The sequence below is a fragment of the Bos taurus genome, chromosome 2 (assembly GCF_002263795.3).
Source record: "Bos taurus isolate L1 Dominette 01449 registration number 42190680 breed Hereford chromosome 2, ARS-UCD2.0, whole genome shotgun sequence".
Lineage (NCBI taxonomy): Eukaryota > Metazoa > Chordata > Mammalia > Artiodactyla > Bovidae > Bos > Bos taurus.
In genome coordinates, this window is record NC_037329.1 from 61339402 (window position 1) to 61800016 (window position 460615).

General features: G+C 38.8%; 6 protein-coding genes, 2 long non-coding RNA genes and 1 other non-coding gene across 29 annotated transcripts; 5 read left to right on the forward strand and 4 right to left on the reverse strand.

Moving 5' to 3' along the window:
- Positions 1-32284: 32284 nt before the first annotated feature.
- LOC132343063 (uncharacterized) lies at positions 32285-51430 on the reverse strand. Of its 2 annotated transcripts, XR_009491741.1 has the most exons (3): positions 46570-51430; positions 38752-38816; positions 32285-36129 (listed from the first exon to the last, which is right to left on the reverse strand). It is a non-coding gene; the product is annotated as an uncharacterized lncRNA (long non-coding RNA). The 2 variants fall into 2 exon arrangements; XR_009491743.1 differs by lacking the exons at positions 38752-38816; positions 46570-51430 and adding an exon at positions 43577-46552.
- DARS1 (aspartyl-tRNA synthetase 1) lies at positions 51418-116532 on the forward strand. Of its 2 annotated transcripts, none has more exon segments than NM_001035085.1 (16): positions 51418-51522; positions 53518-53575; positions 56414-56506; positions 69659-69761; positions 92276-92378; positions 94884-94964; positions 95950-96009; positions 97122-97233; positions 98111-98245; positions 100358-100505; positions 109982-110128; positions 111238-111280; positions 112410-112490; positions 114164-114275; positions 114455-114526; positions 115863-116230. In NM_001035085.1, coding segments are annotated over 16 exon segments (1506 nt in total). In that variant the 5' UTR covers positions 51418-51456; the 3' UTR covers positions 115955-116230.
- A 33741-nt stretch (positions 116533-150273) lies between these two features.
- Positions 150274-184886, forward strand: MCM6 (minichromosome maintenance complex component 6). Its single transcript, NM_001046234.1, is given in 17 exon segments — positions 150274-150405; positions 155169-155315; positions 156674-156784; positions 157829-158078; positions 159601-159766; positions 160043-160188; positions 160997-161147; positions 163835-163976; positions 166164-166305; positions 167008-167115; positions 168160-168315; positions 170104-170232; positions 171964-172125; positions 179678-179813; positions 180439-180594; positions 181328-181467; positions 184516-184886. Coding segments are annotated over 17 exon segments (2466 nt in total). The 5' UTR covers positions 150274-150298; the 3' UTR covers positions 184633-184886.
- Positions 184887-195624: 10738 nt separating this feature from the next.
- On the forward strand, positions 195625-244438 carry LCT (lactase). The gene is made up of 17 exons (NM_001205787.2): positions 195625-196264; positions 206539-206618; positions 209526-209609; positions 211476-211578; positions 213279-213357; positions 217334-218060; positions 221712-222357; positions 223519-225066; positions 225902-226170; positions 229480-229770; positions 231989-232187; positions 233780-233982; positions 235844-235953; positions 237561-237695; positions 242337-242560; positions 243373-243600; positions 244221-244438. The coding sequence occupies exons 1-17, from the start codon at positions 195625-195627 to the stop codon at positions 244436-244438; spliced, it is 5784 nt and encodes a 1927-aa protein (NP_001192716.2).
- Positions 244439-248255: 3817 nt separating this feature from the next.
- UBXN4 (UBX domain protein 4) lies at positions 248256-278314 on the reverse strand. Of its 2 annotated transcripts, none has more exons than XM_059875629.1 (13): positions 277484-278043; positions 271570-271672; positions 268976-269004; positions 268206-268324; positions 267384-267558; positions 263789-263882; positions 260610-260664; positions 259701-259865; positions 258873-259000; positions 254598-254700; positions 252677-252808; positions 250833-251035; positions 248256-248901 (listed from the first exon to the last, which is right to left on the reverse strand). In XM_059875629.1, the coding sequence occupies exons 2-13, from the start codon at positions 271647-271649 to the stop codon at positions 248763-248765; spliced, it is 1422 nt and encodes a 473-aa protein (XP_059731612.1). In that variant the 5' UTR covers positions 271650-271672; positions 277484-278043; the 3' UTR covers positions 248256-248762. The 2 variants fall into 2 exon arrangements, with proteins under 2 accessions (XP_059731612.1, NP_001030491.2); NM_001035414.2 differs by lacking the exon at positions 277484-278043 and adding an exon at positions 278068-278314 and having other exon boundaries at positions 248262-248901.
- A 179-nt stretch (positions 278315-278493) lies between these two features.
- On the forward strand, positions 278494-280288 carry LOC132342829 (translation machinery-associated protein 7-like). Its single transcript, XM_059877484.1, has 2 exons — positions 278494-278532; positions 279708-280288. The coding sequence occupies exons 1-2, from the start codon at positions 278494-278496 to the stop codon at positions 279891-279893; spliced, it is 225 nt and encodes a 74-aa protein (XP_059733467.1). The 3' UTR covers positions 279894-280288.
- A 6286-nt stretch (positions 280289-286574) lies between these two features.
- On the forward strand, positions 286575-290326 carry LOC112442348 (uncharacterized). Its single transcript, XR_003030452.2, has 2 exons — positions 286575-287725; positions 290227-290326. It is a non-coding gene; the product is annotated as an uncharacterized lncRNA (long non-coding RNA).
- A 6758-nt stretch (positions 290327-297084) lies between these two features.
- Positions 297085-460340, reverse strand: R3HDM1 (R3H domain containing 1). Of its 18 annotated transcripts, XM_059878531.1 has the most exons (28): positions 460176-460340; positions 459266-459408; positions 393134-393342; positions 390134-390344; positions 375714-375755; positions 375175-375264; positions 371158-371272; positions 370066-370144; positions 363177-363236; positions 362953-363093; positions 359302-359410; positions 359117-359212; positions 356740-356777; positions 356609-356659; positions 356266-356492; positions 353896-354150; positions 351076-351227; positions 347442-347543; positions 344995-345285; positions 340447-340570; positions 327571-327725; positions 320879-321030; positions 304969-305072; positions 302842-303011; positions 301273-301417; positions 299789-299871; positions 299321-299405; positions 297085-298442 (listed from the first exon to the last, which is right to left on the reverse strand). In XM_059878531.1, exons 4-28 carry the CDS (start codon positions 390302-390304, stop codon positions 298081-298083), a joined length of 3399 nt encoding a protein of 1132 aa, XP_059734514.1. In that variant the 5' UTR covers positions 390305-390344; positions 393134-393342; positions 459266-459408; positions 460176-460340; the 3' UTR covers positions 297085-298080. The 18 variants fall into 18 exon arrangements, with proteins under 18 accessions (XP_059734514.1, XP_024836637.1, XP_024836629.1 ...); XM_024980869.2 differs by lacking the exon at positions 459266-459408 and having other exon boundaries at positions 302842-303008; XM_024980861.2 differs by lacking the exon at positions 459266-459408.
- On the reverse strand, positions 336374-336455 carry MIR128-1 (microRNA mir-128-1). Its single transcript, NR_030928.1, has one exon. It is a non-coding gene; the product is annotated as a microRNA mir-128-1 (primary transcript).
- Positions 460341-460615: the final 275 nt, after the last annotated feature.

A 460615-nucleotide genomic window follows, 5' to 3' on the forward strand; every position in this document is an offset into this window, starting at 1 on the left:
TTGGACAAGCTTCAGGAAATGGTGAGGGACAGGGAGGCCTGGCATGCTGCAGTCACGGGGTCACAAAGAGTTGGACACGACTAGGCGACTCAATGACAAAAACAAGGTTGTTATAGAAAATGCATGCTGGGAGGAGAACACAATTTGATACTTGAATCATTGTGCAAATTCATGTAAAAAATTAAGATAGGAAAAAAACAATTTCTCAGTATAAGCCCAATACTTTCTGATACCAAAAACAAAGAGAAATGTCTCTCCGAGGTGTGCAGACAGAAGATACTGTGCTCTTTGGTGAAAAATAACTGTCCTCAAAAAAATTTCTGTGTGTGTGACTGCACCACACAGCTTTCAGGATCTTAGCTCCCTCACCAGGGCTAGAATCTGCCCCCACCTCCCGGGATGGACAGGAGTTCTAACCATTGGACAACTAGGGATTTCCCCTCAACAATATTCTTAGAGTAAAAACATCTAGTAATGTAGGCACTTGGTATAACACAAGGAGGACAAAAGTCAAAATTAGTGAAAATAATAACAATAAGAGGCTCCAAAGCAACAGGATCTCTTTTTGGCTAGTCTGACTGACTTTGGGGATGGATTTCTTTTTTAATCTCCAGATGTCATGTTTGCCAAAATATGACCTACATACCATCAATATAAACTGAGGTATTTGATAAAAATGTAGACTCCTGGACCTCCCACAAGTTGTAATGAATCAGAATCTCTGGGGAAGGAGCCTCAGGAATTTAACTTTTTAAAAAAGATTCCCAAGTAATTCTGGTACACACTGATGTTTGAGAACCTCTGACTAAAGCCAAGTTTTTCAATCTTTAGTTTTTCGAATCTATAGACTTGTTACAGGATGTGAATTCAGTGAGTCATGATAGGCATTTTAAAAAATTAGAACAGAGACTTCCCTGGTGGCCCAGTGATTAAGACTCTGAGCTCCCAATGCAGGGGACCCAGGTTGAATCCCTGGTCAGGGAACTAGATCCCACATGCCACAACTAAGAGTTTGCATGATGCAACTAAAGATCCTGCTTGCCATAACTAAGACCTGGCACAGCCAAATAAATAAATAGGAAAATAAATAAATAATGAAATACAAAATAGAATAGACTAGAATATATCAGAGTGCCCCAAGTCATAAGGGTATGGAACAAGCATAAGTGTTCTTCAGGGTAAATCATGTGAATATATACATATTATTATATGAAACACATATAATTTAACATAATAAATAAAATATTTATATAGTGTATGCATATGTATGTATACATAAAGCATGACTATTATATACATATATGACATCATGACATATATAAAAGTCTTACAGTCACTATATATTTTTTCATGACAATACTAGTTATAAGAATCATTCAGAGGATATTTCCTCTGGCTTGTTTTCTCCACTCAGTTTTCATCAAGTTCTGAGCAGCAGTGTGTCTGAACTCAGACCTGAGGGAAGTACCCTGTAGGTAGGTGTCATGTGTCCTAAACCATCAGCCCAACTGGGCAGAAGCAAGTTACAGTCGTGAGGAGTTGAGAAGTTAAGACAAGAACTAGAAAAATAAATAGAAGGCCTGAGACAGCAACTGTGCTCCCAAAGGCCAACCCAAGAATCTCCTCAAGATATAACGGGTTCACCTAATACAGAAGTGGAACAAGCGTGCCTGAGTTTACCTCTACAACTGAACAGTTCTTTTCCTTTTTGACCACTTTTCTTTCTCTTTCTAAAAACAGCCTCTCCTTCTACTCAAGAAATATCTCATCTCTGTGAATCCAGGGCCTTAAAGTTGAGGCATCTGTTCCCTGCCTTCTCTACCTAAGAAATATACATATTTCAAGACCAAGCTGAAGTTCCACCTTCTCAATGGAGACATCAAAAACCACAGTCAGGGTTCTTTGCTCTGAATTTCTATACTTTTATTCATTATCACAATTTGTCTTTTATAAACTCATGCATTCACTCAGAACAAATGTTTATTAAGCATCTATCATGTGTCAGGTTCTATAATGGTAGAAAATTTACTTGGCTTTGAACTCTTCACAGCATTCAGGTTAATGCCTTGCATGCATTAAGTACTCAAGATACATTGTTGACTAAAATGCATTTTTGCTTCCTACTTCTGTTTTTTTGTCTTTTTCTTTTTTAAAAATAGTAACAGTAGATACACAGAAAGGACATGAAAACGTGTAGCAAGTTGAGTGGCAGCTAACTGTGTTCACATTTTCATGTCTTTACAATACAAGGCTGTTCTTGTGTGTGTAGATATGACTTTCTTAAGTTATATTTAGTTAAATTAAAAACATTTAACAGAAATGTATCTGAATACATTCCAAGCATCATTTATCCTAAAAAGGCAAATCAATTTTGAATTCATGATGGAATCTTTAATTTGTTTCAATTTGTTCTACCTGAGATGCTTAAATGAATACATAATATGCTCACATCTCCCTAGAAATATCCTAAACCAAAAGCTAACAATGACTTGCTCCTTTCTTTGTTAAACAAGCTTTAGGAGTGAACATATCATCTTATGCATTTTTAAGCAATAAAAAAATCTTTATGGAAAAAAAATTTTTACTTAGTTTCTATGGTTGAATAATTTGAAACAGCTTGGAAGCTAGGTATATTAAACCCACTTATAACAAAGCTTTTAAAATACACAATAATATGTATTAATTATCATAATTTTAAAAAATCTAACAAATCACCTAAAACCCTATTACCTAGGAATAAGTACTTGGAAAATATCCTGCTAGGTTTATTTTAAGAAGTGGTTAGTTTATCAGTTATCTATGAGAAATCTTTGAATTTACTAGCCTTAAGGATAGAACTTTGTCATCCAGCCTTAGACACAGTGGTGGAATCAAATAGGAGAACAATGTGGAATAGGCAGTCTTTTCAGAGAGAATTCATCTCTGAAATTAATGAATTAATGAAGCTATTAAGATGGGGGAGAGAAACAGTTAACAAAAGGTAACTTTATCTCTGAGACAAGATATGCTATTATTGCCTTAATAACCAAATTACTCTGCAATATTACTTTCACTCAAGGATGTTATATGCTTAATAAGAAGTGCCAAGAAGGGATGTGCTCAGCATTTTCACACTCATTTCCTGCAGTACCTTAGAGCATTATAGAATGTTCAATTGAAATGTCATTTTCCAGCTGAGTTACAGCTCTGCAAAGAGTTAGGGAAACTAAAACTCTAGATTTTGTCCTAGAGATTGTTAAATTTAATGTTATTATGACTATCTCACATGCCAAGGTAAAGCCAATAGTGTTAACTTACACCCAAGAGAATAGAGTGAAACTCTAATCACTGACTGACAACTGACTTACAACAAAAAATCCTCACAGACTTAAACTGCTGCTTTAAAGGAGACATAACTAATGTCAGTACTAGAGAGAGGAAAGCAACTTGATCCCTGCGTATTCATGTCAGTATGTCAATGCATATCTGACTATGATCTCAACATAAAAATGGAAGAAGGGCAGGATATCTGAGCATGGTGTTAAAGTCTAGACCAAATTTGATCAAAGATCAAAGCTACTGCAACTACCAATCTTAACCACATTCTGTTAAGTTTAATTATAATTAAACTCATAATTCATTTCCAGGATCTCAACATCCTGGCTAGTACTCTGGAAATTTTTACATAACCATACAGGGATTGAGATATTTTAAGATTCTAAGCCTATAATAGTATGTTTGTAGATAATTATATGCTATGGGATGCATAATATGATTCCCTGATCTTTAGATAACATGGGGACCGTTGAATGAGAGCCTGAGTAAAAGCAGTAATTCAAAATTTCCTTCCTTTGTAATTTGTTGGTCTAAATCTCACCATTACTTTTTCATTGTTTGGACCTTATTGTATTAAAAGGCAGGGCAAGCCTGATAAGAGCAAAGGAAAGGCTTAACACAGTTTGGAGAAGGCAGCATGGATTTCCTCCAGAACAAGGACCCACCCTAGAGGCCTGGAACCATGGGAATTTCCTGAAGGATGTGCCAGTCTATAGCTTAATTTTCACCCTAAGATTAATGGACCTGGGTGGGTGTGGAACATTCTCCAACTCTGGGTGAAATCAAATATCACAAGTGAGAAGTTCAGGTGAATTTCTCTTCTTTATGGATACCAGTATATTGTCAAGGAGACTCACAGACTACATGAAGGGAGAAAAAATGTTTTTCCTGCAACTCCTATGAACTGTGAAGAATTGAAATTATATGCTTGAGGACAGCAACAGCACAAAGCCTAAGAAGAAAAAAAAATTTTAAGCTACTTCTGAAAACTGATGAATGTCACATATTATGCTCACAGGATATCCTATCCAAAAGGATTTGCTTCTTTCAACTGTCCTGCAACTCACAGCTGTGACTGTCACATTCTTGAGGTGAAGTTATGCTCCATGTCCACTTAAGCATGATCTGCCTATGAAAACTGCCAACCACAAATATGCAGGCATTAGATCATCCTGCCCTCCCATCACTACCACAAACACTTGGGATAGTGCTAGATGTATTAAAGTGATTAAGTGATTCTACTATAGCAGTGGTTCTCAACAGGGGGTGGTTTTGCCTCTTAGGGGACTTTTGGCAATGTCTAGAAACATTTTTGATGGTCACAACATGTGGGGTGGGGGTGGGTGTTGCTATTGTCATTGAGTGGGTAGAGACCTAAGATGTTGCTAAACAAGGCACACATCAGCCCTTCAACAGCAAAGAATTATTGTGCCCAAAATGTCAATAGTACCTAGGTTGAGATACTCTGAACTAGAGTTTCTTTTTCTCACAATTGCTTTGTGGAGATGTGCATGGATGTGGGTATGTAAGGATGGTAGAGGAATGTATTTGCTCCCTTATTTCTACATCCTTCAAAATCCTCTTTTCTACCTTTGTGTAACTGCTTACCATTCTGCTTTCACCAAAATCTATGGCTTCTAAATGAAAGACACCAAAGGTCACTTTTAGCACAAAACAAATGTTTCTCTCTTCCAGCAGCCAAATAGTGCATCCTAACTTTTCAAGTGTCTTCAAATGTTTTGATGAATTGAGGTTCTCTAGCTGGTGAAGAAAAACAACATAGATAATGGTCTCTGCAGCTGCTGGGAGGTTTGTGTGTTGTGTACTTTTTTTTGTCAAGGTTAGCTGCCCTGGCTACATTAATTCATGCACTTGACCAAGCAAAATGCCTCATTCCTAAAATAGGGTAGTCAAAGAAACCAGATCAACCTGGAAGGAAACATGAAACTGTGGAAAAAAAGATAAGGCTGACCACCCAATCACCTCATTTGCAGAAGAATCAAAGTCTTGCCATGCCAAGGCCACCTGCTAAAGTTCAGAAAAAGAAACATTGGAAGAAGAAAGAAATGCTGATGCAGATGCAATGATAGGCCAAACTAGAACTAGAGGTTGTGGGGCCAAGGGAGAGCACATTCTTTTCCCATAACTACTTCATAATCATGCTGCCAAATAGAGGTATTTGCCTGCCTTACGTTAAAAGCATTAAAGGATAACCCATGTCCTCTCTTGCTTGCAGACCTCATAGCCCTATTCTAATCAAAAGGAAGATAACTATTTCCAGGAAAGTTTGAGGCTGCAAGAAGAGTGGTGTAAATAACCAATAAGTTCTTCCTTGTTGTCGGCCTTTAACATAGAACACATTTTCATTCTATGTGCCAGTGTTGCAGAGAATATAATGCAAGGAGGGGGAAGCCAAGACTTCATCAAAAATCGTATACCTTTATGAGGGGAATAGATTTGAACTTATATTTAGGCAGAGTGACATAAAGGCGGATCCCTTTCTCAAAATAGGTTTTCCAGTGCCTATCACAAAGCCCACCATCAGTCATCCATCCTCCTTGCTAATTAAACTCCAGTTATGTAAGGAAGTGTGATTTTTCACACTTCAGGACAGTGTTTCCTGGCCTCTTTCCTTTTATCATACTCTTCCTCACCATTATCCTCACTTTTGTCTTCCCTTTCTTTAAGATTAGACTCAGGTGTCAGTTTTAGGGAACCTCCCTATGACCCTCTCTCTTCTTTTTCTGTGCTTCTATAATAGCCAATTAATATCAGCATTATTCTTTATGACATTTTCACATCTATTCACATTTCCAGTGGATATCAGATGTTTAGTATTCAAAATATTCACTTGAGGAATTTGCTAAAAATACAAATTTTCTTGCCCTGTGCAGACAGTTTTGAATCAGTAGGTGTGGGGGTAGGCCCAGTGATCCTGATGCTGGTTATCTACCAACAACACTGGAGAACTCAGTCTTGTCTCCACCCAGAGCTCCTTGAAAACTGAGACTAAAAGCCATCTTTAATTATTCTTCATATTCCCAGCTCCAATCCAGGATCAATCCATGGCACAGGGAAAGTCCATGTTTCAAAAAGCTGTTGAATAAATGAGTCCTGAAATATCTCTGGTTGAAAAAAAAAACATGAAACAAATTCTTTATGTAGAGTAGTTGTGAGTATGAGGCCAGGAAGAAAAATTAGATGATAAGAGTGATGGAAAATCTCTGAAGTCAAATTTCTAACTACCTCATATTTTGCCAAGAAACATTACTGAAAGTCTCTTCTTCACTTCAGAGAAGACAATGGCACCCCACTCCAGTACTCTTGCCTGGAAAATCCCATGGATGGAGGAGCCTGGTAGGCTGCAGTCCATGGGGTCACTAAGAGTCAGACACGACTGAGCGACTTCACTTTCACTTTTCACTTTCATGCACTGGAGAAGGAAACAGCAACCCACTCCAGTGTTCTTGCCTGGAGAATCCCAGGGATGGCGGAGCCTGGTGGGCTGCCGTCTATGGGGTCGCACAGAGTCGGACACAACTGAAGCGACTTAGCAGCAGCAGCTTCTTCACTTTCAGAATCAACTCCCATTACTGAGCCCACCATGCCTGGTATTACACCAATCAGCTACCTGTGGACTTTTATATCATCTTTATCCTGCATCCCACATCCTTCTAGCATTGCATCGGGAAGAAGGTGTGCTTTATGCTAAATGCCCTCCTGTACTTTCTGATCATCCATTCTTAATCAGTAGTGCCCAACCTGAGATAGAAAGTTTTAAATCTCAATTTGAACAAAGATACGGAAAGGGTTTCATAATATTACACCACTTTTAGACAAAGATAAATAATACTCTGTATTCAAACAACAAGTAAAATCAGGACAGGAATAGAGAACCTGGATGTTAGCCATACTTTAAAAGTGTGTGTGTGTGTGTGTGGGTGGGTGGGTGGGTGTGCAGTTAAAAATGAGCTTTCCAGGAATTTTCAAATTTTCCATTAGAGAAAAATGGAGTTGATTGTTTGTCCTAGTGTCTTCCCATTCTGATTCAGTGGGAGCTGAAATATTCTTCACCCAACTCTTAGGGTCAAAGAGTTCTCCATTATTGGAATGCTCTTTTGTTTTCAAGCTATGTGACGTTAATGGCCTGATTGCCAATGTGGTGGTATAGCAGGAGTTTCATTTTAGGAAATCTGCAATGAAGAATCTGCTTGCCATTCAGGAGACTCAGGAGATACGTGTTTGATCCCTGGGTCAGGAACATCCCTTGGAGGAGGAAATGGCAATCCACTCCAATATTCTTGCCTGAAAAATCCCATGGACAGAGGAGCCTGGCAGGCTATAGTTCAAAGGGTCACAAAGAATCAGATATGACTGAGCATGTACCATATGTCAATGTAACTTAAAAAAAATACTTCTTTATGGCTTCTACACACACCCCCAACTCATTTACCCTCTCCCCATAACAAATCCCTTTCCAAACATTCTGTCTAAAAAGCTTGCCATTTAAATATATTTTAAAAAACTTTTTATTTTGGAATTTTAGGTTTACATAAAAAATTACAAAGAAAGCCCAGAGAGTTCTCATATACCCTTAATCAATTTTTTTCTAATGTTAACATGCTTTATGACTGTGGTCCATTTGTCTAAACTAGAGGATGACAAACTATAGCAGTCTACTGGCCAAATCCATCCTGTTGCTTGTTTTTGTAGGGCTTGCACGCAAAGAAGAGTCTTTATATTTTTAAGGGGTTGAAAAAATCAAAAGAAGAAGAATATTTCATGACACATGAATAGTAGATGAAACTCAAAATTCAGTACCCATAAATAAAATCTTCTGGAAGACAGCCACACCCATTTTTGTACAACTGTCTATAGCCCTTTATCACCATTATGGCTGGGTTGAGTGGTTGCCAACAAGAGACCACAGAACCCTCAAAGCCCAGAGTTTTACTTTCTGATCTTTTACAGAAAAGTTTGCTGACTCCTGGTCAAATCTAAGAAATTTACAATGGTGCAATACTACTAAATAAACCACAGACTTTTAATGACTAGGTTTTCCACTAATGCTTCAGGATCCAATCCAGGATACCACATTGCATTGCAGTGTAGCCGTGTGTGCTACACTTTTGTATGGTGAATATATTCACCCACCAGGTGTTATGCATGTATCTATTCACCCACCAGGTGCTGGATCCAATTTGGAAAATATTCCGGCCTAACAAATGGATTTCAGCTGGCCACTTGAACGGGGTTTGTTTTTGTTGTTTGTTTGGGATTGTTTACATGTTTTACACAATAGGCAGCCAATTTAATGCAACATCTGGGCTAGGAACTCTGTGAACTTGAAGATGGAGGAAGAGCTATATTTATTCAAGCAGTCCATGTGCTGGGCCAAGGCAGGGTACCAACTCGGGCCCTTCATAAGGAGGCTCCCAACGTCCACCCTCGTACAGTGTGAGGCCTTCCCGTGGTCCCATGTAACCCCTGTCCTTTGTTTCCTCTTCCACCAGCCTGGCCTGTGAACAGCACCGCTCTCCCTTTCACCCGGCGGCTTTCAATGGGCTCCGCAGGCACAGGCGGGCGGCGTCCGGTTGCTGGGCAACGGCCAGAAAGGCAGCGCACGTTGCCGCCAGGGCCGAGACACATCCGCACCAGCCCGTCTGCACCGCGAGACTGTGGCCTGATTTCTCCCTCTCCATTGTTGTAGCTCACACAAAAGACTACAACTCCAGTGTAGTCCCGGGCCCTGCATTAAATTACGCGCCAGGCCATTCTTTGAACCCCAGCCTTTGTGGGCTGGGATGCGTGCCCTCCCAATGCCAGAACCCCAAGCCTGTCACTCACAAGCTGAAGCGCTTTCCCGAGTGTGGGCGAGGTGTCTCCCTCCCTCTTTCCTTTCGCTATGTCCGCCCACTAACCGCCTTTGTTCCTTTCAGCTGGCAGCCAGGCTTCTCGTTTGCCTTTTGACTGGTATGAGATCACTCCAGTGGCGGTCTTGGGCATTCCTCGCCACTTGCTTCCTTCTTTCTCAAACTTAGGCGTCGCATATAAAAATCCCAGGCCTATGTGGTCATCTTTTCTTATCTCTTTCTCAACCATCCCCCTATCCCCCATACCTCACTCTCAAGTTTTTGAGGCTGCAGTTGCCAGGGCACTCAAACAACTTAAGAGATGAAGGGAGCTTTTCTCTGGTGTCTGCCAAACTCCTCAAACTTCAGAGGCTGAAGTCATCGCTGAGCCCTTGGGATTTGTCAACGCTCCTCTGCCCACCAGTCTGAAGAGTTACCTTTTATTCACCACCTCTGTTCCCAGTCCATTGTTCAGCACCGTGTTCAGATTTGGGGAAATTCGCTGGTGAACCGAGAAGAGAAATGTTAAGTCACACTTAGGAGCAACTGCATGTAAAAGCAGAAAGCGGTCTCCTCCAAAGGAAAAACATTCTGAGACGAATCTATTTTTCTTAAACGTGGACAAAGTGCATCCCATTAGATATTTGATACCAGTTCTTACTTGCTGAGGGAGAAGTTCATGAAGGTAACACTAACTTTTCTGGCTTTTTTTATACTGTTATGTGAAATGCTTGTTCAGTGGAGGTTCCCAAGTGTGGGCTCCACCCACAAAGCCTTCACAGGCCAGGGATGGAGGCAGGCACTTGCCTAAGGTCTCAGCACACTGGCTACTGGCCAGTGGGAATGCAGGTGTACCTGCAGCCTCCTGCCATCTTTGTGTGTCTCTCATTAGTAATGCTCCCTTCCCCATCAGTTCATTCAGTTCAGTCACTCAGTCGTGTCTGACTCTTTGCGACCCCATGAACCGCAGCACGCCAGGCCTCCCTGTCTATCACCAACTCCTGGAGTCCACCCAAACCCATGCCCGTTGAGTCATTGATGCCATCCAACCATCTCATCCTCTGTCGTCCCCTTCTCCTCCTGCCTTCAATCTTTCCCAGCATCAGGGTCTTTTCCAATGAGTCAGTTCTTCGCATCAGGTGGCCAAAGTATTGGAGTTTCAGCTTCAACATCAGTCCTTCCAATGAACACCCAGGACTGATCTCCTTTAGGATGGACTGGTTGGATCTCCTTGCAGTCCAAGGGACTCTCAAGAGTCTTCTTCAACACCACAGTTCAAAAGCATCAATTCTTCGGCTCTCAGCTTTCTTTATAGTCCAACTCTCACATCCATACAGGACTACTGGAAAAACCATAGCCTTGATTAGACAGACCTTTGTTGACAAAGTAATGTCTCTGCTTTTTAATATGCTGTTTAGGTTGGTATAACTTTCCTTCCAAGGAGTAAGCGTCTTTTAATTTTATGGCTGCCATCACCATCTGCAGTGATTTTGGAGCCCAGAAAAATAAAGTCAGCCACTGTTTCCCCATCTATTTCCCATGAAGTGATGGGACTGGATGCCATGATCTTAGTTTTCTGAATGTTGAGCTTTAAGCCAACTTTTTCACTCTCCTCTTTCACTTTCATCAAGAGACCCTTTAGTAGTTCTTCACTTTCTGCCATAAGGGTGGTGTCATCTGCATATCTGAGGTTATTGATATTTCTCCCAGCAATCTTGATTCCAGCTTGTGCTTCCTCCAGCCCAGTGTTTCTCATGATGTATTCTGCATATAAGCTAAATAAACACAGTGACAATATACAGCCTTGACGTACTCCTTTTCCTATTTGGAACCAGTCTGTTGTTTCATGTCCAGTTCTAACTGTTGCTTCCTGACCAGCATACAGGTTTCTCAAGAGGCAGGTCAGGTGGTCTGGTATTCCCATCTCTTTCAGAATTTTCCACAGTTTATTGTGATAAGATGCTGCTAAGATCCAGGCACAATGAAACAAAATGGGTCACAAGAGGAATTCAACGTATACAGTTAAAACTTACTTTTAATGAGGAATTCTTATTATGGGAGTAGGAGAGAGAGAGCAAAAGCCTGTATGTCTTTAGTATATTTTAGCTTTCAGTTGGCTAATGTCAAACTCCAGCTACCATAAATTAATCAAGCAGGGATGATATGAAACTATTTGTCAACTGATGTGTCACGAGCACTGACACAGAACAGATGCCCTAGTAGTGAGCATGGACCCTGGCCAGTAAATTGCGTGGGTATGAACCCACTGAACAGTACTGCTGTTCACCACAAGGATCACAAATCCATGCCAAGCAACTGAGTGAGGGGTGAGTAGAGTTCCAAAAGGTAAAACATTGTCTTTTCTTCGAGGTATTTATTATTTAGTTTTTTTTTTTTAAATGAAACTGCTGCTGCTGCTGCTACTGCTGCTAAGTCGCTTCAGTCGTGTCCAACTCTGTTCGACCCCATAGACGGCAGCCCACCAGGCTCCCCCGTCCCTGGGATTCTCCAGGCAAGAACACTGGAGTGGGTTGCCAAACTAGCATACACTAAATGATGAGATGGAGAAGGAAATGGCAACCCACTCCAGTATTCTTGGGAATACTATGGGCAGAGGAGCCTGGCAGGCTACAGTCCATGGCGTCACAAGAGTCAGACATGACTTAGCGACTAAACCAAATGATACCAATTGATAGAAGACAATAAAATTAACTATTCACAGCTTGGAATTTTTCTTGGTAATAATAATAGCTACATTTTTAAAGCAGTCCTGTGAAGTTATCGGTACTATTATTCTCCCCATTTTACATATATGGAAATATAAAGAAATATGAGAGACTTCCTCCTCTAGAAAAAGAAGAGTGAAGTCCTTATTAATTGCCTGCAGGGTTTCAGGTACAGTTCCAGGCAAGATGGCCATGAATACAGATGACCACACTTTAGAAACCTGGATTTAGTAGGTCTGTGCAGGATAAATAAGAGGAAGAAAACGCTGCAATCAAGGGCACTGGGTAGGAGAAGTTTGGAAGAATCTAGGTCAAAGACTGTAAAAAGGAAACCAGGGTGTTGGAGTAAACTATCTTCAGTTACCTAGCAAATTCAGGAGAGCAGATAAAAGATAATCATGTTTTGAAGAAAAAGAGAAGAGAGATGTCAGGGGTATGGAGGCTCTCTGCAAGAAGGGGCCCCAAGGTTCAACCACAGGTTAGAGGTGGCAGTTGTGTAACAGGGCCTTTAAGACAAGCGGAGGAAGAAAGAAAAGAAGTGATGTAAGAGGCACTTGGGAAAGAATCTTAGCCACTGATTTATGTGGGGGATATGAGACCAAGGAGTCAAAAGTGATGGAGGTTTCAAATTTGCAGAAGTTTGTTATAATAAACAGCTCTCAAGTGGTATCCAAGAGTTAACTCAGCAACTCCCAATGTCAAATTTGCCTCTGAGTAGTTTACTGACAGAAAATCTGAGCTAATAAATAAATATTAAATTACTTTACATCATGTAAAGTAGTCCTGGGCACCTAGTAGAAGCTAACTGAATATTTATTGATTGACTGACTCCTGAAATAAATTGAGAAACCAGGGTATGTGCAAATCCTAAGCTTTTCTTCAAATCAGCGTGCTTCTGAGTTTCCGCCCTTGGGACCATCCAAAGACACCAAGGTGTGGAGGAGCAACGGAAAGGACCGGGAGACTTGGACTCTGTCTCTAGCTTGGATGTAACCCCTTAGACAGGTTATTTAGTTCCTCTGTGCTTGGTCTCCTTGCCTGTGAAACATGGAGGCTGAATTAAATAATCGAAGGGATGAACATTCAAATTTTACAAGTGTATATCCATCCAAAGCATGTGAAGAAAAGTAAAGCATTTGGCACTGAGCAGAGCTTGATCATTTTCTCCAAAGTAACAGAAATGCATCTTACAAAATAGTAAAGGATGACATTTCTAGACTCTTTTCTCATAAGAATCCTGGCAATTCTCTAAGTGTGGAAGGGCTTTCCCATCAGTTTTGATTTCCATGATTTCACACCCATGGAAAGTGCTTCCTCAGAGAAGCAGTTTCTCTTGCAGCCCTGTGTTCATAATCTGCTTATATCAATGGGAGTTCCGCAGACATGTCAGCAGGGGGATAGGCCTCTTCTGGGCAGTGGGAAAAAGGAGCTGTCTCCTTTTATTACCAAAAATAAATACAGAAGGCACAAAAGATTTTTACTACACTTGTCACATACGGTGGAGTAAGTTGAAGATGGAACTAAAGCCGCCGCTATGAAATAAAAGGCTTTTTGTGTGTTTCAAAGGCATTTTATGTTGCGTAACATGGAATTAGTCCCAGCTCCAGCCCTTTGAGCTTTACATATTTATATAAATATATTGTCTAAAATGAAAGAATTTTTAATTCTTTCTTATATTTATCCTCCCAGGAAATTAGAACACACTTGGGGGGAAAAAGAGCTGAAAGGAAACATTGTTTGGGGAGAACTTATCTATAAACAGTGAAGTGCCTTCAACAGTAAACACTTGCAACAGATTGTTCCAGTGGTCAAACTCATTGTGTTTAGTACCTGCTATAATTTTCAAATCTGCTGCTGCTAAGTCGCTTCAGTCATGTCCGACTCTGTGCGACCCCCAGAGACGGCAGCCCAGCAGGCTCCCCCGTCCCTGGGATTCTCCAGGCAAGAACGCTGGAGTGGCTTTGGTTCTTGACTGTTTAGCCCCATGCTCTACAGTGTGGTCCATGGATCAGCACCAACAGCCTCACCTAAGTGTGGTGAAAATGTAGAATTTCAAGCCCCACCCAGATCCACTGCACCACAATCTGCCTTTTAGCAATAGCCCAGGTGATTTCTATGACCACTGGGGAAGACTACTCTAGTCTACAGCAACCCATCCAGTAGAAGTAATGTTTAACAATTGTTTGCTTGTTTTGAAATGAAGTTTTATTTTCTGGGGAAAAACTTGTAAAAATTATTGGTTACATCTGTCAAAAATGGGACTAGACCCTCCCTAGAGACAGAGAACAATAAAATACAGAATGCTATCAGCAGTATTTAAAAAATGCCAAGAGACCTACTATCAGTGAGGCTTGCATTTGGGGTGGTTTTAGGGCTCCTCTATCTACACAGCCTTCCTGTGACCAAATACACACTTTTGAAAGATGACTAAGGTTAACAGTGCAATCTGGCCACAGAAAGGAGAAAAGCTCACTGACCCATGCTGGCCTCTGACCTTGACCTCATTAGCTAACCAAATGAGCTAACCAGCCATGGACATCAGAGAGCATTATGTGTTGATTAAGCCAAAGCAAATGAAGAACCAGCAAAAGATCAGTTACACAGATGTCTCTACCTTGATCACGCATATTTATTAACACAATATACACATATTCTTCCATCCTCTGTTATTTTCCCCATTGTAGTACCGATCAAGGACCTGAAGATAACAAAAAGTTCTTCTCTTTCATAGCACTCTAGTCTTTTCCTTCAAAGCACTTAAGACAAATTTTAATCAAAATTTTATTTTTGCGTTTATTTTTTTATAACAATTTCCACCAGTAAACTCTCCAAGGGCAGAGACCTTCTCCCTCTGGTTCATCCAACACTTAGCAAGATCCCTGGCATCTAGTAGAAGCTCAAGGAACATTTGTTGAGTGACTAAGTACATGAATAGTAAATATGGATCATATCTCTAAAACCAAACCTACGTAAGCTACCTTATAGCATTCAATAAATGTTGAATATTCTATTATGCTAGGGATTAGACATACACATTTGCCCTGCCTTTGAAGACCTTATAGTCTAGTAGAAAAAATAGATTTATTACCCACATTAATAGCTAACATTTTAGTCAGTATTCTAAGAATGTTATACTACTAATTTATTGATCTCCAATAATTTTAGGAGTTAGATATTATTACCTCCATTCTGCAGATGTGAAAACTGAGGCTCAGAGAAGTTAAGTTACTTTCGCAAGGTCACACATCTAGTACAGAATGGACCTGTATGTAAACACAGGTGATCTATCTCCAGAAGCCATACTCTTAATCAGGCATGTTGATACTAATAAGCCATGAGAAATGATCGGAGAGGTATGCACAGAATCTAAGGAAGCAGAGAGGGACAACTAGTTCTGAAATCAGCCTGTGCTCTTCAAACAAATAACCAAAAGCAAGCACTTGCTGCCAGTGAAGAATTTCCTAGGCAGGTCTACGCTATGGATGCAGCCCAGTGTTCCTCGGGGGTTGGAGTCAGCCTGAAGTCAATCTCATCTTCCCTCAGCTTGCTCTTTTCAGCCTTGGTAGTCACAGAGATCCCAGTTCAATAAAAACACATATTAATCCTATACTGTGAGCTCGGTGCAGGAATTGAGCAGTGGCTTCAACAGTTTAATAGATTCAGAGGAAGACTGAACAAGGTATCAGTGATGTCCAGACTCAGAACTTAGGACACAACAAGATAATCACTTTCCCAGACACAATGCTTGTAACTGTTTCCCCTCTTGGTCATCTCCCTACCTTTATTCTCCCTTTCTCCCCACTCTGGAAAGGGACCTACCTCCTCCAGTCTTGACATTAGGGTCTTTCAAGTGGAATCACTTCCTCTAATTCCTGACAGGTTCTGAATGTGACCTCAGGTTCCGCTTCATGTGTTTCAAGCTGAGATACCATCAGAACTCGCATTTCCCTTCCAGGGCTCCACAAATTACTCCGGTGTGCAGATTACATAAAAATAAAACTCTCAGTTCCTCGAAGTAGTTTAACAGAATTTGGAATTTAGGGGAATTCATGCACTCTGAAGCAATCTTTAAATAACGTGATTAGACCAGTTAAGTTCTAAAAAGGAAAATGCCCTTTAATTCAAGTCTTCTCTGGGGCAGCTATGTATAATTAGCTCCTTGGCTACTGAACTGATTAAGTAGGTACCTTTTTTCTAAGGGATAAACCATAAGAAATAAAATAAACCTTCTACTACATCAAAAGTTACTTTGCACAATCTGCCTCCACCTTCTACCTCTGTTTTTGGATAACTGCATCTCTCAGTATGTTTTTGTTTGTTTCTTTTCTTATTTCTTTTATACTTAGAAGATGCCTCAGTGTTTTATTCAAAGAAAAATCTCTTCCCACAGTGATTCCACTTACTGTGTGGTGTTTGGTTGGGATTCCCTCTACTCCTCTTTTGTTACTGGCCCCTCCTAAATTCTTTTCCTTCTCTACTTCTCCCTGTCTGTAGGTTTTCCCATCACCACAATTTATCTTCTTTCTCCCCTTCTTACATGCCTAGATAGTACAAAATCAACAGTACAAGCTGACTGTTTTTCTGTGTGTCCTTCCATCTATCTGCCACTTCCCAGGTGGCACTAATGGTAAAAGAGTCCACCTACCAATACAGGAGATGCATGAGATGCGGGTTGGATCCCTGGGGCAGGAAGATCCCCTGGAGGAGCAATTGGCAACCCACTCCAGTATTCTTGCCTGGAAAATTCCACGGATAGAGTTGCTGGTGGTCTACAGTCCACTGGACCACAAAGAGTCAGACATGACTGAGTGACAGAGCACTGAGCACTGCACTTACATCTGTCTATATTCTTTCCTCCCTGTGGATATGTTATCATAGAACTTGTCACTCCTTGGAAAACACAGCCAGTGGCTTGCAACTCAGCATTAACAATCTCTATGATCCCCATTATTTGTAACATACAGCCATATCAGTTTGCAGCCAGATCAAATAGAACTGATGGCCAGTATGAAGGCCAGATAGTGGTGAGCATGCTCTCCTCAGTGCTCAGAGCCCCTTCCTGCAGTGGCCTAGATGAAGGGGGCCTATTAAGCGAGAAAACACCGAGTGGCAGTGGCTTGGGGATAGGGGAGCTGCAGTGCAGCAGGGGTAAATATTCTTATTAGAAACCATTCTGTTTCATTTGCTTTACATGGCCTACCAGGAGACCCTGAGAGCTTTAAACTTGATGTGAATAACTAACCACTTATCTGTGATTTTCCAGCCTTGTCTACTTTCTGTGTACCTGAAATATGTTTTCTCTTTCTGATTTCAAACAAGCATTACTTTCAAGACACAAAAGTTGAATATGTAAACTCAGTAATCTAAAATTGGTAGAAATAATAGTGTAGTCACACAATGTTTCATTATTAACATTTTGCAGCATTGCATGGTTTTTTAACACTTGGGTAAGTATTAAATTTAACTTCCTAATTTTAAGTTTCTTACAATAAGTTCTTCCTAAATCTAGATTTAACTAATGCTTGTCAATAAGAGTAATCCTGAACTGCCTGGAGTTTTCATTACCTTCCTAGCCCAAAGTGCTGTGACCATGGTTTAACTCTTCAGCTCACCAAAAGCATAAACAAGAATATTCAGCAATTCTACTTTCATTGTGAAATACCAATTTCATTAACATCCAAAGAAAGTCTGGACAAAATAAATACAATTGAGGGGTTGGACTGAGGTGGTGTGGCTCTAATACATCATTTTCTGCTAATAGTATTTCTAAATCTATTACCTTGGTAGTATAAAATAGAATTGATAATTTCCTTTGTGTGCTATAACAATAGAAATCAGGCTGGAGGCTTGTTTCTATCATTGGTCTTCTGCACTGTCACTGTGCAAAACAAGGTCTCTTTCAACAAAGTGCCCACATCCGAGTGGTGTTGAAACGCTAAGTGATTTGTAATTCCTAATAACAACTTTCATTTGTTAATCTCTTTCTGCCCTTTAGCATCCTTCAAGGCTTTAATGATCCATATAATTAAATTATAACTCCGAATGAGAACTTTCTAGATACATAATACTAGAAATATAGATTTTGTTTAAAATCAGAGCAATACAATTTAAAGATGAAAGGCTATATGTGATTGAAATTGGAGGAGCGTGGACCTGAAACAAGAAGTACTTCTAATAAAGAAGTGAGTTGAAAATGTGTGAGAGGACAGAGAACCACACCCCAGGGGCCAAGATCAAGATTAATTCACTTTCTAACCAAGACAGATGAGAATCATTGCACACAAGCCCACAGAGATGAGGGCCATGCATCAAGCCCTGATGCCTATGGATCTCAAATGCTACAAATGGCCACTGAAAACTCATTAATTCCGTTTCAGAGGGGGGCAATCTTAATGAACAGGGAGCAGGGCTCACACAATCTCCTAGTTCAGACCTGGGGGACTTACTGCCCAAAGAGTAAATGGTGTCAGATTCCTGTTACAAACAGAACTACAAGAAAAAAAGAAAACTGGGTTTCATCATCATAAAATGTGTTGCTATTTGTCATCTGGAAAGAAATAACAGCACAACTGCACAGCTGACACATTTGGATGAGATTCTGCTATCCTGGGAGAAAAGGGGTTGTCCTTTTGAAAAGTGTGGCAAGTTTCAATCTGGATTCACCACTTTCATATTTTTTAAAAGGTGAAAAAGGTGAAGGTATGAAGTGAATGTGAGCAGGGGTGTGTGTGTGTGCACACGTGTGCACCAACCTCACAGCTGAATATGTTGTAAGGATTCTTATTTGCTAGACAAAGCAAATCAGCCATGCTGTTCCAGGTGGTCAGGGACAAAGAGTTCCCCCCACCACCCCCACTCCCACTGGCAAGGAGAAAATGTCTCCTAGCCATTACAGTGCAGGAGGCACCAGAGAGGATGATTAGCCTGGTCAGGTCCATTCTAGCATAGCATTTTAGCAGAGCACGTCTGTTAGAATTTCTAGACTGGTGCCTCACTGTCTGCTCCCCAGACACTTAATTTTAGACACCTACCAGAGATCAGAATCTCTGGATATTAAGTGCTATCTACAGATCAAAATATTGGGCCATGTAACAGCTCTAGCTCCATCCAGCAGTTTCCACAACATCCCAGCTCTGATCCATTATCTGCACTGCCAAGAACTCAAATTATCTTGGAATTGTGAAGAGGTAGCCACAATTCAGATTAGGCAGAGACTGCCTATTGGGTTTCTGTCTCTATCCCTTGAGACTTTTACTGTATCTTTCTTATATCCTTTTAATCATACTTTTTGAAGTTATGACAGTTCATAGCTCTACAGCACTTTCAAAATATGAAGAAGGTGGTTTTCCTGGACAACTTTGCCAAGTGTGGAGAGTCCACACAGAGGGGTAAGTTAATTTACAAAGTACCAGCTCAATTTAAGCCTGTATTTAAGCCATGTGAGGCTCTCTTTCTTAGACTCAAAGCCCAAACTGAATCATTCTGTTCTGTTTTGATAACAGCAGTGCTGCTTACACAATTGGTCTTTCAAGACAACTTACATATTGGACTATCTGAGAATTACAGAAAGCAGGGCTTCCCAGGTGGTACCATGGTAAAGAATTCACCTGCCAGTAATGCAGGAGACACAGGTTGGATCTCTGGGTCAGGAAGATCCCCTGGAGAAGGAAATGGCAACCCAATCCAGTCTTCTTACCTAGAGAGTCCTATGGACAGAAGAGCCTAGTGGCCCACAGTCCATGGGGTTGCAAAGAGTCGAATATGACTGAGCATGTATGCACTCACTGAAAGCCAGTTCACTGAAATTCCATCCTGTCTGGAACCCAACCAGAATTGGAAACCCTCTGGCATCCTGACCTTGTTAGTGCCTTTTCCACACCTCCTAGATTTTCTCCCCTCCCTCAAGAGGGAGACATTCAAAGAGAAGTTCTGGGAAACAGCAGAAAGAGAGGTATGCATGTGCCTGAAGGAACTTGGAAAAGAAAACTCTCTGTGAAGTGGAATGCCAATAAAGAGCTTACACTGTGTTTGGAATGCCAACTGAACAGGGTCCTCAGCAGAGGGATTTTTAGAATAACATGTTTGTATTTATGTACGCACCATGTGATACTTAAAGTTCATAGGGAAATGCCAAGTGAAAGGCAAATTTGCCATACATTCCCCATACTCCAATTAAATATTCCCACTGTAACTTGTTTGCTCTGTACTTCGTACAAAGGAATTTAGGACAATATAACCCCTTCCTTTAAAAACAAGCGGTTTTCCCTTTTGGCCACCACACTGTAACACAATTGCAAGCCTGGCTTGTGGGATGGGCCCCACGCAGCCTGCACCCTCCCCTTCCTCAGGCTCTGGGAGCTTCCTCCGCACACTATGCATACTCTGAGAGTTTCTTTGACTTTGCCTGTTTATAGCACTGCGGGAGGAAGAAACAAAGCAATTGTGAAGCTTGTTAAGAGGCAGTTCATATGATATTAAAGGTGACCTTGCCACTTCCAGTTCTATTTATTCCACTTCCTTCCAAACCGGGGCAAATCCTTCCTTTCAGGACAAGAGCATCGCTCTGTGGATGCTGTCTGTGGGAACAGAGAAAAGTTCAAGCCCTCAGAGGTTATTCATTACCTAAATCGGGAAATATAGTATTTCCCATTGGCTCACATGTTAGGTCTTAAATCACTGCTACTTGGCAGAGAGAGTGAACCTTTGTTTGGTGAAAAGTAGTTTTTGTTGTTGTTTACTGATAAAAATAATTCAGTGAGGCTTAATTTTGCTACACTGGCAAGTTAAAAAAAGGAATGGTTCCCCCCTACACAAATTATAAATACATACGTATACACATGCATAGATTCATGCATACATATACAGTAGAATCCATACTATGGATTCTCCATATTCATAAGAATTTTTTATATAAGAATTTCTTTTGCAAACTTGGCCATAGCATAACCTGCAAATACCAATCACCCAAGTCTCGAACCCTGTCACAAGGGGAACCACAATTCACAGTTTAGTGTCAGCTGGCTGCAGTGGTGTTTTGTGTTGTAGTTTGTTGCATTCTTCAGAAAGTTAAAGGCATTTCCTGAAGGCCCACAAAACGCAGCAAGTGTATTGGTAAGTGCAATACAACATGTAGGCAGGGGTTGTACTAGGTGGGTCAGAAAATGCCTTAGCAAGACTTAAGCTTGACTATTCTGAACAGTAGTTCAGCTGCTCAGATTATTAACTTCCTTACTGATAGTGTTCTCACCATCAACATGAATGGCATTTATGCTGTCTATTGAATCTAGAAATGCATAAATCAATGTGTATTCACTAAAACTCTTTCAAATTTCTTTTTCTCCCATGGAGAATATTTTATTTTTATTTTGCCTCTCAATTATCTGAATAATCCTCATTCCTTCATTTTGGTACAAATGTGCTGTCTTCAGGCCCTGCTGATTAAAGCAGATGTTATTGGGATGGTAAATGAACTGAAAGCTGATCAGAGGTGCTTACTTGACTTTGCAAAGGTCTTCATTAATTCCCTCTTTTCCACTAAATGGAGGGGAGGATGCATGAGGATGGGGGAGATTGCAGTTTGCTTCATCATCCTGTTTCCTCTCTTAACAACTCCTCTCAGTCCTGGTCTTACTATTTTCCTCATCATGGCTCGGATGGAATACATCAGCCCCCTGCCACACAAGAGGGAGGCACCAAAGAGCATCTTTTGCACTTGTCAAGCTCACCCTATGCCTGTGGAGATCCTTAGAATTCAACTCCAAGTGCACTTCTTCTTTCACTCATTCGTTGAACAACCATACCCATCATGCTTTATAACTATGGGGGATATAATTCTGAACACGACTGGCCCCTGTCCTCAAGCTGTTTGAAATCTTAATAGGGAAAATAAAATTTATATTCAGATCATTATAATATAGGACAGAGGTAAGAAGGGCCACCTACAGGAAGATAACCGAATTCCTATGAGAGGACAGAGAAGGGAATAAACACTCCATGTGAGTGATTTAGGAGAACATCATTGTAACATCATGTAGGGAGGCTTACAAAACTGAGTCTTCAAGACATGGACCTCAGAGATTAAGGTAAGGCCTCAGACAGTGTGAGAGGCATGAACGAGAACAAGGAGGCAAAAAAGTGTGCAGGGTCAGTTAAGGACACAAAGAACAAGCGGTCCTGTTGGCCGGTGTACAGAATATCTAAGAGGAGGAAATGAGGGAGAGGGGTTGACCTTAGGGAGACTGACTTACACTCAGGAAGATTTTTTTCCAGACCATGGTTTCTAGGTTTCCAGGTGAGTGGACCGCCACTATTTCCTTCCTAGTATAATACTATATATATATTACCCTATTGGAAAACATTTATTTCTTTACTGGTTCTTCCCAATAATAAAGCACTAAGGAATATTTGGTACTTGAGTATTTGCACACATCTGTATTGTTTCCTTAGGGTTCCCAGGTGGTTCAGTGGTAAAGAATCTGCCTGTCAATGCAGGAGACCCAGGTTCAATCCCTGGGTCAGGAAGATCCCCTGGAGAAGGGAATGGCTACCCACTCCAATATTCTTGCCTGGAAAATCCCATGGACAGAAAAGCCTGATGGGCTACAGTCCATAGTGTCAAAAGAGTTGGACACAACTAAGAGACTGAGCACACTTACTGTTTCCTTAGAAAAGATTCCTAGAATATTGATGAGCTGTAGGACATGGACTGTCCTCCAGCTCTGATGAACCAGGAAGTACTTCACAGGCAGAAGGAGGAGGCCTGCTCCTCCCATCCTCCCCAACACTTCAGAGCTGTTTAAAATCTTTATCGATTTGATAAGCCAAAACACTTATGGTATTGTAATTTAATTTTCATATTTTTTCATCTTTAAATATTAATGAGGCTAAATATTTTTATCAAATATTAGTGGCCATAGAGCCAACATACAAAACCCTTTAAATTGGATTTTATTAGTAAGAAATGAACTAAAAAAATAAATCAGATTCATTTTCATTTTGCTTCCTAAAATAAAATTGTAAAACTATTGATCTCGAAGCTACATCTCCAGGCAAATAAGGGAGGGCGCCCTGATTTTCCCATTGATTGAATCCACCCTCATCCTTGGGCTTCATCAGCCTGGGAACAGCTGGCCTTTGAAAATTGGCCAATAATGCACTGCACCAGAACCCCAGTTGTACTCCTGATCTTAGGCTCTTTGAACCTTGACCTCCTTTTCTTCCAGCTCTTCGAAGCTTCATTAAAATTTATTCTTCTCTAAAGGCATGTATCATATTTTGCTTCAAATAGGTACTTATCTTGCCCTTCTACTAGATTATAAGCTTCCTTGAGAGCAAGTTACTTTGTCATATTCAGTTTCTCCCACAGCACCTAAAATCCACCTCCAGTATTTTTGAATGGAAAGAAATGTAACAGCTTAAAAAGTATTTATTTCCTTTTCTTGAAGACAATTTCTTTTGTTGTCATTGGAATCTCTTATTCTTGGAAAAACTCCTACACACACACACACACACACACACACACAATCTCAGGAAAGATATAACCAAATTAAATAGCCACAATGAATTAAACAATGCCTTTAATATGTAACACCTGAGGAGGATATTTTCTCCTTTCTAGAAACCTTCCCCTTCATGGGTCAGCTGTCATTGAATCATTAAATTATTTTGTATTCCAGTGGATGTAAATACGAACATATTTTTAAGGGACTTTTCTTTTGATTCACAAGTACATTTGGATTTTTTTGTATATGTTTCAGGAATATTAGATTCAAAACAATGTATGTTTTATTTTTCCACTAAAAATATTCACCTCTGTTAAGCACAGGGTTTCTGGAAGGGAACCTTAATAGCATACTTAGCAAAGGAATAGTTGCCAGCTGACTAGCTATTGATTTAACGTTCCATAATTTCCATGGTTCAATCACGCCTACCATGGTGAATCAGATGGAGCATCCTCAATGAACCAATAAATGAGCAATTTCCCCCACCAGAGGGATATGTTTCCTGTGTGGCAAAGGCATACATAACTTATCACAAACAATGTGAGGCTTCAGTGAAGCATTGATTTACCTTGGATCATCCAGCCTTCTGTTTTCAGTAATGGTTTATTCTTCTAATTGGCACTCACCACACACCAGTTTTTTGTTTAAATGTTTGGGTATGTAATCTATCTCTGCTTGAGGTCAGGGACCATTTCACAGACACTTTATCATTTTCTATGACATATATTGGGTGGTCAATAAATATATGTCAAGTGAAAATCGTATGTGACCACAGAATAGGGCCAGAGTTTGCTGTATGCATGTAGTTCTCAACCCTGGATTTCCGTCAGGGTCGCCTCAGGATCTTTTTCAAAAAGACCCAGGCCCCATGCCAGAGCTGTGGAGGTATCTGGTTAGAGGTAGGGTCTGAGCATCCTACCCAGATCCTACGTTTTACAGGTTTTGTGGGTAATTCTAATGAACAGCAGAGCTGAGAGTCATTCCTCTAAGTCGTTGTGATACAAGACAGGCAGGCAGATCAGCAAGTAGTCTAATAAATACAACCATTTTGCTTTCTCTCAAAATATAGTGCTTCTTAAAGCCTGGTATCCAGACCAGCAGCTTCAGCATCATCCCACAACTTGTTAGAAAGGCAAATTCCCAGTTCCTCCCCAAACCTAGAGAATCAAAAACTCTGTGAGTGAGGTTCAGCTCTCCATCTGACTCCTGTTTGGGAACCGCCACAATAGAGAAATATGTTGAACTAAAAATGACAATGTTATGGATGTCTTAGGGAAATTGATTTCAAGACTATTCAACTCAAAGCTTCAGATTATGCTTTATGAAACAACTCTCTGGTCGATAGTTTTTCTTAGTATTAGCCTTCTGGCACCTGAAAGAAAGTAAATTTTGGCATATATGGAAAACATTCTGTAAGGTTTGACAGTGGCAATGACTGCAGTTGACATCCCATACACAGTAACACTTGACCAAGAGGAGGGAAGCAATTACATCTCAATCACCTCCCGTCCCGTTGTTCTATGCTGTGTGGTGGCCCTCAGCGCTTGGGCAAGAGATGTGTTACTCAACTTTAGGTTCTACTCAGTTGTAAAATCAAGACAGCAGGAAATTCAAACCACAGGCACAACTTGCCTACCAGGTTACAGAGGTCCTTAAGCAGCCAGGGTCAGAAGCAAGTGTTCCTTTGCTCCCAGACATGGGATTGTGAATGCAGATTGAGAACGACCTCAGCCTGCCTTCCACAGCATGCTTCCCTGTATGCTTCCTCAAGTGCTCCACAATGGATCTGACTCAGCCTCAGAAGAGGAGGGGCCTGAGGGGTGGTGACGGTTGGTGGTGCCTGGGGGAAGTGACAAAGGGAAATTTGACAGTGAGCGGCAACAGCAAAAGTTGTGACTGGCAGCACATGATGTGGTGGGGTCTGATGCCTTGACTGTCACACCCTACCTTGACAGACACCTCCTCTGCCATACCTTTATCTGGGACCCATCAGAGAGACAAGGCAGACTTGGGTTACTGGTTTTAAAAAATGATTAAAGGCCCAACATCAGGTAAGGTTGGTGATCTAGACTTGTGAGCAGATTTCTCCAAGTGCAATTCCACATTGAAATCATTCAGGGGACACTTGTTAAAGTTGTAGCTTCCTGGATCCCAGAACCTACTGAATTGGCATTTCTGAAGGTGGGAGGTTCAGAAATCTTCACATTAAACAAGCCCCTCAGGTGGCTCAAGATCTGACTTTCACAACACTGCCTGAATATAATTTTGTTGATTCGAAATTTGAAGTCACTTAACATTCATTGATGACTCTGTGCAAGAAAATGCAGGAGATATAAAGATAAGTCTTAAGATACAGTCCCTTACAAAGGAGAGTTAACCACAAAAAGTAGTAGTGGTGATAGTGGTTGCAGTAGCAGTGGCAACAGCAGTGATAAACAAATATGTGCTAAACTGTAACCAGGTAGAATGAGGTAGGAAAAAAGTGAAAAGGAAGACCTGTGAACATTCAAAGTAGATTAAAACTCAGGGTTCAGGAAAGGCATTGGTAAGGAGGTGGCATTTCAGATTTTAATAACTTTTTTCCTAAAACAGGAATATATATCTAATAGTAGTGTTACTTATAGACATCTCAGATCATTCTTGGGGGAATGGGGAAGATTTCAACAGGAAGGGGAAGGACAGGGATTCCAGGTGAAGGGAACAGTGTAAGTGCTGTGTACTGACCAGTATTTCTGCCTTCTCTGAATTTCCTCTTAGTAAGAGTCCTCAAGGTCCTTGGAGTTAGTTAGGAAACTGAATTTCCTTTCTGGCTTACTGATGCTAATCTACATTTATTGCATCCAATGATATTTTTCGGTAATTATTTCTGGTTCCATAATGTATACATTTGGGGTATCAAATAATTAGACAAATAATGATAAATAATAATTAGATAAATAATGGCAAAGCATAATGCTGATTTAAGGGAAGAGTGTAGATGTCTGCAGTTCACTTTAAAATGCATCCAAAGGACTTCCCTGGTAGTGCAGTGGATAAGAATCTGCCCACCAATGTAGGGGACATAGAATTGTTCCCTAGTCCCAGAAGATTCCACGTGCTGTGGGGCAGCTAAGCCAGTGCGCCACAACTACTGAATCCTGTGTGTCTCGAGCCTGTGCTCCGTAATAAGAAAAGCCACCACAATGAGAAGCCCTTGCACAACAATGCAGAGTAACCCCCACTCACCTCAATGAAGACTGAGCACAACCAAAAATAAATAATAAAATAATTTTTTTTTTAAGTAAAATACATCCAAGAAACTTCCCTGATGGTCCAGTGGTTAAAACTCCTCACTCCCAATGCAAAGAGTACAGGTTCAATCCCTGATGGGGGAACTAAGATCTCACATGCTGCAGGGCTCAGCCGAAAAAATAAAATCCATCCAAATAATAAGGTAGGATGATAGGGAGATGGATAGATGAAAAGATACATGATGAAAGAGATTAATAAAATGGTAACAGTAGAATCTAGGTAATGGGTATATGGATATTCCCTGTAAAAATCATTCTAACTTTACTATGTGTTTGAAATTTTTCACATCAAAACTGGGGGCAGGGAGGATGGGCTGCTTCCATAGGTCACATGACCTTGAGCAAGTTTCTACTTAACTGTCTTGGCTTTACTTTGTTCAGTTATCCAGGGGATTAACTAGTAAATCTCTAAGTTCCCTTCTGGTTCCCAAATTCTCTCGTTCCTTTTGCCTTTCTGACAGGGAACAGAAGGGTTACTACCACAGACAGGCGGTCATCTAACCTACCATGACTTAGCTCAACTAATAAAGGTAGATAACCTTCCTCCTAGCATGGCAGAGATGACTTAACTCAGACCCAGACAGAGTTACGCTGTTGTCTGTGGTCCCAGAGCAGGTGCTGTAAGAGTCAGACCTTGAAATTTGTTTTGAAACCTACCACCTGTTACTGTGATTGTGTGGCTGTTTTCCTGGCTTATGGGATTTTACTTCAGCTGTTGTTCTCAGGCGAGAGTTTATTTCCTCTAGGAATCACCTTGTTCACTGGCCCTAAACTTAGCATTTGTGTGCAGGGATCTTCCGGAGACTGATTCAACTTTGCAGCACTGAATATTTTGCCAAAAGTCCTGAAGTCACTCACAGACTTGAGTAACAGATTTTCAAGCTGGGGAAGTGGGGGGGTCGGTGGAAGGGTGTTAGGAATTCTCTTTCAAGTCTTTTGTTATAGACAATCATCTTTTTGAATTTTGATTTGGGGAGAAGGATTGAAAGAATCAGATTAATAGCTCCTTTTTTTTTCCCTGCTAACAATCAGCATTGTGCTGAGTCAGCACTTCCCTGGCCTTCATTGCTTCTCTTAAAATTCTTGTGCCTGTAAAATTTTACTGCAAGTTAAAAACTTGGCAGATGAAAATTCAATTGTTCCCTGACAGTTTGAAGGGAATGATACAGTTTTGGAACTAGAATGGATTTTAGTGATTAACTAGTTTCAATCCTTCATTTTGACACTGAGGTACATGAAGCTCAGTGACATTATTATAAAGAGACTCGCTCAAGGTCATAAACCTCATTAAGAAATGAGCTAGAAATCTACTTATATTACAGTGTGTGCTCTGTAAAGCAACAATAAAAAGCTTAAAAAGATACACTTACAAATATTGTTATTTTCTTATAAAAAAAACGCCATGGTGTTCTAGTTTCCTATTGCTGCCTAACAAACCACTGCAAAACTGAGTGACTTCAAAGAACAACATATCTGTCATGGTTCCATGAGAGAGAACAACGCTTGGCTCCGCTAGGCAGTTCTCAATTGGAGTGTTTGGTGCTGTTGCCATCAGATGGTAGCTGAGGCCCGACATCTAAGAAGGCTCCTTGATTACCATGTCTGGTACCTGAACTGGGATAGCAGGGAAAGCTGGGGGCTGGTCAGACATCTCTCCCTCCGTGAGGATAAGCTGGGCTTCTCACAACCTGGTGGTTCCAGGAAGGCAGATCTCTTACATGGCAGCTAGCTCCCTCCAGCACAAGTATTTCAGAAGGACATTGTGAGGCTTCTTATGACCCAACTTCTGCTACATTTAATTGGTAATACAGGACCAACCTAGATACATGGAATGTGGATTATAAAAAGGCATAAGGGACTTTCCTGGCAGTCCTGTGATTAAAATGCCACACTTCCACTGCAAGGGCACAGGTTTGATCCCTAGTGGGGGAATCAAGATCCCACATGCCACGTGGTGGGAGTCAAAGAAAGCAGGGGGCGGGGAAGGCATAAATACCAGGAGGTAGAGTTCATTAGGGACCATCTTTAGAGACTGCCTAATATACATGATTTCACCACTACTCTTTAGAAATAAATATTTTAATATTCTAAAAACAAAGAGAAGTAATTCTAAAATCTATGGCTGTGCTCAGGTAATATCAAGGACTGCATGAGATGGTAAGAATTTGGAGTTAGAAAAGCCTGAATTCAATTCCAACTATTATCATTTACGGAGACCTCAAGCAAGCAATTAATTGCTTAGAGTCTTGAGTTTCAACATTACATAATTAGAATGACATTTACTTCAAAGGATTATCTTTAAAAACTAGATAAATGATGGGTGTTAAGCTCTTTACACATAATAGTTGCTCAATACATTTCAGTTCCTCTTACCCTAAGCCATCTTGGAATCCAGAAATCTAGCCAGGTATTCACTGAACTTATGTTTGTCTGATTGACCAGGTTCTGTCATTGAATTGTTATTGGATCATTGAATGCCTTATTCAAACATTACTAAGACACATTCCCTTCCTTCAAGGAGCTCATACTTTGATGAAGGAGAAGAAAATATAAACACAGCTGTAACCTCGTGAGAGGGGTACTATAATGAAGACTCCAATGGGATTACAAAGGAGGGAAGAGTCCACACCCAAGAGGAGTCCTCAGGGAAAGCTTCACAGAGAAGGGAATACAGAGCAGTATCATAAAAATCGGGTAGGAATTTGCCATACACAGGGGGTTGGAAGGGAAAATCCATAGAGCATAAGTTGCATGTGCAAAGGCACAGATGGGCAAGACAGCATGAAGAGTGAAAGCAGCTGGGTTACACTGAAGCAAAGAACAGTGGGAAATGAAGTCAGATAGAAGTCTAGGTAAGGGGGCCACCTTGAAAGCCATCATGGTGGCCTAAGGAAGAGACAATGGAGGCCGGAGGTGGAGCTACAGTGGAGATGAAGAGGACAGGGATCAGAGAGAGGGAAGACTGGCTATCCACTGGGAGGGAGAAAAGAATCCAGAGGCAATGTCTATATTTCTGGCTGGGATGATGCAAAGAATGGTATAGTCATCAGCTTATAGAGTGTATCCAGGAAGAACAATGGGCAGAGTGGTAGTGAATTTGGATTGGGACTCTCCAAGTCTGAGAAGTCTGTAGGACATTCAGAACAGAATTGTTCCACACACAGTTGAATTTAGGATTCTAGAGCTTATGGAGTGGGTTGGGCAGGAGAGAGAGATTTGGGAGTTACCTGACAACTTGGAGAAGTCTTCTTAAAAGTTAATCTTTTCTTACTAGCCAGGTAAATAAATGATGTCTGAGGTTTAAAGATTGCTTAAACAGCTGTAGCTTTGGGCTTTTTTTCTTATTCTATGGTTTTCTTCTTAGTTAGAAGATGTATGCAAAGGGAAGGAAGCATAGCGGTTGGTAAAGGACTGCAGGTCTACACTATCTTACAACTCCCATAGCAGGAAAAAAAATGTTTAATTCCTGTATCACAAACTAACAAGATACATCAAACTTAAATTGATGGTCCTTTTAGCTAATTCCATAATGCTGCTGCTGCTGCTGCTAAGTCGCTTCAGTCGTGTCTGACTGTGTGCGACCTCATGGACTGCAGCCCACCAGGCTCCTCCATCCATGGGATTTTCCAGGCAACAGTACTGGAGTGGGGTGCCATTGCCTTCATAGTGATGATTATGATGATCATGAATTCCATAATAATCACAACTAAATCATATACCAAAAATAGCCCATTTTCATTGGACTTGATTCTCCCTAGCTTTCAAGGGTAGCAAACAGAGTTAGGGTCTAATGAAACTGACAGAATTATTGAGACATTGGCTTAACTATTTTCACTAAAGGCTAACCATTTGTACCTATTCTTCTCAAGACCCTATAGCAGCAGCACATTAAACATGAGAGGCTACATATTCTAATTCCCATTCTTCTGTGTTCCAGCATAATCTGTTACCAAACTTTTTGGAGCTTCAGATTCTCCCAGGAAGTTTTTTTTCTTTTTTAAATCCATGTTTCAGAGCCTCAGCCACAGTGATTCTCATTCAGTAGATCTGGGGGTAGAGCCAAGGTATCTGCAATTTTAACAAGTTTCCCAGATGATTCTGATAAAAATGTATGACCAGAGGCAAACTGAATCATTTCTTAGGGCCCAGTTTCCTAATCTATAAAAGGACAATGACACCTGCCTTAGTGGTATGGATCATGAATTGGGTGAGCCCTGGTGGCTTGGATGGTAAAGAATCTGCCAGCAATGTGGAAAACCTGGGCTCGAACCATGGGTTGGAAAGATCCCCTGGAGAAAAGAAGGGCAACCCATTCCAGTATTCTTGCCTGGAGAATTCCATGGACAGAGGAGGCTGGGGAGCTACAGTTCATGGAGTCGCAAAGAACTGGACAATATAGTCTAGCCCTTCCCAAATTTTAATTTGCATGCAAATCACTGGAGATCCCCTTAAATGTAGAGTCTGATTCAATCGTCATAGAATAGGGCCTGAGGCATTTCTACCAACCAAGCTGTTGCTGCTACTGCAACTGATATCCAGACCACACTTTGCATCGCAAAAGTATAGAAAATATTAGAAAGTAAAGAGAGAATGTTTTGTCATCCTTCACTGAGAGAGAAGTGATATTTTTCTTGAAAATACAGATGAAAGTTAAAGGGAATGGTAGAAGATGGGGGACTTAGGATAAATAATGATATTGAGGAATTCCAGATGTTAAATATTATTCAGAAGAATCTATTATGTTCCTTTTAGCATACAGATTTAAAAGTTAAAATATTGTCATCAAAATAATCTAGATAAAATAAGAATTCCTTTTGTAGTTTATTTAGAAGCAACTTTAACAGATTTTACAGAACAAGTTTTTCTGCTCACAGCTAAGTGCTACTGCTCTGCCCTAGGCCCCCACCAGCCCTGCTTTCCCCCGCTTGCAAACATGAAGCTGTTTCCACTACCTCTGGCTCCCTGGAATTACTGCCCACAGCCAGAGCTCAGAGCTGCCTACCATGGCCTCTCTCGAGCTTTCTCTTCATCCTTGCTAACCGATGTTGCCAGCGTTCTCCATTCCCTTGAAAAGGACCCAGGACTTGGCTAGATTGAGAGGGGAAGCAGATGACTAAGGACAGCAGGGAGAAGGGGTATGGAAGATGCCTGTTGCCTCTATGGTGCTGCCTGCTTTGTAGCCTTGGAAGTAACAGACAAAATCTGCTTCCCCTCCTCCCCACCACTCCCGGCTCTAGAGGCAGGGATGGGAACTGAGTCGTTTTATGTTATAAACCATATGGCTTTTTGTTTTAAGGAATAATCTTCCTAGAATGCATCCAGAGTACAGCAGAGTTAAAAAAAAATAAAATCTGAAAATCGGATGCCTCTTTGCGTAAACTGCTATACCACACGATAGATCCCTTGTTTGTTATCATAAGCACGTGTTTCCCCCAAATTTCCTGTTTTTTAGATGATTTGTGAATTGAAAATTTTGTGCATGGAAGGAAAGCCACATTATTGAAGCTGTAAACAATAGAATGACTATGGCTTTAATCCTTTGAATACGACTTTGTTTCCCATTGACCAAAAACTTCCTAAAGGAAGGAAAGCTAGAAACATTCAGGAAGGATTTGTATTTTATTTCATAACAGCTTTGTGAAGAGGGAAAATCGTTTGGAAACCTTAGATTCCCTTTCCTGGTTGATGGGCATCAGAACACACAGCCGTGCTGGGCTCTGTTTGCAGACGGTAGCTTCCCGCCCACCAAAGACTTCCTGACCTCAGTGCCAGCTTTGTTTTATTATTGTCACACTGACACCAACAGACATTCATCCTGTGCCAGAGTTTCACATATTCCCTGGACACACTAGGAACAGGTGCACCCACCATTCATCTCAGTTTATTTACACAGATCAAAAAATGTTTCCCTAACATAGTCTATTGCATATTCCATAATTCATGGATTATCTGTTAATTAAAGGGATGTAATAACAACAATTGCAAAATAAGTCATCATCCATTGAAATCTTAATAAATCACTTTAAATCCTCTCCCCTGAGGACTGTATTTTCATTTACTTTATGCACCAAGAAACATGCTATTTAAAAATAAGGTACAAACAGAGAACTGTACTCAGTATCTTATAATAACCTATAATGGAAAGAATCTGAATATATATATATTTAGTTTTAATATGTATGCATATGTATATACATATATATATAACTGAATCACTTTCTGTACACCCAAAACTAACATTGTAAATCAATTATACTCCAATAAAATTTTTGAAAATGAGTATATATTACAAGAAACTAGAAAACATTAAACTTGGTAGTGAAATGTTGAAACTTTCCATATTTTAAAAAAAGTTATTAATTAGCTGGATTATCCTTATAATTTTGGAGACAGGGGTCTGTGGATAAGAGAAACTAGCCTTAAATCCCTAAATGCTGATGTGACCATCCCTGCTTTGTGTATATTCTGTGCCGGAGGCATAAATTACAGACTCTAGTGCTCGGGCTGTCAGTCCCCACTGCAGAAGCCAAAAGGGCCCCTTGGACACCTGCCCCTTCCAAGATTCTAAGTGATATCAGCCTCATTTAATAAGCCCCACTGAATGAAGAACACCACACACACTTCTTGTGGCCATCAGCCTTTAGGGCTTTGGCTCAGGTATGCGTCTAGAGATGTAATTTAGATATTTGTCATCCTGAGAATTATGTTTCAGGTAGCAAATCCTCATTATCGACCTGCTCCATCAATGACTTCCCAGAGACAGAAGGTGCAGCTGAGGTTAGGCTTTGGTCTTGTCAGTGGTAATTAGGGAAGGCAACACCTCTTCATCCACAAGGTCCTGTCTTTACAGCATTACCTGTGCCAGCAGGAACAGCCAGCCTCCCACTCTGTTAGGGACACACTGGGGGAAAAAGACTGGCTGAAAGACAGGATTCATTTCCACTGCTTTCCAGAGCAGTGTTTGCTTTGTCTTAAGTCAGGGAAGGCCTCCAAGTTACTTTCAGTAGCAGATTTAAGCGACTGTTTCTGTATTAGAGTTTTTAGTCTTTTGTCTAAGCACGGACCCTTCTGAGTGTCTGTTGCTAATTATGAACCATTTCCCCACACCAAAAGTGCACGTACATGTAAACACACGAAGTGTCGCATACCATTTCAAAAAGGTCAGGGACGCTTGGAGACCAGGAACCTCAGATTAAGGACATGTGACTGAGACTGAGATACTTTTTAAACTTATAGAAGTCAGTTTCATAACACATATCTCCAAAACCTTTAGGGGATGAAATTAAAATGAAAGCGTCAAAAAAGATCGTACTTTTCTAAAGTAGTTGTGACAGTTGTCTTTTTTCCTGAGCAAACATTGTATCAGATCAGATCAGTCACTCAGTCGTGTCCGACTCTTTGCGACCCCATGAATCGCAGCACGCCAGGCCTCCCTGTCCATCACCAGCTCCCGGAGTTCACTCAGACTCATGTCCATCGAGTCAGTGATGCCATCCAGCCATCTCATCCTCTGTCATCCCCTTCTCCTCCTGCCCCCAATCCCTCCCAGCATCAGAGTGTTTTCCAATGAGTCAACTCTTCACATGAGGTGGCCAAAGTACTGGAGTTTCAGCTTTAGCATCATTCCTTCCAAAGAAATCCCAGGGCTGATCTCCTTCAGAATGCACTGGTTGGATCTCCTTGCAGTCCAAGGGACTCTCAAGAGTCTTCTCCAACACCACAGTTCAAAAGCATCAATTCTTCAGCGCTCAGCTTTCTTCACAGTCCAACTCTCACATCCATACATGACCACTGGAAAAACCATAGCCTTGACTAGATGGACCTTTGTTGGCAAAGTAATGTCTCTGCTTTTCAATATGCTATCTAGGTTGGTCATAACTTTCTTTCCAAGGAGTAAGCGTCTTTTAATTTCATGGCTGCAGTCACCATCTGTAGTGATTTTCGAGCCCAGAAAAATAAAGTCTGACACTGTTTCCACTGTTTCCCCATCTATTTCCCATGAAGTGGTAGGACCGGATGCCATGATCTTCGTTTTCTGAACGTTGAACTTTAAGCCAACTTTTTCACTCTCCACTTTCACTTTCACCAAGAGGCTTTTGAGTTCCTCTTCACTTTCTGCCATAAGGGTGGTGTCATCTGCATATCTGAGGTTATTGATATTTCTCCCAGCAATCTTGATTCCAGTTTGTGTTTCTTCCAGTCCAGCGTTTCTCATGATGTACTCTGCATATAAGTTAAATAAACTGTTAAATAAACATTGTATAGTTGAGCATGAAACACCAGCTCCAACCTTTGCATCTTACACTCTAAGGCAGCATGGTAATTCATGGTTATCTAGATGTCCATATATACTGTGGACAGAAGTAATAGGTACCCTGACTGTAGCTTAGTTTACATGAAACCAAGAAGTTTGCCTATAGGATTTATTTAGTCCTCACAACAACCACACAAGGTAAATACCACTAACCTTTTCTACACCTAATGACATTGATGCTCAGAGAAGAAAGCAATTTTTCCAAAGCCACATAATAAGCAGCAGAGACAGGACTCTCCCCAGAACTGTTTATCTCCAAAGACCTTGCTCTAAATACACATGAGAATGCAGATCTATCCAATTTTATAACTAGCTTTTTTTATATCCCCCAGAATTCTTGAGGCAGTTATCAGGCAGATAGGGAGGAGAAGGACTTTTAAGCTACTTGAAGCAAAATCACACCCTGTCTTCACAGTAATATCTCTAGAATGTCTGCCTAAGAGGGACCTGAAGGCAGTCGTCCAGTTTGGAAAGTGGCACTGGGAGCTCATGTTAAGGCTGCAATTGAGTAAGAAACACAGAGGCTACTCCCCACTTTAAGTATGGCTGGCATCACTTTGGCTGCCCCTGGCTTCTGTTATGAGAAGCAGCAGCTGTCCCCTCCACTCTGATGAATGATGAGGGAATCTGTGCTGCACTCTCGCCTGGGTCTCCCTATCTAGCCCACAGCGGCGCTGCCTTGGTCCTCCCGCCAGCTCTGTTTCTCTACCCGCTTCTCCAGGTGGCTGCCTGCCTGTCACTCTGCTGCCCTCTCTGGTGGCCACATGGGGATGAGAAACCTGTGAAAACTGAGCAAACACTCCATACTACCCACTGTGAATGTAGAAATAGTCAAGCATTTAGACTCCTCTAACATTATGTTTTTCTAAATGTGAGTGGCAGCATGAGACACGGTCCAGAGCCTAGTATTAATAAAAATGAATGACGCAGTCAAAGCCTGAAAGAACTTTCTTAAAGTGTGAGGATCAAGTAACACAAGTGAAAGAAATTTCACTCGCCTAAGTCACTTTAGGGATAACCTGATGAGCATGAGGCATTTTTTGTGGGAAGCAGTTCGTGGCTGGTGATTCCTTCACTTGCTATTGGACTTCACACAAGTTACTTCATTTCTCTGTGCCTTGGTTTTCCCATCTGTAAAATGGAGATAATAATAGCATCTAGTTCAAAGTTGCTCTGGGGGTTAAATATATTAATAAATATATTACATTTAAAACAGTGTCTGACACATGATAAGTATTCAAAAATTGTTATGACTACTTTGGTTTATCATTTGGCCATTTTCATAAACAAGGAAGGGTGAACTATTTAGTCCATAGAGCCAAAAGAATATTGTGAAGTCTCAGAAAGTATGTTACACTTGTCCAGAAGTCTGGGGGTGGTGAGGTAAGTAGGTGAACTTGATGCAAGGCCTCAAAACAAGGTGAGTAGAGCCCCAGCAGGCCAGTTAGGTATTGGACTGTAGCCCGCCAGGTTCCTCTGTCCATGGGATTCTCCAGGCAAGAATACTAGAGTGGGTTGCCATGCCCTTCTCCAGGGGATCTTCCTGACCCAGGGATGGAACCCATGTCTCTTATGTTTCTTGCATTGGCAGGCGGGTTCTTTACCACCAGCACCACCTGGGAAGCCCTTTACTGCATTACAAACCATCTGAAAACATAGTGGTTTTAACAGCAGCAACTTATTATTTATCATTTTTCTATGAGTTGATCAGGCAGTTCTAGTTCAGAGTGTTGGTTAGGGTCCTGAGATGGCCGGAATGTCCAAAATGACCTCATTCACATCCCAACTGGGAGCTCAGCAACGGTTGCTGATCAATGTCTTTCATTTTCCTCCATGAGGACTCTTCACACGGCTTCTTGGGCTTCCTCACAGCTCACAGCATGGCAAGTGGATCCAAGAAAGATCACTCTAAGACATGAAAGTAGAAGCTGCAGATTTCTTAAGACTCAGCCTTGAAAGTTGCAAGGCATCATTTTTTTGCTGTATCCTATTGATCAGAATAAATCATTGGCCAGCTTAGATTCACAAGTAAAGAAAATAACCTCTTCTTATGTATAAGGGAATAGCACAGTCACACTGCAAAAGAACATATGGGACGGGAGATCTTTTTTCTTGCCATCCTCAAAAACATTCCTAGCTCACAGAATAGGAACTAGATTTTCTTAACTTTTGGATTGAGTGACTCAATTAGGAAGACCTGTCTGAGTTTGGATCATTGAAAAGAGAAATAGATGGAATTAAGTGTTTTAATTTAGCATGACTTGTTTATAAGTGACTTAAAGTTATTCTTCAGAATACAGAAAATAGTTCCTTTGGATCTAAAAGTCATATTTAGAATTATTAATAAGAATAGATAAAGGACATTAGGCTGATGGAGAGAATGGACTTGTGGACACAGAGGAAGGAGAGGGTGGGATGATTGAGAGAGTAGCACTGAAACATGTACATTACCATATGTAAAGTAATTATAGATAGCTAGTGGGGAAGTTACTGTATGGTACAGGGAGCTCAGCCTGGTGCTCTCTGATGACCTAGAGGAGTTGGATGGGGTGGGATGGTGGGAGGAAGGTTCAAGAGGGAGAGGATATATGTATGTAGTGTTAGCTGCTCAGTCATGTCCCACTGTTTGTGACCCCATGGACTGCCGCCCACCAGGCTCCTCTGTCCAGGGGATTCTCCAGGTAAGAATACTGGAGTGGGTTGCCATGCCCATCTTCCTGATCCACATTGTTGAACTGCAGAAACCAACACAACATTATAAAGTAATTATCTTTCAATTAAAAATATTTTTTTAAAAAAAAGGACACTAGAGAACATAATTATCAGTGAAGAACATTTCTAAAAGTAAAACACTTTTCCTTAAAGAAGAGATAGATGATAAAACTTCACGTGCTCCCTGAATGGTGGCAACAGTGAACTTATAGTGAAAAACTGTATTATGTTAAAGCGAACAAAGCAGAAAACAACAAAAGGGCACCTGAATAATGAATAAGAACAGTCAAACAGCAAGAGGCACATGAGATCCCCATAGCTGCTATTACTATTTGATTGTTTCCCCACTTCCAACCTCATGTACAGTTCTTTTAAAAGTGCGATATACTTTGCATTTGCTTCTTATTTTATATTTCAATTTATTGCAGGGAGGGAGTTTGAGTCCTATTGCAGTATTTCTGGATATGGCTACAGTCAAACATGGAATCACAAAATAAGATTGGACATAATCCAACCAAATGAATTACTACTTACCCTGAACTCTCTAGGTCCCCATGATTGTACAAAGCCTGGTCTTTGAGATAAGTTATAGATGGATAATGTGAAAAAGTCAACAGCAGATAGATTTGGGTAGATTTTTCGATGTTGGGGAGAAGAGAAGGCAATAAGAAATGATACCAAGATTTGGGGCCTGGATGTTATATGAATGGCTATGTTTGCTAGAGTGATTAACAAGGTAAGTAGGAAGGAAAGTGAATTGTGTATTGCAAGGGAAGATTACAAAAACAAGTTTGAGACTGAAAGAATATTTTAAGACAAAGTAGCAGCTTGCCAGCATTTTCATAACATACTGATATCCTCGGCTTACTTCTATTTGGGAAAGGATCCCCACTCATTCTCCTTTTATGAGACTATAACTTTTTATTATTCATTTTACTGTTTGTCATTTATTGAGTTGTTTCTACCCAGTGTGTTTACAACTCACATAAAATACAGAAAACAATCAAATATACAGAAACAAGCCTGGGAAATGCAACTCACCCAGAGAAAATATCATTAGTATCTAGCGGCAGCTGCACACTGTAAAACAATTGGAATCGTCTCAGCTAGAAAGCAAATGAAAAACAAGGGAAATGAGTATCTAGATGCCTCAATGGAAAACTTTTTTTTTTTTTAATAGAAGGTAGTTTTAAATGGGCCGTCAGGGAAAGAGGATAAGTTGTGTAAGTGAGAAACAAGACAATCCATCAAGGACAGAATGCAAAGAAGAGAAAAAGGTAAAAGTTCTCATGGGAACAGGATATAAAGTTGATGACAATGGGCCTTCATAGAGGATGAACAGCAACATAACAATGTGTGCTATGTGTTATTTGCATAAACTCCAAAGAACTTGGCACCATCTACATCACAAACATAAACCAGGAAGTGGGGGGGGGGGGGGGAGGGGGGGGGAGCATTTCAAGCAGCCAGACTAGGAGTGGGAGTTTTCAACTTTACTCAAGTCCCTAGGCCCTCCCTCTGCAATAATTCCAATAAGCTTCACTACTTTTTTCAAACTCAACCATTTTAAACAAGATTCAAACTCAACATCTACATAGTTTCCACTATAATAATAGTTCACACTTGTTGAGCACTAACTATGCACCAGGCATTGTTCTAAATTCTATCTGGATGGACTCGTTTATCACTTATTGCAACCTTAGAGATAAGGACTAGGATTATCTTCATTTTATAGATGAGGTGATTGAAACACAGAGAAGTTTTTTAAAGTACCCCAAATCACACAACTAATAAGTGGTAGATTTGGGATCTGAACCTAGATTAGTCAGGTTCCTACATCCTAAATAACTGGACTGGCCCCACCCAAACTTGAGTGCTCATCAGAATCATCCAAAAGGCTTTTAAAAACAGAGTGCTGAGTTCCACCCTCAGAATTTCTGACATTAGTAGTTCTGAAATGAAGCCAGAGCCTTTACATTTCTAACAAGTTTCCAAGTATATTAGTTAGCTAAGGCTGCCGTAACAAAGCGCTGAAACCATGCAACTCAGATTTGCAATTTGAACCCTTGTGAGGGGACTCCAACCGGGCCTAAACCCAGACTGGGACTTGAACCCATGGTTTTTTAAATTGAGATCTCACAGCTGGTCTCAGGACTTAATGAAGCTCACGTTCTTAATGCCTCCTCACTGAAAGAATGCAGTGCGAGACAAAGTGATAGGAAAGAAACAGATTTACTTAGAGAGAAACACAGATGGTGAATGCAGCCATGAAATTAAAAGATGCTTGCCCCTTGGAAGAAAAGCTATGACCAACCTAGACAGCATATTAAAAAACAGAGACATTACTTTGTCGACAAAGGTCCATATAGTCAAAGCTATGATTTTTTCCAATAGTCATGTATGGTTGCGAGAGCTGGACCATAAAGAAAACTGAGCACCAAAGAATCGATGCTTTTGAACTGTGGTGTGGGAGAAGACTCTTGAGAGTCCCTTACCCTTCAAAGAGATCAAATCAGTCAATCTTAAAGGAAATTGGTCCTGAATATTCATTGAAAGGACTGATGCTGAAGCTCCAATACTCTGGCCACCTGATGCAAAGAACTGACTCATTGGAAAAGAAGCTGATGCTGGGAAAGATTGAAGGCAGAAGGGGACAACAGAGGATGAGATGGTTGAATGGCATCACTGACTCAATGGACATGAGTTTGAGCAAGCTCCGGGAGTTGATGATGGACAGGAAAGCCTGGCATGCTGCAGTCCACAGGGTCGCAAAGAGTCAGACACCACTAAGCAACTGAACTGAACTGAAGAACTCAAAAATCTTGGCAATTCACAAAAGGACAAATATTTTATTATTCCATTTATATGAAATACCTAAAGCAGTTAAACCATGAAAACAGAAACTAACATGATAGTTTCCAGGGAACTGGGGAGGGGGGAAATGGTGAGTTGTTCTTTGATGAGTACACAGTTTCAGTTTTACAAGATGAAAAAGTTCTACAGATCTATTATATAACAATGTGAATACAGTTAGCACAGCTAAACAGTACCTTTGAAAAAGTTAAGAGCGTAAATTTTATATTATGTGATTTCTTAATCACAATTTGAAAAAAAATTTGTGAAAAAAATTGCATAGCAAATCGGAGTCATTTAGGCCCACACTTCAGAGGCCCTGAAGACATTACTTTGTTGTATAGAATATTTGCATTGTTCCTCTCACCTTAAATCCCATTAGCTGTTCCCTTGCCTGGAATGCTTCTTCCCCAGATATGTTCCTGGCCTTGTCTCTCACTATCTTTAAATTGTGAAATGTCACCTTCTCAATGAAGCGTACCCTGATCATATTTAATATTGCAACTCACCCCATGCTCCTGCCACTCAGCACTCCCCATTTCCCTTATCTTGCTCTACTTTTTTTTCTTTCTTATTATCACTGTCTAACATGTTGTAGAATTTACTCATTATAATTTTTTTTGTCTACCTCCACACCTCTAAAAGGTAAGATCTACAAGAGCTGGTATTTTTATCTTGCTTTGTTCCCTGATGTATCTCAAATGCCCAGACTAATGCCTTTCACATAGTTGGTACTTATTTGTTGAACAAATGGATGAGCATTAGCCATGAGCTAAGTGTCTTATATGCACTACATGTGTGTGTGTGCTAAATTGTTTCAGTCGTGTCCAACTCTTTTTGACCCTATAGACCATAGACTGCCAGGCTCCTCTGTCCATGGGATTTTTCAGGCAAGAACACTGTAGCAGATTGCCATATCTATCTCCAGAGGATCTTCCCAAACCAGGGATCCAACCTGAATCTCTTACATCTCCTGCGTTGGCAGGCAGGTTCTTTACCACTAGCACCATTTGGGAAGCCCCTTACCTGCACTAACATTATAAAATAAAATATGAAAAATGACTTTTGTGTTAGGATGGCAGATCCAGTCTTGCTTCTGGCCCTAGTCCTACAGAAACTAAAATCACACAGATGGGAGAACAGAAAGGGGGAGAATATCCCCAAAATTCAAGGAGCTGGAAAGCAGACAGACCAGTGCTAACCAATTTTGCAGATATGAAAAGCTGAATCCTAAGGCAGTAGTCAGGAAAGCTGAGAATCAACCTAATTTATACCATAGAAACCTCAGAATACTCAGGATAAGCAGCACCAACTACCTCTGCAAATAGAAGTGGGGAGGAGAACTTACAGGGAAAACTGTGGGAAACTACATGAAAAGTCTGATCCTTACATCCCTCCCTACTTCACTGTTTTGTCAAGAGTCCTCTTCTACCCTGACATGATGTATTCTCTGGAGAGGGTAAAAAAGTGGGTCCTTGAACTTTAGAACCTAGGTACTATACCAAGACTAGAATTCAGTGACCACATGCATGTAGAATGCTGAACATTCCTAGAACACTAGAAGACCTTTTATCTTCAGGTAGGAAATTAGAAGCACTTTACACTGAACAGTCTGACTAGCCAAAGGGAAAGTACTAAAGATAAAGACACCTACGGTTGCCCACCAAATGGCCCAACCCGTTTTATCACTGGGTAAAACCTGAAACTGGCAAACTCCAGTCCCACTCCAATAATTTTGCCTAGAAAATCCCATGGACGGAAGGGCCTGGTAGGCTGCAGTCCATGGGGTCGCTAGAGTCGGACACGACTGAGCGACTTCACTTTCACTTTCATGCATTGGAGAAGGAAATGGCAACCCACTCCAGTGTTCTTGCCTGGAGAATCCCAGGGACGGTGGAGCTTGGTGGGCTGCCGTCTATGGGGTTGCACCGAGTCGGACACAACTAACGCGATGCAGCAGCAGCAGCAGCTGCAGCAGCAGTCAAATGCTCAGAGCTTCTAATTAGCTTTTAGTGCCCACTTTTAACATGAGCTGACAATCAAAGAATCACCCATAAACAAATAAGTGAATGAATGAATGTTGAAACATCACAATATACAGGAATTATAAATATAAATTTATTTATGCCAACTTCAGTTCAGTTCAGTTCAGTCTCTGCTTTTCAATATGCTATCTAGGTTGGTCATAACCTTCCTTCCAAGGAGTAAGCATCTTTTAATTTCATGGCTACAGTCACCATCTGCAGTGATTTTGGAGCCCAAAAAAATAAAGTCTGACACTGTTTCCACTGTTTCCCCATCTGTTTCCCATGAAGTGATGGGACCAGATGCCATGATCTTCATTTTCTCAATGTTGAGCTTTAAGCCAACTTTTTCACTCTCCACTTTCACTTTCACCAAGAGGCTTTTGAGTTCCTCTTCACTTTCTGCCATAAGGGTGGTGTCATCTGCATATCTGAGGTTATTGATATTTCTCCCAGCAATCTTGATTCCAGCTTGTGTTTCTTCCAGTCCAGTGTTTCTCATGATGTACTCAGCATATAAGTTAAATAAACAGGGTGACAATATACAGCCTTGACGTACTCCTTTTCCTATTTGGAACCAGTCTGTTGTTCCATGTCCAGTTCTAACTGTTGCTTCCTGACCTGCATACAAATTTCTCAAGAGGCAGATCAGGTGGTCTGGTATTCCCATCTCTTTCAGAATTTTCCACAGTTTATTGTGATCCACACAGTCAAGGGCTTTGGCATAGTCAATAAAGCAGAAATAGATGTTTTTCTGGAACTCTCTTGCTTTTTCGATGATCCAGCGGATGTTGGCAATTTGATCTCTGGTTCCTCTGCCTCTTCTAAAACCAGCTTGAACATCAGGAAGTTCACGGTTCACATATTGCTGAAGCCTGGCTTGGAGAATTTTGAGCATTACTTTACTAGCATGTGAGATGAGTGCAATTGTGCGGTAGATTGAGCATTCTTTGGCATTGCCTTTCTTTGGGATTGGAATGAAAACTGACCTTTTGCAGTCCTGTGGCCACTGTTGAGTTTTCCAAATTTGCTGGCATATTGAGTGTAGCACTTTCACAGCATCATCTGCACAGCATAAATAAATAAGGATTCACCAGACAACTGACGTGGGTCTCTAACATGAAAGAGACCAAAAGCTAACAAAAAGCAACTTGTAAGACATGGGCTATTAGAGAGACTACTTTAAAACTCGCCCCCAAAATCACCTTATTAATATGCTCAGAAAGATATTGCATTCATGAAAAAAGATCAGTATTCTATTCTTTTAAACACAATTCAGAGAACAAAATGGTGTATGGGAAATGATAACATAGGACAGCAGAAATGAGAAAATCTCACTTGAAAGATTAGAAGATAAAGCTGAAGAAATCTCCCCAAAGGCAGTTTAAAGAGGCAAGGAGATAGAGAATGGAGAGAAATGATAAGGAAATAAGATGACCAGGTTGGAAAGGCCAGTATTTGAATAATAAACATTGAAGCAAGAAAGCAGAGAGGAATTAAAGGGAGAGAATCATTGAAAAAATTTTTAAGAAAATGCCCCAGAATTAAGTGAGTTTCCAGGCTGAAATGCCTGCTGAGTGTCCAGCACAATGTTGAATTTAGACCCATAGGTTGGTACACATTGTGAAATTTCAGAGGGTTAGGAACAAAGAAAAGGACTAGTGGTAACTTACTTAGCAGATATCCTGCAAACCTTTTTTACGTGGGAAAAAAAAAATCACATACAAAGGATTAGGAATCACAATGATGCTTCAAACCTCTTAACAGCAATACCTATACTGGATCCACGGGCCTCATAGTCATTTTCCCGGTCTCTAAATGCATAGTTTGGAATGAACACATTTGGTAGTTGGCAAACCCCACATTGGTTCCTGGCAAGACAGGAACACACAAAGCAAGGCCAAGGTCAAACCCTGACAGATTTGATCAGTCAAGATATAACAACCACTTTTAGATTTAAACAGTTTGCTACTCACTTACACAGTAAAAAGAATAGCCAAAGGTGTCAGCCCACCTTGATCCTTGCCCTTCATACGAAAAAAGGACAACACAAACAAAAGGGACCAGATGACTGAAGTGTGACTTATGGGACACCCTGTTGCTGAGGAGGCTAGACACTGGCTATGTAATTTTACACTGTTTAGCTTCACTAGTGGGGAGTAGGGGTAGGGAGGATGGCAGAAAGCCTTCATCAGACAGCCTCCCAGAGGAGACAGGGAAGCCAGTGCAAGACGGTTTTCACCCCCTCTGTTACAGGAGGATCACAAGGTGTATCTCCAAGACTCAGATTAGCTGCACTTCAAGCCAGCCGTTGCCAACATGGCTTATATGGATGCCTACAAGGAGGTCAAGAGACAAGGCAGAACTGTTCCCTTACAGTTCTTCGGCCTGTGGGTTAAAGCCATCATATTGCAGAAAGCTAAAAGGAAAACTTTTAAATTTGCTTCCCCAGCCTCCAACTAGGATGATGAATCATAAACAGTATCACATGCTCAGGGGAGAATGGCAGAGATGAGTGCATCTCTTGAAGACCTGAGAGCTGACAGTCCCCATCATATTCCTGTTTTGGCTCCTGCAAAAACCAGAACAATTTGGGAGGTTGGCAGTTGACTACTGCAAATTCAACCAAGTCGAAGCTTTAGTTGCAGCTGTATCTTCATTAAAGCAGATTAACAAAACCTCAGGCACATGGTATCAGTGGCCACTGATCTGGCAAATTCTTCTCTTCCATCACCATCAGGACAGAGAGCCAGAAGCAAAAGTATTCCCCTAGGGCTATGTCCTAAATAAGAATAATCTATCAAGTTAAGGCATCAAAGTAAGGAAGAAGTGCATGTAGAGGCCTCACAGGCAATGGAAAGTTAAGATCCATACCCTAGTTAAGGGACAATATATGGGATTTTTGTTCAGATTTCTGAAGAGAAGTTCATATATTAGGACTATACCTAATTGAGGGAATAAAAGCTTTAAAAAAAAAAATCCCAAAATGGAACAGTTTCATAGACTCACTTCTATGCTGAAATCTCATGAGTATGATAGAATGTTTCATTGATCACAAAAATCCAGTGATGTTCCCTCACAAAAGAGTAAATTATCCTGCCCTGTTGAACTCATGAATAGCCATGTGACTTGTGTGGCCAATGAAATAAGAGTACAACATGAAATGTGTCACCTCCAGGCAGCCATTTTAAGAGCTAGGTTCTCTTTTCCCTGCCTCTGTGATCACGGAAGTGAGGTAATGTTACTGACACACAAGTCTGTATGTCTGACATACAGTGAGGCCAAACAATACCAAAATATTGGAGAAGGAGCAGAGAAACGTTTATTGCAATGCCATGCAATGAGATGGGTGGTTCATGCCGTAAAAACCCCAAATTCCCCAAAAGCTTTCAGTAAAGCCCTTTTCTAGGAAAGGTGAGGGAGGGGCGTGGGTAGTTGTTGCAAACGTCTTGGTGTCAGAACCTCTGTTCTTGAGGTGAGGTCATGGTCAGGTAATGATGTTCCTGTAAACCTCCACCAAGTAAATATTATTCCCTCTTCTGACAAGAACAGGCAAGGTCCCAAGGCATAACTTTCACCCTCCAAGATATAAGTCCCGGCTGAGAGGAGGCAGATTTCAGCTGACAGCTCCCTAAGGCCATGTTCCCAGACTTTGCCCAGCTGTTGTGGCTGAGGGAGCCGGGTGCCCGGGACCCAACTAACCCTCAGGGCTTCTAAGCCACCAAAATGGCAGGGGCCAGTTCCAGAAGACTGCGACCCAGGCAGACTGCCGCTGCCATTAAATCGCAGAGGTGGCAATGGGAGACAGATTCATCAACTCAAGGGCTGTGGGGCCTTGGCGAGTAATCTGGAGCCATGAAGGACACAACCCCCAGCCTGTTCCCTGTGCCTTGCTACCCCCCACCACTACCCCAGCTCACCCATCAGCCTGAGGCCAGGTAAGCTGGAGGGCCCACAGAGAAGGCCAGGATTCACCTCTTACCTCACTCTGCCTGAGGACCACCACTCTGAGGACCATGGACTGAATGGTCCCAGTAACAGTTGCTCGTTGACAGTTAGTTGCTCGTTGACAGTTGCTTGAGGGAGGGGCACGCTACAGATTGGCCAATGGCTAAGCAGGACCACTAACGGTCACTCATTGACAGTTGGTCGCCAACGGTCCTGTGGCAACCGCTGCCTAGTAAGCAGGGTTCGGGTTAACGGGCGGGTGCCCCAAGAGCCACGCTAAGGGCTGCCCATGGCCAGGCTCTCGTAGGAGATAGTCCCTGGGCTGCACAGCTGGGGTTTGTCAAGTGGAATAAAATCGAAGATTTGCTCTTACCCAGACACTCCAAAGTTAAAACTAGTGGCAGAAACTGAGCTCTCCTGAAGTAAAGAGATAAGGTGACCACTCCTGAAGTCAAGGAAAACTTCCCTGTCTGCACCTGCATAGGGAGGCTCCTTGGGGGTCAACAAGTCAGGGGGTACCACCCCATAATAAGTATGGCCATGCACCCACTTGCAAGACCTCTGCTATGGAATCCATCTTAGCAAAAAGATGTGCACACAGGTTGGGAAGTGTCCTAGAACAGATCAGGTGTAAAGAATAAACAAGGTAATTGGCCAAATGTAAACCAAGTCCCAGAAGGACTATCCTGTATGATTTAAATCACCTCTTTACTATACTCCTCCTCGTTATGGGGGATGCCCATACCCTTTGTCTCTGAGTGTGTATTTCTGCCTTGTTTCAGTCTTAAATAAAATGGTTTCTCTGTGTGCTGTCCCATTTAATGTGTTGTGTCTCTAATAATAAACTTTGTACCTGTTTTTACAAGTTTTGCCTCCCTGAAACATTCTTGTTTTCAATGAGGGTAAGAGCCAGGGAAACTTTGCTTTTGGCTTCTAGCCCCTGGTGGTCTAGCAGCTAGGATTCCTGGTTTTCATTCAGGTTGTGCATGCATGTGTGCTAAGTCGTGTTTCAGTCGTGTCCGACTCTTTGTGACCCTATGGACTACAGCCCGCCAGACTCCTCTGTCCATGCGATCCTCCAGGTGAGAATACTGGAGGGGGTTGCCATGCCCTCCTCCAGGGGATCTTCCTGAAGTAGAAATCAAACCCACGTCTCTTACTCTTTGCTGCATTGGCAGGCGGGTTATCACTGGCACCACCTGGGAAGCCCTTCATCCAAGCTACCCAGATGCAATTCCTAGGCTGGAAATGATCTTTCTTCAGGACTGCTCACTGCCGTCTCTCCGAGATCAGAAGCATGTGTCAAGATGGAACATCTATCATCCTAGATGCCTGAGTAACTACATGAGCACAGCCCCTTTGCTAACCTGCTGCTGCTGCTGCTAAGTCACTTCAGTCGTGTCCGACTCTGTGCGACCCCATAGACGGCAGCCCACTAGGCTCCTCTGTCCCTGGGATTCTCCAGGCAAGAATACAGACCTAATATGAATAAGAAATAGGTGGTGGTGGTGGTGGTGGTGGTGGTTGAAGTTGCTGAGATTTGGGCATTAGTTTGTTACTAACTAACACAGCATATCCAAATAGTCCAGACCAGATAGGAGGAGGCACTCCCCTGGAGTCTGCTTATCTGTGCAAAGCCCAAATCTTCTTGACCTCTACAATGGTTATTTGGAGTTGCCTTTCCAGGGTCCATTTCCCTGTCCCTTAGTTTCTGACAGTGGTTTCCACATGGTTCCAGTAAGCTAACTCTGTTCCCAACTCCAGGGGAAATGCAACCTAGGCTAAACCAATCAGAATATTCTATTTGCCTGACTGTATGGATTGGTCAGTAGTGGACTTGTGTCCTTAACTGGCCCAGTCAAAGTGAATCTTAGGGTTCTCGCTGGAAATGCACGTACTTACCACTACTACGACAAGTTTCACATTTCTTTACCATTAGTTATATGCTATCTTACTAAGTGGATTATGTATTATTGAAAACCAGGATCGTAATTTATCTCTTTATTGCCAGAACCTGGCAATTGTTGGCACAAATTAGTGCCTATAAATAATCATTGATCAATTAAAAGGGGAATAAAATTTATTCCTTTTCTTCAAATTTCACTTCTCAAATTTCAGGGCCATCTATCCATCTATAGAGCCACATTCAGCTATTTGCGTCTCTGTCCTTTCCTTCCCTCCATCCTGATCTAAGAATAAATGATATGCCCAATGTTGGTCTTTCAAAAAAATTACAGGTAAAATTTTCTTTCTTATTTCCCTGGGATGTGTATGGCATTTGCATGAATACTGGGCTCCCTTCCACTGTACAGCATCGGCACCAAAATCTCCACAGTGACTGAAGTAACTGCCTCTTTATGACGGTACCACATCAGCCATGTGCTACTGGAGAAGTCTCAGTTCCAGGACCAAATCATGGGTCCTTATTAAATGGGTCCTAACAATGCCCAGAAATAATACCAAATACCAAATAACCTGAAGAATTATAAATATTTTAACCTTTTCTATTCTCCTCAAATCACCAATCTCCCTTTTCTACCTCCCCTGGAACCTCCAAACTCATCATTCATAACTTAGCCTCCTCTTCTAGAGAAAACAGAAGTCATCACATGGGAGATCTCTCATTGCCCTAAAATCAAACATCTACCACTATCCTAGCATCCTCACCTCCAGCTGAGAGAGAGGAATTGTTCCTCTTCCCCTTGTCCCACCTCCTATCTCTCCCTTATTTAAAAAAAAAAAACAAAAAAAAAACCTTATACCATCACTCAATCCTTTTCTGTCTTGTATATCAATCTAGTTTTTCGTGAATCTTTCCCATTAGTTTTTAAATGCACTGAGATATTCTCTTTAAAAAAAGCTTCACTTATTCCTTATTAACTACCACCTGTATTTTTTCCTTCCGCTCCCATCTTATCTTCTCATTGTCTCCAAAAGACAGGAAAGGCAGTGAGGTACAGTGGTTAAGAACATGGATCCTGGCACCACACTACCTGCTTTGAAATACATCATTTAATGACCCTGAGACCATGGGCAGATTACTTCACTTCTCTCTGCCTGAATTTCCCCATAGACAAAAAGATTATAACACTGACACTAGTGCTTAGCACAGAGTAAGCACTATATAAAGGTTGGCTGTAATCACTTTTATTTTTATTTCTTTACTTTCACTCACTTCTCAGCCCATCCTTACCCCATCACTTCACGTGTTTACTAAGAACACCAATGATTTCTATGTTGCTAAATCCAACAACTATTTTTCAGTTATCATCTTACTTGAAGCACAGGCAGCAATTGACAATGTTAACACTGTCTTCTTGGAACATCCTCTTCACTAGTCCAGGGGCATCAATTACCACCTACCCGGCAGTGTCTTCTTCATCTTTATCTGCCCATCTTTATCTAGACCCCACAAAGCTAGAGGTTTCCTGGACATTCTCCCCTTAAATGTCTCAAAGGCATTTTATATGCACTTCGTCCAAAACTGATCCAAGATCTTTCTCTCCCTAACCCCCTACCTTGAATATTCTTTTGTCTCTTCACCTGGCTAACTCCTACTCCTTCCTTAGACTTCAGCTGAAGTATGAGTTTCTCAGAGAAGCCTGAGGTGAATGCCTTCAAAGAAAATTTTAGCACTTGGTACCTCTATTTCACACCTGCAATGAGATGGTAAGTTACACGAGGGTTGGGACCATGTGTCTACTCACTATCCTATCCCAGGACATGAATGCAGTAACCTCCACAACCCGTTCAGTCGTGCTAGGGCCTAACGGCACTCTTGAAAAGTATAAACTGTGCCACTTTGCTCCAGGTTAAGATTACTAGAATAATTAAAACATGGCAGGGTGCAAAGAAGTCTAGCAGAGGAAATAGTATTTTACCAAGCTTCTGTATTAGTTTCAATTGCAATAAGAGGTTCGTGGATGAGAAAAAAAAAAAAAAAAGCTGAAATTGGGAAGATTCATTCATTAGACAACCAACACATACATTGCCTTTAACAATGCAACCAGACCAATTGTGTGGCCATCAGTGCAATTGTGTGGAAGGTTTTGCCATTGGGTTTACACCTCACAGGTCTTACCTTTCCCTGCTGGCTCGGAGGGTAAAGCGTCTGCCTACAGTGGGGGAGACCAAGGTTCGATCCCTGGGTCAGGAAGATCCTCTGGAGAAGGAAATGGCAACCCACTCCAGTACTCTTGCCTGGAAAATCCCATGGACGGTGGAGCATGGTAGGCTACAGTCCACAGGGTCGCAAAGAGTTGGACACGACTGAGCGACTTCACTTCACTTACACCTCACATATGACTTGGACACCAGTATTCATTCCTACCTCAACAAGCCATCTACCTATAACCCAGCACTCCTGTGTCCCACTAGGAAGTGGGAAGTCTGCCGTAAGTCCAGGCAGCTACACTGCCTCTGGGGAGTACTGACGGAGAAGTTCAAGGGAGGAAAAGTCCTGAGCGTGTGTGGATGTTTTAGCAAACAGTTTGCTCTCAAAGCGAGGAGGAGTAAATACGGCTGAAAAGAGAACACAGTAGACTTCGCAGGTGGGATATAGTTGAAAAACGAATGCGTGGGAGATCGTGCCAACTGGCACGCCCGGGACCCGTCCCCTCCGAGTCGATCTCGCGAAACTGTAACTAATTCCCGGGGATTCCCTCTAACTCCAGGCAAAGTCCCGTAAGGGCGGGGCAAGAAAAGGAGACGCCGGCGCGCGGCCTTCAGCCTCCGGGATCTCGAGAGAACTGAGGTTATCGCGATCTTTCCGGAGCCTACACTCCACGCGGAGTCCGAGCTCGTGTGCTGTGACCGGAGTGCAGGGAGGGCGGAGACTGTGCGGGAGGGAGAAGCCCCTTTGGCCTGCCCTACGGAAGCCTGCGAGGGAGGGTGGTGATCGCTGCCCAGTCTAGTTGTCCAGATGCCCAGCGCCAACGCCAGCCGCAGGAGTCAGGAGAAGCCGCGGGAGATCATGGACGCGGCGGAAGTGGGTTTCCTCCTTCTCCGGGCCTGAACAGACCCTTGGGCCGGATCGCGCTGGGGGGGAGGGGGAGAGCGGGGGGTAGGGTGAGCGGGGGCCCTGGCCTCTGGATCCCTGGCGGCACTTTGCCTGTAGGCCACGGGCCTGGGGTCCGGGCGCCCGGAGCCTTCAACCGGGCCTCCAGGGCCCTTGCCCGAGCACCTTAGCCCGACCCACCCCGGATCGCATTTCTTCCTGGGGCGCCTGGAGGCATGGCTTACAAGAAGCGCGTCTCTGAGCTGGAAGGCGGGGGAGGGGGGCGCGGAGGGCGTGAAGTACCCACTGCCCCGGAAGTAGGAGCGGCCGGGTCAACCTTAAACCTCGCTGGGTTAGGCACGTATTTCACGTACTCCATCTCTTTCCCCGGAAATCTTTAATGTCCACTGATAATCGATTTTTGCTCAGCACTCGTGTACCTAATGTTTTTCAAGTAATGACAGTACTTCGTAAAGCGATCTGCCACTATAATGACCGTTTTCCATGTGACAGCTTTAGAGAAAGCTGTCATTTTTATTTCCTTTCTTTTAAGTAATCCAAGTGAGGTAGGTGGGGAAGTTTGTAGGGAATGCGTTTGAGATGAAGTGACCGCAAATCATCTATGTAATTCATAATACCCTGTAGTCCATCAGTGCTTTTCAGAAATGAATGTTTGAAACCGTTCTACAAGTGATGTGTGCTCTTAGTGAAATTGAGATTTCTACCTAGCTGCTAATTTTTCTATTGAGGAGACATGAATTTGTGATAATCTGCATAAGGAATAGATAATTTTAAAAGGGTTGCTGAAATATGAACAGTAGTAATAAGTGATCCCCTTTTTTCTTTTCACATGCTGTAACCTTTTTATGCTGCCCTACTACATTTTGTGACTGTATAGTAGGACTGGGGTTGTCTTTGTCTTTACGGTGTATTTTTTTTTGTTTCGGAAAAAAATTGTTCAGTAAGCACCTTAACATGTTGTCTGGTTTGTTTTGGTATAAATACAGAATTTAATATCTTCCAAATCTAAAGGAGAGGATTCCAACAGATAACTGTAGTGACAGAAATGAATTGTTTTATTCACATCCTAAATTACCTTGAGGGAAACCATTTTTATGTATTCTTGATCTGATTAAGTATGTAATCTAGCAGTGTGCCTTTGCAAATAGTGTAGGTCTATAGATTATCTAAGGTAGACATTGTGGCAGAGTTATGTCACTTTATAGCTGGAAGGATCTTAAGAGATCATTTTCTCGGTAAAGTGAGATTAAAATAAAAGGCCGCTTAATTTAATAAGTATAGTTTCTTAATAAGTCTGGACTCGAGGCCTCGTTTTTCCTGTTCCTGGCTTAAAATCTGTAATAAGAATTTTGGTGTCATATTGTCAGTGTTGAAGCACTTGCAACCTGATATCCTGAAGACGGTTTTAGAACAGGAAGCTGGGAAATTTTTTGATGATACTTTACAAAAGGAAAGTTGTAGTTAGCTTTTATCCAACATCTCTGATTTCTAAAAACTGGACATCTGGTGCTCAGAAAGCTTATCCCTAACTGTTGGTTCTCTTTGAACATCTCTTCCTGTAATAGGAAGTTAATAAAACTGTGGTATCTCATCCTTCTCCCTTCAAAAAGAGGAAATTTATAACCCTGCTTTGAAGTAGTTTAATCTCCTTTTTGAAGAAAGTAGTTAAGATGTGTTGTACATGTGTGTAAATTTTATTTGAGAATGCTGTTCTGTATGGTATATCAATCCAGGAGTGGTGATCTTCAAAATAAATTATCCAGAAGCTGGGTGCTTATCCTTTTCTATGGAGTGCATATTAAATGATATGACATATTTCCACAGGTTAAAACTACTAGTTTGAATTAATAAAATAGTCCTGAAAGTTAAAATGAATTCATCTTTTTCTGTTGTGTTTCTGTGTTTATTAATACTATGCTATTAGTGTTTAAATAAAAAGTCATAATGTAAAAACTTTTTTTGTAGGATTATGCAAAAGAAAGATACGGAGTATCTTCAATGATACAATCACAAGAAAAACCAGGTTAGTAGTTATGTGATAATTTAAAAAGGCTTTTTTTACTTTCTAATTCCAGGAAAGCTCTTCATAAAGTTTTAAGTAAGGCTGACATAACTGAAAACATAACTCTGAAAAACTTAAATGGCAAACTTATGCCATTGTTGTTGTTTAGTTGCTAAGTCACCTCTGACTCTTTGAGACCCCATCCACTGTAGCCGGCCAGGCTGCTCTGTCCATGTCATTTCCCAGGCAAGAATGGAGTGGGTTGCCATTTCCTTCTCCAGGGCATCTTCCCAACCCAGGGATGGAACACACATCTCCTGCTTGGCAGGCAGATTCTTCACTACTGAGCCACCTTGAAAGTCCAAGCATATGCCATAACCCTGTGCAAATATTATCAATATAGGGTCCCTAATCTAGAAAAGGAAGAAAATACATTAAATTAGTATATTTTAAGGGGTAAATTATATTAGAAAGATATTCCTAAGTGATCATGTAAAAAGATTTGACTCTGGCCTAGGAGATAAAAGATAGTTAATAGTAGCTGCTCTCTTCATATGCAGCCTTTTTTGCATGCCTCATGAAGCTACCTCTTTTAGCACCCTCCTTATATAAATATTTCTTTGAAAATGATTTAATTGTTTCTCTCAGACCTGTGAGTTTGCTGTTTGTAAACATTTGTTTTCCTTTTATTGGTTTCTTTTTTGTTTGTGTCTATTTTTGTTCTCTTTTTTTCCCCCCTATTTTATATATGCAATTTCAACAAGTTTATCCTACTCAGCAATTTAACAATCATTTTTCTTCTGGTAGACACCCCAAAGCTTTCAAGCTTTGGTACACCTGCAGACCTTTAGGCTCTGGCCCATTGGAAGCACCAAGTACTGCTAATATATATGCCTGCCTATGAATTTTATGCTTTGAAAATAATATACCCCAGGTCAGTTTTAATTGTTATTTTAGATTTAACTCATTGCATGGTCGCAACATCACTTTTCCTCCCCAACTTTGTTGGGAAAATGTGCAATGAAAGACCAAAATAGGTTGCTGAGAATAAACCATTTCCAAAAGATAAAGCTAGTAAAGTAAAATAATTGAGTATAAAATGGGATAGAAGCAATATGCTATAGGAGAGGACTACTACCCCTGCCAGGACAAGCAGAAGAGGTCATGTGAGACTTTTTCTCAGCTTATCTGTCTTCCTGAACTGCACTTCGTTGAGCTCTAACATCAAAAATCTTACTGGAGTTTGACTCCTACATAAGCCTCAGTCACCCTTTGCCACAATTATTGTTCCCATTTAGCTATCAAATCCAGACTACTGTTATAACAGTAACTGTAACAGTTATAAGCTTTCCCTACCAAAAGAAAGGTTAAACTACCTATGTAATCTGATTACACTAAATAACAGCAAAATTCTACCCTTGGTTTTACCTCTGTTAAAATCAGAAAATTTTGTTCAATATAAAGTTATCTGTCTGCTTCCATTTCTGAGGTAGTAGGTTTTCAAATTGAAACCCTACTGCCACTAATCTTTGCCTTAGCCACTCATATTGGTGGGACTGTGACATGCACCTCAGCTATGTGTGGATACTTTAAAGGTTGAGAACGCCTATGCTACTTCATTGGAATGCCACATGAAAGAAGGGCCATTATTCTTTCTTTTCCAAAGTACTATTAAAATTACTGTAATCATGATGCTTACTAATAAGTCTATTCTTTTAGACTTATTGTTTTGTTTTGAATTTTGATTGTCTAGTAAGTTGTTTGGAGAAGGCAATGGCACCCCCACTCCAGTACTCTTGCCTGGAAAATCCCACAGACGGAGGAGCCTGCTGAGCTGCAGTCCATGGGGTCGCTAGGAGTCGGACACGACTGAGCAACTTTCCTTTCTGTTTTCACTTTCATGCATTGGAGAAGGAAATGGCAACCCAGTCCAGTGTTCTTGCCTGGAGAATCCCAGGGACGGGGGAGCCTGGTGGGCTGCCATCTCTGGGGTCGCACAGTCAGACATGACTGAAGCAACTTAGTAGCAGCAGCAGCAGGCAAGATATAGTATGTTGGTTTAGAATGGTGGCAGTGAAGATGAAAGAGAATTGGATAGGTTTTAGAGATATATTTAGTATAGTCAATTCATAAAACTTGAGGCAAATTGCATACAGAAGGTGATAGAGAAGGTGTTAACCCTTGTACAACGTGAGTAGGAATGTAAATTGGTTATAGCCACTATGGAAAACAGTACAGGGGTTCCTCAAAAAATTAAAAATAGAACTACCATATAATACAGCAGTTCCACTTCTGGGTATTTATCTGAAGAATATGAAAGTACTAATCAAAATATATGTGCACCCTTATGTTACTGCAGCATTTTTTCCAGTAGCCAAAATATGAAAATACGCTAAGTGCCTGTCGATAGAGAAATAGATAAGAAAGAAGACGTGGTATATTTGTGTGCCATTAAAAAAGGTGAAATCTTGCCTTTTGCAACAACATGGATGGAATACAAAAATTAATAAATAAGCAAACCAAACAACAAAACAGAGAGCAGAGTAGTGGTTACTAGAAGGAGCATGAGGGGAGGGTAAAAAGGGTAACAGGGTCAAATCGGTGGAAATGTTTGGAAACTAAACTTTTGGTATTGAGCATACTGTTAAGTATATAGAAGCTGAAATACAATGTTAAACATATGAAGCATATGATGTTGTAAACCAATAAAAAGAAAAGCAAAAGAAAAGAGTGTTGCTAGAGATAAGAATCATTTAAGATAATATCAAGTACTTAATGTTAGCTGTCAAACAAAGTAATTTTGATCTTGATCTCTTTGTAAATTCTGAAGTACAAAATTGTTTCACTTTTCTACTACAGATCGAGTTTTGGTTCGAATTAGTGATTTGACAGTGCAAAAAGCTGGTGAAGTTGTTTGGGTGCGTGCAAGGGTTCATACAAGCAGAGCTAAAGGTAAGATCGATTAGATGGTTACAGGTCTTTCGGTAATCACTGAATTTTTCTTTTGCAATTTCTCACAAGGCAAGGCAGATCTTTAAAAACAAAATAGAAACACCTGTTTTCCTTCTTAAATCAATGTAAAATATTCAGTTCAGTACAGTCACTCAGTCATGTCCGACTCTTTGCACGCCAGGCCTCCCTGTCCGTCACCAACTCCCGGACTTCACCCAAACTCATGTGCATTGAGTTGATGATGCCATCCAGCCATCTCATCCTCTGTCTTCCCCTTCTCCTCCTGTCCCCAATCCCTCCCAGCATCAGGGTCTTTTTCAGTGAGTCAGCTCTTCGCATGAGATTGCCAAAGTATTGGAGTTTTGGCCTCAACATCAGTCATTCCAATGAACACCCAGGACTGGTCTCCTTTAGGATGGACTGGTTGGATCTCCTTGCAGTCCAAGGGACTCTCAAGAGTCTTCTCCAGCACCACAGTTCAAAAGCATCAATTCTTTGGTGCTCAGCTTTCTTCACAGTCCAACTCTCACATCTATACATGACCACTGGAAAGACCAAAGCCTTGACCAGATGGACCTTTGTTGGCAAAGTAATGTCTCTGCTTTGTAATATGCTGTCTAGGTTGGTAATAACTTTCCTTCCAAAGAGTAAGCGTCTTTTAATTTCATGGCTGCAGTCACCATCTGCAGTGATTTTGGAGCCCCCAAAAATAAAGTCTGACACTGTTTCCCCATCTATTTCCCATGAAGTAATGAGACCAGATGCCATGATCTTAGTTTTCTGAATGTTGAGCTTTAAGCCAACTTTTTCACTCCTCTTTCACTTTCACGGCTAATTTTAGGTTCTTATCAGATATTCTTAATTTGGACTTTCCATCATCAAAAAGTCTACAAACAATAAATGCTGGAGAAGGTGTGGAGAAAAGGGAACCCTTTTGCACTGTTGGTGGGAATATAAATTGATACAGCCACTAAGAAAGACAGTATGGAGATTTCCTTAAAAAACTAGGATTAAAGCCACCATATGACCCAGCAGTCCCACTCCTAGGTATATACCCTGAGGAAACCAAAATTGAAAAAGATAGATACACCCCAATGTTCATTGCAGCACTATTTATAATACCTAGAACATGGAAGCAACCTAGATGTCCATCAACAAATGAATGGATAAAGAAGTTGTGGTTCATCTACAAACGAATATTACTCAGCCATAAAAAGACACATTTGAGTCCGTTCTAATGAGGTGGATGAATCTAGAGACTATTACACAGAGTGAAGTAAATCAGAAAGAAAAATAAATATCATATACTAACTCATATATATGGAATCTAGAAATATGGTACTGATGAATTTATTTACAAGGCAGCAGTGGAGAAACAGAATAGACTTCTGGACACAGGGAGAGGGGAGGAGAGGGTGAGATATAAGGAGAGAGTAAAATGAAAACTTACATTACCATATGTAAAATACATAGCCAATGGGAATTTGCTATATGTCTCAGGGAACTCAAACAGGGTCTCTGTATCAACCTAGAGGGGTGGGATGTGGAGGGAGATGGGAGGGGAAGGTCAAGAGGGAGGGGACATATATACACCTACCGCTGATTGATGTTGATGTTTGACAGAAAACAAAACTCTTTGAAGCAATTATCCTTCAATTAAAAAAAAATAATAATAATAATTTGGCCTTAAAACTCAGGTGAAATCTAAAACTTTAAGGTACTTTTCTAGAACCTCTCAGAAGTTTGATTTTTTTGAAGTAAAGAGTGTTTTTGAGAAGTTTTTCATTTGTTAATATGAAAATATTCTAACATTTGTAATATTTACATAAGGAGAGAGGTAGAAGAGAGATACAGGTAGCCTGAGTTGTCAGGTAGCCGCTGGCTACATTTAGCTGTTAAAATTGAAATTCTGTAGCTCAGACATCAGCTGTATTTTGAGTGCTTAGTAGCCAGAGTGGTTAGTGGCTTCATATTGAACAGACAGGACAAATATAAAATATTTTTATCATTGTAAAAACTTCTGTTAGACAGTGCTAAGAATTTAGCATTAACAACAGAAAAGAAATACTAGGGGAGTTTGAACAAACGTCAATTTCTTATGGAAACTAGTGTTCCAAATTGCCTGAAAGTATTAGTGATTCTTATTAGTTTATAACTTTATGCTTTTAGACACTTTTTCACCCTTGATCATCCCCACAAACTTGTGAAATAGGTAGAATAGGCATTGCTATTCCTTATAAGTGAGGAGAGTAAGGCTCAGAATGATAAAGCTACTTGCCCTAATTCTCATAGTAACTGGTGGAATATGAACAGAATTCAGAAGCTTTTTAGGACACCTTCTGTTGCCCTAGCACTTAATTACTTCTATACTATGTAATACATTCTGTGTTACAACACTTCTTTTTATTTTTAAATATTTATTATCGAATTAATATAGGCCTATTATTTTAAAAATTCCAACATTTTATACATATATATCTTATAGTCTTAGAATCACTTCTATTAAGAATTTGTCTATTCTTTCAGTATCCTCCCCCACATAGATGACTACTACTGGACTTTGAGAAAAATCCTGGTAGAATTTTAACTTTTTAAAGAAATGTTGATTTGCCTTCATGAAAGGTTGGGCCATTTATTCTACCAGCAATAATCACACTGTATTGTAATCCTTCATTTATTTTCTCCCATTAGACGAGGAACCTTTGTTCTGTCCAAATTGGCACCTTGTTTCCTAAACAGTTATTTAGCAAATTAAAAGATGGAGTGCATGCTACATGTAATCCTGAACCAACAGTACTTCCCTCCACACTCAACCAAAAAATAGAACAGTTTGAATATGAGAAAAGACAACTACAGTGAATTCAAACACATCAGATATGTTTAAATCCATGTTTATAATGATGCTAAGGCAAACAAACGGAAAATCTAGTTGGTCATGACTGGAAGTGTCATTTCTGTATGAATTGTATATCACTGACTAATCAAATACTAGGTATGGGGAGGTGTCCCTTTAGAGAAGTATCTAGCCAATAAAATGAAGAATATTAGAACATTGTTATTTTGCCCCCAGTGAATTATCTGGGTATTGATCATCAGTGATTGCTAACAACATACAATAGAGAGACAACCAGAATATTTTATGTCTATGAGAGAATACACCACCACCCAATGAAATAGTCTTACCCAAAAAGTTATACCCACATCTCGTTAAGCCTGTAGATCTAACTACCAAATTACAGGAAAGTTGTAGGACAAAGGAACATGTTAAACGACAATGGGGATACAGGCAGCAAAATCTAGACTGTAGTAAACTACGAGGCAAAAAAGGCCTGATCTCTTCAAGAAATAAATTGAACCAGGAGGAGGAGCCTATGGATTAAAACAGATCTATCTCTCAACTAATCACTTATTTAGATCCTAATTTAAATATATAGTTGAAAAGGGACTGAGACTGTTGAATATTTGAACATTGACTAGGTATTTGGTGTTAAAAAAGTGTTCATTTTTTGAAGTTGAGATAATACTGTTGTAATGTTTCTTTTAAAAAGACATCTCTTACGGATCCATACCAAATTATATATGGATGAAATAATAGAGAGTTTGCAGGAGTTTGCTTCAAAATAGTACAGAAATTGAGGGATAAGGCTGAAACAAATGGCCATAAATTGATAATTATTGAGGTACATGAGGATTATAGGTAGGCATTGCTAACATTTACAAATAATCATTTTGTTCTTTTCTTTCAAATGTTTATCTCATTTGTTGTTTCTTTCTGCAATAATTAGTAGATTCCCCAGTTTTGCAAGGATTCTCACAATGAATAATTTTTCAAACAGTAGAGGTATAAACTCCTGCTGATTTATCATGTCTTTAGGTGTTCTGCATACAGTGTTACTAGGAAACAGTACCAAAGTTTAAAAAGTAGGTTAGAAGAAGTTTTCATCTAGTCCAAGTTTTCTGTCTCAGGAATAGGTGTTAAATTTTATCATTCCTTTTCCAGAAAAAATTTCCCCTCAAAATATCATTGTGTTGAGCATATTTTTATAGAGATTCAGTATACTCTCCTGTTTGTTTTTTTGTTTGTTGGAAATAATCAGTTGATCTTCATTATTCACAGATTGTATATTTGCAAATTCACCTACTATAACATGTATTTGTAACCCCAAAATCAACACTTGGAGAGCTTTCACTGTCATTCACAGATGTACCAGATATTCACATGAGCAGTGGTGAGAAATTTGAGTCTCCTAATACAACATTATCAGCTGAGGTTAAACACAGTGAAGCTCTGCCTTGTATCAGCTCTCGCAAACAGGTGTCCTCTTTGCAGTCTATTCAGTGCTACATTCTTGACAGTTTTCTGCTTTATTTTGGTAATCTAACTGTTTAAAATTGCCTCTGAAGCACAGTGCTGAAGTGTTCTCTGGTATTCCTAAATAAAGGAGAGCCCATAATATATATTATGGAGAAAATATGAATTATTAATAGCTAAGTTTTGTCTCAGCATGAGTTATAGTGTTGTTGGACATGAGTTCTATGTTAATGAATCAACAATATATACTAAATAAGGTGTCTTTAAACAGAAATACACACAACTGATTTATGTATTGTTGGACTAATAAAAATACCATGACCAGACGTGCACAGAAACCTCACTCTATATTTCCCCTAGGAGCAGTGGTTCAGTACTTGCTAATTCATTGTTCCTGGTGACTTTATAAAATGTGTGCGTATGGTCAGTTATTCAGTCATGTCTGACTCTTTGCAACCCCATGAAAAACATATAAAACCACAAGTAGCTAGAACCAACTGTATGTAATTGTATTGGTTTACAATAATGGATTTCTTAATGTTGAGCCATTTTTGGATTCTTGTAATAAACTGAATTTGGTAAAGGAGTGGATAGTATTTTTTTAGAATAGTACTAAGCTAAATTTCAGTAATTTTGTTTTTGAATTTTCATTAATCTGGTTTTTATAATTTTTACTTAGAAGATCCTACTTTGTTTTTAAGTTCGGATACGTGTGTGTGTGTAAGTTGTAAGTTAACCAGGTAATACGTTAATGTTTTCACATGGATTTTTCAAAGAGTACAAATAATATCTTCCTTTTTCTTCTCTACTGCGTATCCTTTGCCCCAGCCTTTGCCATTAATTCTTAATAGTTTGTCAGTGTCTTCCCCGCCAAATCTTTATTTTTAATGCACATATGCATACACATACATACATATATGATTTTGTTTTGTATGTGTTTTAATTTGTCTTATGTAGATGATACTATATTTATACATGGTTTCTATACCTTTTTTTTTTTTTTTTCAGTTAACAATGTTTCTTGGAGATACTTCCATGATATCGGTTACAGATCTACATTAGGCAGTATTTCTCCAAAGTATTAAATTGCTGGGTTGAAGGGTTGGCATATGCATATTAAAATTTTCCAGTACCAGATTACACTCCTGAAATGCTATACTCAGTTATATTCCCCCAAGTGTGTGACAGTACCACTTGCTTCACACTCTTGGCAGTAATGATTGTCAGTGCTTTTTATTTCTGATAAGATTATTTGAAAAAGATAAATCTTTGAATTTCAGAATCCTGGTTGCTGCTACTCCCTTCTTCTTACATGGAAAATTTATAATGACAATAAATATGACTGATTAGGAATCATTCATGTGTTTTAACTCCAGAAGTAGTAGCACATTAAAATTGGACTTAGAAAAACTACAAATGCTGTCAGTTTCAAGTAAAGTGCTGAAAAACCATGAATAAGGAAATTAAAGTGTCAAAAATATGACAGCTAGAATTCTGTTGGGGGGGGAGCCTTTAGTCTGTTTATATAACAAATATTTGTATATTTTTCTCCTCAAATTAAGAGCAGTATTTTACGTATTTTTAAAGATTACAAATCAGATTTCTCACAATAGGTTTATGTATCAAATCCCTAAAATCAAGAGTTTTATATAGAAGTAAGGGGAAGTTTTTAATTCTTAATGAAACATTTAGCATTAGTTTCTTTGATTGTGAAAGCTTAAGTGCTTATTGAAAGTAATTGAAATGGCTGATTCATGTGAATGTATGGCAGAAACCACCACAATATTGTAAAGTAATTAGCCTCCAATTAAAATAAATTAATCAATATAAATCCTTGAAATGAAAGTAATTGAAATATGTATGATTCCTTTCAAATTTTATACATACTGCATGAAGTCATTGGCCCAAGATTATTCTTCCTAAAACCTTAACTTATACTTTCAAAAGAGCTGATTTATTTAGGTGGTCAGAGAGAATTTTTATTTGTTGTTGTATTTAGTCAGTAAGTCTTGTCCGACCCTTCGCCACCTTCTGTGGACTATAGCCCACAAGGCTTCTCTGTCCATGGGATTTTCCAGGCAAAAATACTGGAGTGGGTTGCCATTTCCTTCTCCAGGAGATCTTCCTGACCAAGGGATCAAACCCACATCTCCTGCATTGACAGGTGTATTTTTACCACTGAGTCACCAGAGAAACCCTTAGAATTTTTAATACCAAGAATCAAAACCTCAACTTATATCCATATAAGAATATTTCAGGGAAAATAATAAATGGAAAGTATTTTAAAACATATAGGTCTTTGTGGTTTATTCCATAATTGATTAACATAAGCAGTGAAGGAAGATGTTAATGTTGGGTGTTAGGAAGTGAACATACATCATCTAATAAATTCAGGAGCTTGGCAAGCTAAAGGACAGTAGGAATAGATGAAAACTAAGATTGCCTCACATCTTTGATAACTGGTTCTTCCACCAAGGCTTACTTCTTTATTGAGCCATCACTGAAGTGGAGATAAGAGTAAACCTTTTGTCTTGACTATGTACCATGTTTGTTCTTCAGCTTAGAAATAAAGATTGCACTTGATGCTATAAAGGAAGGTTTCCAACTTTACACTTTTCTAAAACGGGCTTCTTCTGTAAATTTAAGAAACTGCTTCTTCTAAAAACTTAAGAATAAAAGTACAACACAAATTTTTAACTGCTGAGGACTGAAAATATTTAAAAATAGTGAATTCATTTTGTTGTTTTGAACACTGACTTTTCCTTTCTATAAACTCACTTCTGCTGGGGCATTCCATGAAGAAAGATAAATTGTTCAGTCACTCAGTCATCTCTAGACTCTGCAACCCCATGGACTACAGCATTCCAGGCTTCCCTCTCCCTTCACTATCTCCCAGTTTGCTCAAACTCATCCATTGAGTCATGACGCCATCCAACATCTCATTCTCCCTTGTTCCCTTCTCCTCCTGCCTTCAGTCTTTCCCAGCATTAGGGTCATATAGCAATTGATTAATCTGTCATATAAAGTTCTTGTATTAACTTAAGTAATGAGAACTCTTTGCTAAACTGAGAAATTATGTAATTGCTTCTTAGAATAAAAAATAATGTATTGCTATAGTAAAAATTAACATCCTATAGTTCAGAAAGATGTAAGATGAACATTAGAGCTACACTATGATCCAGCAATCCCACACCTGGGCATGTATCCAGAAAAGACAAAAACTAGTTCATAAAGATAGATACACGAACCCCATTGTTCATAAGCGGCACTGTTTACAATAAGTAAGACACGGAAGCAGCCTAAGTGGCCATCACCAGATGAATGGATAAAGAAGATGTGCCATTTATCTACCTATCTGTTTTATGTATCTACCTGTCTCTACTTTGCTGTACACCTGAAATTAACACAGTGTTGTAAATCAACTATTCTTCAGTTTTTAAAAAGGAAGAAAAATAAAAATATCACAAATCTAGCTCCAGTCTATTCCTCTCCCCACCCCTCAAAAAACCGGTTTTGTTTCTTGTGTATTCTCTCAGGAAGAAAAGTGCATTTACAAGTATGAGCATATCCTTTGTTTTTAAATTTGTGTAAAAGGAGTCACACACACTCACACACCAGTGTATAGGAAAATGCCTTTTAGGACATTGAACTGAGCAGATCACGCTGTGCAGTGTATCACTGACCAGAGTCAAAGAAAGAACAATTTAGTTTACTAACACCTTTCAAGAACTTGGTGTCAAAAGCACTTGATAGAGGGGGTCTGAGTGGACAGCTCTGTTTACCAGGAAACCAGTACTGATTTTTTAAGTCTTTTAAAAATCTTTTTGAATGTACCATCAAGGTTCTAGTATTTGAAAGTGCTTTGAACACAGAAAACTTGGGACCATAGCATTAGAGTCATATGTAGATCTGTTCTACTAGTGAAAATTACATAGATATGGGGTGATGTTAAACCTTATTTCTTTTATTTAAATAATGCTATAATGAACAGCTTTGTCAGTAAGACGTTCCCTATTTAATTTTCTTAACATACATTCTAAGAAACATATTTTTTGAATCAGAATGTTTTAAGCCCATTGCCAAATTGATCTCTGAAAGCATTGTACAAGCCTATCTTGCTATGGACAAGTTATGAAGGAACGGTTTTCACTTAATTCTTCTGAACATTGAATAATAGTGTATATTTTTAAATTTATTCTAGTATGAGAGGTATGTGTCGTAATCCGTATTTGTTTCAACTTACAATAGTTTCATTTCCAGTAACATTTTTCTCCTTATGTTTACTTCAGTTCAATTCAGTTGCTCAGTCGTGTCTGACTCTTTGCAACCCCATGAACCGCAGCACACCAGGCCTCCCTGTCTGTCACCAACTCCCGGAGTCCACCCAAACCCATGTCCATTGAGTCGATGATGCCATCCAATCATCTCATCCTCTTTCATCCCCTTCTCCTCCTGCCCTCAATCTTTCCCAGCATCAGGGTCTTTTCCAATGAATCAGCTCTTCACATCAGGTGGCCAAAGTATTGGAGTTTCAGCCTCAACATCAGTCCTTCCAATGAACACCCAGGACTGGTCTCCTTTAGGGTGGACTGGTTGGATCTCCTTGCAGTCCAAGGGACTCTCAAGAGTCTTCTCCAACACCACAGTTCAAAAGCATCAATTCTTCGGCGCTCAGCTTTCTTCACAGTCCAACTCTCACATCCATACATGACCATTGGAAAAACCATAGCCTTGACTAGACGGACCTTTGTTGAGAAAGTAATGTCTCTGCTTTTTAATACGCTGTCTAGGTTGGTCATAACTTTCCTTCCAAGGAGTAAGCGTCTTTTAATTTCATGGCTGCAGTCACCATCTGCAGTGATTTTGGAGCCCAGAAAAATAAAGTCAGCCACTGTTTCCACTGTTTCCCCGTCTATCTGCCATGAATACTTACTAGGGTGTTTTTCTTTTAGATTATTTGTTCTAGTCCATTACCCATTGGGATCTCAGTGTTCTTTACTTATACATCTTTAAGATCTTTATGTATTAAAGATATTAACTCATATAAGTTATATGTCATTTGTAGATATTTTTCCCAGAGTGGTTTTTTAATTTTTATGCATAGGCATTTCTATAATTTTCAAACTTAGAAAGTCCTCCCCTTTTCTATTGTATTGCTCGGTTTTTTAGTTATCTCCTGAATTCCACTAGAATTAAAATCTCTTTGCTCTAATAGGGCATCTTCTCAGTTCTTTTTTATGCTGCATTGATCTGCCTGTTTCTGTACGTTTTTACTTACTGTGGCTTTATAGTATGCTGGTGGTATTGGTCTCGGACATCCCAGGTGGGGCTAGTTGTAAAGAACCTGCCTGCCAGTGCAGGAGACCTAAGAGACAAGGGTTCGATCCCTGGGTTGGGAATATCCCCTGGAGAAGGGCATGGCAACCCACTCCAGTATTCTCACCTGGAGAATCCCATGGACAAAGGAGCCTGGTGGACTACAGTTCATGGAGTTGCAAAGAGTCAGACACAACTGAAGCAACTCATCATACATTGGTCTCACCTCCCCTTTCCTTTCATCTATTGGTTTTTTTTTTTAAAGATTAAAAATTTAAAATTACGTAGACTAAATACATTAAACATTAAAAGAGAACAGTGAACATTGTTCGCTTCACTCATAATCATTGATTTCATGATTTCTGTTTCGTAGAAGGCATGTTATCTCTTAGGAGTATGCTTGCTTCTATGTACTCCTGAGTACATAGTTCTGCTTATCTCCTGTGTTGAATCTGGAACATGGCCACAATTTTCTTTTAACCCGGACTTTATTGGTCTCTTAAAAATTATTTTTTCTGAAAAAAAATATATATATATTTTTTCTGATTAAAAAAAATAGTACATGCTTATTGTAGAAAGTTCAGAAAATATGAAGAACAGTATAATTCTCCATGATTTCACCATCCATTAGTAGCCACATTTTTTGGTGTTTTTCTTCCTATACAATTTCATATTTTGGTGGGTTTTTTTATGCAGTCAATTTTAATATCTCTTAAAATTATGATTGGCTTTATCACTTTGTTCACATAACAGTCTGTCATGGGTGTCTAACAAATACATACTTTGTGTTCCCAACACCCACCATAGCTTTTGGACATAGTGATCCAGCTGTGAAATAGAAATGGTCGTGCAGTGCATGCATGCTGTCATGTCCGACTCTGCGATCCACGGACTAGAGCCTGCCAGGCTCTTCTGTCCATGGAAGTTTCCAGGCAAGAATACTGGAGTGGGTTGCCATTTCCTGCTTCATGGGATCTTTCCGACCCAGGGATCAAACCTGCGTCTTTTGCATCTCCTGCATTGGCAGACAGGTTCTTTACCACTGGTGCCACCTGGGCAGCCAGTTTTCATAGTCCTCAAATAAGTAGGCAGTGGCAGTAGTGCTATTAGTAATGATAATAGTTAAAAGGTAGTAATACTAGTTTACAGTTAACATTAATTGGGTGTTTGTCACAATTATAAACTTATTATATAATCCTCAAGAGTATAGATGAAAATTCAAGAAAACCCCATGAGTAATATGCTGTTATTTTCTTCATTTTGCAGATGAATAACTGAGACATAATTCATATTCTGGTAGGCCCAGTCCAGTACTTTGCCTGGAAAATCCCATGGACAGAGGAGCCTGGTAGGCTGCAGTCCATTGGGTCGCAAAGAGTCGGACACGACTGAGCAACTTCACTTTCACTTTTCACTTTCATGCATTGGAGAAGGAAATGGCAACCCACTCCAGTGTTCTTGCCTGGAGAATCCCAGGGATGGTGGAGCCTGGTGGGCTGCCGTCTATGGGGTCACACAGAGTCGGACACGACTGAAGTGACTTAGCAGCAGCAGCAGGCCCCTTATAGGAAGTAACGGGATATGATCCCATATCTTTTGATGTAAAAGCTTTTACTCTTTGCCAAACCTTTCCACTACATGTCACCCCTTAGTGCTAACCTAAAGACATGGTCACCCTTTGTAAGTACTATGGAGCTCTCTGTTCTCTCCCAGGGTTTTTGTCTAGCATTGCAGTTCATCACAAGATTGCTTTGTAGTGCAGCCCAGTCAGTGCTCCTCTGTCTGCACTATTAGAGCAGCTAAAATGCTTACTAAGTCATGCACATTACCTTTTATTTCCTGTTAACATTCTGTTCTGAGTGAGCTAATATCTAACTATAATTTCAGTAGTTCTTGGGATAATGTCATTTGATTCATCTGCAGATTTCTCTAGAGTAACAATCTTTATCAATTCAGCATCTTGAAAATCCCTTTGAATTTGTACAGCTCACGTAGTTTTCTTTTTTAAGATTTTGCTTAGAGCTTCCCTTGAAATCCACTGGCTAAGAATCCACCTGCCAATGCAGAGAACACAGGTTTGATGCCTAGCCCAGGAAGATCCCACATGCAGCCAGGCAACTAAGTCTGTGTGCCACAGCTACTGAAGCTGCACTCTGGAGCTCACACACTGCAACTGCTGAGCCCACACACCTGGAATCCACGCTCTGCAACGAGAGAAGCCACCACGAGAAGCCTGCACACTGCAACGAAGAGCAGCCTCCTCTCACCACAACTTGAGAAAGAAAACCTGCAGCAACAAAGACCCAGTGCAGCCAAAAATAATTAAATAATTTTTAAAAAGAGAGAGATTTTACTTAGTAACTGGATCATACGCCAAAGGAAAGGGGAAATGGTATCTATGTAGTATAAAAATATGTCAATCGTACATGATTTGAAGTCCATAAATTGTGTCTGTGTTGGCACTCTGTAGCCTTTTTTTTTAACATGATTGCTGTCAGATTTGCATTTTAAAACTGTATGTTGAATGTATTAACTGCAAGTCGGCTTGCATCTTTTGCTTTTTTAGGGGAGGGAGTAAGGGGCAAAGCTAATTCTCCGTGTAAAAGATAATTCTCATTTTAAACCGCCCCCCCCAAAATCTTGATGTTTTGAAAGAAAATCTGATAAGAAAAGTGGTCTAGAAAAGATTTAACTTGTTTTATGAGGAAGTAGTGTCCCAAAATGTGATCAGAGACTTGTAAAAATAATCTTTTTAGAAAAAAAGAGTTGCCACAAGGATAGTGACTGGATCTATTATGACTGTCTTTCAAAAGGTTAATAATAAGGAATGATAGTTCCTTATGAAAGAAGAGAGAATCACGAGGCTCAGAATTAACACAGAAATAATACTGGTTTTAGGGCATAAAGAGAATGATCTTTTATAGACAAAGTGAATTATTGGGGTTTAAAAAAAAGTAACATATAGGATGAAAGATTAGGAAGATCATAAAGAAATGAGTAAAATAGAATATGAGATAAGCTAGTCTGTTATTCTAAATGCTTTTTAAAATGTACTTTGGAAAGAAAGGAACCACCTGCAAAGAACATTTAAGTTCCTGTGACTAAGCTCTCATAGTTGCATCATTTGAGGCTCCTTTGATGGTTAGCATAGTACCTTTGCCTATAAAATATACTAGCTTTTGAATGAATGGTGAAAGTGATCTGAAGTTATTTGAAATTTGTTTAGTAAGTACGTACAATCACAAAATAATTCTCTTGATAAATAATGTTTTTTGAAATTGATGATTTGCTTACGTTCTCAATAACATTTTAAAAGCATAGGAGGAACTTGGGTTTTAGCCTGTCAATTGCGTATGAGTATTTTGGCTGTCAAAGCCAAATTCCCATGTGTATGGCCCTATTGAGTATAGTAAATTTGGACCCAGTTTTTAAATAGGAAAACATTTTTCTTTGTAAAACCTGAACTAGCATGGTATAAAACTAGCATGTCCTTAATACACTTGTATACTTTTTGTCTTTTTCAGGAAAGCAGTGTTTCTTAGTCCTACGACAGCAGCAGTTTAATGTCCAGGCTCTTGTGGCGGTAGGAGACCATGCAAGCAAGCAGATGGTTAAATTTGCTGCCAAGTAAGTAAGCAATTATATCCTGTTGTCAGAATAAACAATGGTGGGAACCAAGACTCCCAGGGCTTTGGACCATTTTCATACATTAACATCAATGCTTCGTTTGTTTAAAAATGTAGTTATTTAAATTGTCAGTTCAGTGTTGCTGAATACATTAAACTTACAAAAGAGAAAATATGGAGCACAAGCTTGAAATTCATTTGGAACTGCTGAAGCAGCACTCTCTACAGACAAGTCACATTTACTTTCAAGTAGAGTAACAAAAAGCCTGGCAGCCTCAACACTGCAAAGCAACTTTATTTTGTTGTGTTTGTTGAGCTTCATTTCCTCCCTCCCTTTCCTAGTTTAAGATTTGCATATTAAGCAACAAGTTTTCTAACTGAATAACAGAAGTGTTTAAAATAATGAGAGTGGAATTTTGCAAATGATTCCATCCTAAAGGAAGTAACACAATTGTTTTAACATGTCACAGCTTTTAACTTGGACACCAAAAGGGTTTTTGTTTTTTAAATAAAGCTTGCCTTTTTCCCCCCACAGAAGTATTACTTCCTGGCCCAGGGTTCCTGCAGAAGCTTATTGTTTTGTTCATTTGTAAGGGGCAGGATATAGGATTAGGATATCTCTGCTCTTTATATGTATACACTTTAAAGATGAGTTAACACAGATAGAATTGTCGATTTTAGAACTAGAAAGAAACAAAAAACTGATCTAATTTAATATTTTAATTTTATGTTTGACCCTCCCTGACTCCCTCAGCACAATCGTCTACATACAGTCACTGCTTAGCAACTGGTTTTGGTTTACAGATTTATTTATCAAATTTAGTCTGATAGTATCATGACAATACCTGCCCTCTGGTTTAAAGACTCCAGCCCATTATTTACATCCATTATTTACATTGTTCATCTCTGATGAGCTCAGATGTATCAGTACTACTAGAACCACTGGCCCCACCCCTCCCTATCTCACAGCCCTGCTACTGAGAGACTGTCACTTTCATCTTTTCTGTATCTTTTGGTGATTCATTTTGCTGTTTTCATCCCTAGTCTTTAAGGGTATATGCTTGTGGGGGTGCCTTTGTCACCTAGCCTTTTCAGGTCAATCTGTATCCTATGAAATAGGACATAAATAAACTTGGTTCCTAGAAATAAACTATCTTACAGTGAGGCTTCTGTAAGAGCCCCTGAAAACCACAGATGTATATGCTTAATTATATTTAATATACTGGAAAATACTGGAGAAAAGTTGGCTTCAAGTCAACAAACAACCTTTAGGACTTTGTTACAGGAAGGGGGACCCTTTTTAGGGCCTGAGAGTGGGCGCTTGTGTAACACGTGGAAATGAATTGTCCAAGGAGATGCACGTGCTGACAAAGCGAGAGACTGTATTGGTAAGGGGTACCTGGGTGGAGAGCAGGAAGGTAAGGGGACCCAGGAGGAGTGCTCTGCCATGTGCTTTCCACCTCAGGTTTCATGGTGCTGGGGTTAGTCTCCGGACTCAGGGTGCACTGCTCAGCCAAGAGGGCTTCCAGCAAGGAGGATTCTGGGAGGTTGGTAGGATTTGTGGCGCCTCCTTTTGACTTTTCCCGAGTTCTTCTGATTGGTGGTGGCTTGTTCCTTACCAGGACCTCCTGTCATAAAATAACTCACGCAAATGATTACAGTGGTGCCTGGTCGGGGTGGGTGGTTTCAGTCAGTGTTTCCCCTAACAGCTTCTGTCTCTTATATGTTAAATTGGTTCTGAAAACTAATATATGAAGCTGACAGTTTGGGGTTTTGGTTGTTTTTTTTTTTTAATTTTTTGTTTTGTCCTGCGGTATAACCAGTTAACAGTGTTTCAGGTGAACAGCAGAGGGGCTCAGCCAAACATAGAGCTGACAGTTTTATATCAAATGTATTTTTTATTTAAACTGCATTATAACCTCAGTATTATATTCTTAAAAGATTAGCAGTCTGAAAGTCTTTTGGAAATCCCATTTGCTATTAATCACTTAAGAGTCATTCTAATATCAAGAGAACAGTAACTTCATTTGATATCTTTAGAGGCAGACACATTAAAGTAGTCTACAAATAGTTATTTCTTATTTTGGATCTTCTCAGAAACTCCTGGAACTTGATGAACTGACAGCAGTTGACCATATCAGATGTCAACCACAGCTTACCAGCTAGAAAACATACTTGCACACAGAACTTAGTTCACTGATGCCCTTATTTGTCATTTAGTTGCTAAGTCATGTCCAACTCTTTTGCGACCCCATGAACTGCAGCTCACCAGGCTCCTCTCTTCGTGGGTTTTCCCAGGCAAGAATACTGGAGGGGGTTGCCATTTCCTTTTCAAGGGGATCTTCCCGACCCAGGGATTGAATCTTCCTGCATTGGCAAGCAGATTCTTTACCACTGAGCCACCTGGGAAGCAATGCCTTTATAATGAATGTTAAAGAAAGGCTTTCGTCTAAATGGTATAGTGTATGGGTGACCTTTGTTTTCTTTTTAGAATAAGGGAAGAATTCAGATAATTTAACCTGGATTTCATAATCCTGAAGTAGATTAAACTCAGTCATGATCTATCTATAGACCTGATTTTAACCTTTTTCTTTTGTTTTTGTTTTGGCTGCTTGCGACCCAGGGGTACTGGTTCTCTGACCAGGGATTGAACCGGGGCCCATTAGGCCTACGGCAGTGAAAGCACTAAGTCCCAACCACTGAATCACCAAGGAATTTCAAGATCTGATTTTACAATTCAAGTTTGACTATTAACCAAGACTTCCCTGGCAGCTCAATCAGTAAAGAATCTGCCTGCATTGCAGGAGACCTGGGTTCAATCCCTCAGTTGGGAAGATCCCCTGGACAAGGGAATGGCTACCCACTCCAGTACTCTTTCTTGGAGAATTCCAAGTACAGGAGCCTGGTGGGCTGTAGTCCACGGGGTCGCAAAGAATCGGACATGACTGAGTGACTTTCACTATTTCACTGTCATGATGTGACTTTGATTTCTTTTCCTTTTTTTAAATTAACTAGTTCATTTATTTGGCTGTACCAGATCTTAGCTGCAGTGTGCAGATCTTTAGTTGCAGCATGTGGAATCTAGTTCCTTGACCAGGAATCAGACCCAAGCCCCCTGCATTGGGAACATAGAGTTAGCCACTGGACCACTAGGGAAGACTTGAATCCTTTTTTCAACCAGAAAAGTACATGTAACTATTTTTAGTCCATTTAAAAAACTGCATTTTATATAATTAGTAATGTGTGGTAAAAGATGGTTTCATAATAGAGCTGTTGCAAATTATAAAGCCTTTAACTGGTTATATACAAGTGAATGGAGTCAATTTTATACAATAGGTTTAACATGTGGTACTTAAGTTACAATTATTTAACTTTTGGCACTACTTACATGTTAAGGTATCTTGCCTGAGTAAGAATATATGTGTTAATAGCTTTTGCTACTTTATGAAAAAGGAAAATTCTCATGACTCTTTATGGTGAAAGATGATAAGCTTTTAATTTTTGTGGCTGGTTGATAAGATAATTTTCTTAGGAATGTGATTTCTTGATATATCAGTCAGCTTATTTTTTTTTATGTGATTTTCTATACTTCTAAGGTAGTTCAGAAATCCTGATGTTTCTTGGTAACAAGTCTAAAGCACATGTCCTTTCTAACAGAAAGCCAGCAGTACAATCTTATATTCAAAGTACCAGTTTTAAAAGAAGAAAATCAAGAACAGAAAAATTTTGCTTTGAAAATTACCTGCTCTATTCATGAATAATAATAGATCAGGTAAAGTTGTAAATTCTAAAGAACTTTCAGAACTTTTTTTGGAAAAAGGTTGATTTGTTTCTTCATCCTTCAAAATCCTTTTCTTAAAAAGTCCACACATGCCAGAGGTTTCTAAGTGCTATTTTTATCTAAAATTTTCAGTGGCTTCCTATTTCCAACTATGTCCAATATTAATTCTGCCTCCCAGTTTCTCCTGTTATTTCCTACCACTTCTCAATATATATGCTTCAAATGGGATAGTCTCTCCATATCTACAGTGACCTCTTTTTTTTATTTTAAAATAAAAATTTTAAAATTATTATCTTAAAGATACATAAAAAATACTATGCCATATCATTTTATAGGCTGACTTACAGAAGAGAGCTGCTGTGTAAATTGTGTTCATGTCAACTGAAGCCAACAATATCCATGTTCTGTACAAATGAAGATTTCATTGTAGTTTGAAAAGTGACCTGCTAAGCGAGTTATTTGGTGGTACTTGGCAGTTACTTACTCCTTAGGTTTCTTAAGTCTGTGCTGCTCAAGCAGACTTATTGAATCCTGTTTTCATCTGTATAGAGGCAGCAGATAACTAATAGTACAATAGTTTCCATACTAGGGAAAATGTTTCTGTTTACAGTTCTCGTATTTTATCAGATTAGACACCTGTTTGATTCAGATATCAGTGAACATACTACATTATTAACTCTGACTGGAACACTATGATTTTATAAAGTCATCTACTGATAAATTGTCATTCTTGGATTGCTCTTTGCAGTACTTTGGTTAATTATGAGGCCTAATTATCCTGAACCAACCTCAAAGTTAATGTTTTATGTAATTGTGAACAATCATTGTTTATATTACTAGTATTAAGGATACAGAAAATTAAATCCAGAAGTGTACATGAGTCTACAGCTTTATACAGTAAAACGAATGTCAGGAATTTACTTCTAACAAACTTTAATGTGATATTATTAATTTGAATTTTATGGGTTTTAATATTTGCTTTTATTTTCTTTAAAAATTCACCTTGAGGGGGAGTTCCCTAGCAGTCCAAAGGTAGAACTGCTCGCTTTCACTGACGAGGGATCAGGTTCAATCTCTGGTCTGAAAATTAGGATAATCCCACAGGCCGTGCAGCACAGCCAAAAAAAAAAAAAACCAGACTGTAAAAATTCACTTCGATTTAAAGTTAAGGGCTGTGACAATAAGGCATTTACTTCTACTAATTTTATATTTGTATGTATTTAAGTAACCTGATAAAATTAAGTGTTCACTGAGGGTCCCTGATACTGTAAAGAGACCACATTGAGTAGTGCTTAATTCTTACCAAGCTTATTTTGAATTTAAAATTCCTGGGATTTTGGTGAAGAAAATTGAGTTCACAAAATAAGTTATCCTGGAACTACTAAGATGATGTAGAAACCAAACTGAAGTGCCAGTGAACAATGGCGTGTAATAGAGCCCAGAGACTTGGCTCCTTACTAGTTAGGCACATGACTTCATAACTTGTTTACTTGTATGTTAGTCTTATTCATTCTTCACAACTAAGACCCTTCTTTAAACATCTTTATTTCAGCTTGCCTGAGAAATACTAGAGTCTGAGGTTGGATGTAGTGCTAATTCACTGTAATTGAAGGAAGTTACTTGACATATAAACCAAGCTTGTGCCTGCCTTAGAATTGGAGTGCAGATTTTTATTAAGGTGGTTTATTATTTTTAAAAATCTATGCACAGTTGATGTTTTGGGGATGCTATTTTGATGTAATTGGCAAATATATGGTGTCTCATGTTTGGGCATTTTGAGTTCTTTGCTTCAATGAATTGTTTATTGAATTTGTATCACTGAAGTATTTTGTGTTGGTACATTACTAGAAAAACTAGCATGCAGCAACTTCATAGCAACTTTATAGCTTTTTGTCCTCTTTTCAACCTAATCTTTTATTATACCTTGCACAGGTTTAAAAATTATTCATTTGAATGTGAGTAGCTGTGTAAGTCTATGGACCACATTTCTCACTGCGTACAGTAAGATTCAACAAATAATTTCTCACAACCAGAAAGCTAACAAGTTTATTGGCAGTTTTGCTGAAAACCTTTGATATTCAAGTTTCTATAAGTGTCTAAATTTTAATAGTTTTGGGGTTTTTTTAGAATATATAAAGATGCAGAAAGAAAAACTTAGAATAGTATCATTTTCACAATCACTGATTTTGAGGGGGAGGGGTAAAGGGGGTAAATAGGAGTAATGTGGAAAGTGTTCTGAAAAACATGAAATAATGACTGCCTAAAATGATGATTTAGTCATCACCTAGCTTTCAGCTCTCAACTTTATCCTCACTGTTAACAAGTAACAGTCAGCATATATCAATATAGTGTAGGATTTCTTACACATTTTAGACCTTTGTTGTGACAATCTAGTATAATAAAGCTTAAGGGCTTTTGAAGGGCTTAAATCTGTAGTGTTTCAGTTCAGTTCAGTTCAGTTGCTCAGTTGTGTCCGACTCTTTGCAACCCCGTGAATCGCAGCACGCCAGGCCTCCCTGTCCATCACCAACTCCCGGAGTTCACCCAAATTCATGTGCATCAGGTCAGTGATGCCATCCAGCCATCTCATCCTCTGTTGTCCCCTTCCCCTCCTGCCCCCAATCCCTCCCAGCATCAGAGTCTTTTCCAATGAGTCAACTCTTCGCATGAGGTGGCCAAAGTATTGGAGTTTCAGCCTCAGCATCAGCCCTTCCAATGAACACCCAGGACTGGTCTCCTTTAGGATGGACTGGTTGGATCTCCTTGCAGTCCAAGGGACACTCAAGAGTCTTCTCCAACACCACAGTTCAAAAGCATCAATTCTTCGGCACTCAGCTTTCTTCACAGTCCAACTCTCACATCCATACATGACCACTGGAAAAACAAAAGGTAAAAATCACTATTCCTACAAAGCTTATTTTGCTAACCTTCCATCATTATCTTGTGTATATTAAGCAGATTATATGAATAATGATGCTGCTGCTGCTAATTCGCTTCAGTCGTGTCTAACTCTGTGCGACCCCATAGACGGCAGCCCAACAGGCTCCGCCGTCCCTGGGATTCTCCAGGCAAGAACAGTGGAGTGGGCTGCCATTTCCTTCCCCAGTGCATGAAAGTGAAAAGTGAAAGTGAAGTCGCTCAGTCGTGTCTGACTTCACAGCCCCTTGGACTACAGCCTACCAGGCTGTTCCGCCCATGGGATTTTCCAGGCTAGTACTGGAGTGGGTTGCCATTGCCTTCTCCGAATAATGATGGGTGACCTCTATAACAGGTGCCTTAGATTTTTTAGCGGGGGGAGGGGGGCATCCCTGAATGGGCATGCCATAGATTTTTTTTAAAGAAGGACCATGGAAAAAAGCTCCCTCCCCCACACACATATACTTGGACTTTTATTGCATATGAAATAATATTTTTAATATTTAAGAAACTTAATCTACAATTAAAATTTAGTATGGTGATTGCTCTTGCTCTATCTTGCCAAGCTTTCCAGTGGCTACCATGAACTTTTATGTTTATGGGGTGCACCCCAGTAAAGGTTCAGTGTAGTACCACCAGTAGCTTCCCTATCTCATGTACAGGGGAAATAACAGATTTGCTTATAACAGTAGCAGCAATAACAGCTGACTATTACTGTATATTCAGTATGGAGCAGCAAAGTACAGTACTTGGATTTTTCCCCCTGAGCCTCATAACAGCACTGTGAGGTATAGATACCCTTTTGTCTTTTTTTTTTTTCCTCTTGTCTATTCATTTTACAGATAAGAGCCTCAATACTAGGCTCATGCTTCTTCTATTTCTCCTATGTCATCCTGCCTCTCTAAGATTGTATAAAGATACTCGTTCAAAGCCTTCCACAATATAGATAGCTCACTTAGAATACAGCTTTAATGTTATTGAAATGTGTTGGTGACTGGGAAAAGGAAGCCCTATTGCTTTTTTGCCTCAAAAATACGTTTTCTGGAGTGTGCAGTTTATTCTGGTATACATCCTCAAAAGTAGATAGCTGTTTTATTTCTTGAGGGTGATAGTGACTTTTATTTATTGTCCCCAAGTTATTGAGAACCAAAACTGATGAAAAATAATAATTTTGGTTTTAAGAAGTACAGCTGATACTAAAGTAATAAAAAAGACTTTTGTGTTGAGTCATAAATTGATGCTAGAGACAGTTCCAAAGGAGGAATTAAATGTTTTTCTAGCCATCAGTAACATTAATGAGCGTATCTCCTCTAGCATAAAGCAGTAGTTGCCGTTCATAAAGCAGAAATTGCCCAGTAGTTTAAAAGCATGCAATAAAAACAGTAGGGAAGAGGGGGTCGAGAGTTTCATGTTTGCAAAAAACAGTTATTTTTTTGAATAATTTCAATATAAAAATATTTGATGGCTATAAGTATAAATATGAAACCTAAAGCTCAGTAGGCAAATTTACATCTGTTTTTGCTTAATCTTTTGGCTTTTGCTTATCATCATTGGGCTTCCCTGGTGGCTCAGATGGTGAAGAATCCGCCTGCAATGCAGGAGACCAGCGTTCAATTCCTGAGTTGGGAAGAATACCCTGGAGAAGGAAACGGCTACCCACTCCAGTATTCTTGCCTGGAGAATCCCATAGACAGAGGAGCCTGGCAGTCTACAGTCCATGGGGTCACAAAGAGTCGGACACAACTGAGTGACTTTCACTTCACTTCACTTAGCAGCAGCAGCACTGCCACACAGGGCATTTTACATGTTCTTTTCACTCTTGTAAGAAATAAAAATGCAGTCACTCAACAAAGCAGCTATGTGATACACGGAACTGATGTGGAAATTAAACCACCCTCAGAATCTAAAATAAGAATTTATCCTTTACCAAGATTCTGGACTTGGGAAGGAAATGAAAAAGTTTAGCTGGGTAACTAATGCTGTTCCTTAACATATTAGGCCCTTTGTAACATACTTGTACTGATAGAATTGCTCTGTTGTCAGCAAGGGAAGAGATCTTGGACATTGTGGTATGGGTGTCCTTTTGGGTTAACTTTTTGTAGAGTGGTGCTAATATTCAGTCAGTTCTGTTGTTGTAATAAATACTTTCCTAAAAATCACCGTGCTATGCAAAATTATGCAATAAAAACCTCAAGATTTGTGCAGAAAATAGGTATACAGCACAATAGTCAAAAAGATCAGTGATACAGTTTTATAAAAAGAACCTAATTTTTTTAAAACCATAAAATAGTTTTATACATATTGAATGTTGAGAATTACATGAATATTTCACTTTATCTTTAAAAAGACTCACTGTTTCTGAGTGGAAGTGGATATCAGAAGAGTTGTAGCTTGTAAATTGTTGTGTAATGGTACAAGAAAGGCTGTCTGAAGCCAGAAGGAAAGTTAGACTAGCTGATGTGAATGAGTGTGGCTTATAACACAGGTAGATGATCGAGGTGTGTATGTTTTGTGTATTCCTATTTGGCTCAGTTCACCTGAGTACAGTTTCTGCATTGACCTAGTGTTTCTCGCTGATGAAATCTGGTGTAGGCAAGCACAAATTCTCATTATTCTCAGATTGACATTTAATACATCAGTTGTGCATTGCGTGTGTGCTCAGACGCATCTGACTCTTTGCGATCCTAGGGACTATAGCCTGCCAGGTCCCTCTGTCCATGATATTCTCCAGACAAGAATACAGAGTGGGCTGCCATTTCCTCCTCCTCCAGGATCTTCCCAACCCAGGAATGGAACTCTCAAATCCTGTGTCTCTTGCATTGCAGGAGGATTCTTTACCACTGAGCCACTGGGGAAATCCCAGTACATCAGTTGGTTAGAATTAATTCACGTTTTCAAAACAAGTGTTAAAGCAAAACTATACTCTTAAAAGAGATAATGATGCTTGCACAGTGACTGGGTCCAAATGTAAGAATCTTATCTGTTTGCTGGCTGCTGATGTGTGTAGGTAAGGAAAAGAAAGAAGTGGAGAATGGCTTCAAAGTTTCTAGTTTGAGAAACTATATGGAAAAAACACCATTGGTCTGGAATCAATTCCCAGGGTGGGCTGGGACTAAACACAATTCACTCTCCAGAGCTAGGATGGGTTCACCTTCCCTTAGAACACCTGGCCAGGTAAAGGTGAAAACTGAACTGGGTGGGGCTCAGTTAGCAGTGAACAAGGGGAGAGGGATTTGGACAGTGTCTCCTAAACTTGCTTAGATGATGTTGAGTAAATTGGAGAGAAGTTCCACCCTTTTGAGTTCATGAAAGCCAAAGACTGAAATAGATTGTTTTACTGAAACCATTTTCTTTTTCTGGCTTGATAGAATTCTGTTCCTCCTATTCCAAGTCATTGTCTCATGTTAAATGTTTTCAAGTGACTACCATATGGAAAAAGTTGGCCTTGAAATTTCTTACTTTTCCCCCACCATCTTCGCCATTGCTTCACTTTAGTAACTCACTGCTGTGGCCACAGGCTTGATTTTGCTTGTTAGAATTTCATTTTAAACTCCAGTATCTGTTCTCTGTCTGGGCTTCCCAGGTGACTCAGTGGTAAAGAATTCACCTGCCAATGCAGGGAGACACAGGTTCAGTCCCTGGGTCAGGAAGATACTCTGGAGGAGGGAAATCTCCCCACTTTCTTCCAGTTTTTTCTGTCCCCTTTTGACCTCACACAACCCCAGTTCCGTTCCTAGAACTACTTCCACTACATCCTTATCCACTGTTCTCTTTGTTTCTTTTGCCCTGCACGCTTCTTACTAACTCCTTGTCCCATATACTACTATTGCCATAATCTAACACCAGGTTTAAAGAGTGTATTGTGTTTTTATGGCTGAAAAATTGATTTTTATTCCCCAGCTGGGCCTAGGAGACTGTATTCTACTTTATAATGAAAGTAGAGGTTTATAGGTTGCTTCTGTCTTCATTGTTTCACTGAACTCTTCAGGATTTCATTCCTCTTTATCCCTTGTTTCTGAGTATAACTATAATAAGAAAATAAAAATTTGGAAAATTCTGTGGGTTCCATTGCTGAATATATTATTCTGTATGTTAGGCGCTTAGTCTTGTCTGACTCTTTCCAATTCTGTGGACTATAGCCTGCCAGCCTCCTCTGTCCATGGGATTCTCCAGGCAAGAATACTGGAGTAGGTTGCGATGCCCTTCTCCAGAGGATCTTCCCAACCCAGGGATTGAACTTGGGTCTCCCACATTGCAGGCAGATTCTTTACCTTTTGAGCTACCAGGGAAGCCCCAATATATTATTAGCCTTCTGTTATGATTGAAAACACATATTAGCAGCAACATATAAATTTTAATGGATTCTGATACTTATTTAAATAAAGAAAAAATCCTTATAGATTTTTTTGCTTTCGAAATTTGAAGATCAGTGAAGCATGAGGTAATTCAAATGAATATTTAGTAACATTCACTTTGGCAGACTAGCAGTTTAGTTAGCCAACTAAAGATTCTGCTAGAATCTGTGGTTTGGAAAATAGCATAGCAGAAAATATGTTCATGAGAAAAAGGCCATTTCTAATCCTTATTTGATTTTCATTCTTAGATTTTTATATTAAATGCTTGTAATTATCTTTAGTACGAGGGGAGTGCCTAAGGACTGTTTATTTATTCTCCAGGTGTTTCCATCTTGAATACTGCAAAGATATTGGACATTTAAAACATGTCCCACACAAAAAGTGGGAGAAAAATGGTATTTATATGTTAATTCCATGAGGCCCTACATTTCACTCTATTCCCTCTGGCCATATACCAGGTGGAAAGAAGCAAGGACTCCACTATTAAAAATATCAAATCAGATTGTTCCAGCTGGGGTTTCGTAATCATTTCAAAGGCAAACTATGAGGTCACTTTTAATATCTTAAGTAGATAACTATCTTAGCATTTACTTAAGATATTAAATCTTAGGTGCTTATTTTTGCCTTACTGAGTAGATTGTACCACTAACAGTTTCTAGTGTTTTAGTATTTTCCTTAAGAGCAACATTAACAATATGGGGTCAGTTGTTTTCCCCATATTATCTTTCCTGGGAATATCCAATTCATCAATATACTAATCCGAAAAGTTGACTCATTAATTGGATTTAAGTGTCACAGGACTCTTCAACACATTATTTTAATCACTTTGTTGGAAGGATCAATTTTCTCATGGTTGAATGCATATAGAAATGAAACAACTAAATGAGTTACATAGGAAGGTTGGCACATCTAATTCCCTAAAGGTCTTTAAGAACAGGTTCTTAATTGTGTATCCGAAATGGTTTGAGATCTTTAAATGAAATTTATCTGGAAGCAGGAAGATGGGATACCCATCTAAACCAATGTTTCTGGATCCCCATCTTATGTTGACATTAATGTCCCAATATTTAGTAGCTGGAGTTAGAACTGAGGCAAGTCATCCCTTTTTTTCTTTTTAAAACTGTTTATTTAGTGACATTTAAAAATAATGAAAGAGTAATCTGTATTAGTTATGATTGAGTCTTGTAAAGGCAAGTTTTTTTAAAGGCACCCCTGTAGGCCTTTGTGTATTGACTGCTTTTAACAACTGGAGTAAATGTAAACACAGGTTTTTGAAGTTTAAAATTAAAATCATAGTGACTCAGTGCAGAAGCCTACAGTTCATTTAAAGAACTGATGTTAAAGTTAAAAATTATATTTTGCTATTTATGTTTGTGTAACCCACAGCAGCATAGAGATGTTTGGATTCTGAAAAAAAAAAAAAGTCTTTTCAGGCTGTAATATTTGCAGAAAAATATGTGTATGTTTTATTTTCTTTTTCTTCGTATTAGTCATTGTGGTTAGGTTATTTATTGGTAGCTGGTGAGTCACAAGTGTGTGTCTCATTCTCTGGTGAGTCACCTACCTACTTACAAGTTTGATTATTTTCTTTCCTTTCTAGATCTTTCACCTGAAAATAACTTTTACTTAGTTAATAAGCTAAATCTTCAGTTTGCGCATTAATTTTTAGAACTATAAATAGCAAAATAATACTCAGAAGAAGGTTCAGTGATTTAGAAAATTTACCTCTGCTGTGGTCCAGGCACTCTTCTGGGCTTAGTTATTTAGTGACACTAAATAGCACATAATAATCAAATAAGGAGCTTAATTTGGGGAGAGGACAAAAAATAAACAACTTCCATGAAGAGACATGTTACAGGTCCTGTGATGGAAGTATTTTTATACACCATCTAAGTTGAGGCCCAGACACTGGTGGGCATTTGGGTACCTCTTGAGCATCATGTGGATTAATTGATGAACATAGGCTGGTTGTACACTGTTCTGGGAGAAGGCAATGGCAACCCACTCCAGTACTTTTGCCTGGAAAAACCCATGGGAGGAGCTTGGTAGGCTGCAGTCCATGGTGTCACTGAGAGTTGGACACGACTGAGCAGCTTCACTTTCACTTTTCACTTTCATGCATTGGAGAAGGAAATGGCAACCCACTCCAGTGTTCTTGCCTGGAGAATCCCAGAGATGGGGGAGCCTGGTGGGCTGCCGTCTGTGGGGTCGCACAGAGTCGGACACGACTGAAGTGACTTAGCAGCAGTACACTGTTCTAGATTGCAGCCCTTTGAACAACTGTACTTAGATGGTTTATACCTCTTTGTTGGAATGAGGTACTTACTATTGGATCAGAAACAGAACTTCTATATCTGGTCCTGCCCAGTTCAAAATTTGCATTGAAAACCTTGATAAATAAGTGCTTTAAAAGTAGGTTGAAAATCTGGTGTCACTAGATGCCAGTTTATGGGATTAATTCTTCTACGTTATTAAGTAATAACTTAATGTTGTCTTATGCAGAGATTCTGATGAATATATGTTGAGTCTGGCAACAGCAGGACCTCAGGATACATCAGCATTACCAGAAAAGGCAGCATGACTCTTAGGCATTTTGAAAGCTATTTGTGAAGGGCCTGTTATTTCTACTTTATTTCACATAAGCTCTAAAGGAATCTGGCAGCTCATGAACTTCTAAGAATGAGAATGAATTATTTCAAAGTAAGCTGACGATGCATTCTGGAGTATTTAAATTTGGAGGCTGATTTGTGAGTCTGTAACAGAACTGTTAAGTGCAGTAATCTGTACCTGACCTTACTAGCTGTGTGATCTTGGGCTAGTTACTTGACCTTTCAGTCTCAGTTTTTTCAACTGTAAAATGGTAGTATACCTACCTTGTAGGCCTTTGTGAGGTTTAAGCAAGATGATATATGTGTAAAGCACTTCACATGGGAACTAGAACATAAACGGAAATTGCGAAAGTGACATGGAAATAATACTATGTTAGGTATTTATATATATTAAGATCAATTTCATTTAAGCTGTAGAAATAAAACTGCTTCTTCAAACTTAAAAAATACGGAGAAAATGAACAAAACTACTGTAGGTACATTACATATTTTTTGTAAATGAGAAAAAATGTAGAGAAGTATAGAAAGCAGTGATTAGAGGAAGAGGGAGTTCAGTATATGATAGGGAACCTAGAATTTTAAATTTATACATTATTGAACATTGCAATTTTAACAGTAAGGATATTCTTTTATAATAAAAGATAAGTTTTTGAAATAATGTTTAAAAAATAACTTAAAACTGTAAGAGCAAACCCTGCCATTTCCCCATCCCTTGCTGGTGAGAGGCATGGTGAATTGGGGATGATTCTTTTTTTGTTCTCCAAAAGGATTTGCCAGAACCAGTACCTCACACTGAGACCCAGCAACAAAAAATGGGTGAAGTACTTCTTTACCAGATCTATTTCTCCACTATTTATATGCAGGATTGGGATCTCTCTGACTCAGTTACATGCTATTAAATACATTTTCACCTGCAAATCATCTACCTGCTCCAGCAGCCTTTTCTCAGTTGTGATTCTTGTGTCCTATCCCACTGACCTCCAAAGTGTGATTTGCTCAAAATTACTCTCTAAAGGAAAGAAAATAATCCTTTCCTTCATTTCTTTTTTTATCTAAGAGTGATAGGAAAAATTTAAGTTTTTCTAATAGTTAATTTATAGATAAACACTGGACCTATCACTTGGATTGCACCTCATAAGGTCACACACATGTCACCTCCAGCATGTGAGGGCTCTAAAGTAAGACTGCAGGATTCCAGGAACACAGAGGAGCAAACAGTGGTACCCCAACTCTCTGGTTCACTTTCAGCATATTACAGTTTACTATGTCTGGTTAAATGGTTTGGGGGATTATATTTATTTATATTTAAGATAATAAACTGACCATCACACAGTAGACAAGTGGCTTAAAATGATTTCTTCCAAGAAACACTGTTCAGTTCACTTCAGTTGCTCAGTCGTGTCTGACTCTTTGTGACCCCATGGACTGCAGCATGCCAGGCTTCCCTGTCTGCCACCAACTCCAGGAGCTTACTCAAACTCACGTTCACTGAGTCGGTGATGCCATCCGTCTCATCCTCTGTCGTCCCTACTCCTCCTGCCTTCAATCTTTCCCAGCATCAGGATCTTTTCCAATGAGTCATTTCTTCACATCAATTGGCCAAAGTATTGGAGTTTCAGCTTCAGCATCAGTCCTTCCAATGAATATTCAGGGCTGATTTCCTTTAGGATTGACTGGTTTGATCTCCTTGCAGTCCAAGGGACTCTCAAGAATCTTCTCCCCAATACCACAGTTCAAAAGCATCAGTTCTTCAGCACAAGTGTTAATGCTGACACTTCTGATAATGGGAAATCTTTGTAACAGCTGCATGATGAAGCGTGTTTTTTGTTTTGTTTTGTTTTTAATGATAATCCAATCATATCTGACAAGATTTTCATACTCCCCTAGCTAGATAGAAATTATCAGGAAACTATATGAAGTATGGATTTGCTATTACTAATTATGGATCACTGTTGCTAATTATGCATCTCACCCTAAATTTATATTTGCCTAAAGGTAATAACTTACATTTAGTATTACATGTATATAGTTTTTAAAATAAATAGAATATCTACATATTAGGGGACATAATTACCACTTTTTTACTGATAGAGTAAGTCAAATTATCAAGTGTTTGGAGAGAGCTACTCAACCCTATAGTAGTTATATTAACTACTGTAGCTATCTGTATTAAGCTTATAATGAGGTTAATGTCTAGCTGTTAACCCTATAGTTCATGTATTTAAATATTCTCTCCTTTTTGAAACATGTTACGTCCTTGCACCTCTAATGCCATTCAGTTGTTTTGTTTTTTTTTAAAGTCTCTTCTCTACCCCCCAGAGTTCTATTATGATCTTTAGCATTTCTGAAACAAGAGGGATAAGTGAGACTTTCCCCCAAAAAACTGATTGGTGTGACAGAACCAAGAAATAATTCCCGATAAGTTGTTTTAAGATTGTTTTAGGCTGTGCTGATTTTGAAATGTGTTTATAACACCTCCCTCCTTCCCCTGAGCAGTCAATTTGAAGAGGCCACTATGCACTTGAATGGATAAATTCTGCTTTACACAATCCTAATGCTTCATAGTCAAATTTTGTGTATCTGCTTTTTAAAAAAATCTCTTTACAGTGCATAATACCCATTATAGGTTTGCAAAGTGTATGTGATGATACACAACATTAAAGAATTAGGCATTACTCAGTAGTGCATTATTTTAGACTATGAAGTTTACTTCTTCCTTCAAATACTAAAACTATTTTGACAACCTTAACAGGATCATTGAAGCCTATTATATACATTCTTCATGTTTAACTTTTTCTTAATGACACAGGGCCGTTATTCTGAACTTCAGTTACTGTGCAAGGTTATAATATGTTGTTTGGTGCTTTCATGTCTTTGTTTGTTTTTTAATATATTTTCTTCAGTAGTCAGTTGTTACTTAACACAACAGTTGTGCCTACTTCTAATCATTCCAACAGACTTTTTTTAGTTTGTTGCTTCTTATGTAATGTGGTTTTAGTCCCTGAATCGAGTCCGACTCTTGCAACCCACCAGGCTCCTCTGTCCATGGGATTTCCCAGGCAAGAATGCTGGAGTGGGTAGCCACCATTCCCTTCTCCAGGGAATCATCCCAACCCAGGAATCAAACCCAGGTCTCCTGCATTGCAGGCAGATTCTTTAGCAACAGAGTGAAGCCCCAGTATCATATAATGTAGACATGACAACTTATAATCACAATTGACAGAACTGTGGATAATGAGGGTATTTCTATGGCTGATGAGGAGGCCCTAAATAACAAACTATATGACAGTCAGGTTGGAAAGATGGGATTTTATTCCTTCAGATAACTGAGTACTGTTTGTTTTTTCCCACAAGCCATGTTCTATAATTGTTTGGGTTACTCATACATTATATCATTTGTTTAAAAAAAAAAAAAAACTTGAAAAAACCCGCAAAACTTGATGCACTTGTTTTAGTCACTCAGTTGTGTCTGACTCTTTGCGACCCCATGGACTATACTGACCAAGCTCTCTCCATGGAATTCTTTTTTTTTAATTTTATTTGATTTTTAAACTTTACATAATTGTATTAGTTTTGCCAAATATCAAAATGAATCTGCCACAGCATGGAATTCTTTAGGCAAGAATACTGAAGTGAATTGCCATTCCCTTCTCCAGGGAAGCTACCAACCCAGGGATGGAACCCAGGTCTCCTGCATTGCAGGCAGATTCTTTACCATCTCAGCCACCCATAGTCCACCTAAAATATTTTAATAAAACACTTTATATGAAGAATGGCGATTTTTACAGTTTTTTTTTTTTCTGTAGAGAGTTTAAATTAGAAGTAAGGTCCTGGTTAAAAGGAGTTAGAAGTAAATTAATTAAATTGAATGGTTGACAGTTCCTAATGCATAACATAAAGTCTGTTCTGCCTATTAAGGTATTTCTAATATCAAGGCTCTATTAATTTTATTTGTAGAGTGATTCCCTATATTCCGGGGCAGAAGGGTAGTTGGAAAGTGAAGTATAAAAAAAAATGCTGTGATAGTGTGTTTTGGGAGGTGTTGGTAATAATAAAAAATAGCTGACTTAGCTCTTGAAAAGATATATTTAATTTACTTCATCTATTTCTACTGTAATAATGTAGTTCCCAGGAGTTCCTGTGCTTCCACGCCTGCCATATCCTTTATAAAAACCAAAGGCTTTTAGTTAGTTGCTTGTTAGACATAACGCTCTTTCAGAGTACAAAACACAGTGACATATTAGTTTCAAAATGTAAAGCAAACTTTAATAGGATCTCTTTATGGCAGCAGTCAAGCTGTAGTTTATATACAAGATAGTATTAAGCCATCTTAACACACAGTGTCAGATGAAATCATGTTAAATAGACTTTTTCTACAAAGTGGAATATTGCAATTAACTTATTCAAGTATTCCAGTCCCTCTTGTATTGACTCTCTACATACAAATACACGTCAGTTCAGTCCAGTTCAGTTCACTCACTCAGTCGTGTCCAACTCTTTGTGACCCCATGGAGTGCAGCACGCCAGGCCTCCCTGTCCGTCTCCCAACTCCCAGAGTCCACCCAAACCCATGTCCATAGAGTCAGTGAAACCATCCAACCATCTCCTCCTCTGTTGTCCCCTTTTCCTCCTGCCTTCAATCTTTCCCAGCATCAGGGTCTTTTCAAATGAGTCAGCTCTTTGCATCAGGTGGCCAAAGTACTGGGACTTTTCAGCTTCAACATCAGTCCTTCCAAGGAACACCCAGGACTAATTTCCTTTAGGATGGACTGGTTGGATCTCCTTGCAGTCCAAGGGACTCTCAAGAGTCTTCTCCAACACCAGCTCAAAAGCATCAATTCTTCAGCACTCAGCTTTCTTTATCATCCAACTCTCACATTGATACGTGCCTACTGGAAAAACTGTAGCCTTGACTAGATGGACCTTTGTTGGCAAAGATGTCTCTGTTTTTTAATATGCTGTCTAGGTTGGTCATAACTTTTCTACCAAGGAGTAAGCGTCTTCTTATTTCATGGCTACAGTCACCATCTGCAGTGATTTTAGAGCCCCCAAAAATAAAGTCTGCCACTATTTCCACTGTTTCTCCATCTATTTGCCATGAAGTGATAGGACCCGATGCCATGATCTTAGTTTTCTGAATGTTGAGCTTTAAGCCAACTTTTTCACTCTCTTCTTTGACTTTCATCAAGAGGCTCTTTAGTTCTTCTTTGCTTTCTGCTGTACGGGTAATGTCATCTGCTTATCTGAGGTTATTGGTATTTCTCCCAGCATTCTTGATTCCAGCTTGTTCTTCATCGAGCCCAGCATTTCTCACAATGTACTCTGCATATAAGTTAAATAAACAGGGTGATAATATACAGCCTTGACATACTCCTTTTCCTATTTGGAACCAGTCTGTTCTTCCATGTCCAGTTCTAACTGTTGCTTCCTGACCTGCATACAGATTTCTCGAGAGGCTGGTCAGTTGGTCCGGTATTCCCATCTCTTTTAGAATTTTCCAGTTTATTGTGATCCACACAGTCAAAGGCTTTGTCCTAGTCAATAAAGCAGAAATAGATGTTTTTCTTGAACTCTCTTGCTTTGTCAGTGATCCAGCAGATGTTGGCAATTTGATCTCTGGTTCCTTTGCCTTTTCTAAATCCAGCTTGAATATCTGGAAGTTCACGGTTCATGTATTGCTGAAGCCTGGCTTGGAGAATTTTGAGTATTACTTTACTAGCGTGTGAGATGAGTGCAATTGTGCGGTAGGTTGAGCATTCTTTGGCATTGGCTTTCTTTGGGATTGGAATGAAAACTGACCTTTTCCAGTCCTGTGGCCACTGCTGAGTTTTCCAAATTTGCTGGCATATTGAATGCAGCACTTTCACAGCATCATCTTTCAGGATTTGAAATAGTTCAACTGGAATTCTATCACCTCCACTAGCTTTGTTCGTAGTGATGCTTTCTAAGGCCCACTTGACTTCACAATCCAGGATGTCTGGCTCTAGGTGAGTGATCCCACCATCGTGATCATCTGGGTCATGAAGATCTTTTTTGTACCATTCTTCTGTGTATTCTTGCCACCTCTTCTTAATATCTTCTGCTTCTGTTAGCTCCATACCATTTCTGTCCTTTATTGAGCCCATCTTTGCATGAAATGTTCCCTTGGAATCTCTAATTTTCTTGAGGAGATATCTAGTCTTTCCCATTCTAAGCCCTCGTATAAGCTTTTACTAGTTTTAACTAGCAAGTTCTAGTCTGACCCTTTTTCACAAATTTGACTCTTCTTTTCGTTTTGTTTTAATGATTATTCTTCTGAATTTATTCATGTGCATGAGTAAATAGGGACAGATAGATATAGATAAGGCCATAGAGATATTAGAACGGAATTATTTTATCCTGATCTAAGTCTGCTCTTCTAGCACATAACTACTAGAAATAAAGGCAAATATTGGGATTGGAAGATCAAAAAAAGTTTATTATGAGAATCTTCTATATGTAGTTAATCCTACCTTCTTTCTAATTTATTCAGTAGACCAATTTGTGATACCGGAAGTTTAGCTTTGGCCCTAGTTTAGAAATAGGTTTGGTTTTCAAAGTTCTTTTGTCAGTTGTTTAGTACTAGAAACGATGTTTAAATGGTGGTAGTTTTCTAGTCTAGATGATCAGTATTTTAGCACATAACACTATTGAATCAATGAACTTAAAGGTAGTCCTAATTTCAGGTCCTGGATAAAAGGAATCATCTGGTTACTTTTCAGAGAGAGAAAGAAGAGAAAACTGTTTTCTTTGATCAGACCTTTAGCTAGCCTTGGGCAGAGTGTATTTGACCACATTCCAGCTCCTTTTTGGAAGGACACTCACTTAGTGCTCAATCCTTAAGAGTAGATGTGTTTAACTTGGCTTGAAGAAAACGTCCTGATAATGGAATGCCTCCTCCTAGGGAGTTGAAGGAGGTGAAATAAGAGAACCAAATGAGCCAGGGACATAGCTCACTGTCTCAGTTGGAGTGCTAGTTGGGGCAGGTCAGATTACTCCATGATGCAACTCACTGATGAAGAAGGAAGAGAGAACCTACCCCGTAGAAACATGTAAGATAAGCAACAGAATTCTTACAAGCTCTGAATTATGTACTCGGGTATCAAGTTAACCCATGTGAACAAATAAAGCAGTGGTAGGTGGCAGTCACATTGTAGGAAGATTTCAGTGATCCTGGATTGCCAGTATCATAAGCCCTTTTATTAATAAACTGAAGCCTCTCTATCCCTTCTTATCTCAGAGGAGTCTTATCTTAGTTCACCAACTACTTCTTTTACCATAATAAGTTTTTTTAGTTTCTTCAGTACACAAGATGTTTAGCTATAGATATTAGGTGATAGGTCTAGTGCAGAGATTTATGAGAGTGTAAAAGATATATATATATATATATTTAACGTAGTTGATAACAGACATTATAGAATTCTAGCTAGTGCAGCAAAGTGAATTGGAAATTTATCTGTCTTACTTCACGGCACTTAATCTATTATATCATCCTTTTCCAACCCAAATGTTTGTTGAAATGGTTTGTAATATAAGTTGTTAGATTTCTGGAATCTTGTCAGATAGCTCCATAACTAATAAGGACCCAGTTCCTTATCCAAATGAATAGACTTTTTCTTACGAAGGTTAAATCTTTTTATTGTTGTTTTGCTTTGTTTAGATTCTGGTCATCCATCTTGCAGAATTTTGCGTAGGGGTACTTGAGCCATGAGACCATAATGCAGAAGTTAACTGGAGTTTATGATAGCAGATAAACAGGGAGTCCAGGACAGATTTTCCTAATCCATTTTTGCCCTTTCTATTATGCCGGCTGCCCCAGGAAATCTACTATCTGTCAGTTGTCACTTTGGCATTTTTCTTCTTTCCTTCTCTTTTCAACTCACTTCTGTAGCTTCAGTTACCACCTGAGAGTTTTAACTAATAGTTTTACATGGGAATTTGCATTTGGCCAGTTGAACTGCCATCATACTGATATCACTCGCCAAGATCTAAAAGTTAAATTTTATCCTTTTCCACAAATGTACAGTGACATGTTCTGTCAGTACAAGAACATACACAGGAGGAGAGCTGATACATTTTGTATGGGAACCACCATTTTAGATTCCACTTTTTTTCCCTTGGTTATATATAGGAGACCAAAAAATAACCAGTTATCTCCAATTTTGAGTGTGTGGTATTCAAAATTCAAGTTTGCTATAGAATTAAATTGCCCAGGAGATCCAGTTTTTTACTCACAGTTTATATTTAGCTAGCTTCAGGTAGGCATTCTTAAACGAAAGTACACAATCCAGTAGAGTATCTGCCACAAATCCAGTGACAGTGTGCACTCAGAAGCTTTAGGCAACGATTTCACTGGAGCACTCTAATGTCCTCTTAGTGCCCTGAAATCTTTTCAGTTGACCTTCTATTATTTAATGTATTTCTACATTAATGTACTTCTATTACATACCAGTAACTGTGTTTATTGAAGCCAGTGTTTCTCTTTATGGGAAATGCTGATCTTAGTAAATTTTAACTGTGGGTAGGGAGATATTCTTGAATAAATAACTGAAGGACTTTTTCACAGTTCAGTGCTGGTCCTGTTATCTGTTATGTCTAGAGTATTTTATAAATGGTAACTAAATTATGGGGTCTGGAAAATTATCTCTTCAAGAAATTTCACAAGGTGTGCTACATGGTAGCTTATTATAAGTAGGTTAAAGCGACTGGCTTTATCTCAAGTGACTTACTATGGTAAAGAAGAATTTAATATATTCAGCTTTACTGATGAAACACCAAACAAGTTCTGACACCTCTGACAAGATGATTAAAGTTGGCAATGTTTTTCTTTTGACAGCATCAACAAAGAGAGCATCGTTGATGTGGAAGGTGTTGTGAGAAAAGTGAATCAGAAAATTGGAAGCTGTACACAACAAGATGTAGAGTTACATGTTCAAAAGGTAATTTTTTTCAAAATATAAAATTGTGTCCAGAAATAGATTTGAATAGTTCTTACAACTGTTCACATCAACTCTGTAATTAGAGTTGATATAAAATATTGAGATTTATAAATTGATTATTGACTCAACTAGTTTTTGTCATATAACAAACCACCTCAATACTTAGCAACTTAAAACAACAAACATTTATTATTTGTTCATGATTCTGTGCGGTAAGGGAGTTAGGGTCAGCATCTGCGATGCTTGATCTGTACCATGTGATATATCACCTGGGCTCACTGATGTTCCTGGGACATCTCTCCCTGTGACTCTCCTCATCCTGCAATCTAGCCCAGGCATGTTGACATGGTACATCTACCATAGCCACGTACGGGAAAGTATAAAACACATCTGAAAAGCTTTATTCACTATCATGAACCTATTTGGCTGTCAGCTTCTTTGAATGAAGGTTGATTCATTATACTAACTCTTATTAATCATTGTATTGCCTTATAATCATTGTATTTCTGGTATTTTACAGTATAGAGAAGTCAAAAGAGAGAATACCGTATCGAGCTTAGATACCAGCAATAACTTTTTCGCATAAGATTTATCCCACATTTATTTTCTTAGACATACAAACTAAAAATGTTACACGTGAATTCAAATACATTTAGTATTTTTGAAATAACCCTGCAATCTTGAACCTACAACCTACAGTCTCAGATCCAGACCTAGTTTGTATCCACAATATTCTTCACTGAATTTCTCTTATGGAGTAGTCCTTTCCCACTCTAACCCGTGTCTGTGTGTGTGTGTGTGTGTGTGTGTGTGTGTATACATGTCAGGTAGATGGACAAAAACAGATGGATGCAGAAAGACAGATTCATCCATACACACTACTTTGGGAGTAGAGGTTGTATTTAATTGAAATTTATTGTCATAAAACTCTTAAGACTTTGAAAATCTTATAATTTTTACTGACCTAACTTGCGAAATTACTTTGTTCTCTTTTTGTACGTCTTATTTCAAACTAACTGCACCAGGAAGTCTATAAGCTAATAAAGGCAAACTGATCTAAAGGTATGCTGACCAAGGGGGGAAAAAAAAAAAACCCTATCTTCCAAGTAACATCTTTTTCAACACTTGAATAAATAAGATATTAGTGACTAGAGCAAGTAAATGTATTTCTAAAATATTTTAATTACCTAAGATCCAGTTCAACCTTAATAAACATTAAATATAAAGCCTCCAAAGTGCTTGCAGACAAATTTTGCCTTAAGAAAAATAAAGTATCTCACAAAGCATAAAACACTGTATACTAAATAGAATTTTATAAGCTCTTTTATCATTTATTTATCTGGCCTGCAGTTACTGAGTAGTACCAAGCACTATGTGAAGTTCTGAGGATGAAAGTGGTCACAACCTAATGAAGGAGATTTTTCTACTAGTTAGAAAATTGAAAGAGGTAGCTGTCCAGATCTCCAGCTTTGCATTGGCGATCAAGTTTCTATTAACTAATCAAAGAGAAGCACAAAAACTTGGGTATAGGGGATAGCAACAAATGAGTTCTATCTTACTATGAATAGGACTGGAGTATCCTTCTGATACTTTTTCTTGAAGTGTCTGAGTTGAATGCTAAATGTGATTTACCAACTGGAAGAATATAATTTCCTTTCTGTAATTAAGTCAAGTCTGTTCTCCTCTTGTGCTTTAGCAGATTTTCCAGGAATAGTTGGGAAAAACTAATAGGGTAACATGCATTTAAGTGGCTGAAAAACCCAGTCTCCTTTATGATCTAACTGCTTTTTAGCACTAAAATGTGCATATACTTTGAATAAATATTGAGGGATCTTAACACCATAAAGAAACACCTTCTCCAGCAGCTCCCAACCAGGAGAGCAGCAGGAAGCGAGATATAATTGATACACTTGGTGAAAGAAGGCAGTGAAGGGATATTTAGAAAATGAACGAGGAAAGGAAAGGAAGGAGCAGTGCAGCAAAGTTGAGCTGACTTTGGTCCTGGTAGTGGAAACAGCCAGATACTGTTAACAGTTACGATAACTTATTTGTTAATGGCGCCTTCATACGATCAAAGTGTTTTCTTATTCTTTATTCCATTTGATTCTTAACACCAACCTCATTTTACAGAAGAATATTGAAGCTCTAGGTAAGGTGATTTGCCTGTGACAAGTTTCCTGTGACAAAAAGAGGCCTTAAGCCAGACTCCTCAACTACAGTTATTACTTGTTTATGATACTGGTGGGCACCTTAGAGTTTACAAAGTCTTCATACATATGTTATCTCATTTGACTATTCCAGCAACACAGGGATATAGACAAGAAATAACTATTAACCCCATCTTATAGGTGTAGAAACATGTGCCATCTTGTTTGATTTTAGCAAGTAGTTTCAGTTATGTATGCAAACAATGTTTCTCATGTTAAGTCAACTGTAGATTCTTTTAAGCAAAAGATAACAGGTTTTGTGTGCTTCTTGATATTTTTGGTAATCTCTCACTTTCAGATTTATGTGATCAGTTCAGCTGAACCCCGCCTGCCCCTGCAGCTGGACGATGCTGTTCGGCCTGAAGTGGAAGGAGAAGAGGTGAAAACTATACTTTTGAAATAATGTGCTTCCTGTGTATATTTAGTTTATAAAGCACTGAAAACTTGATGTCCTACTTTTGTAAGAAGGGTACCTATGAATTGATTTGAGCTTCATTTTCATTAAAAACTACTCTTACATTAAAAGTTCTCAAACTTTTTGCTCTTAGGATTCCTTTACATTTTTAAAAATAATTGACCCCCACAAGCTTTTATTTTTATAGGTATGTCTACCACCATTTACAGTATTAGAAGTTAAGACAAAATTTTTAATATTTATGACCTTATTAAAAATAATAATATAATTAGATTATGTGTCTGTGTATTCCTATATAAATAATAAAAACAGCAATAAGATATGAAATGTTTTTTTAATGTCAAGAGTAACATTGTGTTACGTGTCTATATTCTTGGTAATATCTGGCTCAGTACACAACGATTAGCCTTTCATATCTGCCTCAGCATTCATTCTGTTGTGTCTGCACACATCATTAAGCCTTTGGGAAACTTCTAAATATAGTCAGGAAAAAATGAGTGTTTGAAGATATTATTGTGAAAAATAGGTTTGACTTCACAAACTCTCTGAAAGTGTCTCACTGGTCCCCAAAACATACTTTGAGAACCACTGTTCTTTGTCAGCTTTTATTTGTTCCTTCCATTTTCAACTAGCAGGTAAACTCCAGGGATCAGTGATTGTGACAGTTGTTAATTATTCTGATATCCCAGTAATGAGTCAAAGGTTTGGGTGTGGGGGGTGGATAAAAAGCATTTAGCTTAATTCCTTCTCATTTCTGTTCTTTCAAGCTCTCTTTCTCTTAATAACTTCTCTCTGGCCCCACTTGTTTCTAGGATCTTTGATTAGGGGGTATAATGTGAACACACATGAATATACCTATTCTCATTTAAAAATTAACATGACTCTACAAATGTTGTTTGTGTCCTTAAAAAAAGTTAATAAAATCTGTTTTTTTTAATCCTTTTTTTAGGACGGAAGAGCTACTGTTAACCAGGATACGAGATTAGACAACAGAGTCATTGATCTTAGGGTATGCCTCATTTGTTTATTTAGTGACATGATTGTGCTGAAATCAAGGTGGGCAAGAATAACATACCTGACTCAGGTTTATAGAACTGATTGTCATTTGCTTATATGTAATATGATAATACAAGAAGTAATTTACCTGCCTGACCCTTCCTCTGAAAAGAATTGCAGGCAACAAGGGCAGTCAAGTAATAGTTCACAGGATACTGACTTGCTTCATTTTAAAATGACAGAGGAGTGTGAAGCTAATAAATGGGCTTACTTTCCAGGTAGTACCTGTTTCAAACAAGATAGTCAGCAAGAAAAAACATAATTAGTTTTCACTACATAATTGTGAAAGAAGTTCTGTGCACATTTTAGAATGATCAGGTAGAGATTAGCAGTTAATACCTCAATCCTTTGAATTTGATCTGAGCACAGAGTTCATAATAAAGAAGTAGTTGGCTCTGGTGGTATATATAGTAATCCCATACTTGGTCTTCTGTTTCCCTTTCTGGTTTGGTTGCAAGTGAAAGAGTTCAGTGGTTTCATCATCGTAGTAAAACCAATGTCATCTCTCATTTCTTAATATTTTGACCACATCTTCCTCCTCTTACTTAAATAATCTACCTAAAGCTTAAATGCTTTGTCACCTTAAGAGTTCTTTCTAACTTGTCTGTCCTTATTGTACACTCATTTTTTCCCTGATTATTTGCTTTTTGCCTGCTTTTCACCTTTTCCATTTTCATTTACAGTATATGGAAAAGGTTAGCAGTAATCAAAAGTTCTGTTAATACTACTTAGAAACCTCAGGTTTTTCATAATTTTGGCCACAATAGTTAGACATCCTACTGTATTGGCTATTTGTTCACAGAGGTTATTGGTTGTGCCTCTAACATTTGGCCTGAAAAGTATTTTTCTTTGATTGGAAATAAAAGAGCAAAATTGTAATTCTCCTTCTAGAATATGAAAAATTCTAAAATATATTCCTATACTGATTGTCATGCAACTAACTTTTCTCTCATATAATGAATTATTTTCTCTATGAACTTTCTGGGCATGTGGCCTGATTAGAAAGTACTCTGTCTCAGTTAATGTGTCAAATTGATTTAATTAGATTTTATTATTGTCTTATAGACATCAACTAGTCAGGCAATCTTCCGTCTCCAGTCTGGCATCTGCCATCTTTTCCGAGAAACTTTAACTAACAAGGGTTTTGTGGAGATCCAAACTCCTAAAATTATCTCAGGTATGCTTTATTTCTCTTAATTTTTTAAAATAAATTGGTTTCCCCGAAGTTGCTTCATATTCGATTTTTTATGGGGGATTTTTTTTCATTTGTTTTGTTTTTTAAGAATCCCAAGTGTTGCTTAAGGTTTATTGCTATGAGACTGTTTTGAAGACTATACTATACAGTAGCAATCAGATATCACTAACACTAGTAATACTAAATTCCCTATTTCAGGAGTCATTACATGATAATGATTATAAAATAAGTCAGTAACACATAAAGCAAGATTTTTTTGTTAATATAAGGTGCATCAGAAACTACTTTCCTGATGTAGATTTCTTTCTAATTGCTATTACAATTTTGTTTTTTATAAACTGCAATGTCAAGTTACTAGATATAGATACTACAGATGGGAATACCTCATTAATTCTTATTCTTAATGAGAAACTTATCTTAATCATTTTTAATCATTTAACTTTTTTATTTACTTAAATAACAATAAAATGTTATGAATGGATTTTAATTATGTTTAAAATTTGAACATTGCATTATTGATAATTAGGAAAGTATTAAGAAAATATCTTTTTTCCCATTTAAAAAAATTTTTTTATAACTTGAGAGTAGCTTTAATAGATTTAAAATTGATGTAGAAAGAGAGCATACATAGCCAAAGAAGTAAAATGGAGGTGTAGCCAAAGAAGTAAGTCTGTCCTAAATGTAAACTGTTTAGAATCAGATATATGATATATTAAGACTATAGTTTCTCTGCAATTCTTGATTTTCTAGTTGTCTCTTTTAGTGAAATACTTGAACCAAAAGTATAAACTGTTTTTACTAGAAATTTGCATTGATAAGTTTACAATTACTTGTAATAACTTAAATGTTTACATTTCAGCTGCCAGTGAAGGAGGAGCCAATGTATTTACTGTGTCATATTTTAAAAATAATGCATACCTGGCTCAGTCTCCACAGCTGTACAAGCAAATGTGTATTTGTGCTGATTTTGAGAAGGTTTTCTGTATTGGGCCAGGTAAGGTTTTTGGCAGTTACGGTTTTCTCAAAATTCATTAATTGTATCATAGTAATGGTTTTAGATCAGCCCTGGGTGTTCTTTGGAAGGAAGGATGCCAAAGCTGAAACTCCAGTACTTTGGCCACCTCATGCGAAGAGTTGACTCATTGGAAAAGACTCTGATGCTGGGAGGGATTGGGGGCAGGAGGAGAAGGGGACGACAGAGGATGAGATGGCTGGATGGCATCACTGACTCGATGGACATGAGTCTAAGTGAACTCCGGGAGTTGGTGATGGACAGGGAGCCCTGGCAGGCTGCGGTTCATGGGGTCGCAAAGAGTCGGACATGACTGAGCAACTGAACTGAACTGAATGGTTTTAGAAACACATTTTACATGCAGACATTTTGAAAGCTTACATCTTTTTATATGCTGACTACATAAACACTAGACTTTGAGGTAAAAAATGACAGTGTACTTAGGTAGACCTTCCAAATAATAAATTTTGTTGTCCTTGATAGCCCCTTTACTACTCTTGGAAGTTTACAAATGTGATACCAATTTTATTCCAAAGCTGTTCTATTTAACTGTTACTATTTGTACTGTTCTTAGTACTGTTAATATGCTAAAGCCCATTAGAAATTAGTACAAATGTATGATATTTAGTAGGTTATATTAACATAGTTTTTAAGATATAGTTGCTACAAGTCCAGTATGCACACATAATCATGTGACAGATTCTTTTACGAGACTAATTAATAAGCAAAAACTAGCTTTACTTCATTCTTTAAAACTCACCAAATATTTTATATATGTAAGTTTTTTGATGGCTTAATAAAAATTAAATACCTCCTAATAGAAAAACTGGCAAGATCATTAAGTTTTTTAGTTTTCTGAATCTATTAAACAATTATATGTTGAACACCTACTGCATGTATACAGCCTTGCTCTGGGTTCCATGTACATAAAAGAAGAATCAACCAGCACCTCTCAAATGTTAATGTGCACATGAGCCACCTGGGGACCTTGTTAAAATGCGGGTTCTGACCAGTAGGTCGGGGGTGAGGCTTAAGATTCTGCGGTTCTCACATGTTCCCAGGTACTGCTGATGCTGCCGATTTGCAGACAGACCATGCTTTGTGAAAGGAAAATCATTCTCCCTGCTTTCAAGACAGAATAAGACATGTATACATACAGCAGTCACAGGGAGTAATCAACTGATTTTCACAGCAAATAATCAGATTGTGCTGTGCAATCAGCAGATTGGTGTTAATTATATAGTATAGCGAGTGTAAAAAGGGGAAAAGATGGAATTTGCTAAAGTCACAATGAGAGAGTTCATACTGAAGTGGGCTCTAAGGACAGAGTAGGAGATACAGACAATGGGGATTGGCATTCTAGTCAGAGGAACCAAGATGAGTAAAGAGCATGGGAGGAAATAAAAATAAGACTAGTTAGTGTTAAGAAATGGGAAATACAGGATAGGACTAAATTATGAAAGCATGAAGGTTTTAAACATTTTGTCATTTTGTCTTACTACGGTAGTCATCTGGGAACTATTGTAAGTTACTGAGCAAGGATGAGTTATAGAATATATCAATCTTGCAGTGATATGAAAAATGGAGCAGAGTAGAGTCAGGAAGACTGGAGAGGAGGAAAGGGCAGTGAGGATAATAGCAACTGGACTGAGGTAATGGCTGGAGTGTGTAATGTTACTTCATCTGCACAGATTTCATTTAGCTTGAGTCAAGTTTTAATAAAATTGAGAACTCACTATATTGAATCTGTTTTAATTATTGAGAAGGCACTTCAGAATCTTGCATTCCCTTGGGATTCTCATGAGTCTCATTTATTAATTGACATTTGTTAACAGCTTTTACTACTATAGGAATTTGTAATGAACTTGCCATCCATGAGAATGCTGAGACAGATGACTTATCAAAGATTTTTTTCCAACCCTATAATGATAATGAAATAGTGCCATTGGAGTACTAGTAAATAGAATTTTTGTATTTAAATCTCAGTTTATCCAAAATTTAAAACACCACTTACTATGCTGTGTAATGTATGCCAAGTATGTATTTACATACTATGTAAACACCATTTACCATTTTCTTTTATTAATGTTACAGTATTCAGAGCTGAAGACTCTAATACACACAGACATCTGACTGAATTTGTTGGCTTGGATATTGAAATGGCTTTTAATTACCATTACCATGAAGTTGTGGAAGAAATTGCCGACACTTTAGTGCAAATATTCAAAGGACTTCAGAAAAGGTAAAAATATATATATTTTATAACCTTAGATGAATATAATTTTTAAAGCAGTTTAAGTTCTTCAAAATGAAGCAGTTCTTAAAACATATAAACTAAGTTTTTATTGAAAAAAATATATATATGAAGATTTGCCAATTAGTTTATCAGTTAATTAGTGGGAAAATCCACACTCAAAAGAGTACTTCTGAATCCAAGTCAATTAGGGCTGCAGCCAGTTAACCTAGCTAATCTACCAGATTGTAAACAGCCTAACTATATTTGTTTTTTCCTCAATATTTTACATCCTGAATTTCTCAGTATAGAGCCTATGTTGCCTTTATAGCAGTTTATTATTTAAGAGGTAGTATGAGATAGTAGGACTTCCCAGGAGGCTCATTGGTAAAGAATCTGCCTGCCAGTGCAGAAGACTCTGGAGACACAGGTTCAATTCCTGGGTGAGGAAGATCCCCTGGAAGAGGAAATGGCAACCCACTCCAGTATTCTTGCCTGGAGAATCCCATGGACAGAGGAACCTGGCAGACTACAAGTCCTTGGGGTTTGCAAAGAGTTGGACATGACTGAGCAAGAAAGCACAGGGAGGAAACAGTATTTCAGAGTTTCAACTCAGCTAGGTCCAGGTAGCCTGAGATTGAATCCCAAGTTTGCTATGTATCTTGTGTGGGCATTTTGGAAGTTATATAACTCTGTGCCTCAGTTTCCTCTGCTGTTACAAGTGAAGATAATATTATTACTTACCTCAAAGTTAAAGAGTCCCTTTAGTCTTTCAGTTTCTAATCTTTACTGAATCTGTGTAAGTTAAGCCTATGTTGGGACTGTTTAATTTTTCAATCAGTTTATATTTACAGTGAGTGCTTAGTAGAAATTAGAAACTAGTATACTGAAGGGACTTTCAGCTTATTTGGGCCTGGTGAATTGATACATTTATAGAAATTATTAGGCATGTTCTGGGTGTTCAGAAAATTGAATTATGTAAAATGTGCACTTTCTGTACAACCTTTAAACTGGCAAATAGTTTCTGCCTTAAAAGGGCATTAGAAATTGTTTTCTTATGATAATGTTTAAAATAGAGAAAAGAAGAAAAGATGGGAAGCATGTTAACTAGGATCAAGAGTGTCTTTTTTTCTCTTTTCTTTTCTCCATACTTTTGAGAGTACTCTAAGTATTAAGTTGCATATGACAGGTTTATCTAGTGCTTTGATAACTGATGAAGGATTGTATTTAAAATTTCTATTTGAAGACCACTGTTTTTTTCCCCTCATGACATTTATTGTTTTCTTTCTGATTTTACAAGCAATACATGTTTATTGCAGACAGCTAGAAATAAAAGCATAAAATAAAAATTAACAATCCACCTAATCCTACCCCCCAAAGAATAACCATTAATGTCTTGATGCCTTTTTTAATAGAGGTATAAGTGACCTATCCACTATTTGATTCCAGTGCACAACATAGTGATTCCATATTTCTGCAATATAATTGACTGGATTTCTCATGCTGTACCTTTCATCCCATGACTTTTGTTTTTTTTTCCCTTTGTAACTGGGAATGTCTTTTTCTTAATCCCCCTTACCTATTTCACTCATCACCCAAGCCCCCTCTACTCTGGTAACTACTAGTTTGTTCTCTGTAACTGTGTCTGTTTCTGTTTTGTTTGTTAATTTGTTTTGTTTTGTTAGATTCCACTTACAAGTAAAACCATACAGTATTTGTCTTTCTCTGTCAGACTTATTTCACTTCATATAATACCCTCTCAGTTCAGTTCAGTTCAGTCACTCAGTCGTGTCCAACTCTTTGCGACCCCATGAATTGCAGCACACCAGGCCTCCCTGTCCATCACCAACTCCCGGAGTTCACTCAGACTCACGTACATCAAGTCGGTGATGCCGTCCAGCCATTTCATCCTCTGTCGTCCCCTTCTCCTCCTGCCCCTAATTCCTCCCAGCATCAGAGTCTTTTCCAATGAGTCAACTCTTCGCATGAGGTGGCCAAAGTACTGGAGTTTCAGCTTTAGCATCATTCCTTCCAAAGAACACCCAGGACCGATCTCCTTTAGGATGGACTGGTTGGATCTCCTTGCAGTTCAAGGGACTCTCAAGAGTCTTCTCCAACACCACAGTTCAAAAGCATCAATTCTTCAGCACTCAGCTTTCTTCACAGTCCAACTCTCACATCCATACATGACTACTGGAAAAACCATATACTTGACTAAACAGACCTTAGTTGGCAAAGTAATGTCTCTGCTTTTGAATGTTATCTAGGTTGGTCATAACTTAATACCCTCTATATTCATCTGTATTGTCACAGATGACAAGATTTCATTCTTTTATGGTTAATATTCCAGTGTGTGTCCGTGTTGTTGTTTAGTTGCTCAGTTGTGTCCAACTCTTTGAGACCCCATGGACTATAGCCCTTCAGGCTCCTCTCTCCATAGGATTTTCCAGGCAAGAATATAGGAATGGGTTGCCATCTCCTTCTCCAGCGTGTTTGTATATATATGTGTGTGTGTCTGTGTGTGTGTATATACACACTACATCTTCTTTATTCATCTATCAGTGAACATTTAGGTTGCTTCCATATCTTGACTGTTGAAATCATAATGCTGAAATGAACTTGGGATAAATATATATATATTTTCAAATTAGTTTTTTTTAATTTCTTCAAAAAATATCCAGAAATGGAACTGCTAAATTGTATCTAATTTTTTGAGGATGTCTGTACTGTTTTCCATGGTGGTTAATTACTACCAACAGTACACAAGGTATATTCCCTCTATACCTTTGTTGAGAGTTTTTATCATAAATGGACATTGAATTTTGTCAAAAAGTTCTTTGTTGAGATGATAATATGATTTTTATTCCTGAGTTTGTTAATGTGGTGGATCACACTGATTAATTTGTGGGTGTTGAACCATCTTTGCATTCCTGGGATAGACCCCAGTTGATCATGGTGTATGATCCTTTAAATATATTATTGATTTCAGTTTGCTAATTTTTAAGGATTTTTGCGTATCATTTCCTTTTTGTCTGGTTTTGGTATCAGTGTGATGCTGGTTTTATAGAGTGAGTTCAGAAGCATTTCTTCCTCTGGAACTTTTTTGAAGAGGATGAGAAGTTAATTCTGTAAATGTTGGTAGAATTCACCTCTGAAGCCATCTGGTCTTGGACTTTTGTTTGTTGGGAGTATGTTTTTTTATTACTGATTCAACATCATTACTATTAATTGTTCTATTCACATCTTCTATTTCTTCCTGATTCCGTCTTAGGAGATTTCACATTTCTAGGAGTTTGTCCATTTCTTCTGGGTTGTTCAGTTTATTGGCATATATGTATTCATAATAATCTCTTACGACCCTTTATATTTCTGTGGTGTCAGTTGTAACTTCTTTTTCATTTCTGATGCTACAGATTTGGATTCTCTTTTTTTCTAGTCTATTTTATTTCTTTTTACTCTGATCATTATTACTTTTTTCCTTTTAGTAACACTGGGCTTTGCTTGTTTCTTTCTCATTCCTTTAAGTCAGGTTAGGTTGTTTAAGACTTTTCTTACTTCCTGAGGTAGGCTTTTATCACTGTAAACTTCCCTTAGAACTGTGTTTGCTGCATCCTGCAGACTTTGGATTGATGTGTTTGTTTTCATTTGTCTCTCAGTATTTTTTTGTTTCTTCTTTAATATTTTCTGTAACCCATTGGTTGTTTAGAACCATATTGTTTAGCCTCTATGTGTTAGTGGTGATTGCTGGGGTTTTTTTGTTTGTTTGTTTTTCACCTTGTAGTTGATTTCTAGTCCCTTTGCGTGTTGTCAGAAAAGATCCAGGATAGGATTTTAATTTTAAGTTTACTGAGGCTTGTCTTGTGGCCCACTGTGTGATCTATCCTGGAGAATGTTCCTTGTGTACTTGAAAATAATGTGCATCCTGCTGCTTTTGGATGGAATGGTGTGTGTGTGTGTGTGTGTGTGTGTCTGTTAAGTTCATTTCACCTAATGTGTTTTTGAGGCCAGTGTTTCCTTATTGATTTTCTGTCTGGGTGATCTGACTATGGATGTAAGTGGGGAGTTAAAAGTCTTCTCTTTTGTGTTATTGTGTTATTTTTCCTTTATGTTTGTTAATATTTGCTTTATTATTTAGGTGCTCCTATGTAGGGTATATTTATAGTTGTTAGATCTTCTTGTAGAATTGATCCCTTTATCGTTATGTAATGTCCTTCTCATTTCCATTTGCATGGAACGTTTGTTTCCATCCTCTTACTTTTGGTTGGAGTGTGTCTTTAGATCTGAGATGAGTCTCTCGCAGACAACATATGTATGGACCTTGTTTGTTTTATCCATTCAGGCACTCTGTGTCATTTGGAGCATTTAGTCCATTTACATGTAGTATGTTCTTATTGCTATTTTGTAAATTGCCTTCGGGTTTTTAAATTTATTTTTTGTTTCTCCTTTTTTCTTCTTATGACTTGATGATTATCTTTAGTGTCAATATAAATTCCTTTCTGTCTTGTGTGTGTATCTATTATAGATTTTTGGCCTATGGTTACCATGAGGTTTATATATAGCAACCTATATATGTAGGTTCAGCTTGAGTGATTTCCACCAGTTGGTCTTCCAGTATACTAATCTGTTCCTCTGTATCATCTAATCTCCTTAGAGGAGTATCATCTAATCTACTTATGGGAGTTCCCTTGTATGTAACCAGTTACTTTTCCCTTGCTGCTTTTAATATTCTCTGTCTTTAATTTTTGCCTAATTACAGTGTGATAAGGAAGGTACAGGGCTTCCCCAGTAGCTCAGCTGGTAAAGAATCCGCCTGCAATGCAGGAGACCCCAGTTTGATTCCTGAGTTGGAAAAATCCCCTGGAGAAGGGATAGGCTACCCACTCCAGTATTCTTGGGCTTCCCTGGTAGCTCAGACAGTAAAGAATCTGCCTCTAATGCAGGATACCTGGATTGGGAAGATCCCCTGGAGGAGGGCATGGCAACCCACTCCAGTATTCTTGCCTGGAGAATTGCCATGGACAGGGAGCCTGGCAGGCTACAGTCCATGGAGTTGCAAAGAGTCAGACATGACTGACTAAGCACACACAGTGAACTTGTGGACTTCTTTGGGTTGATCTTATTTGGGACTCTTTGTATACTTCCTGGGCCTGGATATTTTTTTCCTTTCCAAGGTTAGGGAAGTTTTTGGCTATTATGTCTTTAACTGCATTCTCTGCCCCTTTCTTTTCCTTCTTTGATTTGTATAATGTGAATGTCAGTGTGCTTGATGTTGTCCCAGAGGTCACTTAAACTGTCCTCATTTTTTTTGTTTGTTTCAATTTTTATTGGAGCATGTAGTTGATTTACAATGTTGTGTTAGTTTCTCCTGTACAGTAAAGTGAATTGGCTATATGTATACATATATCCCCTCTTTTTTGGATCACCTTCCCATTTAGGTCACCATCGAGCACTGAGTAGGGTTCCCTGAACCTCTACAGTATGTTCTCAGTAGTTATCTATTTTATACATAGTATCAGTAGTGTATATATGTCAATCCCTATCTCCCAGTTCCTCCTACACCCCTCCTCCCGCCTTGGTTTCCACACCTTTGTGCTCAACATCTTTGTCTCCATTTCAGTTGAGCAAAATTAATATCTGAACCATTTTTCTAGATTCTACATATATGTATTAATATACAATATTTGTTTTTCTGACTTCACTTTTTTTTTAACTTTTTATTTTGTATTGGGGTATAGCCAATTAACAATGTTATGATAGTTTCAGGTGAACAGCGAAAGGACTCAGCCATACGTATACACGTATCCATTCTCCTTCAAACTCCCCTCCCATCTAGGCTGCCACATAACATTGAGCAAAGTTGCATGTGCTATACAGTGGGTCCTTATTGGTTATCCATTTTAAATATAGCAGTGTGTATATGTCCATCCTGAACTTCCTAATTATCCCTTCCCCCAACCTTCCCCCTGGCAACCATAAGCTCATTCTCAAAGTCTCTGAGTCTGTTTTTGTTTTGTAAACTCTCCTCATTTTTAATTTTTCTTTTTATATGTGTATTAGGTAGGTTAATTATGTTTCCTGATCTTGGAGAAATGGCCTTATGTTTGAGACATCCGGTAGGGCCCAGCGACACACTCGCCTCTGTTCAGCAGAGCAATATGTTCTAGGGATGCCTGCTATACACGAGCTATGTGGGCCCTCCTGACAGGGCTGACTTCTGTGGGCATACTGGTGGGCTTGGATGGCTCCCAGCCCAGTTGGTGGCCAAGTGCTGCCTAGTGCTGAAGCTTCTGGTTACTGGTGGACAGGACAGGTCTTCCAGAACTGATGCTGGCCCACTGTTTGGTGGGACCCAGTCCTGGGCCCTCTGTTGGACATGGCCAAATCCTGGGGTAGCTGAGGTGTTTTGAGCAGGGGGTCTACAGCTGCTACTGGCCTGATGGTGGGTGGCATTATATCCCCGTGTGGCTGACTGCTTGGCCTGGGGCTTCCCAGGACTAGTGCTAACTGGCTGGTAGGCTAGACCTGAAACTTGCTCCAATAGGCTAGAGGGAGAATTCCAAGATAGTGCTTGCCAGCATCAGTGTCTTCATGATAGAATGAACTCCCCAAAATGGATGCTGCTAATGTCTGTCCCCAGGGGTAAATCTCAGTTGCCTCCTGCCTCTTTAGGAGGCTCTACAAGATCAACAAGTGAATCTGACCCAGGCTCCTTTCAAACTACTGCTTCTGCCCCAGGTCTCGAGATTTTACATGTTCCCTCTAAGTGGATTCACTGTTTCCTACAGGCCTTCAATTCTCCCAAGCGCCTGCCCCACTGGCCTTCAAAGTCAGGCCTTCTAGAGGGTGCTTGTCTTCCTGGTGCAGGATCCCTAGCCTAGGGAGCCCAGTATGGGACTCAGACCTCTCATTCCTTGGAGGGGATCTCTCCTTTGTGGGTTGCCTGCCTGGGGATGTGAATATTGACTCTGCCACATCTCTGCTGCTCCTACCTGTCTTGTTGTGGTTACTTCTTTATATCTTTGGTTGTAGAATATATTTTATGCTTGCCTTCAGGTCATTCTTATTGATAGTTGCTCTGTAAATAGTTGTAATTTTGGTGTGCCCATGGGAGGAGGTAAATTCAAGGTCTTCCTATTCTATGATCTTGGCCACTCCTCCCTACTTTCTTTTTTTTTTTTTTTTAACTCTTTTTTCTCTGAAACATTTCTATACAGTTTATTTTAAGCAACTTCCATTCAGATAGTCTGTAGAACAACTAATGTCTCCCTGTAAAACAAAATATCTTTTGAAACTACAGTTAAGGAATAGAGCTTTTCTCATTATTTGTTTACTATATATTTTAAAAATTTATTTATTTGGCTGTACCAGGTCTTAGTTGTGGCACATGAGCTCTTCCTTTTGGCATGTGAGGTCTTTAGTTGTGGTGCTAGGGGGATCTAGTTCCCTGACCAGGGTTTCACCTGGGCCCCCTGCATTGGAAGCCCACGGTCTTAAGCCACTGGACCACCAAGGAACTCCCTCCCTCATTTTTTTTACATTTTTATTTCATTTACATTTATAATTGAAGAAAGTTTATGAAGCTCATTTATTTTAGGTATTGATATCTTCTCTACTTAATATTGGAAGTGGAATTTCCGCTTTGGTTTTTGTAACAGAGCAAGCATGATTTGAGCACTTGGGATTAATCAAATCTCTGCTTACAAATTAGAGATTCAGACACCATTATCACTGGGCTTAATGGGTAGGCTTAAGATGGCAACTTGGAAATAAAAACCTTCTTCCTGTCTTCTATACATCATTTAGGAATTTTAAGTTTCTGTGTCAGTTGTAAATTGGGTTATTTGGTGGTTGTCTTATCCCTCTCGTGTTTATCATTAGTACTTATCTCTAACAGAAGAATAAACAAACGTATTTTAAAATATTGATATTCATATTTCTATTACCATTGATTAACATGAATGGGGGTTAATGTTCAAAGCAAAACACTTTAAAAATTAATTCTTGGGGTCATTTTAACCCATCATGTCAGGATTTGAATAAATCAATGATTTCTTCTGAATATAAACATACTTTTTTCAATTCTGTTGATTATGAAAAAATTTAAATATCATACATTAAAAGGGTAGACTAGCCTAATGAACCCCCACATACTTATCACCCAATTTCAACCATTGTCAATCCATGGCCAGTTTCATTTTACACATTTCCCTCCATGCTCTGTTATTCTGAAGCAAATCTCAGCTACCATTTCATCCATAAATACTTTAGTGAAACTACATTTTTAATCTTGCCATCCTCTACATGAAAAAATTTAAATATCATACATTAAAAGGGTAGACTAGCCTAATGAACCCCCACATACTTATCACCCAATTTCAACCATTGTCAATCCATGGCCAGTTTCATTTTACACATTTCCCTCCATGCTCTGTTATTCTGAAGCAAATCTCAGCTACCATTTCATCCATAAATACTTTAGTGAAACTACATTTTTAATCTTGCCATCCTCTACGGCAGCAGTTTACTGCAATGAACATTTGTTATATTTAGAAGATAGACAATGAACATACTATAGGGATTATTAAAATGGGAAAGAAATAGGCACTCTCCTAAACAAACTTATGGTATAGTGGGAATCGGGGAAGACAAGACAATATTCATTAATTTGGTCTTCCTCAATGATGACAAACGTTGTTAAAGTATTAAAAATCAGATTTTTTTAGTGCCTCAAAATGAGTATTTTATGTTTCTAACAGTGCTAGTTGATATGAATTATAAAGGAAGTTTTTTATCCTGTGATGCCACTGCAGTGACAAATAATACAGGATTGAGAAATGATGTTAAATATTTTTTAAAGTATTTTGCATTTAATTATTTAACTTAATTTCTTGGTAACAGTTTTTTTTTCTGATGCATACACTAATTCAAAGAATGATTTTATGTGACATAAACAGGGACTCAATACCTACTAGATACTTTTTCCTTAGATGGTGTTTCTACTACTAATGAGCTTGAAAGTCCCTGAGGCAATTTCTACACTGAGGCTGAACTTACAGGAAAGAGCTTTGCTCTAAAAGTATTTCCTTTTGTTATCTCTGAATTCAAAATAGTTACCAGTGGAAACATGGAAGAGTAGTGCAATAGGCTCTTGGGTCCGTGCCAATTGGCCTCTTGAGTACAGGCTCCCTCAACCTCCCTAGGATATCTGGCGATGAGTGGGGTGAGCAGGAAAAGGCATGTTTCCACCCTGGAACCTGCTCAGGTTGCCCTTTTCTCATCACTGCACATGTAGTTAATTCCTCTAAAATGTTAAAAAATGTTTCTTTGTTTTAAAAAAAAAATGTGTATCAAGTGTATGGAAGAGCAAAGCTGTATGTTCCTTCTACATTATTGGTTACAATTTTTCTTTAATTTACGTGTTGCCACAGTGATCTCTTGTGTTCAAAACATTTATTTCACATTTTTATTAACTCTTGTACAAATAGGTTTCAAACTGAAATTCAGACGGTGAATAAACAGTTCCCATGTGAGCCATTCAAATTTTTGGAGCCAACTTTAAGACTAGAATACTGTGAAGCATTGGCTATGCTTAGGGAAGCTGGAATTGAAATGGGAGATGAAGAAGATCTAAGGTTTGTTTGTATTTGTGATTTTTAAAACTTTAGTAATTAGATTTAAGATATGAATGAATATATTTTCACCTACTTGGTAAACTTAAGTTTTATTAACTTTGGTTATATAGTATGATGCTATTTTGTTCAATGTGTGATCTGAAATAAACTGTTATGTTTAATGTGGTTTGCCTAAGCGTTAATATTTTTGCATGTTAAGGTGTGAAACTTTTAACAATCTCTAAAAGTTATGCAAGTCTCTGTTCTCTAGTTGATATACTATATTTTATTATCTAAATTCAGATCAAATAATTTATAATTTTGAAATGATAGTTTAATAAAGATTGGAGATTTCTACTTATATTTTATTCAGGGATTCTTAAGTTAAAATACTTTAAGCCAACACAATGATTCATAATTGATATCAGAAGGAAGAGAGGATTATTATTAATTTGGGGGGTGTTTTTTTTAACATATTTCACTCAAAACCCTCATTTACTTTTATTTGTTTAATAAATATATATATGTGCGTATATGTATATACGCACATACGTATATTGTTTTAATCATCCTCTACATTGCTAGATGACAATTTAAGGAAAACCATAAATTCTTTAATTTGGGTGATATTTTTGTATGTATTTTGGAAATTTTTCTTAAATAGAATAGAACTTAAATTGGTTTATATATACACTATTATATTTTACTTTGAAATACTGATTTTTCTTTTATAAACCTTTAATAAAGAATAACAAAAAAGAGAAAAACCATTTTGCCATAGAACCATTTTAATGGCAAGAGTAGTCTATGTTGGTGTAGTAGACTTTCATTATATGTAATTGTAGGAAACTACTTCATCCATGTTATTTCTGAATGGGTGGATTGCTAAATTCCTTTTATACTTTTATTTAAATATTGTTGAGTAGCACCGACTAACGTTCCCAGGTATGCCTGTGAATGGTTTCCAGTAGTCGTTGCCTTTTTTAAAAGGAGCAGAATAGACAGCTGTGTATTTTGGCTAAATTTTTTATCCTCTGAGAACTTTAAATAGAAGAGGTTCCTTATAAACCTCAAACTCTTTTAAGTTGCTGTTTGATCTTCAGACACCTGATTTCATGTTTCTTTTGCAGTACACCAAATGAAAAACTGTTGGGTCGTTTGGTAAAGGAAAAGGTAGGACTCTTATGCATGCTGGATTTCTTTTTCTAAATCTGAAACATATCTAAATTGTCAGATTAGTTAGACAGGACCTCAAGATGATTGAAATTATTTGGAAATGGTCTTCCCTGACTACCCTTGCAGACTCGTGGGACTAGAGGGTGAATGAATTTTTTTTCTGCCTTTTACATGAAGGCTGCTTTCCTATCTTATTTTTCTATAAAACTCCAAAGAAGAGAAAAGCTAAACTGAGTGCAGTCTTTAAAGAAATTAAAAGAATTGTGTAATTGAATAAAAACAGTCCTTGAGCTCCTCCTGCTGGTTGAACTCAAAATGGTTCAACAGACTGGGGAACAAGTCTGAAACTGCACAGTACTGAGTTCATACCTTTAAAACACTATTTCAGTGGAGCCAGTTTCAGCACTGTTGACATTCCCTCTAGACCCCAATTTTAGGAAAAATGTTTAACATCAAAACAGTTAAAACGTGACTGTTTCCTTTTAATTAAATGTAGGTCACATAGTAAATATTCTTTTTAACAAAGATATCATAATTTCATGTTAATATTATTCATGTCAATTGTTTTCATTTGAGAAAAATACTAAATTTATTGTAGACATCTTAGTGAAAATGTAAATCATTGGGGAAATAATCAAGGTTTTTTGAAGATAAAAGACGTCAGTTTTATTTATAGATTTAATGTAGTTTTTGTAAAACCCAACGTGATTTAGGATAATTTAACAAGAACAGTTTTAAAATACATCTGGAAAATTAAATGAGCTAGAATTGCAATGGAAAAAGGTGAAAATAAGTTTATCACAGCATAGTTTTCAGCGGAGGAGAAATTGAGAAGAGAGTACATGTCCAAAAAAAGAAAAAGAAAAATGCTTATGTGAACTATGATTGAATAATCCACAGCTCCTAAAAATTAAGCATATTGGAAGAATTTATAACATCATGGCAAAATACTGTAGGATACAGCTGTAAGAAGCAGAACAGTTATTGTATATAGAGTGTAATTACAGTAATTTTGAAGAACAAAACTTATGTATAGAAAAAAAAATAATTACCAAATGGTAGCCTTCTTTTTACTTTCATTAAATGTCTTAAAAATCTGTTTTAATCATATTTATTCTTTTTATAGTATGATACCGATTTTTATATTCTTGATAAATATCCATTGGCTGTAAGACCTTTCTATACCATGCCTGACCCACGAAATCCTGTAAGTAATTTGATTTTAAATAACCTGTTTCGGGGAAGAGGGAAAACTTTATTGTCACTGTGTCACATTATACAGTGGAAATAATGGTTTTCATTAATAACTTGCAGTTTTAAAAGACACATTTCTATATGTATTACTACTAGTTTCTGTCAATTCGGGTCAAAGTGATATTGTAAAATTTGAATATTCTAGCAAATTAGTCCCCAAAACCTGTATTAAAAATAATTTTCATGTATCATTTTTAAAGATATATGAAGAAGAAATACTATATAAATAACAAATAGTATTAATAGACTTGAAGACTTTATCAAATCATTTTATCATTGACCTTGAACTAAGAACTCACATTCTATCCAGGTGAAAGTGAAGTAGCTCAGTCGTTTCTGACTCTTTGCGACTTGGTGGATTGTAGCCTACCAGGCTCCTCCCTCCATGGGATTCTCCAGGCAAGAATACTGGAGTGGGTTGCCATTTCCTTCTCCAGGGGATCTTCCCAACCCAGGGATCGAACCTGGGTCTCCCGCATTGCAGGCAGACGCTATCCTGGTAGTTAATCTAAATCATGTGTTGTGGCCTTTCACCTGTTTTCCTTTGCATTTGTTCCCCAACTTTAGTGAGTATCAGAATCACTCGGAGGGCCTTTAAAACACAGATTGGGGCTTCCCTGATGGCTCAGTGGTAAAGAATCCACCTGCCAATGCAGGAGACACGGGTTTATTGAACCTGTGCTCTAGAGCCTGGGAGCCACAATTATTGAACCCATGTGCAACAACTTGTGAAGCCCATGTTTTCACAACAAGAAAAGCCGCTTCGATGAGAAGCCTGCACACCACAACTCAAGAGTAGCCCCTGCTCACCACAGCTAGAGAAAAGCCCTTGTAGCAACGAAAACCCAGCACAGCCAAAAATAAATAAATAAATTTTTTTTTAAACTTTTTTTTTAGGTGGGGCTTGATAATTGATATTTCTCATAAGGTAATAGTGAAACTATCAGTCCAGGAATCATACTTTGAGAACCATTGGTTTACTGAAAGATAGGGAAAATAAGTTAAAACCTGATAAAGAATGAATTGAGCTACAGTAAATTTGATGTTCAGTTCACTTTCCTTAAAATAATAACTTTTAAAAATTAAAAAGACTAACACCTGTTGATAATTTGAAGTTCCAGAAATGATCCCAAAATCATATCACACTTAAAAACATTTCAGATGATAAAGTGAAATAAGAATCAGCACTACGGGGACTTCCCTGGCAGTGTAGTGGCCAAGACTTTTTGCTTCCAATGCAGGGGGCTTGGGTTCAATCCCTGGTCAGGGAACAAGATCCCACATGCTGCAGCTGAGACCTGGCACAGCCACATAATTTTTTTAAAAAAAGAATCAACACTACGCTACTGCTTAAAAGAAGATGTATTGTTCTGATTTGTTATTGGAAGGTGTGGGAGAAGGGGAGCATAAAATCTGATAGAGGAAAAGAAGAAGTTATCATTCAACCCTCACTAGTTTAATCCCATTTTAGAAAAGCAAATCATGTTTATTGGAGCAGGTTGTATAATTAATTGTAGGGAATAAATGATATTGTTCTTCATGCAACAGAGAGTGTTTTTCCACATATATGTGATAGAAATAGGATGATAGCCTGTTGAGTGGTATTTTTGTTTGTTTTCCCTACAGAAACAATCTAACTCTTATGATATGTTCATGAGGGGAGAAGAAATACTGTCAGGAGCTCAAAGAATACATGACCCTCAGCTGCTAACAGAGAGAGCCTTACATCATGGAATTGGTAAACAGTTTCAGTATATTGAGGAGGGTCATGTATATTCTGAAAGCAATACGTTTTAAAACCCTGTAAAGACTTTTCGGAAACACAGTCATTTGTTTTAATTTTCATTGCACGGTAACTGCTTTGCAATTTTTTTTAAGCTAAATTACTTTTTTGTTTGTTTTATGTTTGTTTTGTAGATTTGGAGAAAATTAAGGCATACATTGATTCCTTCCGTTTTGGAGCCCCTCCTCATGCTGGTGGAGGCATTGGTAATATTCCTTTATATGATGACAGTATTTCCAACCCAAATTTCATTTGGCAGAGTGTTTCTTCAGTTCTAAATGTCCTCAGTATTAGACTCCAAAAAGTAAATTTTGTATTTTGTTATTACTTACAAATAAGTTTATAAGTGCTAAATGTAATAGAAGTTTGAATTAAAAGAATTTTTAAGTGAGTTATGACTAAATGAAATTTTTGAGTATCCTCTTTTCTCTCTGTATTCATAAGTTCATTCCGATTAGTCCAAATTAAAGCTGTCCCTCAAGTCAGTTCAGATGGCTGCTAAATGTTTTTGTTGAAGACATTTCATTGGCTTTTAGAACCATTTCTAGAGTATGTGTAAGATACTGCTCTGTGATTTAAAATGAGTAAATATTTAACTCAACTTTGGGATGTTTGTATCAAAAATTCTTAAAAAGAATTCTGGGGTTTCTCTTGTGTCTCAGCGGTAAAGAATCCACCTGCCAATGCAGGAAATGTCAGGTTCGATCCCTGATCCAGGAGGATCCCACATGCCCTGGAGCAACTAAGCTCTTGTGCCACAACTATTGAGCCTGTGCTAAAAAGAATTCTGAATTTATAGTTTTGTTAAAGGTTTGGTTGTTTGTTTCAGGTTTTTTGGTAAACAGGTAATATACAGATTTCAAATTCAAAGCAAATAGAATAGTGTACATTCACCTCCCTACAGAAAACTATTGTTTCTAGTTTTCTCTTTACCTCTACAAAGATAATCTTTGCGTATGCAAAAGTATATAAAATACATTTTTTACACAAATTATAGTGTGCTGTATAAACCACTCAGTACCTTGCATTTTCGCTTAGTGTATTTTCACTAAGTTGTTCCTTATCAACACTTATAAGAACTTTTTTAATTCTTTTTTTTTTAATCACTACATACAATCCATTGAAAGAATTCATGGTAATCTTGGTAACCAGGTTCTATCAATAGGAACCTGGTTAAATATAATAGTAGGCTTATATTTTTGAAAATATAATAGTAAGCTTATGAAAATATAATAGTAGGCTTATATTTTTGTTTGCTTAAATCATAAGTTTTGGATATTTACATCGATTTGTGGTTCACATTTCACAAAATCATACAGCTTAAGGATATCTCATTTATCCTTCCCACATACAGCATCACCTGTTTCTGAATCAGACCCAGAATACTCCATTTTAAACTCATTTAAAATAATAGAAGTCATTTCCTTTCTAACAAGGAAAAGCATTTTGTTGATCAGTGATGTTATTTTGGTAGTTTTCAATAAGTATGACCCTGAATGATTAATTCTGAAAATGAATTAATGATTATTTTGTTTTCTCCAGGGTTGGAACGAGTGACTATGCTGTTTTTGGGCTTGCACAATGTTCGTCAAACCTCAATGTTTCCCCGTGATCCCAAAAGACTTACTCCTTAAAGAAAATGTTTTTTTATTCTTTCCAGTAACCTGCTATTAATCAGACTGTACCTTAGGTACTTAAAATATGCAATAAAATAAATGTCTTATCCAAAGTGCCACAATTACTTTTGGACTAATTCAGTGTACGTTACTTTAAAAGAGAAGATTTTTATAACTTTGAACATGCTTCAGTAGGAAATGGTTAAACATTTTAATGAAAAATTCATATTATTATGTTAAAAGTTCATTTTGCATTACTACAATAAATGTTAAACAGCAATTTTAAACAGTTAATAATGTGTAAATTTTTTTTTCTATATTACAGTGGCTATAATATTAATGTCTTAAATTTTCAATATTTGGTCTTTTTTTAAAATCTGACATTGAGGTAAGAACAATTTTAGGAAAGTTTTGAGGTTTTAATGAATGTATGATTGGCATATCATGGAAAATTAGGCAGAAAATATCGATCCTTAATAATTGTGCCTGGAAATCATGTAAAGCAGGTTAGAATACTGGTTAGAAATTATACAACATAACATAATATTAAATTGTTAACTAATTAAACTTGAATTTCAATAAAATTTTAAAGCTAATTATGGATGTTTCTGTGTAACGTCATGGCAGTATGATTTTATAGCTGATTCTTGGCGTTTATAGTTTGGGGAGGGGGAGTAGACAACCAGTTTATGTAAATGCCTAAAAGCAAATGAAGACTGATATATTCATAACATGTATTAATCAAGAGATAAATTCAGATGAGTGTAAGGATACAGTTCTTAAAGCTGAAGGCTTAGGTTGCTTAATAGTTTATTTTATATAGATTAAAAACTTTGAATTTTCTGTTTTTATTTTTAACTGATAGGCATTTAGTGAATGTCACTAAAATGCATTCTCACTCCCTCCCAAAAAGAATTACAGTTAAATACACTTTTCCTCTAGATTATTAAATATATCCATGCTAATGTTATTTTTATGGTGAACCACACATAATACTTATAAACAAAACAATTTAATGCAGTTATTTTCCTACAGGAAAAAGAAAAATAATACAGAAAAGTAAGAAGGTCAGAAAGGTAGCATATTAACCTTGGTTCATAAGCATCTGCCCATTATTTTTTAAAGTTAATTTATTTCACCATGCTAGATTATGAGTTCTTTGAGAATAGAGACTCAATTTTAAATCTGTCTTTCATAACCCACCAAAGTATCTCAAGATAAAAGTTAGACACCCTAGAAGTGTTAAATATATTTAAGCCACACCAAGACCTATTTTTTTCTGTATTGTATAATCCCCAAACCCAAAAATAGTATAATAATAGCCTTAGAGCTATTCTTCTCAAGTTCATAGAATTACAGCTATTTCAAAATAAATTGTTTATAAAGTCTAAGAATGATGTAATTTTTGTTTGTTTTTTAATGAAGTATTTCAAACACGTCAACCAGATTGAGCATAATAAAAAAAGGACACCACTGCGCTTGCCACCAAGCTTTAGCAAATCTTAACACTGTCATATTTGCTTCAGATGTTTATTTTCTTTTTTTAGGGAAAAAGTAGTGGATACAGTTAAGGCTTCCCATTTAACCACCCTGATCCTATTCCTTCCTACCCTAGTGGTAACTACTATATAAATTCCATGTTTTTTTAATTCCTTTCCACGCTTTTATATTTTACCTAAATATTTGTTTCTGTGAACATTGTCTAGTATTATTTTGCAGATTTATTTGATATATATATTCTGGTATTTTGATGGAATTATCTTGAATTTATGAAACAATTTGAAAAGACTTGAAATTTTCAATCTCTTCAGTCTACTAGTTAATAAACATGGTATATCCCTTCCTTTTTTTTTTGTTTTTTTTTTCCTTAATTGTGATAAAATATATTGGTGTTCTTTAATATCTTTCAAAATTACTTTTTAAGGAATTCCCTGGCAGTTCAGTGGTTAGGACTCCATACTCTCACTGCCGAAGGCCTGGGTTTGATCCCTGATTAGGAACTAAAATAACACCAGCTGCACAGTGCAACCAAAAATAAATAAAGTAAATAAAATTACTTTTTAATTTTTCATTTATGCTAAAAAACCTTACCATTTTTTTTCTACTGGAAACAAGACTTTTAAGTATGGATTCTGTGGCTATTCCACCTGGATTAGAATTCTCATGTTGCTGTTTATCAGCTATGTAACCTTGGGTAACTTGCTTCAACTTTCCTCATTTTCATAATCTTGTTTCATGGGACTGTTGTGGGGATTAAAAAGCATGAACCCTAAGAACAACACAGAGAATAGTGTCAGGCAAATAAAAAGAATTTGATCTCTTCCTGTCTAATTTTCATGTCATATTTACTTACTAGTCAAGCTCTTCAGTGGAATGTTGAATAAAAGCAATAATGGGAGCATGCTTTTGTTTCTGAATTAATTTTAAACACTCCTAAAAGCTCAAGATTAAGTGATATTTTCTGTAGGTTTTTGATAGTTGCCCTTTAACAGGTTAATGAGGAGTCTATTTGTTAAGAGTTCCTGTTAAGAATGACTGTTGAATATGTCAAGTACTTTTTCTGTTATTTGCTGCAATTTTTTTTCCTTTAGTTTTGAATATGACAGATGATAGTAACAAATCCCTGATATTTTTCTGAAATAAATACTGCTTGAATATGATGTATTGTTAATATTTTATGTATGTACTACTGAATTCAACTTGCTAATATATACAACAAAATTTGTTCATCTTAAGTGTGTAGTTTGATGTATTTTGGTTATTTTATATGGTTAGGTAATCTTCACCTTAACTACAGAATATTTCCATTGCCCTAGAAAATTGCACAGTGCATTAATAGTTGCCATCTCCAGCAACGAAGATCTTTTCTAGAGTTTCATATAAATGGAACAATATATAGTCTTTTGTGTTTGACTTCTTTCTTTAAGCATGATGTTTTGAGATTCATCATGGTGTTGCATATATTAATAGCATATTTATTAGTATTGATCAGTAGTAGTCTACAGAATGGATGTACAATAATTTGCTTATCTCTTCACCAGTTGATATACATATAAGTAGCATTCAATTTTTAGTCTGTAGTGGATAATGGTGCTAGGAACATTTGCTAGCACAAGTCTCTGCAGGCATGTTTTCATTTCTTTTAGGTAGACAGCTAGTAGTGAAATGCCTGGGAACTATGAGAAGTGTATATTTAACTTTAGGAGATACTGCCATTTGTTTTTTCCAGAGTTGCTATTATCACCTTGCATTTCTACCAACAATTAGAGTTTAAGATGCTCCACATCATCACCAACACTTAGAAATATCAGCCTTTTTAATTTAAGCTATTCTCATGGTTGTGGCTTTAATTTGTATTTCCCTAGTGATTAATTGGTTGATTGTCTTCTACTTGATAAGGGCTTTTTATGTATTCTGAATATGAACGTATGTCAGATACGTTTGGCAACTAGCTTCTCTCAGTCTGTGGCTTGCCTTTTCTTTTGTTTTCCTTAGTTGCCTTTCAAAGAGCAGAAGTTTTTGATTTTATGGTTGTGCCTCTATGATCTAGGAAATCGCTGCTTAATCCAATGTCACAAGTTTTTTTGTTCTCTTGTACAGTTTTAGTAATTTGATCTCTTACATTTAGATCCATGATCCATTTCAAGTTAATTTTTGTCTGTGGTATTTATGGTATTTGTAATGGTCAAGGTTTCCACACACACACACACACACACACACCCATGTAGTTGATCCAGACCATTTGTTGAAAATACTTTCCTTTCCCTGTTGTATTGACTTGGCACCTTTGTGGAAAAGAGTTAAGCATATAAATATGGGTCTGTTTCTAAACTCGGTTCTATTCGATCGATCTATATGTTTGTTCTTGCATCAATATCACAGTCTTGATTTTCACAGTTTTAAGTAAATCTTAAAATCAGAAAGTTTAAGTTCTCCAGTCTTGTTCCTCTTTTCAGGATTATTTTAACTATTCTAAGTCCTATGCTTTTCCATTTAAATTTTTGTATCATCAATTTTTTTTTTTTAGTTTTCTGTGTACTAATTCATCATATCTTTCTGTAAATCTAACCATGTGCTTTTGGAAAGAATGTGTTAGGTATCTACCCTTTTAAAATTTTTATGTCTTCCTGATTGACTATTTTATAAAATGCCACTTTATTACTCCAGTAATGCTCTCTTTTGAAATTGGTATTATCTGATATTAATATAGCCATTCCCATCTTCCTGTGGTTATCGTTTGCATATATTTCTCCATAATTTATCTTCAGCCCACCTTTGTCTTTGTATTTAATGAGTTTCTTATAGATAGCATATAGTTGGATCTTGTTTATCAATTCTTAATCTCTACATTTTAATTGGAGAAATTGTCCCAAAAGATTTAATGTCGTTAATTATATGGCAAGATTCGTATCTTCCATTTTTTTTGTTTCCTCATTGCCTCTTCTGGTTTTTTTTAATCTGTTCTTTCCTTTCCTGTCTTTTTAATGACTATTTCAATAGTTTTTAAAATTCATTTTCGTTTTCCTGTTGGCATTTTAAGTAAACTATTTCTATTGTTTTTTTAGTGATAGCTGTAATGATTGTAATATACATTCTTAACATTCACACTCATAGTTGCTAACTTTATATAAAGATTTTGTATCTCTGTTTATAGCCACTATTTTCTTTTCATGTTCTCTTTCAGTTTAGATATCTATGGCATATCAGTTTCTGTTTTTTGAAACAGTTTAAGAGTGAGTTGTTTTTCTTTTGTTTTTTGGCCATGCCACGTGGCTTGTGGGATCTTAGTTCCCCCACTGGGAATCAAACCCTGACCCCCTATACCGGAAATGCAGAGTCCTAACCAGTGGACTGACAGGGAATTCCGGAGAGTTTTCTATTTAATGGGATAATGTTCCCAGTATTCTCATGTTTTTTAAAAAAATTAGTCTCATCTTTGTGTGCATTTTCTAACTTTTTAAAACTTCTTTTACTAGACAGTTATCTTTTAAATCTCTTAGCTAATATTTTTTAGCATTTGATTATATTAATCCTGTCTATGTTTTGTTTTTAGTTCATTAATTTCTGCTCTTGCATCATTTTCTTCCTTTAGCTTTCTTTCAGTTTTTTTTTTTTCCATACTATTAAATTCTCATGTTGCCTATGAGCAGTTTGCTGTTAGTACTGTATAATTATTTTTCCTTTGTAGATAATGTGCCCTCTTTCCTTGGTAGGTACAGTTGCTTCTTTATCTTTGATATACTACTAATTCCTTACGGGGTTTGTTACTCATCTTGTTCATTAGTCAGTTTGCCTATGTCTAAGAACCCATATCTTTTAAATTATGGAAAATTGTTAGCAAGTCCCTCTTCAAATATTGCTTCTTTACTATTTTGTCCACTTTTTGGTATTTTTTGAAACTTAATAGCTAAATGTGGGCCTCTAACCATTCTGTTATGTCTCATATTTGTCACCTTTGTCCCTGTTCTGTGTATGGATGAATTCCTTAGTCCTGTTTTCTAATGTATTTAATTATTCTTCAAATATGCCTAGTCTAAAGTTAACCTGATTTGTTGCATTTTGTATTTTGATTACTTTTTCACATCTGAAGTTTCTAATTAGTTTTTATCTCATTTATGTCTATTTTTGTTCATACATTCTTTCATGATTTCATGACAGTTATGCCAATGACATATGACAATTATACCAATGACATGACAATTATCATTTATGTCTTTCAATAAATTTTTTATTACACTGTCCAACAAAATATTTTTGCCTATGTCTAATTTTGTTTTTGTCTATTCTTGACATGTTCACATAGAAGCGGTTGTCACATGTAAATTCACTGGACCATCTTGAGGAAGATGACTATAATATGAAAGAAGAAAATAGCAATAAATGCTGGAGAGGGTATGGAGAAAAGGAAACCCTCTTACACTGTAGGTGGGAATGCTAACTAGTACAACCACTATGGAGAACAGTGTGGAGATTCCTTAAAAAACTGGAAATAGAACTTCCATATGACCCAGCAATCCCACTGCTGGGCATACACACTGAGGAAACCAGAATTGAAAGAGACACGTGTACCCCAATGTTCATCGCAGCGCTGTTTATAATAGCCAGGACATGGAAGCAACCTAGATGTCCATCAGCAGATGAATGGATAAGAAAGATATGGTACATATACACAATGGAACATTTCTCAACCATTAAAAAGAATACATTTGAATCAGTTCTAATGAGGTGGATGAAACTGGAGCCTATTATACAGAGTGAAGTAAGCCGGAAGAAAAACACCAATACAGTATACTAACATATATGTATGGAATTTAGAAAGATGGTAACAATAACCCTGTATGCGAGACAGCAAAAGAGACACAGATGTATAGAACAGTCTTACGGACTCTGGGAGAGGGTGAGGGTGGGATGATTTGGGAGAATGGCATTAAAACATGTATAATATGTGTGAAATGAATCGCCAGTCCAGGTTAGATGCATGATACAGGGTGCTCGGGGCTGGTGCACTGGGATGACCCAGAGAGATGGTATGGGGAGGGAGTCGGGAGGGGGGTTCAGGATAGGGAACACGTGTACACCCGTGGCAGATTCATGTTGATGTATGGCAAAACCACAATATTGTAAAGTAATTAGCCTCCAATTAAATAAATTTATATTTTAAAAAAAGAAAATAATGCTTAAACAATGAGTAGATGCTATCTCCTAGCACAGTAGTTTTGTGCTAAGTTGTTACCAGTTGACATTTGCAGAGGCTGAGTGTAGCAGGCTCCACAGGAAGTTCTGTCTAGGTATTGCATGGAGCACTAAGGGTTCTGCTAGAGTCAAATTTGTATTGAGGCTTTTATCATAGACCATCTCTTGCATAACTTCCTGCATTTCAGATTGTTTTCTTTTTAATTATTTATAGTAACAGTACTTTCTGAAGTATAACTTTGTTAACTCAAGCTGAAACATGTTTAAGGCTTAAAAAAATATTTTTCCTTTAAGTTACTGTTATATACCATACATTACTGTATAGATGGATGAGATAGGAATATATTTTTCAACATAGAACCTGCAGCATCCTCTGAAAGGTTTAGGATTTTTTGTTTGTCTTCATTTTTTACCAGCTTTATTGAGAGATAATTGACATATCTGGAAGGTTTTAGACCATTAAAAGGGTCTTTTTTAAGGGAAAAAAGCCAGCCTTTTTTATGAAAAAAGTAAGTTTTTAATGTTTTAATAATTGACTTACAATGCTAGTTTCAGATGTACAACATACTGACTTGATATTTTTATATTTCACAAAATGATCACCAAGATCAGTCTAGTTACCAGTTCCACTATAAAAAGTTATTATAATATTATTGACTATATTACTCATGCTGTACATTTTATCCCCATGACTTTATAAGTTTTTGCTTTTTATTTCCACATATAAGTGAAATCTTTCTCTGTTTCACCTAGCATAATATCTTCTAGGTACTCATGTTTTCACAAAGGGCAAAATTTCATTCCTTTTTCTGGCTGATTAATATTCCATTATATATACCAAATCTTCATTCATATATAATAGACACTTAAGTTGCTTCCATATCTTCCTTATAAACAATGCTACAGTGAACATAGAGGTGCATATATCTCTTCAAATTGGTGTTTTTTTTTTCTTTGAAAAAATACTCAGGAGTAGAATTGCTGGATCATGTAGTGTGTGCTTAGTAGCTTTAGTTGTGTCTGATTCTTTGTGACGCTATGGACTGTAGCCCATCAGGCTCCTCTATCCATTAGATTTTCTAGGCAAGAATACTGGAGTGGGTTACCATGCCCTCCTCCAGGGGATCTTCCCGACCCGGGGATAGAACTCGTGTGTCTTATGTCTCCTGCACTGGCAGGCAGGTTCTTTACCACTAGCACCACCTAGGAAACCCTATGGTAGTTCTGTTTTTAATTTTTTGAAGAACCTCCATACTTTCCATGCTAAGTCGCTTCAGTCGTGTCCAACTCTGTGTGACCCCATAGACGGCAGCCCACCAGGCTCCGCCGTCCCTGGGATTCTCCAGGCAAGAACACTGGAGTGGGTTGCCATTTCCTTCTCCAATGCATGAAAGAGAAAAGTGAAAGTGAAGTCACTCAGTCGTGTCCGACTCTTAGCGACCCCATGGACTGCAGCCTACCAGGCTCCTCCGTCCATGGATTTTCCAGGCAAGAGTACTGAAGTGGGGTGCCATTGCCTTCTCCAATACTTTACATAGTGACTTGATTAGTTTATAGTCCTACCAACGGTACACAAGGGTTCCATGTCCCCCATATCTTCACCAACAGTTGTTATTTATTACCTTTTTGATAATAGCCATCTGATAGATATGAGATGTTATCTCATAATTTTGATTTGTATTTCCTTGATGATTAGCAATGTTGAGCATCTTTCAGTGTGTGGTGGCCATCTGTATGTCTTCCTTAGAAAAATGTCTAGTCAGATCCTCTGCTAATTTTTTAATTGTGTTGGGTTTTTGTGGGGGTTGTTTTGTTTGATGTTGAGTAGTATGAGTTCTTTTAATATTTTGGATGTTAACCCCTTATCAGATATATTAAAGATCTTCTCCCATTCAGTAGGCAGCATTTCCATTTTGCTAATAGTTCCCTTTGCTGTAAAAGAGCTTTTTCATTTGATATAATTTCATTTGTTTATTTTCATTTCCCTTGCCTGAGGAGACCAATCCAAATATATATATATAGCTAAGGTCAGTGTCATTGAACATACTGCTTATGTTTTCATCTAGGAGTTATGGTTTTGGGGTCTTACATTTAAGTTTTTAACCCAGGTTGTGTTTATTTTTGTATATGGTGTGAGAAAGTTCAGTTTGATTATTTTGGATGTAGCTGTCTAGTTTTTCCACCACCATTTATTGAAGTGGTTGTCTATCCCCACTGTATGTTCATGGCTCCTTTGTTGTAAATTAATTGACCATGTAAGTGTAGGTTTATTTCTGGGCTTTCTGTTCTGTTGCGTGGATCTTTGTGTCTGTTTCTGTGCCAGGATCATACTATTCTGACAATAGTAGCTTTTTAGTATAGTTTAGTATAGTACGGAAGCATGATATCTCCACCTCTTAAGATTGTTTTGGGGACTCCCCTGGCAGTCCTGGTGGTCCAGTGGTTAAGACTCTATGCTTCCAATGCAAGGGGCACAGGTTCGATCCCTGGTTAGAGAACTAGGATTTCACATGCTGTTCAGGTCAGTCAAAAAGCAAATGCATCCAAAAATAAGGTAAGATGATAGGGGGATGGATAGATGAAGAGTTACATGATAAACAAGCTTAATAAAGATAGTTTTAGCTATTCAGGTTTTTTGTGTTGCCATACAAATCTTAGAATTATTTGTTCTCTGAAAAAGGTCATTGATGTTTTGCTAGGGATTGCATTGAATCTGTAAATTACCTTGAGTAGTGTGGTCATTTTAACAATATTAGTTCTTTCAGTCCAACTTTCCATTTGTTTATGTCATCTTCAGTTCTTTGGGACACTAGCCCACCACTTCAGTCTGCTGGGTTTCCAAATCAAGTCACTATTCCTTGCCCTACCCTGTCTCCAAAAATGTCATGTGTTTGATATTATAAGTTGATGGGTTTATTTTGGGAGTTCAGGGATGAAGCTGTCAATAATTAGCCCAAGGTAAAATGGAGTTTACATAGGAGTTTTATATTCACATCTGAAAATTTTCTGTTTTCATTTAAATGTAACAATGTATTATATGTATATATTTAGTTAAAACACCAAAATGTTCCCCCAAAGCCCTTCTTTAAAAATAAGTCATCCATAGGCTTCCCTGGGGCTTCCCTGATAGCTCAGCTGGTAAAGAATCCACTTGCAATGCAAGAGACCCCAGTTCAGTTCCTAAGTCAAGAAGATCCCCTGGAGAAGGGATAGGCTACCCACTCCACTATTCATGGGTTTCCCTGGTGACTCAAATGGTAAAGAATCCGCCTGCAATGCAGAAGACCTGTGTTCATTCCCTGGGTTGAGAAGATCCTGTGGAGAAGGGCATGGCAACCCACTCCAGTATTCTGGCCTGGAGAATCCCCGTGGACAGAGGAGCCTGTTGGGCTACAATCCATGGGGTTGCAGAGAGTCTGGCATAACTGAGCAGCTAAAGCACAGCACAGCATAGGCTTCCCTGGTGGCTCAGTGGGAAAGAAGCCACCTGCCAATGCAGGAAACACGTGTTCAATCTTTGGTCAGGGAAGATCTCACATGCCATAGAGAAACTAAGCCTGTGTGCCACAACTATTGAACCTGTTCTCAGAGCTTGGGAGCCGCAACTGTCGAACCTCAACTGCTGAAGCGCGGGCACCCTAGAGCCTGTGCTCCACTAGAGAAACCAATGCCGTGAGAAGCCAGTGTACATCAATGACGAGTAGCTCCTGCTTGCTGCAACTAGAAAAATGCCTGCACAGCAATGAAGACCCAGCACAGCCAAATATAAATAAGTAAAATTTTGAAAAATTAAAAAAAAAACTAGCCATCTATGACAAGGAGCCTAGATGAAGAAAATGGGACCTTAGTCCTACAACCCCAAGTAAATTATTTCTTCCAAAAACCTGGACAAGCTTCAATGTACATGCCTCTCCATGAGTTTTCAGAGTAGAGGCCAGCTTGGTTGATATCTTGGTTTCAGCCTTATGAGACTCTAAGCAGAGCACCTAGCCAAGCCCTCCTAGATTTTTGATCTATAGCAGGGGTCTCCAACCTTCTGGCTCTAATGCCTGATGATCTGAGATACACTGATGTAATAGAAATTAAATGCACAATAAGTGTAATGAGCTTGAATCATCCCAAAACCATCCCCTAACTCCAAGGAAAAATTGTCTTCCACGAAACCAATCCCTGGTGCCAAAAAGGTTGGGGACCACTGATCTACAGAATTGTGAGCTAACGAATGGATGTTGCTTTAAGTTCCTAAACTTGTCATAGGTTGTTATATAGCAGAAGAAAACCAGTACACTGACTGACTTGTATTCAAATCTTAGTTTTGTCCTTTCTTCAATCTGTGATCATGTACAAGTTACTTTATCTCTGTTTTCCCATGTGTAAATGGAGATACTAATGCGCAGCTCGGGACTTCCCTGGTGGTCTAGTGGTTAAGAATCCCCAGGCCAATGCATGGTACTGGGGTTCAGTCCCTGGTCCAGGAAGATCCCATGTATCATGGAGCAACTAAGCCTGTGCACCTCCACTACTGAGCCTGCAACCCTGTAGAGTCCAAGAGCTGCAACTACTGAAGCCCTTGGGCCTAGAGCCTATGCTCCACAGCAAGAGAAGCCACCTCAATGGGAAGCCCGCACACTGCAATGAAGACCCAGTGCAGCCAAAAAATAATAATGATACACAGCCCAGAAAGTTGTTGGGAGGACTGCAACTACCTGCACTCCCTCCTACTGGCACCTAGAAGCTGCTACTTGTGAGGAAGAATCAGAATAGCCAAAATAGTCCCCCACGCCAGCCACCAGGTGGTGCCACCAGACAGGGATTGTTTTTGTGTTGTTCAGTCGCTAAGTCGTGTCCAACTCTTTGTGACATCATGGACTGCAGAACGCCAGGCTTCCCTGTCCTTAACTGTTTCCCAGAGTTTGTTCAAACTCATGTCCATTGAGTCAGTGATGCTATCTAACCATCTCATCCTCTGCTGCCCGCTTCTCCTTTTTTTAACTCCAAACAGGAATAGCTGAGTTTTTATCCTGAACCTCTGGCTGGACTAAGTAGAGGGAAGCAGTGAAGTGGACGATGGAAGTGAGGCTGGCTCTTTATACCTACAACTGTTTACAACTCACTTGTACAGAATCAAGAGATTAAAGAGGTAAACTTCAGAGAGATGCTATGCAGTATGTGCAGAAGTTGTAAAATATGACTTTATGTAATGATTTACTTGGGCTTCCCTGGTGGCTCAATGGTAAAGAATCCACCTGCCAATGCAGGAGGCATGGGTTTGATCCTTGGGTCAAGAAGATCCCTGGAGAAGGGAATGGCTACCCACTCCAGTATTCTTGCCTGGAGAATCCCAGGGACAGAAAAGCCTGGCAGGCTACAGTCCACGGGGTCACAAAAGAGTCAGACACGACTTAGCAACTAAAAAACAATGAATTACTTAAAACCTATGTCATTCCAAATGTATTTGAGGTAGTTTACAAAATAAAACTGGGCCTCCCAGGTGGCGCTGGTAGTAAAGAACCTGCCTGCCAATGCAGGTTAGATGTAAGAGACATGGGTTCAATCCCTGGGTCGGGAAGATCCTTTGGAAGAGGGCACAGCCACCCAATCCCATATTCTTAGCTGGAGAATCCCATGGACAGAGGAGCCTGGCAGGGTGCAGTCCGTGGGGTGGCACAGAGCTGGACACGGCTGAAATAGCTTAGCATGCACACATGCACAAAATAAAACCATACACCAAGATAATTGCTAGTGAGAAAACTGGGGAAAAGAAAGGAAAACTGGGGATATATAAATGGTATGGTATTAAGATCTTTCACCCATGCTAAGGATGGTTTTTAACCTTCCCAGTAATCACTGAAAACAAGGACACAACGATGGTATACAATTCACAGAGAAATGTGCTTAAAAAAAAAAGCAGAGACCTGGATCCTTACAAACCAGACACCACATAATATTGGGCAAGAGTTCTTGGAAGATACACCACAGACATTTATATTTCTTCTCGAACATTTATGTCTGTGTGTGTGTGTCTTTTGCACATTTTTAATTCAATTTTAGTGTTTTTCTTCATGGGCTTCCCTGGTGGCTCAGATGGTAAAGAATATGCTTTATATGGGTTTGTTGCACAATAAGAATAGCTTCTTGTCACATCTGTTGTCTATAATACTGCAACAAATACACCAAGAGTTAATATCATAAATGTACTTATTTATTTTAATTTTGTTGTATTTTCACATGAGTTTTAAATTTTGATGTATTCTAATATATAGGTATACATTTTTCCTTATATATGTGTACGTAAGGAACATGTGCACATATGTACCTATATATTATCCAATATCCTATTACTTTATTACTAGAATGCATTTTTTCCATCTAGAGACCAGCTAAATAATTACCTTTATTTTCTTCCTGTTCACTATGGTTTAATTTTTTTAATTTTTATTGCTAAAGACTACTGAATTTCAAAATGTATCTGAGGTTCAGGCCAATGTTCATAAGAACTGGAATGGAATGACTTCGCTGGTGGTCCAGACTGCGCTCTCAAAGCAAAGGGCCTGAGTTTGATCCCTGGTCAGGGAACTAGATCCCACATGCTGCAACTAAAACCCAGTGCATCCAAATAAATATCTTTTTTTAAAGAACTGGAATGGATAGTGTTCTTTATGCAAATAAAAAGGAAACTTTTTCTAAGAAAATAATTTTAAAATAATAGATTTTAAAAGATAAAAACGCCACCTGGCTAAGAGTAGTAGCTACCGGTTTGCAAGATCTTAACATTTTTTTATATACTCTGTCTTCAAATCATTGTTTGTTTGTTTGTACCTTGCTTAATTAAATGAGCCAGACCATTAAGTGCTGCGCAGAAAGTTGGACTGGTGCTTGCTGCTGTTTCTCATAGATTAAGATGTCATCACGTCCCTGGAGCAAGTAAATGCTCTATTTTCAACGTCAGTAATCTTTAGGGAACTCTTTTTCCAGATAACTTTTTAAAACCTTATCTCTTAAAGATGTTCAACATCCCTGGCAATCAAACTGAGACACCAGTGAGATATCAAACTGGCAGTGATGATAAGACATGTTTATTGTTTGCAACAGAATGGAGTACTGGAAACTCTGAGACCCTGTGTGTGGAGCATAACCTGGCCCTCAGCCTGCATTTCTGGAAGGCAGTTTAGCAGTACATGTTCAGATGTGAATGTGCACAGCCTTTGACCCTGTAAACCCTCACTCTTAGAATTTATCCTAAGAATGCTGCTGCTGCTGCTAAGTTGCTTCAGTCGTGTCTGACTCTGTGTGACCCCATGGACTGCAGCCTACCAGGCTCCCTCGTCCCTGGGATTCTCCAGGCAAGAACACTGGAGTGGGTTGCCATTTCCTTCTCCAGTGCATGAAAGTGAAAAGTGATAGTGAAGTCACTCAGTCGTGTCTGACTCTTAGCAACCCCATGGACTGCAGCCTACCAGGCTCCTCCATCCATGGGATTTTCCAGGCAACAGTACTGGAGTGGGGTGCCATTGCCTTCTCCCATCCTAAGAATACAGGTACTCAAAAAAGATGTTACAGGGATGTTCCCTGGCCATCCAGTTGTTATAACGCTAGGCTTCCATTGTAGGGGCCATGAGTTCCATCCCTGGTCTGGGAATTACAATCCCATATGCCTCACTGTGTAGCCATTAAAAAAAAAATGAAGAAGAAAATGGATATTATAAGGATATTTATATAAGGATATTTATTGCAGCATTGTTCTATATCAGTGGGCAAAAAATTATCAAATTTCCACTAATAGGTCATTAAATAATTTATACACTTTATAGAATGTTAATCAGTCCTTGAAGAGCACAATACAGGCTGTCCTTGTTTTGCATAGTTCTGCAGGACCCTAAAAATGACCATACAAACCTAAACTGTGCAAAGCAATGTCAAGAATCAAAGGGGGGAAATATGATTGTTCTGTGACCTTTAAAATCTGTCAAATGCTAAAAATTCTCTTAGTGTTGATTATAAGTGTATAGCAAAGTAAAAAATAGCAAAATTAATATTTAATTATATATTACAATTGAAAACATTAGAAATATTGAGAATTAAACAGTTTTCATCCTTTGTTTTAACATTTTATTAAGAGTGTTTCCGTTCTTCTTGTTTTAACTTTTAGTACGAACACCATCCATCTTATGCTTTGGTGAATTGTCATGCTACTTCTTAAATTCAGATAAACTTCTGACACTTAACCCTTTGTACTTTCAATGTCATGAAGTATCTCCAGGAGTTCTTTACCTGTGAAGGTTTTTACTCTTGTCTGAAATATCTTTTGCACTTTTTCTGAAATATCTTCATCCTTTCCATCACAGCCACTTTCCTTGTTTGTGTTAAGTATTTCATCTGGCTGCATATCTTTTTTTTTAAAATTTATTTATTTATTTTAATTGGAGGCTAATTACTTTACAATATTGTAGTCAGTTTTACCATACATTGACATGAATCAGCCATGGGTGTACATGTGTCCCCCATCCTGAACCCCCTTCCCCCACCTCTTCCCATCCCATCCCTCAGGGTCATCCCAGTGCACCAGCCCTGAGTGCCCTGTCTCATGCATCAAACCTGGACTGGCAATTTGTTTCACATATGGTAATATACAAGTTTCAATGCTATTCTCTCAAATCATCTCACCCTTGCCTTCTCCCAGAGTCCAAAAGTTTGTTCTTTACATCTGTGTCTCTTCTGCTGTCTCACATATAGAGTCATTGTTATCGTCTTTCTAAATTCCATATATATGCGTTAATATACTGTGTTGGTGTTCTTCTTTTTGACTTACTTCACTCTGTAATAATAGGCTCCAGTTTCATCCATCTCATTAGAACTGATTCAAATGCATTCTTTTTAATAGCTGAGTAATATTCCATTGTGCATATGTACCACAGCTTTCTTATTCATTAGTTTGCTGATGGACATCTAAGTTGCTTCCATGTCCTAGCTATTGTAAACAGTGCTGCAGTGAACACTGGGGTACATGTGTCTCTTTCAATTCTGGTTTCCTTGGTGTGTATGCCCAGCAGTGGGATTGCTGGGTCATATGGCAGTTTTATTTTCAGTTTTTTAAGGAATCTCCACACTGTTCTCCATAGTGGCTGTACTAGTTTGCATTCCCACCTGCAATGTAAGAGGGTTCCCTTTTCTCGGCACCCTCTCCAGCATTTATTGTTTGCAGACTTTTTGATAGCAGTCATTCTGACTGGCGTGAGATAGTACCTCATTGTGGTTTTGATTTGCATTTCTATGAACCTAGATAGCATATTTAAAAGCAGAGACATTACTTTGCCAACAAAGGTCCGTCTAGTCAAGGCTATGGTTTTTCCAGTAGTCATGTATGGATGTGAGAGTTGGACTATAAAGAAAGCTGAGCGCTGAAGAATTGATGCTTTTGAACTGTGGTGTTGGAAAAGACTCTTGAGAGTCCCTTGGACTGCAAAAAGATCCAACCAGTCTATCCTAAAGGAGACCAGTCCTGGGTGTTAATTGGAAGGACTGATGTTGAAGCTGAAACTCCAATACTTTGGCCACCTCATGTGAAGAGTTGACTCATTGGAAAAGACCTTAATGTTGGGAAGGATTGGGGGCAGGAGGAGAAGGGGATAACAGAGGATGAGATGGCTGGATGGCATCACCGACTCAATGGGCATGGTTTTGGGTAGACTCCGGGAGTTGATGATGGACAGGGAGGCCTGGCGTGCTGCAGTCCATGGGGTCGCAAAGAGTTGGACATGACTGAGTGACTGGACTGAACTGAACTGATAATGAGTGATGTTGCTGGCTTCATACCTTGAGTTTCTTAAATGGTGGCAGTGTCAATACTCCCATATTCTTATTTCCTCTATGAATCCATTTATGTTAGATTCCAATTTTACTTTTTGGTTCTTTGCCACACTCTCATTTTTGTTGGACAATTCCCACTTTTTTTTTCAATTTTTATTTCTTTATTTTTGGCTGTGCTGGGGCTTTCTCTAGTTGCAGTGACCGGGGGCTACTCTTTGATGCAGTGCACAGCTTCTCATTGCTGGGGCTTCTCTTGTTGTGGAACATGAGCTCTAGGCACACGGACTTCAGGAGTTGCAGTACGTGGGCTCAGTAGTTGGGGCGCACAAGCTTAGTTGCTCCAAAGGATGTTTGGTTTTCCCAGACCAAGCGAATCCATGTCCCCTGCATTGGCAGGCAAATTCTTAACCGCTGGACCACCAAGAAAGTCCAATTCCACTTTCAACGATCTGTTTTTGTAAAATGTCATGAGTTCATCAGTAGATGATGTTATCTGTATGAACTAACATGTGCAGTCATCAGTTACTGACACACTTTGAAAAAAGTGATGTGATTGGTCACGAATCATGATGAATATCTGTTATTTATGGAGGGATCTGTAGACTGAAGAGCTAGCAATGACATTTGTATTTTCTGGTAACTGAAATCTGAACCATGTTGTTAGAGGACAGGTATAATTTAACAAGATGGTAGAAACTGAAAATTGTATTTATCAGAACCATGCAAAGCTAGGACTACATATATGTGTATGCATTGACATCGAAAACTCTTCATGTAAGCTGGATATTATTTGCTCCTTCACCTTTCTGCTGTTGGAAGATCAGCTTCTATGGACTACATCAACCAGGTAACCTTCATAATGTCTTCTAATTGGATTTAATCTTTGGAAGGCACCAAGAAGAAATCAGGAGGAGGGAGAAGAGAAAACTAATTATTTTCCTTCTTTGCTGGGCCACATTGTGGCCTTGGCTGCTCTCCTTTCCTGAAGGCCACAGCTTCCTCTCTACAACCACAGCTTCTTCTCAGGTCCAATTGCTGCTTCCTCTCTGCCCCTTCAGGCCTAACGAGGGTAACAGCTTCCTATGGTTGCTGGCTCTTGGATGTTTCACTGTCCCTTTATAGCTTCCTTTAAAGCTTCCCAAACCTTTGTTTGGGGCTTCCCTGGTGGCTCAGATGGCAAAGAGTCTGCCTGCAGCGCAGGAGACCCAGGTTTGATCCCTGGGTCGGGAAGAGCCCCTGGAGAAGGGAATGGCTACCCACTCCAGTATTCTTGCCTTGGAAATCCCATGGACACAGGAGCCTAGCCAACTACAGTCCATATATACAACAATATATATATATGTGCTCAGAAAGAGGTCTGAAAGGATATAAACAGTAACCTTGTTTTTAGCCCCTTGCTTTTTTCCTGTCTGCTTTTAGAAATAATTGGATTACAAGTATTAATGGTTATATGAGCTTCAAATTAGTTATTTATTTCTCTGATTTAGTCAAATATACAAGTTTCCAGATTAACCACTCTACTTTTTAACATACTCAGTCAGACATATCTTTGAGTGTGCTTTAAAGCTGTTCTAACAAGAGTTGATCATGCAGCAGTATGCATTAAGAAACTGCTGAACAGAGACAAGTTTTAGGAATTAAATGAGATCACTTTTCTGCTTTCTTAAATGAGGAAACTTAGATCATGCTTTATTCCCTAACAGGCTCCTGCACCTGGGCTGTCACTAGATCTAATATGGGATAGCTGACGTTTTCCAATTTGCAGGAAAACTGTCGACAAGCACACATAGCTTTATTGTTGTTCTGGCTGATTATTAGCCATAGCCTCCATGGATCCAACTTAATATTTCCCTTCAGAACCAGACCTAATTGAATTTTCCACCTGTGAGAAGCATTAACATGCTAATTCCAAAATTCTTTTGTTTTCTTATTACTGGTCACCAGAATATTTAACAAAGCAAAGCAGACATGGTAGGGCTCAACATATACACAAAATGGAGTATGAAAATGTCAATGTGGCTTTATCACTTGAAATGCTGAAGATTGTTTGGGTTTTTTTTTAATTTTTAAGGTACTAAGAAAGTAAAACATTTCTTGAAATATTTTTAAGGAAACCTATCATAGAAGAGCATCCTCAAAGAAGATCTGTCACTGGAATTCCTTCCCTTTGCCCTAACAGTTTACACAGCATTATTCGCAGAATGCACCATGCTGCTTTTCTGATTCGAGATTAATGACATATTTCTTCCATAACATTTTTATGTTTGCCCACTTTTTATAAGACATTTAAAAACTGTAATAATAATAGTATCCTAGTTTATTTTTACTTTCCAAGTCTAGTAGACATGGAACGAATAACTGTTGAACAAAATACTTCCCACTTTGCTCTAATGCATCTACGTGGAATGCTATCAGGTTTGAGTAGTGTCTAGAAGAGGAGAGGGATCTTAAGCAGGCCCAGGCTATGGGTCAAGTAGCAGAACCTGTAGTTATTATGGTATCAGTGCGGTGGTAAGAAAAGGTACCCTGTGGAGTTTATAGGAAGCCCCAACAGGAGAATCACAACATAGACCTGTTAGCTTCTGGAGCAAGTCTATGCCATCTGCAGCAGATATATATATACCATTCAGTAAACAACCTGTTTGCTACAGGGCCCTGGTGAAGATAGAACATGTGACCATAGGACATCAAGTGACCATGCAACCAGACCTCTCCACTATGTGCAAGGTTCTGGCAGATCCACCAAATTACAAGGGTCAAAGCAATCCATCATAAGATAGTGGTAGGTACATCTGGGACCAGGCACGAATAGAAAAAGGCCCAAGTAGGCTGGATAAGCAGAACTCCCATAGGCCCTTGTCATCACCACAGCTACTTCCTTGCTTCCCTCAAACTTATGGCCATGTATGGGGGAATCAGGAACAAGGAGATTTCCTTAAGGCCAGCTGGCAGAGGAAGAAAAGGCCATGATTGGTTCCTGGTTGAGCTGACCTGGCAAGTGGCTGCTGCTGTTTCACTACCACTCAAAAGTGGCCTTGAAAGGCTTGAAATCCTCCAAAACAGTGCCTCTGGCTGTCTTTGGCTTTTGTATGGAAAGAGAAGTGGCCCAAGGTAAGACCATATATAACACTTGTGGGCACAGGTGAATGGCAAGGCTGATTAGTCAGAGGCCAAGAAAGAGAAAGATTGGAAATTCGAGAATAAGGAGAGAAGGCATGGACTTCCTTTGTGGTCCACTGGTTAGGAATCCGCCTGCCAATGCAGGGTACATGGGTTCAATCCCTGGTCTGGGAAGTTCCCACATGCCACGGAGAAACTAAATCCAAGCGTCACAACTACTGAAGCCCACACACCTAGAGCCATCCTCTGCAACAAGAGAAGCCACCACAGTGAGCCCGTGCACTGCAATGAAGACCCAGAACAGACAAAAATAAATGAATAAATAAATTTTTAAAAAGAAAAGGCATATGGACAGATGTATGGGAGTACGAACAGAATGTAAAGATCTTAGTATTACATGTTGCTGTTGTTGAGTCACTAAGTCGTTTCCGACTCTTTGTGACCCCATGGACTGCAGCATGCCAGGCTTCTCTGTCCTTCACCATCTCCCAATGTTTGCTCAAACTTACGTCCATTGAGTCAGTGATGCCATCCAACCATCTCATCCTGTCTTCCATGTTAATGCCTACCAGAGACCATCCACCACAGAAGAGGCGCTAGTAGACAGTAGGGCAGCTGATGTCAGCTGGGGTCTCAGCAGTTGCAGTTCTCAGGCTCTAAAGAGCTGGCTCAGTAGTTGTGGCACATGGGCTTAGTTCCTTCAGGGTATGTGGAATCTTCCCAGAACAGGCGTTGAACCTGTGTCCCCTGCTTTGGCAGTGGATTCTTATTGACTGTACCACCAGAGAAGTCCTACCAGAGCCTTTTCTTCAAGGCTCCATCAACAATGAGATGACCCCCATATCTGTATGGATTCATCTAACTCTCCACCACTCATCATTGCATGGGAAAAAAAAGAATGGAGGAGTCTGCTTCTGGTTTTAGCCTCTTGCTTACACCATTGCTGCTGCTGCATCGCTTCAGTTGTGTCTGACTCTGTGCGACCCCATAGACGGCAGCCAACCAGGCTTCCCGTCCCTGGAATTCTCCAGGCAAGAACACTGGAGTGGGTTGCCATTTCCTTCTCCAATGCGTGAAAGTGAGAAGTGAAAGTGAAGTCGCTGAGTCGTGTCCAACTCTGTTGACCCCATGGACTGCAGCCTACCAGGCTCCTCCATCCACGGGATTTTCCAGGCAAAAGTACTGGAGTGGGGTGCCATTGCCTTCTCCGTACACCACTGCAGTAAGTGCTTAATGGTTTAGCTCTTTCATTTTGGGCTTATTTTATTGATCAGCTATTCAGACATTTGACAACTTAGCTCTTTCCCAACTCAGCTATGTTCCTGACACTGATCTATTATATACTGCACCCCCAGAAGCTTCAACCCTTATAGAAGGATAGGGGGCCTTTTGAATGCTTGACCAAGGCTCCTCTGTGGAGCCTAACGTGGTCAACCACTGCAAGATACACAGTGCCCGTTAGGTAGAATACAAGGGCCTGGGATACAGGAGGTATAAGGAGTGACCCAGATCACCATCTCTTCCAGCGGTCCACCTGGGAAATTAGTGTTCCCTTCCCTACAGAATGAAACTGTGTGAATCTAAAGGTCCTGGTTCCCTGAGAGTAAGTACTTCCACCAGGAGACACAATAGAGCCCCATAGAGACACAATAGAACTTGAAAGACACAGTAGAGCTTAAAACTACAGCTGCTGTCCTGCTGTTTCAGGCTCCTCATGCCAGAAAGCAGGAGGCATGGAAGAGTCAATACTGGCAAGTTTTGTTGATCTGATTGGCGGGAGGAAGGAGGGCAGCTATCGTACAGTGAGAAGAAAATGTTTGAACGTCAGACCCAATAGAGGGGCTTCTCCTCATACATCTGCTAAGCAGTTTTAGCCATGGCCTGAGGAAGGCACCATGACCAAAGGCTTAGGCCCTCAACTACAAAGTTCTGTGTCACCCCACTAACTAAGCCACCTACAGCAATGGTACTGGCTGAGAGTGAGGGGAATCTAGAATAAGTGGTAGAGGAGGAGTCATGATGAGTATCAGTTGTAGCCTCAAGAACAGCTTCAGCTGCAAGGGCTGTCTTTCATTCTACTAACCTTCCTCTTGTAAGTTTCTCCAAGAAAAGTGCCAGCCAGGATCCTGGAAATGCTGTTCCCAGACGCAGTTACTTGCTATATAAAAGCAAGTCGATCTGAGAGATGTAAGCGTGGGCTGTAGTGGATGCTGTGATGTGCCACCCACACATCCTCTTCAGGACCTCATTCACCACCAGCTGAGGGAGTGTGGCTGTTGAAGGCTCACAGCCACATACATCCCTTTCTAGGAATTGCCCTTGACTGAAGGAAGGTGCTTCATTTAAAGTTACACTTCTTCCCCAAAGGCAGCCTGTAGTCAGTGACTGCTTGATACTGGGGCAAAGGCCCAGTCCCCTGCCTTGATCTGGGATGACTCTGAGGGCACATCTGACCTCCAGGGCTATCTGTGGGGTTGACTGAGGTCTCGTCATCACGGTTCAGCTTCTGCCTCTTCCTGGTTGTGCTTTCTTTAATTCTGCTAGGTACTGACCCCAAAATCACTCCGCCTTAAATCTCCTGCACAGAAATCTCTGTGTCAGAGTGCATTTCTGAGGACCAAGACAATGGGGAAGATGTAGTCTCAGAGCTTCCCCCTCTAGGCAGTATGACCAGAAGAGCATACCCTTGTATAAGCCACAATGAAATCAAAGAAATCCAGGTTCAGTACAACCCACTGAGCTATATTTACCGAAAGCTGGTAAGCTACCCTAGGAAATAGGATATATGTAAAAACTAAATGTGGTCTCAGTTATTCTTTTTAAATTGGCAAGGGGGAAAAATTGCAATGGAACTACCGTCATGCCAGAGAGAGGGCGTCATTGTTCTGGAGGACAGTTTGGCAGCACCTGTCAAGAGTATTCAAATGCTTTCCCCTTTGATTCATTAATTCCTCAGAAAACTATCTAAAGACGTAAATAAAGTTTGTAAAAACATACTACATGAACTTTATAGTAATCTAGATACCATTAAAACAATACTGAAATATATCAACTGAAAATGTTCAAGACATTTGGTTGAGTTGTTAAAAAAAAACAGCTGTACAATAATGTGTTTCACATGGAAGAATACACATCATCAAAATACTAACCAATAATATTTCTGTGTGATACAATTTGGGGTGGCTTTTATTTGTTCACTTACTTATTCCTCTGCCTTTGTCTTGTTTCCCTCTGAATATGTATTACTTGGAATTGTTAAAATTATAATTTACTGTAAAGAATGAATGATTTTTTTGCCTCCCAATAGGTTTTCTCAATAGATTATCCCAACTGGTTATACTTTGGCCACCTGATGTGAAGAGCCGACTCACTGGAAAAGACCCTGATGCTGGGAAAGATTGCGGGCAGGAGGAAAATGGGGCTGCAGAGGATGAAATGGTTGGATGGCATCACTGATTCAATGGACACGAGTTTGAGCAAACTCCGGGAGATAGTGAAGGACAGGGGAGCCTGGCATGCTGCAGTCCATGGGGTTGCAAAGAGTCAGATCAGACATGACTTGTGACTGAACGATGAACGATGATGAGGTTATCTAATTTTACAGAAAATATCCTAACTAGAATCTCGCATTTCACCTTTCTACTTTTATATCACTTTATACTTTGTATATTTTGTTATACTTGAATTTTTCTACAATGTATATTTATATTCATAATCTGCCTCCATCATTAGGTTGTAAGTTTCTAAGAGCCCTATCTACAAAAACGTCTGCCCACTGCAGGATATCCCAACACACTGATGACTGAAGGAGGATTCCTACACAGAGCTGTAGCACAGAAGGGACCAGTAGCAGCACAAAATACTATAGCCCTTTGCTTCTGTTAATTAAAATATGTAACAACAGCAACAAAACCCACACATGCCTCACACCCTCAGAAACTCTGGTGGAAGTCATGCTAGGAGTCAGTCTAGCTGTCCTTACTGCGTCCCACATACTGTGCAGTGCAATAATTTCTGAAACATTGCTATCAGTCATAACCCCTGAAGGGAGCATGGGCTCTTTTTGGTTTTGTGCTTCCTTTTTGTTTTGTTTCATTTAATTATTCAGAATAACCTGGTGGACTTGCATTCAGATCAGAAGAATGTTTCTTGGTTCCATGTGACCTGCTTGTAAGTGCCTCTTATTCTGAGCTGCCTGTCAACCCACCAGTCTGCCGTGCCCAGGATGAGTCTACAGAGGCTGATAAAAGATGGATGACTAGCCCATGATGCCTGCATAGCCTGCCACAACTGCACATGAAGAATACGAATCCCTTTTTGTCTTGAAGAAAGTGTTGTGAAATTTCCTTTCTCAATTAAACCCAAGAAGATGTGTTTGATCTCTTTATGAAACACTAGGTAATTACTGGGCTAAACCACAACAGAAAAAGTTTACCTAGTTGAGGCTCAACAGCAAGAAGGAATGAATTCTATCCAAGTCTTCAGTATGCTCCACTTCAGTCTGGCCCTGTAGAACGTAAGCTCCACAACAGACAGCCACTGCTGTTGCTGCTAAGTCACTTCAGTCGTGTCCGACTCTGTGCGACTCCATAGACAGCAACCCACCAGGCTCCTCTGTCCCTGGGATTCTCCAGACAAGAATACTGGAGTAGGTTGCTATTTCCTGCTCCAATGCATGAAAGTGAAAAATGAAGTGAAGTCGCTCATTCGTGTCCGACTCTTCGCGTCCCCATGGACTGTAGCCTACCAGGCCCCTCTGTCCATGGGATTTTCCAGGCAAGAGTACTGGAGTGGGTTGCCATGTCCTTCTCCGACAGCCACTGCAGTATCGATAATACCTTACTACCGACACATAATAGGTATTCATTAAATATTTGTTGCATGGTTGAGTAAATGAATAGATGGAGCAAAGTTTGAGGACTGCTGAGATTTTTAGGGGTACCAGGTAGCTTCTGTTACACAAATAACTTCCCACTGGCAGACTGTATCCTGTAATTCTAAGGTCAGAACTTAATCCATTTGCCTTGAGGTTTTTATTTCACTTAAAATGAAAATGTCCTGTGGTAAGAGAATAAAAAATTTCAAGTCTTTATTGAATTTGTTAAAACACTGCTTCTGTTTTATGTTTTGTTTTTGTGGGTCATGAGGCATGTGGGATCTTAGCTCCCCAACCAGGGATCCCCAACCAGGGATCAAACCCTCATGGCAAGGCAAAGTCTTAACCACTGGACCTCCAGAAAAGTCCCCAGTAAAAGAATAAATTGGTACAACCTTACTGAAAAGCAACTTGGCAGTTTATGAAAATGGAAAACATTCATTCACTTTCACCTAGGACCAACCCTTTCAGAAATTTATCCTCCAGAAATACACACATACAAAGAGGTTGATTGCATTATTGTTTCTAATGGGGGGGGGGGAGGCGGCAAGGGGAAGCAAGATGGGGAAAAAAATCCCTAACCTAACCTACATACCCATATGTAGAGGGTTGGTTAGGAGGAAGCAATTTAACCACTGACTCTCCTCTTCCACCAAAGACTCTCTGTGATCTTGACTCCCTCTCTCCTCCAGGGTGCTTCTAAGAGGCATGAGCCAGTGGTGACAACTGAGACACCTGAGAGGCACAGAGGCAGGAGATACCAAGTGGCTCAGAGCCTTCATGGGACTGGAACAAGAGACTACGTGAGGATCTGAAGGGGTGCATAAGAGGATCTGATATCATAGCTGTATTTTTTACAAGAATGCTTGTCTTTTAGAGGAGATACATACTGGAATACTTACAAAAGAAATTGTATAATGTCAGAAATTTATTCCCAAATAATTTGGTGTCAGGAGAAGATGGGTTATAGATCCAACAATACTGAACTAGGTGACAGATACATGGGAGTACATATTTCTATTTCATATATTTGGAATTTTCTATAACAAAAAATTTTCTTAAGAAAATATGCTCTTTGGTTTCTTAGGAGATGTTAAGACTTCCCAAGTTCCCAGTTTTAATCAGCCAATAAAAATATTTGATATCAAGCCAAAAGATAACCAACCTAATCAAGGCAGAAAACTACATATGCCAACTGGGAGATGGAATGTTTCCAGCATTCAGAGAAAGGAGACAGAACCATAGGCTGGGAGGCCAGAAAGCCTCCTAGAGAAGGTGGGACAGTATGGAGACAGGTCTAATCATAATGGACACATATCCCCTGTTGGCAAGGGGTCTCTGGGTCCCTGGAAATGGGTATGCCAACAACCTCAGCCCTACCTGGATCCTCATATCAGGAAGTGGATTCCTGGAACACTGGTGTTTGCTCTTGGATTGCCTCAAAAATTCTGACGTTAAGACATGCTTTGGGCCAAAGTTTCTCCCAGGCACATGTCATACCGTTCTTGGTCTTTCCTCCCAAGTGGCAGTGATGTTTATGAAGCCCTTCATAACATCCATCTTCCACCAGTCTCCAATGGGTGGTCCTAAATACAGCTAAATTGCAGAACTCATTCACTTTGGCAGATGGTGGTGTGCAATTCTACGGTGTTGTGGGCTAACCAACCTTAACTGGTACAGAGCAGGCAGTACAGTGGGCTACAGTGGTTCTCTTTGGCTAAGCACTAATAAGAGTACTTACAACAAGGTTAGACACACACACACACACACACACACACACGTTACACCATAGTATGTTTATGTTATACAAGTATATTTTTATGGAAAATACTTCAGAGACAAACAGCATTATAGTGAATCAGTACTGAGGAGGGTTAAATAGAATATGAGTATGATATCTATTAATATATGCCAGGCATATTTGCACATATTATGAAGCACTTTGCACATATTATCTCTTTTTAAATTTTATTTTTTGATTTTGCTGGGTCTTCATTGCTGTGCATGGGCTTTGTCTATTTGCAACAAGCAGGGGCTACTCTCCAGTTGCAGTCTGAGGGCTTCTCATTGTGGTGGCTTCATTTGCTGTGAAGCACAGGCTCAAGGGTGCGTGGGCACAGTAGCTGTGGCTTGTGGGCTCCAGAGCACAGGCTCAGCAGTTGTGCTAAGCACACGGGCTTAGTTGCCTCACGGCATGTGGAATTCTTCCAGACCAGGGATTGGACCCATGTACCCTGCATTGACAGGCCGATTCTTAACCATTGGACCACCAGGGAAGTCCTATTATCTCTTTAAATCCTTACAATGACAGCCCTATTGGCAGGTTTTATTATCATCCCTCAGATAAAAAACTCATTATAAATTATCTTATTTACTCTTTATAACAATAGTGCAATTAACAGGTTAACAGTTTCCATTATTGTCCCACAGAGAGGTTAAGTACTCTGCACAGAGAGTTCAAGTATACTGCACAGAGAGGTTAAGTAACTTACGTAGTGGAGCCAGGACTCAAATCCAGAGCCCAAGTGCTTAACTGCTGAGGCTATGCCAACAACTCAAAAACGTTGCTTCAGGTACAACTGGATTCTGGTGCAAGGTTCCAAGTGACTGCCTCTTTATCGTACACACTTTTGTAGAGAAAAAGACTTCCCCATATTTGCCTTTGGAGGAGGACGAGTAGCTAATGCCAATTTTCTTGGGGAAGGACAGTATGCAGGGAAGTTGCTAGCCCGTCTAGTAACTGTGCAATCCAGAATAAAGTTCTCTTAGTCCAGGGTGATTGGCTGAGCTGGTAGAGTCTGACTAGATTTCAGCAGCCCTGGACCTTGGCTACCATAGATGGTAATCCCAGCCATAGGAGTACAAGAGGGAGTCACAGGAAACCTTCATGGAGTGAGAAGCACTCATTCCATCACAGGTGTTGGGGGCCATGTAGTCTCCCCTCTATCCCTGAGTTGCCAGAGGGAGTAACTGCTGACTGGCTCTCTCCCCCTGCACCTTTGCTCCAACAGCCAATGGTTTCCAAAGCACTGAAGCCTATGTCAAGGGCCTCTCAACCCAGAGAGAGCAGAGCAGGTCTCTGTAGCCCAACTTAGTGGCCACCACTCACTCTGCTTCTTGGGCTCCCATCACACTCCCCTGCAATCTAACTCCCACCCCCTCCACAACCTTGAAATCCCTTTGGCCGTGTTCAGTCTCTGTCCTCCTTGACACTCTGCAGCCTTCACTAACGACAATGACTGGTGCTAGAGTCTTCTCTTTTGATTTTTCAGTTTCTCTTCCTATTTTTTTGGCTGTTCTTTCCCAGCCTCTCTCATGGCATTTTCCTCCTCAACCTCCTTTTAAATGTTGGTATTCCCCAGGGCCTCACACGTGGACCCACCTTCTCTTTCTTCAGATGCTCTCTGGGTGATCACATCTATTACTGAGGCTTCCCTAGTGTCTCTTCTGAGGAGTCCTCAATCTGTTTCTGTTGCCTAAATCTTTCTTAAATTTGAGAAGAAAAAAAAGTGAATTTCAACAAACCTCTGCTTACACAATTCTTTAAATTAAAAAATTTTTTATTCTTTTTTTATTTTTTTAATTGTCTCTTTTTTTTCTTTGCAAAGTCTTAACCACTGGGTTACCAGGGAAGTCTGAGTACTTTCATTTTACAATGCTCTTTAGATACACATTAGCCAAAACCTTAGAGCTCAAGATTTAGGTCACTCAATATCCAGAAATATCCACTGCAAAACACTTAGCAAAGCCTATTCTTGTTGTAAAAGAGTTAGCTAAATCACACTGTTTTGTTAGGGAAAAAAATTCAACTTTGTTTTTTAGTTCAAACAAAAATGTTAATATTGTTTCAAGAAATAGTCTTAAAAAACACTGAGAGAAAAAATATGGAACATACTTAGTAAAATTAATGATTAAAAACAGTCAAATTGATATTAAAATAATACTGATATAATTCAGTTCAGTTCAGTTGCACAGTCATATCCACTCTTTGCAACCCATCGGCTGCAGCATGCCAGGCTTTCCTGTCCATCACCAACTCCCAGAGTTTGCTCAAACTCATGTTCATCGAGTCGGTGATGCCATCCAACCATCTCTTCCTCTGCTATCCCTTTCTCCTCCTGCCTTCAATCTTACCCAGCATCAGGGTCTTTTCCAATGAGTCAGTTCTTCGCATCAAGTGGCCAAAGGGAGTTTCAGCTTTAGCTTCAGTCCTTCCAATGAATATTCAGGACTGATTTCCTTTAGGATTGACTGGTTTGATCTCCTTGCAGTCCAAGGGACTCTCAAGAGTCTTCTCCAACACTGCATTTCAAAAGCATCAATTCTTTGGTGCTCAGCTTTCTTTAGAGTCCAAGTTTCACATCCATACATGACTACTGGAAAAACCACAGCTTTGACTAGATGGACCTTTGACAGCAAAGTAATGTCTCTGCTTTTTAATATGCTGTCTAGGTTGGCCATAGCTTTTCTTCCAAGGAGCAAGCATCTTTTAATTTTGTGGCTGCAGTCACCATCTGTAGTGATTTTGGAGCCCCCCAAAAATAAAGTCTGTCACTGTTCCCCATCTATTTTCTATGAAGTGATGGGACCAGATGCTATGAGCTTAGTTTTTTGAATGTTAAGTTTTAAGCCAACTTTTTCACTCTCCTCTTTCACTTTCATCAAGAGGCTCTTTAGTTCTTCTTTGCTTTCTCCCATAAGGGTGGTGTCATCTGCATATCTGAGGTTATTGATATTTCTCCCAGCAATCTTTATTCCAGCTTATGCTTCATCCAGCTTAGCATTTCGCATGATGTACTCAGCATATAAGTTAAATAAGCAAGGGTGACAATATACAGGCTTGACATACTCCTTTCCCAATTTGGAACCAGTCTGTTGTTCCATGTCTGGTTCTACTCCTCCTGCCTCTCAGGAGGCAGGTAAGGTGGTCTGGTATTCCCATCTCTTGAAGAATTTTCCACAGTTTGTTGTGATTCACACAGTCAAAGAGGTGGTAAGAATACACAGAAGAACCATACAAAAAATATCTTAAAGACCCAACCTCAATGGTGTGATCACTCGCCTAGAGCCAGACATCCTGGAATGCAAAGTCAAGTGGGCCTTAGGAAGCATCACCAATATAATTACATTTCCGATTTTTATAACAGCTATAAAAACAGGAATACATTTATATGATGTTTCTCTTTTCTTAATTTACAACAATGTACAGTAAGTACAGTCAAAAATAATGTTTTTATATAAATTGAGAAGTCTAATGAAAGTTTTAAATATTTTTGCAGTAATTGTGTTTGTGTATAATTCTTTGGAAAAAATTACATAGGAATTATATAAAAACAGGTAAGGGAATTTCCCAGCAGTCCAGAGGTTAAGCCTCCACATTTCCAATGCAGCAGGTACGGGTTTAGTCCCTGGTGGGGGAACTGAGGATCCTGTGTGCCATGCAGCATAGCCAAGAAATTATTTGTAAAAATAAATTAATTAAATTTTTTAAAACAGATAAAAACTGCCATCATTGCCTCTTCCCTCACCAGTCTTTTTGCCGTACATCATGACTAAATTTCTCATACATAAATAACAAAAGAGGAAGGCAAATGACTAAAAATGCATTTAATCATGTACTGCTAAAAATGAATTGGTCAGCAGCTAACATATAATTCTCTTATTTTGCTAATAAGAAGTAATATATATTAAATATTTTAAGAGGATTGACTTTCTTTGGAGGAAAATATTTCATACCATGATTTGATAAATATAGTATTGAATATTGTATACCACCTAAAATCAACCATGTAAAAATTTAATCTGCTGATTTTATTCAAAATATATTGAAGTGTTAATAAGCCAGGAAAAAAATATTACAATTAACTTTAAAAGATTCAGTATCATCAACCTGTATTGCTACAGCCCAGCATAAGATATGTTTCAGGAAAGAAGAACACTTATCTTTTAGAGAGTCTTTCTGAAATATCTACAAATGAAATAATATGAAATCCTTTTGAAGGATTTCCTTCAAAGTCATAAGGGAGTGGTGAGAATTGTACTTTATGGTCTTCTTCCTAAACCCCCTAACTACAGTCTAAACATGAGAAAAATATCAGACAAATCCCAATTGTGGGATATTTTGCAAAATACCTAAGCAGTAATCTTGAAAACTATCAATGTCATCAAAACCAAGAAAATTCTGAGAAAGTGTCAGACCAGCGGAAACTAGAGATACAAGTGAATGTGATATGGTATTCTGGGTGGGATCCTGGAAGAGAAGAAGAACATTAGGTGAAAACCAGTGAAATTCTGGAGAAGGAAATGGCAACCCACTCCGGTATTCTTGCCTGAAGAATCCCAGGGACAGGGGAGCCGGGTGGGCTGCCATCTATGGGGTCGCACAGAGTTGGACACAACTGAAGCGACTTAGCCACAGCAGCAGCAGTGAAATCCAAATGAAGTATGGAGTTTAGTTAATAATACTGTACTGAAATTGGTTCTTTAGTTGTGACAAATATACTGTGATAACATAAGATGTTAACAATAGGGGGAAATGGGCATAGAGTATATGAGAACTCTGTACTATCTTTTGCAAGACTATTTTAAAAGACAAATCCAGGACTTTTCCGGTGGTCCAGTGGCTAAGAATCTGCCTGCCAATGCAGGGGACATGGGTTAGATCCCTGATCTGGGAAGATCCCACATGCTGGAGGGCAACTAAGCCAGTGAGCCAAAACTGTTGAGCCCGAGCCCCGCAATTAAGAGAAAGCCCTCAAGCAGCAACAAAGACCCAATGCAGCCAAAAATAAATAAATAAAAGACAATTCTAAAATAAAAAATTTAAGGGACTTCCCTAGCAATACAGTGGTGAAGACTCTGCTCTCAACATGGGGGACGCTGGTTTGATCCTTGACTAGGGAACTAACATCCCGCATGCTGTCCAGCCAAAAACAAATAAGTAAAATAAAAATTTTAAGATAATCATTATGGAGAGGGAAAGCAGATGGGGTGTATGGTTGGGACAGAATTGGCCACGTGTTAGTGGTTACTGGGGCTATGTAATGGAAGTTCATTATACTTCTCTGTCTATATTCATTTATGATTGAAATTATTATAAGGTTAAAAAATACATATATTGTGTTGGGGGGGTCCTCAAAGCCATCCACAGGTTCTGTGATTTGCTAGGAGGACTCTTGTTATTCAGCGGCTCAGTCATGACCAACTCTGCAACCCCATGGACAGCAGTATGCCAGCCTTCCCTGTCTTTCATTGTCTCCCAGAGTTTGCTTAAACTCATGTTCATTGAGTCAATGATGCCATCCAACCATCTAGGACGCAGCATATAATCATACTCACAGCTATGAATTTCTTTTATTATAAGCTTTATTTGAGTTAAATATAGAAAACAATATACTTTTATTTGCAATTTAATGATGCAAGTTGTTATGGCAATATAAAATTGTTTACAGTAATTCCTTTTATTATATATTATCCTTTTGAACATTATATGTATGTAAGGAATAAAGCTAATCATTTATGAATTTTAACAATAATCAGAAAATTTTCTTCCAAAAAAATTTCCTTAAGTATGATACTAGGTATAAAGCTCATAATTGCCAAAATATTAAGTGTGTGAACCTGTCATTAAATAAAGATAAATATCCTTACAGTGAAAGGACAGAAAATAAAGCACAGGGGGCAAAGTTCAGACAAAACCAAGCACAAGCTCCCTCTGAAGTCACACAGAATGCACTTAATTCCTTCCCAGGATCACACGTGACTACCAGGGAAGCTCAACTGGAGAAGCCTAGTGCTGTTACTGAAGATTGGTTACATAAGCACCCTCTGCCTAGCACATGTTAAGATTCCAGACTCTCAGAAAATATTCAGTATCAACCACACTGTAAAACATTTTAGACACAGTGAGCCATCCATACCATTTAGGTCAAGTGTAATATCGACGTAGGGAAATATTTAGCAGTCAAGTTCCCAAATGTGAGCCAAAGGCCAACCCTGCCAACAAGCCTTTATAAGGATAGTCTCAGGCCTAAATGCACACACACACGCATACACATGCACACACAGAGGCATACCACTCTCTGATACAGCACAAGGATGTTTTGTAACTCACATTCTCCTCTTCTCACACGCACACACAAAGGCATACCACTCTCTGAAACAGCACAAGGATGTTTTATAACTCACATGCTCCTCTTCTATGGAAGGTACCTCCACAATACACACTTGGAGACCCCATCTCCTATTTTGGTCCATTGATGCATGTCTGAAGGCAGGAGGAAGGGCCTGTGAGGTGTGGAGGGCTGAGAAGAACACGTTCCAAGTTTCTCTGTGGGGATAGCCATAAATAAGCCTGGAACTGCACTTTTGTTCTTTGCTTTTTTCCTTCTGTAGGTGGTACTTTAGTTCTGAGACGTCTACCTGGAGAAAGAGAAGGAAAAGAAAAATGGAAGAGAAAAGAAGAAGGCTTTCTGAGAGACTGAGACAGAATCCCGTCAGCAAAATGTTCCTAGATATCTCCTGGATCCATTCTTATGCCAGTGCAGGAGGGTTGGGAATATCATGAAACAGGTGAGTTTAAGGTTCCTAAAGTATATACAAGTGGTGATGTTCTATGGGCAGGCAGATCTGGAGCTGGTGAAGAGCTGAGGGATACAGATCTGCAAGGGTTCCCATCCCCTTCAAATGAGGTAATACACACCATCTGATACACTACAGTACACAAGCAATGAACTCTTTTGTTAAATCTTGTAAATGTCTTGTGAATAGGGCCTTCAACTTATGTGTGTGTGTTAAAAGAATGACTGTAGCTTCTAGCCTCCTGTTTGGCATTAAAAAAAAAAAACAAACTTTCCTTTTAATATACTTAGAAGCCTCAAAAAATAGAACTAAGCCAAGTTTCTCATAATTTTTGGAGGCCCAAGAAAGATAACTGGTCGGTAATACACCTTCAGAATTCATCAGCACCCAGATCTTGGTGAATTGAAACCAAGGGAGTGAAGGGGCTCGCCCAAGAGAGCTCCTTTAGGAGATAAGAGGGTTCTGGAACCAGAACATCAGAAATGGCCAAAGATACAGGAGAAAACAAGTGAAATAAAGTCGGGGGAATATGGCCACCAAGGGGTGGAAAGGAAAGTCAGGAAGACCCAAGTCAAGAGTGCATTTGACAGTGGAATTAATCAACAGCGTCAAATAATCGCTGATTTTCCCCGGTCAGCACCAATCAGAATAATTCTGCCAACATCCTTTCCCCCTGGTATTGTTTATACATCACTTTTGACTCTTTTTACAGGATTTTAACTGGTGGTTTACAGTTTATGTCTTCCAATTGGATGGCTCCGGGAGTTGATGATGGACAGGGAGGCCTGGCGTGCTGCGGTTCATGGGGTCGCAGAGTCGGACCGATTGAGCGACTGAACTGAACTGAATTGGATGGCTCAAGCAGGTCTGAATCTTACTCATTTTCCTCTCTAAAGCCTTATGCCTCCTGCTCAATTAATATCAGGGAAACGATTTGAAGAAAATTTGAAAAACCACCCCCCAATCCCACCCCCGAACAAAGATCTTATCTTTTAACCTCCCCCAGCCAAATTTCGTTGCCCACGACCAACTGCGCAGGCGCAGAGGCAGACCACCCAGGTTTCTCAGGTCTTTGCATTTGGCGCGAAATCTCCGCTCCGTGGGCGGGGCTGAGAGAGAAACCGCGCTCATTGGACAAGTTTGGCGCGAATCCTGGGGCTCCTGAGCCACGATTGGCTCCGACCTTCCAGCGAAGGGGCGGGACGGAGGCGGCGCGCGCAGAGCGGCAGCGTCGGAGGAGAAGCAACTATAGTGTGGCGCCAGCTGCCCTTCAGCCTTAGGCAGATATGGACCTCGCCGCCGCGGCGGAGCCGGGCGCCGGCAGCCAGCATCTGGAAGTCCGCGACGAGGTAGCCGAGAAGTGCCAGAAACTGTTCCTGGACTTCTTGGAGGAGTAAGTCGGCGGTTGCCCCTAAATCGCGGAACTTCCCCTCCCGGCTTCCGGAGTCTGGGGCCCCCTAGGGCCTCGCGCGAGTTTGGGTACTGAGGGGTCGCGCGCCTCGGAGAGCGGGCCGCGGGGAGGAGCCTGGGTCGGGCTGGGCTGGTCTCCAGGGTTGGTGAAGTTCATCTGGAGCCCTTCCTCGGGCTCCTGCCGTGTGCTGTGTCCTGGGCCGAACGCTTAGGCCCGTTGTTCAGTCCTCACAGCCCGAAAGGCTGGTGGTCGCGTAGCCCCCGGTTCCCTGTGGGGACGCCGAAGCTGGGTAGGAATGAGTAACTCGTCCAGTTAGGCCGCACGTCTGACTCGTGAAGGGAGGCCGAACTGGCGTGGGAATCTTGGCGGGGGGCTCATGGGGTCCACCGAGGGCCAGGAAGCCCTGGAGCCTGTGGAGGTGAATGTGCGGGAATGAACCCGGTGCTTGACAGATGCTCAGGCTAGGGGCCGCCTGCGTTGCTTACGGCACTGAACGCACTCCCTCCATCTCTTCCTTCCTTCCCTTCCAACGCCCCAAATCCCTCTTTTCTTTCTTTTTTTTTCTGTTGCTTTGTTTTTAGGCTCCAGGCATCTCAAACCCCCTCTCTCTGGCTTGCAGCCACTGCCACCAGTTACTTTTCTTAGATCGCGCAGAATATCGCTGCTCTCCCTGAGTCCAGGAAGAAGTGGAAGCACTTTGGAATGAGTTAGGGAAAAAATTTTTATAAGACCTCAGCTTTTTAATTTGATCATTTCTTGCGTTTGAAGTACTCTTCAATGACATCCTCGGCCTGAGACTCTGCAATAGTCCGAAAAAAATTATATACGATTTTACTAATATGTAGAAACTCTAAGTTGTTACCATTAGTTATACTGAAGCTTTAAATACTTCCATCATTAAAGTTTCTTGTGGCTATCTTTAGGGACCTTAATGACTTCAGTATCTTTTAAGCAATAACATGACAGGAAATTCTTTTTTTGTTGTTGTGGTAAAAACTCGTTTTAACCTTTTTTAAACATAGAGTTCACTGATGTTAAGTACATATGCCTTGTAATATAGCCATCACTAACATCCATCTCCAGAAGCTTTTCTTCTTTCCAAACTGAAACTCCACTCACTAAACAATAATTCACTATTCCCCCCCCCCCCCGCCCCACCCTCCAGCACCTGGCAACCACCATTCTATCTTCTGTCTGTGAATTGGACTACTCTAGGTACCTCAGATTTGGCCTTATACAATATTTGTCCTTTTGTGACCAGCTTACTTCACTTAGCATAGTTAAGTCTTTGAGGTTTATCCATGTTGTAGCATGTGCCAGAATTTTCCTTTTAAGGGTGAATGGTACTCATTATGTCTGTTCTACATTTCGTTTGTTTATTCATCCATCCATGGACATGGGATGTTTCCACACTTTTACTGTTAATAGTTCTGCTGTCTTAATGAAATTCTGATATACTTAATACCATAGTTTATATTTTCCTACTTTTCATAATGTTTTTCTCTGCCTGATAACTATTCATCCTTCGAAGCCTAGCTAAAGATTCATACCTGTTTGTTAAACCCTATGAACCTTTCAGGCAGCTGCAATCCTTTCTTCCCCTATGTTCCCAGGCTGCCATTTTCCATTACCTCTGGTAGTGTATCTACTGCCAGCTATTTCATCTGAATGTGAATCCTATGCTAAATCCCACCTAGCCACCATACCACTTTACAAAGGTCCTCAACTATGTTTGATGTTAACAAATAATATAGTTACCTTCACTTCCTTGCAGTTTGCCTTGCAGCTAACTGCTGGGCACAATGATGATGAACAAGACAAATAATCCTTGTATTTGTTGAGAAAAAAATGTTATCTCCCTCTCAAAATACCAACTTTGATTTGTCATTCCTTATGAAATAGAGTCCAAATTCTTCACAGCTGCCCTTTCTAGTTTCATCTTCCACAGCCATTCTGTCATCATCCACAGTCCTCCCATACCTTTCCTGATTGTCACATACTTGGAAACATCTGTAGCCAGTCTATCTATCACTCATTTTTCTTTTCAGATTTTAAAAGTCTTTCCAGGCCAAATTCCAGTGCCACCTGTTATATGCATAAAGCCTTTCTAGGTGTTCCTGTTAGGCAAAATTAGTTTATATTCACCTGTCACATTTCTTTCACCTTCTTTTTTTTTTTTCTTTAAGATCTACCCTCTTAACAAAATTTTAACTGTACCCTGTATTGTTGTTCAGTAGATTCTGTTAGAACTTATCCATCTTGCGCCACTGAAGCTTTTTTTAACTTTAATAATTTTTATTTATGTTTTATTTTTAATATTGTGTTAGTTTCTGCTATACATCAACATGAATCAGCCATAAGTACACATATGTCCCCTTTCTCTTGAACCTCCCTCTCACCTCGCACCCCATCCCACCCCTCAAGGTTGTCACAGAGCACCAGGTTTGAGCTCCCTGCATCATACAGTAAATTCCCACTGTTACCTGTTTTACATATGGTAATAGATATATTTATATATATATATATTTCAGTGTTAACTCTTTCAGTTTGTTCCTCCCTCTCCTTCCCACACTGTGTCCACAAGTTGTTGTCTTTATGTCTCCATTGCTGCCCTGCCAATAGATTGATCAGTACCATCTTTCTAGATTCTGTATATATGAGTTAATAAACAATTTGTTTTTCTGATTGCTCTTTGTTTAATAGGCTGTAGGTTCATCCATCTCATTAGTATCGACTCAGATGCATTTCTTTTTATTGACTGAAACTATGCCTATAATACTTCCACATTTTCCTTTTCCTCCAACCAACATTCCACTCTTTGATTCTATGAATTTGACCTTTTTTTTTGGCTTCACCCCATGACTTGTGTGATGTTAATTTCTTGATCAGGAATTGAACCCCAGGCCCACAGCAGTGAAAGCACAGAGTCCCAACCACTGAACTGCCAGAAAATTCCCAAATTTGATTCTTTTAGATACCTCATATAAGTAGAATCATATAGTATTTGTCTTTGTGTAATTGGATATCCATTGGAAGGACTGATGCTGAAGCTGAAATTCTAGTACTTTGGCCAACTGATGCGAACAACTGTCTCATTTGTAAGGACCCTGATGCTGGGAAAGATTGAAGGCAGGAGGAGAAGGGGATGACAGAGGATGAGATGGTTGGATGGCCTCAACAACTCAATGGACATGAGTTTGAGTAAACTCCGGGAGTTGGTGATGGACAAGAAAGCCTGGCGTGCTGCAGTCCATGGGGTCACAAAGAGTCAGACACGACTGAGCGACTGGACTGAACTGAATTGGTTTATTTCACATAGCACCATGTCCTCAAGATTCATCCATATTAAGACATTGCAGAATATCCTGTTTTAAGATTGAGTAAACATACAGAGAGAGTAACATGGAAACTTACATTACCATGTGTAAAATAGATAGCCAATGGGAATTTGCTGTATGACTCAGGGACCTCATACTGGGGCTTTGTAACAACCTAGAGGGGCAGGATGGATAGGGAGATAAGAGGGAGGAGACACATGTATACCTATGGCTGATTTCAAGTAGATGTTTAGCAGAAACCAACAAAATTCTGTAAAGCAATTATCCTTCAATTAAAAAATAAATTTAAAAAAAAGATAGAATAAACATTTTGTTTATTCATTTGTCTTAGACATTTAGATGTCTTATCCCTCTAAATGTCTCCTATGAGAGTGTCAACCCTAGGAGAAGAGCAATGCTGTTATTTCCAACTTATGGTATCTCTGGCATAGTGCTTTCCAGAGAGATGTTCATAATGTATTAAACAGAACATGCTGAATTTGAAGGAGGAATTTAGTTTTCCTCAAAACTATCTGCATGGTTATATTAAAAGAATAAAAAGTAAATATGTTTGTATGATACTTGTTAGGAAAAAACACCCCAGCTTTACTTTGTGTGTATGTACATTTTCATTTCCCTGAAAGTCTTGAGCCCTAAAGCACCTCGTTTCCGTGTATTTATTGATTTTCTTGTTCTTAAATCAACAATTAATGTCAGTTTTCCCTTTAGAAATTAAATCTTTTGATTTTAGCCTGAGTTTTTTTTATTTAATATTTTCTAATCAACAAATGCTAACTGTTCTTTTATTGTTGTTATGTACAATTAAGATTAGGAAATGTTAGATCAAGAAATTCAGATTTGGGACTTCCCTGGTGGTCCATTGGTTAAGAATCCACCTTGCAATGCAAGGGATGTGGGTTTGATCCCTAGTCAGGGAACTAAGATCCCACATACCATGGAACTAAGCCTGCGAGCCTCAACTGCTGAGCCAGCCAGCACACCACAACTAGAGAGTTTGCGCTGCAGTGAAGGTCCCCAACAACACAGTGAAGATCCCACATGCCACAACTAAGACCCAATGCAGCTAAATCAGTAAATACTGGCGGGGGGAGATTCAGATTTAAATCTGAAGACATAGTTTTTCTATGTTCCCAACTTTGTACAAAAGATTTCATAGGCATTCTCTCATTTAATCTTCACAGTTAACCTTACAGGATGATGTTCTAATCTTTTTCATTATTATATTCAAAAAGAAGAGGGATAGGTTTAGACAAGACAGGTAACTAGCCTTAAGGTATACAACTACTAAAATGGGCCTCTCTAGCCCTAAAGCTGATGATATTTAACTAGTATACCGAATTATCAGGCATTCAGATTCTTCTTTTTACTGCCTAATTTCAGTTTAATCTGATTTGTATGTATCTGCAGGTTCCAGAACAGTGATGGAGAAATTAAGTACTTGCAGTTAGCTGAGGAGTTAATTCGTCCTGAGAGAAACACATTGGTTGTGAGTTTTGTGGACCTGGAGCAATTTAACCAGCAACTTTCTACCACCATTCAAGAGGAGTTCTATAGGTATGGTATATTAATCTTTAAGTAGACATGGAACCTGGGAAGCCAGCTCTTGTTGGAATGGAAGTGTTAATTTGTGAGGATAAAGGGAGGGCAGGTGTCACAAAGCCCTTTTTTACAACCAGTGGTTATTTTAGTGCTGCTCTGAACTAATTTAGGCCTTTGTAGGGTTGAGTATTTTTCACATGCAGATATTGAAAATCTCTGCTTTCTATTGATAGTTTTTCCAAGTGTTAAGAGAATTGCTTACTTTGTGTCAGGCATTCGGTGCTATTGCTCTGTCATTCATTTAATCCATTCCCCGTCCCATATTAAATAAAATCCCTTGAAACATTTTAAAAGCTGAATGATATTTGGGGGCAGGAGTTAGACATTAGGCTTTTAATTTGCTTTTGATTGCTATGTAAAGCAGGAAACCTTTCTACACGAAATTCTGTCTGCATTTGGATTAAATAAATGTGACAATCTGTATAAATAAAATCAGGTTAAAATAAACACTGTGGACAGTTATGAAGGAGAAATGAAGACTCAGGAATAAGGAGTCACAGTCTTCTTTTTTCACCTGGTGGACTGGGAGATGGATTTGTCTCAGTGTTTCTAGTCATATCTGACTATCAAGAATGGCTAGAAGGATAAGCAGCAGAGTTTATTGTGAAAGTATGTAGTAGGAAAAGTTGTCCTGACAAGTGAGAGGGAGGTAGAAAATTGGGCTGATGGTAGAAACACCTTTGTCCATAGCGCATGCACAGACTGCCGCACAGTTCTGTCTCCTTAGAGTAGCTGATTTTCAGAGGACTTACAGATCCTACTGCTTAAACCAAGCTACTGCAGCTGTTTAAAACTTAAATCAAGGGGACATGCACACACCCACCTAACCAGCCAGGTGAAACATTTCTGCCAACTTGCTCTCACATCAGTACACAGATTCCTTCCCTACCCTTATCCATTTCCTGTCAATCAAGAATTAAACCTGGAAGAATATACTAGGCCTTGACACCAAATGGGAGCATGCTTTGCTATTAAGAGGTATTATACTGCCCAGGTTCAGGAAGAGCAATCTTGGACAGAGGAGTGGTCTGTGGTGTGCATGCTAAATGATTATTAAAAAATAATAGATATCAAGGAGTAGCACTTTATATTTGGTGTTTGTGTTGTCTTAGATGTATTTGTGGTGTAATGGAAGAGGATTGAAGAGGTTCCTAGACCAGATGATAGAAGGATCCTGCATAGTTAGATTCTAAAGCTTGGTTGTAATCAGGTGAAATTCCTTAGTTTCAGCTATTGGGAAGCATGAAAGGGAAAAGAGGGCTTAGTAAGCCTCTTAAAGTTGTAAGTTGGTTTTCTTTTTGTTTGCTTTTCAGAGTTTACCCTTACCTATGTCGAGCCTTGAAAACCTTTGTCAAAGACCGTAAAGAGATCCCTCTTGCCAAGGATTTTTATGTTGCATTTCAAGACCTACCTACCAGACACAAGTAAGAAACTCTTTGAAAGGAAAAAGAATTCATTAAATAGTACAGCTATCACTTGTCAGAAAGCTCAGAAGGTTGTAGTCTTACATCTGTAAAGAGTTACACCCAGTTATCCAGAACATTTAATTGTGGAAAATTTATATTTCCAGGGAAATGAAAGGGAAGTAAGTTAGGTGAAGTCATTTCTAGGGATTATAATACTTTAGCACACCTTTTAAAGGATGTTTAGATGAAAGCTTAGTTTAGAGAGAAAATATGAACATTGAGAGCAGTCACAAAAATTAATGAATTGTCAAGAGCTTAAATAGCATAACTTTTAAACTGTTTTCCTCTTTAGCAATTATTTAAAGAATAAATTTATTGGAGGAAATTAAAGTGCTATTTTGAAAACTTTATTAAAATTACCTATAAAGTTACCAAGTTATTTAATATAAAATGAGTTTCTGAAATAAAGTGTTTTCTAAACCTTCAAGTTCAAACAAACAAGTTTTCCCCCATGACAACTGTACTATGAAAATACTTATTTAGAAATGTAGTTCAGCAGAAAATATTTCTGTGTGTGTGCTCAGTCACACAGTCGTGTCCAACTCTTTGTGATGCCATGGACTATGGCCCACGAGGCTCCTCTGTCCGTGAGCTTTTTCCCAGCAAAAATACTGGAGCGGTTTGCCATTTCCTCCTCCAAAGGATCTTCCCAGTCCAGGGATCAAACACACATCTCCTGCATTGATTGCATACAGTCTTTACCACTGCGCCATCTGGGAAGCCCCTGTTTTATAATTGTAATTGCAGTTCTTTCATGTCCTTTACTTAGGTGGTTTTTTCTTTTTTCTTTTTTTTTTTCATTTATGTATTTGGTTGTGGATGCATGTACATTATACTTCAGGAATGGGCATGTTGACTAAATCACTCTTTCAGGAGAGTCTAAAGAATACCTTGTCTCTTATTGTTTTAAGCATAAATTATCTTTGAATATCCTCTCGTTAAAAGTGAAAATTTTTAGTTTGGGAATGAACATTTACTAATGCAGTATCTTTCTTTAAACAGAATTCGAGAGCTCACCTCATCCAGAATTGGTTTGCTTACTCGCATCAGTGGGCAGGTGGTACGGACTCACCCGGTTCACCCAGAGCTTGTGAGCGGAACTTTCCTGTGCCTGGACTGTCAGACAGTGATCAAGGATGTGGAACAGCAGTTCAAATACACACAGCCAAACATCTGTCGAAATCCAGTTTGTGCCAACAGACGGAGATTCCTGCTGGATACGAATAAATCAAGATTTGTTGATTTTCAAAAGGTATTCTGTTTAGATCAGATTCAGCCTATGCTAATAATTCACTTCTAGGCACTTGTAATTATTATTATAAGCTTAACTTAGGCAATGTTGTAATTGCCTAAAGATCTGTGACTTACATAAAAACTGACTACAAGTTTAAGCTAAAAATTTGTCATGCAAATTTCAATTATCAGTATATAAATGTGTTTTAACTTTTAATAACTTGGATTGGAAGCTCCTTCAGACAAATAAAACATTTGTCAAAGAATAAACACTAACTTATTATTAGTTATCACTGTAAGTTAGAGTTATGGAAACTGAAGAAGTAGAGACTTGGTATAAGATTGGGAGGTGGTGGTTAAGAAGGAGGAAGGCGTAAGTAAAAGTACAGGTGAAAATGGACATGCTTGTTAACAGCTATGGGGATTATCATGATTAAAGTAGAGGAGCCAAATTGTCGGAGAGATGATTTGATGCGTGGCATGGAAATGCTTGGATCCTCAAATTGAGAAGTTTGGACCTGTTTTGAAAAGCAAGAGGAATACGTTTTCAGAAGATGTGTATTTTTCTTCGTTTCAGGAAGATTAATGGGACAACAGTGGTAGTATTTAACAAAGAGACTAACAGGCAGTTGTAGTTACCTGGGCAAGAGATAGATGGTAGCAGTTAAGAATGAAGGGGCTAGGTCTTTTTAGGACTGAGTAACTCTGGAATATGCAAGGAGGAAAGAAAAGTTGCAGCAGCTCAAGCACTAGGAAAATGAGAACCAGACTAAAATAAATAATATTAAATTCAACTTTTAGTCTTTACATAGTTTTCTTGTATTATTTTGATACTTGGTTAGTAAGAAGCCTGTACTCTACCCATAATTTTGGGTAAGAGATGCTTTGTATCTGATAAAGAACTTGATATAAAAACCAAATACCAAAATATGAATTTAGGTTGGCGGGATGGGGAAACAGCTGTAATAAAGGACATTCTTAACAATTCGGAAAATACGAAAGTAGACTGGATAATAGAAGACATGGAATTAAATACTTAAACCCTTGATGTGATTGATGGCATTGTGGTTACATAGGAGATTGTCTTTATTCTTAGGAAATGAGTGCTTTAATATTTAGGGGTAAAATATCTTGATTTTTGCAACTTCTTTCAAATAATACAGTAAAAATATGTGTATCTTAAGTAATGTTAACAGTTGCATTGAGGTGGAGGGTATAATAGATGTGAAAATTTTCATAAAATTTTGCTGACAATTTAGAGGAGGATGGGACCCAAAACACATAATTAAAGTAAATTTCAACAAAGAGAACAAAATATGTGTTGTTTAATGAGGGTAAAAGTGAAGTTGCAGTTTTCAAGTAGACGTAATCTCTTACTAAATTGAAAAGAGTTTTTTAAGATGAATGTTGGCACATGTCAAAAGTCTGCCAACTGGTAAGATAATTTAGGATATATCAATGTTTGTGCATTTAATTTAGATCACATGGCACTTGAAAGAGATCTCTTCTCATCCTTGGCCATTTATTTGTCTCTGTCATAGGTTCGTATTCAAGAGACTCAAGCTGAGCTTCCTCGAGGGAGTATCCCCCGCAGTTTAGAAGTAATCTTGAGGGCTGAAGCTGTGGAGTCAGCTCAAGCTGGTGACAAATGTGACTTTACAGGGACGCTGATTGTTGTGCCTGACGTGTCTAAGCTTAGCACACCAGGTCAGTAATCTGTGGCTCAAGTTTAACAAATTCTCAGTTATTGCAGAACATCTAGCTTCTTGCCTCTTGCTTGTCTTATTTTTGGCTACCAATCAGAGTGAGCAAGGAATTGTAATGATAACAAAGACTAACTGATTTTGCTATAGAAGGTACTGTTCTGAGAATTTCAAAGCCTAAATGAAATTTTAGATTTTTTGGTTTTATTTATCTGAGAAGTTTTGATTATCAGTACCTTCAGTATTTAGCTATGAAACAACCTGTCATTCAATGTTTCAGGAGCACGTGCAGAAACTGACTCCCGAGTCAGTGGTGTTGATGGATATGAGACAGAAGGTGTTCGAGGTCTCCGGGCCCTTGGTGTTAGAGACCTTTCATACAGGCTGGTCTTTCTTGCCTGCTGTGTTGCACCAACCAACCCAAGGGTGAGTGAGTGTCTTAGTAGAATGGCAAAGCTTAAGAAAGACATTACCTGAGGCTGCTGTAAATTCAGTGTTAAAGACAAGGGCTTGGGTTGAGATTTGCTCTTGAGTTCTAAAACCAGATTTTTTCATGCCTTGTTTTCCTGACCTTAAGGAAAAGTCTTACTTATTTTTGTGTGTTAAAGTTCAGTGCTTTAAGCGTATTGGTGCTATTATTATTAATGGTGGTTTTTCTGGAGGTGGGGGTGGTCTTGTTTGTTTTTTAATTGTTACATTTCCTCTGTCACACTCCTTGAGAAAGTACAAATAGAAAAATTTCGTAATCTGGGAAATAGCTTATAAATTACTCTTTCTGAGAGTGATTGACCCCCTGGTATTATAGTGGTTGAGAACTTAATTTTGTTTGCAGGGTGGGAAAGCAATGAGAAAAAGTTTGGAAAATAGTCCAGTGTTGGGAAATGAGTGCACATAATAATTCTATTCATTCTCATCTTCATAACAACGATTACCATTTTATTATGGCTCATCTCTTGAGCATCTGGATTCATTTAGATAGCAATGCAAAACAATGGTGGTAGCTTTTTTTGTTATTTATAAATCACTGGACAGATGACAAGCTCTTTGGTATTTTGGCTAACTTAGGCCTTTCTGGTTAGAAGGTTTTTTTTAAAAAAAAAAACCTTTACAGGCAACAGATTTTGACCTCCCAGGATGTATTTTGTTTGTGCTGATGTTTCTTCTCTTTCACATTATTTTGACTATTTGTATATTTCAAAAATCTACTATTTTTTTCCTTTCTCCTCCCCCTCAGTTTGGAGGAAAAGAGCTCCGAGATGAGGAACAGACAGCTGAGAGCATTAAGAACCAAATGACTGTGAAGGAGTGGGAGAAAGTGTTTGAAATGAGTCAAGATAAAAATCTGTACCACAATCTTTGTACAAGCCTGTTCCCTACTATACATGGTAAGAAGTCTATGTGTGAAATAAGCTTGAAGTCAAAGTGATGTTTGTAAAACAGCAACATGTGACTTCTTAAAATACACAAATCAGATGTTAAAAGGTTTTTAGTGGGTTTAGATGGAGTTCTTAAAAGTCATTTATAAAAGGACAGATATTACATGATACTTAAAATAGGTAAATTCATAGAGAGAGAAAGTAGAAAAAGATTACCTGCTGAGGAGAGAAATAGGGAATTGTTTAATGAATAGAATTTGTGTTTGGGGTTATGAAAAGTCCTAGAAGTGAATGGGTGATGGTTGTAAAAGATAGTGAATGTACTTAAACCCCTTCTGAACCCCTTAAAAATGGTTGCAGTGGTTAATTTTATGTTGTGTGTATTTTGCCAGTTTTCTTTTGAAAAAAGAAGAAATCATTTAGTCTTTTTCTGGCTTTAGGACAGAACTGCACTTAAATATATTCTTAATGCCAGATTAACATCCTGATCTCTTTTTTCTTGTTAGTTTTCACAATGGGAAGAGATTTCGTATTTTTTTTGGTTATATGTACTGTGCCTAAGCCTGGCATGCTGCAGTTCATGGGGTCACAGAGTTAGATACGGCTTAGCGACTAAACAACAACTGTGCCTGTACTTTGTGGTTTCTGCTTTCACACTTTCTTAGCTCTTGGTTACTAGCTGTTCACTGTCATTAAATCCCTTGTGCATTGAAGGATAGGACTAACTTTTCAGATCTCATGCTTTATTTTTGTTTTTTTTCCATCCCTCTATATTCAGTTGACGGAGAAGGCAATGGCAACCCACTCCGGTACTCTTGCCTGGAAAATCCCATGGACAGAGGAGCCTGGTAGGCTGCAGTCCATGGGGTTGCTAAGAGTCAGATATGACTGAGCGACTTCACTTTCACTTTTCACTTGCCTGCATTGGAGAAGGAAATGGCAACCCACTCCAGTGTTCTTGCTGGGAGAATCCCAGGGACAGGGGAGCCTGGTGGGCTGCCGTCTCTGGGGTCGCACAGAGTTGTGTCTGGTGGGCTGCCGTCTCTGGGGTCGCACAGAGTTGTGTCTGGTGGGCTGCCGTCTCTGGGGTCGCACAGAGTTGTGTCTGGTGGGCTGCCGTCTCTGGGGTTGCACAGAGTCGGACACGACTGAAGCGACTTAGCCGCAGCAGCAGCAGCAGCATATTCAGTTGAAGTAATGGCAAGAGTTCATAAGATTATGGTTATTTGTCTTAGGTATGTATTTTTAATCATTGAAAATTAGCCTTTTTTTCTGCTTAAATATTTGGTCAGTGTAATTGAACTGAAATCCTTAATATTAATAATCCTTTGTGGGTTTTAGAGTATCCTCCCTTAGAATGAGTAGGTATCAAATTTTTATACTGTTCCATTCCCCCACCATAAATTAATCTATTGCTACGTAACAAATTATCCCAAATTTAATGGTTTAAAACAACAAGCATTATTTCATACAGTCTGTAGGTCAGGAATTTGAGGGAAACTTAGCTGTGTGGTCTTGGTCAGTCTTTGTAGATTTTGCAGCCAAGATGTCACCTAGGGCTGTAGTCATCTGAAGGCTTGACTTGAGCTGGAGGATCCACTTATAAGGATCCACTCACTCTTATCTGTCAGTGCTTGTTGTTAGCTGGAAGCCTCAATTCCTTACCATATGAATTTCTTCACTGGACTGTTTCAGTGTCCTCATAGCACAACAGCTGGCTTCCTTCAGAGCATGCAGTCCAGAAGAGCAGAGCAAGGAGGAAGCAAAATGCTTCTCAAGACCTAGTGCTAGAAGTTATACACTTTCTCTTCCACCATATGCTATTTGTGGGAACCAAGTTACTAAGCCCAGTCACACTTTAGGAGAGGAGAATTAAGCTCCATCTAGAAATGAGGATTATCAAATAATTTGTGGGCTATTTTAAACTACCACACCTCCAACTCATTTGTTTCATACAGGTTATAAGTCAGAGAAATTTTGTTTTTGGAATGGATTTTAAATTTTCTGCTTCTAAGAAGTCCTTTCTGTACATGTGCCAGCATTTCATTGATGGCATTCACAGAAAGTCATAATAATTAAGACAGAAGAATGTTTCTTCCAATACCACATTTCTAAAATTTGGTGTTGTCTTTTTTTTTTTTTTTTTTTTAATTGTTCATTTCCTTCTTGTATTTAAAAACAGTTTTTAGAAGCAGCTGTAGACCACATTCAGCATCTTGCCTAATCTATATCAGTTTAATTAGCTTGTATTTATAGGGTCACTATTCCTGATACAAAAGAGGTAAGTCATGGATCATTTCCTGAAACTCTTGATAGAACCGTATAACCTGCAGTTGGAAAGAACTAGCAAATATGGTAGGCTGTAGTGGACATAGTTTATTTATGGGGAGAGATATTTGAGGACTGTGACATAGGGAAAGACTTTATGTAGGAAGCAGGACTTATATACAAGGAAAAACTCTTAGAATGGTGAGCATCAGCATCTGCTTCAGGTGAAGGTATTAGTACAGTGATAGGTGACTTTACATTCATAGGACGAGAACCAAGATCAAAATGAGAAACCAGAAAGATATTTTTACTTTGGTCTTAACTTTGCTTCAGCTACCTCTGCACTTTTGGTTGGTAAACATGCCTTTGTAGTGTCCTGTGAAATTGTTTAAACTCATGTTGAAAAATACCTTGGGTTTTTATTTCAGGTAATGATGAAGTAAAACGGGGTGTCTTGCTGATGCTCTTTGGTGGTGTCCCAAAGACAACAGGGGAAGGGACCTCTCTTCGAGGGGATATAAATGTTTGCATTGTTGGTGACCCAAGTACAGCTAAGAGCCAGTTTCTCAAGTAAGTGCCTGCGATAGTACAACAAAGAAAACAATACGCATAGTTACAGGCTTTCAAAAACTCTCTTGGGTTAAAGTCCACCTTAATTTGTTAAGGAGAATGTAACAACATTTTACAGATTTTGGAATACGTAAAAATTGTAATTACAATCCCACATAGAATTCTTTTAATCTTTGTATAAAACTCTTTGAATGTATGAATATATATATATTTCCATGGTTATAAGTCACAGCATGCATATTTTTAATTTTAATTAATACTTTAAATTCTTTTCAATGTTTCTCTATTTTCACAATTGTTTTTTGTTGGCATATTATAGCTTAAAAGATAATTCCCCTACCCTGATATTAGACAACTTAACAGTAACTTATTTTAATGATCAAATACAGTGAACATCATAATGTGTATAAGTTTTTATTTTATTAATTTCCTTTGGGTAAATTCCTAGGCATAGGATTGCTGAGATTAAGAATACAAATGTCTTCACAGTTCTTATACAGGACACAGTTTCCAAAAACAGTGTGATAAAAATGAGGCATTTTGTGCTGAACTTACCAATATGAATTTAGCAGTTTCTGCTTATTTTTAAAAGGTATAAGTACTGGCTTACTTTCAAACTTTTAAGAAACTTAGAGGTCAAGATAATGGCAACACAAGCACCTCTTGTGTTCTTGGTGCTGTGTGAGTCTGTGTATGTGTGTGTCTGTGTATTATGTCATACCCTACCAACATTCAGACAGGCATATAATACTGTCTTTTTTTTCAGGGAGGCAAACAAAACTCTGAGTTGTCAGTAAATTGTCTAATTCCTTAGAGCTGACAGGTGGCTCTAAGCCATGAATTCAGCTTTTGATTGCAAAGCATGTGCTCTTCATACTGTATCAAGCTGCCTTTCCTTTATTTGGGAAATTTTTAACATGGCAGTGTTCTAGAACATAAAATTTTTGGCTGAAGTTTTATAATTAAATATTATTTCCTTCAAGTATATCATGGACTGAGTTCTAGGTTTGAAGATAATAGTCCTATATTAAATGAACTCTCTTTATTTTTCTTCGTTTCTGTTGCTCCCGCCTCCCATCTCCCCATTGCCACCACAAAAGATGTACTACAGTGTTGCCTCTGAGCAGTATTGTGTTGTACCTGATTATATTTGCTTTTTAACGATATTAAGTCTTTTGATCCATGAACATGGGTTATCTTTCCATTTATTTAGGTCATCTTTAATTTCAGTAATGCTTTGTAGTTTTCAGTGTATGTGCCTGTGCTTCTTTTATTAAGTTTATTCCTAAGTATTTTATTCTTTATGATGCTAGTATAAATAGAACTGTTTTCTTAGATTCATTTTCAGGTTGTCACAAGTTTGTAGAAATACAACTATTAAACTTTTATTTTGCAACATGCACAAACTGATTTATTCTGTTTTTGTGGACTTACTAGTTGTGTTTTAGTGGATCTAACTTGTCTGCAAGATCATGTCAAATGCAAATAGTGATAGTTCTTTTTTCTTTCAACTCTGAGTGCCTTTTTCTCTTTCTTGCCTAATTGCCCTGGCTGAATCTTTCAGTGTAATGTTGAATAGAAGTGGCAGGAATAGACGCCTAAGTCTTATTCCTGTTCTTAGGGGAAAAGCATTCAGTCTTTTACTAGTAAGTATGATGTTAGCTGTGGGTTTTCATAAATGCCCTTTAGCAGGTTGAGGGAAAGCCTCTTGTAATTACTTGAGTTTTTATCATGAAAGGGTATTAGATTTTTTCACATTTTTTTAACATCTATTATAATGCTTCTTATCTTTTTTAATATGGCATATTATTGTTTCTTAGTCGTTAAGACAACCTTCCCTTTTTTGGAATAAATTTCACATCTATTCTGTTTTTGTTGTTGTTTTTTGTTTGTTTTCATTTTTTAAGTGCAAGGTCTTCTTATAGATTACTGGTGCCAAACTATTAATTGATGTTTTTGTCGTGTATGAATTTCATCTTCCTTGACAGGAATGGATTTAGTCTATTCAGAAGACCAAAGGAGAAAAGACTTTCTATTTGATCTATGGCATTTATCTTAACTGCATTTTCTTAATGCTTTTTCCAAATGTTCTCTTAAATTCTTATTTGATGTAAACTGTATCAAGCTGATAATCCTGAAAAGGATGCTTTATAATCATATATTAATGAATATGATAACCTTGAACAGGCACGTAGAGGAATTCAGTCCCAGAGCTGTCTACACCAGCGGCAAAGCGTCCAGTGCTGCTGGTTTAACCGCTGCTGTTGTGAGAGATGAAGAGTCTCATGAGTTTGTCATTGAGGCTGGAGCCTTGATGCTGGCTGATAATGTAAGAACATTTTACCTGATTAGATAGAAAGAAATCAGAATATCACCTACCCTATCAATAAAGACCTATAAGTTCCTATTAAGGTGTTCTTTTTCAAGAAAAAATAAAATACTTTTAGTAAATAATTTATGGTTTTATTAATCTAGAAATTGAGATTATCATCATTAGTCAACACTTTCTGAACTTCTGTAGAATATATTGCCTGCCCTGAGCTTGTTGTTTGCTATGACTACTAGTACGTCTCAGCACTTTTTCCTTTCTAGACTGTGATACATCTATGAGTATATCTATTGCATTTTGCATGTATTTGTCATAGATCAGTTAGATCTGTGAATGCATGTAAATTGTAGCTGTAGATACAAACATGTTCCAATTTCATCCTTCACTTTGAGCCTAAAATCAACACTGAAGTGATCCAGAATGTTTTGACCCTGAGATTTACACAACATTTTGATGTTGAGTAGAACTGCAATAAGTAACTGCCTGTTTTTAGTTTTGCCCTTAAAGGGCAAACTAGAGTTTAAAGTGAGTTGAAAGTTGTATGGTTCCCTTGGGGATCGTGTACTGCCTTACTCTAATAGAGGGAATTGGGATTGCTTACTTACCTTAGTTGTTTAAAGTCATTATGGTAGCAAACTTTGAGTTTCCTTGCCATTTGACATCTGAAAGGAAGTTTCTTATGCCAGGCTTATTTGATTACAGGGTGTATGTTGTATTGATGAATTTGATAAGATGGATGTGCGGGATCAAGTTGCTATTCATGAAGCTATGGAACAGCAAACCATCTCTATCACCAAAGCAGGAGTGAAGGTATGTGTGTCCACTTCTGTTCCACTGCATCATGCCTTAGCCTTGTAGACTAGTGTAGCTCTGGAGATGATCACTTGAATAAAATTCATTACTTCAACATGAAATGCTGTTTATTGAAATGGAAAACACAGCCCTGAGGCTTATTAATCCAAATTACAGGTGTTGGGGGCATAGCTCAGGGGTAGAGCACTTGACTATAAATTACAGGTGCTGTTAAAGGTACTGTGAAAATTAATTTATGAAACAAAGTAGAGGAAGTACTGGTGAAATTTTTAGCTCTTTCAAAATTTCCTCAAAGCTTCTCTGTAGTCTTCACTAAAGTGTGCTTCCAATTGTAACAGAAATAAAGTTGACAAATCATTTAAATGGAAATAATAAGTACAATATTATAATTAGCATTAGAGAGAAATAAAACTTTAAAAATAAAAGTAATACATTCAAATAGTTAAGAAAAATGTAACAGGTAAATATAAATTAAAAAGAGAAATCTCCTCCTCCCAGCACCAGCAGATACTCAGAAGTATCTGCTGAGTTTATGTCCCTTTTAGGAATATTTTATCATAAATAAGCATAATGCACATAAAGTTTTATTTTTTGCTCATTTAACTTTATAGTTTTATTTTGGTAATCTTTCTATACCAGTATGTATTAGATCCACTATGGTTTTTTATTACTCCATGATTTTCACTTGTATATACCCCAGTTTGACTCATAGGTAGGCTCTTATAAAAAGAATGATGTTTAGGTCATTTCCAGCCTTCTGTATTACAAACAACATTGTAAGCATTGTACGCCTCTTCCTATATCTAGCTGCAAGATCAATTCTTAGTAAGAAATAACTGGCTTAAAGGGCATACACATCATACCAGCACCATTGTATGGGGATACCTGTTGCTATATCAGACTTTGATTTCGATGATTCAGTAGATGAAAGATGATATCTTATTATTTTGGTTTTCATTAATTATGAATGATGTTGAGGTTTGTCATATGCCATTCCAGTTGTCTTTAAACCTGTCATGATTTTTTTCCTTTTGTGGTCAGGCTACTCTGAATGCCAGGACATCCATTTTGGCAGCAGCAAACCCCATCAGTGGACACTATGACAGATCAAAATCATTGAAACAGAATATAAATTTGTCAGCTCCTATCATGTCGCGATTTGATCTCTTCTTTATACTTGTGGATGAATGTAATGAGGTAACTACATGAGCCGTCCCTCTGAGCTTCCTTTATTATTTCCAGTTTGAGTAATTGATCGAGACAAGCCTGGAAGATGTACTCGTGAAGAATTGGTGCATGCGTTGGCACTGACCTTTCATATCTCTGAATGGCACAGGATTAGATAGGTTTATTAAGCAACTCGGAATCACTTTAATTGATGGTTCTGTTTAATTGTATTAAGGAATATCAAGTTTGTTGTTTTTGTTGTTGCTTTTTAATTCTAAAAAAAAAAACCACAGTTCTCAACCATACCCTTTAATATTTTTATTAGACTTTTGTTTGTTTTTTCATTAAGGTTGAAAAGAATTCAGATACCAAACAACTTTCCTTTTTTTCCACAAATTATGAGTCATTTGTCTCCCTATATCTTCCTGTCAAATTATCGTATGTGTCACATTTTTTTCTAATTATGTAGCAGTTTTAAGACTGAATGTAAAATTGTGGATTTACTTACATTCTGACATATTAGTATTAGAGTTGAAAGAAAGTGAAAGTCACTCGGTCGTGTCCAGCTCTTTGTGACCCACGGACTGTATATATAGACTATACAGTCCATGGAATTCTCTAGGCCAGAATACTGGAGTGAGTAGCTTTTCCCTTCTCCAGGGGATCTTCCCAACCCGGAAATTGAACTCAGGTCTCCTGCATTGCAGGCGAATTCTTTATCAGCTGAGCCACAAGGGAAGCCAAGTATTAGAGTTACTTAGACTTAAATATTTAACAATGTTGCATATCTCAGATGTATGCAGAACTGCAGAATGACCTTAGAAGGTAATATTGTACTTGTAATTACTGAGCATGGAGAGTCTACATTACTTTAGGCAGAATAAATAACTCTTGCTTACAGTAAAGTTTTAAATTTATCTAAATAAAATTTGCCTTCCATTAATGTGAATGTTAGAGAGTTTTCATGTTCTATCTTTGGGTTTGGTTCTTTTCCTTCACAAATCTATATAAAATGTTTAACCCAGTCCCCACCCCCCATCGTTGGGCATTGACTGATTTTCATAAATTTATGTCTCTACATAATTTATTTACTTTTAACTTTTTAATTAGAAATAATTTCAAACTTACAGAAAAGTTGCAGGAAATACAATAATGAATATAGTACCCATATACCCTTTATTCAGTTCACATAGGTTTTTGCCCTATTTGCTTTACCATTTGCTCTGTGTATCTCTACATTTTTTCTATACCATTTGAGAGTAAATTGCATATTTTTAGTATGATTTTATTCAATGTTAGTAACAGTTTTATGATGATTATCCTCATATATTCATAAGTGGCAGCATGATATCGTGGCTAGGAGGACATATTCTGAAGCTAGACTCTTCAAATCCTTGCTCAGTTACTAACTGTGATGTTGGACAAGTTACTTAATTTTTTCAGGCCTCAATTTACTTATCTGTAAAATGGGGTAATGTTATCTACCTAATAAGGTTTTTGTGAGGAACAACACTTAAGGCAATAGAGCCTGGCGTTTACTGAGGGCACTGCAACTCTTATTTCTGTCAGATTAGGTAAGTCAGTTAATTTCTTCAGGAATAGTCTTAATTAGAGTAAGGCACAGCTATACACTGAAGCATTTGATTTTGGATGAAACTGGTATTAAACTTTGCTCAGAAACTTGAACCCATTAATATATCTTATGGTGGCATATTAAAGCTTGAGGTTATCATGCTACAAATAATTTCTTAATGCCTGGGATAGTCTGGAGTGGATGTTATTATAACTGATCAAAGTGATTTTCTTGTTTGGAATTAGGTTACAGATTATGCTATTGCCAGGCGAATAGTAGACTTGCATTCAAGAATTGAGGATTCCATTGATCGTGTGTATTCCCTTGATGAGATCAGGAGGTATCTTCTTTTTGCAAGACAGTTTAAACCCAAGGTAACCTGCCCTTTTGTACTGTATTCAGGCATGATGAGTATGTGGCATTTAAACAGATGCGTTACTTGGAAATTAACTGAACCTGATTTGAGGATTTTTTATGGCTGGTTGATTGGCTTGATCTGGGGGTTTGCTTGGGCTTTTTTGGGAGGGTGGGATAACAGTTTATTTCTTTAGCAAAAACGTCTTGAGAAAAAGTGTTTTAAAAGTCTGAAAAATTCCATTTCTTCTACTAATTAGGTGCTAATAAAAAGGTTTTTATGAGTGAAGAGTTTTGAATAACCAAACAAACTAGATTTTATTTCAATCATTATTCCTAAGAATCTTAAAATTGTGTATGCTTAAATCAGTAGTCTACAGATGCTCTTGAATCTTTCTCTGAGGAAAAACTTGGATTCCTCTAGTTCATTGTAATGAACATAAATAACTACCTTTACAGTAATTGATGTAGATCTTTGGATTAAACCTGCACTGGATTCAGGGTGCTCACTTGGACGTTTATTTTTGTTTGTTTGTTATTATTTTTTTAATTTATTTATTTCAATTGGAGGCTAATTACTACAATATTGTAGTGGTTTTTGCCATACATTGACATGAATCAGCCATGAGTATACATGTGAGCCTCATCCTGAACCCCTCTCCCACCTACATTAAAAAAAAAAATCCATAATGCATATGTTGTTTGGCATTTTCCTAAAATAGAATATAGAAAAAATTTTCATTTCATTCTTGTTGAAATGTCTACACTATTTCTGGCTTGACTTTTGGGAATTATGCTTAGATTTTAATCGTCTATCACCTTCACTTGATAATCCATAATATCAGAATTGAGTCTCATTGTCCCAAGGAAAGGGTAGAATATCACTTTTGTTTGTAGAAGCATTTGTTCTCCATGACTAACCTGGTTGCTCTATAACTTTGGCTTGCTTCCTTAATACTTAGTTCCTTGCTCTGAAAAACTGAGTATCCTTTAGTTACTTTGTTGTTATTATTGAACAAATGATAAGGTTTACTGAAATAGCTGATATGTATATCCCAAGTGGATACCTGAAATCACAGATAGTACCAAACCCTATAAATACTATGGTTTTTCCTATAAGTTATTAGCGCAGTAAGAGAATATCTAAATGGCTGGCATCACTACTCCTGCACTTGGGAAGCATTAGTGAGTAAAAAAGGGCTACTTGAACATAAACACTGTTGCCATAACAGTTGATCTGACAACTGAGTTTGCTACTAACTGACTAATAAGCAAGTGCCATATACACTGTGGATACTCTGAATAAAGGGATGATTCACATCTTGGGTGAGACATTGGATAGCTACTAAGATTTCATGACACTACTCAGAACAGCACAAAATTTAAAACTTATTGTTTCTGTCTGAAATTTTCTATTTAGTATTTTTAGACTACAGTTGACCATAGGTAACTGAAACAATAGAATGTGGAGAAGCCACAGAGTGGCTTGAAATACTATTGAAATACTTACATATTGAAATACTAACTCTACTGTCTTCCTATTCGTAAAATTAGTGCATGGAATTCATAGTCCTCCTTTGTGTTAGTTTCTTTTGAAAGGTATTTCAGGACTAATTTCTTGTCATTGATTTCAAAGTCTTGACCCTCTCAGTTCCCCCAGAGTATCTCCATCTGGGAACCTTTTAACCTTCATGTTTAATGCAGCTTCCATTAAGTAGAAATGCTCTGACTTCATCATTGTTCTGAAACAGATTTCTAAAGAGTCAGAGGACTTCATTGTGGAACAGTATAAACGCCTCCGCCAGAGGGATGGTTCTGGGGTAACCAAGTCTTCATGGAGGATTACAGTGCGACAGCTTGAGAGCATGATCCGTCTCTCTGAAGCGATGGCTCGGATGCACTGCTGTGATGAGGTATCAAAATCACTCTAACATAATGGGAAAGAGAAATTGATATTTGGCTTTAAGTGTGTTTTTATTTTTGGTATAGAACATACTAGCATTCACTGCAGATTTATTTTTATATAACTGTTGAGTTCTCATAGAATACATGACTCCTGACCCTGGGGGCTTTCCCTTAAAGAAGGTTGCTGTCAAGCATTTATTGAATGTAGTAGTTAGATTAATGAGATAATCATGACATAGATTATAGAGTACAAACAGAGGTGAGTTCAAGATTAGTGCCATTCGTTCAATAAAGATTTAAACCTTACAATGTTTAATCCTTAACAGTATGCTAGGCTTCTGGGCATCAGATACAAATGTGATAATGTTGCCCCCAGTCACCTAAGAAGGGAATTTACCTCCTTAGTTTCGTATAATGTGTGGATATTAAATTGTTCTTTGAGCCCTGGGTTTTACAGGTACATGTCAGAGGATATTCACACCCTTATCTCTGCTTCATGAAAACCAGCCCTGCTTTATATAACTTTATATTTTTAAACAGTGGAAGATTTGTTTGAGGAAAGAGTTTGGCTATTTTTCTTAAAATAGTATGATTGAGGTATAATTCACAGAAGAGACTGTACAGCTCTGACTTTTTACATACACCCTTGTGGCCACCCAGCTCAGAATATAGATTTATAACATCTTAGGGAGTTCACTTATACCCTTTCCCAGAAGTAAGCACTGTGGTGACTTCATTCACATTTTTGTCCCATAGATTTCATTTCTCAGGTGTGTTTGTTTAATTTTCAGATTCTCTGCTATAGCACTTTACTGTTTACAAAATTCTTTGATACTGTCTTGTTCTTTGAGTCTTCAGACATTTAATGGACATCTTTATAGGTTAAGAGATGAATAAAAGAGCCCCTGTTTTCCATTGCTGATAATTTGGTGGGAGAAGACATATGTTTAATTAAATATGTGAAATATGAGAGAGGCTATTATGGTAGAGTGTCATCAGCAGAGAGTATAGAGATCAATAAATTCTTTCCTAAGTAAGGTGGAGGGTTTGGGGAGATGCCAACATTTGAACTGGATCACTGAAGGGCATATGGAATTTTGATATGCATTTTTAGAGTGAAAGGAGGAAAGTTTAGCAAGAATGTAGTGGAATCTGCAGAGAAAGAATAGGTCATGGTGGAGGGGAATTCTTAAAAACTATGGTAACATTTGTACCATTTTTTTTTCCCATTGTGATGTTTCCTAAAATGAGTGTCGTAGAACTGATGAGTCTTGGAGAATATGTTAGATTTTTCTTCCCTTTTTTTTTTTTTTAATTTTTTTTTTGGTTTTTTAGTAGGTAGAAAATTCACATGATATGAAAATAAATATGGATATATACACAAATATATTTCCTGAGTAAAATTGAGTGTTTTGCATATATTTAAAAGCCATCTCTACTTCCTTTTATTTTATGATCCTATTCTTTGTTTATTTTTACTTACTTTATTATACAGGCCTCCCCTAGTCTAAGATTATAAAAGAATTCTCTCAGGATTTCCTCAAGCACTTAGATGGTTTCATTGTTTGTATTTAAATCATTTCGAACATTTGGTATGTATTCTGCTGTAGGATGTAAGCTATGAATCAGTTGATTCTTTTTGAGCTAGTTTCCTAGTTCCAACACCACTTGCTGAACAATCTATCTTTTCCACACTGGTTTGGTATGCTTTTATTTTATATTAAATTCTTGTGCCTGTTAAAGTCTCTTGAATTTTTTTTCTGTTCCTTTGGTCTTTCAACCTTCTTTTGCATTGGTGCCACAATATTTTACTCAGAGGGGCTTTATATTTTAAATGTACGGCTAGTTCCACTGCATTGGTGGTGTTCTTTTTTGGCTGTTGTGAACTTAATGACCTTAGGTGTTTTTTTTGTTTTTTTTTTTTACTGATATTTACTAAGAGGAAAGCATCCTAGGAACTTGTTTGAAAAACTTGGGAATTTCCCCTTCTCTGCCCCTCCTTTGCCCTCCCCGCCATTGCCTATCTGTTTTACATATGGTCATATAAGTTTCCTTGTCACTCTTTCCATGCATCTCACCCTCTCCTTCCTCCCCTGCCCTCCATGTCCATTAGTCTCTGTTCTCTATGCCAGTGTCTCCATTGCTGCACTGCAATAACTTTCTCAGTACCATCTTTCTAGATTCCATATATATGCTTTAGTATAGGAGGTTTATCTTTCTCTTTCTGTGTAATAGGCTCTAGGTTCATCTACCTCATTAGAACTGACTCAAATGCTTTCCTTTTTATGTCTGAGTTATGTTCTGTTGTATATATGAAATACACAGCTTCTTTAAAACCTGGGAACTTTTGAAGAAAGCACTAACCATTCTGTCTCTAGACTGCTATTCTCACCTACAGATTCTGGACTTGAGCTGCAGTATGTCCAGGCTCCAGCCACCTCTGCTTACTTCAGACTGGGCCCTACAATCCTAATTGGCAAGAACCAATTCTTTATGTATTTATTTTTTAAAATTTTATTTTATTTTTAAACTTTACATAATTGTATTAGTTTTGCCAAATATCAAAATGAATCCGCCACCGGTATACATGTGTTCCCCATCCTGAACCCTCCTCCCTCCCAAGAACCAATTCTTTAATACCTATCCTGTTGCTCCTGTTTGTCCTGAATTCAGTGGTTTTTGTATACTGACAAATTCCTCGGTTTGTCTGAAGGCAAGGGGAGAGTCTTATCAGCAATCAAGGACCTCTCTGTTCAGTCCTGAAATGGGTTTTCCTCCAGTTGCATGGCTTGTTCCTATACTTGTGCTACTAAATGTATGAAGCTATGTAATTATACCACCCCTTAGATTTTTTCTAACTGTTGAATATATCATGTAGTAAGGAAATGCATTATACCCTTAAAGCTGTCTATTCATTTATCTTTGTTTAAAAAATCTGAATATAGGGCCAACATATACTTGAGCTCAGTGTTTGATACTCAGTTTTTAGTATTTTTATACTAAAATAAAAATAGTATACTACCAAATTATAGATATTGAGAGCATGTTACATTTGTTAATAAGAAGAACTGACATCTCAGTGATGATTTTTCCTATCTAAGAAAACAGGATAGCAATTAGAATCTAGTTTATGCCACTAAAAATTGCAGCTGTTTAAAACAGAAACAATTATTTTTTTTGCTCATGCTTCATGTTCATTTATGTTAGCCAGAGGCTCTCTCCACATTGCTCAGAAATTCAGGCTGACATAAGTCTCTGTTGACATACACTTCCATGATCATAGAAGATAGAAGAAAAGGTGAATCATATACCGCTTCTTAACCTATCTAGAAATGACATGGCACTGCCACTCAAATTTCATTGGTTAGAGGAATTAACATAGCCATGCCTAAGTTCAAGTGGTTAAAGAAGTGCTTTCCTATCAAGTGGCTAGAATGAGAAAAGCAAACATTTGTGAACAGTTCTGATGATTCATTCATTATCTTTCCACTTAAGTTTTGTGTTGTTTCATTTAATGGCTTTTAAAGTTTTCCTATGATTTTTGCATAATTCTTACTGAATTTATTTCTTGGTATTTTGTTTTTTTCTTGGTATTGAAGGTAGACTTTTTTCCATTTTATATTTTGACTGGTGGTTGCTTGTATATATCAACTATTGGTTTCTGTATGCTAGTTTTATACTATATGAAGCCTTTAGTTTCTTTTTCATTCAAGTCTATTGATTTTCCAGATTTTCATTCTTTTTTCAAATGATAAAGGGTTCTAGTCTTACTGAAAAAGTAAACTTAATCTTTTCCCGTAGACTCTACTAATTTACTTTGGCTTTTGCTATTGCAATATAATGTCTAATAATTATGAAATTAGACATTTTTTTCTTGTTCTTAGTTGGCTCTGTGGCTGAGATATGTTTTTATCAATAAGAACTATACATTTATTTTTCATATCTTGAATATTGCTGTCAGGAAGATTGTTTTGTTTTTTGCCTAGTATCTTTTTAGTGTTGTATGTCTGCTTAGTCATTCAGTCCAACTCTTTGCAACCCCATGAACAGTCACCCACCAGGCTCCTCTGTCCATGGGGATTCTCCAGGTAAGAATACTGGAGTGGGTTGCCATGCCCTCCTCCAGGGGATCTTCCCTACCCAGAGATCAAAATCAGGTTCCCCACATTGCAGGTGGATTCTTTACTGTCTGAGCCACCAGGAAAGCCCTTTAGTGTATATGAGTTATTCATGATTTTTTTTCTCCTGGATCTATTAAAATGAAAATAGACTAATATCAAGGCTTCCTGGAATAAATTCCACTCTTTTAATGCATTTGGCATTTGCTTGCTGTTATTTAGAATTTTTAAACAGTACTCACAAAAAACCATGGTTGTTACTTCATTTAAATTTTTGGAAAATTTCCCCATTTTTCCTCTATCCTAGAATGGTTTTCCGTTGTATTAAAATGATCTGCCTGGGAATGCCCTGGCAGTCCAGTGATTAGGATGCCGCTGCACCTCCACTGCAGGGGGCACAGGTTCAGTCCCTGGTCAGGCAGCTAAGGTCCTGCATGCTGTGTGATACCACCATAAATAAAGTGAAATAAAAATCTGCTTTTACTGATAGGAATTCTCAAGTAAAACTCTTGAGCCTAGATATTCTCTCTCTTCTTAGGTCAGTTTTGGGTGAGCTATATTTTCCTGAAAAAAAGTATCCATTTCTAAGAGTTTGCAGAGTTTAGTAATAACCAATTAGAATGTATTTTTTTGGTTGCTTGTTTTAGTACTACGTTGTGATTAGGCAATTTCTCATTTAGTTTCTAGGATGCTTTCTGTGTAGCCCAGTGTCCCTGTTTGTTTTCTTTTGGGCTGGTGGGTCTTGCTTTCTCTAGTTGCAGCAGGTGGGGGCTACTCCTCATTGTGGTGTACAGGCTTCTCGTTGCTGTGCTTCTCCTGTTGCGGAACACAGGCTCCTTGCACGTGGGCTTCAGTAGTTGTGGCATGTGGGTTTAGTTGCCCTACAGCATGTGGAATCTTACCAGACCAGTGGTTGAACCCATGTGCCCTGCATTGGCAGGCTAATTCTTGACCACCAGTGAAGTCCCCAGTGCCAGTTTTCATAAATGTTCCATGAGCACTTTGAAGGAAGGCCTAGTTCCCTGTTTGCGTGCTTAGCTGTGTGCTCAGTTGAATTCAACTCTGCGACCTTGTGGACGCCAGACTCCACGGTCCATGGAATTTTCCAGGCAGGAAATACTGAAGTGGGTTGCCATTTCCTACTCCACGGAACCTTACATCTGTGAAGGGAGAAGTTAACTTATTATATTACATAGGCCTTCTTTTTTTTTGTGGGGTTTGTGGTCTACCATATCTTCTCTAAAGTGCAAGTTTAAAGTGTGTTATGAATACTTTTTATTTCTCTACCAGTAATATAGTTTTGTCTCTTTGTATTTATCCATTTACATCCTATAGTTTCAGCTTTACTAATATTGTTCTCTTAACTGACACTTATCTTTTCATTTTGATGTGTACTACCTAACTTTCTTGGTCTCATTTATACTTTTTGGCCTGAACTCTTACCTTGCTTTCTTTTTCTGATATTCCTTTGCATAACTTTTTATTATTTTTGGTCATTTCTGAGTAAGTTAAGTGTGTATACACACACACATAGCATAGAGTTCGGTTTTATTTTGTGATCCAAACTAATATTATTTTAATGTATGTTAAACCCATTTACATTTATTGATATGAGAGAGAGGGTTTTTTATTTGTTTTCTTTTTATAGTTGAAATGATTTTTCATTATGTGGTAACTTTGCTTTTGCTTGTATGTGCAGTTCTGAGATTCAGAAAGTTTACGTTTTATTTTAGTGGTTACTTTTGTTATTATAATTTTATATTATATCCTCCATTCTCTATTGGTTCCCTACCAGGAAGAGTGTTAAAACTAGTGTGTTTCATCTTCCTTTTTCTTCCCTTCCCTCTGAATGGCATGATTTTAGTAAATTTTACAGCTTTCCTTTGCACAGTCAAATGTAGTTATCCATCACTTGATTTATCATCTTTTGACTTTCATTTGTTATGGGTGGGAGGCAGTCAGCAAATTCACTTTGAATCTCCCTTTACGTAAACCCTCTGTCTTCAGGTCATACCATATACATTGTATTCTGTCACTCTTAATTCCCATGCTTGTTTTTTAAGTCATAGTTTTTTTAGATAAATATATGCGTAGCTCATTGAAGATAAATTTGTTATGATTTCCTAATTTATCTCTTGGCTGATTGAAATTTGGTCCTTTTTCAAGGGTTTGGTGGAATAGATGAGTTCATGGGGCTAACTTTCCCTGAGTATTATGTGCAACAGGGTTATTTGTAGTCTTTACCTGAATGACATATTGGCTTGACCTACAACCTATGTCTCATACTTTCTTTTCGTACGAATTTTTCTACTGTATCCTGACATTAGTTGTTCCCTTGGGGAAATCTGAGGCCAGCCCTTGATTATTAATTTCTCCCCCATAAGTAACTGGATATTTTTCTCTTCGTAAACTATTTTTTATTTTTATAGACCAGTAAGTTTACTAGGATATGTCTTGATATTGACTGCTCTAAAATGCCTTAAAAGTTTCCTTGCAGGCAGTAGTGTATTTAAAAAAAAAAAAAAAGTGCTCTGCTGGATTTATCTGTTGTTATGGGGCTCAGCTAGTTAGGAAGGGAGTATATTTAGAGAGACTGTTGGTTATTTATATAAGGACTTAAAACAATGCCCCCTGCCCCCAAAATAGACTTGTAATTTTTCTTCTAAGTGAACTTTTTTGTTGAGGCAAAACATAAGTACAGAGAGTGCACAAATCACAAGTGTACAGTTCGGTTAGCTTTCAGTGAAATACCTGTGTAATCTACACCCAGATCAGGAAGTCGAACATTCCTTATTAGCATTTCCAAGACCTACCCTTTGAGCTTTTTCTTTACAGTCACTGCTACCTGCTTCTCTGAGGATAACCTTTTTCTTTTCTTTATTGCTGTATAGTACTCTAACCATACTTTTCCTGATAGTTGTTTTCAATCTTTTTCCCCCTCCCAGTTGTGGTTAAAAACACATAACTGTCAGTAAGTGTGTCATAGTGATTGGCTCATTCTTCTATTAAAATGGACATTTGTGAATAGTCTCCAGTTTGGGTCTTATGAGATGTACATGTCTTTTAGTTCATCTGATGTATATATGTGTACATTTCTGTTCAGTGTATACCTGCGAGTGGAGTTATTGAATTATTGGGTCATAGACTGTATGCATACACAATTTAGTAAAGACTGAAGTGATTTCCCACAATGATTGTAATGGTTTATATTCCCAAGAGCAGTGAATGAAAGCAGTGTACATCCTCAACACTCAATATTGCTGGTCATTTTAGCCATTCTGGTAAATTTATGGTTTGCCATAAATATCTCATATTTTTATGTCATGTGAGAAGAAGAGTGTGAGAAAACAAAAATGTCACTGAAATTTCATATGCAGAAAATCTGTTTGGTATATCAAAAAGACTGGCTTACTGGTTTACCTCATCATCTTGATTGGTTTAGGTTCAGCCTAAACATGTGAAGGAAGCTTTCAGATTACTGAATAAATCAATCATCCGTGTGGAAACACCTGATGTCAATCTCGATCAAGAAGAAGATGCCCAGATGGAGGTTGATGAGGGCCCAGATGGCATCAATGGTGAGGTGTCTGTTCATGACTGTTCTAGAGTTAGGGGCCAAAATGTTCTCTAAGATATCGTAATAAAAGTACACTTACTGATGGTTATGAAGTCTGTGTAGCAAAAAGGGGAAAAATAGATAATGAATTTTATTAACTGTTTATAAGTTAAAATATAATCAAATAGTTGATATAAAATATATAAGCTTGAAAGACTTGAGAGAAAATACACCAAAATGGAGATAGTGGACTTAATATTGCAAATGCACTTTTAGATCATGAAATCTTTTATCTCCCATTCTTCCCATTTCTTCCAAATGAGGTTTTGTCTTCACTAGTAGCATTTATAAAATTGCTTCTAATTTATTTGTACAGTTACTGAATACTGGGTATAATTATATGGTTGTTTTAAAATTAGTATTAATGAGGAGGGAGGAGGGTTCAGGATGGGGAGCACATGTATACCTGTGATGGATTCATTTTGATATTTGGCAAAACTAATACAATTATGTAAAGTTTAAAAATAAAATAAAAATTAAAAAAAATAAAATTAGTATTAAAATATGAATAGTATATTTATAAAAGCACCTGGTAGGGGGGGGTATTGGCACAGGAAGAAGATTCAAACCGTTACTATTTCACTTAGGTCATGCTGATAGCCCTGCTCCTGCGAGTGGAATTAACGGCCACAGTGAAGACATGAACCAAGATTCTGTTCCAAAAGCCTCCTTGAGGCTGGGCTTCTCCGAATACTGCCGAATCTCTAACCTTATTGTGCTTCACCTCAGAAAGATGGAAGAAGGTGAGGCCATACCTAGTGCTGCTCCTGTGCTGAGTCATTTACATAAGCTGTATTCACATAAACTGCTGTGGTTTGCTAAAGATTGTGTTGTTTTGTCAGAAGAGATGATAAATTTTTAAGACAAGCTCACTTTGGCAAACAAAATCTGAGGGAATGTCAGCATATCTACCAACCTGGATGTTTTCCCTACAAGTTCATTGTCAGAGGTTTATGACTCATTTTTATTAATGTCCTTGGCCTATTCTAATATTTGTTAAGCCAAATTTGGGATCTGATAATATATAAGGAAGCACTTAACAAATTTTTTGTAGATGTAAAATCTTCCTTCTTTACAATGGCTTTGTTTTAAATGGATGGAATCCTTCATTCCCAATTTATGCTTTCAGTTGCTGTTTACAAACATTGTCTGGGTGGTGAAGCATAAGAAAGTGAAGGAAACACCTTCATACTTTGAAATCATAATAGCTTTAAGAAACTTATTTCTTATCTCTTTTTTTTTAAATTTTTCTTTTCAGGATAAAGTAAGGATACTTTAATTGAACTAATATGGAAGGTTATTTCAGGCTTAAGGTGGAACATTGCAAACCTTATTTTAGCAAATATGTTTTCTGACAGATTGGTTATCTAATCTATACATTATTTTGTTTGTTGTTTATGCAAACTCCCAAGAATTGGCAAAACAGCTTACTACCAAGATAATTTAATCCTTTTTAAATGAATTTTTTTTTTGCAGAAGAGGATGAGTCAGCATTAAAGAGGAGTGAACTTGTTAACTGGTACTTGAAGGAAATTGAATCAGAAATAGATTCTGAAGAGGAATTGATAAATAAAAAGAGAATCATTGAGAAAGTCATTTATCGACTCACCCACTATGTACGTATATAATTAAGTTTGCTGGGGTATTATTGAGGGAAGGTTTTCATGTTTCATATCTTTATAGGTTCCTTAGATGTTCATTTATTTTGAATCCTGAGAGTCTAGTCAGAATTAAAAATTGTTTAAGAGACTTACTAATTAACTGACTTATTTCTTCTGCCAAAATAAGCAGAATTTATGTTAAAGCTGGGAAAGTGAATTTAGGGTCTTACTATTTGAGTGTTTTTAACCTTTGTTTTTTACTCTACCATAAACCTTCAAGCGGCCTGACCACTATCATCTAAATTCTGCATTTTATCCTTCCTCCTGTTCTTGTCTCCCCGTTAACCAGTTTACTGTCTGTCCCATATATTTTTTCTTATACTTGCCAATTCATTCATTCTCCTTTTATAATACTTGCTTGGCAAAACTCCAACTTTGGTTAAAACTAGTTTGTTTACTATACCTATATCTAAGAAGTTAAAAGTATCTGAAGAAAAGCATACAATCATATACTCACTCTTACTTTACATTAATGACCACAGATCTCAAATGGACAATTCTTAACTTCTATCTTATCTACTTCACAGTAGCACTGACCTCACAGTAGCAATTCCTGCTGCCATTACTTTTCCCTCATCTGTTCATTCTCCTATTTCTTAAAGGACCATTACATATATACCGTCTCACTGCTCCAATCAGTTGGCTATTTTCAGTATTCAACCTGTCAGCACCATCTGTCACAGTTGATCACTCCTAGAAATACTTTGTTTGCATGGCTTCTGAGTCACCATATTCTCCTGGATCTTCTCACTGTTATTTTCTCCTCTCTTCTCTCACTCTCTCTCTCTCTCTCTCTTTTTTTTTTTTTAATTTTGAGCTGTGTGATTCTGTTTTTTCTCTTTTGGCCACATAACATGGCATGTGGGATCTTAGTTTCCCAGCCAGGGATCGAACCTGTGCCCCCTGCAGTGTAAGCACTGAGTCTAAACCACTGGACCACCAGGGAAGTCCCTCCTTTTTTATTTTCCTGACTCTTTCTCTTGTCCCTTTTTAAATGAAGTACTATACGTAGTCCTCAAACCTCTTTTTCTATTTATATTCATTGCCTAAGTGAACTCATTTGGTTCTATGAATTGAGAACCATTTGTGATGACTCCCATATTTATATCTCCAGCTCTCACCTGTCCTCTAAATTCCTAATGTATATAGCTAGCTGCTTACTCACAAATTAATAAGCATCTCACACTCAATGTGTTCAAAACAGTTACTTCCCTGTAGTTTCACTTACTCAGTTACTTTAGGCCAGACATTTTAGAGTTAACTTTGATTCCTATCCCCTCACAACTTTCTTTTATCAGCAAATCTCATGAATCCTGCCTTCAGTATTCTCTCTTCTCTCTTCACCACCATCACAGCTACCCAAGCCACCATGCCTGGAGTTCCACAGGTGCCTCCTAACTGTCCACCCTTGCAGTGCCTCTCTGCCCATCAGCCAAACAGGTCTTTTAACAAATGAAATTGTTCTAGTGCCCTGCCTTCCTTCCATCATGTTTAGAATAAGATCAGTCTCTGTACCATGGCCCGCAGAACTTTCTACACAAGCAGGCCCCTGCCCACCTCATTGTCTTCATTTCATAGCTTCTTTCCTTTCCAATTCTTCACAGTGACACTGGCCTTGTGACTGTTCCTTAGACACACCAAGTATGAAGGCTTTTACACTTGCCCTTTGTTTCTTTCCCCATATTCCCTCCTCCATTCTAATGTCTGCTCAAATGTTGCCTTCTCAAAGTAGTGCTTCTTGCTTAATCTGTTGAAATAGCAGACTTCCTCCTTGCTGTCACCCCCTAACCCTGCTTGTTTCTTCAAGTGTTTATCACTGCCTGGCAGTATAGTCTTTGTTTAGGTGTTTAATAATGTGCAGCCACCATGAGGGCAGGGACTTTATTTTGTCAATCCCCCTAGGCAGTGGTGCCTAGCTCAGAAAGGGTTCAAATACTTGTTAAATGATTGAGTTTTTCTGTTCAAATGGCAGAGATTGCATTTAACTTCACAGTGCTCACTTGATACATATTATAGTTGTCACACATCAGAGTTTATCATCTGATAAACTATTTCCCTGTAGAACTAGATGAGTCTGTGATTACAGGTGGGGGGATTTTAAGAACTATTCCATTCAAAATTTAATAAATAATATGTATAAAAATAGAGCTGAAGTGGGGGTGGTGTGCTCAGAGTTGTCTGTCTAGTAGACAGTATGTTTGCATCAGGCCAGCCCTTCCCTTCCTAGTGGCCCTGGAATCAGTGTTAAGATAAAAATAATTCATGCAAAAAATCTACATTGGGACACATTGTAAAACTAACTGATCTAAATTGGGCTTACGTTTTTAAGTTTGATTCACCTCCTGAGCCAATTTGGTACAAAAGACTAAGGAACTTGTACTGGGCTGGTCAAGTGTGCTTTCTGTGAAGATGTGTTTGTACATAGAGTACTTGAAAGTGTCTAATCCATCTTAATGGTATTAGTTAGTGCTCATACTGTTGGAGTTTTCCATCTTAGGATCAAATCACTATTTCCTGAGTTCCTCTCTATGGGCCTTAGGTAGGAGTCCTTGTTTGTGGACATACTAGACTGACTTACAATATCATGGCTTCAAATCTGTCATCAAGTTTATTAAGCCACATGGCATGTTCTACTTTTTTTTTTTTTACTAGTTAATAGATCAAAGTGAAAATTTTTATGTTAATTATCTTTAGATTCTACTTCTAACTGAATTATGAATGGGTGGTATATGAAAGAGTTCAGTGGCCGGTAATTAAAAATTAACATAATATTAAGTATTAAACACTTTGAATGATAAATAGAATAGTAAACATATTTATCAGGATTTATATAATTACATGATCATAAAATCATGTTTTTTGAAGTTATTTTTAAGTACATGATGTGATATGCTAGGGAACCTGGTTAAAATCAGACATTTAGAAGGAGGGTCAGGTCTTGTGTATCTTATCATTCTTAATAATATTGCTAAAGAACTGAGGACAACCATTTGTATTTCATAGGATCATGTTCTAATTGAGCTCACCCAAGCTGGATTGAAAGGCTCCACAGAAGGAAGTGAGAGCTATGAAGAAGATCCCTACTTAGTAGTTAACCCTAACTATTTGCTTGAAGATTGAGCTATTGAAAGAAACTGGAGGAACTATGGCCCTCCACCTCGGGCCTGGAGTCTGGATGGAGTTCTGCTAGCCAGAGAAATGCTTCTGGGAGCAATGATTCAGGAAGATTTACGTTGAGGAACAAGAACCAAGTTGATTGTCCTATCCTATATTGTCATATTCCTTTTATACCAACACAGGTTTTATCCCTTTGTTTAGTGTGCTTCTTGTCTAAAAAAAGTTGGATTGCAATAATGTGTTGTTTCTATAACTAAGACCTTGTGTTTTCATGTGTAGAAAAAGGTCTGCTGCTTATATGTTATGTGATATCATATTGGAGAAATAACTTTTTTCAAGTATCAATTACTGCTTTTTTTCACCAGAAAAAACTTTTTCAGCAGTTGTCTGTTAGATTTATTTCTAGTCTACTCAAATTATTGCTTCCATTTATTCATGAATATAGAAAAGGGATGGAAATATGACATTATGGTAAACATTTACACATAACTTCCTCTGAGGAGAGTCCTTATTAGAATTTGATAGTATGAAAGCTAAGAGGCCTTGGAGATGACTTTTAAAAGTTAAATCAAGTTCTATTTGTTTTTTTAAGAGAGTTTATGAAAATAAAAAGTTTATTATACTTTTCCACTACTCTTTAGTAACTTTTAAAATTTCTATGTTCTAAGAGTAAGGTCTCAGAATTATTTTCTGACTGCTTTTTTAAGGGAACTTTGATCATTTTCTATATTATAACCATCCTTAAATTTTTTCAAGGAAAATTATTGCTGCTTATGATACTAACAGTCTCTGAGGCTTTAGCTTTGATCAGTATGTTCATGATGTACTTGTTCCTATTGTTGCAGCTTTTGGCAACAGATGGAAAATGTCGTTTTTCTATATATACAACCACCCTTAAATTTTACAGCATTTTTCTAGGAAAAGAATTACTGCAGTTTATATTAACAGTCTCTGAGGCTTAGCTTTGATCATAGGTTCATGGTGTAGAAGTTACTGTTGTTGCAGCTTTTGACAATAGATGGTATTTGGGGGTCTGTGGGGCTAGTCAGGGAATGTTTATACATGTTACTCAAGTTCTCTAATAGAAACTTCACTCACCACTAAAGATAAGGGAGATTGGAAACAGAGAAGTTGCACAGTTAGCAGATACAGGGTATAAACTTGTGTGAAAACTATGTTACTAATTAATGGGGGTAGGCAAGCCTTTTGAGACAAGAAACTTCAGTGTACAGGATCTCAGACTTATTTTTGAGCAGGAGCTGCTGGAGTAAGGCAATGGACTAAGACAGAAGGTTCCAGTAATAGGTGATAGGAAGAACAACTAGTAAAAACTCAGAAAACCGCAAGAAAGAGTTCCTTCCCTGCACCAGTTCCCAACTTGATAAAGAAGATGGGGTAAGGCGTTTCTGAATAGAGAAACAGCCTGACAGGAATTTAAACTTCAGTTTGATCAAAGGAAAGTGTGATGGCCAGGAAAGATGAGTTCCTTAATGGTGAATCTGTCTTCTCCCCCAATTTTGCTATTAGTGAAAGTGGGGACTCTAAAGCAAAGTGAGACAGTTAATAACAACTAAAGTAAGTTTTTATACATCTGAGTAAGTGTGCTTACATTTTCACACATCCCCTCTATCTACATGTTACTTGTCAGAGAAGTGAAGTGGCTAATGGGTGATGGATTATGTATAAGATCTTTATGAAGAAAATTAGACAAGTATTTAGTAAGTGGATAGATGTAAATTGTTTCTGAAAAGGACATCTTGAATATTGTAAATTGTCAACCATAAGTTTAATCTAATTTCAACCAAATCCCAACAGATGTCCATCAGATAGGAAATGACTACATAAATTATGGTAACAGCCATGCTGTCTGCATTATACAAACTAAAATGAGGGAAATGAAGATGTTTGAAATGGAAATATCTCTAGGACGTATGGAAAAGATGTGCAAATAAAGCCATGGAACACCTGAATATATGACACAAATATTAACAAACCTAAGGGAAAATAGACAGCAATACAATAATAGTAGACTTAAGTATCCCAGTTTTCATCAAAGGACATTATCAGTAAGGAAGCATAGACTTCAAGTAGTATGTTTAGACCAGATGAGCTTAACAGGCACAGACTATTCTGTGCAAAAGCAACGGAATACAGATTCCTCTTAAGCATAAATGGAACATTTTTCAGGATAGATCATATGTTAGGCCACAAAACAAATCTTATTAAGTTAAAGATGACTGAAATAGGCATCTTTTCTGACAATAATATAAAACAAAACTACAGGCAGAAACCTCAAGTTCTCACAAATATGTAGGAATTAAGCAACATCCTACTTAACCAATGAGTCAAATCAAAAGAGAAATTTAAAAATGAAACACGAAAATGGAAAAATGACATAGCAAAACTTGATGGGAGGCAGCAAAAGCAATCCAAGAGGGAAGTTCATAGGAATAAATGCCTTTATCAAGAAACAAGGATCTCAGCCTAACTTTATATCTTGGGTGGGGTGGGAAATAGAGCCCAAAGTTGGTAGGAAAGAGCAATAAAACTAAGCTGGTTTTTTTTTCTTTTTAAGGTAAAATTGACAAAACTTATAACTAGACTCACAAAACAAATGGAAGATAAGTTATACCACAGAAATATATAAAGAATCATAAGATGTTGATATTCACCAGCAAATTGGACAACCTAGTAGATAAACTGCTAGAAAAACACTATCAATCATGACAAAAATGGAAAATCTAATTAGTCTGCTTAGTAATGAGATTGAATAAAAAATCAGAAACCTCCCAACAAAGTCCAGGACCATATGGCTTCACTGATGACTTCCACCAAACCTTTAAAGATGAATTAATACCAGTCCTTATCAGTTTCCAAAAATGGAAGAGGAGGTACTATGAAGCCAGCATTACCGTGATACCAAAATGAGACAAGGACACCTAAAGAAGAGAAAATTACAAGCCAATCAATATCCTTGATGTACAAAATAGATGCAAAAAGCCTTAACAAAACATTAGCAACGTTAATTCAATAATATGTTAAAATGATCAAGTGGGATTATTCCAGGTATGCAAGGATGATTCAACATTGCAAATCAAGCAATGTATTATACAGCTTAACAAAATGGATAAAAATCCTTGTCGTCCCCATAGATAAGGAAAAAAGGAATTTGATAAAATTCAACATCGAATTATGATTTTAAAAAACATCATAGTATAGAGGGAAAGTATCAACATAAGATGAAATGGCAAGTCCACAGCTAATCATACTCTTGGGGACGAGGCAAGAATGCCCACTCTGAATATTTTTATTCAATAAATAAAAATAGAGTCCTAGCCAGAACTAGGAAAGAAAGGCATCCAAAGAAGTAAAATTGTCACTATTTGCAGATAATACGATGTTTCATATAGAAAACCCTAAAGACACCACCAAAAAAAATGTCGGGTACTTACTGATGGTCAAGTGGTTAAGAATCTGCCTGCCAGTGTAGGAGATACAGGTTCAGTTCCTGATCAGAGAACTAAAATTCCACATGCTGCAACTTTTGAAGCCCATGTATTCTGGAGCCTGCGTGCCACAAGTAGAAAGTCAATGTACCAGAACAAGAGCTCTGCATGACACTGAAGATCCCACTTGCTACCCCCAAGACCTGATGCAGCCAAGTATTTATTTTTTTATGTATCAGAAAAGAGAATCCCATTTACAGTTGTATAATTAAAAAACACCTAGGAATAAATTTAACCAAGGTAAAAAACCTGTATACTGGAAACTATAAGACAGTGGTGAGAGAAATTGAAGATGATAATGATAAACATTCCATGCATACAGATTGGAAGAATTAATATTGTTAACATGCCCCTTCATTTTAAAATGCCCTTCATTACACATTCAGTGCAGTCTCTCAAAATACCAGTGGCATTTTTCATAGAAACAGACAATCCTACAATTGTGTGGAATCAAAAGATCCTGAATAGCCAAAGCAATATTGAGAAAGAACAAAGCTACAGGCATCATGTGTCCTTACTTCAAGCTATATTACATAGGGTTAGTAAAACTATGGTATTGGTACAGTAAGGAAAGACATTCTCTTAAATGGTGTGGGAAAACTAGATCACTACATTACACTATTCACAGAAGTTAAAAATGGATTTAAAAGTTGAGCATAAAACCTGAAATCATAAACTAGAAGAAAACAGATGGTAGGCTCCTTGACATCAGTCTTGGCAATGGCTTTTTGGATTTGACACTAAAGCAAGGGCAACAAAAGCAAAAATAAATAGGACTACGTCAAACCAAAAATTACTGCACAGCAAGGGAAACCATCAGTCAAATGAAAAGAATGTGAGAAAACTTTTGCAAATAATATCTGGTAGGGGTTAATACCCAAAATACATAAAAACATAATAACAGCAACCTAAAATAGGCCAATGACCAGAATAGGCATTTTTCCAAAGAAGATATTCACATTGCCAACAGGCACATGAAGCGGTGCTCAATATTACTAATCATCATCGAAATGAAAATCAAAGCCACAATGAGATATCAATTACACCTGTTATTAGGAAGGTTATGAAGAAAGTAAGTGTTAGCAAGGATATGAAGAAAATAGAACACTTGTGTACTATTGGTGAGAACCTTTGGAAAACATTGAAGTCCCTCCCCCCCCAAAAAAAAACTAGAACTACCATGTAATCCAACATTCCACTTCTAGTATATATCTGAAGAAAATGAAAACACTAATTCAAAAAGATACATGCACCCTCATGTTCATTGCCACAATATTTACGATAGCCCAGACATGGAAGCAACCTGTGTTCACTGATGGATAAATGGATAAAGAAACTGTGTATAATCAAATATTACTCAGTTCTGAAAAGAAATTCTGTCATTTGTGACATGAGTGAACCTGAAGGGCATTATACTATATGAAATGTCAGAGAAGGAGAAATAGTGTATAATCCAAAGGAAAAAAAAATGTTTTCATAAAAACTGAACTCATAGGTACAAAGAACAGACTGATGAGTGCCAGAGGTGAAGGTGGTCAAAAGGTACAAATTCCAGTTACAAAGTAAATGTCATGGGACTATAATGTACATCATGGTGATTATAGTTACTGCTATCTATCTGAGAGTTGCTGAGAGTTTAAACATTCTCACCACACACAGGAAAAAAATTTGTATATTAGTTATGGATATGTTAACTAGTCTTACTGTGGTGATTTTGTGCAATGCATATGATTGTGTTGTACACCTGAAACAAATACAATGTTATATGTCAGTTGTGTCTTTTTAAAAATTAATTTTTTAGCTTTTCTTATAACTGCAGTAGAAGAGGCTTTTTAAAACTATATCTAGAGAGCAATAAAGAAATCAATGAATTTGACTACACCAAAATTTAATACATTAAAAATTAAAAACCAAAGCTACAGATTTGGAGAAGGTTTTGTCAACCTATAATACTAGAGACAGGATTAATGTCCAGAATAAATAAGCTGCAGATGAGAAGAATATACTATATATGTTTACTATATTATGTATATAATTATATATAATTTCAGTAGCTGTATATTTTCTCGATTTACAATGGTAATAAAGATTATTTCCCAAAATAGATACAGAACTGATACAAATAAATTTTTTAAATCATTCAAAATTATATAAACTAATAATTTGATAGTAGTATAATAGCATTGGTAGGTTTGCTAGGAATTTGATGTTGTAATACACTACTGGTTGGACTATAAATTGGGACACTGCTTTCAAGGAAAAATTTGTTAGTACCATTGGAAGTTAAAATATGGCTGACTACCTTATTACCCAGCAAATGTACTCCAGTATTTTTCCTGAAGAAATACCTGTGTATAGAAAAAGGCATAGACGATGACACCCAATCAACAAAATAATGATGGTGCAGCATCACACAATACAGCCCTTGAATCAGATATATCAGTATTTACACAATGTGAAAAGATCTCCAAGGTGTGCTATATGCTACAAATGCTAGTTGTACATCAATACTCACATTATCAGTTAATTTCAGTTCAGTCGCTCAGTCGTGTCCGACTCTGCGACCCCATGAATTCCAGCACGCCAGGCCTCCCTGTCCATCACCAACTCCCGGAGTTCACTCAGACTCACGTCCATCGAGTCAGTGATGCCATCCAGCCATCTCATCCTCTGTCGTCCCCTTCTCCTCCTGCCCCCAATCCCTCCCAGCATCAGAGTCTTTTCCAATGAGTCAACTCTTCACATGAGGTGGCCAAAGTACTGGAGTTTAAGCTTTAGCATCATTCCTTCCAAAGAAATCCCAAGGCTGATCTCCTTAAGATTTGAATGGTTGGATCTCCTTGCAGTCCAAGGGACTCTCAAGTCTTCTCCAACACCACAGTTCAAAAGCATCAATTCTTCGGCACTCAGCCTTCTTCACAGTCCAACTCTCACATCCATACATGACCACAGGAAAAACCATAGCCTTGACTAGACGGACCTTTGTTGGCAAAGTAATGTCTCTGCTTCTCAATATGCTATCTGGGTTGGTCATAACATTTCTTCCAAGGAGTAAACGTCTTTTAATTTCCTGGCTGCAGTCACCATTTGCAGTGATTTTGGAGCCCAGAAAAATAAAGTCTGACACTGTTTCCACTGTTTCCCCATCTATTTCCCATGAAGTGATGGGACAGGATGCCATGATCTTCGTTTTCTGAATGTTAAGCTTTAAGCCAACTTTTTCACTCTCCACTTTCACTTTCATCAGGAGGCTTTTGAGTTCTTCTTCACTTTCTGCCATAAGGGTGGTGTCATCTGCATATCTGAGGTTATTGATATTTCTCCCGGCAATCTTGATTCCAGCTTGTGCTTCTTCCAGTCCAGAGTTTCTCATGGTGTACTCTGCATAGAAGTTAAATAAGCAGGGTGACAATATACAGCCTTGACGTACTCCTTTTCCTATTTGGAACCAGTCTGTTCCATGTCCAGTTTCAACTGTTGCTTCCTGACCTGCATACAGATTTCTCAAGAGGCAGGTCAGGTGGTCTGGTATTCCCATCTCTTGAAGAATTTTCCACAGTTGCAGCTTGCAGGCTCAGGAGTTGTTACGTGCAGCCTCTAGGGCACGCGGGCTTCAGTGGTTGCAGCTTGCAGGCTCAGGAGTTGTTACGTGCAACCTCTAGGGCACATAGGCCTCAGTGGCTGCAGCTTGCAGGCTCAGGAGTTGCTACATGCAGCCTCTAGGGCACGCAGGCCTCAGTGGCTGCAGCACACAGGCTTAGTGGAAGCTTGTGGGCTCCAAAGCACAGGCTCAGTAGTTGTGGCACATGGCTTAGTTGCTCCATGGCATGTGGAATCTTCCTGGACCAAGGATTGAACCCGTGTTCCCTGCACTGGCAGGCAGATTCTTATCTACTGCACCATCAGGGAAGTCCCAAATACTTTGCTTCTGATAAATGGCATTTCAAATAGTGGGGAAGGAGTGGCCTATGCAACAACCCATTAGAAGTTTATAAACTCTGGTAACGTGCAACATAAAGATGGAATAAACATCTAAAGATTAGAAGCAAGAATATTAATACATTTGACACAAACTTTCAAAAATATGGTACAGAGTAGTGTATTTTGAAGGATACACTTCAAATAAGCCAAATTTTAAAACTGGGGGACTATTTTTTTTCTATCACATTTTAATACATGATATCCAAACTATTGAGTTCCTATGTCATAATAAATTGTACAAAGGATATGAACCTAAATCTTAGAAGAAAAACAGGTAGCCATTTAACATGAAAAACTACCCCTCCAAACCTAAAATGTGTCCAAATGTGAATTTATAACAGGTGTGAGCAAACCAGAGAGATTTAGACACACTTCTAATTGTAAGCAGGATTTAAGTTTGAAGAAACCTGCTTTGGATTGCAATCAAAATTCCAAATGGACACACCATTGAGTTAGCAACTTAATTTCTAAAACTCTAATCTTAAATGTGGACAAAGATGTATAGCTAAAAATATTAATTTGCAACATATTAAAATTAAGAATCAACCAATATTCAATATGCAAGAGGTTAAATTGAAGTGCAGGGAAAAAAAGCTAAGGAACACTGCATTAGACATAGTTCCATGTATCTTTTATATATTTGAAATGTTATACACATATTTGCATTTGTATATGTAATAATAGCTATCATTGAGTTGCATGGTTCTAAATATGCTAATGAATGACCTGATTTAATTCTCACAACCCTGTATATCCCCATTCTACAGCTGAGAAAGCAGAGACAGAAATTAAGTAACTTCCACCAGATGAAATTTAAACTCCTGGCACTCTGACTCCTGAATACCATTAATATATGCAGAGAAAGAAAATTGGAAGGAAGCACAGTATTGAAAATGATTATCCTAGGAAGGGAAACAAAGAGGGGAATGAGTAAATTTTATACATATTTCTATACTGTTTGAATCTTTTATAAAATATATTCATCATGTATATACTTATGTATTTTTAAAGGAGGAAAAAAGTTTGGTGAGGAACTCACTTTTGTTCTGCTATGTAAATAAATTTTAAGATAATTTGTAAGTAAGAAAAACATATTAGTAAACTCGGGGAGTTGGTGATGGACAGGGAGGCCTGGCGTGCTACAGCCCATGGGGTTGCAAAGAGTCAGACATGACTCAGTGACTGAACTGAAGTAAGAAAAAATGTGAAGGACTTTTTCCTTCACTTTCCAGGTTCCTTGGCTTAAATTGTATGAAAAGTTTGAGGTTATTGTGCCATCTCTTATGGCTTTAAAATTTTTTGATATTACATTGATGAATCATACTGTTCATGGGGTTCTCAAGGCAGTAATACTGAATTGGTTTGCCATTCCCTTCTCCAGTAGACCACATTTTGTCAGAACTCTCCACCATGACCCGTCCATCTTGGGTGGCCCTACACGGCATGGCTCATAGTTTCATAGAGTTAGACAAGGCTGTGGTCCATGTGATCAGATTGGTTAGTTTTCTGTGATTGAGGTTTTCAGTCTGTCTGCCCTCTGATGGAGAAGGACAAGAGGCTTATGAAAGCTTCCTGATGGGATAGACTGACTGAGGGAGATACTGGGTCTTGTTCTGATGGGTGGAGCCATGCTCAGTAAATCTTTAATCCAATTTTCAGTTGATGGGTGGAGCTGTGCTCCCTCCCTGCAATCTACCTCGGGCCAAACTATGGTAGAGGTAATGAAGATAATGGTGACCTTCCTCAAAAGATCCCATGCACGTACTGCTACAGTCCGTGCCCCCAACCCTGCAGCAGGCCACCACCAACCCACGCATTTGCCAGAGACTCCCGGACACTCCCAGGCAAGTCTCCTGTGGGGTCACTGCTCCTTTCTCCTGGGTCCTGGTGCACAAGGTTCTGTTGTGCCCTCCAAGAATCTATTTCTCAGTCCTGTGCAAGTTCTGGGGGGGTTAATGGTGACCTCTTCCAAGAGGACTTATGCCATACCCACACCCAGAGCCCCTGTCCCTGCGGCAGACAACTGCCGACCAGTACCTCCACAGGAGATGCTCAAACACAGTTCTGTGTCAGTCTCTGTGGGGCCCCTGGGTTCTGGTGCACACAAGGTTTGTTTGAGCATCTCTGGCAGATATGGGGTTTGATTCTAAAAGTGAATTCACTCCTCCTACCTTTTTGCTGGGGCTTCTCCTTTGCCCTTGGACGTGGGGTATCTCCTCACAGCCACTCCAGTGCCTACCCTCTTACTGGGGTTTCTCTGACCTTGGACGTAGGGGTATCTCCACATGGCCAGTCCAGTGAAGCGCAGGCACCACTCCTGATCTTGGATGTGGGGTATCCCCTCTTGGCCACTCACCACTCCAGTGGGGCCACCAGATTCCTTATATTGACAAAGGAGGCAAGAATATACAATGGGGCAAAGACAGCCTCTTCAACAAATGGTGCTGGTTCCAAATAGGAAAAGGAGTATATCAAGACTATATATTGTCACCATGCTTATTTAACTTACCTGCAGAGTACATCATGAGAAACGCTGGGCTGGAGGACGCACAAGCTGGAATCAAGATTGCCAGGAGAAATATCAATAACCTCAGATATGCAGATGAAACCACCTTTATGGCAGAAAGCGAAGAAAAACTAAAGAGCGTCTTGATGAAAGTGAAAGAGGAGAGTGAAAAAATTGGCTTAAAGCTCAACATTCAGAAAACAAAGATCATGGCATCCGGTCCCATCACTTCATTGGATGTGATGAAGAAACTGGAAACAGTGGCAGACTTTATTTTGGGGGGCTCCAAAATCACTGCAGATGGTGACTGCAGCCATGAAGTAAAAAGACACACTCCTTGGAAGAAAAGTTATGACCAATCTAGACAGCATATTAAAAAGCAGAGACATTACTCTGTCAACAAAGGTCCGTCTAGTCAAGGCTATGGTTTTTCCAGTAGTCATGCATGGGTGTGAGAGTTGGTTGATAAAGAAGGCTGAGGCCAAAGAATTGATGCTTTTGAACTGTGGTGTTGGAGGAGACTCTTGAGAGTCCCTTGGACTTCAAGGAGATCCAACCAGTCCATCCTAAAGGAAATCAGTCCTGAATGTTCATTGGAAGGACTGATGTTGAACCTGAAACTCCAGTACTTTGGCCACATGATACAAAGAGCTGATTCATTTGAAAAGACCCTGATGCTGGGAAAGATTGAGGGCAGGAGGAGAAGGGGACGACAGAGGATGAGATGGTTCGATGGCATCACCGACTCAATGGACATGAGTTTGAGTAAACTCTGGGAGTTGGTGATAGACAAGGAGGCCTGGCGTGCTGCCGTCCATGGGGTCGCAAAGTGTCGGACACGACTGAGTGACTGAACTGAACTAAACTGATGAATCATGTACTGATTTCATTATTGTAGATAATCCAGTTACCTATTAAGTGTTAATAGTTGCTTGGTATTTTACAACCTCAACTGAAGTTATAAAGTAAGTAATCCACAAACCTCCTGACAGTTCCTTGAAGATGGAGCTGGCCTGGCATTTAGTCCTTACTGTTCTTTTAAGTTTTTCTTGCTGGGGTTTAGACTGGGACTCTGATAAAAATTTCATCTCAGCTGCTGGTCCTCTAACCAACAGCTTGCTACACGACCTGAGAGATCCCCTGGGAAACCAGGCTTCTCCATTTGTAGCAGAAGATGAAGAAATTTACGTTTGTCGCCAGCCACTGCCTGCATTCCTGCCAGAGTACTTTAGAAGTGTCCGCGCCAGTATGATCACCCATTACAAAGTATTTCTGCCATGGGCACAACTTCTCCCAGAAGGAATCTCGGAGAACCCAGACAAGGAAACAGTGCTGTGCTATAGGCAACTGCTTGAAGCCCTCAAGACTGCTCAGCTTCAGCCCTTGGTGGTTCTACACCACCAGACCCTCCCTGCCAGCACTCTCCAGAGAACTGAGACCTTTGCCGATCTCTTTGCGGCCTATGCCTCCTTTGCCTTCCACTCCTTTGGGGACCTAGTTGAGATCTGGTTCACTTTTAGTGATTTGGAGAGAGTGATCACGAAGCTTCCCCACCAGGAATCAAGATCTTCACGTCTGCAGATGCTCACTGATGCCCACAGAAAAGCCTATGAGATTTACCATGAAAAATATGCTTCTCAAGGTGAGTTCACACAACCCTGATGGCTGACCCACCAGCAGCCTTCATCATCCACCTTCATCCACCCTTCTTAAAGCAGGACTCAGCATTTCTTTCCACTTACTTTCAACAGTCCCCTCATAGCTATTTACAAGTGAGAAATTAATATCCTGAAGATTTCTTGGTGGAGGTAGGTAGGGGTGGCTTGCGTTGTACCATGCCCAACATCCCCTTTGAAAAATGTCTTGAAACCCTCCTTACCCAGTCTTGAGTCTACACTATTATCAATTATCTTTCTGTCTTTCCTTCTTCAGTCTTGCCTCCCTGACTCTCCCTAGGATTTCAAGATTGCCCATTTTCTTTCAGCCTCCCTGCTTTCTTTTTTACATTTTAATTTTTTATACTTTTTGACCATGCTGCGTGGCTTGGGAGACCTTAGTTCCCAACGAGGGGTCAAAACCATGCCCCGTGTAATGGAAGCTCAGAGTCCTAACCCCTGGACCATCAGGGAAACCTTGAGCCTCCCCGTTTTTCTTATGTGAAGAGAATTACATGCTCTAGTTGAAGCTTATATTCCAGCAGGGGAGACAAATACAAGATAAAATAACGATACGCTGATGGATAGTGAGAAGAACATGATTACAATTGTCCATATTCCTGCTTCATAGCTCATTTAAGCTTCCCATTCAGTAGGTCTGGACAGACTAAGGACATTGATTTTAATATATTCCCTAGATGAATCTGAGGTATACCAATTTTGAGAACCAATTAGATTAATTAGGTTAATTGGATTAGATATGCTTTCTAGTTTTTATTATATACTGTATATTTGTATACTTACTATATATCTGTATACTTGTATATTCTACTTTTTAAATTTATTTTTAATTGGACTTTACAATTTTGTGCTGGTTTTTTGCCGTACAATAACATGTATGTATACATGTAACATACTTGTATACATACTATATATCTGTATACTTGTATATTCTACTTTTTAAATTTATTTTTAATTGGACTTTAAAATTTTGTGCTGTTTTTTTTGCCGTACGATAACATGAATCCCATAAATATACATATTCCCCATCCCTCTTAAACTTCCCTCCCACACCATGTTCTACTTTTGAAACTTAACATATAATTAATATATTCTCATTTTAATAAAAACTCATTGAAAGTATGATTTTCAATGTTCTTACATGTTCGCATTATATTAATGGCTCATTTAAGATATTTCATTTTTACATACTAGTTTAATTTTCAGTTAAAAATTACGTTGCAGTGAACATATGTATAAATACTTGCCTTCAGATAAATTCTGACAGACTCTTTTTAAAAAAAAAAAAGTATTTGTGTAACTTACGGCTGTGCTGAGTCTCATTGCTGCACATGGGCTTTCTCTGGTTGCACAATGAGAAGTGCAGGCTTCACACTGCGGTACCTTCTCTTGTTGCTGCTCCCAGGCTCTAAGCTTGAGGGCTCAGTGGTTGCAGTGCATGGGCTTAGTTACCCCAGGGCATGTGGGATCTTCCTGGACCAGAGATCAGATCTGTGTCCCCTGTTTCACCAGGCAGTTTCTTTAGCACTGAGTCACCAGGGAAGCCCTCTGAGATTCTTGAAACTGAAATTACCAGGTCAGAAGATGCACTTTCTTTAAGACTTCAAAGGATGTTGCTAAATTATTTTCCAGAAAAGTTGTAACTTTATACCAACAATTACAAAATTGTTCTTCTGACCCCACTCAGCCTGTTTTCAGTGATGTAATTGTTTTATCATTGGTGTAGACAGAAATAGTTAATAACAGATCTATAATAAAAATAGAAAAGAGTTTTATTCAAGCCAAACTATATCTTTGGAGGGAGCCTCTCGGAAATCTCCGAGGGACTCCTCAAGAAAAGCATGGTTTTAAGCACAGTTTTATATTTCGTCAGAAAAAAGAACATCAACCATGACGGGGGTACATTCCTGCAAAGTTTTGAAAAAAGACAGATTAGCCTGTGCACAGAGAGTATGTGTGGCTTGCCACCCGGGAAGGAAGCCTTATTATCAGAGGTGTACTGTCACTGACGTCCCAGGAAAAGAGGCATTCATCTCTATCTTCACAACAGACATTCTTTACTTCTGGACAATGCATCTTCTTCTTTGATGGTTAAAGCACATGGAAAATGTATGTTTAACAGACTACAAAACAGGATGTTCTAGTTAGCAAAAAGTTTATGTTAAATCATGCATAAGCCAGAATGACTTCCCCATATCTCAGTACGTGAAAATTTTCTTCCATCATTGGTAATTTGATGGCTGAAAACTATTATCTCCTTATATTCTTTATTTGCATGTGTTCAATTATAGAGAGGTTAAACATTTTTTTCTGTGTTTAAAATAAAATCAGGGCAAGGGGGAAAAGAGTGGGAATGTGATTGGGGCTATTTTAGATATGATTGTCAAAAAGGCTGTCCTTGGACCACCTTTTTAGCCAAGTGGAAGGAGGGAGAGAGCCACAGGATCTGGAGGGTTACACGCTGCTGGGTGAGAGAACAATCCTGCCGAGGGAGCCACAAAAGCCCAGCTATCAGTTTCATAAACTCTAGGTCAAGGGAGAACAAGAGATGCCGGATTTGAAACCAGTTTCTTTAAAAGCCTATCATGGAACGAATGAGAAAATAAATAAATATTTATTGACTGTAATTCTACTGAAGAAGCTTTGAGTAAAATGAACTTTGAAAGAAGGCAAAGCTAGACATGGATCATCTGAAGCTGAAGAAAATCTGTCTTATTTTGAGGACTAATTCCATAGAATTATTTTAAATTATAAAGCTATATATACATGTTTGTTAAAATGTTTTACATATTTCATTTTTGATCTTCATCAGGTTACTAAAGACTATTTCTTTCTTAAACTCATGTTTGCCTTCTTTTCTTCTTCTGCTCATTCCTCCCAGCCTTCATTTCATGTTTTATCAACATCACTAGATTGTCTGTCCCTGATATAATACAGGACACTAAGTAAATTCTCTTCTCAGTCTCTTTACTATTCCAAAAGACAGTTTTCCTTCCTCCTTTCTCTCTCTCACTCATCTTCCGCTTTTTAATCCAATTCCATAGCTTTGTTGTTCTTTGTAAAATACATTTTTAATATACCCAAAAAAGTTACATATGTTGATTAAAAGCAAAATATAATTTTTAAAAAGCAGGGATATTGAATAATATCCCATGAACTGAAAAGAAATTTTGAGACCAAAAAGTGAAGCAGGCAACTCCATAAAGTATAATTATGGGGTTTATTGTGGGTAACTTACATATGGGTTGGATTGGCGATCTGGAAGCATTTGCAGCTGCATTCCCCACTGCTGGGCTTCCCTGATAGCTCAGTTGGTAAGAATCCATCTGCAATGCAGGAGACCCTGGTTCAATTCCTGGGTCGGGAAGATCCCCTGGAGAAGAGATAGGTTGCCCACTCCAGTATTTGTGGGCTTCCCTTGTGGCTCAGCTGGTAAAGAATCCGCCTGCAATGCGGGAGACCTGGGTTCCATCCCTGTGTTGGGAAGATCCCCTGGAGAAGGGAAAGGCTACCCACTTCGGTATTCTGGCCTGGAGAATTCCATGAACTGTATAGCCCATGGACACGACAAAATGTCAGACTCGACTGAGCGACTTTCACTTCCCCACTGCCAAAAAGGGTATGGGGAATTTAAAGGGGCCAAAGCTAAAAATACAATCTGACTACTAAGGGAGTAGCACATTTGCACCAATGGGAGCCGGGGGTTTTTCCTCCCCCTTGGGGTCTCATGACCATTTTTCCCTGTGGACCATTAACTATCTGTGTTAGTTGAATAGCATTCTTCCAGTTCTTGCATCAGATGAAGACAAGGGTAAAAGTTGATAGGAAACTTATCTGGCTTGGGTGCATTTCTTGTGAGTACACTAGAGCTCAGTCACGCAGGATGGGAAGTGGGTAGGACTGCAGGCCTAAGAAGGAGCTGATAAAATGCAGTCAATGTGATTCAGCCACATAATAGTTAACATCCACGAAGTGACCACGCAGTCCAGCAATTAAGCTATAACAATACTGTGATGGTTTTGTAATATATAGAAATATTGAATTACTATTTATACTCATGGACTAACAATGTTGTAGGTTAATTATGCTTCAATTTTTTTTAAAGCAAGTAAACAGCAAAAAATGAAATTATACCCACAATATAATATCTGCTAAGTAGAGAGCCAAGAAAAATAAAAGCAAATGTCAAGGCAAAAATATTTGCATCACAAATATTCATAGCAGTATTATTCGTAATAACCAAAAGTGGAAACAACCCTAATGGCCATCAGTTGATGGATAAAGAAAAAGTGGCGTATTAGTAAAATGGAATAGTACTCAGCACTTGAAAGGAGTGATTGATTCATGCTACAATATGATAATTCTTGAAGACATTATGCTAAGTGAAAGCAGCCAGCCCCCAAAGACCACATATTATATAATTTCATTGCTATTAAATGTCCAGAGTAGAAAAACCTATAGTAGAGACACTAAAGTAGAGTAGTGATGTCTGGGGCTAGAAGACAGAATGAGAACCGACTGCTAATGGGGATGTAATATCTTTCTGGGTGACTAAAGTGTTCCAGAATTAGTGCAGAGAGTTGCACAGCTTTGTAAATGTACTAAATATAACAAAATGTTATAGTTTAAAAGGATGTATTTTATAGTATATGAATTATACCTCAATTTTAATGTAAAAATTAGTTAGAAAGCTGAGGGTTTATAAGACAAAACAAACCATATCACAACTTTTGTCTACTTGTATGTTTTTCCCTATCTCATCTCCCACTCTACCCACTCCCTCCCAGGTTACCACTGTGCTAAATATTCCATCCATCTTGCATTAGACCATGGCTTTCCCCCTCCCACACTGGTGTCACAGTGGATGTACAAGTTTAAGCATTTCAATAAAATAATTAATTACAGGAAAAGTGGCATTTTACTAAATACATTTTAGCCCCAAAATCACCATGTTTAAGAAATATGTTTAAAAATTAAATTCCCATTTACTGATGACTAGAAAATAAACAATCTGAAATGAAGTTCTGATTTTTTTCCAAGGAATTTTTTTTATCAGGGAATGAGTTACCTACAGTGAAATGCATGGATCTTAATTTTACAGTCTGATCTGTAAAATTGAACCCATACCCGTATCAAGATATAAAATTAAAACCATCCTCTCATCATGATATAAAATATTCATCAACACCTCCAAAACCCCCATTTCTGATCATTGTATCCCTTCCTAATCCTTACCCCAGAAAAAATGTTGATCTGGCTCCTATCAGGAATCATACAGTATGTACTATTTTGTGTCTGTCTTTTTCCATCAGTATGTTCGTGAGATTCATTTATTTTGTTGCTGTTCGTAATTTGCTGCTTGTTTCTTCTAAGTGGTGTTCTATTGTGGATGTATCACAACTGAGGGGCACTTGGGCAGTTTCCAGTTTTTATCTCATATAAATAAGTTGCTACGAACATTCTTGTACAAGGTTTTGCACGGACGTATGTTTTCATTTCTCTTGGATAATACCTAGGAGAGGAAATGCTGGATTACAGGGGAGAGATGTATTTGACTTTCTAAGAAACCGCCAATTTCTCAAAGCAGTTGTTCTATTTTATACTCCCACTAGCTATGTGTGAGAATTTCAGTAGCCTCATAATCCTTACTAACATTTGGCATTTTCGTCCTTTTCTGTTTTAGCCATTCTGATGGTATCTCATTCAGATTGCATTACTTTTTTAAAAAAAAGTTTCTATCCCAAATGCGTATGTATTTAAACAATTTAGTGTCCAATTTTGCTTGGTTTGGAATTTAGCATGATGAAAGAGTATTATACATTTTGTAGTCCTCTAGGACTTTTTTGTTCAAACAAAATTGTTTCCAAGGCTTATTCATATTGTTGAACAGAGCTATATCATCTTCTTTTCACTGCTTTCCACTGTGAGACTAAGCCAAGTTTTATTAATTCATTTTCCTAAGTTCATTTGTATCATTTTTTAACATAATTTTGTTTACTTATTTATTTTTGGCTGTGCTGGGTCTTCATTACTGCGTGGCCTTTTTCTCTGGTTGCAGTGAGTGGGGGCTACTCTCGAGCTGCAGCGTGCAGGCTTCTCATTGTGTTGGCTTGTCTTGTTGCAAGCGTGAGCTCTAGGGCGCTCAGACTTCAGAAACTGTGGCTTATTGGCTCAGTAGCTGCGGACACTGGGCTCTAGAGCACAGGCTCAATAGTTGTGGCACACAGGCTTAGTTGCTCTGAGGCATGCACGATCTTTCTGGATCAGGGATCAAAACTGTACCTTCTGCATTGGCAGGCTAATTCTTTACCACTGAGCCGCCAGGGAAGCCCCCAATCCCTTTCCCCTCTACTCTGAATCTCAGATATTAGGTAATTGTACATTTTGCAAGAACACTGCTTAGTCATTTTCTGTCATTGTGTCACTGTTGATATTTCTTAATGATTAAGAGGTAATCATTTAAAAGTCAGAGAGAACCTGAAAAATTAAAAGCTATAGGTGGTTCAGAGTTTTTTCCTTTCTAATCAAGACTTTTAAAAAATTAATGTTACTTTTTTGTTTGTTTTGATTTTTACTTGTTTTGCCTATCCAGGGCCAAGGAAATAATTTGTTCAGCATGTTGGTAATATATCCATAGGAAGATACTCTATCAATACAGGCAAACCTTTAAAGCATTTTTACTTTTTATTATTTTACTTCTTTATTTACATGTTTATTGAGTTAGAGGTACATGAGAAAATGTTAAACCAAACAACTACTTTGAAAACAGATTGAGTTGGTGATTTGAATTTATTTGGCTATTTTAAAAAGTACTTTGCTTTACCTAAATTCACTTGAATCCAAAATTTGAAGTATCCTAGTAACTTATTGAAATAACTGAGGTAGTGACTTGCTTCAAGATTGCATACATCCTACAATAATACTACTTTTTAGAACAGTTTTAGATTTATAGAAAATTTGAGCAGATAGTACAGAGTTTCCATATGTCCCTGTCCCTGAAACCAGTTTCCCCTAACATAAACATCTTACATTATTATGGGACATTTGTTGCAATTAAAGAACCAAGGTTGATACGCTATTACTAACTAAAGTCCATGTTTTGTTCAGATTTCCTTAATTTCTCTTGCATGTCCTTTTTCTACTCTGGAATCTCTTCCAAGGTACCACATTATATTTAGTTGTCGTATCTCTGTAGGCTCCTCTGAGCTGTGAGAGAAGTTACAGCCCTGTGCTTTGGTGGCCGGGATGTAATGGTGTAGCCACTATGGAAAGCTGTATGACAGTTCCTCAAGAAATGGAGCCTGCAATTGCCATATGATCTAGCACTTGCGGGAATACACCCAAAAGAACTGAAAGCAGGAGCTTGAACAGATATTTGCACACCCATTTTCATGGCGTTATTCAAAACAATCAAAAGATGAAAACAATCCATATGCCCATACAAGGATGAATGGATAAATAAAACATGCTAGATACATACAATTGAATGTTATTCAGCCTTCAAAAGAAATGAAATTCTGACACATGCTACAGCATGGATGAACCTTGGGTACACTACACTAAGTGAAATAAGCCAGACACGAAAGGACAAATATTGTATGACTCCACCTATATGAAGGACCTAGAATGATCAAACTCACAGAGACAGAAAGTAGAATAATGATTACCAGAGACTGGGTGGAGGAGGGAATGGGGAAAAACTCATGGACCCGGAGTTTCTGTTTGAAATGATGGAAATCTGGGGAGGTGGATGGTGGTGACAGTTGCAGAACAAAGCCACTTTAAAAAAATTTAATGGTTAATTTTATGTTATGTATTTTTACCGCAATTTTGAGTTCTTTTCTAATGACTGTGTGTTGTTATAAACTTCCTGCTCGTGTTTTCAACGTCCTACCGTTGGAAGGATATGAAAAGATTCTTGGCAGACCAGCAGGAGCATGAACACATCTCTCACAGGAAGAGCAGAGTTGCACACCGCGCCTCCCACCTGCCGACACCGGAACACAATCTAGGCAACGCTGGGGACTCCCACCCTCCTCCTGAAGCATTGATCCTGGCAGTTCAATACTGGCCTGATTGATTACTTCTATTTAAACATTTGGGGCAAAAGGGAGAGGAGCAAACAAAAAGGGGCTGTTTTGTATGAACAATAGCAGTGGGTTTTAGAGGAATGACATACTTTTGTGGTGGAAACAGAACTGAGCTTATCCTTAAACAAAATCTAGTAATACCTGTGAGGGACATAAACTCACACATTGCCATGCAGTAATTTCCTACATGGGCTTGAAACAGTTAATACTCAACCCCCATCAAATACTGATTCTGAGTTCTGTAGACAAGCACACTGACCTTTAACCATATCCAGCAAAAATTACAAGATAAATTATCTTAAACCAGTGTAATTAGCCCCCACTTCAGTCCCGAAGAAACATGAACTGCCAGCTTAGAATGAGGTTCCAGTTTTGAGTAACCTGCATTTTATGTTATTTTAAGAAGTATAGTTTGTGCTTGCACTAGGAACCAGTTAGGAATAATATCAGAAATTTTATTTTGTATGATATGAGACTTTCTGGAACCTCAGGTACGTTTGTTCACTCTGAGTCTAAAAACAGCTTGTTAAGTCAAATAGGAGTGATGTGTGAGTCAGTTGCACTTAGGGATTAACTGTCCTCCTGTGTCATGTCATTGATCCAGAGATAATACTAAATTGGACATTTAAAAATGTTCAGCACAGGCTGAGAACATATGTTCTACGTGTGCTGATGTGATGATAGACTGAAGTGTGGAAAATCTGTGGAAGGTGAAATGGCTCCATGGGGCACAATCACTGAATAACTGGAAAATAGCATTATCTTATCAGAAGGAGGACCAAATGTCTCTGAGTGATATTCCTAGCTCAGAGGATTTCAAAGTTCCATTATGCCTATCAAAATAAGCACTTTGGTAGTTGGCAGCGGTTGGTTATTAATAGTGGTTTCAATGACTGGGGAGATCTTTCTCCTGTACAGAATTTGAATGTAGGAGAGAGGTCAGGCATATAAGCTTGTCATTTAAGTCTCAAACGCTGGCTTTAGGCCATTTTGTTTACTGTTTCCAAAGCACAGGTCTGAGCACTTGCCTATGCACCCATCCTAAGCTTGCTATTTGGAGAGACTCGAGAAATGTCGAAGCTTGCTCCTCAGGGAGCGCACAGTCTCAGCAGGAGATAAAGACTTTTGTGCATCAAGGAGTTAGATGGTGCTTCTGACAACTGAGGCATCCCAAGTCCACCACATGAATGGGTGCATTCTCAGTCATGTCCGACTCTTTGCAACATCTTGGACTGCAGCCTGCCAGGCTCCTCTGTCCATTGGATTTTCCAGGAAACAATACTGGAGTGGGTTGCCATTTCCTCTTCAAGGGGATCTTCCCCACCCAGGGATGAAACCCGCATCTCCTGCATCTCCTGCATTGGCAGGTGGATTCTTTGCCACTAAGCCACCTGAGATGCCCACAGCAGCGTGTTTCAAACTGGTCTGAGCACCACTGTATCTGAAGCACCCAGGAAGCTTGTTAAAAGGCTCTCATTCCTGGGTCCACCCCAGTCGGCTGACAAGAAGGACAGGTGATTCTGATGTACGTAAGCTTCAACACCACTGTTAGGTGATCAAATGTCAAAGCGAGAGGGTTCAAGCTGCACTGGTCTATGTTTCCTTCATATTCTCCTCAATGCACAGTAAGGGTTGGATGGACTTGGCACAGTGAATAAGGACAGGTAACAGCAGTCCCCTGAGAGCACCCTACCTCTCCAAAGTCTCTCCACTTGGAAGTCTAAACTGTTGTTTAGACCAACAGTTCCCAAGCTTTAGCAGGTGTCGGAATCACCTGGAGCGCTTGTAAAGCACGCAGAGGCCAAGGTTTATTAGGAACTGAGACGCAGCTCTCTCCATCTGCCTTTTACGTTGTGTGGGGTTAGGGAAAGGAACTGTTTTGATTCTTGCAAAAGATTTTACAAGTGTCCTGCACGTCACTGTTCTGATTTATATGAAACAGTCTCTAAAGGGACATTTCTTTAAAAGCTACCTTGTTTTCTAAAGTCTTTCAGCTTGAGTAAAATCATGTGAGTGATTTCTGCAGAAATCTTTTTTAAAGTTGGTGAATGTGGACTAGAAAGGCCAACAGAAAACGAGTTCACCAGTGGCTTCTGGGGTCACAGCCTCCTTCCTCTCTCACCTACATCCCCTCATCTGGTTGGTTTCAGGTGGAAAACTCTCTGTGGTCCTGCGAGCTGAGATGCTCTCCAAGCTCCTGCTAGAACCATCTATGTCTACACTTGTCAAGGTAATGACAGCCCAAAGAAATAGAATCTGTAACTTCTGAGAAAAGTTGCAAGTTTAGTTTTAAAAAAACAATAGAAATTTTTGTCGACTTGACATCCTTTCTTTTTAAATTTATCTTATTGACATGTATTTAACCTACAATGCTGTGTTAATTTCTACTGTACAGCAAAATGATTCAGTTATATATATTTTATATACATATACATTCTTTGTCACATTCTTTTCCATTATGGTTTATCACAGGATATTAAATATAGTTCCCTCTGCTATACAGAAGGACCTTGTTGTTTATCCATCCTACATATAATGGTTTGCTTGACATTCTTACAAATGCCTCTTCTGAGTGTTATGCATTCTCTAGATTTATAATTACTTTAAAACAAAATCTTATTTGTTGTAGCCCCAGCTTTCACTTGGTCAAGTGTCAGCTTTTGCCTACACAAAGACGTCAAATGCCTCTGGTCTTGCTCCTTCTTAAAAAGAGCTTATCAAAAGAGAGGTCAGTTTTGTATTTTTCATTTGTTTGTTTTTTTAGCAAAACAGACACTAGTGTAAGAGGTTTTTTTTTTAAATAACATTAATAATGTGGTCCCTAGAGTGCCCATCCTGTTTTCTACCTCCTCTAAAAACAACTTTTAACTATAATTTTAATAATAAACGTTAAAACATTTGAGAATTTAACAGCCTTGGCCCTTGTAACGTTGACTGCTGGGCAGCGTGGAAAACCCTCTGAGAAAACAACTGATTCCTGTAGTTGCTGCACCGTGTCTGTGCTGCGATGGAGGCCCCATGTGCCAAGGTCCAACTTCAGATTTACAAGCTCAGGGGTTTAAAAACCAGACATGATAAGGTCCTGAAATGACCAGGCCCAAGACTGATAGTATGACCAGAAAACCAGAATATCTAAATTCTTTTATAAGGGGCGATAACTGCTATCAGTTATGAGCTCAGGAGACCAAAGTGCTGATCAGAAAATGCTTGTCAAGAAGTAGTCTTTGAACTGGTCTCTCTGCCCCCATTTCCCCCCTGCAATACATCTTTTGCTGAATTCCCTGCTGAGAAGCTACGTTCCCCTGAAACGGTGAAGGTCCTCAGAGCCTTCCAGAATGCGGCTCACCAGGGCCCTCTTGCCGGCTCTCTGCCCTCGCCTTTTCCCCGGTGTGCATGCTGTCACTCCACCAGCCCTGCGGCATTCGCTACCCGAAGTCTTATCCTCCTTCCCTTCCTCAAATCTCTTCCAATAAAATTCTACCCATTATTAACATCAGTGTCAATGTGCCCACCATAAAGAGGCTTCTGTTAATAATACTTCCCCACTAAACCTGATGTGGTCTCTCCCTGCTTGGAATATTTTAGCCATTTGTTAGATCAGCAGTTCTCAAATTTTGGTATCAGAATCACCTGGAGAGTTGCTGCTGCTGCTACTGCTGCTAAGTCGCTTCAGTTGTGTTCAACTCTGTGCGACCCATAGACAGCAGCCCACCAGGCTCCCCTGTCCCTGGGATTCTCCAGGAAAGAACAGTGGAGAGGATTGCCATTTCCTTCTCCAAAGCATGAAAGTGAGAAGTGAAAGGGAAGTCATTCAGTCGTGTCCAACTCTTTGCGACCCCATGGACTGCAGCCTACCAAGCTCCTCCGTCCATGGGATTTTCCAGGCAAGAGTACTGGAGTGGGGTGCCATTGCCTTCTCCGACCTGGAGAGCTACTAAAGTACAAAACTTAGTGTGGAGGGACGCCCTGGGCTTTCATAGCCTTCCCACATTCCCAGGTGAGTCTAATCCCCACCAAGATTTGAGGTGTGGACTTTTCTTATATCACTTAGAACTTTCTGCCTGTTCTTCATGTGGTCAGTACATTTACTAACTCTATCAAGTTGTAAGTTTCTGTGGCTCCTACTCGTCTTTAAACCCAGCACAGTGACTTTCAAGAGTTTGAAGTCTATGATCACATGCTGCCTGGGGCTGGTAGACAAAGCAAGGGCTGAGAGGGCCAAGAATGTTCCAGTGGAGCTTGCCAGTGGGGAGCAAGCCTGTGGACTGTTGAGCAAACATGGCAACAACTTGATTGGGAAAACCACAGGGAGCAGTGGAGAGTCAGTTATCTAAGGTCAAGTGCACTGGGTTGTTCCCAGATGCCATCACCCACGGTCTCTGTCCCAAGGGAGGACAAGGGGGGAGCACAGGCAACAATCTGGTCGTGGCCAGGAGAGAAATGGCTCGCTGAAAAGGGTGGAGACTCTGGATCTGTAGTTCTTAAAGTATGTGCAGACAGAGACAGGGTGGAGATGTATGTCCTTAACTGGAGCACAAATAGGAGTGTCCACAGACCATGAGAGCTCTGTTCCTGGATTATAGTATGGGCCAGGCTAGGGCCAACGGGAGTGGACTTTAAGCTGTGGTTTGAAAGTAGCCAGTGACGATAGCCTACAATTAAAACTCCAAGCTCCGGTAGGGTCTGCAGAGATTACTAAGTGGACCGTGAGTGGCTGAATCTCCATTGCCTCTGTCCTGCAGAGTGGAAGGGCCATGAGAAGGGTGCCACCCAGGGCAGCTCTGGCCTTTGACCCCTTTTCTTAGAGTTCACTCACTCGGTGGAAACCCACCCTTTCTGGCCCGCAGTACTTCTTTTATTCACTCACTCACTCATTCCATTGTACACATTTATTGAGCCCTTCCTGTGTGCCAAGCACTTTGCTGAGTGCATACATGATGCATTCCTCACAACACAGAGGCAAACCCCATACACATTCTCACCTCGTCCCCAGCTTTTCCTCATCCTGCTTTTTCCTTGGAAAATCCTGCTTTGGAGTATTCCATTTAGTAACGAGAGAAACAAAAAAAATAGTTCTGAGCTAGTTCTTCATCTTGAAATTGCTTATGTTCTAAAGATTCTGTTTGCTTATTTCCAGGATGCAGTTGACTTCATCTCTCTTGATTTATCTTATGAATGCCACAGTGAGGCAGATTTACCACAGACGTTGAGTGAACTGCAGGTAACTTAAGCTATTTTCCATATTGATGATGAATGGCAAAGGTTCCTGAGAGCATACTAGTCATTTAATGCTTCAGCTGATGCATAAACTGGTGGTCCAGTGGTTAGGACTCCATGCTTTCATCTCTGCCAAAGGCCTGAGTTCAATCCCTAGTTAAGGAACAAAGTTCCCACAAGCCTTGCAGCACAGCCCCCCCACCAAAAAAAGAATCCATATACAGGCAGACTTCCCTGGTGGTCAGATGGTAAAGCATCTACCTACAATGCAGGAGACCCAGGTTCAATCCCCGGGTTGGGAAGATCCTCTGGAGAAGGCAATGGCAACCCACTCCAGTACTCTTGCCTGGAAAATCCCATGGACGGAGGAGTGTGGTAGGCTACAGTCCATGGGGTCGCGAAAAGTCAGACATGACTGAGCGACTTCACTTTCACTTTCTTTCATACATGTAGTCTTGTCTGAGGAAATTTCCATAGAGAACCTCTGGAGGTTAGATAGTCTTCCCTGGAAAGGATAGAGAGAGTTGGCTTTTTAAGGTAAGTATTTACCTGGATCCTCTGCTCTCTCATGTAGAAAGCTATTGAGAATCAGAATTCCAGTGTTCATTCTGAGATTGAAAAAGACATTTCGTAGATGTGGTCATGGAAATATTTGCCTTAACAAGCCAACCCTCACTGTCTACTCCCCCCAAAGAACCTGTACGCCCCTCTCTGAGCCTTAGCTGCTGCTCCCTGCCAGCACACAGGTGTCTTAGGGCCCGGGGACCCATCGCATGTCCACAGGTTCTGAGTGCTGCAAGAGCTGTGTGTGGAGGTCCTGCATTCCCTTCTCAGAAGAAACCCTGCTCACCAGGGAATTCCTCACTCAGCAGACGGCTCCTCCAGCTCTCCAGCCCTGTGACATCACAGGCCACCCTACTGTGCATGGGTCTTTCAGGAAGGAGAAAACCCTTTATTCCCTTAGTAATTTGACTTTACCACATTGACCCGGCACAGGGGAGGAACACAGCTATGTGAGCCACAGCCCCACTAACTGGTTCTGAGCAAGTTAATCTGTTTCTCAGAGCTTAAGTCACCTCATTGTTACTGGTGGCTCTGAGAAAATAAAGAACCTGCCAGCCTCCTGTTTGAGTAGTTGCTGTTGGTATTTCTCAGTGGCTGTTAACTATTCAGAGGAGGGGAAGATAGTGTGGGAAAAATGACCAAACCCAAGAAAAAGTAACTTAAAATGAGGTCAAACAACTTGTCAGCCCAAAGATGTTCCTTTTGATACTGAAATGGCTAGAAATGGGAGAAAAATGACACCTGCTCCAATTTTAATGGAGATAGTTTCTTTTCAATTTCTTTATGGAAAATGTCAGACATATCCAATGGTAGAAAGAAAAACACAATGAAGCCATCTCCAGGTTCAGAGGCTGTCGACTCGGGGTTGATCTTGTTTCCTTTATACCCTGCCTCGCCCCTCCCCAAGCCAGATTGCTCTGAAGCAAAGCCTCGACATTATAAACATCATGACGGCAGCTCCTGATGGAGCTTCTTGTAGTAGCTCAGGCCGCTGACATGGGCAGATGACCTTGTTCCTGGTCCTAATACAGAGACTAGTTCTAGGAGGTTCCTTGTGGCCTGAGGTGATAGGATAGATGAACCTATGTCTTTGGTGGGGGTCTGTATAGAGAATGGCCTCTGTTATAGAAAAGTGTAGTTTTTTCCTCCCTCGAGTCTAGAGTCAGCTCCCTTTATTAACTGACACGGCTAGAGGTCATTTCCAAAACCACACTGAGTGTTGTGGCTTCACATCTTGAACACCTGTCCCTGTTAACTAACAACTCTCAGCAACTTCGGTTCCCTTGCTGGCCTATATCATTTTCAGACCACTGAACCAAAAGTGAAAGTTTTCGTCTTCAGCCTGAAACTCCAGAACTGCCTCTCCACCAGGAACAACGTAGCCCATCTGCTCTTCAGCCTGCTCAAAGGTGAGTGGGCCATCATCGGAGAGGTTTGCAGTGACGTTTGGCACGTTGGCTTGTAGGGTAGCAATCTTGAGAGTCTGGGGTTCCAACAGGAGAAGAAGAAGAAGGTATGGTCTGAGAGCCTGCCCTAGATGCGTGTAGAGTCCTTGCCTTCTTACTGTTGGTCACTTAGTTCCCACTGACCCAAGAAAGAAGAGAAGCTCTGTACAGCACGTGAAGGATGCCAGGGTCTCATGGAGATAAAGACCATCGGGCCAGAGATGTCAGGTGTAAGCATGGCAACAGCCCTGTGCCCATCTGTCTGTTTCAACTGCTCCTCCCTCCAGGGTCTCTCATCTGTGCCCCCCTTTGCAGGACTGCTCTCTGCCCACCCCAGACACTTTTACTTTTGTTCATTTCCCCATTGCTTGATCAGCATCTTCAGTTACAGGACCCCACAACTCATGGACCATCTCCAAAATGTCTCTTATTTCAAATTCTTGAGAGTGAATCTGATGGGTGGGCCATGCATCAGAAGACTTCTCCTGGGACTTCCCTTGGTGGTCCAGTGGTTAAGACTCCATGCTTCCAATGCTGGGGCTGCAGGTTCGATCCCTGGTCAGGGAACTAGGATCCTGCATGCTGTACAGCATATAAAAAAGGTTAACATTACATTTGATAAAAAATTTTTAAATGATTATTCAGAAGAAGATTGTCCTGGTCCAGTCTGGTCAAGGGAAAGCAGTGTCCATTAAGGCACCAGGGGCTGAGGACCACTAGACACTCTGCCAGAAGGGGCCAGGGGCAGGCCCCTGGGTGCCTGATATCCAGTTCAGTCTCCCTGTAAGGTCAGAATATGGGAGATGTTGGTCGTGCCCTTTTTACCACTTGTAACCAGTGCTGAGCTGGCTTCACAGACTTCATGAACCACATCTATGAATGCCACATAACTCTCGCCCTAACTCACTTTGGAGTAATGATTTCCTGTTCTTAAATCCCATCCCTTTCTAAATGGTTGAAATAGGCAATCTTATGTTTATGCTGCTGCTGCTGCTAAGTCACTTCAGTCGTGTCCGACTCTGTGCGACCCCATAGACGGCAGCCCACCAGGCTCCCCTGTCCCTGGGATTCTCCAGGCAAGAACACTGGAGTGGGTTGCCATTTCCTTCTCCAGTGCATGAAAGTGAAAAGTGAAAGTGAAGGTGCTCAGTTGTGTCCGACTCTTTGCGACCCCATGGACTGCAGCCCACCAGGCTCCTCTGTCCATGGGATTTTCCAGGCAAGAGTACTGGAGTGGGGTGCTTCTTGCAAAAAAGATTCCACCCTCTCCTAATGTTTGAGGTCTTCTGAGTCAGTTGTGCTCTGCATTTGGTCTCTAGAAAAGCAGCATCAGCATCACTGGAAACTTGTTAGATATTCACATTCCAGAGCCCACCTCAGATCAGAAAGCTCCTAGCAGAAACCTGGGAGTTGGGCCCAGCAATCTGCATTGAACAGGCTCCACAGGTGATGCCGATGCACATGGAAGTTTGAGAACTGCTGTTCTTAGTAGGAAAAAAAATCACATGTGACCTCCTTAAATCATGGCCTTGGAATTTTCCAGAGGGGCTTGGAACCATTGCTTGGAGTTTGGCTGTGGTATATGAGTGAGGAGAACTGTTGATGGCAGTCATGCATAGCTGGGTGGGCTTCAGGTGGAGTGAATTAAACTTCTTCTCTTTCAGCCATAAATGAAGACCAAATGCTCGTCATTGGGTTTGATATTAGTACATTCCTGAGCTGTTCATCGAGTTCCAAGAAAAGGTAATGTTAGATTTCCTGTTGAACTATCAGTAACTGATGTTTGCAGAATGCTCTGCTGTTCTTCACCTGTGTAAACTCACGGGACTGTTATCATGTGCCTTTGGATTAGTGAGTCCTCTGCGGCCATTCTGGACATGAAAGATGGAGACTCAGGGGAAGGCTGGGAGCAGTGTCTCTGGGCCCCATGCAGTTCTGACATTCTCACCAATCATTCAGCCTCCTCTAGTTCACCAAGAGCACACAACTAACAGAGCTGGTGTTTGAAGCCCTGCCTTCTAGTTTAGATCTTTTTGGAGGCATTGTTAGATGATGAAGAGCAGGCTGGGTTAACGATAGACCTGCCCATCCCTGAAGTTATGTGGTCTGAGTAAAGTGAGTTCTCTGCACCATTTTCTCTCATGAAATTTGAAGCCTATTACCTGCAAGGAGACAGCATAAATGGGAAAGTCAGCCGTGCACCGGGCAGAAGCCTAATTCAATGGTTTCTCAGGACAAATGTTTTAAAATATTGTGGGATTGCAAATAATTTCTTAGCACATGAAGTACAAAATTGGTAAGACACATACTAAAAAAAAATTAGAGCAGATCTGCAATTATCTCCATAATTATGTTAGTCTCCTGCACTTACCTGGAGAAAGGCATGGCAACCCACTCCAGCATTCTTGTCTGGAGAATCCCATGGACAGAAGAACCTGGTGGGTTACAGTCCATTGGGTTGCAAAGAGTTGGACATGACTGAAGGGACTTGGCACCCACTCGTGCATGCACTTACATTCCAATGCATTTCTCGAGTGAGAAATCTTGGTGTGGAAGCCAGTGCAGGGAGTTTCCCAGAACCCTCAGCACTCCACAGGAGTATGTTGCACAATGGAATGTCTCATACCCTGTGTCAAGGAAGGACTAGGGGCAACCATTAGCTTCCCAGACCTTCAGCCAAAGCTCGCTGCAGACATTTCTAGCGTAGCTCTGTCCAAGATCATAAGCTTCAGTGCGTTACCTCTTTGTACCTTTTTTTCTCCCAGCACTTGGCTGTCCTCAGCCATGTCTCCCTCTACTGTTCAGTCCTCTCAACTCACTTCAAATCAGCAGTTCACATCACCAGACCCTAAGCAGCGACATGTCAGGCTTTGTGCTCAGAGTGTGAGAAGTATATTGCAGTTATACTGCATGAGCAAGCAGGTCAGAACTGCTCTCCGTTTATATTTGGAATCAGCTGAGGAGTGCTGGGCTGTTTTTTGGAAAATAAAACTGAAGAGGTCATAATAAAAGGGGCAGTCTGAGAAAGCAGTGCTTATAAAATCACAAGGTGACATGAGACATCAGTTCCAGGGTTCTCTTTCTAACACCTTGATCTCTCGCTACTTCCCCTGAAGGGAAGGTCCAATGTTGGATAACATGTGAGTGGGTGAGTGTTTATGGAGAACCTGCAGGTGTGGGGCAGGTGGAAGGGGGTTTTGGGAGGACAGACATCATTTTCTCATTGGAGTGTTTTAGACTCAGAAATGAGACAGGCGCACCAGTGACTCTAGCAGAGAGTGTGGCAGGAGATACAGCACTGCTCCCCAGAGGAGAGGATGAGAGCATTACCGGGATGCTCTGAGGGGTTAGAGTAGAAGGTGAGGGACAGCTGAAGGAGGGACACCTGGAAGGCTGGGCATACGGACTTCTTGAGCTAAATCTCTACCCAACTGAGGCAAACCTAGGCTTCAAGGCCTGTATGGCAAGTTCTGTTTTATCCAGGTGGAGTTTATTTCTTGAAAACCTCTTTTCACCCAAGCCAGGACAATCATGATCAGAAGGGTTGGGTCGGAAGAGCTGAGTGGGCACCCCTCCGTGTCCCTGGTGTGCTCAGACTCATGCATCTGTTTTGGATAATCCACAGCTATAGGCCATCATTTCCCGTCACCACTTTTCTACCAAATGCAGAGTTGATGCTTCATAACACAGAAGGAGCTTAAGTTTGAACCCTGGAGAAGGGCATGGCAACCCACTCCAGTATTCTTGCCTGGAGAACCCCATGGACAGAGGAGCCTAGTGGGCTACAGTCCATAGGGTCACACAGAGTTGGACATGACTGAAGGGATTTAACACACACAAATTTGTAAGGCTCAGGCCCCAGTCCATGGGAGAGATCTTTCTGCAGGGTCCCTGTACCAGTTCTGCGCTCTGGGCCAGGCTTGTAAAATGCCAGCCCCTCTCCACACGAGAGCCCTAGGACAGGGAGTTGCTCTTGTCCTTCACTGCCTCTCCCCATGTGTGTTCTCTCCTCCGGGCTGAACACACCCACCTCTACCAAAGCTTCCTCAAGGCTGCCCTCTGCTGGTGAAACTGCTGCATGTTCTCAGGCACTGGTCTCCAGCCCAAACGACAGGACTCAAGGAGGGAGGGAGGGAGGGAGGGAGGGAGGAGGGAGAGAGAAGGAAAACAGACTAGAATTAAACAGAATATATCAGACTTTGTTGTGTATGAAAATAGCTCTTTAAAAATAATTTTATTTATTTTTGACTCAGCTGGGTTTTCATTGCTGCATGGGCTTTTCTCTAGTTGAAGAGAGCGGGAGCGATGGGGTGCTGCTACTTTTCATTGCAGCGTGCAGGCTTCTCATTGCAGTGGCTTCTCTTGTTGCAGAACATGGGCTCTAGGGCGCTCAGGCTTCAGTAGTTGCTGCACAAGTGCTCGATAGTTGCGGCTCCCAGGCTCTAGAGTACAGACTCAGTAGCTGTGGTGCACAGGCCTAGTTGCTCTGAGGCATGTGGGATCTCCCTGAACCAGGGATCAAACTCATGTCTTCTGCATTAGCAGGTGGATTCTTTACCACTGAGCCACCAGGGAAGCCCCCCAAATAGCATTTCATGTTATGTTTTATTTCAGCTATGTTTATTTCAGATATATTTATTTCTGAATAAATATTTATGTTCATAAAACATAACACAAATATGCATATAATGTCCACACATCTACGCATATATATAGTGATATGTGGTAAAAGCACAGACTCTGAGCTCTATAATTCGCAAGCTGTCTAATCAAGGAGTTCTCATTTTAAAAAAAGATAAAAGTTTATTGACATAAATGAAGCCCAGAGATGGACAGTCTATAGAGTGGGTAAAATCATCAGAAGTCCAGGCTCCTCTCTTGTTGTTTTCTCACCCTTATCAAAACTTCTACCTCATGGTCCTAGATGGATGCTTGAGCTCCTGCCATTATGACCATAACCCAGGCAACATGAACAAGAAAGGAGGTTGTAGCTGGGGCTGATATTTAAGTGGTACCCATCAGTAGAGCTGTACTGGTAGTTCAATTACTGAAATATTTCTGTACCAGCTGGTAAATAGCTGCTGACCCCTGATGCCCAGAAATTACTCACTTCTTTAAGTCTCAGTTTCCTTCTCTGTAGGAAGAAGATAAATAATGTGCCTACCTCATACACTTATTTTGAAATTTAAATGAGGTAATTAATGTACATACATTTTTATCACAGTGGCCAATACAGAATCAAAAGACTCAATAACTGAAGTCATTATCTTTAGTTGTGTTTTATAAATATACATTATAAGAAGAAAAATTTCATCAGAACTGAAGACGGTATTCAAGGGTGTTCTAATACAGAGACTAGTAGCATTAGCACAGTATTTTCAGTCATGCAGGAGTAGTGATAACTTGCCTAAGTTCAGTTCACTCAGTCATGTCCAACTCTTTGTGACCCCATGGACTGCAGCATGCCAGGCCTCCCTGTCCATCACCAACTCCCGGAGTTTACTCAAACTCATGCCCACTGAGTAGGTGATGCCATCCAACCATCTCATCCTAACTTGCCTAAGAAGGGGTAATAATAATAATTTCCCATCTCCCAGTCACTTCCTGCCCATCACTTGGAGTCAGTGTTATTGGAATCTTTACTTTACATCAGTCTCAGGTCACCTATAAATTAGAGTCATTACTTATTATGTCCCTTCATGTCACTTCATTCCCTCAGCTGGTCTTGTTCTCTGAGTGACAGCCTGACCCTCCAGACTGCCCCGCAGCTGGGCCCAGACACAGCAGTATACGCCTGGTCGCCCCGCTCAGCCTATCAGAGGGTCTGGGAAGCGTTTGCCAACCAGTCCAAGGCAGAACGGGATGCTTTCCTGCAGGATGTTTTTCCTGAAGGCTTCCTCTGGGGTGTCTCCACGGGAGCTTTTAACGTGGAAGGAGGCTGGGCCGAGGATGGAAGAGGGCCGAGCATCTGGGACAGAGTTGGGCACCAGAACACCAACAAGGGCCAAGCAACGCCAGAGGTGGCCAGCGACAGTTACCACAAGGCAGACACTGACGTTGCCCTGCTCCGTGGCCTCCAGGCCCAGGTCTACAAGTTCTCCATCTCCTGGTCCCGCATCTTCCCCACTGGGCAGGGGCGTAACCCCAACCCCCGGGGTGTTGCCTACTACAACAAACTGATTGACAGCCTGCTGGACTCGCACATCGAGCCCATGGCCACCCTGTTCCACTGGGACCTGCCCCAGGCCCTGCAGGATCGCGGTGGGTGGCAGAGTGAAGATGTGGTGGACGCCTTCCTGGACTATGCAGCCTTCTGCTTCTCCACGTTTGGGGACCGTGTGAAGCTATGGGTGACCTTCCACGAGCCGTGGGTGATGAGCTACGCGGGCTACGGCACCGGCCAGCACGCACCGGGCATCTCCGACCCAGGGGTGGCCTCTTTTAAGGTACTTCCCATCCTTGCAGTGCCTACTTGTTGGAAGAAGAAGGGCACTTGGTTGGAAAAACACTCTTTCACCTTCCCATCAGCAAGTCTTTCCTTTTTCTTCTTTAGAGGAAATTGGAGGGAGGGAAGGAGCTGTTAAAATTGTTAAAAGTACCAAACGCTGTTCTGGTGCTTTAAACATTGTTACTGCATCCTCAGAACAGCTCTGATGGACGAGGGAATTGGGGTTCAGGAGGAGAAGCAATTTGGTTGTGATGACATTGCTAGTGGGTTAGCAGTGTAAAGCCAACATTTTGAGCCCAAATCTACTTGACTCCAAAGCAAGTGTTCCATGTCAGCCAGGACTTAACTGCAAGTGACAGAAAACCCAACCTAAACTGACTTTAAAGCAAGGAGGGAATTTCTGAGTTCAGGAAACTAGAAAGTCCTAGTTTTAGCTGATCAGAGTAGAGTTGTTTGGACTACTGATGACGTTACCAGGACTCAGTTTTTCTTTTTCTCTTGTTCCCCTCATTGGCTTTATTCTTGGGCTTCCCGGTAGCCAGATGGCTGCAATCCTTCTCTGATATTTCAACATAAGTAGAAAACAGGAAAGATTGCTTATCACTGTTCTGGCAGAGGTCTCCTGTGCTCATGGTCTCCGTGTGGGTCACATGCTCATCACTGAACCAGTCACTGGGTCTAGGCTAGGGGGCTGTGAAGCTCAGTGCAGATCCCAGCTCTACCCCTCAGTACTGGCTGAGAGATGGGGAGGTGGAGACGGAGGAAGGTGATCTTTCCAGGGGGCAATCAGAGTATCACTTCAACAAGAAGGGGATGTATATCTTGAAAACAAAATATATATTTTTTCTTTTTTTTGGCCACATGTGGCATGTGGGATCTTAGTTCCCCAATCAGGGATTGAACCAATGCCCCTTTCAGTAGAGGTGCAGAGTCTTAACCAGGGAAGTCCCTGGAGACAAAATTTTAAATACCTTCATATGGGTCCCAAGCATCGTCTTCCTTTTTTTTTTTTTTTTTTAATCTCCCAGAAAATCTACTAGCTTCCCTGGCAACATTCTTCAGGATAAGCACATTAGTCTGGCTTTCCCCTGCCACACTTTGGGTTCTGTTCTGAAATGGGCTTCCCTGGTGGCTCATATGGTAAAGAATCTGCCTGCAATAAGGGAGACACAAGTTCAATCCCTGGATCAGGAAGATCACCTGGAAAAGGGCATGGCAACCCACTCCAGTATTCTTGCCTGGAGAAGTCCATGGACAGAGGAGCCTGGCGGCCTACAGTCCGTGGGGTCACAAAGAGCAGGACATGACTGAGTGACTAACACGCACAAACTGCTCTGAGACAGGAGTATTCATTGTGCCCCAGGCTAGATAAGTGTCACCAAGACATTAAAACCTTTGGTGGGGAAATGATACTAACACACATCAGAAAATTAGAGAGCAATTCAAAATATGCACAGAGTGAGCTCTGTGAGTAAGCGACTCAGTATAATGCCGGAACATAGCACTGAAGTCAAGGCTTCCCTTCTGCTCTTGTTCACCACACCCACGGAGAAAGAGAACTCTACTGAAAGCAGAAGGTTTGGACCTTTCTGTGTTTTTATTGTGAAGCTCATCCCAACCTTTTCTCCTTAGGCTTCTTATCCCTACAGCTATGTCTCCTGAGATTTTCCTATAGAGACTTTGATGAGAAAGTCCACCTCACTTTTCTCTCTCGATTCTTCCTTTTATTTATAAAACATTATGATACCAGTAAGGAAAAATTTCATCTCTCTCATCATCTTACCAGTATTTCATTCCAGTCACAGTTTCCTTGCACTCACAGTGTAGTGTACCCTCGGCTTCGTACCTGTGGTTTTTTTGTTGTTGTTTTGTTGTTTTTAATGAAGTGTAGTTAATTTACAGTGTTGTGCCAATCTCTGCTGTATATCAGAGCAGCTCAGTTATATACATATATACCTTTTTAAATATTATTTTTCATTATGATTTACCCCAGGAGATTGGATATAATTCCCTGTACTATACAGCAGTATAGTATATACTGTATATACTATTATATATGGTGTTTATCTATCCCATATATGATAGTTAGTGTCTACCAACCCCAAACTCCATCCCTCTCCCTCCCCGTTTCCCCCTTGGCAACCACAAGTCAATTCCCTACGTCTGTGAGTCTGTTTCTGTTTTGTAGACAGGTTCATTTCTGCCGTATTTAGATTCCCCATATAATATCATATGCTGCTTGTCTTTCTCTTTCTGATGTATTTCGCTTGGTATGGTGATTTTTGGTTGCATCCATGTTGCTGCAGATGGGGTTATTTCATTTTTCATGGCTGAGTAGTATCCCAGTGTATATATGTGCCACATCTTGTTTATTCATTCCTCTGTCAATGGACATTTCGGTTGTTCCCATGTTTTGCCCTGACACCAGCAAGCTTAGAAGGGAAGCATTCCTGCTTTTAAGAAAGGAGCACAGTTTGCTGCTGGAGGTCTGGGCCCAGTTAAGGACTAATATTTGGTACACTAGAAGCAGTCAGGAGCTCCTCTTCATAGAGCCATGTTTTGGTATAACATTCTTCAAACACAGGTGTCATCCTCTTCACATGACGAAAAGAAGAGGCGCTCAGTAATAACAAACCCCTTCCTGCACCCCAGTCTCTGCTCTGTGCTCTGCTCACACAGCTGCCCTGAGTCCTTCAGGGAGGATCCAGAATGACCCACTTCCTGCAGACCAAGCTGAAGTCGAGAGAGAAGATGGTTTGAGTTTCCTGAGCATGTGACAGAGTCGATTTAAATGTAGACTTGTTATGCTCCACACACCCCTCCTTTGCCCAGTTTCTCATGGCACTCCACCAAGGAACCATGCTGACTTTTGTAAGACCATGAGTTGAGTTTACGAACAGGTCCTGGTGGTGGTTTCTCTTCCTAGGTTTCATTAAGTAGAAAGGAGATCAGGCAGGCTAGAAAGACTTTCCCCCTCCTTTGTGTTAACTAAAATGGTCCCCACTTCCAACTAGTTGTCGGCTCGCTAGTCCCTAAGCCCTTACTGAGCACAGAGGCCGCACAGCACTGTGAGTGACGGTACAAGCCCGAGGCGGGACGGCCTGCGTCTACCCCTTGTCTGGATCTGCGTTCCTCACCTGTGTTGTAGAAATAGTATTAGCACTTGTCAAACAAGTGAGGATCACACGAGAGAAGCCATTAACCCTTGTCAGTGTGGTTGCGGTGCTATTGCTGATGATCTGACGGTGGTGTTGACTGCTTGTCAACACTTGTGGACGTCGTTGCTGTTGGCCTGTGAGGCTATTGTCCATGTTGCTGATGTTGCTGGCACGGTGGTGTTGTCAACATTGTCCATGGCCCAGCCTCCTTTACATTGTTAGCATCAGTCTTCTCGGTGCTGTTGACATGATGTTTTGTTGATTTGTTGCCAGTGTGATGTAGGTGTTAACTTGTCGATGACTTGATGACATTGTTGACATCAATGTTGATATATTGATGTTGACATCGTCAGTCTTACTGCTTTTATTAACTTGCTACCATCATTCACCTCGGTGTTAACTTGCTAACATTGTTCTCATTGACTTGTTGCTGACTTGTGGGTGGTGCAGCTGTCACTAAGTCCTGTATTTCCTTCCTTCTTCCTCACAAGGTGGCCCACATGGTCCTCAAGGCGCACGCCAGGGCTTGGCACCACTACAACAGCCACCACCGCCCACAGCAGCAGGGGCGTGTGGGCATCGTGCTGAACTCAGACTGGGCAGAACCCCTGTCCCCAGAGAGGCCTGAGGACCTGAGAGCCGCCGAACGCTTCCTGCACTTCATGCTGGGCTGGTTTGCACACCCCATCTTTGTGGATGGGGACTACCCGGCTGCCCTGAGGGCCCAGATTCAACAGATGAACAAGCAGTGCCCCAGTCCTGTGGCCCAGCTCCCTGAGTTCACCGAGGCAGAGAAACAGCTCTTGAAAGGCTCTGCTGATTTTCTGGGTCTGTCCCATTACACTTCCCGCCTCATCAGCAAGGCCCGAGGAGATACCTGCATCCCCAGCTATGATACCATCGGAGGCTTCTCCCAGCATGTGGACCCCACATGGCCCCAGACCGCATCCCCTTGGATTCGTGTGGTGCCCTGGGGCATAAGGAGGCTGTTGAACTTTGTATCCTTGGAATACACAAAAGGCAAAGTTCCAATCTACCTAGCTGGGAACGGCATGCCCATAGGGGAGAGTGAAGACCTCATCGATGATTCCCTGAGAGTCGACTATTTCAACCAGTATATCAATGAGGTGCTCAAGGGTAAGAACATGGATATGCTGGTGATTGAGCATGGGTGGTACTTCATTAAGTCTTCAGAGTTTTGTTTTATGGGACAAAAAACGGTCTCCCATGGAAATGAAGCCAGAAAGTAGTGTTTGTAGTAATAGTCAGCTCTTCATTCATATCAGCCATCTAACTCTCTCCCTAAAGGCCTTAAGTCTTTGCTTTTATATTCTTAGTCCCTACAGTGTTCCTTCTATGCTCTGCCCATCTGAGTCCTAACCATTCATCAAGCCTCATCATCTTTTTGTTGTTGTTCACAGCATGTGGCTTGCAGGATCTTAGATCTCTGACCAAGGATCAAACTCATGCCCCTTGAATTGGGAGCAGGGAGTCCTAACCACTGGACCACCAGGGAAGTCCCCTCCAATCCTAATTCTAGATAAACAATTTATGTAACCTTACAGGCTTTGCCTTTACAAGTCTCCCCTATTTTATAGCAGAACACAGTTCAAGTGCTTCTTAAATCGATGCCTTCTGGGCTGCAGTGCTCAGTTCAATCCAGTCGCTCAGTCGTGTCCGACTCTTTGTGACCACATGGACTACAGCATGCCAGGCTTCCCTGTCCATCACCAACTCCTGAAGCTTGCTCAAACTCATGTCCATTGAGCCAGTGATGCCATCCAACTATCTCATCCTCTGTCATCCCCTTCTCCTCCTGCCTTCAATCTTTCCCAGCATCAGGGTCTTTTCTGGGTCAGTTCTTCACATCAGGTGGCCAAAGTATTGGACTTTCAGCTTCAACATCAGTCCTTCCAATGAATATTCAGGACTGATTTCCTTTAGGATTGACTGATTTGATCTCCTTGCAGTCCAAGGGACTCTCAAGAGTTTTCTCCAACATCCCAGTTCAAAAACATCAATTCTTCACTGCTCGACTTTCTTTATAGTCCAACTCTCACATCCATACATGACTACTGGAAAAACCATGGCTTTGACTAGACAGACCCTTGTTGGCAAAGTAATGTCTCTGCTTTTTAATATTCTGTGTAGTTTGGTCATAGCTTTTCTTCCAAGGAGCATGGCTGCAGTGCTGAGAAACCCCAAATAAACACCTCTATTTGAAAAATAATAGCAGAGACTTTAGAACAATCAGAAACAGAGACTTTAAAGCAGTCCCAATTTTGTTTTTCTCCACAGCTATCAAAGAAGACTCGGTGGTTGTTCAGTCTTACATCGCTCGCTCCTTCATTGATGGCTTTGAAGGCCCTTCTGGGTATAGCCAGAGGTTTGGGCTGTACCATGTCAACTTCGATGACAGCAGCAGGCCAAGGACTGCCAGGAAATCTGCCTATTTTTTCACCAGCATGATCGAAAAAAATGGTTTCCTCAACAAGGTAGTAAAAAGACAGTCACCACCCAGCATAGCAAACGTCCCCCGGAAAATCAGAGCCTTCTCTTTTCCATCCGAGGTGCCCTCCAAGGCAAAAGTGGTCTGGGAGAAGTTCTCCAACCAACCCAAGTTTGAGAGAGATCTGTTCTACCACGGCACATTCCGCGATGACTTTCTGTGGGGCGTGTCCTCGTCAGCCTATCAGATTGAAGGAGCTTGGGACGCTGACGGCAAAGGCCCCAGCATCTGGGACAACTTTACCCACACACCAGGGAGCAACGTGAAAGACAATGCCACTGGAGACGTGGCCTGTGACAGCTATAACCACCTGGATGCCGACCTGAACATGCTCCAAGCATTGAAGGTGAAGGCTTATCGCTTCTCCATCTCCTGGTCTCGGATTTTCCCAACTGGGAGAAACACTTCTGTCAACGCACATGGTGTGGATTATTACAACAAGCTGATCAATGGCTTGGTGGAAAACAACATCTCTCCCATGGTGACCCTGTTCCACTGGGACCTGCCCCAGGCCCTGCAGGACATCGGAGGCTGGGAGAATCCTTTACTGGTTGACTTGTTCAACAGCTATGCAGACTTCTGCTTCCAGACCTTTGGTGACAGAGTCAAGTTCTGGATGACTTTTAATGAGCCCACGTACCAGGCCTGGTTGGGATATGGCTCAGGGGAATTTCCCCCAAATGTGAATGACTCAGGCAGTGGACCTTACCGGATTGGCCATGCAATCATCAAAGCTCATGCCAGAGTCTATCACACGTACGACGAGAAGTACAGGCAAGAGCAGAAGGGGGTCATCTCCTTGAGCCTCAGTTCCCACTGGGCAGAGCCCCAGTCGCTGGTCCCCAGGGACGTGGAGGCAGCTGACCGGATGCTGCAGTTCTCCTTGGGTTGGTTTGCCCACCCCATCTTCCGAAACGGAGACTACCCCGATGCCATGAAGTGGAAGGTGGGGAACAGGAGTGAACTGCAGCACTTGGCCACCTCCCGCCTGCCCAGCTTCACGGAGGAGGAGAAGCAGTACATCGCAGCTACCGCCGACGTGTTCTGCCTCAACACTTACTCCTCCAGGATTGTGCAACACACGACACCCAGGTTAAACCCACCCTCCTACACAAGTGACCAGGAGCTGCTGGAGTGGGAGGACACTTCCTGGCCTGCCACAGCCATGAACAGGGCTGCCGCCTGGGGGATGCGGAGACTGCTCAACTGGATCAAGGAAGAGTATGGGGACATCCCCGTTTACATCACTGAGAACGGAGTGGGGCTGACAGACCCCAAACTGGAAGACACCGACAGGATATTTTACCACAAAACCTATATCAATGAAGCTTTGAAAGGTATGTGAGGGTTCATGTTCCCCTTAGAGTCTCCCAACATCCGTATGTCAGGAGCCTTGGCAGAATGGAGTACAAATCATCAACAGGTCTCTCTTTTATACCCTGGTCCTTTAACTCTTTCCCTGTCTGAGGATACATATCCCTCTGGAATCTGAAAAAAAAGCAATGATCATCGCCCCAAATGTGCACACAGAGTCCCACAAGAGTATTTTCATTATTGACCAACTAGTGTGTGACAAGTACTATTCTAAGTGCTGGGGACACAGCAGGGAACAAAACAAACACCTTTATGCTGACAAGGAACTTATTATATTCTGGTAGATTCCATTTGTCAGGCTTCTCTGGTGGCTCAGATGGGAAGAATCTGCCTGCAATGCAGGAGCCCCAGGTTCTGTCCCTGGGTCACAAAGATCCCCTGGAGAAGGGAATGGCAATCCAATCCAGTATTGCTTGGATAATTCCATGGACAGAGGAGCCTGGTGCACTACAGTTCATGGGGTCTCCAAGAGTCAGACACAACTGAGTGACTAGCACTGACTTTCAGGTTCCATGTACCCTAGAGGAATAACCTCTAAAGTGGGCTAAGACTCTTGAATTTCAGACATGTCCCTTTAGTCCAACAAAAGAATTTGATTTTGCAAAGATCAGCCATTAATACTTGTTATGGGGTTATCAGTATTAACAAAAAGATGGTCTATTATGGGACACATTACTTGTGTGTACAAGTTGGTGGTTGAAGACCGCCTGAAGTGAGGAGCCAGTACGTGGCTGCGCTTCTTGGGCCCTGACCCTCCTGGTATAAAGCTGTCCTCTGCCCTCTGTGCAATGTCCCCAGCCTACAGACTTGATGGTGTCAACCTTCGAGGATATGCTGCCTGGTCCCTGATGGACAACTTTGAGTGGCTGAATGGCTACACGGTCAAGTTTGGACTGTACCATGTTGATTTTGATGACGTGAACAAGTCTCGCACAGCAAGAGCCTCAGCCAGGTACTACACAGAGGTCATCACCAACAATGGCATGCCGCTGTCCAAAGAGGATGAGTTCCTATACGGACAGTTCCCCAAGGACTTCATCTGGAGTGCAGCTACTGCCTCATATCAGGTGAGGAGTTAACCATCTACATTAGATCTACTATGTGCCAGGCTCTGTCAGGGCTGCAGAGGGCAGACAGGAGCAGTGGATTTTCACAGACCTGTGGGCAGGAGGTACAGGTACTGCAGGGTGGGGATAAAGGGGCATCTGGGAGGCCCTCTTCCCAGACAGTCTGGCTTGTTCACATCCCCAAATTCAGGTGGACAAGTACAGTTAGAAGGGCCAGGCTGAGATAGGTGTTAGCAGGCCAGATGGAGCAGGTGGAACCACGCAGAAACCCTTAGGCAAAGATGTGCAAATAAGAAGATTCTCAGCTGGATGCCTTCATTTCTTACCTAGTATCTTCCAAGCAGACAGTTTGATCAAAATGACTATCATGCGGACCCGGGCTTTTTCTGACGTCCTAATAACATGCCTTTACCTTATTCACGCTAAATGAATACTAATACTCACTAATACTAATACTCACTAATACTCACTAATACAGAAAATACGAGGGTTCACTTTTCCTCAGAGAAATGAAAGCTACAAAGTGAAGTGTGACTTGCCTAGGCAGCTAAGGGTGGGACTCTGCTTTACATCTCCTGCCTCCTTTCATTTCCTTTGATCCAGGAGTGGGGGCTCTGTATTCTCAATGTGGAACCTGGGCAGGGTCAGTGGTCTGAGCTGACCTGACTCTGGGTTGCTCAGCCCTTGAGTTTTTTCTAAGTGACCATAGCTGCTGAAACTGTTTCCAAGAAAGATGAGGGTAGCCCCACCAGATGACCAGACTACCATGATATAGTGACGTCTCAGACCAAGTTTTGCAGTGTCCAGACGTACGTTAGCTAAGCACACAAACATAGAAACTATTCATATGTCTTATTCCACTGCCTGGAAGAAACCGCAGTTCTTAGTCCTCTTTGGAGCTCTGGTCAACACTGAACATGAAAGGTTCATTGGAGGAAATGCCAAGATTTCAGAGACAGAATCCTGTTACTCTTACTTGAGGCAGACAGAATTCTCTGTAGAAAGGTTTCTCCAGCTGGGCCAACTGACATTTGGGGCTGGAGAACTCTGCTGTGGGCCCATCCTGTGCACCGTGGTCCGTCCCGTGAACCGTGGGCCCGTCCCGTGCACCGTGGGCCCGTCCCATGCACCATGGTCCGTCCCGTGCACCGTGGGCCCGTCCCGTGCACCATGGTCCGTCCCGTGCACCGTGGGCCCGTCCCGTGCACCGTGGGCCCGTCCCGTGCACCGTGGGCCGTCCCGTGCACCGTGGGCCGTCCCGTGCACCGTGGGCCGTCCCGTGCACCGTGGGCCCGTCCCGTGCACCGTGGGCCCGTCCCGTGCACCGTGGGCCCGTCCCGTGCACCGTGGTCCGTCCCGTGCACCGTGGGCCCATCCTATGCACTATGGCTCCATCCTGTGCACCATGGGCCCGTCCCGTGCACCGTGGGCCCGTCCTGTGCACTATGGCTCCATCCTGTGCACCGTGGGCCCGTCCTGTGCACTATGGCTCTGTCCTATGCACCGTGGGCCCGTCCTGTGCACTATGGCTCCATCCTGTGCACCGTGGGCCCATCCTGTGCACCGTGGGCCCGTCCTGTGCACTGTGGCCCGTCCTATGCACTATGGCTCCATCCTGTGCACCGTGGGCCTGTCCCGTGCACCGTGGCCTGTCTCGTGCACTGTGGGATGTTTAGCAGCAAACCTGGTCTCTGCCCACTAGATGCCCGTAGACCCCTCTCCAGCTGTAACAACCAGCAATGTCTCCAGACATTGCTAAGTGTCTCCTCGGGGACAAATAGTCCCTGGGTGAGAATAGGCCATGGGTTTCTAGCTGGACTTATTCTAGGTCCAGGGAAAGGGTCTTATTCTAGGGCACGGGCTGCAGTCCTGAATTAGGTATCACTGTGACAGTTGATGAACGGTGATTTTTCTCAGTCCATCATTGCTTTTATATTTATTAGGTGGCATTCAACAGAAAGGTCGAGTTTTGTCGGTTTTATGTTTTATTTACATATAAATACATATTGATATGTATCAAAAGTATGGCCTCATGAAATTCTATTTTGTTCGGTGGGTTATACTTTTGTCATCATCAGTATGGAGATACTTAAATCGTCCCACATTTTGCCAGGTGGATGGTCCTTTAGCCAGAGCCTGTGTCCTTTTGACGTGGCCCATCGTTCTTTGAGCACTTTCCTAATTCTTTCCGGTACAACAAGATGTTCCAAGCATCTTCTGTACTTTCTGCCCCAGCCCTGTAATCAGCCATTTCTCTAATGAGCCCTGGTTTCTTTTATTGGATAAGGGCATCTAGAAATCAAGATCTAGGTCCTTGGTGTACTCACGGGTCATTACTTCTAGGCCCTCTAGAAGTGGACAGAGCGAGGAAATACATGTGTGCACACACACATATATCTACTTCTACATGCACCCACATCTTTATGTATGTTAAAAAAACACCTTGATACCTCCAGGTTCAATCCTACTCCACAAGGTTAATGCTCGCCTTCCCGCTTTTCATATTCATCTCTCTTTTCTCCAATGATGAGAAATCTAACTCCTAATATCCTCAACATAGTCACTTACTGTCTTAGTCGCCCTGCATTAACTAGTCTCCCAACCACCAAGCCATCTCCTCCACTCAGATGGACAGCAGCTAGCGCCTTCCCGCTGCTCCAACGCCCTGCCACTCTCACAGGGGCCGTGCAGGCCAAGCCTGGATGAGCATTCTTGGTTAAAGCGCCACACTGCTTAGCCGCAGCCAGTCACGGAGTTTCACACCATACCCGTCCAAGTGTTTTATAGTGATTTATAGACACTACACATCTTGGACTACCTAAGCCCATGGGTAGGCATTTGCCCAGTGGCTTGTGGTCAGTTTGCCTGTAGATTAGGTGAAAGGAGGAAAAGGAAGCACAGAAACAGTGATACCCGTCCTGATTAGAAACTCTGCCTCCACGTCTGGCATCACTGGGATTTGTCTGACTGTGCTTGGGGTTAAGGCACATCAGATTGTTCATCGAAACATTTAATGAGCACCCGCCGTACACCAGACATTGCTGCACTGACAGCCGGGCCACCAAGGTGACAGATGCCACGTCTAGTCTTCCTAGTCTTGCTGGAGGGAAGCCAGTCAGCAGACACATAACTGCTCAGTGCAGTGTGATAGTCCCATGACGTTCAGAAAGTGTGTACAGGAAGCTGCAGGAGTTCAGAAATCGGGGGGAGCCGAGAAGGTGATGCTGACTTACGTCCTGACTCAGGACCCCCCACTGACAGGAAGGGCTTGACTACATGACTGACTTGACCATGTCTTGTCCTCTTAAGATCGAAGGTGCATGGAGAGCAGACGGCAAAGGACTCAGTATCTGGGACACGTTTTCTCACACACCCCTGAAGGTTGAGAACAATGACACAGGAGACGTGGCCTGTGACAGTTACCACAAGATCGCCGAGGACCTGGCCGCCCTGCAGACCCTGGGCGTGACCCACTATCGCTTTTCCATCTCTTGGACTCGCATCCTCCCCGACGGGACCAACAGGTACATCAACGAGGCGGGCCTGGACTACTACGTGCGGCTCATCGACACGCTGCTGGCCGCCAACATCCAGCCCCAGGTGAGGGGCCCTGAGCAGGCCTGGGCCAAGTCCACGAGAGGGAGCCGGCTGGGCTGGGGCGCACATCTCCTGGGAAAAATCAGTGCTCTTGCCAAGTTTAATTTTTGAGTTGTCTGTAAAGATTTTCCTTCTGTCCCTGACCACCCCCTCCCAGCTATCTATTCCCCTCCTTACAGGTGACCAGGGCTGCTGAGTCTTCATGTCCTTTTGGGTATCTGACCAGTGGGCAATATGTGTGTGTGTGTGTGTGTGTGCTTTTTACCCTCCTTTTTCCTAATGGTACGATACACATAGTTTGATACTTTTTATTTACCAATAGTTCTTACAGGTATTTCCATATCCCTATGTGTTTTCCTCATTTGTCCTGTCTTTTTAGTTATGTGGAAACTGTACCTCACTTCTCTAGTCACTTCCCTATATGTGGACACTCTTCCCTGTTTTCACTCTTCTTCCTCTGTAACCAGCACTGCAATGAGTGTGTATGCATGCTAAGCTGCTTCAGTCGTGTCCAACCCTTCGCAACCCTATGGACTTCGGCCCACCAGGCTCCTCTGTCTGTGTAACTGCAGTTACATAATTACGCTAGGATAGACGTTTATAGGACATGGTCCTAGGAGAAGAACTGCTGAGGCAAAAGTTCGTGTGCTTTTAAGCCGTGAGTTCTTATGAATAATAAAGCTCATATGGGGGCCTCCTTTGCTGCCACCAGATCTTTTACGTTTTACCTGGGAGCCTAAGAACCCTTGGCCTTCTCTCCTGGGCCATCTATGACAAAGGGCCAGAGGGCACTACCTCCAGGGGACTGCTGTGTCCTCCGCGGAAGTGACTGGAGATTACCTACGGCAGCCAGAGTATAGTCTCCGAAGTATAGCCCCCTTCCTCCCACCCCACGAAGCAGAGACTTTAACAAGTCAAAGTGCTACCTGGGTGACTTCCCTGGTGGTCCAGTGGCTAAGACCCGAGCTCCCAATGCAGGGGGCCTGGGTTCAATCCCTGGTCACGGAACTAGATCCCACATGGCATACCTGAGTTCCCAGTGCAGCCAAATAAATAAATAAAAATAGATATTTAATTTCAAAGAGTGCTACCTGGACTCCTCACACTGCTAACACTGCAGGAATAAATTAGTCATGCAGCTTTATTACAGTGCGTGTGAGTGCCAGCTGTGATGGAGATGGGAGGGCCAGTGGCTGTCCTGTAGGACCCCAAGATCAGGGGGAATTTATGTCCATTACACACAATTCAGAGAGAACACAACTCAGGGCTAAATTATTTTGTGGTTCTTATTTTTTTAAATAGGGTTTAAGCTTTTATTTATTTATAGATCTTAAACTTTTATTTATTTTTGGTTGCATCACATGGCTTGTGGGATCTTAGTTCCCTAACCGGGGAATGAATCTGGGCCCTGGGCAATGAAAGCTCAGAGTCCTAACCACTGAACCATCAAGGAATTCCCTGTAGTTCTTAAGGACATTGAGACAAGGCAGAAAAGTAATATGGCCATAAAAACCTTCGAGGAGGTGTGGATCTTAAAAAAAGAAGAGAATTTGGGTGGGTGCATAGGCAGGGAAAGGGCACTTTAGGGAAAGGGAAAGACTGGGTCTGAGCTGAAGACAGTTGACAATTCAGTGGAGACCCCGGCATGGGGGTATGTCAGGAGCATCAAGGGGAGACCCGGGGGAAGAAAGGCCACCACATGGGTGTGGCCAGAGGGGCCCGTCTCCAGCAAAGGGCTCCCACTCCAAGGAAGAGCCTCCAGACACATTAGAAGTCCTTGGGGATGCCTCTTGACAAGCAAAATGCCTCCCTCCTGAAACCGTCAGAGCATTCTATCCAGGAGGTTCTGAAGCTCTAGCATTTCTGATCCTTGATTACAGTCATAGCTAACGTTTGCCGAAGAGCTGGCAGGATGTCAGTCACTTTTCCTGTCCTCTGCTGTGTGAATTAGGCCTCACAGTGATTCTGGGACATGGAGGTCTTACTGCCTGGTAGTTGGCAGAGCTGAGACTCAAACCCAGGCTTCTCTGATCCAGATGTATGAACTTTTCTCGCACTTCAGCTCTACTGTCCTATCCTTCCCGCCAAAGAAACTTGGAAGCTTTTTTGTCTCATCATTCATCCTCATTCTTAGCAACAGACATTTATGTTGGCGCATAGAGCATCAGTGGGCTCCCATGAAAAGCAGGTTGGTGGAAATACTGGTCTTGCATTTTCACAGGTGACTATTTACCACTGGGACCTGCCCCAGGCACTCCAGGATGTTGGGGGCTGGGAGAATGAGACAATTGTACAGCGGTTTAAGGAGTATGCAGAGGTGCTGTTCCAGAGGCTAGGGGACAAGGTGAAGTTTTGGATCACACTGAATGAGCCCTACGTCGTTGCTTACCAGGGCTACGGCTACGGGACGGCAGCTCCAGGTAAAAGTCTCAGATCCCACTGGTCGGCAATTGGAGGGTGGTTTTCTCAGCACCACTGACATGAAATCCAGGTGGCCCTGGAGGAGGTGGCCAGTAAAGCCTCAAGGCAATGCCTCAGAATTCCTGCCTCCCCCACCGCCCCATTCTGACACCACTTCTGCTGAACATGAACCTCACATCTCAAACCACCAAATGGCTTCTTTGCTCTGTGCATCTGATCTGCCTCTGATAGGAAGCTCCCTGAGATCAAGGGTGCAAACTAATTGATACAGGAAAGGATAGTATATCAGACTGTACAGACCCACAGTGGGGTTTTGTTTTGTTTTGTTTTGGCAACTCCCCAAATGCCAAAGTTCCCAGTATTTGATTTGGCTGACCTGGGCATAACCTGATGTTGGCATCCCACTTAGTGTGAAATTTCAAAAAATTCTGCTGCAGATGTATCAATGTCTTTAATTATGGAGAGCTGTCCTGAGCCCCGCTGGGGTCATATGTAAATATGTTATATGCAACTTATTACTTTTCTAAGACACAGAAACCTTTTAATTTCTAAATATATCAAACTCTGAGTTGTTTTTTTTTTTTTAACAGAAGTATAATTGACTTACAATGTTGTATTCCTAAGACTTTTAAATAAGGAATTGTGGACCTGTCATTGTCCCTTGAGAACCCTCTGATTTTCCTTTTCTCTAACTCTGAGCCTTAGAGAGTAAATTCGTGTTCATTTCTGTGATTTCTTGGGATTATGTGTCCCAGCTGGGAAGAGCCATGGGGAGATCTGCTTCGACTCATTATCAGATGCATCAGCCATTGGTCCTTGGTTGACGTTTTGGTTTTTTGTTCCTCCAACACATGAGAGGCTGCCTCTCTCATAACATTTGCTCTCGAGGAATCTGTGTCAGCGGCTTCCACCAACTATACTCTCCAGCTCTTTCACAGTGGGTCCCCGAAGAGAGTCAGGATGCCAGCCCTTGAGGCACACACTCTTCCAGGTACTCTGCCCGAGCCATGTGAGCCACTCTGTGGGTGAGGGGTATAGAAACCAACAGCAAGTGCCTTCTCTTTGCCAGACACAGTGCTTCTGGGCGCTTCACACACACGCTATTCACAAGAAGTCTGTATTGCTCATTTTGTAGAGGAAGAAACAGAAAGGCTGAATTACTCACCCAAAGTTACATGGTCAGCCAGGAAGAAGTGGAGCCAGGATCTGAATTCCATTCTTCCTCAAGAAAAAATCTACAGTCTTTCTCCCAAACACCAAGAGGCCATCTATCGGCAGAAAGTGATATTCTTAGCCACATTTATTCTTGTGCTGGGTCTTCATTGCTGTAGTTGCAGATTGAGGGCTACTCTCTAGTTGGGGTACGTGGGACTCTCATTGCAGTGGCTTCCCTTGTAGCTCTCAGCTCTAGGTGCATGGGCTCAGGAGTTATGGCGCACAGGCTTAGTTGCTCTGAGGCACATGGGATCTTCCTGGACTAGGGGGTCAAACCCATGTCCCCTGCATTGGCAAGTGGACTCCCAAGCACTGGACCACCAGGGAAGTCCTGGCCACATTTATTCTTCACTGACGTCTATGTCTGCATTTCCAGGGATCTCCTTTAGGCCCGGCACTGCCCCCTACATTGTTGGCCACAACCTGATAAAGGCTCACGCTGAGGCCTGGCATCTGTACAATGACGTGTACCGTGCCCGGCAAGGTGGCGTCATCTCCATCACCATCAGCAGCGACTGGGCTGAGCCCAGAGACCCCTCCAACCAGGAGGATGTGGAGGCAGCCAAGAGATACGTTCAGGTCAGATTTTCCTCTGGGTGTTGTTTTTGCTCCTTCTCTTTTCCCCTCCTGTCATGATCTAATGAAAACAGAAGTAGACTGTGAAACAAAGATTAAGGATCTAGGCTTTGTTTTGCTATTACCTTATTTTGTGCACTTGGGAAAATCATCTAACCTTTTAATATCTTAGTTTTCTTGTCTTTAAAATAGACGTGACCTAACTACCCCACAGCTTTGCTGGAATGAAAGTTCTTTGGGGTTGAGTTTTCTTTCAAGTCTTAAAAAATCAGTTATACATGCAACTCTTACTGGATGCAACATTGGCTTGAGACTAAAAAATAGAAATTCAGCCTCTTCAGTCTGTGGTTTGACTATAGGACAGGGCTGCAACGTCACACTTCACCTCTAGGTGTCACTGTCTGATTTTACTTACTCTGCCTAAGACTTCCTTAAATTGGAATTCTGTGAAACTCATCAGCGCCCCTAATTTTCTAATTCCATGAGTTTAATATAAAGACTTGCATCTTTTGGTCATGGAATTTTGCTCTTAGGAAGTAGAGACACAAGTAAGCAGGTGCCAACATGGCCCGCCTTATTTCAGTCTGGGTCCCTGAAAGGAGAAAGAGAGAACAGCCCTCTTCAGGCATAGCTTGTCCCCGGCTCCTGCTACTGTCTCTGAAAGGTTGGAAGGTGCCCTCTTCGTGTTTCAGGATCAGGAAAGAAAGGCAAGCATCTCTCTCTCCAGACTGCTCCCACGTTTGGCCCTGAGGAGACCATGCAGCCTGGCATTTCTGAAAGGACACCAATGGCCTTGGTTTGCCAAATCCTTCACAAAGGAACTTGACAAAAGTGGTCAAATGAATTAAGTGCAAACGAGAATTTAATGTCCCCATTTGGTAGTCAGCTTGTGGGGCGTGGGGGAAGCCTAGGACCAAAATTAAGGTATTCCCTCATTTCAGATGCACAGAACTGATGAATTAGAGCTATAATTCATTTTCGGAAATCAAAAACAAACCTGCAGAAATGTCACGCTGTAGTCTCATCATCAGTCTGTCAGTGAGCTGTGATTCTGCAGCCCAGGACAGTGATCTGCACACCCCCTCATGAATTCAGCTTCCCCAGAAACCCAATTCCTCACCTCCCAGTGAACTGAAGCTTCTTTTACTGGAGCGAGTATGTTCTAAACCTCATCTTTGGCTGAAAATGGAAGGCTGCTCTCACTCCACATTCCAGGCAGCAGCCAGCAGTTGCAGGGAGGATGTGAGGAGAAAAGCCTCTCAGGACCCACAGCATCACAGCACTGAAGTGCCGTGTATACCCTGTGAGGGTTAAGGGTGGCCTGAACCTTACTTAAGAAAACAAACAGGAAAGTTCCCATTTTAGGGCTGCAAGTCCAAAGCCCATGAAGAACTGCCCTTTGCCTGGGTAACCAGGAGAGCCTCGCATCTCTGCTCGCCCTAGAGGAGAGCCTCGCATCTCTGCTCGCCCTAGAAGGTTCTGATGGGCCCTTCGGCATTAGACCTCCCCTGTGGTCAGTGAGGGAATCAGGGCCTGGAGGCTTGGAGTCTCTCCCCGTCTTGGGCCCGGCCCTCCTAAGGGCAGCCAGGCAGGATCTAGCAGGCCCAGGGCTCAGTTCAGTTCACATCCCTCCAGCTGCAGTGGGTAGGAACACAGCCCTGCCCATAGTGAACTCCCAGCACGGTGACAAGACCCATGGGCATTTAAACTGCAACATGGGAACAGACTTAGAAGAAGGGCAAGTTTAAGACTGGGTGGGGAGAAGGAGGCCTGAGGTCAGTGACTCCTGGGCAGGGAGCTTGCTGTCTCCTGTGGGCCTACCTGTTAATGCCAACGCTGACTGTCCCTCCAACCCCTACTGCAGTTCATGGGAGGCTGGTTCGCACATCCGATATTCAAGAATGGGGATTACCCTGAGGTGATGAAGACGCGGATCCGTGACAGGAGCTTAGCGGAAGGCCTCAACAAGTCTCGGTAGGTCCTGGTGCCACGCCCTCAGCCACTGAGGCTCCTGGGTGGCTGGCACAGGTGCTGTTGGGGTTGGAGAGGAGTGTCTTAGGCAAGTTACTGTCTGAGCTTCCATGCATGCTGGAAAGACAACACGAGTGTGTATGTGGAGCTCTCAGCCCCGGACAGGCACAGCTCTGACAAAGGCAGTTGCTCTTGTTATTCTTTAGAATAGGCAGGCCATCTGGGGCACCCACTTCTTAGTGACCCACTGGCTCCCTCTTTGAGCCTCCTATAGCCCAGCTGTGAGGATTAAGTAATCCACCCCAACCCTTACATCATGCGTGTGCTGGCCTGGTTAGGGAAGTCCTGCTGAGCCAAAAGGTCTGATCTGTCGACCCTGGTCTCCAACCAGCAAGCGAGTGCTCCAGTTCCTCAACACAACCGTGCTGAAGCACCTACTGTGTACCAAGGCCGGTGCCAGGCCCAGCGGGGTCCACATAGAGGGGACTCTAAGTATGGCTTCCTCAGGTGCTGACACACCAGCTGGAAAGACAGTGACCTTCATCACTCCAGGGAATTCTATTCCCCAATTTCTTCATGCGTTGAAGACTCAGATGAGATCAGGGCAGGCTGGGTCGACCCAGGAGACCCCCTGGACAAGACAGGATATCGGCTGACTGGGCCTTGACAATGAACAGCACTGGGGAAAGCAGAAGGCTTTCGATCCAAGGGAAAGGGTGTGAGCACCGGCCTAGAGGTAGGAGTGAGTGGAATGCTGCAATTGGGGACACTGGCCCAGCAGCAGGGAGAGCCAAGGCCGCGTGGCAGAGCGACTGGAGGCTGGCACAGGTGCTCAGTCTTGAAGCCACAGGATCTGAGAAGCCCTTGCTGGCTCCTGAGCAGGGAAGTAAAAGGTATGGCAGCGGTGGTGTGGGGAACTTGGGCCTTAGTTTTGCCCCAGTATTTCAGAAACTCCAGGAAGTAAGGTTCTTTCCTAGGTTAATGGTAGCAGGAAGGTCAAAATGAAGTGTCAGGGCCTAAGCAGGGCATTCTCTCAGCAACCCTAAACCAGCAGCATGTGGTCAGGATCTGGGAGAGGGGAACCTCTAAGTGCTGCACACAAGGGCATGTTAATCACATCACACAGAAAAGTCTAAGAATACATGGAAAAAATGTAAATATGTATAGAAATAAGTCACACAGCAGAGACTGGCACAACATTGTAAATCACCTATATTTCAATTTTTAAAAATATATATGGAAAATGTTCTCCTAGATGTTTAAAAAGAAAGGGCAGTAAAATCATGAGAGCAGAAAAGTCCAGATCTCAAAAGGTCGATTTGTAAAAGCATTTCCCCTACTTGTAAGGACAGACTTTGGAGAAAAGAAGCATGTCTAAACAAACCACAGTAAAAACTTAAAATCAGAAGAGAGGGTCTGTGAGGGAGGTGAGGTCTGTGTTCTGGTGGAAGGAGGCTCAGGCGCTTTTGGCAGCACCTGGGAAGGGCTCTCCTGGCTCCTGGTCAGCTGCCCGTGGGCACCTCAGGTACCTGAGTTTAGAGCCCTCCACCAGCCCTGCCCTAAGAGTCTCTTCCCAAAGCCCCACGCCTTTAATGACTCCTCCCGCCCAGGCTCCCTGAGTTCACGGAGAGTGAGAAGAGGAGGATCAACGGCACCTACGACTTTTTTGGGTTCAATCACTACACCACTGTCCTGGCCTACAATTTAAACTATGCCTCTTGGATCTCTTCCTTCGATGCAGACAGGTAAGTAAGGGCAGCTGGAACAATCTTTGGGAAAGATAGCAAAATGCCCTCTTACTTAGAGGCCTGTACAGCCTCTGAAACCGCCTCCTGATGCTATGTATCCTGGGGTTTGCAAGACAAGCCCCAACTCCTGATATACACCTCTATCAGTCAGACAGTTATACAGGCTAGGATTTCCAAGATGCTTTTCATTAAAGCAGACAGGCTTAGAGTTTTTAAAAATAACTAAGATTTTCAGTTCAGTTCAGTCGCTCAGTGGTGTCCGACTCTTTGAGATCCCATGAATCTCGGCACACCAGGCCTCCCTGTCCATCACCAACTCCTGGAGTTCACTCAAACTCACGTCCATCGAGTCAGTGATGCCATCCAGCCATCTCATCCTCTGTCGTCCCCTTCTCCTCCTGCCCCCAATCCCTCCCAGCATCAGAGTCTTTTCCAAAGAGTCAACTCTTTGCATGAGGTGGTCAAAGTACTGGAGTTTCACCTTTACCATCATTCCTTCCAAAGAACTCCCAGGACTGATCTCCTTCAGAATGGACTGGTTGGATCTCCTTGCAGCCCAAGGGACTCTCAAGAGTCTTCTCCAACACCACAGTTCAAAAGCATCAATTCTTCGGCGCTCAGCTTTCTTCACAGTCCAACTCTCACATCCATACATGACCACTGGAAAAACCATAGTGTCTCTGCTTTTTAATATGCTATCTAGGTTGGTCATAACTTTCCTTCCAAGGGGTAAGCGTCTTTTTTATATATATGTTTTTTCATCAGATTTTTCTCACTTATCAGATGTATTTCAGTTAAAATAATTTTCTTTTTTCCCTTTGAGGGTAAAAGTTAAACTATTTCTCTATTACAATAATGTATGTTCACAGTAGAAACATTAGAAAGCAAGAAGAGAAAATTCTTGTCATTCAGAAGTGTATATATGTGTATAGGTATACTACCTCTCTCTATATATGATATATATATTATACATAGTTTATATAGTATGTCAGAAATTTCATACAGGAATATATTACAGAAAAACAGGATTACACTTATGCACAGTATCTCTTCCTTTTTAAAAATTTCTAAATATCTAATATTGAGACATTTACAAAGACATTGTCATTTTATTTAATAACATCTAATACTTACAAAGACATTGTTATTTTATTCCCCATCTCAAGAGGAAAGGTGCCTGGGTCCAGCCCCGGTGGATCCAGGGAATTCGAAGCGGGGATGGCGTCGGCAAGGATCAGGAAACAACTGCTTAATTAAACGTTAATTAAGGATATAGAGTAATAGAATAAGGATAGCTCAGTGAGGAAATTCAGTGGAGAAAAGAGGCTGAATAATTCAGCCAGAAGGTGAGAGAAAGAACGACATGGGGAGACCAAGTTTTGGTGAACAAGGCCCGCACTTTATTTTTCAAAGTAGTTTTTATACCTTAAGTTATGCATAGAGGATAATGGGGGAAGGGGTAGAGTCAGGCAGTAAGCCAGGCTTTCTTCCTGCAAACTTATCATATGCAAAAGTTTAGGTGATTTGCATCATCTTCTGGCCTGGAGGCCTGTTAACATTTTAAGACCCTTTCTTCAGAAAATGTATTTTTCTCTAAAGGTGATTAGTCAGGCGCCACCCTCCAAAAGCATTAAAGTTGCATTCCTATAGGGCAAAAGTGTGGTGGGCTGTAACAAGAAAAAGAATTAACGCAAGGGTCCAAGGTTACAAACATTAAAGCTACTACTTACACCAATTATATTAATCAATACACTGCCAGGGACACAGCAGGTAAGGGATATGGAGACTTAGCAGCAAACATTGGCCCAACAAGTGAAAAACCCTTCACCAATACAATTTCTAATCAATCTTTTAACTGCTCAAAGGAATCTGTATTTAGACAGTTTAGAACATCTCATGCCTCTCACAGTTGGGAGGCTCTGAACAATCACATGTGGCCGGAAAAACCTATTCAGGCAGGCTAGAGGACTTCCGAAGGAGTTTGTAGGTTGAAACACTATCACACCCAGGAACTTTATTAACTGGAGCTATAAGTCAACTCTTTTTTCAGAGCGAGGTAGTGGGGGACAGTCCCCCCCCCGCCTGTAAAGTCAGAGGTGTAGGTGAAAGCACAAAGCAGAAAGTAGGCAGGCTCTGGTTTGGGGGTAGATGCTCGAGAATTTCCAGGGGGACTCCTGAGGCTCGATCCCACCTTTGCGTATGCCGAACCTCCTTCCTCATGACCTTTGCCATGGGCGGAGTTCCTCACACTGGCTCCTGGCAGTGATAGAATTCCAGTTGAGCTATTCCAGATCCTGAAAGATTATGCTGTGAAAGTGCTGCACTCAATATGCAATATGCCGGGAGATGGCTCCCGGCAGAAAGGTTTAATATTCCAACATTCATTGTCTTCTGTAGGGTTTTTTTTTCTCCTGTAGACATTCCTTATTAGATTAAGAAAGCTTTTTTGGTCGGGTTTTGTTTTTGCTTTGTTTGGCTGTGCCACGCGGCATGCAGGATCTTAGTTCCCCCTGCAGTGGAAGTGCGGAGTCCTAGCCACTGGACTGCCAGGGAAGTCCCTTTTGTTCCTTTTCTGACAAGCACCTTTCCACATCAGTAGCTGTGAATCTGTCCGGAATCTCTGGAAACAACTGCCGACATCCCCATTCATCCTCCAACCAGCAGAGTCAGGCTTGCCGAGAGGGGCTGAGGTGGCGCCCTGCTGGTTCCTGCACCCACTCGACTGCTACCTCACCGGTCCTGGGACTGTCTTCCCAGGCGCCTGTGCTCAGCTTATGAAATGTCCCACGTTCAGTTCAGCTGAACAAGATAAATCCAGCTGCTGGTAAAAGTTTTTTTTTTTTTTAATTGAAGGACCGTGAATGTTAAATATCTAAATGGCTGGTCCTTATAATGAAATGCATGAGCCTGTGCCTCCCCTGGTGGCACACCTTTGGCACAATGTGATACCCTCTCTTTGCCCATCACTGGAGAGAGAAATAGGGTCTTGGGCACTTAAGGCAGGTCCTAGCGTATCTACCCCATCATCACACTAATGGGGGCCCAAATATTCGTTCCTGTGGGTGTACCACCTGTTGACCACACATAGGTGACTCAAGGGAGCCCCTTTCTGAAGACCTAGCACTCGCACTCCGTGGGAGTACCAGCACCCTTCCACGTCTAGTGTGAGGTGTGGCCTGTTACCGAGTGGCTTGGAGAGTTAGGTCCATGAGCAAGTCCATTCCTGTGTACTGGTGGAAAGCTAGACCAGAGAGTTTAGGTGGCCCATCCAAAGTTACACCAGCACTGATTGATGTCACTACAACCAGTGAAAAGAGAAAAGCAAAGTAATGCTCAGAATTCTCCAAGCCAGACTTCAACAGTATGTGAACCATGAACTTCCAGATGTTCAAGCTGGATTTAGAAAAGGCAGAGGAACCAGAGATCAAATTGCCAACATCTGCTGGATCATTGAAAAAACAAGAGAGTGCCAGCAAAACATCTACTTTATTGACTATGTCAAAGCCTTTGATTTTGTGGATCACAACAAACTGTAGAAAATTCTTCAAGAGAGGGGAACACCAGACCACCTGACCTGCCTCCTGAGAAATCTGTATGCAGGTCAAGAAGCAACAGTTAGAACTGGACATGGAACAACAGACTGGTTCCAAATCAGGAAAGAAGTACGTCAAGGCTGTATATTGTCACCCTGCTTATTTAACTTATATGCAGAGTACATCATGAGAAACGCTGGGCTGGAACAAGCACAAGCTGGAATCAACATTGCTGGGGGAAATATCAATAACCTCAGATATGTAGATGACACCACCCTTATGGCAGAAAGTGAAGAAGAACTTTCACTTTGATGAAAGTGAAAGAGGAGAGTGAGAAAGTTGGCTTAAAACTCAACATTCAGAAAATGAAGATCATGGCATCTGGTCCCATCACTTCAAAGCTAATAGATGGGGAAACAATGGAAACAGTGAGAGACTATTTTAGGGGGCTCCAGGATCACTGGTGGTAAGTGCAGTCATGAAATTAAGATGCTTGCTCTATGACCAACCTAGACAGCATATTAAAAAGTAGAGACATTACTTTGTCAACAAAGGTCTGTCTAGTCAGAGCTATGGTTTTTCCAGTAGTCATGTGTGTAGTGTGAGTTGGACCATAAAAGCTTAGCACTGAAGAATTGATGCTTTTGAACTGTGGTGTTGGAGAAACCTCTTGAGAGTCCCTTGGACTGCAAGGAGATCCAACCAGTCAGTCCTAAAGGAAATCAGTCCTGAATATTCATTGGAGGACTGATGCTGAAGCTGAAACTCCAATACTTTGGCCACCTAATGTGAAGAACTGACTCGTTGGAAAAGACCCCGATGTTGGGAAAGATTGAAGGCAGGAGAAGGGGACAACAGAGGATGAGATGGTTGAATGGCAACAGCAATTCTGTGGACATGAGTTTGAGTAAGCTCCGGAGTTGGTGATGGACACAGAAGCCTGGCGTGCTGCAATCCATGCGGTTGCAAAGAGTCAGACACGACTGAGCGACTGAACTGAAGAGTCAAAAGGTTGTTTTTTAGTAAAAATCTTGTTCATGCTTTGTGCAGAGGGTCTCTTGGGATTTATAAACTGACACCTAATCCCTAGTGTTTGAATTTGCAGGGGAGTGGCCTCCATCACAGACCGCTCCTGGCCAGACTCCGGCTCCTTCTGGCTGAAGATGACCCCTTTTGGCTTCAGGAGGATCCTGAACTGGTTGAAGGAGGAATACAACAACCCCCCGATCTATGTCACAGAGAACGGAGTCTCCCATCGGGGAGAAGCAAACCTCAATGACACTGCAAGGATCTACTACCTCCGCAGCTACATCAACGAGGCGCTCAAAGGTATGACGGGCCTACCCCTTCCTCTGTGTGCACCTTTTATTGTTGGAAACGTCTAACGTCTGCAGCCGATAGCGCACCCACGAGTCTCAGATGAGAAAGATGAGCCTTCTACCTCCTTTTGGGTTTAAGCCTTTTTGGGGGGCTGCACACTAAGATTTTTCCTTCTTAAAGCTCAGCAAGCAAAACCCTGCACCCGAGTTCCTGGCTTGCCCTTTTCTCTGTCTGAGCCTCCGGTGTCCATGTCCCTGAAAAGCAGCGCCCTCTTGTGGACAGTCTGGGCAGGGCCCAGGAGGAATGGGCTGGAGAGATTGTATGATCTTTTGTTCCCCAAGCAGAAGTCTGAGACCCTTACAGCTCAGCAGAACCACCAGGGATGGGACTATGACAGGGGAATGTAAGTAATGCTGAGTAAAAGAAAGTGAGCAACGCAGCAGCAAAGAGAAACAAGTAGAAAATCTTATTCCAGATAAAATCTTTCCCAAGGGTCCCTTGAGACTCTGCCCAAGACCAGTATCCTAAGATGTGAAGACGATGATAGCTGACCCAGCACGGTTAATTTAGTCTATACATGTTCCTGGCTCCTGATCAGGGTTGAGCCTGTCTAGAAAAATGCAGATGGCTCTGTGGTAACACCCACAGGGGACCAGCTAATGATTCCTTTGTGCAGGGTGGGCTGCTCTCTCCAAGAGCTGAAAAAAGCTCCCTTGACCTGCAAGTGGGGACTGTGGGAGCACTGTGGGCAGGCCCGGGCCCGGTGGAGAGGGGCTTAGCTCATCAGAGCAGCTCATGCTGGGGCCTCTGTCTTTGAGCAGCTATGCAGGATAAGGTGGACCTTCGAGGATACACGGTTTGGACTCTGATGGACAACTTCGAGTGGGCCACCGGCTTCTCAGATAAGTTTGGTTTGCATTTTGTGAACTATACTGACCCTGCTCTGCCAAGGATCCCCAGAGAGTCAGCCAAGGTCTACGCCTCCATAATCCGGTGCAGTGGCTTCCCCGACCCTGCTGCAGGGCCACATCCTTGTCTTCAGCAAGAAGGTGAGCTGTGGTTCTGGGATGGACAAAGCCAGAGGAGGAAGGGCAAATGGGCCTTTCTCAGTCCGTTTTCTTCTAGTTTATTGCCAGCCCTCTCTGCCTCTCCATCCCCTTCATTCATTCAACCAGTATTTTCTTTTTCTTTGAATGCTCCAGACATTTCAGGATGGAACAAAGGAATTAAGGGCTAAAGTTACATCTAGAAACCAGGCCCTGGCCTGGAAACAGCAATTTTAGATTCTTTCCCCAGCCCTACCATTAACTTGTTATGTAACCTTAGGCAAGAAATGAGTCAAATGCTGCGCCGAGGCCAGGATCAAAGAGTGACTAAAATATTGTGCCTGGCATTGTAAGGTGCCCAAGATTTGCTGAATGACTGACAAAGTATAAATTACTATACAAATTGAGACAATTATCCAGTATAGGTTTTACTCTAATTGCTGAAAGATGCTTAAAACTGCATGACTTCTCTCATAACTCACGAAAAGGATGTGCACAGTCACCTCCGTGATGTGCTGACCCTGGATACAGGGTAGCTTCTCTCCAGCAAGGATCTGGCTTGCGCTTAATAATCTAGGTCAACATGATCCAATAACTCCATATCACCTGTTGTCCTCTCCTAGATGCTGAGCCCACCGCCAGCCCCGTGAGACAGAACATTCAGTTCCTGGGCCTCAGGCTGAGTACGACGGAAGCCCAGACAGCGCTTAATGTGCTCTTTGCTTTCATGCTTCTTGGAGTCTGTTGTGTTGCACTTCTGTCCTACAAGTATTTTAAGCGTTCCAAGCAAAAGCACACACAACCAGGTGAACAGGAATTGAGCCACAGGTCTTCATTCTGACCCAGAAGTTACCACCTCCTCCAGTTCTCCTCCTAGTTTCTCTGCAAGTCTTTGCCACCCCCAGGACCACTGAGGATCTAATACTCTGTCTATAACAGACTTTATAAAAATCTCTGCACTCTTAAGACACTAATCTTGAAGGATTTCAAGTCCCTGATTAAAATGGAAGTATCCCCACCTTGCCCCCATATCAGGAATTCATCTGGGCATTAGAAGACCCTGCGAGTGGCTCCTGTGGAAATACGCAGTTACTGAACTCAACTACTAGGTTCTGTGAGTCATTTAACTGAACTGTTTTAATTTTCAGAGATTTTTAAAGGTGGAAACATTAGTAAAAACCATAGCAATCCTTTTCATGAAAAGATAACCGCTAGGTCATCTCCTGCTTTCTTTAAGTTCCCTCCTAGCCTCTCTTACCTTCTGTTTCTCAGAACCTGAAAAAGATGCTCTTAATGGTGTCCTGTCTCCTACGGGTGCTTCTCCTCAGAAGACGGGTTCCATAGCAGTTATGAACATCCCCGTTCACAGCTTCATCACATTAATCCTCTGCTATTGGCTTCCGGAGGCCAGAGGACCATGTCTCAGTGTCTCCGGCAAGTACATTTTTGGAGACAGGACAGAGGGAAGCACACCCACTACATCTGTATGTTTATTCACAAAACATTCAGAGAAGTGGGTGAGTCTATCACTTCCACTCAAATGTGCTCATGAGACAATCACAGAATGGAAGACTCTAACTTATTTAACCTATATATTCTTTCTAGATATCTAGGAGATATTCTTTTTTTAAAAATAGTTTTCAATTGGTTTTAAAAGGTTGATCATGCTCAAGATGTTGCTTCTGGTAAGCGTTCCTACCTGAATTGTATCTATAGAAAATTCCTACCACAGTGTCCCACTGCTGTGGGCCCCAACCTGGCAGTCAAGATTGTGGGGCACAGGCATTTTCTTCCACCAAAAGACAGGAAAAGTTGATCAGATGGGGTGAAGATGGTTCTAAAACTGCTATAAGAGATTTTTATAAGCTGTCAATTTTATGTAAATTAATCTTCAAAAGTCAGTATACCTTTTCTGCAGGGGTAGGGCAGGAAATGGAAAAAAATAATATAAAGTTGCACATAAAACTCACTTGTAAAAAGAGCCAGGATAAATCTGGGGGGGGCGGGGTTGGAGAAAAAAATATAAAGCTAGTTACTGTTTTGAAACGGAGTGAACAGAAAGATCAACAAAGGAAGACAGAGCCTAGACACAGACCCAGCTGCATACCAGGGACAGGGTGCACGCCAGAGGTGACCTGCCAAATGGCGGGGCGGTAGAAGGGGCGATGATGGACCAGTCCTTATATAAATGGAGGTGGGCCACAGGCCAGTTCTAAGGATGTTAGTCACAGGTGCGGGAAGGGAGCCACATTCCTTACCAGGATATAAGATTTAAATGTAGAAAAATGAAACCCATGAGAATGTCAGAAACCCATGAGAGTGCTAGGACAGACAGGTGAGGTTTTTTAAATTACTTTTTGAAGTGGGAAAAGTATTTTATATTCAAGACTTACGACCTGGAGGTCATAAATAAAAACACTGATAAACAGGACCACATAGAAATTATGGCAAGAAATTACCATCAACATACTCATCAAAAGATGAACAGGGAGAAAATATTTATAGCATATGCCAGACAAACAGCTAACTTTCTTAATATACATGAAATCTGTTGTAAATCAGTAAGAGAGATAAACACAAATGAAAATTGGCAAAGAAAACACAGGCAGTTCTCAGAAAATAAAATAACCAATAACATTAAAAGATGTTCACCTTCATTCACAATCAACACGATGCATATAAAATGCACACAATTTTTCATCTATCAGGTGGATAAAGATGAAAAAGTATAATACCGTGTTGGCAAGCATCCATGTTCTCCTACCTGTCAGTAGGGCTGTAAATTCACAGAGCCTTTAGAGGAGGCAATTTGGCAGCATTTTTTATAATCCAAACTGCAAATACCCTTTGACTCAGTGACTTACAGGTGTATTTCCACAGCTAAGAAACTTCCCAAAGCTATGTTCACTGTAGTGACATTTGTAACAGAAAAACAGAAACAAGCACATAAACTGTAATAACCAATGAAAGCAGTAAGAGAATAGGTAGTTTACCAAGTAAAATGCTCTGCAGGCACTAGTAAGAATGAGGTAGCTATGTGTTAATGGGGAAAGATCTTCAAGACCGTGTATGTTAAAAGGCAAGATGCAGAGTAGTATACATATAATACGATCCCATTTATTTAAAAAATAAAGATTACATATTTGCCTATGTACACGTAAAAATTTTCTGAAGACTACAAGAGAAACTTGAGAGAGATTACTTCTGGAGACTAGAAGTCTTCTAGATTAGAAGACTAATCCACAAGACTAGATTAGTGTGTGATGCCAAGAGGAAGACATCATTTTATAGCCTTCCATACTGTTTTGAATTTACCATTATACTTTTTAAAATATGAAATTGAGGCAGGATCCTCGTACTCAAAGATTGTGAATCATTCTTTTATGTATGTTTCTCTAAGATCTGCATTTGATTTTTTTCAAGGGAAAATTGATTTTTTATTCACATATTACTGTATTTTTCAAGATGAGAGACCTTTACTTAAATGAGATGCTTGCTGGAGATGTATCTATTTCAAACTCTTTCCTTAAATTATGAAAGTAATTTCATTACAGAAAACTGAGAAGACATATAAGGATGAAAATGAACTAAAATCATAATATAAATCACTCTTACTGCTGTTGGTTTTTCTTTCTTTACATTATGCTAAATATACTATATATGATGTGTTTATAAAGTTGAGATCATACTGTACCTGCAGCTCTGTATCCTGCTTTTTCCCCTGAACACATAACAAACAGTCAATAAATATGTTAAATCAAATTGCTGAATTAGTATTGTCCCATTTTTCCTTAGCAAAAGTTAATTCTGCAGAAGGCATGTAGTTGGGTTTCTGAGGTTAAATAAATAAAACTTAACAGGTTTATACCTAAATTTTGCCTGTATTTATAATCATTCCTTAGAAAAACTTTTTAGATCAAAAAGCATGAAATTTTTACGGCTTCTACTAATGTTTTTTCAGAAAAATTATACTAGTTTTCACTCCTACCAACACCACCCCTGGTCTGTTTCCTTGCCAACACTATTACCATTGTTACTTCACAGGTGAAACAAAATTTGCTCTGAGAAAACTTCCTCCTCTCATTACAAAATAAACTCAGAGTCCTTCTACAACGTTAAGTATCTTCCAATCTAAACACAAAAGGTTAGAGAGGAACAGTCAAAATTACCCCCTTTTCCAGACATTCTTAGTGTCTTCACCGACATAAACATATCACAGTATGTAAATCAGATTAAGAATCTAAAATTCTTAATAATAACCAAATGAGCAAGAGGCAAATCTTAACTCCCTACTTCATGCCCAACAGTACAGGTTCTTTATTTCTTTGAAGAGTGACTATCATTGAGGGCGAAACTCCAGTATAAAGGTGAGAACCAGCTGTAGACCGGCAGTTGTTTTGCATCTAATGAGAACAAAGGCCACTACATTATGCAAACAAAATGATGCCTCCCTGCTTAGGAGAGACACTAACATAGCATCAGTGTGTGTCAGAAAACTTCCTCCTGCAGTGATATTTATGGTAAAGTGGTCCCTCCTTTCTTGGGAAAGCTCCAGGCAGTACAGATGGGTGGGGGGATTCAGAGACACATGACCTCCACAGAGCCCTGTGCAATACAGAGATGCTAGAATAACAAAACTTAGAGCAAAGATAAGATCATTCTGATTTTTGGAAAAGTTTTTTTTTATTCAGTGTTTAAGTAAGATTAAAAACTACAAGATTTTGCTTGCAGCTGATGAGCAAGAATTATCATCTGGCTGGCTAGTTAAAATGCTCTCAGAGTCAGATTACTCAGTGACATAACAGTTACCTTGTGTTGGCTTAGGGATTCAGAGAAAAACAGCCCTGAACAAATGTATCATCTGAGAGCATAGGGCTAAAATGGGCGTATGAAATACTGAATAAGAAAGCTGATAAAGGGAGGCTGTTACAGACTTTTTGATTTTTTTTTAGGCTTCTAGCAGTTGGTTACCATATACAAGGGCCCAGCAGCCAGTTATCTGACCTCTTGTCTGAGTTAAACAACTTGAACCCACTAAGCAGGAATAGAGAGACACTTTGTAGATGAGCTGGAACACATAAAGCAGTCCCACTTCTCCAGCAGAATTTTAGTTGAATTAAATCATAAGAGAAACAATGATTTTTGCACATATTGTACTTGTCGCACTACATCTGTTGAGTGGAATTCCCATTCCAGGTGTTGTTTTCATCTTCACCATCGTCTTGAGTCCTCAATCTATATATCTTGCCTTCCTTTTTAAAGTCTTCCCCCCGTTTCTCCAGCACTCTTTTTCTGACTGGTTCCCTGATAAAACAGAAGAGGGAGAAAAAGGAAAATGATAAAAAATGAAAACAGCAGTAACACAAAGTCTTCTCCTTTAAACTGCCATTAGTACAAAGACAACTATAGTTTAAGGAAAGTCCATGGGAGATCACTGTATCTACGAACGCTGACTTGAATTTGGTGCTTTTTAACTCCACCTGTTCTCTAAGCCAAACCAGTCAAATGCTTCCCATGTCCATGTATTTTTTGATGACTTACTAAGTTTTAGAACAGTGGGACTGTCTGCCAACTAAATTGCTCCTTTATTATTTATGCAAGTTGATATATCTACTAAAATATTTATAATTTACACGGCACCCTAGTGGTTATCACAAACTCCATTCATAGCTTAATATATGGAAATGGTCAGTTAGCAATTCTTAACTCTTTTAAAATCTTTAAGAGTGATTTATTTCTACATGGACAATTAAGAACAAACCTTCTTCATCTAAAAATGGGAAGGAAACAGGTGAAATTTAAACTAATACATTCTCCAATACTAGAGAGGGGAAAAAAAAAAGCAATAATGGAACACAAAGCTTCCCCCACTCAAACATTTGTCCCATTCTTTGCCCCAATGCAAGACCTTTTCCCTTATTTGAAGTAAGTTTTTAAGACCCATTCAGCAAGCTCTTTCAGGATGAAATGCTTCCACTCATGCTCAGTAGGAGTTCTAAAATTCAGACCTAACAAGACCTAGTTTGAATGCTGCTCTGTAAGAAGAGAAGAATTTCTCTGTGTCCTCCTCACTTGAGTAATGTACTAAGGATATAACTGGTCTTCTTGCATAACAGTTAAGAAGGACATCAAGATAAAGACTGTATCAGCCCAGCAACAATATTCACTCAAATCTTCATTTAGACAGTCAGCAGGACACAAAATCAGGGATCTCCTTAGAGCAGACAGGGCTTCCCAGGTGGTGCTAGGGCAAAGAACCCACCTGCCAATGCAAGAGACATGAGACACCTGAGTTCAATCCCTGGGTTGGGAAAATCCCCTGGAGGAGAAAATGGCAACCCACTCCAATATTCCTGCCTGGAGAACCCCATGGAGAGAGGAGCCTGGTGGGCTATGGTCCATGGGGTTGCAAAAAGTCAGACATGACTGAATTAACTTACCACTCACAACTGACAAAGGCAAGGGTTTTCTTTAATTATCAAAGATTGGTGTGAGGATTTGCTATTAATGGCCCAATAAAGTATTGAACAGCAATAGGTATATAGTGTAATAAATTATGCTATTAATTATTAGAAGGGGGTATAATCTTAAATTTTAAGAAAATACTTCCTGTTAACCTCTTTCAAAAATTTAGAATTTTAACAGAGGTGTGAGCTAAGACCATTAGTGCTGTCTACTAGTATTACCATTCTAACCATGGCCATGTGCAATAAAAGTAAGGCCTCTTGGTTAAGGAACCAGTCCAAAGTAACTCTGAAAGAGACACCATTTTCAAGTGAATATATACTTTCCTCATTTTGGTCTTCTCTAAATGACCCAGAGAAGGCAGTTAAATTATCTAGAGCACAATGATCCCTCTAAAAGTAATCATGTGCGATGACTGTAAGAAATTAATGGAATGAAGTATCTTGTCAGACAAGATATGGCTAACAAGAAAGATACTGCTATTTAGACCTGAAAAAAGTATATCTTTTATTATGGAATAAGAGAATCCAATAAATGAAATAATAAAATCAGTAGCAGTGAAGCTGCTTAGCATGGAATAAATTTTATAGAAAGAGGGCTGAGAAAACTTAGGTAAGGAGTTTCCCAGGTGATACAATAAAGCTTCAGAACATGCTGGGTTTTCCCCTTTACATAGAAAAAAGGCAAAGTATCTATAAATTTTTTTTTTCAGTTTGAATAAGGCATTGGGCATTACTAATATATTTTGCAAATGGGGAAAACACAAATACCTTTTTTCTGAGTTGCTAGACGATGCAAGGTTTGAGGTTTCCAAACTTGCTGCTCTCACCGAGGTCTGTGCAGGAGGAGGATTACTAAATAAGAAGTTGCTTATCAGTCTCCAGATGGCAAGGAATGGGTAAAGCACTGTCCCCAACAATGTCCAAAAGTCTCCACTGGAAGAATGTACCATGGATGTAGTTGGTCTTCCTGCCTAAAAACGAAGAAAGAAACCAAAATAGACTACATCAGCCCAACCACATCACACACAAGGTTCTAGATAAACTTTTTATCTGGGAAAGTCCTATGGATTTTACTTTACTGCAATAAAGTAAAATTGCCATCTTTTGCTATTTTTCAAGTGTATATAAACTTCAAGGAACTCCTGGAATTCTTTTCCTTTTAAGGAGCAATCACAACATAGAAACCAGAAAGTAGTTCTCAATGAAATGAAACAATTACTTTGAAGACAACTAAACTTTTGTAATGAAGTTAACAACTCTGATTTTAAAAGTCTATATGATTTTAAAAAAGAGAAAGGTTTCAAATATCAATGACTCCACAAAATCCTGAGTACTGGAGGACTGTTTTAGGTTTGAGGCCCTGCTTTCAGTTGGGGTAAACTATAGTCATCCACCCTTATCTCAGGGGATACTTGCCAGGACCCCCAGTGGATGCCTGAAACCATGGATCATACCAAACCCCATATATACTACTTTTTTTCCTTTACATACATACCTGTGATAAAATTTAATTTATAAATTAGGCACAACAAGGGACTATCAAAATTGCCAGCATCACCAGTATTGAGCTTTGGGGCTATTATTATATAAAATCAGAGTTACCTGAACACAAGCACTGCAGTATTTCATCAGTCTTATCGGATAGCCAAGAGGGCTGCAAGGTGACTAATGAGCAGGTAGCATATACAGTGTGGATATGCTGGACAAAGGAATGATTCATGTCCCAAATGGGACATGATTTCCTCACACTATCACAACGGTCCGAAATTTAAAACTTATGAATTATTTTTAGAATTTTCCATGTAATACTTTCAAAGTGCAGTTGCCCCTAAGTAATTGAAAGCAGGGAAAGAGAAGGGGCAGATTTGGGGGCACTGCTGCCGCTAAGTCGCTTCAGTTGTGTCCGACTCTCTGCGACCCCACAGACGGCAGCCCACCAGGCTCCCCCGTCCCTGGGATTCTCCAGGCAAGAACACTGGAGTGGGTTGCCATTTCCTTCTCCAGTGCATGAAAAGTGAAAGTGAAGTTGCTCAGTCGTGTCCAACTCTTCGCAACCCCATGGACTGCAGCCTACCAGGCTCCTCTGTCCATGGGATTTTACAGGCAAGAGTACTGGAGTGGGGTGACACTGCCTTCTCCCTTGGGGGCACAACCATACGCTAACCAAGCTATGGAAGACCCAGGCTCTCATCCCAGCTCTGGCACTTAAGGTGGCACATTTAAATTTTCTGGGCCTCTTTTTTTTTAATATCAGAGATTAAAATGTTGTTAGGATTAGTATGTTTAAAACTTAATGTGATTTTTATGTTAAAACATTTTTTTTTAATTGATAAACTGCAATCATACATAAATACAATGACACCAAGTCAGCAGATTAGACAGATGAGGGAAGAAGTTGAAAATGTATTTAGTGTGTTTAGTCTTTTACTAACGTTACAAATATAAAGCCCAGGATAATGGAACAATAAATTAATCTAATATTTTTGGATACTTTGGATTCTAATTATCCACAGTATATTTTTTCACTTTCCCTTCCTCTAATTATAAGAAAAAATCAACAGCAGAACAGACAGACCTGTAAGAATAGAAAAAATATACATGCATATACATACTGGCAACAGTACCACTGAAGCACTCGGGGCAAGTTCCAAATCCAATAACTTCTTTTTATAATCTTCTTTGGTAAATTCCCTCCTGGGAAACATTGTTGCTAATGAAAAGTTACCGTAAGTGTTGCCAACAGTCTGTAATATAAAAATAAGTTTTAAAACCTTACAGTTGAGCCTTTTTAAAAACTAAGATATTACAAACTCATACACATTCAAAATGACTGATTTAAAAGTTCACTTAAATATAAAATCAAAACATTCATAAAAACTCTGTGCTTTAAAAAACAGCTGAAGGCTATCAAATACAAATAGTATTTAAGAGCTTTCATAACAAAATGACCACAAAATATCAAGAATATGTTTTCTAATAGCAAGACTAAATAAGATGAATAAAAATGAACAATTACATATCTTAACTATGACTACAGTTTGCAATTAAGAATTTCCACTGTTGTTTGTCAAACTTATGTTAGTATCTCACAAATACCCATTTAGGTTATAGGTATTTCATATTAAAAACATGAAAAAATTCTAAAATGAAAAACTAAAATTAAAAATTCTGGAACAGATCAGAATTGCCCTGGTATTATTTATTTATTTATTTATATATATATATATATATATATATATATATATATATATGGCATGAGTTTTTGCCTCTTCCTTGACTCAAAGAGTAAATGGTCCATAATCAACCCATATTATACACATAATCCAGTCCTAGGAATTTACAGTGGGCAAGCAACACAATCACCTTCACGCTGTTAAGTCACCTATACTTGTAAAATCTTTCAAAGGGAGAACGTAACTTTTGTTTTTTGTAATATTTTACTCTAGGTCATATATATACATATACACACATATATATATACACACAGACACACACACCACCACCCCCCGCACCCCCTGACTGTTCTCACTCAACATCAGGTCACTAAATTAGATCACTGTACTGAGGTGAAGTTCTAACAGGACTGATGCAATCAGAGATCTCTCTTTACTCCTGTGATTGCCTCACTTACCTGTGGCAGAAGCAAAAGACTCAGGCCAGGGCAGGCCATTTGAGGAGGCCCCAAGCGGGGCCCCAAGGCAAAAGTGGAATGAAAAAGGCTATGTGGAGTGGATCCTACTATTAAGCTTGGTGAAAACAGTTAATAAAATAAGTTTATTGTCCAGCCAAGCTCACCAGTGGAAGAAGCTTTTTAGGTATCCTTTTCCTGGGACCTATTAAGTGACATAGCCGACTAAATGCAGAAGAGATCTAGCAGAAAAGTCTGAAACCTAATTTCAATCTTGAAGTGATACATGAAATACTGGTACAAGCCTCATTTTGAATACATAATCTATCAGAATAAAAAGTAATTGGAAAGTACTCATATCTTATTTTCTAAGATGTTTATTTCACACCCATTTTGTTCAGATTTTGAACAAGGCTAAGTTCTGGAAGTAAATTCCTGAGGAAGATACTTGTTGCCAAAAACAGATTGATTATTGATCTTTAGTTTGACCAATCAGCAGATGGTGGGAAGATTGCCAGCCCCACAGCATTCTAAGCAACTTGCAGAAAATTTGCAGAGGACCAAGAAAAACTGCATCTTTTATTGAGGACAGCTCCTTTAGACTTCTGGAAAATCACTTGCTTTTCATTCCTCCAGCTGAATGTACTGAGCAGTGAGAAAAGTTTCCAGAGTCTATTATATGGTGTCAGCAAATCCCTCTTTTCATAGAACAAGCAGATATGCTGTTCCCATATGGCACTCATACATGACGGAAGCTCCACAACATCCCAGAGGCATCTTGTGCCTCCCTCCTGGGGATAAGTCATGACTTACTCATACTCTTCCAATTCTGCCTGGAAATTTTTCCCTCTTACACTTAATAACCCATTCATCGACCTTCATTACAATTCATGACATAAATTTACCTGTGCAGCAAACTGTCTAGCTTCTTCTAGAGGAGCATCAGAAGGGAATTGATTTGTAAAGGAAGAACCATCTGGAAGACGGAACTGAATTCTCGCAACAGTGCTGTAAGAAAATGAAAATTAAAAGTCAGCATCTTTACCTCTACAAGTTCTCAAACTGTAAAACTAGGAGAAGATGGAAGTAAAACTGTGTAATGAAAACAGGAATTTATGGAGAGTGAGGGAGGGGAATTGGAGAAAGGTGGTCAAAAGGTACATACTTCCAGTTTAAGGCAAATAAGTACTGGGGATGTAATGTACAATAGGGTGACTCAGCTAACACTGCTGTGTGGTGTAGGGAAAGCTGCTGAGAGTAAATCCTAAGAGCTCTCACCACAAGGAAAGGCTTTTTCTTCTTTATATTGTATCTCCCTGTGGCCCTTGTACAACAGGGGTCTGAAATGCACGGGTCCGTGTGTAGGTGAAATTTTTTTCAATAAACTGCACTATCCATGGCTGATTCAATCCACAGATGCAGAACCACAGATATGGCGGGCCAACTGTAAAGTTATACGTGGATTTCTGACTAGACAAGGGTGGCGCAACCGTGGATGCAACCCCAACTCTTGCATCATTCAAGGGCCAAGTGTATATGAGAAGATGGATGTTAGCTGAACATGTTGTATCAATCACTTCAAAATATATGTAAATCAAACCATCATGCTGTATTCCTTAAACTTATTCAGTGATTATGTCAAATATTTCTCCAATTAGAAAAAAAACTTTTACAGTAAAATCTCATTATTTTTAGCAACAGTTATTTTGAAATATAATTCACATAAAATTCATCCTTTTAAAATATACAATTCAGTGGTTCTTAATATAGTCAGAGCTGTGCAACCATCATTGATTCCAGAATATCCTTATCCTTTAGAAAGAACGAAAGCCCATCAGCAGTTAGTCCCATTCCTCCTCTCCCTGCCCCTGGCATCCCACTCATCTGCTCTGTCCTTCTGGATTTGTCTGTTTCTGGCATTCCATATAATGGAATCGTAAGATGGGTGGCTTCTGGGTTTTGTCATACAGCATTTTGTTTTCAGGTTCATACATGTTGCACCATGTGAAAATACTTCATTCTTTTTTTTGGTGAATAATATTCCATTGTATGGGATATATATCCATTCTTCAGTTGACGGACATTTTAGTTATTAGCACATTTTGGCTATTATGAAGAATGCTGCTATGAATACTCACATACAGGTTTTTGTGTGCAGACTGTTTTCAACTCTCTCGGATGTATACTTAAGAGGAGAATTGCTTAGCATTTTGAGAAACTGCCAGGTTGTTTTTCCCAAAGTGGTTGTACCATTTTATAATCCCATTAGTAATGCAGGAAGCTTCCAAAATCTCCACATTCTTGCCAAGACTTGGAGATCACCTTAAATTGATGCATCCTAGAAAGCGTGGTTTTGATTTGATTTTCCTAGTGACTAATAATGTGGAGCATCTTTTCATGTGCTTATTGACTATTTGTATATCTTCCCTGGAAAAACATCTCTTTAAATCCTTTCTCCATATTCAAATTGGGTTGTTTGCTTTTTGTTGTTGACTTCAAGTCTTCTTTTTATATTCCAGTTACCAGTCCCTTATCAAATATATGGCTTAAATATATTAAGCCATATAATTAAATATTGGAGAAAATTAAGTATTTTCTCCAATTCTTTTTTTTTTTTAATTGCACCACGTGGCATGTGGGATCTCAGTTCCCTGCCCAGGGATCGAACCCATGACCCCTCCAATGGAAGCATGGAGTTGTAACCACTGGAGCACTAGGGAAGTCCCTCCAATTTTGTGGGTTTCTTTTCCCTTTCTTGATATCTTTTGAGGCACAAACGTTTTTAATCTCGGTGAAGTCCACCTTCTCTGTTGGTTTCTTTTGGCACTTGTGCTTTTGCTGTCTAAGAGGACTGCCTAGTCCAAGATCACAAGGAGTCCTTATTTCCTGCCCCCAACAAGAGTTTATACTTTTTAACTTTCACACTTAGGTAGATGATCCATATGGTGTGTGAGATAATGGTTCAAGTTTATTATTTTACACCTGGATATCCACTTGCCCAAGAAGCATTTGTTGAAGAGACCATTCTCTCCCCCATTGAATGGTCTTGGTATCCTTTTCAAAAATCAACTGATCATAAAGATATAGGTTTATTTCTAGAGACTCAAAGTCCTCTTATAGGCATACCTCAGAGATGTTGATTCCACATCACTACAATTAAGTTATCACAATAAAGGAAGTCACATGGAATTTTTGGTTTCCCAGTGCACATAAAAGCTATATTTATACTATACTATAGTCCAATAAGTGTACAATAGCATGTGTCTAGAAAAACCATGTACATACCTTAATAAAAATACTTTATTGCACAAAATGTGATCAACTGACAACACAGGTTTGCCACACAACTTTGGATTTGTAAAAAACTGCTATAAAGCATTAGCACAACAAACCAGGTATGCCTGTACATCAATCTGTATGTCCATTCTTATGCCAACACCACGACATCTTGGTTGATGTACCTTTGTAGTTAAGATTTAAAATCAGGAAGTCTGAGAACTTTGTTCTTTTTCCAGACTGTTCTGGGTGCCTTGCATTTCCATATAAATTTTAGAATCCGATTCCCGCAAAAATTTTGGCAAAAAAAACCCAACTGGGATTTTGATAGGGACTGTGCTGAATCTGTAAATCAGCTTGGGGGTAAATTGCCACCTTAACAATATGAAGTCTTCTGATCTATGAAAACAAAGTATCTTTCCGTGTATTTAGTTAGGTCTTCTTTAACTATTTCAATTATGTTTTCTAGTTCTCAGTGTATAAATTTTACACTTCTGTTAAATATATTCTTAGGTATTTGATTTGTTTTAGAAAATAGTTCTTAAAAAGCCATTTTTCTGGGCTTCCCTGGTGGTCTAGTGGTTAAGAATCTGCCTGCCAATGCAGGAGACATTTGAGTCCTGGTCTAGGAAGCCCCCACATGCCCTGGGGCACTTAAGCCCATGTGCTACAACTACTGAAGCCTGTGCTCTGGAGCCCCTGCTCTGCCACGAGAAGCCACTGCAATGAGAAGCCTGCTCACCACAACCAAAGAGTAGCCTCTGCTCACCACAACTAGAGAAAGGCCATGTGCAGCAATTAAGATCCATCACAGCCAAAATAAACGAATCAACAAACATTGTTAGAGTAATTTTTCTGATTACAAAAGTAATGCTTGTTAATTTTCTGATATGGAAAATACAGAAAAGTACAGAGAAGAAAATAAGTATTAATAGTAATCCTACTAGCAGTATGTACTAGAAATCTGAATTTCTGTCTTTGCAACATACTTCTGTTTGAGGAACTCCCTTATCCCTCCAATATGTCACCCATTCTGGTATGATTATCAGTAATATTTATCGTATCTCCTTCACCATAGGAGTGGGCATGTCTACTATCCCAATCAGCTAGCCCATACATGTGACAAAGTGATTGGTACTAAGATGGCCCATGTGACCCAAGCAGGACCAATCAGAATTCTCAGTGAATGAGAATTCACTTCTTTCCTCTCTAGGATCAGAAGCTCAAGATCAAGAAGGTGCCAGGAGGCCCTAGGCTCTCCTGACAATATCTGAAGAGTTTCTCTGAGAATAAAGCTAAAACAGAAACCAGGAGACTAAAAAGAGACAGAAAAAGTCTGATGATACCCTTTAGGTTCCTGGATCTAGCGATGCCTAACCAAATCTATCACGGTAACTCCCAGGTGCAGAGCCAGGGCATGCCCTCTTCTGCTTAATCCTATTTGACTTGATATTCTGACAACTGAAGAATTCCGTACACATGTCACTGTTGTTCAATCTCTAAGTCATGTCCGACTCTTTGCAACCCCATCGATTGCAGCACACCAGGCTTCCCTGTCCTTCACTGTTTCCCAGAGTTTGCTCAGACTCATGTCCACTGAGTTGGTGATTCCATCCAACCACTTTATATCCTCTGTGAGATCATCACTGTAACCATTTTGATGAACGTGCTTTCTGTCTTTTGAAAGAGATTTCGGCTTTCTTTAAAACATCATGTATTTAGTACTGTAAGTTTGTACATTCACATTCAATGACAAATACCATTGGCAGGTGCCAACTTATCAGTATATTCTTCTGGAACTATTTATTAAGCCACAGAATAAATCAGTTTTAAAGAGAAGCCCACAACTGCTTTTCTCCTTAGCCGCCACATACATCCATACACTTGAGCAAGAAATAAAGTACCTTCTTTCTTTTGTGGAAGTCTCTCTCTTGATTTCCATCTCTGCCTGTTTGGCCAGCAGGGCGGCAGCTTTAGCAGCTTCTACTTCCTCCTTTGTCTTTGCAAACCGAGCAGCTCTCTCCGCACGGTCCTTGAAAACAGTTGTTAGATATTAATTATCTTTCACTGCCAGAAAGATCTAGTTACACATTTCCAACATATGGAACACAGATATGCATGAATTCCTTAAGACCATACATGAACTTCATCACGCTGGATCTGGCATTTTTTAGTTTTATCAACTGTCAGGAACCACAGTTATTGTTAAACAAACAAGGACTTGATTTTGGTCACTATCTCTCAAGCCTGGAACAAGGTCAGTAGATAATATTTACTGAATGAATACATGAACAAACAATATTAAGAAAGGAGGTTTTCATATGTATTACAAACGCTTAATTCTAAAACCAACTGATGCAAAACCATCCTAAGCTTCATGTGCCTAAATCCTTTGAATGTCCTAAAAAAGAATGCTTAGCACTAGAGGAGACTGTGAGGGAGCAAATTCTTGGCTTCTTCCCTGGGAATCTTGAAAACTATCTTTGACTACTGATAAAATTCATAACATAACATGGAGAAAAATTACTTCAAAAGATTATCTCAGTTTTAATCTTAACTGTATTTTAATTAGACAATTTCTAGTAAAAGAAAACTGAGAATTAGTACTCTCTGAGTCACTAAAATCCACTATTTCTGTGTACCCTGTCTGGTAGCAAACCAAAACCACTGTGCCTGGGAAAACAATTTCACCAACGTTCTAGAGTCAAGCATTAAAAATAAACAACACTCACCAGAGCAATCTGCTGTTTTATACGCTCTCGAGCTGCCCTATCTTCTGCCTTTTCTCTGTTTCTTTCCTCTAACATTCTTTTTGTTAATTCTTCTTCTTGCTTTCTTTTATAATCCAACATTTCTTTTCCAGTTTTCCTCCTCTCAATTTCCTTCTTAATCTCTCTCTGAATTAAAGAAAAACTAAGTTTTATGAACCAGAAACAAAAGTTAATAATCCTCTGTGAATACCATTTTGTATACAGGGTGTAGGCTACAGCTAAAGGAACAGAACAACTTCACAAAATATAAGAGTCTAGTAGAATGTACTAATAGCGTGGGTCAGTGGTCAAATCCTATCAATTTATAAGTCTTTGCCAGTGGTTTTGTAAAGATTATCATGTGGTCAATGTAATTTGGGAAAAAAAAAAAAAAAACCAACAGAATTACAGGTTGTCCCTCCAAGGACAACAAAGTAGTCATTTATTTGGCCTGAAGATATAACCTTCATATATTAGAACCCCAAAGAGATGATGAAGTTTAGGTGCACAGTGTAATAAAAATGAATGGTGAACTAGAATACAACACCACCAGAGGAAATATTCAGCAAAATGTCTACCCATTTCTTTTTCACAAAAAGGAACTAAAACTTTGATCTGCATCAAATCAATTTTAATTCAAGTCCCTTTATTCTCAGTGTAAAAGATTCACTGCAAAGGGAGAAAAGATGGTCTAATTTATTCCTAGCCATTTCCAAATATCACAACAAAGTGTACACTGTGACTTTACGACAGAAGACTGGTAATGCCCCTTACTGTGCTGCAACGTTGAACTACAGGACCAGGGAGTCATCCCATGTGCCAAGCTAAATAAGAAATCAAACATTCCCTCATGGAAAGCAAGAGGAAAAAATACTAGGCATATCAATTTACCTGTTCTTCCTCTTTCCTTTTCTCTTCTCTTCTTTCTTCAAGTTTTTTGGTTAGTCTGTATTTTAAAAGTTTTAAAAATACATTAAGAAAGTTTAAAAAAATGCATTAACTGAGATACATTATATTGAAATAAATTACATTTAGAAGATTTCTTTAGCTAAAAACTGGGGAAATGTGGAGGCAAACAAAAAAAGCTCCTAAAGGCTAAGCAACAACTTCTCTACCTAGCCCCTGGCCCTGAAAAAAATCCACCAGAATCAGGGGGAGCCATAAGAAGCCTCCCTCCAGCTCTAAGGGCCTTACCTCCTACATACCACTAGAGTTCCCTTTCCTCACCTGATTTATCGGATACTGTGTTTTTTTTTTTTTTTGGCTACACCATGTGGCTTTTGGGGTCTTAGTTCCCCAATTAGGGATCAAACCTGAGGCCTTGGCAGAAAAAGCACAGAGTCCAATCCAGTGGCCCACCAGAGAATCAGATATTGATTTTAAAATGTCTTAAAATATATATATATATAAATCAATGACTTAAAAATGCTTTACCTCTTACATAGAAGAGGAATATAGCACAGAATTGATAAAAGCAAAAAGCTGAAGGCTAACATTTATAAAGACCAGTAACACCAAAATTGATTTTGAACTGTGAGAAATTCATCAAGTAAAAACTAATGATTCTGAAAGCAGACAGTGGTAATGGTTCCACAACCTTGTGAATATATAAAAACCCACCCAATCTGCATACATTTTGCATTTTATGGTATGTGAATTTTATCTCAGTTTTTAAAAACTAATGGCACTTTTTCTCAGAGGGGTTTGGGTTGCACAGGCACATGCATTTGTTAAAACTCAGCTGAAGAGCTCAGCCAGAAATCTAAGGGATGTTCAAAGATGATGGTTTAGAACCCCAAAGAGATGATGAGGCTTAGGTGCAGATGGTGAGAAAAATGAATGGTGCGCTAGAACGCAGCAACACCAGAGGAAAAATTCAGCAAATGTCCACAGGTTTCTTCTTCATAAAAAGGATGTCAGAAGGACTTAAGACCCAACATGAAGGGGTTCTGCTATAAATCTAGAGTATTCTGTGCACTAAAAAAAGTTACGAGAGAAATGAACTGAAACACTTTTAAGAGGGAAAAAAAAGGACCCATGAAACATCTTACTACTAAGGGAAATTATAAACTTGAATAACCACTTTGGGAAACTGTTCAGCCAGCATCTACAACCCAGAAATTCCCACTCCTGAAAACATACCCGAAAGATACATTCACCAAGACATGTAATAAAAGAATGTTCACAGCAATCCTATTCATAACCAACTCAAACTGAAAATAATTCAAACATCCATCATCAGTAGAATAGATAAATAAATCATGGTATAATCAATACACAGTCACTACAGCTATACAGTTATGAGCAACAATTTGAAGTGCTTATATGATTTAATTATGTGATCATGGCTCAAATTTTTGAAACGTCAAGCAGCTAATAGTTACTTCCCAGTGAAAACTGTTTCATTATTAAGATCTTTTCAACATTTTACCTAATTTAAATATTAGAATTCCTTTTTAAAAGCTTTTTTAAAAATTGGGTGTATGTATCTTCTAAGAGCACTTTGAAATTTTTTTTCCAGTTAAGGAATCTCAAACAACTCTAAAACCACTCTGTCCTGACCAGGCTAACTATAAAAGTAATAATGTTCAATGAAGAAAATGGGCCAAAACAAAGAAACCTCTAATTCCAGTTTCACAGATACTAGTATAAGCATTTTGTGCATGTCTTCAAATATCTTCTGGGGTTCATTACCCTATGTAACACATACACACCAGTATGTGTACATATTGTTATTTTGTAATTAAAAATGGCTTATTATATTCTACTTGCAGAACCATACAGGCAGACACTAGTAGACATCCCTTTATGTAAGAATGGAAACTATTTGGGGGAATTCTCTGGGAGTCGACTAGTTAGTACTCTTAGCTCTCACTGCCAAGGGTCTGAGTTCAATCCCTAATAGGGGAAAACTAAGATCCCACAACTCATTTGGTGTTTTTAAAAAAAAAAACAAAACAGGATGGAAACTATTAAATAACAGAAGCTCCCCTTTCCCACAGCAATTAAATAGCACTTGATCCCACCTCACAATAAAGGGCTACCTTTATTGTGTTTCTTCATATTCCCTCCAATTCTCGAAATCCTTTCCTGAGTTTTCGTTCTCACTTCACTCTAGGATCCCAAGGTGATACAAGTAAGGGTGCATGGTGAGGGATGTGGTGTTAGTAAAGTAGAGAGAAACAGAGGAGGAAGAGCCTCTGAAACTCTCGTTCCCTACTGCTCTTCTTCCAGACACACACCATTTCTCTCCACTGTGAGAGGTCTATCCTGCCGTGCACCACCAGATCCTGGCCCTGCCACACTCATAAAGAACAATCAGAATCAAGGGAGGTTTTGCTAAAATGAAGCTCATTTATACTGAACAGTCCATGAACTAACCCAAAAACTCAATGACAGCAATCATTATGAATCTTGGTTCCCCATAATATCTACATCAACAAGAAAATATCAAGTCTAAGTAGTTTTTCTTAATTTCCATATAACACTAAGTGATTTTTAAGTCAAGATTTTAAAATATTCCTGCTTATCCATTCACCATTAACTCAAGTACCTTTTAAGAATCATAGTATAAGATTATGATTTGATAACTACTGTAATATTAGAAAGTACTAAACTAGAAGCCACAAAAAGTCAGAAATTTGATTATCAGACTAACAGCACGTGATACTTAATAGACAGCCACATATGCAGAACCCAGACTCAGTGCATAGTCATAAAATTGGCTGCCCATCTGGAACTTATCCTGTGACACAGAGAGATAAAAGCAGAAGTGACAGATGGAAACACATATACCAAAATACTAGTGAAAGAGGGACTGTTAAAATTATCAGACCTAAAGCTGACCAATGACTTCAGAGATATACACAAGTTCTTACTTCTAGAATATATTTTCTATGGATACAAATAAGCTGGTCAAGAAGTAAAAAATTTCAACCTAGAATTTTAAAATTTTTTGTAATTTTAGCCTAAATTCAAATTAATGAAGTAACCCAAATTCTAATTAATGAAGTAACTGAAAACCACCGTCTATTAATAACAAAACACTGTGTCTAAAAATAAAAGCAAACCTTTCCACTCTGACGGTGAGGTCTTCAGTAGGTCTCTGATTTGAACATCCACTAGGCTCTTGAGACACAGTGGTCTGGCCTGAACTTTCTCCTCCTTAAATAATAAAAGAAAAAAAAAAAAGAAGAATGCCAATTTTTAAAAAGACATATATCTTTTGGGTTACAACATCTGTTAACAATCTTTTTTCTTAAACATATTTCCCCTAGGGATGGAGTAGGTGATAAGAAATAAACTATTACTAACTCTGCAAGTTTGAACCTGGAATAACAGTATATAAGTAGGAAATAAGGCAGTTACTCAGCTGAAAGCCACCAAAATAAAACACGCAGAAATATTAATCTGGCAGGAGGGAATATAACAAAAGCAGAATAGCATGCCCTAGCCAGGGGCAGGTTCTGCTCGAAAGCAGCAGGGTCCAGTATCTTTGGTATCCATTAGGGCAGCCACTAGTCAGTCACGTGTGGCTACTGAGCACTTGTAATAAACTAGTGCAGGTGAGAGACTTTTTCAACTGTATTTAATTTTAATTAAAAATGCTACATGTGGCTGTGGTTATGGTATTGAAGAGTTCTAGGGAATTTCCTGGTGATCCAGTGATTAGGACTCTGCAGTCCCACTGCAGGGGGAACAGGTTAGATTCCTGGTCCCACAAGCCTCACGGCAAAAAAAAAAAAAGGGGGGGGGGGCCGCGAAGCTCTAGAGGCCAAGTATGATACTGGGTATTACTAACGTTATGATGACCCATGGGATCTGCTTCTTCAGACCACAATGATTCCTAGAGAAGCTTTTCATACCGAATATTTCATACACTAATATTCTTTTAAGGATTTCTTGAAGGACAGAATTTTGTCCTGGTCTGCAGTAGAGGATAGCTATGGTCTGGTACTCCCTTTCAAAACCTCTGCTATTTCCTTCCTTACCACTCACTATCAACTTCATTATTCCTTATATGTTTGATCTTTGAAACAGTATGGACTGCAGAGCAACAAAGTCTGGGTTAAACCTTGTTCTGTCACTTGAGTAAGTTATTCAATCTCACTACCTTAACCTATAAAAAACTGCATAGACTTGTTAGGAGAAATACGTGCTACAGAAGCATAAGACTGAAAGTTGTACTAGGACTGGCACTAAGTGATTCAGTTATTACAGCAGTAATAGAAATATTAGAATTACTAAATAGAACCAATGGTATGTATGCATGTACTCCTACCCTGACATTCAGTGCATCACCTACATAACTTGAAATCAGCCACAGAAGGATTATTTACACTTCGGAAATTAGTAAACACTACAAATGAGGGCTTTTCTCCCTCGCTACAAAAAACTTTTGTTAAATATCTACTAGCATATCATGAATGCAACCCTTGAGTAAGAAATGGTAATATCTAGCAGCTAGTGTGTGTTCTATAGGAAATTAATGTTTTCTTTAGTAAGTAAAATGAATGTCAAGGTCATTAGATATTAGCAAAAAATATTTAAGAAAACTTCTGAAAATAACCTGTGAACAAGCTGAAAAAAAGTGTTGTGTATAACAATTAGTGAGGTGGATCTATGACTCATAAACAAAGAAAAATGGATGGCAATCAGCTAAAACAACTGATAAAAATCCAAACACAGTAAAATTACTAGAGGAAGTTCTGTCTTTAGGTTTAAAGACAACTGGATTATCATGCATAACTTATCTCCTGATAAAAATGCACAGCAACACCCATAAAGTAGTCGTGACAAAAAAGAATAAACCTGACTTCAACAACTAAAACCAGCCTGTAGTATTACTTCCAATTTAGAGGAATTTTTACAAATTATCATAGGGATGTACCAAATCCAGACTGTGGGAAACTATAGAAAAAAACCACTGATGACAGTGGGAATCTATGAAAATCACTGACTAATAATGATATATTGGACTCCAACTCAAAGCTGGAAAATTTAGTGTAAATATAAATATTGCCTAATTAATGATAAAAAAGAATCAATGTTAAACTTTCCAGGATTCATAAGAGATAATCACATTCTATTTACATTTTCTAAAATGTTTTTTAAGGTATTTTTTTTTTTGTGACGCTGCTCAGCTTATGGGATTTCAGTTCCCTGGGCCCTTGGCAGTGAGAACATGGGAGAGGTCCTAATCACTGGACCTTCAGGGAAGTCCCAATATCAACATTTTTAAAGATGAAATGATATAATGCCTAAGTGTATCCTAATAATAAGTGGCAAGGAGATACGGAAAGGAAGCACAGATGAAACAATATTGGCCATGAGTTAAAAATAGATGGAAGATAGGCAATGGGTTCATGAGATTTCTTATACTATCTTCTCTACTTCTGTATGTTTAAAATTTTCCATAATGAAGCTAAACAAACAAACAAAAAAACTACAAAGAACTAAGATTAGAGTTGCTACTCACCTCAGATAAGAGAGTATAACAGTCTGAGCCTAAGCAAGTTATTTACCTATTAAACCAAACACAAGAATGCTCTTTGTGGGAATATAACAGAATCCAGAGTGTTATGTGTAACTCTTTAAGTAGTACTAAAGTTAATGGGAAATTATAGAACATCGAATATGGGGAAGAATTTTGCTAAAGCCTAAGGGGTTCAACAACAGAACAAGATTCCTAGCAAGGTAATGAGCTTCCTTTCATTAAATATATTCAAATACAGGCCTGACGATTATCTATACAGGAGCTAGAGCAGGATCACCTTTTAAGATACTAATCTAAAAGTACTTCTTGGACTTGCCTGGTGGTCCAGCGGTTAAGAACCCACATGCCAATGCAGGAGACACAGGTTGGATCCCTGCTCCGGGAAGATTCCACATGCCTTGGAGCAACTAGGAACTGTGCACCTGCGCTCTAGAGCCCATAAGCTGCAACTGCTGAAGTCCACATGCCCTAGAGCCCATGCTCTGCAGTAAGAGAAGCCACTGCAATAAGCAGCCTGTGCGCTAAAACTAAAGAGCAGCCCCGGCTCACCACAACTAGAGAAAGCCTGTGAGCAGCAATGAAGACCCAGTACAGCCAAAAATAAATAGAATAAAAAAAAAAATATTCTCGCTTTGTATCTAACCCTACATTGCCTGATACAAAGCTATATTATACAAAACAAGTGATTGTACATGATCTTTAAAATATTGTATAGAATTTCTCTCTGCCTTTTCTATCAACCCCTCTGCAGTCACAACTCTTATTGCTACAAGCTCTATTTTACAATTAACTTTTTTTCATGTTTTTTTTTTAATTTTATTTTATTTTTAAACTTTACATAATTTTATTAGTTTTGCCAAATATCAAAATGAATCCACCACAGGTATACATGTGTTCCCCATCCTGAACCCTCCTCCCACCTCCCTCCCCATACAAGTGAAATCACTCAGTTGTATCTGACTCTTTGCAACCCCATGGACTGCAGCCTACCAGGCTCCTCTGTCCATGGGATTCTCCAGGCAAGAATACTGGAGTGGGTTGCCATTTCCTTAAATTAAGTGAATGTGAAGGGGAAAAATACAGTATTTTCATTTTTAAAAACATTAATCCACAGTCTTCAAAATGAAGTAAAGTGTTTAGTGTACCCAAAAGGGTACACTAAAAATTACCTGTTGCAGAATCTGATTTTGTATCAGAAGTGGATGGCGTCTCACAGAGCTCTACATTTCTGGACTGACAGTTTTCAGAAGTGTTGTTATGTTCAAATGAGGCAGATGGAGTAGAGACTGAACCTTCTGATTGGCTACCATTTGCCAATGATGCTTCACCTTTTAATGAATGCATCTGAGGAGGAAAAAAAACACTGATTTTAATTACAGGTAAGAATCTAAATTTACCATGGTATATGAGACCAAAAATGAGGAAGTCAATCTATACTCCACAGAAGTGAGAAGTACTGAACCTCCCAAGTAAATCAATCTAAAATGTATAGTCCTAAACATGACATAATCACACTATGGAATTCAACAGCAAGGTGACAAGAGCATTAAAAGATTTTTAAAGCACACTGTTGATTTTTCTTAAAATGAGAATTCAAGGAAAAAGGTTACAAGCTGTATTAGCCATATGCCCAAAGTGGATGGAAGTGAGAAATTAAGTAAGATCTATAAAACAAGTCAAGTAATATACTATTAAGGACCTTAATGTGAGAGCAATACTCTCTTGCAATAAAGTAATAGTGACTACATTGTGTGGTTGGGTGACAGAGGAAAAGGGAAGGGAGAATAAGAAGTCACTCATGTATAGGCACCTCTAACTTCATAAAGTGGTTTTGAAAATCAGTCCAGAAAGACAGTATTAACTACCTTTTAAGTTTAATAGCATGGCTAGTTCCTGAATATTTAGAGTGACTCCAAAAATATTCCAATGTCAAGTTCTTGACAGATCATTTTCCAATGTTTATACAAAGAACCAATTCTGTTCCTTCTCACCTGCCGGACTTTGTGGATTCTGGTAACAAGTTCATCTGCAGAAATACTTCCTGCTATTACTTCCAAAGGAATTCCACTGTCTCCAATAAAAAAACTGGAGGGAACACACACTACAGGATCTGCACAGTGTTATCAAGTCTAACAACTCATGAGAAACAAGGGAATAATTTTATTAAACACTACTGATTAAAAGAAACAAAATAATCTTTGTGAATTTCACAATAAGCTAACCTGTTTACAAAATAATTTCAACTAGTTTATCACTATGTGATACATGAATTGATTTATTTCTATCGCATATATGTAAGTGGAAAACACTCATTACATTCCCTTCTATCATGACTTTTACATCTATCTTATCTCTTGCCAGCTACTTCTATTAAATAACATTCCAACTGCATCATATTGCTTTCCAGCTATCGTAATCGCAATTTTAAAAAGCTCCCCAAGGGGCCTTCCTTGGCAATCCAGTGGTTAAGACTCTGTACTCCCACTCCAGAGGGCATGGATTCCATCCCTGGGATCCCTGGTTGCAGGATCCCATATGCTGCACCTCACAGGCAAAAAACAACAACAAACTCCCCATGACCCCATTTGATACAGTGCACTGTCTGAAAGGACAATCAGCAATATAAAGTTTCCATAAACAAGAATTCATCAGTTCTTAAATAAAAACAAATGATTTCTAATTGTCATGCATCAACCAAAAGAAAGGTAAATCCTCAAGCAATATTCATATATATACAACTGATTCTTCATGTAAAGGATACAGATCTGTGAAAATTGTAGGCAGGCTTCACTGCAAAACAAAATCAAACAACAAATCACTAGATGAATGTAAGTATTTCCCAAATACTGAGTTGTTTTTATAAAAATGTACTGTACCAATTACAAGTATTTTTCTGAAACTACAAGTTCCTTTCATAGCTATCAACTGAAAGGAGAAAAATGTATTCCTTATCTCACAGACCATTTTGGGTTTGTTTTATAATTTTCAAATTAGAGAGATACTTGCTCTTGCAAACCACAAACTAGTGGTCAGATGTGGCACCTAAAAATCACCTTAGTATCTGCCATGTTGCTTCCTCAGCAGCATGTGTTTCTGAATACAATATTGTAGCTTGTAATAAGAAGATATTAATACCTATGAATTACTTGTGCAAGTGATAATGCAATACTCTGTAATACGAAAGGACTCAAAACAACCTAAATATCCACCAGTTAAAAATTGATGAATCATGCAATTATAAAGAGGGAAAAGAAAAAAAAGTATGTCAAACTACTATCATTTTTGTAAAAAAAAGGGAGAGGAAAACAATGGTATTCTCTTGATTTGGTTTCTTCCAAAGAGTGGTTAGGGACAGGGATGGGAGAGAGAGACTTTATAACAGTAATAAAAGACATTGATAAATGTAGATGAGTAATTCCAAGAACCAAATCAATGCTTCAAAGAACCAGAAATTTGCTTTGTCTTTTTCCGAATCTGAGACATGATTATAATAAAAACATCTGAAAATGTAAAAGAAAACTATAAAGAAAAATATTATCAAGAATCCTACTTTCTCAGCTATAACCACTGTAAACTTTTGATACATTTTCTAACAATCTATTTTCAATGCAAGATACCTCCATAAATAAGAATATACTAACATGTTCCTAGAATGTTAGCTTTATTATTATATAATAAATTTACTTTTCATAATTTAAAAAACATACTAGATCCCATCCAGCTGTCCATAATGAAACAACCGTCAACCAACACTATACACAAGTACTCCTGCATCTGCTAATAGAAATTTGTTTTTAAAAATGCCAGATATATCAGTCTGTATATAAATCACAACAATTCTGAAATTCTCATTTCTTCCACATTCCCAACAAACCCCTACATTTCTCCTGCCATTACTGACTCTAAAAGGTGCTTCTGGAAGAGAATGGACAATATCAATGATATGATAGACTCTTTAAAAGAAAAAAGAAAAAAAAACACAATTATAGCTCAATAAATAAATGTTCAGTAACTACTGTGAAGCAGACTGTACTATGATTTGCTTCATGTTTTATTAATGAAGAAAAAATTTTTAATAAAAAGTTTACAAAATTACAGGTAAATTTCTATTTTAATGTTGATAGTAATTTTCATTTTGATACTATTCATACCAAAAGAACAGAAAGCCCACTTTAAAATTTTTCCAGGCATTTATCACTGATGGCTGTGGCTAACATCATAAAGACAAACAACAGAGCATTATGCACCCTGTCGCAGAAGAATGGAAGACATACCACCATCTAAGAAGTCGTCTTAAGTGGGGGAAAGAAACCTGAATCCAAATGTCAATTTACAGAAAATGGAGGACAGAGTAATAAACTAAATGACACTGACAGGACTACAATGAACAAAGCCTACACTGCAGGAAACTATGTAACAATCACCTGGATTCTCAAAAAAATAGACTGCAAAGAAAAAGACAGAGAGGGAGATCCAGAGGTGAAGCCTCCAGAGTAAAGAGCCTGACAGAGACCAACGCATCACAATGTGTAGATCTTTATGGATCCTGAACCAAACAAACTGTAATAAATAACAAAACCTGACTGATGAAACTACTGAAAATGTAAACACTTGGTAGGTATTTGATATTAAGAAATTAAATTAATTTTTGAAGTATTATGTTAAAAAATTAAGAATTCTTATCTTCTAGAGACATAGCAAAATATTGATAGATGAAATGATATGATGACTGAGATTTATTTCAAAATTATATGGGATGGGTTCAAATGGGTGGGGGAAAAGATGAAACAAGACTAACCAAGAGGTGACAGCTGTCAAAGTAGTTGACAAGGTGGGGGGGCAGGGTTCATTACACTACTCAAACACTGCTGTGTATGCTTGAAATTTTCCATCACACACACACAAATTTTAATGGGGGAAGAGGGATATATTCACAAATGAAACAGACTTGTGGTTATCAGGAACTATGATGCGCCTATAAATGCTCTTATTTTTACTGAATTAAATGACTCCATTTTCAAAAACAGGATCCAAAAGAGTGGTTATAACCTTTTAGAGATATTTAATATATTGTTTATGATTACTTCCAAGTTTTTAGAATCTGAGGATCACAGTTCCTTTGCATTACTGGTGTATGTCACATAGCTGCTTGGCAGACCAAGAATTTATCAGTTTTTCAATGATATAAGAAGAAATTTGAAAAATGGCAATCAGAATATAAGCCCTCAGAACACCTTAGACAAAAATCAACATTCTTATAGTTCAAGAGTATAAATCATAAATCACAACCAGAGACAATGGTTAAAAATTTTGTTTTAAATTGCAAGAGTAAACATAAGCAAAACATAAGCAAACCTTCTGGTATCGATTTTAATAGCAACAAAACTGTTTGAAGATGCTTCTGTCACTTTCTCATCTTCCCAACTTGCAGCCATCTGTGTAGACTGCTCATCATCACCTGTAAAACATTTCAAGCATTCTTATAGCATAAGGCCAGTATCTGCTGATTCTTTTCCCTGTAATCTGGAACTTCAAATAAAATACAAACCCACAAATACTATTTTCTACCAAATTTGAAAACTGAATTTTTCCATAAATGAAGTGACTGTTAACATTAATAAAAAGTAATGAAAAAGAAAATACTGGTATTTAGGTTATACAAAGTGTTTCTAAATGAAGACATCCAAATTATGATGCAAATCATGGGCAGAAATGTGTCTATTTTGGCTTTTGTACATATGATTTTAGAAAACAAAGGTACAATACTTTTCCTATACGTAATATCTTTCTGTTGAGTTTAATGTCCTCCGCACACACACCACTTATTCTCCAGAATCCCTCCAAGGTAGACAGAAGCCGGGTGTGATTCTGTTTGCAGTTTTGCACCTGCCTTTTGTTAGAGGTATGCCAGTTATAAAAGGTATGCTGATCCAAAACTAATCTATGGTGACAGAATTGAGCATGCATGCATGCTACCTTGGTGGAGGTACTACTGATTGGGAAAGAGGATGAAGGAGCCTCCAGGGTCTTGGAAATGTTTATATACATATATGACTAACAATGCTGTGTCAGTTTCAGGTGTACAGCAAAGTTTTTCAATTATACATATACCCGTACATATTCTTTTTCAAATTCTTTTCCCATTTTCCCATACTCTTGAAAACTGAGCGGAGTTCCCTGTGCTATACAGTAGATTCTTATTGGTTGTCTATTTTAAAAACAGTAGTGTATATACATGTCAATCCCAATCTATCCCTACCCACCCTTCCCCCTGCCCCACCCTGGGTTACCATAAATTCATTTTCTGTTTATTTCTATTTTGTAATTAAATTCATTTGTATCATTTTTTTTTAGATTCTGCATAAGCGATGTCATATGATAGGAAATGTTGATCTTACGCAAGTGTATTCATCTATAAAAATTCATCTAGCTGTTCACTGAATATATTTTACTTAATATACTGTATGCAATACCTCAATGACAAAATATTTTAAAAATTACACCCATTAAGAGATTATTTCCATTTTAGACCTATAACATCTAGATTTTGGCATAACCATTTATTGATGGGCAAAGGGAAACTTACCAGAGTTAAGTCACTGAAAAATATTTCTAAGGTTAGCAGAGCTATGTTTTCAGATCACACTTTTTGCTTTACAAAAATGCGAGCTTTCTATACCTACTCTTTTGTAAGTTGTTTTCTTCCCATGTGTGTTCCCCTTCCTCATTTTAATCTACCCTTAGTCTTCTCCATCTCAGTTATCTGATATTGATAACACCATCCTTTCAGTTCTCAGACCAAAGTTTACTTATTTTTGCCTTCAGTTGATGTTATCTCCAAAATATATCTGGAATATTTGGAATGTATCTGGAATATCATATTCTGACATAATGATTACAATAGCCTCCTAACTGGTCTCTCCGCTCAGTCTACTCTTAACGCAGCATCCTCTTTTAAAAAGTCAGATCAGGGAATTCCCTGGGGGTCCAGTAGTTAGGACTCGGCACTTTTACTGCAGGGGCACAGGTTTGAGCCCTGGTTGGGAACTAAAATCCCACAAGCCACAAAGCACAGCAAAAATAAAATGACACACTTCACATATTTCCAAAGCTTCCTCATTTCCCATTTCCCTCATTTCTTTTCTATAATACTATAACCTTCTAACAGGCGACTTGTTTTCCTTATCATGTTCACTGTTTGTTGTCTGTTTCCTTCCACTAGAACTCATGCTCCATGAGGGCAAGAACTGTTTTCCTTCTTATTTACTGTTATAACTCAAACATCTACAACAGAATCTAGTATATAGTAAATAGTTGGAGTACAGCAGGCTCTCAGTAAGTGTTTTGTAGAACGAATAACTAAATTTCTTGTATAGAATCTTGGCATGCCTACAAAACTTGACTAATGCTACATGGCTGAAAACATCTTTTCTGAAATGAGATTCAGGACTATTCAGTAATAAGGGGCTTGAGAAATATGGCCATGGAAAAGTAGACAGGGATAGAATGCATGCACAGACCAAGACCAAAACAATGCCCATTAGCAGACGCCTAGATGTTGAAGCAGCAGACAGGAAAACTATCATTTGCCATGAGATCATTCTGAGCATGTCTTCAGACACTATGGGGTGACGAGAGCTGCAAGATTCCAAGTAAATGACAAGATTATCAACCTAGAAAATAGCTACAAAGGAACATCCTTAATACACTTAGAGAAGGCTGTGAGGTGTAAGGGGTTATTTTTATTCCTTCTTTCTTTCATACATTCACTATTTTACTTCACATTTATATTGTGCTAGGCACTGTGCTAACTATAACTAAATATAAAACAAATGAGATACTATATGCCCTCAGTGGAGCTTAAAATCTAAAAAAAGTACTTGTTTGGTAAACTATAATTATGGTAAGAAATGCTCTGAAAAAACAGACCCCTTTAGATTGGTCAGGGAAGCCCTCTCTGAGGTGATATTTAAGGTAAGACCTAAAGGATGAAAGAGGTAAACCATGCCACAGGCCAGAAAAGTTCACTAAGCAGAAGGAATTTCTGTGGAGGGAAAGGGCTGTATGGTTAGGAGTGTTGTGAACACTAGGTACCAGGGAACAAGATGAGACTGAAGAGTTGAGTCCAAAGATGACTCCCATGCTTGGGTTTATCCAACTGGATATAAGGTGGTGCCATTTACTTAGCAGTAGAGTACCAGGGGGTGGGGAACAGATTCAAGCAGTAATACTTTCAGGCTTGAGAGTCCTGTGAGGCATCCAAATGGGGATGTCAAGTAGGCAGCTGGAAGGATGGACCTGCCACTCCTGAGGCTGATGTTCCTCACTCCTTCACCTAGGCTGTTCGATGCAGACAGCTTCTCAAGGGCTCCATCTCCACTAGCAATGTCTGCTCATGACTCAGTGGAGGGCAACAACAGCTGCCTGACCAACAGAGATGTAAGAGACTGAATGGAATTACATAACAAGAGTTACCTTAGCTCTACTGGGTGAGATTTTTAACTGCCAACTTTGGTATCTTTACTTTCTTATTTTTAATCAAATTATGAACTATGCTGTGGAGTTAGATGGGCCAAAGATTTCAGGAGAAAACATTACATTCCTGGTGGTGTTAGCAGTATCCCAAAGTAAAGCCACTTAAAAAGAGCAATACAAACTTGGAAGCAGTTGCAGACCCTACAACCAAGAATTTCAACAGAGAAAAACTCAGCTGGTCTAAACCCAAATGGCTTTTTAGTCTATTTTAACCAAAAAAAAAAAAGGGCATTAAATAGCATTGGTCAAGGAGATTTTAGCCAACTAGAACCATCAGTCAATGACCAGTGTTTAGTTGTCTAGCCAGTGACAAGACACCTCTGCTTCAGAATGCCTGTCAAATTATTGTACATTCCCAAGAAAAGAATCAAAACCTGTTTGTTTCTTTCAATTTACACACCTACAGTAATTTGAAAATACTTGTTTGACTTAACTAGTAGTAACCTCTCCAGTCTCTTAACAGTAATTCCACATATTCTTTAACTCATCCATGAAAATTTCACTAAAACATAAACAATCTGCCTAAAATGTTTCCCACTTGAGTGGCTATATGAACTACTTCCTTCCAACTATAAAGCTATCTTTTTAATTTTCCAGTGAGTTGGCACATTACTGTCAAGGTCTCAGATCTAAGAAAATCATGAGTTCTGACTATATTCTTCAAAGTCAAGAATAAAGGTCTAGGGAATTCCCTGGTGGTCCAGTGGCTAAGACTCCATGTTCCCAATCCAGGGGGCCCAGGTTTGATCCCTGATCAGGGAACTAGATCCCACATACCGCAACTAAAAAATCTGCATGCCACAACTAAATAAATACATTTAAAAAAAAAAAAAAAAGAATAAAGGTCTAAGCAACTTGTAAGTGTTGCAATTTCATGACTGCACTGTCCACACACTCCAGCCAGTGTTGGAGACTAACTTCCTAAAACTCTAGAAAAACTAACGGTATTTGAATGGGTCAAGTGATGTGGAAGCAACTCCTTCCACAGACTGCTAACAGTCCTCCTGCAAACATTCAACAGTCACCCATATTCTAAAAGCATATGTTACATGATACATGCTCATCAGAAAAACTTAAATTGAAGAAGGTATATATTATATATAGACACAAAGCCCCAAAGACCTATGACTTTATTTTTCTACTGTACTAATTAGCGCTACTGTTTCCAAATGGGTTTCTAAATGTTTCTTAATTAAACCTAGCATTTCTTTCAAATTAACAGGTTAGTCCAAGAGTGCCTTCAAGGAACCTTTGGACACTGATCAAATGTGATTTCTGTTTAAAAATATGACTACTGGGGACATCCCTGGCAGGCCAGCGGTGAAAAGTTCCTCCTGTCCTCTTCCAATGCAGGAGGTGAGGGCTCCACCCCTGGTCACAAAACAGAAAGGTTGTAACAAACTCTACAAAAGATTTCCTGATTTCTACACCAATTTCAGTTAACTACCTAAGGTCTGTTGTATAACTACCTAACGTCTGTCTGTACAATGGTTTTTTTTTCCTCTGGAGAAACAAAAAAGACACTTTTTTGGAAGCTGATAAAAAAAAATCTGTCAAGAAAAGATATATATTCTTTTTGTGACACTGGTGTATGTCACTTAGCCGCTGTGGACCTAAGTTTCCTCACTGATAAAATGGGCATGATAAACCCTGTATTACCAACGTCCAGGATCAATTGAGTATATGCGAAAAACACAACTTAAAATGGTGTTACAACTATTACTGCACTCTTAATGAGCATATTCAGTATCATTAGTTTTCCTTTCCCTTTTCTTATGATTTTATTTATCTACGGCAGTGCTGAGTTTTCCTTGCTGCTCCGGGCTTAGGCTTCTTTTCTTTTCCTGGAGAGTGGACGCGGCTCTCTAGTTGCAATGCCCAAGCTTCTCATTGGGTGACTTCTCTTATTGCGCAGCACGGGCTCTAGGCGGGGGGCTTCAGTAGCTGCGGGGAGTGTGCTCAGTAGTTGCGGCCCGTGGGCTTAACTACTCCGGGGCATGTGGGGTCTTCCACTATCAAGGACTGAACTTGTGTCTCCTGCATTGGCAGGCAGATTCTCTACCACTGAGCCACCTGAGAAGCCCTTCCTTTCATTTTTAATCCACTTATTTTCTTACAGGTTTACAGCAGTTACTTATTATGTGAAATATAACTCTAAAAAAACAGCATAAAAGAATCTGAACTACTCCAGCTCTTCTAATTAACATCAATGAGTTAAAATTTTACCATAATTTAAAACAATTCAAAATTTCAAATTTAATGTTGTGAAACTCATATTTCAGCAACTTGCTCTTCACTACAGTGCATAAAGCTACAGAATTATTACCGAGCCTTCCAAGCCATAGTTAATAATGAACAGACCGTTATTAAACACAAATAGTTGAAATAGTGCACCTCAAATTAACGGTAGTCGCAAATACTAATTCGGTTCAGGTAATGAGGATCAGCAAAACTTCACAGAGGCACAAGTGTACTGCAAATCTAGAAGACTGCAGTAATAAAATACGGAGCAAAATAACCCAGAGCAACACAGAATAGATGAGTTAGTACACATTCTAAAACTGTATCTATGATACTGCTGCTGCTATTGCTGCTAAGCTAGGAAGACAATAAAAAGAATCAATGCTTGTGTGTCTACTTCGAAACAAACGGTTAAGTAACAATCCACTTGCAAATTATTTCATATTAGATTCTCCACTCCTATGGCATTAAAAAAAATACGATTTATATAGACCTCAAAAGTTTACGTTTCAGGAACACACGAAAGCCAGTAACAGTGAACATCAGGTGGTTTCTCTTTGTTGATTACCGATGACACAGCTTTCTTCCTCAAAGTCCACAACTAATTACAAGCAAAACGGCCTTAGGGCCCGTCTCTCTCCTCACCTACACACTAACTATACGGGAGTTAAAGTCTCTCCAAGTGGGTCTCTCCAAGTGGAGCACTCCGTCGGGGGCGCCAGGAGGCGACGGTGGGGTCTGCGGGTGCCAACTCCGCAGGCGGCGCGGAGTCAGGCTCGACCGCGAGCAGGGCGGCTAGGGCCTGCTCTACCCGTCCCCTCGCCCCGCACTGGGGAGACGGCAGGGCTCGGCGCGTTTGGGGGGCGAGGCCGGGACCGTGCCTCCCGCAAGGGGGCCGGGAAAAGCGAGCGGTGGGGGTCAGGCCAGGTGTACTCCAAAAGGCCGGGGCAGGCGCTGAGACGCCAGGGACTGGCAGCCGGGCCTCTTGGGGCCCGGAGGAAAGGCTGGGGGCCCCTGGGATTGGAGGTAGGCCGGAGGGGGTGTCCGTGCCACATCTCGGGCCCTCGCCTCCTTCACCTGCCACGAACACCACGAAGACCGCGCCACTCCTCTTGGCCGACGCGATGGCGGCCGGAATGGCGCCCTGGAACCACAGCATCGCTGCCCTCGGGCCGAGGCGCTCGCTCGGTGTATTGTCGCCGCGGTCCCGGAGTTGGCCCCGCCCTCTCCGTCGCCTGGCTCCGCGGCCCCCGCAGCCCCAGCCGGTCAGCACCCCGCCTCCGGCTCCGCACAGGCGCGCAAACCCGTCAGCGGCCCACTGGACGGGCGTAAGCGCGCAGGCGAGGCGCACCCCGAGACACGTGACGCCACACGTCGGCGTAAGCGCCGCGCCCCCGTGCCTTGTCTCGTTGGCAAGTCGGAGTGTGCGCGCGCACGCGAGGCCGCAAGGCGCTGCAGTCACAGAAATAGAAGGAGGCGTAGGGAAGAATGACTAATCGCTAAATGGCGTCGGTGGCGTCTTCCCGATGCATGACGGGAATTGTAGTCTTGGCTTGGTCCCTTTATTATTGCTTAGTTCAGTTCAGTTCAGTAGCTCAGTCGTGTCCGACTCTTTGCTACCCCATGAACCGCAGCACGCCAGGCCTCCCTGTCCATTACCAACTCCCGGAGTTCACTCAAACTCACGTCCATCGAGTCAGTGATGCCATCCAGCCATCTCATCCTCTGTCGTCCCCTTCTCCTCCTGCCCCCAATCCCTCCCAGCATCAGAGTCTTTTCCAATGAGTCAATCTTCGCATGAGGTGGCCAAAGTACTGGAGTTTCAGCTTTAGCATCATTCCTTCCAAAGAACACTCAGGACTGATCTCCTTTAGAATGGACTGGTTGGATCTCCTTGCAGTCCAAGGGACTCTCAAGAGTCTTCTCCAACACCACAGTTCAAAAGCATCAATTCTTCAGCCCTCAGCTTTCTTCACAGTCCAACTCTCACATCCATACATGACCACTGGAAAAACCATAGCCTTGACTAGACGGACCTTTGTTGGCAAAGTAATGTCTCTGCTTTTCAATATGCTATCTAGGTTGGTCATAACTTTCCTTCCAAGGAGTAAGCGTCTTTTAATTTCATGGCTGCAGTCACCATCTGCAGTGATTTTGGAGCCCCCCAAAATAAAGTGTGACAATGTTAATATTGTAGGAAATGTTAATTGTGGTTTGCCGGATAAGGCTAAGGGGGCAACCGTGAGAGCCGCTTCACAGTCTATAAAGACAAGGAGAAATGGTGCTACCCATTGGAAGATGCTCTTCTTTTGGAGACCTTAAATAAGAGGAAATCATCCTCCACCCGGATGGAACTCTGCCTAGTGCGACGATGTAATTCTCTATTATGATTAGTGGCTATTGTGGATGGGTGTCTCTCGGTATGAAACTTAATGGGGTTTGTAGGGATTTACTACAAGGCTTTGATTTCTATTGAACTTAATTTATCAGCTCGACCTTGAAGAAAAGAAATAACAACAGTCACATTGTGTAATACCATACAGCCCGTGTACCTGAGAGGAGTTTATGGTTGAACGCAGACCTTGAGTAAGGTCATTGGTTAGAGATCATTACAAACCTCAAAACACTTAGCTATGCTGTTGCTACAGCTGGTTTCAAAAGTTAAGTCAGGGCTTCCGGTGGAAGAGCCTGGGGAAGGGGCGGCAGGCGCCACGTAGGGCCCCGAAGATGGCAAGAAGCCCCTGAAGCAGCCCAAGAACCAAGCCAAGGAGATGGACGAGGAAGATAAGGCATTCAAGCAGAAGCAGAAGGAGGAGCAGAAGAAACTAGAGGACCTAAAAGCAAAGGCCGTGGGGAAAGGCCCCCTGGCCACTGGTGGAATTAAGAAATCTGGCAAAAAGTAAGCTGTTCCTTGTGCCTGAGGCAATGATGACCCTTAGTTCCATTCCTGTTTAAACACCTGGACTCCCTGCCATAATACCTGTTGCGACCTATAGCTAGAATGAAGTGTTGTCTTGAAACCTATTGTACATTTAAGAATAAACTTTTGTAAAAAGAAAAAAAAATCAGAAGCAGAGAATAGATAATGATTTCTTTTCCAGCTACTTTTCATGGTAATGCAAAAGTGAATAAATAATTTTGTTTACCATGATATATAACAAAGTACTATTATCAAGATATAGCACTTTGTGGTTGGTTGCCATTAAAATGAAAACTGACCCAAATTTAATACCTTCATGAAATTACACGGTCTCTAATAGCTATTGGCTAAAGGTTTCTATGGTTTATTTAAAGTTGCATAGGCTATTATATTGTACATCCCACATCACTTAATTTCTCCTCTAGCAGCACAGGCATTTGACAATCTTTGAAGGATTAAGGAGGGGCTACATCTGAAAATACCCCTTTCCTACAAGTATCTAACCTAAAAATAGCTAGGAGATTGCATTCTGATTTTTATTTGCTTTTTTCCAATCAGGCCTCTTATGTAGTGTTCTTATAAACTGAAACATAATGCTGATTACAGACAATTGCTATTTACAGAGGATATCATTCCTCAGGAAGAATTAAGAGTTGATTTCAACATCAACTTTAAATAGTTTCCTTAAAATTTGATCAACATATATACCCTTTCAGTAGAATAATATCTTTAATTATTTCTAATGTGACTCATTGGAAAAGACTCAGATGCTGGGAAGGATTGGGGGCAGGAGGAGAAGGGGACGACAGAGGATGAGATGGCTGGATGGCATCACTGACTCGATGGACGTGAGTCTGAGTGAACTCCGGGAGTTGGTGATGGACAGGGAGGCCTGGCGTGCTGCGATTCATGGGGTCACGAAGAGTCGGACACGACTGAGCGACTGAACTGAGCTGAACTGAACTGAATGTTAGGATTAAATATTAGAAGAATCGTTCATAGCCTCTCACTCATCAAATATTTATTGCACATCTGCTATGAACTAAGCATTATACCTAGCAGTGATAAGGAGGTGAGACAGTCAGACAAAGCCCCTGCCTTTGTGACTGCACAGCTGGAAAAGGAAGATAGGCATTGAGTAAGTAACTATGATAAATACCACAAGAGGGAATTCTGAGTGCTTCAGAAATGTAACGATGTGACTCAACATGGATGTGAAAGTTGCTCAGTTGTGTCCGACTCTTTGCGGCCCCATGGGCTGTATAGTCCATGGAATTCTCCAGGCCAGAATACGGGAGTGGGTAGCCTTTCCATTCTCCAGGGGATCTTCTCAACCTAGGAATTGAACCCAGGTCTCCTGCATTGCAGGCAGATTCTTTACTAGCTGAGCCACAAGGGAAGCCCAAACATGGATAGCAGGGTTAGAAAAGGCCTTCCTGAGGAGATGACATGTGAGGAGAAGTCTAGCTCTGTGAAGGAGAAGACTATTCCAGAGAGAGGAAACAGCAGTGTGAAAGCTCTGAAGCAAATAAGAATAGTACCCTTGAAGCCCTGAAAAATGTTCAGCGTGACTAGAACATACAAAGAGATGTATGGTGTGAACGAGGCTGACAGATAGAAAGGATAACTCATCCAGGGCCTTGGGCATCATGTTAAGGATTGCAGACATTTTCCTAAGAATTGTAGAAAACTGTTGAAGAATTTTAAACAGAGGAGTTAGATAAAAGATTTGTGTTTTCAATCTGCAGGTATGCTGCAGTTCAAGTGGATTGCAGTGGAAGTGGAATGGGTGAATGTGAAGAAACTGGTTAAGAACCCACTGTCCATGTATAAGGAAGATGGAGAAGTGGATACCTTCGAGGTTTTTGGAGGTAGACTCAATAGGTTTTAGCTATGAAATTTGAGGAAGGAGGAGTCAAGAGATCTTGGGTTTCTGTCTTGAGAAATCATATAGAAGGTTGTGATTGATAGGGACCACTGAAGGAAGAGCAGGTAGGTGGGGAGGTGGGCATGAAGATATGAGTTCAATATTAGGCATGTACTGGGAGTGCTGGAGAGATAGCAAGTCGGGGTGTTAAGCAGGCACAGGGGATAATTGAGGCTCTGCAGGAGATCCTCACAGACTGCATAAAATGAGGAAAGACAAGAGTTATGACTGAGGTCTTGGGAATTCCCTGGCAGTCCAGTGGTTAGCACTCCATACACTCACTACCAAAGGCCCTGGGCTCAATCCCTGGTCAGGGAAGTAAAATCCCACAAGCCGCTCGTTGCAGCAAGGAAAAAAGAAACCCAAACAAACAAAAAACAGATTGAGGGTTGTGTAGGAAAGTATAAACCAGTAACCGAGACTCAGGAGAGGCAGGGGTGTGTGTGGGGGTGGGGTGGGGGAATATGAGAGCTTGTGATACCAGAGAAGCCCAGGGTAGAGTGAGTTTTGAGAAGGGAGTGAGACGCCATTGTATTAAAGGCTGCTGTTGTATCCAGTTAAATAAGACTTTCAAATATCCACTGCTTTTAGCAATGTGGAAGTGATTATCAGCTTAGAGAGAGGTGTTTCGATGGGTTCTTCTGTGTGGAAGCCAGATGGCAGTGGGTTGAAGAGTGAAGGGAGCTAGAGAAGGGGGGTGTCAGTACATGTGAAGAGAAGGAAGAAGAAAGGACAATTATCTGGACAGAGATGTGGACCGAAAAAGACAGTTTTTTTTTGTTGTTGTTAAAGATTGGAGAGACCTGTACACAATTATTAATGGAAAGGAGCTAGTCTTGGAAAGACTGAATACACAGTAAAGAGGGAGGACCCTAGGAAGATGGGGAAATGAAAGTGAAAGTGTTAGTCGCTTAGTTGTATCTGACTCTTTGTGACTCCACAGACTGTAGCCCTATCAGGCTCCTTTGTCCTTGGAATTCTCCAGGCAAGAATACTGGAGTGGGTTTCCATTCCCTTCTCCCTTCAGGAAGATCAGGGGATCTTCCTGATCCAGGGAATGAACCCAGGTCTCCTGCATTGCAGGCAGGCTCTTTATTGTCTGAGCCACCAGGGAAGCCCAGAAAGATGGGAGGGAATATGAAATATATGGCAAATTCTACTGATAGCTCACCCAACAATCATGCTTCTACCACGCTCCCCATTGTTCTTTGCTGGCAGAGTTTCCCCATTGAGAGGGGACCTGCTAGATATTTGTTTTTTCAGCCTCTGCTTGGAGCTAGTTAGGACCTCATGGAAAGTAGCAGGGGCATGGGCAGGGGGTAGTTCTAGGAGAAATTTTCCTTAAAAAAAGAGCTACACGGAAGAAAGTACAACCCTTCTTTGCTAGATATGGTTGTGTGCGAACAATGCCCAGTCTGCTATAGCCAGAGGAATGATGTTGCTGACACTCTGAGATTGATAGAGTGGAATATGGAAAGCACTCACATCTATGATGACTCAAGTCTTATCTTGTGAGAGAATAACTGTCCTCCTAGATTAGGCTACTCTGTAAGTTGGATATTGTTGCTTGTAATATCCCCTGGGATCATCCTAAGCCTCAGTTACCTCTGCATTCTACCAACGTTATTACAGATGTAATTTACTCCCTAATAAACTTCCTGGAAGCAGATCTTCTCTCAGTCTGTGAACCCCCACAAGACAGAACCCCAGTTGCTTGAAAGATTCATACTACTTTCTTCACTGCTCTTTCTGACTTCTCTTCAGTCCATCCTACACAGTGATGTCATAGCCAACTTTCCCCAAAATTATTTTTAGCATTTTTGTTCAGCTTAAAAATCTTTACAGGCTCAGGAATTCTCTGGAGGTCCAGTAGTTAGTTAGGACGTCATGCTTCCACTGCAGGAGGCACCAGTTTGATCCCCAGGTCAGGGAACTAGGATCCCACAAGCTGTACAGCACGACAAAACAAAAATGGAAAGCAACTTTACTGGCTCTGTAATACCTCTAAAAATAAAGTACAAATTCTGTAGCTCTATGTTCAAAATCCTCTACGATTTGGCTCCAACCTTCTTTTTCAACCTTCATTCTTCCATTTCCCCACCTGAGTTCCCTGGGCCAACCAGAGCATTGTATCCACCGTCCAGGCCATGTTCCTGGCAATCTCTGTTTTTATTCATTGATTCCTCTTGCATGGAATTCTCTTTCTCTCAGTCAACACGTATTTGAGTGCCCACATGGGACAGACTGGAAGCCTGGTGCTTGGAATAGAACTATCTGTTGACTGATGACAGATACTATTTTTGTTCTCAAAAAGCTTAAAGTCTAGCCACTGGAAGAAACATAAATAAACATATAATGTGTTGATTTGGATAAAATGAAAGAACAATGTCTAGGGTATTATCGAGAGGAAGGGAAGAACAGGGATGGTCTTTTGGAGGAAATGGCAACAGCCCTATTTTTCAAATGAACCTGAATTGCTGATGAAAAGCTGCAACTCAGTTTTACAATCAGACCCATAAAACAGAAGTTTATTGGTGTACAGCAGGCAAACTATGAAATGAGTTATATCTTGTTTTCCTTCCCAACACCCCACATCATTCTTGACTCCAAGGATTTATGGGCTTATTTGGTGCAAAAAGAGTGGGTTTTATTGCAATGAGCTCCTCTCTGAGGGATCGTAGATACCAGGCCCGTTCCCGTGCCCAGAGACAGTGAGGAGGAAGGCTAGGTTTCAGTTGGTGGGTCTCCGACCATTGAAAGAACCTCCCCCCCATGACAGCTTGACCAAACACTTGACTCCAGTGTGAATTCTCAAAGTCCATCTTCAAGCCATCAAAGATACAGAGGTGGTTCACAGTGATTCTGGGCCGAGATGGGGACCCTTCCCAGTTGGCTGACCGTAAATCCTCTCACCTTCCACCTCTTGAATCTGTCGGCTCTCCTCTGTGATGTATGACTACCTGCTGCTTCAGATTTGCCAACAGTTCCCACAGCCCTTTACCCAGCACAGGACCACTGACTTTCTTCATGTCTTGATAGCGTGGGATCCTGGAATGCTTCAGTCCTGCACTTGTGCTAGAGCTCATGGACTATACTGGTGTCCCAATATTATTGTGCTTGCACAAAGTTTTATAAAAGTCATGTGCATTTTAGTTTGCCACAGCCCCTCCCACTCATTTACTTCCTCGCTGGCATACAGATACCTGAGTTTGCCGACTATACACATTGAGTTGGCATCAAAATGTGTGCAGGCATGCATGAACAAACCACCTTGGCTGCTGTTTCACCAACCTGCTCAGACCAGCTTCCAGTTAAGAAACTGAAAGACAATTGGTCAGAGAAGGTGGCACAGCTGGAAGAAGAGTGTAGTTTCTCATGGCCATTTTATCTTGTGAACATTTTATTTCATATATATGTAAATTACTGGGTTTATGTGTTTTTTTTTTTCTCCAAAAGATGCAAAGGAGCAACTCAACCTAATTTTCTATCCCTCACAGTGCCTTATGTTCTTTGCAGATTAAATGAGTTATTAGTGTCATGAGGCCAAAAGTTCCCCACTACAAGGTTTTTTATTTCAAATTGCACAGATAAAAACCCATCACAAACTGAATTCTTAACTCTGGCCACTCAAGTATATTTGGATATTCATAAGAAAGTATAAAGGTGCCAGTCCTTTATGATTGCTTGGGGAAAAAAACACCAAAGTGTATTTCTTACTGAAGCTTGAACTATAAAATCCCACACCATGCTTTAAAAAAAAAGGATATTTGTTCCATAGAAATGTTCACTTGTTTACCACTAGGGGAGGCTGTATGACTTCATGTTGCAAAGCTATTTATATTAAAACAAAACTGGAAAAAAAACCATATAAAGGTAAAAAACAGCCTCTGTCCTTGCTTTTTCATGAGTGAAAAGGGGAAGTGTAAAAAAGTAAAATGCTTATGGAAAGCATAATCATTCATCTACAGACCAGAAATAAAATTTGCAACATCCACTGGATCCAAGAAAAAGCAAGAGAATTCCAGAAAAACATGTAGTTTGGCTTCATTGATCACGCTAAAACCTTTGTGTGGATCACAACAAACTGTGGAAAATTCTTAAAGAGATGGGAATACCAGACCACCTTACGTTCCTCCTGAAAAACTTGTATGCAGGTCAAGAAGCAACAGTTAGAACCGGACATAGAAAAATAGACTGTTCAAAATTGGGAAAGGAGTATGTCAAGGATGTATATTGTCACCCTGCTTATTTAACAACTTATATGCAGAGTATATCATGAGAAATGCTGGGCTGGATGAAGCCTCAGCTGGAATCAAGATTGCCGGGAGAGATATCAATAATCTCAGATATGCAGATGACACCACCCTTATGGCAGAAAGTGAAGAGGAACTAAAAAGCCTCTTGATGAAAGTGAAAGTGGAGAATGAAAAAGTTGGCTTAAAGCTCAACATTCAGAAAACTAAGATCATGGCATCTGGTCCCATCACTTCATGGGAAATAGATGGGGTTACAGTGGAAACAGTGTCAGACTTTATTTTTTGGGGCTCCAAAATCACTGCAGATAGTGACTGCAGCCATGAAATTAAAAGATGCTTACTCCTTGGAAGAAAAGTTATGACCAACCTAGACAGCATATTGAAAAGCAGAGACATTACTTTGCCAACAAAGGTCCGTCTAGTCAAGGCTATGGTTTTTCCAGTGGCCATGTATGGATGTGAGAATTGGACTGTGAAGAAAGCTGAGCACCGAAGAATTGATGCTTTTGAACTGTGGTGTTGGAGAAGACTCGTGAGAGTCCCTTGGACTGCAAGGAGATCCAACCAGTCTATTCTGAAGGAGATCAGCCCTGGGATTTCTTTGGAGGGAATGATGCTGAAGCTGAAACTCCAGTACTTTGGCAACCTCATGTGAAGAGTTGACTCATTGGAAAAGACTCTGATGCTGGGAGGGATTGGGGGCAAGAGGAGAAGGGGACGACAGAGGATGAGATGGCTGGATGGCATCACTGACTCGATGGACTTGAGTCTGAGTGAACTCCGGGAGTTGGTGATGGACAGGGAGGCCTGGCGTGTTGCGATTCATGGGGTCACAAAGAGTCAGACACGACTGAGCGACTGAACTGAACTGATATGTATAACTGAATCATTTTGCTGTCCGGCAGAAATTAACACAACATTTTAAATCATTTATAGTTCAGTAAAAAAAAAAAATTTTAATGGCAGTCATTACATTCACAAGGCTTAAGGCAGTAATTTAAGTGGTTAATCCCATGAACTCCAGAGTCAGCTGTCTGATTGAGGTATACAGCTAATACTCACTAGCTCTGTGACCTTGGGCAAATTTCCTCACCTCTGACATTTCAGTTACCTCACTGTAAACTGAGGTAATAATAGAACTTACCATTTAGGGCTATTGTGATGATTAAATAAGAACCCTTATAAGTGCTTAGCAAGTAGTTGGCACATAGTAATTAACTGCTTTACAAATGTTAGCTATTATTTCTGCCTGCCTGCCAAAAACATGCTTGAGAAAAATACATATACATGCCTTTCAGGATTCAAGGCTTTTGACTCCTCAGCTCATTTCTTCATTTAATTATAAGACAAATATTTACTGAGAAAGGCACTGGTGAGGGCCGGGGATGTATTAGTAACAAAGCCATAGATGTTTTTCCTGCCCTGAAGATTACATATTGATGGATAGAAAACATTAAGGAACTAATTGGCCAATTACACAATTACTATTGTGATTAATGCTTTGAAGAGGAAGCATAGGATATTATTAAAGCTATTACTGGCAGAAGTGACTGTCTGGAGGACAGAATTAAGGACCTCTGGAGGAAGAGCAGGCTATCTGAAGGAAGAAATATTTGAGGTGGGATGTGAACTGTGAGTACAAGTGAACAGAAGGTGGAGGGTAGGGTGGGAAGAATAAATGTTCCAGGCAGAAGGGAAATTACATGTGGGACAAAAATAATCCACAGGTTATTTGTGGATAACTTGTATAACTTACAGGTTTCAGTTATTTCAGTGTTATTTCTCATTGACTTCATGACGAATGTTAGTCAGAGGTAGAAGGGGGTGGTTGTGTACAGGGCTTTGCTCCATGCACTCTTTCAGGAACTCCTGAATTCTCCCATCAGTGGCTCTCCCTTTCCCTGGCATCTCAGAGGTCTTTATGATACCCTCTATATGCAGCCAACATGCAAAATTTAAAGGTTACGGATCACCTGGAAATCAGGTTAAAAATGTAGATTCTGAGGCTTCCCAGGTGACTCAGTGGTAAAGAATCTGCCTGCCAATGTAGGAGGAGTCACAGTTTCAATCCCTGGTTAGAATTCTACATGCCACAGAGAAACTAAGTCTGCATGCCATAACAACTGAGCCTGTGCTCTGATCCTGGGAACTGCAACTACTGAGCCAACATGCTGCAAGAAGACCACATGCCCTATAGCCCAGGCTCTGCAACAAGCGAAGCCGCCATAATGAGAAACCCATGTATTACCACTGGAGAGTAGCCCTCACTCACGGTGACTAGAGAAAAGCCCCATGCAGCAATGAAGACCCAGCACAGACAAAAACAAATAAGTAAATAAGTAAATGAAATTTTATGAAAAGCAAACCAATGTAGTTTCTGATTCAAGTTGGCCTGGGATTAGATATAAGATTCTGCATTTTTTTAAATTTTGCTTTTAAAAATACTACATATTTATTTAGGCTGTGCCCCATCTCAACTGGGGCACACAGGATCCTTGGTTGCCATATGCAGGATATACTTCCCAGACCAGGGATGGAACCCAGGTCCCCTGCATTGGGAGCGTGGAGTCCTAGCCACTGGACCTCTGGGGAAGTCCTACGGTTCTGCATTTGTATCAAGCTTTCTGGTGATACTGATAATTGATGGTTTCTAGCCCCCACTGTGATTAGCCAGAGCAGGAAGAATCTCTTAGATGGTATTAGACAACATATATATTAGAATATATATATATATGTCTAATATATATATATACATATAGAAGGTATTAGACAACCTAGCTGCTGCTGCTGCTAAGTCGCTTCAGTTGTGTCCAACTCTGTGCGACCCTATGGACGGCAGCCCACCAGTCTCACCTGTCCCTGGGATTCTCCAGGCAAGAACACTGGAGTGGGTTGCCATTTTCTTCTCCAATGCATGAAAGTGAAAAGAGAAGGTGAAGTCGCTCAGTCGTGTCCGACTCTTAGCGACCCCATAGACTGCAGCCTACCAGGCTTCTCTGTCCATGGAATTCTCCAGGCAAGAGTACTGGAGTGGGTTGGCATTGCCTTCTCCACAGCATATTAAATAGCAAAGACATTACTTTGCTAACAAAGGTCCATCTAGTTAAAGCTATGGTTTTTCCAGTAGTCATGTATGGATATGAGAGTTGGACCATAAAGAAAGCTGAGTACCAAAGAATTGATGCTTTTGAACTGTGGTGTTGGAAAAGACTCTTGAGAGTCCCTTGGACTGAGATCCAACCAGTCCATCCTAAAGGAAATCAGTCCTGAATATTCATTAAGTTGAAACTCCAATACTTTGGTCACCTGATGCGAAGAACTGACTTCTTGGAAAAGACCCTGATGCTGGGAAAGATTGAAGACAGGGGGAAAACGGGACGACAGAGGATGAGATGGTTGGATGGCATCACCGATGCGATGGACATAAGTTTGAGCAAGCTCCGGCAGTTGGTGATGGACACGGAAGCCTGGCGTGTGCAGTCCATGGGGTTGCAAAGAGTCAGACATGACTGAATGACTGAACTGAAGAGGTCCAGCACAGAAAGGCATGCATCATTTCTACTTAAATTTCATTGGTCAAAATTCAGAATCATGGTACATCTTGGTGCAGGGGGCTGGAAAACCTAGTCTGGCACATGCCAGCAAAAAAGAGACATACACCTCCTGCCACAGTTTGCTGAAAAACTAACCACAAATGGGGAGTATCCCAGTATCTAGCAGAAGATCACCACTTTACAGAACCCAGAGACAAGAGAATATAGTATGTTTGAGGAATTTAGGGAAGTCCAGTGTGAATAGAACCTGGCAAAGGAGAGGGCCAGTGCCAGGTAAGTCTAGAGATGTAGACAGGCAAGGGTCAGAGCATTCAAGACCTGGGAGGTGATAAAAGATTTTGGAGAGTGAAAAGTCATGTGACCATTGAACATTTGAAATGTGGCTAGTGCAACTGAGGAACTGAATTTCTATTTTATTTAATTTTAGTTAATTTATTCAATAATTTAATTAAATTTACTATCTACATGTGGTGTGCAGTTACCATTCTGGATAGCACAGCTCCAGGAATTGGGATCAAATGTTTACATGAGAAGATAACCAACAATACTTGATAATAAGTCACACTTGTTATATTGCAGGATAGACGAGCCAGTGGATGAAGACAGTCTATGCTGATGATGTTGCAGAGTCCCTGGATCCAGCCATACCTGAGCCAATAAATTCCCTTGGTTACTTCAACTACCTTGAGTTGGGTTTTTTTTGTTTTTGTTTTTTTTTTATAAATTTAAGTGCTATAAACAGAACAGTGTCTACATACAAGTGTTCAATAAGCATCAGATGTCATTTTTATCTCAGTGGACTTGAGTAACCACATAAGTCTTTATGGGTGAAGCATGCCTAGGATTCAAGGAAACAGAAATCCCAAACGCTATGTCCTGGTAGGTAGAAGGTAACAGTGGTGCAGACTGCAGAATCCACAATAGCCAGTTTAAACAGAAAAGTAATTAATTCAAGAGTATCTGCTTACAAACCCTCAGGAGGCTAAGACTGAGCAGCTTTGAAATCTCCTGGGATTGCACACAGAAACAATCCAACTACAATGAGGAATTCTATGTACAGCCTGCCTCCTCCCCTGTTCTCTTCCTGATTAGATTTTTCTGGATGTGAATGTGGCTGGTGGAGCCCCAGATCCCATGTTCAGAACACAGCCATGTTGGGGTGTAGCTTTTCTGAGCAAAAGAAAAGCTGAGAATTGAGTCATCCTAGCTGTTATTTTGGGGTAGAAAGATTTGTATATGTGAGATTTTCCCAAATACAGGAAGGGTATTTAAAAGGTTTAAATTTGACAGATGACCACAAAAGTGAAATGTTGGAATAATGTAGACAGCAACCAAGGAGGAGTAACTCAAGGACATTTGTATTGATGTGACATTGCAGGAGCCAAAATATGAGTATTTTGTTGGCTTTTGGAAACTAGCCCCTACCTTACCTCAGCCATTAAGGAATTCAGTGCCAGGACAACCAGAGATGTGAATTATGCTTATCCTCCAGCTCCTTCCCATCCCCTGACATCACTCAGTGGGAGATCTCCAGACCAGAGAAATAGCCAGGGTTCTCCTGAGCCTTTTAAACAGTTGAAAAATATTTGTTGACAATTAATGGGTGCTTGGAAATAAAGGTATAAGTAAGGTAAGGTCTTTGATCTCATGGAATTCATATTCTAGTTGTAGAAACAAAAGATCTGATAGGGATGATAGGCATAAAATTGAGATAAAGTGATTGTGTTTGGGTGGCGACATGAAACTGGGTGGCTCATAAAGACTTCTCTGCTGAAATGACACTTCTTTTTTTTTGTTGTTTTTTAATGATTTTATTTATGGTTGTGCACGGTCTTCATGCTGCGTGGGCTTTTCTCTAGCTGTGGCTCCTCTTGTTGCGGAGCATGGGCTCTGGTGCCCACAGACCTCAGTTCTGCAGCTCCCAGGCTCGAGAGCCCCGGCCCAGTGGCTGTGATGCATGGGCTCAGCTGCTCTGCCACGTGTGGTCTTCCCAGACCAGGGGTGGAACTCGCGTCCCCTGCTTTGGCAGGGGGGCGATTCTTTACCACTGAGCCTCCAGGAAAGCCCTCAGGCGTATTTTAGACTAGTTTTCCACGCTCCTATCTGGTGAGAGAGGCCTGGGAGCCGGGAATCCTCAGCCACAGTGCTGGCTCTGCCATCAAAAGCTCTGGGGCCTCTAGCGAGCGCCTGCCCCTCCCTCAGTCATGTCTGACTCTTTGCCCACCAGGCTCCTCTGTCCATGGGATTTCCCAGGCAAGATTACTGGAGTGGGTTGCCATTTCCTTCTCCATGAAATGTCATTTCTATGAAAGATAAAGGAGTTGGTCAGGAGCAAAACATTCCAGGTAGAGGGGAAGAACAGATCAGAGATGTATGCTACACTGAGTTTTGTAAACCAGGATTGAGGAAGTTATTGAGGGATTTGGGGCAGGAGGAAATGACATAAGCTGATTACCTTTTACATCATTCTGGCTCTATAAAGATGTGGGAACAAGAGCGGAGGCTGGAAGACCAGTTTGTTGTTCAGTCACTAAGTCATGTCTGACTCTTTGTGACCCCCATGGACTGCAGCACACCAAGCTTCCTTGTCCTTCACTGTCTCCTTGAGTTTGCTCATACTCATGTCTATGGAGTCAGTGATGCCATCCATCCCGACTATCCATCTCATTCTCTGTGGTCCCCTTCTCCTCCTGCCCTCAATCTTTCCCAGTATCAGGGTCATTTCCAATGAGTCAGCTCTTCGTATCAGGTGGCCAAAGTATTGGAACTTCAACTTCAGCATCAGTCCTTTCAATGAGTATTCAGGGTTGATTTCCTTTAGGATTGACTGATTTGATCTCTTTGCTGTCTAAGGGACTCTCAAGAGTCTTAGGAAGGCCATTTCTATTCATTATAGGAAGATGACAGCTTGGTCCAGGGCAGTAGTGATGAAGACGAATCCTAGTATCCTAAGAGAAACTTCAGGATGTGATTTGGAGGCAGAGTCCGTGGGGACTTTTATTGGGTATCTGTGCTTGTGGTAAATTATCTCCAAAGATGACTGTAACCATTCTCTTCCATCCTACATGGCTTTTTGCTGCTTTTCTCATCAAGAGGTAGGGTTATTGCCTCTGCTGTGAGTGAACCCTATGAGTTTTTCTTTTTAGCCAACAGAATGCAATAGAAATGACATCTGGGACTTCAATATTGTTACCCCCAAAATGGGTTTCCATCTTGGTGGGTGTCCAGCCAAAAGACACAACCAAGCCAAAGATCAGGAGAGGGAAGGATTTATTTATTACTTGTAGCAAGTAAGGAAAACACCAGGGATCTTTCCCAAAGCAGTGTCTCCCCAAACAGCACATTGGGGAAGATTTAAGCTAAGGCTACATGCATATTCATTAAAGGGCTTGAACAAAGAATTCAGCTTAGACCTTGAGCAGAGTTTACTGAGTCCAAGCTTTAGTTGACCAAAGTCATGAGGGTTAGAAAAGGTCAACATCATCGTCTTTTAGGTTCTAGTTGTTCTGGTGGCTGAATGCTGGAGAGGGTTTGAAATTCTCTAAAACAGTTCAACAAAGTGCTTCGAGCTAATCTTTACCATTGAAACAGAACTGTGAGTCTTTACAACTGATTTATTAACTTTGCTATTGTTACTTTCCTTGCCTGATAACAAGCTTGTTCTATTGTTCCCTTAAGGTCATTATTACTGAGACCTGTTCAATAGCAAGCACTGAGACCAGGCTTAGATCAAAAATAGCTTCTCTAGTATCAAAAATGCATCTAATACTTTCGAATTGTGTTGCTAGAGAAGACTCTTGAGAGTCCTTTGGACTGCAAGGAGATCAAACCAGTCAATCCTAAAGGAAATCAATCCTGAATATTCATTGGAAAGTCTGATGCTGAAGCTCTAGTACCTTGGCCACCAGATGCGGAGACGCTTTGGAAAAGACCCTGATGCTGGGAAAGATTGAAGGTAGGAGGTGAAGGGGATGACAGAGGACAGGATGGTTGGATGGCATTACTGACTCAATGGACATGAGTTTGAGCAAACTCGGGGAGATGGTGAAGGACAGGATAAGCCTGGCATGCTGCAGTCTATGGGGTCACCAAGAGTCGGACACAACTTAGCAACTGAACAACAGTCATGAGTTCAGTTTGGAACTTCCAGCCCAGCTCAGCTGAGTGCAGCTGATATCAGGTGGAGAAGAGCCAAGCTGTCCTCTTTAAGCCTTGCCCAAATTCCTGACCCACAGAATTAGTGCTGTAAACCACTAAATGTGGGTGGTCTGTTAAGCAGCAAGAAAGAATTGAAAATGTGCTTTTTTGGGGGGTGGGGGAGGTAATGTAGCTAATGATTTGTCTATTTCAATGATTCTCTCTCCCCCTTCAAAGAACCAACATCTTCAGTTTTCTGATTAGAAGTTCCTCCAGTCTCTTCCTTCCACTCCTCCAATATTCTTACGTTGGTGAAATCAAATCCAGAGTGGAGACATGAAAGGGGAAAAGTGAAGAACAAATATTCAAAACACAACCTGAGCACATGTGGCCATGGGGGAATAAATAGCACCTGTATCCTATCTGTTTCTTGGGCTGGTGAGGGCTACCAGCTGAATGGATGTGAGTCTCTGGTTTTTTTTTAGCATCAGCTCATAAAGGCTTGGGCTTCCCTGGTGGCTCAGAGGGTAAAGTGTCTGCCTACAATGCGGGAGACCTAGGTTCAATCCCTGGGTCAGGAAGATCCCCTGGAAAAGGAAATGGCAACCCACTCCAGTATTCTTGCCTGGAAAATCCCATGGACGGAGAAGCCTGGTAGGCTACAAGCCATGGGGTCACAAAGAGTCGGACACGACTGAACAACTTCACTTCATAAAGGCTTGACGATTTCCAAGCAACACAGGACCAGTTTTGAATCCTGCCACCATCATACGTGGACACTGGTCTCTAGAAGAGGCTGAAATTAGTACTCTCCATCTCTAAAGACAACACACAATATACTGTTGTTTAATCACTCAGTTGTGTCTGACAATACATACCAGGTCTCATTACATGCTGTGCAGGCAGGAGACTGGGTCAGCGGGGCCCTGGCCACCTTCACACAGGCCCTTGGCTGCCCTCTGCTGGACTTAACATTTACATTTTTTCAGTTGTTGATGACACACGGAGCACGCAACTCTTTGCTTCCCTTGGTAGCTGAGGATTGCCTCTTCCCAAGCTATTCTGGCACTGTGGGCTCTACTGAGACCTGTAGGTTTTTGCACTATTCACAGGTCATAGGTCCTTCCCTGGTGGGATCAGAAAAACCAATTTCTTAGTGTGTGGGAGTTCAGATACCTACTTTGTTAGTTTAGGTGACAAGCTAATTCTTTTAAATTACTGTTGGCAAACACACTTTGTACTCGATTCACAAGCACATCTATTCACATTCTTTGTGGACCAAGGGCTTAAAACCTGTAAGCCTTTACTCTCAGCTTCCTAATACATAAGGTAGAAGTGCCCACAAAGTTATCAGATGCCCTCCATCATTCCCAAAGGGGCTGCTGGAGCTGCCAATATTGATACAGGTAAGAATAACTCATTTTATTGGTAAAAGTATTGTCTGCCCCTAAATACGGTCAGTGCTCTGGGAGAATCCACAGCCAGGACTGTGGTGCACGGAAGCTGTCCTTAGGAAGGTTTAAAGTCTGGACCAAATCACATCTTTAAATGCCTCCTTTGATGCTTCCTCCTCCCAGCATTTTTCTACAGATGAAGTTAGATTCTAGATCAAAAAGAACAGGAGAATATAGTCGAGGGAATGCATGTGTATTTTTGTAATGTGTATGTAGGGGGTGGCAATTTGGATATATATTTTTTTAAAAGCACATGAGGATTTAATACATCTAAGTATATTTAAAAAATTCTAAAGAAGCAAGTATTAAGCTTGTGAAAAGAATTCAGTACCTTTGAACACAATTGAGAACGATTATGAAAACTATGTGCTATTTGCTCTTTTTTTTTTTTTGCTATTTGCTCTTATATTAGAAATGGTGTTCATTTAGTTGACTCTCATCAACAGGTCACTTAAAATATGTTCACATTAAAGTTTAAAGGCCAATTTTAAAGCTAATCATTACAGTTGTTTTTTAACGGCAGGCTCCTTGGTTTCAGGGACCCGTGATTGTCTGGGGACAGGGGTGGGGAGATGGTGGTGGTGAAGGTTCAGAGCTGACTTCACAACAGCTTCAGCTCTGCCTTCCTCTGGGCAGTCTTCAACTCCTACAGGGTAAATCAAATGTCTAGAGCAAAACTTTAGATTTAATGTACAGCATGGTGACCTCAGTCTTTAATACTGTTTTGTATATTTAAAAGTTGCTAAACAGATCTTAGAAGTTCTCATCACAAGAAAAAAAATTATAACCATGTGATGAATGTTAACTAGACTTATTGTGATTAACATCTTGCAATATATATATCAGATTGTTATGTCGTATGTCTGAAATGAATACATGTCAATTGTATCTCAATTAAAATAACCCCTCACTTTACCAGGATTTCTACAGCAAAAGAGAATATTCAGAGAACTGAAATAAATCGTAGGATTGTAGTTTTGTCTCCACCCCCATGATTAAGTAATTCCTGCTGCAGTATTGGCCCTAATTATGTATCCTCTCCATCTGTGACATTCTACAGTCAAACACTTAAAAATTCCACAGTCCTTGGGAGTGAGTGATTTTCACAGTGCTCCTTCCTACTTCTTTCTCTGTGTCTGGCTCCTTAATCTGACTCATTTGGGAGGCAGCTCGCACCTGCTTTCAGGAGCACAATATCCATAATCGCAACACACCAGCTTGTGTGTGCAGGGGGCGACGGGCGGGGGGTGGGTTGGGATCCCCTGGGACCAAGTAGGGCTTTGCAGATGCTCTAGAGGGAGAGAACATCTGCACCAGAGCCTGGTAACACCTATTGCTCTTGAGCTGCAAAAAGTAAACCCGCAGTCTGGGCTGGAAGCCAGCCAGGCTCCAGGCAAGCTGCGGATGGCAGAATCCCCTTCCCCTAGCCCCCATTTTGGGTTTCCTAGCAGTTTGATTCTGCTGGGCCAACAAGTGGGGAAAGCTTTCTATAAAGAACTTGAGCTAAACTGGACAACTGGGTGCTCAAAACATCAGCTAAGACCACAAATTCTTTAAACGATCATAATGTTCTGTTTTCAGCTGTCTCACTCTATATTCATTCATACTCACAACTGTCTACAACTGACTGGTATTAACTTACGAGAGGACAAATGACATGAGTTACACCCACAAGAAACACTCCTATAGAGAAACTGATGCTTTGTAGAATATTTGTAAAGTGGGGGGATTTCATGTCTTTCATCTTCCCTAAGTCTGAAAATGAAATCTTCAAGATAGGTTAAGTCTTCAGGACTGACTCTCATTTAAAAAGGTGATTTTAATTTACAAAAAGACAAAGTGGGTATATATTTGTAAACATTTATTCTTTTGAACTGAAAAAGGCTTGCATCAGCACACATTGTACAGCCTTGCAAATTGAAAAAAAGGTTCCTTGTTCATAAGTGCAATGAATCTTTGATGTCCAGTGATCCGCTGCAAACAATGAAAACACATTTTTAACCACTTAAGAAGTTTCCAGCACTCATCAAATGCATTTCCTCAGGTGACCAAAAAAAAAAAAAAAAATCCACAAGAAAGGGAAAGCAAATAAGTGGCATTTAGTTATCGGAGGGAGACTTAAAAAAAAAAAAAAAAAAAAAAAGGAAGTATTTTCCTGCCTAGAATGATTCCTATTCCCTTTTGAATCTAAGTGGTTTGATTAAGAGGTGTTAAGAACATAATTTACTTGACAGTGTTCATATGACCTAAGTGAATAAGGAAAGGACCCTATAAGGGAATTCTTTATTTTCTGGAAACTGTTTGTGTTTAGAGATACAGGGGAAGAGTAATCTTTTGTTTGTGAGCTCTCCTTAGTCACCTACTGGGCCCCCCAAAAGACAGTATGTAGTTTTAACTTGGCTACTCCACTCCTGCATTCTTATTCCCCCAAATTCTATGTCAGGTCACACTGTGCTGCTGGCTGCAAAAAAGAAATACAGGTTGCAACTGGTGGTACTCATTTTGAAGAATAATTTGCTGTACAATCGAGCTTTGGATCTGATACAAGAATTCAGAAATATAAAACAAAATAACTATAAAAGTTAGGAGGCATTTGAACAGCATTTCCTCAGAAAAAGCTGCTAACTCTGTATCATTCTGATGTGGATTCCTACAGTCATTTGGGGTGAAATGTGCATTTTTCCCCTCTTTGCTGGATCACTGGCCTGTCTTCAGAAGTTGTAACGCCATGACCACACATCCTAGGAGTCTCTATCATGTTAACAGAAGCTCCCGATACCAAGCCAGTTAAAGATGGGTGACGATGGGGGGATCACAAAAGGCCAAGGGTCTGAGGTGGCTGTTACTGAGAACTTGCCCTTTCCAAAATGTGAAAGTCATAGTGCTTCTTGCTTGTTCTCAGCTTAAACTTGTTAACCGAGTTAATTTGTTTCTTCAATGCATTCTGCGCAGCGGAGATGGAGGGGAATGTGGCTAGGACGGTGTACGTGGAGGCCAAGTCACTGGGTTTCGAGCGTTCGGGGTTGACAGTGCTGTCACCACTGCCACAGCAGAGCGGGTGGCGACGCATTTGGGGCTGGGACTGAGGGTCCCGGAGCCACCGGATCTTGGCGCCAATTTTAAAGAGTTCCCCAAAGAGCTTCTCGGCTTCCATGCGAGTTATTCCATCTGGTAGTTCAGTAATTTCCAAGACCTTCCCAACAACTAGAATGGAAAAGGTAAAGAATTAATCCCTGTTACCAAGAGGTGGGCAGAATGTACTGCAGACTCAAATGACACAAGAAATGAACATAATTTTCTAAAACCATTCAAATCCACAGTTATACTTGGTATGGCCATCTTCTAAATATTTCTTACACCCAAGCAAGGGGTGCAGAGAGGCCCTTGCCACCGGCCACACTCACAGCCTCACATACAAAATGCAGCCTGTGCAGTGGCTTCTTCAAACTAGGTGTGTGATCCTGGTACAGTTTCCTGAACTTCAGATTCCCATTGTCAAATTATACGTATCTTCAATTTTTATTTTTTGGCTGTGTCGTGAGGCACGTGGGATCTTAGTTCCCTGATGGGGGATGGAACCCATGCCCCCTTCATTGGAAGTGCAGCCTTAACCACTGGACCACAAGGGAAGTATTCTGTATGTTATCTTTAAAACAGCACTTGCCCTAACAAACCCAAGGCTATTGAATAGAAAGTTAAGGTACAGACTTGAAAGCCCTCTGCCACAGAAAGGCAATGTATTTGTTCTTCAGACTATACTGCCTGAAGGGTATAAAGAATACTTCCTTTCTCAAAGAACACAGAGGCAATGCATTTCATTCTACCTATTCCTCTCTCACATCTCTTTCGAATCCCTTTGGTGCCTGCCCTCCTCTTAAACCCACCTTTGTTTCAGTACTCCCAAATCCGAAATGAGACAGAATTAAAAGAACATTCAAGAAGCCTGCCTTATAGACAGCATAACTGTCTAAGACTTTGTGTAGGATTCTAGACAAGGAAAACCCACTTCTGTGGCGTGGCAGTTTTAGACTCTCAGGCCAACAGTTTATAGAAGCACATCCGGATGCCTCTTGGGGACACACCTGCTTCTCCTGCACCCAGGTCGGTGGATGCAGCTTTTTTGGCTTGTTTCCTTCCTCGGTTGCCATGCCTGTTGCCAGATTGACCCTGAAAATCCACAAACATGAGAAATAAGTTGATGCTGCTACAAAATGTAATTGCAGTGTTTGACCACTTAACAACTAACTGCACTGAGTCTGGGGTTTGTACTTTAGAAGAAAAAAACCCCCACCTCTAGGCCTTCTGAATTCTGCCTCAGTGGCAGTAGAACTTTGGCCCATCACTTGCTGACAGTCTTTTCTAAGTAACGGCACCCAATGCCTCCTGCCGCCCGCCCCCCACCCCTCATATCTGGACTGTGCTGGGAACTGATGCTCCTACCACCTTCTCCCTCACTCTGCTCTCGGTAGGGCCAGGACGCCCCACTCTCACCAGCAGAAGTACAATGCTCTGCCAACAAAGCCCAGGAAGTCAGACAGCAGCTCTCACACCTGTTGGGCTGGAATGTGTCCGTGCAGAACAGCAGGAGGGTTGTACTGCAGGGTCTGGCCAAGTAACGGGTATCTGGCATCTCCTGAAAGTTAATAAAACATCACTTTCACATTTTCCTTTATTCGGGTACAAAGTACTTCACAGTTTTCTCAGTTGTCTCAGGATGAGAGAGGGAACATATTCTACCAAATAGAATAAAAAAGTGGAGGTACTGATATCTTTTTTTAAAAAAATTAAAAGCCTCCACATATCCTTCAAAGAACTGGGGTAAACTTCTGCAAGCACTAGGGACTAATAACAACAGTTATGAAGGAGGTTAAGTGGGAGAGCTGGCAGACAAATTAGCATGGAGAGAAACTTCTTGGTAAACCTTAACATTCTATGTGAAATCCTCCAAAGGAACTATAAGAACTCATTCCACCCATCTGAGATACTAAAATCCACATTTTCTCTGATGGTTAAAAGTGAACAGAACATACATTTAGGGGACAAAAGAAACCTTGGAAAAACATGAAGCTCTCTATCTCCCCCAAATCATTATTAATTACTATAAATATATTTTCTTTCACACCTTAGTGCCTAGAGTCATCCCATGGAAAGCGCTTCACACATGCTGACTGCAAAAGTTTTGTCTGTAATGTTTTCATTTGTTGTAGTCTCATTTTAACTGTAAGTCCCCAAATGTAGCACATTCAGTGTCTGGAGGAGGGTTATGGGTGGGTGCTAAGAGAGCATCTTCAGAAAATCATACAGTGCTTCTCCTGATAGTTTCCTAACAGAGACAAGCAAGGCGTGAGCCTCTTGCCACTGTGTGGAGCTCTTTTCTGATGAACACTGTGGGGGTGCTTGGGCAGCTCCCTGGTAGAACACACCCACGACATACTTGCTCCTTCCTAAACACTAGCTGAAAGGCAGATACAACATGAAGGTTTAGCACTGAGACCAGAGACACAATTTTAAGCATGAAGATGGAGTGAAGTGGTATTTCATTGAGATTTTAATACTCCCTTCCTTAATGAATGATGTTGAGCACCTTTTCAAGGGCTTAATGGACATCTGTTTGTCTTCCTTTTTGAAATTACCATATAACTTGTTCTTAAAAATTCAGATACTACTTTCCTTTTTAATGATTCTTTAAGACATTATTTTTTAAATATTTACTTATATATTTACTTGGCTGTGCCAGGGCTTAGTTGTGACATTTGGGATCTTATTTCCCCAACTAGGAATCAAACCTGTGATGCCTGCAGTGGAAGTGTAGAGTCTTAACCAGTGTACTGCCAGGTAAGTAGCATTAATTAATTATTTGTGATGAAACATTAGGTTAGGAGAGAAAATGGTAACAAATGAAAATGCCCGAGGAAGGTGAAAATGCAGTCCTTTGGAAAAGGGAAGGTAGCAGTACCAGGTAAATTACAAATTGATGGGGAGTGAATGGATGTCTTAAAATTCTCTGAGGCTGTGACTAGCTTTCTGCACTTACCTTGCGCAGAGACAAAAGGTCTAGAAAACTGGGGTATGATGGCAAGGGGTGGTCCAGAGGGACGGACAGTTTTCAGGGTAGACAGCTGAGCTGGTGCTGGTGACTGAGCTGGTGAAATAATGGGACTACTGAGTTGAGGACTGTGCTGCAATTATATCAAGAAAACAGGTCAACATTTTAGTCAGGGTTTTTGAAGAGCTCCTTTTGGACAGAAATTTTTATTCTTTCTGATTACAAGTATGTACACATTACATTATAATAGGTACTTGTTATTTAAGAAATTAAAACAGTACAGAAAAATTTATAATTTTCAATTCCCAAGGATAAACACTAGTAACACTGTTTCTATGTATATGTATCCATATATCTGCTTCATAAAAATGGAAACAGACTATACATCCTATTTTTGAATTTCACTTTTGTACTTTTAAAATAGTATTGCAGATATTTTTCCATTAGAAAATATATACTATACACCATACTGGTAGAATTTTACTAGCTTTTAAAATTGCCCATGTACTTAACTGAGAGTTTTTTCCCCTAGTATAGCTTCATATTACTGTTTAGTATTATACTTTCATTTCCCTTTGCAGTGGCTCCTTTGAAAATTTCTGGTAGAGCAGGTCTCAAATTTTGTTTATCTAGAAATTTTTAATTTCTCCCTCACTTCTAAAGAACAGTTTTACTAGATATAAAATTCTTGGTTGACAGTTTAGCACTTTGAATATATTTATTCACTTTTTGCCCCCAAATGTCTTTTGACTGGTATTCAAGGAAGATCCCCATACATTGCATCTGATTGTTAGAACTCTTGAGTCTTTAAATTTATAATAGATTCATCCTTCAATTCAAAATGCCAACTATTTGTTAAAGAAATAGGCAATTTGTCCAATAAAATATCTGCGGTACCTATAAACTGTTTTTTATTTTCTTCCTGTATTTTCTGTAAATTAATAGCTAGACTCAGAGAGGCCTGATTAGATTCAGGTACTATTTTCTTTGGCCGTCCAGGCATGGCTTATGGATTCCTTAGTTTCTTGATCAGAGATGGAACCTGGACCCACTTTAATTGACACTACAATCGATCAGTTGCTTCAAGTGTTGTCTGCCTAATCTACCTATTTGAAAGCTTCTCATAAATCGTTTCCTGATGTTTTTGATGTTTCCTTGTTCATTACTTTAATAGGATTCCAAAATATCGCTTTTGAAATTCTATCAGTGTTTTTAGATTTATTGATTGCATTTCTTCTATGATGAAGAGTCTTCCCTCATCAACCTTCTGGTTACAGTAAAATACAGTTCATATGGGAAAAGCAAGATAGCAACTTAATTCATTTTCTTTAATAAAATTCAGATCTAGTTTATCTTCTTAATTTCTAAATTAAAAAATGTTTAATTATGCAAACATTCAGAAACAGTATTTAAATTATTTGGCTATAGAGAATGTCCAAACTTCTTTACTAATCTGAGAAGATTTTAAATTCAGCATCAAGTCTTATAGGTTGGTCAATCTTATGTGACTAAGTGTTGAAAGTTTTAAAATTATAATAGACAAAAGAAGCATCTTACCTGAACAATATTGTCAACACTACTAAATTCCACACACTTCTGTCCTCTCTGGTGATCACAGTAATATTTGTTTTGCTTCCACTGTGGGGGTGAATGGGCACGAGACTGTGGATTGTTTGGTACGCTGAGCTGCATCATCACCATTCCGCCACCAGGTGGAGGTGGCGCTACTGAGAATCAGAATTAGGACCCAGCAGTTAGCACACTTTAGCAAATGGCTAGTTTCTTTAAACACCAAGATAATGACGATACTTCTATATCTCTGACCAAAATTTTATTTTTATTTATGTAATCCAGATTTAAGCTCTGATGCTTCATACAAGTGTTGTGTGTTTTAAAAAAACATTGAAATTGACTCCCTAGACCTAAATATCTCACTTATCCTAAACATAATAGGTCAGGAACGTCCAATTATCTAAAAGACCTCTCTAGAATACCACAATTGTGATATGACCTATAAAAGTGCTTAATTTTTAAAATAAATTTATTTTCAAATAAGCATTATTCTAAATACATAAAGGAAAACTGGGAAAAGAAGTACCCTACAGAAATTTCGATATATGGTAAAAAAGACATCTTTTGAGTGACTCAGTTTCATGTGGTAGGAAAAAGTTTGGCATATGGGATTCCGAAAGCATAATTTCAGTGCTCTGAAATGTCCTATGACTCAGAGAAAACTATTTACCCTCTTTTATTGTATTTTCTCATTTGAAAATGGCTAGGAAAACCACTTTGGCTGACTTCAAAAGAGCTGAAATAATCACATGAACAACCACTGATAGCTGATTTATTCCTGTTGTGGCATCAGTACTGCAGCACTACCAGTATTAGGAATGTAACTGCCACTCACCATTTCAGTGTAAGGTAAGGTACCCTGGGGCCTGCCTCCAGGACCACTGTTTGCACTTTAGTAATCGTATTGGTAGTTTCCAGTTCCCCAGAAATAGCACCAACCTGACCTGGCTAGGCACACCACAGAAGGCTGACTGCTTGGGAGTATCTCAGGGTTCTCCTTGGCCACAGCAGCCGATATTGATGCAGCCATTATTAGTCATATATTTGATAATTATCTATTGTTTCTCTGTTTCTTTGAGAGATTACATATGTCAACAGATCATTACAATAAAATATGGTCTTATGATAAAGGATTGTTTAAGAAACAAAGGAAGCAGAGAAAACAAAGCAACAAACTCAGTTTTAAGGACTGAGCAAGACTTTGCAGAAGACATGATTTCTGAATCAAATTTTAAAGATACGCAGGATTTGGCAACTGGATGCTAGACCGGCACACCAGGGGGAGGAAAGAACAGGTTCAAAAGTATCTTTGGCATGAAAAAGCATAGTGCATTCTAGAAATAGAGTTCTGAGGCTTAATTGCCAGGGAGTGGAAATGGAGAGTCTATGCAAATTTTTAATTCAGAGGAATGACATGAAGAGACATCTGTTTCAGGACGATAATTCTTGAACTATGTATGTATGTGTGTATGTGTTGGGGAGGAGGAAGGTTGGGTATGGGGACAACATAAAAGAAGCAAAATAGAAGCAGTGAAGAAGGAAAGAAGGTAACAGATTTGAGGAAATGGTGACAGCCTAAGTGTGAAAGAGGAGAACAGAAGAGAGTTAGGATTTTGAAATCTGTATTGGTCCCAATATGGAAGGTGAAGAAAGGGATGAAAAGGGAGAAATATTAAATCTAAAGTGCCTTTGACATATTCCTGGTTAGGAAATGTCCAATAGGCAGTTGGCTATGTGGTCTTGCGGTGGCAGAAACAAATTTGGGAGACAGTGGCGAAAAGCCAAGGTTGAAGCTTGGGAAGTGGCTGAATTTCTGAGGAAGAACCCAAAGAGTAATGAAAGAAAGGATCCTAGAGAATATCAGTAATAATGAGGCAGGCAGGAAGGAGAGCCTGAGGAGAAAGAGAGAGCAGGGGTACTGGTAGCAGAGGAAAAGGAAGAAGTGGACTGAGCCTGTTAAATCTGACTTCTCATGTGCCCTGAATACCCTGGGCATATCTCAGCACCTAACAAGTTGAAAATCTTTTTCCTAGAAATGTCCAAGGAACCTATTTCTCAAATGGACAAACCATCCCTGCCACCTACCCGCCGGCCCCAATTATCTATTCATACCTGCACACTGGTGGCCTTGGAGCTGCTGGGAATTGCATGGTGAAGTAGTTCGAGGAAACTGTACTTGTTCTGATCCTGGATGTTGCAAGTAACCTACTGATGAGCTATGGGGAAAAAATAAAACAAATACAAAAACACAGCACAATGAGATGGAGATGACTGTAAAGATTCTTTGAATGAACAGTCCTGTAAATTTACTTAAAAAAATTATTTTTCAAGTAGTAAGCTTAGTACAAGTCAAATTAACTCTTTTATAAATTGTGAGTTATATGTAATTACTTTTTGAATAAAAATCACTTTGTTTTTGACAATAACACAGATATAAAAAAAACCCCTGCTGATTTCATTGCTCTTATTCTTTTAAAACTTATTCTAAATAGGGTTTTTGTACTGTTCAAATAATTTTTTTAAAAATAAAAAACTCACTAATTTTACAAAATAAAAAAGTACTTTATTTGAATCTCACTAAGCTATATTTTAGAAAAGAAAATATGCAGTTGGATAATGATGAGACAGAAAAAACGTTTTATTCCTTAAAAAATATATAAGGAATAAAATAAACACTACAACATCATTCTGACATTCTAATACAAATACTGACAAAAATAAAAGGCTGTTATTGTAAAATGTCTTTAAGGTTTTCCCTGTTTAGCAACTTTTCAGGAAAAGAGTGAAAATCATAGAGCAATACTGTGAATTCTGAGAATACTGAACCCTGTTACCATCCTTTTTTCATCATTTAAGTCAACTTTCTTTACATAGTATTTTATTTCTTAATATAGCTTTAACCACTTTCTGCATTTACATCTCACATAGCTGCATCAAAAATACACATTCGAGCCAATGACTGAATTACAAAGAATGCAGGGAGACATGTTAACACCATGATGACACCATTAGTCAAATTCAGGCTCTGGGACACTCTACAAGACAAATGTGTGAAAACATAAGCAGTATTTGTGGGGTAGTTGATAATACAAAGACCAATTGGGTATTTGATATAATTAAGAAATTAATTGTTAAATTTTTTAGAATGTGCAATAGTACTCTTAAGCTAGGTAGGTTTAAAAAAAACCTTTTAGAGATACCTATAATGAAATACTCATAAATGAAATAATATAATACTTCGGTCTATTTTAAAATAACGTGAGAGGAGGACGAAGTAGAAGTTTAAATGAAAACAGATTAGTTATTAATTGATAAATGCAGAAACTAAGTGATGGTACATGGGGCTTCAGTGCACTTTTATTTACATTAATGTGTATTTAAAAATGTCTGTAATGAAAAGTTTATAAATGATTCTCTAACTCAGGCTGACAATTCTCCAATTAATAATAATTAGTAAAGTTTTACTGTTTTCTGTGGCAGTAATTCAGTGTAGTTCAATAACAACAAGAAAGGAATGTAAAGGGACGAATTCCTAAAAAGTGATTTTGGGCCATATGACAAAATGGAAAAGTAGTACTTTCTAAAACTGATGTTAATTACGATCAGAATGCGTTATGAGTATTAGCCACCTATAGAAATAATACCACTCAGGCATAAAGTTTATAAAATGTACTGGACTGGGCAGAATAGAAAGCTACACCATAGGATAGAAGGATTTTTAGGTTCTTCTTCTTCCTTCATTGGGATAAAAATCCAATAGGATCTTAACTATGTTAAAACTACATGAAAGTGACAGTTGCTCAGTCATGTCTGACTCTTTGCGACCCTATGGACTATACAGTTCAGGGAATTCTCTAGGCCATAATACTGGAGTGGATAGCCTTTCCCTTCTCCAGGGGATCTTCCCTACCCAGGGATCGTACCCAGGTCTCCCGCACTGCAGGCAGATTCTTTACCAGCTAAGCCACAAGGGAAGCCCGACAATACTGGAGTGGGTCGCCTAACCCTTCTCCAGCAGATCTTACCCACCCAGGAATTGAACTGGGGCCTCCCACATTGCAGGCGGATTCTTTAGCAACTGAGCTATCAGGGAAGCCCTAAAACTACACACAATGAGAAGAAAGATTAAGAGAATGTGATATGAATATGACAACAGAAGTCACCTTAGGGTTGTAGATATATTTGCTGATTTCTGATACTTTAGACTTGCTTTTGCATTTTCCAAAAACACATGCATGCATTTTATAATCACTAAAAATACCCTATGAAAACTGCTTGAAAGGTTCTACTTTTAAATGCTGTATCAGGGATTTAGTATCAATTAATAATCTGAATCTTCTTCAGAAGTCACAGTATGGCCTGTGATTTTCTGAAATATAAACCACCTTCAATTCATCTGAAGGACAGACCTCAGTCAGGTTTGCTCTCTCTGGAAGAAAATATTAGCTTTCTGCCATAAAAGCCTTTTGCAATTCAAAGGGATTTCCACTTTATTTATTTTTTATGATGAGGGTATCTATTTAGGACAATATAAATAAGCCCTCAACCAATTTGAATTTGACCAAACTGATATGCTCAATTAATGAAAATGAATGTCAAGTAAAACTTCTGTTGTCCAATATCTGGAGTTTTCCCTTAAATGCAAATGGTCGATTTTTTTAGGTTTTCTGGTTAAATGCTTCTATTCCTAAATGTATTTCATTTATAGCTCACCTATTTTCAATCTGAAACAGTGGAAAAAACAAAACTATGTAGACTAAAAAACAGAGAAAATATTAATATTTCAGACACAAAACAAAAAAGGTGTAGGGACATCTAGGATAAGATTGTTGCTTTCACTGAGAACTGAATCTACTTTGTATCCTGGCAGCTAAGACAAATTGTTGAATCCAGAGAATTATAAGACTCTGCCAGGATGATACAGGAAGCAAGTATGTAAGCCTTTGGCAGGTGCTGGATTACAGACATATCATAATTGTATTCTATGATGAATTTAAAGCAAGTAGTTAATTATAGAGGAATGTAGTCCTTTGACAGAAGATATGAAACACAGTTCATATTTTACTGGGCAACTGAGAGGATAAAAGGGAAATCTTGCCCAAAGAGAGTATTACTTCCCTTTGAAAAATAGATGGGATGCAGAAGTACTTGCAATAAGGGCTAATGTTTTCCTTAAAAACAAACTTGTATTTTTCAAGTACTTGAATGAGACCAGAGGGTCTGCACTGTACACTTTACATAAAAGATGCCTTTGGTTTGAGAAATTTATGGGCAGCTATTATCAACACAATCAAACACAAAAATATCTATGATGCTTCTGGGTGAATGACTGAGTTTGAAATGGGCCATATTCTAACCAACCCACTAGTATAAACTGGTTCTCCTCAAGCATCTGTGTTAGTGGACCTATGGATATATCACTTTATTAGCCCACTGAAGTGGTAGAAAACATTCACCAAACAGTAATTTTAGTTTTAGTACAGCTGGTCCTAAGGTGCTCTTTTTGACAATACCTTAGCTACTTATTAAGTCTGCTCCTATAGTGAGACCGTAACATTGCCGCTGGCACTTAGGATGATGCTTGTACACCTGCTGTGTGATATAGCTGGAGAAGAGGCATCCCATTTCTCAAACAGCTTCATAAAATCTTTTAAAATAATTTCAAAAGATAGGAGGCCAAATAATATAATTTCTTATTTTTTGAACCAAATTTCACCTATTAGAGAATGACTTCTAGCACAACAGCTTGAGTGTACTCACCGTATCTCCCCACTGAGACTGATGAAAGCTATTAAAGGTGATAGAAATGATCCTAAGGATGAAAAGCAAAATGGAAAACATCTATTCAAGAACATCTATGAAAAGCTGGTAAGAAAGATGAGTCTGGTATTTCAAACAATATCGCTCCCTCCTGCCTCTCTCAGTGAAATACAGCCTACTCAAGACCACTGCAGCAAAGAACACAGAGCTGCCTCTCCCCACAACACCCAGAGGGAGGGTTTCTTTCTAGGAGATGTTTGTCAGCTTTCTCATCCTGCTCCCAGGTACCTGCTGCTGAAGCTAAATCCTGAGTGAATGAAGGTGAGAGACAGGAACTCCTTTTCCTTCACAATCCATATAGGACAGAGGGTCTACTGTGGGTGTGGTGTGCTGAGAATACTGGGGTTCTGGTCAGATCACCCTTGCCCCATCTCATGAAGAGGTGATTTCATGCCAGTGATCCTAGGCTGTGGTCTCCTCACCCTCCACCAAGTGATCAGCTTATAGGGTAGGGTGTTATTTCAAGAAAAGCTAATCACTGTCCATACCCCTAGCTTCTGAGCCCTGGCTCAGAGATTTCTGGGGAGAAAACAGGTCATAAAACAGATAGCATCTCATGTTTTCTCAAAAGAATGGTCTTCAATTGTAACAGAGAGGGAAGACGTTCCCGCCTACAGGTGCTTTCAAGAGCAGTGAAAAGTGAAAGTGGCTCAGCCTTGTGCCTGCCAGGCTCCTCTGTCCATGGAATTCTCCAGACAAGAATACTGGAGTGGGCAGTTGTTCCCTTCAACAACAGGAGTGGGTGTGATAAAGACAACTGGGAGGAGATATAAGATTCAGGCTAAATTGTAGGCCTGCTAGTTCGCAGGAAGGAAATAGGCAAAAATACAGCAGGAATGATCCTTTCTTAGGTCAGAATAAAAACCAAATACTGACCACAAAAACTTTTCCTTCAAAGGAGCCAGATTTTGATTGAATTATTTTGTAGAGCAATCTGTGAGTCAGAGCATTATTGGAAGCAACAGAGTAATCAGCTGGCAGTTAGTGGATACTGTCAAGGAAAAAGAGAAATGGAGTCCTACCAAAACCACTGTGATTCTAGGATGACTGTGAGAATACCCAAAGTAGCTTTCCCTGCTTGAGGAACAACATCAGAGGCTGAACATTTGGTGTCCTGGGACGCTTAAATAGACTTCACTAAAGTAATCCAGTCAGTCAGGGAACAAATTAACAACTGAACAACAATAACCAGACTGGCTACATTATTTATGATATCCAATTAAAAAAATTACAAGGTATGCAAATAAACTGGAGAGTGTAACCCCTACTTTGGACACAAGCAGGGAACAGAAACTGCCCAAGAGAAAGATTTTTCACATTTATCAGAAATACCATAGCGTAGCCATTATAGACACATTCACAGAAACAAAGGAAATCATGATTAAGGAAGTAAAGATGGAATGGTGACAAGGTTGCATTAACAAATAGAGAAATAAATAAAACATTATTTATTTATTTAATAAGACATTAATAAAAGGGAAATTATATTAAAAAGTACCAAATGGAAATTATGGAATTAAAAAACTGCTAAAATATAAAATTCACTAGAAAGGCCCAGCAGCAGATGTTAACTGGCAGAAGAAAGAATAAATGAAGGCAGACTGAAAGATTACACAAGCTAAAGAACAGAGAGAAAAAGGGACACAGAAAAAAGAGCTCCAGAGAAATGTGGTGCTTTGTTAAACAAACTAACACACATATAATGGGGATTATCAGAGAGGAGAACAGAAAAGATATTCCAAGAAAAAAATGGCTGAAAACAGCTCAAATTTATTGAAAAAAAAAAACAACAACAATGACCTATTCATCCAGGAACCTGAAAAAGCTTTTAGCAGAATAAATGCAGAGACCCAAAGAGATACCATAGTAAAAATACTGAAAGTCAAAGACAAGCAGTATAAGAAAAGTGATTAGTTATTTATAATATAACCCCAGTAAGATTTACAGCTGACTTCTAAGCAGACACAATGAAAGTCAGAAGGCAGTGGGATAACATACTCAAAATGGTCAAGGAAGAATACCTGTCAGCAAAGATTCTTAAATTCAGTAAAGCTATTTTCCAAAATGAAGGCAAAACAAAGACTTTCCTCTGTAAGTAAAAACTGAGAGTTTATTGCTGGCACACCTTACAGTAGGCACTAACTAGAATGAACAGAGAGTACAGTATTATGGTCTTAATGCTTGCATCCCTCCCAGATTCATATGTTGAAGCCCTAACCTAATCCAATGGTATTTGGAAATGGGGCCATGGAGAGGTAACTAGGATTAGAGGAGGTCATGTGGGTAGGGCCCTGGTCCAATGGGATTAGTGCTCTTATAAGAAAAGACATCAGGGGGCTTGCTGTCTTTCTGCTTGAACACACTGAAGAAATGCCAAATGAGCTCACAATGAGAAAGTGGCCATCTGCAAACCAAGGGAAGAGCCTTCAGCATGTATCAACCCTTCTGGTACCTTGATCTTAGATTTCCAGTATCCAGAACAATGAGAAAATAAATTTCTGTTGTTTATGCCACCCAGTCTATGACATTTCATTGTGGCCGCTTGAACAAACTAACACAACCAAGTACAGGTATTTATGTAATTGGAAAGACAGCAGAAATGAACATTTTCCCTTTTTTCTGATTTAAGAAGCAAATGTATAAAATAATATGTACATAATGTAACGTCAGACCTATAACATATAGAAATGTAACATATGTGCCAATAATAGCACAAAGGATGTGGATAGGAACAAAGCTGTATGGGCTAAGAAAATGCCTACTGATGGTGGTAAGGTAATTATCATTATAACAGTGTACTGTGTTTGTAACATTAATATAATATGAATAACAAGAATATCAGGAGAAGTGGGGGAAAAGAGCAGTTATGTAGGAGTAACTTTTCTCTATTTCACTAGAATTAAGCTAGCATAAATCAGAAGCTGATTGGATAAGTTAAGACACATATGATAAACCCTAGAAAAAACACTGGAAAAAAAAAAAACCCTCTAGACAGAGGAGATAAATAATAAAAGCAAAATGGCAGACATAAGGCAAGTACATCAGTAATAACATTAAATGTGAATGCATTAAACAATTCAATCAAAAGACAGATGTCAGAAGGGTAAAAAATGATCCAACTATTAATATATGCCGTCTATAGGAGACATGAAGGCTGAAAATAAAAGGACAGTAAAAGATACATCAAACAAACAGTAACCAAGAAAGCTGGTATGTCTATATTAATATCACACAAACCAGACTTTGAGGCAAAAACTGTACGAGACAAAGCATTTCATAATGAACAAAAGATCAGGAATATGTAACAGTTATAAACTTATCAGCTCCTACTACAGGAGCAAAACATGAAACATACACTGAAAAATGAAAGGAGAAACATACTCTTCAATGATAGTAGTGCAGACTTCATTATAACATTTTCTTAACTCAACAGCTTGCTGGATCTTAATCCCCCAACCAAGGATTGAACCCAGGTGCAAGGCAGTCAAAGTGTGGAGTCCTAAACACCGGACTGCCAGGGAATTCTCAATACTACACTTTCAGTAAGGAACAGATCAATAATACAGAAGATCAACAAAGAACAGAAACCCTGGACAACACTACAAACTAATTAGACCTAAAAGACATCTACAGAACACTCTATCCAACAATAACAGAATTTACAATCTTTTCAAGTATACATGGAATATTCTCTGGGACAGACCATATGCTAGGTGATAAAGTGAACTTCAATAATGTTAAAAGGATAGAAATAATAAAAAGTAAACTCTCCAACAACAAAGAAATGAAATTAGAAATCAATAGTAGGATAAAGTTGGGACACACACATGTAAGTAGAAATTAAACATTACAATACTAAGCTACCAATAGGTAAAAACAGAAATCAAAACAGAAACCAGAAAATACTTTGGGATGAATGAAAACATAACACACCAAACCTTATGGAATGCTGATACAGCAAGAGTTTAGAGGGAAAATTATATCTGTAAATGCCAATATTAAAAAAGAAGAAAGGACTTCATTAGTGGTGCAGTAGTAAAGAATCCACCTACCAATGCAGGGGACATGGGTTCAATCCCTGGTCTGGGAAGATTCCACACGCCATGGGACAACTAAGGCTGTGAGCCACAACTACATAAGCCCATGCACTCTGGAGTCCATGTGCTGCTACCAACAAGCTTGTGTGCCACAACTATTGAAGCCTGTATCCCACAGAGTCCATGCTCCGTAACGAGAAGGCACAGAAAATGAGAACTTCATGCGCCACAAATGGAGAGTGGGGGCTATGCTCTGCCTGCCACAACTAGAGAAAGTCTGCATGCAGCAATGAAGACCCAGTAAAACCAAAAATAAGTTAAAAAAAAAAAAAAAAAAAATCTCAGATCAATAACCTTCATTTTCATGTTAAGACACTGGGGGAGAGATCACCAAGCTTAAAGCAAGCCAAGGGAAGTAAAGAAGAAAGATTACAATGGGAATAAACAAAACAAAGAACAGAAAACAGAAAATCAATAGAAACCAAGAGCTGGATCATTGAAGAGATCAATAATGGCAACTTTTTGTTTAGCTGACCAAGAAAAAAGGAAGGAAAACTCAAATTACTAGAATCAGAAATAAAGAAGGGAGATTACTACAGACTACAGAAATAAAAAGGATAATGAAATAGTATAAAAAACTGTCTACCATGAAAATAGATCAAGTTCCTAGAAACATACAAACTGCCAAAACAAACTCAAGTAGAAACTGATAATCAGATATAAACAGATAATCAGAGTGGACCTATAACAAATGAAGAGATTGAAGTTGTAATCATAAAACAACTCACACACACACACCCCCTGGCATACAAGGCTTCATCACTTTATCACACTTAGAGAAAAGTTAACAATAATTCTTCATAAACTTTTTTTTCAAAACAGAAAACAATACTTCCCAACTCATTCTATATTACCCTAAAACTAAAAGCAGACCAAGGCACCACAAGACAACAGACGAGTATCTCTTATGACTATAAATGCGAAAATCTGACTGAATGTGATTAATCCCAGGATTGCCTGGGTCATTTAATATCTGAAAATCAATTAATGTAATATCTATTTTTTCTCAACATGATACAGAGTACCTACAGAAAATCCACAACTGGGGCACTCTCCATTCCCCTTCTGATGTCTATGTCAGAAGCTTTCTCTGCCCCTTTTCATACTTTACTAAAACTCTACAAAAGCTCTTGAGTGATCAAGCCTGGTCCCTGGTCCCGAAGCTAAATCATCTTCTTCGGAGATCAAGAATCCAACACTGTTCACCGTAAGCTATCAACATTGCCCCTGTTGAGAATGTATGGTATAAATATACCATGTTTCTAACTTTTTGTTGCAATGAAGAGCCTTAACTTTATCTTTATATATATGAATTAAAATATTAATATATCCCCCCCCAAAAAGAAATCCACAACTAACATTATACTTAAGGTGGAAGACTGAATGCTCTCCAGTCATGAAGACAAGGATGTCAGCTCTCTCAATGTGTACTGAATGTAACACTAAGGTTCTAGCCAGGGCAATGAGGCAAGAAAATGAAATAAAAGGTACCAAAATTGAAAAATGTTACTGTCATAATTCCTCTCTTCTCTTTATGGTTTTGCAAATATTATGATTGTTATTTTAAATTACTATTTTTTTGATGGGAGAAAAGGACCCAATGTATTCTTAATAATTAGTTTACCTGAAAAGCAAGCCCCACATATCTACAGCTTTTACCAGCTATGAAAGATATCTTTGAAAATCCAAGAACAGATGGCAAGAAAATGTGTTCTAAGAAGTCATTTGAAGGAAAGAAAAATAAAAAATAATTCAAAAACAACAACAACAACAAAAAGAAAGAAGTCATTTGGTTTTCTGCCTTTTTAAACCATTTGACACCTTACTGCCAATGATAGGCAAACAAGGCTTCCTGAACATTACTTAGCAGACATGTGCTGTGTTCCCTGAAGATGCAGTCTGAGTATCACAACATTTAATTCATTAATAATAAAAAGAATGAAGCAGTTAACAAAGAACAAGCACTCTGAATCTCACTGGTCCCAATAACTGATTCACCACCTGTGACAACCTGAGTAAAAGAAAGAAAGTGAAGTCACTCAGTCATGTCCAACTCTTTGCAACCCCATGGACTATAGCCTACCAAGTTCCTCCGTCCATGGGATTTTCCAGGCAAGAATACTGGAGTGGTTTGCCATTTCCTTCTCTAGATCATCCCAACCCTGGGATTGAACCTGGGTCTCCTGCATTGTAGGCAGACGCTTTACCGTCTGAGCCACCAGAGAAGTTCAATAACCTGAGTAAATTCCAACCAAATTTAAACCAAACTTAATCAGTCTAGCAGGAAAAAAAAGAGGGAGAGATAAATGAAAGTTTAAAACATTTAAAACAGAATTACTCTGTATTTCTTTTGGATGATTTTTGTTGGATTTTCCTATAAGTAACAACACTTTTTTACAACTTGTTTGGAGCAGTTTTAATTTTGGGGGGTGGGATAATAATTGTGGCAAAACTCTGAGGCAGAAATACAGAATAAAAAAGGACAGGAGTTCTGTGTTTTGTTAAATGTCATCAGACTGAATTATGGACAAAATGGGCTTCATATGCCCAGAATCCAGCAATGTTTGTCTCTTTGCTTAGTATCTTAGTATAGCTAAGTGTTTTGTCCTTTTGGGCTTAAGGGTGTGTTAATTCTCATTTTTTAAGATAGCTGGTGAGAGTGAATATTTTCTTATTTGATAATTTATCACTAGTTTTTGCCAAGTGGGTAAACTACTTATTTCCATGAATTGTTTATTTGTAGAGTTGCAATATAATCATCCTAGAACATACAGAGGTGATAAAAATGCTTGTAAGCTTTTATCAGACATCTGTCACATTTACCCATAACTTGACGCTTTCTTTTTAAAAATCTGTCTTGATGTTAACTGTGCTGAATCTTTATATTAAAGCAACCTTTAAAACACTGATCTACTCTTTGATAATGCCTATTTTGAATCTTATATCAGTGAGAAAAGCAAAGCAATTAAGTATTTTCACGAGCTCTTCACCACACCCATCTATGTAATGATACCTGTACCCAGGCACTCTGCTTTTTTCCATTTACCACGTATGAGCCCTCTACATCTTACATATGGCGTCCTGACTTCCATTTGCGTTGTTTACTCTCACCCTTCCTGGGGACCTTACTGCTCTTCCCTCTCTGCTATAGCAACATAACTCTTTCTGCTGTCTTTCAATTTCAGCATATAAAGACCTCTTTTTTCAATTAAGAACAGACTACTCTCTTAACCTTATTTTCCCCTCCCATATACTGCTGAAATTCAATGCTTCTGCTTAGGGATGCAATTCTCAAAAGTTGTCTCTATCTACTGCCTCTGATTCCTGTCCTCCCATTCTTTTGGCTTTTAGCTCTTAAAGTCTTCCCCCTGTAATTAAGTATACCCAGAAATATGAAGAATCTTACAGAACTGTATGATATAAAACTATGTAACCTCCATTTGGATTAAGAATACCAAGTCTCCACACCTCCCTCACCATTAATTCTAACTGTTGCGTAATAGTGCTCCATATGGTTTGTTTAACATTTTAAACAAATTGTTTCTGAAGGTTTTTTTTTTTAATTATTGAGGTTTGAGGATTCTTGATATACTCTCTAAGAACTTTTTCAAATACATGATTTCCCAGTCAGTATAGTGCTTGGCTTTTCATTTTTATTCTCTTGTGGAGCCAGCTTCCATCTGGTATAATTTTCTTCCTGTCTCAAAGACTTCCTTTAGAATTTCTTGCAGTGCAGGTGAGCTGGTGATTAATTCTTTCAGTTTTGCACGTCTGAAATAGTACTGTTTCTAACAAGAAGTCTACCGAATTCTTATCTTTGTTCTTCTATATGTAATGTTATTTTTTCTCTGGCTACTTTTATAATTTTCCCTTTAAGTTTTAAGAAATTTCCTCTGTATTTCTTTTGCTTGAAGTTTGTTGAAATTTCTGGATCTGTAGGTTTATAATCTTCATAAGTTTTGAAACATTTCAGCATTATTCAAATATATTTTTTTATCCTCCCTTTTCCTCTCTTGAGGATGCCAATTGCACATGCATTAGGCCAAAAAGTACTGATGCTCTGTTCATTTTTTTCCCAGTCCGTTTTCTCTGTCTGAATTTTATACTGGCGTTGTTTCAGTCAGGTTCAATTGACTGATTCTTTCCCCCCATTATTAGCCTTTGTTTCTTACTTCTTTGCATACTTGACAATTTTGGACTGGATCCCAGCCATTATGAATCTAACCTTGTTGAGTGCTGGACATCCTTGAATTTTTAATATTTTTGAGCTTTGTTCTGAGCCACAGTTAAATGGAGACCAATTTAATCTTTTTGGGTCCTGCTTGTTTAAGGCAGGACCAGAGCAGCTTTTCATCTAAGGCTAACTGTCCTCCACTACTGACACAGTATTCTTTTAAGTCCTCTACTCACTGCCTCTTGTATTACAAGGTTTTGACATGTGGGCTGGTAGGAATATAAACTATTCCTGCCCTTGTATGAGGTTCAGGGATTGTTCTGCTTGTTTCTTTTGAGGGTTTTTTTCCCTGGTAATGGGTAGGTTTTGTACATACACGTACCAGTCAGCAATCAACTCAGACTCAAAAGGGCCCCACTTAGATGGCCAGAGCAACCTCTTTGAAACTCTCTTCTCTTCAGTATCCTGCCCTGTAAACTCTAAGCCACAGTGGCTTCCTTGGACTTTGAATTCCATCTTGTTAACGTAAGGGTCTTGCAGGCAGGAAGTTGGGGTAATGGTTAAGACTGTTTTCCCTCTCTCAAGTTTTACTGTCCCTAACTGCCTAATGAAAACTGTTGTTTCATATGTTTCTTTAGTTTTCAAGGCAGATTTTAAATTTGGTCCCTACTACTCTATCATGGCTAAAAATGGAAATCAAGAGGATGTCGGTTTTTAGCATCCTTTCATCAACATGCCTGATACTGCCCTAACATTAATTAGTAAAACACAGACATCAGCACACTCTCAAGGCAAGGCACAGAAATTATTCACAAAATAAAATATATAAAATACGCCAGAGGGGGTAATTCTAACACAAAACTTTCCTAAACTTGGCCTATCTCAGGGGATTGTTTGTTATCTAGGTTACCTATGGCCTCGAGAAATATCAAATAAAATGGCAAGACAGTCAAATTCTCGGGCTGTGAAGAAAGGATGGATTTTAAGAAACAATTTGAAAAAGCTTAAAATTTACTTCAGGAAGAAAGTTGTAAAAATCTAACAAATAATTCAAAAGTCCAGGACCAGGGGGCTCTCTAATGGCTTGCAATGTAAGAACGGTCCCTCACCTAAAGTAATTCCATTCTTCTCATTAGTAGGACTGTATGAAAAAAATTTGTGCTCAATTACCTCATTCTGAATTCTGTCAATAAAATTTTTTTGGAAATTTATGTTCTCTTTTGTTACATAAATACTTAAATAGTACCCATAATTTGATACTTTAGCCTATGAAGTCTGAAATATTTCCTGTCTGGTCTGTTACAAAATAGTGTGCTGACCCTAGATCTAGTAAGTACTTGTAAGTAAACAAATCCAAATTACAATGACACTAATTTCCAACTCTGATTCTCTACAGTTCCAAGTGGGACATTTTCCACCAAGGTATCTCAAATTTTCCTTTAATTCTCATTTATATTATCACCAAATATTCATTTCTTCTTTCAAAGTTCCTCCCTTCCTACTGGTACCACTGCATTTGAGCAATCTGTCACGTAACGTGCTTAAATTATAACACTTCTCCTTGTGGTCTCCACCCAATTCAAATCCTTCTTAATGACTGCTACTGAGCTTATTTTTTTTCAAAAAGATAAGCTTTACCATATCAATTTCATATTTCAGAAATCACAAACCCATGATAATATCAGGAGTCTAAAATACAGATAAATTCAGGTACTCTGTGGAAAAGATGTTCAAGGCTAACAAATTCAAAGAAAAAGGCCAGATGACAAACAAAATATTCATAAAAATAATTCCACACATGCAGAAAAATTCAGTAACAAATGAATTTTGAAACACAAATGAAAATATCCCTAATCTACTTCAAAACAGAAACACCAAACCTCCCTCCTCAAACCATAAAGTTTTTCATCTATCTACTTAAAAGTAGAAAAAGTGTTAGAAAGATAAATGACAAACTCTAAACAGTGATCACTTTGGTCAATGAACAGTAACTGCTTTGCATGAAGGGCAGTTTCATGAGTGTGCGGTTTTTTGGCTGTTCTGAGCAGGGATCTTAGTTCCCCCAACAGGGATTAAACCCGGGTCACATCAGTGGAAGCGCCAAGTCCTAACCACTGGAACACCAGGGAATTCCCTTACTCCATGTGTTTTTACGTGGTTTAATTTTTAAATCAAAGATTATGAATAATGTAATTAAAAATATAGAAAATATAATGGTTAGAATGTGTGATTCCTAACAGAGTTAACATATTATGTGTACACTGAAAAATGACCTGAATGAAGACATCAAAATTTAACAGCTATCATCTCTTGAATGGTGTTTGTGGCTGATTTGCTTTTTCATCTTTTTTTACAGCTTGAAATTTTTTGTATTTTCAAGTTTTCTATAATGACTATGTATTATATGTATAATCAGAAAGACCCAAACAAGTTAAATACAGAAAATGCTCTTTTAATGGACAAAATCCAAGATGTATGAGAAATGTTTTTCTCAATAGAAACTCAGTGAGAGACTGAAAAATGAAAAGATTTTTGCATGAGATATTACCTTTCCTCCCCATTCTTTAAAGGTATCTATTTAAAAATTATTAATCTAAAATATTTATTATATCACTAATTTTTGGGGAGTTCACAAGAAATGAAATAGCTATAAGCACTCTCTTTCCCTTTAACATTATTTTTGTCAGTATAAGTTACTAATTAATTTTTCTGATAAACGCATGCTTACAAAAACAGCTGCTATATCCAATGGAGAGAAAATAAATACTCTGAAAAGGAAATGTTTTAGCACCAAAAGTAACTTTCTTATTACATTTTATTTCTCCAGGCTGTGTTAACAACTTCTCTTTTAATAACAGAAGTAAAATTTCACTAAAAGATGTGGTTCAGATTGAGACTTTGTTACTGACAATTATTTCAAAGGATGATTGTGGCAAACAAAAACCCAAAAATGCAAAACGAGGCATTTAGGAGAAAAAAAATGAATCTAAGACAATACCAGAAATAGGACAAAGGGGACACTAGAGGAATACTAGTTTACAAAGATGAGGAAACACAGACTATGCAGATGATGAAAAGAACAAAACTTAAAAGTAGATTTTCTTTTCTCATGTTTCATAAAGATTCTGTGAAGCATGTTTTTAACAAAGTTCTGAAAAATAAAGGTTACAGTCTCTTCAAGTTACCCTCTCTGTATGCTAGCTTTTGAGACTGCAGATCAAAGACAAAAGTATATTCTCCTTTTGAGTTTCAAGATAAAAATGGGAAAATAAATGGTAAAATAGGAAGAAAAAAAACCCAACACTCAAATAGAAGCAGTTTGAAGATATTATCCAATTAGCTTGCCACTTTTGCAGATTACAGGAATGAAATTATTAACTTTTTTGAGATTATTTTTTGAGATTATTTACATCATTGACTGAAAGAAGTACCACGATTAGTTGTAAAACTAGTTTCTGTGACTGGTACATGGTTTGCTGAAAGGGACAACATGCATGATCTGAATCAGGCTATGTTAAATCGTCATAGTACATGTACCAACACAATCAAATACAAAATTGCCTCAGTGATAACTGATTGGTTGAGTTGAAAGTAAAGATAATTCAAATTCTACTTTTCTGCATAAGGAGCTTCCAGAAGAAAATGGACTGCTAAGCAACTCAAGCTAAGGAAGACATTTTTCAGAACATAGGCTCATTAGTGTTCTTATAGAAACCTCATAATCTGGTTATATTTTAGTAAAAACATGAGTGTTTGGCTCAGGACTACAGCTTAGAGTTTACTAATGAGCAATAAGAGACACTGTGACTTTCTTGCAAATGTGTAAAACATTACTAGGTTATGGCAACTTGTGTAAGGATGACACGCAAATGCATGAAGTATTCCATATTAAAAATGAGGAGCTATAAGATTAGGCTTTTTATTCACTCACCTTAAATTATTTTGTTGGCCAGGTGGAATGACGCTATAGTAAACTGGCATTCCTGCTGCAGGCATAGATCCTTGATTAGACTGATTAGGGAACATAACAGGCTGTTGATAAGTGTGATGGGCAATTCCTTGAGAACCTTGAGGCAGTGAAACCTAAAATTTGAAAGACATTTTAAAGGGAAAAAGGTTTTTAAAACCTTGCAAAAGTCAAGGTCTCCAGCCTCCCTAAGCTTTTCAAATATGAGCAGTTAGGAATAAGCTAAAACTGCCATAGGCTGTCTTGATAATTTAGTTACGGCATTACCGCTTTATTTTTATGTTTTTAAAGCCAGTTATTGTTTTTGGCTAGCATTTATCAAAAGCACAGGAGGCTAGGAGTTGTGTTCCAAAGTAGAAGTTATTTAAAAAAAGAAACTGTTTCCATATGGATAACCATTTGACATGGAAAGAATAATAATATTTACCTCAGGTAGAGCTAAGTAAAACTCAGGTAAGAGTACTGGTGAGATACACTGGATCAGGAAGTATGAGCTTCGGAGCTTAAGATACCTAGATGTAATAATGATCCATCAACTTTACTGTACATGTGACACTGGGCAAATAACTTAACTCTTCTGAGGCCCCAGAGTTCATTATCTGCAAAAATGGTATGTCTCTTTCACCTCAGGAGGGCTATTATAATTTCTATTTCCAGGATCTAGTACAGAAGGTATTTGAGGAACAGCAGATCTTTCAATTCTGTTTTCTACAGTATCTACATAGAAACCATATGAACATAATGGATTCATTTCTCCAGTTTCCATAGTTATCTAAAATAAAACCCACAAAGGCATAAGGGTTTTGTAATTTACAAGTGTGCCACATTACAGTGATTTTGGTCAGTAAAAGCTTCTGTTGATGCTGATATCAACAACAGTAGGGTCGATGACAGTAACAGTAGTTAATGGTGATGACAGTTAAGGTTGACATTATTGAGTACTTACTACCATGTTCAAGTTCTGTTCCAAGAACTTTGTGTATATTATTACATCAAGTCTTCCTAACAACCCTAAGAAGGTATTTTTATCATCCCTGTTTTATAGAAGGAGTTAAAACCTTGCTCAGTGTTGTACAGCTATCAAGAAGAGAAGTCAGTGTTTGAACCCATGCCCACTGGCTCCAGAGCCGCAGTTCTTCAATCATTTCATCATTCTCTGTATCTGGGCTCTGTGATTTCTAAGTTAATGATTAACTTTTAGGTTTTTCCTATTAGTTCAGTTCAGTTCAGTCGCTTAGTCGTGTCCGACTCTTTGCAACCCCATGAACTGCAGCACGCCAGGCCTCCCTGTCCATCACCAACTCCTGGAGTTCACTCAAACTCACGTCCATTGAGTCAGTGATGCCATCCAGCCATCTCATCCTCTGTCATCCCCTTCTCCTCCTGCCCCCAATCCCTCCCAGCATCAGAGTCTTTTCCAATGAGTCAACTCTTCGCATGAGGTGGCCAAAGTACTGGAGTTTCAGCTTTAGCATCATTCCTTCCAAAGAACACTCAGGACTGATCTCCTTTAGAATGGACTGGTTGGATGTCCTTGCAGTCCAAGGGACTCTCAAGAGTCTTCTCCAACACCACAATTCAAAAGCATCAATTCTTCGGTGCTCAGCTTTCTTCACAGTCCAACTCTCACATTCATACATGACCACTGAAAAACCATAGCCTTGACTAGACCTTTGTTGGCAAAGTAATGTCTCTGCTTTTCAATATGCTATCTAGGTTGGTCATAACTTTCCTTCCAAGGAGTAAGTGTATTTTAATTTCATGGCTGCAGTCACTGTCTGCAGTGATTTTGGAGCCCCCCAAAATAAAGTCAGAAACTGTTTGCACTGTTTCCCCATCTATTTCCCATGAAGTGATGGGACCAGATGCCATGATCTTTATTTTCTGAATGTTGAGCTTTAAGCCAACTTTTTCACTCTCCTCTTTCACTTTCATCAAGGGGCTTTTTGGTTCCTCTTCACTTTCTGCCATAAGGGTGGTGTCTCTGCATATCTGAGGTTTTGATATTTCTCCTGGCAATCTTGATTCCAGCTGTGCTTCTCCCAGCCCAGTGTTTCTCATGATGTACTCTGCATATAAGTTAAATAAGCAGGGTGACAGTATACAGCCTTGATGTACTCCTTTTCCTATTTGGAACCAGTCTGTTGTTCCATGTCCAGTTCTAACTGTTGCTTCTTGACCTGCATATAGGTTTCTCAAGAGGCAGGTCAGGTGGTCTGGTATTCCCATCTCTTGAAGAATTTTCCACAGTTTATTGTGATCCACAGAGTCAAAGGCTTTGGCATAGTCAATAAAGCAGAAATAGATGTTTTCCTGGAACTCTCTTGCTTTTTCCATGATCCAGTGGATGTTGGCAATTTGATCTCTGGTTCTTCTGCCTTTTCTAAAACCAGCTTGAACATCTGGAAGTTAACGGTTCACGTATTTCTGAAGCCTGTCTTGCAGAATTTTGAGCGTTACTTTAGTAGCGTGTGAGGTGAGTGCAATTGTGTGGTAGTTTGAGCATTCTTTAGCATTGCCTTTCTTTGGGACTGGAATGAAAACTGACCTTTTCCAGTCCTGTGGCCACTGCTGAGTTTTCCAAATTGGCTGGCATATTGAGTGTAGCACTTTCACAGCATCATCTTTCAGGATTTGAAATAGCTCAACTGGAATTCCATCACCTCTACTAGCTTTGTTTGTAGCGATGCTTTCTAAGGCCAACTTGACTTCACATTCCAGGATGTCTGGCTCTAGGTCAGTGATCACACCATCGTGATTATCTTGGTCATGAAGATCTTTTTTGTACAGTTCTTCTGTGTATTCTTGCCACCTCTTCTTAATATCTTCTGCTTCTGTTAGGTCCATACCATTTCTGTCTTTTATCGAGCCCATCTTTGCATGAAATGTTCCCTTGGTATCTCTAATTTTCTTAAAGAGATCTCTAGTCTTTCCCATTCTGTTGTTTTCCTCTATTTCTTTGCATTGATCGCTGAGGAAGGCTTTCTTATCTCTTTTTGCTATTCTTTGGAACTCTGCATTCAGATGCTTATATTTTTCCTTTGCTCCTTTGCTTTTTTCCTTCTCTTCTTTTCACAGCTATTTGTAAGGCCTCCCCAGACAGCCATTTTGCTTTTTTGCATTTCTTTTCCATAGGGATGGTCTTGATCCCTGTCTCCTGTACAATGTCCATAGTTCATCAGGCACTCTATCAGATCTAGTCCCTTAAATCTATTTCTCACCTCCACTGTATAATCATAAGGGATTTGATTTAGGTCATACCTGAATGGTCTAGTGGTTTTCCCTACTTTCTTCAGTAAGTCTGAATTTGGCAATAAGGAGCTCATGATCTGAGCCACAGTCAGCTCCTGGTCTTGTTTTTGCGGACTGTATAGAGCTTCTCCATCTTTGGCTGCAAAGAATATAATCAATCTGTTTTCAGTGTTGACCATCTGGTACTGTCCATGTGTAGAGTCTTCTCTTGTGTTGTTGGAAGAGGGTATTTGCTATGACCAGTGTGTTCACTTGGCAAAACTCTATTAGCCTTTGCCCTGCTTCATTCTGTATTCCAAGGCCAAATTTGCCTGTTACCCCAGATGTTACTTGACTTTCTACTTTTGCATTCCAGTCCCCTATAATGAAAAGGACACCTTTTTGGGGTGTTAGTTCTACAAGGTCTTGTAGCTCTTCATAGAACTGTTCAACTTTCGCTTCTTCAGCGTTACTGGTTGGGGCACAGACTTGGATTACTGTGATACTGAATAGTTTGCCTTGGAAACGAACAGAGATCATTCTGTCGGTTTTGAGATTGCATCCAAGTACTGCATTTTGGACTCTTTTGTTGACCATGATGGCTACTCCATTTCTTCTGAGGGATTCCTGCCCACAGTAGTAGATATAATGGTCATCTGAGTTAAATTCACCCATTCCAGTCTATTTTAGTTTGCTGATTCCTAGAATGTCAGCATTCACTCTTGCCATCTCCTCTTTGACCACTTCCAATTTGCCTTGATTCATGGACCTGACATTACAGGTTCCTATACAATATTGCTCTTTACAGCATTGGACCTTGCTTCTATCACCAGTCACATCCATAACTGGGTATTGTTTTTGCTTTGGCTCCATCCCTTCATTCTTTCTGGTTCTATAGGTTTTTCCTATAGTCCCTTCAAAATACACAGTAAGCTCTGAATTACTTTCAATTTGGCTCAAAGGGAAAGATATGTTGATGGTTTGATTTACTCAATTTTGTATAACAAAATATATTTCAGTCTTTTTGTCTACTGAAGCAGTGCAACATTCTATTGTTATTTTTGATTGTTTTTAAGTTAGTGTATATGCTAGGTAGATCTAAGAAAAATGACACAGCTCAATCTAGATGATTTAAGCTACAGATTAAATTTTTAACTAGTGGTAAAGAAAACACATGAAGTACCAAAGGAGAGGAAATGGTACTTGAGAAGGTATAGATGTAGAAACACTCTACTAAATAGATAACTTCTCAGGCTTATTTTTTATTTAAAAAATTTATTTTAATTTTTTCAGCTGAGTCATGAGGCTTGCAGGATCAGGGGTTAAACCCAGGCTCTTGGCAGTGAAAGTAAGGAGTCCTAGTCACTGGACTGCCATGGAATTCCCTTTGGCTTATTATTTAGATAAGTTTATCACCACCTAGCTTCTCTAACCAAATGTGGTAGGAAAAATGAAGCAGGCTATCATTCATCACTTGTCAGAGCAATATTTCTCACAATCATTCACCCAATGTAAGGATTATGTGAAATACCATGAGAAAATGTACCTTGTAAAAAAGTATGCTATAGAAGTTATAACAACCGTCTCAGCTTTGAAACACTTTCAGTATCTAGCTCCATTTTTAAAAACTATAATAACAAGGAGATAATTTATTTTAAACTTATATTTCAAGGCTGATCTTATTTACATAGTGCCTGGGTATCTGACAGATGCTAGACAGACTAGATTAGGTAGGTAACACGAACAGGGTCTTGAGAAGGGAGAGTTCTTGGCTTGGTAGTGATCCTGTCTAATGATTAGCTACAGAGGAAGTGGAGAATGGGCAGTCTCATGGGCCTCTAACTTAAGCAGGGATGGTGGTGGTTTAGTTGCAAGTTGTGTCTGACTCGTGCGACCCCATGGACTGTAGCCCACCAGGCTCCTCTGTCTGTGGGATCTTCCAGGCAAGAATACTGGAGTGGATTGCCATTTCCTTCTCCAGGAGATCTTCCAGACCCAGGGATCAAACCCAGGTCTCCTGTACTGCAGGCAGATTCTTTACAAACTGAGCTTAGAGGGAAGCCCCTTAAGCAGGGAGAACCAGAGTAAAAAGAGGATGTGAGAAAAGATGCAAAATCGGTTCCCATAATGTTTTGCTTTCTATTATCAAAGGGCTTCAAAACTAGACATATTCTTAGTGCTCAAAAAGTCCTCGACGATTTCACATTTTAATTACGACTTTCATTTTCTGGAATTTCACAGAATATGCTACCTCCTTTGCTCATATCCTGCCCTATTCTCAGAATGTCTTAATTAATTTATGTCCATAATTTTCTAATTTTAAGACCTAATTAAAGGTTTATATCTTTTTCTTCTGTATTAAGTCCCCAACTATTCATGGCTGTGTTTCATAATTCCTTCAGTTACTGGTCTGTAGATTATAACCAGTTTGTTGACTTGTCCTTAGATGAAATACATGTACATTTACCTTCCCAACTTGATTATTTTTACATTGTGGGACTGAATCAAAATAGCCTCTGGATTTCTTAACATTAGACTCAACTACGGGAAACTGTGAGGCTAAGAAAACAAACTCACTTGCAGATTATTCCAGAAAGGTGAAGTGAAGTAGCTCAGTCATGTCCGACTCTTTGCGACCCCATGGACTGTAGTCTACCAGGCTCCTCAGTCCATGGGATTTTCCAGGCAAGAATACTGGAGTGGGTTGCCATTTCCTTCTCCAGGGGATCTTCCCGACCCAGGGATCGAACCCAGGTCTCCCTCATTGTAGGCAGACGCTTTACCATCTGAGCCACCAGGGAAGCCATTCCAGAAAGGTAAAGGAAGATAAAATAAATGTCTGAAAATGTGACACAGTATGGGCTAAAGAAATCTGACATATTAATGAAACACTAGGTATTTCTACTTGAGAATTATGAATTAAAATGCATGACATTTTCAATACAAGACATACTATTTCTTTTCTTCATTGAGTTGGGGGCGGGGGGGTGGATATCAATTCCAGATTGGGAAATCGCACATTCTTTATTCAATAAACACTAATTTATAATCTACTCTATTTCATACACCTACTTATACCTTTACTTTTCCCTCCTGTTCCACTCTGTCCTCAAGAGACTTTGTAAGGAGCTGAAGAATAGAATAAGATATTTGCTCATATATGTAGGTAGTTGGAAACACAAACAGTGCCAGAAAAATTTACTTCACAATATTAATATGGTTCAGATATTTTTCAAAAAATTAATGAAGTGAATGAATGCAATAAAATGAGGATAGAACAAAATTGCAACAACTAATAAAACTCTTTTAAGACTATAAAGTTACATATTACAGAAGCCTTTCCCCAGATTAAACGGAGAAGTAGCCCACATTTTATTTATTGAAAATCACCTCTAGCCAGTGCAGGTAAGAGAGGGACCACGTACCTGATATGATGGCACTGAAGGATAGGGGATGACCACGCCCTGAATCTGATTTCCAATGCCGTTGGGCTGGCCACCAACGAGACTCTGGCTCTGGGGTTGCTGAACTCCAACTATCCCTTGGTAGTTTTGCTGCTGGTTGGGCATAACTTGATAACCTGTAATGGCACAGTGAGTTAAATCCTGCTTTGAATTTGTTTCACTAGCAGTATGTTTTTGTATTTTAAGCAAGTTCTAAAATCACAGAATTTGTTTAAACAGCAAATCTCAAAAGCCCTCTATTATGACAGCCAACATTTAAAAGGTTTGCTATGTAGGTAACCCAAGTCAGTCAGCACTTCCCTACTCCAAAACATTCAAATTAAATTTGTCTTCAAAGATTTCCTTTGTACTTGAGGAAATTTATAGGGCCAAAGACTTGGTTTATATACACAATTACTATTTGGCATATGTTATAATTTGATATTAAAAATAATTTTCTGTGGACTAGGTCTGTCTACATAATTTGTGGGGCCCAGTGCAAAAGCAAAATGCAGGGCCTCTGGTTAAAAAATGCAGAGTTTTGAGGTGGTATTGGCAGAACTAATTCTTTTGGAGACTGGAAATAATGGAAGGTGGGATGACTTTTATAGAAGAGCTGTATGTTTATAGAAGAGCTGTATGTTTGAAAATTCAGACTAAGATATGAATCCTTATATTAGGAATGTCTTCAGGGCACAAGGGAAAATGGAGTTATCTAGCAACTTTTAAGATTATCTTCTTATTATTAAGGTTACTTAACAAAGAAACTGATCATTAGAGAGGTTAAGCAATCTGCCTGAAGTTCATAAATCAAACACCAAAGGGACAGTTCTTAAACTTGAGACACTGCTGGTAACTTTACTAAGTTAGAAGTATAAATATACTTTTATTAAGTGAATTTATTAGTTATTTAAATGACTCCACAATAAGGTTTGAGTAATGAGTATGAATTTTATGTGTCTCTTGACCCTAAAAGGATTTCCTTAAGTAATTAGCTCAAGACATATGTAAATTACTAGAAACTACCACAAATTCTTCTTTCTTTATAAAAAAAGAAACCAGATTAAAATAAACAACCAACCTTCCAGCCAGGGAATCTAAAAAGGTTTTACAAAGATAAACCAAATGATGGCATTGCCTATACAAACTTCTACAACTAAAGGTAAGCTAAATGATTTCTCTAATACCATAGATCTATTTTGCTACCTTATAAATACCAGTTTTTATTTCTATCCTCATTAATTCCTAAAACAACAGGAATGGCAAAGATCCCATCTCAGGTGTTGATTTTGACAATAATATCAGCGTACTTGCCTGAAGTCTCAATGATTCTTCTCAATGACTAAAATAATTGAATAAATTTAGCATCACCCTTTTCTAAAGACATGAATATAAAACATATTTGGTAACTAAGCAACATATTAACAACAAAGTAAAAATACAGATACAATCAATCCTTTAATAATGAAGGGTTTTATAAAATGATGCTATTTCTATGGCAACAGTGCTTTAATGCCATGTTTCAAATGACTTCTCACCAGTCAACCTTTCCCAAAAAATGTGTATTATGGTCTTTATGGGTAATAAAGTGACTATAAACATGCTATTTCCTAAATATCCCTCCCTGTGAAATTCCTATTAATACTCAAATTTGCAGACAAATAAACTTCTTTCTTGCTCCTTAGTCTAATACTTGACATTCAACTCTACTTTCAGTTTATGAAATGACAAGCATTTCAAATTTATACTCTAAAGTCCAAATACCATCAAAACATACACAGACACATTTCCACTCCTAGGAAAATAAAGGGCAGGAATGGAAAAGGGATGTGAAGACCCCTTCTTGTGTTGGAAATGTCACCTCTGAACACCCACACAGCCTCTACTGCAGTGTCATAATTTAGGCATAGCTCTTTATACACGGGGAAAGTAACTTCTTACAATGAACTTGTCAGAATCACAGTTCACTAAATTAAAAAGAAAAATCTGAACACTTAGCAGAATTCACTGTAACATAATTTGACTTAAATTGTCACGTGCCCTAAGAAACTCAAATGTTTTTCACAACATTTTTGTATTTTATTCAAAATATATTCAGAGTTATAGGTTGCCTCGAAAGAAAACTTTGGGAAAAAAAGCCAATTTATGTGCAAATGAGGTTCTGATTTCCTTTATCTAAATACGTCAGTATTTGGAGATTCACCATTTGCTTCCTGCCTGCAATTCCCTCTTATGAAAAAAAATCTGATACAGAAAGCTTCAATCAGTAGCTCCAGATACCATGACACAGTGGTCTAATGTAGGGCCGCTTGGAATTTGCACTAATAAATTTCCAGTGGTATTTTTATTCTTTAATGCAAGCTTATCTCCACTAATGTTCACGCCTACTAATGGATATATTTATCTGCACACAAACATCACATTTTGAAAATGTGACATCATAAAATTCAAAACATCTGATTCCAGCACCTCATTTGTTACACAGGGTAGTATAAAGTTCTGTGAGCTCAAGATGTGCCTGGAGGGTGATAAAAGTTAAGTAAAACACAGTCCCTATATTTGAAATCAGGCATTCTTAGCCCTGACACCATATCAGAATAGCAGAATACGTAGGGTATTATGAAATTAAGAGGGAGAAATTAATCCTGGCTGATATCCACAGAGGTACTAACATTTGAGCCTGGACTTAAAGAAAAGGTCTGAAAAAAGTAAAAAAGTGAGTAACATGTTTGAGGAACAGAGACTAGTAAGGAGTGGTTTAATTTAAACATTGCATATGGAGTGAAAAGTGGAAGATGAAGGTAGAATATTGGTAGAGAATCAAAGACTTTACAAGTAGTAGAGCAGTGAGAACCATTAAGAAGTTCCAGATTTTAAAGACTGTGAAAGTAGAAAAATAACTAATATTACTACTTCATTCAAAACTAGAAAAAATAAACTGGGAACATGTTCTGGGAACAGTGGAACTATTAAAAATAAGAATGCCAAACACTTTAAAAGAAAATATTTTCCCAAGAAGCTCTATTAATCTTCCCATAATTTTTATTGCCTTAATCCATATTTCTTAAAACTCGACAGGTAATATAAAATTGTTCCTGTTAACTGTTTTCTCATGGCTTGTATATACCTTAAAAACAACAAAACTGAAATGGTGTGCTTTCTAAGGGCAGGGTTATCCACCCTGTTAAAGGAAAAAAAAACACCCCAAATATCAATACCAGCTATTAAGCAAATAAGCCAAGGAAGTGGACACTCATTTATATTTACCAAATAAATAGTGAGGAAAAATATATTCTTAACAGAACAGAATCAAAATAATATATGTTTCTATATTCCAATACTTTGGCCACCTGATGCAAAGAACTGACTCATTTGAAAAGACCCTGATGCTGGGAAAGACTGAGGGCAGGAGGAGAAGGGGACGACAGAGGATGAGATGGTTGGATGGCATCACCAACTCAATGGACATGAGTTTGAGTAAACTCTGGGAGTTGGTGATGGACAGGGAGGCCTGGTGTGCTGCAGTCCATGAGGTGGCAAAGAGTCGGACACAACTGAGCGACTGAACTGAACTGATGTTTCTACACAAAAACCAGGAGCTCCCTATGTGGTGACAGGCTCACTGTTCACGTTTAGTGAATGGCTTTTGACAGCAAAAGTCGTACTTAAGTTTTACGGTAACATGTCTATAGTAAGGTTAAACATATCTGCATTCTCATTAAAATAAAACTTGATCCCATAAACAGAAATTAACCTCAGTCCAGAATTCATGAATTACTCATTAAGTCTTCCCTTAAAAAATGCATGGCCACCTCAGTGTGTACTTGATAAGGAAAAACAGAACTGTTTTAGCTCATATCTAATATGTAAAGCTTGAAATGAAGGTTTAATTTAAACAATGCTGGGGGGAATGAAGGGACATTAAAAATACCCTTGAAAAAGGTTTATTTGACTAAAAAATAGGTTTTTATCAAAGAAAACTTGGAAAATACAACAAAGAGAAAAAGCCAGGGTGGAAAAACCATTTTTGTAAAACAATAACTTGCAGATAATATTATTCACATGTTGTATTTATGGCTAGCCTTGTATTTTCTACACAGACAGCAACATACATTCCCACTTTCATTATTTATAGAAATGGGCCATACGACACATTGTTTCAAAAACTTTCCCCAAGCAATGTTTCCACAGCTAAACAACAGGGATTTTACAAAGCTATGGGAAGGAAGCATTTAAGGAAATTTTCTTAGAACATATTTAGACCTACCTCAAGTTAATGATCAAAGGATGAGAAAAAGACTCTGAACTTTCCATTGCCTTTTAGGAAGAAGGCACGTGTCAAGAAGCGAACAAGACAAAAAGACTAAGTATTTCAGAACAATAAATCAGCTTTTGGTTTCCATTGTGGAATCCAGCCCAAACACAAACGAAACCCAAACCCCCATGTGTTTTCATTTAGAATACTAAATAATTATCATTTATTTGATAGCACATGGTACTACTAGTAGCTAATATTTACATGACATTTATTAGGTTCTAGGTACTACTCTAAGCACTTTCATGTGTGAAGTTTTTCCATGCTCCCAATCTTCAATCTTATGAAATCTTCAGTTCAGTTCATTGCTCAGTCGTGTCTGACTCTGCGACCCCATGGACTGCAGCATGCCACGCTTCCTTGTCCATCACCACCTGCCAGAGCTTACTCAAACTCATGTCCGTAGAACTGGTGATGCCATCCAGCCATCTCATCCTCTGTCATCCCCTTCTCTTCTTGCCTTCAATCTTACTATCCCCATTTTTCAGATGAAAAAACAAAAGCATACAGAAGCTCACACTTTGCGTAAGGTTAACAGCTGTTAAGTGTTGTAGCTGGATTTGCACATAGTAGCCTGATGCTAAACTTTACTTTTCTCAGGGACAGATGTTGACACAGACAGATTATTACAGTAATACTGCTCCAGTAAGCAGAACATGAAATGCCTGACCTTCCACTGTCTGAGCATTTTGGCTAATGAAGATTTTTACCACAGTTTCACATACCTGAGTCTCAACAGCAATTTAATTACAGGAAAACAAAGAATTATTGTAAATGGTCAATATTTGTGAGTATTAAGTGTTATCCAAAACAGGAATCACGATGAAAGGCTATTAAGCAGTTAGTCCAGATTGTAGGTAAAAGAACTTACGGCTGAAACAAGGCCAAATCAAATGTCACAGAGTTTATTCAATCAGTCCATAATGTCCTCTCTCCTTCACTTGTTTTGCCCACTACTCCCAAGATGTATGGGTTGTGCCCTCTAACTGCAAGGTTACACTTCTTTGCCTCAGTATAATATGATTTCACATGGACAGAAAGCAACTGGGAAGGGGAAAAAGAGGCTCAAATGGTGTCATATTTCAGCTTCTATGTCCCCTGGTCTGTGCCTCTCAGTATTTTGTGTCAATCTCCAATGTTCCTCTGGATTTTAGCCTTGCTATTTTGCTTCAAAGGCTGCCTTTGCTCAAGATGTATACTCTACTGCCACATTCCAGATGAATACACAGATTTCTCTAGCAGAATTTTCATGAATTTGGCTCCCCTCTCCACAATGTTGAGTTCCTGAGCCAAGAAGTGAGCCTTTACTCAGTGGGGCAATGCCAACTTTAACCTGGACACCATGTATATAAGGGGGCATGTCCTGTAACAGGGGTGAAGCCTTGAAGTTCCTGTGAAGGAATGGCTCTTTTCTATATACTGAATAAGTTTTACATTACTTTTATATTAGAGGAGGGGAAATCTACCAGGTGTGAACCATAATGAACAGAAAGCTATCAGGACCTTAGAAATCTTTCTAGCTTAAAAAGAAGAAGAAAAAAAAAAAAGCCTTATTTAACATTCGGTACGTTGCATGGCTGGTATCCCAGGAAGGAAATTCTACAACATTAAGTAAGGTGCCTGAACAACTTTTTCCAGAAGTCATGATAAGGTGTTTGACCATTCATTCCAATACTTAAACAGTCCAGTAACTAGTTAAAAAGTATATAATTTTAGAGTATACTCTCTAAAGAACATGATATTAAATGCTGCAAAAAGATTATTGGACTTTTTCAAATGACATAAGACCATGGGATATATGTTGGTTAAAGTTACTATAATCACAAGTAAAATTAGAAATATTCAGTCAGAAAGCACTAAAAAAGAAAGAAAGAAACACCCATCATTCTACTATTAAAGGTAAGAACCTTACTATTGTTTATGTAAGACAAAACCACAATAGTGTGTTAGTAACATAAAGAACCATGTAATAACAGACATGCCTCACTTTATTCACACCTGCTTAATAAAATTTACATCTTAAAGAAGTGTTGTTTTAAACCTGTGTTTAAACATTCAGGTTTCACAGCATCACTGTTACAGAGTGGCATTTATTAGAGAAGTGGCACTGTGGTTCAAGTTCATTATCTAATTCAGGCCGAAGGAGGGGAGGGACATAGCTCTGATATGTTCAAAAGTATAGTTTGAAGACTGTCAAATATGAGAAAAAAAAATCCAACGATCTGGAAAAGAGGGAGAAGGGTGAAGATTAGGAAGGGTAAAGTAGACTCTCGAGAATGAAAAGTATTGCTATGTTTTAAAAATACTACAAGAGTATTTCCAGTATTCTGAGGCTCAATACATCCCCAATTTGGCCACTACCTAAATCATTCTTTTGTCAATAAAGTGTTTCAGTACATCTAATTTAAAAAAATCCTTCCTGTGACAAATCTGGATTTAAACTGGGTATATGAGGAAAATAGACTATCTCTTGTAGAAATTTCTGAATATTGTAGGAAAGCATCTATTTTGTAAAGCAAGCAATGCCACTATATGTGATATCAAACAACAGAATAAACACCCAGATTTCAGTGTAAGTGTTATTTAACACTGACATTCTCCTTTGTTAAAAGATTGCAGTTGTGCAATATTATCCCATTTCTTCCAGCACTTTCAGAGGAAACCACAATTAATTCTGCAAGCTGAGAGAACTAGGACAATACAAACTGATGGCTCAGGCTCTTCCCCGGAGGGCTCCAAAGAATATTCTATTTTTAACTCTCTTTCACTTCAGCAGGGAAAAGAGCAAGAAGGAAACACAGTGCTCAGCAGAAAAGTATTGCACAGGCTTTAACAGGCTAGTTTTATTTTATATAGGTGACCTGAACTATCATTTGTGCTAAAGGAAAGCAATCTTAATAATACGGATTAGACATAATCAGAAAGATAAGAAAAGAAACTGAAGAAGTGCTTAGTCAGAATAGTCATAAATGTAAGGTTATTTCATTTAACGGTATTATTATATTTTTTCAAGGCTGAATTTGCACAGCAGAAGCACTGCTGTCAGGGTAGATTTTTTTCTTTCTTGGGTGAGCCGTTTTGCCAACTCTAAATTTAACTGTAACCAGGTATCTACAAGATAATTTATGAAAACCATTTCCAAATCATCAAAATCTCAAGTTTGTAATCTAATCTGTATTATGTCTGTAGCATTATTTTAGTGAGCAGGCAAAATTCAACTAAGGATAAGTCTGTTAGGTGAATGTGGAATACACATCCACCTAACACCAGTACACGGTCGCTGTTCTTTATCTTCTATCACCCTCTGCTCTCCTACTCCTGTGCCTTAAATTAACAAAATTACAAACATAAAATATTAATCTAATAAAAACAGGTTCATACAGGTTATAGGTCAAAGCTATTTAAATGACCGTCCTATGGAAGAGGGTATACAACTCAAGGAAATCTATGGGTACTTACCAGATACGTTTGGCTCCAGTGGCGGCAGGTTAATGAAGAAGGGAAAAGGGAAATACGTGGATTTGTAGGTAATATACAATGTTTGAGTCTGTGCTGGTCACGCAATACTAAGAAATGCTTACAGAATCAATGATAAAACAAGGGTAGCCAGGACTACCACCTAGTAATATAAACACAAAATTCCTATAACTCAAGTCAATAGTTGTCAGTAAATGACTTTGTAGCTAGAGTCCCTATTTGACATAACTTATCTGTTATAAGTATCACCCCTCCTCTGCTTATCCAATAGGATCCTTCCTTCCTTGCCTGTCTTTCATATCCTGGTTACTTTTAAATTTGTGCCCTGCAAAGCTGCCATTATTCTTGGGCATCTTACAGCCTGTTTAACCCAAAATGTTTCTCCTGTGGTTGTGGTCAATAGGACCCTACTGTAGTCTGCTGATTGGAAAGCTAAGATTACAGGTATAATGCATTGATAATCTTTGAATTTACCAGAGGTTGCAAAACTAAAATGATATTTAGCTTTATGGAGTCATTTTTGCTTCCCACATGCATACAATATCACAGTTTGGAAAAAAAATTAAATTATATCCCTTCAAATACCTTCAAATGCTTTTATGTGTCTTAAGTCCATTTAATGGCATGCATAATAATATTCCTAAAAAGCTATTTAGTAATAGGGGAAAAGATGTATTTGACTTTCATTAATGAATCTGGCATGCTTAGGACATTAAACTTTTAAGAAAAGCTCCAATCAAAAGCAATCTGCCATTCAATTCTTCCTTGGAAAATAAATTAAAGCAACAGCTTTCATGAATTTTTAAAAGGTAAATTATATTAAGCCAAGGTTGTCATTTAAATTCAAATCCCTATTTCTGAGTATGAAGCATGATTAAAAGGCATTACAATTAATGGAAAATATAAGCAAATGTTAACATTTTAATATAGCATTAAAAGAAAGAAGGGAAAAAAGAAAAGAAAGCAGTGGAAACCTGAGTAAAAAGAAGCCAGGAAGCAGCTGAAAAAGAGACCGGTTCACTGTGAGAAATGTAAACCTCTCAGACAGTGCTACGGCCCCGAATCCAACAGCTCAGGAACAAGGCCAATTATTGCAAAATATTAAACATATATGGTGAAGCTGCGAACTTTTCAAAAGAGTCCTAAGAATGAAAGCAGCTAAACAAAGAACAGCCAGGCCTCATAAACCTAAAATCTTTGCTGTAATTACTACCTGCAGGAAGTTTCTTTATCATATACTTCATAGTATTCAAGCTGTACATTTTATGGTAAAGGGTTAAGATAACAAATTCTTACTACTGCAGCTGGCAAGTAACCAGATCTTTTAAAATCTTTGCTTGTATGGCTCCTGTTATGGCAGTAGGCACTAAGCTATTGCAAACCAATCTTCCAATATTCTGCCCTTCTAAACTAGAAATGATTTATCTAAGACAGACACACAGAATCATGGAATTGTAGGGTACACAGAGGCTTCAACAGACATATTAGCAAAACTCCCTTACTTTGCAAGTGAGTAAACTGAAATCTAGAGGCTTTAAATAATATACCTAATACCAGTTAAATACAAGTAAGGGCTGTTAGGATTTGACTATTTTGTTTTCTTTTATGTTATACAATACATTGTCCAAAAGGCCTTATGTAGACAGAATTTCTTCTGTTTCTGTTGACAGGGGTTGACTCAACCTTTCAACCTTGTTTTAATGACCATAGTAGTTTCACATTCATAACGGAAGATTGGTACGTTCATTCCCCAGCAGTTATGTTAGTACTGATTTCAATTCAGTTCCCATAATAGATGGGTTTAGGAGATCAGTAACTATAGCAGTCCTCTGGCATGTGGATGAAAGATCAATCCTTGAGATATTTCCCCAACTTCCTTTCTGCACTCAAAAGGGAAAATAATAGAATATCCTGTTTATATTGCTCATACCCTACTGATCTGAGAATATCTGATTCAACTGGGTTTGTTAATTTAGAGCAAAATTTTCTTCAGATTCATTTACAAACATTTAAAAATTATTTATTTGTGCCTCAGTGGAAATAAATTGTTCCAAGTCTATCTAAGGGATATAACAAATTATTTCTAATTTTAATCAGATGGGGATGGTGGAATATAGAAAAATATAAGGAAAAAAAAAAAAGAAAACCAGAAAGTATAATGTTTACATACAAAAATGGAAATTACTGAGAAATAAATTGCTTTAAATCTGTAAAAAGAAAATCAGAACCAAAAAGCTACTGTGTCCATTTCCCAGTGGATTTTGCTTTTCTGTCAGGAGACATACAAACATAAATGCACATTTTTTTGTTTTTTAAATGTGTTTACTCGAATACATTGGGGCTTAGCTGCGGCGCATGGGCTCTTGGTTGTGGTGCACAGACTCTAGTTGCAGTGCTTGGGCTTAGCTGCTCTGCAGCATATGGGATCTTAGCTTCCCGACAAGGATTTGAACCCATGTTCCATGCACTGCAAGGCGGATTCTTAACCACTGGACCACCAGGGAAGTCCCAAATGCACATTTTTTTCTGTAAGCTTAGACATAAAAAATAATCACTGGCTAATCACAAAAGTCTTTAGATTATACATATTAATCATCCAACTCCTACAAATTCCATACAAAAGTTCAATATAATGACCAACAAAGTAAGTGGCACTGGCATGACTGAAATTTCCTTTAAAGGGAAAGTTTCTTTCCTACCTATTAGCATAACAATATTTTTTTCCCTTTCAGATAAGGGTGCTTTGAGGATTTATTTCTCTTCTATTCTTCAAACTGAATGACATGAACCTTAAGTTTGAGTTGAGAAGATATTATTACATAAAGTAACTGGAGGAACCAACTCTAGTTATAAAGTGTTATACTAATATTATAACTGACTCTTTTAAGAGTCAAACACAATGGCAGAGTCATTCAGACACATACACTTTTCTGTGCCTGCACTGTCCAGATGCAATCTGACTTACTGTTTCTTTCCTTTTCACCACAACCACCAGCATTAAGAAAAATCCAACAATTAAAATATCACTGATAATGAACACATGTCATCTGTTATGTAGATATTCTGGCCCTGAATTGGGAGGTGTGGCATTTATAGTTGTTTTCCAGTAAGTGGGAATAGTTTTGGTAGAGAAGCATTTGCATGAACACATTGGTCCAAACTGTGATTGAAAGTTTTAATTTTGCAGGCACTTTGACAATGGAGAGGAATAAAATTTAGCCATGAAGAAGAACACAACTGGAAGCTCACACAAATACAAAACAAAGTTTCTTTGCTTGCTTCATTAACTGGGTATACTAATGAACTAATAAGTTAATTAGTCACATGCAAGGTATTTGAATGGGGAAAGAAAAGGCCAATTTCTTTTTTTAGTATCATAACATTAGCTGTAATATGTATTATAATTTGTTTTATAAAATGATTAAACATTAAAATGTAATAAGTTAAACAATAAAAATTATAAATGTTAAAAAAATAATAAAATAATATAATCTGTATTATAAATAATAAATATAATAAAAACAATAATAAAAATTATAAATGTTTTTTAAAACTATTATAATTATGGATATAAAAAAATAAAAAAACTATTATAATTATGATATGAAAAGTCAGTCAAGGAGGTCCAGGAAACTTAGGAAACAATTTCTATTAGAATAAAACAACAATGTATTTAATTAGTGAGCAGTGTCATGACCAATGTCTCCAGGTATAAGGGAGAGCTTCTGATGCCTTTCAAAATTAGAGCATATACCAGCTGAAGTGGAATGTATTACTAAACCTCAGGAAACCCTGAAATTAAAGGGAGTCAATTTTGAGACAGAGGACAAATTCTAAGTTGGCCAAAATGACCACTGTATGTACTCAACATCCTTTGGAAGAACGTTTGTCACACATACAATACAAGGCCAGCAACACAAAAACGGGAAAAACCTACACATTAAGTACAAGACAGCTCCTGAGAGCAACAGATTGAGGCCCTGGAAGTTTCCCTGCTGAGGTGATAAGTAAGAGTCTTATCTGGTAAAGCTGATGATGAGTGAGGACTGCACAAGTGAGGAGAGGCAAGAACACTCCTCTCATCAGACCACGCAGGGCAGATGTCTTTCTCCTGAAATTGTGGAACCCATCAAAGGCTACAAACATTATCAAGAGCAAGAAACTGTCCACTACAGATGCAGGGTTATGTGGCCTCAGCAATCATGCTGACATAGTCTGAGCACCTTCAAATGGTGACAAGCAGCTAAAAAGGCTTCAAAGAAACCAATAAAAATTCTCTTTCAATACCTAGAGTTATATAAAAGGCTGAAAAGAATACCTTATTAAACATCTGGGGCAGAAGTACACATCTAGGTGGGAAGCACAGAGAGAAATGAAGTCAGCAAAATTAGTGAGATAGCTTTTACACTGAGATCATAGTTGTTTTCATGGAAGGCTTAGAGAAAATTTGAAAGGGGCAAAAGAAAAACAATCTTCAGTTTTAATACATTTGACATGTTTAGGTTTAGACTGCATTCAGTTTAAATATACCTTTCACTACACAACCAGAAAACTGAAAAACAAAACACAAAAAAATGTGTAAGGACATCATTCCTTTCAAGGCATTCCTACAGAGACGAAGACACCAAAATAGCTTCACTAGGCTAGAGCTCTCAACCCAAGTTAGGTCATTTTGGGCCTTGTTTTGGGTTACCTGTTCAGCAGACATCTTAACTCGCCTTGTCTGTAGGTCTTGATGCAGTGCAGGCTGCAGCTACAGGGGCAGTCAGCACTGTGAAGCTGCTCACCTGGTACAGTCTTCTCATTATGGCTCCCAAGTCTTTAGCATGGAAACCTGACAGTGTGGTATTCTCTGGACGGTGCCTGCTCTTTTCATCTAAGATCTGCCTACTCTTTTCCTCTCACTGGTTTGCATATTCACCTGTATTCACCTATTTGAAATCCCTGACTGACTGAGTGTAGTAGTACCTTGGCAGTACCTTAATAGCAAGATGGGAAATAAACCAGGATGAAAAAATCATCAATACTCAAAGCTAAGAATTCCTAACCTCATGAATTCTACTCACCTGTCTGCTGTGCAGGCTGTGGCAGTGGTTGGTTTAGATGTGAATTGTAATGGACCGAAGGGACTGGGCGATACTGAGGCTGATTAGAGTGGTAATGGCCTGGAGCACAGTAACAGGCTGGCATCTAGAATAAGGATTGAGGGAAAAATAATTATTTTTATTTGGAGTAGAAATCTTTATTTCCCTGTCAGAAATATCAGAGTATAATGAGTAATAATTCTCCCCATCACTAATCATCTGAAAACTGATTTTCCTTTGCTTTAAGTTTACCTGAAAAAAAATTTAAAAATTTCAAACATGTAGTATACATAACAAAAGATATATACCAATTTCCCCACTAAATTAGATTTAGTAGATTTAACTTTTTTGGTCACATTTGTTTCAGATTTTTCTCTCTGTTACAAAACCAAATACTACTGAAATACTTAAAGGCTCACTTCCAACATTCCTTTGCTCTACATGCCATAGAAAAAGCATCATTATCTTACAGATGGTGTATATCATTCCCATAAATGTTTTTAAACTTCTAGAGTCTGTGTGTGTGTAACATATTATCAATCATCTATGTAATCTACTATAGACTTGTTGAGAATTTTTAAAATGCACATTTATGGTTATTCTACATAAACTTCATGGGCTTTCCTGGTGGCTCAGCTGGTGAATCTGCACCTAGGTTAGATCCCTGGGTTGGGAAGATTCCCTGGAGAAGGGAAAAGCTATCCACTGCAGTATTCTGGCCTGGAGAATTCCATGAACTGTATAGTCTATGGGGTCGCAAAGAATCGGACATGACTGAGCAACTTTCATGCACTCATTCATATAACTTCATGCAGCTTATTTTGCAATTAACATTATTTTTGAGACTCATTTTGGTTAAAGCATGTATCGGGAGCTCATTCAAATTTACCTGCTGAGCTGCTATCACCACATATGTAAGTCAGTTTATCCTTTCCTACACATTCACATTAGCACTGATTTCATTCTTTAATTTTTCTCATATTTCTAATGCAAATTAAAATGTCAATACACATTTTATTTGTCAATTATACTTTAATAAAGCTGGAAAAAATGCCAAGAAGACTAGCCTGATTTAGTTTTCCACCCAAAGCTATTTGTATCAGTTGTGAATTTCTCTAAACGTAATCTGATCTGGTTTGGGGTGAAGAATAAACAATTAATCTACTGATATGGAAGTATGTGGAGAGTTAACTTCATTAGGTTCATAGGCTCTCAAGTTCTGCTCTTCTGATTGGGCTACTTCTAAAAGAACAGAGCTCTGTGGCGATCTTACAGAGAGCCCATTTTGTCTGGAAACCAGACAAGCACAGAATTCCTGAATCAGTTATAAGCCAAGAATCTTCTAAATTTTCTGTAATATTTGTTTTTGAAACATTATAGACATAATACACATGTGATTCCTTAATTTTTCCTGGAGGTATCAGGAAGTAACAGATATATCTGCATCTAACAAGGTCAATTGATATTTAAAGATAAGAGGACTAAACACTCCAATCAGACTGAATAAATCAGCAAATATCAATTATATACTGAATTTGAATGACACACTTTAAGTATAAATGGTGCATATAGGAGAATGGAATAAGACCTATTATCTAAGTGCTAATCAAAAGAATGCACTAACACTTTTACAATCAAATTTGGTATTGACTGCTATACTTAAAATGGATAACCAACAAGGTCCTACCTTATAGCACAGAGGATTCTGCTCAGTGTTATGTGGCAGCCTGGATGGGAGGGGAGTTTGGGGGAGAATGGATACATGCATATGTATGGCTGAGTCCCTTTGCTCTCTACCTGAAACTATCACACCACTGTTAATCAGCTATACTCCAATATAAAAGTTTTTTGTTTTTATTTTTAAAAAGGATGCTTAATTCACCATATAAAGTCACATTACAGTATGTTTCAAGACAAGCAACAGTACTAGAGACAGAGAAAAACATTTCATAATAGTATGAGTCAATACATTGGGAAGACTATACATTCAAATACTATAATACAATATGATAGAATTTGGAAACAGACAAAACCACTATCATCTATTGATAGAATTAGACAAAAATTAAATAAGGATGTAGAAGATCCAAAAGTATCAAACACATATACTCAGTTGATACTGCTGCTGCTAACTCACTTCAGTTGTGTCTGACTCTGTGCAACCCCATAGACGGCAGCCCACTAGGCTCCTCTGCCCCTGGGATTCTCCAGGCAAGAATACTGGAGTGGGTTGCCATTTCCTTCTCCAATGCAGGAAAGTGAAAAGTGAAAGTGAAGTCGCTCAGTCGTGCCCAACTCTTAGCGACCCCATGGACTGCAGCCTACCAGGCTCCTCCGTCCACGGGATTTTCCAGCCAAGAGTACTGGAGTGGGTTGCCATTGCCTTCACTGAGCGTATACTAAATGCAAAAACAATATGAGAGAAATTAAAGATGACCTAAGGACATGGAAAGATATTTTATGCTCGTTAAGACCAGAACATGTCACAGTTAAAATGACAATATAACACAGAACCATTTACAGATTCAATGCAATCCCTATCAAAATTCCAAGGCCTCTTTTTCAGAAATGGAGAAGCCATCCTCAAGTTCATGTAGAACCGCAAGTAAGCTAAATAGCCAAAACAATCTTGAAAAAGAAGAACAAGCTTGGAGGACTCACACTTCCTGATTTTAAAACTTACTAGAAAAAAAAAAAAAACTTACTAGAAAGGTACAGTAACAAAAACAGTGTGGTACTGACATAAAGATATAGTATAAAGCAGTGTAAAAGTGAGAGTTCAGAAATAAACTGTTATATTTATGATCCAACTGATATTCAACAAGGGTACCAAGATTATTTAGTGGGCAAAGAATAATATCTTTGGACTTCCCTGGAGATACAGTGGGTAAGAGTCCCCCTGCCAATGCAGGGGACATAGATTTGATCCCAGGTTTGGGAAGATGCCATACATACCAGAGCAACTAACCGCGTGCGCCACAACTACTGAGCCTGTGTGACACAGCTACTGAAGGCTGTGCGCGTACAGCATGTGCTCCACAACGGGAGAGGCCACTGCAATGAGAAGCCCGTGCACTGCAACTAGAGAGGGACCCTCCACTCGCTGCAACTAGAGAAAGCCTGCACGCAGCAACAAAGACCCAGTGCAAAAAATATAAGAATAGTATCTTCAACAAGTAATGCTGGAATAAAGAGATATACACATGCAAAAGAATGAAGCTAGAACCTTATCTCATACCATATACAAAATCAAACTCAAAATAAATGACCTATATATAGGAGCTAAACCCATAAACTCCTTTAGGAAATAAAGGAGGGAATTCTATCCAACTCATTTTGAAATCAGTACCACCCTGGGCACTACAACCTGAAAAAGGGCTTATAAGGTAACTACAGGTCAGTATCCTTCATGAAAATACATGCAAAACTCTGTAAGAGAATACTGACAAATCAAACCCAGTGATATACAAAAAAGACAACTATATCATGATACATATATATCATAAGGTATGTTCCAGAAATGAAAGGTAGTTTAACATTCAAAAGTCAGAGTAATTCACTGTATTAATAAAGGGGAATAAAACCCCACATGATCGATCACCTCAATAGAGGCAGAAAAAAAATTTTTTTTTATAAGTTAATATCCATTCATGGTAAAGACTCTCAACAAACTAGGAATATAAGAGAAATGTACAAAAAAAATCCACAGATAATTTCACAGTTAATGTTGGAAGACTGAAAGCTTACCCCTAACACTGGGAACAATGTAAGCATAGGTACTTCAAAACATATTTAAGTTAATACATGGATTCTAGAGATTTTACTTCCCTCTCCTGTGAGTATATTCAACAGTGGCGCACTTAGCTAATGCAATAACGCAAAAGAGAAACAAAAGGCAAAGAGATTGGAAAGAATAATGTATGTAGAACAATCAAATTTAGAAAGTCCACAGTATAAAAAGATCAATATACAAAAGACAATTTTATTTCTACATATTAGCAGTTAACAAAAATAAATAATAAAAATAAAAAATAAAATTTTTAAATAATATCCTTTAGAATTATCACTTTAAACATTCAATATTTAGGATATATTTTAAAAACTCTATGTAATACTTGTGTAATGAAAACCACAAAATACGATTGACAAAAAAATTACGGAAGATCTAAATAAATGGAGAGAGGTAACATATTTTTGCATAGGCCATTCAACAGTGTTAAGACGCTAGTTCTCCCCAAACTGATCTGTTTCTTCTTAAAATGTACCGTTTTATTTTCATAGTGCATTTACTTTACTGTGTTTCTCTTAAGCTAGTTAAAACAAAACAAACCTCTAAGAGTCAGAAGGGAACTCAAAGATTACATAGTTTAACCCTCCAACTGAAGTATCTATCAGTCATGTGGTTGTCTAGAATGCATTCTAGAGTCTCCAAAAGGGAAGATGGCTGACAAGTTTTGGTCACACATTCTCACAAGGTTTCTCTGTGCAAAATTCAGTTCTCTAAAGTTAGAAGATGAAACAGCAATGTACCTGTGGAGAGGGCTGCTGAATATACCCCTGCTGCTGGAGCACTGGCTGGCTGACAGGATGACCAGAGGCAGAATAGCCCGGAGCAGGGACTGGCTGCCCAGGCGGTAGGGGAGGAGGTGGCGGCGGTGGCGGTGGCGGTGGTGGAGGGGCTGCTGTCATGATATAACCAGACTGCTGTGGGGACTGAAGAACAACAGTGGACTGGAACATGGTGGCATGAGGGTCAGAACCATCTGCTGATGGCTGGCGGGCAAGACTCATGTGGCTAAACTGAGACCCAAGGTTGTCCTGCTAAAAAAGGGAGAGACCAGAAATCAGTAAGCTTTCCATACACAGACCGATCTTATCAAAGAAAAATACTTCATGTATTTTAAGAAGAGTTGCAGTAGTATATATTAATATCATGGAAATTCTATATCTATAACAAGCATGATTTAATAGAAGAACAGCTTCAAGAAAACTGTAATTCTGAGGCAGGAAGGTAGCAATATTACAATGCTGTCAACTCAAATTACTTATAAAATATATCTCATGGAAATGTATAGCATGCAGAAAAGAGGAGGGTATAACAACATTTCACAATAAAAAAATGAAGACACTTATTTAAAATGAAGATTAAAGGCACACTTTTATATTAGGCAACTAACATTTTCTGAAAAGACTTCAAAGACCAGGAGTCTAGCCAGGCATGGTACTAATTACTCTTTAATACCCTTCTTCCCAGAAGGTAAGAAGAGTCAGATTCTATGCATTTCTGTAGTTCCTCCCATACCTATCGATCAAATACAGTAGCAGAAATGAAATATATAAAATCTACCCTCTCTGATCTTCTCTCTAATCTCAAAAATAATTTGGTTATCAATTCTATTTTTCCTTGGTGTTTTTTGGTCTACTCCTTAAATCAGATGCTAGGCAAAGGTAAACCAGGTGACAGTTTCCTATTGCTTTTGCTACTTGGAGAACAGGCAGTGGTGTCAAGAAAAGGCTACAATTTATATTATCTGACTCAACAAAGTAAGGACCAATTCTGACTTGTCTACATAGTATCAACTGAAATGACTACAAGGGGGTTAAAATAGCATTCCCTTGTTGTCAAGGAGCCAGATTGGCAATAATGTGCATCACATTTTGCTGAGAGGAAAAATTTGAAAAAAGGAAAATTACTTAAAAAATTGTGGCAACTGAGTTGTCAAAGTTGACATGTCTACAATTTCTATAATCTGCTTGTTTTTGCAAAGTAAATTAAGGCTATGGAGATGATAAAGGATTGGAAAAAAGGAAACCTGACTTAGTGACTGAAAACCCTTCTCAAATGGTTGTTCTGATTTAGTCCAGCACTACTCACCTAATTCAATGAATAACTTCAGAAGAGGAAAATATACCTAAAAATGCTTACCAGCTGTAATGAAAATGTATGTCCAAATATTTTAAAAAGAAATACCATAATGATTGATATATCCCATCATTACAGTCATCTTGGTGAAAAAGTCATTTTCTTACTCCAACCATCTGCCATTTTTCAAAACATTTTTGAGGCTTTTATGTTATTTTTTAAAATGTTCTCAACCTTCTCAATGCTGGCAATTTCATTTTCTCAGACTGAAAGTGATCTTTGAAAATCATTCAGAGCCAAGGCTGGTAAATAAGGTTGCCCTGCAGCTCAAAACAAAAACACCCTCAACAAAACAAAACATTTAAAAAAAGTGTTGAGTGATTTTAAGAGACGTCTTATAATTTAACTTGGATGCAATTTCAAAATGTGATGACCGTACAGTCTGAAAAGTAACAGCATCACTGGGAAAAAGTACAGGTGATTAGGTAGATTCAACTTAATGGAAGCAAATTAACATTTACTGAATATCTATTTCATTTTAGGCACTATGCAGGAGGTACTTTATATTGTGGTCCCATATGTTCACTAACTAGAGATGGTCATTACTGAGCTCTTACTGAAAGGTATAACTTGGGGCATGCTTTGGATTAAAGGAAGTACCACTACTTTATAGTCATAGATTAAATATCTAGAGATTTTGATGTCTTATGAAACTGGAAGCTCCAATTCACCCCAATGACTAAGTTTTTTCGGACCTGGTGGGGAAAGAAAGTCTAAACCCAGATGAAAGCTGCCACCCCAGGACTACACAGATCTACACCAGCCTCAATAAGAAGAGTAGTTAAAACATCTTAGGACCTGAAGATTATTTCAGTATGAAAAACAAGGAAAATGTTAGGCTTTACATAATTGCCAAAATAAGCCAATATAACAAATATTTTATGGAACAGAATAAATTATTTCTAATACAGCTTTAAAAAAATGCTTTTTCAAAATATATGTATCCCTGACTTCAGAAAATCACAAAAGAACATATCACATTAATCACATTCACAAGGATTTATCACACATATACCCATAGAAACAACGCAGGACGTGAATAGAGATATAGTACCACGGAGTATTGCTGAGTGGGTGAGACTGGCAGGAGCGGGGATGGGTAAGGGGCTGTAGAGTACTGAACAGGCTGTGAAGAGGGCTGCAGAGGACGAATAGGCTAAGGAATAACAGGTTGGCAAACAATGTTAATGTCAGAATAAAATGTTAGAGAAGAATTACATAAAATGGAAAGTTACAGTTTTTTGGCAATAGCTTAAAACTACAAAGTCATCTTAAAAACAATATAGGAAACAATAAAAACAATAGTAAGTGAAGAAACTCTACATAGAAAATTTCTGAGAACATACATTTAAATTTAAAACATAATTAGAAAATAATTTTTTCATAAAAATATTTGATTCACTACAACAGGTAATTTAGATATTTCAAATGTTATTATCCTACAAGACCCTTGGGTTAGGTCAGTAAAAGCAAACCCCTTTATTCTTTCTTCCTGGTTTGATGAAGGGGCTGCTCTACTTGATGAAGGGGCTGCTCTATAAACATTAAGCAATAGAATTTTTCTTCTATTCTTATTATCAAACAGTATAACAAACATAATATCTATGTCGAGTATTCTATTTGACAAGGCATGATTACTCTTTTGGGACCAAAGTGCCTAAACCTTAGCAATTTTTCAAGGAAAATATACTATAGGTACCATTACAAATAGCCTAAAGAAAACACACACACAAATAGATCTCTTCTATATAAGGAAGATACATACAGTTTTCTTCTAACTAAAAATTTTTATTGAAAGAATATTAGAAGTTGAGAAACTATACTGGGCCTTTGAACAACTCAGGGCTTAGGGACGCTGACTCTCTGCAGGGTCAAAAATCTGGGTATAACATGGCTGGCCCTACATCTGCAGATTCCAGTCCATGGATCCAAATAATCACAGATCATGTATACTGTAGTATGTACGTGCTAGGAAAAACAAAAAAATGTGTATAAGCAGATCCTTGCAGTTCAAACTTGTACAAAGATCCACTGAAGTTCTTTGAAATTTTACTAACAAAATACTCCTGCATATCAGGAAAAAAAAAATCAAGTTTTACGTTTCCCAAGGGTACTCACAGGTATTATTAAAAAATGAAAGAAGTTTCAATCATATTTAAATTTTAGGGAATACACCTGGCTACTGACAGGCAAATTAGTTTCCCAATCTTACCTTTATGTAGTTTGTTACAAAGAACTAATATACATATTGGTTTAATAACTATCATAATCCAGCATACAGGTGACAATCTGTTTAAGTCACCTGCATACCGTCATTTAACATTTGAATCTCTCTCTGGACAATACTTTTGAAGAGTATACTTTAACAACTTCTCTCGTGGCTCAGACGTCTGACTACAATTGTAAAGTATCTGCCTACAATGCGGGAGACCCAAGTTCAATCCCTGGGTTGGGAAGATCTCCTGGAGAAGGAAATGGCAACCCACTCCAGTATTCTTGCCTGGAGAATCCCATGGACAGAGGAGGCTGGTAGGCTACAGTACATGGAATATACTTTAGAAATGCAAAATTAACCAAATAGGGTTACTCAAGGAATAAACTAGACAAGAAGAAATTCCTATGATTAAGACATATAATGCTGAGCTGCCCTTCCACCACAAAATCAAGTTTCTAAAACATGAATGGCTTAGAGTAGTTTAGAATTACACACATACACAAAACACAAAAAATCTACAGTTAAAGTACTAAAAAAAAGCAAAAGTTTAAAGATCTAAAGAGTAGCCACTGACTTCTCACTAACCTCTTGAAGGTTAGTGAGAAGAAATTAGCAAGCTTCCTAATGGATGACAGCATGTATCACACCAAATGAGGTGCAGTAGCTTTAAAACTACAAAGTACAAGCTCTTCAATGTGTTATTAAGTCAGACAACCATAAAGACACAACTTTCTTCCAGACAACTTAACCTACTATGTAAGTGTCAGATGAAACAAAAGCTTTAGTCTGCTGGGGAATAAGAGAAAGAGGAGTAATATGAACACCAAGGGTATGATTTTATGTCTGCCAGAATGTCAAGTGGTAATGAGAAAAATGTGGGCTGGGAGACTGGCTGATTAAAGTGAAACTCTGACAACTCTTAGAAAAGAAAAAGCCTTAGAATGTCCTTTTTTTCTACTTCAGTTGCAACTGGCTGCAAAACAGCATTCACTTAAAGTGACTGGTTTCAAGAATGTGGCCCATCTGAAGGCTTTGGAAATCATGGCATTATTTTGTTTGGTTAGCTGAAATTTCATGGGTGGATTATCTCAGTGCAAAAGATCGTTAGTGAGTATCATTTGTTCATCAATTCTCTATTCTTGTATTCAGTGAAAAATTACCAGAAGCACTTGAAGTAATGCCAGGAAGAACAGCCATGGAGTTTGATACATACCCCAAGATTTCAAATTATAGTCTAAGACATCGTTTCTAAAGTAAGCTGCCTATATCTTTTAGGACTGTCTCTTGAAACTAAATCAGACAAAGCTTTTTCTAAGAGATAATAATCTGAAACATATAACTGTAGATCAAACCTTAGGATTTTTTTCTGAAGCTGCCAGACTATTTCCACTGAATTAAATCAAATGAACATCTACCCTGTAAAACTCCTGATGAAATATATAGCACTGTAAGATGACCATGTGATGGCAGATTAAAGAGAAACACTTCAAGACCAAGTTGAATGAAACCAAGACAGAAAAGGACAGTGAGGGAGTTTTATTGTGTCTAATATCTACCTGAGTGCATGTAATCAAATGAGGTTGGGAAGTTAAAAAACCTACAAGTCCAACTTTAGGGAAACTGCCTTGCCTAATAAGGAGTCTTAATTGCCAGAGCAGTAATTATTTAGTTAAAAAATATGTGATAACTTCATCAAACTGCTCATACATTTTTCACTCCTGTAATACAAACAATTTAAGCTGTGAACAAAACTAATAAAACTTCTCCAGTTCAACTTTACCACTGTACTTCTGTCACAAAATATTCTCCATGTTCTCACTAGTGGAATACTTAAGATTGTCTTCCAGAGAAAAAGAAGTGCAAATAACTGTGCAAACTGTCTTTGACATGCTACACAACCTTTTAAAAGACAGAATGAAAGTATGAGTTTACACTGGAATAATCAAGTCCAGTAAGAACGAGTAACACATCTCTAGAAGAAAAGCCTGAATGTGAAAATATATGTGGGAACTCTAAACATTTATACAAATTCAAAGTATTATTAAAAGTGCTTTTGATAATTCTGACTCAAGTATCTTTGTCTTTATTTTTCATAGGGTAGGTGGGATGGAGAGTACCTTGAAGCAACAACTCAGTTTCTTATAAGTGATTGATTTGTTGAATTTTAAAACAACTCACTTTGTTCACTGGAATAATGTATAATCTTAGTTTTGATTCCTCTTGTCCATTTCCTGCTACTGTGAAACAGGGATAAAATACTCACCACACAGGATCATGAGATAAAAATTTCCCTTAGCAGAAAAGCCCTTGAAGTTAACCTCTCCCTAGGAGCAGTGAGTGGGACATCATTGGTGGAGAACATTAAAGTTCTAAGAGATACTTACTTGGGCCATGGCAGTTATAATTAGTGAAGTTAGCCCCAAATATGCAAAGGTAGATGAACTTAGCATTATGTAATTGTGGATATGTGCACCTGTGAGAAAATGTGATTAGCTGCTTGTTGTTGAGGTGGTGGGGGTGGCAGAGGTGGCTGTGGAGGTCCAGGCACTTGGGTTCTAACTGGTTGTTGCGTCATTGGAGGATTATACACAACTGGACTCCCATCTGGGTTTATGAAGGGCTGACCTGAAAATTTTAAGAACGAAGGAAAAAAATCACTTACAATGGAGACTGAATATAGGTCATTCTACAAACAACTTATAACATGTTCAATCCTTATTCACAATTCCAAAGGCCTCAAGTTTCTGAAAACCAAAGCTTTTTTTTCTTAGCCTGGAAAGCAAAGTTTGATTTTACATAAGGCTATTTCTAGTCTTTGTATCTCCCACTTAAGAGTAAATATTCAAAAACTTTGCTGCAGTGTTTCACTGTGGTGCTGTCACTCCAGAATCCACTCAGATTATATTATAGTACACAGTATTTTCCCAAAAATTTAATTCTCAAACACCCCTTGCTCAAGGAATTGAGTTACAGGATTGTGTAACATCTCAGTTTTGAAGGGAAAAAACAAAACAAAACAAAACTTGACTTTGGGATACTGGAAATCCATTAATTAGCCTGTTAGATGGGAAATATTTAACATATAGGTCACATTGCATATATTTAACTAGTAAGATTAAAACCTGATGAAAATTAAATGGCTGATAACTTCAAATTTCAAATTGTGGCTTTGATGGCAGTGTCCTAATTTCATAGATTCTAACTTGTTAAAATTAGAAAATAATCTAAAACTAAATAATTACCTAAAATAACTTCCTTTTGATTTCAGTGAGCTTTATTCATAGGCAAAAAATAAAATGAGAGGATACTTCAGTATTGATTTTGAGGCTTATTGGTTATCAATTACTGAAGGAATATTTTAAGTAACTCTCTACACATAGATTCTAAACAACTTTTTATTACACGAATATTTTTATTGTGGGAAAATAACCAACAAATATAGATCAAAAGGAAAATAAATTCCCCATAACCTTACAGTTAATTTGGATACCTTCTTCCAGACTTTTTTCTCAATGCACATACAGATTCAAAGATTAGTATTTTTCCATACTATACACTGAATGACTAAAAAAAAAAAACTGTACTGTTAAAAAAATTATGAAATAAAGAGATCATTGATTATGATACCCTTTTAGGATAGGAAAAATATAAAATAAGAGAAATTTGACTGAATAATAGTGTCTTAAATAGCCCCCCAAACATTCTCTCTTTTTTTTAAAAATAAGTTTGTGACATTTAATAAGATAATATTTGGGAGAGAAGAATATATTGTTCCATTGTGATCAAGTGGGAAAAGTTCTCCAAAGTCAAATTATTTTCATCAGTTAATATCCTGACAATTTATATGATGGATATAGAGAACTAAAGCGAAATCATGCTGGGAATTTGTGGATTGTTTATTAATTTTTAAAACAATGGTAGATTAGACTTGAATGAAAGTATGTTTCAGCATAATTTAAGGACTGCTTGAAAAAAGCTGGATGTGTTGTAATGCTTTTCTCAAAAAAAGGTCACTTTTGGACTAATTTAAAATTAAGTATACAATTCAATTTCAGGTTGATTAGTTTCTCACTTTATAATTTCCTACTCAATTTACACTTTCATGTTTCCAAAAACATATTAACTAATGTTTGGAATGAAAAACAATAGAAAATAGTAAAATATTAAATCATCTTGTATCCTGCTCCAGGAAAATAGGCAGTTTAGTTACATAACAGACCTAAAATATAAAAAGATAACCATTATAAACCAAAACTGAATTTCTTAGGAGTCAGTTTCCTATGCTAATTTAATTTGTTTCTTAGAAACAAAAGATACAAATGAGATCTGAAGGTAACATGTTCCAAGCCAAAGTTTTTTCTACAACAAACAAAAGGAAAGTTTCAGGAACACTCCGAGACCCTGACCCTCTATCTGGATCTACCTTGACCAACAACTACCATGCTAGTCTGACCACATCAGCTAAATCTGTGAATATTTAAGGAAGGTTAACAAATGGCTTAAGGTTGTTTTTATTATCTAACTATATGATTGGGCTATGTTGTTTTGATTATAAACCAAGACTTCTCTTGACTTAAGAAAAAAAATTAACATATATAATGGCTGCAGTTTCTTAATCTCTCTGAGGTTCAGTTTCTTTATCTGTAAAAGTAGATTTCACCTAACAGGATTATTATATGTAATGTATTTAAAGCACAACACAGTATACGGCATAAAGCACAACACAGTATATGGCACAGAGTAAACACTCAATAAACACAAAGTACTACCTCCTAACTGCAAACAATGTGTTGTCAATATTAATTAACAATGACTACTTTTTCATTAATAGTAAGATGTAGCTTATAATAGCTTTTCCTCAGTAGAAAGCAATTACCATATTCATAAGGACAATTACTTATAGGTCTTTTCACTACATTATAAAAGAAGTAAGAGCTGTTAATGTTCTCCTTTTTCATGAAATGTATACTATTTTCCCCAGGATAAAATTCTTTTGAATAAAGCTCTTTCAAAGGTGGTGGTTGCACTTCTAGGAAATGAACTGTTTCATGATTTGACCTAAAAGACAACGTCACCAATGTCACAAGGAGAAAAATATTTTCTGATATAAACATGTCTTTTAACATTCTCTAGCATAAACTGTTTTTAATAAAGTTGTAGGGAAAATGCTAATCACTCATGAAAAATAAAAAGCTGACAACATATATACAGATAATACATTTAATATACATTCTTTAATTTTCAGATAACTCCTGACATCTCAACTGAAATAAACCTTTTTCTGGATACCAACCTGTTTGAGGGTTGATCAGAATACTGCCAGGTGGTATGCCTGCTGCTTCCAAGGGAAGCAAAAAGAAGCTTGTGCTAGGAGATGCAACTTGCCCATTTAGGCCACCATCAAAGGAAAGAGAACTATGAGTGCTGACAGCTGGATAGACGACAGGTGCACCGTGAGAAGACTGGCTAAGAGCTGTACCTGGGAGAGGCTGCTGGATGTGTGAGAGCGAGCCCGTGGATGACCCTACACTACCAGAAGACTCAGAACCTAGGGAGGAGTAATAAAAAAGGGAGTTTTTAAAACCTTATATAAAGATGCAGGCTTTAAATACATAACAATAAAATTCACATTGCATAACATGCAGTTAACACATAAAAGCATGAATTATTTTTGATTTACTGTACAACTTTGCCTCCCCTCCCCACCAAAAATAAGTTTAATACACCAAGACTTATCACATTAAGTTGTCAGGTAAGTCAAAGCCAAAGCATGCAACTTAAGCAAGTCTATAATAATATCAGGCACAGACAGCCACAAAAAACACATTACCGACATTCCCAAAAGGACAAAGTTATATACATTTTTACCTTTACATTAACACCTAGGAATATATAGATTATAATATTCCCCCAGGACAAACAACTTAGCACAGCCAAATGCCCAAACCTCTTATATCAGAAACCCCTCATCTATAAGAACACAGAAAGATTTAAGAGTAGTGTAGGAAATAACAAAAACAGTAAATTCTCTACCAAATACCAAGAGAAACAACTGCCAAGTTTCATTGCATACTTTCATTTTCAGCTCATAATCATAGCATCTTCCTACAATGTACAGTCAACTTTTAATTTTTATCACAGCAAGGGACAAAGATAGAATAAAAATATTCCAAGTAATTATATTGCTGCTGCTGCTGCTAAGTCGCTTCAGTCGTGTCCAACTCTGTGCGACCCCACAGACAGAAGCCCACCAGGCTCCCCTGTAACACTAGCTTAAATTTTTTTACTATACTTAAAAACTAATTTGATGTATAATGGCTAAAGGGAGACAATGAAACAATGAAGAAATGGAAAGATTTTGATGAATTAGGTTAATTAGGTTTTAAAAAACAGAATTGAGTCTATGAGAATTAATTTTTCATGAAAGAAGTAAACAAATATGATACACTATATAGATTTCTCTGAAGGATAACTTCTATTTTACATTGTGCCAAAATAACTGTTTCCAATAACTATATGAAAAATAAATATACTTATTTTCATCTCTGAAGATAATATAGATTATAAATAGTACATGTTCTTAAAATGTTTTGATTTGGCTGTTTGTCTAAATGACTTTCTCAGGACACATGAGTAGTTTTATTATGACGACTTGATGACTAAGTGATCATTTATCAAATAAATGCATATTTGGTACATATGCATATTTCTTACATTAATAAAACTTACCTTTCTTTGGTGATATATCATATACACTAAGACATTTTAAACATCCACATTATATGTTAAAAAGATGACAAGTGCAATTCAAAAACCTTAAGAATTTAAAGCACTCAGTTATATAGTCAGAGATTAAAAAATACTGTCACCTTCAAATTTACACCTCTCCCTTCAACTGTTATCTGTAAAACTGTATGTCTAGGCTGTACCCAAAAGGATAAGGAGAGTGCCATTTCTGATTTTCCTGATTATTTTGGGATAAAAATAAAGATCCATGAGGATCCTAAAAGAGACATAAACTTCTTTAGTATTGAAGCCAGTTAGTGAAAGTGAAAAGAGTAAATGCTATGAGCCTAAAAGTTATATAATCTAAAATAAAGAAGCTTTAGAATGAAAATGTTACTGAAATTTCTACTCATCTATAATAATTATACTGTATTACATTTCTTTAGTTTGACAATTTCTCAAAAAGTCTCAGCAATTTTATACATTTTTTGAACAGCAAGTGAACTTTATCATGAAATGCAAACAATAATATGATAGTAGTTGTTGAATTTCAGCTAATAATGGTATTAGCTAAAAATGCAATCAATGTTAACTAATCCTACGTGAGAAACCACAGCTTCTAACTATAACTAAGCACTGAAGGATTTCTAATCACCTAAGGCACTTAAACAAGAGATGACATTTCATTAACCAACCTGATTTAAGTTTACATCACAGTGGAGGATTCTTATTTTAACTGATGTCTGTGAATCTGTCTCACAGAGAATAAATCCTAATGTCAATACACATATTACCTTATAAGTACTTTGGAGGTGCTCAATGTACTGCTGATAAGAATCTTTTATTTAAGGATAATTACAGAAGCCATATGATAAATGCCAAGCCAACATTATGGAAACTAATGTTTGACTGCACAGTTCTAAACAGATATTTGTACCTGTTTTTGAAAGTCTGCCTATGCTTTTGCTGCTTCCAGAACTATCACCTCTTGTCAGAACTGAAATTCCACTGAAGCTGCTGGCTTTGGTTACAGCAGGCTTGAAGTTTCGGAGAGAGCTGTCTGAATCTGTGCTACTCCAGGGCCGTGGTTCAGAGTACTTCAAATCATTCTCAGTGCTGCTTTGATGGCTATTTGTTGATCTTCCTGAAGCATCTTTATTAACTCTGTAATTTAGAAATAAAACTTTGAAAAGCCAATAGAGACAAAAAGGAAAATTATGAAGGAAAAAAAAAGCTCTCAATTTTCAATACTGTACTGCATGAAAACATGCTTCCAATACCTAAATATCTGGCGCCTCTGCTGAGTGCTATTAGCATCCTCGTCTTGGATTCTGTTGGCATTTTAATAAAACATTTTTACTTTTATTAGCGTCAGTCAGACACTTACCAAAACAAATGTTAAATTCCTCACCTTTTGTCAATAATATAATTCTCTTGGGAACACAGGGACTAGAAAGAAAGAACAGATATAAAAAGTTGAGCATTTGTCAAATAATGCCATCTGTAAACCAATGATGACAACAAAAATCATGTGTATTAATTAAAATAACAATAGTTACTCCCGGTCCTCAAATCAAACATGGTGGTAAGGTACACAAATAAATGATAATGAAAAATCTTTTTGGCTTGGAGATACTATGCTTACTTTTAACAGACACATGTTCTTGAAACAATGCATTTCTGTTGTACAAAGTAACTTGAAATTCAAATATTGTTTCCAACAAGTAAACCCATTTTCACTGTGAAATATTCAAGATAAATACACGTCTGTAGATTCCATCTTATTCACTCAACAAATACCTTGATCAGTTCTGCTTTGGCAGCAGCTGTAGCAGTGAACAAGCAGCTATGCCTCAATGTAGCTTATACCCAAAAGCCTCCCAGTGCTAACAACCTGACTCAGATAGCCATCATTTTTGCATCTTGTATTAATTACAAGTCTTCTAGTTTACCAGCTATCAGTTTTGCTCCTTTCATCCAATTTAAACAGCAAAAGCCATAGAAACCTCTCTGATCATGACTTTCCACTCCTTAATAGCTCACTGATCTTCTAGTATTTAGTATTAATTGCTCAGTTGTCTATGACTCTTTGCAATCCCATGGACTGTAGCCTGCCAGGCTCCTCTATCCATGGAATTCTCCAGGCAAGAATTCCAGAGTGGGTTGCCATTTCCTTCTCCATGGAATCTTCCCAACCCAGGGACTGAACCCAGGCCTTTTGCATTGCAGGCAGATTCTTTACCTTCTGAACCACCAGGGAAGCCGAATCTTCTAGCACAGGGGTCAGCAAACTACAGTCAGCTATCTGTTTTTCTAAATAAAGATTCACTGGAGCACAGCCATGTTCATTCATTCACATATTGTCTATGGTTGCTTTTGTATTAATAATGGGAGTTTTGAGTTGTTGCAATGAAGGCTATATAGTAGGAAAGCCTAAAATACTCATTATTTGCGCCGTAAGAAAAAGTCTGCTGAACCCTGCTCTAGCTAAAAACTCAACTCCCTGCACTAGATTTCAGGATCAAGCTGAAATAAGATTCCTACTAATTCTCCAATTGAAACGTCCCTCATTTCCTGCCCCCTAGGCCATAATCCAGGTGGATTATGAATTCTTCAGTTCCTCATGAGTCTAGCTCTCCTTTATCTCTGGTCCCTGCAGATGCTGACCCTGGACATGGAACATTTCAATCCTTCAGGTCTCCTCTTAGAAGCTAACTCTTCCTCTCACTCCAGAGTTCTGGTTTTTGGTGCATCTCTACTGTGTTCCCTATTTCACCTTCATGTTTCTATACCAATTACACACTGTATTGTCATTATCTCAATACTCATCATGGGTAGAGACCTCATTCATCTTACAATTACAGAGGAAAACAGATCTAGGTTAGGCCCTGAGAAGACCTAGGGTGAATCTTGCCATTTTCTAGCTAGATGATCTTTGTCTATTTTACTTAGACTTCTGGAGCCTCAGTTTCCTCATCTGTGAATATAAACAGTGATACTGCATATAGGGCTGTTTGGGAGATAATTTATTGTAAATGTGCATGGATACATTTATCTAGTGCCCAGCAAAGTACCTACTACAGGTGATCAATAAGATTTGTTGAATATTATAAACTTTTAACTGACAGTCTAGACTTTAGTGTCATTTCCTTTTTTTTAATACAGAGAAAATTTCTATCTCTGAAAGTATTAACACAAATTACATATATTCTTATATCCTTGACTGCATAGAGCAGATCTTATATCCTAGTACTGCATAGAGCAGATACTGGTAAAACCAAACCGATTCTCTTCTTGAATCTATGTGTAAAATAAGCAGCCACTTAAAAGATCCATATAATCACATAAAAGTGGAAAGTAAATATTAATTTAAAAAATCAATTAGCTTTACTTTAAAAGAAACAAGTTATTTATCAAGAAAAGCCCACTAGCAAGTAGGATTTAGGGCACATGATTTTGTAGATAGTGACCAATATTACAAAAATCTCCATTCTGTGAGAGGAAAAAAATACTATATAAATATATAAACTATATACTCAGTCTAAAGTACTACTTCTTAGTTGATCTGCTTCCAACTTTTGAAAAGTACACATAACTGCAGCAATATAGTATTTTACAAACTATTAAATCATTAACATGAATAGGAAAGACTATAGTATTTCTAAAAAGATGACTTTATATGTAACAAATGTAGCTGAAAGTAAATATGATCAATAGATTAAGGGAGGAGTGAATAGGCAATTAGCATATATTTAAACATGAAGACCTAAATATAAGTCAGTACATACATCTTGGGAAAATATCCGGTCTCTAGCTCTCTGGTACTCTTCTTCTCTTTCTTCTATAGATTTGCTTCGTCTGTCATCTTTCAAACGTATTCTCATCTAAAGAAAAGAGAACAATTAATCTTGGGGAAATGATCTGCCAGGATAAGTCCAGCATCTGTAAAAATGCTCCAAATGTGCTAGGTTACCTGGTTATCATCCTTGTCAAAGCTAGAGTTATCTCTCTTGAGGATATATCGTTTCTGAAAGTCTTCACCTTTATCATCCTTAATATGTTCAGTAAATTTCTGATCGGGTCTAAAAAATAAACCAAAAACCAAGGGAACAAAACATAAAACAGTTAAATATTACATTTTATGAAAAGTGGTAAAAATAATATGTTCTCACTCACTGGTGCTTTTATAGATACTTATGTTATCTCAGTTATTCCTCAAAAATAATTTTATAAGAAAACGTTAACTATCCCACGTCATGACTGAAAGGATATACGAAATACACTGTGGGCTCTGGAATCTGACTGCTTAGGTTCAAATACTCAGCTTTAACATTTAGTTGCTTTAGTTACTTATTAACCTTTCTTTTCCCTACTTTCCTCATTACAGTCTACCTACTTCATAAGGTTGTTCTGAAGATGAATTAATAGATGACCAGGACTTAAAACAGTAAACAGTAGACGTTTGTTATTATTATAAATACTACTGACAAAACTGAGGATCAAATGACTAAAGCAACTGTCCAAGATCAGAGGGCAAGGAAATGACTGAGCCATAGTTGGAGCCCTGGTATGTAAGCCTGTCTATTCTCTTTGCATTGCCTCCTCTAACTCAAAGAAACAATTCTGGAACAAAGGAAAAAGTATAGCACAGTATCTTATGTTACACTCTTACAGTACCTGCTCTGATGTTACATAACCAAATATGTTGTGGTTGAATTTAATAAAACTTAAGAGACTACTTCAAAATGCTACCAAGTTACCAAGTATTCTTAATTATAGTGGGATACATCTTTGTTTCGTATTAACTGAAACAGGTTAAAAAGAGGTTTTTTGAAGGTTCATGTTATGACTTAAAGTAATGATTATGAACTCTTAACAACGTATTTCATGGCTGATTGGTTTTTCCTCTATGGAAATGCTGCAAGTTCTACCGGGATCCAGAAAACAGATGGAATGCTGTTGCTCTTGGAAAATTATAATCATATAAGATTTCATTTTCTGATATATATTCTCAGCTACAATAAATTAATTCATTCAACACTCCTGAGACTTAATATCATTCTATTATAAAACTGAAATATGTGATCTATAAAAAATATATTTATAGGCAATAAAGAAAGGCTAACTGAACTAAGCAATTTTTTATATATACTTAAAATATATATTATGTAGTCACATAATTTATTATGGGTACCTTAAATAAATTTCTAAACCAGATAAACCTGAGTAAGGATATCTTCAGCAAAGTTTGTAAGATATTTCATTATACATAGTAATTAAGTAACACTTCTGAATATTTGTTTTAACTTAATGAATTTTTAAGAGTACTGTATCTACAGCCTGTCAAATGATGCAAAGATTTTAAACGAGAATTATCTAAGTAAGCTGAAGAAATCTTTATTTTAAAATATATTTAGATATGTGAAACAAACATATCTCCACATAGAGCTATACACAGAACTAAAGAGAAAAATAAAGAGTAAAAAAAAAGAAAAATTCCATGGCCAAACTGATGAGAAAAAGACTGCTTTCTTAAGGAATTTGAAAGATTATCTATTTAATCCTGACAATGGCACTATACTGTTATTTGTCACATGATTGCCCCACTGGTTTATATCAACTATTTTTGCAGCTGTTCAAAATCACGTTTTCTTTTTCAAGCGGTTTGTACTTGGGTGAGAGATGTTATTCCAATATGACTGTAAGATTTAACCAAGAGCCTGGCAACTTTTCTAAGAGCAGCTGGATTCCCACACCAAATAGCATTAGCAGGCATTTCAGCTAACCTTAAGACTGTCTTACCTCTGTCTTTTATAGATGCCTGAATTTACTGCCCTGCAATCGCCAACTTCCCGCTCCAATGAGACACCCCAGTGGACACCGGGTTGTTGACATCCACAACACCACTGGTTCAAGGCTGGAGCGGGTAATCTGCCTATGAGGAAAAGGCAAGTTTGTTTTTATTCAATGTGGAGCAGTTCTCTAAGGTTTTCTGATTTACATCCTTCTTCATATTCCAGAAGAAAAAAATAAAAATACAGTGTAACTTCAATGATCTGAAATGTCTAGTTATAATTATGCTATTGATCCATTCTTCTTTAGGTATCAATACATTATAAACATCTGTGTTTAACTAAACTCTTGACTACCTGGATAAAGAGAACCCTGATATCATGTGTAGCATTCAAATAACTGAGGTTACACTGCATTGAAAACCTTAGAGAGTCACCAGTCGAAATGTTAGTCAAAATGCCTGCTAATGAACACGTGCTTGGGTATCCAGCAGCTCTGAGTAATGTTGAAAGGTATTGGTTAAATGAAGTAGATTTCTATTCACCTTCAGTCCAGCTCATAGCTTACAGTTACTGTCCCACCTTAGTCATGATATAACTAACTAGGAAAAAGCTAAAAGATATTTAAAAAAGACTAAAAGATAGGCAGTAGACAATTAAATCAGATTCACATTTGCAGGTAAAACTTAATCCCTGAAGAAACACGGGATCCTTTTCAAAGACAGCTGTCTTCATTAATTTAATTTTAGTTGTAGTAACAATCATTTAAAAAATACAAGCTTCCACCAATAAATATACCTTTTGGACAAAATACTATTTGAAATGGAAGAAAACCAACTTAGTTCAAGCAAACAAATATGATAGCTACAAGGGTAAAGACCATTATAACAAAAGAGAAATAAATGAATTAAATGTAATTGTACAAACCAAATGGTTCATAATAGACAGAACCTTGAGAAGTCTAGCTTCAAGGAAGGAAGAAAAATTATGAACTGAAAAGCATTATTTATGGCATCTGAAGCTGACTGCTGCTCACAGATCCACTGCTGTCACATATGAAATTAATATGGAAAATTCTTTTGATAGATCACCATGAAGAATTTTAGCTGAACTCAACAGGTTGCTTTAGGATTAGTTTTACTAATAGACAAAAGAGGTATTGTGAACATATAACTTTAGGTGCCTCTGCATTGTGCCTTTTGCTCCCAAATATCAGCACTGATTATCTATTTTACCATACTACAAAGCTAACACTTTTTAAAGCAAATGATTCCTCTTTACTTCTTAAAATTTTTTGCTCACTAAGTCATACATAGCCCAGAAGGGTACACAATATTATGGATAATATTGGATTAACCAACCAATAGTCCCACTGTCCTGAGATCTGTGGAAGAAAAGAACCAAAAATAGAGGTGGAAAAGACAGTGAAATGATAGAAAATTAGTGAAAATATAAGCGTTTTAAAGTTTGCTTTTTCCTTTTAAATTTGCCTGAAGTTGGCCGTAGCTATTTAAATTGTACTAATTTAAAATCCATAAGAAAACAGTTATTAAACATCACTGACATCATGACTTTTGAGGGTTTTCCTACTTTCTTTTTAAAAAAGCAATCCTCATTCACCTGTCTCATTTCAGTCACCTGTCTTATTTCAGTCCAGACTGGTGCATTTTACATCTCGTGAGCAGAGTGTATTTTTTAGACCTGTCACATAAGGCGATACATCACAAAGCTGAAGCAGGCTGCTAAAATATGTGGAAAACCTGAGATAAAAGATGTTACAGAAGGATAAAGAATTATCACACACACATATAACAACCTTTCTTGATACTTACATTCTTGTATTGCTAGTTTTGTTTACTATGACAGCCTTCCCACTCTGATCAACATTGTGGTCTAATCCAAAGTAAGCGGCGACTCTGTGCAAGAGCATCCTATGGTAAGATGTCATTGGGGGAAATTTTTTACGGGGAGACCTAGAATTAGAAGAAAGACTAATTTAGCAGATATTCAATAACTGTGATGACAATTTATTTTCTTGTTAAAGGTCAGGACTTACTCATTATTACCAATGAAATCTAAAATTTCTTGTTCCAATTTCAACAGCATCATTCTGTCCCTGAAACAAAATATGAAAAATCATAAAACTTAACACTGAAATAATCATAAATGTTGAATTTACAGGGCTATATATATTTTTTTTATAAAACCTGTACACTGAAGAACATTACACACTTGATATATGCTTTCTAAAAAAGTAATATTTTAAAAGAATAAAGATGACTTTTTAAAAAAATTTATGGAAAATTTCACACATACACAAATGTAGAGAGAATACCATCCAATTTCAAAATTATCATTACATTATCTTGATCTGTTAAGTACTACTGTATTATATTAGATTCTGTTTCGCAAATACATGGATTATAACAGAATATTAGTCTTTATCCCTTACTCAGTAAAGTAAGAAGCAGCAAGAAAACAGACATCTTTAGGTAGGCTCATGACTTTGTTACCATGCTCAACTCCATAGAAACAGTACTCTAAAGAACATGCAATGCCAGTAACAACAGGAATACTCCAGTGGGAATCCAATGCTAGTATATAAATGGAACTACAGCAGAGAAGTATGAACTATATTACTAATCCTAACTCAGAGGAAGAAGACTTCAAATTATTCTAAAAATCACTATAATACATTTTTAAGATTTGGGGAATTTTTTTGATAAAATACCAAAGTGAACCAAATACCTCCAATATTAAAATAAATAAGGACACTAGGGAGCACCTGCACGTGCTCCTTCAGACCACTAGGGTCCTATTTAGTGCACTTACAAAACAAGTTGCTGGTACCACTCCCCGAAGGACCTCCTTGCTCACACACCAAGAACACAGCTCAAGAGAGTATTCCTGTGGTCACTAAATTTCATGTGCGTGTGGGAAAAACAAAACAAAAACAAACCTCAAGAACCTCAGAGCTAGAAGCAGCTTTACAGAAGCAGCTTTCTGTTTCTGAAATTTTATAAATCAAGAAAACTAGGCCAAGAGGTTAATGCTTCCTTCTCAAATAAACACTACATAGTGGATCCCTCTCAGATTCTAAGGGGAAAGTATGTCCTCTATTTCCCCTGCTTAAGTCGCCTGAAAGTCTATACATCAGCCCTGAGTTTGATCTATGTTGCAAAAGTAGTCTTATAAAGCTGACTAATATTAACCATACATGTTTTTATATCAATTGAAAAAAATCAAGAGAATAACATGCGTAAGTGGTGATTTTAAACCCGAAGTGGAACAGGATTACATTTTAATACAAATTTTGGCAACATTCAATTTTTTTCCTTCAGTATACTTTACCTCAGCAAGTGGCACCACCTTTCACTCAGCATACTGTACTAGAAGTACCTTTTTTTGCCTATTACTATGCTTTTCCAAATCCTCCCATGCAGTTAATTACAACTGCAAATTTTATCTATATTTGATCTATTTTTCTTCTTTCCACTGCCAATACCCTGGATCCAAGTATTCAGGATTGTGACTTGACCTCTATGATAGTAGTATATTATCTCCCTGTATCTTCCCTTGTTCCCTCCAAATCTGTTTTACCTGGAACATCCATAACAATCTTTTAAAAACACAAATGTGAAGACATGTCATGGTGTGTGATAAATATTTATCACAGGTTTCCCATTGCTCTTAGGTTAGAAATGAACATCTTTTGTAACATGGCCCATGGGGCTTCCTTGGTGGCTTGGTGGTAGAGAATCTGCCTGCCAATGCAGGAGATACGAGTTCAATCCCTGGGTCAGGAAGATCCCCTGGAGGAGGGCATGGCAACCCACTCCAGTATTCTTGCCTGGAGAATCACATGGACAGAGCTGGACAGGCTACAGTGCATCGGGTCACAGGGAGTCAGACACAACTGAGCACCCACACACACTAATTCAATGTGCCTTACAAGGCAGGTATGACCTTCAACTATCTCTTTAGCCTCATCTCCTGCCCCTTTCTCCCCAAACCTTCATCATTTTGGCTTATTGCTATAGTTCCCAAGCTCCTTCCTTTCACAGGTTCCTCGAACATGCTGTTTCCTTTGCCCAGTACCTTTTTTTTTAAAAAACATTTATTTATTTGGCTGCACCAGGTCTTAGTTGCAGCATGTGGGATCTAGTTCCCTGACCAGGGAGGGAACCCAAGCTGCCTGCATTGGGAGCACAGTCTCAGTTACTGGACCATCAGGGAAGTCCCTAGCACAGCTTCTTACATTCTTTTTTAGAACCTGTTTCTTTCATACCTTTTAAGAGTATTTATCACAATTACTTTTATATAGTTGTTTGTGCTATAGTGAGGAGCTCAACAAATCTATCTGAGTGGAATAAATTAATCAGATTATTTTACCAATGTCTTTTAATGTTTTTCCTTAACATTTTAGGGGAGGATGGGAAATTTTTATTTACTTCATAAGGTTTTCGCTGAAAAAGGCTTACTTAATGTTAAGACTCTTTTCTTCTAATGTTTTTTGGGGTCAATTTGTCTTGACATGGTAAAATTTTCTAATGTATTTTATACACTTATTGTAGGGGGAAAAAAGGAATCGGAGGCAGGCAACTTAATAAGCATTCATGAAACTGTGCATTTAATTTGGTTCCTCTGTTTGAGCTAAACAGCAAGCCTACAATATGTGAAATATTCTAAAGAAATTTCTGTTGTCTCCATGAAAGAAAACAAAAACCTAACAATTTTATTAGTAATTGATACAAATTCAGGCTTTTTCCCCTTTTATATGTAGATTTATGGGTTGCAGAGGATTTTCTATTATTACCTGGACAACATACTATTAAATTAAGTTCCCCTACTTAGTTTACTAAATTTTTAGTTAGCAAAAAGTAAAACTTGTTAGAAAAATAGCCTTTCTAAGTTCTCAAGATTTACACTTCCTGCCTTGTATCTGCTACAGCTTAGTCCAAGTTTCCAAATTTTCAAATCTGTCATCAAGGTTAGATATCTTGATAATGGCCATAAGTCAAAAATTAATAATCCTTTACAGAATCATTACATACAGTACTCAAACTAACAGATCCATAAATTAATTTTCATATGGCATAGGTTTATTAGCACATGAACTTATAGGCACACATAGAACTTGTCATTGTATAATCTTTAAAAGAAACCAATACATGCTATCTGTTATTAAAGAAATATATAAGAAAAACAAAGATCTCAATCAAATTGACCAATAAACTACCTGAAGTTAAAATGAAGGGACAATAATCTTTTTGTTATTAGTGTTCTAGTCATTATACCAGAACTGACTTTTGAGAAAGTATGTGCTGGTACACAAGTGGCAAATAAAAGAAGAAAACAAGAATGCTTGCTTTGACCATCCCCTTCCCAGTGTTCTATATGAACGGGGTCAAATATCTGCCAACAGGCAAGAAGTATGATGATTTAAACATTACCTCTAATAAAAGTAAACTCAGAAAATATTTCAAGCACAGAACAATTGCATGATGTTCCCCAGAACAAAACTGCTTACTTAAAAACATATACTCTTAGAATTGATCCATGGGGCTGCTCCCCTCCATTAGTGACACAGTTGCCTGTACTGTCCATATTTCTTCAGTATATTGTAGAATTTACAGAAAATGGTTATAAAATCAATACAAAAACACGTATAAAAACCACGTCAGTGAGTGTAATCTCTATCTTGGGCAACTGCAGGTTCCTGGGTTCTAATCTAGTAATGACTATTTATTACAATTTTTGAAAGTATTTCTTAAAACAGGAATTACAGATAAACGGTTATTTAATACCTGAAGTTAAGTTTATTCATTGGGATGAGAACAAGATTTAAGGACCTGAAGAAACATTTTGAAATAAAATGTAGACTAGATTTTAGTATGATTCAAAATAAATCTGCTTAACATCTAGAATGCTCTGAAGTTCTAGTGGAAATCTGCCAGACTTATTACTAATTTTGTGCCACCTATGTCTGGCAATTAATAGTGTGTTTCATTGAGAGAACACAGAGCCATCAGGCAAATCGTTTTTCTCACAAAATTTAACATTAGCTACAACTATGTAAACCACACTGACATTAGTATTTACTCATTAGCCATTATATGAATGGTTCTGTTACATATTTTTATGAATAAAAATGCAAACACTGAAGGATTAATGTTCTGATACATGCTGCATGACATGGATGACCCTTGAAAATATTATGTTAAGTGAATGAAGCCAATCACAAGAGACCACATACATATGATTTCATTCATATGATGATACCCAAAAAAGGGAAATCTGTAGAGACAAGCTAGATTAGGGTTCAGGGCATAAGGAGGTGAGAGCAAAATGGTTAAGGATTTCTTTTGGAGGTTGATGAAAAGGCTCATAAATTGACTGTAATGATGGTAGCATGAAATCTGTGAATATACTAAAAATCATTAAGTCGTACACTTCAAAAACACATATGCAGATAACGTAAAAACTTTTGCATTTGTAGAGGAAAACAGAAAACTGCACAAAAGAAGAATATTTTAGAATTTCTTCTGAACCTGTTATGGGTTCAGAAGAAAGAAAAATCCTACCTGTTTAGGATCCTATCTTTCTTTACACAAACTAGCTATGTATTTTCTACCTTCCCCTTAACCTACTGAGTTCTCATTTCCACCAGTCTACAGCAAATGAAATGCCTTGTTAAAGTAGCCAACAACTTCCTAGTTCCTTAATCTAATGGGTTGCTTCATTTTACCTTTAATGAAACTGTTGCCCTTTGGCTGATTTCTAAGACAAATGTTCTCCTGATTCTTCTGCAATCTTTAGGACCCAGTGTCTCTTACTTATCCTCTACCTTTAAGATAGTGTTTTTCCATAGAGTTTCATCCTTGTCATTTATTGCATCTTGCTGGCCAAACTCACAAAGCAAGGGTCACCTCTACTGATGACTCCTAATCTGTAAGAGCATCCAGGCTCATTTACTTGAAAATCAGAGCTATACACTTCATCTTGCCACAGCGTTTCATCAGACACCTCAAACTATATTTATTTATAACAGAACACGCCTTACTTCATTCAGGCTTGTCCTTATTACTTCCCCTGTTAATGGGATTAACCATCAGTCCAGCTGGAAACCTAACAGCTGTTCTAACAAACCACTACTCTTCCATATCCAAATAATCACCAAGTCCTGCCACGGGATTAATTCTTCAACATCTTCCGAATAAGCCCTTTCCTCTCTGTTCTTCTCTATGTTCTCCTACCCACGCTCCCTGCTCATGATTCTCGGCCCCTCACTGATGAAGTAATCTTCCTAAAATGCACATCTCATTCTGGTATTACCCTATTCAAAATTCTGTCATGACTTCTCCACAGAGCATGCCCTACTCAGTATTTCTCAAATGGTGCACTACCACAACTCAGCGAAGATGATTTTTAATTGTTCATCATATCCCCGGCTTCCCATCAGCACTTCTTGCTCAGTAACCACCCCAGCGTGTTGGTACTGATCTAGGTTGAGGACAACTGAAGAGTCTGTCTTCATACCTTACCAACAACCTCCCCATCACTTTCTGGAATTACTTGCTACATGCCTTCCTGCCAGAGCCAGTGTGCAATCTTGTCTGCCTGGGTATACCACCTCCCTCTCACACTGCTGTGGCCTAGAAATGCTCTTGTCCCTCTCAGGTTCTCATGCTCCCATTTAAAGCACTGTGAATTCAAAATTCAGCTCAGGCATTATCTTTTCAGTGCAGCCTTTCCAGATCCTCTCAGAGGTGGGATCCCATCACTGTGCTTTTATAGCACCCTGAAAAACTTCTTTTACATTTATTCTATTTTAATTATATATCATGGAGTTTTCTTTTTTCCCTAGCACATAGAAAGTGAATATTTTAGGGTCGGAGATTATATTTTGCTCACTTTTATATCTACAATGTTTAGCACAATGCTTAGCACATGATAGATACCCAACGAATACCTGTTCAATGGATTAATTTCAGTTGGGACCACTGAGGAATCAACTTGAACTGAAAAAAAGTCATGCAGAGTTGACTGACTTCACACTTACACTTCCTACTATAAGGAGACTATTTTCCATTTTAGTGGTTCTCCATTTGGGATTAAAGTTAAATGTGAAATAGAACATCAAGATGGTACTGAAACAATAAATCCTGAATGAAATTAAAGGTGTATCTTGAAGCAAGACATGAGATAAGCCTCAGCAATACTGAAGAGACTTGTTCATGTTTTTTTATAACATGTGCCGATCCAATGAACTAAAAATTTCACAAATTTTAACTACCATTCTGGGGAGCTAACATCTAGAGGAGGGGTTCTTAACCTTCGAAGCTTCTAGTCCAAGAATGGGTTGGTCAGATATTTTGTGAATAAACCTTTTTCTGGGAAGAATGCCTCAATGGGATCGATGACCTGTCAAAAAGTTAAAATCTATTTATCTAGTACCCTGGCAAAACAAAGGATTTCACAATTGGTTAGTGACTCAAACAAGCACCTTAAAAATCTTTGGGTTGGAGGTTCATAAGCTAAGCAAGAAGAAACAAAAATTCTGTATTCAGTTAAGTCCAGAAACTTGTTATAAGTGAATATACTGAGTAATTTGGCTGAGTGCTTTATCATGAGGTATATTTCTCTCATATTTCATGATTAATGATAACTCTTTAATCTCAGTTAAGACCCAGAATATCTTAATGATTCATTTCCCAAAATTCCTACAAAGAGTATGAATTATCTTTATATCATGATATATATAATGCAAAAAAGGTATTTACACATGTGTATATAGAGGCCAGCAACATCTTAGCCCTAAGAAACTGAAATGTTTCTGGTGTACTTCAAATATTCTAATCTTATTCTAACTCAGTAATGAAAACATATATAACAAAATTATGGTACTCTAGAAGCAATGTAAACCTTATAAATTTAATTTTTACCTGGGATTGTTTTTTAATGTATTTACTAAAAATTCATGTAGATCTATGCCAGTTGAATCAGTGTATTCTTGACTGGAATCTAAAAAACAACAACACAAAAACCCAGTATAAAGTTGTTTGAAACAAATTCCTTTCCCTTCACACATGATGCATAGCAAATAAAATGAGATGCCCCACAATGAAAACTGACGAAGTAGGAAAATGGAATTTATGATGAATTCAGATGACCACAATTTTGCTACTCCTATATAATGAACATGGATTTATGTAACTGCATGTTTATATACCTTCTTAAAAAGAAAATTTCTCTCATATGTGCCACTTTAATTTACTCTGAATTCTTACAGATCCTTTTATATACTCACCACAATTCTATTTAAAAATGCCTCATTTAACAACAACAACAAAAAACTGATTCAGACAGCAAACTGAGTCTGCTTAGTTCAGTTGCAAATATAAGGAGTTAGTAATTTGGAGATATGCAGGAACTTTAGCTCTGAAAGAGTACCATAAAAAATTTGCTTTCAAAAAAAATTTTTTTTTTTTTTTTTTACAAATATTCACATTTATTTCTTCTCCTTAAATGTAATATCCTTATGCTGTTTATAAAACTGGTCAACATAACCATGTCTATAAATGTAAAAAGCATTTTTATAGGCTTGTAATGATATGATATAGTCCTTTAACATTCACTCTGAAAGATAAACATCTTGGGTTTCCAAGAATATTCTTACTGCATACTAAACATTTTGGCATTAGTTCTTTGTATTGTAAGGAATTAAAAATACATCTTTTTAATGGAATCAGTATTTAAATTATAGTGATTCCATTATTTTGATACAAAAGACAGACCAATAAATGATCATGAGTTATCTTCCTTGGTGACTTTGACATGAGGTGCAGTTTTTTGGCTAAATTATCTGATGTTTAGAACTGTGTCATGCCATTTTGCCCAGAACTATATCATCCCTTCAGTCTGTTCTGGATTCCTTTTATTAGAAATATACTATATAAAAATTATTCAAGGGGTAAAGGGTGGATTAATGGTGAAATAAAACCTTTGTTTAAAAAATACAGAAATAAATTGCAAACCTCTTGATAACATTTTTCTGGGCAACTTATCACTGGCTTTTTCTTTTTCTGCTTCATCTTTTGGGGGCTTCTCCTCTTTTTCAAATGATTGTGTTAACTGGATCTGAATTTTCTCCTGTTGGAAGGTAAAATCAGTTATTAAGTGAAAATATAAAAGTGATTCAGTTAATACCCCACATTTGTATTGCTGATTAACAAAACTGCATGGAGGAAAAAAAAGGTTTTTATTTTATCCAACCAGATTCTTCAAGTAAGAAAATACAGTAGCTTTACCATGTTAATCAAACTCTTGATAAAAAAAGTTAAAATTAATTTTTTGAGCTGAATATATCAATTGAAACATATCCATTGAAAATATCAATTAAAAATTATCTTAGAGAAAATAAATGTTTTTTATAATAGTTTCAATGAATCTACTTAAAACCCTTGGAGGATCAGAAGAAAGGTCTTTTTAACCTATTTTTGCAATGGAGATACCACATCAAACAAAAGTATGATAATTTTCATCAATCATGACAATAGGAACATATGAGTGTCAGGTTAACACTTACCAAAAACTAATTTTCTTAAGTATCCACTTTAAAATCATATTCCTTCATTTTCTTATCATATAAAACTGTAAGTAAAAACTTCAAAACCAAATCCCAACTTTGATTATTTCCTGTTTGAGTCTACTATCACTGTTCCTCCTCTAAGTGCCACAAAGTTGTTTTAGAAAGATTTCAGACAAGATTGTTTCCCTTAGTGATATGTAACATTTACTTGTAAAGTAACCATTGTCTAAGACTGAAAAGGAGAACTAATTTTACATTTTTAAAACAATGTCATGACATGCAATTTCAGAACAGAAAGGAATTACTAGAAATACAGCTGAAATAGGTTAAAAATCACAACGCTTTGATTATTCACGCAAAGTTATTAAGACAGACAGACAAACTTCCAGAACATTTCTACTAAAGATAAAGGTGTAGCCTATCTAGATGTAGGCTAAGTTGCTGTATACAGTTGTTCTTTAGTGATGGGAAATATTAGTAAATGACTTCGCTTTTCTGGGTGACGGTTGGTGGTGGCAGTAGGTACAGTAAGTCAATACTGAAAGGATATAAATTTCAAGATTCTGAAACTTGCAGCCACCATGATTTCTATTAAACATTTTTCTCCCTATATATATATATATATATATATATATATATATTTAAAATAGTATTTTGCAGAAGAGTTTCAGATCTAATACATATACATATATATGTATATATATATCCCTCCCCATTGGGTTTCTGACTGCTATTTTTATCTTTTCTCAGTTCTGATTCCTATTTCATCTTAGTTCAAAGTTGTGCTCAGAATATAGGACAAAAGTGAGGTACTGGCAAATTCCACTAAAATGACAAAACATCTGCTTTATGCCCTCCTTTGTCTTATTTACCAAATCTCATGCGTTAATCAACTTCATGTATTTGTCAGTCATTTTTCTCATTATGACTCACTTTCTAGTCTACTTTCCTTATATTTTTAACTTAAAAATGAATCCCAGAATTGTTTCAGAAGTAGAATATTTAGAAGTTTCCCTAACTTATAACTTCTATCCTGTTACTCAAGGATAATCTATGAAATCAATGTTGGAAGAAAAGATTCCACATTTAGACAGATATTAAACTATTTTATCAAGGTGAACTGTATTTAAAAATCTAGCAGATATAATGTATCTAGGCTTGTCTTCAGTTGGTACTGAGGCCTTGTTTTCAGTAGCAAATAAACAAGACATATTTTAATTTTAAAAGCCTAAGCCCTTATACATAAACTCTCTTGACTACAAATAACTGAAATGATAGCACTATCTCCATGGGCAGCCATAATTTCTTTACTCTTCACTCTGTCACTGACATCAGTTATTGAGGTCATTTCCTTCTCATAAGCTCTCATCAGACTCGAGTGACATCTCTTTTTTAATTGCCTCTCAACCTTTCAAATAATGAGTTTTATTCCAGATTAATTCCTCAAAAATCACATTCTGAATCAAGCGTTATTAGCTGGAAAGTGTCTGCTGTCAAGGATTAGATGCTAGTACATTTTATGAGAAATAATTTGTTTTTCAATTCCCATTTAGGTGCAATTTAGTTAACTCAACGCTTGGAAAAAGACTTTCTATTAAAAAGAGTATCTTTTGTTCAGAGAAGGTAATAATAGGTTGTTATCGCAAAAGAAAAATTTAACTGTATCCAAGAAAAATTGAGAAATAATATATTATGTGGAACAACTGAATTTTGGTATAACCAGCTTATTCATTATCCATATGCTGCAAGTCAGCTTTTTTGAATAATATATACATCAGTATACAACATATTCTCCTTGTACTAATTTATTTCTTACATAAATTTTCACTAGACAAATTTATGTAGTACTATAAGAACCCCCACCTCCCTTCTACCTCCTATAATAATTTTCAGATAGGTGAAATGTACCACATCAAACCAAAGATCATGTTTGTTACAGTTTTTCTCAAAAAGAAGACACTTTTTCTGGATTAACAGTCTTATGAATGTCCGACTCTTCTCATTTCCTCAATCTCCTTGGACAAGTTATTCTATGGGGCTGATGGTGTAACATTTTGGTCAACAAAATGAAGAAATTAATTTTCAAAAAAACCCCATTACACTGCCTACTGCTCAACCCTGAACAGGTATATTTGTTACTCTGACATGTACAAAAGAACTTGTAAAACTGCTTTTTAAAACTTTTTAAAACACAATTGTATTGAATTTTTTTCAGAGTGTATAAATAACTCTTCAGCCTCATCAACAAGCATGCAAAAGCCAAGTTAACATCTGAAAATGTTCTCCAGGCAATCGTTCTTAGTAAAATATTTTGAGCATATTTCTATTTTTTTGGAAGTTTATTTTTTATTGCTTAAAAATATCTGTTTTTATAGAATACATACAACTATCTTCTATTTATGTAAGATTTTAAATATAAATCAAAAGTAAATTTTGATCTCTATGTTCCTTGACACTTTGTCAATAATCTATTAAAAAATCTTCTTATATAAAATAAAAGCACATAGTGCTTTTTAAAAACATAACACATTCTAAACATGTGACAACTACCTTCAGTATTTATAGATATGTTTGATGGCATCGTCTTCTACATCAAGGCAAAGCATCAACAGTCTCTGCTTGAATCAACAAACATACAACTGGCATTAAAAAAAAGGGGGTATACAATCTGTCATAGATCTTTTTTCTCTTTCTCCTTTATTCAATCATCTCTCTTAACCAAAATATTGCCTCAATTCTTTGGAAACTAATTGTTAGGATACAGGGGGACTTCGGGTTATTTAAACTCTTAAAGCAGAACAAGCCACAAACAGCCAAAGTTGTCACACTAATAAACATCGTTAAGGGGGTCCGAAAATAATTATATGTAAATGTACAAGTGTAACATAAGACAAAGATCAATCTGTAGCTAAGATTAATAGAAAAGTAAAGTCATAGCATTAAAAAAATATATACAAAGCAAAAAACCAAACTATTTGTTGAGCCTCAGTAGTTCTATACTTTATAAACAATGGAATAAGAAATATTAGACAACTATTAGAGCCAAGCTATTATGAAGACTGGCTTCACCATGCATTCAGGTTAAGCATAATGATACATATCAAGCAGAAGTCTTGGGTAGTCTCCACTTCATACTCAAGAGGTGTTTGACAAATTTTTAAAAGCCAAAATCAAAAGGGAAAATTTCCTCGCAATTACATTAACTGGAAGTACTACTGAAATATAACTTTTCCATAATAACTTAAAATTCCCCTGAAGCCATATTCTCAGTTAACTATAAGCCTTAGACTTACTGGTAGTTTACTCAGTAAAAACATATACAACACATGTACATGCACATACAACTTTTATTTAACGTTATGAAAAAATATTCTCCAGGAAGCAGGCTTTTCCATTGTATCTGTGAATAATAATTGCTTTGCTTTGTTTATTGTTTTGGTGTTTTGGTTTTTTTTTTTTTTACCTGGTTCTCCTGTGATATCTCTGCTGTAGGGGGTGGTGGAGATTCTTCACACACTGCAAGGCTCCGAACTAGCTTTAACTTTGAGCTTGACTGAAGAAAAGTATTTAAAATTAACGCTACATTTCATAAATCTAGGGCTAGAGTTTAAATTTCTTTATAATAGTTTCTGCTGTGTATAGATGTAGGTGAAATGTGCAAGTTAAATATATCATTAAATACCATTAAAACTCTTTGTTATGAGGGAAAACAATAACTGCAGTTTTAAAAATAATAGCAATAGCAAGAATGGGAGTAACTTCAATCTCAAAACCCAAAGAATGATGAGAGCCATTTTCTCTACAGATAAAGAACCATTAAAGATATAAAAGCAATGCACAAAAGCGACTAGGCAAGACAAAAACCCCAAATAAAACAAAATAAGCTTTCTGCCCCAAACGAAATGTGACAAAACTAAACTGAATGCAGCGCTGTATGAAAACAAAGATTCATCAAGCATGAGGCAAGGCCCTTGGCATGCCAGCACAAAATATTTACTATACCTTAGACCTTTTTCCTGTCTGTCCAAATGACTGCAATGGCCGCTGAATACACAAGAAAGATTTGCATTAAATTTCATACTGAAACAGAAAAATTGTTTCTTAGTTCATAATCCTAAGCCACAGAGAAACTAACTGCACAGAGAACGGAAAATGAGGAAATCAGAGCTGGTTTCAAGTAAAGAAATATTGATTCCTCCCAAAAGCACACTTATAGAAGATTTTCTAAAATCCTTCTGTGAGTTGGCCATGTTCTTTAAATGAGCAAACAGCCATAATTTCTGTGTTGATTGAGCTAAACTGAATTATAAGGTAATGTCTTAGTAGCAAAATAAAATACACCTTGTTTGTATTCTGTAACATATTACACTTTAGTGAAAGTTGGGGGGGGGTACCCACAAGAAACCTTGAGGAATTTTAAGTAGCTGTGCCTGGCAAAGTTCCAAACTTATGATACTGAAGACAATGTTTCAAATGCTCATTGAATCAGAGTACCACCACTTCTCTACTGAGCCTTTTTAGCACTGTACTTCACCGTGCTAAAAGCCAAAATCAAAAGGGCAAATTTCATCACAATTACATTAACTGGAAGTACTACTTAAATACAACTCTTCCATAATAACTTAAAAATTCCCCTGAAGCCATATTTTCGGTTAACTATATGATCTCTAAGTTTTTCCAGAGAGAAATCACTGCACCAAGCCTTAGACTTATTGGTAGTCTTGGTTGTACTTCACAGTACAACCCCAGTTTATCAGTCGGAATCCTATTTGTTTGGTCAAGGGTAAGAGAATGAAGTAGAAATGAAGAAAAGTGAGCAAAGTTCCAATATGCATGTTCAGCTTAACCATCAGATCATCAATCACACAATTGGGGAACCCGCTCGGGTGAGTGGCTCTGGTCTGTGATACCAGGCTTTGGCCTGAGAAAACAGCTGAAGGGCTTGTGAACTGGACTCTGGAAGATTTTCTTTGCTTCCATCTCCTTCTAATCTACCTCTCTAACCCCAAACCCAAACGGTACAAGGCTTACGTATCTATCACTTAAACTCATTAAAACCAAGGAGCCAGTTTGATACCAGTCATAAAACAACATCTTTAATACCTAGATTAGTATGCTTCACATATGAAAAAAAGCCACCATTTCATTCCAGAATCCAAAAAGGCCTTCCTTGTAGAACCAACAGAAACAATAATCTATAGCACCAGTGTGGTCTGTCTCCCATTTTGAAGTCAAAGTACTTGAAATAAGAAGCACTGTACTCTTGGGATTTTGACCCTGGATTTATTCAACAGTAAAAATCAGCAGTACCAACAACAAAAGAAAAACGGAAGAAAAAAAATAGAAATGACTTTGTTTCTTCAAGAGAAGAAATGGTATGGAGGCACGCACAAATGCACACGACAGCACTGGCTGAGAGAACTCCATGTTGGTTCTGTCTTTACTCACTTCTTTAATTTATTCAAGAGGGTTTCTGTTACCACTACACATGGACTTAAAAGAGGCTATGTTACATAAAGTAAGGGTTTACAGAAAAAAACAGGAGAAAAATAAATAGATGAATATGAGCAAAATACACATGACTAAATAAGCTCTAAGGAAAACAATTTATGATTTATTTCAGTCTTCTGATTTAATCCCTTACAGTTCTAAACTAAGTATCAATGGCACATCACTTTCTCTTAAAATTTTATTTTTTAATGAAAAAAATCATTAACTGGCAAGTAAAAACTGCATTCATATGCTGGACTGGATTCAAATTTCTAGTTTTGCTTATGAGTAGATGATACTAGTCAAGTTATGTCAGTTTACTTCCCTTGTATAAAAGTTCACACTACTTGTATTAATTCTCAAAGTTCTTGAAAAAGTTCAGTAAAATGATAGATTTAAAAAATGAGGGACTTCCCTGGTGGTCTAGTGGTTAGGACTCCGCTCCCAATGCAGGGGACCCAGTTTGATCGCTGGTCAGGGAACTAAATTGCACATGCTGCAAGTAAGACCTGGTGCAACCAAATAAATATAAAAAAATATTTTCAAAAAAGAAAAAAGAAAAGGGCTCTGGGGAGGTTGTACACTGTCCCTATAGTAATGGTTTAGAATTTTCATAGATTTACACATGCTTTAACCGTCTCCGTTTTAACTCATAAGAGTTCTTTGATGAAGGAAGATTAAACCACAGAGACGTAAAATTATCTCAATGTGACTTAACATGTTCTAAGTTCCTGCTACATGCCAGACTCTGTGCCACATAGTAGGCTTATAAAGATGAATAAGACACAGATGTTGGTCTCAAGAGCCTTACAGTCCAGGATCAGTGTTACTAAACAGTCAAACAGAACCTAAGATCTTCAGAATCTTAGTCCCGTGCACTTTATATCACACCTATAAACAAAACCTTCTTGTGAGTCAAATACTATTTGTGATTGATAGAATTCTCAAGATAGCCTTCTAACATTGCCCTCCTCTGGCAAATTAATGAAATGCTAATCTAAATAAGGTTGTGAAAGAATTTTGCATATGTAATTAAAGTACCAAGTCAGTTGCTCTTAAGATAGAGATAATTCAGCTGGGTCTCACCCAAACAAGCAAGCCCTTTAAAATTTCTTTGGTTGGGAGGGAGGCGGCAGGTCAGATTCAAAGGGTGAGAAGGACCTGACACTGCACTGCTGGCATTGAAGACAGAGGGGACAGAAGAGGGCTACAGGCAGCTTCCCGGGGCACAGAGTGGCCTGTGGCCAAAAGTCAGCCAGGAAACACGGACCTCAGACCTCCAGCTGCCAAACACTAAGGCGCTGCTGTTGTTGGTATGAGTGTGAACACAAACTCTTCTCCAGAGTCTTCAGATTAAGGGCCCCCAGCCTGGCCAACACCTCTGCTTTTAGCCTTGAGAAACCCTAAGCAGAGAACTCAGTTGAGCTCAACTGAACTCCCAACTTACATAACTATGAGTTGACAACTGGACATTGTTTTAATCCTCTAAGTTTGTGGTGGTATGTTATGCAGCAATAGAAAGCTACTACATAAGTAAAGCATAAACTGCCAAAGTGGCATTATTCAATAAAAATCACTTATTTCATATCAAATGATAAAAGATCCTAATTACATAATAAATACCAGAAAATCTGCCACATACATACATGCAAACACAACAGAGAAAAGAAGTTTGGTTTTAAATAAGAATGAATTATTTCTAAAGTGGATTTTATTATTTAAAGCATGTCTTTCACTTTTCCACCCCCATTCCGCTCCACCCCTCCACCCTCCATGTGGCCTACATATATTTGCATATTTTAGCTCAGCCCAAGCCAAGCCTCCTTCTCAATTTTTTTTTTTTTTTTACTGTGGAGAAGTACATATAAAATTTACCATTTTAATCATTTTTAAGTGTGCAGTTCAGTTTAAATATATTCAAAATGTTGTCACCATCCACACACTGCATATCTGTAACTCTTTTCATCTTGTAGCCATTAAACATTACTCCCCATCTTCTCTCATTCTAACCCCTGGTGACTACCATTCTACTTTCCGTCTCTGATTTTGAATCAAAGTACCTCATGTTAGTGGAATCACAAAGTGCTTATCTTTTAATGACTGACATTTCAGTTAGTATAATAAGCCCTGAGTTTATCCATGTTGCAGCATATCACATAATTTCTTTCTTTTTTAAGGCTACATGTTATTCCATTGTATGCATATTCCATATTTTGCTTATCTCTTTATCTCAAGACAAATGCATTTGGCTTGACTCCATGTTTAACTATTGTGACTAATGCTGCTATGAACACGGGTGTACAAATATCTCTTCAAGATTCTGCTTTCAATTCTTCTGGTGTATATCCTGAAGTGTAATTGCTGGATCACACACTAACTCCATTTTCAATTTTTTTAAGAACTGCCATTCTGTTTCCCATAATGTCTGTATCATTTTAAATTCCCAACAACAGTGTACAAGAGTTCTAATTTTCCCACATCCTTGCCAACACTTGTTTTTCTACTTTTTGATAGTAGCCCTCCTAATGGTATAACATAGTATCTCATATTTCTGATCTGCATTTCCATAGTGATTAGTGATGCTAAGTATCTATTCATGTACTTACTGGTCATTTGTATAACTTCTTTAAAAATGTGTATATTTAAATCCTTTCTCCATTTTTGAATTGGGTTGTTTGGGGTTTTGTTGTTGTGTTTTAGGAGTTCTCTATATATTATGGTTATAATATCTTCTCAGACAAATGATTTGCAAATATTTTCTCTTAGTCTATGGATTGTCTTTTTACTCTATTTATAGTCTTTTGCTGTAAAAAATTTTTAATTCTCATTAAGTCCAAATTGCCAGCTTGTGGTGTGACAGCCAGGAAATCACTGCCAAATTCAATGTTGTAAAGCTTTTGTCCTATGTTTCCCCCCACCTCTTCTTAAGAGATTGTGATTTTTTTTTTCCAATTTGGTACTCTGATTAGAAAAAGAACAATGTGAATCATGCTTCATTATGCTAATCAAGAGTACCAAATTTTGATACTGATTAGAGTAAGAACATGAGATCAGTAAGAATAAACACTGAATTATTACTAAAATACTGTGATACAGCTTTACATTGATTGTACATAGAGAAAAAATAACACTGGAGTTAAGGCAATAACCACATGTGCAAACCAAATACATTACCCTGACATAGTCTTCAGTAAAAAGCTTTTTCCTTAGGTGATGGTTAATATTGTTGTATGTGGGTCAGTCTTCTCTTGAAGGATTAGGTTTGAATGGCTTCATTAAAAAGATCCCTCTTACTGGCCCACAATGGTCAGAAGTCATCTTTGATGATCTCCTCTCATGTCATTTGAAACTACTGGGTCCAGAGTCTTCTGATACATTTGACTGAACATCTCTTCTATTGGGTCGGGCAAAAAGTTCCTTAGGGCATTTCTATAACATACGCATAAACCTAAACCAACTTTCTGGCCAACCCAATACATGTTACATGATCAATATCACTTCAAGGGACCACAATCCTGACCAGCATGAAGTCGTCTGTGCCAGCATCTTTCACAGAATAGTACAACCTCTCAGCAAAGAAAGTTGGGTGGCTCGGGGCAAACTGCAAGATGGTCTTCAGAACACTTTCGACACTTCTGGAGAACTCATGGTTGATATACTGCTTAATAAAGCTCCGTTAGCCATCCTGGAATGTCTCCACAACAGCTTTCAGCTAAAGAAAGCTTCTTGTGGCATGAATCAAGATAAAGTAAGATTCACATGTCCCGAGTCTTCACCCCTTACCAGCTTGATAAAGACACTGAGCATCTTCCTGAACCAACTGGTGGTTTATTTGTGTGTGTGTGGGGGTGGGGGGTGGGGGGGTAGGGGGGTAGGTAGGGGGCGGGGGGGGCAGAGAAACACTTTACTTAACCCTTTCAAATCCAACCAACTTAAGATCAATCTGGTGTCTTACCTGGCTCTCATCAGTGAAGTCTCAAAAAATTAAAAGCAAGTCCCACTCCAAGGGTGGCCCTTTGGAGTGTCCTCATTTCAGCAAATGTTGAAACTTATACAAGACTCAAAAAGTCTGAGTTCACTGTAAAATGCACTAAACACAGATGCTAGTTTTAGGGGAGTTGGGCCCAAACAAGGTTGGGAAAGATCATGAATGGGGCAGCATGGTGCTCCAGAAGTACACAAAGGTAGAAGGCTAGGGTTGAGTCCTGCCTGTGCCACTGGATCTCCAGGTGACACTGGCAATTCATTGAAATAAGCTTCTGAAAAACGGGTTTGTGGGGCTCAATTTTGAGTTGCGACTCTTGAGTTCTATGACTCTAATGCCAAAATGGCTGGTCATAACCTTGAGCTCCTCTAGCCAATTCAGGATCCTTTTTGGAAGAAACGTCATCAGAGGGCATTGTTCCTCTGGGTATTTCTTCCTCAGGTTCATGAAGGATGGTGGCGGTAAAGATAACTTTCACAAAGGTGTGCAGTTTTCAAATGGAAACGCAGCCACCCTGAGGCCATCAATAAACACTTTTGCCCTAGACCTGAGCACTGACTTTTTTCTTAGAAATACCATTCTCTCTCTGGTAAAAGTGAGCTGTTCCAGCAACTTTCCTCCCACTCTGTGGGGACAAGATCACCATGTCTTCTCTGCAATGTAGGTTTTTGCTGTGGGCATCACACAGGGCCTGTGATCCTGGAAGATGCCAAGGGGCAGGGTATATGGCTTCACTAATCACTTGATAGGAGTAGCTTCCACAGCTTAACAGTTGTTTTCTTGTATCAGTGCTGTTCAACGTACTGCCCACAGACCTGTAAATGGGTAATACTGGCATCACCTGGGAGCTTGCTGAGATGCAGAATCTTGGCAGTCTCACCCCATACCTTCTTCAGTCTCTTTTGTGGTTTTGCAGTCTTCAGCCTTTGCCCTTCTTAAAGTTGTTGACTTTATAAATGGGTCCAGCAGCTCTGGCGCTATGGTCCCTTTCCTCTTGGGTGTGCAGTTTATAACAGGCATCTTGGGCAGCGGAATGTCTTAGAGGCAGGCCTGGGGACTAAGAAAGCTCTCTTGGCTGGCCCCTTTGGTGTTATGTCTAAGAAGTCATCACCAAAACCAAGTCACGAAGCCTTCTTCCAGTGTTTTCTTCTAAGAATTTTAGAGTTTTACAGCTCTTAGAGGTCTTTGATTCATTTTGTGTTAATTTCTATATATGGTCTTAGGTAAGAGTCCAAGCTCATTCTTTTGCCTGTGGACATCTAGTTTTCCCAGCACCATTTAAAAAAAGACTATCCTTTCTTCATTGCCTTAGCACTCCTATCAAGAATCATCCGATTATATATCCAAGAATTTATTTCTGGGCTCTCTAGTCTATTCCACTGGTTTATATGTCTGTCTTTATGCCAGCACCAGACTGCTTTGATTACTGTAGCTGTGTAGTAAGTTTTGAAGTCATGAACTGACCCCTCCAGTTTTGTTCTTTTTCAAGAATGTTTTGACTATTCCAGGTCCTTTGAAGTCCCACATGAATTTTAGAATGGGATTTTCTATTTTTGCAAAAATGACATTTGATTTTGATGGGAATTACACTAATCTGTAGATCACTTTGGGCAGTATTAACATTTTAACAATACTGATGTCTCCAATTCAAGACAATGAATATACTTCAATTTAATTATGTCATCTGTAATTTCTTTCAGCATTGTTTTGTAGTTTTCACTAAACAAATCTTTCACCCCCTTGATTAAGTTAATTCCTAAGTATTTTATTCTGTTTAATCCTTCTGCATATCGAACTGCTTTTGCAATTTCCTTTTCAGATTGTTCACTGTTTATATATAAAAATCCAACTGATTTTTGTGTGCTGACTTTGTGTTCTGCTACTTTACTTGAATTCATTTATAGGAATAGTGTGTGTGTGGCAACAGAAACATTGCTAATCAAAAACTCTTTGCATAATTATTTGGGACCACACCAACAATTCAGAACTCCATAGCAATTATGTGGGAAAGTGAACTTCTTGAGATTAATGTGACAGACTGCTTGAATTAACTCTAAATAATTCTTAACAAAGTAGTCATAAAAATTCTTAAAAGATTATAGTCCCTAATAAAACTGAATAAAAAACACAATCAACACTGTCATACAAGTGAAATTATTTATACAAGAAGTGGTCAAAGAGCTTTCTATTAATTAAGATAATATCTGCTTGGAAACATTCAAGGAGATGTCTAATGTCTGCTGGCCTCTCTCCAGCTTGATGATATTATTGTTATTATTATCATGGCTTATGAAGCTTTATTGAAGAAAAAATCAATTACTAGCAGAGCTATTAGTTGATTACTCATCCACTGACAACTGGCATCATTTATTGAGTGCTATATTAAACACTGTATTCAAAGACAGATTAACTAACAGCACCAAGACTCCTAACAATATATACATAAAAATTACAAAATGTTTGAGACCCTGTTTTAGAATACAAAGGGTGTTTGACTTCCAATTTCCACTCTCTGTAGAACAAGACCAGGTCATTCCTTTATTGACATGGATAAAATACATCACATTTTCTGTACTGCTGCTGCTATAAATTCAACACCAATTCTCCAGCACATCAGTTATGAACATGAAGCATATCATGTAACCTCAAACCTCTAACAGGGGACGGTTTAAACAAGGATGGATACTGCTAGAATAATGCTGCTTCCTTTGATGCGACAACTCAGCATCCATCTCCCTCCCCCTCAGATGATTCTTCAGCATGATAAAGCAGAGTGAGGAATGGTTTCAGTCTCATAACCAAGTTAGAATGAAGAAACTGGCCACATAATACACATGCTCCATTAAAAAAAAAAAAAAAAAAAAAGGCACCTTGGGCAACTGTCCTCTTGTACTTTACAGTTTCCAGAACCATTTATTCTCTGAAGATAGAACTTAAGTCTTCTCAAGTGAGCACATGAATGAATGGATGGAGGTAAACAAAAAATAAAATGAAAAAAGATGAGGCCTGACAGGAGAGCACCCAGATAAGAAAATCAAAAAAGGTACAATAATTTAAAGTTTATTCCAGCTATGGTGAAGGTTATTCTAACTTTAAGGTAGCATCACATGGCACAGTCTGAGTCCATTCCCGAGATACTCAGTAGTGCTTATCTCTGTTTTATAGATCCGTGCAATCTCTGGCACCAGGGAATCATCTAAGTTTGGATCACATATCAGTGAACAAATGGATAAAAGAACAGTTTATATAAATAATATCTTTAACAAATAGTAGAAAATCATAAGAGTTCTTTATATTAATTTTATACTATGACATCCCTTCATTCAAAAATTAGTTTTCCTCAATAAAATACTAAAAGGATGGTCAGGAAATTAAGATTTGGAAACAGATGAAAAGTTTGCTTTCTTAAGAAAACATTTCCATTTTCCTAAGTCACTTTTAATCAGCACATACATGTAAATTTGAGTAAAAATAATAGTTGCTGTTTAAAATGAAACCTTCAGGAAGTATCTTAGAGGTAGAAAAAGAAGATGAAATGTCTACTAGTATCTTAGAAAAAAAGGCATTTCGTAATAGGTAACTCCATATTAAGAGGTAACTATATAAAACAGATTTTTTTTTTAACAAGACACTATTCCCTTTTCATTCTTAAAAGAGTTGACTTATTTATATTAAAACAAAAAAATTTTTCTAATTTTGTCTACTTCCATTCCTAATTTCCATTACTTAAATCTCTGTGTACATTATTTCGACTGTAAACCCCTTGCCAGATACCTTGCATAGAGGCATCTTGAACCTCAAAATCTCCAAGCAGAGTAAATATATCCACGTAAAAGTAAAATCTTAATAAACATTTGAATAAACAAGGAATACAGCATTTCAGTGGATTAACATAAAACGGACTCTCGTATTCTCTTTGTTCCTCTTCCCAGTCTTTATACTCACCATGCTATATGGAACGTGATATGAGAGACCAAGCCCACTTTTCCTTATTACACTATTTCCTTGCCATGGAATATGTTTTCAGCAAGTGTTTGCGGACTGCATGAAATTCTCCTGCAGTATGAACCACTGAGCCATGACTCAATAGTAGTCATCAGAACGTTTTTGTGTTTACCACCAAGAGCAACACAAGAGACATGGCAGAAAATGTAATACAAGCACACCTCGTTTCACTGTGCTTGGCAGATACTGTGCTTTTACAAATTGAAGGTTTGTTGCAACCCTGCTTCAAGTAGCACCATTTTTCCAACAGCGTTTGCTCTCTTTGTATCTGTCATGTTTTGGCAATTATCATAATTATTCAAACTTTGTCATTACTATTTTGTTTGTCATGGTGATCTGTCATCAGTGACCTCTGATGTTACCACTGCAATTATTTTGGGGTGCCTCAAACCACACCCTCGTAAGATGGCAAGCTTAACCAATAAATGTGGTGTGTGTTCTGACTGCTCTGCCAACTAGACAGTCATTTCCAGTTTCTCCCTCTCCCCAGGGACCCCTATTCCCTGAAACACAACGATGTTGAAATCAGGCCAGTTAATAATCCTACATCTAAGTCTTCAAGGGGAGAAGGCAATGGCACCCCACTCCAGTACTCTTGCCTGGAAAATCCCATGGACAGAGGAGCCTGGTAGGCTGCAGTCCATGGGGTCGCGAAGAGTTGGACACGACTGAGCGACTTCACTTTCACTTTTCACTTTCATGCATTGGAGAAGGAAATGGCAACCCACTCCAGTGTTCTTGCCTGGAGAATCCCAGGGACGAGGGAGCCTGCTGGGCTGCCATCTATGGGGTTGCACAGAGTCGGACATGACTGAAGAGACTTAGCAGCAGCAGCAGCAAGTCTTCAAGAGAAGGTAAGAGTCACATCTTTCTCAGTTTAAATTGAAAGCTAGAAATTAAGCATAGTGAGGAAGGTATGCTGAAAGCTGAGACAGGCTGAAAGCTAGGCCTGTTTGCCAAACAATTAGTCAAGTTGTGAGTACAAAGGAAAAGTTCTTAAAGGAAATTAAAAGTGTTACACCAGGGGAAAACATGAACGATAAGAAAGTGAAACTTCCTTACTGCTGATATGGAGAAAGTTTTAGTGGTCTGGATAGAAAATCAAACCAGCAACAACATTCCCTTAAGCCAAAGCCTAATTTAGAGCAAAGCCCCAACTCTCTTCAGTTCTATGAAGGTGGAGTGAGGTGAGGAAGATGTAGAAGTTTAAAGCCAGCAGAAGTTGGTTCACAGATTTTAAGGAAAGAAGCCATCTCCACAGCATAAAAATGCAAGGTGAAATACCAAGTGCTCATGTAGAAGCTGCAGCAAGTTAGCCAGATCTAACAGCCTTCTATTGGAAAAAGATGCCATCTAGGACTCCCATAGCTAGGGAGGTGAAGTCAATGACTGGCTTCAAAGCTTCAAAGAACAGGCTGATTTTCTTATTAGGGATTAACGCAGCTGGTGACTTTAAGTTGAAGTCAGTGGTCATTTACCACTCTGAAAATCCTATGGCCCTTAAGAATTTTATTAAACCTATTTTGCCTGTGCTCTATCAATGGAACAACAAAGCCTAGATGACAGCACATTTATTTACAACATGCATAACTGAATATTTTAAGTGCATTGTTGAGACCTACTGCTCAGAAAAAGGATTCCTTTCAGAATACTACTGCTCATTGACAATACACCTGGTCACCAAGAGCTCTGATGGAGATGTACAACTAGATTCATATTGTTTTTATGCCTGTTAACAACACAACATCATTCTGCAGCCCATGGATCAATAAGTAATTTCAGCTTTCAAGTTCTTTCAATTTCTTAAGTCTTATTACTTAAGAAATACATTCTGTAAGGCTATAGCTACCACAGATAGTGATTCTTCTGATGAATGTGGGCAAAGCCCAAAAAGCCTCTGGAAAGATTCACCATTCTAGATGCCACTGGTGATTCATGGGAAGAGGTCAGAATAGTAACATTAATATGAGTTTGGAAGAATTTGATTCCAACCCTCATGGATGACTTTAAGGGGTTCAAGACTTCAGTGGAGGAAGTAGCTGCATATGGAGTGGAAACAGAAAGAGAACTAGAATTAGAAGTGGGGCCTGGGGACTTTCCTGATGGTCCAGTGGTTAAGAATCTGCCTTGCAATGCAGGGGACATGGGTTCAATCCCTGGTTGGGGAACTAATATCCCAGCCACAGGTAACTAGGCCCATGTGCCAGAACTACTGAATCCACACACCACAACTAGAGAGAAGCCTATGCAGCTCAACAAAGATCCTGCATGCCACTAAACCTGACACAGCCAAAAATAGACAAACATTAAAAAAAAAAAAGAGAGAGAGAGACAATGAAAAACACTATCCTTAAAAACAAAAAAAAAGTAGGGCCTGAAGATGTAGCTGAATTGTTGCAATCTCGCTATAAACCTTTAACAGATGAGGAGTTGCTTCCTGTGCCTACTGAGCAAAGTGGTTTCTTGAGATGGCATCTACTCCTAGTAAAGATGCTGTGAACATTACTGAAATGACAACGGATTTAGAATATTACATAAACTTCACTGAGGAAGCATCAACAAAGTCTGAGAGGACTGACTCCAATTTTGAAAGAAGTTCTACTGAAGGTAAAATACATCATTGCATGCTACAGAGAAACTGGACATAAGAGGAAGTGCAAATTGATGCAGCAAATTTCAATGCCTTATTTTAAGACATTGCCAGTGACCTTTAGCAACCACCACTCTGATCAGTCAATAGCCACCAACATCAAGGCAAAACACTCCAACGGTAAAAAGATTATGATCTGTCAAAGGTTCAGATGATGGTTAGCATCTTTAGCAATAAGGTATTTTTAATTAAGGTCTGACTATTTTTTTTATATATAATGCTACTGCATCCTTAACAGACTACAGTATAGTGTCTTTACACGTGCTGGGAAACCAAAAAATCTGTGTGACTCGCTTTAATGTGGTATTTGCTTTACTGCAGTGGTCTGGAAATGTATGCAGTGTATGCCATAATCCAAGTTAATCACCTGTTGAGAAACATGACCTGGAAGAGTGAACCTTTGGTGCCGAAAAGAGACTAGAAAGATATCTTTTACCATTTCAATCACAAATGCAAGAGAATTTAAGCATTTTCTGATCCAATCAGGATACTGGCTTTCTGCCATCACTGGGTGTACTGATGGCAGGCATGACAATCTTTTGTTTTAAAAAGTGCTATTTCTAAAAATGACTAGAAAAACTGTTATTCCTCCAAATTTCTGTTATTCCTCCAAATTTCTTAGATAATAGCCACCTGACTTTACTTAAGCAGTGGGATCTAAATGCTTTTTAACTGCTGTATGAGTTGATATCATTTTCTAACACATTTCTGGCACATAATGAAGAATACAGTTTTTGAGTGAATGAAAGAATAAAACAACCTTTAAAAGAACCTTCTTAATTTATTCTAAAAGAATAAAGTATAAGTTTTGACACATAGCCTTCAAGGTCTTTAGGATGCAGAAAGAATGATAAGAGTATTTTTCTCCCCAAATGCTAACTAAAACAAAAGTTTAAGACATAGTATTTTAATTTAACAGTTTATGGGCTTCCCTGATGGCACTAGTGGTAAAGAACCCACCTGCCAATGTAGGAGACATAAGAGACACAGGTTCCCATCTCTGGGTCGGGATGATCCCCTGGAGAAGGAAATGGCAACCCACTCCAACATTCTTGCCTGGAGGATCCCATGGACAGAGGGGCCTGGTGGGCTATAGTCCATAGGGTCACGAAGAATCTGACACAACTGAAGTGACTTAGCAGTATAGGGCTAACTAAAACAGAAGTATCAGACAGTATTTTAAATTAACAGCTTATGGTAGATTAAAGGTCTTTCCTACTGAGAGACAGGGTCAAATGCCCTCTCCCCTTGAATCTGGGCTGGCTTTACTAACAAGTGTTATCAACAGACAACAGTGGAAGTGACATTCTGGGAGTTCTAAGCCTAGGTCACAAGGATGCTTGCAGCTTTGTTTGGCTCTTGAAACACTTTCTGGAACCCCTGAGCTGCCCATAATGAGTCTGATTACCTGGGCCGATTGTGTTGGAGGCAGTCCAGGTATGTTATCCTAGTTCCAGCTCAGCTTACATTCCAGCTATTGCCACCAACAAGCCAGATAAGTGAGCAAAACAGTTATGGACCTTTTGGGCCAGGCCACCTGACATTTAAGTATCAGTGAGGGATCTCTTTTGATGCCTTGTATGGACAAGATTCACTCAGTCAAGCCATTGCTCCATTTCCCGACACACAAATCACGAGATATTAAAAAAGAAAATGTTATTTGAAAATTGCAAGCCCTTATTTTGTGATTACCCATTGTAGAGCAACAAATAACAAGAACACTTAGAAGTAAGCATTGTTAAGTACTACTTGACCCAATTTTTACCTACCTTGAATCTGTGGACCATCATCAATTGTCATCTATGCCTGGAATTAAAAGCCTTCTCAGTGGTTAGTGCTAGGTCATCATACATGTGTATCATCAAAAGCCTCAAGTGACCTTTTTTCTTCATCAATCTCTTTTTTCCCCTCAGTCACAGTTATCAATTGCTTCCCCAGGGCTGTTTTTGCCAACAGAACTCCTGCAGTTACAATCTCTCTATTCTAATCTCTTCTAATCTTAGGTTATTTTGAACTCTCACAACACTGATAGGTGTAAAATGGAATGAAAAAGTATAAAGCCACTAGAAAAAACAATATTAGCCACATACGAATAAAAAGAAATAGGTGATACAAGCAAATCAAAGAGCTAGATTCAACAAGCTAATCCAGGTGACCACCCAAAGCAGCTGATAGACATGTCACAATGGGTCATCTTACCCTTATACAATTCTGAAAGTGAGTGTTGTATGAAAAGTATAATTATGCATAGAATATTTAATACTTGTAGCCAGAGGCAAAAATCTTGTTTACCTGCAAATCAATATTGTTGTCAATACAACGTTCATTCTTCTCTGCCAGAATCTTCCCATAGTTTTCTGATTTGGTAAGATTTTCAACTCCAGTTGTATCTTTCACTTCTGCCTCCAAATCCTTCATTGTTTCAGTATCATTTTTTATAGTAACAGTATCAGACATCCTCATTAGCAAAGGTTATTTTAGAATTCTACAGGGAACTTGAAGCCTTAGCAAGCAAGAAAAAAATTTTAATTCAGTTTGAAACATCCCTTACATTCAGTTAGTGCACAACACTGACTAAATATCTTCTATGTTCCAGGAATAATGTCAAATATACATGGATAAATGCAAAATTCCTGCTTCCAAAGAGCATACAGTTTAGTGGCAAATATATCCAAATTAAAAAAAAATCATAAGACAATGAGATAAGGGATATAATAAGGGTATGAGGTGATTTTGATGTGCACACCACTGTGAAAGTTCATAAGAAACATTAAGGAATAAGTCCTATCCAGATGAAAGGTAATGGATGGAGAGTTATATACTGGGCTGACATCAGAAACCTTTTTATCTGAAGGGATATTATGAGTATTGTCCCTGTCATAGGGACAAAATCTTCCTGTCATAGCTTCAGAGCTTTCATTTACCATTCCTAAAATTTCTAATTTCTTAAATTAACTTGCAATTCCAAAAGGAAATAACTTTAAAAATAGTGACATTCTATACAAAATACAGTTGTGAATTTGCACTAATAACTGTCCAGCATTATGAATCAAGCACTGAAAACTCTCCTGATTTACATGACTCAGGGCCAAACAACATACATTACCAGATGCTTTAGTACTTCAAAGGAGATCAAATACAAAAGAAGCCAATATATTTCATATCTTCAGTGAGTTTAAGACAACAATGGGAACTTTACACTGAATATCAAATAGGAACCTATCAGATAGAGCTCTCATTTTAGGACATATGAAATACGTGAACCTGAAGAGCAGAAGTTATAAACCACTTGCTATTTTTTTCTAGACTTATTGAGATATAACTGATATATAATAACATATAAGCCTAAGGTGTACAATATGATTATTTGATCAGATCAGATCAGATCAGTCGCTCAGTCATGTCCGATTCTTTGCAACCCCATGAATCGCAGCACGCCAGGTCTCCCTGTCCAACACCAACTCCCGGAGTTCACTCAGACTCACGTCCATCGAGTCAGTGATGCCATCCAGCCATCTCATCCTCTGTCGTCCCCTTCTCCTCTTGCCTCCAATCCCTCCCAGCATGAGACTCTTTTCCAATGAGTCAACTCTTCACATGAGGTGGCCAAAGTACTGGAGTTTCAGCTTTAGCATCATTCCTTCCAAAGAAATCCCAGGGCTGATCTCCTTCAAAACGGACTGGTTGGATCTCCTTGCAGTCCAAGGGACTCTCAAGAGTCTTCTCCAACACCACAGTTCAAAAGCATCAATTCTTCGGCGCTCAGCCTTCTTCACAGTCCAACTCTCACATCCATACATGACCACAGGAAAAACCATAGCCTTGACTAGACGAACCTTTGTTGGCAAAGTAATGTCTGTGCTTTTCAATATGCTATCTAGGTTGGTCATAACTTTCCTTCCAAGGAGTAAGCGTATTTTAATTTCATGGCTACAGTCACCATCTGCAGTGATTCTGGAGCCCAGAAAAATAAAGTCTGACACTATTTCTACTGTTTCCCCCATCTATTTCCCATGAAGTGATGGGACAGGATGCCATGATCTTCGTTTTCTGAATGTTGAGCTTTAAGCCAACTTTTTCACTCTCTACTTTCACTTTCATCAAGAGGCTTTTTAATTCTTCTTCACTTTCTGCCATAAGGGTGGTGTCATCTGCATATCTGAGGTTATTGATATTTCTCCCCGCAATCTTGATTCCAGCTTGTGCTTCTTCCAGTCCAGCGTTTCTCATGATGTACTCTGCATATAAGTTAAATAAACAGGGTGACAATATACAGCCTTGATGAACTCCTTTTCCTATTTGGAACCAGTCTGCTGTTCCATGTCAAGTTCTAACTGTTGCTTCCTGACCTGCATACAAATTTCTCAAGAGGCAGGTCAGGTGGTCTGTGGTATTCCCATCTCTTTCATAATTTTCCACAGTTTATTGTGATCCACACAGTCAAAGGCTTTGGCATAGTCAATAAAGCAAAAATAGATGTTTTTTTGGAACTCTCTTGCTTTTTCTATGATCCAGCGGATGTTGGCAATTTGATCTCTGGTTCCTCTGCCTTTTCTAAAACCAGCTTGAACATCAGGAAGTTCACGGTTCACATATTGCTGAAGCCTGGCTTTGAGAATTTTGAGCATTACTTTACTAGCATGTGAGATGAGTGCAACTGTGCGGTAGTGTGAGCATTCTTTGGCATTGCCTTTCTTTGGGATTGGAATGAAAACTGACCTTTTCCAGTCCTGTGGCCACTGCTCCAGGTAATGCAATCCATCACCTCACATAATTAAATTTGTGTGTGTGTGGTAAGGACAATCTATTTCAAAATGCATCAAAAAAATGAAGATAAACTGAATAGGTAGAGGGATGGGTACAGATGGACAGATGCAGGTTAAAGCAAGTATAATAAAATGTTGATGGTAGAATGCAGGGGTGGTTAAATGGTTTCACTGTAAAATTCCTTCAACTTCTCTGTGTTTCTCAAAATTTCATAATTAAATCTTGAGAAGGGAAAAATCCAGTAGACCTTGTTTTTTCTACATGGAAAATTCAAGATTTCTTTTCCTAAAAGAATGTTTTGCAATGAAATACCTAAACCTATCTTAGGAATCCATAAATACATCTGAAAAGCTTAAAAAAAAAAAAAAAGTCTTCCTTAATTATATTCGTACCAAAGTTAAGTGATTCATTCTCAAAACAGTAAAGTTAGTAAGGGGGAAGAGGTTATTTAAAGTGTTCTGATTGCTTACGATTTTGAAAGAAAAATCTCTAATTTTTCTTAAATGATAAGAGAGGTTAGGTTACCTGATGTGTCCTATGGATTTGGGATTGTGGTGTTCCACAAAAATAAAATAAAATAATCCAAGGTTCTTTTTCACAGTTGTCAGCCAGGATGTCAATTGTCTTGACCCATTTGGAATCTGGCAGGAGGAGTCCCATGTCCTTGTCACCACTGTAGATTCCTGGACTGAAATGGACTGTCTTGGATCAAATATATCATATCTCTCAGCGGCCTAAAATTAAAACAAAATATTTTAACAAAATAGCCAAGGGAAATTAAATACTACACAGTAATTTGGAAATTAAAAAGACTACTCTTGGTGACTTTACTGTTTTCTTGTCCTAAACGAGGGCCAGAACACTTAGTTCTACACAATTCTGACATACACTGGTCTTGTGAGCCTGAGTAAGTCATGAAGCCACCTAGACTCTTCTGCTGTAAAAGCAGAAGGAAGAAGAAAGCAAGGGAATAGATATATAATAAGAACAGAGTATATGGTCAGTGTTGTAAGGGAGATGATGATTTTCATTTTAAAAGTGTGCCCAGTATCAGAACCAGGGAATTCTTGCCTCCAAGAACTATGATTTTTAGAGTTTTCTTCCAAAGCTACAACTCCATGGATATAAAACAGTAATTTTTAAAAATAATCACATTCTAGGTTTTTAAAAGAACAAAAGCTGTAATAAGCCATTTAACACGTTCAAAGAAACACACATTGTCTGTTAAAAGCAAATGTCTATAAAGGGTGACAGACTATTTTTAAAGACATCTGAAAGATTAATGCCAAAATTCTCTCAGTGTCATCTGTTTTTATAGTCAGTTTCATTTAAAGTTTTCTCTTTTTTTTGGTACAAGGGACTACATCACAGCAAAAAACACTTTGTGTCGCTCTTCCATCTTCCTTTGACAATCTGTTGTCAATAAACAGGACAGCACAGTTTTAAGGTGAACAACTGCACATAATGGGGTCTAACCACCAAGAGATGTAATACTAATACTGCTGAGCATACATCACAGAAGAATTCACATCTTATACTAATTCTTTAAAAACGACTTGGAAATGGAATTATTTTGAACCCCAACACAGATTCATATTAGTTTTCATATCTCAATTACACTGTGTTTGACTACAGGATAACAGAAAAGGACGTATTACAAACAAGTGTTAAACTGTTTTCTAATTGACATCGTCATTTCAATATGACCAAGGTTGCTGGGCCACTAAATATAATGACTAGGCTTAAGAAAAAAAATCCACCTGAAACAAACCAAAAAATACTTAAATATATTATTTTTCTCATTTAAAATTTTTTCTCTCATAAAATGGTAGACACAAGATGGCAGCACTCACTAAGCAGCAAAATTCTTTGCGTTCTTGCAGAAATTTTGTGATTTAATTTTGACTTTTTTACATTCAAAACTCTAAGAGAGCATGGTTGCAGTTCACTTAAGAAGTGAGTAAGGTATCACGAAAGGAAAAGCTGCAAGGGATAATGAGGAGGAGGCACAATGTGAAGAGGTGAACAAGGATCAGAAGATCTTCTAAGGACCCAAGGAATCTTAGGGACCACCAAATCCAACTGTATGATAAACATGCAAGTTATCAGTGCCCAGAAATAAAATGACTTATCCAAAGTCATACAACCAATTTATATGACCAATACTTGCTAATAAGCCACACTACTTGACAACAAATTAATGAGTGCTGCTGAACCAACTGGCCAGTTATTACCTGGAAAGGAAGTAGCAGTATAACAGCAAACTCAATGCATTAGCATTAGTGTGCGTGTGCTCAGTCAGGTCTGACTCTTTTCAATCCTACAGACTGTAGGGGAGTCGGACACGACTGAAGCAACTTAGCATGCATGCATGCATTGGACAAGGAAATAGCAACCCGTTCCAGGATTCTTGCCTGGAGAATCCCAGGGACAGAGGAGCCTGATGGGCTGCGTCTGTGGGGGTCGCACGGAGTCGGACACGACTGAAGCGACTTAGCAACAGCAGCAGCAGCAGACTGTAGGGAAAAAAATATTTAACTGATAAATGGTTAGAAGATTTGAATGGCTTAAAGGTCAAGCACTTGCTGCAGTATCTCTCACAGAGTGGGCACTCCAAAAATGTTATAATAGCTTTCTTTCATGGTAAGAATCACCTTAGGCCAGCAGTTGGTTGAAGCTTTATCTGTTGTGTCCTGGCTGTACCCTTCATGATAGCAGACTGACCGAGGCCCACATAGGGTGCACAGTGGCCTTGTATACCTCAACTTTTCTTATGCATAAATCCTACAAAGCTCAACAGGAGAGAATGACTGGAGTTTGTTTGAATGTGCCTATGTTGGGGAGGAGGGTACTTGCCTCAGTGTACAGCCTCACTGGGCTCTCATTAGAGCTTTGCCATTAAACATTAAAAATTCACATCAACTTTACTTCTCAAAAGTAATAATGTATTTATTTTAAATACAAATGTTTTCCTCTCTAAATCTTCAAGTAAAAGAGAGATTCCAGCTTCTTGGTACTTACTACAACAAAATTACTTTTATTGTGGCACAAAGCCTGTATTTCTAGGGTTACCTAAGGCTATGTGGATGTGTAGGTGTCAAGGACAGGAAGCCACAGACAGAAATGGCAGATTATATCTCTGGCACAACACTCAGGAGTCAATTAAATGCACCTTCCTTATGTAATAGATAGCTATACAGTAAGTCAACATGATTAAGGAACTTAAATGAATTGGGTAGGTTTCTACAATAGAAAGAAAAGGAAAAATAATATTGACATCTATTAAATGCATACATCTGAGTACCTACTGTTACTGATATTTAAAAACTGAGCTTCTGAGAATTTGTTCCAACATAAAACAAATTTTATTTGTTGCAACAAAACATAAAAAAAAAAGATGTATATATGCACTCAACATTCAAACTCGTCTTTGAAAATACATTCTTCCAGCCAGTAATGTTATTTATTAGGGATATATCAGAGATTTGATTGCTTCCCTGGTGGTCAGCTGTAAAGAATATGCCTGCCAATGCAGATGTGGGTTCGATCCCTGGGTTGGGAAGATCCCCTGGAGAAGGAAATGGCAACCCACTCCAGGGTTCTTGGCTGGGAAACCCACAGACAGAGGAAAATTCCATAGCCCCGTGGGTTATAGTCCACAGGGTCACAAAAGAGTTGTACAGGACCGAGCAACTAAACAACAGAGATTTGATTATACACAATTTCTAAGCTACCAGGTAGCCAACAAAAGAGAAATGCCACATGTATGTATTATACATAATAGAATCTTCAGAATCTTATGCACAGAAAGGCTGGCATCCACCCAACACCATATGCAAATGGGCATTAGAGGGAAAAGTAAATTTTTATAACCTAAAAAAGTTAAACTATAAAAGCATACGAATATAGGAAATATTTCATAATTATTTTGTGAGAGTCCTTCCCAAGAATGATGTAAAAATTTAGAAGCTATCAAAGAAAAATATTAACAAAATTTACAATAAAGTTTCAATATATTTTTGTATGACAAAAATGTAAGAGATTAAAAGGCAAATCATGTAACAAAAATATTTTCAATACAAAAGGGCCAAAATCTTTAAAGTAAAAAAAGGTCTTAAAAACCAAAGAGAAAAGGAGAGAAATGGGAACCAGAAATTTATAAAAGAAATACAAGTAACTAGCACCAAAAACTACTCATAAACAGCCTACCAGTGCAGGTACTGTTCTAATACCTTTCATAATTAACTCATTTAAAACTCATAACATGGAGAAGGAAATGGCAAAGCAATCCAATATTCTTGCCTGGAAAGTCCATGTACAGAGGAGCCTGGCGGGCTGCAATCCATGGGGTTACATGGCTGAGCATGCATGAATGAGGGTGGAGGGAGATGGGTTGGTAGCAATAAACTGGTAGAACTAAAAAAAAAAAAAAAAAAAAAAAAAAAAAGCTCCTAACAATTCTAGGAAGTAGGCTGTATCAATATCCCCATTTTACAGATTAGGAAACTAAGGCACAGATAAATTGCTTTGTCCATGGTCACACAGATGCTAAGAGTGGGATATGAAGCAGGATATGAACCCGGGCAGACAGATACTCCTCTCTAAGCTCTTACCCAAAATGCTGTATCATCATTAATATGTACCAAGAAGAGAGACAATTTGGGTTTATAGAGCATATTTATTTCAAAAAATACTTAAAATGTGTAGTAACTTGGTAACACTGTGTTCAAGAAAGAAAGTAGTAGATTTACCCTTTTCACGTAGATAGTACATAATAGTACAGAGATCCTATTTTTATTTATGGTTAGTCAGGCTAATTGCTACTAAATTAGCAGAACTGTCAGGTAATCATCCGGTTTCTCTTAATTTCCCTATCTCTTGTGATCTTAAGTATTAAACTATGTAAACCTGGCTGGTAACAAGGATTCAGTTTGTGGTGAAGGAACAACATGAAGCCAAGGAGCTTACCAATGATAAATATGCATAGTTAGCTACCTTTCTCAGGGTAACAAAGCAGGGCAGAATTAGGATCGACATTTTGAAAGCATATGCAGTCCATGAATGAACAATTTCTCCAGTGAAGATTTCAGACAGAATTTTCAGCAATAAAAATTAACCACTGCTAATTCAAAGCCTCACCTTATTCTGCGTAGAGCCTAACGTATGTGGTTCTATGAGTATGTTAGGTGCTCAGTCATGGCTGACTCTTGGCTAACACATAGACTGTGGTCCACCAGACTCTCTTGTCCATGGAATTCTCCAGGCAAGTATACTGGAGTGGGTAGCCAGTCCCTTCTCCAGGGGATCTTCCTGACTCAGGAATCAAGCCGAGTCTTCTGCGCTGCAAGCAGATTCTTTATTGTCTGAGCTACCAGAGAAGCCTATGTGTTTATATAGCACAAAGAACTGAAAAGTTACATAATCAGAAAAATAAATATTCTAATTTCACACACTGAAAACCAGTTTTTTCTAGATAAAACATCAAAAAGTTATTTAAGGGAATCCCCTGATGATTCAGTGTTTAGGATTCTGCACTTCCCCTGCGGGGGGCCTGGGTAAATCCTCAGTCAGGGAACTAAGATCCCACAAGCCCATGGCTCACCCCCATCCCCCAAATAATTATAATTTTGTTGTGGGAAAGAAATGTGGCCACACAGGTTAAAAAAAATTTTTTTTTCACATAAATATGGGGGGGGGGGAGGAGTTACATTATTTAAGTTATCTGAATAGAATTTGGCACTGCAATGTCACTTTATTAGATAGACACAATGCTGTATTTTTTTCCTTAGAGAAGAAATGTAATCGGGCAGGCACATTTATTAAATAAGCCAAATGCACAAGATCAACATACAACTTCTCCTAAGGTTAAAGACAGACACAAACCATTGGCCAAAGGCCTCTACTTGGAAAAGCCAAAAAAAAAAAAAAAGCCCACAACTATCCATGGTTTATGCTATATTTAGAAATAGTGGAAATACACATTCTCAGAGTCAATCACTTGTCATTTACTTGAAAAAGAATACAAGCAGCAACATTTCAAAATGGTAACTGCCTATGTGATTTATAAACAGTTGCTGTCATCCAACAAAAGGTATGGAGTGACCTCAGGAAGCTGCAGCAAGTATTAGCTATATTATTAAAAATGAACAGAAGAGAAAGAACTACCTTGATGCAAAGAGTTTGCTAAACCCAAACGAGGAGGTTAATAATGACATTTATCAATAAACACATAAAATATTTTAAGATGATATTAAAAAGAGGAAAAAAGATAAAAAGAAAAAAACTTTAAAAAAGAGAAAATAATTAAAAAAAAGAAAAGTAAAAAGGTTTGGTAAATTAAAGAATGAGAGGGAATAACAGATTAGTAGAGTCTTATAGTCCATGAGGTCGCAAAAGAATAGGACACAACTTTGTGACTAAACAACCATCAGATTCTGAGACAAATTACTTTTATTAAAAAACTTAATGGGGAGGTAAGGTGTTACATGAATCTGCTGCATACAAAGATGCCAAAGGAAAAAGAAGTTCATTTAACGGGAACAGAGTATATGAACTGAGGCTAAAGACAAGAAATGTGACGATAGCTAGAGTTGGCAAGGGCACGGGGAGTGAAAACTCTCAAATACTATGAGTTTATGTTAGTAATCTGTGATAACAAATGAAGTTTAAATTTGTCCTATCCTATGCCCAACATTTACACTTCTGGATCTATACACCGAAGAGACTCATATATGTACATGAGGAGACTACAAAAATACTCACTGAATTGTTTTAATACAATGCAACTTATGGAAAAATTTTAAAATGACACAATCATGAATTGGAAGGATACACATCTATTTCGTGTTAGTAATTCTCTCTGGAAGTTTCTGGTGAGAAGCACAGGAATTTTTAGCATGTCTTTATTATTTTATTTTTTAAAGAAAAAGATCTGTAGCAAACAACAAAAGGTTAACAATTTGCTAATTCTGAGTAGTAAGTACTGAACATTTTGTTATAATGCTTTTTTTTTTTTTTTTGGTTCTGACATTTTATTAATTCATTTAATCCACCTAACAACCCTAAGGAGTTCTGAATGTCTCCATTTTACAAGTGAGGAAGCGGAGGCAGAGAAAGACCAGGCAGTTTACTCAAGGTTGCATGACTACTAAGTGGCAGAGTTAGAATTTGAATTCAGGTAGTCTGGCTTCAGAGCCCTTGCTGCTAGCCACTGCCTATATATACTGCCTCTAGAAACAAGGACGCTAATAGAACAGACAGTAATTAACTGGGGAGACCAACTAGATACAGAGGTTGATACAGATACAGGTTGCTGCTGCTGCTGCTAAGTCACTTCAGTCGTGTCCAACTCTGTGTGACCCCATAGACAGCAGCCCGCCAGGCTCCGCCATCCCTGGGATTCTCCAGGCAAGAACACTGGAGTGGGTTGCCATTTCCTTCTCCAATGCATGAAAGAGAAAGGTGAAAGTGAAGTCGCTCAGTTGTGTCCAACTCTTCGTGACCCCATGGACTGCAGCCTACCAAGCTCCTCCATCCATGGGATTTGCCAGGCAAGAGTACTGGAGTGGGGTGCCATTGCCTTCTCCGACAGATACAGGTTAGGAATGTGATAGTTATGACAGGATACACATGACTGTGCAGGTAACGCTTGCTACCCACTAAGAGAGGAAACATCAGTTCAGTTCAGTCACTCAGTCGTGTCTGACTCTTTGCCACCCCATGAACCGCAGCACGCAAGGCCTCCCAGTCCATCACCAACTCCCGAAGTCCACCCAAACCCATATCCACTGAGTCAGTGATGCCATCCAACCATCTCATCCTCTGTCGTCCCCTTCTCTTCCTGCCCTCAATCTTTCCCAGTATTAGGGTCTTTTCAAGTGAGTCAGCTCTTTGCATCAGGTGACCAAAGTATTGAGTTTCAGCTTCAAAATCAGTCCTACAATGAACACTCAGGACTGATCTCCTTTAGGATGGAGGAAACATAAGAGGGGGGAAAAGAGGATTTGGTGTAGAACAATCTCACTTCAGTTTTGTATACAGTATGTTCAAGGTGCCTTCAGGACATTCAGGGGGAGAAATCTAATCAGGAGTTGTACCATCACGTGTTAAGCAGAGAAGGAAAGGCTGCTACTGTTGACTGGGTAGAAGTGCTGAACAGACAGAAGTTCTGAATTATCAACCTAGATGCAGTTGCTGAGAAGGCACTGAGTAAGAAAAGAAGTGGACTTAGGAAAGGATTCCCAGGGAATACCAAATCCTTAGGAGATGGGCAGGAAGGTGGAGAAACAAAGAGTCTGCTGGATCTGGTAACAAGGTTAGCATGAGATGCAAAGCTAGGGGAAGGCTGTCAGGATAGAAAGCAGAGAAAGGACGGAGGGAAATTGGAGTCTTGAAAAGGAAAAAAGGATGAGAATGAGAAGGAAAATCTGAAGTAGAAAGAAATGAAGAATTGGAGTCAGAAGAACAAATGAAAGGACAAGCCTTACAAGTACTTACCATTCTCAGAAAAATGAAGAGAATGTGACAAGAAGCCAAGGGAATTCATATCTAATAAACACTTTTGTCTATTTCAAACCTAGGACATTATGTGCTAAAAATGAGGAAGTTGGGATAGCTTTGGACTCTTCGAAGAATGATGGGTGAGGATAAATATTGGAGTGAGTCTCTAGCGGGAGGCTCATTACAGCTGACTCCAACATCCAGAAATGTCTAGGCATAGTCCTTCTGAGAGGAAGTCTATAGATATCAAGACTACAGGTTTCTGAGATTGTTTAACTGAAGTCATTGCAATGGGAGTAAATGAAATGACTCAGGTGTTATCGAACAGCCATTTCCAGATCTACCATTATAACATTATATGGTACATTGCTTAAGAAGCCTAACAATGCCAATCAAAAGGCAAAAAGCTGGAGGCTAGGAATGCTAGAGTACTAAAAGAAGTCTTTCTATATTTCTATGTAGTGGGGTTCCTAGTTGGAGCTGATGCAGAGGCTAAAGAATGTGTTTCCCATTAGAGAACCAACGCAGGAGAGAAAAAGGGGAAGACAAACAGTTCAAGGTATATAAGGGATCATGGCCAGTACAGAAGATTCTAGAGAATATGGTGCCCTGAAGACTAACTGTATCAGAAGCTCTAGGAGACAGAACTTTAGGCAGGAATATTAGCAAATTCATAGCAAGCACTAGCAAAAGTGGCAGTGGGCCAGAGAAGGACAAAAACTGAAAGAGCATGAAAGGGCTGTTCATGAGCTCATGAGAGATGCTCCCTACGTATGTGTTAAATGCAGGACTCACATAAACATACCAGGTTATAATAAGATCTCTTGGCACATAGTAAGATCCCCTTTAAAGACCACATGGAAGAAAAAAGACTGGTCTTATCATTTGATCATGTTTTGGGAAATAAAGAACATTTGAAGGTTTAGATTCTTGGAAACTTGAGCACAGATAAGAAGGATGTGAGAGGAGAAATTACGATAATGGGCATGTAAGAAGAGAGAGTATAGATTTTTTGTTCCATACTGAGTTTGAATTGATTTTAATTCATTCTTTACATAGTATATTATCTACTGAGAGATGCTTTTAAGCAATGGAACCTGCTAAAGGGAACTATTTAAAGGGAAAAACATCTGTTTATTCAACCTTGACTTATCTCTTGGAATAATGACAGCCAGAAAAGTAAATTATTACCCTAATACAGAACACCAAAGACACTATCAATATTTAAGAGAATAAAATATTGTGTAGTAAAGAATTTGGCTGGCCTCTGTCTCTAGTTCCTGGGAGGTAGCATCTAAAATCTTGGAATTCGGGGGAATTCCCCAGCAGTTCAGTGGTAAGGACTTGGTGCTTTCACTGCCATGGCCTGAGTTCAATCCCCGGTCAAGGAACTAAGATCCCAAAAGCCACATGACAAGACCAAAAAATAAATTTAAATTCTTGGAAGTGATAGGAATACAGGGTACTGATTGTTTATGTTACTGAGGTAACTTATGGTGGAGGCCCTACAGAACTGATGTGAAGAAGATGACTCAAGATGTGGACTGGCCACACCTGAATGATTAACAGGATTATAAAGTTGGGGCTCTGAGCCAATGCAATATCAGCATGACCTCTGGGAAGGGAAAGGGGAGGTGAGAGACTGAATTCAACCGGTGGGACAATGATTCAGTCAATCATGCTGATGTCATGAAACACTACTAAAAACTGAAGCTTGGGTGAGCTTCCCCAAACTGTAGTATTCAGTCACATACCTGTACCAGAAGGGTAACACATCCTAGCTCATTCCACAGAGATGACGAGGGAAGCTTTGCATTTGGGACCCTCCCAAATCTTTTGTATCTGTTACAATAAAGCTGTAATGGAAGTTAGGCACTTTCCTGAGTTCTAGAAGTCATTTTAGTGAATTTTTAAAACCTGAGGGGGTAAAGGGAACCTTCAAATCTGTAGCTGGCTGATTAGAAGTGAGGGTAGACTTACAGAGGACCATGCCTTAACCTGCGAAGCTTGGTCTCATGCTGGGTTACTCAGTGTCATGAGCCATTGCAGTTATCAACCTTTTGCATAGTCTAGTCTCATTCATTACATTCTTACTAATGTGGTTTGTGCTAGGTTCACAGCATGATAATACCTGTAGTTTACAGTTCATGAATAAAAGTGAATATTGTGAACATAATCCCAGTTTATTCATCCATTCCTAATGCCATCAATGAAAAGGCATATCTTTATATGGCATGCTAGGCCATGCTATCAGAAGCCTTCAGTCTTTATGGTATTTAAGCTAGACTCTAATGTGGTATCCCTTTACTCCTTCAGAACTCTTTCACTTGATTTTTCCCCCCGCTGTACTACTAATATAACTAAATGAATTTATCTCTAATGTACTTTTTAATCCATGGCTAGCATTTCATTCTTATCACTGGATCACAATGGAAGTTCTTTGAAGGCCTTAAAGGTATTAAGCTCTGTCATCAAAGAGTCTCAGCAAAATTCACGCTGAGCTACTGGCACATTTATCTAATCTATCCAAAGGTTCTTTGATGGCTTATGTATTTCATCAACATGTGAAACTTCATTTTCTCTAGCATTTGAATCAGTAGGTTTAACATGACCCATTTCCTCCTTATGACAAAAAATGTTTCCTTTACAAGATTTTAATTTAGGTTACAATCGGCAGACATTCTGTTTTATAACTATTAATGTGCCACCCTTCACTTCTTGAACTGCCAACTACATTCTTTCCAACAAAGGATCACAACCCTCTTTCAAGAAAGCACCTAGGGATTATGTTCAGGGGAAAAAAGGCTCAAAAATGTTTTATTTCTTTTCAGTCAAAGAGCATTTCATGGTCAGTAAAAATAGCTTAAAAACAGCTTGAGGTAGAACAGGTGTTGTCTTTCAATGGCCACCATCTACAGTCATACTCTATAAAAGGATGTGCACAACAAAGTGCAAATACTATTATAGCTTGAAGATGCTGCTGCTAGGCATGTGTGCACACCACTGAGAACCTCCTGGTCTCCAGAAATTCACACTATCCCCTACATTTGTAGAATGAGCAGATATAGCTTCTGTTTAAAGTGCCTAAGGTTCTGTCCAATTTAATTAGTTCAAAATGAATAAATCCAGTCTAATACGTGCTTATAACAGGAAAACATAGATTTGTCATTGCTCTGATTAGCGTAATCAATTATCACATTGCAAAAGAGAACAAATGCTAACCAAGCTGTAATTTTTGAGAACTGATTTCTAATACGTTTCAGATTGGATTTATTAATGACTTTCTTTCATTATTCCTTGAACTATACCCACTACATCAAATTGTTTCAGTAGTTATTAATAGTTTATAAGTTTCTGTTGCTTTCTTTACAATTGTCACTGAAATTCAATGGGGCATTCAGTCTACAATTTCTGATGTCATTCATTTCCTACCTGTTAAAAGAAGTTGTGGTTTAGCTAGCACTTTGAAAATACTGAGATGATAAAATGTTCTACTGTCTCTCTCTAGTGATCCTGTATTACGGCGTGACATTAGATATGCTTGGTAATCAGCACTGCATATGTTCAAACTACTTGAAAAAAAAAAAAATAGAAAAGGCACGTGATTTCTGTCGAAGTGCCTTCTGCTGAAGATAGAAACCATATACCCTTCTAAGTATTTGAAAATAACAGAAAAGAGAGAAGATGTCAAACCAGCATAGTAGATTGAATAATGATTTACAGACACGATAAAGCAGTAACTCTTAATTATTTTTAGACCATAAACGGATCCGGCTTGAGAAGCTTATTAAACTCTGCAGGGATGCAGCACTCAGACATGAGTAGGTTCATGGACATTTTCCATGTGGTTTTAGGTTATTTAGAAGCACATACATAAATCCTAGTTGGCATCTCTTGTTTTATATTTTATATATGCATGTTATACAATGTTTTGTATGTGTGTTTTATATGAAATATAAAACAAGATTGTTAATTAACATTCAAGTATAGGCTTGGGAGAAACACACACATATATCCACACATGCACATGTATACATATATACACGCAGATTTTACACAAACCCGTAAATTTCAAGTGAGAAGGTGGGGCTGGGTTGAAAGATATTAACTGGAAAATAAAAAAAGAAAAAAAAAAGAAAGATATTAACTGGGCTTCAACCATTTATCTAGTTACTAAAGTACATCTGAGGAATTCTAGGGCTTAGAAGAACTTGATTGAAAAAAAAAAAAAACTATTAACTCTATTAAAGACATCTTCTATCAATTAGAATGGGGGTTCCTCAGCTAGGGAGGTGTGACAAGAAGATTTTCAGAGATGATGATTTTTTGGGGGGTTCTATTTCACTCCTACCCCATGTCCCACATGACCAAGAATCTGATTATATCGCAGAGAAGAGAACTATGACAATCAGCAGAGGCACCAAGAGAAATGTTACATGATTTCACAGAAGGGAGAGTTATACATGAAGATGACATTTAACTCAGCTCTGAAAACATTTTTATCTTATACATCTTACTTTGTGTCTTAAACATATATAACTTGTTAGCCAAAAATTTAAGCATCTTCCCTGATAGCTCTATGAGTTATCACAAAACCACAGTGCCATTAAGACAACTATGCCTTAATCAACTTGCTATCTTAATCTGTTTTACAAAGCAAAATAAAAACAGTATGATGACAGTTGCTAGGTTTGTTACTATGTACACATGTAAATGTTAAGTGAATTTCTGTTCCTCAGACCATTTTAAATACGAAGATATAAGGCACAAAATCTTGAAAAAAAAATTTTAAATGTTAAAAATCTTTAAACACATGAGACTTCTCTAGTATTTTGCTATTTTCTGTGACTCTACAATTATTTCAAAATAAAAAGCTAAAAATCCCATTGTACATCCACTGTATGACATTTGGAAAAATACAGAATGGTATATTAAAAAATATGACTTGGAACACAATTATGAAGTAGGTATTGTGTTAAGTTATCTTGAAATGTGAAAATTTTAAAGGTGTTTTCTAAGAAAAATAGGAAAATAGAAAAATAATTTGAGAGAAAAAGAATTCCCTTTAACAGTCTAAAATGTGTATCTTTGGAAGACAAAATATTTTAGACGACAATTTCAATATGTGATCATTTCAATCCACTTATAAGGCCTGAAACATCAATTTTTAAAAATTAAAGAAACTGAAGGGTAAAACTTGTTTATTTAAAATATATTTAACTATTACTCAATAGTTTATTTTTTATTAAGTGCAGAGTTTAACATAAAGTGTCGCCAGTCACTGCTATTAAATGACCAAAGAACATTTAAAGTCAAGTGCAGATTTGGTTCCAATGAAAATTGAAAACCTGGACAATGAAAATTTGGAGAGTGTATGTGTATGAGTGAAGGTTGGACAGGAAGGAGAAAGACCGGGAGATAGAGTAGAGAAGGAAGCAAAACGCTAAGAGGGAGAGAGAAATGGAGGCAGAAAGACTAACAGGACAGTGTCAAGGACACGGGAGACGCAAACAGGGACAGAGAGGCAGGAAGAAAGTCAGGCACAGAAGAGTAAGAGAAGGGGCGGGGGACAGCCAGAAAGCTGGAGCAAGGGGCCCAGAGCAGGGCACGCCAGGCACAAAGGCAGAAAAGTAGACAACAGTAACAGAGAGGGAGAGGGAGGGACAGAGGCAAACAGAGGAAAAGGGAGAGACAGTAGGGGCAGGGAGAGAGACACTCACAGAGAGACGGAGGCACCAGAGAGAGGGTGCCTCAGGTGAGCAGAAAGGAAAGGAAAGACTGACAGACACACAGAGAGGGACTCTGAGACACCAGGTAGAAATGCACAGAGAGGGAGACAGACTGAGACAAAGTGAGAAAGACTAACAGGCCAGTGGAGGGAGACAGAGGGAAAGGAGAGAGACAGAGAAGAGCCAAACACTCAGAAAGTTACTCACATGCACGCACGCGCGCGCGCGCGCGCACACACACACACACACACACACACACACACACACACACACACACACACACACACACACGGCGGGCAGGGAGCAGAGAGACAAAAGGAAACCTAAAGAACACAATAAATGAAAAGGGGTAAAGACAATTAAAAAGAGAAAAGCAGAATGCAACAAAGATGGATAAAAGCAGTTGTAGGTAAGAACTAAGAGTATGAGCTGTTAATTTTCATTTTTTTTCTTTCGTTGTTGAACATAAAATTTAAAACCTGAGCATAAAAAAGAAATGGTGATTGAAATTCTCCTGGCATTAGATTGAAATAATGTACCTAATAAAACTCCCTAATTTTAATAATAGCTATTAATACTTTCACAATTCTACTTACTTACACAATTGGGAATCAGAAAGAAACAAAAGAAAAAGGAATAATGATATTCAGCAACGAAAAAAGGCCATTTAGTGAGTTTTCTCCTGTCTCCTCTAAAAAAAGATGAGTTATTTCTCAAGATCAAAATAATTGATTCTTATGGGGGGCGGTGAAAACAATACAGCAATTCCAAAAACTGTTAACATTTTGGCTAAATCCAGGAAACAAGCAAGCAAAACTCAAAAATCTTCCAAACAAGTCAATTATATACTAATGGACATATTTCAGTTATTCAGTATTGCCCATATGGTGGGATTTCAGTTTTGAAGAATCATAACATATCAAGATAAATGTCAAAGTTTTTATATAGTATGATTAGAAATCAGTTCTCAAAAATTACAGCTTGGTTAGCATTTGTTCTCTTTTGCAATGTGATAATTGATTACGCTAATCAGAGCAATGACAAATCTATGTTTTTCTGTTATAAGCACTTTAAAAACTATTCTACCTCTTCTCCCAAAAAGGAATACAAAAATTTACATTGGGTTTGAAAGTTAAGGTTCTTTGTTTTATAATTTCCAAAGTCTCATCCACACTGTAGTGGTTACACAATGAAAAATTTTAAATGAAAAAGCCACTCAGCATGTCTATTTTGAGATGAACCTGAAGGAGAAGACATCTTCCTGACTGACAAACTATTCTGTTACACACAAATATCAATGAGCACTCAGGTAAACCATTCTATCAACAAGGTACAAAGAGTACCACAAATTTGGGGGTTAGGGAAGAAAAAACTTCTACTATTACTGAGAAGCAAATGAATCCTACTCCTCATTCTACCAACCTTAACAAACATATCTTTACAAAAAGAAACAAAAACCATTTTAAAAACAAGCTCTTGTGTTGGATTTCATCACAAGCCCCTAGCAAAATTAGGGTACTAAGTGAAGACGAATAACTCTTCATACATCTGATTTACCTTTTGAACACATTATTAAATGAATTAAGAGTCACATACCTTCATCGCATTGGTATTTGCTTCATCACACAGAGTGAATGAAGATGTACTTGCCATAGTATCATCTGTAAACTGATGCTCTGCATTGCTCCTCTACAGAGCTCAGTGCACACACAGCCGGCTGATTAGTCAGGCATTGGGAGAGTGCTGCAGGAGCGGTCTACAGCACTTGCAGAGGACTCAGACAATAGAAAGTCAACAGCTGTATGTTGTGATGTCAGTAACACTCTAGCCAGTCACCACCCAGAATATCTGAAATGGATCGGAAGCTATACTGAGCTCTTCATTAGCAATTCAGAAGCAATGATGCAAAAGTCTATGAAACTGTGAATGCGCTAAGACTATCAGGATTTTATGAGATTTCTCGCTATTAAATTTTTGTTGCACGCTGATGAGAAAAGTTGAGATTATTATATTTTCCAGAATTCCCTTAACAAAATGTATGAAATCTAGGCAGTTAATACATCAGGTTTTTCATAATGCTCTTTAACACTTCTAATGTCACTAACAAAAACCCTTTAAAAAAAACTCAAAGACAATCTGCCTACAAAAGCTGACATCCCATGATGGTTTCTCATCTTCAACTGATTTAACTGTCACAAAGAAACAAAATGCATTAAGAGCATAATTCCTTATTTCTTGTTTCTGCTAAAATTTAAACGAGCTGGCTTCTTCTGGCAAGAACATTACTTCTTCACACCAACAGATGGAGACAGCAATAGAACTGCGATCAGAAGACAATTCTGCCTTGTGTCAGATGTCTGTTGTCTATATTAGCTCAAGTGGTAGACTTAAAGAATGAACTGAAAACATCGTTTAAGAACTAAGAAAAACAAAATACTTGCCATAAACATACGGGGGTACTGCAAGGATCCTACCAGACATTTATTACCTGTACTATTTGAAGAAAAAAACGTATACCACTAACCAAAAATACTTTTCTCTGCCACTAAAATGGTTAAGTCTTATAGAGTTTAACGTATCAGTAGTGCTCTGTATACAAGCTTGCTGCTGCTGCTGCTTACATGTTCAATTATGTCCAACTTTTCTGCAACCCCATGGATTGTAGCCTGTCTGGCTCCTCTGTCGATGGGATTTCTCAGGCAAGAATACTGGAGTGGGTTGCCATTTCCTTCTCCGGGGATCTTCCCAACCCAGGGAACGAATCTGAGTCTCCAGCTTGGCAGGTGGATTCTTTACTAGTGAGAGACCTGGGAAGCCGTATACCAGCTTAGGAAATGGCAAAATGAAAGGCACTGTAACTATGTTATTGCTTTCAACAGGCTATATTTCAGACATATATATATATAGATTTAAGTTTGTAATATATATAAATCCACAAAACCTTTCCTGACTATTCAAAGGTGTTAAGACAGTGATTGTTGTCTGAGATGTTTTGCATTAATTTACTTAAAGTTTCCCAAAATACCTATTTCCTCAGTGTACAATCCTTTACCATGTCGTATACTTTTTGCTACTCATCTGCATGTAAGAGGTAAAAGCCAAGTACCAGTCTGGGTACCAAAACACGTATATCCAAGTCTCTAGCTTTTCCCCAAATGGCTCCTGCTTTCATTAAAACGTACAAGTGATATTTTCTCAGATAAAACTTTGTTACTTTTGAGAGATATAAATTCAAGGCAACATTCCTTAAAAATCCTAAAAAAAGCCCTTGTTATGAAACAGGAAAACAAACTGAAATGCAGAATAATGAAGGAACCCAACTTCACTGTAGCAAAATTAAACTGAATATTTCTACCAGTCAGAAAGGTCAGGATAAAACCACTTGTATATATGGATGCTATTTCAAATGATTCTATTTATCTTTGAGCTTTGGAAATTGTTGTTTTGTTGTTAGTCGCTAGGCTGTATCTGACTTTTTTTGCAACCCCATGGACTGTAGCCCACCAGGTTTCTCTGTCCGTGGAATTCCCCAGGCAAGAATACTGGAGTGGGTTGCCATTTTCTTCTTGAGGATATCTTGTAGATACAGGGATCAAACCTGCGTCTCCTGCACTGGCAAGTGGGTTCTTTACCACTGAGCCACCAGAGAAGCCCTTGGAAACTGTAAGGTCTTATAAATTCAAGTAACTCTGAATTAATGAAAAATCATAATAAAGAATATTTTAAAATGTAGTTTCATTACTGTCAGGTAGAGGTCTCCCTCTAACTCTGAAAGAACTTAGCTGTCAATAGTGAATTCTATCAATAGTGAACTCCTAATTTAAGAGCAACCTATAACATGCTAGTAAGACACAAAATCTTCAATATTTTCTTTGGATACTATATCATTAACTACATAAATTAGCTTTGTTGTACCCTATAAATGTTCAATACAAATAATAGTGAAACAGGTTAAAAAAGGTTTCTTATAATACCTTGGAACGGTGCTTAAAACATGGTACCAAGATCAGGTAACAAAGGAAACTTTCAAAGAACAAATCCTCAATAAAAACAATATGAGTTAGGGGGTTCCCTGGTGGTCCAGGAGTTAAGAATCCGTCTTGCAACATGAGGGACACTGGTTCAGTCATGCTGGTCCAGGAAGATCCCACATGTCCGAGGGCAACGAAGTTCACGTGCCACACTACTGTGGCCTGTGCCCAGAACGAGAAGCCACCGCAACAAGTCCACGCACCACAACGAAGAGCAGCCCCTGCTCGCCTCAACTAGAAAAAGCCTGGACGCAGCAGTGAAGACCAACCATAGCCAATAAATAAATACATCTTAAAAAAAAAAGGAATATGAATTAGTAAGATTTAATTTTTTGCTTGCATCTCAAGTTTAATTCTGTACATTTCTGAACGCTCAACAACTTCCTCTGCAAAAGCATAAGCATACTGACTCTATTAACAGTGTTTAACTATAGTTATAACGTAAAAACTAAATTCCCAACCGAATTAAAGGAACTGGGGCAACTATGGGACTAATAACAGAAATTTAATTTTCTAAATCTAATTACTGACACTGCTGATAAACTTTCTTAATTTTTTGGTGCCTGAGCTCTTAAGAGGTGACTTTTAAGTGCTTGACCTTTAAAGGTGAAAACAACATTTGAACCTAAATCTCTCATATATTGCCTAAGACATTTTGAATAAAAAGAATAATGACTACCATAACAGGAGACACCTTATGGGAGCCAACTTTTTAAGAAATTTAACATTTTTTTAGAAGTGGCAAATCAGTATTTTGCAATCTCCAATGTAATAGCTGATTCCAGCAAAGACTAGGAATAAATGACAAAAACCTATCAGATGAAAGATCGTTACTGAACCAAGATAGTCTTTGATTACCGTTAACTTTTTTTTAGTCTTAGATGAATATGTTTATCATAAGATACCGTTAACTTTTAATTTCAAAGAGTAAAAGTTAAACCAGCAGACTCTACCTTACTCAAGTGAGCAACTTTAACATCACCAATAATAGGACAGGCTAATATAATTGGGGACAAAAAAAAAAAAAAAAAAACAACACTCACGTAGTACTCATCTGAAAATATTTAAATGGAATCTGTCATGATAAAACAAATAAATGTAGACTGTGAACCATTCTACAAGACAGCTAGCTTGAAGTCTTCAGATATCAATATTATAAAAGGAAAAATAGGCAAAATTATAAAAGACCAGAGAGATGTAACAAATATAAAGTGGTTTGAGGATTTCTGAGTGGTTTCAAGATTTTTCAAAAAGTTATAAAGGATATTAACTAGTAACTGGGGTAGCATGAATGTGGCTGGTATATTAGATAATAATATTATCAATGTTAAATTATGGGAGTGTGATAAAAATATGAGCGAGTGAGGTGAAATGTTTAAACTGGTAAAGCCAGAAGGCTATCTGGACATTCACAACACCATCTTTAAACTTCTCTGTACAACCTTTTCCAGCAGTCCTCCTTTTCTCTAGCATTTTTTTATTCATTAGGATAGTAGTCTTAGTGTAAAACAGCTAATTAGATACTACAGCAAGTTTCTATCACATGTTACTTGGAAGTAGCCAAACATTAACCTTATCTAACCTGTTGCCTTGTGAGCTCTTACTGGATCTGATTAATTGTAAAGGTGGATAATATAAACATAAAGGGATTGTGTCCCTCATGGAATGGACTCCTTTCATTTCATAAAGCATGAAGTTCACTCCTGGACTGCTTTCTCCACAGTAGTAATGAGTCTCGTGATCTTATTACCTATATTTAGAAGTCATGCAAGCATTTTTAACACTCACTGTACCTGAGATTTTCCCCAAGTGAAAGTATTTCATGATTTAAATGTTTCCTGTCTGTTAATACACGTGCTGCTGCTGCTGCTGCTAAGTCACTTCAGTCGTGTCCGACTCTGTGCGACCCCATAGACGGCAGCCCACAAGGCTCCCCAGTCCCTGGGATTCTCCAGGCAATAACACTGGAGTGGGTTGCCATTTCCTTCTCCAATGTAGGAAAGGGAAAAGTGAAAGTGAAGTTGCTGAGTCTTGTCAGACTCTTAGCGACCCCAAGGACTGCAGCCCACCAGGCTCCTCCATCCATGGGATTTTCCAGGCAAGAGTGCTGGAGTGGGGTGCCATTGCCTTCTCCATAATACATGTGCTGCTGCTGCTGCTAAGTCGAGTCAGTCATATCTGACTCTGTGCGACCCCACAGACTGCAGCCCAACAGGCTCCTTTGTCCCTGGGATTCTCCAGGCAAGAACACTGGAGTGGGTTGCCATTTCCTTCTCCATTGCATGAAAGTGAAAATTGAAAGTGAAGTCGTTTAGTCGTTTCCGACTCTTAGCGACCCCAAGGACTGTAGCCTACCAGGCTCCTCTGTCCATGGGATTCTCCAGGCAAGAGTACTGGAGTGGGGTGCCATCGCCTTCTCCGAATACATGTGCAGTTAACATTAAAAATATATAACATATTAAATGCTTCAGAACTGATCACCTAAGATGAATATTAATATACTTTTATTTTCTACCAGTAACATAAAATGTGATATCCTGTAGTATGCCAAGAAGTGGTCTGCAAATATTAGGTATTTCCTCATGACAAAAACCGTTAAAGAAACATTCACCCATATCCCCAATTTTAAAGTTGAAAAGACAGAGATATAAATGGATCAAGTGATTTCTTCTGTGTAATGTTAGACCCAAGTTGTGAGGCTGACTTTATATTCTACAGCCTTTACTCTTAATTGGTACACTTGGTACACTGTTTCCTCTCTCTGTAGAAATTAAGGATAAACAAATATTGGCTCAATTATGAAAGACCTTTAAAATCAAACATTATAGTTTAAATGAAAAGATTTTTAAAAGGAAGAAATACACCAAGAGCTAGGGGATATATACTTATAAAGCACTCAACTATTATCTCCTTTAATACTTTCAATTCAGGGGGAAATTCATTCTACTGAGATAATTCAATATCAAAGATTAGCATCAACATAATTCTTGCAAATCTAAGTTAAAGATAATAAGGCAGAGAAGTTAAGAATGTAAACTAGGAGATTCTTAGAATAATCTACATATAAGATGACCATGGTTGGGGTAAAACAAAGATAGTGGAGAGACACCTCAGAGCAAAATTTGGCTAATCATGAATGACTCATCAAAGAGAGGGCTAAGTCAAGGATAATCCAAACGCTTTTAAAAACTGGGTAACTGAAAGAATGTTATGAAAGAACCATAAAGGTATCTACCATGGGAAACTGGTCTAGAGGCAGAAAAAAACCATTAGTTTCTCATCTACTCTTGGCTGGATACTCAGTCGCTTCAGTCGTGTTCAGCTCTTTGCGACCCTATGGCCTGAAGGCTGCCAGGCTCCTCCATCCATGGGATTCTCCAGGCAAGAAAACTGCAGTGAGTTGCCATTCCCTCCTCCAGGGATCTTCCCAACTTAGAGATCGAACCCACATCTCTATTCTTGGCTACCACTCACCAAAAGCAAACAAGCAAGTAAACAAATACATAAACTCAGTTATCCTCTTTACTTAACATGTCAAAGAAGATTCGAGAATGGTAAGGAGGAACTGAGATATTCCCAAGTTAGAAGAACAGAGTCAACCTTTCATAACCAGTGGAATACCCAAAGTGCCAGCCTCATAGACCTCCAAAGATAATTACAGAAATAAGGCCTCAAGACAGTTAAGAATAAAGTGAAATATTCCATGGGCAGGAATTGGGAGTCATGCTTATAAGGCAGGATTTGTGAGAATTTCCCTGCTATGAATCTAGTGGCAAACAGGACAAACTGCCCTCAAGGATCTTCCAAACTTTCTAAGTATCTTTGAATTCTACCTTCACAGGCAATATCCTAATATAGGCAAACGTTATTTCCTGCTTGGATTTCCCCATGAGGCTTCTTACTGGTCTCTAACCTTTTAAACAGTCTTAACATGTTCAGTCGCTCAGTTGTGTCCACCTCTTTGTGACCCCATGGGACAACAATCCACCAGGCTCTTCTGTCTATGGAATTTTTCAGGCAGGAGTACTGGAGTAGGTTGCCATTTCCTCCTCGAAGGGATCTTCTCAACCTGGAGATCAAACCTGCATCTCTTGCATCTCCTGCATTGGCAGGCAGATTCTTGACCACTTGTACCACCTGGGAAGCCCTATTAAAATGGTCTTGCCCCTTTCTAATTTATTCTTTACACCACAGATGGTCTAGAGAAAGATACAAACATTATTGTATCAGTGTGGTAAATGCTAGGACAGGGGAAGAAGCATTCAAGTGGGCCTTGAAGACTAGTTCTGGAGAGGCAGAGAATGTTTTGTGGAGGAAGTGACATTTAAGCTATCTTTTGAAGGAATCTGCCAGATAACGAAGCAAGAGAAAAGTATTTGGGGGAGAAGCAACAATATGAGTGAGAGCCAAAGGCAGAGGAGGAGTGAATTTGGTGCATGGTAAGAAGCTCAGCAGGGCAAGAACTGTTAACTAATGTACAGATCTTACTTAAATTCCTTAAGCCAAAGAATTCTTCAGTTTCCCACCAATGTCTTCTTCCTGATGGAGGATGCAATCTGGGATCTCATGCTGCACTGTCAGTCTGCTTACTCTCCTCCAGCCCGTGAAGGTTCCTCACATCAGTCTTTGTCTTTCATCACCTTTATTCTTTTCAAGAGCATTGGTCAGTTATTCTCTAGAATGACTGTTAATTTAGGCTTACCTTGTATTTTCTCATGATTAGACTAGACTGAGCTCACACATTTTTGGCAACAACATCAGAGAAGTACAACTACCCTCAGTGCATCATAATGAGGGTATACATGATGTTGATAAATCTTAATAACTGATGATTTTTACTTTGATTACTTGGTTCAAGTGGTGTCTGCCATGTTTTTCCTAAAGTTACTATTTTCTCCTTTGTAATTAATAAGCATCTTGTGGGGAGGTATTTTATGACTTTGAAATATCTTGTTTCTCATTATAATTTCTCTAATTTTAGCATCCATTGAAAGTTCTTGCATGCAATAATTACTACAGTGCTGTTTGCCTACTGGTTATTTTAATTTCCCTGGAATTCCCCTGTAAGAAAGTACTGTCCCTTCTCCCAATTTATCTATTTATTTTTATGTATGAGAAATGTATTTTGTTGTGGGTTAAAATCCAATAGTCTCATTTTTAAATGATTTTCTGGTACCATATGATGTTCCAGCCTTATCTTGTTATTTTCCCTACCCCAGCCTCAGACTCAACCGTTTCTCCCAGGAACCACTGTTCCTTTTTCTGGAGAAAGCTATTTAGAGAAGATCTAGGCACTAACATGTTTCTTGTTACTAGGATCTCACTGCTTTTTGCCTCTCTCAGGACAGAACCAAGACATGTACATATGTGTACTAACATACATATTCACATGTCTATATTTATTTCTGAATTCTGCATCTGTATATATATGAAAAATCATGGGTTCGTATGGATATCTCTAACTCCAAAGAAAACAGAGTTCATAATTGCTTATTTCCTTATCTGTAGCTTCCTTATCCAACATAGAAAAACTGTACATTCATTATCTGTTGATACAATATATTCACTTATTTGTTCAAACTCAGAAACAGTTTGAGAATTCCTAAACAATACTTCTGTGAGAACAGAAACACTTTTATCACACAGAATACAACATTTGTTCTTTCAGTCTTTAGCCCTCTAGTATATAATCAAAACCCTGTTTTCCAAAGTTACTAGTTCCTTTCTTCCCCACTCAGGTTAGTGATTTTGTTATTCATTTGTAATACAGTGAGGTTCACTTGTTAGTGCTTATATTCCATTTCAGAATCACCACCTACCAAACACACATCCAGAATGACTTTTACTTATTTTGGAGGATATGTGAAAAATTAAGAGTTCTAAGAGTCAGAACTACACAAAAAAATGTTGTTCCCCTTCCTCCCCAGTGTCTTGTTTCTACTATTGCTGATCTTTCTACTCCATTTTGACCCCCTTACCTATAGGAAAGCAATTTTATTAGTTTCTGGTTTATCATTCTTGCATTATTTTGCAGGAATAAGCAGATACATGTATATATTGATATATCTCCCTTTTTACATGAAGAGTAGCCTGCTACAGATACTATTTGTAATTTACTCTTTTCTCTTAATTGCACCTTAACAGTGCAGAGTTCCTCATTTCCTTATAACTGCATAATCCTTCACTGTGTGGCTGTACCATAATTTATGCAGTCATTCTCCTGTATGAGCATTTAGGTTATTTTCAATATTTTGCAATTACAAACATTCCCCAAATGAATAAACTTGTGCATATGCAAGGGTGTCTTTAAGAGTCACAGTGAGAAAGTCTTTTCCTAAACTAAGGTTAAAGAAAAAAACCCATGTTTTCTTTTAGCAGTCGTATGGTCTCTTCTTAGATGTCCGACTAGAGACTGAACCAGGGCCCTCGGCAGTCAAAGCGCGGAGTCCTAACCACTGGACTGTTGGGGAATTCCCTATCTTGTGACTTTTTAAAATAAAAAAATTGTTTTCAATAACCATTTTCAACCTTGTTATCTTACTTTGCATATTTGCGCTTTCTTCCTTTACATGATCAAGGTAGCTAGTGATTTGTCTAATTTGATCATTTTAAAAAAACATAGTATAGATTAATTAGGTCTACTGGTTTTCTATTCTCTACATTACTTCCTACTTTCTATCTTTATTATTTCCTTCCTTGTACTCTGTTCAGGTTTACTTTGTTGTTGTTTTCCTAGATTTTGTTTTGAGCTAGAAATTTACCTCACTTATTTTCATCTTTACAGATAAATCTGCTTATTGCTATGAATTTTTCATTTGCACACTACTTTATCGGGATGTTTTACAGAGTCCTATTTTAATGGTGCCCTCTTCTGTCAATATTGCAAAGTCCAGATATTTCAGCCAGTTGTTTTATTCTGAGGGGAGAAGTTGGTTATGAATCCACAATTTTGTGGTTCTCTGTCTTGCTGCATTATGAATTCTCTCCCTTTGCTTTATTCTCCCTTCACCTGCTGAAGGGTACTTCTCTCTTTATTATGTGCCTTTTTGTCTCCTCTAGAAGCTATGTATTTTGAAGGCTGCCACTTCGAACTGCATGTGTTTTTAAGTCCGTTCCCTAGAGTTCCTGTTCCAATCTAGATTTTTTTTTTCTTCTAGAATTTTTCAAGGTAAACTTAGTCCTTCTGGCTGAGTGTTCAAGCTTAGCTTCCCGCTGTTTTGATGCCTCCTTTTTTTCAACTGAAGTATAGCTGATTTACAATATTATATTATTTTCAGGTGTACAACTATTGATTCAATATTTTAATAGATTATACTCCATTTAAAGTTATTAATGGCTACATTTTCCTGTATTGTACAGTGTATCTTTGTTGCTTATTTATTTTATATATAGTAGTTTATATCTCTCATTCTCTTGTCCCATTATCACCCCCCTTTCCTCTCCCCAATGGTTACAACCATTTGTTTCTACATCTGTGAGTCTGGTTTGTTATATACATCTGATTTGCTTTATCTTTTAGATTCCAAACAACTGATAAGAGATTCTTTATCTTTCCCTGTCAGACTTATGTAACAAAGCATAATACTCTCTAGGTCCATCTATGCTGTTGCAAATGACAGAATTTCAGTCTTTTTTATGACTGTATGTGTGTGTGCTCTGTCGTGTCTGACCCTTTGACTCTATGATCTATAGCTCGCCTGGCTCCTCTGTTCATGGCAATTTTCCAGGCAAGAATACTGAAGCAGGTTGCCATTCCCTTCTCCAGGGGATCTTCCTGACCCAGGGATTGAACCTGAGTCTCTTGTGTCTCCTGCAATGGCAGGCAGGTTCTTTACCAGCTGAGCCACCCCACCCCCACTTTTTTTTTTAGCCTTTGCTTGCCACAGTTTTATGGCAGGCAGGAATGGAGTAAGAGTGTGAGAGATCACATGTAGAATTTGGTGAATTTCTGTTGGTTTGTTTCAAGTTACTTTGAAGTTTTAAATTCTCTCAAATTACGCTATGTCTTTAAATTTTTCTTTTTACTGCTCTATTTTTTGAAGAAAAACTTGGAAGCAGTAGCTAGAAGACCATCACTGTCTTCAGTTATCTGGAAGTCCTTGACATTTATATTTGGTAACAGCTTTAATTTGGTAATAGATATAATTCACATATCATATAATTTGCCTATTTAAATATACAATTCAATAACTTTTAGTATATTCACAGAGTTGTGTAATTATAACCACAATCAAATTCAGAATGTAAAAATCATCCCATAAGGAAAACCTGTACTATTTAGTTTTCATCTCCTAATCTCTCCATCCACCACCTACCCCTGGACAATCCCTAATCTACTGTTTCTATAGATTTCCCTATTCTGCAGGATGTAGTTTTTGATAAAGTAATTGCCTAACTGCATAATGTAATTAATAACTACACCCCTCCCCGGTGCCCCAAAGTTTTCTATCCATTTGGTTATATGAACCAATTTTCCAGGTGTCCAGGTGATGGACATCTGGGTTATTTCTTTTAGCTACTATGAATATGCTATGAACATTCATCATGAATTTTTGTGTGGACATATGTTTTCACTTTTCTTGATTATATACCTAAGAGTCAAATTGTTGGGTAAAACAGTAACTGTGTGGATGTACAATTTAAATGCCCACCAGGAGTGTGTGAGGGCTCCCATTTTCTATATCCCTGATAGTATTTATTATTGTCTTTTCAATTACAATCATCCTAGTGAGTATGAAGTGGTACTTCTCTGTGTTTTTGATTTATATTTCAATTGATGGCTAATGATGTTGAGTATTTTCCCATTTACTTATTGTCTGTATGCGTATCTTCTTTGGAAACCTCCATTCAGATCATTTACCTATTTTAAAATTAAGTTATGTGTCTTTAACTACTGAGTTGTTAAGAGAATTTTTTATGTATTTTCTGTATATAAATCCCTTACCAGATAAATACTCCAAATATTTTCTCCCTTTCTAGGTTTTTTCTTTTCCATTCTTAGTAGTGTCCTTTGAAATACAAAACTTTTAAATTTGATGAAGTGTAATTTATCTATATTTGAGAAACAATTTCCAAAAAACATTTTATACTACTGATTAACTTAAAAATACATACTGATTCTAGAAATTCTGGTAGTATGAATATGTTTTAAAGAACAATGTAGAGTCATCTTTGGGCTCAAAAGAAATGAATCAAAGAATGCTAATAAAGTATACACAGACTTTTTTTGAGGGGTAGAGAGGTAGTTTTTGATAAAGTCATTGCCTAAATGAGTTTTCTCAAAGGACATATATGTCAAAAATAGTTTTAACGGCAAAGAATTCACCTGCAATGCAGGAGACCTGGGTTTGATCCCTGGGTTCGGAAGATCCCCTGGAGGAGGGCATGGAAACCCACTCCAGTATTCTTGCCTGGAGAATCCCATGGACAGAGGGGCCTGGCAGGCTACAGTCCATGGGGTCCCAAAAAGTTGGACAGAACTGAGCAACTAAGCACAGCACACCACAGGTGTTTAAATAAATTTATAAAAAAAAGTTCTGAAAATGAGAAAATAAAGTGGTATCAAAAGCCAGGGGACTTAGAATAATGAAAATACACATCTGATATCATGTAAGAGCAACAAGGCCTCTGGCAATGCTGGCAAAAAGCTTTATTATACAACAGTCTCTGAGAATTACTTAATTTCTTTCTTCTCATGCTCCTTTCTACAACTCTGGGAGAACCACAGAGCTGTAAAGGGAAATTGATTCTTATTCCTGGAGTAGGTGTGGGATGCATAATGTAATAATAACCACACCCCTCCCCACTGCCCCAAAGTTTTCTCTCCATTAGGTTATATGAACTAATTTTCCCAGTGCTGATCACTCCCTTCTTAGCTGATAATTGGGGCTTCCCTGGTGGCTCAGGCGGTAAAGAATCTGGGTGCAGTGCAGAAGACCCAAATTACACCAAACAGACTTCTGAGGGGCAGAAGGTAACCAACTATGATGCAGTCATCTAATCACTAACGACAAACAAAAGATAATTCTTTGCCAAGGCAGCATCACAGACAGCATCATGTATGCAAAGTAACACTTTAGAAAATGCTTTATGATCCTATATAACATTCAGCTCACTTAACTTATTAACAAAGACAGAATTAATCCAGAATCAAATGGTGGAATACAAACTTGAATAGAAAAGGGTAAGGATAATAAGGATAATTTAATTGCTATATCTTAAAATGACTCATCTGAAATACCCTATTGAGTAAAAGAGCTGTTAACAATTAACAGTTAGAATCAACTTCATCAGCTGAGGAACAGATTCTTTTCATTCTTGAACAAAAACAACAAAAGGACCAAAAGCTAACACTTTACTATGTGATAGGTAGGTTCTAAGCTCAACATTCAGAAAACTAAGATCATGGCATCTGGTCCCATCACTTCATGGCAAATAGATGGGGAAACAGTGGAAACAGTGTCAGACTTTATTTTTTGGGGCTCCAAAATCACTGCAGATGGTGATGCAGCCATGAAATTAAAAGACACTTACTCCTTGGAAGGAAAGTTATGACCAACCTAGACAGCATATTGAAAAGCAGAGACATTATTTTGCCAACAAAGGTCCATCTAGTCAAGGCTATGGTTTTTCCTGTAGTCATGTATGGATGCAAGAGTTGGACTGTGAAGAAGGCTGAGCGCCAAAGAATTGATGCTTTTGAACTGTGGTGTTGGAGAAGACTCTTGAGAGTCCCTTGGACTGCAAGGAGATCCAACCAGTCCATTCTAAAGGAGATCAGCCCTGGGATTTCTTTGGAAGGAATGATGCTAAAGCTGAAACTCCAGTACTTTGGCCACCTCATGCGAAGAGTTGACTCACTGGAAAAGACTCTGATGCTGGGAGGGATTGGGGGCAGGAGGAAAAGGGGATGACAGAGGATAAGATGGCTGGATGGCATCCCTGACTCGATGGACATGAGTTTGAGTGAACTCCGGGAGATGGTGATGGATAGGGAGGCCTGGCGTGCTGCGATTCATGGGGTCGCAAAGAATCGGACATGACTGAGCAACTGATCTTAACTAAACTGAACTGAAGCATTTCCTGTGAGACAAATAGTATTAAGTATCCTTATTTCAGAATTGAGAAAATGGAGATAGAGGTAGATTAAGTAACTTGCCCAAGGGTACACAACTAGTGAGCTGCAGAGAAGAATGTGAAGTAAGCAGTCTGGCTCTAGAGTTCATGAGCTTAATCACTTTGACATATCACCTATTTCTGATTGTATAATATTTAAAACGTCTTCCACACTCTGAATTAGTTTAGCTAACAGACATTACCACCTATTCTTACTTGCTCCTTCCTGTGGTACAGAGTAGAGCAAGCCTGGTCCATAAACTCAAGAATATCAAGCCAGCAGAAATTTAAAAACTAACATCCATAGTAAAATCTACAGGACTTGGGGATGATCAGATTAGGGGATAGAGAAAATACAATGCTCAAATTTCTGGCTTGTGCAACTGAGTGTACAGAGGTGAACTTTGTTAAGATCAGGACTCCTGGGGAGGAGGTAGAGGAATGGGAAGTCTTCCCTTTGCTGTTTCCTTGTACATTCTTTGGCTTTGGAGGGCAAAGACACCCCAGGACTCAGTGGTTAGACCTCTAATCTCCCGGAGCTGGTTCCCTATATGCAAACTGTTCCCTTAGCAGCCAAGTGATAACTCCTTAACCTCCTTCCTCTCTAACAGGTCACCAGTAATCCCTTTGAATAGGGTTTCTTTTAGTGAAAAAAGTAAATTTAAGAATTACTGTTGGGACTTCCCTGGTGGTCCAGTGGTAAGGAATCTGCCTTCCAATGCAGGGGATGCTGCTTTGATCCCTGGTCAGGAAACTAAGATCCCATATGCCATGGGGCAACTAAACCCATGCACCACAACTAAGACTTGATGTAACAACAACAACAACAAAAAATTAAAATATTTTTAACTGTTAAACTTACATCAACACCGAACTACATTTCAAAGAAAAAAAAAAAGAAAAACACAGGAAAACTCCATCCAGAAATAAACCAGAAATGAGACCAGTTGATGATTCTTGGGCATGGTTTAGCCTTTTAGCGAGAAGAAGCTGTTATGCATACCATGCCAATTTAGACACTTAATTAAAAGTAAGAAGAGCTAACTTTCCTTTTTTTCCCCAAAAGAAAGATATAATAGCTGCATCTTGATGTACTCTGGGATATTCACCCTATTGGTATACATCAAATGTGGCAGCATTTCAGGCAAACAGGGAGCCCCTGGCCCTCTCCAGGGGCTTTTTACCAGCAGTGGTAAAGACTACACTTTGGGAGTGAGAAGTAAAGCTTATGTGTATGTCCTTGTGCACACACATGATGCAATTATCCATGCTTAGGAATAAATCCGTAAACATGATTCCGGAGTTCAACAGTATCCAAAGAACCTGGGTGTATAATCTAAAGCAGTGAGTACTAATTAATTATAGTGAGCCCTAACTGGACCAAGTCTACAAAGAGAAGCAGGATTGTTAGGCTGCAGCATGGATTACCAGACTATGGGCTGCACACTGCTAAGGTACTGCTGAGTTATAGCAAAGGACTCTTACATCCACCTACATCCAGAGCACCATTACTGATCTTTTTTGAACTTAATAAGAAAGTTTTTTAACAACTGGGAGAGTTGAGACCCTAACCTTGGAGGCAAGCAGTAGTGCCCATTGTGCCAAGCTCAGTAACAGAGAAAACATTCTGCCCAGGCCTACAGATTTGACCATTTCCTTGCCTGTGACAGGTATCTTCCTAGCAGACCGTCTATCCAACCAAACTCACCTTAATCTGAAGCCCTGCTTAACCAACAGCCTTCTAATTACAACCGGCCTAGTCCAAGCAGATTAACCTGAAGAGAATACACTATTCATGCTGACACAAGCAGTACTCAACTCTCACAGTAACCAACATTCACATATTCAGTCTCCATAAACTTCATTAACATATATGCCCTGAGTATTTGCTTTACTTTATGTGAGCCTACAAAAACAAACTCTTGGGTTTTCAAAACTGAGGTCTCCTAAACACTAGAACTGTGCAAAGCCATTGACAAAAATGTGCTGTGAGGTCTCGGGACAGTGCCACTCTTACATCTAACTCATCCTTTTTCTAATATTGGGAACATGTAAAATAACAAAGAGTTACACACATATCCTAGATCAGTATTCCAAAGAAATGGCTGAATTTACAAAGAAAGAAAATCTAGTGTTCTATTAACTTAAATAACAAATGTCTAGCTCAGGGCGAGTAGAAGTTGTACAAGAGAGCATTTCGGATAAAATAAGATGCAAGAGTGATACGCGAATCCCAAATTAGTTAAGAAAGGTTTAACTCATTGCAGCACTATGTACAATAGCCAAGATATGGAAACAGCCCAAGTGTCTATTGATGGATGAACAGATAAAAAAGCTGTGGCATACATATACAATAGAGTATAATTTAGCCATTAAAAAAAATGCAGTCTTGCCATTTGCAACCACATGGATGAACCTTGACGGTATTAAGCTAAGTTAAATAAGTCAGAGAGAGCAAGACAAATACAGTAGTCCCCTCTTACTCATGGGAGATACATTCCAGGGCCTCTAGGGGATGTCTGAAACAGTAGACAGAAGCAAACTTTATATACACTATCTTTTTTCCAATACATACATACATATCTTTGACAAAGTTTAATTTATAGAGACAGTAAGAGATTAACAACCATAACTAATAATAGAACAATTAATACACTGTAATAAAATTTATGTGACTGTGGTTTTTCTCCTTAATTAACTTCACCTCTGCTGAAAAGCAGCAGTAGCTTCTTTGCAGCAGACAGACTCTCCAGTAACTTCATTTTTCAGTCCAAACCCATTCCAGAATCTGTGTAACCTCCCTGCTGCTGCTGCTAAGTCGCTTCAGTCGTGTCCGACTCTGTGCGACCCCACAGACGGCAGCCCATCAGGCTCCCCCGTCCCTGGGATTCTCCAGGCAAGAACACTGGAGTGGGTTGCCACTTCTTCTCCAATGCATGGAAGTGAAAAATGAAAGTGAAGTCGCTCAGGCGTGTCCGACTCTCAGCGACCCCATGGACTGCAGCCCACCAGGCTCCTCCATCCATGGGGTTTTCCAGGCAAGAGTACTGGAGTGGGGTGCCATTGCCTTCTCCCTAACTTGCAGTAAATGATGCGGTTCACTCATTTCCCTTGCTGAAGTATTCCTATAAGCTCAATGCTTTCTGGCACAACACACTGCTGTCAATCACCTCTCACCCCAAAATTCAATGTCTTTTCCATCTTAACTAAGCACTTATCATGTGGCCATAATTTTTCAGTCTGAGGTGTGATAGCAAAACTAGCACAAATTTCTCTTCCTTACTTGGCGACTTCACAGATTGAAGGTTCATCCTTACTGTAGACCTTAGCAACCTCAGACAAACCTATTGTTTAGCAAACCTTAGCAAACCTATAGTTCGGTTTCTTTTTCCTTTCAAGTCAAGAACTTTTACCGTTTTCCCTTAAAGGAAGTACTTTTTGGCAAATCCAAATTGCCAGCAATACTACTCTTGTGCTTTGAGGGCATGATTAAGTAAAATAAGGGTTACTTGAACATAAGCACTGTGATGCTGGGCAAGTGGACTTGATAACCAAGACAGAAACTAAGTGACTAACGGGTGGGATACACTGGACAAAGGGCTGATTCACATCCAGAGTGAGACGGAGGAAGACAAGACAATATTTCATCTCTCTACTAAGAATGGCACACAATTTAAAAACTTATGAATTGTTTACTTCTGGAACTTCCCATTTAATGCTTTCAGATGTTGGTTGACTGCAGGTAATTACAACCAGGGAAAGAGAGAACTCAAAAGGTAAGAGGGAACTACTGCACTGCATAATCTCATTTAAATAATATGCAAAAATCTATAACCAAACTCAAAACAAAAGCTAAGACCATAGATATAACTAACAGATTTGGTAGTTGCCGGAGTGGTGGTGGTGGTGGAGATGAGTGAAGGGAATTAAAAGTGACAAAACTCCAGTTATAAAGTAAGCATGTCATGGGGACATAATGTACAGCTGGGTGACTATAGTTACTAATACTCTATATTTGAAAATTGCTGAGAGTAAAATCTTAAAAGTTCTCTTCAAAATATAAAACAGTTTTTTGTAAATATGTATGGTGATCGGGGTTTCCTTGGTGGCTTAGTGTAGGAGAATCCGACTGCCATTGTAGGAACTGTGAGTTTGATCCCTGGGTTGGAAAGATCCCCTGGAGGAGGAAATGGCAACCCACTCCAGTACTCTTGCCTGGGAAATCCATGGACAAAGGAACCCAGCAGGCTACAGTCCATGGGGTCGCAAAGACTTGGACAAGACTGAGTGACTAAGCACGCATGGTGATGGATGTTAATTAGACTCACTGTGGTGATCATTTTACAAATACTGAATCATTGTGTTATATATAATGATTGTATGTAATCATTATGTATAATATAATGTAGTATGCAAATTATACCTCAATAAAAAAGGAAAGTTTAAATTTTATTAAATATATATCTGCATTTAAGTTGCAAAAATATTTGTTACTGCACAAGGTGGTAATTTAGCCAATTATTATTACTGAGGCTGTAAAGAATCTTCAGTTAGCTCTGTGTAGTAACGATTATTATTAAAGGTTATTTCTTATTTTGCAATAAAGAAAAAGATGAACATACCTGTGAAAAACAGCTTAAGAAATAAATAGGTACTTCACAGAAAAGAAATTAAAGATTTTTTGATTAAAGAAAAGCAATTTTTAAAAAACAGCACTTTCCACTAGCAATGATACAAGAGAACTCTGCCTCTGCCGAGTGAATGGCATTCTTATACACTGTTCGTGGGAGTGAAAAATGGCCCAAACTCTTTGGAGGCCAATTTAGCAGTATGTATCATCAAAAGCCTCACCTTTGATCCAGTTAAGACCATTGGGATGATTTTAATGCAAAGAAAGAGTTACAGCGTAAATGATGGTGCTGTGTAAAAGTGAAAAAGTGGGAACACTACAGGACTGGCTAACTAAATGAAAATACATTCAGTAAGTTGCAGAAACTCATTTGTTGGCAGCCAAGATGATGAAATTTCAGGTAAAAGAAAAAAAACTAGTTCCTGAAACAGTATGTACATACAATATGATCTGGTTTATTTGTAAAAGAAAAAAAAAAAGAATGACTTACTTTCTCTGGGTGATAGTAACTTACTCGTGGCTAGTTTTCATAGTTTTGTTTATATTTTATTTGTCTTCTGTGGATGTATATTATGTATTTATTTATAAAAATATCAACAAAAATCTATGTGCTCAGATTAATACTTAGGGAAATGTGACTCTCAGGTCTATCTTACAGCTCTCTTTTCTAAGACTGCACATAGTAAGTAAGCAACTGCTCACAACTAACTAACTGCCTACGTAGAAATACAAAATACACAGGATAATACAGAATAAAGAGCCAAATTTGTAGTAAGTACTACAAATTACTTTAAGGCTAATATTGTGTGGCTAGCTTATTTTTAATGATCAGTCTTTTTTTCTCTGTATCAGGGTTTCAAAAGTATTCCACTGGGCTTTGGGGACTTTCCCCACTCAGCCTCAAAAACAGTAATGACTGACATTTATTGAGTGCTGAAAAGGTACCTGTTATGATTTTATTATCAAATACCTTGCCCAAAACTTATGATTGTTAACAAAGAGCCAAAGAGTATACACATTATAAAATTACTCTCACTAAAAGGAAGGCAGACGCTAACCATCAAAACAGCTACCAGAGATACTTGACTGACCAACATATTTGGGTGTGAGTGTTATAGCAGGAAAGGCAAAAGGGAAACAGGCATGCAGTTCTCATTCTCAGAAAATGAGAAAATGTACCAAATCTTTAAGAACAGAGAGAATGTTTCTTTTAAAGGTAATTCTTGTATTTGCTTTTGCAGCTTATAAGCAAAAATTAGATTATATGGCCCTTGCACAAGGATGATACACACATTCATGAATTATTCCCCATCTTAAGGATTTCAGAATGTCCAAATATCATCTCATAGACTACTTGCTATTGTAAGAGATAAATGAAGGAATCAGGTTGCTATCAACCAAACAAAATGGAACACTTTAATACAAGAAATTTCTGACAATCACTGTCAAAAGTCAATGATCAATAAGATAATCATATAATTTTTTTTCTCCAAACTGGGCAGAGTAAAAGGGGGTATGTTATTTTGTTATGCAACAGGTGTAAATTGGTGTATGTGGTCACCCTGGTTATCAACCTAACAGCAAACAGTAAAGGTAGGAAGTAAAAGAAGGAATAGTTCATTTATTTCCACCAGAAATTAAGTGAAATGAACATGAACACCTACTGAAGTTGAAACAGGACGTGTGCCTTTCCTATAGTTGAGTCTGTCCTGGGGAAACAAGGTTAGTTTCTTCACAACAGTTGAGTTTAAAATTACCTGTTCAAAGTACAGGAATAAGGCAGGAATAAGAAAATGAATGCACCTAACCAAGAAATGGCTACCCACTCCAGTATTCTTTCCTGGGAAATCCCATGGACAGAGAGGAGCCTGGCAGGCTACAGTCCATGGGGTCGCAAAGAGTCAGACTGACTGAGCGACTAAACAACAGCACCTAGCCAACTTAAAATTAGTTCAACTGTTCAGGTTTTCATGAACCTGAAACTGTAAATAAATCAGAAACGAAAAGTTTTATAAAACTGGGATGATAAAAATTTTCAAAAGTTTAGGTATTGATAAGAGCTCTCCCAATTTTCAACAAATGATGTTAAGGACTGGTAAAAGTGGTATCATTCCCCAAGAAAATTATTACAAAAAAAGCAATTAAAAAATACATAATCACTTATTACAATTTTATAAAACCTGACAACAAATAAGAACCTACTGTATAGCAGAGGGAGCTCTACTCCCTCTGGGAAGAAATCCAGAAAAGAGGAGAGGTAGGAAATGGCAACCCACTCCGGTATTCTTGCCTGGGAAATTTCATGGACAGAGGAGCCTGGCAGGCTACAGTAGGGGACACAAGGACTCTGGCAAGACTAAGTGACTAACAGCAGCAACAATGTATATGTATAGCTGTTCCACTTTGCTACACGGTAGAAACTAACACAACATTGTAAAGCAACTAAACTTTACTCCAACAGAAGTTAATTTAGAAAAAGATAACTAACTACTATGAACTAGCACAGACAGAGTAAATCATGTAATACTGAACTGTGTATCTTTTTTGACAGAGTTACTAAATAGTTAATATACTACAGACTCTATGAGTTACGATTTCAAATAAGTTACTGGCCAAACAAATATTCTATGGAAGCTTTGAGGTTCATGCTCAAACACACACAGGAAAATGCTGGCTTGAAAGATCAAATGAAAAGCAAACATTCACTTTTTGGAGTAAGTACTTAAAATGCATGTATTAAAAAGTGATCCTTTGGCCAACACAATAGTTTACATTACTTTTATTATTTTGAGTCTATTTCTTTTTTTATTGCTTAATATACTATTCTGTTTTCTTCTAACTTAACAGACCAGGGGAGACCTATCTTCAGATAATAAAAAGCAGTCATAAAGTGTAAATTTATCCATAGGTAGAAGGGGAATCAACAGATAAAATGGAATAGGACTCTGGCTCACTAAAAAGAGAATAGTTTCTTACACATGGAATTGTTCAAGAGTGGAATAGGCCATTTCATAGAGTGTAGTATACAGACTTCTGACATCAGAAGCATTCTTCAGGAATCTGGTGTGGTTAAGGAGCTGGATGAGATCACAGGTGTATTAGTCAGGCATGCTGTGATAATTAGCACCTACAACTTACTGGGTTAATACAAACTTTTTGTCTGGCACCACATGTTTGATACCAGTCAGGTGACTCTCTAGTAGACAGTAAACTGGGGCCCACAGCTTGTTTTCATATGTCCTTTGAGCTATAAATGGCTTTTTCATTTTAAAGATTTGTGAAAACAATATAAAACACAACAAAGGAACATGTGACAGAAATGGTACGTTATTTGCAAAGCCACATAAAACATCATCTGCCTTTTATGCAGTGATTCAGAGATTTGGCTACTTCCACCTCATGGCTCCTTCCTTCTCAATAGCTCTGCCATCTCAACAAGTAGTCTCCACCATGGTCTCTTCTGGTCACGCTCCAGAATGAGTTATGCAGCACCACCTAACTGCAACAGGGCTGGGAAGTGTACTGATCCAGATGCCCAAGGGAGCAGAAGAATACCAACATGGGAAAGCATCGTAAGTCTCCACCACCGCTTGTATTATTTTATTCTAACTCCAAGATTCTATGATTCTAAATATTTCAACTGTAATTTTCATTTTTAGTACATATCATAATGAAATGCTTTTAAAATTGATTTAGAAAGAAATGTTTCAAAATACCACAGCTGGTGGTAGAGCAAAAATGCTTTATATTTGAGTTAGAAGTAAAACAAAGGAAACTAAATATCCTATGTAGCATGTGTAGATCAAATTTCTTCAGTTTGCATAGATTTCACATTTTAGCATGCTTCAATGGTACTAATGAATCATAACAACCTGAAATTTTAAACATTACATGATTGGAACAGAAGAATTGATAGGTCTTGCAGAAAAATATATACGTGTACCGACTTTGTAAATGAGAATAAAGTAAGTTCTATGCCATCACTGAGGGAAAACTTGGTTAATTTGGTCATTTCAAAATCTCAACACTTCTCATTGAATTGACTTAGTCAGTATGAAACAGCTGCAAGCTAAATTATACATGATGATAGTGAAATATTTTACAGATTGTTTAGCCATATCTACTGGGCATACTAAAAGACATAAATTAGAGTAGCTGTTTTCCTTTTAATCTAGCAAGTGAATGTTGTATTACATGGTAAGACTTCATTTATACAAACTCACCAAGCTTGATAAAATTAGTTTCCAGTTCAAAACCAGTTTAATTGTACCAAAATATGCTGTTATACTAGGAAGACAGAAAAACAATTTTAAGAGTCTACAGCTCACAAGCAAATCACAAAAAATAGGATTGCAATTCATAAAATATTAATAATCAACTGTCAATATGCAAAAATGAGGCAGAAAGTATGAGAAATTAAATAAGAGGATGCACGGAAATATTTAAACGAAACAAAATTGACCAATATTACCATGAGAAAGCTAAAAACCTGAAAATGATTTCAGCTGCACATTTAAAAAGGATTAAAGGGTTCTGTCAGGGCATACTACAAGTATTAATTGGAATAAATCTTTCAAATTATTATTAATAAGACATAATGAAAAAATAATAAAAAACAAAACAGTTGTTTAAAATATTAAATTGCAGAGTTGATCGGGAAAAAATTACAAATATCAAAGAAATCTGAAGAAATGAAAAATGAACCCAGTGATTTTTTTCAATATCTGAAAACACTGTAGGGGACAAAATATAAACTGATACCAAGGGATGAAAAGAAGGATGACAACTAACATACTCTGTAAAATTGTCAACACCAGTGATAGACGCTTTGGTTTTCAAGTTTCATTGAACAAATGACTTTAAAATGGAAGTAGATTAAAAAGTAGTAACCTCTAAGTTTTGTGGAATTGTATTTTGGCATTTAGAGGAAGGATATCCTTAAAGAAAAATTCTGCTAAACATGTTTAGTAGGAAGGCCATAGGTATTACTGGCAAATAACTTGAAAATATTTAAAAACATGATTATCATTTTAAAGATTTTTAAATACATTTATTTACCTTAAAAATGAAAAATACCAACCAAAACACCATGAAGCATGTCCAGGGACCCTCGGTTGATAAAAATTAAAAATTCCCTATCTCTCTTGGCAACCAATTCCAAGAACCAATTCCAATTCACAATACTTAGTATCGAAATGTTCTTCCTGAAATGTCCCCAAGCTACACTGTAACTTCATTTTCTGTACTTAGTGAACAATAATGTATACATTATGAATAAATAGCCCAAGTATTATAGCTAAAAGACCTTCAATGAGAAATTTTAATTGCTGGGACTACTGGCCCTTAATTTCTTTGGCGTCCATTTCAAGGGTGGTGAAAGGATGGGGACCATAAAGACAATAATGACTAACACTTGAGCATGGCATGCCAGGTGCTATGGTCTAAATGTTTAGTTCCCCTCAATCCTTACGTTGAAATCCGAATCTGATGTGATGGTGTTAGGAGGTAGGGCCTTTGGAAGGTGCTTAGGCCATAAGGTCATTAATTCACGGAGCCCTCATGAATGGAAATGGAGCTTTTATAAATCAGAAACCCCTCAGTCCTTCTTCCCTGCAAGAAGTCCGCAACCTGCAACCCAGAAGACAGCCTTCACCAGAACCCAATCATGCTGGCTCTCAGATCTTGTACTCTAATCTCCAAATCTGTGAGTGATACATTTCTGCTATTTACAAGTCACCAGTCTATAGGCTTCCCAGGTAGCTCGGATGGTAAAGAATCCACCCGTAATGTAGGAGACGTGGGTTCGATCCCTGGGTTGGGAAGATTCTCTGGAGAAGGGATAGGCTACCCATTTCAATATTTTTGCCTGGAGAATTCTATGGACAGAGGAGCCTGGTGGTTTACAGTCCAAGGGGTCACAAAGAGTTGGACACAACTGAGTGACTTTCACTTATTATAGCCTATGTTATTTTGTTGTAGCAGCTCAAACTAAAATAATGAGTGCCAAACACACATAAATGAAGTCATTTAATCTCAAAAGAGCCCACTGAGCTAGGTATATATTTCCCCCATTATACAGATGGGGGAAATAAAGGCAAGGAGGGTTTTGCAAAATGCCTAATGCCTTAAAGCTACCAAATAAGAGGGGGTAGGATACTATTCAAGGTATTTCAAGACTAGTGAGCTGTGCTGCCTAATAAGATAGCTACTAGTCCATGTAGCTATTTAAATTTAATTAATATTAAATAAAATTCAGTTTTTCAGTTACATGGCCACATCTCAAGAGCTCAGCAGCTACATGTGTCTAGGGGCTACCATGCTGGGCAGTGCAGATAGGGAGCATTTCCACTGTTGTACAAAGTTCTACTGGATACTACTGATCTGTCTGCAATCTTAGTCACTACACAGTATTCCTTTCTTGTATGTGAAAAGCAATGCGTGCTTAGAGAATTGACATTATATGTGAACCAATTAATCTACAATTCAATATTTCCAGTGTTTTGTTATTCCTCTCCACCCCAACTTATTATCATTATTGACATCTACCACACTGAATCTCTTAAAATGTGTTATCTCGCCAGCACTTTAGACTCCAGGCTTCAATTTGAAGAAATATAGTGCTAATGTATTTTAAAAGCTTATATCAAAATTTAAGACTGTTTTGTTGTTTTTATCCACTAAGTCGTGTCTGACTTTTCTGCAACCCCATAGACTGTTGGACTGTAGTCTGCCAGACTCCTCTGTCCAAGGAATACTCCAGGCAAGAATACTGGAGTGGGCAGCCATTCCTTTCTCCAGGGGATCTTTCCAGCTCAGGGATCCAAAGAGCATTTTCTGCACTATAGGCCAATTCTTTACTGCTGAGCTATGAGGGAAGCCCATTCCTTCATTTATGGGTCCATTATTTTATTCAGTGAATGACGACTATATACATACTGGCTTCTGTTATTTCTGTCTATTGAAGGCCCAGTTCCTATATTTCTTCTGGTGTTGGTATCACACACCAGTGGCCTTGCCCTGTACCAGACTCAACCTCCACTTACAGCCCCAGGGGTGAGTATATGACGTAGGCATATACTATATACATCACAACCCATATTGGACATTTTCAGGGTTGAACTTGTGACTTAAGGTGAGTCATTCAGAAATGTGCCATAAGATCTTCCTTGTTACCAATCACCAGCTCATTCCTATAGAGATAAAGAAATCTAAAGATTAACTAAGCCAGGATTTACAGGCAAGGAATTTTTCCTGGCAACATGGATGAAGCTGTCCACAGAATGCCTGCAGAGAGGACCTTAAGAGTCAGATTATACCATTTGAGGTCTGGACCTAGCATATGAGTTAGGAAGTTCTACTTTTGTTGAGTTAGTATGTTCTAGATTTCTACTGCTTATAATTAAAGGAACAAGGGAAGACTAATGAAAGATCAGAGTGTAAAGATCCTTGGAACTGTCTGGGAAGGAGAATAAAATGAAGATGCATGGTTAAAAACGGTAATTACTACAAGAAATAGAGTGCATAATTTCCCCATTAGAAAAGTAAATGCAAAAAAACCCAAAAACAAAGAAAGAAGCAAACTCAACAACAAAATATTATCTTAAGATAACTGTATTGATAATTACTACAGTAGAACAGGGGGACCAAAGGGCACTTGTCCTAGACTCCTAGCCCTGTGTCTCTAAACTAGAGTCAAGTCAGAGCTTAAGTCACTGATTAAGAAAGAAAAAAGGCTGAATGAAATAAGTAAGACAGAAAAAGACAATTATCACAGAATACTGCTTATATGTGAAATATAAAAAAAAAATGGTACAAATGAATTTATTTACAAAACAGAATCACGGATGTAGAAAACAAACTTGTGGTTACCAGGGGACAGGAAAGGGAGGGATAAACTGGGACGTTGGGACTGACATAAACAGGGCAGGTTTGGTTCCCCAAGAGGGTCTGGTCCAGTCCTCTCTCCTTGGCTTACAGATGGCTCTCCAAATTGCCTCTTTTTATAGGCGCACTAGTTATACTGAATTAAGGGCTCACTCTAATCTAGCATGACCTCATCTTAACTAATGATATCTGCAATGACCCTATTTACAAGTAAGGTTACGTTCTGAGGTACTGGGGGTAAGATGTCAACTTAAGCTTCTTTTTGGGGGGGAGGAGGGCACAATTCATCCCATAATAATATTGTAAGAATTTATGACTTAAAAGAGGTGATGCTGGGGGCTTCCCTGGAGGCTCAGTGGTAAAGAATCTGCTCAACAATGCAGGAGACTCAAGTTCGATCCCTGATCCAGGAAGATCCCACATGCCATGGAGCAACTCAGTCCACTGGCCACAACTACTGAGCCTGTGCTCTAGAGCCAGGGAACTGCAACTGTTGAGCCCATGTGCCGCAACTACTGAAGCTCAGTGCCCTCGAGCCTGTGGTCCACAAAGAAGAGGCCACTGCAATAAGCCTGTGCAATGCAATGAAGAGTAGACCCACTTGCTGCAACTAGAGGAACGTCTGTGCAGCAATGAAGACCCAGCACAGCCAAAAATAAATAAATTTTTTAAATTATTAAAAAAAAAGATGATGTTGGAGGAAAGGTCTTAAAGAATCTAACATTTTAGATTCTTTAAAAATAAATCTTGCTCTGTCAAAATGTCTTTTCCATGGTCTATGATTTCTACTAGTATTGCTATGAACATTTTCCAGTAATAATAGAAGCCTGGGATCTTTATTGTGATCACCGGGCTTGGTTCATAAACTGTTCCTGTCCATGCAATCAAAGGAAGCTAATACAATAAGTAGAGGTTTTCTTTAAAAAAAAAAGTTATCTCTGTATTTCAGAAGTTATTGGCAGTTCATCAGCTTTCAACTTTTTCATCTGCCTTACTTCTCATTGTACGTTGAAAGTGTTAGTTGCTCAGTCATGTCTGACTCTTTGCGACCCCATGGACTACAGCCGGCCGGGCTCCTCTGTCCACAGAATTCTCCAGGCAAGAATACTGGAGTGGGTTGCCATTCCTTTCTCCAGGAGATCCTGCCAACCCAGGGATCGAACCTAGGTCTCCTGTACTGCAAGCAGACGCTTTACCATCTGAGCGTGGGAAGCCCAGGGAAGCCCATTGTATGCTGGTGAAAATTAATTCTTCTCAACTACAAAAGCTTAACATATGGCATGTTAAAGACAAAGTTTTGAAGGCCAGAAACAAAATTTAAAACGGTTTTTAAAAAATACTGAATTTATCCCAGATGTACAAACTTAGATAATTATAAAATAGCCAACTGACACAGGTATCTAAATTTCAGTATCAGCATTTCTTAGATGCTTTACTTTTTTTTCCATTTATTTATTTATTTTTTACTTTACAATATTGTATTGGTTTTGCCATACATCAACATGAATCCGCCACGGGTGTACACGTGTTCCCCATCCTGAACCCCCCTCCCACCGCCCTCCCCATGCTTTACATTTTAACCTTAATATGACTGAGTGGTAAACTTGAAAAGTTCAAATTATAAAAGTTTATAATGCTTCTTAAATATCTATTAAGGCAGAATTTTAACTGAGAATAAAAAACCTTGTAATTACACTCTTAGATTGATTTATTAAGAACTGACTGAACATTAGCTAATCTGAAAACCACATATAATGTGTATTTTTTCATATCCAATGTAAACTTCTGGAAACAGCTTGAAGCTACACAGTATTTAATTTTACTATGATAAACAGCTTCAATTGTGCTAAGAAAAAAAAATACTAATATGCCTCATTATATTATTACTTTATGAAGGGCCCAATATTTAGGCTTCTAGCTACATGTATAGCACATTTTAATATTTTGTGTCATTAAATAATAATAAAGTCTCATTTTCAAAAAGAATTATTTAAAACTGAAGCCCAAGAAAGCCATGATTAAAAAACACACCTTTAACACAACAATCAAAAAACCAAACAACTGTGCTAAAAAATGGGAAAAGGATCAGAAATTTCTCCAAATTAAATATACAAATGGCTAAAGAAGCACATGCAAAGATGCTCGGCCTTGATGATCCCAAGGAAAATACAAATACAAACAAGAAAGAGATAACATCCAACATTTATTATGATTCTTACTATTAAGACAGCAGAAAATAACAGAGTTGGTGAGAATGTGGAGAAACTAGAACCCCTGTGCATCATTGGTGGAAATGTAAAATGGTACAGGCACCATTTATAGTACGGTTATTCCACAAAAACTTAAGAATTTAATTACATGCATATCTGCAGTTTCAGATCCATATAACTACAACAAAGCGAGTCAAAAAGACCTTTTGGTCACCTAGAACACAAGTCATATTTACACTATACCAGAGTCTAGAAGGACTTTGCCAGTGGCTCAGTAGTAAAGTTTCTGCCTGCAAGGCAGGAGATGCAGGTTGGATACCTGAGTAGGCAAGATCCCTTGTGGAAGGAAATGGCAAGCCACTCCAGTATTCTTGCCAGAAAAACCCATGGACAGAGGAGCCTACCAGGCTACAGTTCAGAGAGTCCCATAAGAGTCAGACACAACTTAGCAACTAAAACAATAAAAGTCACAAATAGTCAATTAAGTGTGCAATAGCATTAGGTCTAAAAAACCATGTATATATCTTAATTAAAAGATCATTTGCTGCTAAAACATGCCAACTCTCATCTGACCCTTTACCCAGTTGTAGTAGTAACTTCAAAGATCACTGTAACATAATAATGAAAAAGTTTGAAATATTTGGAAAATTACCAGAATATGACACAAAATGAGCAAATGTTGGAAAAATGGTGCTGGCAGACTCACCTGATGAAGGGTTGTTGCAAACCTTCAATTTGTAAAAAAACAAAAAACAAAACGCTGTGTCTGTGAAGTGCAATAAAGCAAGGTATGTCTGTACTATATAATCTAGTAATTCCACTTCTAGGTCACACACCCAAAAGAACTGAAATCGAGGTCTGAAAATAGACATTTGTACACCCATGTTCACAGCAGTATTATTCACAACAGCCAAAGGAGGGAAACAACCCAAATGCCCATCAAGAGATGAACAAGTAAACAAAATGTGGTATATAGAGAAAACATATTATTGTTTAGCCGTAAAAAAGCAAATTCTGACACATGCTAAAATAGGACAAACCTTGAGGACCTTATGCTAAGTGAAATAAGCCAGTCACAAAGAGAAAAATACTGAGATACCTGCTGCTGCTGAATCGCTTCAGTCGTGTCTGACTCTGTGTGACCCTATAGATGGCAGCCCACCAGGCTCCCCCGTCTCTGGGATTCTCCAGGCAAAAACACTGGAGTGGGTTGCCATTTCCTTCTCCAATGCATGAAAGTGAAAAGTGAAAGTGAAGTCGCTCAGTCATGTCCGACTCTTTGCAACCCCATGGACTGAAGCCTACCAGGCTCCTCCATCCACGGGATTTTCCAGGCAAGAGTACTGGAGTGGGTTGCCATTTCCTTCTCCAGTGCATGAAAGTAAAAAGTGAAAGGGAAGTCACTCAGTCGTGTCCTACTCTTCGCAACCCCATGGACTGAAGCCTACCAGGTTCCTACGCCCAAGGGGTTTTCCAGGCAAGAGTACTGGAGTGGGGTGCCATTGCTTTCTCCGATGAGATACCTAGCATAATCAAATTCATAGAGACAAAACAGAATGCTTATTGCCAAAATCTGGGGAAGAAGGGAATGAAGAGTATTTAATTATACAGCTTTGGTTCTGCCAGAGTTCTGGACACTGGTTTCACAATGTGAACATACTTAACATCACTGAACTGTACACAAAAGTGGTTAAGATGGTAAATTTTGTGTTATGTGTTTTTTTTACTACAATAAAAACCACTTTTCACCCACCAACAGGATCAAGCTGGTTTTTGCCCTAAATTTAGGACTGAACACACAAACTCATAAAAGTAAACAGCACTTTAAACTATACATTAGTATCAGATTTCAAGAGGAATGTATTGGTATATAAATGGAGTAGAAATATATGTAAACTTCACACCCATATATAGCTCATACAAATGAAATAAGGAATTACTGGATTTAAACTTGTTGAGAGGTTGGGATTAATAAATCAGATACAAGAATCCTTACCACAGACAGCTTCAGCCTCTTTTCCTGCCACCACATACCTGACGGCCTGAGAGAGGTTAACATACTCCTTTCTGAAATCTTCCCAAATGGGAAGAAAGAAAAGGTATAATTTGAATGACTCTCCCTCTTCTTATCTCCTTGAGGGAAAGCAATCTTCTCCCTTTCCACTTAAAATTTCTCTAATGCTAGAAATATAAAGAAAAATGCACAAATGACAAGGATAAGAATAATGGAAGGGGCAGGAACTGGGATCACAAGCACAGGTCAGTAAGTTTTAGGGCAAGTAAGAATTCTTAGTCACTATTGTGTCCCCTAGAAATCCTATCACAGTCCCTGGTATACAGTTAGGGATCAACACATTCTAAAGAGAAATGGACTAGGTTTGAACAAAAGGGAGGGACATTCCTTCACTTGAGACTGGTAGAAGACAAAAAGAGTGAGTACTCGGAGAGGTTTTTAAATTACCCATGGATAAATCAGTGACCCTCCAACTGTTATAAATAGCCTCAATATCTTCACAAAGATAGGAGAAAAAGTCATTTATGAAAATAAGGGCAGGAGATAGCAAGGGGCTTAAAGAGAAAGGAGAAAAGCCAATTGTAAATTCAAGTCTAGACATACAAAAGACAGTTATACAAGGATTACAATCACCAAGTCAAAACAGGAATTGATTAAAAAGATTTTAAAAGGTTTTTAAGGTTTTAAAAAACTTTTAAGTTTTTAAAAAGGTTAAACATGCTTAGTTCTACATCTTCTTTTAACCACCCCCACATATCAGAAAAAGCATAAAAATGAGACCATGTGGGTGATCTAGAAACTAAGGTCAGGACACTGGCCTCTGTGAAGTAAGACAGCGTGATGCATTTACTGTGAAACAAAATGGGTGAGAAGATGGCAGGCTCTGTGAAAAAGTTCTTCCGTGAGGTAATTTAATAAGGCTTGATAAAACAAGAGCATACTACAAAACATTTTTGGGGGGGTTAATATTCTTTATCCTTAGGTCTTCCCTAAGGAATCCACCTGCAATGCAAGAGACCTGGGTTCAATTCCTGGGTCCAGAAGATCCCCTGGAGAAGGAAATGGCAACCCCCTCCAGTATTCTTGCCTGGAAAATTCCACGGACACAGGAGCCTGATGGGCTCCGAAACAGCTTAGCGACTAAACCAACATTCTTTATCCATAGAAATTACACTACCAGTTCCTTCTACGGTAGAATTCAAAACAGGAAAATGTTAATTAGCATAGCTTTGAAAACCAATTCTCTTAACTAGAAACACAAGTTCTAGTTAAACACAAGTTCTAGTAGAAACACAAGTTCCTTAAATAGTTCTTAAGACATGCCTCCGCCTACAGGAAAAATATGAGAGAGTATCAAGAAGGATGAGGACAGTTCAGTGCTAACGATCAAATCAGCTGATGCCAGTGCTGAGACTGGGATTTGGTATTCACTGGGACGCAGACATCAGGATTGAGTCATCAGTTCATTTCATAAAGTTATCTCTCAGCTATCAGACTGTCATCACTTCTCATCTGAGACATAAAGGAAAGAAATTTTATTCAAGTCAAAGTTTTGATAGAATTTTAACTTGAAGTGGAATACATCTGAATTTTTTGAAAAGAAAGTTTATTTTTCTAAATCTTTCTCTAAATAACTTTTCTTGCACTGTAAGTATAATTATCTCAAATCAATTTAAGATACCTAATTATATTTAAATCTATTGATACAAACATTTATAAAGTTCAACTGCATACAAGGTATTATAATCAAGCTGATAAAGGTAATTTTAAACTGAGGCAGTGTCTATGACCGGGTGTAGGGGGACAGCAGGTGGTAGAGGAGGTGAGGGTTGAGTATGTGGTGAATTACACATAGTACCAAGTACAAGCAATAACTGATACGAAAATAACACCCCCCCACATATATATACATATATATACAGTGCATGGGAGAACAATGGGAGAGTACCCTGCTGGGGTGTTTTTGTTTTTTTAAACAAACTTATCAAGTGGATTTGTAATGATTTATTACATTGAAAAAAAGTATATTATTAGATTTTCATACCATCTCTTAGAGTTATGAATTTGGCTTGAACTGTTTATGTGTATTTCTCCGTATTTTAAGCACAGTATTTTCATTTGTATATCTGAATTAAGAAAGCAAACAATGAGATGAAAATAGGAAAGTACTCTTCTCATTTTACCCTCACTCTACATTTATAATCTCTAAATCTCAAAATCTTTGACATTCCCCCTCCTGCAAAAAGGGGGGTGGGGTGGGGGAGATATTCTTAAGCTGAAAGTGAAAGTTGCTCAGTCGTGTCTGACTCTTTGTAACCCTAAGGACTATACAGTCCATGGAATTCTCCTGGCCAGAATACTGGAGTGGGTAGCCTTTCCGTTCTCCAAGGGATCTTCCCAAACCAGGGATTGAACCCAGGTCTCCCGCGTTGCAGGAGGATTCTTTACCAGCAGAGCCACCAGAGAAGCCCAAGAATACTGGAATGGGTAGCCTATCCCTTCTACAGCGGATGTTTGGAATCAAACCGGGGTCTCCTGCATTGCAGATGGATTCTTTACCTGCTGAGCTACCAAGGAAGCCCATTCTTAAGGTGAATGTGCTTTAATTTGAGTCAAATGTGTTAACTCTCACCTTGAAGACAAATACTATACAGTTAACAAAAAATATTTATCTTAAAACCCAGAGGGCCATCTCTGTCACCTGTTATGTAGATATCTTAGAAGTGCCTAACTTACAAACAACCTTATGTGCAAATATTATCAAATTCTACTGACACGCAAATAAATAAACGAACAGTATCACATTCTATCTTCCCTCTAACATGGCCTCAAAGTCTGAAAGTACTTCTGCCTCCCTCTATCCCCATTAATTCTTGCTGTTAGTTCTCAGGTACGAAGAACAACTTCATGAATTCTCTTACTCTCACCTAACTATTGACTATGCCAAAGCCTTTGACTGTGTTGATCACAATAAACTGTGGAAAATTCTGAAAGACATGGAAATACCAGATCACCAGACCTGTCTCTTGAGAAACCTGTATGCAGGTCAGAAAGCAATAGTTAGAACTGGACATGGAACAACAGACTGGTTCCAAATAGGAAAAGGACTACGTCAAGGATGTATATTGTCACCCTGATTATTTAACTTATATGCAGAGTACATTATAAGAAACGCTGGGCTGGAAGAAGCACAGGCTGGAATTAAGATTGCCGGGAGAAATATCAACAACCTCAGATAGGCAGATGACACCACCCTTATGGCAGAAAGTGAAGAAGAACTAAAGAGCCTCTTGATGAAAGTGAAAGAGGAGAGTGAAAAAGTTGGCTTTTAAAGCTCAACATTCAGAAAACTAAGATCATGGCATCCAGTCCCATCACTTCATGGCAAATAGATGGGGAAACAGTGCAAAGAGTGGCAGACTTTATTTTTGGGGGCTCCAAAATCACTGCAGATAGTTGACTGCAGCCATGAAATTAAAAGACGCTTACTCCTTGGAAGGAAAGTTATGACAAACCTAGACAGCATATTAAAAAGCAGACATTACTTAGTCAACAAAGGTCTGTCTAGTCAAGGCTATGGTTTTTCCAGTAGTCATGTATGGATGTGAGAATTGGACTATAAAGAAAGCTGAGTGCAGAAGAATTGATGCTTTTGAACTGTGGTATTGGAGAAGACTCTTGAGAGTCCCTTGGACTGCAAGGAGATCCAACCAGTCCATTCCAAAGGAGAACAGTCCTGGGTGTTCGTTGGAAGGACTGATGTTGAAGCTGAAACTCCGATACTTTGGCCACCTGATGCGAAGAGCTGGCTCATTTGAAAAGACCCTGATGCTGGGAAAGATTGAGGGCAGGAGAAGAAGGGGACGACAGAGGATGAGATGGTTGGATGGCATCACCAACTCAATGGACATGGGTTTGGATGGACTCTGGGAGTTGGTGAAGGACAGGGAGGCCTGGCGTGCTGTGGTTCACGGGGTTGCAAAGAGTTGGACAGAAGTGAGCAACTGAACTGAACTGAACTCAAAGGAAAATACTATTGAGAAGCTGAGCCTTGCTCATTGCCTCTTGCTGGAGCTCAGTCCTGAGATCATCCTATTTCCAGTAAATTATTTCACTTTACTTACTGTCCTATACTCTCTTGCCCCTACAAGACAGTCCAATGTGTATGTTAATACTCCTACCCTATCACCACTTTAAATAGATGGGTGGTAGTAGGCTATGAGATTAGATTATTTTTCTTGAATTTTAACTTGGGACTCACTATCTCACTAAAATAAAGATAACGGGCTAGGGGTCATACAGCAACACAAGCATTGTGCTAGAATAATACATTACAACTGTGCTTGACCTTGAAATTGCTAAAAACATACTTCTAGGCCCCCTTTATGGAGATTCTAACTTAGTAGACAGCAAGTGTATATTTGGGCTTCCCTGGAGGCTCAGACAGTAAAGAATATGCCTGCAATGCAGGAGACCCAGGTTCGATCCTTGGGTCAGAAGATCCTCTGGAGTAGGGAATGGCTACCCACTCCGAAACACTCTAAGGTAACTGTCAGTAGGTTGGCCATATGATTTATTGTCCAAGACAGGGCATACTTCAGAGTGAAAGATGGCACTTTTACAATTAAGTCAGACAACAGGCATAAACTGGGACTGTCCCAGGCAAACTGGTAACTACCTATTTATCAGTTAAGTTTGGAAAACACTCAAGAATCAGTATCATTTCAATCCTCCAATGTCTTAGAGCTAAGCCTTTAATGTGTTTGTACACATACTGGTATTTCATATGGAATATGTAACCTAAGTACTCATCAACAGTAGAGCACTTAAGAGCTACACAAACATTTAGATATCAAAGTTTACATAAAATTAAAGCACATAAAAAGCACATGAGAAAATTCTCAACACCTTTAATCCTTAGAGAAATGCAGATCTAAAACACAATGAAAAATCTACTTCACATCTACTAGGATGGCTATGATCAAAAAGACAGACAATAGTAAGAACTGGTGAGCATGTGGAAAAGATAGAAATCCTTTTATATTGCTGCTGGGAATGCAAAATGCTACAGCTACTTTGGAAAACGGTTGATCAGTTCCTCAAATGGTTTAAGAATTACTATCTGACCCAGCAATTCCACTGGTGGGCACACACCCAAGGGAAATGAAAACATATGTCTACACAAACACTTGGACAAGAATGTTTATAGCAGTGAAATTAAAAGACGCTTACTCCTTTGGAAGGAAAATTATGACCAACCTAGATAGCATATTCAAAAGCAGAGACATTACTTTGCCAACAAAGGTTCGTCTAGTCAAGGCTATGGTTTTTCCTGTGGTCATGTATGGATGTGAGAATTGGACTGTGAAGCAGGCTGAGCGCCGAAGAATTGATGCTTTTGAACTGTAGTGTTGGAGAAGACTCTTGAGAGTCCCTTGGACTGCAAGGAGATCCAACCAGTCCATTCTGAAGGAGATCAGCCCTGGGATTTCTTTGGAAGGAATGATGCTAAAGCTGAAACTCCAGTACTTTGGCCACCTGATTCGAAGAGTTGACTCGTTGGAAAAGACTCTGATGCTGGGAGGGATTGGGGGCAAGAGGAGAAGGGGACAACAGAGGATGAGATGGCTGGATGGCATCACTGACTGGATGGACATGAGTCTGAGTGAACTCCGGGAGTTGGTGATGGACAGGGAGGCCTGGCGTGCTGTGATTCATGGGGTCACAAAGAGTCGGACACGACTGAGCGACTGATCTGATCTGATTTATAATTGCCCAGAAGTAGAAACAACTCAAATGGCCCTTAACTGATGAACTGATTTAAAAAAATGTGGTATTACTCATATTGTGGCATATTATTCAGCCACAAAAAGGAACAAAATACTGATTCTTACTTACTACCACATGGATGGACCTTAAAAACTTTATGCTTAAGTGAAAGACAGTCACAAAAAATGACATACTGTATGATTTCATGTATATGAAATTTCCAGAAGAGGCAAATCTATAGAGACGGAAAATAGATTAATGGTTGTCTGGGGCTAGGAGAATGATTGCTAATGGATATGGGGTTTCTTTATGAAGTGATGATAATGTTCTAAAACTAGATTATGGTGATAGTTGCATAACTTTTTGAACTCAGTGAACTGTAAATTTTAAGTCAGTGGATTTTATGGTTTGTGAACTGTATTTCAATAAAGTTACTTTAAAATATCAGTATAAAAAAGTCAACATTGGCCAATAAATTTCAATGTGATTTATATGCCAGGTTTTATATTAACTCTTTAAAGAGCCCACACCACATTTTCAAATCTTTTTGTATAAATGTTTTTTTTTTTTTTTGTATAAATTTGTTAACACTGCTTCATCAAAAGCATCTGACTGACCTGAATTCAAAGTCTGGCTCATGAAAGCCAAGTCAAACTCATTACCTTTAGTATCATAATACACCTGTAGAGCCACATTCTGATGTTCCTCAAGCTTCAATTTCTGCAAACGCCGTTCATATCAATTCTTACCTACTCCTCCTATCATGGTGATGATTTGTAAATATTGCTAACCTAGATTAGTGGAAAATTCACGCAAATGACTGATGTCTGGCTACTGTCAGAACAAATTTGCTGTGATCCTAAATATGACAAATCTTAACACTTCACTTCAATATGACATATACTGAATTTCCTCCAGTTTGGCTAAATTTTAGTTCAGAAAGACTATTTCAGGTATAAACAAAAACAACCTAGATAACAAAGAAAATTACTCATGGAATGAATACCAAGCAATGTTAACAACAAAGTAGCTATGAAAATATTCTACTTCACAAAACTTACTTTATTTAACAAATACATCCTGGTTTACAAAATAAGTAGGACATTACTTAACTATGACTCACTGACTTTGTCTACTGTGTGAAGAATGAAAATTTGGCGTTAGAACAAGTTATCAAGTTAAAAAGAGATGCAGGTACACTTTCATATTTATTATAGGGTCTATTTCCTTACCATTAAATCTCATTTAACGCTGAAAGGAAAAACTCTTGCAGGGTAGAAACAAAAAAAACCCTCTTTACTAAATAAAATTATTTTTGTTATTACATGGACAACTTATGCTAACATTTCAATTTATAATTAGCACACTCTGAGTAGCTCAGGGTCACTTACAATATAAAACAATAATTACAATATAATACAGTAACTTTGCATTCTATACTACCAATCAGGTACGATGGTAGGCTAGAGACTTTAGGCATGTAAGGGCTAGACAGCTTTACTTCCTGAGGAATCTTTCTTGAGAAAACACTTCAGGCTACTGTCTAGTAAAATGAGTGTGAAAATCAAGAAAGGAAGGACCTAAAGGATCCAGTAAACACTTGATTCAAGCTAGGAAGGCAGTGAAGGCAAGTCCCAGGCTGAGAGCACGAAACAGAATTCAAGAAAGAATCTGAGAGGCCTCCATGAAACAGACGCTGAATAACACTGAAGATATATTGATGGTACATTATTATTTGTTCATCAGAAAAAAATGAAAATTAGAAACCCCAGGAAAACTGGAAAAATATTTTCAAGTGCTAGTTATAATACCAGCATTTGAGTCAAGACAGAAGGTCTTCTAAGTATGTAAGTAAGTAGTTTTAAGCAACTGGCAATTCTAGGAGTAACATAAAGTCTAGAACAACAAAGTATGGAGTTTGATAGCAATAATTCTGACAAGCTAGCTAGCTATCTATTTTGAAATCTTCCCCAATAAATGCCCTTATACTATTCTGGGGCTAAAAAATAGGCACATTAATTGACCTATTAATTCCTTTATACTTGATACAGTATAAAGCTGAACTTGCAGTAGAGTCCTGGCTGGGCCATGTTAATTTTGGGTAAATAATTTTGTATGTCTGAAATATAGGATGCCAGGTGAAAAGCTGTAAGAGAAATGAGGGCAGGACAAAAATGCATGTATTCCAATTTTACAATAGGATATGTAAAAGCAATTCAATTAATGGTTATCTGACCACCAACTTTCACTTGGTTCTCTATTTTGCATTTAGAAGGTGTCAATCTCACATAATCCTTGGAAAAGACCACCAGACACCACTGTTCCTACTTTATCATAGTTCCAGTAACCCTATCTCTCTTTAACCTGTCCAAAGACTAGGGGAAAGAAGAGAAGGACAAGTAGGATAAGGAGAAAAAGGAATGGAAGCAGCAGCCATTTACAATATGGAAATTTTGATTCAGGTGGATTCCTGATAAATCATGAGCTTTTCAAAGATATGTCTTTAAGGACAAAAGCAATTCAATTATAGCCCTTTCTGTGATCTTAGTTTAATAAGAACATCAATTATCCCTTACTAGCATTTCTGTAAGCTTAATGACAAATGCCACATACACCAAAACAAACAAAAAAAAATGACATGAGCAAAGATAAATAGGTCCTTTCTAAAATTATCAGTATTAGATGCAAGTAAAGTAGATATAGGACCTCCCTGGTGGCTCAGACAGTAAAGTGTCTGCCTACAATGCAGGATTTACGTCAATCCTCTTAAACTCGCTTGTTTTATCATTGGGTTTTACAACTGAAAAGTTGTGCTTTCAGAAAAACCACGAAATAATTTTCACATGTAAAATAGAGCTTGAATATTATGCTTAAAAACCACTTTACGCTTTTATAACTTGAATTAAATTTCAAAATTAGCATTCACTAACAAGAAAATTAACACTCATAAAAAGCATGGCGGTCAAAAAAAAAAAAGAGTAACTGAACACTGAACTCTAGTTACCCATATGCATGCCCAAGCGTTCAGGACTGAAGTATACCGATCCTTGCAATGTATTTTGAAATGCATCAAAAAATAAGACAGATTGATACAGGATAAAGTTAAAGGAACGAAATGTTAATAACTGTAGTTATTAAGTGAGTCATCCATCAAATTTTTGTATGCTTAGAAAATTTCATCAGTATAGAAGACACTAGTGATATGTCTAAGTACAAGACAGAAACGACTTTGAACTTCTCATTCTATACTGCCAATCAGGTATGATGGCAGGATAGAGACTTCAGCCATATAAGGGCCAGACAGCTTTACTTTCTAAGCAATCTTTCTTGAGAAAACACTTCAGGCTACTGTCTAGTAAAATGAGTGTGAAAATCAAGAGAGAGGAAGGATTTACAGGATCCAGCAAACAGTTGATTCAAGCTAAGAAGGCAGTGAAGGCAAGTCCTAGGCTGAGAGCAGGACACAGAATGCAAGACAAAATCTGAGAGAGGCCTCCATGAAACAGACATTGAATAACACTGAGGATAAACTGATGGTACAGTATTATTTGTTCATCAGAAAAAAAGGAAAATTAGAAACCTCAGGAAAACTGGAAAAAATATTTTTAAGGAAATCTATGCTTTTAATGTGTAACAAAACAAACTTGCATGATACTGACAAATTGATGGAAGTTTAAAAAAAAATCTATTTGACTTTTGATGCTTATAACATTCTACTTGTGGAAACAGTGGCTGACTTTAGTTTTTTGGGCTCCAAAAATCACTGCAGATGGTGACTGCAGCCATGAAATTAAAAGACGCTTACTCCTTGGAAGGAAAGTTATGACCAACCTAGATAGCATATTCAAAAGCAGAGATGTTACTTTGCCAAAAAAGGTCCGTCTAGTCAAGGCTGTGGTTTTTCCAGTGGTCATGTATGGATGTGAGAGTTGGACTATAAAGAAAGCTGAGTGCAGAAGAATTGATGCTTTTGAACTGCGGTGTTGGAGAAGACTCTGGAGTCCCTTGGACTGCAAGGAGATCCAACCAATCCATCCTAAAGGAGATCAGTCCTGGGTGTTCATTGGAAGGACCGATGTTGAAGCTGAAACTCCAATACTTTGGCCACCTGATGCAAAAAGCTAACTCATTTGAAAAAACCCTGATGCTGGGAAAGATTGAAGGCAGGAGGACAAGGGGACGACAGAGGATAAGATGGTTGGATGGCATCACCGACTCAATGGACATGAGTTTGGGTAAACTCCGGGAGTTGGTAATGGACAGGGAGGCCTGGCGTGCTGCAGTTCATGGGGTCGCAAAGAGTCGGACATGACTGAGCGACTGAAATGAAGTGTCTTCAAGGGACTCATCAATTCTGATAACAGTAGACAAAGGCATGATAATCAATTATAGATCCACTTTACTGTTTGATTTTTTTGTGTTTACATTGTTTTGATTCTTTTAAAGTTTAACTAGTTTACAATCTGTTGAGTGTACTGAATAGACATGAAATGTTTTTGATTTGAACAGATGTTGGCAATATTACCTGTGTAAAAACATTTAGAAGTGAGCATCATTTTTCTCAAATCGACTTGACTGTTACCAGAATGTTCTAAAAATAGATGTAAAAACTGTCTCTAAGACTTTCATTTCCTGTGATCATACCACCTTGAATAAAACAAAACCTAACATCATAAAGACACCATCATGGTCTAGGTGCCTGGTTCTCTGACAAGATCTAATGAGCTCTGAGGACTAGCTGGAGCTCCTCCGCCAGTAACAACAAGGACTATAACCCAGCAAGTCTAAGGATGGTGCTAAACAGCCAGGGGGAATACAAAGGAGCCAAGTACGTACTCAGGACATCTGTAGGATTAGTCCTCCACCATTTCTCTCATTTTAGACAACACGGCCAAACAAGAGGGTCTTATGCCTGAGCAAATAAGTCTCTCATCCCTGCCAACATTTTTACTCTCTGAGGATGTGGGGGATGGAGAGAGGCGACTGGTGTCATTGACACTGAGACACCTTTATGGTAACTTTTCGATTGTGTTTGGGACCAGTTGGATCTTCTCTCCTCTGACTATGCCTTCCTTCCCTACACCACCCCCTATACACATACACTATATGTAGAAGAGACAAGTCCCTTGAGAATGCACTCCTGTCATTAGAATAGTTCCAGAAAAGGCTAAATCACTATCGGCTTGATTTCCCTCTCATGTACGTTCCCCACAAAAGCCTGCTCAAAAAGGCATGAGTCGGCTATCTCCTCAATTCTAATATCCTTTGAAAGAAGAAAGTAAGGAAAAGCAGCTAACTATGAAAAGCTATTTAGGTAACTGGACCAGTCCTTGAGAACTACTAAGGTTGGACCAGATGACTTCTCAACATCCCAAGAGAACAATTTATCTTGTGAAGCTTCCCAGGTGGCTCAGTGGTAAAGAACCTGCTGGCCAAACAGGAGCCATGGGTTCAATCTCTGGGTTGGAAAAATCTCCTGGAGGTGGAAATGGCAACCCGCTCCAGTATTCTTGCCTGGAAAATTCCATGGACAGAAGAGCCTGGTAGGCTACAGTCCATAGGGTCTCAAAAGAGTTGGCCACAACGTAGCAACTGAGCGGCTCAAACAGTATGTAAATGTAGGTAATTCTAAGAAAAACTACCAGATCTCTTGTTTTAGCACCGAAAAGACAAGAAACCTTTAACAAGTACAGATTAAAGACTTGGGTTTAGGCTTTAAAAATTCACTGGAAAAGACTCTGATGCTGGGAGGGATTGGGGGCAAGAGGAGAAGGGGACGACAGAGGATGAGATGGCTGGATGGCATCACTGACTCAATGGATGTAAGTCTCAGTGAACTCTGGGAGCTGGTGATGGACAGGGAGGCCTGGCGTGCTGCGATTCATGGGGTCGCAAAGAGTTGGACATGACTGAGCGACTGATCTGATCTGATCTGATCTGACAGAGGAAATGATTCACTTAGCTAATAAATATGCGTAGATGACAGCCCCAGAGCCACACTTCAAAGTGTTCCAATGTTCTTGCTCCTTTAAATCCTGAATTTGAGAGAACACCGCTGAACTTCAGTAAACAAGTGCAATTTCCATCTCCACCCAAGTATGCCCCCATGCCATGGCCCTTGTACTTTCTGTTCCTCCTACTTAGAATGTTCTTCCCTCACATTATCAGTTATGTCAAGAGGCCTTCTGACCACCATATCCAAATTGGACCCCACACCTCATTCTGTTTTTCAACCTGCTTTGTTGAAAAAAAAAAAAAAACAAAACTGCAGCAATGTCGATTGGATATTTGGTTCAGTATTTATACAATCACTGAGGATTTGAAATCACTTATATTTTAACCTAATTAATTTTTACTGGGAAAATACACACTAAAGAACCATTCTCTAAGGCAGAATTTTTGCAATTTCCTTCTGTCTTCCAAAAGTTAATAGCAGGATTGGAGTAAGGTAACAAACTGCCTTAAAGGAGACATCAGTTTACCCCGATTTCTGAATAATTTCTTTACTTTTGTTGGCCCTTTCTCATCCTTACTTGTTTGCCATTGTAATTTGTAGTTAAGTAGAAAATTATATGAACAAAGTTCAGCTTTTAAAATAAATACTACTATTACAATGAACCAAATTTACATGAAAGTTACCATGCTATGGTATGTACACTTTCAGTGGGAAAAAAAATTAGCAAATCCTATAGAATGTGCGTGTATGAGTGTGCTCAGTCATTCAGTCATGTTCGACTCTTTGCAACCCTATGGACTATAACCCTCCAGGCTCCTCTGTCTGTGGAATTTTTCAGGCAAGAATACTGCAGCGCGTTGCCATTTCCTACTCCAGGGGTTCTTCCCCACCCAGTGTTTCCTGCGTATCCTGCACTGACAGGCGGATTATTTACCAGAGCCACCTGGGAAAAGAAAGAAAAAGAAAGTGAAGTTGCTCAGTTGTGTCCAACTCTTTGCGACCCCCTGGACTGTAGCCTACCAGGCTCCTCCGTCCATGGGATTCTCCAGGCAAGAATACTGGAGTGGGTTGCCATTTCCTTCTCCAGGGGATCTTCCTGACCCAGGGATGGAACCCAGGTCTCCTGCATTGCAGGCAGACGCTTTACCCTCTGAGCCACCAGGGAAGCCAATCCTATATAACAGAGGTTGACAAATATAAATGAAAAAAGACAAGCCTCAAGCCTTTGGTGGTTTTTATACACCCAAAAGTTAGGCTTCCCTGGTGGCTCAGATGGTAAAGAATCCTCCTGTAATGTGGGAGACATGGGTTCGATCCCTGGGTTGGGAAGATCCCCTGGGGGAGGGCATGGCAACACACTCCAGAATTTTTGCCTGGAGAATCCCCATGGACAGAGGAGATTGGTGAGCTGCAGTCCATGGAGTTGCAGAGCAACTAACACATACACAAATTTACAGGCATGATCATGTTTCCTCCTTATAAAAACCCTCATTTAAAAGGTGAAGGGGAAAAAAAAAAGGTGAAGGAAGACTGAGAGGCTAAGTAACTTGCTCAAAAACCACATGAGCTGTTAAGTGGCAGACTGGTGATTTTCAACCAAGTTTCTGAGTCTCCAAAGATACTTCTTTCCACTGGACAAGCTATTCTTAAAGTGTGGTCCAATGACCACTGCAGATCAAGATGCTTTCAAAGCGTTCCATGAGATCCTTCCCCTTTCCTCTACATATCTGTATGAGGCCATGTCTTATACTTCTATCAAAATCACATATAATGTCAGAGTGAATGGAAAAATAGATACGAGAATAGATATTTTCTTATAAGCCATACGTTATGGAGTTTTGCAAAAAAGTAGAACAATGCCTTTCTTCTCATTTTTATTTTGCAAATATATTTTTAACAAAATACATTACAGCTGTCTCTCAATATCCATGGGGTATTTGTTCCAGAGTCACCCTCTGGTTCCCAAATCCACAAATGCTCAAGTCCTTCATATATAATGGCACAGTATTTGCATATAACCTTTGCACATCCTTCCCTAAACTTGAAATCATCTCTAGATTACTTACAATACCTAATGCAAAGCAAATACTATGTAAACCATCATAAATATAATATAAATGCTATATAGTCATCCAAACATGACAAACTATTTCATTTTTGGAACTTTCTGGATTTTTTTTTAAGCACTAGTTTTCAATCCACTGCCGGCTGACCTATGTATGCAGACCAGCAGATATGGAGGTTCAACTGTATTTATATTACAAGCAATAAACTTATTATCCTTTTAAAATGAATCACTAAATATTAAAGAAATCCTCTCAATATTGTTAACATGACAATACTCCCCAAATTGACCTATTTGATACAATCTTATCAAAATCAAGCTGGTTTCTTCAAAGAAAGTGGTCAGCATTCAGAATAGCCAAAGCAATCCTGGAAAAGAATAACAGAGTTAGAGGACTCACATGTTCTAATTTCGAAACTTTTTCCAAAGCTACAGTGTGGGACTACTAGAATAATGACAGACAAATAAATCAATGGAATAGAAATGAGAACAAGTCTCCTACATTTATGGTCAACAAATGTGTTAAGACAATTCAATGGGGAAAGAACAACAAATAATGCTGAGACAAAAAAAAAAAGGATATCCACATGTAGAAGAATGCATTTGGATCTCTTCCTCACACCATACACAACAATTAACTCAAAATGGATCAAGATCATGCATATCACACAAAGTGTATCCTCTCCAAGTTGGTGACCTATGACTTTTATTTTTGACCTCCTCACATTCCTCCTGCATTGCTTTAAAACATTTAATACTTTTGTACTAAAAGGTTCATGGTCACACAATAAACACAGTGTAACTAAATATAACTTTCTTCCCTCAAATTATATCTCATTTGTTGTCTTTACAAGGAACAAAATCTCTTGTTTTACAGATTTCAACAACTTAAAATGCAACTATCTAGAAGGCAATGGCACCCCACTCCAGTACTCTTGCCTGGAAAATCCCATGGACAGAGGAGCCTGGTGGGCTGCAGTCCATGGGGCCGCTAAGAGTCGGACACGACTGAGCGACTTCACTTTCATGCATTGGAGAAGGAAATGGCAACCCACTCCAGTGTTCTTGCCTGGAGAATCCCAGGGACGGGGCAGCCTGGTGGGCTGCCGTCTATGGGGTCACACAGAGTCGGACACGACTGAGGTGACTTAGCAGTTGAATAATGAATGTACAGCCTCTCTTGACAAAACCAAAATTCTTTTATAGCAACTGGAAAATGAACAAAATAATATAGATGACCAATATCAGATTCCTTCCAGTTTATATGAAGCAAGGTTGGAAAGAAAAAGTGCAGCAAGCCTGAAAAAAAGAAGAATGGGGACGTCCCTGGTGGTCTAGTGGTTAAGAACATGCCTACCAATACAGGCAACATGGGTTTGATCCCTGTTCCAGAAACATCTCACATGCAGTGGAGCAACTAAGTCTTTGCGCCACAACTACTGAACCCACGCGCCTAGAGCCTGTGCTCCACAACAAGAGAAGCCCCAGCACTGAGAAGCCTGTGCACTGCAACAAACAGCAGCCCCTGCTCACTGCAACTAGAGAAAGCCAGCGCACAGCAAGACCCAGCACAGCCATAAAGAAAGAAAGAAAAGTTTAAAAGACTCCATGCTCCCAATGCAGGAGGCAAGGGTCAATCCCTTAGTCAATCCCACTCATCTTACTGTGAGTGCTAAGATCCTTCATGCCACAAAGCACAGCCTAAAAAATAAAAAATTTAAAAAGAAGAATGAACTGGCATTTACAGAAAACAAAGCATATAAAATGAAAACAGAAACTACATGTTGGATACGTCTAATGTAGAAGTATTTCTACTGCGTGCAGATGCATGTGAACAAGAAAGTATAAATAAATGAATAATAAGAAATATATGAATTGATATTCTGCAGAGAATAACTTTTAAAAAACAGATGCTTCTGCCTCCCAATACTATACAGGGACACATATATAAGTACTGGATATTTTTTGTAATTGACTTAATAATTTTAAAATGATGATAACTTCAGTCGTAAAAAAATAGTACAGCAACCAGCCATGTACTCTTCTTCATCCAGTTTTTCCCAATGATAACATTATACAATTGGCCCTCCTTATCCACATGTTTCATATCTCTGGATCCAACCAACCTCAGACAGAAAACATTTAGGAAAAAAATTTCAGAAAGTTCCAAAGGTAAAACTTGAACTTGCCATGCACTGGCAACTATTTATATAGTATTTGTATTGTATTTACAACAACTTACAAAGTATTTGATATTATAAGTAATTTAGAGGTAGATTAAAGTATATGGGAGTATATATGTAGGTTTATATGCAAATACTATTCCATTTAATACAAGGGACTTGAGCATCTGTGAATTTCGGTATTCAAGGGCAGTCCTAGAACCAATCCCCAGTGGATACCAAGGAATGACTGTGTAAGTGTAGTTCAATATCAAAACCAGGTAATGACACTGATATAATCCACAATTTGATTCAGATTTTAATGATTTTACACACACTGTGTGTTTTTATGTAATTTTATCATATGTATATAGATTTACATAACCGCCACCACAATCAAGGTACAGAGCTGTTCAATTACCACAAAGATCTCTCATGTTAACCCTTTACAATCACAATCACCCTGCTCCTCCCACCCAGCAATGCTTGGCAATTGCCAACCCATCCACCTTTCGTCACTTTGAAAATGCTATATATACATTAAAAAAAAAAAATATATATATATATATATATATATATATCGGAGAAGGCAATGGCACCCCACTCCAGTATTTTTGCCTGGAGAATCCCATGGATGGAGGAGCCTGGTGGGCTGCAGTCCATGGGGTTGCTAAGAGTCGGACATGACTAAGCGACTTCACTTTCACTTTTCACTTTCATGCATTGGAGAAGGAAATGGCAACCCTCTCCAATGTTCTTGCCTGGAGAATCCCAGGGACAGGGGAGCCTAGTGGGCTGCCATCTACGGGGTCGCCCAGAGTCAGACACGACTGAAGTGACTTAGCAGCAGCATATATATATATATATATGTATATATATACATATATATATATATGTATATATATACATATATATATATATATAAAAATATGGAACCACATGGTAGTTCCATTTCAAGATTGGTTTTTCATTTGGCATAATTCCTTTAAGATATATCCAAGTTGCTGTGTACAACAGTTTGTTCCTTTTTATTGCTGCATAGCATTCCATGGTATAGAGACAGCACTGGTTGTTTAACCGTTCACTCACTTAAGGGTGTCTGGGTTGTTTCCAGTGAAAAAGATACTTATTTTTACCCAAGAGGATTTTTAACATGAAGGCCTTATGGTTACTTAAACTGCTTCTTTGCATATATATACATACACACACACATACACACAGATTTCCCCCCCAACATTAAACCTTAAAAAAAAAAATTAAATCCCACAGCCTCCCTCTTCAGTGAGGGCCAAGACAACAAAGTAAATCTGCAGATAGTTAGACCTCTAACTCAGACTATAACGTGTTATTTTATACTAGCATGGAACTTCTTTCATGTAGAAGGCAGGTTAGTGACATTAACTGCACATCTAGTCCACAAAAGTAATTTATATCTGTCACTGATTAAGCTAAAGTTGGCAGAAGTCAAATTATAGTCTTTAAACTCTTAAGACAATATCAAATAATATCAAATTATTGACTTTTAAGAAAAAAATGTCAAGAATTAAAAACAAATGGAGTTTATGCTCCACATTTAATTTCTTTTGGAGAGAAAGTAGTTTTAGGGAATTGTGGATGAAAACGTTAGTCAAGCAGGCTTACAAGAACAATCATTTAAACGTGTTATGTGAGCTAGCATTTATGAAAAGAGGAGGAACAAAAACCTCACAATTTGCTTGGAGAAAGGAGCTTACAGGTAGAAACTAAGAAAAAAGTCACTAATCTACAATTCAGAGGGCAAAGAGAGAATAACAAAGATTATCAAGTGTAGGCTTGCAAAACTCATACAAAAAAATTTTAACTTAATAAGTATGTGTTAACTATGGAAGAAAGAAGAGGCAATAAAGAATAAAATCTGGGAACAAAAAAACAAATTTTTGGAAAATAAGGTAGAGAACTAGTCTTGAGCCAGGATTAAATAACTCATCTCTTAGTTCAACCATCAGTCAATAACTAATTGAAATAAATCCTGAAAAAAATACACATGCTTACCAGGTATAAGCAAATCTGTTTAATTATATAACATATACTTATTTGGAAAGCAAAGTTAACTTAATAAAACTGTTTGATTTTATTATTTCTTTGCCCATGTCTGTAATATTAGTACACATTATCAGAATTCACATGGATCAAGTGGAAGATTTTACTTTTTTAGAAAAAGACTATTATTCTGAGAAGAATGGACACACTCCCTTCTCTTTATGATAACCATCTTAGTTTATTTATCTTAAGTGATAAGCAGTAAGGTATCATCATTGTATGTGGATATGACTAAACAGTGTACTGATTCTGTGGTTTGGAGCAGCAAGTGCTATCTGAAAAGTTCGCTACCATTTGTAACCACACCTCTTTTGACGTACGGACTACTGAACATATTTATAATAGACCATGAAAGTGGTAATTGTGAGATTTTCTAATCCAAGCAGCAACAATATAATATAAACCCATCAGTCTTAAAGTGTTTATTACTGTAACATTTTCAAGAATGGAAAAACACCCACAAAACCTGCTATCAACTCTTAGTACTTCTTTCTTTATTTTTGAGGAATTAGAACTTAACATTAACTGAAATAGGTATAATTAGGTATTCTAAAGTGCTAGTACTAGAGAATCTTTCGTTACTCAACAATTCTTGTCTTATGCATAGTATTTTTAAAAGCTTATTTCAATTTTACAATATTTTCTACTGCTACCGCCATGTAAGGTCCCTCAAAGGAGCACCCAGCAATATGGGTTCAATAACCTGGCAGGCGTGTCACACTATATACTTCAGCTCGTATTCAGCATCAGGTAGAGCTGCCCTGAACCCTGGCCAGACACTACTGTCAGAAGACTCCATAAAAAATCTGTTTTCAAGCTAACCTTAAATTTGTCTCACTGTACACACTCCAAGGACACCATTATGTGTGAAGACCCAGTACATTTTCAAAAGTTCCTGGGAGGAGAAAGGAACAGTGTGTCTGGAATGTTGTTACACAGAAAAGAAACACTTAAGAACTGATAAATAATGAGAATTCAAAGCAGCAACAAAACAGTAGTCAATCTATGGCCATAACAAATTCAAATAACTCACTTAATCTTACTAACACTATAAAAAGTTCAATAGCTGCCTGCCCCGGGTGAATATGGATAGCGAGTACATAAACTTGATCTTGAAAACATAACAGCTCAATAACACTTTAGAGGTATTATAATTATTTATCACTTAAATAACCTGACACATACTTTTACTCCAGATAATCCATTTGAAACTCAACACTTACACTTTAATGCAAAATCAAAAAATCATCTATAAAATAATAACTCTTCTGTGCCTGATAACCAATTTCTCACATCTTCCACTTTGAAAATGGCTAATTAAAAATTGTACTTTAAGTTACAATATAAATGAAAACCTCCACAGAACTCCTCACTAATAGAACATGTCCTGAGGCTCCAACAACACCCATAGGCATTTAAGAAACCAACTCATTCTTTCAATATGCCTGTCGGTAACAATAGTTAATGTTTAACATACATACTAAGTGTTAGGTGACTAGGGGTTTTAAATACTTCATCTCTAAAATCTTCACAACTCTTTGAGCTGAGCATAACTATTCCCATTTTATAGATGAGGAAACTATGAGGGTCATAGAGGGGTCCTGTAGCTAGTAAGAGAATACAGAAGAAGCTGCCTATATTTTCATCGGCCCTTTCTGTACATAAGGCACATGAGATCTGAAAGCATTATATATTTATCAATTAACCAACAAGTTTTAGAAAATGCTGGGCTGAGTAATGTATGCTCTGGGTACTTTTTGTGGGGAGCTGAGCGAACTTACCTTTCAGGGTTACATGGTTCATTTCTTAATTCTAACACACAACCAAATTTCTTTCAGATACTGAATCTATGAATACAAGTCAATTCTATACCTAGGTATATTAGTTATGGATTATGGAAGATCACTAAGCCAGTATAGTCTTCTCAGATCCTGAAGAAAATGGTCCAACACAGTCAAAACTCAAGTATTTCTTCAGAACCCTAGTTTATGCTGGTTCCAAGTAAGCCTCAGAAGTGGGCCTACGGTTTCACCTGTGATTACAAACATGTCCACAAAAAACTACAGAATCCAGTATTTAAGGACATATTCACCCAGACAAAAAAGCAAGGACTGAAAAGATGAGCACTCAATCAACATGTGAGGAAAAAGAAATCCCTCTCAAGTACGGCCAAAGGTACCAAATTTTGTCAAGTCGTGTGTCCAATTAACCTAGTCATACTGGTATCCTACTAAAATATGGCACAGGGTTTACTGTTTCAAATATTAACAAGTAGGTGGGCTGCAGAGTTCGACTTGAACCATCTTTTTGTTATTCAAAAGTTCTTGTAATCAATGACATTTAGGCTAAAAGCAGTTTCTTCAGATTACAGTTATGCAAACCATAATCTCGAGAGATATATATACTTACATATACATGCATATATATTCATATACATATAACCACATATACACACACACACACTTTTTTTTTCTACTCTGGAAAATCATATTATAAAAACCATCTGCTACTTACTAAGCCTTCCTATTTGAGCAAACACCTCTTCGCCTTTTACTTAGTTGACCTGCTATCCCAATTATACACGGGACCTTGAGAGCCTCAACAGTTTGTTTCTGCATAAAAGCAAGCTCAAAGAACAGAGGCACTCTCCTCTGCACCTAGCAACAAAAAAAAGAGAACGACAAAAAACTTCAAACACACAGGGACCTGGGGGGCAGAGCCGAAGGCTCAACCCTGATGGGTGTAAATCTGATCCCCGAGGTCTGTGGCATTGACAGTCATTCAACTTTCTTTCCAATATTCCCACTGTGCTTTTTCTGTTACCACACGCAAAATGTACCACTAACATTTCATCAACCAGTCGGAATGTCTTATTTCCTTTCTAAAAATTTTCAGGGTGCAAGGCCAGGGGGCAGCGGCCGCGGGGTGGGCCGAGGATCCTGGAGCACGGGCGCCAGCCACCCAGGAGAGCAGAGCCCCGCACGGCACCCGCTCCGGGCAGGCCTGCTGTGGCTGGTTCCCCAGTCCCTGGGGGTGCAAGAACAGCAGCAGCAGCCATAGCAGGGACTCGGGAACCTTTCCCCCGTCTCCTCCGCTAGGCCTCGAGGGGTTTGCTTTTCACATGGCCCCCGGGTGGCGGCGGTGGGCGCAAGGTACTAGATGCAGCTGCAGGCGCAGCGGCGGGCCAGACGAGCCGGGGCTCCCTCAGAACCCGACCTCCCAGCGGGGCTGGCAGCAGCAGCACCTCGGCGGGGCCCTGGCTGGAGCGTCCACCGCTCGGCGGGGAAGGCCACCTCCTCACACACCACATCTCTCCCCTGACTGCCTCCTTCTCCGTTAGCGCTACCGGCTGGCGGGCGGGGGAGGGGAGGGAGGCGCGTTATTCCCGGGGAGCTGAAGGGGGGGAGGGGAGGGCATCTCTTACCCGCGTTACTGAGGAGGAGGAGGAGGCGGCGGTTGGAGCGCGGCGCGGCGGGGCGACGGCGGGGCTGGGTGGGTGCAAGTAGGAGTCTTACGAAAGGGAATTAACCCCATCACCAGCCCGGACACCGGCTCCAGCGGCAGCCGCGGCTGGCAGAATCCCGCCCCTTCCCACCACGCACTAGCCCCGCCTCCTCGTTCTCTTTGAGAGCAGTCGACAAATCATAGGATGTACATCCTTGGAGTGGCAGGAGGAGTATCCAATCACACCTCAACAAACGGCCTTCTCTCCACCCCTTCATCTCCTCCCGGGCCGCGGGAGAGCCGTGCCAAATCTTTCTCCACCCTCAAGGGAAAAAGAGCCAATCGGCTATAAGTATCCGCCCTTGAAGGACGCAAAGGACAACCAATAATAAACCTAGGAGGACAGCCATTTTGCCCACT

Excerpts from the sequence above, each read along its gene's own strand:
- DARS1 (XM_059892859.1), top strand. The coding sequence starts at position 52,023 with ATGACCGTTTTCCATGTGACAGCTTTAGAGAAAGCTGTCATTTTTATT. Across the intron at positions 52,098-53,517 it reads TTTTAAGTAATCCAAGTGAG|GATTATGCAAAAGAAAGATA; the intron begins GTAGGTGGGGAA and ends CTTTTTTTGTAG. Across the intron at positions 53,576-56,413 it reads ACAATCACAAGAAAAACCAG|ATCGAGTTTTGGTTCGAATT; the intron begins GTTAGTAGTTAT and ends TTTCTACTACAG.
- LCT (NM_001205787.2), top strand. The coding sequence starts at position 195,625 with ATGGAGCTGGCCTGGCATTTAGTCCTTACTGTTCTTTTAAGTTTTTCT. Across the intron at positions 213,358-217,333 it reads TCATCGAGTTCCAAGAAAAG|CTGGTCTTGTTCTCTGAGTG; the intron begins GTAATGTTAGAT and ends TCATTCCCTCAG. Across the intron at positions 225,067-225,901 it reads TATCAATGAAGCTTTGAAAG|CCTACAGACTTGATGGTGTC; the intron begins GTATGTGAGGGT and ends CAATGTCCCCAG.
- UBXN4 (NM_001035414.2), bottom strand. The coding sequence starts at position 278,149 with ATGCTGTGGTTCCAGGGCGCCATTCCGGCCGCCATCGCGTCGGCCAAG. Across the intron at positions 271,673-278,067 it reads CTTCGTGGTGTTCGTGGCAG|GTGATGATGAGCAGTCTACA; the intron begins GTGAAGGAGGCG and ends AATGTTTTACAG. Across the intron at positions 267,559-268,205 it reads GAATCCACAAAGTCCGGCAG|ATGCATTCATTAAAAGGTGA; the intron begins GTGAGAAGGAAC and ends TTTCCTCCTCAG.
- LOC132342829 (XM_059877484.1), top strand. The coding sequence starts at position 278,494 with ATGGCGTCGGTGGCGTCTTCCCGATGCATGACGGGAATT. Across the intron at positions 278,533-279,707 it reads CCCGATGCATGACGGGAATT|GGCCCCGAAGATGGCAAGAA; the intron begins GTAGTCTTGGCT and ends GGCGCCACGTAG.
- R3HDM1 (XM_024980861.2), bottom strand. The coding sequence starts at position 390,304 with ATGAGGATGTCTGATACTGTTACTATAAAAAATGATACTGAAACAATG. Across the intron at positions 356,778-359,116 it reads ACCGGATATTTTCCCAAGAT|TCCCTGTGTTCCCAAGAGAA; the intron begins GTATGTACTGAC and ends CTTTCTTTCTAG. Across the intron at positions 354,151-356,265 it reads AGGCAGACTTTCAAAAACAG|GTTCTGAGTCTTCTGGTAGT; the intron begins GTACAAATATCT and ends ACTCCTCCCTAG.